General features: G+C 46.4%; 11 protein-coding genes and 3 pseudogenes across 23 annotated transcripts in view; 7 read left to right on the top strand and 7 right to left on the bottom strand.

Moving 5' to 3' along the window:
- The window catches only part of Wdr73 (WD repeat domain 73), an 11,769-nt gene extending 2,860 nt beyond the window's left edge, over positions 1-8,909 (bottom strand). For both annotated transcript variants that reach the window (XM_041652270.1, XM_041652278.1), the window contains exons 1-6: positions 8,834-8,909; positions 8,292-8,359; positions 8,005-8,093; positions 6,504-6,592; positions 5,987-6,051; positions 64-228 (exon numbers count right to left, since the gene is read on the bottom strand). In XM_041652270.1, coding sequence (XP_041508204.1) covers positions 64-228; positions 5,987-6,051; positions 6,504-6,592; positions 8,005-8,093; positions 8,292-8,359; positions 8,834-8,874 — 517 coding nt within the window. In that variant the 5' untranslated portion in view covers positions 8,875-8,909. The remainder of the gene's footprint in view (positions 1-63; positions 229-5,986; positions 6,052-6,503; positions 6,593-8,004; positions 8,094-8,291; positions 8,360-8,833) is intronic.
- Positions 8,910-10,139: 1,230 nt separating this feature from the next.
- On the bottom strand, positions 10,140-13,606 carry Nmb (neuromedin B). Of its 2 annotated transcripts, none has more exons than XM_041649048.1 (3): positions 12,629-13,606; positions 11,938-12,110; positions 10,140-10,400 (listed from the first exon to the last, which is right to left on the bottom strand). In XM_041649048.1, the coding sequence occupies exons 1-3, from the start codon at positions 12,783-12,785 to the stop codon at positions 10,242-10,244; spliced, it is 489 nt and encodes a 162-aa protein (XP_041504982.1). In that variant the 5' UTR covers positions 12,786-13,606; the 3' UTR covers positions 10,140-10,241. The 2 variants fall into 2 exon arrangements, with proteins under 2 accessions (XP_041504982.1, XP_041504991.1); XM_041649057.1 differs by having other exon boundaries at positions 10,230-10,405.
- Positions 13,607-22,892: 9,286 nt separating this feature from the next.
- Sec11a (SEC11 homolog A, signal peptidase complex subunit) lies at positions 22,893-57,070 on the bottom strand. The gene is made up of 6 exons (XM_041649034.1): positions 56,602-57,070; positions 43,021-43,130; positions 35,068-35,217; positions 31,126-31,245; positions 23,682-23,739; positions 22,893-23,397 (listed from the first exon to the last, which is right to left on the bottom strand). The coding sequence occupies exons 1-6, from the start codon at positions 56,650-56,652 to the stop codon at positions 23,347-23,349; spliced, it is 540 nt and encodes a 179-aa protein (XP_041504968.1). The 5' UTR covers positions 56,653-57,070; the 3' UTR covers positions 22,893-23,346.
- Positions 57,071-83,533: 26,463 nt separating this feature from the next.
- On the top strand, positions 83,534-135,076 carry Znf592 (zinc finger protein 592). 3 transcript variants are annotated; one of them, XM_041644571.1, is made up of 11 exons: positions 85,607-85,805; positions 94,846-94,937; positions 101,829-101,934; positions 112,087-114,340; positions 118,686-118,864; positions 127,305-127,481; positions 127,733-127,892; positions 127,972-128,262; positions 128,554-128,666; positions 129,562-129,697; positions 131,416-135,076. In XM_041644571.1, exons 4-11 carry the CDS (start codon positions 112,106-112,108, stop codon positions 131,932-131,934), a joined length of 3,810 nt encoding a protein of 1,269 aa, XP_041500505.1. In that variant the 5' UTR covers positions 85,607-85,805; positions 94,846-94,937; positions 101,829-101,934; positions 112,087-112,105; the 3' UTR covers positions 131,935-135,076. The 3 variants fall into 3 exon arrangements, with proteins under 3 accessions (XP_041500449.1, XP_041500505.1, XP_041500585.1); XM_041644515.1 differs by lacking the exons at positions 85,607-85,805; positions 94,846-94,937 and adding an exon at positions 83,534-83,612; XM_041644651.1 differs by lacking the exon at positions 94,846-94,937.
- Positions 135,077-139,672: 4,596 nt separating this feature from the next.
- On the bottom strand, positions 139,673-140,683 carry LOC121448693 (small ubiquitin-related modifier 2-like). The gene has a single exon (XM_041652865.1). The coding sequence runs from the start codon at positions 140,679-140,681 to the stop codon at positions 140,289-140,291; it is 393 nt and encodes a 130-aa protein (XP_041508799.1). The 5' UTR covers positions 140,682-140,683; the 3' UTR covers positions 139,673-140,288.
- A 940-nt stretch (positions 140,684-141,623) lies between these two features.
- Alpk3 (alpha kinase 3) lies at positions 141,624-181,607 on the top strand. Its single transcript, XM_041660557.1, has 14 exons — positions 141,624-141,766; positions 147,473-147,511; positions 151,473-151,594; positions 161,555-161,672; positions 162,220-163,519; positions 168,752-170,810; positions 171,611-171,758; positions 172,062-172,189; positions 172,318-172,353; positions 174,954-175,234; positions 176,601-176,689; positions 177,414-177,637; positions 179,396-179,444; positions 179,969-181,607. The coding sequence occupies exons 1-14, from the start codon at positions 141,624-141,626 to the stop codon at positions 180,312-180,314; spliced, it is 5,082 nt and encodes a 1,693-aa protein (XP_041516491.1). The 3' UTR covers positions 180,315-181,607.
- Positions 181,608-191,320: 9,713 nt separating this feature from the next.
- Slc28a1 (solute carrier family 28 member 1) lies at positions 191,321-230,314 on the top strand. Of its 2 annotated transcripts, XM_041656073.1 has the most exons (17): positions 191,321-191,416; positions 192,167-192,252; positions 193,536-193,627; positions 198,686-198,869; positions 200,305-200,446; positions 201,567-201,680; positions 203,195-203,272; positions 213,304-213,384; positions 215,607-215,687; positions 217,213-217,338; positions 223,108-223,238; positions 225,984-226,152; positions 226,236-226,433; positions 228,369-228,450; positions 229,545-229,643; positions 229,747-229,858; positions 230,182-230,314. In XM_041656073.1, the coding sequence occupies exons 1-17, from the start codon at positions 191,321-191,323 to the stop codon at positions 230,252-230,254; spliced, it is 1,944 nt and encodes a 647-aa protein (XP_041512007.1). In that variant the 3' UTR covers positions 230,255-230,314. The 2 variants fall into 2 exon arrangements, with proteins under 2 accessions (XP_041512007.1, XP_041512015.1); XM_041656081.1 differs by lacking the exons at positions 223,108-223,238; positions 225,984-226,152; positions 226,236-226,433.
- Positions 230,315-266,535: 36,221 nt separating this feature from the next.
- On the top strand, positions 266,536-365,736 carry Pde8a (phosphodiesterase 8A). The gene is made up of 22 exons (XM_041650582.1): positions 266,536-267,215; positions 322,674-322,730; positions 324,529-324,719; positions 327,726-327,782; positions 328,565-328,619; positions 331,566-331,654; positions 336,199-336,277; positions 337,640-337,777; positions 342,395-342,483; positions 344,256-344,307; positions 344,391-344,433; positions 349,430-349,507; positions 352,076-352,146; positions 352,407-352,568; positions 354,538-354,586; positions 354,762-354,897; positions 355,937-356,135; positions 357,540-357,757; positions 359,256-359,385; positions 361,297-361,464; positions 364,122-364,251; positions 364,630-365,736. The coding sequence occupies exons 1-22, from the start codon at positions 267,066-267,068 to the stop codon at positions 364,734-364,736; spliced, it is 2,448 nt and encodes an 815-aa protein (XP_041506516.1). The 5' UTR covers positions 266,536-267,065; the 3' UTR covers positions 364,737-365,736.
- A 14,655-nt stretch (positions 365,737-380,391) lies between these two features.
- On the bottom strand, positions 380,392-383,295 carry Rps17 (ribosomal protein S17). The gene is made up of 5 exons (XM_041654622.1): positions 382,948-383,295; positions 382,621-382,772; positions 382,158-382,263; positions 381,443-381,508; positions 380,392-380,512 (listed from the first exon to the last, which is right to left on the bottom strand). The coding sequence occupies exons 1-5, from the start codon at positions 382,948-382,950 to the stop codon at positions 380,432-380,434; spliced, it is 408 nt and encodes a 135-aa protein (XP_041510556.1). The 5' UTR covers positions 382,951-383,295; the 3' UTR covers positions 380,392-380,431.
- Positions 383,296-384,923: 1,628 nt separating this feature from the next.
- On the bottom strand, positions 384,924-483,934 carry Cpeb1 (cytoplasmic polyadenylation element binding protein 1). 7 transcript variants are annotated; one of them, XM_041654013.1, is made up of 12 exons: positions 483,842-483,934; positions 463,503-463,671; positions 411,277-411,468; positions 400,517-400,740; positions 398,743-398,995; positions 396,209-396,322; positions 395,803-395,892; positions 394,743-394,879; positions 391,051-391,249; positions 389,472-389,566; positions 388,851-388,931; positions 384,924-386,320 (listed from the first exon to the last, which is right to left on the bottom strand). In XM_041654013.1, exons 1-12 carry the CDS (start codon positions 483,854-483,856, stop codon positions 386,222-386,224), a joined length of 1,668 nt encoding a protein of 555 aa, XP_041509947.1. In that variant the 5' UTR covers positions 483,857-483,934; the 3' UTR covers positions 384,924-386,221. The 7 variants fall into 7 exon arrangements, with proteins under 7 accessions (XP_041509947.1, XP_041509930.1, XP_041509938.1 ...); XM_041653996.1 differs by lacking the exon at positions 483,842-483,934 and adding an exon at positions 483,166-483,564; XM_041654004.1 differs by lacking the exon at positions 483,842-483,934 and adding an exon at positions 483,166-483,564 and having other exon boundaries at positions 411,277-411,465.
- LOC121452222 lies at positions 411,764-433,578 on the top strand (annotated as a pseudogene).
- Positions 477,792-478,407, top strand: LOC121449550 (annotated as a pseudogene).
- Positions 483,935-490,834: 6,900 nt separating the features above from the next.
- Ap3b2 (adaptor related protein complex 3 subunit beta 2) lies at positions 490,835-525,493 on the bottom strand. Of its 2 annotated transcripts, XM_041653819.1 has the most exons (26): positions 525,050-525,493; positions 515,947-516,022; positions 515,741-515,815; positions 515,340-515,435; positions 508,674-508,834; positions 508,385-508,451; positions 508,116-508,298; positions 507,750-508,033; positions 507,537-507,591; positions 507,074-507,145; positions 504,846-504,908; positions 504,385-504,517; positions 504,001-504,110; positions 503,008-503,184; positions 497,948-498,134; positions 496,667-496,785; positions 496,089-496,197; positions 495,578-495,695; positions 495,020-495,200; positions 494,822-494,882; positions 494,486-494,592; positions 494,108-494,336; positions 493,634-493,718; positions 493,299-493,396; positions 491,342-491,480; positions 490,835-491,248 (listed from the first exon to the last, which is right to left on the bottom strand). In XM_041653819.1, exons 1-26 carry the CDS (start codon positions 525,160-525,162, stop codon positions 491,098-491,100), a joined length of 3,249 nt encoding a protein of 1,082 aa, XP_041509753.1. In that variant the 5' UTR covers positions 525,163-525,493; the 3' UTR covers positions 490,835-491,097. The 2 variants fall into 2 exon arrangements, with proteins under 2 accessions (XP_041509753.1, XP_041509762.1); XM_041653828.1 differs by lacking the exons at positions 515,340-515,435; positions 515,741-515,815; positions 515,947-516,022 and having other exon boundaries at positions 525,050-525,492.
- Positions 525,494-532,328: 6,835 nt separating this feature from the next.
- On the top strand, positions 532,329-532,926 carry LOC121465663 (annotated as a pseudogene).
- Positions 532,927-573,242: the final 40,316 nt, after the last annotated feature.

Genomic DNA, 573,242 nt, shown 5'->3' with positions numbered 1-573,242 from the left:
CCTAGCCATGTCTCGGGGCTGAGCTGGCTGGAGGAGCCGGCAGGGGGCGCACTACGACAGTACCTGAGCTGTATGTGATCTTCTGGGATTCTATGTCCACAGTCCTCAGGCCACTGAGCCGAGTCCCGTGGAGGATTCCAGGTGCTGCAGAGGAGAAGACAGACACCCGAGGCCAGAGACTCTCCTCTCTGTCCTGCACATCAATGGTACGGACGGCTTCGATGACATCTGAAGGAAAGGGGAAGAGGCCAAAGCGCAGAGAATCAGTGGGGGCTGGCCAGAAACCCCTGACATTGAGAAGGGCAAGGCAGATGGGAGCTGAGACGGTGCTGAGATAAAAACACTCGGGGTTTTGTTCACATTCTTGAACCTGCCAGCAGCACTTTCACGTCTTCATGATCTGCCTTACGAACTATTTTTGCAAACGGGAGACAATGAGTCATTGTGGCCACCTTGAAAGCAAGCAGTTCTGACTTGTTTGGCAGAGAAAAGATGAAGGAAGGGAAGGAGCACTTGACTGTTGTCAGTCACATCTCCAGAGAAAAGCAACAAGTTGAGTTCACAAACCAGCCCCGCTTCTTCCCGAACACGCTCTGGGAGCTCACGGCTGCAGGTGTTGCTGATGAAAATGAAAAGACAGGAGGGCCTGCCTCTAATACAGATTTGAAAAAAATGTACTCAGGTTTTCATCGTTGCACACGAATTACTTTATTTTTTTTAAAGATTTATTTATTAATAATGTGTACAGTGTTCTATACTGCATATATATCTGCAGGCCAGAAAAGGGCACCAGATCTCATTATAGATGGTTGTGAGCCACCATGTGGTTGCTGGGAATTGAACTCGGGTCCTCTGGAAGAGCAACCAGTGCTCTTAACCTCTGAGCCATCTCTCCAGCTCCCCATGAATTACTTTAGTATTGTATCTGTGCACAGGTGTGGGGCAGAGAAGAACTTGCAGGCATCACCTCTCTCTCTCCACCGAGAGGGTCCTGGGATTGAACTTAGACTGCCAGATGGTCAGGCTGGGCAGCAAGTGCCTTTACCTGCTGAACCATCTTGCTGAACCTTTTTGTATTTTTTATTTTCCTTCTCTTTTTGAAACAGGGTCCTACTAGCCCAGGCTGGCCTTAACCTCTTGATTCTCTTGTCTCCATCTCCCACTGCTGGAATGGAATATAAACTTTAATTTTGTTTGGTTTCATCTCCGTAGTTTGCTTGGTCTCTAGCTGTTTCTAGTCTCCGCATCCCACATCACTTGGTCTCCAGCTGTCTCTAGTCTCCGCATCACTTGGTCTCCAGCTGTTTCTAGTCTCCACATCCTACATCACTTGGTCTCTAGCTGTTTCTAGTCTCCGCATCCCACATCACTTGGTCTCCAGCTGTCTCTAGTCTCCGCATCACTTGGTCTCCAGCTGTTTCTAGTCTCCACATCCTACATCACTTGGTCTCCAGCTGTTTCTAGTCTCCGCATCCTACATCACTTGGTCTCCAGCTGTTTCTAGTCTCCGCATTCTACATCACTTGGTCTCCAGCTGTTTCTAGTCTCCGCATCCCACATCACTTGGTCTCCAGCTGTTTCTAGTCTCTGCATTCTACATCACTTGGTCTCCAGCTATTTCTAGTCTCCGCATCCCACATCACTTGGTCTCCAGCTGTTTCTAGTCTCCCCATCCCACATCACTTGGTCTCCAGCTGTTTCTAGTCTCCCCATCCCACATCACTTGGTCTTCAGCTGTTTCTAGTCTCCACATCCTACATCACTTGGTCTCCAGCTGTTTCTAGTCTCCACATCCTACATCACTTGGTCTCCAGCTGTTTCTAGTCTCTGCATTCTACATCACTTGGTCTCCAGTTGTTTCTAGTCTCCGCATCCCACATCACTTGGTCTCCAGCTGTTTCTAGTCTCTGCATTCTACATCACTTGGTCTCCAGCTATTTCTAGTCTCCGCATCCCACATCACTTGGTCTCCAGCTGTTTCTAGTCTCCCCATCCCACATCACTTGGTCTCCAGCTGTTTCTAGTCTCCCCATCCCACATCACTTGGTCTCCAGCTGTTTCTAGTCTCCACATCCTACATCACTTGGTCTCCAGCTGTTTCTAGTCTCCACATCCTACATCACTTGGTCTCCAGCTGTTTCTAGTCTCTGCATTCTACATCACTTGGTCTCCAGTTGTTTCTAGTCTCCGCATCCCACATCACTTGGTCTCCAGCTGTTTCTAGTCTCCGCATCCCACATCACTTGGTCTCCAGCTGTTTCTAGTCTCCCCATCCCACATCACTTGGTCTCCAGCTGTTTCTAGTCTCCGCATCCCACATCACTTGGTCTCCAGCTGTTTCTAGTCTCCGCATCCTACATCACTTGGTCTCCAGCTGTTTCTAGTCTCCGCATTCTACATCACTTGGTCTCCAGCTGTTTCTAGTCTCCGCATCCCACATCACTTGAACCTGTTTTATTTTTTTTTTTCTTTAAGTTTTTGGAGATAGGTCTCATTATGTAGACCAGGCTGGTCTCAGACTCACAGAGATCTACCTGTCTCTGCCTCCTGAGTGCTGGGATTCATTTGGTGCTTCTCTTGATGGCACCTGTAACCATTTGGGACAAGACATTTGCTGCACAAGCTACTTAAAAGAGAAATTCTTGTTTTGTGTTTTCATTCTCCACAAAAGAACCCATTTTTTCGCGCCCACACTGTATGAAGATGAAGATCCCTGTGTGTCTCTAGTTTTAAGGACAGGCATTGGTCAGAACGGTGAGGGTGGGGTACGAGAAGGGTATGGCATGGCTGAACAGGAGTATGTGGCTGTGTGCTCCTTCAAACAGTCCCGGCACCGCGAGCACAGGGACGTCTGGGCTCCCGGGGCCATGGCTCCCCCTATCGCATAGCATCTCGACTTCTCAACACAGGAGCAGACACAACAGCTGGTCTCCAGGAAGCACCAAAAGGCTGCAGCTGAGGCCACTTCGGCAGAGCCTGCCTGGCTCTCCTGGGTCACACTTCCCTGACTCCCCTGCACTGGCTCCAAGGAGCCTGAAACCAATTCTCCCAGGACCTGCTGCTCTGAGCCAGGGGAGGGGTCTTAGCTGCAGAAGGAGAGACTATTTCTTAAACTTATTATTATTATTATTATTATTTTTGAGACAGTGTTTCTCCGTAGCTTTTGGTTCCTGTCCTGGAACTAGCTCTTCTAGACCAGGTTGGCCTCGAACTCACAGAGATCCACCTGCCTCTGCCTCCTGAGTGCTGGGATTAATTAAGGAGAGACTGGGGCTGGAGAGATGGCTCAGTGGTTTAGAGCACCGTCTGCTCTTCCAGAGGCCCTGAGTTCAATTCCCAGCAACCACATGGTGGCTCACAACCATCTGTAATGAGATCTGGCGCCCTCCTCTGGTGTGTAGGCATACATGGAGGCAGAATGTTGTATACATAATAAATAAATCTTAAAAAAAATGTTTAATTAAGGAGAGACTATTTCAAAGATTCAGGAGGGGCTGGAATATAATCCAATGTCCCAGAAACTGCCTGGCACATCTGAGGCCTTGCACTCCCTTGCCATCCAGTATCATAGTAATTACACGCATACAGAAAACAAGAATCCAGCCTCTGGCCAGGCAGTGGTGGTGCACACTTTTAATCCCAGCACTTGGGAGGCAGAGACAGGCGGATCTCTGTGAGTTTTAGGCATTTGTGAGATGAGACCACCCTGGTTTACACAGTGAGTTCCAGGACAGGCTGGAATATAATTCTACGATTATATAGTAAGACCCTGTTTCCTGCCCCTCCGCCAGAAAAAAACAAAAGCAAAACATCACCACCACACACACCGATGAGAAGAAAAATACCAAACCGGGATAAATGATTAGCAATGTATCTAATGAAGATTTTGTATCCGGCACATATAAAGAACTTTATACCTCAATAAAAGCCAGCAAGTCGGTTGTTGGCGAGAAGCCGCCATTTCACTAAATCTATGGTTGGCTTCACAGCTACACAAGGGATTTCCAGGGCTGTTTAGTGGAGAAATGCAAACGAGAGCTACAGTGACAGACAGCACCACACTCATTAGCACACTCATTAGCCTTATAAAAACGGTGGGGTTAGGGACAAGTGCATGCCTAGCAGGTGCCAGGTTTAATCCCTAGGCACAGAGACAGTGGCAAATGTTGGTCAGGCCATGGAAAATGGGAACTTTTGCACATCGCTAATGGGAACATCCATGAAACCATTTTGTAAAACTTATGTATGTGTCTATCTATACATACATGTTCCTGCATGAGTTATATGCACCGTGTGTGTGTGCAGGTGCCCATGGAGGTCAGAGGGTGTCTGACCCCTGTGAACTGGAGCTACCTGACAAACAAATGTGCTGGTACCCAAACCCGGGTCCCCTGCAGGAGCAGGGAGAGATCTTAACCCTGAGCCGTCTCTCCAGTCTCAACCTTCCCTCCCTCCCTCCCTCCCTCTCCTTCCCTTCCCTTCCCTCTCCTTCCCTTTCCTTTCCTTCCCTTCCCTTCCCTCTCCTTCCCTTTCCTTTCCTTCCCTTCCCTTCCCTCTCCTTCCCTTTCCTCTCCTCTCCGCCCCTCCCCTCCCCTTCCCTCCTCTCCCCTCCCCTTCCCTTCCCTTCCCTTCCCTTCCCTTCCCTTTCCTTTCCTTTCCTTGGTTTTTCGAGACAGGGTTTCTCTGTGTAGCTCTGGCTGTCCTGGAACTAGTTCTGTAGACTAGGTTGGCAACTTTTAATTTCTTAAAAAATAAAACAAAACCTCATAAATTTACCACATAATCCAGCAATATATGTCCATATCAATCAAGATTTGTACATTAGGGCTGGAACAGACAGACAAAATGTGTCATACCATCCAAGGGAACAGTATCAGCAATAAAAAAGGACTAAATTACTGACGAATGCTGTAACAAGGGTAATCTTAAAGAGCATGCGCTAAGGGGCAGAGGCCAGGCAAAGGCCAGGCACAAGAGAATCCATGAAAGGTTCCCCCGATAAGACTTTCTTTAGAATAGGCAAATCTACTACAGAGAAAATATAATGATTGTCTGGGACAGGGTGTAGGAGTGAGATTAATAGTTAATGGCATAACAGATCGTATTGGGAGTGATAAAAATGTCCTAAAACTAATTTATAGCAATGGCTGTAAAACTTGGCAAATTTTCTTTAAAAATTATTGACCTATACACTCAATATGGATGAGTCTCATGTAGGTAAAATACACCTCAATAAAATCATTAAACAGCAGCAACACCAAAGGCCGCCACACGCAAAGGGAAGCAACACAAGGAACTGGGAAGACCACGCAGACAAGCGACCAGGAGGTGCACAGGGGTGAGCCCAACAGCACCCCTCACGGGAGCAGCAGTGAGGCCTGAGAGAAGGGACATAGTGCTGCCTGTGGGAAGCTCTGCTACAGTGTGGGGAGGCCCACTTCCTGCTGTGAGTGCCTCTTACTGGGGGGGTGGAATGAATGGCTGGGTCAGTGAAAGGGGACGTGCTCTGGTGCCTGCCTGACAGAGACCTGCAGTCCCATGGCTATTCTCCACAAGGGGACTTCCTGCTCCTCTCCAAGTGCTGTGTCTTCCAGGTAGACTGCCAGTGAACCTTTGCTAACTTGCTATTTTCCTCCCCGAGAATGAGCAGACTTTAAAAAGAGGGACCTCATCAATGCCTCCTCCTCCTCCTCCTCGAGCTGAGTGCCCGTAGTGGCCCTGCCCAGCTGAGAGGCCCTGGCTCTCTAACGGCTCTGCCAGCAGCTGGGTTGTAAACTCCAGTCCTGGTGGAAGCTCAAGGAAGCTGGAGCGTTTGACCTGTCTGTCACACTGTGGACATTAACGCATCTGTGTGGTACAAAAGCCGACAGAAACTGTGCTGTCCCGTCCTCTCCCTCAAGTGCTTCTTACTGGCTCAGCTTAAGGACCAGGGCTGTGTGAGTCGTTTTCCTAAAACCCCAGTGTCTCCCAAGTGAACATCACTCACCATTGTCCTCTCCAGTCTGCCACACCTGCAAGTAATGCCCGGGAAGGCCACTGGTCACCAGCAACCTGTTCCAGAGACAGAACACCTCAGTCCAGACAGAGGGACGCTCACTTTCACCCTGGCAGCCTTTCCCCTCCAGCCCACTCAGGATCCCTCATTCAACAGCCCAGCAGGCTCACCCTGCCTTAGGGACAGGCTCACCCCTCAGAGAGAGCCACAGACCACGCCCAGGCTTTCACAGGTCATGACGGTCACCTGGGGAGGACACATGTGGGGAGCCTGAACACACAGCCTTGACAGCACTTTCCACTCTGTATCTGGTCCTGGAGCAACCCCTAGGGACCTGGTGCCTCCACTACTCAAAACGGCTGCTGAGCTCCTGGTTTCTTCATAAGTTAAACCTGTGTGCCCCGGCCCGATGTGCACCCGCCTATGCTGCAGACTGAGAAACGGGCACTGCTGAGCATTTCCCGTCATCCCCAAAGAATGGAAGGTCTGGAACACAGACTGGCCGTACCTGGTATCTGGCACGTGCTTTAGGTCAAAGACAGATCTGTCTGAAAATCCTCCATGGCACACTTTAAAATCTCTCTCCGGAAATAAACCCTAAAACACAAAGGGGTGGGGGCAATCAGACAGTACTTGAATTTTTCTTTTCTTTCTTTCTTCTTGTTTTTCGTTTTGTTCTGCTTTTTTGAGGCAGGGTTTCTCTGTGTAGCCCTGGCTGTCCTGTAACTAACTCTAACCAGGCTGGTCTCAAACTCACAGAGATCCACCTGCCTCTGCCTCTCGAGTGCTGGGACTAAAGGTGTGTGCCACCACCACCCGGTTAGCTCACAATTTTCTATAACTCTTGTCCCGGGGCATCCAGCATCCTCTTCTGACCTCCAAGGATACCAGGTGTGCACGTGGTATTCAGACAGGCGTGTTGGCAAAACACTCATACACATAAGATAAATATTTTTTTAAAATTAAGTATAGGGGCTTGAGAAGTTGCCCAGTGGTATAGCTTTCCCACAACACGAGCAAGGCCTCATAGCATCGTACACACCCAAAATAGATTAGGGGGCCATTAGAGTATATAAGTCGGTGGAAACCATATGGATGAAGGTGTGGGATCTGAGGATGAAGAGAAGACGGCAGGGACAGAACCTTAGGGAATGTATTTACATGATGCAGAGAAAGAGTCTTTGGAGCTGGAGGAAGAGGACGCGTGAGTGGCAGCTATATAAGTTCAAGGCCAGCCTGGTCTACAAGAGCTAGTTCCAAGACAGTCCAGGACAGGCTCCAAAGCTACAGAGAAACCGTCTTGAAAATCAAAAAAAGGGCCGGGCGGTGGTGGCGCACACCTTTAATCCCAGCACTCGGGAGGCAGAGGCAGGCGGATCTCTGTGAGTTCAAGACCAGCCTGGTCTACAAGAGCGAGTTCCAGGACAAGGCTCCAAAACCACAGAGAAACCCTGTCTCGAAAAACCAAAAAAAGGGGCTGGAGAGATGGCTCAGCGGTTAGGAGCATTGCCTGCTCTTCCAAAGGTCCTGAGTTCAATTCCCAGCTACCACATGGTGGCTCACAACCATCTGTAATGAGGTCTGGTACCCTCTTCTGGCCTGCAGGCATACACGCAGACAGAATATTGTATACATAATAAATAAATATTTAAAAAAACAAAAAAAAAAGAAAATAAAAAAAGAAAGAAAAAAGAAAATAAAATTGTGAGCTGTGCTGAATCAAACAGGTTGTCTGGAAGAGCAGCAGGTGCTCTCAGCCCGAGCCATCTCTCCAGCTCCGGAAACCACTTCTGATATAGTAAGATTACCCTTTATCTGTAGCCTGTTCTTTTGGGAAGCACGTAACTTTCATCAGCATCCACCCCTATATGCAGGAGCTTCCTCCTGCTGGATTTTATGGGCAGACTCAGTGCTTGCAGGGATGGACGGTACCTGGTGGGCAACAGGCACTCCCGGAATGCACGGGAAGTACTAGCTGATCGTAGTGTCAGCGTCTCTGTTTAAGTTACCTGGTTCTCCTTTACAGAGAGTCTGAGCGGCAGTATCAAATGAAGGATCTCATTTTTTTTCGAACTTCCAAAACCAGCAACAAAGACTCCTGAAACAAAGCAGTAACTATGAAAAACAGAAACACTGTGGATCGTGGCTGGATTTATAAATTCTCCCAAAGAATAAATTTCTTCCCTGTCCAAAAGTGGGCAGTCTTGTGTCAGGAGATGGAAGTTGAATGGGTCTCTAAAGGACTCAGCCAGGGGGCAGAGATTCATCCCCTTTAGTGGCAGGCTAGGTATATTACCTTTTTCACCGATCCACTCAAGGACTCGAGTGGCCCCTGAAAGGTCAAACGCGTGGAAATCTTGGTACCTGCAGGATAGGATTACAAAAATCATACGGCGCACGACACTGTTGAGCTGACCAAGAACTCTGCTATCGCTGCAGGATTAGCGGTCCAGGCTCTGGAGTCAGCTAGATATGGGACTGAGTCTTTTTTCCGCATTTTACTCCCTGTGTGTATCAGACCAGGCACCGACCCCATTCTTATCTGTTGGAACTACCAGGGTTCCGCAGAGCTGATTTTCCCAAGTTGAGGTGATCACTGGAAAACCTGTGTTCAAGTTAACCTAGAGGCCAGCGCAACATAACCAGTCTTCACGAATGAGCGAGCATCTGGCCTCATCACTTGTTTACAAAAAGACCGAGTGTCCCAGAGCGAGAGGCCGGGAATCAGGACCCTCCCCGCCCGGCCGTGTCTGGGCACCGCCCGCGAGCCCACCCCCGGGTCCCTGCTGCACGCGCCCTCTCCCACTGCCAACCAGACCCGCCCACGGCCCGATTTACAAGCGCAAGGACTCCACCAGCCAGTCCTCCGCGAGCTCCATAGCAACTGTCGCTTCCGCCACTCCACTTCCGCCAGTCTGACTTCCTGGGCAGGCGCGCGTTCTCGCGAGGAGAGGGCGTGGTTTTCCGCCTAGCGGTGTCGGGAGCGCTCAGCGCGGCGCGCAGCCCTGCTGATCCGGGGGAAAGAAACGGTGCAGAAACAGAGATTCTTCGATGTCAGCTCCAAACAGGACCGGAGACATCAAATATGTCCTTGTTTTAGGATCAAGTATGTGCAGCCGAAGAGCTGTCAGTGTCCCAAAGCCAGGTACAATACAGACTCTATTGGAACTTAAGGTGAACAGTTAATTTAAAAGTTTGCGTGAATATGCTCGTGAAGGATACTTTAGGATTTTTTTTTTTCTTAAAGGAATCTTGTTGGGCTAGAGATGTAGCTCAGCTGGTGGAGTGCTTGCTTGGCATGCACGAAGTTCGCTTTCCAGTACCGCGTAACTCCCACCCCACCACACACACACACACACCCGGCATGGTGGCGCACGCCTGTAATTTCAGTGCTCAGGAGATAGAGGCAGGAGAATGAGAAGTTTTAGGTCATCACCCGCTACATAGGGAGTTCGAGGCCAGTCTACGTTACACAACACTGTCAATAAAGTATCTGACACTCGTGTATATTCGATAACTGACACCCTGTACGGAGGTCCCTAGCACCAGAGAAGACTAAGAGCAGCAGAGCTGAATTCCGGCGTGATTCTCTCCTGTGCGTACCAGGTCCCGCACTAAAGCTTGGGATGAAAGATGGGGTGAGTGTAGCATAGCGCAGCATCGTGTAGGCAGCTCACCCTCACAGGCAGAGACACTTTAGGTCGTAGAAACGGCAGTGAGCCAGAGCAGCCAACCCAGTATTTAACTGCCGAGAGTTGGCAATCATTCATTGCCCAGTTGGCGCCATTGTGAGGGGTGATGGGGCTTTCCTGAGACCACCCCATTGACAAACACACCACCCTCCAAAGTCCTTTCCCCTTTCTTCAAACCGGGGGCGGGGGTGGAGGGGTGGAAGGAGAGGCCCAGACAGTCTGTGTAAAGAGCAGTGTTTTTTTTTTTTTTTTTTTTTTTTTTTTTTTTTTTTAAATATTTATTTATTTATTATGTATACAATATTCTGTCTGTGTGTATGCCTGAAGACCAGAAGAGGGCACCAGACCCCATTACAGATGGTTGTGAGCCACCATGTGGTTGCTGGGAACTGAACTCAGGACCTTTGGAAGAGCAGGCAATGCTCTTAACCTCTGAGCCATCTCTCCAGCCCAAGAGCAGTGTTTTTATTTGCAACTTCACCAGGGAAGCAAGAAATGCAGCAGGAGAACCTTGCTGTCTGCATCGTCAACATTCCTGGTGACCCAACCAGAAATCACAGTAAGGGAGTAACACATTTGAGCTTAGGATCTACATCCGATGGGGCCACTGCTGGGGTTCTGTTCAGCAGCTGCCCTGGATGGACACATTCTAAGCCATGTTGTGTTCCTCCCGTTATTGGCATCACTTCTTCAGTACTGGCTCCAGCGACCCCCTGTACTGAAGACAAAAAGAGAAGACTTGACCGTGGAGTCCACAGACCATAGGGATGTGCTGGGTGTGCACAGAAGTGGGCAGGAGCGGGCTCTCGCCTGGGTCTCTGAGTTGCCCATAATATAGCACCAATTTCACAGGGTCGTCATGACAACTAAAGGGCACCACGGACATCAAGTCCGAGGCACACGTGTCAGTGCCACTCCTCTGCCACCCCAAGCTCCGCCCCAGACCTCTCTGATGCTCCCTACCACGGGCCTTGGCAGTATTGCTTCCTCAGGGAGTCTCTGGTTGGTCTGGATATTTCAGGCCTTCAAAATAATGCCCCTAGAGGTGATGCTATCTCTCACTGGACCCTGCCAACCCAAGCTTCTTGCTCTCGCATCTGAGGTTCCTAGGATGTTTGCTGGGACTCTGCAGGTAGACTTTCTCGAAGGACTGTCTCTCCTTGCAGCACATGCGCACTGCTAGGCACAGGGTGGGGGAAACAAACGGGGTCAGCGGCAGGAACTGCCAGGGGCTCGCAGACAGGTGGTGGAGCTCCTGCTTACCAAGAGCTGGCTGTGTGCCCAGCACCATACTGTGCATGGGACATAAATGGGCCGTTGTCTCCATTTGATGAAGAACATGAGGCTTAGAGTGACATTTCTAAGGCCACCCAACTACTAAGCAGCTAAGTGTGACCCTGGCATACATTTCCACCCCATCACACTGCCTTCTGCACACAGCAGTAAGTACCAAGGAGAGTGATGTGCCCTGGGGCCAGCACCAGAAGCAAAGAGTGGAGGAGCTGCCACCCAGCCAGGCAGGACCCTAAGGCTTGAGCACCACAGGTTAATGCATTCCAGCCAGTGGTGATTTGATCGCACTTCTCCCCGGGGGACATCAGCTTGATGTCTAAGGACTCCTCGTAAACCATCCTCCTGCCTCAACCTCAGAAGTATCAGGGACTGCAGGCAAATGCCCCATTCTTGACCGGGAGGGGACTTTGATTCTCACAGCTGGATAAGGAGAGGGACTGTTACTGACATCTGGTAGGTGGAAACCAGGGATGTGTTAAGCATCCTAAAGACACAGGACAGCCCCAAGCCTACACTGTTGAGAGCACTGGCTTATGATAAAGCCTGCCGTTGGCAAGTGGACAGGAGATGGAAAGCAGGCTAGTCCTGAGTTCTGTCTCCACTCTAGGACTTAGAGGTCACAGCTTGGACCACAGCACAGCCTGGAACAGCAAGGTGGCCTTGGCTAGTGCAGTGGGTGACAACTGGGATGGACAAGGGTGTGTGGGACAGAGTAGGAAGGTCTGCTTAAGGGCTTGGACAATCCTAGTCTGTGACTTCAGGCTGGGGATGGGCAAAGAGGGACTTCTTCCCCATGCAATCTGCTGCGTCATTTTCTGGTCTTTGGGTATTTGCTCTTTGAGCCCTGGGACCCTGGCTTTCTGGAATCCCTACTCATTACACCCTGTCTCGGCAGTCCCACCCTGAACCTAAGCTGGGTGGCCCTTCTTCCATGTAGGTGCTAGGGTAGGGGCTCACCTGAATTGGGGAAGCTGGGCCACTGGGGTTCATGCCTAAAGCTTTCTTTAGCAGAAGGATTCTGAGCAGATCGTGACTCAGCTGCAGCCTCTGGTCCCTCTGGATGTTGGGAGGTGCTGTCCCCACCAGCGACAGGCTTGGGGGCTCCAGGCTTTTCTTGCCCATGAAGTGACCTAAAAAAGAGGTGCCAGGGTACATGGAAGCTAGGGAGTGAGGACCCTGTGACCACAAGCAAGTTCTGGTCTATTCCACCGTTCAGCTCTCACAGAGGGAAGACAAACGTTTCTGCTCAGCAAGAAGCCACAGACATCTGGGTGGAGGCAAAGCTGACAGCCTCAGTTTTTCCCGACCCGCTGGAAGAAGGGTAGAGAGCCCAGGACCAGGGAGAGATGCCAGGGAAGGAAGTGGAGAAGGTGCCTTGGAGACAGATGGGCAGAGAAGACATGAGTGAAAAAAACCTAGCAGTCTGCCTAAGGTAAGAGGTACCGACTGACTGACAACCAGAGCTAAGATGCTGGCCAAGCTCAGTCTTCAACTTGCCAAGTCCGTGGCTGCTGGATTTGACCTGTTAATTCCCACTTATTAAACTTGAGCCCCCAGGAGTTCTGTCACTACGAGCCTCCAGAGAGTTGAAAGGAAACTGGGGACCGAGGAGAAGGAGGCACGCTAGTTGACGTCCCCAAAGACTTACCGGTGGCCCAGAGGTTGCCCCGGGGGTGCACTCGGATCTTGCTGGCTCGGCTGCGGGGCTCCGGGAGATCCCAATTGAAGGGAGCGACGCCGGCAGTGAACAACACGAAGAGGAGGAGACTGCGAAGCAGCCGAGAGCCCCTTGTCCGCCCGGTCATGGCTGTGCCAAGCGGGTTCTTCTTTGGCACTCAGATATTAGTTAGCGAAGCCCGCCTTCCAGCCTTTAAAACTACTGTCTGAGCAGCGGAGCCCGCTGGAGGCGCTGAGCTCGCCCCGCCCCAGAGCTCCGCCCTTCTCAGGCTCCGCCCCCAAAGCCACCGGAGTTGGTCACTGCCTCACTGGAGTTTCCGCAGAAGCCCACCGCAGTTTTAGTGCAACCTGGCGTGTGGCACCGCCCCACAGCAAAAGTGGTTCCCAAGACCCTCCTTCGCCAGATTTCTGCTATCTTGTCGTTTTTACAGCAGCCCTCAAAGCTTCTCCTTGAGGCTAAAGTGAAGCGAAAAGTCCCCCTCCTGGTAGTGTGGGTGTTTAGCATCACCTAACAGAGGAACTCCATAAAGGAATTCTGTCACCTCCTCCGTCTCAAGACATCTGACCCTTGCTGGCACCTCTCTGCTTTCTCACAGTTAGCACACGCTGGGTAACCTGGAAAAGTTCTGTGCCCAGAATGGGGATAGGATGATAGGGAAGGGAGCAAGGAGCTGTCCCCAACAGTGGTACCACTTGGAGATCCTGGTCTATCATAACGGCAGGTGGCAGACCTGCCCCGCGCGTCAGAGCAGTGGAAAGAGCACTGGGCCAGGGACGCTACTGTAAAATGGAAATAACCATACTGCTTATACCTTTAAGAGTTTCACATCTTTCAGTACAACCATTAAGGAGCAGCCCTAGCCGGGCGATGGTGGCGCACACCTTTAATCCCAGCACTCGGGAGGCAGAGGTAGGCGGATATCTGTGAGTTCGAAACCAGCCTGGTCTAGAGAGCTAGTTCCAGGACAGGCTCCAAAGCCACAGAGAAACCCTGTCTCGAAAAACCAAAAAAAAAAAAAAAAAAAAAAAAAAAAGGAGCAGCACTGTCTTCTTGTGGAGTTGTCGTGACTGGTCTTGGAAAGGATCTCCAGTCATCATTGTCCTCACTTAGTGAGCGGGGCAGATATGTGCTCCAACCCCTGTATTGTTGAACTGTTCACTGCACACCAACATCTGGAGCACTGTGGGAGGGCCAGGAGGGGACACCATCTCCCGGCTACCAAGAGTGCATCTTCTCATTGGAAACTAGGTCAAGGTATGACTGATGGATGGGGTGTGAAGTCTCGGAGCCTTTCCTGGAACGCTCGTGGGGCATGACAGAACCTCCTAACCTGGCCCAATAATGGTACTTGCTAGCATGATCCTTTTGAGACAAGGTCTTGCTGTGTAGCTCTGGCTGGCCTGGAACTCACTATATAGACCAGGCTGAGTTGAATTTATAGCAGTCCCCCTGCCTCAGCTTCCCAAGTGCCGGGATTACAGGTGTGAGCCACCATACTTGGTTTGCTGTCCTAGCTCCTACACAGATAGCTGGTTGAGCAAGACGCGGCTGTCCATCACAGAAAGGGGTCTGTGATGTTCCAGTGGGTATCAGAGGTTAACACATTAGGCATTTTCCTCAGCTGTGCTCTGCCTTTGTGTGGTGTGCATGTGCGTGCACCCCCCCACACACACACACACACATGTGGAGGCCAGAGGATAACCTTCAGGGTTCAATTCCTACCTTCCATCTTGTTTGAGGCAGGACTGTCTTGTTTCTGCTGCTTTGCCAAGTCATCCAGTTCAGAAGACTGTGAGCTTCTGGATTATTCTCCCATCCCTCCACAGGAACATTGATTACATGTATGTGATAGTACATACAGTTTTTCATGTGGGTTCTAAGAATCTGGACTGAAGTCATGCTTGCTGCAACAAATGCTTTTCCTGCTGAGTCACCTCCCCAGCCCCCACCTTAGTTTCTGAGGTAGGGTCTCCTGCTGAAGCTGGTACTTACTAAGACCGGCTGGCCAGTAAGCCTCTTGTCCCCACCTCCCCAGCACTGGGATTTCAGGTTTTGGCCAACAACGCTAACTTTTTATACAAGTCCTGGAAATCTGAACTTGGGTCCTTGTGCTTGGAAGGCAAGCACTTTATTGAGCCACCACCTGGTCCCAGGGAGCCTTTCTGCGATGCTGAGGTTCTGGAGTGTGGCACAGGGGACAGCGACAGTCCCTTTCTGGCCCTGGCTTTTCCTTGCAGTCTTGTTGCTTCTCACCCCCAGCTTGACATTTACACCTCTCTGTTCCTTCACAGCTTAGCCACGGTGTTCAGATATAGCTCTCCTCACCTTCCTGCACACATCATTCCCTCTGCAACCCCTCCCTCTCTCCCGCATCCAGCATACTCCCAGCCTCTCTGCGGATGCAGAAACTAAGGGAAACTGTTGAGTGAGCGCTGCTTTCCTTAACCGCTTGAAGGAACTTACTCGACAAGCCTGTCCCTTATGTTATTGGCAAGGGTCACCCCAGAGGTTGTTACTCGTGCAGACATTTCACCAGAGCCAGGCTTCAGGTCTGTCGTGGCACTTTTGGGGCACTACCTAATGCTCCCAAAGCTGTGAGAACAGCCACAGTTCTCCCTAACACACACTCCTGTTTTCCCATGCATCGCTTCAGTGACAATTGAGTTTTGAGTTCTCAGGAAACAGCTAGTGGGCACTACCTCTCCAGTCTCATTGCTCTCCTATGGGCGACCCTAAGGCCGTGTTCTGATCTCACAAGTTCACTTATACAGAAGACCAGCTCCGGGTAACTAACACATACTCGGTTCACGGCTTAGAAGAGAAAGCCAGGAAGCTGCTACTGAGCTGAGCAGACGAGAGCCAGGGATGCTATAAAGCCCTGCAGTGAGAGCCCAGGCAGCATTCTTAACTACTGCATATAATGTTCATGCATTTAGGGGGACAGTTACATAACCAAAGTGATATACTCAACCCTAAAGAGGCCTCTAAAAAGGTTAGATTCACTGCGGAGCCAAAGGCTGGTCTTGAACTCAAAATGCTCTTGCTTCAACCTCGCTAGTACTGGGATGTGTGCCAACATCACTCATTATCTAAGGAGGTTTAGAGACTTAGGAATCTGGTAGAGAATCTTATATTTCTAAGAGACCTGATAATCTGAGCCACCTCGAGGAGGGGCTTTGAAAATGGAGGTTTGCTGCAAAAGCCCATTTGACTTCCAAAGGTAGGAAAGGACATGGCACCCAGGTCAATAACAGTGACACAGACCTCCGCTGTGCAGACCGACCTCTGCCTCTCTCCTCAGTAAACCAGGTTACTCTGAGGCTTGTTAAATAGGAAACAACAGCTCTTGCCTTTGCAGTCATTGCTGGAACGGCTGCCGCCAAAATAAAGCTCAGTCCCTTGGTGACTTCTGACTGAAGCAAGCAAGCAGCGTTTCAGTGTGTTCTCTCGGTTTAGGAAGATGAGGTTGGCCCCTCTTTCCGATGAGCTGGCACACAAGTGTAATGCCCCTTTGATCTCTGCACATTTGAAAAGATGATGACGCTCAGGCTGTGTGAGGACACTACAGAGACAGCGGAGTGGCGAGGTCGTCTGGTCACCTGCACTGAAAAGGTGCAGAGAGAAAAGGCTAATGGCACAGCTGTCCACATGGGTGTCCACCCCAGCAGGGTGGTCATCACCAGGCTAACGCTGGACAAGGCTGCAGAAAAGATCCTGGAAGGGCAAGCCCGGTCCTGTCCAGTGGGAAGGAAGGAGGGCAAACACAAGAGAGGAACGACTGAGAAGATGCAGGGGGAGAAGAACATGCACAACGTTCATTAAAGACGGCTTATGCGGAAGAAAACCGGGAAGGAAGGATCGCTATAAACTGTAAAGCACTTTTAGCCGAGCACCTGCTATGATCCTAGGAAATCAGGGTGTGCACACACCAGAGCATGGCCCTGCAACATGCCCGGGACACTACTTTGGTTTCCAAAGCAAAATGCCAGCGCACCTACATCAATTCTTTTCTTTCTTTTTTTTTTTTTTAAGAGGTCCACCTGCCTCTGCCTCCCAGGTGCTGGGATTAAAAGTGTGGCCACCACACTTGGCTCTACACCTCGATTCATGAGCAGTTCTTAGAAAAGAACTGGTGTGGGAGGTCCTTCTTTCTGTGTGTTATTGGTTAATGAATAAAAGAACTGCTTTGAGCCTATGGCAGGGAAGGACAGAACTAGGCAGAGAAAGCTAGGCTGGATGCTGGGAGAAAGAAGGGTGGAGTCAGAGAGAAGCCATGGAGCTGCTGGAGACAGATGCCGGTTGGAATTTTACCAGTAAGCCACAGCCACGTGACAATACACAGATTAATAGAAATGGGTTAAATTAATATGTAAGAGTTAGCCAATAAGAAGCTAGAGCTAATGGACCAAGCAGCGATTTAAATAATACAGTTTCTGTGTGATTATTTCAGGTCTAAGCTAGCCGGCCACAGGAATAACAAGCAGCCTTCCTTCTCCAACAAAGAACTCTCCAGCATTCTTTTTGGGGCTTAAGTAAGTTGTCTGTCTAAAAGCTCTGATCAAAACTGGGTGCCAGCTAATTTATTTGTCTGACATTGAGTTCCGAATATAAATTTGTCTAGCTAGACTCCTGTATTAACGCTGGGGCCTGGTTTACCAATCCAAATAGATGGGAAATTAAAGTGACGGTCCTAGGGAAGTGGCTCTAAATTGAGAGTGGGTAGAAGCATGCCAGACACGTCTCAGACAGGACAGACGGCTTGAAAGTCAGATTCAATAGCGAGCTTTACCTGTCAATGAAAAAAGGGCGCTGTTTTTTTATCATACAAGCTTAAGGAAAATCAAGGCAGCAAGCTAAAATATTGTTGACTGAGGAGAGTAAGAGACTGAGAGCCAGGGGCGTCAGAATAACCACGATACCAGATTTCTAGTTCTAAAGAGGCTGTGGGTTTTAGAAGCTTACAGAAGGTTATCATAGGAAGATGAGGTGATTTTTCTGGTTTGTGTTTTGAGACTGGGTCTCGAGTAGCTCAAGTTGGCCTTGAAGTCTCTGTTGTAGCTAAGGCTGGGCCTTTAATTCCTGACACAGCTGCCTCCACCTCCCCTGTGCCAGGACGATACTAGCTACACTGAGAAACCTCTGGAAGCAGCCTCAGGACAGCTGCTGGGCGACTCTGGACAGGGATGCTATGTGACACACAGGGCAGCCCGAGGGTCTCAGTCCTGGGAACTACTGTAACCTTTCTTTTCCTTCCCTTCATGTCCAATTTGTCCAGCACAGCAAGGGCGGCTTCCTGCTCTGTACTACAGACTATGAAACCAGGAGTTGAAAGATACGGAGTCCCTCCAGCAGACAACAGAATCTTTCGCTACCTTAGGTTTTATGTAAGGGAACCGATTTCACATCTGGTTTTATCTGTCTCCTCTCTATCAATTACTACAACTCTAACTTCTGTGGCTTCTATTTTATAACACAGTACTAGATTTACCTGTACACAACAAGGCAAGTACATAAATCAATTTAAAAAGAAGCACAGTACTGTAACAGGCACTGGGGATACCCAAGGAATCCCAAACCACACCGGCACGGCGACAGTGTAGAGCGGGACATGGACAGGGCACTCCCGGCGCCTTCCTGAGATGGCTGTAGGATCCTATGTGGGAAGTGGGTCAGTACATGTCCTACCCACTAAGGTCAGTTCCAAAAGGGCCTTGCTTGCTTTGTAGCCAGGACCTAGCTAAAAATCTGGCACCGCAGAGGTTAACAAGCATCTGCTGAATAGTGAGAGAATTCTCAGCTGTACCCCACATGGTAACCAGCAGAAGCGAAGGTGGCATGTCTCCCTGGAAAGTCCTACGTGGACACAGACTGGCGTCTGGGGAGGGCTTACAATGACTCCTAGAAGGAGTGTCTTCGCAATGTATGGTAAGCCTCAGTGCACACCGCCTGTCTGCGCTCTATGTGCTACCGTACAGTTCGCGAGCTTCGGGCAAGGGGCTGGAGGTTGAAACACACAGAGACAGACAGAAGCCCTTTATTCAATAGCACCATGGAGGCTTATATACCCAACACAGTCAAGTGGGCCAACAGGTGAAAACCTCATCCCCTGATCCTCAAGGCAAGGCAGCACGTGCTCGTGAAGCAGAGCTGGTAAACAACTTTGACACAGCTTTCAGTAACTCAAATCAGAAGGAAAGCAAAGATCTCTAGTGGGGAAGAGCAGCTGGAGGCCAGGACTCCAAATGGTCCCAACAGTAAACCCTGCTCTTTTCAGTCCCAATCTCATTCCTGGATTAAACAATGTTCTTTCTGTATCCAAATTTACTCTGGTGGAAAGGGGTCATATCTGTTATTTAGCTCCTCACAGCCACCGGTGTTGTTCTAGCGACAGAGAACAGTGATGAAGGCACGGGTGGAAGCCGAGACTCAGGGAGGGAGTCATGTCACCAGCTAGTGCGCTGGATCATCATCTCAAGCTCAACAGTGCCAGCACTGTCGTAAGGAGGGTGACTGCAGATTCTGGAATAGTGTCGGTCCCACCCCACCCCCGCCACATTATGAGCAGTTAGTTGGACTTAATAAAACACTGAAGCAAGTACCAAAGCACTGTGCTAGACAGCCTCTGTGTAACTCCCTAGGAAAGTACACAAGCCATCAAGAAAGCCAAGGCTCTCGGAAGCCTATGACTCCCCAGGTAAAATGACAAATGCCAACAGTCCCACCAATAAAGAGGACACAGGAAGAGTCGACAGGCATAAAGAAACAAGAAAGCAGAATTAACATTAAAAAAAAATCTGGAAAGGGTACGTGCTGCTTAAATGGAACCATGGCGAGAGGAAGTTTTCAGATTCAAATTTGGCAAGGCCAAGAGAGAACGTACTTAGTAAATAACAGGAAAGTACAAAGCACTTAATGATTCATGCGCTCTGCTCAACAACACTGATCTAAGATCCTATGCTCTGCTTCCAGAGCATCATTATACTCAACATTTAATACACGCTGCTTCATGCTACTGGGGAAGCAGAAGGCAGGGTCTATAAAATGAGGCCCCTGCACCAGACGAGCTCACAGCCCACCAGGCATCCTGAGGCTATACCCCAAATCCAAAGCCCTGTGAAGCTGCCCAGAGGGACAATTATGTCTAAAGATGGTAAGACTCAGACACGCACAGATGAGAGAAGGAGGCAGTGTAGTGAAAATGCCAGGGAGGACGGCATGGGGAGGCTCCCTCAGTCTCAGCTGCATTCAAAGCTCGAGCCTCGCATGCAGCAAGGACAGAGGTAGGCTGAAAACAAATAGGCACACCAAAGTCAGTAGCCACTGTGCACACAGACTGGGTCAGTGAGGCAGGGGAACACAAGGCAGAGGACGGGAACAGGCATGGACACCACGACTGGTGCTCAAGCAACAGGAAGCGGTAAATGCTAATGCAAGTGAATCACGACACGGAGATATGGGGCTTGGCAATGAGATGCACAGGAAAATACAACACCTAGCTCCTCCCTGAACATGCCAGAATTGGCTGAGCAGTTTGATGGACTCCCTAAGGAGCTTGGGTTCAGAGATGGACAGATCCTCAGGGTTGTAGGGCTGGAGCTGAGGAAATGACACAAGGTTCAAAAGATCATCCTAGTATCAAATTCCAACTTAAACTTTTACTGGTTCTCACCCCTTCTCCAATTCCCTCCAGGGGCTGAGTTCTCCACACTTCCCCTTAATCCTGCCAAATGCCACAGAACTGAGAAGTTCCATTCAATTAGCAGTTAATAGTGAAGTCTCTTGTATTGCTTTGGTGAGTTGGAGCTCACTATGATGCCCAGGTGGTTTCCAATCATGGGCTCAAATGGTCCTCCTGCCTCAGCCTCTGTGTGATTTGGTGTGTGCAGACATGCCTGGCTCATTTCTTAGTTTCCTTTTTTAAAGATTTTTTTTACTTGTGTATATGCACATGAGTGCAGGTAGCCAAGGAGGCCAGAAGGTGTGGGATCCTCTGGAGTTGAAGTTACAGGAAGTTGTAGGTGCCACGTGGGTGCTAAAAACCCAGGTCCTCTACAAAAGCAGCAAGTACTCATTACCCCAATGAGCAGACTGTATCCAACCCCCTTTTAAAGAATTTTTTAATTTCTTATATTTACAAAGAGCTCAAAATACATGTACATATTTTTAGTTTTAAAGAGTTATTTTTTGGAAGATGTATGTATGTATGTATGTATGTATGTATGTATGTATATGGATGCTTGTGGAATACAGAAGGCAGTACTGGAGCCCCTGAAACTGACTTACAGGTGGCTGTGAGCTGCCTCATGTGGGTGCTAGGAACCGAACTCATGTCCTCTACAGGAGCAGTGTGTGCTCTTAACCAACGAACCATTTTTCCAACCTTTGCTTTTTTTGTGTATTTTATCTGAATATATGGATGAATATCATATGCCTGCAGTGTTCACAGAGGCCAGAAGAGGGCATCAGATTTCCCTGGAGCCCGAGATATAGTGGTTGTGAGCAGCCATGAGAAAGCTGAGAACAGAACCAGGTCCTCTGTAAAAGCAGCCAGTGCTCCTAACTGCTGAGCCCTTTTTCTCTACCCCCACCCTAAAACTCTTAGTTTTAAGTCTTATGTTCTATCTTTCAACAATATAAAAATTGGCTAATAGGGGCTGGAGAGATGGCTCAGAGGTTAAGAGTACTGGCTGCTCTTCCAGAGGTCCTGAGTTCAATTCCCAGCAACCACATGGTGGCTCACAACCATCTGTACTGAGATCGGGCGCCCTGCTCTGGCGTGTGGGCATACATCGAGGCAGAATGTTGCATACATAATAAATAAATAAATAAATAAATACATAAATAAATAAATAATTTAAAAAATTGGCTAATAGAGTGATTCAAATGTTTTTTAAATGGTCTGGCCACTTTTTTAAATATTTTTTTTAATATTTATTTATTTATTATGTATACAACATTCCTTCCCTGTATGCTTGCATGCCAGAAGAGGGCACCATATCTCATTATAGATGGCTGTGAGCCACCATGTGGTTGCTAGGACTTGAACTCAGGACCTCTGGAAGAGCAGTCAGTGTTCTTAACCTCTGAGCCATCTCTCCAGCCCGGTCTGGCCACTTTTAAAGAGAAATTTAGTCTCTGTTAATAACAAGAACATCTGTAAAGGAGGCAAAGGAGGCAGGGCACTGAGCAGGAGGACCACAGACAACGAGCGAGGAAGAAATTAAGTGATATTCTGCCAGGCTGGAGAGGCAGCTGGAGCTCTGAGGATGAGCACCCTCAGGGATCATGAGGAAACGGCTTCCAGCAGGTTGAAAAAGCTATCTGTTAAGAGTTAAGCATTAAGCATCCATATGCAAAGTCTGAAGGGTAGGCCTAGTTAATGGGTTTCGGATGGCAGCGTTCTCTATGGGGAAGGCTCTGGAAGCCTGTCTACTCCATTAGCAATACAGCACAGGCTGTCACCTCAGCTGAGTAAACAGAGCCTAACCACGTGCCCAACCGAAAACTTGCTTGCTCTGAGATTCCACGTTAAACAAGACAGACAGAATTAGAAGATTTGGGACTAGTGCATATTGGCTTACCCTACATTCTGTTTCCCGAGTGGCTTCAAAATGAAAAGAAAACACAGTTGGGTTTTAGTCACAACTTCAAACTATCTCCTTAAGCCTGCAGAGAGAGAATGCAGAGCCAGTCACTTAAAAGAATGGGTTTAGGAAGTCAGGATTGCAGCGGCTACAATGCTGGCCTCCTGTGCCGCCAGGGCCTCCAGGTGTTTCCACAGTCAGGTGAGGCTCTCAATCACAGCACCTGGGACTGTACACCTCTGAGTCACACCCCAATGAAGAATCAATTGTATGACTAAGAGATTTCCTATGAACGTCAATGGCTACACTGGCTTCACAGAAACAAAAACAAACCTAAACAATAGCTCATTTGCTAGTATTTGGCCAACCTTAGCTGAAGGACAGTTCATACGAGAGCCTTGTCTCCTTTCTAGCTTCTTGAGACAGATCTCAATAGCCCGGGTTGCCTTGAACTCACAATGGAATTGAGGATAACCTAGAGTTGATCTTCCAGTTTCTGGTGCTGAGATAGTCCAGGTTCTGGGATAACAAGCATGTAATCTCCATGCTCAGCCACATCCAAGCCTGTGTAAACATAATGGGCACTAATAACCGGCCAAGGAAGGCACATTTCAGAAGCTTTCCCAACAAACACAATTCCGGGAAAGGGGTTCAATATGCAAAGTCTTTTATTTAAAATTTTGAAAAGTGAAGACTTCTGACCACCTCAGTATGTGCCCTCCTGCTCCAAGGAAGGACGACTGTGAGCTCGCGCAGAGCTGTGTTTTCATCCACAGAACTCTGTAGGCACTTTGAAGTGAAGCTTGGCTTCAGAATACAAACACTGGGGGCTTTGGCTCAACCTTTAATATAAAAATTCACTGGTGTACAAAAGTGTGAAGAGTGAAATCCTGTGATTGAAAGTCCCCTCGCGTGCACTCCACGGTGCACGTGCGCCCGCCCACACATCCTCGGGTGTGGAAACAGAAACTAATGCAAACCAGTGCTACCAAGAAGCGCCAACATGTGCGTCCTCCGAATACCCGCCAATCACAGATCAGGATCTACTCCAAACATCCAGTAACAAAAAGCACAGCATCTTCCAGGAACAGCGCGGCCGACTTCTTACTCACGATGGACCAGCACAAATAAACCCAGCAGAAACAGTACTGCATACTAGAAAATGAAACAGGAGCATGGTCAGGGGCACTTCAACAGCTCTTAAGTCTTCAGTGTTAATTAACTCTTCTGTGACCAGACGCAATGACTCAACTATCTAATCATGCCTGCATGCTTTAACTGTAATCCTTTTAACAGTTTCCAACATTAAATGAAAGCTACTGTGGGGGAGGGAACTGAATTTGGGGCCTCCTCACCCATGCTCAGGACGTGTGCTGCTGAGCTGTACCCGAGACCCAAGAGCACTGCATTTTAAATCACACATGGTAGGGCAATCTCACCTTAAATTTAGGATAGTCATTCATGAGGATTGTCACAATTCCAATATAAGGAACAAATCTAGAACAAACAAGCAAACAAACAACTTATCATCACATAAAAATGCCCTAACAAAGCAGCTGCTGACCTGTACTGGCTACTGATTACCAGCACCTCCACAGAGTGCTAATTTTCAGTACAAAGTCCACTTGCATATATTATATTTGCTCCTTCCATCAGCCTGTTACAGGAAGTTAGGATTATTACCGTTTTATAGATGAAGAAACATGATCACGCACCCAAGCTGTATGGTTTGTGTGTGGCACAGTTGGTACCTCTAATGACTAGGGGCTGGGTGTGGCCTCTGAGCCTTTGGGGAGCTGTCAGTCATGATGGAGAGATAAGGCAGAGCCCGACAGGGTATTTCAAGCAGAGCAGTCAGCGCACAGAGGAGCCTTTTTAGGAGTTCAGGGCTTCACCACCGGCCTGTGTAACTGCAGTCTGGTTTTGCCCTCTCAATCCTGATTGTATTTTTTTTTTTTTTTTTTTTTTGGTTTTTCGAGACAGGGTTTCTCTGTGGTTTTGGAACCTGTCCTGGAACTAGCTCTGTAGACCAGGCTGGTCTCGAACTCACAGAGATCCGCCTGCCTCTGCCTCCCGAGTGCTGGGATTAAAGGCGTGCGCCACCACCGCCCGGCCTCCTGATTGTATTTTTCAGACAGGATCTTGAAATGTAGCCCAGGCTGGACTTGAGCTTACTTCCACCTGCCTGAGTCTCCTAAAATGCTAGACGAGGCCATGTGCCACTCTGTCTAGCTCTGAAACATCTATAGAGCCATGTCTGTCGGCACACACAGCAGACTGCTCTTAGCCTCCGTCTTCCTGTGCACCTCTGTAGCATTTTATTTTGATGACCACAAACTTGCTCTTGAAACGCTTCCTCTCTGATCTCGATCACCCACAAGCCTGTTTCTACATCCACCTCTAGACTGCTGTACCTGTTCTTTCATTTCTTTCCCAAACGGAATCATAGACGGGTGACCAAGCTCTGGGGATCTGAGCCATCTCCCCAGCCCTGTGTCTTCACTAGCCTTCTTTTTCTTCATCCCCTCAAACTAGACAAAACCACCTGGTGAAGATAGTTTAGCACTTGATACACTGCCATTGAGGTTTTTCCTCACAATTTTAACTAATTTGTTGTATCCCAATTATATGGTACCCGCCTCCCCTTCAGACTCTATATGAGAGCAGCAATCTTGATCCCCTGCAACAGCAAGGCCAACATAGAGCCATACTGCTTTGTACATCCAACCCTTCCAGTAAACACGTACAAGTTCGCACAAGGACATGCACGCTCATATGCACACGTGCACAGTTTCACCATGCTGGAGATCAAGCCCAGGGCTTCAGCTAGGCCAGACACTCACTATTGCTGAACCAAGTCTTTGGGCCAATACTGCCTGATGAAATGTTTGAATATCTGAGGTTTTTCTTTTCATTTTCTTGAGAAATTTCATTTTCTCCAGAATTTTCTCTCTATGCAAGGCAATTTAACATTGTAAGAATACAAAGCAGGGGCTGGGCATAGTGTACATGTATTTAATCCCAGCTCTTGGGAGGCAGAGGCAGGTGGATCTCAAGTTCAAGAATAGCCTGGTCTACATATTAAGTTTCAAGTTAATCAGGGCTACCTAGCGACACTCTATCTTAAAAACAAAATAAAACAACTCAATAATAATAATGATGATGATGATGACGATGATGATAATAATTCAGGACAGAACAAGAAAATGACCCGGTATCACTGATATGAGAGAAAAGATGGTGTTTCTATTTAGAAACATTCAACTTCTTCCATTTTCTCCTCCCCTGACGGGTCCAGAGTAGACTGGACACACTGTGTGTGGCAAACCAGCATTTATCACAGAGAAGAGTGGACTCTGAGCGCTTCACCACAGTCCACTTTCACTTTGTAAAGTGAACCTTCCTGCCATGCCAAAGGCCACAGAAACAGAAATCACATCTCACTCAACACCTCCACCATCAAGGTCACAGGCAAACCTCAACACTGTCTTTATAGTGTCCTTCACTTCCTATTCAGAACTCTCCTCACTTCCTATCTTATCCTGTTCTCTTAATTAAAAACTAAACCGTTCTCCTCCCTGCCTGCCCCCCTTCCCAGACTCCCTTTCCATATACTGGTTTTTCACAGCTGAACCTTCCTTGTTAGAATCACTTTGGGCTGCAGCTGAGCAGGGCCTAGCACACAGGCATGAAACCCTGAAAGCAAGGGTGCTCGTGCTCACCTGTAATCCCAGTGTCAGAGAGGGAGAGAGCTCATACAGCAGAGAGCTTAAGGCCAGCCTGGGCTACATGAAACCCGGCGTCAAGCACACAGCATCACCACATATGCTCTTGCATGGTCCCAGACTTGCTGAGTCTTCAAATGATGCTCTAGCACACTCAAGTGCAAGGTGTTTAGACTGATATATGGTGCATGACACAGGGACATGGTGACAAGCATGAGGACCACAGAGGATCCATGTCAACATGTGGGTTCCCCAAGAGCTGAAAAGAGACACCTACAAAATACTGCTAAGCTCTGGGAAGGACTTCATTAGTTGTTTTAAATCGAAATCTGCAGTACTTCCCCCCACCCCACTCAGATGTTAAAACAGAGCTGCTAGTAAGCAGAATGGGATTGTAGACGAGTAAACAGATGCCACACCACCTCCAACCCCAGCTCATGCCAAGTTATTATCTGGACGGTAGAGCATGGTCTACGGTTCACATGACCAAGAGTGCTGTTCAGGCAGCTGTGACACCATGCCAGTAACCTCAGCTCTGCTGGAGGCTGAGGCTGCACTGGCTGTACCTGCATGTGGATTTTACTTTTTGTTTACATTTAAGACTTGAACACTTTTATGGGATACCTCTCAATGTACTTCAATATATGTATACAGTCGGAGCACAGAGCAGACACTGACTTCAAAAGGACTGCTAGAGAGACAGCATTACCAACCGGTATTTAAAGAGAAAGCAAAGGCTAGAAAGATGGCTCAGGACTTGAGAGCATAGGCTCATCCAGAGGACTAGGTCTGATTCCCAGCACTGTCATGGTTCCTGACAACCGTCTGTAACCATGGTTCCTCTTCTGACCGCCTCTGGCACCAAACACACATGTGGTATGGACATACCAACCACATTTAAAAATCTATTTAAAAAAAAATAAAAGGGAGCTGGAGATATGGCTCAGAGGCTAAGAGCACAGACAGGCTCTTCAAGAAGTCCTAAGTTCAATTCCTAGCAACCACATGGTGGCTCACAACCATCTGTAATGAGGTCTGGTGCCCTCTTCTGGCCTGCAGACATACACACAGACAGAATATTGTATACATAATAAATAAATATTTAAAAAAAATAAATAAATGAACAAACAAACAAATAAGGGGTCTGTACCTCAGAAGCCAAATTAATGAAATGCTATATGATGATCCCAGAGTAGCTGGTTTTTGAAACGACCTGCTTGAAATTAAATAAAAAGTAAGTTTTTCTGAGGCAAGATTTCATGTAGCTCAAGCTGGCCATGAACTTTTAATCCTGTTAAGACATGCATACAACTGTAAAGCCTAGCTGACAAAAAGTGCATTTAAAAATGTATATTCACAAAGAATATACAAATTGTAATTGTTGGTTTTAGTCAAGAGAAAGCTCACATCAAACTCATTTCTTTTTTTGTTTTTAAAGATTTATTTATTTATTATGTACACAGTGTTCAGCCCCATGTATGCCTGCAGGCTAGAAGAGGGTACCAGACCTCATTACAGATGGTTGTGAGCCACCATGTGGTTGCTGGGAATTGAACTCAGAACCTTTGGAAGGGTAGTCAGTGCTCTTAACCTCTGAGCCATCTCTCCAGCCCTCAAACTCATTTCTTATATTTTTAATTTTTTATTTAAATAACTTTTTAGACTTGTTTTTATTAGTTTATTATTTTATGTATGAGTGTTTTGCATGCATGTGCAAGTGTGCCTGGTGCCCAAGGAGGTGGTGAGCCTCCATGTAGGTGTTGGGAACTGAACCTGGGTCCTTTGAAACAATAACCAGTGTTCTTAACCACCGAGTCAACTATTCAGCCCTATATTTTTAATTTTCAGAACAGGGCTTCACTGTGCTGCTGCAAACACCTTCCACCTCTAGAGGACCCTGTCCCAGCTCCCAGGTAGCTAGGATTATACATGTGACATATGTGCCACTGTACCTAGACACAAGCTTTATTTTTTCTTTACATGTCATTTACAAGCATTTTATGGGATACCACTTAATATATTGTAATACATGTATACAGTGTGCACTACGCCAGTCAGGGTAATCAGCATCTCCGTTCTACCATCAAAGGCTGTGGCAAACTTCAAGAGCAGACATTTTGTCTGGGCACTTTACTTGCTCTTCTGTTGGGACGGCCTTGTCTGGATGCTGACCGTCACTAGGCTAGTTTCCCTTTCCTTGGTTTCATTCCTTCCTCACCATCACATCTCTATTCTGCCGTCTCTCTTCTTTTCCTCCCATTGCTCTCTTCCGGGGACTAACTGGTCCTCTTAGATTGTTTTTAACTTTCTGGTTCTCAGAGTCATCTCTATTAAATATTTAGTTGGTACAATAGTATTTTCATTTCTGAAGTTTTTATTCTAGAAGATGAACTAACCTTGAAAATTAGGAGAGGTGAAAGAAGCCAAACACAGAAGACTACAACTATGATTCTGTTTACAAGAGAGACCCCAAACAGGCCAACCCCTAGACAGTAAGTTAGCGACTGTCAGCAGCGGCAGGAGGAAGGGGATGAGGCACGAATGCTGGTGAGCGTGGAGGGTTACCTGAGGTGGAGAGAAATGTCCTGGGATGAGGTAGTAGTGATGGTGATGGCTGCACAAACTTGGTAGAAATCATATTCATAAAGTACGAAGCTGGAATTTGTGAATTATGCCCCTTAAAATAGAGAACCTTATCTCTCCAGATATGTGAATTCTGTTTCAGTAACATTGTTAAAAAACATTTTGGTTCAGAACCTTAGCTGTTTCTAAAGATATTTGTAGCACAGTCACAGGCTTGCCTGCAGAAATGCTCTGCCCCCAAGAATAAGGTCCAGCCACACTCTGAAATTCCAGCTTCATGCTTTATAAATACAATTTCTACCAAGGAGAGCTACTCACGTCAACACGTGTCAAGCTGGGGGGTGGGTAATCGATGGAAAGTGAGTTTGTACAGTGAAGCCTGTCTGCCAGCTGTTCATGTCCCAGGTGTTTCATAGTTCATAGAAACGTTACCTAATTCAGATTATTAATTTTTTATTAAACCACTGAAGGGCTTATATTGGTAAACTTAAGATTTTATTTTAAACTTTATATAGTTTGGAATTTAAAAAATTCTTCAGAAAGACACGTTACTTGAGAGAAGGAAAACCTAACTACTCTAACCTAGACAATGAGACATCCTTAGCCAATGAAGGGACAGAAGAGGCAGACACAGTTGTGACAGTAAGAACCAAACACACATAAAGGGACACTCTTTCTTTTTTCTTCTTTCCCTGAAACAGGGTTTTTCTGTATAGCTCTGGCTGTGCTGGAACTCACTGTGCAGACCAGGTTGGCCTTGAACCTGGAGATCAGCCTGCCCCCTCTCAGATGCTGGGATTATAGGCGTGCGCCACCACCTCCCAGCTAAAGAGACATTCTTAAATGGAAGAAGCATACATAAAACAGTTCAGCAAAATTTGTTAAAAAGCTTTAAAGTGTGCATATGCTTTATCCAGTAGCTCAGTTTTATTAGTGGGAAGACTGGGTAGAACCACTGGATATATCTAACAGCAAGATGCTCGCTCTGACAGTGTCCACGAAACAAATGAACATCAAGCCACGCCGGGTGGACAGAAGCCTCTCGGGAGGCAGAGGCAGGCAGAGCTAATTCCAGGACAGGAACCAAAAACTATGGAGAAAACCTGTCTCAAAAAATCCAAAAAAAAGCCGGGCGGTGGTGGCGCACGCCTTTAATCTCAGCACTCGGGAGGCAGAGGCAGGCGGATCTCTGTGAGTTCGAGGCCAGCCTGGTCTACAGAGGGAGTTCTAGGATAGTCTCCAAAGCTACAGAGAAACCCTGTCTCGAAAAATAAAAAAAAAAAAAAAAAGAGAGAGAGAGAGAGACATAAGCCAGGGGCCAATTCTAAGGAGGACACCCAGTAGCTGTATGAGCTACTCCGAGAATGAGGTGCTAACTGTGAAAATGATGGCAAATTTGTAAACACACTAATGAGCAGTTAGGAGCACTGGCTGGGCCGGGAGGAGGTGGTGGAGGCAGAGGCAGGCGGATCTCTGTAAATTCGAGGCCAGCCTGGACTAAGAAGCAAGTTACAGGACAGATAGTGCTGTTATACAAAGAAACCCAGTCTCATTAAAAAAAAAAAAAAGTTCTCCTGAGGTTGATATTCACGCATGCAAGCACGCACGCCCACATGCAGACAAAACACAACACAACAGTACTTGTCTGATCTGGATTCCTTCCTATCTCTCATCCACTCAGCACCACTCCTGCACAGCTGTGTCACAGAGGTGCTGCTGCACAGCTGACTTATTTTAGTGAGGACAACGCTCCGACAACAGTAGGAACGCTTTGAAGCACCTAGAAAGAACCAGCACCCATCCATTTGAGGGACACCGTACCAGCAATTCTGCTGTGAGGGCTCAGAGTGGGCTCTGGAGCCTCCACCACTTAATCCCACCACCAGCAGCGTGATCTTAGACACGTAACATGACTATGAGTTTCCTCTGCAGAATGGTGTGTTAGGGTCGTCTGGAGGTTAAAATGAAGCAATACTCATAAGGCACATACAATGAGTGTCTGCTATATAGCAAGCTCTAATGAAGGTGAGTTATCGTTAATACTATTAATATATTAAAGTAGTAATTCCATACTTCTTTATACCCATAACTTACAAGTCCTGTCCTCCACTGATCTGTTCTCCTGATAATATCTGAAATAAACAGGCTTAACATAATTAACCTGGTCAACTACTGACATCAATATTCCTGGGATGAACTGAATAGCTGATTCGCTTTTAGAGACATAGTCTCATGTAGCCCATGTTGGCCTCCAAGTTTTTTAGTGAGTCTAGTCTTGAACTCTTAATCCTCTTGTCTCTACTTCCCAGGAGCTGGGATTACAGGTGTGTACCATCACCCCTGGCTAACATCTGTAATTGTGATGTCCAGCTTACAATCTCATCCCTAGCATTCTACCCTCTTATCTGTACCCATTCCCCCGCTCAGGAATAAGTACAACGCAAGGCTTAGGTGCATTTTAAGATGTGTATTTTTTAAAGGACAAAAGGTGACTTGGTGGAAGCAGGGTCAACTGCTATGCGTTCAGTTGTGCACAGTAAGACCACATTTAAAGATGTTTCCCCTGGGTACTCACCCCCTCGCTCTTCCTACAACGTCTTTCTTCTCTAGCCAGTGTTGTCCTTGTTTATAGAGGCCTCGGTCGTCAACGGCATTATTATCTCCTTTGGTTAGAAACTTGATATGCCCGTTTTGCCTTCAGAGTAAGGGAAACACAAGTCACCAAAAACCATCACGGCCTTAATGCAGAGAATCTGTTCTTCCCAACAAGCACCGGGTAATCACCATGCCTAACAGCGAGTCGATAACTGGCTGAGGAGTGCTTACGGCTGGACTGCTTAGCTAGAGAAAGATTAAGTGAGAAGTCTAACATTAAGAGCTGAAATACTTAGGCGAGCATTATGAACACAGCTGTAGAAAAACATGAAATGACACTAGATCATACAAATTTTACTACTTGAACAGATAAACTAGCATATATAATAAACTTCATCTTATATTAAAACATGCTATGCACAACCAATTTTCTACAAACATAAAAATCAAGGCACATACTAAATTATCCCTCCGGCTATAACTGTCTAAGTAAAGACCATGGAAAACTAACAAACAGCAGAATTCCTTTAACTAACATGGACATTTTCACATGGAACAAAGGCTCTAGGTGAAGGAAGCTCTAGATGGAGCAGCGTCTATACGGTGCAGCCAGTTTGACGACTCAGCAGATACGGCATTTGCCACCAAGCTGACAACATAAGTCTGGTCCCCAGAAACCACAGTACAAGGAAAGAAACAACTTCCCCAAGCTGTCCTCTCACCTCCATATGTACCTGGTAGTGCCCTCCAAATAAATAAATGTAATTAAAAAACAATAAAAGTAATTAAAAAAAAAACATCCCAAGTTAAAGCCACATCAACCAACTGTGGCCGAGGACCTTAATTGATTCAATCAAATTGAAGTTCAATCAAATGGTTTTATAAAAGTCATAATGACAGCTGGGAGGTGGTGGTGCACACCTTTGATCCCAGCACTTCAGAGGCAGAGGCAGGCAGATCTGTGTGAGTTTGAGACCAGTCTGGGTCTATAGAGCTAGTTCCAGACTGACAGCCAGGGCTGCACAGAGAACCCAGTTCAAAACGTAAGACCAAAACCAAAAGAAAAAAAAGTGTAAAATCCCTCACTATCTTGCCTAATCAAAAAATGGTTACCTTGGGACTGGTGACGTAGCTTAGTGAGTGCTGGCCTAGCATATACTAGGCCTTGATTTCGATCCCCGCACCAAATAAATGGAGCATGGCAGCATATGCCTGTAATCCCAATGCTCGGGAGGTAAAGGCAGGGAAACAAAAGAAGACAGCCTGGGCTACATGAAGCCCTATCTCAAAAAACCAAAACAGGAAGAAAGGGGAGGGGGAGAGATGGGGGGAGATCTAGGAATTTAATACTACTAAAGAATGTTAAGACTTCCTGCAATTTTTTTTTAGATTTATTTATTTATTTATTTATTTATTTTTTTTTTTTTTTGATTTTTCGAGACAAGGTTTCTATGTGGTTATGGAGCCTGTCCTGGAACTAGCTCTTGTAGACCAGGCTGGTCTCGAACTCACAGAGATCCGCCTGCCTCTGCCTCCCAAGTGCTGGGATTAAAGATGTGCGCCACCACCGCCCGGCTCTAGATTTATTTATTTATTATGTATACAACATTCTGCCTCTATGTATGCCCGCATGCCAGAGGAGGGCGCCAGATCTCATTACAGATGGTTGTGAGCCACCATGTGGTTGCTGGGAATTGAACTCAGGACCTCTGGAAGAGCAGCCAGTGCTAACCACTGAGCCATCTCTCCAGCCCTCCTGTAATTTTTTTAAAAATTGCTTTTAGATTTATTTTCTATGTATTAGTGTTTGACTGCACACATGCACACCATGGATGCGCCTGGCGCCTGAAGAGGAAAGAAGACAGTATTGGATCCCCTTGGACCTAGGGTTACAGGCCTTGTGAGCTGCCTGCCGTGTGGGTGGTGGAATGCAACTGGGTCCTCTGCAGGAGCGACAAGTGCTGTTCATCGCTGAGCCATCTCTCTGGCCCAACTTCTAGTAATTTTTTTTTTTTTTTTTTGGTTTTTTGAGACAGGGTTTCTCTGTGGCTTTGGAGCCTGTCCTGGAACTAGCTCTGTAGACCAGGCTGGCCTCAAACTCACAGAGATCCGCCTGCCTCTGCCTCCCGAGTGCTGGGATTAAAGGCGTGCGCCACCATCGCCCAGCTTTGTAATTTTCATAATGTTTACAGTTACGAAAGACCTGACTAAAACTAATACAAGTGTCTTTAACAATCACAGTCTATAGAAAAGAGACTTAGCTTCAGGTTTCTGCTGACTAATATCCACTCAGGAACTGACTCCCAAGATGCTAAGACCACAGGTGAAAACCAGGAGGTGTTGCAAACACCCAGGACAGTCAAGTGCAAATGCCACACTCAAAATGAGGTTCCAGCCAGAAACAATGCAAACACATACAGAGAAAATTAACCATAGCTGACAATTTGGTAAGTGAAAGAATGTCGGAGATACCACAGGGGATTAAAGAGGACAGTCAAGAGCACGGGGAGGAAGAGTCAGTTAAGAGTCAGTTAAGACAGAAAAGCACCAGGAGGGCGGAACGCTGGGCTATTCCCAAGGACCTGCTTGTCAGGAAACAACACACAGGCTTTCTCCTGCCGGCCTGGGATCAGCTCACTACTGTTTCCTGAAAAAGCACATAACCCATCATCTACTTAGTGGCAGAACAAATGCCCTGGTAACTACCCCTCAACACACCTATTAAGATTTAATGTATGTTCCAACCAGGCGGTGGCACACGCCTTCAACCCCAGCACTAAGGGAGGCAGAGGCAGGTGGTTCTCTGTGAATTCAAGATCAGCCTGCTCTACACAGCAAGTTCTAGGGCAGCCAGGCTACACAGAGAAACCCTGTCTCAAAAAACTTAAAAAACAAAGAAACCGATATGCTCCAGCCAGATGTGGTGGAGCCTGCATGGAATTAAAAAAGAACGTGAAAAACCCCTGGAAAAATCTTCAGAGAAACAGATGAATTAATAACTATTCAGTTTTCCAAATGTAAGCCAAACTTTCAGATATTCATAAAATTGGATGGAAAGTAAAGGTTAAAGGGTTCCCTACTCTCTATAATGTTTTATTATTAGCCCAGGCTAGCCTTCACCTTGCTATGCAAGCCAACAATGACCCTGAACTTGTCTGTCCCTGCCTCCCAAGTGCTGGGATTACAGACATGCATGCCAAGGCCGGGGTTTTGTAGTGCAGCACTGGGGAGCTAATCTAGGGCTTTCGTCTAGCAACAGAGTTACATGTTACATCTCCAGCCCTGTTTATTAACTAAAAAAAGAAAAAGTTTTATTAGCTGGGTAGTGGTGATGCACGCTTTTAATCCCAGCACTCAGGAGGCAGAGGCAGACAGATCTCTGTGAGTTCAAAGCTAGCCTGGTCTACAAAGCAAGTTCCAGGACAGAGAAACCCTGTCTCAAAAACAAACAAAAAAAGTTTTTCATAGATGAGTGTATTGCCTACATAAATGTGCACAAAAAACATGCCTGGTGCTTCTAGAGGTCAGAAGAAGGCATCAGATTTCCTAAAACTGAAGTTACAGATGGCTATGAGCTACCATGTTGGTTGCTGAGAACCAACCCGGGTCCTCTGTGAGGACAAGTGCTCTTAAGTGCTGACCCATCTTTCTAGCCCCACTCTGCAATAATTTTTATGTTTCAAAATTAAACACTTCAAACTCTAAAACAAAACTTTTCAAAAATACAAATGAGCCGGGCGATGGTGGCGCACGCCTTTAATCCCAGCACTCGGGAGGCAGAGGCAGGAGGATCTCTGTGAGTTCGAGACCAGCCTGGTCTACAGAGCTAGTTCCAGGACAGGCTCCAAAGCCACAGAGAAACCCTGTCTCAAAAAACCAAACCAAAAAAAAAAAAAAATACAAATGAAAAGCGGCCATGTACTTTTCATGGATCTTCAAGACTCGATGCACTATAGGAATCTCTCTTCCTTCTATCCTGAAGACGACGATTTCTCCCACTCGTATGGGATCTTCGACACGGTTCGTTAGAAAAAGGAGGTCCCCTCTGTGAAACGCGGGCTCCATGCTGCCACTGGGAGGAGATACAGAAAGACAGATACATTTCAGAATTGGATATTCAACAGAGCAACGGATACCAGATGCCCCGTGATGGACTCAGCATTTGAACAACCACGGTACCAAAGATGACACTGTCCTCAAAATAGGTTGCCTTCAACCACGTGATTTCATTTCTTCATTTTGGGGGCATAGTTACAGTCTCACAGTGTAGATCAGGCTGCCCTCAAACTTGTGGCAATTTTTTGACCTCAGCCTCCTTAGTCCTGAGATTACATGTTACATCATCATACCCAGCTTGGTTCCCCTCAACTAGTAAAAGAATTTTTTAGTTATTAGTCTTTACTAACTAGTTCCATTTTAAGCAATACGACTCAAAGGTGCTTAAGTCTTGAAAAGGGCAGTGTTACTAATTCTTTAACCTTTTGGAATTTCAAGTGACAAACAATATAAGAGACTGAACTTTAAAAACACTGCCCTTCTTTTGGCTTCCTCTGAAAATACTAAACATATTCAAATATTCAAATGAGAACTGGATCATCTCTTGCCATTTATAAGGTACAGACCATGATGACCTTATGAGTTCAACTGATTAGGGAGGAAAACAGCTCATCAAGTCAGAAACAGAACAAAGACAGTACTGGCGCTCCAGTCATTTCTTTGTCTGTAAAAAGAGAGCTCAAAGACTACTTGGATTTCTGTCTAAGAAATTCGGAAACTAGGAAGAAGGGGGAGGAGCCCGGGAAGAGCATCTCCTTCTCCCCTGCCTGTCCTGTCTCACACCTGGCTCTGAGAAGGGCCTAGGAGATTTGCATTTACATCTTCAGGAACTCACACTCCAGTTTTCAATTAGAAAAACATTATAAAAAGTAAAAATATCAGCTGGATGGTGGTGCTGCACACACCTGTAACGCCAGCACTTGGGAGACAGAGGCAGGCAGATCTCAGTGAGTTTGAGGCCAGCCTGGACTATAAAGCCAGCTCCAAGGAGCCAGGACGGTTACACAGAGAAATCCTATCTTGAAAAACAACAACAACAACAACAAGTTAAAAGTATCAGCAGGAAATAAAACTCGAGACAGAACACCCAGGCCCAGACACTGTTGTTTGAAGACTACATATAGGAACAGCTGCGGTTCCTAAACTCTCTTGTAACTAGATAACCCGAGCAATTTAAATAAAATCTTCATGCTCAGGTCACAAATAAACCCATTAATATCAGAATGTCTGGGAATGGGGGGCAGACATCACCAAATCCTCAGAAACTTCACTGTAGGGCTGGAGAGATGGCTCAGTAGTTAAGAGCCCTGGCAGCTCTTCCAGAAGTTCCGAGTTCAACTCCCAGCAACCACATGGTGGCTCACAACCATCTGTAATGAGGTCTGGTGCCCTCTTCTGGCCTGCAGGCATGTATGGAGGCTGAACACCATGTACATAATAAAGCAAAATTGGGGAACTATGAGAAATGTGTTTATTTTTGTGATTATTGTATCGAAGGCTAGCCTGAACTAGGTAGCCCATGATACCTAATCTTCTTGCCTCCCAAGTGATGGGATTACAGGTATGTTTGTCTGTTTGCTTATTATATTGTTGAATTCGAACTTACAGTAATCTTCCTGCTGGGATTGCAGTCTTGCACCACCATGCTAGGCTAGTACATGTTTATTCTTTCCCCACCTTCCAGACCGGTTTCTCTGTGTACTCAGAGACCCGCCTGCCTCTGCCTCCTTAGTGCTAGGACTAAAGACATTTGCTACCACCACCTGGTATATGTATTTATTCTTAAAGCTTCTGTAATAGGTAGGTAGATCTCTGAGTGTGAGGCCATCCTCGTCTATACAGCAAGTTCTAGGACAGCCAAGGCTACATACATAGTGAGATCCTGGCTCAAAATTAAATAAATTAAATTAAATTATTATTTAAAATTTGCAGGCTGAGGCTGTAGCTCAGTGGTAGAGAACTTGTCAGGAATGAACAAGACCCTGCGTTAACTCTCTAGCTGGATCTACCAAAAATTTAAAAAAAAAGGAAAAAAGAACTTTACATACAAGGCTATACACACACACGAGTGCGCGCGTGAAAAGAAAAAAAGGATGCACATACAGAATTATCTCCATTACATGTAAAAACCATACATGAAAAGAGACAACGAAGAAAAAAAAGGGAAAAAAAAAAGAAAAGAGACAACGATGTTAGCAGTGATTTCTATCTCAGAATTGCAAAGACAGGTTCATTTAGAGTTTCCAACTTTTCACATTATGGGAATATATTAACTTTTTCTTATTAGAGAAAGCATTTCTCCTTAAAGGTCACTATGACAGTCAGGCAGGAAATGACAAGGGCCTGAAATAGAACAGCAAAGAGAACAGCTATCAAGGAGTGGAGGGGAAAACATCAGTGGCCGATTAGACACACGAGAAAAAAAGGATGAGCCATAGGTTTATGGCACTGGGAACTGAGCAGATGCAGTGACAGTCACAGAAACAGGAGGGGAAAGATCAAAATGAAAAAAAGATTTTATTTTATCATGCAGAGAATCAAGAGTCTGGTCAGTAGTCAGGTGAAGCTGTCCCGTGGAATGAAATAAGAAACAAAAGGTTTTGGAATTCACATGTAAGTAGCCAGAGTGGTGGAGATGCTTGTGATACCAGCACCTGGGAGGTGCTCAATGCCAGCCTGCACCACATGCCAAGACTGTGCCCCCAAACCAAAATAAATAACTAAATAAGACATATCAAGTATGTGTAGAGGGTAAAAAGGCACAGAGTGAATGTGCTTGTACACCTTATATAAAAATGTCCCTGTGCCAAAGAGGCCAGCACTTTGGAGCAGCTCCTCCAGAAGACCTGAGTTCAATTCCCAGCACCCACATGACAGCTCACCTCTCTAACTCTAGCTCCAGGGGATTTGATGCCCTCTTCTGACCTCCACAGGCACCAAGCATACAAGTGGTGCACATACATTCATGAAAGCAAAATACACATAAAACAATAAAATTTAAAATGATAACAAAGAAAACCAGGGCTACATAGAGAAACCCTGTCTTGGGAGTAGGGGGGAGTACATACTGAGATCATTTAAACATGCTGTTAATTTAAACAGTAAATTATTAAGTGAATTATGAGTAACTCTGATATCTGATTAAATTACACCTTTCTCGTTTGCTTGTTTGTTTTGCTTTGTTTAGTTTATCAAGACAGGGTTTCTCTGTGTAGCCCTGGCTGTCCTGGAACTCACTCTGCAGACCTGGATGGCTTCAAACTCACAGAGATCCACCTGCCTTTGCCTCCTGAATGCTAGGATCAAAAACATGCGTCACTACTGCCTGGTTAAATTACACTTTCAATATGTCAAACATGTTTCCCTCTCTCCTTTTAAAATGAAGCAGGATTTTATGTTTCCATGGTTGGCCTTGAACTGGATGTGTAGCACAGGATGACCTTGAACATCTGACCTTTCTGCCTCTGCCTTCTGAGTCCTAGATCAAAGGTATACACTGCCACACATTAAAAAAACAAATGAACAAAAAATGTATGGGTGTTTTATACACAAGCATGCACATATGAGTACCATGTGTATACCTGGAGCCTTCAGAGGCCAGAAGAGACATGGTAACAACTATATGGCTGGAATTACGTAGCCTGGGTTGGCATCAAATTCACAGTGATACTCTTGCTTCCACATCCCAGATGCTTGAATGTGAGGAATGAGCTACCACATTCAACTACATTTTTAGTTTTTTAACTGACACATTAAAAAATGAATATATTGGTACTTGAAAAATGGCTCGTGTTGCCAAGTCTGATGATCTGAGTGCAATCCCTGGTACTCACACGATGGAAAGAATCGATGCCCACAAGTTATCCTGACATCTACATGTTCATCTACACACATACACAAATAAGATGTAAGTTATCCTGACATCTACATGTGCATCTACACATACACAAATAAATAAGATGCAAGTTATCCTCTGACATCTACATGTGCATCTAAACACATACACAAATAAGATGTAAGTTATCCTCTGACATCTACATGTGCATCTACACACATACACAAATAAATAAGATGTAAGTTATCCTCTGACATCTACATGTGCATCTACACACATACATAAATAAATAAAATGTAATAAAATATTTATATATTGGGGTCTGGGACTCAGACTTATTGAAAAGGGTGCCTGCCTAGCAAGCAAAAGCCCCGAGTTCAATTCCCAGCTGCTGCGGGATGATGTTCTTGTACCCTGTAAAGATTTCACTTGTACTGATTTAATAAAACGCTGATTGGGCCTGGCAGTGGTGGCACATGCCTTTAATCCCAGCACATGGGAGGCAGAGGCAGGCAGATCTCTGTGAGTTTGAGGCCAACCTGGGCTACAAGAACTAGTTCCAAGACAGGCTCCAAAGCCACAGAGAAACCCTGTCTCAAAAAACAAAACAAAACAAAAAACTCAAAACAAACAAACAAAAAAACACTGACTGGTCAGTAGCCAGGTAGGAAGTATAGGCGGGGTGACCAAATTAGGAGAATTCTGGAAAGAGAAAAGGAGGAGACACCTCTCAGACTCAGTCTCATTCTGAGATTCCAGGAGGTAGGCTCTCCAATTTCAGACTGAGGTAGAGGGAAGAATCAATGGTAAGAGTTAAAACCCTGTCTTGAAAAAAGACAAAACTGCCCCCCACCCAAAAAGAAAGAAAGAAAATAGCAATGGGAGCAGGGAAGCTATGAGTTTGTGCCTACCCTGAGCTATGCAGCAAGACCTGGCCCAAAACAAACAAAAAAACAAAATAGGGGCTGGAGAAATGGCTCAGTGGTTAAGAGCATTGCCTGCTCTTCCAAAGGTCCTGAGTTCAATTCCCAGCAACCACATGGTGGCTCACAACCATCTGTAATGAGGTCTGGTGTCCTCTTCTGGCCTGCAGACATACACACAGACAGAATATTGTATACATAATAAATAAATAAATATTAAAAAAAATAAAAAAAACAAAACAGTCTGAAAGGAGGAGAGCTTCAGAAAAAAACAATCCAACACTGAGGGGATTCTTGTCACAGCTAGAAGAGAGCTGCTTCTGGGTCACTTCCGGTGTCATTCTCATCAGTGGAGGTACTGGACTTCAAGGACTTTAATGTCTACCTGTGATCAGATATGCCTAGGAGGACTCAGGTCAACTGACAGTTTACCTTTAGGGCTTTGGTGAAGTTGGTGGATTCTGGGAATAAAAATAAATACTCTTACATGATTTATTATATTAACTGAGATTTCAGGTTATAGGCAAACTTTTTTTCCCTGAGACAGGGCTTGGCACTAAATGTATAGAAAGACCTGACCAGCTTTAAACCTGCAAAGATCCTCTACCTCCTGAGTATGGATTACATGCATGCCCTGCACATCCAGCTCCAAGCTAATTTATTCTGCCTTTATAGAGCTGTTAAAAACAAACAACTTAGCCAGGGACGATGTCCACAGGCAGAAAGATCAAAGATCACTCCAAGTTTAAGGTCAGCCTGGTTTACATAGTGAGTTCCAGGCTAGACAGGGCTACAGAGCAAGACCCTGCCTCAAATAGTGTGAGACATTATCTCAAAAACCCAAACCAAAAAGTACTGCCTTAATTTTGCTGGAGACCACTCAGAGGTAGAACATCCGCCAAGTACACAGGGAGGTCCTTAGGCTTTTCCCTAACACTGAAAACATCTGTCCAGAGTACTACACACACACTGAAAACATCTGTCCAGAGTATTACACACACACACACACACACACACACACACACACACACACCCGTCTCACATTCCAACCTTGAAGTAGAGAGCTTCAGTTGGTGCTGCCGTCTAGCACTAAGGAAGGACACCACACTATTGACAGGAAGCACAGGGCTTGGGTCATGTAAATTCTTTTGGGAGACTCTTTCTGGGGCTAGTCCCAATTTAGTTCTCCTTAGCAGAGGTGTTAAGGGACAGTCATCAGAAGCTGGCTAAGGCCACTGGAATAAATGGAGATTTGGACTAGGGAACTTGGTTTAAAAAAAAAAAAATGAAACAAAAATGATGGTAGCTTCATGTTAGATTCCCCTCTGTATGCTGTGAATATGTTTTACTATCATTGGTTAATAAAAGAAGCTGCTTTGGCCTATAGCAGGGCAGAATATAGTCAGGATGGAAGAGATATAAAAAGATATAAAAAGAAAGTAGGCAGAGTTAAGGAGAAAGCCACCAGCTGCCAGCCAGAACTTTACCAGTAGGCCACAACCTCGTGGCAATACACAGATTAATAGAAATGGGTTAATTTAAGATGTAAGAGTTAGTTAATAAGAAGCCTGAGCTAACAGGCCAAACAGTGTTGTGATTAATATAGTTTCTGTGTGATTATTTAGTTCTGGATGGCCAGGAAATGAACGCGCAATCTCTGCCAACAGTAGCTGATATGGTTGAGATGCACCTATAATCTCAGCATTTGGGAAGTCTTAGGCAGGAGAATCATGAATTCAATGCCAGCATGGGCAAAACTGTTTAAAAAGAAAGAGAGCCGGGCGGTGGTGGCGCACGCCTTTAATCCCAGCACTCAGGAGGCAGAGGCAGGCGGATCTCTGTGAGTTCAAGACCAGCCTGGTCTACAAGAGCTAGTTCCAGGACAGGCTCCAAAACCACAGAGAAACCTTGTCTCGAAAAACCGAAAAAAAAAAAAATAAATAAATAAATAAAATAAATAAATAAATAAATAAAAAGAGAGAAAAAGAATAAAAGCAAAAATTCTAACATTCTAACCATAAAGAGAGAGGAGAGAGAAGAAAGAGAGAGAGAGAGAGAGAGAGAGAGAGAGAGACAATGGAGAGCCTTCTGAAAACGCCAGGCACACTTTTGGTAGTGATGGTGGTGGACTTGAAGACATATATACTTACCAATGTCATCAAGCTCTGTACCGTAAAATCTACTGCTTGCTGTGCACTGGTCAGACCTCATACTTACCAATGTCATCAAGCTCTGTACCGTAAAATCTACTGCTTGCTGTGCACTGGTCAGACCTCACTAAAGCACTAAGAACAACTCTGGATACTAGGCATGGCTCCATTCCCTTTGTACTCTATCAGCTCCAGAAAGGACTTAGGTAACAAACCAAGCACCCAAATGAGACAGAACTATAATGATTCAATTAAATAACCACATAGTAATTTCAAAAAAAAGAAAAAAAACAGTGGCTAAATTAGGTTTTAAAATCAGTAAGATTTATTTATGAGTGCAAAGACAAGAAAGGAAATAAGGTGAAAAACAATTCAGTACACTCGTCTGAAGAGATGGTATTATTACCTTCAAAATTCCTGGAGTCTAGCTTAGGAATGATACTTAAAGGTCAACAGAAAATATGGAAGTGATTAGTGCTGCTGCTAGCACTTGAATACATGATGCAGGAAAACTGTTTAGTGGAGACACTGTACACCTAACAAACTAAGTTCCAGGCCTGATACACCAAACTAAGGAATGCAAAAAGACAGAAGGATAAAGTACACTTTCTTAAGGGATGAACCAAAAATAAGGTTCACATAGCAACCTTGCTCAGAACCTCCAAGGGCAACCGGAGTCACATGCGAACTCCTCACCTATACATACATACAACTAAGGATATGGGTCCTTTGGGGTTCAGAATGGAAATACCTCCCGTGGTATTTCTCACTACTGAGTAGAAACTGACTTCCTTCTGGGCTCTCTCCTAGGTAACAGTTTCTAAGGAACTGGTATACAACTATTGACTTAATACCTTTATTTTTCTCCCAAGTAACCCCATGCACTTCATGTCTTGAAAAGGAGCAGTTACCTGAGCACCACTACAATTGGACTTTCACTTCCGGTTATCACCATTAGCCCCTTCCAGATCATTAGTGCCGAAGAGACAATCATTCCAAAATTTAGGACTTGGTAGTATAGCTGTAGGAACAAAGAGAAGAAATCAGATCCACTATTATTACTCAGGCAAGTAAATGATAGTAGCTATTAATTAAAAAGTTTCAAACAGTCCAAATGGGTGCGCAGTTGGTAGAATGCCTGTCTAACATGTGCAAAGCCAGGGTGCAATCCCAGCACTGCATGAAACGAGGCATGGCGACTCAGGCTTCTAATCCTAGCACGCAGGAGGTAGAGTGGGGGAGGGTAAACGTCCATCGTCAGCAGGCTATTTACTGAGTTGGAGGTCTACGTTGGTTGGGAGACCGCCCCATAAGCAAACAAACAAACAAATCTAAGGAAGAAAAAAAAAGTTCCATACCATTAAACTATCAAATAAATGTGAGGGAAAACTTTCTTAAAACTTTCAAGTAACCAGCACCGTGTCCCGGGCTACAATTCCAGCACTTGGGTAGTACGACATGAATGAGACCAGCCTGGGCTACATGGTAAGTTCTAGGACCACATGACTTATAGTGTGAGACCTTGTCCAAAAACAAAAACAAAAAATAAAACAAACAAAAACCCCAAAAGTTTCAAAGTAGCAGTACCACTGTGACTGCTGAAGTCCTGAGATATTTTTCTTAAAATGTAGCCCAAGGTGGCCTCAGACTAAGTAGCTGAAGTTAGCCTTGAACTTCACATCCCCCCCACACTCCCCCCCCCCCCCCCCCCCCCCGCTTCCACCTCCCAAGTGCTGCCACCGTAGGTATTTGCCACCAAATATGACCTTTTATTTAGTAAAGCTTAAATCAACACCCGAGAAGAGTCCTGAATCCCATTGCAGCATTCCAGAGGCTGGGGCAGGTAGAGCTCTGTGATGTTGAGGCAATCCTGGTCTACATTGTGAGTTCCAAGACAGCTAAGGCTGTATAGAGAGATCATGTCTCAAAAAACAAAACGAGTAAAAACAATTCCAGAGTCAAGAACTATTTAGGGGCTGGAGAGATGGCTCAGTGGTTAAGAGCATTGCCTGCTCTTCCAAAGGTCCTGAGTTCAATTCCCAGCAACCACATGGTGGCTCACAACCATCTGTAAAGAGGTCTGGCGCCCTCTTCTGGCCTTCAGGCATACACACAGACAGAATATTGCATACATAATTAATAAATAAATAAATATTTTTTAAAAAACTATTTAGGGGGCTGGAGAGATGGCTCAGAGGTTAAGAGCATTGCCTGCTCTTCCAAAGGTCCTGAGTTCAATTCCCAGCAACCACATGGTGGCTCACAACCATCTGTAATGGGGTCTGGTACCCTCTTCTGGCCTTCGGGCATACACACAGACAGAATATTGTATACATAATAAATAAATATTAAAAAAAAACTATTTAGGTCACACTTCTTTACTAAACTTGCCCTACTCCACAAATTCTAACATTTCCTGTCTTGACCTGATGCACTAGATCTAAACTCATTTTTCTGAATGAGAAAAATAGGGGCTAAAAAGATGGCTCAGAGCCTTGGTCTGCTGATAGGGTAGAACTTAGGTAGGCAGAGAAAACTAAACTGAATGCTGGGAGAAAAGAGGTAGAGGCAGAGAGAAGCCATAGAGCTGCTACCAGAGACAGACATGCTGAATGAGACTTTAGCTGGTAAACCACAGCCATGTGGCGATACACAGATTAATGGAGATGGGTTAAATTAAGATGTAAGAGTTAGCCAATAAGAAGATAGAGCTAATGGGCCAAGCAGTGAGTTAATAAAGTTTCTGTGTGATTATTTCAGGGCTGAGCAGCCAGGAACCAACAAGCGGCCACTCTTTACAACATAGTAAAGCTGAACTTTTACTGTTTATAGTTTTAAAACCTTCATTGTAGAAGGTTTATCATAAATATGTGGAGGACCACACTGTTAGTCTTATAGCTAAGGGTCTCTGTAATCTGAATAGTATTATTTTTCAGACTTCTGGCACTTTCCAGCCCAACCTTCCATCTGACCTGTTATCTACCCAGCCTCCACCTTTACCTACTTTTTCATATTACATTTTAAAAGGTTTAAAGATTTATTTATTTATCATGTATACAATATTCTGCCTCCATGCATGCCTACATGGCAGAAGCAGGCATCAAATCTCATCATGGATGGTTGTGAGCCACCATGTGGTTGCTGGGAATTGAACTCAGGACCTCTGGGAGAGCAGCCAGTGCTCTTAACCTCTGAGCCATCTCCAGACCATATTTACAACTTCTTATTGTATGTGGGGCAGGAGTCTAGCTATGTTGCCCAGGCTGACCTTGAACTCCTGGTCCTCCAGCCTTGGCCTCAAGAGCAGCTAAGAACTACTGGGGTGCATCACTCCACCTGGCTTAATAAGTGTTTTTGAACATTTTTTGTATTAACTCACTTGCAGAGCTAGTGATCAAACCCAGGGCCTTATGTGTGCCTAGCAAGCACTACTGAACTACATGAATCAAACCTATAACTGCTGTTTAAAGAAATGATGAGTAACAAAAAAGTTGAAGGTTTGAGGCTGGAGAGATGGCTCAGTGGTTGAGAGCACTGGCTGTTCTTCCAGAGGAGCAGGGTTGAGTTCCCAGCATCCATATGGTGGTTCACAACTGTCTATAACTCCAGTTCCTGGATATCAGATGCTTTCTTCTGACCTCTGTGGGCACCACACACAACATTGTACATGTACATTCACACACACAAAATAAAGCTCTGAAAGGAGAAAAAAAATTTAAACAATAAAGATGTTGGGCTAGAGAGATGGCTCAGCAGTTAAGAGCACTGCCTGCTCTTCCAAAGGTCCTGAGTTCAATTCCCAGCATCTACATGGTGGCTCACAACCATCTGTAATGAGGTCTGGTGCCGTTTTCTGGCCTGCAGGCATACACACAGACAGAATATTGTATACATAATGAATAAATAAATAAATAAATATTAAAAAAAGAATAAAGATGTTTCTATAAGAAGTGACTTGATGTGGGATTCCTGTCTGAATGCTGTAAATATGTTTTATTGCCACTGGTTAATAAAGAAGCTGCTTTAGCCTATAGCAGGGCAGAATATACATAGGTGGGAAAACTAAACTGAATCAAGGAGAAAGAAGACGGAGTAAGGCAGACACCATGTAGCTGCCAAAGGAGAAAAACACCAGAACCATACCGGTATAAATCACGGCCTCGTGATAATACACAGATTAATAAAAAAAAAATGGGTTAATTTAAGATATAAGAGCTGGCTAGGAATATGCCTGAGCTATTGGTCAAACAGTGTTGTAGTTAATATAGTTTTCGTGCGATTATTTGGGTCTGGGTGGCCGGAAAATAAAAAAGGAGTCTTTGTTTACAGTTACTTTCCCACTTACGTTAGTCTCCCCCTTTCCTTAGACACAGGGCACCACACTAGCGAATGAGATTCAGCTAATCAAGATCATCACTGGTGTAGGAGGTTCTTCTGTTCATGTATTGCTTTCATTGGTTAATGAATAAAGAAACTGCTTTGGGCCTGATAGGGCAGAACTTAGGTAGGTGGAGAAGACAGAACTGAGTGCTGGAAAGAAGGGCAGAGAGGCAGACGCCATGGATCTGCCTGAGATGAACGCTGGTTAGAATCTTGCCAGTAAGCCACAGTCACATGGCGATACACAGATTAATAGAAATGTGTTAAATTAAGATCTAAGAATTAGCCAATAAGAAACTAGAGCTAACGGGCCAAGCAGTGTTTTAATGAATACAGTTTCTGTGTGGTTATTTCGGGTGTAAGCTAGCCGGGCAGCTGGAACAAACAAGGGACCCACTCCATGTAACACATCACCTTTATTTTTAGTAGAATATTTTAGTTCCTTTTTTGAATTCTGTGATAAAATAATGACAAAAGCACAAAAGTAGAAAAGGTTTATTAGTGCTCACAATCCAAAGGGACAGTCCATAACTGAGGGGAGTCAAGACCAGGAGCTTGAAGGAGCCTGATCATATTCCAGCCACAGCCAGGAAGCAGCCAGAGAGAAAAAAATGCTTGCTAATATTCAGCTGGCTTTCTCCTTTTTATGTAGACTATGATCCTCTGGCTAGGGCTGGTCCCACCCATAATTAAAACGGGTTTTTCCACATCAATGAATGCAATCAAGGTAACCCCACAGGCATACCCTCAGGTAATTCTAGACTCTATCAAGCTGACAGATAAGACTAGTCAGCACACAAAGAGGTCAGTCCCCCCCCCTCTTTCTCTCTCTCTCTCTCTCTCTCTTTCTCTCTCTCTCTCTCTCTCTCTCTCTCTCTCTGTGTGTGTGTGTGTGTGTGTGTGTGTGTGTGTGTGTGTGCAGTTCCTTAAAAAAAGATTAGTAAGTCAGTCCTGGGAGAACTAGAAAGAAACACACCATGCTAAAGCAATGTCCTATCTGAGCAAAGTGCTCTTATTTCTTGTCTTTCTTCTCTTCCTGCCAAGAGACTTTACTTAAAGTCACATGTACAGCTTCTACTTACAGCTTCTTTACACCTACATGTTAATACTTATGGGCATAAATTATTAACTAAAAAGTGTTTTTATCTGTCTGATACTGGCAGTATAAGTTACCCAACCTCATTCCATTTGGCCACATCAAGCTATTGGTAAGAAACTGTGACATGTGCACAATGACAACCACAGAACTGAATCACCCTTTCTAAGAAGTGACCAGAACAGTACGTTCCTCATTGTTCAAGGTCAAACTAGAAATGAACATTATTAACCCAATGAAAACACATCTGTCACCCTTGTAGTGAGCAGCCAAGGGGGGTGGCGACTGCCAGTTGCAGGGCTGCCTGAAACCATCTCAAACTTAAAAAAAAGAAAAGAAAAGAAAAATTTTTAACCTTTTTTTAGTCTAGGCAAGGTGGAGCATGTCTGTAACCTTAGCATTTGGGAGGCTAAAGCAGAAAGAATGCTGACTCCAGGCCAGCATGGATATATAGTGAGACCCTATCTCAAAAATTACCTAAGGCTGGGCTCAGTTGGTAGAGTACTTACTTGCCTAGCCTGCCCCTAGGTTAGATCCACAGCTACACATAAAGTAGGTATGATAATGCCCACCTAGCATTGGGGAGGTGGAAGCAGGAGGATCACAAGTTCAAACTTATCCCCAACTACAAGAATCTTTCTCAACTGCTCTTCCACCTTATTCTTTGAGGCAGTATCTCCCAATCAAACACAGAGCTCACTGACTTGGCTACTCTAGCTAGCCAGTTGCTCAGGCAATGTCCTTGGATCTCCACCTTCCAAGACTGGAACTACAAACCCACTGCTCCATTTACCCAGCATTCAGCATTGCTGGGTACGAGGAATCCTCCTGTTTGCCTAGCATGCATGTTAGCTATTCAGTCATTTCACCAGCACGCCCTCCCCCCACAAGAGAAAGCATTTAAAACTGAATGAAAATAAAAATACAACAACAAAATGTATAGGATGTACCTACAAAAAGCAATATAAGAGGCAATTTTTGTAGCTGTAAAGGTTTATGTTGTCAAGAAGTCATCATTGTCTTCAGTACTTGGGAAGTGAGACACCAGCTATATGGCACTCAGTATGGTGGAGTCGGAGTAATGTTCAATATCCTCCAGGGAGTTACATGTACTGAAACAGCAACCAACACATTCTGTAGCTAGAATTCACTAGTCCAGTGGCCAATAAGATGTCTCAACATGGAAAGGCGTTTGCTTCCAATCCTGATGACCTGAGTTCAACCCCAGGAACCCAAATGGTAGGCGAGTACTGACCTCCAAGTGTGTACCATGATGCAACACAGAGAGAACGGGGCGGAGGGCGGGGAGAGCATAAATAAATGTAATTAAAATTTTTAAAAAGATACTTATGATATAACTTGACAGTGATTCCTATGCTCAAAACTCTCTAACATCTGCTAACTTAAAGGCTTTAATCCCCAAAAAAGACAGGTAGAATTGATGTAGGTGGGTCTTCTTTCTATCTGAGAAAGTACAACTCGAACTTAAACTAGAAGCTAAGAAAGCTGTGTACTATGGGCTCCTCATGTCACTGAATCAATATACAAGGAACTGAGTTGCTACTGATTGGTGACTGATCCTGAGAACTCTCAGGTTCCCATCAGCAGGACTATATGACACTAACCTAGTCCTTCAGTAGCAAAGGTCTGAGGCACCCCATCAGGAAAGGGACTATGGCCAGTTTAGATTCTTGCCCAGAGCAGAAGAAAACAGCTACGAGCATGTGATCAATACAGAAACAAAGGTTACACCTATTAGAACCGTAACAGCTTTCACCTTTCTGTGAGAGCTATGACCAGATGCCAAGGTGACAAAGGGCAGGCTACAGCAGCTTTGTACTCTGTTAGTGTGGGTAAATCAACACAGTCCCCCTACGTCCCCTTTGCTGCATGGTTCTGAGTTAATCTGCCCAATGAGGGCAGTAGGCCAACATTATGGAAGGTGAAGGGAAGCTGTGATCATGTCTGAAGGTCACAGCGGTCACAGCGAGTGAGGACACTGCCAGAATCCAGTCTGCCCTTGCTTTCTGCAGCTCTAGGTCTACTTCTGGCTAGCAGGTTACAAAAGCAATAGCCTTCCATGGGTCTCACCTGCTCTCCTCTGGGGCCCTACTCCAGCAGCCACATGCAGACTCAGGTCCATGGGAAGTGTGGACTTTCCCATCAACACGTACCAGAGAGGTTCAGAGGAACTGGGTGGTGACAACTCTCTCCTGAGAGAGTCTCATTATGAAGCCCAGGTAGGCCTTGAACATGGTAATCCTCCTGCTGCAGAGTAATGAGATTACAGGTGTGGCCACCGAGCCCAGTAATGACAATTCTATTCTCTAACTTCTGTTAGACTCTCATGTATGTAGCTTCTCCCACAATATAAAAGGTATCTTTATAATAAATCTTTCATGTAATGTTTGTTATTAATAACTTTTCACCAGGGCTGGAGAGATGGCTCAGAGGTTAAGAGCATTGCCTGCTCTTCCAAAGGTCCTGAGTTCAATTCCCAGCAACCACATGGTGGCTCACAACCATCTGTAATGAGGTCTGGTGCCCTCTTCTGGCCTGCAGACATACACACAGACAGAATATTATATACATAATAAATAAATAAATAAATATTTAAAAAAAAAATAAAAAAAAATAACTTTTCACCAACCACACTGTGCTGGCTAACATATGTGTGATGGTTAGCTTTACTTGTCAACTTTCCACACCTGAAGTCACCCAAAAAGGGAGTCTCAACTGAAGGGCTATCTAGACCAAACTGCCATGTGGGAGTGTCTGTGGGGACTGTCTTGATTGTTAGCTGGTGGAAACCACCAGGGGCAGCACCATTCCCTGGGCAGGGAGGCTGGCTCAGAGTGAGCAAGCAGGCAGCATGGGTACATTTGATTCTCTCTGCTCTTGACTGTGGGTGTGGTGTGATTAGCTGCTTCAGGTCTTGTCTTGACTTCCCCTCTATGAGGAGCAGTAACCTGGAACTATAAGGCAAATAAAGGCTTTCCTCTCATGCAAGGCCTTTCAGTCAGGGCATTTGATCACAGCCACAGGAATGAAACCTGTTGAAGACTGTTTCCAGGAGGCTTCTATCTCTGTAAATCCCTGTGTTTGGACTCTGTTCTCCCTGAAGTAAGAACACAACCCTACTGAGGAAGACCCACACTGCTCTTCCTCCATAGTCATGTCTGCTTATGGGAATGAATGATTTCCAGTCCACAGAGAGAATGGTAGAAAGTTGTAAAATATTGAAGAACAGTAGCAAAAGAAGCCTGTAAGCTTCGTAAGTGCTATACTCTAGATTTCCCAGTTTCAAATGACAGACAGTGATTTCTGGATGCTTAAGAATCCCAGCTGTGGCCAGGCGGTGATGGCGCACACCTTTAATCCCTGCACTCGGAAGGCAGAGGCAAGGGGATCTCTGAGTTTGAGGCCAGCTTGGTCTACAGAATGAGTTCCTGGAGAGCCAGGGCTACACAGACAAAACAAAACAAAACCCAGAAACAAACAAAAAAAAAACAAACCAAAAACCAGAAGAATAACAACAAAAAGAGTTGGATAATCCTACACTGCACACAATAAGATTCTGATGAAGTCTTAAGGCCCTGTCAGTCATGGTGGCACTCTCCTTCAATAGCAGTGTTCACGAGGCAGATCTCTGTGAGTTCAAGGCCAGTCAAGGACAAGGAGAGACATCCTGTCTTAGGTAGAAACAGACAGATAGTTACAACCCAAAGAAGAGTAGCCTCAGAGAAAATGGAGTGAGCAGCACTTGGGAGATGGAGGCAGGAGGATCAGGAACCTAAGGCCAGCCAAAGCTACACAGAGTTTGTAACCAGTCTGGGCCCCAAGAGAGCCTATCTTTAAAACAAAACAAAACAAACAAAATATAATTTCAAGGGATCCAAAAGATAACCACGCAATGCTCATATACTCATTCAGGCAAAACACTCACACACATAACTCAAAATCAATTTTTAAGAAGTCCCAAGAGAGGATTGCCTTACGGGGAGTTAAGCAACTCTGATGAGTCAGACTGATGCTATCAGGGCTCAGACATGGATCAAGTCACATCCTGGCCAACGTCCCTGAGTCACTAAGAAATCTCAAACAAGGCCAAGCATGGGGTTCATGTCTATAAGCCTAGCCTTTGGGAAATGGAGGCAGGAGAGTCACTAAGAATCACCAAGGCTGTTCTACATAGGGAATTCCAAGCCAGTCTGAGCTACAAGGTGAGACCCTGTCTCAGAGAGACACATGGAGAACTCTCAAATTTATGAACATTCTATAAAAACCCCATCAAGTTTGTTGAATAATCAAAGTTCTCAAACAGCCCAAGTGATGGTGCCGCACGCCTTTAATCCCAGCACTTGGAAGGCAGAGACAGGCGGATCGCCTAATACACACTCTTACTTGTATGTATAACAAGCCAAGAAAAGGGGGCCATGAATTTGAAAGACGCAAAGAGAGGTGCATGAGAGGGTTTAACGAAGTTTAATACTTTGTCTTAACTTTGTTCTATGCTGCAGAAGTGCGATTCTGTGTGGTGTATGCAGGTGTGCAGTCACCCACGTGGGCATGTGAGGAGGACAGAGGTCAACATCGGGAATCTTCTCCAATTGTTCTCGGTCTTAATTTTTGAGCATCTCTCACCAAACTTAGAGTTTGTCATTTCAGTTAGACTATCTGGCCAGCATGTCTATGGGGTCCACCTGTGTCCGCCCCCATCACTGCGGTCACAGGCAGCATGTCTGTGGGGTCCACCTGTGTCCACCCCCATCACTGCGGTCACAGGCACATGTTGGCACCCTGCTGTTTACATAGGTGTTAGGGATCCAAACTTAGGTGCTTATGCTTGCACAGCAAGCAATTTACTACTGAGCATCTCCCTAGGCTCCAGCTTAATTTATATTATTTATTATAAATTATATGTTTATATAATTTATATCTCTCTGTGTAGCCTTGGCTGTCCTAGAATCCCTTTGTAGACCAGGCTGTCCTTGAACTCATATATTCACCTGCCTCTGTCTCCTGAATTCAGGGACTAAAGGTACATGCCACCACCGTCCCCAGCTTTTAAGTTTAATAATTATAAAATGTTTAAATTTGGGTTCGGTCCTTGGTTGGGGGCAGGAATGACAAAAAAAAATAACAAAAATGTTTAAATCTTCTGGGTGTGATGGCTCATGCTTACAATGGTACATGAGACACTAAAATGGGACACTGTGAGGCAGAGCCTGCACTACATAAGGAGCCTGCATTGTAAAGAATGAAAAGTGCAAGCCACGTGTTATGGCCTCACTTGGTGCTCCCAGTCTTTGTGAGTTTCTGACAGAGAAATAACTTGAATGTGAGGCCAGCCTGGGCTACATAGTGAGTTGTAGACTAACCCAGGCTACAGAGTGAGCCTATGTCTCAAAATAAATAAAAAACAAAAACCCAACAACAATAACAACAGAACTCAGAGGGACTAAGGAGATGACTCAGTGGGTAAAGTAAGATCTGAGTGCTATGCTGAGACTCCCAACAACCACAAGAAAGGTAGACACAGCAGTGCTTGCCTGTGACCCCAGGACCGGGGAAGCAGAGACAAATGGATCCTGGGGACTCACCGACCTGCCTTTCTAGATAAAAGGGCAAATCCCACATTCAGTGAAAAGACCTGTTTCAAAGAGTAAGGTGGTTCTGTGCACAAGCCAAAAGCATAGCTACCACCTTTCTTCAAAGAAGCACAGAAAACCGCAACTGGGCACAGCGTAGAGATCAGCAGATATTGGGAAGCCCAGCCCCAACGGATGCATCTGCATCACAGCTCCTGTATCAGTGGCTCAGAGAACGTCACAGAAAAGGGGACGGAATGACTGTAGGAGCCAGAATATTGGGAAGTCTGCTGTGAAACACTCTCCTAGAAATAGCTCCACGACCAAGACCAGAATGATGGCTATGCTTAGGTGGGAAGAAGAAAGTTCAGAGGTTCCACCCTTAGACAAAGAGCTGCTGGGTGTACGAGAACTGCCCTCTCCCAGGGATCAGCCCTCTTACTTCAGCCACACTGAACCTTACAGAAGAGAAAGTGGGAAGTACACTCGAACACATTGGCACAGGGAACCACTTCCTAAATAGAACCCCAGCAGCACAGACACTGAGAGAAACAATTAATAAATGGGACCTCCTGAAACTGAAAAGCTTCTGTAAAGCAAAAGACACGGTCAACAAGACAAAATGGCAGCCTACAGAATGGGAAAAGAGGGCCGGGTAAAAAAAAAAAAAAAAAAAAAAAAAAAAAAGAATGGGAAAAGATCTTCACTAACCCCACATCAGACAGAGGTCTGATCTCCAAAATATATAAAGAACTCAAGAAATTGGACACCAAAAGACCACATAATCCAAATAAATAAATAAAAATGGAGTACAGACCTAAACAGAACTCTCAACAGAGGAATCTAAAATGGCTGAAAGAAACTTAAGGAAATGTTCAACATCCTTAGTCATCAGAGAAATGCAAATCACAACAACTCTGAGATTCCATCTTACACCTGTAAGAATGGCCAAGATCAAAAACACTGATGACAACTTATGCTGGAGAGGTTGTAGGGTAAAGGGAACACTCCTGTATTGCTGGTGGGAGTGCAAGCTGGTACAACCCCTTTAGATGTCAGTGTGGCAATTTCTCAGAAAATTAGGTAACAACTTTCCTCAAGACCCAATAATACCACGTTTAGGTATAAATCCAAAGGATGCTCATTGTGCCACAAGGACATGTGCTCAACTATGTTCATAGTAGCTTTATTTGTCATAGCCAGAACCTGGAAACAACCCAAATGCCCCTCGATTGAAGAGTGGATTAAAAAAAAAAAAAGTGGTACATTTACACAATGGAGTACTACACAGCAGAAAAAAATAACAACAGCTTGAATTTTTCAGGAAAATGGATGGAACTAGAAAACATTATTTTGAATGAGGTAACCCAGACACAGAAAGATAATTATCACATGTACTCACTCACAGGTGGTTTTTAAACATAAAGCAAAGAAAGCCAGCCTACAAACCACAATCCCAGAGAACTTAGACAACAATGCGGACACTAAGAGAGACTTACATAGATCTAATCTACATGGGAAGTAGAAAGTATAAAAAGACAAGATCTCCTGAGTAAATTGGGAGCATAGGGACCTTGGGGGAAGGTTGAAGAGGGGAGGGGAGAGCCAGGGAGGGGAGCAGAGAAAAATGTAGAGCTCAATAAATATCATGGAAAAAAAATAAATAAAAAGTTAAAAAAAATGAGAAGGATGAATGGAAAGGAAAAAGAACCTGAAAGGTCCTGGGTATGACACCCAGCAACACACAGACACTAAATTATTCTTCTGGAAATGGAATAAGGTGGGTGGGAGCTCGGATCACCCAGTCAGGCATGGTGGCATATGCCTTCAATCCCAGCACTTGGGAGGCAGAGGCAGATGGATCTCTGGATTGCAAGACAGCTTGGTCTGCACAGTGAGACCCTATCTCGCTGAAAAAAAAAAAATTCCAGATGGAGCTATAGCTCAATGATAGATTGATTTCCTAGACATCATTTGCATGACACTCAGGACTATATTTGAAGGGGGGAAAAGCCTGACATCGTAGTGCAGCACTCAAGATGCAAAGGCAGGATTCCAAATTCAAGGCCAGCCGAGGCTACAGAGAGAGTTCCAGGCAACAAGAGCTACATATAGAGAGAGACTTTGTTACAATAGACAGATAGGTAGACAGTCACTCTAGTCAGTAAGGCCATGTGGTGACATACAACTAGCCTGAGCTCCATATCAAGACTGTGTCTCAAAATAAAGTAATACAAATAAAGTCTTTCAAGACTGTGGGAGGGGCTGGAGAGATGGCTCAGTGGTTAAGAGCAGTGTCTGCTCTTCCAGAGGTCCTGAGTTCAATTCCCGGCAACCACATGGTGGCTCCCAACCATCTGTAATGAGGTCTGGTGCCCTCTTCTGGCCTGCAGATGTACACACAGACAGAATATTGTATGCATAATAAATAAATATTTAAAAAAAAAAAAAGACTGTGGGAGCCCGTGATGGACATGCGCCAGGCCCGGGGGTCGACCCCCAGCACTATATAGGAGCTCCTGCAAAATGCAGCTAAGTGACAGCTGTTCCCTGAAGCGGTTCCAGTGACCTGATCTCACAGCTGTGTAGGTATGTCTAAGGAGAGATGCACCTACCTTCCTATGTGGTAATTATAGGAAACAAATGCCCCAGTCCAAAAAGCAAATCTTTAATAGTCACGCCAAGACAATTCCTAACACCAAGAGCTAAATAAAGAGAGGAGGGGGAAATGGCCAATGGCTAACTAAAGCAATCCCCTGACACACCTGGGTCAGAAGACAAAAGGACGAAAACTTTTGAAACGATCGTGTTCTCAGTGCCTTTTAGCACATGCGCTAGAAGATCAAGATAGAGTAAGGTTTAATGATAAAACCAGGAGACCTTAGTTTCAAGATTTCTGTGCCACTGTCGTTGTCATAAAAGATTCAGAGGGCTGTCACCTTCCTGCTAAGGGAACGGCCACACGAGTGGTAGAATTGCTTCAACTCCGAGCTCAGAGAGACCCAAGTTAAAGTGGATGGAGTCCACCGAGGTCCAGCTGGACTGGAAGGGTGACTATGAACTTAGAGCAACAGACGGCTTTTGTGGGACCTGCAATGGCCCTCCCCAGAGCTCCACCAAGAACGGTTAAGTCTGTCGCCTTACAGTGTCCCAAACCATAAGCAACCCCAAATCCCATGGACATTTTCCACTTACTCCCCTGCCTTCTGGGGAGGAATGGCGAAGGCGCACTTTCCCTCTCAGTCGTCTGAATCTGGTGCTATAAATGGGGTCAAAGAGGTCTTAGCTACAGACTGCACAGAAAGGAATGATCCATACACGCGACCGACCCACGCAGGCCCTCAAACCCGGCCCAGAGGTCCGCAGAGCCCCCGTTAACGGCAAAAGACCAGAGGAACCCGAGCAAAGACAGCGGCCAGTCTCACCTGTCTCTTGTTCATCCGCCGCACATCATCTAGGAAATCTAGAGACAGCATGGTGAGATGGAGAACGCACAACCGGCAGCCAAGAGGAAGCGGCAGAATCAGCGGGAGGAACCGCTCCAACACGGGCCGGACTCACAGTGGACAGGACTCCCCCCCCCCCCCAGACGCCTGCACTTCCGCTTCCGGGGCGGGAGCAAACGAGGCCCCGCCCCCTGGCCGCAAAGACCGGACAAAGAAAGACTCGCGAACCCTGAGAACGGCCCGGGGGCCTGGCCTTGCCACAGGAGGATCTCCCGAGCTGACCTTCTGCAGCCGAGGACCCGCCGGAGCCCGCTTTCCGTGCTCAGCCCGAAGCTGCTCGTGAAGGCGATGACCCTGGGTTAGCTAGGCCCGCAGCCTGCGGAAGAAGGGCCGTTGCGTACGCCTGGCCAATCGGAAGCCGCGGCTGCTCCACCGCCAGGCCAGCCGTCTTTCTGCGTACTGCCGGGTCCTGGGTGTGGCTCGGGACGTGTTGCCTGGCTGTTTGTTCTCGGGGTGAGCGTGCTGGGGTACGCTGCCGGAAGCTGTGCGATCTTTAAAGCCTCGGATGCACACACACAGACACACACACTCGAGGGACACGAGAGAGAGAATGAATCTTCCGTAATGTCAGGAGGGCACAACCGGTGCAGGTGGCCAGGAAGAACCTCCTCAATCTTGACCCCTCCATACAGTAATTTGCTTTGTCTCCTGACACCTGGATGGGAACTGTTTATTTGACCCGCAAGTTTTCACGGGGGTGGACGTAAGAAGTGACATCATTGCCGTGGTGTTTCTTTTGATGTGTGACAGTTGTAGGACTCTGTGGATACGATCTAAAACCATCGAATTGCACGCATTTGGTGAACTGCACAGTATTTGAATTACATCACAACATATCAGGCGTGAGAATGAAAAAGAACTCATTGGTGCCTTGTTCATGCTAAATTCCCAGGGGTGGCTGTGCACCTATCAGTACTTGAATTTAAAGAGAGAGAAAATATCTCCAACTACTGTTTGAAACCTCATATTTACTGAGATGAAAAGTCAATGTTTTGGTATCTCCAAGTTAGGAAGGTCTATGAAAGAAAATACAGGCCAGGTGGTGGTGGTGCATACCTTTAATCCCAGCACTTGGGAGGCAGAGGCAGGAGGATCTCTGAGTTCGAGGCCAGCCTGGTCTCCAAAGCTACCCTGAGAACAAAAACCCAGTCTCGAAAAAACAAAAAAGAAAATACATAGAAACCCCACTAGAGCAGGTACTCCAACTTCTATAACAGTGTGTGTACTAGAATGACTTACCCATTAATAAATGTTAGTTATGGTCTCAATCTAAATTCTGGCTCATAGAATCCTTCACATAAGCTTATCAATGTTCAATTCAACCTAAAATCAAATTAAGTGGGTATGAGCTTTTGTCCATTTCTTTAAAAAAAAAATGTATAGTGTTCTGTCTGAGTGTATGCCTTCTGGCCAGAAGAGGGCGCCAGAATATCATCATGGATGGTTGTGAGCCACAATGTGGTTGCTGGGAATTGAACCCAAGACCTCTGGAAGAGCAGCCAGTGCTCTTAACTGCTGAGCCATCTCTCTAGTCTTCATTGTTCATTTCTTATGTACCTCGAAGACCCTCAAAATGAGCTCAAAATCCTTTGGGTCCAAAAAAGGTAAGTAAGCTATTTAGTTGGGAAGCTTTAAAAACGAATGGGGGTGGGGGTGGTGGCGCTGGAGAGATGGCTCAGCGGTTAAGAGCACTGATTACTCTTCCAGAGGACCCAGGTTCAATTCCCAGCACCCACATGGCAGCTCACAACTGTCTGAAAATGCAGTTCCACAAGATCTGACACCTTCACACCAATGCACATAAAATAAAGTTAAATAAATCATTAAAAATTAAAAAAAAGAAGAATGTGGGGCAGGGGCAGGTGCATCTCTGTGAGTTTGAGGTCATCCTGGTCTACAGAGTGAGTTCCAGGACAGCTAGGGCTTCATAATAGAAAGATTGCTATCGCAAAAAAAAAAAAAAAAAGAAAGAAAGAAAGAAAGAAAAAAAGACCTGGTCAGTAGGAGTGACCTTAATCTCAAGAAGGGGAGGGGGACTGGAAAGATAGCTCAGTGCTTAGGAACACTGACTGCTCTTCCACAGGACCTGCATTCAGTTCTTAGCACCCACGTCAAGTAGCTCACTATCAGCTGTCAGCTGTAACTCCAGCTCCCAAGGCTCTGACATCCTCTTCTGGACTCTGTGGGTGTCTGCACTCACACGCACAGACACATACACAGATGCACATAACATACGGAGATAAACAGGAGTTTAAAATAGTTAGACCTCTTGTTCTTTAAATAAGCACCTGAGGCTGTCCTCTGGCCTCCACAGGCATGCAAACACACACACACACACACACACACACACACATGCCTGCACACACAAGAACACACATGTACACATGAACCACTTAGGTTGTTGCCAGGCCTGATACTGCATGCCTATTTTGTTTTGTTTTGTTTTGTTTTGTTTTTGCAGCCCTGGCTGTCTAGGAATGTATTCTGTAGGCCAGTCTGGCCTCAAATTCACAGGAAGCCTCTGACTTCAGCTTCCTGAGTGCTGGGATCTCAGGCCACCGCAACCGGCCAAAATATTTCTCCTTTCTTCAGATTATATTCGTGCTCTATCATATCAGTAAATATCCAATGAAGAGAATGTAGTTGATGTTTGGGGCTGTTGCCAAGGCTCACAACCTGAATTCAATACCCAGAATCCACACGGTGGAGGAAGAGAACTGACTGCTCAGAGCTGCCCTTTGACCTCCACACATGTGCCAAGCCTCACATGCACTTACACAGAGTCAATGCAGTAAATTTTAAATAATGTGGTTAAACTATATGATATATAGTTTCATATATATTAGATGGTAAACTTGCAATTTCATTGTTACATTGTATTATCAACTGACAAAAATGGGTAAGGAGCTTAAACAAGTTACAGGATATTGAGTCCCATATTTTTAATTTTTCTGATTGTTTTGTGTTAGTCTTTTGAGACTGGTCTCATTGTTTCTCTGGCTAACCTGGAACTCTCTATATATAGATCAGACTGACCTTGAACTCATAGATTATCTACCTCTCTCCAGACGGGGTTTCACTGTAGTTTTAGAGCCTGTCCTAGAACTAGCTCACTAGGCTGGCCTTGAACTCTTAGAGATCTGCTCAACTGCCTCTGCCTCCCAAGTGCTGGGATTAAAGGCGCGCACCACCACCCTGCCTGAAAGACCCGACAGACCCCCTCTCAGAACCTGCAGCTAGCATACTCTCATGAGAACATCCTGTTTGCTTGAGCCTGCTCTCATGAGAACATCCCGTTTGCTTAGGAAAACAGGATACCTGTAGTCAGCACATGTGCCAAACTTAGAATATTAGCAGTTTACAAAAGGAACAGTTGCCCCTATGAAAGACCCCAGCTTAGCTGCTGTAACGCCATTCTGCAAAGCAGGATATCTGTAAAATAGGATATCTGTGAAGCAGGATATCTGTAAAATAGGACATCTACAAAACAGGATATCTGTGAAATAGGATATCTACAAAGCAGGATATCTGTAAAGTAGGATGTCTGCAAAACAGGATATCTGTAAAATAGAAACAGGATATCTGTTGCCATACATCTGTGCTGGGAGAGGAAAAACCATTCATGTCCCCTCGCCTCATTCCAACCGACCAATGAGATCCCTGTAACCACGCTTCTGCTTCTGTAAACCTCTTTTGCCGCCCTTTTTCCTATAAAAAGACCTCCTCCCAGTCTGCGGGCGTGCAAGTCCTCCAAAGAGACTTTGCTGCCCGCAGGTACCTGTGTATACTCAATAAACCTCTTGCTGATTGCAGCCAGTGGTCTCGGACTGTTCCTGGGGGTCCTGGGGTCTTCTCCTGAGGGAAGGTCCTCTCCGAGGGTCTTTCACTACCTACCAAATTTTTTTAAAGTAAGGTTTGCTTTGGTTCATGATTGGGAGAGATACAGTGTTAGGGTGTAGCATGGAACAGCTGAAGAAAGAAGCTCTCCAAGATGACATTTTAAGGCTTAGGTGGTGGCAAGAAGGTCCAGCCTTTGTGATGGACTAAACCCCGAACAGCCATATTGAAAGTTACACAGGCTAGAGTGATAGCTCAGAGGTTAAGAGCACTGGCTGCTCTTCCAGAGGTCCTGAGTTCAACCCAGCAACTACATGGTGGCTCACAACCATCTGTAATGAGATCTGGGGCCCTCTTTTGTGTGTGTGTGTGTGTGTGTGTATAATAAAATAATGAAATTTTTAAAAAAAGCCGTGCAGTGGTGGCACACACCTTTAATCCCAGCACTCAGGAGGCAGAGGCAGGCGGATCTGTGTGAGTTCGAAGCCAGCCTGATCTACAAGAGCTAGTTCCAGGACAGGCTCCAAAACCACAGAGAAACCCTGTCTCGAAAAACCAGGAAAAAAAAAAAAGAAAGAAAAAGAAAGTTACACAAAGTATTTCCTCATGCCCAAGGTCCCTAATCTAATTTACATGTCCTATTAAAAAAGAGCATCACATGCCCCATGACTCTAGTCCTTTATTATGTAACGTTTGCAATACACAATAATGCAAGAGCCTCAGGTGTTTCTGAAGTGTCTTGTGACCAGTCATGGGATGGCTACAAGTCCCTTCAGCAAAACAATTCTACAGATCACAGGAAACAGTCACTGTTTCCCATGGGATTCTTCAAGGTCAAAGTACTTGTAACAAATAGCTATTCATTCTAGTACACACACATACACACACACACACACACACACACACACCCCATATATGGTGACTCTGCTAAATTCACACAGCAATACAGTCTGTCACAACAGATGCTTCAGATGGTCAGGATTCATTCACAGCTAGAAAGCAGAGAGAAAGAGAGGAATCCTGGGGCTCAGCTGGGTTCCCTCCTTTGTTCTGTGCAGGACCCTAACCCACAGGCTGGTTCTGCCCACATTCACAGTGGGGAGTTAGCCTCTCTAGAAGCCTCTTGTCTATATGTCTATGTTCATGGTGGGGGTGTGGGGTTGGGTGCTAGTAGAGCCTGGAGACCAATATCAGATGTCTTCCTCTATAACTTCTTCAACTTATTTTTTAGGTATCTTTCTCTTGCTGAAGATGGAGCTCACTGATTGGCTAGACCCATGAACCTCAGGGACCCTCCTCCCATCTGTGTCTCCCCAGCTCCGGGATAGCAGGTGTGCCTCACCACATCCAACTCTTTGTATGGGCACTGGGTCTGAACTCTGCTCCTCAAGCTTGTGTGGCAAGGATCTGTCTTCCAAGATGACATCCTTAGTTTTTCACACGGGTTCTGGGGAACTGAACCCTGATCTTCATACTTAAGCAGCAGGTCCTGGGCATCTTTCTAGCCCCTTGTAGACTTAATCTTTTTTTTTTAAATATTTATTTATTTATTATGGATACAATATTCTGTTTGCATATATGCCTGCTAGAAGAGGACACTAGACCTCATTACAGATGGTTTTTTGAGCCACCACGTGGTTGCTGGGAATCGAACTCGGGTCCTTTGGAAGAGCACATAATGCTCTTAACCGCTGAGCCATCTCTCCAGCCCCTGTAGACTTAATCTTAAATCCTAATGGCTGCTTAGGAAAAGACCAGCACATACCCAGCTGTGGGCATGGGCTTCTCATGAGAGGGTAACACTGAGGTGTCCCAACAGTAAGCACACATATAATTTTGGTGGCTTCTGAAGTTACATTGTTCAAAGGGTTTCTAACACACACACACACACACACACACACACACACACACACACGCACTTTTTTCTTCTCTCTCTTCCCTGAGGTGTATTAGACAGGATTACATCTATAAGGTAAAGCCATAGTTCACAAAGGTGTTAAGAGACATTTTTATTATGTACAGAGTTTACAGGCTTATTATGGTTAGTAAAGGAATAAGGCCCACATGTGAAGGTCACATGTGCTCAAGCAGTTAGCATGGTTCATTGCTATTTTAACATTCTTATTTGAACTATTTCTATCTAAAAGGAATAACGTCTCTCTATAGGCAATCTTCACAGCAAATTCTTTTAATTTTTTTTCAGGTCTTTAAGCATTGTGTGTGTGTGTCTTCGTATGAAGTGTGGAGAGGCACATGCCAGGCTGAGCATGCGGAATCAGAAGACAGCTTTGCTGAGTCACTTCTCCACCTTCAGTGGGTTTCGGGTTCAAACTCAGCTTGCCAGGCTTGCAGGCCAGTCACCTTCACCTGCTGGGCTGGACTTGTTCACTCTCAGCAGGAGAAAGACTTTAGTCAGGGCTGCCTTTGTCCCTCGGTCTGTCCTGCCTCAGAAAGATGAGGGAAGCTGATGGAGGCCTTTTACATTCTGTGACAGATACGGTGTCTCCTATAAAAATCATGTAGATGTTAGGGTGACCCAAGGACAAAAATGTGCAAGGCCCAAAGAAATACATTTCCCTAATGTGGGCTTCAACGTGCTTTTTCCTCACTGACGAGATGCCAGCCTTCCTGGAAACATGGCTTTTGAACCCTGTCAGTCATATTGGCAAGTTGGTATTTTCTTTTGTAGGTAGCCTACTCCTTGCCTAAAGGTCGAGTCTAACTCTCACTTAGCTTTTAATCACAGATTACCTTGAGCCTTTGGCTATCTCGCCTTTTTTTTTTTTTTTTTTTTTTTTTTTTTGGTTTTTCGAGACAGGGTTTGTCTGTAGCTTTGGAGCCTGTCCTGGAACTCCCTTTGTAGACCAGGCTGGCCTCACAGAGATCCTCCTGCCTCTGCCTCCCAAGTGCTGGAATTAAAGGCGTGCGCCACCATCGCCCGGCCCTATATCCACCTCTTTTAAAAGTATATTTTTATTTTTTTTTAAATTTTCATACATATGTACAATGTATTTTGATCATATCCACCTGCACTGCCTCCATCCAATTCCTCCTGAATTCCACCCCAGCCCTAGCCCATTTATCTCTTTTTTTATTACCCATTTTCTAGTGTGCAAAGTGAGGATAAAAAGCAAAAACAAAGAAAAAAAAAAACCTCATGGAGCCAGGTGGTGGTAGTACACACCTTTAATCCCAACACAGAGGGAGGCAGAGGCAGGAGAATTTCTGAGTTCACAAGGCCAAGCTGGTCTGCAGAGTCACGGGGGAGGGAGAACTCATGGTGGGGGCTTGGTGGCTCAACTCCGTCATTCCAACACTTGGGAAGGCCTAATATCAAGGTCAGCACACAGAGAGTACCAAGCCAGCCAAGGTTATAAACAGAGACCTGGTCTCTGAGAAAACAAAACAATAAAAATTCCTACCTGTACTAAAATTGCTATATGCCCGAGTGCATGAGCAGTTCAGTGCCAGAGCACTGCTGGACACGCTTGGGGCCCGGATCCCATCCAAGGAACAAACACGCAATAGACAGACAAGTCAGCGATGCAGAAATGTGGGGCTGGAAGGTTGGCTCAGCAGTGAGTACATTGCTGCTCTCTCCCGAGGAATGGAGTTCAGATCCCGGCACCAACATCAGACAACTCAAAAAGCCCTGTGACTCCAGCTCCAATGAACTCAGCCCTCTCCTCCGGCTTCCTTGGGTATCTACATGTGCACGACAGTGTGCACACACACGCCTGCTCTCTCCCTCTCTCTCTCTCTCACACACTCACACCTACATAGAAACAAAATAACTCTTGAAAAAAAAAAAATAAGGCCAGCCTGGTCCACAGAGTGAGTTTCAGGATAGCCAGGGCTACACAGAGAAACCCTGACTCAGCAAAAAATAAAAATAAAAAACAACAAATGAACAAACAAAAACCTTTAAAAAGTAAAACAGAAAGATGAACCAATGGTTAGGGATGTGGCTCAGTGGTAGAACACTTACCTAGCATTCCCGAGAACAGAAGTTGTGGCGTATCTGTAAAACATCATCCTCAGCAATCAAAGAACTATCGACATGTACAACATTGGTGAATTTTAAAGTAACCATGCTGAATGAAAGAAGCCACATGCCAAATATGTTCTTATTCTACAATTCCAATACATAATATTCTAAATTAAAAAAAAGATTTCTAAAAAAAATACAAACATACATATGCACACAACTGTAATCTCGAAGTACCTCCTTGACCGTCTCAGTGAAGGAAGAAAGGCTAGGTTCCTCTACAGTTCAGGAAAGGAAGAAGCCGTGGCATTTCACAACACAATGACAAAGACCAGGTCAGAAATGCCTGTGCTCCAGGACTGTCTCCTAAAGGGATCTCCGGGATTTTCTGAAGACAGTCAACCTCCTCAGGGCTAAGCCAGGGGTCTCCAGAAACAGAGCTTTTTGCTTACTGACTCAGGGGCCGTGAAACCAGAGACAAGAAAGGCAAGCTCTTAGAGCGTGGGGTGTCAGCAAGATAGTTCCTTCCCACAAATCAAAGGCACTTTCTATGCAGAGGGATTACTGGAGTCGCTCAAATCTCTGGAAGACTTTTCTCTAAAAAATCCTGGACAGCTGCATAGGCAGCTGGGAGAAGGAAGCAAGGCTTTCTAGACTGGCATGTGTGTATACGTGGTGATGGACGGACAGGTCAGGAATATAAAAGCTTCCTGCTTGGCCATGCTGCCTGCCTGTTGAAGAAAGGAATGTAAGTTCTCAGAGGGAGAGCCTCATTGTGAAGGAGGAAGCCCCGTGGGTAGAGTAGGGGCCAAGAATAAGGAACACTTCAGCCTTTCTGCTCCATTTAGCTGGGGCTTGGGCCTCCTCTGATAAGCTCCCCCCCCCCCCCCCGTTTCTTTTCTACAATCCCAACTCTCCTTTTGAGCCCTGGATCGGGCAGAAGAGGGCTGGCTCCTGATGTTTCTCTACATAGCTTTAGAGATCTTATGGGAATTAGTTGGGTTTTTTTTGGTTTGTTTGTTTGTTTGTTTGTTTGTTTTTGAGTCACCACTGAAAATATGCTTGGTAAGTCTGACTGTGAATCTCTTAATGCAACCACATTCAAGGATATGGACATTAGCAATCAGACACAGACACACGAACACACACACACACACCCAAAAAGACTACCATGCACCTGTCTTCAAAGCGCTGAAGCTAAAACTATCTTTGGCCCCTGCCTTGTTGATGATTTGACCTCTGACATTACTTGGAGATATTTACCCTATAATCCAGGCATATCCAACGACCTGCAGTCCCAGGATATGGCAAAGGGGTTAATGAATCTAGTTCCGGGGCCAAGCTGCTCTACCCTTAGAGATGTGGAACCCTGGACAAGTTATCTTATATCCATGTACCCCTGTGCCATGCTCCATTTCCTTATCTATAAGCAGAGGTGATGGTTTCGAGGGTTCTCTCCTACTTTGTGAAGGCAGGTGTACTAGAACTTGAATTCAGGGCCTGTGTCTACTAAACAAGTCCTCTACCATTGTGCTACACTCCCACCCCGGTAGTTTCATTTTCTGTAAGTGAAGATTAAGTGTGCTCATGAGCGAGGTCCACTAGAATATGCTTGGCATTCCATAAATGACAGTAGCACAAGGGTATCCCACTTCGGATGACCAACTCCTGCTTCTTCAGTGGCTCCTATTCAAGAGTCACATCCGTTTAAAGCTTGCCAGGTCCTCCCCTGAGCAGATCACCCTTTCAACTGGCTCCATGTTAATAATTTAGTGGGGTTTTATTTTATATTTTTGCTTTTTGGTTTTTCGAGACAGGGTTTCTCTGTGTAGCTTTGGAGCCTGTCCTGGAACTCACTCTTTAGACCAGGCAGGACTCTGCCTCCCAAGTGCTGGGATTAAAGGGCTGCTCCACCACAACCCAATTTCAGATGAGATCAGGCGCTTTCAGAGTGGTATGGCCGTAGATCACCACCCAATTTTTTTTTTTGTTTTTTGTTTTTCGAGACAGGGTTTCTCTGTGGCTTTGAAGCCTGTCCTGGAACTAGCTGTGGACCAGGCTGGTCTCGAACTCACAGAGATCGCCTGCCTCTGCCTCCCGAGTGCTGGGATTAAAGGCGTGCGCCACCATCGCCCGGCCACCACCCAATTTCAAAGTCATTTTTACTACACATGGCCTGGGTTACATGGGGCCCTATCTGAAGGGAACAGAAAAAAAAAACAATAAGAAAAAAAAAAAGATAGGGATTCAGTTGATAGATAAAATGTTGCATTCGAAGCATGAAGACCAAAGTTCAACCCCCAGAACCCATGTCAAAAAGCCAAATATTGTTGTACAGAATTGTAATCCCAGCATTGGGGAGGCAGAGAAAGATGGGTCCAGGCCAGAGTCTCTCTCTCTCTCTCTCTCTCTCTCTCTCTCTCTCAACAGGGTTTCTCTATAGCTTTGGAGCCTATCCTGGAATTAACTCTTATAGACCAGGTTTGCCTCAAACTCACAAAGATCTGCCTGCCTCTGCCTCTTGAGTGCTGGGATTAAAGGTGTGCACCACCACCACCTGGCTGAGAGTCCCTGTCTAAAAATTACCTGGAACAGAGTTACAGGTGGTTGTGAGCTCTCTGCTGTGGTGCTGGGAATTGAACTCGGGTCCTTTGTAAGTACTCTTAACTTTTGAGCCATCTTTCCAGGCCCTGTCTGTAATTTTAAATGGGGCCACTTGTTGTATTTTTTCTTTCTTTCTTTTTTGACTAGTTGTATTCTTGTTTTGTTTTTTAAGAAAGGGTTTCTCTGTATAGCCCTGGCCATCCTGGAACTCACTCTATAGACTAGGATGACCTCAAACACAGAGATCTGCCTGCTTCTGACTCCCAAGTGCTGGGATCAAAGGCATGCACCACCACACCTGAACCTAATTGTACTTTTAAATGGAGCTACTAACGGATTGTTTTTATTAACATTTTATTGCATTTATTTGTTTATAGTACACACACGTACACACTATGGGTCCTTTGAGTGGAGGTCAAAGGACAGCTTGTGGTGGTTACTTCTCCCTTTCCACTGTGTGTGTCTCAGGAATGGAACTCAGGCTTGGTGGCAAGTGCCTTAACCTGCTCAGCCATCTCTCTCTCACTGGCAAACTACTAGAAAATTATAAATTGCAGCCTAAGTCAGGTGTGGTAGCTCACAGCTGTAATCCCAGAAGGCAAGGCAGGTTTGGGATTTAGCAAGGGCTGCATCATTGACCCCGCTCCATCTACCTTTCTACCCCCAACCTTCCAAAGAGGGAGGGATTTCAAATCATTTAGGTGGCTCATTTCATAAGCCTACACAGCAAACAGCATGTATTGTGACAAATGGGATTTTCCTGAGGAGTGGATAGGCTGGGTGTGTAGGGATTAACCTCAAACTGGGTCAGGTGGTCATTTCTTTTTGGTTTAGCTATGCTTTTTCAGGCCTTTTGTGGTCTACTGGATACCTTTGTGTCCGGACACTGTCTCAACTATCTGTTCTGACCTTGGGGGTTTGAATGTAGGCATGGCAACCACCCCACACCTGGTCCTGTGTTCTGGACCTTGAGTCCTATTTGCCCAATTCATTCACCATAGTTCCAAGTTTTCCTGTCTCTCTGGCCCCAGCCTATGACCTGACCATGACGTTGCGGTTTTCTTTGTCCTATGTTATTTGGTTTGGGTTTTCTCTGAGAGTGTGGTAAAATAGATGAGGTCTGTTCTGTAGGTGGCTGTTTTGGAGGCAACAGAAAATAGTAGGTGAGGAATATATCTCAAAGCCTTGTGTGATAACACACCCCCTTAACTCCAGTACTAGGAAGTATTCTGGTGGAAGCTCCACCCCAAGCCCCCTCCCCCATCTTTCTCCAAACCCTCCAGCATCTCAGAAAGCCAGCCAAAGGATGACCTCTCCCCCACAGAAGCTCAAGACCACGCCCTCAGGGCGTTTAAAGGGCCTCCAAGGAAACAGACCTGTGGTTTTATCCCCCCTCCAGTCTCTCTTTCCTGTCTCCTTTCTTGGGGGCTGGAAAATCACCCAGGAGCGCTTTATCCATTAAACCTGGGCTTTTTCTATTTCGGTTTGATTTGGTCTGATTTGGATCGCTGTGTCGATGGAGAGGCTTATGGGGTGCAGAAACTTTTCAGGGAGGTGGAGGTAGTAGGATCAGAAGTTCAAGGTTATCCTCGGCTACAGGAAAAGTAGAAGACAACCTGGGCTTGAAGAAACCCTGAGAAAGAAAATAAGAAAATAATTATCATAAGCTTGCCAGCGCACAATAACTTCTCCCTTCCACTCTCCTGGGTTGAAGGGGGAGTAATTGTTCACGATGTAAACACTTGGGAATCTGGGCCCACAAAGTTGTTCAGAATCTGTTCCTGGAACTTCCTTGGCCAGGTCCAGTTCATTGTCTGACTTTTGAAGGGTCAGCCCGGATCTGCCACCTGAGGACTCTTCTGGGTAAAGTGAGGCCTTTTCAGCTACACAGCCTTTGCCAGTCTGTGTGTGAAAGGGAGGGAGACTAAACAATACAGCCAGATCGTCAGAACAGGAGTATCTTCCAACCCCCCAGTGCCGCGAGAAGTTCCTTTTGCCCACCCCGTGTTGCTGGAGCAAGGGGAGTAAGCAAGCAACCCTGGGCCTCTGTAGTCACATAACCAACCTGGTTCAGCCCTGGGCTTGCCATTGATTGACAGTGCGCTCCTGAGCAATTGATTTAATTCCTCTGTGCCCCAGTTTCTTCCTCTGAGGATAACATACCCTTACGGAATTCTGGCCCAAAGGAGCTATCCACGACTCTATCATGCCCTTCCTAACTTTTCTAGAGCCTTTTCTACTGGCCAGCATCTACAAATCCTGCTGTAAAGACGTACACACACACACACACACACACACACACACACACACACACACACACACGCCTCACTTGACTTTGGAATTCTCCCTGGTTAATGTCTTACTTCCCCTTTTCATTTGGCAGGCAGGCAGCGTTGTTACATAGCCTTGGGTCTACTGATCGCCTTTCTTTCTCTTTCTTCTCTGTCATACTTCGCCCACTCTGACACTGTAGTGACCCCTCGGGCTACTACCTTAGTCTCATAAGTCTTCAGAGTCAGTCAGCTGGCAAATTAAGGGATCCCCCAAGCACCTTCCTTCCTCCTGCCTTTGTGCTGTGATGGTCTAGAAATCTGCCCCCTTTGGGGTGTGCTTTTCTCTTCTGTGGCTCCTAGAACCACCAGAAAAATGTGCCCAGTCTGTCACATTGCAGTCCCACTCAGCCCCCTGGTCCTGAATAATGTCCCACACTCTTATCCTCTCCTCAAATGTTGTCACAGATCTTCCTTCTTCCTTCCCCCTTGGTGACATTCCTTCTCACTGGTCTGCGGCTACTTTAGACTCCATCTCTCATCTACTCCTCCAGTGGTTCACAAGGGACGACATTTTATTTTACTTTATTTTATTTCGTCAGGGTTTCTCTGTGTAACAGTTCTGGCTGTCCTGGGACTCACTATGTACACCATGCTGGCCTCAAACTCAGAGAGTTTGTTTTTTTAAAACATGCTTTCCATGCGGTGGTGGCATGTGCTTTAATCCCAGCACTTGGGAGGCAGAGGCAAGCAGCTCTCTGTGAGTTTGAGGCCAGCCTTGTCTACAGAGCTAATGCCAGGACCAAAGCTACACAAAGCTACACAAAGAAACCCTGTCTCAAAAAAACCCAAACAAACAAACAAAACAAGACAAGAAAACAAAAACAAAACCAGGCCTAGTGTCTCATACATCCCAGTCTTTGGAAGTAGAGGCAGGAGGATCAGGAACTGAAGGCCAGCCTGAGCTACATGAGACTCTGCCTTAAAACACACCAACCCGGGCAGCACTCTGTAGGTGTGTTCTTTCCAGTTGATATGCCTACTTTGGAAGCTCCCAGAGAGGCTGAGAAGACTTAAGTACCAAGGCAAAGGTGTGTCTGCGAGATGACAGTTGAAGATTGCTACCAGCCCGGAACTCTGAAAGACCAAGAAAGACGAACAGGCCTTAAAGAGAAGAAATATGAGTCGGTTTCTCAAGCCAGCCACACTCTGGAAGACATAATCAAAGACGTGAATAGCTCAGATCCAATTCTGTGGCCATCGGGCTGCTGGGAAAATGGTATCTCAGGAAAGGAATCCTTCTCTAAAATTGATTATTGTGCAGGGTTCATCCCCAAGCTTTTGCCAACATTGCCTTGGGAGTTTCAGAGCAGACCTGAGCTGTTGTGAAGGTGCCCTCCAGCCCTCAGCTGAACTCCTGTCTTCACATCTCCATGAGCCCTTGGTAATAGAGCTGGTGATAGCCCAGAATTCAGAGAGAGTCATTTACAACAACTGTTGTGGGACATTTGTACCCTGTGTGAAAATGTATTCTGTGATTAGTGTAATAAAAAGCTGAGTGGCCAATAGCTAGGCGGGAGGTATAGGCGGGACTTCTGGGCACAGAGAGAGGAAGTAGGAGGAGATAATCAAGGTGCAGAGAGACACCAACAAGACATGGAGAGAGTCAGACAGACATACAGTGAAAGAAAGGTAAAATGCCACTAGGCAAAATGCAGATTAATATAAATGGGTTAACTTAAGTTATAAGAGCTAGTGGGACAAGCCTAAGCTAAGGCCAAGCTTTCATAAATAATAAGTCTCTGTGTGGTTATTTGGGAGCTGGCGGAACAGAGAAAGACTTGCTACAAACAATGCCCTCCTGTGCCTGCTCAACCTTATTTCGACAAACATACCAATCACATTTCTCAGGAACATCACATGGGCTTCGTCCAATCTAAGCTGAAACAGAATCTGTACCCTTGGGAGGAAGTACTCTCAGCTCCTGTGACATCTTGATAATGAGACCCTCTCAGATACCTGCTGGGCCACATCCTACCTCACAGAGGTCTTCCATGAGTGCATCTATCATGTGGTGGCCGCTGGGGTCCTGCTCAGGGTGGTAGACCTGTGACCAGATTGGAACTCAATGTCTTGGCCCCTTTTTTTCGCATGTGGGCAATGTTGTCACAGAGACAGAGCAACAGACCCAGAAGACCATCGATGCTGGCATGTTTAAGGTACTGGGCCAGCTCCCAAAGCACCAAAGTCAAGAAGGAGGCTGCCTGGGCCATGAGTAACGTGGCCATTGGGTCCAAACATTACATCTACAGCTGACTGTGTGTAACCTGCGGCCTCCATAGGTAGCCCTACTAAAGAATGCAGAATTCAGAAAGAAGCTGTGTGGACCATAGCTAACTTTGCAACAGAGGCCTCTCAGGGCCAGTTGACCACGCTTGTCTACTCAGAGTCTTGGGGCTGCTGCTGAATCTGCTCACGGCCCCAGAAAAGAAGGTAATCAGCATCATCCTTGACACTGTTTCTTACTCCTTCAGGAGCCAGAGGAGCTGCAGCAGAAGGAAAGACTGTTCTACTGGTAGAGAAAGTTGGTGGTCTTGGAACGAATCCAGTCCTTAGAGTTCTACCAGAACTGTTCTATTAGCCAGAGAGACCTGAATAGCATTGAGAAACACTTGGGTGAGGAAGAAGATGATGGCAGTTTCCCCAGTCCCAGGCTGAGAGTGTGAAGACGTGAAGCTGGGTGTGGTGAGCTGGATGATGTGGATCACGCCTTTCATCCCAGCACTCGGGAAGCAGAGGCAGGCGGATTCTCTATGACCAGGCCAACCTGGTCTACAAAGAGAGTTCTAGGACAGTCAGGGCCATTACACAGAGAAACCCTGTCTCAAAAACCCCAAAAACCAAACAAAACACACACAGAGACACGTTTATATATAGAAATCTCACATCTTCACAATACCTAAGCAACAAAGGGTTAAAACAACAACAACAACAACAAACAGATAAACCAAAACACTTTCCCAAAATCAAGACTAAAACAAGAATTCTTCGTTGCTCTCCCTTCCCTTCTGCTTCTCTTTCTCTTCTCGCACTTTAGCCCACGTTGTAGAAATTCAGCTCCAGCTTTCTTTGCTCTTCTTGTATTTTTACTCAGATTTTCTGTCTCAAGACACTGCCGGGGTTCCCTAGCAGGCCCTGAGCTTTCCGTGCCTTTTGGGGGGATGGACGACTCACTGAATCCTCTCAGCAACACAAGAGGGCGGAGTTAGTACACAACCATAGAACACCAGTAGGGTACAGATGGCATGAGTAAGTTAGCCTGGCAGGAGCTGGAAGCCAGAGGGGTCGGTTGAATCTGCCTTTGACCAAAGTAGCACTCTGCACCTTAGCCTCACGGTGAATGGTATCTGTTCCCAGCATTCAGCCTGGGCCTTGCTTGGAGGAGGCCCCTAAGCATCTTGAATGAATGAATGAATGAATGAATGAATGAATGAATACAGACTGCAAGCTCATTAGTACACCCCTAAGTAGCTCGCTAACCAGCTCTTCTTGAAAAGCACATGTCTTATTGATTCAGTCTCCAGTTTCATTGTCCTGCTTCTCCTCCCTTAGCATCCTGCACAAAGCCATTAGGTGACCAGGCTGTCAATGCCTCTGTCTCTGTCTCTGGAAAAAAAGAATGTAAAAACAAGTAACTTCTTCCACTTAGAAGTCTTGAGTGCCTTCCCCTCACCTCCAAGATAGGAGTCAAATGCTTCGGGTTTCTGGATATAGCTCAGTGGTCGAGAACTTGACCCACTCACAAAATCCTGGGTTCTAACGCTAGTGTGGCAAAAACAAAGACAAAACAAAACGAAAACCCTTCAGAGCAACGGCCAAGGCTTCGGTGTGCCTTCCCACCCTTCCCCAGCTTGAACCATTGGCTCTGTGCCCACTGCAGTCTTCTGACGAGCCCTGGGGCTCTCGTGCACCTTCCAGCTGACACATCAACAGCCACAGTCCTGCGCAGCACGCGTGGTTGCCATGACTAAGGCTGAAATATGGAGGTAAGTACAATATAGTTCTTACTCTGAAAAATATGACCTTCAAAAATGAGAGAGAGAGAGAGGGAGAGAGAGAGATCACACTACGGTCACTGAGATCTCTCAGGGAGCAAGGGAGCCCGAGAGGACTGAGTCTGATCCCTGGGACCCACCTGGTAAGGACAGAACTGGCTTCGGAGAGTTGTCTTCGAATCCCACACAGTTGTCATGGCATGCTCCCCACTTTAAAATATGTGGAAGGAGATAGGCATGGTGGTGTATGCCTGTAGTCATAGTGTTTGGAAAGCTGAGGCAAAGAATTAAGAATTTGTGGCTAGCTTGGGTTACTAATGACTTTGAGATTTGAGGCCTGCTTTGGAGGCTACATAGAATGATTTCTCTCTCTCTCTCTCTCTTCCGAGACAGGGCTTTTCTTTCTTTCTTTTTTTTTTAAACATTTATTTACTTTATTATGTATACAATATTCTGTCTGTGTGTATACCTGCAGGCCAGAAGAGGGCACCAGACCTCATTACAGATGGTTGTGAGCCACCATGTGGTTGCTGGGAATTGAACTCAGGACCTTTGGAAGAGCAGTAAGTGCTCTTAACCGCTGAGCCATCTCTCCAGCCCCGAGACAGGGCTTTTCTATGTAACATCCTTAAATGTCCTGGAACTAGCTCTTATAGACCAGGCTGGCCTTGAACTCACAGAGATCCGCCTGCCTCTGCCTCCGGAGTGCTGGGATTAAAGGTATGTGCCATCACCACCTGGCTAAAAAAAAAAATTTTTTTAAGGTTTATTTAACTTTTTATTTTATGTGCATTGGTGTGAAGTTGTCAGATCCCCTGCAACTGGACCTTCAGACAGTTATGAGCTGTCATGTGGGTGCTGGGAATTGAACCCTGGTCCTCTGAAAGAGCAGTCAGTGCTCTTAACCACTGAGCCATCTCTCCAGCCCTCAAAAAAATTTTTTTAAGAACAAGAAAAAATGGCTGGGTGGTGGTAATGAGTGCTATTAGTCCCAGCACTCAGGAGGCAGAGACAGGTGGATGTCTGTAATCAAGGCCACCCAGGCCTACACACAGAAACCATGTCTCCAAAAGACAAAACAAAACAACAACAAAAATAACAAGAAAAATGTTAAAATAAGCCCATACCTCCATTGTTGGGGATTGAACCTGGGGCCTTACACACAGTGAGAAAACTTTTTACCACAGAGCTCCAATCCCAGCAATAAAGAGTGCTAGGTAAAAGGATATGTGTAAGCTGTCAATTCTAGTTTTTAGGTTGGGCTATGAGGGACAAAGGAAGTCTGCCCAGGGAAGTAGCTTGGTACTAAAGGATGTGTGTAGTATGAATGAGACCTGGATTCTGTTCCCAAGCATACTGATCCCAAAGAAAAGAGATCAGTAAATTACTGTCTTGATCTATGTATTATATTTAACAAAATCTTGCCTGACGTTTAAGAAATAAGATTATATAGTATGATAAACGCCTTCACTGGTACCTATAAAATATACAGGAAGGAGCTGGAAGCTTATCTCTGGAAGCTCAGTGGCCACACTGACAGTTGTAGACTTATGAACAGAGATTGTTCAGCTTACTGAGAACAGAGGGTGTGGGGAGACATTAGTGGAAAGAGAACCAGGCCTTGTGGCACAGGCCTGTAATCATTGCTATTTGGGTGTCTGAGGCAGGAGGATTATGAGTTCAAGTACTACAAATGCGTTCAAGGCCAGACTGGGAAACTAAGGGAATCCCAAATAAAAGGTCAAGGGTGGTGGTAGATGGCCAGTTGGTAAAGGTGTCTGCCATTAAGCCTGGCAATCTGGGACTCACAGGGCAGAATGCGAGACCTAGATTCCACTAGGTTGTTTTCTGACCTCCATACGTGGCGCCACGGCACAGGTGCACAACCAACCCCCACCACCCCTATGCACACAAAATAAAATGTAAAAAATTCTTTCAATAAAAAAATTGGTCTGGGGATCTAACTATCAATAAAGTGCCTGAGTTTGATGCCCAGTGCCCATGTAAATATGCAAGGAATGGTGGCTCATGTTTGTAATCCCAGAATTGGAGAGGCAGAGATAGGAGGATCCCTGGGGTTCACCAGCCAGCCAGCTTCTTACCTTCAGGTCAGTGAGGGACCTCATTCCAAAACACAGGTGAACAGAAACTAAGGAACTACATCCAAGCTTGTCCTCCACCTCCATATGTACACACTCACATGTGTGGATGCTTCCTGAACACATGAAAAACACATATCCACATTAAAAACAAGATGAAAACGGGGCTGAAGAAATGGCTCAGCAGTTAGGAGTACTGGGTGCTCCCTTAGTGGACCGGGGTTCAATTCCCAGCACCTACATTGCAACTCACAATTGTCTGTAACTCCAGTTCCAGGGGATCTATGGCACCAGGCATACATGTATATATGCATGCCGGCAAAAATATCCATACACATAAGTAAATAAATTTTTTTTAAAAAGACAAAAACAAAAGGGGTAGTGGAAGAGCCCTTGTCTAGCATGTGCAAAACCCCAGGTTTAAGCCCAAATAATACAAAAAGAAAAAGAGAGAAATACAGCTCGTGGAATGGGGCAGAAATTAGAGGCGACATGGCATATGTTCAGTAAACTACAGGGGGTAGTGGGATGAAAAGGAGAACGAGGAAGCAGAAACAGAGGATGGAATCAAGAGTTGAGAAAGAGGGTGGTGAGCCAGGCATGATGGTGTGCACCTTTAATCTCAGCATTCGGGAGGGAGAGGCAGACAGATCTCTGTGAGCTCGAGGCCAGCCTGGTCTACAGGGCTGCTAGTTCCAGGCCAGCCAAGGCTACACAGAGAAACCCTGTCTTGAAAACAAAGCAAAACAAATATAGATAAATAAATAGGTGGTGATAAGCAGGTTAGCTGTTACCCAACAAGGTCGATGAGGGAGCATCAGAGAGTTTCAAGCAGGCTACAGAAACGATTTTGTTTCAGGCATCCCCACAGCATAGCTGGAGGGTGCGGGACGCAGGAAGATCAATTAAGAACATTATGATCTTGGTCTAAGTGAGAGCCACCAAGGGTTCAGTGTGCCCAGAGGGTTTGGCGCATAATGAGCTGTGTGGCTCAGATCAAGAGGTTTATCATAGGTAGGAGAGTAGACAGGATTCTATTCTGCCTTCCTCTAGTTCCTTTATCTCCACTTAAGCATGGTCGGCCCACCCCCACCAGGATGTAAATGCCACAGAGCAAGGAGGCTAATTTTGTTTCCGCTTCAATCCCCAGTTCCTGGCACAGGGTAGGTACCACATCATTATCTGTGGACTGCATGAAGTTTTGCTAGGAAAGAGAAACCTATGCTGACAGTCCATTTAAACACATATACACCTTAAAATGTTTTCAAAATCTATTTTTGTGTATGTATGTGTGGGTGGGGGTGAACATGCATGTGGAGAATGAAAGTCACCTGTTAGTGTGCTTCCTCGGATGCCGTCCACCATGTCATTGGAACCTAGTGCTCACTGATTAGGTCAAGCTGCTGGCCAGCGGGCCCCAGGAATCTGCCAATCTAGAACTCCTCAGCACTTTCAATACAAGTGTGGAGCACCATACCCAGCATTTTTGTTTTTCGAGACAGGGTCTCTCTATGTAGCCCTGGCTATCCTGGAACTCACTCTGTAGACTGGGCTGACTTTGAACTCATGGAGATCCACCTGCCTTCTGAGTGATAGGATTAAAAGCCTCCATTATCACACTTGGCCTATACGGAGCCTCTGAGTGCCAGGGGACAAATTCAGGTCCTCCTGCTTTTGTAGCAAGTGCTTGGCCCAAAGTGAGTTATCTCTCCAACCCTTTCATTCACATCTCTAATTGCTATCATTCCTGGCTTAGACTCTGTGCGAATTTATAACAAAACAATGGACCGGCCTCATTTGGGGCCATCACCCTGGCCTCAGCATGAATCAGTCTTTCCTGCTCCTTTTATCTGTCCTGTCTGCTTCCTGGCTACCTGTACTTTCAAACTATAGATAACTTGCTTCCCCAAGTTCCCTTGAGGTCCTTGGCTGCATGCTTAGGTTTGTTTGGCTTTTTCTGAATCTTTTTTTCTTTCCTCTATGTGGTTGAACCCAGGACCTTGTACATGCTAGACGAGGGCTCGAGCACTGAGCTCCTCTTGCAATCCCAGTTTGCACATGATTAGATAGTCTGCCTTCTCCCCTTGACCCAGCCCTCACTTTCCTCACTCTGTTCTTCGTGCCTAGAGGCTGACCTTGAAAAACAGTTCACCTGGGCCAATTCAGCTTAGGTGTCCTTTTGGGTTCAACCAGTGTGGAGTACTGTAGTAGAGTTGAAAGCAAACAAGGAGGGCTGTGTGCTTCTAAGGTCTCGCTGCTCCTGCTTCTTCCTCTCAGAGCTAACAGTCCTAGTAACCGGCTTCATCTCTGGCCCTTCAGGCTGATGATTGATGGTCGCTACCCTACAGACCTAGGGTGGGTCACAACTCCTTGTCAGTTTCCCTATCTTTGTACATTGTTTCTCTTCAGTTACGCATTTTGAGTGGTCCATCTGTTTCCTGCTGCTCTGGGCTGATACAAAAGCAGAAAATACACATTTTATCTTTTTAAGAGAAACAACCTTTATAGTATGTAGTTTAGTAGTTTTTAAGTAGACTCTAGAGAATTTTATCTTTTTATCATTTAATATGTAATCAAATGTTTCCAAGTAACACTCTTGTCTGTGTAGTGTTATACAATGTTTCATACATCAGTTATTTAACCATTTACTGTGTTTACAATTTATCACAATTAAGATTACAGTGTTAGTAAACATTGTTTATAGTTTTTTTTTTTTTTTTTTTTTTGGTTTTTCGAGACAAGGGTTCTCGGTAGCTTTTTGGTTCCTGTCCTGGAACTAGCTCTTGTAGACCACCAGGCTGGCCTCGAACTCACAGAGATCCGCCTGCCTCTGCCTCCCAAGTGCTGGGATTAAAGGCATGTGCCACCACCGCCCGGCCTATAGTTGTCTTTTGAGAGAGGACTGTTTCTCAAGAAGTTTCTAGGAGCCCTACTGGTGAGGCAAAAATGATTCAAATGTCTATTAAGGCTCTTTGGATTGCCTTTAAAAGATTATGCTAATTTACCTTGCAATTTCTTTATCTGAATGTACCAACTGCATCATGAACGAGTCCTGGAAAGTACATCTTTAGAGTATATTTTGCTAATGTACTAGGTAATCATTTGAAATCAGTACATATCAGAATGTTTTGTTGTTGTTTTGGTTTTTGTAGACAGGGTTTCTCTGTGTAGCCCTGGCTGTGCTGGAACTTGCTCTGTAGACCGGCTGACCTCAAACTCATCTGCCTGTGTCAGCTGCCAGTGTGCTGACTAGGATCTGTTTTTGTGAGAGGATCTCACAGTGTAGTTCTGGCTGGCCTGAAACTTTCTCAGAGAGATTCTCCTGCTTCCACTTCCCGAGTACTGGGATTACAGGGCTATACAATACCTGGCTTCTTTGATGTCTATGATGGTCATACAAATCCTAAACTATTTAAAGTAAGTTTAGGGTCTTGGGGATCTTGTGAGTATCACCACACTCAGCTTTTTTTTTTTTTTTTCCCCTCTCTCCTATCTGGGGTTTCTCTGGCTGTCCTGGAACTCTGTAGACCCAGCTTGCTTTGAACTCACAATGACCCACCTGCTCTTAGATGTGCCTACTATGCTTGAAGCCTTGGAGACTCTAGGTTCAATCAATCACCAGTACTATGGAAAGAAGGAAGGTAGATAAAGGGAAAAGGACCAGGAGACTGAGGCAGGAAAATGGAAGTTTAAGGGCAGTTTGAACTGTATCGAGAGAACTGTATCTAGACCTTGTCTCAAAAACAAAAGTCAAGGGGCTGGGAATATAGCTCAGCTAGCACAGAGCTTACCTAACATCCAAGAGGTCTTGAGTTTGATCCCTAACACTGCATAAGTGGGGTGTGGTGGTATATGCCTATAATCCTAGCTTTGGGTGGGAAAGGAAAGAGGATCAGGCTAGGTTACAAAGTTAGGTTCTAAACCAGCCAGGCAGAGAGACCATGTCTCAGAAGTCAGAAGGAGCAGAAAGATGACTCAGTGGAGGGATGGCTCAGTAGTTAAGAGCACTTGCTGCTCTTCCAGAAGAACCAAGTTCATTTTCCACTTTGGGTCCCAGGATCTATACCAGGCACCTTACAATCACCTCTAACTCTCAGCTTTAGGATGATTTAGTAGGCCACGTGTATACACACATGTTCTTCTGAGGACACCCACCCATGCATGGCACATATTCACATAACAGAAAATAAAATTAACTTAACAAAAACATTGAACAGTCAACAACCCTAGTTTAAAATGCAAGTTTCTTTTTCCTTTTTTCCCTGATAATTTTCTCTCTACACAAACTCTATTGTCTAACAAAAAATTGTAATTAATAAACAGAGAAACAATGTCCAATTTTTATTGTATAAACAGCTGAAATACACGGATTGTTCTCCCTGCCTCATTGTTCTGAGTCAACCAAACGTCCAGTTATTAGGACCGAAGGGTTAAAGTCTACAACCTCACTGAGTGAGAAATAATGGGGAAATCCACTTCAGATTGTATTGCCAGCACAGTTCAAGCTCCAGTGGTTGGCCCAGGTCTAAGAAGTCTAGAGTTCAGCCTGACTCACTGTGTTTTAATACTTTCCTGACCTCCCAGACAGGCTCCCCTACTCTGCTACAGGAGTCCCAGGCTCCAACCAAACCGTCCTTTTGCTGGGTATTCTTGATCTCTCTACTTTCTCTTGACTTTCTCCTCACCTAGTCCATTTTTTTTTTTCGAGACAGGGTTTCTCTGTGGCTCTGTAGACCAGGCTGGTCTCGAACTCACAGAGATCTGCCTGTCTCTGCCTCCCAAGTGCTGGGATTAAAGGCATGTGCCACCATCTCCCGGCACCTAGTCCATTTTTGATTGTTAGATTGCTATACACACCTAAAAGATCTCATTCCGATGGCCGTTTCTAAACCCTAATTCTTTGAAGGCTCACAAATACATGCGCACACAGCTGGTGTGCATGTACAATGTCTGCATGTAGATAACGACAAATTCATCTGTCTACGTTGGGACAGTGTGGTCACGTTTGTACCGTGGCATGCGTGTGGCAGTCAGATGATAACCTCAGCTACTGGTCCTCATCTTCCTTCCTCACTTGAGATGGGATCTCTTGTAGCTTTTCTGTGTTGACCAGGCTAGTTGGCCCCTGAGCTTTCAAGAGTTGTTTTCTCTGGCTCTCACGTACCCACAGGAGTGCTAGGATGACAAACATCCATACTATGTACTGGATCATGTGACTCCGCGGAAGTAGACTCAGGTCCTCGTGCTTGAGCAATAACTACGTCTAGCCACTGAGCCGTCCATTGGCCCCTCAACATGACTCTCACTCTTTCCTTTTTAAGATTTCTAGAGCCAGGTGGTGGTGGTGAACGCCTGTAATCCCAGCACTCAGGAGGCAGAGGCAGGCGGATCTATGTGAGCTGGAGGTCTATAAGAGCTAGTTTCAGGACAGGCTCCAAAACTACAGAGAAACCGTGTCTTGAAACCCTCCCCCCGCAAAAAAAGATTTATTTCTATTTGTGTGTGTACATGAACACCAGTGTTCGGAGAGGTCAGAGGGAACTAAACAGGGGCTCCGCAAGATCAGTCTATGCTCTTAACCACTGAGCCATCCTTCAGCCCCTCAACATGGTTTGAAGGCTACAAACAAACTCAACTTTATTAAACATCTTCTTGCCCTGGCCATTTTGTTCACAGGTGCAGTGTATCATTGGGGCGGAGGAAATGAAGTGACAACCAGGGAATGGAAACACATTTCCTCAACGGGAAAGGGTTTTTTGTTGCCCTTGTGGCTGTTTTCAAACAAGAAGTTTAGGGATGGGGCTGCTTAATTGGCCCCGTGGACAAGCACTCTTGTTGCCCAGTCTTGCGACCCAATCCAATCTCCGGGACTCACATGGTAGAAGCAGAGAACTGACTCTCCCAAGTTGTCCTCTGACCTCCACACATTGAAGACAGACACAGGAACACACACAAAAAAAGAAGTTAGGAGCAGATACTGGGGGTGGGGTGGAAATCAAGTGCCCCACAAACTTCTAGAGATGTCAGCCATGCTGGTTATGCTAAAGGTTTTATTCTTTTGGGGGGGGGGCAAGGTCTTAGGTAGCTCAAGTTGGCCTCAAAATGGATTTATAGCTGAGATAAACTGTAAATTCCTGATTATCCTGCCATCTCGGGAGTGGAGTGCTAGAACCACAGGCCTTCATTCCACTATGGGAGTTTGAGCCAACTGCAGCCAAAGTTTAAGACAGAGACTCTACCTGTCTATGGATGCCTTGTAGGGCTATCCTCGTAGCTGATGTGTGGAAACAGGCAAGATTCCTCGATTTAAAAAAAAAAAGTCCTGACGGGCAGGGTGGCAGACACCTTTAATCCCAGCACTCAGAGGCAGGCGGATCTTAGTGAGTTCAAGGCCAGCCTGGTCTACAGAAAGAGTCTAGGACAGCCAGGGATACAGAGAGAAACCCTGTCTAAAAAAATCCTTCCTTTCTCTCTTGTTTTCCCTCTTTCTTTCGAGACAAGGTTTTTCTATGTATCTTTGGATGCCCTGGAACTGGCTCTGTAGACCCGCCTGCATCTGCCTCCCGAGTGCTGGGATTAAAGGCTGTGCCACCACCATCAGGCTTTTTTTTTGGGGGGGGGGGACTTTTAAGTCAGTCTTTCAATTTATAATGCTAGCTGGCCTTGAACTCAAGGTCTTCTTGCCTCTTCCTCCCAAGAGCTGGGATTACTCACAAGCTCTACCACACGGGAGAAATATTTGTCTTTATTCATTCTTTAAATCTTGTTGGATAAACACCCTTTTCTTGGCCTTGCTCTCCCTCACTTCCCGTCTTTTCTGGGTGCGCATTTTAACTACTATCTCCCGTTGGCTTCCTTACTTGAGTGCTCTCTTTCAAATTGGAAAAACCAAACACAAACCTTTCGTTTACTCTTCCTTAAGCTAGAGGCCTCGTCCCCCCCCCCCCCCCCCCCCCCCGCCAAGCTTCTGGAATCATTCCTCTTAACTGCCTTCATGGCTTTATCAGTAAACACACGCCACACTCCTCATCCAAGCGCTCGGCTCCATCAGGGCCTGGCACACAGCAGATTCAGGCCCCAGCTGTATGTCACTCTTTCCCGGTTTCTTCAGAAGGGATTTCTCCACGCCTGACCATCCTGCAGGGCGCTCCGACCTCCCTGCTGCCTCAACGCTGCAGACCCAGGTCTGGGTTCTTGCAAAGTCCTGCGGTTCCCCTCATCATCTTCTGTCCGCCCCCCAAGTTCTCGCCCTGCGGTCACAGCCTCCCCGGTAAGCCCACGAAGAGCCACCCTGAGAGGGTACCAGCCCCCCGACTCCGCTCCCCGCGCGTCCCTTGGCTCCTCCAGAGGCGACATGTCTGAGCGCCCCACGCCTCCAAGCCTGCGAGATGTCCTTATGCCCTGCGCTGACCAGCCATTTAGGGCGCACCTGAGGGCCCCGGCCCACGCCACTCCTGCTTCCTTTCACTTCACAGCCGGGACTAGGCCCGGCTCGGCCTGGTCTAGGTGAAGACGCCATCGTCCGGCTTCCCGAGGCGCTCGCCGTCCGTTCGGGCCGCAGCCGCGAAGGCACAGCTCGGCCCTCAGGCAGGCGAGCCCGGGCCGCAGCGAGGCCTCAGAGGCGCGTCAGGGCTCCGAAGGCCCAGGCGGCCCGGAGAGGCAGCGCGCGGGCCGCTCCAGCCCCGGGTGTGAGGCCGCGCGGAGGGCGAAGGGCGCTAGCCCAGGTCGCGGTCCGGGGCCAGTCCGGGTGTAGCGCCGTCCCCGCCCCGCCCCTCCTCGCCCGCGGCGTCGCCAGGGTCGCGTTCGCCTGAGGCGGAAGGCGCGAGGCCGGGCCGGGCCCGGGCAGCAGATCCTCAGCCGCACCGCCCTGGCCGGTGCCCAGGCCCGAGTCGCCTTCCGCCCGCCCTCCCCACCCGCGGCCTCAGCCAGGTCCCGCCGCCAGCCCGGCTCCCGCCCCCGCTCCGCCCCCGGAGCCGCAGCCCCGCCCGCCACCGCCGTCGCCATGTTGTGGCTCCCGCAGCCGGCGCTGGGGACGCGCGCGGCCGAGCCCGGGGCCTGCTGCTGCCGCCGCCGCCAGGTAAGCGCCCCCCGCCGCCCGGACAGGGTGAGGCCACCGCCCCGGCCGCTCCAGCTCGGGCAGGGGAGTCTGAGGAGAGCGGGCTCGGAGCCCGCGCCGCGGCCCGGCCCTGCAGCCAGACCCTGCCCGCCGCCCGAGGCGGCAGCCACTTCCCCCCGACCGCCGCCAGGCGGGCCCGGGCCGCCACCCTACCCCGCCCCCGGCCCGGGTCGCCGGCCTCTTCCGCCGCCGCCGCCGCCGCTGCTCACGGGCGGCCCGGGCACGCCGCTGTCGTCCCGCGAGCGACAGGCGGCCGCCCGCCGAGCCCCCGGCCCGGGCCGGGATAACGGTGCACTTCGCTCGGCTGGGACGCCCTGTCAGCTCCACGGTCCCCGCCGCGCGGGGACCAGGCGCCGTCACGGGGCAGACACTTGGAGCGTCGGCCCTCCTCGGCGCCCCTCAGCCACCCCTCTGCTACGCCCAAGTTCTGACCCTGGGGAGGTTTCTCCCGGGGCAGACAGGTCTTCCTCCTCCACCGGAGTTGGGGTCCTCGGGGTGGGGGTGACCAGGCCTGTTGATCAGGCTTGGATTTATCTCTGCGGAGACTCTTCCTGCCAACCTAGGGGCTAGGGTGGAAAGGCTCCGAGTGACCCGGGGGGAGGACAGGGGAGCGTCTGCTGGACAGATGGCCTCCTGGCCTTGGCTCAGCTCTCGAGAGGGGGAGGGGTCCGCCTGACCTTAGGTATGCTTGCTCTTGCGGACCGCGAGGTTGTTGGAGGTGGTGAGGGATTTTTCACTATTTTTACGAGCAGGCCAGAGGTGACATTAAAAGTCCAGGGATGGAATAAGCGCACAGGCCCACCTAGAGAGCGTGTTTTGTATCCGGGACTAGCCTGGCTAGTTCTTTGGTTAGGAGGAGCGTGGGGCTTGGGTGGGTAAGATGGTGTTTGGACCCGGGTTTGCCCGCTCCCCCCCCCCCCCCCCCCCCCGGGGCTGTGTTCGCGTAGGGGTTAGAGGGAGCTTGTGTCAGGTGCACACTGGCTGAGCACACAGTGTGCTTGGCCTGATGGATTTCAGACGTCTGTTTGCTAAACTGACTGACAGGTACATTGCACCCTAAAGAGACAGGGAAGCCTGGTGCTGATGGTTTTTGTTTGTTGTTGTTTTTTTTTGGGGGGGGGAACTATTTCTTTTGCTGTTCCACTGATGGTGGCTTTGGTTCATTTAGCAATCGCCCCTACCCCATCTCCCCTTTTAGCTAGGTTGGCCACCAAGCTCAGGTCTTAACCTCCCAGTACAGTAGTAGCTGGGACTTCAGGCAACCTTGCCTGACAGTAAAAATTCCCTGAGCACTTGTATGGGCCGTGACTGAGCTAGGTTTTGGAGATACGGTGTCAGTCAGAACGACACCACTGTTTTAGTGTTGGAGATCTTACCCTCGAGACAAAGTCCAGTAATAAAGAAAATATTTGTCAATAAACACATGCTTTCGATGTGGTGAACAAAGCCCTGGAAAATGACTGCCCTTGCAGGGCTTCCTTCTGGTGTGTGGGGAAACCTGCAGTGTGCTACATGTAGAGCACTGAACACCAGGGGAAAGAGAATCTGAGGCACAGGGGTGGGTGCTTTTTGTTTATTCTTTGTATATACAGCTTAACTGTGTCTTCCTGACTGCCTAGATCTTCCTGCCTCAGCCTCTTGAATGCTGGGACACCTAAACGCCAGGCTCCCTGAGAATTTAATTAGGGTTACAATGACAGGGGCCCTAAGAAGGTAGGTAAGGGATAGTTCTCTCTCTCTCTCTCTCTCTCTCTCTCTCTCCCTCCCTCTCTCTCTCTCTCTCTCTCTCTCTCTCTCTCTCTCTGTGTGTGTGTGCGCGCGTGTGCGTGTGCATGTGTGTGTGTGTGTGTGTGTGTGTGTTTTGGGTTGGTTTGTTTTTGCACTGGGGTAATCAACCCTAGGGCCTCCCTCACTTACTAAGCATGGACTCTACCTGGCCCCAGATGAGTCTTTGGAACAAATCTCTGCAGGAGGTGGTGATCTGAAAGTTCTACTCTCTGGTGAGGTAGGAGAGAGAATGATTTGAGTTGGAGGCTGAGGGAAGGCTTTTCCCGGAGGAAGCCCTGCTGCATTAGGTCACGACCCAGAGAAGGCTTCAGAGTTAACCGTGTGTGGAGCGGCACTCTGCTTGGCAGCCAGGAGGAAGTGAAAGAGGTTCGTGGGAAGAAAGGGGAGAGGGGAGATAAAGTCTGTGGGGAGCTGGGCTTGCCTGCCCGCCCAGGCCTGGGGTGAAGGGCCTCTCGCCCTCTCTAGTTGGGGTTGTAGCTTAGGCTAATTAGGAGTATTTGCATTTTGTGAGGCCTCTGGCCAGGGTTTGTTCTGACTGAGATAAGGCAAGGATTTCTCTGTTTAGAAGATCTCAAGTATGTGGGACCTCCTTTCCTCTGGAAGTTTTTCCTACAGCTTTTAGGAAGGGAAACCAACTGTGTCTGCTAAGAGGGAGAACCCATTTGAATGATTGTTGTCCACCTTACTCTGTATACCCTCAAAGACAAGGTTCTCATGTCCATTTTACAAGGAAAAAGCCCAGAGGTGAGGTGATGGTGTCCACAGAGATGATTGTAACACATCCCAGCCCAGAGGTGAGGTGATGGTGTCCATAGAGATTATTATAACGAGCCCCACCTGCCCCCTTTCAGCACTCACTGGCTTTGGAGTCAGACTTTAAATTTACTCCAGACCCTTGTTAACCATAGACCTTAAATTTTTTTTTTTTTTTTTTTGGTTTTTCGAGACAGACTTTCTCTGTGGCTTTGGAGCCTGTCCTGGAACTAGCTCTGTAGACCAGGCTGGTCTCGAACTCACAGAGATCCGCCTGCCTCTGCCTCCCGAGTGCTGGGATTAAAGGCATGTGCCACCATCGCCCGGCGACCTTAAATTATTTAACCTTGCTTATACCTCATTTTCCTCATCTTCAATGCAAGTGTCTACTTCATAAAGTTAAGCAGATAAAATTGAGCTATATAAAGTTTAGCACTTTGTCCAATAATATTTGTTTCCATAACTAAAAAAGAATTCCTGTTGCTTCTTAGCTATATTGTGAGTATTTTGGGTAAGATTAATTAGATAATTCAGGGGTTTTGTTTATTTGTTTGAAGACAGGGTTTCTCTGTAGCCCTGGCTGTCCTGGAACTCTCTCTGAGACCAGACTGACTTCTAGCTCAGAGATCCTCCTGCCTCTGCCTCCCAAGCACTGGGCTTAAAGGCCTGTGCTGCCTCTGCCACCACCGCCCCGTGATAGTTCAGTTCTTGAATTTTGTATAACTGTCTTCTTTCTCTCTTCTTCCTCTTTATAACTTAATGCCAAAGCTGTTTCCATATGATCAATCATTCAGCATCGATATCTCATTTCATGGTTGGTACGATGCTGGAACTCAGCAGAGAGCTGGTAGATAGTGTCGTCTTCACTAGAGTGTCTAGGAAAAGTCAGGGATTTTAACAAATGGACTAGAGTCGCTATTTAAATTCTCTAATATAGTGGTGGTTAATGAGCTACTGGGGGCAAGTTCTGGGACCCAGCCCTGTAATCCTGGAGGAAGGAAGGAGGAAGAGCGGGAGCTCAGCTCTGCAGTGTTTGAAGCCAGCCTGGGATGGATCTGTGAGGTCCTAGAAATAGATGTCTGTGGGGAAGAGGGAGGCTTCAGGGAGGAGATGACTTCTGCTGAGCTTTGGAGGACGAATAGGAGTTTTGGATGTGAAGGACAATCTACATAGAACCCCGAACATGAAAGCATACAACTCTTGTCTGGAGATGAGGCTGGAAAACAGATCAAGAAGCTTATGTTTTATTCTGTAAGCATGGTGAGATGCTGGAGAGTTTAGATACAACACGTGCATTCCATGTGGTTGTTGCCGCAGGAGAGCAACGGTCACTGTCAGCGTGGGGCAGCTTTGTCTCTGTAGGGACCTAGGGCTTCAATGTCAATTCCTAGATTTGAAGACTAATACTTGAGTTTAGTAAGGTCTTCAGCGGATCAGGGAGACTGACTCTGAGTGAACTTGGAGGAGACTGATGAGTGAATCTAAACTACTAACTGACTTAAACATGGAACTGTCAAGTGGCAGATGTTTCTGTCCTCTGGCCATTGTCCCTACCTCTCTATCCCTTGCTGGCTAGGGCTAGGGCAACTTACAAACTCCCTCAATTCCCATTTGTTTTTCTCAGGCTTCATGGACATGAACATCCCCTCTCCATTAGTCTTTCTTCAAGCACTCGCCTATGTAGTTGATGGAGTGAATAGTGATGGAGTATTTGGGTGGGATCCTGTGCTTGTGAAACGCAAGAAAGAGGAAGAAGAACTTTAAAAAAAATGACAAGTTCAGGGTTATACCAAGTTTGAGGCTAGCCTGGTCGACAAGAGACCTTTTCTTACCCCCCCCCCAAAAAAAAAAATTAAATACATTTTAGAAAGAAAGGAAGGGGCTAAGCAGTAGTATAGGTATATGTTTAAAATTGTCCAGGGGGTAACCCAGACTGTAGGTGAGTTTTTTCTATTGAGACTCTAAAACTTGGGGTTGCAGAGATGGCTCAGTAGTTAGAAGCATTTACTGTTTTTTTTTTTTTAAATATTTATTATGTATACAGTATTCTGTATGTATGCCTGAAGGCCAGAAGAGGGCGCCAGACCTCTTTACAGATGGTTGGGAGCCACCATGTGGTTGCTGGGAATTGAACTCAGGACCTTTGGAAGAGCAGGCAATGCTCTTAACCACTGAGCCATCTCTCCAGCCCCAGCATTTACTGTTTTTATAGAGGATCTGAGTTCGGCCTTCTTATCCATACCAGGAGGCTTACCACGCCTGTAACTCCAGCTTCAGCAGATCTGACTCTCTCTTCTGGCCTTTGTGGGCACCTGAACTCATGTGCACATACCCACATGTAGACATGAATATACACATGTAATTAAAATCCTCTTAAGATTATTCTTTTTTTTTTAAAGATTTATTTATTTATTATGTATACAACATTCTGCCTTGATGTATGCCCGCACGCCAGAGGAGGGCGCCAGATCTCAGTATAGATGGTTGTGAGCCACCATGTGGTTGCTGGGAATGAACTCAGGACCTTTGGAAGAGCAGCCTGTGCTCTTAACCTCTGAGCCATCTCTCCAGCCCTAAAATTATTCTTAATAATTTTATACATGTATAAATTTATACATGAATAAAAATTTGGAGATGCAGATAGAAATACAAATGAACTAAAACTTGCTGATAAATCCTATATTGAGAACTAGTGCTAACATTTAATTAAAATTGTTGTTCCTTTGTTTTGTTTTGCTTTTTCGAGACAGGGTTTCACTGCCTAGCCCTGGCTGTCCTGGAACTCACTCTGTAGAGCGGGCTGGCCTTGAACTCAGAGAGCTACCTGCCTCTGCCTTGTTGGAAGTAAAGGCCTGTGCCACTACTGCTCAGTCATTTTTCTTGTTCCTAAAAACCAAGAACACCCTCCCCCAGCTGGCTCTTGTTTCTTAAAACAGGGTTTCGCGTAGCCAAGGCTAGCTTTGAACTGATCTTCCTTCTCCCAAGTACTTGAGTGCTAGGATTACAGGCTTGGCCAGCTTAATATTTGATATTGATTTGTTGTTTGCTGTACTGGGGATTGAACCCAGGTCCTTCGTGCAAGTGTTCTCCCACTGAGTTTCATCTCTCAGCCCTTTTGATATTTGGATTAAATCTTTATTTCCACCCCTATTTTTGTTTGTTTAACTTTCTCTTTTCTTATAAAATGAGAAACTTTTTTTTTCCTTGAGACAGGTTTCTCTAACAGCACTTACTATCCTAGAACTCGCTTTGAAGACCATTCTGGCCTTGAACTCACAGAGATCCACCTGCCTCTACCTCCCTAGTGCTGGGATTAAAGGCGTGTGCCACCTCCTGGCAGGAACATTTTTAATGGTAAAGAATTCTGAGAATGGGTGTCTAGGAGGTAGAGTTTCATATACCTAGAACTTCAGTCTTTCTATTTGTGGGCCTCTGGTCTATTGCTTCCTCTAGGAGTGTAGGCTGTGAAATCCATTAGATATATATATTTAATGGAGGTTTTTTTTCAAATTTGCTTTTATTTTGACAGCAGGGAAGCATATTTTGATATAATTTATCTAACGCATAATTTTGTGCCTTCCAGAAAAGTAAATGACCTCATTTCAAGTTTGGTGTTGCCAATCTATGTTTGGATTATTCAGTTTACTGTGTGACTTAAGTCCTTACTGTCTGCATTTCAGAATCTGAAGGTGTTACATCAAGAGGTAATGGTGGCCCTTCATTCTTGTTAACATACTCCAGTAGACAAGACAGGATGTGATGTCTGTTCGTGGTTGTGAAAAGACTCACGAGGCTGAGTGAAGAGGAGTGGGTGTGTGCGCTCCTGGCCAGGAGCCAACTGACTCCTGGCCTCGAGTCAGTGTGCGTGTGAAGTCTACATGGCTTTAGCTTATATCTAAAGTTCCAGAGTTATTGGGTCCCCTGAAAGAGTCTTGAACTTTAAAATGTTTATTGAATTTTATTTTAATTTTTTGAGACAGGAGGGTCTCTCTGCATAGCCCTGGCTGTCCAGAACTTACTATGTAGTCCAGGCTGGATTTAAACTCAGAGATCTGCCTGTCTCTACCTTCCATGTGCTGGTACTAAAGTGGTGTCCTACCACACCTGGCTTTTATTTATTTTTTAACTGAAATGTTCTGAGTAGTCCAGAGGTAGCTCTAAGGATCTTTCCACAAAGAATATAGACTCATTCAAAGAAGGCAAGTGCTGCACCAGGGCTCACAGCCTGGCAGTCCGCTCTGGAGGCCAGTTTCCCGGGAGATCTTGCCTCTAAGTGGAGTGTATGTTGTTCAAAACACTTTTTTAAAGTGAATCTCTTTTTAAAAATTTATTTACTTATGTATATGAGTACTCTGTCTGCATGGTTCTCTGCCCACCGTTGAATCCATTACAGAAGGTTGTGAGCCACCCTGTGTGTTCTGGGAACTGAACTCAGGACCTCTTGGAAAACAGAGGTGCTCTTAACCGCTGAGCCATCTCTCCAGCCCTAGTTTTTAAACTTTTTTCTTTGTGTTTTCTTCCTTTTATAAGATTTGAATCTTTTGGTTTTTCGAGACAGGGTTTCTCTGTGGCTTTGGAGCCTGTCCTGGAACTAGCTCTTGTAGACTAGGCAGGCCTCGAACTCACAGAGATCCACCTGCCTTCTGAGTCTGGGATTAAAGGCATGCGCCACCAACCACCTGGCAAGATTTAAATCTTTTTTTTTTTTTTTTTTTTTTTTTTTGGTTTTTTTTTTGAGACAGGGTTTCTCTGTGGCTTTGGACAAGATTTAAATCTTATAAAGGTTTTACTATCTCGTCTTCACAAAAATAGATACTCAGTAAGGTCTATTTTCATTTTGGAGACAAACACTGAGGGCCATGTAGCAAAACTGAAAGTGACTACGGCTGTGCCCTTATGAAAGTATGATGTTGGGACTGACTGCATCTCCTGGGCTGTGCTGGAGGGAAGATGCTTTTAGATGTTTTGAAATGGCTTGTCTTGTCAGGGCCGTTAGGCTAGCACCTCTGATTGGGACAGTCCTTGGAACCAGTGAGCCTGACTGGGGTCTCTTTGGGGTGTGGGGTAGGAGGGAGGATCTCATAGTTTAGTGTAGTTTCAACTCAAAATCATTCTGCTTCAGCTGTCTGAGTCCTGGGATTACAGGTCAACCTGGAACTCTCAAATCCCAAATCCCCTTCTCCTAAGTGCTAGAATTGCAGGCAGGCACCACCTAACCCAGTTACCCAATTTGATTGGCTGATTGATTGATTTCTCTCTCCCTCCCTTGTGTATGTGTTTTTGTGTGTGTGTCTGTGTATCTGTATATTTTGTTTTGATTTTGGAGGCAGGATTTCTCTCTAACGTTGTGGCTGGCCTGGAACTCTCTCTGTAAACCAGGCTGGTCTTGAAGAGACCTACCAAATGTTAGAATTAAAGCATGTGCCACCACTACCCAGCTTTAAAGAAATGTCAGTTTGTTTCTGGTGTGGCTTGGTTTCAGTATGGTCTAGGCAGTCTCCCACACATCCATAAGGAAGATGCTAGAAGTCTTTAGGGTAGAGTTGGAGCCCAGGAGACTGCAAAGGGAAGGAGTTAGGTCTGTGTGCGAGTTTAAGGTGCGTTCCTAGAATCTCCTCTTTCTGGAGGCTTAGCAGTTTTGGGGGTGAGGGGAGGAGTGTTCCCTCCTCTTTACAGTCTTTGGACGCAATGATATTTTATCCATACTACCTGATTGGGAGCCTATGGAATTGGTGCTGCTTCCTGTTTGTGCCCTCATTTGCTGCAGTTTACAACATTCTCAGTTTATCAAGTCAGAGGTGTTCACTTGTACAAGGCAAAGGGCAAAGTGAGACTGTAGCAGTGAATGTTGAAGATATGGGTCGGTTGTAACTACAGCCCATGCTGTCCCAAGGTCTGAAAACAAAGCTAAGCCCCAGCTTTTATTCCAGAGGAGAGAAGCCCAGGAGTGGGTAGCAAGCTGCTGTTTCTGGAAGGGCTCTCTGTCTTAACCTGTTTTGATGTGTGTTTCTGTATTTTGTTTTTTGAGATAGAGTCAATCTATGTAGCCCTGGAACTCGCTCTATAGACCAGGCCTCGAACGCTGGCCTGGAACTTACATGATCCAGATCAGCCTGCTTTTGACTCCAAGTGCTGGGATTAAAGGTATGCCCCGCCATGCCCAGTTAGTTTTTTGAGACAGAGTCTCATAGCCTGTGCTGGCCTCAAATCTCTATGTAGTGTTTGCCAGTTTTAAAATCTGATTCTCTTGCTTCTACCTCCCATGTGCCTGCATTATATGCATGCATCACATGCCAGCTCCTTCTTTATTTGTTTTGAGACAAAGTCTTACTGTGTAGCCCCAGATGGCTTGAAATTTGCTGTGCAACCTTGGCAGTCCTTGAATTTGCAGTCCTCATGCTTCAGCATCCCTGATCCTAGGATCAGGGTAAGCTATCACACCTAGAACAAAAAATGTTTTACTTGAATTTCAAATCCTGCATAGCTTTTTTTTGCACCTGCACATCATTGCTAGGCAATGTATAGTCAAGTATGAAAGGCTTTCCATTGGCCCAGCCCAGAGCACTGTGCTTTGTAGAACATAAAGGAATCATGTGAGATGAACTTTGCCTTTAGGAGCTCTCCTGCTGCAAGCAATTACAGAACAATTTACTTCTAGACCAGAAGTGTCTTTTTTTTTTTTTTTTTTTTTGAGACAGGGTTTCACTTTGTAGTCCTGGCTATCCTGGAACTTTCTCTGTAGACCAGGCTGGCCCTGAACTCAGAGACCTGAATGCTTCTGCCTCTTGGGTGCTGGGACTAAAGGCTCACAGCACCATGCTTGGCTAACCAGAAGTAACTTAAGGGGACTTTTCTTTCTGAGGGTGGTGGTTATGTGCTATTTATTTGAAGTGGCTGGAGTTACCTCTCAGGAATATCTGACAACCAAAACAGAGTGATACCATTTGGAAGAAGATAGTGACAGTTGTATCATTTCATTTCTTGTTCCCCTACTCCACCCCATTTTAATTGTTTTTGGTGCTGGGGATTTAATCCAGGGCCTTTCAGACATTAGGACATCACCCTGTCACTGAATCACACACTGTCACCACTGCCCCTGTACTCGAGATGGAAACCTAGTCACAAAAGAAGAGCCTAATTCACTATAGTCCATGCCTATAGGCCATTGCCTTTTTCTTCCTAACCTACAGAGGATTTTAAGAGTTATTTACACCTCCTGGGAGAGGTTATACTCTTCATAGTTTGTCAGCAAATAACAAGGTAATTATCAGGAATTAATCTGGCTGAGGAAAAGCCTAGGACTCAGGCAGGTACCTGGGGCAAGGACAAGAAGACAAGAAGTGACATACCTGGGCTGGAGAGATGGGTCAGAGGTTAAGAGCATTGCCTGCTCTTCCAAAGGTCCTGAGTTCAATTCCCAGCAACCACATGGTGGCTCACAACCATCTGTAATGGGGTCTGTTGCCCTCTTCTGGCCTGCAGACATACAGACAGAATATTGTATACATAATAAATAAATGTTTAAAAAAAAAAAAGAAGTGACATACCTGCATGGTAGGAGAGAACTGAGGGTAGCAAAAGACACCTTTGAAAGAAATACCCCTCCCCCTTAATTACATTATTTCTGGGTGTTTTGCCTGCATGTGTCTGAGAAGCACCTGTGGAGGCCAGGAAAGGATGGTAGATGCACCCCCATCGCCCTGGGACTGGAGTTACAGAGGAGAACTGAGCTGCCAGTGTTTCATCTCCTCAGCCATCTTCTGCCCCTAAAAGAAACTTTGAGTTTGGTGTTTGAGGTAGGGTCTCCTGTAGTGCAGGTTAGCCTTGACTGTGCTGTGCTGCTGAGATGGCCTTGAGTTTTAGATTCTTCTGCTTCTACCTCTCAAGTGCTAGGATTATAGGTTCCTTCACATGGACAGGATCTTTCTGTTTTGGAAGCAAGATCTGGCACATAGTATGTACCTAAGGCTACCATATTTCGCTAGAAACTTGGATGGCTATCAGAAACTTGTAGTCCCTAGCTTTTTTTTTTTTTTTTAAAGATTTATTTGTTTTGTTTACAGTGTTCTGTCTGCATGTGTCCCTGCAGGCCAGAAGAGGGCACCAGATTTCATTACAGGTGGTTGTGAGCCACCATGTGGTTGCTGGTAATTGACCTCAGGACCTCTAGAAGAACAGTCAGTGCTCTCAACCTCTGAGCCATCTCTCCAGCCCAGTCCCTAGCTTTTGAACTACCTTTTTTCCCCCAACACCAGGCCCATCTGGCCCTCTGTTGGTTGGGTCATAGGGTAAAGTGTGTCTGACACTGGATATGAGGGCTTTCAAATAGAGGGAGAATCAGATTCTTTTTCTTATTTCTTTCTTTCGTTCTTTCTTTCTTTCTATAAATTTTCAGTTAAAAATGTTTGAGAATAATTTAAGGAGAAAACAGATTTCTCTCTTTCTCTCTCTCTCTGTTTTTTTTTTTTTTTTCAAGACAGATTTTCTCAATGTAGCCCTGGCTGTCCTGGAACTCCCTCTGTAGAAATCAGGCTGGCCTCAAACTCAGAGATCTGCCCACCTCTGCCTTCTAAGTGCTGGGATTAAAGGCGTGCACTACCACTGCCTGACCAGATCTTCTCAAAATATAAAATGAGTCACCCCTTGTCCCAAGTTCTTTTGTAGATTAAGAATCCAAATCCTGGGGGCTGGAGGGATGGCTCAGTGGTTAAGAGTGCATATTGCTGCTGCAGAGAACCAGCTATGGTGAGTGGCTCACAAACTCCAGCTTTAGAGGATATGACACCTGTTTTGGCTTTTCCAGGTACCTGCACACATGTGTACATACCCACACACAGACATATTCACATATACATAATTAAAAATAAAATAAATATTTAAAGTCTACGTCTTTGCAGTGGCCTTTCACCATCTACCTTCTGTTCATCTATCCACTGTTCCTGCTTCAGACTTTCCTGTTTTTCTCATTTACCTAAACCTTTTCTTTATTCATGTGGACTGCCCTTTCATTTGTTTCAGAACTGAGACTATCTTCCCTCCAATTTCTGATTTGGGAGTAGAAACCCAGTTGAGAAAGGCTCTCTGATTCTGTCATGAATCAGTGTCTCTGTCCTCAGATTCATGGCAGCCCTCCTGCCTGTCTCCTGGTGCTGGGGTTACAGTTATGAACTACTACACCGGACGGCTCATGCTGAGCGAATGAATGTGTGTGCACAGGTGTGTAGTGTGCGCACTGTGCAGATAGGAGTGCCGTAGAGGCAGAAGCTGGAAGACGAAGGAAGAAGAGATCCTTTGGAGGAGATTGATAACTCTTGGTAGGAGTGGAGGCTGGGCCTGAGTGAGTCTAGGATAGCCTGCAGTCTTGTCTTTTACTAGTGTGTAGAGGCGAAGGCAGTCACGGGGTGTTCTGAGGTGGTGAAGGAGCAGCTGTTGCAATGTCAGATCAGAAGACTTAGGCTAGGTCTATTTGTGTGTGTGTGTTTGTTTTTCAAGACAGTGTAACAGCACTGGCCTTTTTGGAACTCTCTTTGTAGACCAGGCTGGTCCCCAACTCAGAGATCCATCTGCCTTTGCTGGGATGAAAGGTGTGAACCACCACCGCCCAGCCTAGGCCTATAGTTTTAATCTTCTGAAGAGCTTGGCCTTGGTTAAGCCTGAGGTGGTAGGCAGTAAGGAACTGTTTTAGGTTTGTTTGGTTTGAATGTAGTAAGTCATGTGATGAAACTGTGTTTGAGGGGAGTCACAAAGACTGCGAAGTTCAGCAGACATGGTGTCAGTGAGACTTGATGGTGGCAGGATGACACCTGCTGCGTGGCCACGACAAAGCCTTTCAGCGCCCCCACCGTCAACTTGGTGGTGGTTTTCAAATACGTTTCCGAAGCAGATGAAGTGTGAAGAGAAGAAGGAACCAGACTGTCTCAGTGGATGAGTGGTGGCCAGGGGTCATGTCTTGTCCCAGCTCTTGAGACAGATGTCTGCTCTTTCTGGTCTGCTGAGAGGAGTTTGCTTCAGGTTGCAGCAATCCTTTATCAGTACCCTAGGGTGCTTCCTGAACTCTGTTTGTTCTATCTCCTCCCTTCAGCTTCTTTTTTTGTCTCTCTGATTTTGTTTCTCAGGACAGATTATCTGACTCACAAGTGATTAAACTGGCTAGAAATACTTATTTCTGTATGCTTTCTTTTTCATTAGTCTTCTAGTCAGTTTTTTGGTCTCTCTCTCTCTCTCTCTCAGGGTTTCTGTATTGCAGGTTGCCCTCAAACTTGGAATTCCCCTGCCTCAGGCTCATGGGTGCTGGCCAATGTGTATGGGAAATTATGTACAGGTAAGCTGTACAAGCATTGGGAACATATCAGAGAATGTGATTAAAACCTTCCTTTCATAAAGCTCGTTACTTAGAAATTTGGGGACAGGAAAGTACTAAATATGAGAGATGGTGAGAAGTATGTAAAACAAAGTAGGTGTGGCGGGTAGGTCGCCTAGGGAGACAGCATTCTTTTTCTCTCTGATACTGGGTATTAGCCTGGGGTCTCCAACATACTAGGTGAAGTCCATATAACTGAGCTTCATCTCCAGCTCAGGGTTTCTTTTATTTCTAAGATTTTTTATTATGTATACAATGTTGTCTGTATGCCTGCAGGCCAGAAGAGGGCACCAGACCTCTTTACAGATGGTTGTGAGCCACCATGTTGTTGCCAGGAATTGAACTCAGGACCTCTGGAAGAGCAGGCAATGCTCTTAACCACTGAGCCATCTCTCCCCAGCCCTATTTCTAAGATTTTTATTATTTTATGTGAAGGATGTTTTGCCTGTGTATATGTTTATGCACTATATACACGTCTGGTACCTGTAGAGGCCGGAGGAAGGGATTTGATCTTCTGGAACTGGAATTTACAGACAGGTGAGAGCTGCCCTGTGGGTGCTGGAACTGAACTCAGGTCCTCTGGAAGAGCAGTCAGTGCTCTTAATCACTGAGCCATCTCTCCAGTCCCTGGGCTTCTTATTTTAAATGGAGAAGTTGGGGTTGATGAGATGGCTCAGTGGGTAGAGGAGCTTGCGGAGAAGCCTAATGACCTGAATTCCATCCCTGAAAAATACACACGGTAGAGGGAGAGAGCTGACTCCTGGGAGGAGTTCTCAGACCTCCACTTATAGACTGCGTTACCTCCACTGTCTGCCTGCCTCTCTCCCTCTCCCTCTCCCTCTCCCTCTCCCTCCCTCCCTCCCTCCCTCCGTCCCTCTCTCTCTCTATCTCTCTCTCTCTCTCTCACACACACACACACACATACACACACACACACACATACATAATAAAATTGGATAGATGGATGGATGGGTGAATGAATGAATAAATGAACAAGCCTAGCACTTCGGAGACAAGCTTGGGCTATTAAAAAACAAAAACTCTCAAAGTAAAGTATAAGGAACACAGAGAAATCTCACTGATAAAAAGATCTTTGTAGAGATCTGCTGGTGAGAACTGGCTGTGCAAGTGTCTGAAGGAAGAGTGGTCAGCATGGAGAAAGAAGCCAATGGAACCCTGCAGGCCAACGTGCGGAAGGAGACAGGAGGGATGAGTGCAGAGGCCACCCAGAGACTGACACAGTGGGCTGAGCTGGGGTCAGGTGTGGTGTCAGGTCGGCTTTCTCCCCAGGTGTTCCCAGTGTTCATCCAGGGTGAGACTTACTGACTCAGGGTTAAATAAGTTTCTCCAGCACTGGATGGAGATCCAGTGGTTACCCCCTGTGATGGGAAGGCCTTAGGGTGGGGTCTTGTGAGCTTACCAGGGATGCTGGAAATCTTGCAGGTAACAAAAGTTCTTTTCAATTTGTATACCTTTCTGATCTGATTGCCTCACCTCTTTGGCCTCGTGCCTTTATTTGTATAGTGGCTTAAATTTAATGGGCTCCTGGACTCTCTTTGGCTCTAACTGACTTTTGTGTTTCTGATGTTGAAAAAAACCTCTAATCTAGAAAGATATTCTAGAACAATGTTTTCTGATCCTGGTCTTACAACACACTAAGGTGTGTTGTAATTATGACAAGAATTACAGAGAATGTCTCAGACCAAATTGAAGGAAAATTTGTGCCATGTTCAGTAGGATCCCAGAAGATGAGCATGCTGGGAAGTGGGAAAACTGACTAGAAGCTTCAGTGCTTTTAGTACAAAGGTATCTTGGTCTTTGCTTTTTTTTTTTTTTTTTTCCAAGACAGGGTTTCTCTGTGGTTTTGGAGCCTGTCCTGGAACTAGCTCTTGTAGACCAGGCTGGTCTTGAACTCACAGAGATCCTCCTGCCTCTGCCTCCTAAGTGCTGGGATTAAAGGCGTGCGCCACCACCGCCTGGCCGGTGTCTTGGTCTTTGGAAGCAGGCAGAAGTCAGCATCCTTTGAGTGCTCGTCTTGGCTCATCTACTGCTGAGTTTGTTGTGAGGCGAGAGCAGTGTGTTATAAAAGTTCTTACAGCAAGCCCAGAATCTGTGATTTCAGTGGCTTGGGAGAAACAGCCAGCCTGGGTCAGTAATGTTGGGTCTGTTGGCCCTTCTCTGCAGCCAGACTATTTATTGCACACATAGACTCTGGTTAGTAGGCCAGAGCCCTGTAACTGGAGGCACCGAGATTATCTTGGGTGAATAACCAGGTACATTCAGAACTTCCTCACTGGACAGTAGGCCTGATACCTGTCCTTACCTCTTCAGCTCTCAGCCTCTGGCTTTTGTCCTAATTTTAATGTCACAGTTTCTGGTAATTTATGTTTTGTTTGTTTGAGAGAGCATCTCATGTAGCCAAAACTAACTTCGAACTCTTGATTCTCTTGCTTCCATTCCTGGAGTGCTGGGATGCCAGGCATGGACCACCAACACCTAGTCTAGTTTATGTTTTGAAATATTAGGATCTAAACATGAAAAGGGAAAAGTTGAGAAAATGCAATCCCTGTTTCTTTGTGCAGAATTGGGGTATCTTCAAAATTTTCATTAGTGCTATCTGTATCTCCATTTAGAATCTAAAATAAATGCTGACCTGTCAAAATTAAGATAAAGATGAAATCAGGCTTGAAAATGCATGATTGGAGTGAGAAAGGGCAGAAGAAACTTAATTAAAAGTTAAAGAGATAGCTATGCATAGTGGCTATTAAATGACTTTGATCCCAGCATTTGAGAGGCAAGGGCTGGAGGATCTCTGTGAGTTTGAGGCCAGCCTGGCTTTACAGCGAATTCCAGATCAGCCAGGAAGAAAACAGAAAAAATAAAAAATAAATTAAAGAAATGAAATAAATTAAAGAAATGAAACCTCTCCTCCCCTTTCTCCTCTAGACAGATGTGTTTTATTAAAAATGAAAGAAAAAAAACGAAGAAGAACAACAAAACCCTTAAGTAAGGGTCTCTGACTATCCTGGAACTCACTTTGTAGACCTGGCTGCCTCCGTCTCCCAGAGCTAACGTGCTAGCGCTAAAGGTGTCCACGGCCTGGCTGGCAGTCTGAAATCTAGAGAAGTTAAGGGCATCCCACAAGCTGGATGTGGAAACATGCAAATAACTTACAAAATAAGCCTTATGATCCTAGAAAGCTCACAGAAGGAGACCAGAGGAGGGCAACAGCAAGTACCCTAAGCCTTCCCCTGGTGACACAGCCTTATGGAGACAGCAGCATTTACTAACCCAGGCAATCTGCTCCTTGAGGCGACTCTGCTTGTGACTTGGTATGCATAAAAAGTCAAGGCGCACTATCCTCCTGCATTGCTCCTGTTTCTTCCTAATTCTTAATTTTCTCTAATAACAGTTTTCCTTTGATTTAAAAAGTTGGACCCCAAGGTTTGAAGTCATCAACTTTTATTGGAATAGCATTTGGGAAATGAGAGCCTACAAAAGACAGACTTTTAGACAAAGTTCAACATCCATCTCCCGTGTATCACCAGACCAATGATAGGGCCCCCTCCCCCCCAAAAAGAGATGTTTTGTTTTCTATTTTAAAAAGTTCTTTATTCTTTTCTTTAAGAGTTTCATATAACCCAGGTTCAGGTTGGCCTTGAACTTTTGATTCTTGATCCTCAAGTGCTTGGATGACAGGTGTGTCTCATCATATATGACTTTTTTCCTTTTTCTTTTCTTTCTTTCTGTTTTTTTTTTGGTTATTTTTTTGAAACAGGGTTTCTCCCTGTAGCTTCGGAGTATGTTCTGGAACTCGCTCTGTAGACCAGGCTGGCTTTGAACTCACAGAGATCCGCCTGCTTCTGCCTCCTAAGTGCATGCGCCACCAACACCCAGTGAGTTTTTTACTTTTTATTATTTATTTATTCATTTATCTGTTTTTTTCGAGACAAATTTTCTCTGTGTATAACCTTAGCTGTCCTGGAGCTCGCTCTGTAGACCAGACTGGCCACAGAGATCCACCGGCTTTTGCCTCCCAAGTGCTGGCTGGCATAAAGGTGTGTGTCACCACCGCTAGGCTATTATTATTTATTTATTTAGGCTTTTACATTTTATTTTATGTGTATAAGTGTTTTATCTACACATATGTGTGTATACCATGTGTATGTCTGGTCCCTGCAGAGGTTAGAAGAGCTTGTCCAATCTGAAACTGGAGTTACAGGCAGTCGTGAACCAAACCTGGGTTCTCTGGAAGAGCAGCCAGTGCTCCATCTCCTTCCTGTTAAATAGAGTCTAGCTGGCTGTGTAGCCCAGGATGGCCTTCTGTGTGTGCATGCTGTGAGTCTAGGTGCACTATCACACCCTGTTCATACCCTGCCATCCGTGAACACTGATAGACCGTTGACTAGGATTTCAGAACACTGGCCAAATAAATCTAAATCTTGGGGTAGTTGGCCAAGCATGAACAGTTTCCAAGGTAATCCAGGTTCAGCTATAGTTAAAAAACCACCTAATTAAGTCCCGAGGTGGTGGCGCATGCCTTTAATCCAGCATTTGGGAGGCAGAGGCAGGCGGATCTCTGTCAGTTCGAAGCCAGCCTGGTCTACAAAGCAAGTTCCAGGATATCCAGGGCTACACAGAGAAACCCTGTCTCAAAAAAACCATAAAACAAAACAAAACTACTAAATTAAGGCAGAATGCTCTGGCAGCTGTGCCCGTTTCTTCTTCCACTCTCACCAGGTCTCAGTCCTCTTCCTACCTCTGCTTTCCCCAGCTTCCAGTTCCACTCATTGTCTGGTGAGCTTCCTCAGCCTCAGTGAGTGCTGTTCTGAGCACTGGAGGGGGAGCTGTGGGCAAAGCTGCCTGCCTGTTATCTTCTGTCCTCTCTGCATGCACTTCCTGTTGGTGATCTGGAAGGTGTGAGGGGCAACCTGCCTGCCACCCAGGTGGATGCAGCATCACAAATACTGCTTGTGCTAGGTGATAGCTACATTTTATGTATGGAAAACAGACACACAGGTGTAGATGTTCTCTCAAGGTTACATGACTAGTTAGTTGTCAGTGGGATTTTATCTAGGCAAAGTCTATGCTCTAAACCACCATGCTGGGCTAGGAAGAGGGCAGAAATTTTGCCTTTGTGGGGCAGGCTCTAAATGTAGAGGTCCTGGGACATACCTATACTGGGATGGTTGTGTCTAGTTTTCTTAAATTCTTTTCCTACTTTAACATTTATTTTTAACCCATTTAAAACCATTTTGTTTTTCTTCTTTCCATAGGTGGTGATTGGACTCTAGACCATGTGCCTAGGTAGTTTTTCCTTTCTCCGCAGCTCCACTCCCCCAGCAGCGCTCACCACACCCTTGTTCTGAGAACCTCACTAAGGTATGATGTCTGGGTTGACCTGAGCTGGCCTTGAAGAGCTGAGTCTGACTACAGCAGAGCTTTTGTTGTTTGTTGGGTTTCACTTTGGTGGTAAAATGCAGCACGTCTCTGTTTTCAATGTACAGTGGCGTTAAGTCCATCTGCAATTATGTCGCCATCAACACCATTCATCACCTAATTCTGTCTGTGAATTTGCCAGCTTTAGGGATGTCATGTAAATGGGACCATTCAGTGTTTGTCTTAGTGTATTTTGGCTTATATCTCTAATGTCTCCAAGATTTGTTCATATTGTAGAATATCCAGATGTCCTTTTCTCCCCACGCCTTCCCTCCTTTCCTCTCTTCAGTTATATGAAGAGAATACAAGACTTTATCCTACCACTGAGCTATATCCCTGACCCCTATCCTTTTCAGGCTGAGTAACATTTCATATTTATATTTTGTTAATCTTTTCATTCATTGATAAATACTTGGGTTGCCCTACCTTTGGGTGCTGTAATGTGGCTGCTATGAATGATTATGTAGATATTTTGAGGCCTTGCAGTATGTGTGTTTTGTATGTGTTTATTTGGAGGCAGGGTCTTGTTCTGTAGCTCAAGCTAGCCTTGAATTTGACTCCTGCTTCAGCCTCCTGAATACTGAGAGGGAAGAAGGAGAAAGCTACATCGTTGATAGCACATGGAATAGGGAATGGGGAGAGATGGGAAAGGGAAGAGTACACGTAGTTCCAGTTTTCTGGTTTGATTGAACGGTGGTGTGAAGTGATAGGCATTCAGTAGAGACACACTTCTAATCTGGATTCCCATCATTCTCTGGCTGTTGCTGGGCAGTGGCAGTGAGCCTCAGTTCCTGGTCAGCTAGCCATGAGATCGCATAGATGAACCACCCATATGGTACAGTGTATTGTGTGACCAACCTATGATGCTTAGTAAGCCTCTTTGTCTGCTTTCTGTTGCTGTTGCTGTAAGACTGAGTAATGTATAATCAGTGGTTTATTTGGCTCATGGTTCTAGAGGTTCTAGAGGCTGGGCAGTCGGGTTAGAGGGCCGTATCTCTAGTGAAGATTGGTGTGCTGTATAAGATGAACTAGTAGACATGTATGTGAGGCAATCCCACCACTTTTACTAAGAACCACTCCTGCCTTTATTTATCCACTCATGAGAGCAGAATCCTTATGGGCTAGTCTCACCCCAGACTGTGTGGATTCCCTAGCCCTTAGGAGGAAGAAGCAGTAGGATCAGGAATAAGGTCACCTTTGGCTGAATGAGACATTGTGTCACCTTCTGAACACCAAAGAAAGAAAAATCAAGTCCTAGCCCTTTAATGCTGTCGCTTTGGTCATTAAATTTCAGTGTGAATTGTGAAGGAAACATTCTAACTGATAAGTAGGCTAGGTATCTTACTTCTGTTTGTCTTTGAGATAGTGTCTCATGTAGCCCAAGTTGGCCTTAAACTCCTAGTATTTACTGCTTCCACCTCCAAGTGTTGGTGTTATAGACATGCACTTCCATATCAGGGTTATATTAAAAACAAAACATTTATTGTTTAGTATTTAGTATGCATGCACTTTATGGTGTGTGTGTGTGTGTGTGAAGAAGAAGACAGACAGTTTTGGGGAGTGGGTTCTTTTCACTGTGTGGTCAATCTCAGGTCAGGTTTAGCAGTCTTCACCCACAAGATTGTCCTACCAACCCCTAGACTTACATTTTTTATTTACATTTTCAATTTAAAATAAATGATTTTTCTGCAGCATAATCCCATTGTAAGCTGAGGAACCTCTGTGCATGTGTTGGAGTGGCTGAGAAAAGCCCCTTCTTTTTTTTTTTTGGTTTTTCGAGACAGGGTTTCTCTGTGGTTTTGGAGCCTGTCCTGGAACTAGCTCTTGTAGACCAGGCTGGTCTCGAACTCACAGAGATCCGCCTACCTCTGCCTCCCAAGTGCTGGGATTAAAGGCGTGCGCTACCACCGCCCGGCGAAAAGCCCCTTCTTTCATTAGTGTCTACTCTTGTGGCAACGACAGAAATCCCCAAGACTAGCAGTATGTCCTTATGTTCCTGCAGCATTTCAGCTTGGGAATCTTTGTGACTCGCTTGCTTTGGGAGATGAGATGAATAAGGGACAGCTCCAGAACCACCAAACAGTGATGGCCGAGATGGGCCAGTGGTCCTGTGGGATAGCCACTTTCTCCTCTCAAGAATGGAGATTTGGTTTCCAGCAAGTCTGAGATGATTGGTTTCTTGCTTACTTTTGAGAGATCCTTGCTACCAAGACACGATGCTTTTACAAGGTTCGGTGGAAGGGACTCTTTAAAATGATGTGTGAGCAGAGATTACCGTCTCCTTTTCTCTCAAGTGTCTGCCTTCTGTTCTCTCAAGTGCTGAGATCTGTTTGCAAGTAAGGCAAGGCAAAGTAAGTGCAGATTACAGTCTCAGGTTTTATCCACACCCAGCTCTTTGACTTTGTTGCCTAGTCCTAGTTTCTACTTCTCACGTCGGCTTTATAATCTGTATAAATTCTGTTTTCTTTTTAATTTTCATTATTTTTATTTTATGTGTATGGGTATTTTTGTCTACATGTACATCTGTATACCATGTGTGTGCCTGGTGTCCTCAGATGCCGGAAAAAAAATGTTATATCTCCTGGAACTAGAATTACAGACAGTTGTTAACCTGGGTCAAATGGGAGTCAAACTTGGGTCCTTTAGAAGAGTAGCCAGTGCTCTTAACCATGAGCCATGAGCCATCTATACAAACTTTTTCATTTTCTTGCAACACAGCAGTTTTATTGTGGGAAAACCATACAGCACTTTTACAATACATAATTTAGTGGGATTTAGTGTGTTCATAGATTTATGAATTTATGATTAAGGATCAACCTGTGCCTTCCTTCTGGGTCCTAGCTCCTAGTTTTTAGAGCTAGCCTCCCATCTTCACTAGCTTCTCACTGATCTCATGCTCAAACAGATGTCCTTATTCTTGGGACCTTGACCACTAGGTGTTTTTTCACGATGGCATATTTAGATTTAATCAGTTTCTGTAGAGATTCAGGAACCATAGACAAGGGATACCCTTTCAGTTAGACCCTATCCTACTCACAAGCCTATCACCTCAAAAACCTTTCTTTATGAAAGTTCCAGGGTCCAGGTGTGGGCAAGTGGTAAAGGGTATGTTCAGTACGCGTAGGGACCTGTGTTTAGTCTTAGAAACCACACACAGACGTGCTGCATATTTACCAAATACTTGGCTGGTAATAAACTTACTGGGGAATCTGTGCCTATCCTTGAATAATCTCAGCTCTGAAGAGATGATCTTGTGAGATTCTAGTGGTGGATCACCTTCAGTAAACACAGTGGGGCTTGTGAACCAATAAGGGAATGGATGGTAATGTATGTTAGTGGTCATGAGTGCTGTGAAAACACAAGGCAGAATAAAGGGCTGGAGATTAGGGATAGGGTGATAATGGAGAATACGCACATAGATGAAAGATTTGTAGGACATGAAGAAGTGAGCCCACAGGGACCTAGAACAAGAACCTTTCTTCTTGTCTTCATTTTCTTTTCATCTTGTCTCTCTGTGTAGCCAAGGCTAGCCTCCAACTCAGCCTCCTAGGTTATGGGATTATAGGTGTGCACCAAGTGGCAGGATTTGCAGATCAGAGAGAGCAGGAAATGTACATGTTCTGAGGCAGGAGCATTGCCAGAATGCTTGAGGAATGGTAAGGAGATTTATGGGTACCATGACAGAATCTTATGGGAAAGATACACCAGTGAGATCCAGCAGGCTGTAAAAGCTGCAGGAAAGACTGGAGCTTATTCACGATGAGACAAGATGGTGTTGGAGTAGGATAAGAGGAAGGCGATTGCCTGACTTACATTTTTTTTCTTTTAAAGATTTATTTATTTATTGTGTATACAGTATTCTGCCTACATGCATGCCTGCAGGCCAGAAGAAGTCACCAGATTTCATTACAGATGGTAGTGAGCCACCATGTGGTTATTGGAAATTGAACTCAAGACCTTTAGAGGAGCAGGCGGTGCTCTTAACCTCTGAGCCATCTCTCCAGCCCCTGACTTACATTTTCAAAGCAGCATCTAGCTGTTATATTACAGGACAGGGCAGAGTCCAGGTAGGAATCCAGAAGTGATGCTGTTGCTGGTAATGAGAAATGGCTGAATTTGGTTGTATCTTCAATAGCACATGGTGTTTCCTTGTGGGTTATGTGGAAGCTATGAAAAGGGGGAAAAGTGGCTCAGCACCCGGAAGGATGGCAATGCCATTGACTGAGGACAGATGCATGTGCGAGGAAGTCAGAGTTGCTAGTAGGTCTACTAGGTGTGAGGAGTCTGTTAGACATCCAATAGAGTGCCGATTAATAATAAATAATAAAGTCTCTTACCGAAGACTTGTTAAGGCAGGAAAACTAACATTTTACTGAAACAACTGTAACAACGGCGCTAGGGTGCCTTCCGTAGGAATCCCACGTCTCAGTGTGCCTTCAGCGTTGTCTCCATGAGCACCAAGTTTGTAACCTGTGGATAAACTCCCCTCGCTGAGCCCTAGTTTTCCGTGTGTAAAATCAAGAGGTTGGACTAGAATAGTGTTCTAGAAACAACCAGGAGGCTTCGACCCAGCCCTATTGAGTTGGAATTGCTGTACCTGGAGCCTTAGCCTCTGTTTCAGTCATTTGCATGCTGTTGTTACTATTGCTACTATTTTTATTTTACACGTATTGCATTTTTTTTTCTTTGTGTGTGCATGTGCAGAGATACCATGGCACATGTGTGGAAGGCAGAGAACAACCTGTAGGAGTTGCTTCTTACCTTCCGCTAAAGGCCCATTTTTCTTTGGGCCACCAGCTCACAAAAAGCAGCACAGACTTCTTATTAATTATGGAAGCTCAGCTTATAGTTTAGCTTGTCCCTAACTAGTTCTTAGAACTTAAATTAACTCACATGTTTAAGTCTATATTCTTTTGCGTGGCTCAGTTTCCTTTACTCTGTACCCTCATTCTGCTTCTTCCAAATCTTGGCTGGCGACTCAACCTTTCTTCCTCTCCAAGTCCTCTCTGCCCCGAGAAATTCCACTTAACCTCTTCCTGGTTAGCGAATGGCCATTCTGCTCTTTATTAAACCAATCATAGTGGCACATCTTCACACAGTGTAAAGTGGTTGGTGCTTTACCTGCTCAGCCATCTGCTGGCCTCTGTTGATTGTGCTTTACAGGCAGACCCGCAGCAGTCTACAGTGGCACTCGGAAGCCACCAGACATGCTCATTTTGGCGTTCCTTTTCTATTCTTACATCCTGTGTGATGCCCATGCTTGCCATGGAACAACTATTTTTTTTATATATATCTACTTATCTAAGTCTGAGACTTCTTATGCTTTTTTTTTTCCAATTGTTTGAGCATCAGGTGTATCATGGAGTGAAACATTAGCCACTCACTCACTCAGAACATGTGGTTTTTTGGTTCACTTGACCTATAAGCAAGTCTAGTTTATGTTCAGGAGAGTAGTGATGTGTGGGGTCTGTTATCCACCTTCAGAGTCAGTACTTATGCAGGGGTTTATTAGATGTGCATAAATTTGCCCAGCTGTTGTAGCCTTGCCTGTTCAAGGACTCAGAAGTCCTTAAGGCCAGTTTAATTTTGCATTTTAATCAGAGTCTGGCAGCACAGTGGGGAGAAAGACAGTTCTTATGGTTCATAATTTGTTATTTCAGCTCCACCTTTACTAGTCTGGGACTTGGTTCTGGGTCTGGAAATATGCACTCCTCCCCATGTTACCTTTGATCTAGGTAGTGATTTTGCTCACTTACTTTGAATACCATCCATGGAAGCAATGTCTCTCTCACCAATGTCCTTGCCAGAGTCCAGGCTGAAGCTCCTCCAGGTCTTGGGAGCAGTGATGTGTTCTTGAGCGTGCTTGGTCACTCAGCCTTTCTTTTGTCTTCCAGGTACAGAAGTTCTCTGTCCTTCCCCTACCTCAACAGTCTCCTCCTCCTCCTCCTCCTCCTCCTCCTCCTCTTCTTTTTCTTCTTCTTCGCAGGGTTTCTCTGTGTATCCTTGGCTATCCTAGAATCTCTCTGTAGACCAGGTTGGCCTCAAATTCTGCCTCTCCTGAGTACTGGGATTAAAGCCACCACTGCTTGACTAATTCTTAACCATTATAAGGAATCACTGAGCATAGATTTGTGTCAGTATGTAAACTGGCCATTATATGGGGGACAGAATCAAGAGTTCACCAACAGATGGTAAGAAGCATTTCTTTTCTTCCTTCTTCCTCCTCTCCCGCCCTCCCTGCCTGCCTGGTCCAAAAAAAAATCATGACATAATTTGAAGATAACTCAGTTTTGTGGTCATAGAGTGCAGTGGTCCCAACTCATGCGAGCAGCTCCCTGTGTCAGTCTACATCCGTGCATGCTTCCCTGACTGTCCAACAGAGCATGCTAAGTAAACATAGACCAAGCTAGATCTAATGTACATATGGCTTTTGTGTGTTACTTGGGCTCAAACCCAAGTCCTTATACATGCTAGGCATGTCTTCCTCTGCTAAGGACTCAGCTCCTGTATGTGTTTTACCTATATAATAACTTCAGTGTATTTTCTGTTAAGTCACCTCTTATTTGTCTGTATGTATCATTTTAGTAAGAATCAAAGTACCTTCTTTTCTGTTATTTTGATTAGCGAACTTCTACTTTAGTTACATTTTTTCCTTTCCCCCAAATGTTCATTTCTGAGGATGAAATGGTTATGATCCTTGGCTTTCACTCTCCTGTCATTTGTGTGTGTGCATGTGCATGCTTGAGTCCTTTCGCTGGTCCCTCCCATCTGTTCCATAACTCCACTCTTTCTTCAGGGCCTCTTCTGTGCTGATATGTCCTTCCTTCCTCTCTCTTTCTTTTTCTTTTTTTTCCCCCTCTTTTTCCTTCCATATCTTTTATTGTACTGGAGATTGAACTTTTTTTTTTTTTAAAGTTGCCTGGGCAGGCCTTGAACTTGTAATGAAATAATGTTGTTTTTCTAAGGAAACATTATAAACTGATAACCAGGTATCTTAGGGTTTCTATTTCTGCGATAAGCTCCATGACCAAAGCAACTTTTTTGGGGGAAAAGGGTTTATTTAACCTTATAGCTTTTAAGTTTATCATTGAGGGAAGCCAGGGCAGGAATTCCCTTTGCAGACCAGACTGGCCTTGAACTCACAGAAATCTTCCTGCCTCTACTTCCTAGTGCTAAGATTAAAGACACGCGCCACCACCTCCGAGCTCAGAAAAAAAAATTTAGAGCAAGAATATAGATTTTAGGCTGACCTCAGACATAACTCCTGGTCAACCTCCTCCACCTCGTAGAGTGCTGGGATTGCAGGTGTGCACCATCGCACCTGTGTTTGTTTTCTTATTTTTGAGATAAAGTCTTGATATATAACCCCTATCTAGCCTTCTTTTCTCAATCCTCCTGCCTCAGTCTTCCCAAGAGGTGAGATTGTAGGTGACAGCACTCCTGTCACTAGCTCCGACTTTTTGACCATTCTCAGCAAACTCCTGGGAGTTTTCTGAGTGGAGAGCAGGACGTATTCAGATTTAATAACTCTTCATCAAGCCCCTGTCATTTTCTGGTGGAGGACACTGAGCTCGAGTAAATCATTCCCTGTCAGCCACTGCTCCTCTTCTCACACACTCTTCCCATCTGTTCCACCTCTCTTCCACTTCCTTTCCCCTAGGCATTGGAAGGTGGGAAGAAAGGGAGGGGGAACCTCTGGAGCAGGAGTCCTGAAGGCATTTCCTCACAGCTGTGCTGCCCTTCAGTTCTCTTGGCATTGTGTTGTGTACCTGTATCTGCCTGTTGTTTATGGACTCCAGCACCTAGTCAGGAGACAAACAACTGTTGTTTAAAACCTTCATCTTATTCCAGTGGGGCAGTCTGCTGACCTGTGTGTAAATAACTGATTTTACTTTGTCATTGTTCACCATAACTGGATGTGAGAAGTCCTAGGCAGGGAGCTATGCTTTGTTGAGGGTCTGGGCTGTGGGTACTTGTGATGTGAGAAACCAAACCCACAAACTTGTCGCTATCAAGGGTGGAAAGGGAACACTTTCATCATGTCATCTGCCTCCCTTGTGGTTCTAATTGCCCTTTCTATTTTCTCCTTTTAAAACTTAAGAGCAATTTCTTAGTGTGACAGATGTTTTCAGAAATAACTTGTTAGTAATTCCATACCCTAAACAATTAGTTTTCTTTTCAATCATAGATACTTAATGTTATAACATAATTATGATATGATAATACTTTTGTATTAGTCTTTTTATTTTTCCCTCAAGACAGGGTTTCACTGTAGCTTTGGAGCCTGTTCTGGAACTAGCTGGCCTCGAACTCACAGAGATCCACCTGCTTTTGCCTCCCTAGTGCTGGGATTAAAGGCGTGCGCCACCACCACCTGGCTCTGTATTAGTCTTTTTTAAAGTTAGCAAGTAGTTTTCTTTGTTGTTGTGTAGATTATTGACCATGTTTTTGTTGACTACACAATAGTCAGATACTTAGTCCCCCCCCCCCCTTTTTTTTGTTTTGTTTTGTTTTTCAAGACAGGTTTCTCTTTAGCTTTGGAACCTGTCCTGGAACTTGCTCTGTAGACCAGGCTGACCTCAAACTCACAGAGATCCGCTTGCCTCTGCCTCCCATGTGCTGGGGTTGAAGGCAGATGCCACCACCACCCACAACTGCCCGGCTAATCATTCCCCTTTCTTAAGTGTTTAGTCTAGGCCTTGAGGCTTTTATATAAGAAAGGATAACCTTGAATTTATGATCCTCCTGCTTCCACCTCTGAAGTGCTAGAATTATAAGTATTCTTCACCCACGTGGTTCAAATCCTCTCACACTTTATTTGGTGCTGGAATTAGACTGACAAAGTCCTTCTGTGGACGCTAGCACCCAGATGGAGGGATCCATCTCCTAGGCATTGATAGCTCTACTTGCATGATATTTTCTATTTTTATTTCATTGTTTTTCTTTATTAAGAAGGCTGGATGGAGCCAGCTGGGTGTTGGTGGCTGCGCACGCCTTTAATTCCAGCACTCAGGAGGCAGAGGCAGACAGATGTCTATGAATTCGAGGGCAGCCTGGTCTGCAGAGTGAGTTCCAGTACAAGCTCCAAAGCTACAGAGAAACCCTGTCTCGAACCCCCCCCCCCAAAAAAAACCCAAAACAAACAAACAAGAAACAAGAAGGCTGGAGAGTTGGCTCAGCAGTTAAGAACACTTGTTCTTGCAGAGGATCCCAACTGATTCCTAGCACCTTCTAGTGGCTCACAACCTTCTATAATGGGATTCTATGTCCCCTGCTTACCTACATAGGTACTAGGCTCACACATGGTACACAGATGAACATGTGACCAAAACACACATATACATTTTTAAAAATGTTAAAAAAGAGATTTTAGAAGTAGAAGCAACAGCAACATTTGGGCGCATGGTGGGGCACACCTTTGATTCCAGCATTTAAGAGGCAAAGGCAGGCGGGTCTCTGTGAGTTAGAAGAAAGCTGGCTCTACATATTGAGTTCCAGAACAACCCTGTCTCAAAAATCAGAAGAATGAGGAGGAAAAGAGAGCCTGGAGAGAGGAAGGAGGATAGGAGAAGAAAGAGAATATATATGGATATGAGCATATATGCATGCTACAAAGATTCTCAGAGACTCTGGGCAGTGTTAGGGAGGACTCTATGCAGCATTAGCTCCTGATATTTGTGTGTGTTAAATATGCGAGTCACCCAGAGGTGAACACATGCCAGTGAGATAGAGGTAGAGAGGGCAGAGGTGATGGGGAGGCCTCAGGGGTGTGGCCCAGTTGGATAAGAGGACATCTTCCTTCTCTTTTGGTCTCTTTGGGACCAGCCAGAAATGTCCAAATATTGAAGGTTAAGACCTTCCAGGCAAGCTTATCACTCTTTAGCCTTCTCTTTTTAGCCTCCCCTATCTTTCAGCAGGTCAGATACCTCTTAGGGTGACATTCAGGTATGTGACTTCCTACTATAGATGGTGGGGTTCTACAGGGGCGGGCCAGCTGCATGTATGCGTTGGGCGATGACTATTCAGTACAGATGATATAGGACAGTTCAGTATGGCCCTGCTGGTCATTGATTATGTGCTTTGTTTCTCCTGTAGCTCTTGTCAGCATCCAGCCATGGGGGATATGAAAACCCCAGATTTTGATGACCTTCTGGCTGCCTTTGACATCCCAGATCCCACAAGTCTTGATGCCAAGGAGGCCATCCAGACACCCAGTGAGGAGAATGAAAGTCCCCTGAAGTCTTCAGGCATGTGTATGGATGAGAATGTGTCCTTGTCTCACTCAGGATCAGCCCCAGATGTGCCGGCTGTGAGTGTCATTGTCAAGAACACCAGCCGCCAAGAGTCATTTGAAGCAGAGAAAGACCACATTGCTCCAAGTCTCCTTCACAATGGATTTCGGGGTTCAGATCTGCCTCCAGACTCCCACCACTGTGGAAAGTTTGATTCTACTTTCATAAATGGAGACAGTGCTAGGAGTTTCACAAGCAAGCTGGAGCCTTCCAAGTCAGAGCCATTACCCACCTTTAACCAGTTTAGCCCAATCTCTAGCCCAGAACCCGAGGATCCTGTCAAAGATAGTGGGTTTGGGATAAAGTCCAAGCACTCTGATAGTTATTTCCCACCTCCTGCTGGGTGTGGAGCTGTGGGGGGCCCAGTGTTGGAAGCTCTGGGTAAGTTCCCAGTCCCAGAGCTACACATGTTTGATCACTTTTGTAAGAAAGAACCCAAACCAGAACCCTTGCCTTTGGAGAGCCAGCAGGAGCAGGAGCAGGAGCGGGGTGGGCCGAAGGTGGTGGAGCCCCACAAAGATCTGGATTCCAGTCAGTTCTTTGGGGAAGCATTAGAATTCAATAGTCACTCTAACAACAGTATTGGAGAGCCTAAGAAACTTGCTTCAGAATTTAGTGCTTGCTCCTCTGTTCCACCTAGGCAGCGTCTGAAGCCAGCCCATTCCAAACTATCTTCTTGTGTTGCAGCCTTGGTGGCCCTACAGGCCAAAAGAGTGGCCAATGTCACCAAGGAGGATCAGCCTGGTCACACAAAGGATTTCTCAGGGCCCACTAAAGAGGGTTCTAAAGGCAGCCCCAAAATGCCCAAGTCACCAAAGAGTCCCCGGAGCCCTCTGGAGGCCACTAGAAAAAGTATCAAGCCATCAGACAGCCCTCGGAGCATCTGCAGTGATAGTAGCAGCAAAGGGTCTCCTTCTGTGGCTGCCAGCTCCCCACCAGCAATTCCCAAAGTCAGAATCAAAACAATTAAGACGTCATCAGGGGAAATCAAACGGACTGTTACAAGGATCCTGCCAGACCCTGATGATCCAAGTAAGTCCCCTGTTGAGTCACCTGTAGGGAGCACCATTGCTGAGACCCCCAGTGAGGTGCCAGGGGATGAGGGCACAGCCTTGCCTGTGGAAGAGCACTTTCCTGAGGCGGGCATAAATTCAGGGAGCCCCCAGAGTGACAGAAAAGGGGATGAGAGCGTGACAAAGGCCAGTGACTCGACATCTCCCTGCCGTGGCTCTGGGCCCCGGGCCCCGAAAGGTGCTGCCTTGAATTCCCAGGCGAGCAAGAAGCAGCAGAGCACAGCTCTTCCGGCATCAGCCCTGGCCTCTGCCAGTCTGCTGCCCAAAGCTGTGCACCTGGCCAACTTGAACCTGGTCCCTCACAGTGTTGCTGCGTCTGTGACTGCCAAGTCCTCAGCACAGAGACGGAGCCAGCCTCAGGTCACGCAAATGACAGTGCCCCTGGTCCACCAGGTGAAGAAGGCCGCCCCTCTAATCGTGGAGGTCTTCAACAAGGTCCTCCATAGCTCTAACCCTGTGCCCCTCTATGCGCCAAATCTCAGCCCACCTGCAGACAGCAGAATCCACGTGCCGGCCAGTGGGTACTGCTGCCTGGAGTGTGGAGACGCATTTGCCTTAGAGAAGAGCCTGAGCCAGCACTACAGCCGGCGGAGCGTCCACATTGAGGTGCTGTGTACACTTTGCTCTAAGACGCTGCTCTTCTTCAACAAGTGCAGTCTGCTTCGGCATGCCCGTGACCACAAGAGCAAGGGACTTGTCATGCAGTGCTCGCAGCTGCTTGTGAAGCCCATCTCTGCGGACCAGATGTTTGTGACAGCTCCTGTGAACTCCACAGCACCAGCAACCCCAGCCGCTTCTTCCTCCCCCAAACCCAGCCCCACTTCAGGCAATGCCAACTCTGCAATTCCAGCCTTGCCACTTTACCCAGACCCAGTGAGGCTCATCCGGTATGGAACCAAATGTCCTGAATGTCACAAGCAGATGCGAGACTATATGGTCCTGGCTGCACATTTCCAGAGGACAACAGAGGAAACTGAGGGGCTGGTAAGTAGACTATCCCTATGCTAGGTTCCAGAATGGGGACTAGAGAAAGTCCTGTTAATGTTTGAGTGGTAGCAGAATCTTAGAGGACATCTGACTTAATGGTAGTGTATCACCAGAATATATAGTGCTTGGTTTTTATTTGGAAAGATATCCTACCCATACCTGTGGAATGCCTGAAGATCTAGCAAGTTTAGCTAGGGGTGGTGTTATATGCTTATAATTCCAGTACTTAAAAGGCTAAGGCAGGAGGATCATGAGTTTGAGGCCAGTCTGGGTTATAGCAAGACTCTGTCTTTATGGACATGTCCCATGTTCTGCTCCCACTCAGATTGGCAGCTGTTTGGTCCAAATTCAGGCCTGTGAGGGCTTGGCTTGGGTGATCTCTTTCTGGCCTCTAGCAGATGGCAGCATGGTTTTGGCCAAAGAACCTAGGGATAGGGATAAGTGAATTGCTGCCTTGTCCCTCAGTATGTTTTCTAAGAACTGCGTCTCTAAGTCATAGCTGTTGAGCAGAGCCTGTTTGGAGACAGGGCCAGAGGCAAGGCTGAGGTGAAAGGGAAAGTGGGCAGGCACTCAGCCCCATGCAGAGGCTTTGCATGTCTCCATCCTTCATCTCTAGAAGAGGAGTTGAGCTTTTCTGCTGGTTCTGATTGCTAGTTGTAACTGGTGAGATACGTGGTTTATTTTGTAAGGTACTTGGTGCTGTGCCTTTAGTGCCCTTTATTGCTGGCAGATTCTATCAGGGAGACAGCTTTGAGTTATGGTTGTACAGAGATATAATCCCAACATGTTGGAGCTGGAGGCAGGAGGGCCAGGTAATAACTTTTATCTTTAAAAAACAGAAATACCTCCAAATTGGGCTCTGTGTGTGTGTGTGTGTGTGTGTGTGTGTGTGTGTGTCTGTCTGTCTGTGAATGTGTGTGTGTCTGCATGCTTGCACATTCATGCAGATTACAAAGTACATAAAGTTTCTTCTTATTTCCTTGAGATAGGGTCTTTCTGAATTGGAAGCTCACTATTTTGCTTAGGTTGGATGCACAGCGAGCTTCCAGGATCTGCTCATTTCTACCTCTAAAACTGGGGTTATACTCACGCACAGTCACACAGCATTTTTACCTGGGTACTGTCTAATTCAGGTCCTCGTGCTTGTGCAGCAAGTGCTCTTACCCATTGAGACATCTTTTCCATCTTTAGGGTTACTTTCATGATAAGCCTCTTTACTATGCTTCCCTTAAGGTATATTAGTTTGTTTTCTATTGCATGATAAAGACTATAATCACTGACTAGAGAGCTGGCTCAGTGACTAAGAGCATTTGTTGCTCTTGAAGAGGACCCAGATTTGATACCTGGCACCTACATATTGGCTCACAAACACTCATAACTTCAATTTCAGGGGATTTGACACACTCCTGACCTCCAGGCACCAGGCATGCACATTATACATATATGTACATGCAGGCAGAAGCTCATACATGTAAAAATAAAACATAAAAGGTTAGGCGTGGTGGCACACACACATGGACTCAGCACTGGAGAGGCAGGCAGGTGGATCTCTGGAGCTCGAGGCCAGCCTGGTCTACCTGGGGTGGGCCCTTCCATGTTAGTCATTAAGAAAATACCCTATAGACTTGCCTACGGGCATCTGATGGAGGCATTTACTTGTGTCAGGTTAGCAGAAGAACAGCCAGGGTACAGGACTGCAGAGACCTAGGAGAACAGAGAGCTCCTTTCACTTCAGTCCAGCCCAGTTCACTGCCAGGCTCTGTAGCTCAGGGGATGCTAACAGGAGGGAGTCACGACTTCCTCTAGGAGTTCATGGTGATAGCAAAAGCAGCAGTGCACCCAAACTTGTGCTATGTGTGACAGACTATTGAGATTAAACAAGGTTAAAAATCTAGTTCTGTTGCTGACGTCGGAGGGACTAATTCATAGTGACAGCAGGAATAGGGACAAAGTCTTGTGCTGTGTCAGTCAGATTGGGCCTGTAAGGTGGGAAGAGGGTGTTCTGGCTATGGGGGACACAGGTCAGAGTTACGCAGGTAAGGAGCAGGATATTGTTAGGTGTGGCTGGCCATGTGCTTGGTAGAGGCAGAAGTTGAGCTTCTGCAGAGAACTTGTCTGAAGTGGCCAGGGAGTGCTGTAGGGTCACTATCTTAGTCAGTCAGTGCTCTATTGATGTAAGGAGATACAATGACTATGGCAACTCTTATAAAAGAAAGCATTTGCCTGGCGGTGGTAGTGCACACCTTTAATCCCAACACTCGGAGGCAGAGGCAGGCGGCTTGGTCTACAAAGTGAGTTCCAGGACAGCCAGGATTGTTACACAGAAAAACTCTGTCTCAAAAAACTAAGAAGGGGGGAGGCATTTAATTGGGACTTGCTTACAGTTTGAGAGGTTTCGTCCATTATCCTCACAGTAGGTTAAGGGGGTGAGTGGAGCATGGCAGGAGGCAGGCAGACATGGTTGAGGAGAGATAGCTGAGGGCTACATCTAGATCTGCAGGCAGCAGGAAGAGAGCACTGGGACTGATTTGAGTTTTTGGAGACCCCAAAGCCCACCTCCAGTGACACCTCCTCCAACAAGGCCACACCTCCTAATCCCTTTCAAGTAGTGCCACCCCTTGATGACCAAGCATTCAAATGTGTGAGCCCATTGGGGCCGTTCTTGCTCAAACCACCACAGTCACTGTGCAGCCTCTCATCTTCATCTTTTCTGTCCCATTTTCTTGGTGATGAGTCATGGAGTGTGGTCAGCACCCTCTCTAGGGCTTCCATGCTCTTGTTTGTCCCAGTTGAGCTAGGACTCTGAGTTTGATCCTTGAAGGTCTTTAGTCATGGAGGTCTGGTGTCTGGGCCTGTGATGTTTTCCACATTGCTTTTTACCCAAATTCTAAAGTCTTGTGTAGGTAGAAATCAGAGCATAGAATCAGGGCTGGCACCAATTTCACACCACCTCTTCCCTGTGCCACTCTGTCCTGTGAGAGCTACATAAAAGCACAGTCCAGACATGTTTGCAGAGACTGTGCTTGGAAGGCTGCTGGGTTTCTCTCACCTCCTTCACAGTATCTTCTGTTGCTAAATGTGGCTTTTAGGGAGGAAGACTTGAGATCAGGAGTTAGCCTTGATGATCGCTGGGTTTGGGTTCCATTGACAGTACCAGTATCAGGCCACATAGCCAGGGCAAAGGGTACTGAGACGAGGTGGGGTGCAGCTCCCTACCAAGTGAGGAACAGTGTGCTTGGATTTATGTCTTCCTCCTGGAAGTCTGCGCCTGAAGAAGCAAAGCTGTCTTCCTCTGCATTGACTAGGGGTTGGGGAGTGGGTGGGCATTTTTCATACCTTCCCTTACATTCTAAGCCATTCAATTAGTACAGAATGTCAGCACAGCGGGGCGGTATCATCATCATTATTTTCTTCTCATCCGTCTTGGTTTTTTGTTTTGTTTTGTTTTGTTTGAGACAGAGCCTCTCTACATAGCTCTGACTGTCCTAGAACTTACTATGTAGACCAGGCTGTCCTTAAATTCAGAGTTCCACCTGCCTCTTTCTCCCAGGTGCTAGGATTAAAGGCGTTTGCCACTATGCCTGGTAGAGTGTGTATCTTCCTGTTCTTAAGCTTTTGTTTAACTATATTGTCATCACACCTAGTAAAATTAATAACATTCTTTAATATTACCCAATACAGATCTACACTTAAGCTTTCCTAATTATATTAAAAAGTCTTACAATGGGCTTTTTATTTTTATTATTTATCTATTTATTTTGAAGCAGTGTCTCATGTATCTCTCTCCGGCTAGCCCCTATTTACTCTGTAGCCAAAGCTGGCCTTGAATTCCTGATCTTCCTCACAAGTGCTAGGAATACAGGTATGCCCCCACCATATCTAGCTTTTTAGCAGATGAACACCTGGGTTTCCCTAAGTAATCCAGACTGGCCTCAAACTCACGACCCTCCTGCCAAGTGCTAAGGTCACAGGTGTGTGCCACCATGTTTGCCTTATTTGTTTGCTAGCTTGCTTTTTTGATTTTGTTTGTGTTTATAGTACAGGGCTTCTAGTGTAGAACCTCAAACATGCAAGGCCAGCTTTCCGCCTCTGACGTATATCCCTGGCCTGAGTCTGTATTCTGTCCTGGACCTCTCACAAATCACGTATTGGTCTATTTTCTTTCTTTTTTCTTGTTATTGCTTTGGTTTTGGTTTTAATGAAACAGGGTATCACTCAGTATGTAACCACAGCTGTTCTGGGATTCTAGGTATGAACTGCCTGACTGTAGTCAGCTGGTGACAGCACATGTCCCCATTCCACCCCACCTGTGTCATTTGCTTTCTTGGTGTTTTTTCTCTAGACCTGCCAGGTATGCCAGATGCTGCTGCCAAACCAATGTAGTTTCTGTGCACACCAGCGGATTCATGCCCACAAGTCCCCCTACTGCTGCCCGGAGTGTGGTGTCCTTTGTCGCTCTGCCTACTTCCAGACTCACGTAAAGGAGAATTGCCTACACTATGCTCGAAAAGTGGGCTACAGGTGGGTGCTCCCTGGCTCACTGTTCTGGAATTGCCCAATGGCAAGTCCTTTTTCCAGACAGGAACTTGTTTTAAGAACCCAGACTGTGTATGTGTGTGTTGGGGGTGGGGTGCTGATGAGATGGAGCTCAGCTTTACCCACTGATGTGGTAATGACCTGAGTTTATACACTTTGCCGACATGTAGGAGAGAAACAACTTCTGTGGATTGCCCTCTGATCTATACACCCATACCATGAGACATGCATGTGTGCCTGTGTGCACACGCCAGCACACACACAAAGTAAATAAATGCAGGGTTTTTTGTTTTGTTTTGTTTTTGTTAGTTTTCTAAAGAGCCACAATAGGACAATAGGAAGATGGTTCACTGGATAAAGCAGTTGCCACACAAGTGTGAGGACCTAAATTCAGATTCCCAGACCCTCTGTAAAACTGGGTATAGTAGCATGTATTTACAGTTCCAGTGCTTTCATGGTGAAATGGCTGCAGGTAGGAGAAAGCCTGGAAACTTGCAGCAAGAGCAGTGAACAATGGAGAGACCCTATCTCAAGGTAGGAGGCAAGGACTGACCCTGAGGTTGTTCTCCAACCTCCACACTCGTGCTTTTCCATGCCCACACAGTGATACATGACCACCTTCATACTGACACACAAACGCACACACATACAGCCAAATAGGACAAGAATGTTGGCTAGTGGGCATGAGATGTAGCTGAGTTGGTAGAATGCTTAACTAGCATGTTTGGAAGGCCTGGATTTGATCCCTAGCGCCGTATAAAATAACTGGCCATGATAGCACATGCCTGTTAACCCTAGTACTTATGAGACAGGAAGATCAGGAGTTCAAGGCTGGCGTGGGCTACCTGAGACCCTGCCTCAAGGAAAGAAACAAAAGCAATGCTGGCTGGTGGGTGAATAGACATTTTGTTTTATAGAGGAAAGGAAGGACAAGAGAGAGAAAGTGAGTTTTTAAAAAGTATTAAACCAGGTACAGAGGTACACTCTTGTAATTCTGGAATTTGGGAAGTAGACGCAGGGGGATCAAGCACTCATGGTAATCCTCAGATACTTAGTGAATTCAAGGCTAGCCAATACCACTGAAGACCATTTCTTAAAAAACACAAGAACATGGCTAGGGAGATGGCTCAGTAGACAGAGTATATGCCATGCAAGCATGGATCCCCATGAACGCACACAAATACAGGCAGGAGTCCCAGCACCCAGGAAAGCAGAGACAGTGGATCCTCAGCGCAAGCATCCTCGCTAGAGTAGTGGAATTGGCACACTCTGGGTTCAGTGGAAGACCCTGCCTCAATAACAGAGTCAAGAGTGTTACAGGAGGATACCATGGTCAACCACAGGTTGCTGTACACTGTATATGTGCGTGTGCCCACACAGGTAAATGTGCTTACACTTGCCACCTACACATATAAGTGATAGAGGAGGATACCACTATCAACCTCAGGTCGCTGCACACACTACATGTATCTGTGTGCGCCTACACATGTAGGAGGAGGGCCTGCTTGTTTGTCCTGGCTGCCCAGAACTGAAATAATCACACAGAAACTGTATTAATTAAAACACTACTTGGCCCATTAGCTCTGGCTTCTTATTGGCTAACTTCTATCTTAATTTAACCCATTTTTATTAATCTGTGTGTCACCACCTGGCAATGGCTTACTGGCAAAGATTTGACATGTCTGACCCTGGTAGCTTCATGATGTCTCTCTGACTCCACCCTTCTTTCTCCCAGCATTCAGTCCAGTCCTCCCCACCTAGCTCTGCTCCGCCCTGTCTTGTTCTGCTGTAGGCTCAAAGCAGTTCTTTATTCATTAACGATAATCACAGCACACAGAGGGGACTCCTACATCACACACAGGTAAATGTGCTTTTACATGCCACCTACATATATAAAAAAGTTTAAAAAAACCTCAAAACACAAAAATCCAATTAAATATTAGAATAAATAGCCTTAAAGGGGAAGAGTATATTTAGTTCTCTGTCAATTTGTCTAACTCCCTCCTTCTTGGTTTTGTTTTTTCTTTATTCCTTTTTGCCCGGTCTTATTCTGTAGGTCTGGTTGACCTAAAATTGTATCTCTCTTTTCTTGTTTTTGGTTTTTCGAGACAGGGTTTCTCTGTGGTTTTGGAGCCTGTCCTGGAACTAGCTCTTGTAGACCAGGCTGGCCTCGAACTCACAGAGATCCACCTGCCTCTGCCTCTGCCTCCCGAGTGCTGGGATTAAAGGCGTGCGCCACCACCGCCCGGCTTCTCTTTTCTTTGTTTTCTGAGTTGTGCACATATATTATACACTCACATCCATAGACAGACATACATACACACACACACACACACACACACACACTGTGTACATGTGCAACAACCACACAACCACACCTGGCATTTTCCTTGATTTTTTAAAATTATTATTATTATTATTATTATTATTATTATTATTATTATTATTATTATTTTGAGACAGGCGTTGGCCTAGAGCTCTATATTACACAGGCCAGTTTCAAATTCACAGCCGTGGGGCTGGAGAGATGGCTCAGTGGTTAAGAGCATTGCCTGCTCTTCCAAAGCTCCTGAGTTCAATTCCCAGCAACCACATGGTGGCTCACAACCATCTGTAATGAGGTCTGGTGCCCTCTTCTGGCCTGCAGACATACACACGGACAGAATATTGTATACATAATAAATAAATAAATATTTAAAAAAAAATTCACAGCCACCTTCCTTGTCTTAGCCTTCCAAATGCTGGGGTACAAGTGGCACTACCATGCCCAGCTTGTTAGTTTGGTTTTTAAAAGTATAAACGTTTGATGGAACATTGGAGACACGTGCTTGTAATTCAGATTTCAGGAAGTAAAGGCATGAAGGTTAAGAGGAACTAAAATCCAGAAGCTAGAGAGGAATGAAATAGCAGTTAAGAGCTCCGACAGGTCTTCCAGAGAGCCTGCATTCAGTTCTCATACTCGTGTGGCAGCTAACAGCTAGCTATCTGTAACTCTATTTCCAGGGGGTCTGATGCTGTCTTTTGGCTTCCAAAATACTAGATACACATGGTATATAGTCATATACACAAACAAAACCCCCATACATATAAAATAAAAATAAACCTGACCAAAAATGGAGTTTAAAGCTGGGCAATGATGGCAGAGCCAGGGGTGTGAGTTCTAGGATAGCCAGAGATACACAGGGAAAAACAAATCTCAGAAAAAAAGAAGTTCAAGGCTGCGGGCTAGAGAGATGGCTCCGTGGCTAAGAGCACTTACTGCTCTTGCAGAGGAACTGAATTTTGTTTCCTGTATTCATATCACAACTACCTGTAACTTCAGCTACAGGGATTCAGTGCCATCCATTGGCTTCTGTGGGCATGCATACATGAGGCATATACATAGATGCACACACATACACATTAGCAAAAATAAAAACTGAAAAGATTTTCAAAGGGGATTCAAGGTTACCCTGAGGTTTATTGAGACTGTTTCAAAATCCACCCCCCCACCCAACACACTCATGCACGCGTGCACGAGCGCATGGTAATTATAACTCAGAATGGTCAGGAAAGTTTCTGAAAGGAGATTGTCCTAGTTACTGTTCTATTGCTGTGATGAAACACCATGATCAAGGTAACTTATAGAAGAAGCATTTAACTGGGGGCTTGCTTACAGTTAAGAGACAGCTCAGCAGTTAAGAACACATAATGCTCTTGCAGAGGATCTGAGTTTGGTTCCCAACACCCATACTGAAGGGCTCACAACCACCTGTAACTTTGACTCCCTCTTCTGGCCTCTGTAGACATTGAACTCACATGCATAAACCCATACACAGACACATACCCATAATTAAAAATAAAATCCTTTTTCTAAAGCAAAACAAAATAAAAGCTCCCAGTACCTTTTAAACTTTGACTTAAGTTTATGCAGCTAATTCTAAGGTCAGATCTAATCTAATAGCAATTCATACACCAAAATATTTAGGGGGATGTGTCTTTTTCTTTCATCTTGTTTTGTTGTTATTTTGAGACAAAGTCTCATTATATGGCCCTGGCTGGAACTTGCCATGTAGGTCTGTCTCTGACTCCCAAGTGCTGGAACTAAAGGTGTGTGCAGTCATACCCAGCACCAAGTTACTTCTATTCTAATCTCTTCTCCTAAATTCTAGGGCTTGAACCCAGAGCTTCAAGTGTTAGGCAAGTGCTCGCTCACAGAGATGCGACTCTGCCTCTCTCTCTCTGAACCTTTCATTCTAGACAGTCCCAATTGCACAGTTGCTGCACAGCTCCACACTTTTATTTTACTTTCTTTTTTTTTTTTTTTTTTGATTTTTCGAGACAGGGTTTCTCCGTAACTTTTAGTTCCTGTCCTGGAACTAGCTCTTGTAGACCAGGCTGGCCTCGAACTCACAGAGATCCGCCTGCCTCTGCCTCCCGAGTGCTGGGATTAAAGGCGTGCGCCACCACCGCCCGGCTTATTTTACTTTCTTTAAGAATAAAAAAAGATAGGCCAGGCAGTGGTGGCATACTCCTTTAATAACCCCAGCACTTGGATGGAAGAGGCAGGAGGATCTCTGTGAGTTCCAGGCCAGCTTAGTCTGCCAAGTGAGTTCCAGTATAGCTAAGGCTGTTACACAGAGAAACCCTGTCTTGAAACCTGCCCTCCCCCGAAAAAAAAAAAAAAGAAAAGAAAAAGAATAAAAACATAGAATGTATTAAAAGCAATTAAGTTATCAAGCCTTTTTATAAGGAATGCCATGTAAAACATTGTTCTGAGAAGAGTGATGTTAAAATGTCCAAGAAACTAGGGTTAACCGCAGAAGATACATGCTAATAAAGGGCAGTGGTGGTGCACATCTTTAATCCCAGCACTCGGGAGGCAGAGGCAGGAGGATCTCTGTGAGGTCCAGGCCAACCTGGTCTACAGAGCCGGTTGCAGGACAGCAGGGACTACACAGAGAAACTCTGTCTTGGAGGAAAACAAGTGGGGGAGGTATGTAAGTTCCTCAGCTATTATCTTTTTACAAAAGAGGTTTTTTATGAATATGTGTCTGTGTATACCAGGTGTGTACAGATGCAAGAAGAGAGTGTCACATACCTTGGGGCTGGAGTTAGAGGTGGTTGGAGCTGCCTCGGGGGCTGCTGCGAGTGCTAAGAACTGACTGAACTTGAGACCTTGACCACTGAGCCATCTCTTGAACCCCTTTATTATTTATTGATTTATTTATTGTAGTGTTTGCTTGATTTTTTTTTTGTTTGTTTTGTTTTGTTTTTGAGATAGGGTCTCTCTGTACAGCTCTGGCTGTCCTGGAACTCACTCTGTAGACCAGGCTGGCCTTAAACTCAGAGAGACCCACCTGCCTCTGCCTCCTGAGTGCTGGGATTAAAGGCGAGCGCCACTAAAACAGGGTTTCCGTACGTAACACAAATTGGACAAAAACTCACAGTGTAACCCAAGCCAGTTTCAGATTCATGGCAATCTGCCTGCCTTGGCCTTCTGTGTGCTGGGTTGGCTGGAGGGAGCCACACACTACCTGCTTCCTTTCTTTGGAGTGAACACATAGGAGTAACTGAAATTGAAATGAAATTTATGCCCTGGCAGCCCATATATGGTGGTTCTGTTGAACTTGTCCATGTTAGGTTTCATGGTCCAAGTTGATGAGGACGACTCTTTCTCAGGAGGGCACCAGATCTCATTACTGATGGTTGTGAGCCACCATGTGGTTGCTGGGAACTGAACTCAGCTCCTAACTGCTGAGCCATTCTCCAGCCCCATAGGGGTAACTAGGAATACCAAATTCAAATTCTGCGGTTAGCTTTTTGAGGCTCTGGCAGACCGTTTTCCAAAGCTGTGGTCCCATTTTAAATTCCTACCACAGGGTATGAAGTTTTTATCTTTTTGTCTTTGCCAACATTTGTTACTGAGTTCCTTGTTAGATGTATGAATTGCAGATATTTCTTCTCATTCTCCCGGTGCTAATGCTGTTTACTAATTTCTAAAAAGATAACTGCTCCATTTTACTGAATGCTACTACAGACTTTTATAATATTAGTTTGTATTTTGTATTCTTTCTGGTTTTTTTTTTGTTTGTTTGTTTTTGTTTTTTTGTTTTTTGAGACAGGGTTTCTCTGTAGTTTTGGAGCCTGTCCTGGAACTAGCTCTTGTAGACCAGAGACCAGGCTGGTCTCGAACTCACAGAGATCCTCCTGCCTCTGCCTCCCGAGTGCTGGGATTAAAGGCGTGCACCACCACCGCCCGGCTTCTGTTTTTTTTTTTTTAAGGACAATGCTAAAAAGCTTGAACATCAAGTATATGTGTCTGTGTTATATAATTTGTATGCATTTTCTGTAAAGTATATGTACGCATTTATATGTTTTAGGAAATTAAAGTTTTGATTAATTTTATCCTTTTGATAATTTCATATGTGTATACAATGTATTTTGATTCATCTCCTCTTTTCTCCCATTTCTGTCAGCCTTTCTCCTCAATCCCTACCAGTCTCTTTTCCAGATTCACATGACTTAGTTCATTCTATGAGCTTTTTGGTTTAACCAGCGTCATCTGTGTGAGCATTGAATTGGAACTATCCATTGATCCCGATGGGATCACCAAGACCCAAACTGAAGGCAATGACTTCCCCTCTCCCTGAATTTCTCCATAGCAAATAGTTGAGCAGTGAGTGATATGTTCCTCCTCCCCAACCTCTCCTCCCTCCTTACCTATAGAGGAGTCCATTTTTCCTTTTTTTTTTCTCTTCTCTTTCTTTTGGGTCTTGAGACAGGGTTTCTCTGTGTAGGCGTAGCTGTCCCGGAGCTCACTCTGTAGACCAGGCTAGCCTCAAACTCACAGAGATCCGCCTGCCTCTGCCTCCCGAATGCTGGGATTAACGGTGTGCACCACCCCTGCTGGCCTGAGGAGCACATTCTTATGCAGACCCAGCTACCAATACCTGGTGCTATGAGTTCCTGATGGTAGTGGCTGTGTCTTATTCAGAAGATGACATCAAACAGCCCTTTTTCCTTCTTTTAACCCTTAGATTCTCTTTTTAAATTTAATTTTATATTTTTAAAATTAATTTTGCTTATTATGGGATTTTGTCTGCTTATAAATTTATGAACAATATGCACGCTTGGTATCCACAGAGACCAGAAGAAGGTGTCAGATCCCCTGGAACTAGAGTTACAGATGGTTGTGAGCCCCCATATGGTACTAGGAATCAAACCCAGTCCTAAGAGCAGCCAGAGCTTTTAACCGCAGAACCATCTCTCCAGCTGTCTCATTCCTCCTGCTCTCTTTCCCACAAATGGCTTGGAATTTTAAAACTTAATCTATCCTTTTTAAATAATTTGGAATTTATTCAATGATGTCATAAGAAAGCACAATTACACTATTTAAGGAGGTTTTTTAAAAATATTTATTTATTTATTATGTATACAATATTCTGTCTGTGTGTATGCTCGAAGGCCAGAAGAGGGCACCAGACCCCATTACAGATGGTTGTGAGCCACCATGTGGTTGCTGGGAATTGAACTCAGGACCTTTGGAAGAGCAGGCAATGCTCTTAACCTCTGAGCCATCTCTCCAGCCGTTTAAGTAGTTTTATATTGTTTTCTTATTGCTGATAATGGACAGCATTAAATATTATACACTTATTTCTTTCAAAACTTTACATGTTTCGTAGCATATAATTATAAAATTGTCTTCTTTCTCTTTTAAAATTTGTTTATGGGATAGAAGAACTTCTGTTGATTTGGGTATGTGCACATGTGTGTCATGGTGTGTGTGTGTATGTGTAGGCCTGTGAACAACTTATGGTAGTCGGTAGTTTCCTGCCATTTGGATTCTGAGAATTGAACTCAGGTTATCAAGTTTGACAGTAAGAACCTATGCATGCCTAACCATCTTGCTGGCCTGGAACTGAACTTGTAATGTTATTTCATTAATTTAAAATGTAACAGCTGCATTATATTGCAGCTACAGAACTGTTCCTTGCTCACAGTAATCCAGCATGGTGTTGCCCTAGAGGACTTCCTGTTCTCTAGGGCTGATTGTTTGAACAGTGGTCCCGGCAATGGGCATCACATTTCTGTCTGCAAGGAGCCATCCCTAACTTCCTGGTGGCAGCGCTGGAGTCAGTACTGAACCGTTCTCCCTTCTCTCCATTCCTCTCAGCTTTTCTCAGGAGGGCTGCAGATGTTTGGTTTGCAGGATGGCTGGTTTGAAGGGGACTTAGGATTGTCCTTCGTTCTCCACCAGACGTGACCTTGGCCTCCAGGAGTCCTGTACATTCCCTCTGCAGCAATTACAGTATTAGGATGTATGTTCAGATTGTAGCCCGTGCACTGGAGTGAGGGAGAAGGGCCCTGCGGTACTCTACGGCTGCCTTCCGTCCCTCTGCCAGCATCACCCCTGGTCTAACACTTCCCCACCTTTCTTGTCCAGGTGCATCCACTGTGGTGTCATCCACCTGACTTTGGCCTTGCTGAAAAGCCACATCCAGGAGCGACACTGCCAGGTTTTTCACAAGTGTGCATTCTGCCCCATGGCCTTCAAGACTGCCAGTAGTACAATGGACCACAGTACCGCCCAGCACCCCACCCAGCCCCACAGACCCTCCCAGTGAGTGCAGCTGCAGGACCTGCAGGTCCTGTGGGGCAGAGAGGGTGGCCTGATGCTGTAAGGGTAACAGAAGGATGGAAGGATGGGCTGGGGAGCTAAGGCTATGGAGAGATTGTGTGGGGTCTCCTGAGGACCTCCCAGGCAGGAAGAGATGTATACTGGCTCAGAGAGAGCAGAGACAGGGGAGAGGGGCTGTTGATCCTGCCAGCAGAGCCCTGGTTACCTCACCCCTCCTGGGCTTGTTTTGTCAGGCTAATTTATAAGTGCTCCTGTGAAATGGTCTTCAATAAGAAGAGGCACTTTCAACAGCATTTTTACCAGAATGTCAGCAAGTCACAGGCGGGTGTCTTCAAGTGCCCTGAGTGCCCACTCCTATTTCTGCAGAAGCCGGAATTAATGCAGCACGTGAAGGTGAGGTGCCCTGGGAGAAGCTTTGGAGGAAGTGCCGAGCCTCCAGTCAGGGGTTTGACTCTGCTCTCTTCATCCCCAGAGTACCCACGGTGTTCCCAGGAACGTGGATGAGCTATCCAGCCTCCAGGCTTCAGCGGACACATCCTCTAGTCGCCCTGCTTCTCGAGCTCCCACTGAGCCCCCAGCCACAAGCGTAGCCGCTAGAGGCAGCTCCCTGACTGCTGGTCGCTGGGGCCGGCCAGAAACCCACCGCAGCAGGGCTGAAGCCAGGCCCCGGATGAGGAGCACTGGTTGGACCTGCCAGGAGTGCCAGGAATGGGTTCCTGATCGAGAGAGCTATGTGTCCCATATGAAAAAGAGCCATGGCCGGGTAAGTGCAGCCACATGCCACCGTGCAGCACTAGAACTCTTGGTCATCTTTCCTGTGAGGCAAGGATCCTCTTATGTGGCAGGCCTCTGCAGGTTCCTGGTACTGTAGCCTAGGTATGTGCTATAGATCTTAAAGTCTTGGGCTATCCTTCTTCCTGGTACTGTAGCCTGGGTATGTGCTATAGATCTTAAGGTCTTGGGCTATTCTCCTTCCTGGTCATATCACTAAAAAGAAAGATGGGCCCAGAGCTTAGGATTCTGATGCCTTGGGACTTGTTTCCTCTTCCCTCAGACACTGAAGCGGTACCCATGCCGGCAGTGTGAACAATCCTTCCACACCCCCAGCAGCCTGCGCAAACACATACGTAACAATCACGACACAGTAAAGAAGGTCTACACTTGTGGGTGAGTTGGAAGGGGGAGGGGAAAGTCCTGCCTGTGGCACTACTGGGGCTCTCTTCTGTGCTGTGAGACCTGGGGCCTGAAGCAAGAGACAAACGAGTTTCCAGCAGGGAATCACCAGCTGAGTCAGAAATCAGGCACGTCAGGCAGAGCACTTGTCTAAATTGTTCTATTATTAATAAAAACTTGCCGGGTGCTGGTGGTGGTGCGCCACTTTAATCCCAGCAGCACCAGGGAGGTAGAAGCAGATAGATCTCTATGAGTTTGAGGCTAGCCTGGTCTACAGAGCTAGTTCCAGGGTAATCAGGGTCCACACAAAGAAACCCTGTCTTAAAAAGCCAATAATAATAATAAAAATAATAAAACTCTCAGGAATCAGATATTGGGGTAAAACCCTGATAAATCAAGAAAGTGACCAAGGAATGACCAGTTGATCATCTCCACAATTCCTGGAATGAAAAGGCCCACAAATATTTTTAAGCCCCTCCCTGTCCCTTCCTATGCCTCTGTCATCAGCTAGTGACTGGCTCCGCCCCCTGATTCAAGGTTAACTTTATTAACAGTCTCAGAGTGTCACAGTGCAGTCAAAATACCCTGTGACAGTCTGGAACCAGCTTCCAGGGTCCGGATTTTCTCAATGGTGCCTAATTCTTGAGAGTAGAGATGGTGTTGTGATGGATGCGTTCTGGCCTTTTTTACCATCGCCAGCCCAGCACTAGCCCCTGAATGGTATTGGGATGAGGGCTTAGTGTCAAGTATGCAAGCCTTCTGAACTGCTGTTGTCTGCGTCCTTAGCTTGTTAAGAAGTCTACCTGCTCACATAGCTTTCCCTCACAGATTTGTGAGGAACACAGGGGAACCTGGGGTTTTACTCACCTCCTCAACTGCACTCTTGCAGGTACTGCACCGAGGATAGCCCCAGCTTTCCTCGGCCCTCCCTCCTGGAGAGCCACATCAGCCTTATGCATGGTATCAGAAACCCTGATTTGAGCCAGACATCCAAAGTCAGACATCCAGGTGGACATTCCCCTCAGGTGAGTGTGGGATCACTGCCTTGAATAGGCTGCTCAGTGAGGCCTGGAACTGGGAAGGCATTAGAGGGGCTTCAAGGGCCCCATTAGTAGCTGTCGTCATGTAACAAGCAGAGTGACACCTAAATGTGGTCCCAGTAGGGCACTGGACATGAGTAAGAGATAGGAACAAAGACTCATGGGAAAGCCTACCCATCAGACAATTGTTGCTGTAACCTTATTTCTGCTTCCTTCGAATCCTATGAGGCAAGCAGGCAGAGCTACCTCATCAGGGCAGGATTCTTCCTTCCCTGTTGTTGTAGCTGTAGGAAGAGTTAGGTCTAGAACTCGCTCTGCAGCCCCTTGCTTTCGTCCCTCACCCCTGTCACATGTCCCTTTTCCATCTCTGGTGCGCTTCTAGAGCAGCCCGATTTTCCCTCTGCTGCAGATTCTTCCCACATCAGGGGCTCTGAAGAGGACTCAGTAAGTCTGAGAGCCACCTGGAGGTCATGGGCTGTCTTGAAACTTTTTTGTCTATTTAGGGACTGGTGCTAGCACACAAGTAGGTGGAATGTCAGTTCCTTTCTTTCTGTGAGTACCAATGTGTGAGACAGTCTGCAGCCTCCCTCCCTTCTCTTAAATGTACGCACGCTTGCACCATTTGACACAGCAGTTCTGCTTCTAGGACCTGGTTAGAGAGTGCTGGGCCCTAGGCATAGAGAGGGTGCCCAGTGATGTCTGCTGGAGTGAATTGTCAGCCCACAGTGGCTTAGTGTGCTGCCACTAGAAACACAAAGCTTCCGTGTTTGCTCTGGTGTGTGTTATTAGGTGCACAGCTGCAGGGAGAGGGGAGTGGGCAGCAGAAATCGTTTTACAGCTTTTTGTTTTTTTAAAAAAAAAAACAAACATTTATGAGATATTTTTTAGAGGCACTATAAAACCCAGGATTCTTAGTTTGCTCTCTGTTTCTATGATAAAGACCAAAAAACAATTTGGAGAGCAAAGACTTTATTGTAACCTATAGTTTATAGTCTTTCATAGAGGAAAGTCAGGGCCAAAACTGAAGGCAGGAACCTAAAGGTAGGAACAGAAGCAGAGACCTTGGAGGAACGCTGCTTACTGGCTTGCTAAGCCTGCTTTCTTATACAATCCAGAACCACCTGCACAGGGGTGACACCACCCACAGTGGGCTGGGACCTTCCACGTCAATCATTAATCAAGAAAATGTCCTATAGAAGGCCAATCTGAAGGAGGCCTTTTCTAATTGAGGCTCCCTCTTCCTAGATGATCCTGGCTTGTGTCAAGCTGATCAACACTAAGCATAGCTGGTAATGTGTTCTTTGAAGAAGAGACCTGAGAAGTGGGGTAGGCAGGACTCCACCTTCTTGTTAGGTCACATCTATACATAACATTGAAAATAAAGCAGTTGGGCCGGACTCTGGCAGAGGCCCCAAGTGCAGTTCCAGGGAACCCAGTGTGCTTTTCTGACCTGTTCAGGCACACAGTGCACATACACTCACACATGAAAGAAAATGAATAAATCTAATAAAAATTAAAATAAAAAAACAAAACAGAAAACTTGAGCTATCCCTAGAACCCACAGTGGAGGGAAAAAAAACTACTGCCACAAATTGTCTTTTGACCTCCACAGAGTTCCACGGCTCGTGTGCTCTCTCCCTGATGAGCAGAAAGTACGTCTGAGGGCTCGGCCTCGTCTCTGTTCACACTGTCTTTTCTTTCAGGTGAACCATCTGAAAAGACCAGTCAGCAAAATGGCAGATGCTCCAGGCGCTAGCAATGGCGCGACTGTTTCCTCTACCAAAAGGCACAAATCCTTATTTCAGTGTGCGAAATGCAGCTTCGCCACAGCCTCAGAGCTCGAGTTCCAGAGCCACATACCTCAGCACCAGGTGGACAGCTCCACAGCCCAGTGTCTCCTCTGCGGCTTATGCTACACGTCTGCCACTTCCCTCAACCGCCACCTGTTCATAGTCCATAAAGTGAGAGACCAGGAGGACGAGGAGGAGATCGTGGAAGTGAAGGTGGAAGCCACAGACACAGAGGCATGCTCTGGAGAGGAGGTGGCCGTGGAGACTAGAGAGAATGGACTGGAAGGATGTGCCAGTGAGCCTTTGGTGGCTGACCTAGAGCCAAGGAGATCACTAGGCCTGTCCCTGGAGGAAGACAGTGCCCAAGGCCCTCAGAATCAACCACAGGCCTCTCAGGACCAGAACAGCCATGCACTATCTCCTCAGGTGTGACCAGAGGCTTTGTAGCCATCAACCAGGTCTTGGCACCTTCACCTGCTGTGCAGACTGTGAAATAAAAAGCTCTGCCCCAGTATGTGCGTGGCCACTGTGCTCTGGAGCAGTGTCTGTCCTGAGCTGTAGATTCTGGATGTCCCCAGCCCCAGAAAATATGGGGTCATCCAGAATCTCTCACAACTCTGGATTTGCTTGTGTTATTTATGGCTTTATGCTGCTTCCTGGTACCCCAGTTCTCATACGTGTCCTTCCAGCCCTAGGCTACTTAGGTAGTACAACCCCAATGCTGTCATCTCAGCTTCAGCCCCTCAGTGGCTGTACTCTGGGCTCCCTACCTGCTGTATTCAGCAGGAATTCCTCAGAGCTCCGTTTCCCTGTAGACACCAGCTCTCCTTCCTGCCTTCAGAGCCCAAGAAGGAGGGAATGAAGGGTGCTGGCCGTTCCCCTGGAATTGTGCCCGGCCTGGCTTGGTGAGGTCTCTTGCTCACCCTTTCCTTCCTGTCTTCTCTGATTCTTCTCCCCAGAAACATCCTGAGGACTTCACTGTCACACTGGCTGAGCGTGTCTCTGTGGGTGGGGGAAATGTCAGTACACTCCTGTTCGGAACTGAGGAGAGCATGAAGTATGGCCAAGGCAGGCAGGTGCCGAGAGCCAGGCCCTCCTCCTGCTGCTATCCTGCAATCCCTGACAGGTGGGGCGTGGGGTACACAGACATGGGGATATTTGTATTCTTGCTCCTGTGCCTCAGGCAGGCCAGTCCCTCCTCCTCTCGGCTACATTCTTGTTGCTCAGACTATATTTCAATAAAAAAATCTTCTTACCATGCAGGTAGGCTCTTGTATTCATCTTCAGGTGAGCTAGCCCTTCTTCCCAGAGTGCCCTGACTGCCTATCTGAAGGAAACAGTGTTTCTGCTGCCCATGGAGCTCTAGGTTCCAGACTTCTAAAGGAGCAGAGGGAGGGCATCAGTACTGGTCCAAAGCTACCTCCAAGGACTCTGGCCTAAGGCCTATTGATATTCTCTGGGAGTCTTTCCATTAAAGGGCTTTCAATCCAAGAGGTTCTTGGTGAGGGGTAGAAAGAAGGAATTCTGTGACTTTTGTACAGCATTTGGAGACCATTGCCACAGCAAACCCAGACATGGTAGAATTAGGATTAGATGAGAGGTGGGTTCTGCCTGAGCACGCAGGACAGGTTGTGGGACGACGTTCTCTGACCCAAATGGCCTGGGGCTAGGCCTAGCAGGTTCCCGTGCATCACAGGGAAGGGGTGCTGACTGAGGTCTTAAGCTGTGGTCTCTCCAGGGACGCATGAATATGTATTAGGAATCAAGCTGGAGAAATATGCATGACCTTTTCACAATTGAAGACTTTTTTTTTCTTGCTCTATCAAATGCCAAATTTGTAGTGAAAGACTAATTAATGGCAGTAGGGAGAGTTAGTTCTTGCCTCAAGTCAGAGAGGCTCTGCTGTCTGTACCATTTAAATGAGCGTTCTTTCTGGGGGGCTCTATCTCCCTTCTTCCCCAGCTGGCAATGAGGGAAAGCCAGCCACTGTCCCTTACCAGTTCCATCACATAACCCTGGTTTCTCTTGAGATCCCACCAATCTTTCTCCTTAGGCTAATCCCCATTGCAGGGAGTGTTCCCCAGCTCATTTATGAGAACAGGTTCTTGAGGTGAATAGAGGGCTTTGAACTGTGTAGCTGCATTTCTTCCCACTCTGAAACCATGGGAGCTGGAACCCAGAAGGTGGAGAAACTGCGGGTGGAGCAACTGTCCCCATGCCAGGTCCAACCTCTTGGAGTAGGAGAATAGAAACTGCTCTGGGAAGCCTGAGCCGTGGCCTGAGTTCTTCCTGCCCTCAGCCAGCTCCTAACAGCCCTCCTCACAGGCTCCTCCTCAGAGCAATCCCCATCCAGCTCCTTCCAGGCTCTCCTGAGGTCATAAATGTGCAAGCACTAGTTTCTAGAACACTATGTGGGCCTGGAGACTGGAGCATCTCATCGGCTGCTCACATTTGGATGTGGGGTATCAGTTAAGAATTGGCCTGCATGCTTATCCATTATTCAATGATGATGAAGATAGCATTTCCAGTCCTGCTCATGGCCAGAGATGTTCATTTAATCCTCACAAGGATCTCAGTTATCCTTCTGTTTTACAAAGAAAACAGCCGTACAGAGGTTGGATAACATAGGTTGGGCCACCTGTGATGATGGTGCTGAGTCAAGCCTGTCAGTCACTGTGCTACCTTAGTGACAGAGCTGTTCTGGCTGCTGCCAGCCTATCGGCAGCATGGAGCCATCCAAAACGCCCCCTTTCCAAAAAGGCAGGGTGCCCCATCATGTCAGATCCTCCATAGAGTCCACCAGTGCCTTGTCACCCCAAGGAGGGCCCTGCATTTGTGTGCACGGTGTCCCTGTAATGCCCATTCTCACTGGGGTTCACTTTGCTATCTAAAGACCCATCGTTTCTGGAGCACTGCAGAAGACATTACCTAACTCTTGGGTAACACCCGGTTCCCTTGGAGACAGTCTCCCGATTGCTCATACCGATTTTCAATGCACTGTTGTTTGTCATCTGAGGATGCTTGCCGTATTTCACTGCTGCCGTGGATGCTCTCCTCAAGTGAGGGCAGATTCTCTACTCTCCAGAAACTACCAACACTGAGGCCTGACAAAGGACTAGTATTTATACTTTAACTGCTTTGTCTTTGTAAAATGATACGCCAAATTACCATGGACTAATTGTTGTAAAGAATTTGCCTCTTATGTAAACAGTCTGGGTTTTAAAAACTTAATGGTTGCGTTGTCCCCGCCCCCCCCCCCCCCCCCGAATTCCACCTTTTGCCTTGCCCCAGACTGAGGAACTTCTGTCCTGTTCGCCATTGTACATTCAGCACCAGGTAAATTTTGAAAAAAATAGATACATATACATTTGACAACAAAACATCCAACAGCGCAAATGAATATACAATAAAAAGTAAACTTCCTGACGGAGGTGAGCCTCCAGTGCCCTCACCAGAGTTCCTCATTGTTATCTCTATCTGTGTATCCTTTCAGAGCAATTCTATGCATTTATGAGTTTATAAATATGTATATTTATATATCTATTTTTAATACAAACAGTAGCATTCTATACGCTATGTTCTGAAACTTGCTTTTTTTTTTCACCTACATAATGTTATAGAGGTTCAAAACTTAGACACGGGGTCAGTATAATTCTTCAAAAGCTTCAAACAGGTTTTTGCATGCAGCGGTTCTTTGAAAGGCGTGTGGGTGAGTGAATGCATGTGTGTCTGAATGAATACAGCTGGCTTAGCTAGTAACCTAGCCATGAGTTCTCAAGCTGACCTAAACAAGGAAGACCTAGATTCTAGAACATGTCCCTTGTCTTTTCCAAGAGGTCCAGACAGCCACCCATCTTCATCAATATATACAGTGCACACAGGATGCCTTGGGCCAGGACTCCCAAATACATGATTTTCCCCCAGGTCCCTATTTAAAATGCCTTTTTATTGGAAAATGATGGACCACTAATAGAGAAAATATAAAAGACATATTTATCTGTATTTATTTTATGTATGAGTGCTCTATCTGCATGCACACCTTCATGCCAGAAGAGGGCATCAGATACAATTACAGATGGTTGTGAGCCACCACGTGGTTGCTGGGTATTTAACTCAGGACCTCTGGAAGAGCAGTCAGTGCTCTTCTGAGCCATCTCTCCAGCCCCCAGACACATCTTTATAATCCCATCCTCTTAGTAAGTGCAGTTATCAGTCTTGTCCTTTGGTATATTCCTAATTGAATTTATGGTGTAATTGTAATTATGATCATAGGATTAATGTCCTAGAGTGTTGGCCATACTAGACAAGGGCTCTACCACTGAGCCCCTCCCAGTCCTTTGTTTTATTGAGACGAGAGTCTTGCTTTGTAGCCAGGCTGGCTGCCTATCTTCCTGAATAAGATGTCAGGCATGCCCCACCACAAAGACTTTCTCATTTTTCTTGGGTGATCTCAAGAGCTGTGTGAGAGATCGGAGAGAGCCAGTTGCTACAAGTCAGAAACGCTAGTTCCTGATCCCGGTTTACAGTCATTTGGTCTCAGCCATTGACTCTTGTTGGGAGCTGTGAACCCCCAGATCCCGAATTTCTTATAAACAACTTGTTTTCCTCTGCTCTGAGACAGCCTGCAGCTGCTCTGAGCATGAGACCCTCAGGAGTTCCTGATGGCAGGAGAGTGGTTTCTGGTGGGTTTGGCTGGGGCATGGCTATCAGTTAAGGATCTCCATATAAGCAGCTCTGGTTCACAATAAAGGGGCATTCTTGGAGCATTCCTGTTTCAAGGATGGCCCGTGTCTCTGTCTGTGTGTCTTTGTGTGTTTCAATCTCCAGCCCCTTGCCCGGCTTGCGAATGGTCCTGTAGTGCAGGCGCCGCAATATAGGAGTAGTATTCTCCTCTGCTGGATGTGAAGATGATTTTATCTCTTTGGGTATCTTGACCTTGGCTTGATTCTATCTTCTCATTCCACATATGTTTATACCCAAATAGAGACGACTGTTTCAAAGGCAAGAATTTTTACGGTGTTTTCTCTTTTGTTTATTCATTTACTTTTTGGCTAAGATCTCTACAAAATGGAAAAGATCCTATGCAGGGGCTGGGCCCCTCTAGGAGGAACATCCTCGCTAGTGCTGAGGCACAGTGATGCAGGGCGGGGACCAAGGTAAAGGAATACTTAGTGATGCCAAGTTTCCTTTTTGCCAACCCTGACTGGAACCTGCTCCGTTTCCTCCCTTACAGCTGTGGCCAAATATTCTTCCCTCCACTTTCCCCTGTCCCTGTCTGTAGTGCAATGCCTGTTCTATGCACTATGTGCGAGGTTCGCTAGTCAGGCAAGGGGCTGGAGAGCGAAACACGCATGCGCATGTGTGTGTGTGTGTGTGTGTGTGTGTGTGTGTGTGTGTACGTGTACACACACGTAATGCCAAGAATTCTTTTATTGTGTTCCAGGGCAGCTTATATAGACTCTCCTTGACTAATGGCCATGCCCTAACTCCCAGCTCAAGCCCACCAGAAACCACTCCCCTGCCATCAGGAACTCCTGAGGGTCTCCTGCTCAGGTGCTCAGAGCAGCTGCAAAACAAGTTGTTTACTCCAGCAGGCAGGGAGTTACAGGAAATTCAGGGTTTGGGGGTCCACAGTCCTCAACACTGTCTGGGGAACTAACTCTGGTCTCTAGGAGATCACGTTAGCCCCCAGGCACTGGCTTCTGCCATTCTTGATGAACACAGCCAGGGGATGGCTTTGGCCTTGTTCAGGAGGCTGTTGGTACTTTGTAACCCAGGTCAGCTAAGCCATCACAGCTTGAGAAGGAAACTAGACTCTTCTGAGAAGTTCAGCAGTGAAAGGAAGAGTAAAAATCTCAGGGAGAAGCAAACACTTGTTAACCTTTACAGCTGCGGGGAGGGAGCCCAGCAGGGGAGAAGGCCCCGGATGGATCCTGAGAGCCTGGGAAGGGAACAACAGCAGTACCCCATGGAACAGAGGTGGTTGTGACACCGGACGTTAAAGCTTGTCTGTTCTTCAAAGCTGGTATTCTTGCCCAGTAACCTCGCTTTGCCCTGTGGTGTTTTTGTTTAGTCTCCCTGTGTAGCCCAGGCTGGTCTTGAACTCGTAGCCATTCTCCTCCTTAGCCTTCTTCCTTGTTTTCTGGGACAGGGGCTCACTATGGATATAGCCCAGGCTAGTGCCTAGCTCAGAACCGTCTTCCCATTGCCTCTGGGTGCTGGAATTGCAGGCGTGAGCCACCATACCCAGCATCTCACTCCCCCACATGTGACCTCGTGCTTTGAAGGAACAGGGAACCGTTGGCCAATGGGAGTGAGGAAGGCAAAGGGGAAGGTTCAAACCTTTCTTTATTTCTGTTTATAATTATTGTTATTCACAAATGTTTGTTATACCGGATGGCAGTTCTAAGACAACACTTTGTTCCAGTTGGCAAAAGGTGCTATGACAGAGTCCAGATTTTAAAGAGGAATGGGAAAGAGTTGCCATTATCTCAACCACAGCTTGCTTTTGGCCAGATTTCTTCTTCTTTTTAAAAATGTGGAGAGGTGGCTCAGCAATTAAGAGCATTGGCTGCTCTTCTAGAGGTCCTGAGTTCGATTTCCCAACAACCACATGATGGCTCACAACCATCTATAGTGGGATCGGATGCCCACTTTTGGCCTAAAGTCGATAGAGCACTCATACATAAAATAAATCAATCTTAATAAAAAATAAAAATGTATTTATCTTTATTTCATGTGCATTGGAGTTTTGCCTGCTTGTATGTCTGTATGAGGGTGTTGGGTTCCCTTGAACTGGAGTTACAGACAGTTGTGAGCTGCCATGTGTGTGCTGGGAATTGAACCTGGGTCCTCTGGAAGAGCAGTCAGTGCTCTTAGCTGCTGAGCCATCTCTCCAGCCCCAGAGATAATTTTTTCAATTAATTACATTTCTAATTTTATGTTTACTGGTGTTTTGTCTGCGTGTGTGTATGTGCATGAAGCTCATGCCTGGTACGCATGGAGTCCAGAAGAGAGGGCATCAGAGACCCTGGAACTAGAGTTATGGATGGCCGTGAGCCACTGTGTGGGTGCTGGGATGTGAACCCGGGTCCTCTGGAAGAACAGTCAAAGCCCGTAACTGCTGGATCATTTCTCCGGCCCTCTTGCCAGGTTTCTGAAACCCTCCTGTAGCAGGAGGTGCATCCCCACAGCTTTTGCCTTTGGCTCCTCCAGTTTCTTGCTCCTTGTTTCCACTTAAAAGCCTTGTCTCTGATCCATCCCCCGGCCCATTCTCTCTCTTCACCCTGACAGACACCTGCTGCTGCCTCATCCCAGGCCCTTCTGAAGCCTAGGCTTTTCCACCTTTTTAGTTTAGGCTAACCTGGGACTCACTGTATAGCCCAGAGTGATTCCTGGCAGTCCTCCAAGTGCCGGGATGACAGACAGGGGCCACCACACCCAACTTCATGGGGTCATGTTTGGAAGAGTTAGAGTAGCAAAACGTGAGTGGATGGCCAAGCTCCAAAAACAGGATTCAGGTTGATTTGTCACTGGAACCTGGGAGGGATAGGCCTTTTCTTCATCCTCCTCGCCCTCCTCATGTGTGTGTGTGTGTGTGTCTGTGTGTGTGTGTGTGTGTGTGTGTGTGTGTGTGAACATGGGTGCCCGAGGAGGCAAGATGCATCCAGGCAGCTCTGAGCGGCCTGATGTCGGTCCTGGGAATTGAACTTGGGTCCTCTGCAAGAGCAAAGCGTCCTCTTAAGCACCGAGTCGTCTCTCCACTTCTGGTCTCTCTGTCTTCCTCTCCCAGGGAAGTATCCGTGTGTCCTCTGTACACCTTGGTGCACAAGTGTGTGCACATGCAGCTCACACACTAAATAAACTGCAATACTTTTTTTAAAAGGATGTTTTGGGGCTGGAGAGATGGCTCAGTGGTTAAGAACACTGGCTGCTCTTCCAGAGGAGCTGGGGTCAATTCCCAGCACCCATATACAGACAGCATCTCACGGCTGTCTGTAACTCCAGTTCCAGGGGATCTGACACCCTCACACCAATGCATATAAAATAAAATTAAATAAACTAAAAAAATAATCTTGGTAAATCAGGAATGATGGCACATACCTATAGTCCCAGCGCTAGCCTTGAAGCCAGGGCTGAGAGAGACAATAAAAGAGCATTTTTTTTTTCATTTTAAACAAGAAGTTTATTTAAACAACAAGACACTTTACTTGAAGGGAAAACTATCTAGGATCATTTTGTTCAAGAGTAATTTATCCCTACTTAAAGACAGATTGCCCTACATGTAACAGCTACGTACAAAAAAGTTATAAAATTGTCCTTGGTTTTACAATGATAAATGAAAAACATTAAAATTCTCCAATCGAACAAGGTATGCAAGGATTTTGTGGTTGGGTTCTTTTGTTAAAACATTGAGAGCAAAATAACTTACTGGAATATAAAGATAAGAGCTGATGAGCGAGCATGCCACTAATGGAGCAGGGGGATATTTTCACGGAACCAGTACTTTCCCCCAAACCACCTCCATCTGCTGTCAATCAAAACAGAACATTGGCCATTTAGTTTAAAAAAGAAGAAAAAAAAAAGAAAGAAAAAAAGCGCAATATGCTTGTGCACATACACCAGTTACTTTATATACAATAAAGAAATGGGGACAGGGAAATGAAAGAATAGAGAAAACTATACTATAGTAGTCAGGATGTGGTGGAACCAAATTGCGGCTTTCTAATTGCGAATGTATTCTTGGTCTATAACAAAATTCTGGAGTAAAGTAGCAGGTTCCCTTTTTAGTAGACACCTCCTGTCTGCTGCTGGAACACATCAATCGTATCTTCATCCTCCATTTCCAACTGTGCAGGTGTGTCTGTTTCATTGATTGGCTGTCCATCAAACCGGAATCTGATCTGCCTCATTGACAAACCCTGTCGTTCACAATAGGCTTTCATTAGTTTACTAAGTGGTGTATGCCTCTTAATTTTAAACTGCACCACAGAGCCATCCTGCCCCGCCACCTTCAGATTAATATGGTCGTTGTTCTCGGTCTTGACTCCTTCCTTGGGTTTCTCGTCGGCCATTGCGAACGCCGGAGTCTCCTCAGCTGCCGCTTCACAAAAGAGGCACCAGGTCCGCACTGAAGGAGCACACAGGCAGCACCAGGAGCGGCAGCAATAAAAGAGCATTTTGAAGACCTTTAATTGGCACAGGTTGGGTCTGTGGTCAGGAGATCACCGTGAATGGTCTGGCTGAGTCAGACTCCAGTGGGCTGAGGCCAGAAGAGGAGAAAGATAGTTACAAAGCAGTGGGGGAAAGGCCGTTTCCACAGAGTGGGGTAGGAATCCAACCAGAGAGCAAAGGATTGCACCGGTCACTCCCACTTTCTGTCACTTGGAGCAGGCTGTTTCTAGGTGCAGGGATGTGGAAGGAACAGATAAATCCACTGAAGGAACCGATAAATCGCTCCCAAAAAGTAAGCACCCGTTTTAGGCAGCGCTTAGCAGCTTGTTCTGGAAATGTTGAAGAACATGATCATTTTTCTAGGCTTTAGGACTTGGCCCGTTTCCCCCTTCCGACCTTAGGAAATGAAGCCTGCAGGGATGGAAGAGGCTGGGTTATTCTCGAAGCCTTTGTTGAGACGTAGTTAGTTGAGGCTAACATATGGTAGATACTGGTGGGGGTTCTGGGAAGACACAGAATGTGTACCCAGGAATCTTGGGCTCTTTGGACAGAGGGGGGTCGCCGATAGAGGTGACAGAGTTTGTCTAAGTGTTGGCCTAAAGACTGCAGGCCAGGTGGAGGTAGTGGGGCCCTTTCAGGATCTCTCTCAAACTCCCCTTTCCTTGAGCCTCTTTGCCACCCTCTTTCTTTCTACAGGCTTCTCTGAAAACCGGAAGGGGGCCAGAAGACGGTTGTGGGGAGTCCGGGGTTCTAGGCACCCTTTCTTTCTGCTTCAGGGCTGGCATTCGGCAGCGCTTCTCTGCAGGCCTCCCTGGCCCTAGGGTCAGGCTGAGGAGCCGCTCGTCCGGGGGAGGGACAGCAGCAGGTGACAGCAGTCTTGGGCTATAAATAGGGGCGCGCGTCAGCGTCGGGCAGGAGCTGGGGCTGGAGGCAGGGGTGGCGGTGCCATGGGGTCGCGGAGGGCTGTGGGCCGGGGCTGGGGCCTGGGTGTACGGGCAGGGGCGGGTGGTGATGGCGAGGACGACGGGCCGGTGTGGACGCCCGGCCCGACTAGTCGCAGCTATCTGCTCAGCGTGCGGCCGGAGACTAGGTGAGTCGCCTGGGCCCTGGGTCGCCGGCCCCATCTGCCCCTTGGGTGGTGGCCGGGTGTGGCCAGGCTCTCAGAAGTGCCCCAAGCTCTGGAGGCCTGGGGCGAGGCCCGTGCCCTCGAGTTTTCTCAACTCAAAGGCACAGACAGAACCTGGGGACAGAACCAGGCCAGAAGGGACCCTCATGGTACTCTTTTTGACCCCTTGAGACCCCGTGTACCTCAAATGTGTTGCCCAAAAGAGGAGAATTTGAGGAGATTTTTACGGGGGTCTAAAGGCTTTTTCGCTTCCCTCACCCCACACCGGGCTACTCCCAGGGCTGAATTCCACAGTTAGTGATAAGGAGACCCAGAGTGGCTGAAATTCCTCTGCTTCACAGCAGGGGAAGCTGCTGGTGGGTGGGTGTGGGGGAACCAGTGAAGGCTGTTTAGCTTAGAGTGAGAGCCAGACAGGGGTGGGATAACTCAAGTCCCTCGGCTGGGCCCAGGAGGGGCCTTCTAGCACTGTGCTGTGTCTAGCTGAGAGGAAGGGGTGCCAGGAGGTGGCTCTGTCTGAGAAACCAGGGAGGGATCTATGGCTTGAAACTTTGAAGAAGTCAATTGCTCTGCCCAGTCTCAAGACCCGTGGGGGGTTGAGATGCCTCTGGAGGGGTGGAGCTGATTGAGCTCTTCTTTGGTCTTCTTGGAGTTAAAGACGTTTGAAGACTTTGTTTTAGGAACTATGTTACTCCTAGATACAAGGACACACAGACAATAGGCAAATTTCTGCAAAGACTCTCAAAGATGCAGACACTCAAAAAAAAAAAAAAAGGGCATTGCCCCCACAGACAAACTTCCTGCCCTCGGTGGACAGCCCGGCTTCCCGCCACTCTTGAGCCCGTTTTCCAAAGGGAAATGGGGCAGTGGTGGTGCGTGGAATAGGCGTTACTCCTTACCACAGAGTTTGGTCTGTGTGTTCTGCAGAAGTTGCTTCTCTGAGCCACTGCTGTGGGCGTCTGCTCTCAAAAGCACACAAAAAAGAGGGGCGCCAATGACATTCAGGAAAAGCCCTGGGTGCTTCCTCTTGGATGGGCTGAGTCCTATTGACCTTGGAGTTGGAAAAGTTCAACTGTAACCGGAACCTGTTTCTGCCTAAAACTCTGCAAACGGCGTCACATGTTTGGGGCAGGGCTGAGGGCTGGTGTGAGTGACCCAGTCAGACTCAGACAGGCTTCTGGGCTGCTGGGGGGTTGTGGTGGGACACCCTTTCCCCAGTTATCGGCTCTGTGGAACATTGCAATGAAATATGGACATTTATTGTAGTCCTTAGTGAAGCCACCTCCCTAGTGAGTGCCCCACGTTTATCTCCCATGTGACTTAGCTGGGCATTGCTGATTTCTGTATCTGGCTTTTGTCAATACCAGTGGAAGAAGGAGGAGAGGAAGCAGGCTTTTTCTTGGAGATGTAGCAGGCGAGGAAGGGAAGAAAGGATGGTTTGAAAGCCGGGCAGAGCCGAGTGGGTTCATGATCTGGGCTCCTAGGAACAAGGCTGGAGGCTTGGGCACGGGGCTGTTTTCTGGCTGAGCTAGTGTTAGACAGTTTTATAGTGTGCCAGGCGGAGGGCTGGAAGTAAGAAAGGCTTGTCTGGCTTGAGTCCTCGGACCTTAGTGGCGATGCTGTTAGCAGGGCTGTTCTTGTTGGGTATTTGAAGGCTCTGGACAGGAGCAGCGGGAGTTAGGGTTTTTCTAGCCTTGGACTTGGGACACTTTAGCCTGTACTTTTTCACCTCCTGCCAACTGGCTGCAGACGACCCTCCCGCCCCCACCCCCCACGGGACCTGACTAGAGCAGCCAGGTTTTTTAGCTTCTGGAAGAGCTCATTGGAAAAAGAAAAAAAAAAAAAAAAAAAAGATTGTGAAGGGGGCTGCACTGGGGTGGGCAGAGGGACAGTTCCCAGGGCTGTGGGAAGGTCTGACTTCTATTGGAGGAATCTGTGCACTCTGCTGCCCCTCAGCCTGTGGGGGTGGAGGGAGCCCAAGAAACAAAGAGAAGAGAGAGAAGAGGGGTCGCTTGAGGACTGCTAGCTGCATTCATCTCCAGCCCAGCTGAGCCCTGACCATGCCTGGTCCTGGCTGAGAGGCAAGTTCTGCCCTCGCTCAGTTTGGATCCAGAATATTCCGGGTCCGCCTTTCTGTAGATCTGCAGCAGGGCTTTTGTTTGTTTGCTTGCTTTTGTTTTTGTTTTGTTTCTTTGTTTTTTGAATATTTTTGAGACAAGAGTTTTTCTGTGTAGCACTGGCTATATTGGAACTCACTCTGTGGACCAGGCTGGCCTTGAATTTACAGAGATCTGCCTGCCTCTGCTTCCAGAGTGCTGGGGTTAGTCTCAGGTCAGTTCAAGGTTATTTTGCCCCTCACTGAGGTCAGAAGAAGATAGTCCCAGTTGGCTGTCCTATCTGATAGCCAATCTCTGCTCATCCTCTAGGAAGGTAGGATGCAGTTAGGCTGGAGAACTTTAAAGAATTGGAGTGGTGCACGCCTTTAATCCCAGCACTCAGGATACAGAGGCAGGCGGATCTCTGTGAGTTCGAGACCAGCCTGGTCTACAGAGCTAGTTCCAGGACAGGCTCCAAAGCTACAGAGAAACCCTGTCTTGAAAAAAACCACAAAAAAAAAAAAAAAAGAATTGGAGTGGAGTGGAGAGTAAACAGTTAGGACTGACTTTTGTGTGGTACCCAAAAGTTCTCAAGCCCCTGGCCTCTTGTTTCGTGAAGGCCCTGACCCTGGTGGGCTCATAGGAGCAGAGGGCTCTGATATCGCTACAGATCATTTCGAAACAACCGCTGTCGCCCTCCTGGGTAAGGCAGGTTGTCTAGGGTGTTAGGGAAACTAAGGCAATGGTCTAGAATTTTCAAGAGGCCTTTTATGTCCCGTTATAGATGACAAGCAGAGCCAGGGGAGGCCCCCAGCATCCATGCGAGCCCTGGTTCTTCCAGGTCTGTTTGCCCCTTTATGAGGAGGACTGGCTTTCTGGGCCCGAATTTGTATTTTGCAATGGGAGAATGACAAGAACTCTAAGGTTCTTCAGTTCCAACATTAGATGTTTCGCACCCTTCCTGCCCCCCACCCCAGAAGCTCCTCTGCTAGGATTAGCCAATCAGCTAGGCCCCAACAGATCTGCATTTTGAGGACCAGGTTCTTTTGGTCTGATTAACATGTAAGGTAAGGGGCTGGAGAGATGGCTCATCAGTTAAAAGAACTTACCGTTTTTTCAAAAAACAAAAACCACAGGATTTGGTTCCCACGATCCAAGCTGGGCCACCCACAACGGTCACCACAGCTCAAGGGATCTGATGCCATCTTCTGGCCTCCAATGGTATCCATACACATCTACACATCCTTCTCACCCCATACACATAATTAAAAATAATATAAATCAGGCTGGCGCGAATACTCAGCAGTTAAGAGTGTGCATCGCTCTTTCAGAGGATCTGGTCGGAACCCACCCTGGGCGGCTCACCCCCACCTGTAACTCCAGCTCCAGGGAATTGATGCCGCTGTCCTCATAGGGCACCTGGCCTCTCACATACATACACATGTGCAGATCGTTTTAAAATAATAAAAATAAAACCTTAAAAAAAAACGTTCACAAGCAAACATGTAAGGTGAGGCGGAGAGACAATGGGGCCAGGAAACAAAACCTCACAAACAGCCCGAGAGGCCTGGGAAGGACACACTGTCTCGGCCCAGTCTCTTGCCCACGTGGAGGTGGAACCTGTCATTTTCCGTTGTAAATTAGAAAAGCTGGCCCAATGCCTCCTTCTAGGGAGGAGGTCCAGACTCAAGGGGAAACCTCTCAACCCCAAGGAGACAGACAAAGGCAGTTCGCGGTCGGGAAAGGATAGGGTTGCCAGTGCCTACGCAGCCTCCAGAGGAGTTATAAGACTCCCAGCAAAGGCACCTGTGGTGTGTACCCTTTGCCAGACTCTTCAAAGCAGCTGCTTGGGGGGAGTGGGCAGGACCCTTCCTCCTGGAAATGCTTCCCTTTCCTCCTCCCCCACCTCCTTCTCCTCTCGTAAGAACAGCCGTGATGATCCATTGTACGCCTAGCACCACTACCTGAAGAGCCACAGAAGCTACAAAAAGACCTGCTAAACGGCTGCGTGGGCGGGGCTGGCTGTGTGGGCGGGGCTTAGCCGACCAGAAGGAAGGAGAGAAGTGGTGGCCTTGGCTGTGGCCTCGCTTGGACGGCCTTGGCTGCAGTAGAACCTGAGTGTTGGAAGGGACTGTGAAGAAGTCCGAGAGAAACTGGGCGGTGGTGGCACACACCTTTAATCCCAGCTCTCGGGAGGCAGAGGCAGGCTGATCTCTGTGAGTTCCAGGACAGTCTGGTCTACAAGAGCGAGTTCGAGGAAAGGCTCCAAAGCTACAAGAAAAACCCTGCCTCGAAAAACCAGAAAAAGAAAAAGTCCAGAGAGAACCTTAACTGTTGACACAATTGAGTCTGGACACATAGGCGGTAGGTGTCCCGCGACATTTTCTACACAGCAGTGTGTGAAGTCAAGTATGATGGCGTATGCCTGTAATCCTAGCACTTGGGAGGCTGAGGCGGGAGGATCACTATGAATTCAAAACCACTTTTGGCTACACAGGAAGTTTGAAGTTACATCAGACCTCATCCCCCTCCCCCAAATCAATCAAACAAGCAAACAGGGTAACAAAACCAAACCCAAACTCAAACAACAGTCTGTGAGAGGATCATGGGATGAAGGGGGCGGGGAGCTGTTGAGTGTGGAATTGCCAGGATGTAGATCAAGGCACAGCCAGGAGAGAGTGTTATAGAAAAGGACAATGAAGAGTTCGAGATGGCAGGTTTCGAGCTTTGGAGTTTGGAAGGATGCTGGTGGCATCCAAATAACCCAGGCGCCATGAAAGAGAAGGGCGGGTTATCAAGAGATGGAAATGAGCTTCCCTGAGTGCCATTGGGCAGCCTTGGGGAGCCATAAAGAAGGGTGAAGTGAAGGGGTGTGTACAGGGGCGGGGACGGCCCTTGCCGCCTCCCAAAGACTTGAGGTCAACACCAAAGGGCTGGTGCTTCACTGCAATGTGGGCCTCGCTCCCCAACGGAGAATGAGGCCCTCTTCTGTGCCTCTAAAGAGGACGTGATGCTGGACCGAGGGAGCTGGGTGTCTCTAGCTCCTGCTGAATTAACTGCTTTGTCTTCCTCCTCTCTGCTCTCCCAGCTGGTTTGCCTTGCTCTTTAACAGTACTTTAACATATTAATGGTGGGCGTTCTCCAAGCCACCTGTCTCCTCCAAGCCTGCGTGGGGATTTCCAGGAATGAGGCTGCTCTCAAGACCTGAAGCAGCAGCTACCCACAGGCTGGTAGGCTGTGGGCGGGGGGAACAGGCGTAGGCATCCCTCTGGGGAAAGAGATTTATGCCCGAAGTACACCTTTCTACCAAAGCACAATCCCCAGGGATCTCCATCCTGCCTAACCGATTTCCTGGACTCAGCTGCACTTAAAGAGCTCTTGGTTTCAGATACATTGGTGTCCAGTGGTGAGGCCGCTTGCTGCTAACGGGAGTGGCCAACTAAGACAGCTGGTTCCTTTTAATAGCAAAGCCTCTGGGCTTCAGATGGTGGCTGATTAATACTTCGGGACTGTTGTTGATTGTTGCCTCCTCTCCTTGCTTTTGGGCCTAATGATTCCGTTTACTGTTTTTGCTTAGCTTATCAAGCAACCGGTTGTCTCACCCCAGCTCTGGAAGGTAAACCCACATTGCATTACATTCTCCGACTGCTTTTGAGAGGCCTTGAGAGGCCGCAGGGTGACTGCTTGTCCACTAACCAGGCTGCATGGGATGATGGGGAGGGTGTAAGAGGGTACTAACCCGGGCATGGGTCTCACAGGGACCAGAAGTGATGCTTGCATGGACCTGGACTCAGGAGCAAAGATGTGGGGAAAAGCTGCTGAGATGCTTGCATCGATAGCCTTTGGAACAGACACCGCCGGGGACACGCGAGCAGCCACCAGCCACAGGAGTCACACAATGCCTTATCCATCTTTCTGTAATAGTGGCCCTGTCTTTTACGATTTTTTTCCCCCTGTCATCCTGTAACGTCACCTGCTACCTTTTCTTCCTTTGAATTTTCCTTCCCATTGACTCGGCCCCACCCTCCGAGACTCAGAACTCTGGGAGATCAAAGAAGACCACCTTATTCTCCTGTGTATCCTCTGACTGGAGCCAGCTCAGCACCTGAGCAAGTCTGTGGTCAAGGCTTGAGGGTTGCCCTTTCATCTGCTAGGTTGGGGACAACTCCCTAGCGCTGGCTGAACAGACTGTTTCCATCAGAGTGGGACTGTTCCCTGGCCACTTCTTACCTCCTGGGCCCCATCCCAGACTGGAGGTCTGGGCAGAGTTAGCCACAGGGTTTTTTTTTTGTTGTTGTTGTTGTTATTATTTGTTTTTTGTTTTTGTTTTTTCACACAGAGGAAGATTTTTGACTAGCCAACTGGTTTCTGTTCATCATGTCTTCAGGCCTGATTAGTTAATTCTTAGGGTATGCTTGGTTCTTGATGGGGATGAACACCAAGGAAACTTTGGTCTGGGAGGAAGTGAGGGGAGCCCAGGTGATACAGAGTGATGTATGGAAGTGCCAAGAGAGAGGACCCGGGGGTGTTCAGAGGGAGGGCAATAGCATACCCAAGACAGGGTTAGGTTCCTTTGAACATCATGGAAACCTTGATTCTGGGATTCTCCAAGATTCTTAGGAGCCCATGATACCATTAAAAAATCAAGGAAATCAGGCAGTGATTGTGCATGGCTTTAATCAGGAGGCAGAAACAGGCAGGTCTCTGAGTTCAAGACCAGCCTGGTCTACAAGAGCTAGTTCCAGGACAGGCTACAAAGCTACAGAAAAACCCTGTCTCAAAAAACAAAATCAAAAACAAACAAAAAAATAAATTAAAAGTCATGGAATTGGATGGACTTGGAAGTGGTTGGAAAGACCATTACCAGATGTGTGTGTGTTTCCTGGTTTCTTGGGTGCCTGGATAGGATCACCAGGAGTCTAGCCCACCAGAGTGGAGGACAGGGACAGAAAGCTATGGCAACCAGAAGCTGTATGATGGTCACCAGAACACAAAAGTGTTGAGTGACTTTCCCTGTCCCAGCCTGGTCTATATAAAAAGTTCCAGGTCAGTCAGAGCTATACACTGAGACACTGTCTCAACAAACAAACCAAAATTCCCAGAGAATAGAACAGAGTAGAAAGATGCCTCAGCAGGCCAGGGCACTTCCTTGTTGCTCAAGGCTGGTGACCTGTGTTCAATCTCTAGAACCCACGCAAAAGTGGAAGGGAAAAGAAGTGCAGCCTGTGCTCTGAACACTATGTGTCTGCAGTGGCGCATTTGGGCCCGGATCGCATGTGCACACATGTACACGCAAGTGCACACACAAATGCACACATATGCGTGCACACACACACAAACATGCAAATGCACGTGTATGTGCACACACATGCACACACAAACACACACATATGCACACACACACACAGAGTTTCTCTCTCATTCCCCCATTCTTTCACATACTCTGTCTGTCTGTCTCTCTCTCACAAAGGAAATACATAAATTTAATAAGATAGAACCTCAAGTCTGCTTCAAACAACAAGCAAAAGCCAAAAACAAGTTATGTAATGCAACGAGGATTAACAGCAGTTGGGGCTATATTTGGCATAGAACTTTCTAGAAAGTCCAAGTCAGAAGTTGCTATTATATGATAGGAACAAGAAACATTTTCAGATAGGGTGCAGTGGTGCATGTCTCTAATCCCAGCACTCGGGAGACAGAGGCAGGGGAATCTCTGTGAGTTTGAGGCCAGCCTGGTTTACATATTGAGTTCCAGGACAGCCAGGACCACATTAAAAAAAATCCTGTCTTAAAAAGGAAGAAGAAGGAGAAGAAGAGAAAGAGGAGGAGGAAAAAGAAAAGGAAAGAAAAAGAAATATTTGAGACATTTTCAGGGTCGTCAATCACAGCTACTTGGAAGGCTGAAACAGGTCGATCACAACTTCTAGACTACATAGCAACACGCTGTCTGGAAAAAGAAATCTTTCTAGACATTATATTCTAAGTGTTCAGGGAGTTGAAGCCTAGGCCCCAGAAGGGTCTCTATCTCTGAATGACTTAAAGGAGAAGGAATAGTGCTAATTCTATTCGACAATCGATTACTCAGTGAGAGGATGCTACCAGATGCTGCTGGATGCTACCAAATGCACCTTGCAGGCCTGGTTCAGTGTTCAGGTGGATGAGAGGGAGATCCCCATCCTGGGTGGACATTAGAGGGAAGGCTCCTGCTAGCTCTCCAATGCCTGGGTGTTTGCATTCCTAGACACCTTCAATCTAGAAGTCTTAACGTGATTAAAAACACTTCTGAGGATTCAAACTTTCTCGTAGAACTTAAGTGCAGAGTAATGTTTATAGAAAAGATACGTTGACCATGGAGCCTTCTCCCAGCAGAGTATGTAGGGTTACCCCCTCTGCATCCCACACATTCCCCTTTATACCTATTAAACACTCACGGGCAGGTGAATATGGCTTTTGGGGTCCACACCTTCCTCTGAGGTCCAGAGAAAGGCAACTTGGAATGATCTGCCTTTCCCTATGGTTCCTTCTGCTTCGGTTGAATTTCTCCTTCAAGGTCCCCCCACTGCTGCTCACGAAGGGTGTGTGCCCAGAGAGGGGAGGAGGGCTGGGCACAGCTTGTGTACCACACAACCTGGCTATGTGGTTGAGCTGCACGCCTGGGAATGCACTGTCTTTGCTGGCCCACGAAAGGGTTTGGCACCGAGGTTTACTTCCTGCGCCCAGGAGGGAGTGGACTGTGAGCCCTGAGGATTGTTGGTGAGTTTGGGATAGACGTTATAAGACCGCAGATGCAGCTAAGTTCTGCAAGAGGGATTCTGTCACAGGGGAACCAAGAGTTCTGGCTTGTCCAGGAGTCAGTCTGTGGCTTGGCAGTCCTGTACAGTTGCCAGCCTTGCTTCAGCACGTGGTGTCCATAGGAGGAGCAGAGGAGCCATGGCTAGCTTGCTAGTGCCACCCCATAGCTCTGTGTGGCACCAAAATTCATCTGATAACCCATAAAGTCGAGTCCCCTTAAGGGCCAAGGCCGCTGGCATTGCCAGCTCATTCTTCATCTACCATGGCCTGTGTTCACAAATGCTGGTGCTTTTCTTCTGAACCCGAGCTCTGGGATATACATAGTTCCAGGCCTTCAGGATCTCTGAATCCTTGAGGGCTGGCTGGCTTTTCCCTCTTTGGCATGTCTGTGCTATGCTAGGCTTGATGTATCTTCATGTGTATCTCTCCCACATACCAATCCCTGAAGAGGAAGATGGAGGGTGAAGCCAGCTCCCTCCAATCCCCCAGTAAGGATTTGATGGGGATATGGAGGATGGCAGTCTGCTGTGCTCAGGAGCCTGGTCTATTGTCAGCCTCTTGCCTACTGTAATGGCCCTGGGTCGAAATCGCATTCAATCTCTTAGTACCCGCCCCCAACCTGGCCAGGAAGCCCAGGTGCTCTTGAATAAAGACTTGCTCAGGTACGCCCAGGATCTTTGGCCTCAGGATGTCTGCCAAACGTGGTAAGGCTTACACTTGGGCAAGGCAAGGCCGGAAGATATTCTCTAGGGAGGGCTACTCTAATTGGTTTTTGCTTTTTCTAGGAGCACTTTCTGCTCCATCATTGCCCAGCTCACAGAAGAGACCCAGCCGCTATTTGAGACCACACTCAAGTCCCGGGCTGTGTCCGAAGACAGTGACGTCAGGTTCACCTGCATTGTCACAGGTAATGAAGCTATTGATAAGGCCCCTGCCAGGGTTTCTGCATAGAGCAGGGTCCCGGGAGGATGAAATGGGTATGGAGGGGGGTGGTAGGTTGTACATACCAAACTGAGGGCACTGACTTTAGTTACCCCCTCCCCTGGTTAAACTCTGTGTGTGGGCTGGTCCCTGTCTTCTGGAATGGTGTGTGTGTGTGTGTGTGTGTGTGTATGTGTGTGTAGAATGTGGCTCAGTTGGTCAGGTGGTAGAGTGCTCACTAGCGTAAACAAAGCCCTGGGTTTTACCCTTGGCACCACTTGGGAGGACAAGAAGGTCAGAAGTTTAAGGTCATTCTCAACTACATAATTAATCTGAGGCCAGGGTAGGCTACATGGGACCCTGTCACCAAAGACAGTAAACAAAGGCAACAAACCCCCAACCGTGCTCAGCCAAGTTTCTTCTTCAAGTATATTCACAGCTGATGATTGATCAAGCCATTCATCGAACAGCCCACTTAATAGTTGAGCCGTTTGTGACTTGGGGTATCTAGCCTGAGAGACAGTAAATCATGGTTACTGCAGCCATAGACTCTGGAGGCAAACTGCCTGGCTTGGAATCCTAACTGAGCCTTCCCAGGATATGGTGATGGGCAGGCTGCTATTAAGGGCACAGCATTGTGAGCCTGAGGGAGTTAATATCTGCTTAGCCACTGGACTAGCACCGCGAGTACATACAAGTGATGGGAATCAAGACTTCACTTTCCGCTGAGTCCCCTTTTGGGTTTTAAGTAAGATGCCCAGTAGTGAGCTTTGGAAGCCGGGGTTAGGAGTTCTGGGACCCTGGCTCCAGGCATTGTTCCTTTCCCATGCCTCCGGGTACAGCTTCCCTCTGCACCAACCTGACCTGCCTCAAGGCCTACAGGGTATTTACCGGCAGCTGTGCTCACCATTTCTAAGGGCCCAGACTCATACATCTCCAAGACAGCTCCCCCATCTCCTTTCTCTTGTTTTTCTTCAGTTAGTCAAGGGTTTGGGTGGTTTCTAGCTGTCACATTTCCTGATCTTGGGGGTGGATTTGTTTAGCCCAGCCAGCTAAACAGCTTCTTTGGGATTGATTTTTCCATGGATAGCTGTCCCATTGACCAGGGCTGTCCAACACGTCTGCTGGAGACACCCACTGTCCCTCCCCTGTAGCCTTTATCTTTGTATGACGTGGTGTGTTCCAACTGAATTCTTCCAAACCCTGTGAAGTAAGCGCTATTGTTAGCCCAGTTTTGCCAAGGACGAAGTTAGAAGAAGCTGGGTGAGCCACCCAAGTCATGAGGAGCTAGCTGCTTTGCCTTGTGCACTGCCCTTGACCAAGTCTCTGTGGCACTGCCCGCGCCCGCGTCTCCGCGGCTCTGCCCGCGCCCGCGTCTCTGCGGCACTCTGTGATACTGCAACTGCAGTGGTTCCCTAGAAACTAACCTCCCACTGGGCTGTGGTGGCACACGCCTTTAACCCCAGGATCTAGGAGGCAGAGGCAGGTGGATCTCTGTGAGTTCAAAGCCAGCCTGGTCTATAAAGTGAGTTCTAGGAGATAGCCAGAGCTGTTACACAGAGAAATCCTGTCTCAAAAAACAAACAAACAAAAAACAAAACAAAAAAAAAAAAAAAGAAGAGAAGAAAAAAGAAAAATAACCTCATTCCGCACGTTCTTATATGCCGCTTTCTGTAGAATGTCTTTAATTCTATTTGGAGAAAATCGGGAACTGGGATGTAGTTCAGTTGGTAGAGCACATGCCTGGCATGCGGAACCTGTGCAGTTGTCCTGCAGCTCTGTGTAAATCAATGGTGGGCTTTCCTGTGATCCCAGCATTCTGCAGGGGAGGCAGGAGGATCGTGGGTTCAAGGTCATCTTCTGTTACACAGACAGTTATAAGCCATCTTGGCATGAATGACACCTGTCTCAAAGAAAATTAAATTTTATTGTATCAAATCAATACATGTACATATTTTAAGGTTTCAAATTATACTAAAAGATATTTATCAAAATATAGTCATTTATCCCTTCCACCAATCTGTCTTTCCAGAACCTGGGATTGTAGTTATGAGCTACCGTGTTTGTTTGTTGCTGCTGATGCTTTTTAAGACAGGGTCTCACTAAGCATCTCTAGCTGGCCCAGAATCTCTATATAGACCAGATGGTCTTGAGCTCACAGAGATGCGCCCGTCTCTGCCTCCCGAGCACTGGGATTAAAGGCGGGCGCCGCCACACTCAGCAGGTTCTTGTTTATTTGGCTTTGTTTTAGGACAGGGTCTTAACTGTGGTCTAGGCTGGCCTCAAACTGGATTCTTTTTGCCCCAGCCTCCTGAGTGCTGGGACTACAGGTGTGCGTGTACAAGGCCCAAAATTCTGGTTTTAAAGCCCCTTTAACCTTCCTTTCCTTTAGTTCTCCATTTCTACTGCTTCTAAACTCAGGGTTTGGCTCTCTTGAGTGTGCTTGCCTATCTGCTTCCTGTTTACAAAATTTTCTCTTCTTGCCTGTTCTCCCCATGTATGTGTTCGTATGTGTGTGCGTGCATGTATGCGCACATGTGTGTGTATGTGTGTGCATGAGTGCATGTCCGTGTGGGTCCCTATTCCTTCGAATGTTTATTCTGCTACCTAGAAGACCCTGCTGCTTTGCCTGGCCAATTCCTCAGCAAGAGCAGGCACCCAGGGTGTCATGGCTTCTCAGAATCAATGTGCGCTTCCCAGACACCAGTTTGGTGTGCAGAATCATGGGACATTTTCCTCATGAGAGTATGTCTTTTCCTCAAGCCCAATCCAAAGGAGCAATTAAAAAGCATTATTAGTGTGTGCGTGTGTGTGTGTGTGTGTGTGTGTGAGAGAGAGAGAGAGAGAGAGAGAGAGAGAGAGAGAGAGAGAGAGAGAGGGAAACGTGTTTGAGCACACATACCAAAACACACACGTGGAGGTCGGCCTTCAAGAGTTAGTTCTCTCCTTCCATTCTGGAATCCAGGTGCTGAGCTCAGGTCGTCAGGCTCACATAGCAAGTGTTTTAAAAAACACTGAGCCCAAAGGAATAATTTTTAAAAAACATACATGTTATTTTAATGTGTGTTTGTCAGACGTGGTAGGAAGAACCTTTATCAATTGTCTCATTGAGCTCACAGAGATCCGCCTGTCTCTGTCTCCCGAGAGCTGAGATTAGACACCATACTCAGCAGGTTTCTGTTTGGTTTAGGCTTTGTTTTAGGACAAGGTCTTAATATGTAGCCTAGGTTGACCTTAAACTGGAGTTCTTGCCCCATCTTCCTGAGTGCTGGGATTACAGTTGAGCACGCACCTATAACCTGTGTCCTCAGAGACATTGTTTTTTTAATCCCTGCATCTCATGCTGACCAGCCCAGGTCAGGATCTTTTACTGAGGAGGACCTACCAAGTGAGCTGGTACAGATTTCGGGGCTCTGGGAAACTATAATATCCATATTTTCATTGCTGTTGTGCCTCCCCCTTTTTATTCCCACAGACTTTCCAAATCTCAGTGCATTCAATTCTCTGTAGCAGATTAGAAAGTGGTCACCATGGTATCACCGTGTACCAGAAACGAACAAGGAGAAGATGTGGTTGTAGGAACTGGGGAGGGGAGAAAAGGAGAGAGCACCAGAACTCGGGAGACAGCATCAGACACTAGGTCTCCTCAGTTAGGAGGTGTTCCTGGCTGATCAGTGGCTGAGACTGGCCTCTGTGTGAGGTTGCTGCTGTCCCTGGCTTCTCTTAATGGATGCAGGGGGACCGCATCAGTTTCTCTTCCTGCCAGAAGCATCCCTGATGGGTCAGGACCTGGCTCCAGGGCCTCACCAGGCACTGGTGATGCTTTCCTCTGTTTGGACCTGTGTCCTGTTGAGGAAGACTCACGTGTACCAGGGGAGCAGGGAGCAGGTACCAGGCTGTTCCAGGAGGCAGACCTGGAGAAGGAACTTGGGACCTCCGGGGTTTGTTTTGTTCACAGTGGGAGAATAGGAGACAGTGGACCTAAGGCTGGGCAGTCTGATTCCTGGGTCCTGCAGGCCCCTTGAGGCTGGAATGCTACAATCTCAGACAGCTCATTTCAACCCAGTGTGCTGGCATCCCTCTACTCTCTTCAGTTCTGGGGTGCACTCTATATTGGGTGTGTATGTACTCATATGTGTATGGCCACATGTTGAAATGGAAGAAGGAAGCTTCAGAGGTAGGTTAGGCAGGTGAATCAAGGGAACTAACCTGTAGTAAGAACCACATTTTTTTCTTTTTAAAACATAGTTTATTTGTATTTTATGTGCATTGGTGTTTTGCCTGCATATGCATCTGTGTGAGGTTGTCAGAAGTCCTGGAACTGGAGAGACAGATAGGAGTGAGCTGCCATGTGGGCTCTGGGAATTGAACTGGGATCTTCTGGAAGAGTAGACAATGCTTCCAACTGCTGAACCATTTCTCCAGCCTCCAAGAACCACATTTCTTAAAGAAGAAAAAAGTCAAGTGGTGATGGCCCAGTGGGACACTGAGGCAGGTAGATCTCTGAGTTCAAGGCCAGCCTGGTCTACAAAAATGAGTTCCAGGACAGCCAGGACTACCTAGAGAAACCCTGTCTCAAAAAACAAAAAATGGCCGGGCAGTGGTGGTGCACGCCTTTAATCCCAGAACTCGGGAGGCAGAGGCAGGTGGATCTCTGTGAGTTCGAGGCCAGCCTGGTCTACAAGAGCTAGTTCCAGGACAGGAACCAAAAGCTACGGAGAAACCCTGTCTCAAAAAACAAAAAATGTTTTTTTGGAGGGGAAGTAAGTCTAATATGACAACTTTTTAGGAGCAAAATTTTATACATTAACCCCAGAACCCTTTGGAAAGAAGGCTAGACCCTGGGCAGAGCTCCCTTAGGCCCCGTGGAGCTTGGTTTCCTCTTGTATGATGCAGGGTTACAGCTATCTCTTTTATAGCGGAGAGGGATGTGAATTCAGACCTCTGCTTACTCACTAGGTGACTTTTGCAGAAGTCTTAATTTCATGAACCTTGGTTTCCTTTTCCTTTTTTTCTTTTTAATTTTTTTTTTTCAAGACAGGGTTTCTCTGTGTAGGCTTAGCTGTCCTGGAACTCGCTCTGTAGACCAGACTGGCCTCGAACTCACAGAGATCTCCCTGCTTCTGCCTCCAAGTGCTGAGATTAAAGGTATGTGCCACCAGCACCAGGCTCATTTTCCAAAAAAAAAAAAAAACAAAACAACAACAACAACAACAAAAAAACCTACTTAAAAATGTGTATGTGTGTGTGTGTGCCAGAGTTTATGTGTATATCATGTGTGCACCAGTGCCCAAGTGGCCTGAAAAGGGCATCAGATCTGGAACTGGAGTTGCAGATAGTTGTGAGGTTCTGGTCACTGACCCTCAGTCCTCTGCAAGAGTGGCAAGTCAACTCGCAGACCCTCATTGCCTTTTTCTTCCAGTGAGGATTAGTGATTGCATTCTCCTTAGGACCAGCATAAGGGTTAGATGAGACAGACATGGGGAGTATTTCGTTCAGCTCAGCTTCTGGCACACAGGAAATCTTCAATAAGTGTGAGCAGTTTTGCTCAGGGGAACCAAGTGAATTCTATGTCTGAGTTCTCTTAAATCTCTCAACTCCCACTTCTTCAGATCTGAGTTTCTCCAAACTGGGAGTGGTTGGGATGAGGCTGTGGGTGTCCAAGTTGGGTTCTTAGGCAGCCGGCTAGCTGTGAAATGGATCACAGGTTAAGGGCCGATGTGAGGACACTGGCTCAGGTTTTGTTTTGAACTCTCCCGGCCAGAGCTCTGTCTCTCTGTATGTGGACATGCACACCTGCTGAGGGAGTGTGTGCACACGCACACCTGCTGAGGGGGTGTGTGCACACTCACACCTGTTGAGGGGGTGTGTGCACACACACACCTGCTCAGGGGGTGTGTGCTCAGCTGAGGCAAAAACCTAGCCTGTCCGGCTTTTGTGTGTTTATATAATAGAGCTCACATCATCCAGGGGATAACCAGCATGTTCCCCAAATAAATTCGTTTTCAAAGCCATTCCTGCTAGGAAGCCTTGATTGTCGGCTTGATCCCCACTGTGGGCAGACTCACAAGAAGCTCCCTATGGGGGTGAGGCTGTAGCTGAGTATGTGTGTATGTGTGTGTTGTGTGTGTGTGTGTGTGTTTGTGGGTGTGTGTTCAACAGGCTCCTCTTCGCCCCACACCGTTGCTCCACTCCAGCCTCTCTGGACTGGAGGCTGAGGATGTCCCGGGCAGGTCATGAAGCCAAAGACTCTTAGGCCCTGGTGGGTGAGATCATCTCACAAGGATGGTGAGAGCACCTGCGCTGGCCCGGACCACGTGTGCAGTGATGTAACCAGGGGCTTTAGCACACAGTGGAAACACAGGGCTCGATTTACAGCCAGCACAGCCTGGTGTGTCCCCGGGCCAAGCCAGCTGTAGCCTCGCCTCCCTTGCTCCCTGCTGCTGGGTGCTGTTCCCTGGCTTGCCCTCTGCTCTTCCTCACAGGCCATGGGGCAGTTCCTGTGTCAGGCATATCCCCCCCCCCCCATCCTTTGTTTGCTGTTCGCTTATTCCTTGACTCGCTCATCTATGAAATAACTACTACTCAGGCAGCGGCTCAGGTGGAGGAGGTACAGAAGCAAACAAAGGCTCCTTCCTGCCCACTTGGGTCTGGAGTCTAGCAGGACTGATGGCTCAGGTGCTGGGCTCTCAGGGCACCATGATTAGGGGAAGGAAGGGGTGGTGTGTTTCCGAGTCTTCTGAAATTCTGCTTAGTCTTTGGGTCTAGATCAAGTGTCACTTCAAACCCCAGCCAAGGAGCTTGCTTCCTTCTCTGGACCCTTGGCTCTTCATACCCTGTTGATGTATTCATCCGTAAATATTTACTCGCGGTGGACGGCGTGCCAGGCACTATTCTAGGAACTGGGGATACAGCAGCAAAGAACACTGATAAGTCCTCGCTGTCGTGACGCGGACATTCCATGACGGGCAGGATGCACACCGACTAACAAACTCAGCTTGTTGTGGCAGTGTGCTCTAGGAAGAAACGATGATGAAGAGGAAGTGCTGAGGGGAGAGAGCTGTAGGCTTGCAGGGGTGTTAGGAGGGCGTCTCTGAGGAGATATCTGGGAGGCGGAGCTCCACAGGAGCTGAGGTGTGGCCTCCTGGGCTGTGTTAGAGTGAGCCGGCAGGACTAGGTTGGGGCGCAGCTCGCAAAGGGGAGAGGAGAGGAGATGAGGGCAGTAGTAGGGCGTAGACTGTGTGGGCCTGTGTGAGATGGGAGCCCATGGGGCCTTGAGAGTGTGGGCATGAGTAGACCATGAGGGAAGTTTCACTCCTCTTGTGTTTCCATGGGCTGAAGAGAGGCCAGAACGGAAGCAGTTCAGCGAGGTCAGCGAGGAAGGTCTTCCTGGAATCCAAGTTAGAGACAAAGGTGATGGGGACCAGGTTGTGATAGGAAGTGGTCAGATTCTGGATCTGTTCCAAGGGGAGAGCCTTAGGACTGTCTGGCAGAGTGGGTGTGAGGGAAAGGAAGGGAAAAGAACGGCCCCCTGCTTTGGCCCGAGCCACACTGGGCAGATGGATTGTCCACTTACTGAGCTGGTGTGAATTTTCTTAAGATAAGAATGAGGACTCTGATGTGGTCACACCTGTCAGCTGCTCGGCCTTTGCGTGCAGACACAAATACAAAGTCAGTGATACAGGTCAGCTGTTGAGGGGAACGGGCCAGACTGGAGATGGCCACTTTAGGGGTCTTTGCTGCTCTTTGACCAGCTTGAACCAGTGTGGGAAGCGATCAGTGATTTAGCAATGTGCACTTCCCAGGTGACCTTGATGGACAGCTCTGGTGTAGCAAAGGCAACAGGAGCAGGGGAGAAAGAGCTCGATAAAAGATTTCTACAGGCTTCTGTGTGGTGGCGCACACCTTCATCCCAGCACTCAGAGGCAGGCAGATCTCTATGAGTTCAAGGCCAGCCTGGTGGTCTACATGGTTCAAGGACAGCTTGGGCTACAGAGAAAGTCTCAAAAACAAAACAAATTCCCAAAAGCCAACAACAAAATAAAAATAAATAAGTAAGTGAATAAATAAAAGATCTCCCTTCTTTTTCTTTTTTTTTTATATTTATTTATTATGTATACAATATTCTGCTTCCATGTGTGCCTGCAGGCCAGAAGAGGGCGCCAGATCTCATTACAGATGGTTGTGAGCCACCATGTGGTTGCTGGGAATTGAACTCAGGACCTTTGGAAGAGCAGGCAATGCTCTTAACCGCTGAGCCATCTCTCCAGCCCCCCTTCTTTTTCTTTTGAGACAGTTGCCTCTCATTTTGTAGCCAAGGCTAGCCTGAACCTGTAGGCATGAACCACCATGCCAGGTTTAGAAGCAGAATTTGTTTTTTTTTGTTTGTTTGTTTGTTTGTTTTTTTTTGGAAGCAGGATTTGGACAAATGTTGGCGTCCCTGTGACTCCCGTTAGTGTAGTTCCCTGTCTCTCACTGTAATCAGCATCAGCCCCTCAACAACAGAGCTGTCTCACAGAGCCTCAGAATTACATGTCCAGGTGCTAGGGAACAGCCCAGTCAGGAAAGCGCTTGCCCTCCAAACATGAAGACCCAGTGTGATCCCAGGCGCCGGCTGGCCGGCATGAAAGCCTGGATGTAGATGCATACACCTAGAACTCCAGCCGAAGGGAGGCAGAGACAGCAGGACCTCAGTGGAGCTCCAGACCCAAGAGAGAATCAACCTCAAAAGAAAACCACCTGTGTAGGCTTGGGTGTTGGTGTGTATGTGGAAAACGACATGTAGAAGACACAGTGTTGACCTCTGGCCTCCACATGCATGCACACCTATTCCCACACACATGTATGCACACATGCAAGCACACAAATGTGTACATGCATATACTACAAACACAATTAGAAATAAAAGTGACATTTCTAGAATTTAGATTAGCTGCCTTGATGTACATTAATGGGCCAATCAGCTGTGTCCAGGGAAGCAAGGGGCATGAGACTATGTAGTTATGAGCTCTGCCACACGGGCAGTCTGGGAGTCCCAAAGGAAGGGACTGGTAGTTTCTCTGTATAAAAGCTCTGGTTGTCCTGGAACTCTCTTTATAGACTGGGCTGGCCTCGACTTCACAGAGATCCATCTGTCTCTGCCTCCCGAGTGCTGGAAATAAAGGCGTGTGACACCACCACCACCTGGCAACTGGTAGGTTCTTTAGTTACCCTCATTACAGTGACTGTGTGTTTGTGTGTGACTATGTGTGTGTGTATGACTGTGTGTGTGTGTATTGGTGGGTAGGTGGATCAAGAGTATGTATGTGTGAGTGTGTGTGTGAATTGGTGGATAGGTGGATCAGGAGTGAGTGGATGGATGGGTGAGTATTTTAATTGTATTGTCAAAGGATGCAGCTTAGGAACTTGGAATCACAGCAGTGATGGGGTTTGTAGAGGCGGCCTAAGAGACAGAGTCCTTGCTGTACCCGAGGATATTGAATGGGCCATCATAGAAAGGAAGTTTGTTATCCCCAGTTATCAGTTGCTGGAAACCCCTCACCCCTTCCTACTAGAAACCTAAGAAGTCGCTTCCCCTGTTTTTTTTTTTTTTTTTTTTTGGTTTTTCGAGACAGGGTTTCTCTGTAGCTTTGGTGCTTTGGTGCCTGTCCTGGAACTAGCTCTTATAGACCAGGCTGGCCTCGAATTCCCAGAGATTCGCCTGCCTCTGCCTCCCGAGTGGTGGGATTAAAGGCATGCGCCACCACCGCCGGGCTCCCCTGGTTTTCTTTGTTCCCTTTGGAGGGAAAAAGTGAGCTGAACAGTAGGGGCGGGTGGGGCTTCCAGAGGGTCCAGGGCATGGGTACTGTCCAACCTCTTCAGGCAGTGCGGGAAGCCCTCACGGCTCTGACCCCTCCTATTTTGGATCTTGCATTAATATTATTCAATCACTTGCTTCCTTGTTCAGGGTACCCAGAGCCAGAGGTGACCTGGTACAAAGATGATATAGAACTGGACCGCTACTGCGGCTTGCCAAAATACGAGATCACTCACCAAGGCAACCGTCACACCCTGCAGCTGTACAGGTGAGGGAGAGGGGCCTACACCGGTTCCTGCCACAGGTCACGGAGTCAGCCGGGTGGAATGCCAGGCGCTCTCTGCAGTTAGAGGGCAGGGTTCTGCGGCTGAGTTGATCTACCTGGAACTGTGCTGTCTGCCAGTGTCTGGGATCTCCCAAGGCCAGGGTAGGAGTGCTTCTCACAGCCCCGAGTCTGTGCAACCAGAGGAGGTCCTGACCCGCAGAAACCTTTTCCATGAGGTCAGCAGACAGAAAAAGCAACGGTGTCACCATCCCTGCTCCCAGGGCTGTGTTGGTCACCTGCTTCTGAAGGGAGCTCTTCTGGGCCCCAAGTCTAATCCCCTCCTGGGACAGCGTGACCTTGGTCAGCTGTCAGTTGCTACCCTCTGTGGCCTCAGTTTCCTCCGCTGTAACTTAGGAAATTCCTGACGCCACAGGTAGGGCAGGATTCTGCTTGGGAGGGAGCATGTGGCCCATGCCAGAGGCTCTGGTTGTGGGGAGGAGGGCTCTCGTCTCCCAGGCGAAGAGATGGCGCCTCATGCTCCTGCCTCTAGGTGCCGGGAAGAAGACGCTGCCATCTACCAGGCCTCTGCCCGGAACACCAAGGGCATCGTGTCCTGCTCAGGGGTCCTAGAGGTGGGCACTATGACGGAGTACAAGATTCACCAGCGCTGGTTCGCCAAGTTAAAGCGCAAGGCTGCAGCCAAGATGCGGGAGATTGAGCAAAGCTGGAAGCATGGGAAGGAGGGCTCAGGGGAGGCCGACACTCTTCGCAAGATCAGTCCCGACCGCTTCCAAAGAAAGCGCCGACTGAGTGGAGCGGAAGTGGCGGTCCTCTCAACCCCCGCCAGGGAAATGGAAGAAGGGTCCTCGGCAACTTGGCAGGAAGGAGAGACTGAGTCTGCTCAGCACCCAGGTTTGGGTTTGATCAACAGCTTTGCTCCTGGAGAGGTACCCACCAATGGGGAGCCTGCCCCAGAGAACGGCGAAGATGGCGAGCATGGCTTGCTGACGTACATCTGTGAGGTCATGGAGCTGGGGCCCCAGAACGCCCCTCCGAAGGAGTCTGGGGCTAAGAAGAAAAGGAAAGACGAGGAGTGTAAGCCGGGAGTACAGAAGCCAGAGTTAGAAAAGGCAGATGGAAGCCAGTGCGCTTCAGAAAATGGTATCCCCAGTACAGACAAACCCAATTCCAGTAGAAGAGAGAAACCCGCCGATACACAGCCAGCTCAGACCCAGCCCAGAGTCAGGGGAGCACGTGGGCCTGGGCCTTCCGGAACAGAAAGCGCCAGGAAGTCAGCCTCTGCTGTGGGCATTCAAGACAAGATCCAGATTGTCGCTGCACCAGCCCTGGCCTCTGTCCCAGCCCCTGCACCAGTCCCTGCACCAGCCCCTGCACCAGCCTCTGTCCCAACCCCTAGCCCAAACCTCAGCTCAGAGCAGGTGTATTTCTCCCTGAAGGACATGTACATGGAGAGCACCCAGGGAGGCAGGCCCCAAGAAGAGGAGATGCCTCCACCTGCAAGAACCAGGTTACCCAGAGAAGGTCCCTCAGGGAAAGAGCCTGTCAGGGCTCGAGGTGAGAAGGTACCTGTGGCCTCTAGCCAGCCCACACCTTCCATGGTTCCCCCGCCTATCAAGCCTTTGAATAGGAAGAGATTTGCTCCTCCTAAACCCAAGATGGAGCCCACTACCACTTCTTCCTCAAGTCAGGCTCCAGAATCTATGGCCCAGAGCTTAGGGAAGGCTCCACCTCCAGCCTTGGCCCAGGTCCCCACACCTCCTGCCCGACGGAGACATGGCACCCGAGATAGCCCCTTGCAAGGACGGACAAGCTTCAAGACTCCAGGAGAGGTAAGTGTGGAGGCTGCTCTGGGAAACTGACCTCATGGAAACTCTCGTTGGAAGGGCTGGGCAGCCCGTGGGTGGTGGGCTATTTATAGAAGGGGGTGGGGAAGGACTGGAGGGGCAGCCAGGAGCAAGGGGGCACAGGCATGGCCCTTGCTCCACCATCCTCCAGACAGGAGCACACAGGCAGCATAGCCTGACTGTGTCTCTTGGTGTGAAAGAGTAGGCAGCTCCTGGTTGAGGGAAGAGGAGGAAGATACTGCTCTCTAGGGGTGGGGGTGGGGAGGAAGAGGGGTCAGTGGAGAGGTTTTTGTAGCCACGCTGAAGCTCCAGTGTTTCATGGGGGAGATGGGAGTGTTTCGTAGCATGCAATAGTCCCTGTGATGCTTTAAAAAAGGCTTAGGCAGGAAGACTGTTAGCCAAAGCTAACCTTGGATGGGTAGCAAGACCTTGTTTCAACCCCCCCCCCCACACACACACTCCCAAAACTGAATGTCTAAGAAGTACTGGTTTGTTCTGGTCTTTCTTAAGTTTTGGGATATGGTCTACCTATATATCTGGCTGACAACCCTCAGCAAGGTGTGATCTCGGGTGAGGAATAGTGGAAAATAATAATTCATAGCTATGGCAACTGGGTGCTTAGGAGGCAAACTAGGCGTGATGGCATAGCATATACCAGGGCAGGAGATAGGAAGCTGGGAGCAGGAGTCAGCCATTTCTAGAGAGCCTGCTGACCATAGAGTTCTAGCTTTTGGGACTACTAGACATGATTTAAATCTTTGAATTGTACTATTTCTTTAGGGTGAATGTGTGCATGTGCACAGAGGTCAGGGGACAACATGCAGGAGTTGGTTCTCTCCATTACTGTGTGGGTTCCACACAGCAAACTCAGGTCTTCAGGCCTGGCAGCAAGTGTTTCTCCCACGGAGGCCACCTTGGCAGCCCCAGACTGATTTGTGAAACTCAAATTCTACTTTCTGTGTTGACCGTGTTTTCTGTCCCACCAGGTCCCACAGTTGTTCAGTCCCAAAGAACCACACAGAGGTCTACATTAATTAATAAACTGATTGGCCTATTAGCTCAGGCTTCTTATTAACTAATTATAACTTATATTAGCCCATAATTCTTGTCTGGGTTAGCCACGTGGCTTGGTACCTTTTTCGGTGAGGCAATCACATCTGGCTTCCTCTGTGTCTGGGTGATGACTGCAGACTGACTCTTTCCTTCTCCCAGAATTCTCTTGTTCTCATTACCCCGCCTCTACTTCCTGCCTGGCTACTGGCCAATCAGCATTTTATTAAACAAATCTTTAGGGGTAAAACCATTGTCCCACAGCATTTCTGAGTTGAAGAAGGTGAAAAGGTGAGGTGAGAATGCGTGAAGGGGTTGGGATTTGACACAGCTGACAGAGTCCTTGCCTAGCCTAGCACGCAGGAAGGCCTGGGTTGTGTCCTCAGCACCACATGAACTGGGCGTGACTGTTAATGTCTACAGTCCTGGCATTCTGGAGGTAGAGACAGGGGATCAGAAGTTCAAGGCCACCTTGGACTTTGTAGGTAATTGTAGGCCGGCTTGCGAGGCATAAGACACTATCTCAAAAAAGAGAGGTAAAAAGTCCAAATACCCCAAGAAAGGCCTTGAAAATGGGCGGATACTGGAAACGACAGCCTCAGAGGCCCGAATGAAAATTAACAGCGTGAACACAAAAGGTGCGGCTGCTGGGGCTTTTCTCCGCTGTGAGATCGGGGCCAAGACAAAAGACCAAGAGTTTCTAGCAGGAAAACACCAAGTTAGACATCAGGCAGGTCTGAAACCAGTTTTCTCATGAGTTCTGCCTCCCTCTCCAGCCTGGAGTCCACTCAGTGGGGCCTGATGTTGAGAGGAGTTAGTGATGAGACCGTATCTCCCTGTGTTAACTCTGTCCAGGTTCCAGGACGTGCCCTGGCCCTTCACACTGACCCTCAGCCTAGTGCTGGGACCCGTGGGTCACACTGCTGGGGAGTGAGCTCATAGCTGAGCGCTTGCATCAAGTGTGCAAGCAAGCCTCTGATTCCCTGTCATCTGCCCCTTGGTGGGCAGCTGAGGACACGGTCATTAGCGTGTACAGTTTTAGGAAGTCCTCTAGGTCAGACTTGAGGTTAAGTCTCCTTGTGACCATGGTGACATGGTGGCAGAAGCCAGTTGTCTAGAATGTTGAGGGAGGAGGATGTTCTCTGTGTTCACAGGGCTGTGGTTCTAAGACCATGAGATGTAGCCCTGATGAAGATTTTAGTTTGTTTTCCCTCTGAATTCTCTTCTTTGTTTGAGGCAAGGCTCACAGGCGAAATTATGTGGCAGAGATGGGAAATTCTAGGGACAGTGTACTGGGGACATCGTGAAGAGGGAGCAGCGTGGGAAAGTGACCACTGAGACTCGTGAATAATTGACTTTATAAACCCTACACATAGCCAGGTGGTGGCACATGCCTTTATTCTCAACTCTTGAGAGGCAGAGGCAGGTGGATCTCTGTGAGTTCGAGGCCAGCCTGCTCTACAGAGCTAGTCCCAGGACAGCCAGAGATACACAGAGAAACCTTGTCTCAAAAAACCAAATAAAATAAATGTTACACCTTTCTAAACATTCCCGAGTTTGAGAACAAATGTAGCTGGGGCCATCATTCAAGTATCAAGCTGGCCACTGGGTGGCACACATAGAGGACAGATCCAAATACCACAGGAGAGGACTTGAAAATGGGCCAACATGAAAATCACAACCTCAGAGGCTTGAGCGGAACTTATTGCTTGAACACGATCAAGGAGATTACCTCCTAAGTAAACGTTTTGGGGCCAGGGGGATGGCTCAGCAGTTAAGGATGCTGGCTGTTCTTCCAGGGGACCCAAGGTTAGTTTCCAATACCCAGCTCTCTACTGCCTCAACTCCAGCTCCAGAGGATCCAGGGTCATATCGATCCCATCTCCATCTTCCAGAAACTGCCCCCTCTTGTAGCCATTGTGTGTGAGCACTCTCTTGTCATGGTTAGCTGCTTCTAAGTCAGAGATGAGTCCAAGACCCAGCTCTTTTTATTTTATTTTATTTTTTTTGGAGACAAAGTCTCATTATGTAGCCCTGGGTGTCCTGGAACTCATTTTGTAGACCAGGCTAGCCTGCTCGAACTCACAGAGATCTGCCTACCTCTGCCTCTGTCTCCAGAGTGCTGTTAGGAAAGGTTCTCACCAGCACACCTGACAACCTAACTTTGTAACAAAGCACCTGCTGGTCTTGAAGAGGACCAGCTTTTGTTTCCCATCTCCACTCTGAATGGCTTATAAACCCCCTGCACCAATCCTGTGCTCTCTTCTGGGCTCCTCGGGCGCCTGAACTCACGTGCACAGACACATACACACACGAGTTAGTGTAATAAGCCCAAGAGCAAAGGGCTGGCGAGAGGTTCGGGAAGTGGAGGCATTTGACGCTGAGCCTGACCACCTGATTAGATACGCACATGGTGGAGGGGACAGCGGAGTCTTGCAGGTTGTCCTGTATGTGACCTCCATGTCCTTTGACCTCTACATCCCCGACCTACTCACGCGCCATGGTATATGTACACATACAGACATTAAGTGTAATAAAAATATAACATGAAACAACAGCATCAAAAAACAAACAAACAAAAAACCCCACAAGTTCAACAAACCACAAATAAGGGAGAGATGGCCCAGTGGTTAAGAGTCCTGGTTGCCCTTCCAGAGGACCTGAGTTCAATTCCCAGCACCCACAGTGTAGCTTACAACCTGTAATTCCAGCTCCAGGGGACAGGACCCTCTTCTGGCCTTCAAGGGCACTATGCATAAACCACAAATAGGATAAATGCACATTTAAAAAATAAACTGTTGAAAAGTAAAGAAAATGTAACAATTTTTAAAATAGATAGAGGAAAATAATGCATTTCTTATAGGGGAACATTTGTTTGAGTGACCACAGATTTCTCATCCCAGAAAAGGAGGCTGAAAGAAAGTGGAATTTAACTGATAAAAGAAAAAACTTCAAAATCAAATTATATATTTAGTAAAAATATTTTTGAGTGTTAAAGGCAAACTATGAATGTTTGGCCAGCGTGTCTGTTCTAGAAGAATTGCTCAATAAATTCTTCAGAGGAGACCGATACAGTGCAGTTTTCAGTATCAAGGATGAGCTGTGGATCTGGGGATGGAGCTCAGTTGGTCAAGGCCGCACTAACCCTGGGTTCGTCCCCAGCACTTGGTAAACTGTGGTGATGTGCGCCTCCCCTGCGACACCCTGGAGAAGGAGCCAGTAGGACCAGGAGTTTGGGGTTCCTCTGCTGTAATTCCTCCTCTGTGGGCTGCAGAGTGAGACCTTGTTTCAAACACAAAATAAACCAGAAGAGGAAAGATTAATGTATTATTTAGCAGCGGTTGGATTTGTTCTTTTTCATTTAACTGACTTAATAATCATTTCAAAAAGTTAAAAAAAAAGGTTAAAAATTCTTTTTATTTATTTATTTTTTTCTGAGACAGGATTTCTCTGTGTAGCTTTGGAGCCTGTCCTGGAACTCACTTTGTAGACCAGGCTGGCCTTGAGCTCACAGAGATCTGCCTGCCTCTGCCTTCCGAGTGCTGGGATTAAAGGTGTGTGCCACCACAGCCTGACTCAGTTTACCTATAATTCTATACAAGCCAATTATTACATAGGAGAAGGACTGGCCAGAATGGTGGCTTGTGCCTGTAATCCCAGCACTTAGGAGGTTGAAGCAGGAGGATCAGTAGTTCAAAGCTTGCCTCAATTACAGAATGAGTTTGAGGCTAGACTGTGCTGCCAATGACCGTTTGAAACTCCTGCTCTCTACCTTTCAAAAGATAGAAAGACAGACAAAGGGGGGGGCACACAAATGGAAGTTCTGAAAGCCCTGGGGCAAAGACAAAATCCTCCTAACGGCAGAGGTGAAGGCAGGGTCAGCTATGAGGAGAATCTTTCAAGATGGGCAGGATTTATTCAGGGAGAGGCCAGAAGGACAGAGAGGCTCGGGTTCTAGATATTCCTTAATCTAGTTTCTGGGATCAGGACATGAGGCTTTGGGATTCTACATATGTGCCTGCCTGATCTTTAGCATGCCCGAGGAACCCAGTGGCAAGATTCCCTTCAGAGCAGTTCTGAATGAGGCCAGAGAAAGCTGGGGTGCCATATTGCAGAGAGCCCAGCACAGGTGTAGTTAAGACTTTGCTTTTGGCCATGTGTTCTCAGGTTCTGGAGTCCCAGGCAACCATGACTTCTGCCACGTCTGCCAGCAGCAGTCCCGATACCATCTCTGTTGACCATGGCACCCCTGGAACTCAAGGCGTCGTGGAGCCCATGGATACGGACACTCAGGAGGCTGGGAGGACGCGTGTTGATGGGAGAGTTGGAGGCAGGAAGAAAACACAGACAGATGGAAAGCCGCAGGTGGATGGAAGGACCCCGGGAGATGGAACACGAGCCTCCCGGAGGACACAGTCTGATGGGAAGGCACAGGTGGATATTGCGACACAAGAAAGTGAGAGGCCGCAGTCAGACAGGAGTTCACAGAAGGATTCAGCGACACAGAGAAGGGAGGATATGCAGGTAGGACAGACACAGGCAGATGAGAAGTCACAGCAAGATCCGAGAGACACAAGGATATGTGAAAAAAAGGAGACACAGTTGGTGGACAGCATCCCTACAGCTTTCAAAACCCAGCCAGAGCAACCATCTGTGGTCAACCTCAGCTCAACACCCCGAGCCTTTAAACCCTCACCATCAGAATGCCCTAGAACTGATCAGGTTATGGAATGTGTTGAGACGAGCCCGGAAGCATCTCGTGTCCAAGAAAAATCTGGTTTCATGCTTAGGTCTGAAGAGCCCCCAGTGACAGCCTTCAGAAGTGATGAGGACACTGGACTAGATCCCGTGTCAGGGAACTATGTGTGCCCAGCACAGCTGCCTCCTGAGGGGAACTCAGCACAGTTGGGAGGAGAAACACATCAAAAGTCAGAGTGGTTAGGTCCGGTCAAGGCCAAGCAAGAGGGCAGTCTGTTTCAGTGTCCCAAGGAGGAGCAGCCGGTGGAAACGCTGTCTGTGGATCTCCCTGGTGGGCATCCAGCTGGCTTGAGTCAGGAGGTGCCCGCCACACCCTCTTTTTCTGGAACTGGCCTGACCAATAGACCGCAGGAGGGGCTACCCAGCACCACAGCTTCTCAGCACATGCGCATGGGCGACTTCCGCCCCACCAGGGACAAGGACCTACTGAGTTCTGCTTCCACTCTACAAATGGGGCCAGGGTCCCCCACCCAGAGTCACCCACCAGAAGTCACGGCTCCCAGTAGTGAGGGAGTCTGTGCCAAGGAGCCGAATGCGGAGGGGAGCTCCTCAGGTCCCCGGAGCTGTGACCCTGGGCTTATAGATTCCCTGAAGAACTACTTGCTTCTGCTGCTGAAGCTTTCCAGCCCGGAGACAAGCGAAGCCAGGGCAGACTCCCAGGAAGAGGCTGCTGCTGGAGGCCCAGCTTCCTCCTCTACTCTGGTCCCCACCATGGAAGTGGCAGGCCTGAGTCCCAGGACATCCAGGCGCATCCTGGACCGCGTAGAGAACAATCACTTGGTGCAGAGTGCGCAGACCCTGTTGCTGAGTCCCTGCACCTCCCGCCGCCTCACCGGCCTCCTGGACCGTGAGGTACAGGCTGGCCAGCAGGCCCTGGCTGCTGCCCAGTGCTCCCGGGGCCCGTGCCCCAGCCCCCTTACCATTCCTGCCATTGTGGTGGGCGAGGAAGGCTCTGGTACTTGTGAGGAAGGGGATTCCAGGGAGGAGACCTCCCAGGAAAGTGACAAGAACGGACTGCTAAGAGAGGTGGGTGGGCAAACGGTGGAGGGTAGAACCCAGGAGCCCTGCCAGGAAGAAGCGACCCCAGGGGAGGCTTTGACAGGTCTCCCTGCAGCGACACCCGAGGAACTGGCTCTAGGGGCCCGGAGGAAGCGGTTCCTCCCTAAGGTCAGAGCAACATCAGATGGAGATGCGAACAAGGCTGAAGAAAGGGAGAGCCCCACAGTTTCCCCTCGGGGACCCAGGAAGGGCCTGACACCTGAGTCCCTAGGGACTCCAGGGCGGGAGAGACGGTCCCCTACCCAGGCCCGAAAGAGCAGCATGCTAGAGGTGCCCGGGACAGATGAGCCTACAACTGGAGACCTGGGCTCCAGACCCAAAGCCGGTGCCTTGGACTCAGAGCCTGCCCCAGATGAAGGCAAGCAGGAAGCTCTAGCCAAGCCAAAGAACGCCAAAGACCTGCTAAAAGGTGAGTGCTGGGGACAGAGAGGCCAGGAAGCTGCAGCCTAGCTGAGCATAGTATTCCCGTGCCTGCACCACACCACGGCAAAGGGTAGGGAGGTGGGAGGGGAGGCAGGAGGGGACAACAACACGGGGCGCCTCCCTGTTTGGGATCAACAGGGTCCCTTGGGAGCAGCACTTCGTGAGCTATCAGAAAGGCCTGGAGCTTGTCATGCTCTCTTTCCTCAGAAGCGAGGTGACATTGGCAGCAGTTTTGGCGCAGTCAGGGTAAAGGCACAGGAGAAATCAAGTACTAGGTGAGGTGCTGTGGTGAGCGGCTTTGAACCCAGCACTCGAGACTAAGGCAGAAGAACTGAGAAAGTTCAAGGTCAGATCCTGTCCGAAAACCAAACCCAAACAACAAAACAAAGCAAGCAAGCAAAAAGGCGCCACTCAGCGCAGGACCTGGCTTCGGTGGCTCCACGGTCACCATTGCCCCTTACTAGACTTGTTCCACGGTTACCCTAGGGTCAAGATAAGACTCAAAGGCAGGTCTGTGGAGACGGGAACCTTTATTGACTGCTGGTTACTGTTGGTATGCTTAGCTATGAGTCCCTCCCGGGCCTGGGCTTGGGGTGATTTTTATTTTCCTGGTTAAGATGTGTGTGCTGGGGGCGGGGTCAGGGTAGGAGCCTGAGATATGGGTGGGAGGCAGCCAGGGCTACAAAATGCTGGGTTTATGTTCACTGTTTCTCTCAACCCAGGGATGCAAGGGCGTGGCCAGAGAGGGCACCGGGTGCTGGGGATGTAACGGGATCCTGTTCGCAGCCCCACAGGTGATTCGGAAAATTCGGGTGGAGCAGTTTCCGGATTCTTCTGGCAGTCTGAAGCTCTGGTGCCAGTTTTTCAATATCGTTAGCGACTCAGTCCTGACATGGGCGAAGGATCAGCACCCAGTGGGCGAGGTGAGCAGGAGGTAAGCCGCCTGGGTACCACAGTCACGGTGGACACTGGCCTGATGCTTTCAGTCCATCCCCTCGTCTCATCCTCACGGCCGCCCCAGGGAGATCAGGAAATTGAAGCTCAGAGACCTTATCACGGGTCCTAAATCACACAGCAAGTGCCATCTGTGTGACCAAGGACCCGTCTGTGACCACGGACCCTTTTACCACCTTCCCAGGGCTCCCAGAGCCTGGGTTCCCAGCAGCCTGTGAGAGTTGGGTCGAAGGCCCTGTGTCATGGCGCTGACCCTCACGAGAAAGGTCTCTGTTCTCTCTAGTGCAGGGGACGAGGGCCCGGCGGCCTTGGCCATCGTGCAGGCATCTCCCGTGGACTGTGGTTTATATCGCTGTACCATCCATAATGAGCATGGCTCTGCCTCAACTGACTTCTGCCTTAGCCCTGAGGGTGAGTGTGGTCCTGCTAGGATCTCGGCGGGCCTGGCCTTGTGGGTGGCAGCCCTGTATTGTGCAGGGATGGCACTCTGCCCAGACAGACAGCCTGAAGGCAGTGGCATCCTCTTTTTCTCCACACAGTGCTGTCTGGCTTCATCTCCAGGGAGGAAGGTGAAGGTATGTTGCCCGTCTGGGTATGGGGTGGGCCTTCATCCCCAGCTCCACCCTTTGCAGGGTTCCCTTCCTTAGCTTTTTACAATCCTCCCTAAATCCACACGCTGCTCCCCGTTGCCCATCTGTGTCCATGTGTTGGTTGAAGTCAGGAGCCGCTAATCTATTTGGCTGGTGCGTCTCTTGTTTTGTCTAATGTCGCTGTCCCCACCCCTATTTGTTTTCCTTCCTGCATTCATTTGCTGAAGTCACTTGATACACAGAACTTCTCTTTGGTCTGTTTGTATGTGAGCAGGGACACGTGCGTGTGTAGAGATGCTAGTCATCAACTTTGAGTGTTGCTCCTCAGGAGAGCTGCTCTTTTTGAGACAAGCTCTCTCAGCCAGACCTGGGTCTCTTCAGTTTGGCTGGTCAGCAAACCCCAGGGATCTTCCTGTCTCTGTCTCTCCATGGCTAGGATTCACGACAGCCTTTCCTGAATGGGGATAACTCAGGTGCTCATGCCTTAGTGGCAAGCATTCATCAAACTGAGCCCTCTTCCCAACCCCTGTACAATTCTCACGGTCTAGATTTCATTCACTCTGTCTTCATGTACTAAATTTTTCCATCTATATGCTTCTTCAAAACTAATAATCAAGGGTCTGGCTGACTATGGCTGCTGGGTGTTAGGGGATGAAGATGGGGATGGAGACAAGCTCTTTGGGCAATTGGTGAGCAAGGAACTCCCCCAAAGGGTGAACATGGATGTGACCTTCAGAAGGCTTCCCAGGCCAAGGGCATCTATGGACTAGAACCCATTCTTGGAATTAGGAAGTTGGGTCAGATTCAGATTCAGGTGTAACGGATTATTTGTTTGTTTGTTTGTTTTCTTGGCAAGAATAATCCACAGACTGGATGTAGTGTTACAGGCTTAGAACCCCAACTCTTGGGTGGCTGAGGCAGGAGGATTCAAGGTTTGCCTGGGCTGTATAGTGAGCCATTGTCTCTGAAATCAAAAAGACAAAAGCAGCGACTCACAGGAGTACTGTTTATCCCTTTCCTCCTAGCTGGAGGCAGGTGCCGCTACATCCTTCCACTTGTAGATTACTACATTGCCCATTGCTCATTGGTTCGGCAACCCCTCTGCAAAGTTCAACAATACCGTTCCCCACCCTGCTTTGTTGTGTGGGCTGACTTAGTGGTCACTGATGATTGCCTAAGTCCATCGTCTCTTTGGGAGTCACAGCATGGACCACTTTGTCGTCCTTCACCAGTCGAGAAGAGTTGACATGGTCACCTCAACATGAGCTTTCTGAGAGAAGGGGAAGCTAAGCACTTGCTTCCCTTGTACCTATGGCTTCAGAATAATGAGTTTATCTCTGGGAAGCCTCCAGTGTGACCAGTGAGGCTTGTTATTATTTCCATGGGGGGCTGGGAGGTTTTTTAGTTACCGTTATGAACTAGTGGGCTTTGGCATATTTGATATGCACAAATGCCTCACGCTAATTATTTTCTTTGTTGCTAAAATTGCTCCATTTTGGGCCAGATGGGGCCCCTTTGGTCGGCTCTTACACTCTTATGACAACTCTTATGTAGGTTTCATTGTTGTTTTGTTTTTACAGTGGTGGGGATTGAACCCAGGGCCTGGCAGATGCTCACCTATTGAACTTACCTCCAACCCCCTTTCTTTCCTTTTATTTTGAGACAGAGCCTCAGTAAGTTGCCTACACTGGCCTGAAGTTCACCCCACAGTAGCCCAGGCAGGCTCTGACCCTGTGGTCCTGCGACCTCAGCCTCCCAAGTTCCTAGGATGAAAGGCCTGTACCCTGAGGCCTGGCTTCCCAGTAGTTCATGGTCACGTCCTTCTTTCCTGATGGTATACAATGTTCTAGACCCATACCATAAGCTTCCTGTTGAGCCTTGGAACCAGTTGTTTCTTCAGGGAGTTCTGCTTTCTTTTAGTGGGAAATATGCTTTGTAGCCACGCTAAGGTCTAGTGCTGGTCACTGCTATTGAATTGATCCGGTAAATTTTTCTTTATCAAACATGTTGGCTGAAATAGTCATTGATTTATTTGCTCAAAACACTTAACTCTGTGAGGTCACTCTGATGATCTACAAATGCCATGGAAGATGCTGGCTGCCGGGTGGTGGTGGTGCACACCTTTAATCCCAGCACTCGGAAGGCAGAGGCAGGCGGATCTCTATGAGTTTGAGGACAGCCTGGCCTACAAGAGCTAGTTTCAGGACAGCTAGGGCTGTTGCACAGAGAAACCCTGTCTCAACAAATCAACCAACCATCCAACCAACCAACCAACAAACAAACAAAAAGTAAATAAATAAAAAGGAGACGCTGGCCTTCTGCAGGCTCCTGCTGAGTCCTCACCCATGGGTGTGATAGGAGCAGCGTTAAGTGGTAGGAGTCCCATCAGGTAGCTTCTGCCCCAAACACCCTCCTGTGTGACAGTTTTTTATCCCAAGCCCCGTTCTTCCTATGCACCCTGCACTGGTCAGGCAGGAGATGCAGGATGGACAACATGGGGACTGTTTGAGCCCTTTCGGACCTGTGGACCCTGGATCAGTCAGGCCGGAGATGCGAGTCCCTATGTCTCTCCTGTTCCCCTTCAGTTGGAGAAGAGATTGAGATGACCCCCATGGTGTTTGCCAAGGGTCTGGCTGACTCTGGCTGCTGGGGGGACAAGCTCTTTGGGCGATTGGTGAGCGAGGAACTTCGAGGGGGTAGACATGGATGTGGCCTTCAGAAGGCTTCCCAGGCCAAGGTCATCTACGGGCTAGAACCCATCTTCGAATCCGGCTGCACGTGCGTCATCAAGGTGTCCAGCCTGCTTGTGTTTGGACCCAGCAGTGAGACTTCTCTTCTGGGCAGAAATTATGACGTCACTATCCAGGTACTGTTCCCCCCTTTCCCCTCCCCCTTTTCCCCCCTCATGCGCCCTCCCTGTACTCTCTTACCGTTTCCCCTTCCCCAGCCTGGGTTCTTTTGGAAGACCCACACAGTGATAGACGCCACTTCTGTTCCAAGTTCACGAGGCTTCTAGGCACTGGCTGAGATGGAACCGTGAATCCAGACTCTTGACCTCAGAGAGCGTTAGTTAGTCTCAGGACTATTTGCAACCTACTTTGTGTGTGTATGTGTGCATGTGCTGTGTGCACACACGTGTACCCATGCAGAAGACAGAGAAGGATGTTGGGTATCCTGCCCTGCCACTCTCTGCTTTATCCAATTAACACAGGGTCTCTTACTGAACCTGCAGCTAGGCTGGCAGCCAGTAAGACCTAGCAGCCCAGATACAGGATTGCATATAGCCAAGGCTGACTTTTTACATGGGTCCTTGGGATTAGAACTCAGATCTTCATGTGTGTGCAACAAATGCTCTTATATTGTCTTTTGAGTCAGGATTTTTCTATGTAGCTCTGGCTGACCTGGAACTTGCTCTGTAGACCAGGCTGGTTTTAAACTCTCAGAGAGCCACCTGGCCCTGCCTCCTGAGTGCTGAGATTAAAGGGATGTGCTATTATACCCAATTAAAATTCTTTTTTAACTAGGTAGTGGTGGCGCACACCTTTAATACCAGCACTTGGGAGGCAGACACAGGTGGATTCCTATGAGTTTGAGGTCAGCCTGGTCTACAGAGCAAGGTTCAGGACAGGCTCCAAAGCTACAGGGAAACCCTGTCTCCAAAAACAACAACAATAATAATTTTTTTTGCATGTGTATGGCTGTTTTGCCTATATGTGTGTGTGGCACTGAGAAAGGGGTGTCAGATCCCCTGAGCTGGTGGCAAGGGACCACGTGAGCCTGGGAACCAAACCTAGGTCCTCTGAACCATCAGTCCACCATGGATCTACCTCTCCAGCCCCCAAATTATCCTTTTTGTAGCAGAAGCCTTTCTCCTGCTTCAGATCCAATCTCACTGAAGCCTTGCTGTGTGAAATAAAAGGGAGTAGTGTGGGCGGGGAGGAGAGAGTACCCCACATTCTGCGGAGGGGTCCCTGGGGCTCCATTCCCTAGTATTAAGGCTCCAGCACACCCAGTTCAGAAGCCACTTTGAAAACCTAAATTTGACAAAAAGCCCACAGCGCGTTGTTATTCATAAGAGAAAATTAGGTGCAGAGAAGAAAACCTGAAGCCGTGAGCCTTGCTTTCCACGGGGCTGGAATTCTCCCTGCAGGCCCCTGGCAGGCAGCCATGCATTCACTCAGACAGCTGTGGAACTTCCTGGCTGATGAGATTTGCTTTCTTCTAATCCACAGGGGTGCAAAATCCAGAACATGAGTCGGGAGTACTGCAAAATCTTTGCAGCTGAAGCCCGGGCAGCGCCTGGTTTTGGGGAGGTACCTGAGTAAGTATCCCAAGGGGGGGTTGTGTAGTACATCCCGTGGGCTTGTGGAAGTGATTTCGCAACCACCCAGGGCCCTCCTGAGTTCCAACCAGGTGCAGATTGCCTCACAGCCGCCCCACGCTCAGCTCCCTTATTTGGAAGCAACGACATCAAGATTCACCATCCACTTTAGGAAAGACACACACACACACACACACACACACACACACACACACACCAACGAGATTCCTTCCCCTCACCTTTAGCCCAAAATTTGCCAGTTGTGCAGATCCTGGGGCTCTGGATAGGGGACAGGGTGGGTAAGCTAGGCATCTGGGGAAGACGCTAATGTGGCAGGTGGGCAGGGCGGGGCAGCATGGTCTCTAGGCGTGAACTGTGAATGCCTCCTCACGGCTGGTCTCCCGCTGGCATCAAGCCCTCAAGCCTTGCTGAAGTCCCTTAAATCCTTCCTGCAGGTGTCCTTTCTATTTGCACACACTTTCCCCAGCCCTCACCCAAACACAGCTGCCTGGGGCCACAGCAGGGTTGAATTTTAGTCCTACTGACCACAGAGAACGGGCCCAACTCTGAAGTCAGCGGCCATTTTCCATGCTCCCTCTGTCCCCAGGGCTGAGAACTCTCTCCAGGAAGGTCCGGTCTTTTAGATAGAGAATGAACAGGGCAGGAGGAAGGGGGCCCTCTGTGGCCACTCTTCCGACTTACTGCAGGGCACAACTGTCTTTAGGATCATCCCACTCTACTTGATCTACCGGCCTGCAAACAATATACCTTATGCTACACTGGAGGAAGATCTGGGCAAGCCCCTGCAGTCTTACTGTTCCCGGCAATGGGGCTGGGCTGGGGCCCCAGCAGCATCTAGCAGCTCAGAGGCCATGCAGAAATGCCAGACCTTTCAGCACTGGCTGTATCAGTGGACAAATGGCAGCTTCCTTGTGACTGATTTGGCAGGTATGAGGGTGGAGGGTGCACGGGTGCATGGTGTGGAAGCATGCGGAGAAGGCATTGCTCAGCGCATGGTTGCCCGCTCACAATCACGGAGCCTCCTCTGTGCTGGTGATTTTATTATAACTGAGATCGGGCAGAGACTGCATGCATGCAACCCTTAGCTATACCATGGCCTGGTGGACCCAGTTTGTAATGTCGTTATGTTTAAAGGGGTGAAATCCAGACCCACCTAAAATGGAAAAGATTGGTTTCAGATCTCAGTTTTTTTATTATGCAAAGTTATGTAAAATAGTTGGGTTTTTGTTTTAGTTTTTGTGTTTGAGACAGTTCTTGCTATCTAGCCCTGGCTGGCCTGGAACCCGATATGTAGACTAGACTGGCTTCCTGTCTCCCCAAGCACGGGGACTGCAGGTGGACCCAACGGCACCCAGTGCCAGTTGCATTTAAAGGAGCTCAGGCCGCTTGCTTATTTTCTGGAGCACTACACGGGATTTAACTCAAAACCCCCAGTCGGCTCTCCGACACCTCCTTTCCCTGCCGCCTTGCTCTCGACTTTCTCACTTCCCAAACCTCCCAAACTCTCTGCTACCATAGCGCAAAAAGCTTTATTGCCACACATGGTACTGTGTACCTGGAACTGTGAAGCCAAAGCAGAAGAATTGCGAGTTTGCAGCCAGTCTGAGCAACAAGGGAGACGCCGTCTCAAACACAGATGAACCGCCATCCCAGCAAGTAGAGACAGGAAGATCAGGAGTTTGTGGTCGTCCTGGGCTATGTAGTGAACTTGAAGATAACCTGGGCCACCTGAGAAGTGATTGTGTGTGTGTTGAGGCAGAGCTTGGTTGCCCAGCTTTCTCAGAAAGTGTGTGTGTGTGTGTGTGTGTGTGTGTGTTTGTGTGTGTAGCTAGGTGACATACCAAGCCACCACCGTTCACTATATGAACTCACAGCACACACCTATTATCTCAGCACTAGAGAAACTGAGTCTGGAGATCAGCAAGCTGTCTTGTAAGCAACAAAAACAACACACAGCAAAGCAACCGACCAGAAGGGAAGCAAAGCTCAGGCAGGTGAAGCCACTAATCCCTCTGGGACATAATTGCCTTTTATTCTCTGGAATGGTGTGGTCAGCATGGAGACCCTGCCTTTGGGAAGGTCGTTTGCGAGCTAAAATTCCACATGAGTGTGAGGGGCCATGAGGATAACACGAAATGGACGGTGAAAAATTAGGTGACTTATTAAGTTCATACAGCTCAGAAGTGATAGAGTTGAAATTTAAATCTAGCTCTGCCTGATCCCAGAGAGATGCTGGGCAGCTTAGAAATGGGGACAGAGGATCAGAGGCCCGAACCTCAATGCCGAGACGCTTACGGACTACCCTGTGTGAGAGATTGTCCCCCTGTCCCCGTTGCGCCAGGCTGTGTGTGCTCTCCAAGGCTGCCTTTACCTAGCCAACTCCCTGGTTCCTTAGAGCTCTTGCCTTCCTGAGAGTGAGTGCGAACCCTGGCTTAGCCAGTGTTGTTCTCTGCTGGTCTCATTCCTACCTTCTCTTCCCTGCTCCGACGGCTGCCCTGTTAAGAGGAAGGAGAATATTTCAGTCCAGAGCCCAAGAACAATCCACTCTGTGGACTGGCCTGGCCTATAAAAGCCGGCTTGCAGAGTTGGCTCCAGTCAACTTAGAAGTTCCTTTCTAAGGTGGCACGGTGACAGGATCCCGGCAGCTGGCCAGGCTGCCATCAACCCTCTGCTCTCTTCCCCCAGGGGTTGACTGGAAGATGACCGATGTCCAGATTGCTACCAAACTTCGAGGGTGAGTGGTTCTTGGCGGCAGAATGTCTTATAGGGTCTTCTCGGTGTGTCAGATGCCCTAACTCCTCATGACTCTCCATCCCAGAGGTGCTGGGCCTGGGGCTGTACAATCCCAGTCATGTGAACCTGTGGCCATGTAGTGACTGCTAACACCCTGGGGATACTGATCCTCCCCACCCCATACCCCTGACCCACAGTGCTCAGCCAGAAAGCTTCCTGCACTTCTGGGCTCTCTTCCACTTCCTTCATCTTTGAGACAGCTACAGGTCACAGATGAGCAAGAGTCGGGCAACTAGACCAACTAGACAGTCGGGCCCCAGACTATAACAGTCTACATTTAGAAGAAAGGCCCATTTGATGACTATGTGTCAGGATACGAGGAACCCATTTTAAATTTGGGTTTGGGGGGAAGCCTCCTGAGGTAGCACTCTGGTACAATACAACACTCTGACGTTAGCTGTCCCAGGGCAGCTACCATGGGCTTGTGACACGGCAGGGCCACTCAGTTCTTGTGTTGGGCTGCAGGTACCAAGGCCTCAAGGAGAGCTGTTTCCCTGCCCTGCTAGACCAGTTTGCCTCGTCCCACCAATGCAACACCTACTGTGAGATGCTGCAGCTGAAGCCCCTCAAGGGCCCTGAGGCTGTCCACCCCCAAGCCAAGGCCAAAGGCTCCAAGAGTCCATCGGCTGGCAGGAAAGGCTCCCAGCTGAGTCCCCAGCCACAGAAGAAAGGCGTTCCCAGTCCTCAGGGTTCCCGGAAGAGTGCTCCAAGCTTCAAGGCCACACCTCCGGCCTCTGAGGCAGTCACTGTTCAGTTAGTAGGACAGGCCCCTGCCCAAGAGGGGAGCTCTAAGGGCCAGGGCTTGCGGTAGCCCCCCTTGAGAGGCAGGGGGGCCTCTACCTGAGAGTAGACCAACAGGAAGCAGCTTGAACCAGATGGAGACGATTTCACTTCAGGACTAAACAGAGAAGGTACCCAAAGCAGCTACCCCTTGGGGACCTCTCTCAGTAACTTCACCTCATTGAAAGGCTTTGGGCATGGTACATGACCTCTTGGCCTCGTCCAGTGCCATGATTGCCCAGTCTCCCAGGCCTCACATGGGCGGTGACCTCAGCCCTCATTGAAGTTTACACTTACCACTGCTGGAGGCTCCCTGAGTCCTCTGCATGAGCTCTGCACTCTTGGCCCAAGCCCCACACAAGCAAACGTTGCTCTCTGGGGCCTGCGGGCCAGCATTTACCTTTTCACCCCTGCTTGCCCTGGCTCTCTCCCTGTCCTCAGGGCACTAGACTGCCTGTGGGGTCTAGCCTTGTGACTCTCAGGGTTTCTCCTGCCAGCTTTGCCTCACTCAGCACAGCTCATCCTGCGACTAACCTGTCCCGAGTCCAGATGGGGCCCAGGGCCCTTCTGGAGCCGCCCACCGTGTCTTTGCAGTGTTTCTGTTTGCTCTTGTTTTGTTTTCTTTGATGGTATACGTTCTTGTCACTCTGGCACTTGCTTCTTTCCCATGCTCCCTTGCTCATCTCCTCTCCCCAGGCTTTGAACCCATTGCAGTCTGCTGCCTGCCCTTCGCTAGCTTTTGCTTGTTCCTTTGTCCAAGGGCTCCTTCCATCCTGACCTCGCACCCTCCCCACCAATGGCTAGGGGAGGAACAGCCTCTCTGGCTTCACTCCACCGCAATGCACTCTGCCCTGGTTCTCCTGGGTTCTCTGCTCAGGAGGAGGGAGGTAGCATGAGGGCATGTGAACAGCTGGAGGCAGACAGATGGCTTTGACTTGGAGGCACCTTGTGCTCTGTTCTGAATGCCGTGAGGTTGCAGTCAATGTCACATCTCTGTCCTAAAGCAGTGGAAGACGGGGCTCTTCCTCCTAAGGGAGGGGACACGGTGTTCCAGGAGGGTCGCGATCTTCTGTGTGCTCCGGTAGAGAAAGATGTCTCTGAACCTACCTCCAACCATTTGCTCTTGATCCTGGGGCTCAACTCCAGATTCTCAGGTGTGGGTTCCCAGGAAATTTCTGCTGGGTCCAGCCCCCTGGGTCTTTCTAGACATCCCTCCTTGAGACCCAGGATGGGATAGGTCTGGATCTAGCCTGCCCTCCCCCCTCTTGTTAAGCAATAAAAGGCAGCAACTGTGTGTCCTGTTTGTTGCCCTCATCTGGTGTGAGCATCGATTATGAAGGGTCAAGCAGTCTCTCTGGTGTCCCTGGGCCTGTAGCAAAATGGATCTGATTTGGCTCCTAGCCTGATTTGGGTTCGGTCATCTGTGGCCACAGTTGGACAGTGAGTGCTACAAATGGAGCTCATGGCTCCTGCCCCGCGGCGGGTGTCCGGGACTCAATCCCTTCAGGACTGAGCCTTCATTTGGAAGAGGAACCGGAAGGAAGGGATCCGAGAAGAAGAGCAGAGCTAGGGGCTCAGCAGAAACTTCACCTCTGCCGCTTCCAGCAGCACAAGGAGCCCAGTAGCACAGCTTCTTGCCTTTCTCCTAGTCGCAGGTCCTTTTCTCCTCAGCAAAAGCTCATGACCTGCAACCATCCGGCCCCGCCCAGGCCTGTCCGGCCCCGCCCAGCCCTGTCCCGCCCCCACCCCAGGCCTTTCCTTGACTGACGCTTCCCTTTCCGTGGGGACGCTTGTAAAGTCTCTACCTCCTCCCTGCTCAGGTGACTCCTCACTTTTTCTTCTTACCCAGTGTGCCCCAGTTCTAGCAGCACATCCAGTAGGAGCTGGGTCATCACATATGCATTTATGCATTCAGTAGACACATACTAAGTGCCTGCTGTATTTCAAACTTAGACTGGCGGCTTTTGAAAGCCAACATGCATCCCTTTGGGAGAGATGTATATCTTTCAGGATGTGGATTTTAAGCAACAGAAATTATAATTTGGATCAACTTAATTGAGAAAACGGCTGTGGGAAGGATATTGGAGTAGATCACTCAAGAACCAAACAGTAGATCGATTAGCTTTGGGAAAGGAAGGAGCCTGGGCAGCTCCCAGTAGCTGCTCCCTTTATCCCCAATAGTTTCCTCCACCAAAATTCAAATTCTAGCCTGGGACTCAGGGACTCACAGGGTGGGAGAGAGGTAGCATTCCAAAAGTTGGGGATTATTTTCGAAACAGCATCTCAGGTAGCCCAGGCTGGCTTCAAACTCACTATCTGTAGTAGTTGAGAGGCAGGCCCCCGCATTCTGTTCCTGCACCCACATTCAGTGAAAACCCAGTTTCCTGCTTGGAGAGGGACAGGCTCAGTACCCAGCTACCAACCCTGAGTCTATTGATGTCAAAGCCGGGAGTCGCTAGCTATGGCTTTTCTTTTTAATCATAATCCCACCTTGAAATTCTGCATTCTGCGAACTGGCAAGATAAACCAAATTCAACCGTAATTATAGAACCTCCTGGATTTTGGCCTCTTGGGTTCAGCTGGAGTATGTATGTATGGCCCCTTAGGAGTCTTGTCTGTGTGACAGGACCTTCTGCCGGACATGGCAATGCCAGAAACTCTCCGTCCTGTCATGTAGCAACAAGTTTTCTTTGTCCTAGAGAGTTCCGGCCAGCTGTATCCATAACCTCTTTTCACGGGTTGCTCAGGGGTCTAAGGACCCTAAATGGTGACTGCCTTGGCTTTCAGTTGAGTTACTGCATCTTTGAGGGTGGATATCTATCTCTCTTGGGGACCTAGTGGGGAGCCGGAGAGCTGCTTCTCAAAAGGGTAATTCTTGTTGACTAGAACATCGTTTGGTTCCATAGTCTGGACTCTACCATATTTTTCTTGCTAGGGCTTAACTGTGAGCACTCTAGCACTGCCCATCACAAGCCCCACGTAATTCCCCAGTGTGCCACAGACAAACACCTCAGCACTGTTGGATCTGGCAGCCTGGTGGCAGAACTAGTTAGATCAGCTTTCCCGGCTGGAGAGCTTTCAGCTTGATTTAGGCCCAGCCGGGAGCTGTCAACCTTCTAGACTGATCAATCAGTCAAGAAATGGACCTTAATAGCAAGGAGTTTGACTCATAGCACAAAGGGAGTTAAAAAAAAGACCTCAACAGACCCACTTTCCACCAGAACTTCCTCAAGGAGTGTGTGCTGTTTGCATTTTCAAGTCCTATATTATTTCTCTCAATCTCTCTCTCTGTCACACACACACACACACACACACAGAGTGTATTATTATATACCGTATTAAGGCACCCAGGGAAACTGCTGCTCCCCCTGACATACAGACCACAGATGTAACACATCTCTTGAAGGTACTCCAGGGGAAGCCCGCAGAGCCTCACCCACTCCTCACAGAGGGCGGGGGGGGGGTCCATCTTCTTTGTCCTGCCTGAAGACAGGCAGGTGGGGATGGATGCAAGCTAGGGACCCAATAAAACATTTTTGTCTTCTGTAATCTTAGGACTTCTGTTTTTCTTGTGTTGGTCTTTGTGTTTTGTGTTTCCCAGCTTGGCCCCAACCCCTATACTCGAATGGCTCTTCCGTCCCAGCCTCCCAAGTCCCTGGGACTATAGGCACACATAAGTACAGCAGCTCTTTTGGTCTTTGATGTGACCTAGCATAGGCCAATATTTGTCCCAGATTCACACTACTCAAAAATGGGGGAAACTGCCAGGGTCTGTGAGGTTCTATACCGGATGAAGCAGCTACTGTGAGTGTGTGCACCAGCAAATACAACCTGCGCCGGAATTGCGCGGCCCATCTTCCTGAGCAACATCACACCAGTGTCTGCTCACCGAACAGTGTGTTTCCTCTATTCTGTGTGGTTTCCTCTGGGCACAGTTTCTTCTTTTCCTCATGAGACGCTGCTTCTGATCCTGCAGCTGCAGAGGGTGGACTTGGCTCATTGGCAGAACCGCAGCGTAGCGTCAGCAAAGGGGGGCTGTCTCCTGCCAGGGCACCAAGGAAATATTCCTGTCAGTTTGTGTTTGGAGTGCTCTGATTGCTGCCGGGTGAGGCAGCGTTTCAACTAGGGGCGGATTTCCAATTTTGCCGAATAGACATCTGGGCTTATTTTTAAGCCCAATCAATGGGTGCAAGCTGCACAATTTCCACAGAACCACAGCAAAGTTCCTTCTTTCACTCCTGTGGAGGGGTAGAGAAGCTACCCCCATAAAGTCTCGCTAACACGACTGCCCAAATGTGAGCTGAACAAATGGGACACCAAAAGATGTTTCAAACTGGATGGGGAAAACGTGTGAGACCTCAGCTCTTCACAAAGAACCATAGGCAACCGGGGAAAGCTGAGATGCAGAGAGGTGGCCCTCTCTAGGGAAGAGTACACCAATCGGTTGTCTAGTGCCTAATGGTCAGCCCTAAAAACAAACCTACAAGGAACACTATGTGGACACACAGGTTATATTTAGGGATATACATGCATATACACATACATATATGCATGCAATAACAATGAGAAAAGAAGGCATGATTTGGAGAAGAATGGGGAGGGGTGCATACATGGGAGGGCTTGGATGGGGGAAAGGGGAGGGAGGGATGTTGTGATCACATTATAATCTCAAAAACAAGTTGGGTGTGGCCAAAGCATCCCCCGGAACCCCAGTGCTGGGTGGCAGGAGACAGAGACAGGAATCACTGGGGCTCACTGGTTTCTAGCCTAGTTCCTGGTGCCATGAGAGCCCTGTAACAAAGGGGGTGATGGAGCAGGGCGCCCAGCAGCAACTTCTGGCCTCTGCACGCATGTGCACACGTGCACACATGTGTGTGCAATTCTGCCTCCCCAGAAACCCAACCCCCACCCCCATAGATACAAAATTAAGAGCGTTCTCTTGTGGAGACTGCTGAGTCACCTTCTGTGACTTTGTGGTTGCCACCGTCTGTGGGCAGGAGGTGCTTCTTACTGGTACTAAAGGTCCTGGGGCCAATAGAGTTTAGGGATAGTCTTTCTTTTCTTTCTTTCTTCCTTTCTTTCTTTCTTTCTTTCTTTCTTTCTTTCTTTCTGTTTTTTCAAGAGAGGGATTCTCTGTGTAACAGCCCTAGCTGTCCTGGAACTAGCTCTTATAGATCAGGTTGGCCTCAAACTCACAGAGATCCGCCTACCTCTGCCTCCCAGCACTCAGGAGGCAGAGGCAAGCAGATCTCTGAATTCTAGGTCATCCTGGTCTACAAAGTGAATTCCAGGACAGTCAGGACTTCAGAGGAACCCTTTGTTAAAAGACCCCAGTAAATAACAAGAACAACAATAATAATGTAACACACCCAGGCCCATAATGGAATATGCCCCCATTAATTCAAGAAGCTGACAGTTCTGGCCAAATTAAATGCCCTGGTTGCATGCTAAACCTCTTCAGTTTCTCATTTCTGATAAAGATTCTGACTGGAACAGACCAACTCAGGTCCTCCCTGGGATTCCTGAGGCAGGCAGGATATCGGTGGGGAACAGATCTCTCCCAGCTTCCTGCTCCTGGGGAGCCAGAACGGTCAAACAATTGGTTGCCACTTATCTAGGCTGCTGCTGCACAACCCAAGACCCCTTTTGTGGAACCTACCCTCCATGGGCTGTGGTGGGGTAGGTGGCAGCTCACAGCTGCTCTCCTCTGAACCAACAGGAAGCAAAGTTACCTGGGAGGCAACATCAGGGCCTCCTCTCCTGCTGGCCCACGGCCCACAGAGGATTTGGCAGGCTGCAGGACATGCTCCTCATTTCCCCTGTGCAGCTGAGCAGCAGCAGGCTCCAGCCGTACAGGCCTTAGACCTGGCAGCCACTGCGCTGCACTGTTCTCTCGGGGACCCGAGGGTCATGGGGGTCATCCAGGCAGACCGTGTTCTTGGAGTAGTTGGGCTCTTACTCAGGGTGTTGGGCTGGCTGCCAGGTACAGTCATCCCTCACAGAATTCACACTGGGGCTCACTTGGAAAGTCATCCAGGGACACAATGTCCTTCGCGGTACAGATCATGAGCAGAAACTGTATGTATTTCACAATGGAGGAGTCCAAGTTTGGGCCAGAATCCATCCTGGCCACCGAGCAGCGGACAAAATGGAAACAAGGGTTAGATACCGTTTTAGGGTTTCTATTGCTGTGAAGAGACACCGTGACCATGGCAACTCTTATAAAGGAAAACATTCAATTGGGATGGCTCACTTACAGGTCAGAGGTTCAGTCCATTATCATCATGGTGCAACATGACGGCGTGAAGGCAGAGATGGTGCTGGAAAAGTAGCTGAGGGGCTGGAGAGATGGCTCAGAGGTTAAGAGCTCTGCCTGCTCTTCCAGAGGTCCTGAGTTCAATTCCCAGCAACCACATGGTGGCTCACAACCATCTGTAATGAGATCTGGTCCCTCTTGTGGTGTGTGGGCATACATGCCAGCAGCACATTTTATGCATAATAAATAAATAAATCTTTAAAAAAGAAAAAGAAGGCCAGGCGGTGGTGGCACACGCCTTTAATCCCAGCACTCGGGAGGCAGAGGCAGGCGGATCTCTGTGAGTCCGAGACCAGCCTGGTCTACAAGAGCTAGTTCCAGGACAGGCTCCAAAACCACAGAGAAACCCTGTCTCGAAAAACCAAAAAAAAAAAAATAATAATAATAAAAAAATAAATAAATAAATAAAAAAGAAAAAGAAAAGTAGCTGAGGGTCCTAATCTTGCAGGCAACTGGCAGTGGACTGCCTCACTGGGCGTGGCTTGAGCATATGTGAGACAGCAAAGCCTGCCCCCATAGTGACACACTTCCTCCAACAAGGCCACACCCACTCCAACAAAGCTGCACCTCCTAATAGTGCCATTTCCTTTTGTAGTTTTTTTTTTCACTTTTTGGCTCTTTACTCTTTTGGGGGACCTGCCACCCAGCTCCCAAATAAATACATGAAGATTTATTCTTTCTTTTGAATGCCTGGTCTTAGTTTGGCTTGTTTCTAGCCAGCTTTTTTTAACTTACATTAACCCATCTACTTTGGCCTCTGGGTTTTTTCCTTTTCTTACTTCTGTATCTCTTACTTCCACTCTTACTCTGTGGCTGGCTGGGCAGCTGGTCCCTTCTTTTCTCGCTCCTTGATCTCTCTTGCTTTCTTATCCCTCTTTTCCTCCTATTTACTCTCTCTCCCTGCCAGCCCCACCTATCCCTCTCCTGCCCAGCTATTGGCCATTCAGCTCTTTATTAGACCAATCAGATGTTTTAGGCAGGCAAAGTGACACAGCTTCACAGAGTCAAACAAATGCAAGGTAAAAGAATACAGCACATCTTTGCATCTCATTAAAACAAATGTTCCACAGCATAAACAAATGTAACACATCTTTACTATTCCACAACACTCTTTGGGGGCCATTTTCTTTCAAATCACCACAGATTTCTCAAGAGCAAACTCAGATTCCCTAAATCCCAACATGGGGTACAGCTGCACGGTCAGTTCACCTCAGGTTGTTTCTCCCCCTTATGGTATTGGCTCCCTGCCACACCTCTGTGGAGGACAGCTGGAAAGAAGACAGGCAATCTTTGTGTCTGGATTCTCTGAGACAGTACAGACAGAACTCTGCAACCTCCCTGGTTGTCAATTGCTTTCATTCTTTGCTCTTTTGGCTCTTTGCTTTTTACTCTTTTGGGGGGCCTGCCACCCAGTTCCCAAATCATGACATAAGGAGGCTTATTCTTTTTTTTTTTTGGAGGGCTGTTATTTGGCTTACACTTCCATATCACACTGTTCATCATCCAAGGAAGTCAGGACAGGAACTCAAACAGGGTAAGAACTTAGAGGCAGGAGCTGATGCAGAGGCCATGACGGTTGCTTCTTACTGGCTTGTTCTTCATGTCTTGCTCAGCCTGCATTATTACAGGATGCAGGACCACAGGCCCAGGGATGGCACCACCTTCAGTGGGCGGGTCCTCCCCCATCAGTCACTAGTTAAGAACATGTTCTAAAGGCTTACCTACACCTCAACTAGGTGTATCAGTCTTACTGATTTTCTCAAAGAACCAACCCTCTGTTTCACTTTTGTGTTACTGTTTTTTTGTTTCTGCCTTATTGATTACAGATGCTTATTCTTCATTATAAATGCCTGGCCTTAGCTTGGCTTGTTTCTTGCCAACTTTTTCTTTCTTTCTTTCTTTCTTTCTTTCTTTCTTTCTTTTCTGAACTTAAATGATCCCACCTACCTTTTGCCTCTGGGCTTTTTTTCCTTTTCTTCCTTCTGTCTATCTTACTTTCTACTCTTACTCCATGGCTGGCTGAGTGGTTGGCCCCTAGTTTCCTCCTATCCTTATTCTCTTGTTCTTTCTCCCCCCTTCCTCATTTCTTCTCTTATTTATTCTCTCGGCCTGCCAGCCCCACCCATCCTTTCCCCTGTTTGCTATTGGCCGTTCAGTTCTCTATTAGACCAACCAGGTGTTTTAGGCAAAGAATCACAACCTCACAGATTTAAACGAATGAAACATAAAAAAAAGCAATACATTTTTGAATCATCAAAACAAACATTCTACAGCATAAACAAATGTAACATGCCTTAAAATAATATTCCACAATATTTCCGACTGCCCCGACTCTGTGCCTCAAAGACATTTGACTTCCTGGGTGTGATCCCTGCTGGCCACTCTAACGCTGAGGGGATCAGCCTGGAAATGACTTGAGGCATCCTGGGATGTAGGAAGGGAGTAGGGTGGCAAGACATCCAGGATGGGCCAGGGACAGCAAAGACAGCTGCCAGCTTGCCAGGGCCTGGCTCCCTGCCAAGCACTTGGTTTAATCCTCAAAGTTAGTTCCCACCCTCAGCAGTTCACAGATGAGGGAATATGTTAATTTCAGAGTTCAGGATGAATCTAGATCTCTGGGCTCCAAGCTCAAGGTTCATCTTGTGATGGGCAGCACATTAAACTCTTGTTGGAGGCCAGAGCCCTGAGGCTCCAACGTAGGGCAGAAACGGCCAACGCACTGCTGGAGGTAGGCACCTCTGGCCTGCTTCTGGACACTGAGAGGAAGAAAAGGCAGAGGAAATGGGTTGGGGGCATGAAAGGAGCCACTGAAAAGGACAGCGGCATCAAAATGGATAAAATCCTTTCCCTTCATCGAGGCTGAGTATCAGCTCTGGTCCCATCCCGGTCTTGTTCAAGGTAAACATTTATTTTATGACCAAGGGGGTCCAGGGCCCAGAATGTTGGCATTGGATCTCTGTCAGATAAGCAAGCTTTGAAGACCCTGGGGTAGTAAGATTTCCTATTGGAAAATGAATAATATAAAATAGTATACAGTTAGGGGAAATAAGGGAAATTTCTGCTCTCTGCATTCTTAACCTCCCCGTTTTATTCTGCATATGTAGTGGTTGCTGGTTAAAGGTCAGGTGTAGAGTGCACACCTGTAATTCCAGTACTGATGTGGAGGCGGGAGGATCGGACATTTAAGGCCATCCTCAGCTACACAGCAGGTTCAAAGTCAGCCTGGACTAGATGAGACCCATTTCTCCAACCCCAATAGAAAAGGAAGTTTCCCAAGAGCAGTGGGTACCCCGACTTCAATCTCTCCTTTTCCAGATGTCCGAAACAGCCAGTGGGTGCCTCTGTGTGAGAAGTATCTTTTGTGTATGTGATAAAGGGCATTAATTATTAAACAGACGTTATTAATCCCGTCGCATAGGTTTAATGTTTGGTTTCGGGACTAAATATGAAAGTGTTGTTTCTCAACTTGGCTTGTGTTGCTTGGATGGGAAGGAAGGAAAGAAGGAAGGAAGGAGGGAGGGAGGGAAGGAAGGAAATGGTGGAAGTTTGGTTTGTTTTCATGACTGTACGATGCTTAGACCTGAATCACCCCATTTGTGACAGACACTGCTCCCTATATTTCTTAGTTTCGGAAGATGAGTTGTTGATCCTTGAGAAGAGGAAGCTGAGAGAGAGACAGCGTGTAAACAAATCACCAGAATGGCTGGCAGAGGAGCAGGGAAAAACGGGGACAACCAAGGTGGCTTCCTGGAGGAGGCAGTCAGAAGCAAGGCCGAGGAGAGGTCAGTGTGGGAAAGGACAGCAGACAGAGGGCCTGGCCTTGAGTGGGCCTGGTTCTCCATCTCCTTCCCCACACCCCGAAACGGGGCTGGAGTCCCCGCCTCAGCTGTGGCCTGAGCTCTGGGGAGGTCCAACCTACTGCAGCTTTGAACTCTGCCCAGGAACAGGTCAAAGCCCAGGCAGGTTGGCCTCAGCCCTCCCCACAGCAGCCTGTCCTTCAGCCAGCTTTCCCGACACTACCTGCTCACAACAAACCCGTGAGTAGCCCAGGCTCCTCTCCCCTCTTCTCCGCAGCTGTGCGTCTGCCTGGGCGTGCCCAGGTAGCAGGCATCCCCCAGCTCTCCAGACAGGCTCCACAAGCTGCCCCCACCCCCACCTTGCAGGACAGTGTGTCTGGGGAGATCCACTTAACCATCAGGTGTTTGGACAGAGTAGGAGACCCCTAAGGCTCGGAGAAGAGAGGGAACTGCAATGGGGAAAAGCGGATTCGGGAGGCTTTTATTTTCAGATGAGCTAAAATCGAAAAGCGTCATCACCGAAAAGGTGGATGTTGGGCTTGGAATGGGGAAGCCCAGGGGTAGGACTGAATTCAGCTATGTTTGTAGCCAGGGGCTGGAACCAGGTGTTCAGGATGGATGAAATGAACACTTCATTCGCTGGCAATGGTTTTCACCTGTTGCAGGAAGCGATGGCCATTAGGGCCTCTTTTTGGGACAGTGTCTGTACCAGGTCCAGAAACCATTCCTTCTTTTCCTTCCTGGGACAGTTTACCATTTCTCCAGGAATACCCGGAACTTGCAAGGAGTTGCCTGTCAGAGGATCAGGCGTGAGGGCAGGAAGGGGGTCTCTCCCTCTCTCTGGTTCTTCTTGTCTCATTGGGCCCTCCCTTCAGCTTTGGAAGCTTCCCGACGTCTTTGTGTTTCAGCTGAAGAGGCTGTCTCATGGCAGACGACATACCGAGGCAGAGAGAGTCCTTCTCTCTCGCACCTGTGATGCACGGCCTGGAGAACATGGGGGCTGAGTTCTTGGAAAGGATGGTCTGTCCCTTCTCCCGATAACACCTCCTCGGCTTGACCACTACTGATGGGTGGGGGGGCCTTGGTCTGCCTGCTTCCTTCCTTCTGCCCTGCTCACCTCATCCCCTCCTGGCACAAAGCGCATCCTTGATTTCGCCTCTCCACTGTATCCTGAGTACCCACTGTGTGCTGCCCTGTCTGTCCTCACCCAAAAGGTTAGCAAAGGTCCCAGGAGGGGAGAACATCTGATCTACAAGAAGAGAGGGGCCAATGATAGAGTGGGGTGTCTGAGGGAGCCCCAGCTTACAAACAAGGCAGTCTTGCCTTGGTTCTCCAAAGGCCAAGCTGAGGACCACAGCTCCAACTGTGAAGCCTATTACAGTACCCTCCATTGCCCCCCCACCCTTCCTAACCAGGCTCCCTCTCCTTTACTAAATGGCTTCCCACTCCCACAAATGTCAACCTAGACAAGAGGCACCTTGGAGTGACGTGGTGGGTGAGTTGCCTGGGACTTTCCTTAGGTATTTCCTTCTGGCCTCCAGGAAGTCACAGTGTGTCTGTACATAGTAGATGCTCAATTCATGCTTACAGAGTTTAATTAAGTAACCCCCATTGCGTATGGAGAAGTCCAGTCTCTACCTCCGTCCGCTCGTGAGGGTGCCTGTGCATGCACAGGGCAGGAGACAGGCAGTCTTTCCTATCTCCATGCCCTTCAAGTGTAGCTGTCTCCTGGTGGGAAGACTGGCCCTGACTGTACCTTGTTGGTTTTAGGAGGAAGGCCAGCTCCCCAGTAACTCAAGCCCTGTGGAGGATGGGGGCAGCAAGAACCAAGTAGCGTCAGAGCCCGGCTCCAGATGGTAGGTGATCTTAGCAAGAGAATCACCAGGAAAAGAGAATCAAGTCCATCCAAGGGAGGAGAAGGGGAAGCGAGGTTTGCAGGCCTCTGCCTCAGGGGCCAGGCGGGGTGGGGCGCCAGCCACCCCCCTGTCTGGAAGCAGCCAGGACGTCATTGCCAGGAGGAAGCCCAATGCGTGCGTGGGGCTTCTTAGGCCTCTCTGCCACCTCCTTCTTCTGCTTACTCCATTCAGTTGCGGAGCCATTTCGGGGACTCCAAGACTTAATCTGTAATACTCCTGGCCTGGGCTAGACTTCCTGCTTTACCCAGAGCGGAAGGGACCAACCCACAGGGTCTGGTACGAGCCTAGAGGGTCCTGGGTGGCCAAATTCAGCTCTGAACAGAGCAGGAAGGACAGCCCAAGGACAGGGTGTGGCAGTGAAGGGGGGCGGTCCTCTTGTTTCTTTTTATTTATTTATTTTTTTTTCGAGACAGGGTTTCTCTGTGGTTTTGGAGCCTGTCCTGGAACTAGCTCTTGTAGACCAGGCTGGTCTCGAACTCACAGAGATCCGCCTGCCTCTGCCTCCCAAGTGCTGGGATTAAAGGCGTGCGCCACCACCGCCCGGCGGTCCTCTTGTTTCTTGAGGAAACTGGAGAAGATACCTTGTCCCCCCCCCCCCCCCCCGGGTGGGGAACTCTTGCAACAGCAGCAGAGGGTTGAATTTTATGAGCAACGAGGTGCTTGGCTAACCTAGAGGGCCCTAGAGGAGATTTGGGTAGCAGCTATTCCTCCAGGGACAGACAAGTGACCAATTGACCAGAGGACTAGTGCCCATTCTGGATGCCCAAGGCAGTGAGGGCGGCTGACTGTATGTTTTCCCATGTCCTGTATCTGGAATAGACACTGAGGACCCAGACAATAAATGTCCCTGTCCCAGGGGAACCGGTACAGAGCTGAGAACCTCTCCGTCTCTCTCACTGAGCAGGGGGAAGCAGGAGGAGGTTGGGCAGTCATGGCTGTGCTTTTCTGAGTGCCCCAAAACCTCTGCCTATGGGTTGGTTCCCTCCATCACCCAAGAGCAGGGGTGACCTTGAGTGGCCCCAAGTCTCCACATGTACAGAACCATGGCTTGTGTCTTTAGACTGTGGTGGCTTTTCAGCCTGGTTGGGTAGCAAGGCCGGCCTGGGCTTATCCCATGATTGCACTGGGCATATACCGGGGTAGCTTCTTCCTGTGGGTTTGGGGACTCTCTGGTGGGGCGGAAGTTGGGGACCACTTATGAACACTAGCGGTCCTCTCCTCAGGAGGAGTCTGCAGCTGACCGTGCGAGCGAGAAGCTTCTACAGGGAGCACAAGCAGCTGTTTGGATGGATCCTCACAGGCCTGCTCTGTACCGGTGGGTGGGGACCCACTCTGCCCCATTGAGGGGACAGTCACTGCCCCTCTAGTCTCGATGTCACAAAGTGGGCTCATTCACTCACCCCATCAACCAATAAGGCTTGTGGAGCATCAGCTTGGCCAGCTCAAGATAGGAGCTCAGGTCTCCATCAAGCCCAACTAGATCCTAGTCCCAAGTCCTTCCCCAGGAGCAATGGGGAGGCCCATTGCTCATACAGGGCAACAAGCCACCTGGGAGGACGGTAGCCTTCAGGGCTATAGTCTTGGAACAGCTAGGTAGAGGGGAGAGTAACAAGGGCTGAGACCCTCCCATACCCCACCCCTCAAAGAGCAAAGGTCAGGGAGCAAAGGCGAATAGCAGCAGGGTGTGGGCTTTGATAGTCTAAAGCGTGGCCAGAGGGTAAAGTTTCTGCAGGGTGTCCAGCCTGGGTCTCCCGAGGCTGGAGGACTCTGAAGGGTGCTGCGATTAGTAGCGAGGAAGGGAGTTGATCATTCAGGAACTTGAATTTGATTCTGAGGTCCAGAGACAGGCACGGAAGGATTTAAACTGATAAGTGTGCAGATGGATCTCACGCGGGGAGACCAGAAATGGCTACAGGAGAGACAGAGGACAGTGAGGCTTAAGTGTGGGTGAGGAGGAAGGAAAGGCAGATGGGGATGATTTGAGAATCCAGACGGTGATTGGTGCTTGCTGAACCTGGGACGTAACCGTGTGTGCAGGGTGGAGGTGGTATCAGGTTAAGGCTGCCTTAGTTTCCTGCTTGGATGATGGACACACACACATACAAACACACACAAATATACAAACACACACATATATAAACACACAGATACACACAATGGACACAGGGGTTCCTTCCACAGAGCACAGGGGGATGGGGTGATCTGTATGGGGAGGGAGAGATAGGAACCGTTTACTAGAGTAGCACGCCTTTAATCCCAGCACTCGGGAGGCAGAGGCAGGCGGATCTCTGTGAGTTCGAGACCAGCCTGGTCTACAAGAGCTAGTTCCAGGACGGGCTCCAAAACCACAGAGAAACCCTGTCTCGAAAAACAAAAAAAAACAAACAAAAAAAAAATAAAAAAATAGAGTAGCACTCCTAAGCCATGGGCAGATGAAGTCATTTCCAGAGGATTTTTTTTTTTTTTTTTTTTGGTTTTTTGAGACAGGGTTTCTCTGAAGCTTTGGTGCCCGTCCTGGAACTAGCTCTTGTAGACCAGGCTGGTCTCGAACTCACAGAGATCCGCCTGCCTCTGCCTCCCGAGTGCTGGGATTAAAGGCGTGCGCCACCACCACCCGGCCTCCAGAGGATCTTTGCAGAACGATTTGAGAAACGAGTTAGGGACAGAAAGTCTGGGACCAGCTACATAGAAAGTGCTTGCAGAAGCCAGGGGCTTCAAAGAGAGGAAAAACCAATGGTAATGTCTACAGAGGGTCAGCCATAAGGGCTGAGCAGTGTCCACTGATTTAGGGACAGCAATGGAAAGGTGGCTTTAGGGTTGTGGCGTGTACCTCTAATTCTAACCCTCAGAAAGCAGAGGCAGGCAGCTCTCTGTGAGTTCAAGGCCAGTCTGGCCTATAGAGTGAGTTCTAAGTCAGTCAGAGCTACACAGTGAGACCCTGCAGTGAAGAATAGGAATGGGCGAGAGATCAGGCGAGGAAGACAGGAAGTACAGATGACTGGCTCTTCGGAGAAATATTTTTGTCTGTTTGTTTTTTTAAGATAGAGTCTCACTTCGTAGCTTAGGCTAGCCTCAAGTTCACCACGTAGCACAAGCTAACCTTGAACTCACAGCAATCCTCCTGCCTTAGACTCCTGATAGCTGAAATTCTAGGCTTGAGACAGCATTCCCTGCTGAGAGAAAGAAGGAAGTACTAGAGGTCAGGGTGTGACCAAAGATTGAAGACAGCCGGACAAGTCATCGTCCTCCTCCTCCTCCTCCTCCTCCTCCTCCTCCTCCTCCTCCTCTTCCTCTTCTTCTCCTCCTCCTCCTCATTCTCCTTCTTCTCCTCCTCCCCCTCCTCCTCCTTCTCTATCTTTATTTTTTTTTTCAAGACAGTGTTTCTCTGTGTAACCCTGGTTGTCTTGGAACTAGCTCTGTAGACCAGGCTGGCATTGAACTCACAGAGATTGGGATTAAAGGTGTGCGCCACCCCCGCCTGGCTCCAACCATGTGTTCTTGACGGAAGACACTTTGAACCTATTTCTGAGCTAAGGAGACTTTTTAGAAAGAAGTTGGAAAAAAAGCCGTGCTGGTGCCTAGAGTACTGGGAGGAAAGACCAACTTCATCTACATAGTGAATTGGAGGCCATTCTGGGCTACATTAGCCCCTTTGTCTCCAAAAATAGCTTGGTCAGGGAGATGGTGGCTCAGTGTCCAAACACACATGTCACACATGTCTGGGGACTTGAGTTATCTGTCTAACACCCAGGTAGGTGTCCAGGGAAAGCGCAGGCTCTCAAAAGTTGTCCTGACCTCCACACCTGTGCCGTGACACCTGCCTAGTACCACACGATAAATTCCAGTTTTCTTTTGAAGTGGTCTGGGGTTGCAGCTCACTTGGTAGGGAATCTTACCAGTGTGAGCAGAAGCCTGTGTTCAGTCCCAGCACTGCGCAAAGCTGGGAATTGGTGTGTCCTGGACTCTCAGCCCTCCAGAGGTGGAGGAGGCCAGGTCAGAATTCAAGGTCATCTTTGGCTAAGTGTTGAATTGTTTGCCCCCAAGGGCTACGAGGTCCTCGGCTTTTTGTTTGGGTTGTAATTCAAGGTTGTCTTGATTCTAGGAGGGAGAGAGGGAGGCAGGCCTTGCAGCTGGAAGGAGTGAGGAGAACCCTGCACTGTATGAGCTCCCTGGGGGAGAGGAAGGAAGCTTCATTTGTACATTTTCTTGACATATACTTCAATTCTGTTAACCCTTGAGTGACCGAAGCTTGATTTGGTGACTCTGGACTGTTCCCTCAGAACCCATTCACCAGCAGGTCCTCATCACTACCGTTCACCCATCTCCTTCTGTGGCTGTCCTGGCTTCTCTCAGGGCAGGTGACTCTGGTGTCCCCTCCCCCCAGTGTGCACCTGCCCTGGCTCCCAACTCCCCCCATTTCTGCTGGGGTCTTTTCCAGAGCCCCTCTGCTGCAGTGTGCAGTACTCACGGGTTCTGCCTACCTAGACGCCACACCCAGCGTTCCTTGCGGAAGGCCTGTGCCCCGTGGGACTCTTCTCAGGAAGCGAGGCCTGGGGTTCCTCCCCTTGCCATTGCCACAAAACCCTGGGCTTGGGCCAATTTGTGAGGTCCACACCTCCATCTTCCCTCAGCCCAGAACACTTGCTGTGTGGTAGATGAGGTGAGACTCATATTTGAACTGATTCACCTCACATTTATATCAGTGGCTAAGTCTTTTCCACTCTTCAAGAGCCCTGGATCTTGAAACTCAAAAACCAGGGAGAAGCATTCCCTTTCTGCTGTCGCCAGGTTCCTTTTCTGAGGTAAACACTCAGACTGGCTCAGTGGCCCACAGGAGAGCCAGGCTGAGGAAGAGGGGACTCCAGGAGCACAGTGTCTTGGGTGAGGCTGGGAGATGTCTCCATCAGTAAAGTTCTTGACACATAAGCACAGGTCCCCAGCATCCATGTGAAGAACTCCATCATAGGAGATGTATTAGTAGCAAGTGATATGGGGTATGGTGTTCACCAGAGAAGAGAACCTGTGTGCTCGGACATGGGTTCAAGCCAATAGAAAGTCTTTATTAGCCGGACAGCAACTACTCTGGATGTTCGGGATCCCAGTGTAGCACTGAGCCTTTCTCAGAGTGAGCACAAAAACCGTGCCCTGGTTGACATACTCAGTTAGCAAGAACAGTTAGCCAGAAGTAGAACCAGAGAAGCCAAAAAGCAAGGCTAGTGCATTTTGAGACTTTCCCAGAACTTTGAGGGATTGGGTCTTTGTTTCCATTTTGGCAGTGGTACTGTCTACTCGCTGAGTTTTATGGCCTGACATCATAGTGTCATTTCTTCATGAAGTCTGCTGTGCTAAGGTCTGGGGCTCTGTTTCAGTGGAGTTCTCAATACCGCAAGCAGGCGGCATGGCAGGGACTGGATGAGTTCAGGCCCAGGAGACAGAGCAGTGGTTCTCAGCCTTCCTAATGCTGCTTCCTATCCGGTTCCTCATGTTGTGGCGACCCCCAACCAGAACATCGTTTTGTTGCTACTTCATAACTGTCATCTTGCTGCCGTTCTGAATCTCGTAATGTAAACATCTGATACGCGGGGTGTTGATGACCCACAGCTTGAGAACCGCTGTCATAAGGGTTTCAGAGAGAGGAGGACAGTCACGAGCAGTAGTTAATGAGTAGTCAATGAAACGTGTCTGTAGTCAGGTTGCCTGGGCAGCTGGGGAAGCTATCCTCCTTAGCCGCTGCAGGGTCACAGCAGGGGGCTTATCAGGTTCCCAGAGCCCAGTAACCCGAGCTTGCTGAACTAAAAAGGAAGGTTACAGTCCCACAGACCTAGTAGGGTGCCTGCCATCTCTTTCACAGCCCCAGTGAGGGCAGAGAGGAGGCTGTTACAGATGAGTGTGGCCTAAACCACACACACACACACACACACACACACACACACACGCACGCACCCTTGGAGGGAGGAAGGCAGGGAGGGAGATCATTGATCAACAGTATTGGGTGGAGGGATAATCTGCAGTCAAGGAGACACTGAGTCATCTTGCCTGGTCCTCTGCAGACCTAACATGGCTCAAGCCAGGAGCTCTGTTGACGCCATTGTGCTGTTTCTGCCGCCACTTTCTAACAACGTGCAAGGGCCTTTTTCACACATTTGCCAGGGCCCTGGGCACGCTGGGCAAGCCTCCACCACTGAGCTGGGCCCCCAGTCCCCTAATAACCTTTTGAACACAGTAGGGGCAGGCGTTTTCGCTTCTAGATATGGAACGCAAGGCTGAACTGAGTTTTACTTTCCTGCCCCTAATGCTCTGGGCGAGCAAGGCAGAGCCAGGGTTTAGAGCAGTGGTCTCGCCCTGCTGATCCTGCCAATGACTCCTCCTGCAGCGTACAGTGCCTTCTTGATCATCGCCTGCCTCCGGAACTTCCAGAGGGCCCTGGCGCTGTTGGTCATCACCTGTGTGGTCCTTGTCTTCCTGGCCTATGATCTGCTGAAGAGGCTTCTGGGGCCCAAGCTGAGGAGGTGTGTGAAGTTTCAAGGCCATTCTCGTCTGAACCTCTGGCTGAAAAGGTGAGTGACCCCTCAGCCTCCGGCCTCCTGGAGGAATGTGTCCCACTCTGCTTGTCTCCTGGAGCCCTGGGCAGAGGTGCTGGGTGGCCTCAAAAGCATTGGCCAGCTCTGGTATTTTGCCAGTTTTTGTGATACAACAGGTAGCTGAGGGCTAAAGCCAGGCTGGTGAGAGAGGTTTCCATATTCAAGAGCCCGGCCACTAAGCGTGGAGGCCTTTCCATGATGTTTCGTTAGATGGATCACCTGGGGCTAGTTTATCATCCAGCTGCAGAGACCACAGATGCCTGGGAACACGCCCGGAGCCCAGTTCAAAGGCTAGTAGCTTGGGCCAGGTGCCAACAGTTTAAATTAGCCCTCAGGGCATTCTGATATAATTAGCCATGTCCCTGAATTATAGTTTGGTGTTTGGTCCCTGGAGCCTGTGGTGGAAGGAGAGAACTCCCAAAAGTTGTTGACGTCCGCATGTACACACACACACACCAGTAATAAATCTTGTTGTATTTAGTATTTGTGTGGGTGCATGTGCGTGTGTATGCACATGAATAGTCATGCGTGGATGTGCTTGTGTGGAGGTCAGAAGATAACTTTTGGGAGTTGTTTCTCTCTTTCCACCTGGGGGGTTGAATTCAGGTCGTCAAGCTGGTGTGGCAAGCAATTTTATCTGATGCACCACCATCTTGCCAGCTCAAGATCTTAAATCTTCAGATTCCAGAATCACTTTTCACTCCTCTGTGTGCTGTCTCCTGGGCACTCTGGGGTGGCTGGACAGCTCAGCCCTGTGGCTCTGCTAGGCTCAGTCGACGGGGCTGTTCCCATGGGTCGGAACTGTAAATGAATGTCTATGTCTTTCCCAGGCTAAGGTTCTATGTTGCTCCTAGAGCCACTGTTCTGGGGCCTCCAGAGTGGTCTTATTTCTGCCATAGTCCTCTATACCTGCACCCCCTAGACTGCTCCCAGCATCCTTTGCAGTCTACTGGAAGAAGCAGGCCTTACAGTTCTTGCATCCTGCATATCTGCAGAAGCAGTGCCATGTGGACAGCTTGGATTGGGTCAAGGGTTATTATCTGTGCCTTCTACAGTGGTGGCACATTAAATGGAAATGCGGCAGTTACCCAGAAAGCTACAAGATTTCTCTAGCATATCCAGATGAGTTCGGATTAGTGAATGCCTCTGACGAAACTATCCCAATGAACCACCCCAAAGCTCGGAGCAATTGGGTCTGGAATTGCCAAGAACCAGGAAGAGGGCCTGTTCCCAACTGTCAGAATAAAAAACCGGTAACACACAGGACATTGTGAGGAGTACTAAGGAGGCTCTCTCTTTCCCTAGGTCCCTAAGGGTGTGTTTGTATATACGTGTGCAAATGTGTGTGCGTGTGTGTGCATGTGTGTGTGATGCTAAAGCTGATGGCTTTTTATCTCTCTCTCTCCTGCAGAGGTCTTGCCCTTGCTGCAGGCCTGGGCCTGATCTTGTGGCTATCTCTGGACACCGCCCAGCGGCCGGAACAGCTGGTGTCCTTTGCGGGGATCTGCGTATTCCTTGTCCTTCTCTTTGCTGGTTCTAAGCATCACCGGGCTGTAAGTGTTCAGCGGGCTACTCAGGCTGGAAGCCAGTGGATGGTCCCTGTGGTCTGGGGCTGGAACTGGGGCGAGATGGATGCTCCCATTGGGAGAACACCTGAGGCTCAGCTGGGGAGGAACAATGTGTGCTGGGACACGTTCCCCATGCAGTTGTTGACTGGAGACCCAAAATGAAAAGTTATCTAAGAAGTCCTTGAATCCCCCAGGGGACAGAAAACTCTCTGGGAGAGACGGCTGACCTCTCTCCAAACTCACAGACCACTGGGGGTATTTATTTCCTTAGTGACATGTTCCTCAGGTCTGTGGGCTCAGGAATCACCCTGCTCCAGAAATAGGGGACCCAAGCTTCCAGTTCTGTGGGAGAATCCAAGGGTATTCTGAAATCATTAGCTTATTGGGAAGGTCTCCTTCCCAGTCCAGGGGCCATAGTATCATCTCCTTGGAATGCATTAGAAAGACTAAATCTTAGGCTTGATGCCTGACTATTGAGCTAAAAACTCCGCAGCAAGGCTGGCCTTCCAGGTGACTGGTACACAAAGGTCCCCGCTATCCTGATGGGTGGGCTCTTCTCTCATCGTCTCCACAGTGAAGCAGCCACGCCCCAGAATCTGGACCCTTGTGCCCTTCAGAGCATGGCTGCGCAAGTGTCTGAGGGAGGTGTCAAGGAGTCTTTCTGTGCTGAGTAGGAAAGCAGCCCTAGGGCCTGGCTCTCTTCTGTCGCGTGGGCCATCAAGAGACCTGAGGTCAGGGTGCTGAGATCCCACAGAGGGCAGATGATGGGGGTCCAAGCAGACAGAAATCATACGCTAAGCTGGAGAGAAGCTGAGTCTGGACAGGCTCCTGCCTATATCCTAAGGCCAAAGTCTGAGAACTGAACTATGTCACGCTCGAGACCAGGCAAACTGCACATCAGTTTATAGACTACTGTACTTGCCCTGTCTCCCCGCTGCCAAGAGCCTGGCCTAGTCTGAATCCCGTGTGACCGTTGACAGCAACTGCAGGCAGGACAAAGCTCATGGTGTCCTCCCCGCGGCCCTGCCACCACCCTGCACCCTGCCCTGGACCTGCGGATTCCCCAAGCTTCTGAGCTCACTGGGACCTTTCTGTTGGCTGACAGGTGTCATGGCGGACTGTGGCCTGGGGCCTGGGGCTACAGTTTGTGCTTGGCCTCTTTGTCATCAGAACAGAGCCGGGGTTTGTAGCGTTCCAGTGGCTAGGGGATCAGATCCAGGTGTGTATGTCGGGCCCTGCTTCCAGGGAGGTGGGGAGAGGCCATGTGATTTGGGGGAAGACAGATGTGGAAGTCCCAGAGATGGTTTGGGATCAGAAAGACGAGGGCCCCGTAGCTGGGGTAGGGATGGGGGTGCTGGCTAGGTGCTCGCAGGAGTCACCAGCCCAAGGAGTTCTCATCCTTTCAGAGGCTGGGTCTGGTGTTCAATGAATTTCCAAATGGTGAGGTTCTCAGGGTGTGCAGATGCCGGGCCATGCGACCTGCAGGGGTTTTCAGTGGCTTAGGATGTGTATGAGTTCAAATTGCTAACAACAGAAATTACCCACTTGGCACTTGGGCTTAGAAATAATGTTTATTATGCCGGGTAGTGGTGGTGCACTCCTTTAATGCCAGCACTCAGGAGGCAGAGGCAGGCGGATCTCTGTGAGTTCGAGGCCAGCCTGGTCTACAAGAGCTAGTTCCAGGACAGGCTCCAAAGCTACAGAGAAACACTGTCTCAAAAAAAAAAAAAAAAAGTTTATTGAAGTCAAACTTGGTTTCGTTTTTATTTTCTTTTCCGTTGCCTCTTTTTTTTTTTTTTTCTATTTAGACAGGCTCTCATTATGTAGCCTTTGATGGTTTGAATCTCGCTCTATAGACGAGGCTGGCTTCAAATTCACAAAGATCTGCCTACCTCTGCCTCCCAAGTGCCGGAATTCAAAGCGTGTGCCGTCATGCCTGGCTTATATCATCTGGCTTTTTACTGTTTTGAGCTGTCCCATGTAAAAATTCTTGGTGCTGGCCTGGTTTAGCTTGTGTACGTGTGTATGCATGTCCTCGTGGTGTGTAGTTACAAGTGTACACAATGTAAAGATCAGAGGACAGTCTTGGGTGTCCTCAGGCAGCATCTCTTGTGAGATAGCGTCTCTCACTGGCCTGCAGGTTGCCAAGTAAGACGGTGATCTGGAGATACTGAGGGCCCCGTGTCCACTTCCCCAGCACCGGGTTATAAGCACTTGCCCCAACACCTGGCTTTTTTAAAACTGTAGATTCTGGGGATCAAAGCCTAGGCCCTCATTCCTACGAGCAAGCACTGTACCAAGTGAGTTCTCCCCTTCAACTTTAGGTTTGTTATTTGCTTGTTTTAGTTTTTGAGACAATCTCACTATGTAGCCCAGGCTGGCCTTGAACACCTGGCAATCCCCCTGCCTCAGTTTCCCAGCTGAGATTACAGGCATGAAATAATCCATCTGTATTGCTTTGACAGTGTCTCATGCTGTTCAGGTTAGCCCCGAATCCACTGTGATAAAGTATATATAACATAAAACTTACCATTTTCGCTCTTCTATGTTTCAGTAAGTTAAATTAAACACTGTTGTGGGAGGCCGCACGATAGGACTGTGCCCCAGGCTGGCACATCTCGAGGCAGGAAGGCCTGTGGCACCTGGGCTGGACCTACTCACTCCAGCCTGGTTTCCGGTCATGTTTCCCCGCATCTGTTCCTAGCCCCATCCCTGTGCTTGTGTTCCCTCTAGGTCTTCCTGAGCTACACAGAAGCCGGCTCCAGCTTTGTCTTCGGGGAGGCCCTGGTCAAGGATGTCTTTGCCTTTCAGGTCAGTGGACTCTTGGTCCAGCATGAGTGGGCAGTTGCTGCTCAGGTCCTGGCTGCGGGAGCCAGCTGGGCGGAGAGGCCTTGAACTCAGGTGATGAGGGCTCCAGTGTGCACAGGCTGGTCCCTAGGATGCAAATGAAGCCGAAACTCAGGGTGGGAAAGAACCCAGCAACCTGTTTGATGATATTTGGGCTACATTTTGTAAAATGTGGGGAAGTTTGCTATTTCTGCATTGTCTCTCTGTCTTTTCTTCCTTCTTTCCTTCCTTCCTTCCTTCTTTCCTTCCCTCCTTCCTATCTTTGTTTTTTTTTTTTTTTTTTTTTTTTTTTGAGACAGGGTTTATCTGTGTATCTCTGGCTATCCTGGAACTCACTCTGTAGACCAGGCTGGTCTCGAACTCACAGAGATCCGCCTGCCTCTGCCTCCCGAGTGCTATGAGTTGTGCACCACCACTGCCCGGCTGCATCATTTTTCTTAAGCACTAATCACAGAACTGCTAGAAGGCCGAGGGCAGGAAGTAGGGACTGAAAGATAGAGAGATAGCTCCCAGCTTGCTGTGGGGACACTGGCTCCATAGATGCAGTTTCCTGTCAGGCCCTCCTCCCCATCCCTCATGGCCAGCCTCCTCCACAGAAGCCTCCCACTCCTATTCCAGCCATAGACTGCAGCTCCCTCCTCTCCTTCCTCTTTCTTCCCCCCCTTCTCTCTCTCCCCTTCTTCTCCTTCCCTCTCAACATTTTATTGTACATATACAGTCATGAAAAATATCATAGTAAAAATTAAGATTAAAGTTACTCTTCTGTTTTTAAGACTCCATTGTCTCATGGCAGAGGCCATGACTAGAAAAACAGAGCAGTTCCTGCTGGGGCCATTGCTAATGCAGTCCCCCTTGCTGTTCTGGAAGGAGTTGTGAATGTGTTTCTTTTCCCTCTGAGATAACCTGGCCAAGCCTCTGAAATGCCTTGGTTAGCGAGGACTTTGGTATGATTCCCCCTTTGGTATAGCCTGGTTTACAGCCAAACTGTCCGGAAGTCATGAAGCTCACTCCAGACTTACACTGCATTGCCAAAAGCCAGGCAGAGAGAGTGACAGTCTGGCCCCAGAGTTCTGCCTCTGGTGCCATAGCAACAAGGAGATGAATCATTGTTGCCTGTCTAGACCGCTAAGCCCCATGGAGGGGCTGCAAAGATGATGTCGGTAGCTTCTGGAGTTGATGCCTTTGATAGCTGTTCCCGGAGCCTTTCTACACAGCTGGGGATGTTGAACCCAGGGGCTTCTAGCCTTACCTAGAGATTTCTGGGCTTGTGGTGAGCTAAAGTCCAGCCCTTTCTTCTGGGCCTGAACCCTGACCTTTTACCATTTTTCCTTGGGGCTCAGGGTCTGTTGTGCCAGTGACCCTGTGAGGAAGACCCAGCCTGTCCAAATAGTTTGAACGATGCAGGGTTACAATGAAAGGGAGGGTCCCAGGTTCCTAGAGTCTGCCCGACCCTGGGCAGATTTGCCCCTTGAGATCCATTTTGTATAAAGACATTGGGAAGGCCTTGGCCATTCAACAAGCTCACCTGAATACCATTCCTGTAGGGTGTGGAGACTGTTCTCTTCATATCTGCACAACCAAGTAGGGGGCACCCAAAGTTCCAGGGGAAGAGGTGAAGATCTGGTGCAGGTCACTTCTAGAAGGCACCTCGTGGTACAGCCCTGACAGCTTCTCAGCTCCGAACAACATATGATGGCCCTACCTACCTCCAGTGTGTGTGGTTCAAGTGACTGAGACAGTTGCAGGAGGGAGAATTTGTCATTAGGGATGCTGAGTGAGACTCTCTGAGGATATGGCGGAGTCCCAGGACACAGAAGATTGGGAGTTGGAAGCAGGGAGATTAAAGTAGTGTGGGTAGAGACTGGAATGGAAGCTGAGAGGGAGCTGGGGGCATCTGAGGTACAGGGCGAGGCATGGAAACATCTGAAAGGAAGCTTGAGACGGTTTTCAGTGAGTTCAGTGGGACTCTGGCTTGAAGGGTCTGAATGCCAGGCGGAGGCATCTGGGGATCTTTTGTTGAGATGTTACCCAAACTGGCCTTAAGCTTGCGATCCTTCTGAGTTCTGGGTTTGCAAGCCCATGCCACCATGCATGCCTTGCGTCTGGGTTTTCTCCACTAACTGAGGAACCGTTAAAGAGTTCTGAGCAGTCCTGACTACGTCATTGGTTGGTTAACAAGTATGTCAACAGCAGATAAGACAGTAGGCAGGATGCTGGTGTGTGCTCCAGGAAGGGGCCCAGCAAAGACGATGCATTATTGCCTAGGGATGCCAGGTTGGGGACATGCATTGTTTCTCCCTCAGCTCCACATGCTGCTGTCGCAATAGCATTGGTCATTTGAGGACACGGCTTGCTCTTACTTTGCATCCTTCATTCAGCCTTAAGCCTCACAAAGCCATGACCAGGGGCTCTGCTGTTTGCTAAATGAGGTCCTGGGAAGTCCCTCTGGGCCTGCTAAGAAGGTTGTGCAAGGGCACCGAGTCCCAGTGGCCATGTGGCCCTGGAGTCATTTCCCTGTGGTCTAAGACAAATGGCTGAACTTCCTTTGTTTTTCGAGATAGGACTTCTCTGTGTATCCCTGGTTGTCCTGGAACTCTCTATAGAGCAAAGTGGCCTCGAACTCACAGAGATCTGTCTGCCTCTGCCTCCCGAGTGCTGGGATAGGGTCTCATGTAGCCCAGACTAGCCTTGACCTCATCACAGAGCTGAGTGTGAATTTAAATTCATGATCCTTCTACCAATACTGTGAAGCAACACTATGCCAGAGTCGAGGACCCTCCTCTCTAACTCCAGCAGCGCAGCCCAGGGCTTATCCCTCAAGGGCCAAACCCAGACTCTGAAGCAGTCCAGGGTTATTACAAACCACTCTGTCCCACTCAAGGCCGGATAATTCTAGTGGAAGAAAAAAAAGAAAAGCTGAGGGGCGGGGGGTGGGGGGTGGGACAGGGGTGGGGTGGGAGAAAGTCCTAATAGCTGCTCCGACTTACAGAGAGATGATGTGGCTGAATGACTTCTTTTCTGTCTCACACCAACCCTTCAGAGAAAATACAATCGTCCCCTTTATAGATGAGGGACCTGATGCTCCATGTGGCTGTCGCTTGTGCAACGTCAGAGGCCAGTGAGTTAAGATTGGAGCTCCAGCCCAGCGTTCTTGCTTTATAGTTTCTGTGCCCTGACATTGAAGCCCCTTTCTTACGTGGCAAGAGCTCCCGGTCCTCCCGGCTTGTAAGAAATAGCATTCTTTGGGATTGTTGGTTGAGTGGGACAGAAATCACCACCACCCCCGCCCTCCCCGCCCCTAGCTTGCACCTCACTTCCCAGGGAGGAGGGGGCCGGGCTGCTTCTTGGCTCACTGACTAGAAGGGCAGGTGGAGCAGGCAAAGGTAAGTGGCTCACCATTGATCAGCCTCAGCAGTTTGCAGTCCAGTTCTAGAAACTTCCTGGACTCTGGGAGGTCAGTCCTACACATAAATTCCTGGTCAGTGTGTTAGCCAATGGCAACCTTAGCAAGGTCAGGCCACAAACACACACACATAGACACACACACACACATACACCTTTCAACGTTGAGAGGACACACACACACTTTTCAACATTGAGAGGACACACACACACCTTTCAACATTGAGAGGACACACACACACGCATACATTTCAACACTGAGACTTGCCCTCAAGGTACGGTGGTTCTGTTGGATACTTACCTGAATTTGAGGCTCTTCCCATGAGCCTCCCAAATCTAGCCTAAGTCTCTGGCCAGTGTCCACTCCAGAGAAGCCTTCCCTGAGTGCCTGCAGATTTTTAGAACCCAGGCTGTCTCCTGCTGGAACCTTGTCCAAACGGTCTTGTGTCCAGGAAGTAGAATCACCCTGGGACCTCTTCAGCCTCCAGCTTCTCTGGGGCCCAGAGTTCTGCACGGTCCACGTGGTGTCCTGCTCCTGGCTGCATGTGCTTGCTTAGTCACCCTCTCACCCCGGTCCCCACCCTTGCTTTGGCTCCATCTCCCTTCTAGTAACTTTCCACCCAATCCCCCTGTTCCCCCCTCCTCACGCCCCCCCCCCCCCCCGTTCCTGCTTTCTTGCTGGGTCTGGCTGACCCAAGATCATACGCCCTCTCTCTCTCACAGTGGATGGCTCCAGCCTCTGGCACAGGCCCCACCTCCTCTGCTAAGCAGTGTCTGTCCTTCAACGGCTCCCCCTGAGGAGCCCCTAAGGTGAAAGAGACTTTTTATCTCCCCAGAGTTTGAGGGTATCTGCCTAATGCAAACGCTAATCCCCTCAGGTTTTTAGAGAGGGGTTGGGATGAGAGCCAGGGACTGATGGTCAGAAGGCTGAAAGGAAGGACGTGGGATGGCTGAGAAAAAACAGCCAGTTTGAACAGGTTTGACTTCCCAGCAGGGTGAAGTTGGTTCCAAGGGTGTGGGCCTCTGGAGCAATGGTTCTCAGGGTATGGGATGCTGTGATTAAAAACTATAGGCGGGCTGGCTCACAGACAACAGGAATTCACTCTGTAATCCAGAGGCCAGGGAGGTGAGCAGAGTGCTCCCGTGGTCACGTCCTGATGAGGACTCTCTCTTCCTGGTCATAGTCACATGGTGGAAGACGGGGAACACTCCAGAGCCCTCTTGTATGGGGGGGGGGAGAGGGGCTGACTGCATCCACGAGAGCTACACCCGTGACCCAGTCACCTCCTTGGCCCTTCTAATCCTGTTGTCACCCAGGCTTTGGTCTTATGATGTGAGTCTGGGAGACTCAGCCTATTGCGGGGACATGGGCTACCCCTGAACACAGAGAGGCAAGCTTTCCCAGGGCAGATCCCTCAGCCATGCAGGACTTTGGCAGCCTTCCTGGCAGAAGGCGGCCTCTGCCCGTTCTCAATTGTGTGACCTCAGGCAGAGCCTCAGTGTACCCACTGGTTAGGCAGAGATGGCTACAAACATCTCAGTTGCTTTGAGGATCCACGAGCCACCATGTATCAGTGGCTATCTGGCTCGTAGTAGGACTTCCCATCAGGCACATAGTAGGAGTTAATAGTTCTTCCTTCATCCTTCCTGATTGTCTGCCATCCCAGGCACTGTAGGTCCAAAGGTGGTTTTTGGGCTGTGAGGTCATGCTGGACATAGGGACATTATTACATACCCTACTTTAGAAAATCGGAGCCTGTCTGCCTTTCCCTTCCCCATTGTCTCCCCTTCTCTCTCCTCTCCTCTCCTCTCCTCCCCCTCCCTTCCCCTTCTCTCCCCTTTATGCTTTTCTTCTATTATTTCTAGTGCTGGGGCTCCTTGGGTTCCAACCCAGGACCTCAAATGCTAGGCAAATGCTTTATCACTAAGCTACCCAAAGGCCACCCCTCTTCTCTTCCATTTCCATTTCCCTTTCCCCCTTCCCTCTTTCTCCATTCACCACGTCACCCCAAAGGTGGCTTCTCTGTCACCAACAGCCCCCATCTGTAGTGAGAACAGGCCTTCTGATGCCCACTCTGCCAATCCTGGACTCATTTTCCTGCCTTGAGCCTGGGGTTGTAGCCAGCCTGTTAGCTGCCCTGGAGTCCCTCACATGACCAATCACACCGGCTGACTAGACAGTATGAAGATCTGGCTCCTGGGAGAGCAGAATGACGTCACCACCCTGGGCTATGGCTAGTTCAGCTCCATGCATTGGTAAGGTGGAGTTATAGGGCAGGAATGGGGTTTCTGAAATCAGTACCTACATTCCCTGCTGGGTTACAGCCCCAGCAGCAGGCATGCCAAAGTGTCGGGGGTGGAGAGGAAGAAGTCCAGAGAAGGCCAGTGAGGCTGGTTGGGATGGGGGAAGGGAGCCCTCAGTCAGACTCCTCTTTCATCCCTAGCTGGGCTGCAGGAGCAGATCTTTGCTGCCACCTATGACCATCTGCTTGCTTTGGGAGATTGTGCAAGACTCTCGCTTTTCAAAACATAAATAACCAGCTCCTGCCCTTCAGCCTTCCCTGCCAGCTTAGCCTCCTGGAAATGCTGCCTGTCCTGGCCATCTCTGGGTGTCTTGTTCCTTCTCAGTGTTACTTGGCATCTGGTCTGTGTGTACATCCTTTCTCCGACACTGCTCGCCCCTAGCTAGGCTTCTTGCTAGTTTGACAGTCTGTCTTATCTTGCCAGAGCGCTGGGGCTCCCTCCCAGTTGATTGGCCGGGCCTGGTTTTGGCCACCCTGCCTCTGGACGACCTCAGGTTCCTAGGCTCTTTATTCTCCTCTCACTTAGCAATGCAGACTCCAGGATCGGGCTCTGCCTCCTTCAGTCGGTGAGTGGCGTTTGCTCTGTCACGTCAGCTGGACCTCATCATCCTTTTTCCTTTTAAAATAACTTTTAATTAATTAATTGGGTATGTGTGTGTGTGTGTGTGCCACGTGTATGTGGAAGTCAGAGAACATCTCTCCTTCTGCATGTGGTTATTAGACTCGATGACAAGCCTTTACCTGCTGAGCCATCCTGAAGGCCTCAACTGCATTTCTTATGGGCCAAGTCCCAAGTCTAGTCCTAGAGCAGGCTTTTTCTCTTGGGCCAACAACCAGCTCTCAAATCACGACATAGACTTCTTATTAGTTATGAGCGCTTGTATGTGGAGACTGTTCTTTAGTTTTCTGGCCACCCTGACCCAAACAATCACACAGAAACTGTATTAATTACAGCACTGTTTGGTCAATGGCTTAGGCGTATTCCTAGCTAGCTCTTACATCTTAAATTAACCCATTTCTATTATTTTATATTTTACCACAAGACTTGTGGTTTGTTATCTCTCGCTTCTTGGGCAGCTACACAGATGGCTACATGGCATCTGCCTGACTCCACCTTCTTTCTCCCTGCCTTCAGTTTAGTTTTCCTACCAAGCTCTATTCTGCCCTGCCATAGGCCAAAGCAGCTTCTTTATTAACCAATGGTAATAAAACATATTCATAATATACAGAGGGGAATCCCACATCAAATGCTCGACCTAGGTTAGACTCATTTCTAGCTAGTTCTTTTAACTCAACCTGTTTCTTATTACCTATGTTTTGTCCTGGGGGCTTTCTACCTTTTCTTCCTGCATATCTTACTCTCCTGTTTTCTCTATGCCTGGCTGGTGGCTGCCTGACTTCTGGCCCTGGGCATCTCCTATGTCCTCTGCTCTCTTCTTTCTGGCCTCCTCCTCCTATTTATTCTCTCAGCCTGCCAGGTCCACCTATACTTCTCCTGCCTAGCTACTGGCCATTCAGCTTTTTATTAAACCAATCAGGTGCCTTAGGCAGGCAAGGTAAAAAATATGCAACATATCTTTACATAATTAAACACACATTGTTACATCATTAAATAAATGCAGCATAACCAAATACAAGACATTTTTGTGCAGTTAAAGTAATATTCCACGGCATAAACAAATGTAATACATCTTTGCCAAGTTAAAACAATATTCCACAATAGTCCCCATCCAGTGTTCCTTCTCAGTCCTGGACCCTTTAACTAGTGGGCCATTCCACTCAGAGATTCTGGGGACTTCTCAAACCCACCAAGTTCAAAAGTTTTTGTCTTTGGAGACAGGGTTCTCTGTGTAACAGTCCTGGTTGTCCTGTCCATGTGGATTGCAGTGACAAGACTCAGTGATAAGTACCCTTCCTGGCTGAGCCATCTTGCTGGCTCCCTTCCCATGTCCATGTTTTAATATTCCAACTTTCCCACCTTTTGTTTTGTTTTTCAAGACGGGGTTTCTCTGTGTAGCCCTGGCTGTCCTGGAACTTGCCCTGTAGACCAGGCTAGCTGCAAACTCAGAGACCTGCCTGCCTCTGCCTCCTGAGCGCTGGGATTAAAGGTGTGCGCCACCACTGTCCAGCTGACTTTCCCATTTTTTAATGGTGTTAGTGTTATGATTCATTAGTGTTATGATTTTTGCTGCGAGTCCTGACGCAGCTTGCTGCAGGGTCCCACAAACCAAGGTGGCTGGCCCCAGCCATGTGGCAGTGGGCAGATCCTGAAGACAGTGAGTCCCCTGGAAAGTGCAAGTTTCCAGCAGTGAGTGGTGCCGTGTGTGGGAGGCACACAGACAGACACATCGTACAGAATAGAATTGGATATTTATTAGTTGAATTATGGAATGGGAAGGAAAGAGGGGAGAGAGAGAAAGGGAAGAGAAAGAAGAGGACAGAGCAAGGGGGGTGAGCAGGGAAAGGAACAGAGAGAAGCAAGATGGCGATGGAGGGAGGGGCTGCAGGGAGTGGGTGTGGCTTGTCTCTTAAAGTGACAATCATAACACTTAACATCTCTGCAGGACTTTTGAACTCTTTGAAAAAGAAATTCATGGGTAGGACAAACACTTCAATGGGAACAAGAACCTAAGAGGCGCATGTCCCCTCGGCCACTTCCTTTCAGATGTCCACTGCCACTGGTCACTTGCAAGCCCTTTGAATGGTCCACATACACTTCTTGCCTTTCCATTCTGTAATAATACATTATAGGCCCATAGTAAGCCTCTCTTTTTCTCATTTAACAGCCTGGTTTTTGTTTGTTTTTCTTTTTTTTTTTTTTTTTTTTTTGGTTTTTCGAGACAGGGTTTCTCTGTGGCTTTGGAGCCTGTCCTGGAACTAGCTCTGTAGACCAGGCTGGTCTTGAACTCACAGAGATGTTTGTTTTTCCAAGATAAGGTTTCTTCGCTGTCCTGAAACTTGCTTTGTAGACCAGGCTGGCCTTGAATAATCAGGATCCGCCCTGTCTCTGCCTCCCTACGCTGGGACAAAGGGTGTGCGCCACAAAGCTCAGCTTGATAACCTGCCTTGAGAAGCCTCTCCCAAGCTCCCAGAGGGACTTCCTCCTACTCTCCTATTCCCCAGTTTTATTCTTAGCAGGAGCATTGAGGGAGCAAGAAGGGCTTAGGAAAAGACCATATACTCAAGATGTGGGTGCTAGCTTCTCAAGGGACTCCCAGAGCGTCCCCGTTCTCATTTCCTGACATTTAGTTCACTCTATGTGGCCATGCTGTGGACTATGAAGTCAGCCCTCTGTCCAAAGACATGCAAGTTCTGTTACTATAAATGGGTGGAAGTGGGGCTGGAGAGACGGCTTAGCAGCGAAGAACTCATGCATTGCTCTTGCAAAAGACCCGAGTTTGGTTCCTAGTACCTGCGTCAGGCATTTCACAGCCATCTGTGATTCCCGCCCCAGGGCATCTGATGCCCGCTCTTGGCTTCTGCAGGCGCCCACACTCATGCACATGTACCACGTCCCCCCATCTACTATCATTAAAACAATAAAATAAATCTTTAAAAATAAATAAAAGAGCTGTAGCATGAAAGCCCCGGGGTGGGGCTGTGGACCTGGAAGGGAAGGAATGGATGTGAGGACCCTGGCATGACCAAAGAGGAAGCAGGGTGGCAGGATGAGGTGCTAATTGCAGGGCCAGGATAAGTCTGCTCCAAGTTTGACGACCCTGAACAGAAGCAGAAAGCCACAATAAGGAGGGTTCCGCCATTCAGGCCCACAGTGCAGGTGGCCAATCGGGCCATGGACCAGAACTGAGCTCACAAAGAAGTAGGAGCGTCCATCAGAGTGCTAGAGCTGAGCCAGCACCTTTACCCCTCATGGCAATCCCAAGGATTCATCCTCGTGATGGAGATAAAGAAACGGGTGGTAAAAGCAATCCCTACCCCCACAGCCCAGCACAGGCTCGCCTTGGGGAGAAGTGGGGGTCTTCGGTGGCCTTACTCAGAACGGGAGACAGGGACCTGAAATAAGCCCCTCCGGGGGTCATCTGGGACACCCACATTGACTTTAAGGCTTCTCCCTGCACCCGGAGGACCCCTGAGGGGCAAGGCTTTGGGGGAGTGGACCAGGGCCCCGCCATGCACCTAACCGGGACCCCTGAGAGACAAGGCTTTGGGGGAGTGGACCAGGGCCCCCACCGTGCACCTAACAGGGACCCCTGAGAGACAAGGCTTTGGGGGAGTGGACCAGGGCCCCGCCGTGCACCTCTAAGCAGGGGCTTCTCCGTTTTCCGGTAGGTTCTGCCCATCATCGTCTTCTTCAGCTGCGTCATGTCGGTTCTCTACTACGTGGGCCTCATGCAGTGGGTGATTCTGAAGGTGAGTCCTCAGGCCTGTGCTTGGTTCTTCCGAGAGACCGGCTCTCAGGTTTACACCCTTCTAGAAACCTGTCATCCCAGGATGCCCCTGCCCTCAGCATAACGTACTCTCCCAGAATCCCATGGCTCAAGGTCTACCTCCCTACCCTAGAATTCCTTGCTTTCTGGATCTATATCTTCCCAGATCCTTTGCTCCCAGGATCCATACCCTCCCAGAGTCTCTTGCTCTTGAAGGCCATGCCTTCCCAGAATCCTCTGCTCCCAGGGTCCATACCCTCCCAGAATCTCTTGCTTTTGGAGGCCATGCCTTCCCAGAATCCTCTGTGCCCACATTTCACATTCTCTCCGAATCTATTGCTAATCAAACATCCCTTCAGTAGGTCTTTTGCCCTAACACTGGGGAAAAAAATGGCATAAAAATTCAATGCAGTCTCTATGGGAGGGAGGGTGGGGGGGTCTGTGAGGCAATACAGGCTTTAGAAGAAAAATTTATTTATACCAAAATGATGTTGAGCGATGATAACATTAGGCCACATTGGCCTTAGCTGGTATAAATGTGCTTACTTAGAAAAGCCTATTTCATTTGTTTACTTGTTTGTTTACTGCGTGTGCGCATATGCACATGCATGCATGCATACATACCAGGCTATACACGTGGAGGTCAGAAGACGCTTTGCAGAAGTTGATTTTCTCCTTCTGCCATACGGGACCTGGAGTTCAAACTCAGGCTGTCAGGCTTAGCAGCAAGCACCTTTACCTGCTGAGCCATCTTGGCAGCCCAAATGTGCTTTGGTTTGTGAGATCTGTATCATACCAGGATGCTGGAAATGCCTTGCACAGTGTCAGGCCTGACAGAAAGTGCTGAGGGTTTAGCCGACAGAGCTCAGAATAAGTCAGCGCCTTTGGAGGGCAGCAAGAATAAGAAGTGACCTGTGGTTATGTCAAGAGCACACCCGGCAGAATCCAGGGAGGGGACAATCCCTGAACCTGGAGAATGTGTTCAAGCGTGGACTTGGACACACAGTGCTGCTATGAGCCTCAAAGTGCAAGGCTTGAATCCATAGCAGCAGGGTCGGAGGGACCGAGAATGATGGGCCTGGACAAGAGGAAGAGAGGAGGGGATTTATTTCCAAACGCTTATGACAAGAGTCTGAACAAGGACAGGCTGCGAGGTGGCAGCAGAGCAGAAACGTTCTAAGGAAGCATTTTCTATACAGTGTGTCCCGAACCCCTTTCCACAGAGCTCTAGACCATGGCATGCTACCAAACGCTACTTGGAAAAGGAAGTCTCTAATGAAGTAACTGAGGAAAGCTAGGCTAGACATTATGGTGAAGAAATTTAAATGTTATTTTGGAGACAGGGTCTTACTATGTGGCTCTGGCAGTCCTAGAACTCGCTGTGTGGACGAGGCTGGCCTTGAACTCAGAGATCTGCCTGCCTCTGCCTCTTGAGTGCTAAAATTAAAAATGTGTGCCACCAAGCCCAAGTAACAGTTTTTTTTTTAATTATTTATCTGGGGGCTGTAGAGATGGCTCAGCAACTAAGAATATGTCCTGTTGGTGCAGAGGGCCTAGTTGGGTTCCCAGTGTTCACCTTGGCAGATCACAGCTTCCCTGTAACTCCAGCCCCAGCAGATCTGATGCCTTTTCTCTAAGCCTCAGGCACATGCAGGCACATAAAACAAATACAAAAATAAAATCTCTGTTTTGTGTGTGTGTATGTGCCATAGACTTGTATAGTAGTCAGAGGAGGAGTTGGTTCTCTCTTTCCACTGTGTGGGACCTGGGGATCAACCTTGGTCATCAGGGTTGGTGACCAATGCCCTTACCTGATGTGCTAGTTGGCTGAGCCTTCCCCTTATTTTCTGAGGCAGGATCTCTCGCTGAACCTGGAGCTCACCAATGTGGCTAGGCTGGTTGGTCGGCGAGTCCCAGGGATCCCCCAGTCTCCATCTTCCCAGCACTGGGATTCCAGGCGCATGCGTTTTACACGGAAGCAGAAGTCTGTACCTGACTGACTGAGCCATCATCTCCCCAGCTCCCTGCTGACCTCTTAAGACTGCCCCAGTGCTAATTAAATTTCAACATGAGTTTTGGAGAGGCCATTCAAACCACAGCAGGGCCCTGAGCTGGAAGGAAGACTTCTAAGTTACCTTTGTCCCCCAGTTCTTTGTGAGTCTGCGCTTGCCAATGTCCACTCACGAGCACTCTGTTTTCTTCCAGATTGCCTGGCTGATGCAGGTCACCATGGGCACCTCAGCCACTGAGACCCTGAGTGTGGCAGGAAACATCTTTGTGAGCCAGGTGGGTGCTTCAGCTACCCAAACCAATCTGGAGGTGGGGCAGGGAGCCAATTTAATTCAAGGGAGAACCATTTGAATCTGTCTCCAGGTCATCAGAGGCTGCTGCCCAGGGATGCTCAGTTTGGTGGCTGCATGCCCTGCCTGTGTCATGCCAAACCCAAACATGGCCTTTTTGGCACCTCTGCCACTCCATCCTAGGCTGTTGCCATCAGCTTAGAGACTCTCAGGCTTTAGATGGGGAAACTAAGGCCAGCAAGGTATGAATGGTTCAGCCGAGCTACCCCAGGGATAAGTGACGACAACATTTAGCTTTTTTGTTGTTGTTGTTGTTTCCTGAGCAGGCTTCTTTCCACCATATCCTTTCTCTCTGCTTTCCTCTGTCTAAAATGTATTTTCAGAATAACTATGGCTCTGTAGGCACCAGGACTCCCAACTCTCTTCAGGCCCAACCTTCATGAGAAAGAAAACTGCAAGTCAGGGAGTCCCTGAGAGACAGCCATATCAAGCGATTTCTTAGTTCACTGGGCAGTTTAGGAAAATGCTGGCCTTTTTTTTTTGTTATGGTGCAAGCATGCTAATTTCAAAGGATTTCATAGTTTGCATGTTTGGTGTTCCAGACAGATGTGGTTGCAGACAAGTTGTTCCCAAAACAACCCCCCCCCACACACTCCCCCCCCCCCCCCCCCCCCCCCCCCCCCCCCCCCCCCCCCCCGTCTCTGTCTCTCTTTTTAGGCTTTTGTTTGTTTTGTTTTGTATTTTGAGACAGGGTTTCCCAGTGCAGCCCTGGCTGTCCTGGAACTCCCTCTGTAGACCAAACTGGCCTTGAACTCAGAGATCCACCTGCCTCTTCCTTCTGAGTGCTGGGCTAAAGGCCTTCAGGGGCTGATCCTCTTGCTTTTATCTCTAGTTTGTATTCATCCTGGGCCCCAGCCTGTGGGACAATGCCATCCACATTCAGGGTTGGTGGGTCATCCCTCCTCAGTTAGAACTCTCTGAAAGCATCCTTACAGATGCCCCAAGAGGTGTGTTTCCATGGTGATTCTGAAGATTAGCCATCATACTCTTTATCTCCCTACCCTGCAGAGCAGTACTGAGACACCAGTGGCTCCATAGCTGTACTGCACAGAGTGGCTCCAGACTTCCCCACAGGTCCCAGAGCAAATGCCCATTGCCTACCCAGATCCTCTCTTAGTGGTACTCCTCTTGGCATCCACAGACGTTCAGGCTTCTGTTTGCTCCCCTGGAAAAGGAGGGTCTTTTCTGTCTCAGATAGGAAGCCATGAGGAGGTGCCTGGGTTTGAGGCACATGGTATGTGTCAACACAGGGAGCATTGTGGTGTGGCGGTCCTTCCACAGAGCTGGGAGGACAGTGAGGTCCAGAGAGACCCAGCTGAATAGGACCCCATCCTTCTGTCTCATCCTCTGAGATTCCTCGTTGTGCACCGTGATCACCCCTTCAGGGGCAGGGGCGGTGAGAACGGGGCCCAGCCACCCCTGCTCATTGTCTATGTCTGTCTTGTTTATAGACTGAAGCTCCCCTGCTCATCCGGCCCTACCTGGCAGACATGACACTCTCCGAAGTTCACGTTGTCATGACTGGAGGATACGCCACTATTGCCGGCAGCCTCCTGGGCGCCTATATCTCTTTTGGGGTAGGTAGAACCTTCTGCTTCTGCTTGGTTATGCCAAAGCCCTAAAATTGCCTTTCTAACACTCCCACACAGTCACAGCAGCTCGGGTTGTCCCCCCTCTGTCTCAAAGCCCAGCTTTGCCTGAGCAAGGAAGGCTTGTTGGGCTGAACCACTTGCTCAGGCTTTTCACATGGCTTTTGGGGCAGATTCCCAGAATTCCCTTCACTAAGCTCTTATGTATTGGGCACTATGCTGGTCTCTCTAATATCCCCATTTTCTAGATAAGCAAATTGAGGCTTTTGTGTGTTGTGGGGAGGGGGTCATGTCTTTCCTTTGCTCCTAAATGATGATATATATCATAACGCTTTCATGGGTCAACCCAGTGGTGTGAATTGGGCCCTAGTTCACAGTGCAATAGCACGGGCAGAGAGGAGCTTCTGTCCCTGAGAGAGCACCCGACACTGATGCTCCGTGAAATGCAGTGAGCCTGCTTGTGATTTCACACTCAGCGCTCCAGTCTGATATCTTTTTCTCTTTGTAACTATCACAGATATCTTAGCCTGTTATGGGAGTAAACGAAGCATTTGTTGTGGGTTTGGTGAATTTTGTTGTCGTTTGAGATAGCTCCTTGGCTGGCCTGGAGCTCACTCTTTAGACCAGGCTGGTCTCGAACTCACAGAGATCTGCCTGCCTCAGTTCTCTCAGTGTTGGGACTAAAGGTGTGCACCACCATACCCAGCTTGGTTTGATGTTTTGTTTGCTTATTTTGAGACAGGATCTTTCTATTGTAGTCCTGGCTGTCCTGGAACTCGCTTTGTAGACCAGGCTAGCCTAGAACTCACAGAGATCTGCCTGCCTCTGCCTCCCAAGTGTTGAGATTGAAAGCATGTATCATCCCCTCCCACCCTATCCCCATAAGTTTTTTAAAGAGCTGTAATCTTAGCACTTGGGAGGTACAGACAGGAGGATCAGAAGTTCCAGGTCATTAGCTACATATAGACCTGGAGGTTATCCTGCCTTAAAAATCAAACACAGAAAAAACAAAACACAAAAACTGAAACCCCAAACTTTGTTCGTGGAACTGTTTCTCATAGCGACATATTGGACATACTATTTTCACAGGTGAAGGTCTTGAAATGTCTTACCTTGGCTCTGGGCGTCATGGTCAGTGTTAGGAATCAGTCCCATGTTCTTTCCAACCACGTGAGCTTTGCAGAGTCGTTAGCTAGGACTTAAGAGACAAGAGATCTATCTCACAAGTAGCGTTTGCCAACATCTGAAAAGCCATGAGTTCCACACTAAAAAAATAAAATACACCTATAATCACGACACTCCAGAAGCTGAGACAGGAGGATTAAAAGTTCAACTCCAGCCATGGTCACATAGTGAAAGCCCACTTCAATAAAATAAAACAAAAAGAAAACTTAAGGACAGTTGGCTGTATTTGGTGTTCAGTGGGCTATGCCCAGTAAACACATCTACAAATGTATTGTAAGATGAAAATACATGGAATATGTCTACTCTGCTCCATCAGAGACATTATACTGTCAGCACCAAGCCTTCCCCCTGCCTGAATGTGGGGGCAGACCTGGATCTGGGGCTTGGCTGGCTGCTGCCACCAGCATTACCAGAAAGCATCCCACCACATTTGCTTAGCCTAGAAAAGATGACGATTCAAAATGCCAGGTGCAATTTCTACAAAAACGCTTATCACTCTAAGACGACCTCCATGTAAAAATGATCTGTTTGAGCCATTAAGGCAAAGACCATCCACACGGGAAGACCTTTATCCCTTTCCACCATCTGGCTTAAAACTCAGTTCCTGCCTCTCTTTTTCAGTCTCGAGTCCAGGTCTGTCTGGCCCCGGGGGACATTTTTCCTCCCAACTGACAGCCTGGCTACCCCCTCCTCTGTAGCCCTACAGATGTGTGGGGGTTACCACAGGGCTCCCCAGGGAAAGCCCCAGGCTGCAACCATAACAGGGGGAGGGAAAGGATGTAGCTGACCTTCTCCCTTCCCTTCCTTCCCCTCCTTTCCTCTTCCCCTCTTCCCTGCTCCCCTCCTCCCCTCCAGGGCAGCAGAGAAGCTCTCTTCTGCCCCCACCTGCCCTTAGCAGGTCATTGCCTGGCCTCCTGCCCTATCCATGGAGACTCCCCCTTTTTGTCCAGCTGGGTTTCAAACGTGCCAGGCAAGTTGTTGAGCTACACTCCCAGTTCACAAATTCATTTTTTTTTTTTGCCGCTGTTATTGTTTGTGTATGAGCACAGGGACGCACATGTCAAAGGCATGTGCGTGGAGGAGGAAGACAACTTTGGGAGCTGGTTCTCTCCTTCCACCATGGGCTCTGGGCATTGAACTAAGGCTTTTTTTTTTGTTTTTTAATTATTTATTTATTATGTATACAGTGTTCTGTCTGCATGCATGCCTGCAGGCCAGAAGAGGACACCAGATTCTCATAGATGGTTGTGAGCTACCATGTGGTTGCTGGGAATTGAACTCATGACCTCTGGAAGAGCAGTCGGTGCTCTTAACCGCTGAGCCATCTCTCCAGCCCCCACTTTTTTTCTAAGGCTTGTGAAGACAAGTGCTCTCACCTGCTGAGCCGTCTCCCCACAGTTCACAGGTTGCTCTTTGTGGCTCAGCTTCTGACCCTTCGCCCACATCCTTCCCATTGCAGGTATCTGGCTAGTTCTAGGACCTGACCAACACGGTAGCTGGGAGCTGCTGAGCACTTGAAAACATGGCTGGTTTCAAAAGAGGTGTGCAAGAGGCTTTGCACAGAAAAAAATTAAGATGTTTTATTAAATAAGTTTATATTATTATGTGGGTGGAAAGAAAGACTTTGGAGATACACTGGGTTAATTAAAACACATTACAAATGAACTAGACCTCTCTCTCTCCTCCTCTTTCATTCTTTCTTCTGTGCTGTAGAGCAAACCCAGGGCCTCTATCCCAAATGCTAGGCAATGCTGTACCACTGAACTAAGGTTTCTTTCTTCCTTCCTTCCTTCCTTCCTTCCTCCCTTCCTCCCTCCCTCCCTCCCTCCCTTCCTTCCTTCCTTCCTTTCTTTTTTTTAAATAGTGTCTCACTAAGTTACTTAGACTGGCCTGGCCTGATGACCTCCTGCCTCAGCTTCCCAACTAATGTTACCAACTTGCTCCTCCCAGGCCTGGTTTCCTTAGCACTTTAAAAGATGTGGCTGCTGGTCACAGTAAATGTGTTGGTGACGTCACATGTCTTAGAGGCCCAGCACCGGGGAGGTAGAGGAGAAAGATCACAGGTTCGAGGTTATCATCAACCGCATAGCAACTTTCGAGACGAGCCTGAGATACACGAGACCCTATGGAAAAGACACGGGACAGGTGTAAGAGTGTATGTGTGTTTTCTGTCATGTTTGTATTGGACAGCGGTGGCCTAGGTCTTCTCTTTGTCACACAGCACCGAGTGCCACTTGGATCATCCTGCTGCAACCGCCACATCCATTTCTAACTGTGCCCTTGTTCCAAAGGCTCTAGAGCAGACGCCAGCTTTTACTGCAGATCCAAGCAGGCGGGTCTCTTGGCGCAGGGGCCTCTGAACCCAAGCTGGTCAGGGGAACATTCAGGAGGTGGCCACTCATGTTTCATACTGAATTGTCCCCAAGTGGAACAGGGTCTTCAAGATCCTGAGTGGGCAACGTGACTCTGACGTTTCATCTCCACTCCTATAAAATGGGCAGCTGGACTTGCCGCCTGACCGCCGTAGGTGGACTGAAGATGGGCAGAAAACACGTAGCGTGGCGCTGAAAAGGTGGTCAGCGTAAGATGGGAAACCTGCCCGGTAACTGGCTCCTTTGTTTCCTTTCTGAAAGGGGGTGTTGCCCTTGTCCCCTCTTTCCATGGGGGGACACCGGGTAGAAGGCATTCTTGATTGAGCTCCTAGAGACAGGGCTGGGGGAAAGAGGCTCAGTAGGCTGGTGTGGGATGAAGCAGGGCCAACTTCCTGACCTGCATGCAGGTCTCCGCCTCTGTGAAGAGCGGGAATGGTCACTGTGGGATTTGAGGCTGGGACTTCAATGCCTCTGGAATATGTGATCCCCACTAAGATCGAAGCTTGCCAACCGGGTGTGCTCTTCAAGCTGAAGAATAGGTCAGGATCCATGCTGGCGGACAGAGAAGCCCCAGACTGCAGGTGTAATATTGTCTACACTGGAGCTGGGCAGTCAGGGAGGAGACCAGTGAATCCTTGAAAGTTCAAATCGCCCTTTCTTAGGGAAGGATCGGGGTCCTGGGCCTGCCATCCAGTGCTGGTGGCAGAGGAGTTGGGGCCCTCGCAGGTTCGTTTCATGGTGTGTGAGTGGGTTTTCTTTTTCTATGAAAAAGCACCCCAGAGAAACCCTGAAAATGAAGATTTAGCTTTTCAATTATCACGCCTGCAGAGGTTTCCACTCATACTCACTGCGGGCTTGTGTTGAGATGGAAGGACATGACAGAGGTGCGGTAGAACAATACCCAGCCTACCTCCTGGCAGCCAGGGAAGCAGAGAGACAGAGAGGAGGAGTCTGGGCGCAAGATGTACTCTTAAAGGTGTGTCCCAGTGACCCACTCTTCCAACCAGGCTTTCCCTCGGATTCAGTGTGTTGATGGATTAGCCTGCTGGTGAAGCCAGCCCCTCCCTGCTATAAGTCAGTGGCTCCTCTGTTGCAACGGCTGAGGACCAAGCCTCAACACTTGAGCCTTTGTGAGCGACACTTCGTTTTCACACTCCGTGTGGTTTCTGCTTCTGGCTAAGGAGAAGCAAGCAGTTTGGAAAAAGAAGGAGGCTTTCGGAGCCTGCAGAGACCCTGAAGATCTCCAGGCCTGCTTCTTCCGCCCCAGCACTTCCTGGCTGTTCCCTCAGAACTTCTGCCGTCTGCTTTAATTGGCCCATGCAAACTCACCCCTCTCCTTCTCTCATCTCCTCTCCCTACTCCATCTTTTGAGACAGGGGCTCACCGTGTAGCTCTGACTGGTCTGGAATTTACTACATAGACCAGGCTGGTCTTGAACTCACCGAGGTCTACCTGCCTCTGCTGGGACTAAAGGCCAAGAAAAGGCCATCTGTTTTGAGCTGTCTGATGAGGGACTGGGGAACTGAACTCAAGTCCTCTGTAAGAGCAGCAAGCATTCTTAACAGTGGAAAGCATCCTTCCAACCCATCATCCCCAGAGTACTAACATTACAGGACCACACCACCGTTTCCAGCTGGCCTGGTGCCAGGAAAGGAACCCAGTGTATCATTTGTGTGCACATATGTGCGTGCGGGTGGAAGGCAGAGGACAACATGCAGCAGCCGGTTCTCTTCCGCCATGTCCTTTCCAGGGATTGGACTCAGGTTTTCAGGCTTGACAGCAAGCGCCTTTACCTGCTCAGCCATCCCGTGGGCCCTTGCGGAAGTACTGGGAAAGCCTCAGAGCATAAAAGGGGTTATTAATGACCGTGCCATCAGTGAGATCATACTAATGGGGTGGCTTTAGAACCTGTCCCTCTGCCACGTTTCTTCTGCCTGTCCCGCATAACCTCACATCATTTATTTATTTGTTTATATTTTGAGACAGGTTCTCGGGGGAAACCTTGAACTCACTCTGCAGCTGAGGATGACCTTGGCTTTCTGACCTTCCTCTTCCTACTTCCTGAGTGCTGGGATTACAGGCCTGCAACTCCACGTCTTGTTCTGTCATTCTAGAGATCAAATCCAGGGCTCTGTGCATGCTAGCCAGAGACTCTACTATTACCAGCCCTGGCGGCTCACATTCTTGGTTGTTTCTGCAGATCGATGCCGCCTCCTTAATTGCTGCCTCCGTGATGGCGGCCCCTTGCGCTTTGGCCCTCTCCAAGCTGGTCTACCCGGAGGTAGAGGAGTCCAAGTTCCGGAGTGAGGAAGGGGTGAAGCTGACTTATGGGTGAGTGCAGCAGGGGGGCTATCGCAGAGGGCACGGGTGCTGGGTCGCAGATCAGGGGTAGTGAGGAACATGCCGTCCTTGCCTCATTTCCGTCTCCCACGGAGCTCTCTCTCCCATCACTACCTTGGCTTCACATGCAAAAACAGACTCTTTTTTAAAAGAACTAATTGATTTATTTACTATGTATGAGTATTTGCCTGCGTGCCTGTATCTGTACCGTGAGCTTGAGGAGGCCAGAAGAGGGTATGGAATCCCCTGGAACCAGAACCTCCATGTGGCTTAGGTTATGAGCCTCCATATGGGTTGGTTATGAGCCTCCATTCGGGTCCTCTGGAAGTACAGCCAGTTACTTCTAACCTGTGACCCATCTCTCCAACCCGAACACAGACTTGTTGAATGAGGTAGGAAAACGGCCAGCCTAACTACATAGCAAAGTCTGAACCAACTTGGGCTCCATAGTGAGACTCATATCAACAGGACAAAACTGAATGCATTTTTCAAGTCATAATCTGCTTCTGACCAGGAAGAAAAGAAGGACTGGTCAAGGTTCACGGAGTTCAAGCTCAGTTCAGAGTGGGGCTCAGCTCTTGAGGGCCAGTGTTGCTCCTGGCTACCGTCTCTGCACGCCTGAGCTCTGACCACCAGGTGGCAGCCTTACATTGACAAGTGGCGTGTCAGGTCCTAACAGGCCGTTGTCAGGGTCTTAGCCATCACCATTAGCCAATCCTTTAAAACTGGTGAAAAGACTCTGGGTGTAGTATCTTATGTCCATGATCCCAGCACCTGGGAGATGGAAGCAGAAAGGCTAGGAATTGGAGGCCATCCTTACTACATGGTAAATTCCCGGCTAGCCTAGGCTCTGTGAGGCCCTGTTTCAACCCTCAGAAGTGTAAAAGACCCACTTGTGAATTACCTAAACTTTTTGCGTGTTATTCACACATTGTGAGGCTTTGGGGCTGCTCTCTCCTGTGGAAATAGATTGTAACTCACTTCTATCATTCCTCCTCTTCCTCTTTCTCTTTTTCCTCTTCTCTTCTTCCTCCCGTCCCTATGCCCCCCCCTTTTGGGTCGAGGTCTCAAGTACCCCATCTAGTCTCAAACTGGCTAGGTATCTAAGGATAACCTTGAACTTCTGACCTTTTGCCTCTACTGCCTGCGTGTTGGGATTATAGGTGTACTATCACATCCAATTTATGGGGTGCTGGGGAATCGAACCCAGAGTCTTGGTAGGCAAGCACTCTACCAGCTGAATTACATGCCTAACTTTTATTATATATTTTCTAGTAAACATCTTTATACACATGCATATTTACTGGCTTTTTTCTTTCTTTCTTTTTTTTTTTTTTTTTTTTGGATTTTCGAGACAGGGTTTCTCTGTGGTTTTGGAGCCTGTCCTGTAGACCAGGCTGGTCTCGAACTCACAGAGATCCGCCTGCCTCTGCCTCCCGAGTGCTGAGATTAAAGGCGTGCGCCACCACCGCCCGGCTCTTTTTATTTTATGTATATTATTGGTTTTGCCTGCATGTAAGTGTACTGCATGCATTCCTGGTGTCCTTGGAGAGCAGAAGGAAACAGATCCCCCAGTTAGCTAGAGTTAAGGACAGTTGTAAGCTGTCAGGGTCTGGGAACTAAACTTGAGTTCTCTGTGAGCAGCAAGATCTCTTCACCATTGAGCCGTCTCTCCAGCCCCTTAACATCTTTTAATTGCATTTCCGTTATTGATTGTGTGTGTGCATGAGTGTGTTCATGTGTGTCACAGCACTTGTGTGGAGGCTCCGCGACATTCAGAGGACCCTCAGAGAAAGAAAAAAACCTCAAGAGGGAAAGGGGGCTGCTGGTCACAGAACCGAGACAAGATCAGGTTTCTGAAAAGGCTATAAGGCAGAAGTTGATAGCTCAGTGTATCTCTGGCCTCTTGAAAGCAGTCTGGTCCCTGCCAACTCCCGTGGGAGTTAACGCTCTGCTTCTACCATGTGGGTCCCAAGCATCAGACCCAGGTCATCAGCCTTGGCAGCAAGCATCTTTTTTAGATGTAGCTGGCTTGGAACTCACTATGTAGACCAAGCTGGCCTCAAACTTACAGAGATCTGCTGGGATTAAAGGTGTGTGCCCTCAAGCCTGGCTTCTGGTCGCTTTTTAAAAATAAAGAGAAACAGATGTTCTTAATAAGATATTTTGCTCTAACCAATATATCAAAAACATTTTCATTCCATCAGGTGACCCATAAAAATAATAAGAGACCAGGCATGGTGGTGCAGGTCTTTAATCTCAGCACTTGAGAGGCAAGTGGATCTCTATGAGTTCTAGGCCAGCTTGGTCTACATCATGAGTTCCAGGATAACCAGGGCTACATAGAGAGACCTTGTCTCAACAAAATAAAACAAAAGCTAAAATATTTTTTGCCTCCCTTGTCTCAGATTCTCAAAATGTGAGTGGAATATTGAATTTACAGCACAGTGTGGTTGGGGCCAGCCTGCTTGCAAGTGACCCAAGGCACTGAATTATCAACTGTCCTGCACTGCAGCCCAGAACCTGGGCATTTTCCTCATTTTTTGACAGAAGTTTCCCCTTTCCTTCTCTTATCTCTGTGTTGAAGTTCTTTTCTCTCCCTGTCTCAAAAAGAAAACAGGCCTCCTCGGTTCTGAAGCCCTCTGTCCAAGGTCCCTCTTTGGACCTATAATGTGGGTGGGGGAGCTTTCCTTTCTGGGGAATACTAGTAATGACACCTATTGATCCCAACGGTAGAGACGCTCGGAACCTCGTGGAAGCAGCCAGCTCTGGGGCTGCCATCTCAGTGAAGGTCGTCGCCAACATTGCTGCCAACCTGATTGCCATCCTGGCTGTCCTGGCCTTCATCAACGCTGCCCTTTCCTGGCTGGGGGACATGGTGGATATCCAGGGACTCAGCTTCCAGGTATGCCTGTGGTGGAGGGGAGGGTCTCGGGATAGGGAACGACAGATGGAGACCCTGTCTGACCCAGATCTCTTTATCCGCAGCTCATCTGCTCCTACATCCTGCGGCCTGTGGCCTTCTTGATGGGCGTGGCCTGGGAGGACTGTCCGGTGGTGGCTGAGCTGCTGGGCGTCAAACTGTTTCTGAATGAGTTTGTGGCCTATCAGGAGCTTTCCCAGTACAAACAGCGCCGCCTGGCAGGGGCTGAGGAGTGGATCGGTGACCAGAAACAGTGGATCTCTGTGAGTGCCCCATTCCTTCCTGGCAGCACGGGGATGGCCCAGCATTCCCTGGGGCCCCCGGCAACTGTTTTTGTGTTTCTCTGGGCCTGCCTGAGACACACTGGGGTGACGCTTAAGCACCCATATCCTGCTCTCCTGGCAGACCAGACAGACATCCGGGCTGCACTGTAAGCTCCCGAAAGAGATTTGTCTGAGACCAAGTTCCAGATAGGCCACTGCTAGCTTTGGCCTTGGGTGAGCTGCTGTGTTGTGCCTCTCTTTTGGAAAACAGGGATGTAACACCTGCCACCTCTCCTCCAAAGGGGCATGTGGGATTCCCCAGTGAGCTAAAGAACGAGTGAGCTGGGAGACCCTCCACCTCAGTCCCTGGTGATACACACGGTGTAGGGCTTGGCTTATTTCGTTGGCATTTATTCTAAAAACACCACCATGAACAAAATGACACAAGACCTATGACATTAGCCTTTCTGCAAGAATACAAAGTCAGAACATAATGTTGGGAATTACAGGTACGAGCCTCCACGAGAACATCTTTTTTTTTCCCCCTAAGACAGAATTCACAGTTACTATAGGCCTACAGCGTAGCCAGCTTTCTCCCTCATCTTTAAGACGTATGTAGATTTTTATTTTCAGTGTTGGAGATGGAACCAGGCCCTTGTTGTGCATACTAAACACTGAGCTACACATTTGAAATTTATGTCCCCTCCCCCATTTTTTTTTTTTTTTTTTTTTTTTAAGAGACAGGGCTTTTCTGTGTAGCCTTGGCTGTTCTGAAACTCCCCCTGTAGACCAGGCTGGTCTTATAGTCTTTGCCTCCTGAGTGCTGAGATTAAAGGTATTTGCCACCATGCCCTGCTCCAAAATTCCATGTATCTTTAAATTATTTGATACTAGTTATTTCAGTGTGTGTGTGTGTGTGTGTGTGTGTGTGTGTGTGTGTGTTGCACACATGGAAGCCAGGGAACAACTTGGAGGAGTTGATTGACAGTTGACTGTCAGCCTTAACAGCAAGCATTTCCACCTAGCATTTCCCATCTCACAGGCTCAAATGTGAGCGTCTCACCATCTTTACCGGTCTTGTGCTGTTGGGTCATTCATTTGAACTCCTTATTTGGCTGTGTGTATGGCAATGTTGAAATGACTCTCAGTGTGTAGAACTGTCCCTGCCCCCTGGGTCATTTCTTCAGGAGCTTCCTCAGATGTGAGGGAGCAGGATTCCACACAGAGCAACTTTCCTAACTAGCTAGTTTAACTAGTGGTTAAACGCCACCTCATCGGGCTCGCTGCTGTCACCACTGGAAAGAAAGCAGCAGCGTTGGAAGTCTGTACTTCAGAGCAAGCTTGGGGGCTGAGGGTGTAGCTCAGTTGGTAGAGTGCTTGCCTGGCCATACACAAAGCCCAGGGTTCCATCCCCAGCACCATACAAACTGGGCGTGGTAGTGTATATTGGTTAGGAGTTCAAGGTCATCCTCAGTTATAATTATCTTGAGACCAGTTTAAGACTATTTGAAGCCCTGTCTCCCAAACCAAAGGTGGGCACTTAGGACACAGGCCGAAGGGCAGCTGAGAGAGGGGTTGGGTCTTTGAGGCAGTAAAGTCTGAGCTCCCTTAAAGTGGGAGAATGAGACTAGCAAAGGAGCCTCCTGAAGGGCCCCAAGGCCATAAAGGAATTGAGTGAATTAAAATTAGGGACGGAGAGATGGTTCAGTGGCTAAGAGCACTGGCTGCACTTCCAGAGGTCCTGAGTTCAATTCCCAGCACCCACCTGGTGGCTCACAACCATCTGTAATGGGATCTGGCACCCTCTCCTGGCACAAAGGTGTACATGCAAAAAGAGCATGCATATACATAAAATAAATAAATCTTTTTTTAAAAAAAAGGACTAGGGAGGCTTCATCACCTGGAGTGAGGCCTCTTTGTATTCTGTATTTCCAGGTTAGAGCAGAAGTCCTGACGACGTACGCCCTCTGCGGATTCTCCAACTTGAGCTCCATCGGCATCATGCTCGGAGGCTTGGGTGAGTCCCTGACCTTGAAGCAGCCAGGAGCCAGGAGGACTCATAAGGGGTGGCTGGGAAGGGTTGATGGGGACAGTGGGCAGTGTAAAGGGAGGAAGGGTATAGGTCGATGAAGGACACCCTCATCCTGGCTCCTTCCTGCTCCCCCACTTTCTTCCCTCTCAGTGTGAGTCTTCTGGCTCATCTCTGCTTCACACCGTGCCCTCACAGCCGGGAGAGGAAGGCCTCTCATGCGTGTGGCTCAGCTCAGATGGGCACAGCTGCCTTCAGGGTGCAGTTGGCCTGGCTTAGAGACAGTAAAACTTTGCGTTGGAGAAGTGAAGTGATCATCAGGGAATGGCTGGGCCTGTGTTTAGTGAATACGCTGCCACACCCCAAACCCATCTTCCTAGCTGGGCATGGTAGCATACATCTATAATCCCAGCATTCAGGAGGCTGAAACTGGAGAAATCATGACTTCAAACCCAGCCTCAGCTGTATGAAACCTTGTCACAAAACATAACAAACGACAACACACATACCCAAAGGCTGGCGATGTCGCTCAGTTGCTAGAGTGCTTACTTTGCATGCTGGAGACTGTGTTTAACCTCCAGTACCAGATCAGCGGGGTACAGTGGCTCATGCCTGAAATCTCTACATTGGGGAGGCAGGAAGATCAGGAGTTCAAGGCCAGTCTGGGCTGTGTGAGACCCTGTCTCATAAAAAGAGAAAGAGAAACCAACTTCTTTCCCTCCTCTTGCTACAGTGCATGGGGTGAAGGGGACATTATTATTTTTGTTTTTGTTTTTCGAGACAGGGTTTCTCTGTGGCTTTGGAGCCTGTCCTGGAACTAGCTCTGTAGACCAGGCTGGTCTCGAACTCACAGAGATCAGCCTGCCTCTGCCTCCCGAGTGCTGGGATTAAAGGCGTGCGCCACCATCGCCCGGCTTGAAGGGGACATTATTGAAAGCTTCTTGATAGGTCAGGGGACAATGAAGGGCCACATCTGCCCTCCTGCTACTCAGCAGAGGAGGATGGCGCCAGAGCTTCAGGAGGTGGGCAGAGGGGTGGGGTGGGTGGCTTCCTTGGCCCTGAGCTCTCTTGCCCCTCTGCAGGCTCTCTGGTGCCCCAGCGGAGGAGTGACTTCTCCCAGATTGTTGTCCGGGCACTGATCACCGGGGGCTTTGTGTCCCTGGTGAACGCCTGTGTAGCAGGTGAGTGCTGCGGGTCCACCTGGCTCAGAACCCTGCTTCCGGTTTCTACTAGGAGGACAGGGTGGGCTCCAGGGCCAAGCCTTCAAGCTGTTTCCCTACACAGGGATCCTCTACGTGCCCAGAGGGCTCGAGGTGGACTGCGTATCTCTTCTGAACGAGACCCTCAGCAGCAGCAGCTTCGAGGTGTACCAGTGTTGTGGCCAGGTCTTCCAGGGGTGAGCGCCTGGGCTGTGGGTGATGGCTAATCTGGGCTTTCCAGTCACAGAGCCCAAGACTGAAATAGCCTCCGTGCTTTCGTGCTTTCGGCACTAGGGGGCGGGGTAGGAGGACCGTTCGGGCTGCAGCAGTTGTGACCGGCGGGAGTGGCGGGGTGGAGTGCGTGGGGCGTGGGCGGGAGCAGGGAATGAAGGCTTAAAGACCAAGGCTGTGGCGGAAAGGTGGACCAGAGATGTGGAGCGACTTTTTCAGGGCTGCACAGTCTATGAACTGCCGCAGAAGTGGCCTGGATGTCCTACTGTGGCTTTCGTTTTCTTCTCAGCACCAGCTTGGCGTTCGGCCCAGAGGCTCTGGACAACTGCTGTCGGTTTTACAATCGCACGATCTGCACATAGCTGGAACTGAACATCTTCCTACCCTCAGGGGTCATTCAGCTCGGGAAGTGTCTGTCCTCCAGGAGGCCGTGGGACTCATCAGTACTTCCAGTCTACAACCGGGCAAGGGTGCCAGCAAATGAACCCTCCCTCACCCCCCTCACCCCCAGCCCCACCCCCACTCCCGGTCACATCACTGCTCCTCCATGCCCTGCCTCTTCAAGTGTGAGTTCCCGATGTTTCTTCTGCTCCCGTGTGCTCTGTGGGCTAACATTCAGGTACTCTCTACCCCTCTTTCCTTAGTGTCCTCATGTGCACCTGCCCCAGGCCTCCTCCCTGCTCCCTCCCAAGCCTCAGACTTCAGTTCCCAGAGCGCTTTCTAAACCCGCGTCCTGTGGGACAACACTGCAGCAGGTGCGATGGTCCCAGGGTCCTGAGACCCACTAAGTTTGGAGCGCTGAGCTAAATAAAGTTAGACAGGGTTAGTTTGTTTTGGTTTTTAGGTGGTGTTTTATGCAGCTCATTCTGTAGCTGGGAATCCCGATCCTCCTGCTCTCCAGTACAGGTGTGCCCATCATACCCGACCCTTAAGAACTTGTTATTTGAGCTGTCAAGAGGCCTCAGCTGGTAAAGGCATCTGCTGCTAAACTCGATGGACCTGATTCCCGTAGTAAAAGAGAATGACTTAGGCGCGTTGTCTTCTGACCGCGACGTGTGTGCTATGGCAATGTCCCCACACCCTCCCGACTAAAAATAACAAAATGCAGTCGGGCAGTGGTGGTGCACACCTTTAATCCCAGCACTCAGGAGGCAGAGGCAGGTGGAGCTCTGAGTCTGAGGCCAGGCTGGTCCCACAGAGAGTTTCAGGAGAGTCAAGGGTACACAGAGAAACCTATCTTGGAAAACCAATAATAATATATAATTTTAAAACTTTATTATTTGTGTGTGTGTGCGCATGCCACCGCACACGGGAGACCAGAGAGCAACCTTTGAGAGTTGGTCTTTTCCTTCCACCTTTGTATGTTATGGATTTTGAGGATTAAACTCGAGTCTTGTCTTCAGACTTGCACGGCAGGCTCTTTACCTGAGGAGCCATCTGTCAACCCAAGAAGTTTCTTTGTTTTGTTCTTTTTTGCTTGTCTGTTTGTGACAGGTTTTTACTGTGCAGCCCTGGTTGTCCTGGAACTCACTGTATAGATCAAGCTGGCCTCGAACTTGTTTAATTCCCCCCACCTGTCTCCTGAATGCTGGGATTAAGGGCGGGTACCACCACTCTTAGCTCCGGGAACTTTTCTTGAAGGAAGTATCTTTTTGAAGGTGTCACAGAATACAGTTGGGCAAATACCTCAGAGTCACATTGCTTTATTTTCCCTCGTTGTGGTACTGGCAAATGCTCGCACAGACTGGGATCAGGCAGGACCCTCAGTGCTTTATAGGGTTTTCTTTAAGTCCTTGAGCCAATCCTGTGAGGTTGGCACTATTGTTATTCCTAGTTGGCAAGTCAGAGCCCCAGAGAGGTTGAGTAACTTGCCCAATGAAACATAGCTGGAAAGAAGGAGAGGCAGGTTTTAAACCCAGGGCATTAGAAAGTTCTGTCATCAGTGATGTGTTTACTTCTCTGCTAGGCTGCCAGTGTTGGCGGAACTCTGCTGGGTAGCTAAATAGCTCCTCCTTCCTGCTTCTTTTCCTCATGCCCTGCCCTGAGCCCATTAGGTCAGGTTTTGATATTTGTTTCCAAATATCCAAAGACCCCTGAGCTGGTTAGTCTATGCCTCCGCTGGCCTGTGGGCAAGTCTGTGGATCATTCTCCTGATTGTGTGTTGATATGGGAGGGCCCAGCCCACTGTGGGCGGTGCTACCCCTAGGCAGGTGGTCCTGGGTTGTATTTGAAACCAAACTGAACAAGACGTGAACAAGTCAGTAAGCCTCGTTCCTCTGTGGTCCCTACTTCAGCTCCTGCCTCAGCTTCCCTAGGTAATGGCCTATGCTTGAGATATGTAAATCAAATAAATTCTTTCCTCCTGAGCTGGTTTTGGTCAGTTTTATCACAGTGACGAAAGGAAACTCAAGAGATTGGTACCGGAGAGAAGAGTTTTATGGGTTTTGGAGAGGATTGTGGATGCCCTTGGGACTTTGGAAACATTTTTTGAGTGCTTAAAACTTAATGGGCTGTTCTGTGGGAACTTGGAAGACAAGAATCCTGAGAGAAATGCAGATGATGGAGACCTGGCTTACGAAGCTTCAGAGCCCCTCAAAGACTAGCAAGGCTACTTGTATGAAATTTTGAGTCCATGGAAGTGAAACCTTTAGTTTATTGGGACAATCAATGCTGGTGAGCTGGCATGAAAAATCAGCTGTGATTAACATGAACCCAGAATTATTGAGGCGAAAATCTTCTGGGAAGCATTGCCTCAAGATCAGCATACAGAAAGGGTGGCCTGCTGGCGTGTCAAGGCCATGCATCAAGCTGGCAGCAGAATATGGCAACCTGAAAGAGACTGGCACGTCGTACTGGTATTGAAGGCCTGAAGGGGTCATGGAGAACAGCAAGGAGTCCCTGAGGCTTGGGACGGTGTAGAACTAGGAGGGACCATGGTGAAGGTGCTCTCAGTTACAGTGCCAACTCTAGGACTGCAGGGGTCATGGAGGCACAGCACCATGTGCCAGGGTCAGTGCTCCTGAAGATTCCAGGAGAGGACACTGGCATAGGTGTGGCCTCAGTTGCGGTGAAGACCCCAGCATATGGGAGATGCCAGGACTGTGGGATGATCACCCAGGACAGCAGTAGGGATGCGGTGGAGCTGGCCTGAGTCTATGAGACTAGCTGTGCGTGTTAGAAATGGTGGAGCTGGGAAAATGGGACCCTCAAACCCTTTGGAGCCCAGAAGATCATGAGTGAGTCCCAGAGCTTTGCAAACTGTTGAGTTTGATATGGTTGTGATTGTGCCCTGGTTCTTCCTTTTGGAACAAGAAAGTATATAATTTATTTTGGATTTTATAGGAATCTGCAGTTAAGAGACTTAGAATATTTAAATTTATTTATTTTTATTGCATTTGTGTGTAAGGTGTATGTTTGTGGGCACACATATTTACTACAGTGTGTGTGTGTGTGTGTGTCTGTGTGTCTGTGTGTCTGTGCGTGCACATATGTATGCCTACCAACAGACAACCTGTGCAGTCTGTTTTCTCCTTTCACCTTTATGTGTGTTCCAGGGATTGACCTCAGGTCATCAGACCTACATGCCAAGCTCTTTACCCATGGAGCCATTTTACTGGCTTTGACTTTGGTTGTATTTAAAATAATTTATTTTTATCTTAAGTGTACCAGTGTTTATGTGCATGTATTATCTGTACTATGAATGTGTCTGGTACCCTCAGAGGTCAGAAGAGGGAGTCAGATCCTCTGTAACTGGAGTTAGAGACAGCTGTGATGCTGGGAACCTGGGTCCTCTATAAGAACAGCGAGTGCTTTTAACCTCTGAGCCATCTCTCCAGCCCCAAGTTTATTTTAAAGAGATATTGAACTTTTTTTTTTTTTTTTTTTTGGTTTTTCGAGACAGGGTTTCTCTGTGGCTTTGGAGCCTGTCCTGGAACTAGCTCTGTAGACCAGGCTGGTCTCGAACTCACAAAGATCCGCCTGCCTCTGCCTCCCGAGTGCTGGGATTAAAGGCGTGCGCCACCACCGCCCGGCAGGAGATATTGAACTTTTAAGTGATAGAATTTTTTAAAGATTTTGGAACTTAGGGGAGAGAGGGGGACTGTGGTTTGTATGTAAAATGAATAAAAAATCAGAAAAAGAATGTGGGACTTTTTAAAGTTGGACCACACTTTTTTTTTTTTTTTTTTTTTTGGTTTTTCGAGACAGGGTTTCTCTATGGCTTTGAAGCCTGTCCTGGAACTAGCTCTTGTAGACCAGGTTGGTCTCGAACTCACAGAGATCCGCCTGCCCCTGCCTCCTGAGTGCTGGGATTAAAGGCGTGCGCCACCACCGCCCGGCTCACACTTTCTTTTTTTTGATCTTAATATTTGCATGAGATCTTGGAAACAAAAAAACCTTAAAGGTTCTGGTTTAATAGTGATGTATTTATGTGTCAGGTTGACCAGGGGTCATTTGTGTTGACTGGTCTTTGTCGACTTGACACAATTTAGAGTAACCAGGGACGAGAACCTCAGCCGAGGAATTATTATCAGATTAGTCTGTGGGAATGTCTTTAGGGCATTTTCTTGATTGCTAACTGATATGGAAGGGCTAAGCCCACGGTGGGCAGCACCAGCCCTAGGCAGGCGGTCTTGGGCTGTGTAAAAATACAAGATGAACAAGCAAATAAGCAGTATGCCTCCATGGCCTTTGCTACAGCTCCTGCCTTGGGTTCTGGCTGGACCCATCAACCATGGACTGTGTTTGGGACATGTAAACCAAGCAAACCCTTTCTTCCCCACGCTGATCTTGGCAGTGTCTTCTCACAGCAGGAAGAGCAGCCTGGAACACCTGCCCTTGCTTCTGCAGTTCGTCTCTGGTGCACCCTCCCCTGTCCCTCCTTTCTAGGCTCCTATCTCAATATTCATTGGCTTCAGGGACCTTCATGCACCTGTTTCTTCACCTCTACCTGCCACCTCCAACCTCCTTCCCAGTACAGACTGTACTTGCCTGAGGCAGAGGGAACTTGGAGCCCTGTGTGGCAGCTACTGGCTCTACCACAATGATCTGGGTCCTGTTGTCTTGGCCATGTATTTTTGTTCCAAGGGCACCTTCCTTACCCTGTAGGCCCCATAGCAGACCTGAGTCCCAGTCCTCTGCACCCTTAGCTATGCAGTGTGGAAGCTTGGCTTGACTCTTGTACCCCATGGCTATGGCCCTGGCCTTTTCTAACCCCTAAACCCTCCTCCCACAGCCCTTGAACTATTAGCGGGACTCGGCTGAAGTTGTGTGCACAGCTGCCTTCCAAGGTCAAACCTCCACCCCTTCCTCACCTCTCTGAGGGGTCTAACTGTCCTTGTCCTGGTGTTCTGGGCTCACTATATGGCCAGTGATGTTCCTGAGGAAATGGCAATTCCTTGGACATGGGCTTCACAGTGTTTCTGGTTTTCTCCCAAAGTAATGAGCATGGTGCTGGACGTAGGTTTGTGGGAATGAGTAACAATTCACTGAGAGTCCTTTGTGGAGACAGCACTGCTGAGCTGATCTGGGCTTGAGCACAGGATTCAGGGCTTCATGGTCACGGAGCAGTGGACTTTTGTCATCTTTTAGCTCCGACCATTCTTGTCACTGGCACTCACAGAAGCTAGGTGTCCCTTAAGGATGGGGCTACACGTATGTATTGCTTAGAGGAGTCATGATTGTTGGCACCCACTGTCCGTGTTTCACGGCATTCTAGGCAAAAGCTTCTCTGCAGAGTATGACGGTCTGTGCCTATGATACCAGCTTCTGGGAGCAGGAAGCAGAAAGGTCAGGAATTCGGGTATATAATGAGTTAAATGCCAGCCTAGGCTACACAAGTTCCTGTCTCAAAAGTCCAGAACAACAACAACAAAACCAAATGAAAGATAGATAACATCTTTTAAGCCAGGGTGGCACAGGTGCCTCCACCTGCCCCTCCAACAGACAGGACAGGCATTGCTAATCGATCTCAGCTCTTCTCTCACCCTTCTAGAAGGCTCACTGCTACAAGAGCCCACCACCAAGTAGTTCAAAGTTCCATTTCAGAAGAAAAAATATGTTTTACCTCGGTGCAAAAATAAAAATAAAACAACAACTAAAACTTGCCACCAAGGATGTGGAATTTTAGCAAAGAATCTAGAAATTACAGGCAACATAAAAAGGGGGCTTCCTACAAAAGAAGGGGTCCACGTAGGTGATCTGTCTATGCCACATCAATGAATTGTGTGTCCTATAGATGTGTTGACATTGTAACCTCTGAGGTGACATTAGGAGATGGGGCCTTAGGAGGTGATAAAGTCATGAGGGTGGAACCCTCATAAAATAGACTCCCCGGAGTTGTGAGATTAGGGTCAGAAGTTAGCATTCTGTGAGCCAGAGTGGGGTCCTTATGAGAATTCAGCAGTGCTGGCACCTTCCAGTCTCAAAACCTGTGTGAAATGAATTCCTGTTGTATATAAACCACCCTGGTCATAGTGTTTGTAATGGAGACTGATGTAAGACAGAGGAGCCCCACCCTCATGATCTCATCTGAACCTAATGACCATCGACAAGCCCAAAATCCATCACACTGAGAGCCAGGGCTTCATCACAAGAGCTGACGGGATAGAACCCTGTGCACAGCGCCTGTTATGCACCCGACTCTGAGCAGAGCTTATGGGAACAGCAGGGCTCAGACCCTACAGGAAACCAAAGGACTGGATTCTTCCTTAGAGAGGAGGGAGTTGCCTCCACCTCCCTCCCAAGTGCTGGGTTTACAGATGTGTGCCACTAGGCCTTGGGATCCTGAAGACCCGCCTGCCTCTGCCTCCAAAGTGTTGGGATTAAAGGCATGCGTGCACCACCACCACTACCACCCAGCTCATACTCTAATTTTGTTTTTAATTAATTTTATGTGTATGGTGTCTGAATGTATGTCTGTGCTCCACTTGAGTGCCTGTTGTCTGCAGGGTCCAGAAGACGGCATTGGATCCCCTGGAACTGGAGTTACAGATGACTGTGAGCCACCAGGTGGGTGCTAGGATTCAAACCCTGTTCTTCTGGAAGACCAGCCAGTGCTCTTAACTGCTAAGATATCGCTCCAGCCCTGGCACACTTATTTTTTTTTTTGAGACTGTTTCTCTATTACAAAGAAGAAAAAATATCAGATGGGTTGTTTGAATTCATTTATATCAAGGGCTATCTATTTTATTGTTGTTATTGTTGTTTTCAAGACAAGATTTCTCTGTGTAACAGCTCTGGTTGAGCTGGAATTTGTTCTGTAGACCAGGCGGCCTTGAACTCACAGAGATCTGCCTGCCTTTGCCTCCTGAGTGCTGGGATTAGAGGCATATGCCACCACTGCCCAGTTTAGGCTACAACTATTGTATGTCTGTGGTTCTGGGGATCCCTGGCTCTGTGGCTGTGAGGCAAGCACTCATGCTAACTGAGCTACAGCCCCTTTCTTTTTTTTTTTTTTTTTGGTTTTTTCGAGACAGGGTTTCTCTGTGGCTTTGGAGCCTGTCCTGGAACTAGCTCTGTAGACCAGGCTGGTCTCGAACTCACAGAGATCCGCCTGCCTCTGCCTCCCGAGTGCTGGGATTAAAGGCGTGCGCCACCACCGCCCGGCAAGCTACAGCCCCTTTCACGTGAGAAAACCGAGCAGAATTTCAAAGACAATGGGAGACATCTGAATCATTTATACAAACACATCTCCTGGGGACAGTAGCTTGATTGCCGTCTCTTTAAGCGTGGGCGACACTTAGAGATGTGGTTCCACAGAGCACAGAGTGGAGACAGAGGAAGTAAGAAAGGAAGTTTGCAGGAGAGAGGCCTCCTAGGTATGGTTAACACCAGCAGAGAGGGGCTTGGTGGCACCCACTCTGGGAGCGGGGCTGAGAATGACCCTTCTCCTCTGTGGTCTCGCTCCCTCAACCTAGAACCTCAGTCTAAACACAGGGAAAACATTGAACAAACTCAAACCATGACATACTCTACAAAGTATTTAACCACGATGCCACAGAATTGTCAGAGCCTTCGCCCACAAGGAAAACCTGCCCAGTGGAACCTAAGGAGACGGTGGTGACTAAGTGTGATATTGTAGTGGTTAAATTGTGTTCTTCCCCCACCCCACCGCCAGAGCTCAAGCCCTAATCCCCAGCAGCTGTGAGCACACCCTTATTTGGAAGCAGAGTGCTGTAGTTCCGATCTAGAGTATCCCCCAAAGGTGATGTGTTAGAGGCTTGGTCCCCAGGCTGGGAGATGCTGAGGATGGGCCTAGTGGAAAGAAGGTAGTTCCTTGGGGAGATATTTCCCTGGAGAAGAGATCAGAACCCTACTTCCTTTCTGTTTCTCTTTCTTTGCTTCCTGATCACCTTGCATTGACCTAAACAACAGAGCCAAATGACCACAGACCAAAACCTCTACAGCCATGGTCCAAAGGAGGCCTTGTTCCTAACAAGTGGGTTATCCCAGACGGTGCTGTCATCATGACAGGAAACTGACTAACGCATTGGTCCTGCAGGTGTAAATCAGGGATCCAGGATGAGATCGTCCTGGATTTTGGTATGACAGGGGATGGCAGGTAGAAGAAGGACAGGAACATCTGAGACTCTCAGACCCAGAGATGCACTCAGAAGAAAGCCATGTGAAAATTGAAGGAGATGAGAGTCCTGCTCCTACAAACTGGGAAGGACGGAGGCAGCAGGAGCTGCGGGCAGAGAAGGAGCCTCCCTTCCCTCTGGAGCTTAGCTGGGCCTGACAGACACAGCTGCCAACATCTGCGCTCCAGACCCCTGAGGATAAATCTCTGTTGTAGGCCAACAACTTTATGGCACTCAGTTAAGCCAGCCTCAGGAGATGGATACGAACATCTTGGGGAAAAAAAGGACCTCAGTGTAGGGGGGTCCCTGCGACCAGCATAGCAGTGATCAATGGGAGGTTCGACCAAGTAGCCAGTGTTGGTTCAAATTTCGGGAGGCTGACTCTGAGAAGTTCATTTTAGGCATGTTTAAGCACAGCGCAATTTGGTGAAAGATTTCCTGGTGATAATTAACTCAATCCCATGTGCACAATAAAGTTTAAGATGTAGCCAGGTAGTGGTGGCACACACCTTTAATTCCAGAGCTCGGGAGGCAGAGGCAGGTGGATCTCTGTGAGCTTGAGGCCAGACTGGTCTACAGAGTGAGTTCCAGGACAGCCAGGGCTGTGCAGAGAAACCCTGTCTCAAAAAACCAAAACCCAAACCAAAACAAAAACGAACAATAAAAGCTTAAGATGTGACTACATGGAAACTCTTTGTAAAATCCACGTGATTCCTTCCATAAGATGGGTTCTATAGACTGACAAGCTCACAACAAGAGTCTGCAAAGGATAGTGCAAAGGTCACCACACTATTGGTCGCCTTGGTTTTGGGGCAGATAACAGGTTATGCATCCCTCCCTTTGAAAGGACAAGCCTGTCTGTTTAACACTTCTGCTTCCTCTAGTGCTTATCTATGACCACAAGGACCTGAACATCCGGGCAATAATGAAGTCCAAATCAAATATGGAGTTCGTCTCCCAGAGCATCGTTGTTGCTATGAACCACACGGTCTCGTTCTCCTTGGGACACCATAACAAAACAAACACAAACCACATGGCTCACAAACAACAGAAAGTTTTCTCTCACTGTTCTGGAGACTGAAATCCAAGATCAGATCCAGCATCCTGCTGTGTCCTTGCATGGTAGAAAAATCCAGAGTCTAACTCAGGCCTCTTATAAGGACGTCAACCCATTTATGGAGCATCTGCCTTGACTACGTGACCACCTCCCAAAGGCCCCGCTCTGACATGATCACCTTGGAGGCATAAAATGCAGTCCAGGACATAGTGGAGCCTGACACTAACAATGGGGGAGACTGGGTGTGGGGCGCATGGGAACTCTGGATTATTTCCAAAACCTTTCTGTCAATCTAAACATCTAAAATGTAAAAGCTTGCTTTACTGAATCTTTTTTGACATTTTGTTTTGCGTGTGCACGTGTATGGGTGCACACACACGCCGTGTCAGGTACCTGAAGGTCAGAGGGCATCTTGCTGAAGTCAATTGGCTCTTTCCTTCTACAGTGTGGGTTCCCTGTATCAAACTCAGGTCCTCGGGCATGGTGGCCGGTTTTTAGACCTGCTGAGCCATCTTGCTGACCTCTTTTTATATTCTTGAGAGACTCTCACTGTCCAGTCCAGACTTCAAACTCGATCCTTTTATCTTGCCTTCCTGAGTGCTGGGTTTGCAGCTGTGTATCACCATTCCCAGCTCCTAAAAGTCCATTAAAAAAAAAAAAAGAGTCGTGGAGGGGAACCCCAGTGTGGACAACTTGTAATTTAGCCTGGAGTATCTCTGCCCCTGACGGTGATACTCCGGGTCAGCATCGGGATCTTTCTGTCCTTCTTCCTAGAGCCCCGTTCTCACCTCTGCTTCCCCTCACTGACTCTGCCTTCAGCCAAATATGAGTGAGATCTGACCTCTTTCCAACCATGTGGCAAACATCATCGGCATGACATTACCCATGAGTCACAACTAGTGAGCCCCAAGTTTTTAGACAGGACCTTAAACATCATTTTGAGGGTGACCACACCCCCTCCCTTGCCTCCAAGTATTTCTGAGAAATTTTACACCCGTGACATGGAGGGTATCTGTCACCACACTTTGTTTTTGGTTTTGTTTTGTATGTTAATGCTAAGACTCCACTCCTAGGAGTGATTCACTGATTGAGCAGGACTGAACGCCTGACCCAGGAAGAGCCAAATCCATATTTTTGCCAATGGCCTTTCAGATTTGTGAAAAAGAATATGAATTATAAAACCCAGAGGCAGAGCTGGGAGCTGAGTCACCACCACGAGGCTGTCTGTGAGCTGAGCTCACCCCTATCCTGCTGCAGGGGCTGTCTGTGAGCTGAGCTCACCCCTCTCCTGCTGCATGGGGCTGTCTGTGAGGCTGAGCTCACCCCATCCTGCTGCATGGGGCTGCCTGTGAGCTGAGCTCACCCCATCTTCTGCATGGGGCTGTCTGTGAGGCTGAGCTCACCCCGTCTTCTGCATGGGGCTGTCTGTGAGCTGAGCTCACTCCATCCTTCCTGCAGTTCACTTGTTCAGCTTTGCTTTGAGGGTGATGAGAGCCAAATTGTTGCTTAGGTTTTGTTTTTGAGACAAATTCTCCCTTTCTATCTAACCTGGAAGGCTGAAGTCTCTACAGAAATTCCCTTTAAGCTGGGTAAATGGGAGAAGACTTTGTAATGGGAAGGACATTGCTTAGAGCATTTGCTTGATTAGTCGTCCCTTGTGCTGCTGGGAACCACGGGGCTACCTAGTCTTTCCTTAAATCCCATCAGAGACAAGCCCCTCTAGGCGCAGCCCGTCCCACACTGGAGAACTCTGCGTCTTAGACATTCTGGGGTTTTGATTTTGCATCAAGAAATGTTCTGTTTTGATCTGTCTTGCTGTTCTGGTTTTCTCAAGAGGGAGTTTCATCTCCTGGCTGTAACTATGTTCTTTTTATCTAGTTCCCAAAGTAAAAGTTTGTTCATTAATCTGTTTTGTATAATTTTTTCCATTTAAATTTTTAAAATTTCCTGTTACTTGCCTGTGTGTGAGGGTGTGTGTAAGGCACACGTGGAGGCCAGAAGACAACTTGTTGGAGACGGTCGTCTCCTTCACCATGTGGATCCCAGGGACAACTCAAGTCATCAGGCATGGCAGCAGGCAGAGCTTAGCCATCTCGTTGCTGAGTCCCCTCCAACCATTTAAAGAGGGTGACCATCCAGGTTTCCCTTCTCTGAGGCAGGGATCTTTAGTTCTTTCAATTCTTCCTCAAGCAACGCATGGACAATGTGATTTTAGCTGTCCTGCGTCCCGATGCAGGCAGCCTGTGAGTCACGAGCACATGAGGATGAAGCCAGGGCATAGCGTGGTAAAGATGGCCTCATGGGTGTAACCAAGATGATGTAATGGGGCTAACGACTGGATACAGCCTTAGCAGGGTTCTCAAAAGAGTCGGCTTCTTAGGAAGGGCGCAGGTTGAGAGGCTGGGATAGCTTCTGAAATTCTCAACCCTGCGGGCTTGCATGTTGAAGGGGAAACTCAGGAAGGACTATCACTGTAGGATAAAGTTCCGGCTTAGCTTATACAGGGGGCTGGAGATACGACGGTGCAGGAATGGAGTGGATGGAACCTTATATATCAGGATGTTCTGCTGGCTTGGCTACCATTCCAGACCATAACCAATACCTAATTTACCCGGTCGTCACTTTAAGCTCCCAGAGGTGACTGTCACTTTGGACAAGTTCTGATGACGATGTGGAACAGTTTTATTCTTGATTCCGATTATGCATGTATGTGTGTCTGTGTACGGATATGGGAACATGAAGGCATGTGCCTGCAAATGCCAGAAGAGGGCTTTGAGTCCACTGGCGCTGGTGCTTTGAGTCACCTGATCTGGTTTCTGGGCACTGAAAACTCAAGTCCCCTGCAAGAGCGGTGAATGAATTGCTGAGCCACCCTTCCCCCAGCCTCCAAGGGAGACTGGAGGCCTGGAGAAAGAGAAGAGACCAGCATAGGGAGGTCCTTACTCCATGCTTGAGAATACAGCTTTCGCGGAGGACATTGGAAGGGAAGCCCCTCAGCAGCGTTCCTCTGTAGTCTCTTTCCCGGTTCCTGGCCTGACTTCCCTCAAAGACAGACTGTGAATTGAAAGTCTAAGATGAAATAAACTCTTTCCTCCCCAAGTTGCTTTTGGTTAGAAGAGTTAATCAGAGCAACAGAGAAGCTCACCAGGCAACCAATCAAATATCTGTCATCTCCTGGCGGAGATCAGCAAGATGTCACCAGGAGGAGAGGCTCAGTTCCCTCAAGAATCCCTCCCACCTGCCAGCCCGTGCAGATTACATTCAGAGCCACGAAAACAACAAAGAGAAAGACAGCTCCCCGAGAACTGTTTGGAACAGGGTTCAAATCCCCACACAGTCACTCTGTTGTCCGACTCCACACAAAAATCTTTCCTGTCTTTGCAAGGTAGGACTCCTCATTTCTCCTTCGCACGTAAGACAGGTGCTGTCCACAGATCAGGGCTGCTCCTTGCCGCACCCGAAGCTGCAGACTCCAGGAAATACCTGGCGTACAATGACTCTGCCTGGGCAAACAAATGAGTGTGGTCCCCAGGTGAGAGAGCTTCCCTCAGACTGTTCGGGCCGCTCAGCTCCAGCTGACGCCAAGATGGTTTCCCCTGCACAGTTTCTTTCTCTTTCCTGGAAAGACAGAAGTGCTTTAGGAGCGGAAATCAGAGCCTGACTTGGAAGTTCATGCCCGCAACCCTGGCACTCAGGAAGCTGAGTCCGCAGGCCAGTTTGGACTCTCTATTGTGCAGGTTATGGTGTGTGAAACCATCTAAAAACAAGGAGAGGGTTCCCACCTCTGGGCCTGAAGCTGAGTTTGATGTGAGGACTGCCTTGGTGGAGGAAGGAATCCGTTCGTGGGGGGGAGAGGGGGGACTGTCCTTAACTTCCTCATTTGCGCAGTGAGTTTGTTTTTTATTTCTTGAGACGCTTGTCTTACTAAGATCCTGTTGTACTTTTAGAAGAAGCACTTGTTTTTATTCTCACCCAGCTTTGTTTTGTTTTGTTTGTTTTTCAAGACAGGGTTTCTCTGTAACTGGTCTGGTTGTCCTGGATGGGTTGACCAGGCTAGCCTTGAACTCAGAGACCCACCTGCCTCTGCTTCCCAAGTGCTGGGATTAACAGCATTTGCGCCACCACAGCCTGGCTCTCATCCAATTTTTTTTTTACTTTTTTTTTTTTTTTGGTCCGTGGGCTCAATTAGAGAAGAAACACACTGTATCAAAGCGTGCTACTTCCAAGGGAGCTGCTCTTGGGCAGTGCCTGGAGGGCAGAGAGCTCTAATCTGCTGTGTTTGTGCCTTCATTTTCACAGCAACTGCCCTGAGCCAGAGTGTGGCCCTAGGGTATGAACAGAAGCCAGAGGTTAGGATCTGTGACTGCCGGGTATGGAAGAAGCTAGCGAACAGTTTGCCATTCCGCTAAAACAGGAATGAATTTGTTCGGTAGCTTTGACCATGCTAGAGGGTGTCACTAGTTAGAATGGGGTCACAGGTCATTGTCTTCCTTATGAGAAGAGCAGGCTGTGCCCTGCCCTGTCACTCCAGGTCATAGAGATCAGCAGCCATTAAGCCATGCCTTGCCCTGTGAGATACTAGTTTACAAAGCAAGTTTGCTCCATCCTGAGGGCAAGAGCTAAGGTGCAAGGACTTTGCATGTGGATTTTGTAATTAAACATTTGTAATTAAATGTTTAATCTTGTAATTAAACATTTCTTCAGCACAGCCACAAGGCCCAGATCATAACTTAGTTATGCAAATAAAAATTACCAAGTTAAATAAGATATGTGCACCATATCAAATGCATGAGAGCTGAGACTCCATCCTAGCACTGCAAGGCAAACAAAAATGCTTGCTTATAGCTAGGGGGTGGCGGCTATAAGCCTGTACTTGGGAGGCAGAGGCAGGCAGATCTCTGTGAGTTCGAGGCCAGTCTCGGCTACAGAGCGAGTTCCAAGGCAGTCAAGGCTACACAAAGAGACCCTGTCTCAAAAAACAAAAACAAAACAAACAAAAAAAATGTTTGCTTGCAGAAAGCAATCCTCCAGCCTCAGTCTTTGTGGCCTCCCCTCCACCACTCTTTTGTTTAATTGGTTTGATTTCATCTGCTCTTCATGCTGGGTACCTTCTTCAAATGTGCAGTGACATTTTGGTTTTGTATATATCCAATAATGTGTCCCTGGGGGTTGTTGGGGTGCTGGGGGGTGCAGCATGGAGAGGGGTAAGGTTCAGCAACTAGTTACTAGTGAATCTCCCTGTCAGGGTAATTGGGCTGGGACCATTCCTTTCACCAGAGAGGAGGGCTCCCCCTGATGCCAACACCTATAGGTGTCTTTTGTAGGGTTCTTTTGTTTCTTCAGCGGAAGAGTCTTCCACTTGAGATGGATACTTAGGGAGGAGAGATTTTGGACTCTTTAAAATGTATTACATTTATTTGTGAGTGTGTGCACGTGTGTGTGTGTGTGTGCACGTGCGTATGAGCATATACACTCACACACTAGTGCAGTACAGGCACACGCACAGATGGCAGTGGACAACATTAGGGGTTGGTTTCTTCCTTCTACCATGTGGACTCTAGGGACTTAACGTGGCAGCAAGCACCTTTACCTGTTGAGGCATCTTGCCAGCCTCAAGCATTGATTATTATATTAATCCCTTGCATAGGAAACGACCTTCCTCCATCCGAAACGGAAACAGTCCTCCAAGGGCCCTCTGTCCCCTACTATAGCTGATTCCCTTGAGGTCTGATGCCTAGCTGTCTCCCCGGCTCTTGAAATGCATTGCAAGGAGGATGTAGTGGCCTGCAGAGTCCATCACCTCTGCCTGGAGCCCTCTCAAGAAGGCACAGTCCTCTCTGCCACCGCCAGGCATCTCTGCTTCCACCCCTACAGGAAAGACACTGCAGTTTCCTGCTGGAGACAGGAAGACAGAGCCAGGCAGTTACCTGGCACGGGGGAGTGGGGGGGAGGGGTGCTCTCAGCTGAGCTGTTTCTAGCATTCCTTGGGCAGTAAGCAGCAACAGTTACCTCCATTTCGGAGCTGCGGCGTTCGGCTTTCTCAGCTCTGCCTCCTCCCGGCTCTTTCCATCTCTCAGAGTGTTACCGCATCTAACCTGCACCATCAGCTCTTCTTCTCTTTGCCTTTACTGGTTTATGAATTTTTGTCTTTAATCTTTTTTTAAAGTGGGGTATTGAGAGACAATAATTAGGCTAAATGTTTGTTTGATTTGCTGTTAAACTGGCAGGCCCAGAATCTCCCTTGCAGGAATAGAAGAGAGGGGGAGGGGATGAGGTTCAGAGCCAGACGGAGCCAGGTTGTATGAACTGATGGCCTGGCCGCTTCGTGGTATGGTTAAGGGAAGGTTTTTATTGTAGATATGACAGAGAGAACATCCAGAGGCATCTGGAGGAGTCCAGAGCAGAGAAAGAAAGAAGTAGACTGGGTGTGGCCAACAAACTGGACCTGGCCATGAGGAGCAGAGCAGAGAGAGACACAGAGAGAAAATAGCCAATATAGTAGGGTTATAGGGAGAATGAGTTGTGGGATACTTGGATCTCACTCTGACACTCCAAGACTGCCAATAAAGTTAAACCTTGAATCAGAGGGCAGAGTCAACATTCCGCGGGCCATAGAGCTTTTGGTTGGCCTACCCAGATTAGACTAGAGAGACCCAGGAAGGAATAGGGAGGGGCTTAGAAAGACTCGACGGCCTTTTCCATCTGAGAAGATGGAGAGGTAGGGTCTCTGTTGCTCTGTGGATCTATCAGGTTTATACCCCAATAGCTGACTTCTGAGGTTTATTTAATAATAGAACAATAAAAGTAATCCCTTCATTGAGTCGCTGGGGATGGGAAGCCCATGAGCAGGAGGGATATTAGGGTAGGGGAGGAGGTGGGAAGAACCAGGCCAGCACTTGCTTTAGTATGCTAATAGGCACCACCACAGCCATTCATCCCTCCACCTTTGGAATTTGGGGGAATGGAGTTTCTTTGGGACCTGACAGAGGTGAGCTCCAGTCTTACTTGCTTCTGTATATCATTGGGTAAGAACATGAACTCTGAGCCTCCCCTCTAAATTGGGGGGACTACTACCTTCAAAGGTGCTGCCACGTGGGCTCTGGTAAAGCAGGAGGATTTTCTCAGCTTAATCAGTGCAAGGCCATGTTCTGCATCATCAACCGAATCTGCTTCAAAGACCAGCGTGACTCGGAAAGATGCTGCGCGACCCTCCTTCTGAATCCAAGGACAAAGGTAAGGTGTCCAACACAGTCGCAGCCACCCTGGCTGACTCAGGTTGTTCGTGAGGTTGCACGGCTTTGACAGTGAAAGTTGACCACAGTCTGCTAGTCTGGGAAGACGCCTGGGGTGAGAAAGTCCCAAGGCCACCAGGTGACTTTGACAGGTGAGAGCGCCAGGAAGTGCATGAGTTGACTACAGAACCTGTGACATTACGAGACACTTCCTTCGTCTCATGGCAGAGGCAAGATGACTTATGGAGACACTAGCTGGTTCTCAAATGCTTCCTAATTCTTCTTCCCCCGGCTCTTGCCAGCGGAGTCAATCCCTAGGTATTTCCTTTCCTTGCTTATTTTCTGTGGCCAGAAACCACAATTGGTGAATCTTTCTGACTTTAGTAATAACCCCGACTCTGTGTTCTATGAGGTGTCCCCGAGGGAGAAAGACCAAAGTGTGGTCTTTGAGAGCAGAAAGAGGGAGTGAGATTTTGCCACCACCGGAGAAGGAAGGATAGAGAGCGACTCTAGCTGGAAACGAAAGGAGAAGCTTCCGGCCTCTGCTTCTAGGCAGTGTTGGAAAGAAAGGTCTGTATGGTCCACCTTCAGAAGTTGGACTTCAGCCGGGCGGTGGTGGCGCACGCCTTTAATCCCAGCACTCGGGAGGCAGAGGCAGGCGGATCTCTGTGAGTTCGAGACCAGCCTGGTCTACAAGAGCTAGTTCCAGGACAGGCTCCAAAACCACAGAGAAACCCTGTCTCGAAAAAACCAAAAAAAAAAAAAAAAAAAAAAAAAAAAAAAAAAAAAAAAAAAAGAAGTTGGACTTCAGCAAAGAGTTTGTGTCCTCCTCTGGAATTCCCACCTCTCTAGGAGGACTCCAGGTCGGCGGAACCACGTCCTTCTTGAGGGTGACCAACTTGTTCCACTTTGCCTGGGGCTTTGTTGGTTTTAGCACCAACAGGCCTGAAGACTGGGAAGTTGTTCATTCCTGGGCAAATCAGCTGACTTGGTCACATTCATCTCTTCTGGCTAAACTGGGCATGTGCTAGACACTATCTGGGCTCCATGAAGTGGAAGCCACGTGTCACGGTCTCTGTGGGTGTGGTACATGAGTATACGTGAGTATCGTTCATTCCGATTGTTTCTATGCAGATCTCCAATTACGTTGCTTATCTATATAAAACTAAGCCTGTGGAAGCTTCTGTCATTCAGAGTGTCTACCACAAGTTGCTGTCATGGTTCCTGGTTCACACAGAAGTGTCATTAAATCCTGCCCAGGTTGGGTGCTGGGGTGCTTGGGTATTGGGGTGCTGGGGTGCTGGTATGCTTGGATGATGGGGTGCTGGGGTGCTAGGATGCTGGGTGCTGGGATGCTTGGGTATTGGGGTACTGGGGTGTTTGAATGCTGGGGTGTTCAGGTACTGGGATGTTGGGGTGCTGTATACTTGGGTACTGGGTTACTTGAGTGCTGGGATTTGCCTTGTTATGCTTCGAGTTGGATATGTTTGGGGAGAAGGTGTTAGTCAGTCTTGAAATTATAACTTTTTTACAGTGTTACCTCAAGGGACTGTACTCCAGGGCATCTTGGGGCTGACATTATGGTTTGGTTTCTGCCTTCACCTGGCCAAAGGCTTAGCTGCTGTGTTGAACACTGGGCAGAATGTTTGCTGTAATGTAATTTCAAAGTTCCGGGCTCTTGGGCTGGAGAGATGGTTCAGAGGTTAGAGCACTGACTGTTCTTACAGAGGTCCTGAGTTCAATTCCCAGTAATTACATGGTGGCTCACAACCATCTATTATGAGATCTGATGCCAGCACTATAAACATAATAAATAAATAAAAATAAAAATAAAAAAATCTAAAAAAAAAAGTTCCTGGCTCTTAAAGGAATGGCAAGGGCTCTGACATTTCCTTCCCAGCAACTCAGCTACTTCCTGATTGTTTATGTCTGAACTATACACAAAGCACCAGACAAATGGCAAAATGATGGACACAAAGTCCAGAGAGAAAGAGGAAGTTAAATCCTAGAAACAGTTGCATAAGCCTAACTTCCTAAGAGACCTGGTACCAGACAGCGTAGCTGGCAGCAATAGGGTATAAGTCTTGCTGCTATGGGAACTTCTCTCCGAGCCACTCCAGTGGGGAACCTACAAGACCCAGGGGTGTTACATCATGCCCCAAGGGGCTGTTCTTTCTAACAAAGCGTCCCTGTTCCTGGAAATACTGGGCCCAGGTGCACCTGGGAAACTCAAGAGCTCTTGGGTTTATGGATGCATGTGCATGGGGGTGGGAAGGGGAGGGCTGCCAGATCTGGGTATGAGTCTGGGGTCAGAGGTCTGTGCTGAAGGGAGGCGGAGTTCAGTGAGCCTGGGAAGCAGCACTTCCTATTGGCCCTGGTGTCATGTGGCAGGAGGTCCAAATAGCACATACTTGAGGACCAAATGAGGGTGAGGACCCAGAGCAACTAGCAGCTAGCATAGAACAAGAGGAAGCACTCTCTCTCTCTCCCTCTCCCCTCTCTCTTCCTCTCCCTCTTTCTCTCTCCCCTCCCTCCATCTCTGAACAGAGTCTCATGTAGCCCAGGCTAGCCTCAAGCTCATTATGTAGCTGAGGATGTCTTTGAACTCACGATTCTCCTGATTCCCCTTCTAAGTGCAGGGATTACATGCCGCTGTCTAGTGCAGGGGATCTGAGTTATAGTCCTAGCTTAATAAGGGGATTTCTGAAGTACACAGCCTCAGGGGATTCCGTTACTGCAAATCTTGGTTCTCTGCAAATCTTGGTAGGCAGCTTCAGTTTCTATACCTGTGTCTCTGCATGTAGTGGCTGCTTCCACCAGAGCGTGGGAGAGGGAAAGGACGGGGTGAAAGCCACAGGCCTTCTGTGCCCTACCCATCTTGTGGACTACCACATTCACGACCGTGATAGCTGCTGAACATCTGGTGCAGATGTTAAGAATTCTCAGAAGTCCTCTGTACAGCAACACATGTAGCCCTTGGTATCATGATACTTCCTTCTGGAAAGTTCCTTCTCTTACTAAAGTAGATAGATATGGGTTCTGTTCGACATAGACACAAAGCCCCTAACAGATCAGTGGGGGAATCCCAGGCTGTCTGCCTTCTTAAGAGACAAGGGAAAGGAGCCTCCTAGCCTGAACCTCACAAACAGGACCCTGTCTTTTAGGGTTCAAGAGCAAGCACTGTGAGGAAAAGGAGTATTTTATATGTAGTGATATTATTTCATTTGTATTTTAGTAAATAAAGCTTATTTACCTGAAGATCAGAATGCAGAACAGCCACACTAGTCAGCCATTCAGGCCGGGCAGTGGTGGCACACATGTTTAATCCCAGCAGCCACACTAGTTAGCCTTATAGGCCAGGTGATGGTGGTGCACGCCTTTAATTCCAGCACTAGAGAGGAATATAAGTTGGGATAAGACAGGGACTCGCTTTTTTTTTTTCCAGTCTGAAGATTTCATAGAGGTAAGAACTCTCTAGTGATTTAGCTGCTTTGTTTTTCTGATCTTCAGGTTGAACCCTGATATCTGTCTCTGGGTTTTTATTATTCATGCTACAATTGGTGCCCAACGTTTGGGGTACGAATTCATGAAAAAGCCATTTATCTGTGACTTTTTAGCCACTAGCACAGGCCAGATCTGTATGTAGGGCTCCAACCTCTCCTGGCTAGGCTTTCTTTTCTTTTTTTCCCAAGCTTCTGAGTGAGTTTGGGATTTTCCTGTTGTAGCCTCTCTGAAACAGTTTCCAGCTGCCACCCAAACTCCAGGAGCACCTGGGCTCCAAAAGCTACAGGATTCACCCACCCTAGACTGGCTGGTTCTGCATTCAGGCAGCAACCCCCACCCCACCCCCCACCCCTGCCCACACCACCACCTGTGTTTTTTCTGAACACTCCCCTGTGCATTTTTAAGACAGTTCTCTCTCTGTCTGTCTCTCTCCCCACCATGGGTTGCCGGTTCTCACTGAACCCCCTTCTCAGGCTGCTGCTGAACTAGGTGCTGCCTTGAAATCCAGTCAGGCTTTTACTCTTCTATGCAGCAGCAATAAGTCTCATGTCTTCATCACCATTGTAGGTAGATTTGGTAAGACAACTGGGGATTTTTTAAAGGGAGGAATTAGTTAAAAGAGAGTTTTTTTTCCCCCACATTAAAAAATGGGAGAAACCATCACAATGGAGGAATTTGGGTCTCTATATGATAATATGCTAGGCAGTTTGACAATGGAATGATGAAATGAGAGGATATCTAATTTAGATGGGATTTATGTAATGTCAATTGTAAACATTATCAGCTTTATCATTTTTTTCTTATCACTGAAAAAGTTGGTTAATCTGAGTGCTAAGATACAGGCCTTAGAAAAAAACCTAATAAAACAGATCACAGAGATATTCAAATCTAGACAGAGGAATTTAATGGAGAGCCAATTTCAGTGTTGCATTGTAAGAATAGAGAGAAACAGTCTAAGATTTTCAGACAACCAACCTTAATATATCCAGTAACCTTGCAGGAATTGCCAAATGGCAGAGGCTCTGTTACAGCTAACTGGACTCCTGTGCCAATGTTAGATTTAAGGAGATTAAGGAAGCAATGGTCCCCTATGACATGCATTCGCCTTTTGTGAAGCAAATGTTAAACTCATGGTCAGTTTGTAACAGAATTATCCCTAAAGATTGGATAGAGTTGGTTAAAGGTGTTTTAGGGCCTCGTCCACAATTACAATGGAGTACCCAGTTCAGAGAAGAAAACTAGAGGTATAAAATCTCTCAAGATCAAGTTCTTGGAGAAGGAAATTATGCTATGTAGAAAGACAATCTGTATATGATAGTTACATTCTGGCTTTATGCCGTGCAGCAGCTTTGAATGCTTGGGACAGAACTGGAGAAATAAGAAAGAAAATTGAGTCACTTACTACAGTTATACAGGGCCTTTAGAAAGGAAGCCTTTACGGATTTTACAAAGATCGACTTCAGCAGTAAACAGATTGATACCAAATTCAGAATCTAGACAAATAATAATTGAAATTCTGACTTTTGAAAATGTCAGTTCTTTATGCAAAAGGATAATTAGGCCACTAAAGGCAAGGCTAGCATCTTTGGAGGAATGGATTAGAGATATAATTAATATTGAATCTCAGGACCATGGTGATGCATGGATAGGAGAGGTGATTTCCAGAGGTTTGAGAAAAAAATTAAAATGTCAAATGTTATAATTGTGTCAAACAAAGTCACCTTAAAAAGGGGTTGTAGACAGGGCGTTCCTAGAAACAATGTTTTTTTTTTTTCTAAGACTAATCTATTGAGAAAGGCGATCATGGTACACACCTTTAATCCCAGCACTAGAGAGGAATATAAGGTGGGATAAGACAGGGCCCTGATTTTGTTTTCAGTCTGAAGATTTCATGGAGGAAAGAGCTCTCTAGTGGCTTGGCTGCTTTGCTTTTTCTGATCTTCAGGTTGAAGATCCGTCTCTGGGTTTTTGTTGCTCTTGCTACATTTATACACGCTTTCACATATGTAAACAGTCATAATTAGAAAGCGCTTAACTCATGGTATGATCGACACCTCTGCCTGCCACTGGGGCTGGCTGTGGCTGGGCCTCAGCACAGGCTCACGGTCCTTCTCAGGCCTCTCCCTTGTGAGACTCCCTGCTTAACTCCGAGGTTGGGCAAATTCCTCCCTGACCCTGCTGATGCTTGAATGGCTAAGCCACAAAGAAACTCTGCAAGGCTGGGAGTGTGAGCCAGAAGAATGTTGAAGGTACACAAAGTCTGGTCTCCTACCAAAAGTTCGGGCAGAAAAATCAGGATTCCCGGGGCCTCCGTTGCCTGCGTGTGGGCACTGGCAACTGTCCACCTTTCCAAAGGCAGAGACGCCTTTTGAACTCATCCCCTTCTGATCTTCCACATCAGCTGCAGCTGGGGCACAGTTGCTGGGTGGCCGCGAGCTCCTGGCAGCACGGTGGTTGGTCAGCGGGGTAATTATGAGCTGGGAAGGCTGTGCCCTACCCCCTTCAGAGCTGGGTCCCAAGGGCACACACAGACAGGGCCAGGACGGAACATGATGGAGGATCACGTTCGGTTCATCGCTAGCTTGCCTGCAGCTCAGAGAAGCAGTAGGTGGAGGAGAAAGCGAACTGTTGTGTAGAAATCAGGCTATAATAATCTAGAAATAAGCGTTGTTTAGCATGCTCTCCAGCATTGTGTATGAGGGGCTCGGGCAAAGACTGGGTGAGTGCTGCGAGGGGAGGCTCTGGCTGTGCCATCCTCTCCTCTGGCTGAGCCTCATTTTCCGTCTTGGAAAAGAGAACGCATCGATTCACAAGGTGGCACACGTGAAGAGGATCCGGGAATCTGTCTGGTGGCTTTAGATGTCAAGTAGAACATTTCTGGGGACAGGTAAACAGCCCCAACTAATTAGTTTGAGCCACAAGCGCATGTTTTACCACACAGCAAGGCGTTCAGAGGCTGGGTGGCTTGACGGTTGGTCGATTTCACAGCTCTGTGGTTACCTATGGGGCGGGATGGCCCAGGTTCATCCAAGATTTCCACTTGGTCTTCCTCAGGTGTGGGCAGACCCCTATCACGGGGGCCAGGTTTCTGAAATAGCTCCAGGTTGCTGAGAAAATGGCACCTTCCCTTCCTTCCTCCCTTTTTCAGCAACCCCTCTTCACACCACTCCCAGGCAAACTCACATCTCCGTGACTGGAACTGTGGCACACGCACATGGCTGAGCCAATCCCTGACACGGGGACAGGAGTGGGGGTGTTCAGCTGAGAGCAATCAACCCTCGCGCCTCAGGTGTAGGACGGGTCCATAAGCGAAGGGGGAACATAACATGGGAAGTTAGTGAGGGGTGGACGTCACTGACCACTGACACAGCTTCCTCTTATACACCGGACTGAGGTTGAGAGTTCTTTCTCGGAGCCTTGTCCCACAGGTTTGGCGGCAGCTGCGAATTCACGCTTCTGCCTTTCAGACAAGCAGTTTCGCCACAGCTTGTTGCTTTCGGTCTCGGTGATCCCCAGCCTGGAACTAAACATTTGATTTTCTGTGAAGATTTTTCTTTCACGACCACCCTAAGTCCATAGCTAGCTAGCCTGTGCAAGGGGAGGCAGTTGCTCGGTGGCAGGGGAGGTCTCTTCAAGAGCAGAGTGGTTTCCTACATGCCTCATTCACTGCCGGCAGGTCCATCAGAACTCACTCTGACAGATGATGGTAGCGATGCCCTTGGTTGATAAGGAACCTATATCACCAGTGGCCAGCGAGAAAAGGAATCCCACAGGAGAGATTTCAAGCAGAGTAATCTAAAGAAAGGAATTGGTCCCGAAAGTGTTGGAAAGCCAGGAGGAAAGAGCATGGAAAGATGTCACCCAGTGATCAGGAAGCTGTCTATCCCAGGAGCCTACACACCTCATGGCTGAGCTGTTGACAGTGTGCCCGTCACCAGAATTCTCACCTCACACTACCCCTGCTCTCCTACTGAGCTGGAGCATCTTAGTCGACCTGTGTAAGAGGGATGATGGGTGAGGTGCGGATCTCAGGGCAGGGCTATGAAGGCTCAAGAAGACTGTCACTACAAAGAACTTTAGCAAATGTCTAGCAGCTTCGGAGGGGTTCAAAAACAGAATTAGGGTTAGATTTACTATCACCAGCACATCGTCACCATTACCACCCTCATCATCACCAACCCGCCACCATCACCACCAACTTCATATCGTCACCTTTGTCATCGCCATCACAACCACTGTCACCCTACACCCCAGCAACAGGAGCAGTACAGCATCATCGTCACCATGGTCACCACTGAAATCACCATCACTCCCATCAGCAGCAGTCACCCCAATGCCACGGCTTCTGCAGCAAGTCCCCAGCCCCTTTGCAGCAGGACAGACAGGGCTCCCACAGCTCTTTTACCGGGACCCCCCTCTGACTTTCTCCAAAGCTCTCCCTGAGGACAGCCATGCTTCCTGTCTTATGACTGAGAAACAAGACAGCAGCCCCCATGAACTCCAGCGGACCTTTGAATGACCTCACTCACTGTGTTACTTACAGGCTACAGATTCCTCAAAGGGCTGTCCCCCAGCCTGGGGCCACTTCCTCCAGCTGGGGATAATTTCCTTACTTGGGACTAGATCCTCAGAGTTCTGAGGCCAGAGACTCTGCCAGGCTGACAAGGACCCGCAGAGTCTGACTGTGTCACTGCCCATCTCTGCCACCTCCATGTGGTCACTTAAAGCCATGCTCCCTCCCCTCTCTTCCCTTCCTCTCTTCCCCCCCTCTCTTCCTCCCTCCCTTCTGGAGAGGGTTCACTGTGTTTCCCAGGCAGGCCTGCAATCCTTAGACAGACCCTCCCAGCTCGGCCTCTGATGCAGCTGTGACTACAGGCATGCGCCATCACGCACAGCACCATGTTTTCCTTTGGCAGACACACATCCAGCTGCTCCTTCAGCTCCTCCCTCCCACCGCTCCGTCTTTGTAACCTTGCTTACCCCTTCCTGGAGTGGGCTGGAGTGTTCTTCCGCTCATATACACTCATCTATATCATTACGTGACTCACCCTTCTGGGACAGATAGTTTGGGTTGTAGTGGATCAAAACTCAGACCCAAAATGATGCTAGCAAACCAGAAGCGACGGGTCATCACAGCTGAAAGATCCAAGCTCAGCGCTGACTTCAGGTATGGCTTGATCAGGAACTCAGTCCCTGACATCCATACTTGCTGCCTGGATTGGCTCATGGGCCCATCTTAACCAACTGCTGTGGTCAGGGAAGTGGCGACACTAAACCATCTACCAAAATAATTTGAGCTGATACTCAAGGTAACTGTGGCTTCCCAGAGGAAAACCAGGTGCAATTTTAAGAAAGGTAAGGGGGTATGAAGGAAAAAATGCTGTATCTTGTGTCTCACCTCAGGACAGGGCTTCTGGATGCTCAGTCTCACCCTGTCCAAGATGAAGTCCTCTCCTCTTGGGGCACACACTTAGAGCTTACCTCATGCCACGGCACCCATAGCCCTCATGACGTTAGGCGATACCTGCCTCCCCCACCACATTCTGCACTCCCAGGAGGCTGAGTTTCTCTGGTTGTCCCTTGTTCCCCATGTGGGGGCTGGTGCCGGCAGGCAACAGTCACTCCACGAGGCATCCCTGTGTGCAGGGATAAATCTAGAACCCTCCTAACTAGGCCCTTCTGCGGTCCGAATTTCCAGTTGTGCTGATTTGATGATTTACTTTCCACGTCTTACAAAGCAGGCTTGGGGATCATACACACAGGGCAAGCGTTCCCAGAGATGTGACAGACTTCTCAGGAGACCTGGCAGTCCCCAGTCCCAGGACCCGGAGAAGGGAGAGTTGATAAATCAGGAAAGGAGCCAGGAGGGAAAGGAGGTTGCTTTGGATTAAGAGCTTTGAAAATAGTGATTCATGATCGTTGCGGCTGGCATTTCAAAAGCCCCACATACTTCTGGTAACCGGCTTTGCATTCGCCCGGGGAACAGAGCAGCCCACAGTCTCTCTGGGGTGTATCGTATTGCACTGCTTGCCTCCCAAGCCTCAGTGATGTTTGACTCCTCAGCTGCCCATATTTAGCTTATTATTCTAGGGTTTACTTTTACAGAAGCTCTCCTACTGTACAGGGGACACATTCGGCTCCAGCGTCAGATACGTTAGAGTGGGCAGCTTGCTTTTGCCCTGTGCTGTGTGACTGAGGATGGGTTCCTTAACTTTCTCTGAGGCCCTGTTCCCTGTACAGTGATGTGAGGACACTATGGTTTTATGGAGCACTAGAAGGGACTTACATGGGGCTGTGTCCGTGTAGTATGACCGCAAGGTTTCTGCCTTAGCTCTGATGCCATGGGGGAAGGAAGGAGTCGGAAGAAGGGAGCGTCGGTGTGAGGCCAGAGTGTAGATTCCCCCTCTCCTACCATGGCGTGGGCTTGGACCTGGGTCCCCAGGAGAAGGTGTGGGAACAAAGCTGGGAGGGTTGCTTGCCAAGATGCAAACTTTGTAAAACATAGAATTTCCTGTCCAAGGGAACAATGTGGATGTGTGTTGCGTGTGCTCTGTGTGTTGTATGTGTGTGTTGTATGTGTGTGTATGTTGTGTGTGTTTCATGTGTGTTGTATGTGTGTTGTGTGTGTTGCGTGTGTGTTGCATGTGTGTTGTGTGTGTGTGTGTGTGTGTGTGTGTGCATATTGTGTTGGGGGAAAGGGTTGTGAAGGGGGTGAAAGGTGGCCAATCAGCTTGGGTTACCCAGGTCTACAGGGTTTTCCATACACATGTGAGACTGTCAGTGAGTTTTGGTTCATTTGTCACCAGCCACCCTGTGAGTGTGCTTTCCCCTGCTTGTGCCTGGACCCCTAAGCTGCAGCCCCCTCAGCTGCAGCCCCCTCAAGCCTCAGGACTGTGGCTTTCCCAGTACCCAGAGTCAGTGCTTAGGGCCTGGCTACCAGCCTGGTGCAGGCCACCAGGGGTAGAGGGGATCATGTCCCAAAACAACAGGCTGGAGCTTTGTAGAGGAGGAGGCCTAGTCAGTGAGTAGGGGAAGAGCCAGGCTAAGAAGGTTCCAGACAAGCAAGCAAGCAAGCACCCAGTACCTGGCACTCACTGCTTTTTATTCCTCTCTCTCTCTCTTTCTTTCTTTCTTTCTTTCTCTCTCTTTTCTTTTTTCCCTGAGGCAGAATCTTGCTCTAGCCCAGGCTGGCCTCATCCTTGAGATCTTCCTGCCTTAGCTTCAAGTGTTGAGATCACAGGCACAGATTGCCAGGACCAGCTCTCACTCTGATTTTTTTTTTTTACCATTGCATTTTCCAATTTTTTTCTAATATCTAACAATATAAATTTTACCTTGAATATGGACACACTAGAGAAATATTTCTTCTTAGTAACAACTGAATTGCTTTTTTAGAATCTTGGCTATAAAGCTGGGTCCTCTGCTGTGATGATCAGTATGGTCTCAGACATCCCCAAATACACCCTAGTGGGTGAAGGCGCTTGTGGTCGAGGCTGACAACCTGACCACCTGCATTTGACCCCCAGGTCCCCATTGTAGAAGGAGAAAACTGACCCCTATAAGTTGCCCTCAGATCTTCACGTATGTTATGGTATGCCCATGCGCTCTCTCTCTCTTGTGCCCTCTCTCTCTCTGTTCCCCCCCACCCCTGCCACAAACACACAGACAGGGGAGGGAGGGGCAGATGGAGGGAGGGAGGCAGGGAAGGAAAGTTATAATTAAAAAGAGAAAGATGTCAAATGCCACTGCTGTCCTGGTTCATCCTGGGTTCATTTTGGCACACGGCTTCCCTTCTCTAAGGTGGGAGACCCACTGTCTTGGGGACTGTGGACCCCCAGACCCTGAATTTCCTATGACCCCTTGCCTGTTGGAGTAAACAACTTGTTTTCCTGTGTTTGCAGCTGCTCTGAGCACGAGACCCTCAGGAGTTCCTGATGTCAGGGGAGTGGTTTCTGGTGGGCTTGCAGCTGAGAGCTAGGGCGTGGCCATTGGTCAAGGAGAGCCTATATAAGCTGCCCTGGACCACCCTAAAGGGGACATTCTTGGTGTGTGTGTGTGTTTGTTTCAATCTCCAGCCCCTTGCCCGACTTGCGAGCCATATCATAACACCGAGAGCAGGCGTGGCGCTACTCCACCGCGTCTCTCCTCACAGACATCTCTGGCCAGCAGAGCTCCCACCCAGAGGCCAAACCTGTTTCAGGTAGAGTGGGGCACAGCCTGGGCAGTTGCAAAGCGGGAAGATTGGGATGGAGACAGTGGGAAAGAGTGGGTCCTGCCTTCATCTCTTTTATGGACTGTCCTGTGTCACGCTTTACTTCTGGTGCGAGCCGGGCAGTGGTGGCGCACGCCTTTAATCCCAGCACTCGGGAGGCAGAAGGCAGGCGGATCTCTGTGAGTTTGAGGCCAACCTGGTCTACAGGAGCTAGTTCCAGGACAGGCTCCAAAACCACAGAGAAACCCTGTCTCGAAAAAAAAAAAGTCCTACTTATAGTGCCAGCCTCCTGGGGTGGGGTTCTGAGGTCCCTCCCACTAAGGGAGGCACAGGACTGAACTAAGGTCAGGACAGGCTCCAGCAGAATGAGGGGAGGATTCTCATTATTGATTACAATATGACCTGCCTGAGAAGACCTTGGAATGACACCTGGGTGACCAGAGCATTTGCCTCATTATCCATGCTTCTTCTCTGTGCATACCTGAGCGGAACACTGAGAGGGCATGGATAGGACTAGCCACATAATATATGGGGACCAGGGGAAGCCACAGTTACCTTGAGTATCAGCTCAAATTATTTTGGTAGACGGTTTAGTGTCGCCCCTTCCCTGACCACAGCAGTTGGTTAAGATGGGCCCATGAGCCAATCCAGGCAGCAAGTATGGATGTCAGGGACTGAGTTCCTGATCAAGCCATACCTGAAGTCAGCGCTGAGCTTGGATCTTTCAGCTATGATGACCCGTCGCTTCTGGTTTGCTAGCATCATTTTGGGTCTGAGTTTTGATCCACTACAACCCAAACTATCTGTCCCAGAAGGGTGAGTCACGTAATGATATAGATGAGTGTATATGAGCGGAAGAACACTCCAGCCCACTCCAGGAAGGGGTAAGCAAGGTTACAAAGACGGAGCGGTGGGAGGGAGGAGCTGAAGGAGCAGCTGGATGTGTGTCTGCCAAAGGAAAACATGGTGCTGTGCGTGATGGCGCATGCCTGTAGTCACAGCTGCATCAGAGGCCGAGCTGGGAGGGTCTGTCTAAGGATTGCAGGCCTGCCTGGGAAACACAGTGAACCCTCTCCAGAAGGGAGGGAGGAAGAGAGGGGGGGAAGAGAGGAAGGGAAGAGAGGGGAGGGAGCATGGCTTTAAGTGACCACATGGAGGTGGCAGAGATGGGCAGTGACACAGTCAGACTCTGCGGGTCCTTGTCAGCCTGGCAGAGTCTCTGGCCTCAGAACTCTGAGGATCTAGTCCCAAGTAAGGAAATTATCCCCAGCTGGAGGAAGTGGCCCCAGGCTGGGGGACAGCCCTTTGAGGAATCTGTAGCCTGTAAGTAACACAGTGAGTGAGGTCATTCAAAGGTCCGCTGGAGTTCATGGGGGCTGCTGTCTTGTTTCTCAGTCATAAGACAGGAAGCATGGCTGTCCTCAGGGAGAGCTTTGGAGAAAGTCAGAGGGGGTCCCGGTAAAAGAGCTGTGGGAGCCCTGTCTGTCCTGCTGCAAAGGGGCTGGGGACTTGCTGCAGAAGCCGTGGCATTGGGGTGACTGCTGCTGATGGGAGTGATGGTGATTTCAGTGGTGACCATGGTGACGATGATGCTGTACTGCTCCTGTTGCTGGGGTGTAGGGTGACAGTGGTTGCGATGGCAGTGATGATATGGTGAAGTTGGTGGTGATGGTGGCAATGATAATCATGGCAGGGGTGGTTGCCCCAGAGATAACTCTGCTCGATAACTCTAAAGAATTTTAGTGGGGTAAGGAAATGTATGCCAATACACTCCACACTCAAGAGATTGAGGCAGGAAGGTTCACAGTCCCAGCCTGGCTTGGGCTGCACTGACAGAAGGCAGGAAAGCAGATGGCTCAGTCTGTAAAGTGCTTTCCTTGTAATTATGAGGACCTGAGCTCCCTTCTCTAGAACTCACCATAACCCTGGTGCTGGAGAGGTGGAGACAGGAAGATCCTGGGGCTTGCTGGCTTGCCTAGCCAATCGGTGAGCTCCAGATGCGGTGAGAGAGGCCCACCCCAAAAACATATGGTGGTGAGTGATTGAGGAAGACACCCAACCTTGACCTCTGATCTCCACGTGCATACTTATCTGCACATGTAGCTGAACACACACACACATATATGTTTTGTTTTGTTCTAGAAGAAGAAAAGAGAAAAAGTCTAAGGCAGAGATGGCGATGGTTGATTTTGTCAACTGGAAGAAGTTAGAATCAACAGAGGGGACAACCTCAGGGCCCGTCTGTGAGTGTCTCCAGAGGGTTAGCTGAAGAGGAAAGACCTATGCTGAATTGGGGGGGTGGGGGGGGGTCTTCATCCCGCGGGACTGGAATCCCCGATTAGATAAAGAGGTGAGAACAAGCTCAGTATTGGCGCGGAGCTGTGTTTCCCCACAGCAGCTAACTGAGTGGGCTACCTCACACTCTGGCTTCCAGTATCCCTGCATCTGTCAGACTGTGAGCTAAAAGAAACTCTCCTTCCTTTCCAATGCCCTTGTCCCGTTGTCCTAACTTGCTTTTCTCTGAGTGCGATAAATGCCGTGACCGGAAGCAAGTTGGGCGAAGGAAGGGTTTGTTTTCTGTCACAACTCTTAGCACTCAGGGCACTGGAGACAGGGACTGAGGCAGGCACCCTGGAGGAGCGCTGCTCATGGACTGGCTCCCAGGTTCACACCCAGCTACTTTTCTTTCTCTTCATTCTTAAAAAAAAGCCTGATTTATTTTACGTGTTTGAGGGTGTTGCCTGCATGTTCATATGTATGTGTACCATAGGCAAGCCTGATGCTGTGGAGGGGAGAAGAGGGCATCAAACCCCTTGAGAATGGAGTTATAGATGGTCGCGGGACACCATGTGTGTGCTGGGAATTAAACCCAGGTCCTCTGTATGAATGAGCGCTCTTAACCGCTGAGCCGGCTCTCCAGCCCTCAGACCCCAGATCCACTGCTTAAGGATAGTACTGTTCACAGTGGGTTGGGCCCTCCTAGATCAACAAACAATCAAAGAAATCCCCCAGAGATGTGCCACAGGCCAATTTGATGACAGTTCCTTAACTGAGATTACCTCTTCCCAGGGGTGTCAAGTTGACAGCCAAGATCAGCTGTCACACGGGTATTTAGCCACAGCGATGACAAAGGTAACTAATACAGAGATATAGGACTATATTGACCCAGACAGAAACCTGCGAAGTACCTGTGACCACACAGGTCTAGGCATAGGGACAGATACCCCCTGGAACACCACACATTAAGACCTTCGGGCAAAGAAGTCAGGCATGGCAGTGAAGGTCTGGAATCTCCTTACTTGGGAGGTAGAAGCAGGGGCATCAGGAATGCAAGGTCATTTTTGACCACATATCAAGTTTGAGGCCAGCCTGGATTACCAGAGGCCCTGTCTCAAACAACAGCAATGTAAGAAACCAAAATAAAAAGAACCTGAGTCAAGGGCTCCCAAACTGGGGTGAAAATCATAGGTTCTGGGACTGAGCAGATGGAGGCTGCGGATTCCTGAGGCTACACAGGAAATGTTTTCTAGGTAATCAAGGTGTCAGAAGGGTGAACAAGTTTTGGTGGCTTCTGGTCTTCAGTGGTACACCCCCTTGCTCTCCCTGGGTTGGGTGTGAGCCCTTGGCCCCTCAGCACTTCCCTCACAGGACAATGTTCAGAACAGTTGCTTCTCATCCAGTAGATGAAAGAGGGGTGGAATCTCTGCAGGAAGGGGTGGATGGAATCACAGGGTCACGCATGGGGGTGAGCGCTGGGAGCCGGAGACTTCCTAAACCGTGACATCGATAGGCCCATTTTGAGAAAAGGAGTCCACACTGAGTTGTCACACCAGGGCCCCCGGTCGATGACAAGAACCAAGCCAAACTGAAGGGGGGACCACAGCAGCACAATGGAGTCCTGCAGGTAGAGGACCAGAACCTCGGAGATTTTATGCCTCCACCATTCTGGCCTCCAGAGGGCGCTCCACCCTTCTTGTGGCTTCTCTCTGAAGGTGGTCATCCTTTTAGTCTTTTATCTAAGAAAGGCTGGGATAGTCAGGGAATAAAATACCAGGCAGGGGCTAGCAAAGAAACAAATATGAATCTGGTGAGATGGCTCAGAAAGGTCTGATTCAGGGGCTGGCGGGGAAGGTGGCCAGCGTGTTTCCTGTCTCAGTGGCAGCCAGGGCTGAATGTCTTTGATCTCATTTCCCTTCACCCCTTCTGGAGCAAGGGAGCAGGCGATAGACTTTTAGATAAATCATTACCACAAAGCCTTTTAAGTGATGTCCACCGCATCCTTCTTTGTAGTATTGTATTGGGTGTGCTACATACACACATGTAATGTTCAGTGTTGAGATGGGTCTAGCAAACTGTTAAAGTTATGTTTGGAGAAGGGAAGTGCCTTTCTTTTTTCTTTCTGTGAGGCAGACATTCTCATTTTATAGCTCTGAGGGGCCTGCAACTTACTATGTAGCCCAGGCTGGCTTCAAGTTCAGAGAGATCTGCCTGTCTCTGCCTATATATGGAGTGCTAGAATTAAGGGCACTGTGCCTGGCTTTTCTTCCCCCTACTTTTTTTCTTCTGTATGTTATATACCTCTGCTTGGTTCAAATGCTTTACTATTTTTTCAGGATGTATTTGCATATAAATTTATAGAATGTACAATTGAAAACAATGATAATTTGAGAGAAACTTTCTTAACAACCAAGGAAAACCAGTGTAATTTATGCAAGGTTTTGAAAGGTGGGGATGGGGGAGTTGATAAAGTAGAAGCCGTAGATTTGTTTGGGAAATTCCATTTCTTCCTATAGGTGTGTGTGTGCGGGCGTGCGTGCGTGCGTGCGTGCGTGTGTGTGTGTGTGTGTAGTACTAGGACTGAAGGCAGTGCTGGGTGAACGTCAGAACTGAAACGGATGTTCAATTCCCAGAGGAAAGTGGACGCTAAGGGACACAGCAGTTATTATAGGCATTTGACATCAGCGGTCCCATCTAATCTCTGAGAGGAAGATATCTTTAATCCTAGATTTACAGCAGAGAAAATCAGCTCACAGGAGTAAAGTTGGTCGTCCAAGGTCCAGGAAAGGGCAAGTCACGTCTCAAGTTGTCAGAAAGCTCCTTCCTCCATCTGTCAAGTTCAGTGGGGAAAGGCCCGAGCAGAGCCCTGGGGACCGCTCTGCCAGCGGTAGTCTTTGAAGACAGCCAGCCCCTGGGTGGAGAAGGAAGTAAAGCCCTGAGGGAGGAGAACTGGCTGGCTAAGCGGGAGCAGCTTTTGGAGAAGCAGGGAAACAATAGGCAGCTCTTGCACCACAGGGACTGAAGCTCCTCTCCCCCAGCCCCCAGGAGTGCAGTCTCCTTGAGAATGGCTGACTGCAGAAACTGCAGCCCCAGGAAGGAGATTGAGCTGAGATCCGGAGGTCATCCTCCGCTCAGCCCACTGAACCTCACGCTGAGTCCTGGGAGTCAGAAATGGATGTTCGACTACAAGTCTGAGTCACCCTTGTCAGGGTTCCTATGTCAGGGCTGTGGGTAGATTTTACTCCTGCTAGTGAGGTTCCTGCTGGCCAGCACTGTTGGGGGCAGGGCGTCCTCTCTGTGTAGGACTCAGATAAATTCTCTGAGACTCTTGTTTTTTTTTTTTTTAAGTTTTTTTAGATTTTTAAAAAATTGTGTGTGTCCTGCCTGAATGTATGTATGTGCACATGAATGCCTGGTGTCTCTGGAGTTCAGAAGGGGGCATCCAATCCCCTGTACCTGGAGTTACAGAAGGTTGTGAGCCACTATGGGGGGGGGTGTCAGGAACCCAAGAGCAGCAAGTGCATTTAGCTACCGAGCCAACTCTGTAGCCTCCCCCCCCCCTTTTTTTCTTCAGTTTTATACAGGGACTTGTCATATAGATCTGGCTGGCCTCAAACACATGGTAAGCCTTCTGCCTCAGTCTCGTGGAGACTGGGCATGGGCCACTACTCCCAGAACTGGTGTTTTTTTTTTTTTTAAACTTTATTTTGCACACGCTGCATGTGTGTCTGCGTGCATGAGTGCAGGACAGAAGAGGGAGTGTAGTCACATCCCCTGGAGCTGGAGTAAAGCGGCTGGCTGTTGGCACCTAGCATGGGAGCTGGGACTTCTCTGCATAAGCAGTGCCCGCTCATAACCACCGAGCCATCTCTCCAGCCCTGAGTGAGTTTCTTCACCAGCCCTGAACACCCTGGGTGATGGACTGGGTGCCACACATCAGGAAGGTTTACTCTTTGAGGCCGGCAGAACCTCTGGTTTCACAGGTTGTTTTCAAAGATCTGCAGGTGCAGATTCTAGCCTGAGAAGGGATGGGATGGCTTACTCTCCACAGTTCCAACAGTGACCCAGAAGTGAACAGATGACTCCAGTCTGCCTGAGTGTCCTTCACTCAGGTTTCCAGATCTGTGGAACCCTAAATTGCAGGGCGGGAGGTCAGTTTTGAGATTAGAGACAGTAAGCAACCAAGTCAGGATGGTGGAGGGGGAGGAGGGTAAGGAACCAGCCGTCTTTGGTCTCCAGATGAGCCCCTTTTCCTCAGCCCCACCCTGTTATTGACTTGAAGCTCAAGGATCCTCAAGACAAAGCAGGAACGCTGAGAGCCAGCCTGTGTGGGGAGGGCCAGGAGGGCTGGGGCTTCCTGGAGCTTCGCAAGCAAGGTCAGTGTGAAGTTCTCAAGGCCAGACTTCTGGTGGGCGGGGAGAAGAGCCTTAGATTTGCGAGAGCCTCTGTGGCTAAAGGCATTTTTTCAAGGGATCCAGATGCCAGCTGAAAAAACTACCCTCTAAGGTTGCTAGTCAAAAACACTACAATTTGGGTGGAATAACGGTGATACTACATTCCCTCCTGTTTTTTCAAGACACATCCACGGAGCCAGTGAGACTTAAGACAGAGCGCTTTAACTTGGCAAAGGAGCCACGTGTCAATGGCCAGAGCTGCTCCAGCCGTATCCGCTCCCGAAGCCTCCATGCACCCTCCGTACATCTGGAAGATCGATGCTCAAGGACGTCGGAGCTGCGACAGAAATGAAGCACCTGTGTCCGTCTCAGCGGGGCAGCAGGGACCTGAGCCCGGAGCACGTCTCCGGGTCTTAACAGTAGCCAGCCTGCGGGCTGGGAGCCTGGGCTTCTCAGAGTCGCTCCCGGGTGCGGGTAGGAAAGGTGTGGACAGGGGAAAGGAAGCTACAGCCCCGCTGGGGTCCCGGCGGACCTGGAGAGCAAGGAAGGGCGGGAGGGCCCCCGAAATGACTGCCTCTGGGTACCAAATGCACACCCGGGGCGTCGCCCTGCAGCTTCAGCCACAGAGAGGCTAAGAGACTCATCGGGAGTCACGCAGCTAGGCTGGCAGCCTGTGAGGGTTACAGTTCTGACATCTTATCCGGGGGTCCTCACAGGCCTGATCCCTGATGGACGGGCGCGCACCCCTTCCCTTGGTTCTGATTCCTGGGGCTGTTGAACCTGGAACTGTCATTTGGTTAAGAGGACCGGCCTTCCACGTACTGTAGCTTCGAAGCCTCACAGTTGTACCGATCCCGGTGCACCCAAAGGCGTGCCGTGCCAGGTCTCGGGGCAAGGGCTGCTGCCCCCGGTAATAACGTCTGGGACCTGGAGTGTGGTGCCCCCGTGGCCTTCTGGTCACCTCGCAATGAAATCCTTGCAACCGGCCTCGTAACGGATGCTCGAGCTCCAAGTCTGAAACACAGCGATGTGTGACAGTGAACGAGGCGGGTGGCCCCCGAAGCAGCATTGCTGTGTCTTCGAGCAAGTCCCTTCCCCTCTCTCTGGGCAGGCTGGCTGGGCGCCCCTGCGGTCGCGGCCGCGCATGCTCTTGGACGGGCGGTCCCGGGAGCTGGCGGCGGGCGCCCCAGCTGCTTTGCATTGACGCCAGCAGCCGCTGGAGGTCACCGCTGGGGGCTGGGCGCGGCGCGTTGCCCGCAAGACGCGGTCCGGAGCGCGGAGCGGAAGGCTCGGCCGCGCAAGTCCCGGCTGGCTCCTGCCGCCGCCTCGGCGCGCTTCTCGACGGCGCGGCCCGAGCGGAACCGAGCCGCTCGCTCCCTCGGCGCGCCGGTTCCCCCGTGCAGCTCTCAGCGCGGGGTCAGAGGGCGAGGCTTCCCACACGGTCGCCCCTACTAGGGGGCGCTTTTTTGCCGGGCGCCGCCAGGCGAGCGCCGGTTCCTCGAGAGTCGGACGAGGCGAGGGCGGCGGGGCTAACGCCGGCGCGGGCTCGCGGCTCCCGGTAGCGAGAGCGCTAATCTCCTCCCCCGACTTTCCCCGGAAGCGCGGTGGCCGAGGCGCGCGCGGCGATGTGAGGGAGACGGCGGCGGCTCCCGCCTCAGGAAGGGCATGTTCGGAGGGGCGTCCGCGGCGCGCCTCCCGCCCCAGCGACCCCTCCCCACGGCCGCCGTCGCCGCGCCCGCAGCGCGCTAGAAGAGGTGGCTGCGCTTCCTGCCGCGAGCCCCGCGCTCGCCACGACCCGCCCGTCCGCCCGCTCAGGCCGCGATGACACGGCGCCCGCGGCGGCCCCGAGGCGCCGGGCTGGCCGTTTGCTGACCGGATCGCTGCTGCCCGCCAGCGTGTCCTCGGTGTCGCCGCCAGCATGGGCTGCGCCCCGAGCATCCGCATTTTCGACCACCGAGCGGAGGACCGGGACGTGCACGCGTCGGGCCCCGTGCCGCGGTCTAGACAGCGGTCTAGACACCAGCTGAGGCTGGTGGAGCCTCAGCCTCCCGACGGCGGCACCTCGAAGGTGAGCAGCACCGGGAGCGGGGCAGACATGGTGCCGTCGGCGGGGTCCTCTAGGCGGCCGCCGTGGCGTTGACCGACGCCGCTCGTCGCCGGCTCTGCGGGCTTGTCGCTGACCGAGGCTTTCAACGTCCGTTGGTTCCCTGGCCGGGTGGGACGCCTCGAGGCAGGTTCCCTGCCGAGGGTGGGTGGGGGTGGGTGGGGGTGGGCCCGAGATAGTCTGGCAAGGCCCTGAGACAGTAAAACCAAGGTGCACTTTGCACTTGCGGTTCTCAGAGCAGAAAGGGGTGGGCCATCAGCTCTGGGAAGGGTCTTGGGCGTGACAACCCCTCCACACCCCGTGCCTCGTTTATCCCAACCTCTGTCCCCTCTTTGCACAAGCAGTTTCACTTTTCCACTTCGTTGGGGTTGTTGAAATGTGACCTGGAACATCGGTTTGGCTTCACTGCACATGCTATCTGAAGTTCAGGTTTAATAGCGTACGTGTGGTAGTTAAAGCCTATGTAATTAGAAAATAACTCCTGGAGACGTGATCTTTGAAGGATTCAGCAGGGCAGAGTTAATCTTTGATGGAGGCCGTCGGATTGGGACTCCCAGGGTTTTCGCGTTGTTTTTTCATTGCGTGTCTTCCCCCAGCGCCTTTCGCCTCAGCTTTTATCGTGAGTTTCGAGGGCTAAGGTTTTCCGAAGGGAAGATAAAAAGTTCACCGAGGCGGCTTTCCGCTTACCTGTGGGATTTTAGAGCGACACCTCCTGCGTCGGGTTTTGTTTCCTTAAGTAAATCAATCCCTGGTGTGCTTGGCTGCAGGGTTTGACCGTAGACCCCTCGTTACTAGCAAGTTTTTTAATTATAAATTGCTTACTAAGTTCTGCGGAACCTCCCAAATTTGAAGGATGCAGTTGACCTGCTTAGTCGTCTTTAATATCCAGCTATCATCATGGTACTACTTCTATATGAAAGGGAAGACCATGTCCAGCTTTTCGTGCTGGAGTGAATGGTTGCCCCGCCCTACCAGAACTCTTGAGTGAAAATTCAGCCTTGTGCCGATCATCCAAAGTTAAGTTCTTTCTGCTGTGGTTTCTTTAAAGAAACCCGTGACAGTTAAGAGTTTAGGCTGTAGAACAAACTGCTTTTGATGAGAAACTTATCTATTAAGCCCAACAGACTTACAAATTAGACACTACAGATGAAGTAGAACGTGGGAAGCCTTAACTGTCGTAGTTTGGACCCAAATCTAACATTGTTTTTTTTTTTTCATTAGCCAATATTAAATTTCAAAGTCATCCTTTCAGTGAGACACCTTACTTCATACAGGCCTTTCTTGTGGTGGCCTGGTGGTCTTAAAACTTCTATTACGCATCTTGTGAACCTCTCTGGGGTAGCAACTTACTCTCCTGCCTTTCTCTGGTTTCTGGGTTTTAGAGTTCCTGTGCCTACTACTCTGTGCCCACAGACCTTTGCCTGTGTTACGGCCTAGACAGTGCGTTCATCCTTACAGTGGCTAGCCCCGCGGAATGCATATAATAGGTGCCAAATAACTGTTGTGTTTATTTTTTATTGTTTACTCAACAATACTTCTGTCACTGCAGTTTTGTCTATAAAACACTTAAGATAGGCTTAAAAATTAACACACACAGAGGAGGAGACGAATTACAAATTACAGTAACATTACCAATAGAAAGGAAAGCTCCTCCTATGGTTTATTCCTGAGTGGTCCCTTCTGCTACCACATCTCAGTGACAGATAGCTAGTTTAGGCATATCAGGTAATAGAGCAGAAGTAATCACAGCTTGTCTTCAGCTCAGCATTTTTCTCTTAAAATTCAGATTTAATTGTACTCTGGAAATTGAAAAAATACATGTTAGAGAGGAAAAGCTTTAGCAAGATCAAATTACACCTAATTTGTTAATATCATAAGAGCCCATTCTAGTTTATTAAAAAAGAATTCTTGGAGCAGGGAGCTTGGATGTAGCTTAGATGGCTGAGGGCCTGTCAGGTAAGAATGAAAACCTGGGTTCAGATCCCCAGCACCCACACAGAAGCTGGGCATTCACCTTAACCTGGTGCTGCGGCTGGAGTGGGGTGGAGACAGGGATTCCCCTGAGCTTGCTGTCAGGGTGGCCCAGCCACTCAGTGGGCTGGCTTCAGCAAGAGTCCTTGTCTCAGAAACAAAGCAGACAACCATAGAGGTGGCCCTCTGGCCTCCGCATGCAGGCTTACGGGCACATGAGCACAAACTTGCACACTTGCATGCGCTCATGCCTGTATTCATTCTTTAAACTGAGGATTCAGGGTATATTTCAGTTTAAACAAGGAATTCAATGGAGAAAGTTTTATATTCCTACAGCATACAGTAAATAGTTCCCCAGGGTTACCCCAAGACTGATTAAATACATTTCAGATTGAACAGTGTGGTTTACACTGTGCTGTATTTCATATGTAATTCCGTGCGGCAGTCTGTGGACAGTTAGCAAGTATCACACAAAGAAAGGGTTCTGTGATCGTCAGTTTGAGGAACACTGACTCAGAAAGTTCAGCAGAGTTCCCCCCTCCCCTCCCCCCACTTCTATCCCTGCTTTCTCTTTTCTCTTTCTGACAGTGTTTTGGTGTGGTACCCACAGTGCCCTGGAACTTTGGGGTCCTGCTGCTTCAGCTTCCCACCTTCCTGGTACACTATATGTGCATGCCCCTAAAACTTGCTTGAGCCAGGTTTGTTTTTTTTTTTTTGTTTTGTTTTTGTATGCAGGACTTGTCAGAGTCAACTACTTAAGATATCTGTGATCTTCCAAAGGGTGTTTAGAGTTGCATTTCCTAAACCTCTTTGATATCCAGCCCCTTTCTTAAGTTTCTGTCTTAGGCAAGCCACAGGAGGCTCTGATTCCTGCCATGAGATTATAGTAGTCAAAGAACAAGAAACATGCCTAACAGAAGGACTCAGCCAATGTGGGTTAGTTCTTAATGGTTGCAGAGGCACTTTAAGATCTGCAATGCATTGGAGGGGAGTGTGTGAACCTCCTTGAGTATCACTGAAAATACTCAGGGTGTTTGTTTATCCGGGAGTTCTAGAGCCGGTATGGTCACAGATCATGAATGCCGCGTTCAACTTGAACACTCAACACTTTTATTCTTAACCAGTGTGCGCGTCAGCTGTAACATTTCAATATTGTCTTGTCAGTTTTCAGATTGAATCTGTTTCCCTTTCCCTCAGTGGGGACTTGAGGTACCCTTGGGACATTTGTGCGTTTCAAACACCCAACGGAATCACTGGCGGCTGGTGCCCTCGGCTCTCAGCCCTCCTCATCAGTTCTGTGAGGTGGGCAGTCATATCTACTTCTACGGTCTCCCTTAGGCCTGGCACACAGTAGGCCCTCCATAAACAGTAGCTGAATTGTGTGAAACAGACTGTGGAAGTGCAAAATCTCTCGTTCCTATAAAGGAGAAACAGACAGGGGTTTTAGCTAGAGTGGAGGCTGTGAAGCTCAGACTGCTTTTGTGGGAGCCCCTGGGTGTTGCTTCCCAGAGAACTGTACCCAGGGGATAAGATATATTCATCCTAGTGAGCTTTGTTGTTTGTGGGTTTTTTGTTTGTTTTGTGAGACCAGATCGCACTACATAGCTCTGGCTGTCCTAGACTGGCCTCGAACTCAGAGATCTTCCTGCCTCTGCCTACTGAATGCTGGGATAAAGGCGTGCGCCCCAGCTTCTGCTTCGTGTTGGCTCTTTTGTAAAGTTGTACGGCTTCGTGGGCAGTCTACAGCAGGACTTGTAACCAAGTGCTGGTGTCCCCATCAGACTCCCTCAGGGCCCACAGAGGCTCCCGGTGCTGTTCCCCCCTTGCTCCTCTAATTCTCTCCTCCTCCTCTTGCTTTGCTCCGACCTTTCACTGTCTTCCTCCCCCTCTTCCCAGTCTTCCTCCTTGCTTCTTCCGACCAACTTCCTTTCTCCAAAGAACTGGACAAACCAACCATTTTTGTCAACCACAATAAACTGACCCTTGAGCTCTAGAATAATTATTACTATCTATATTAGAATAAGATTGGTTGCCTGGTGTTAATTTATAAAAAAAAATCAATTGCATCTTTGCTTGTTAAATTAAGCAATTTTCTCTTGGTGTGCGTCAGCTGGTTTTGTCTTTCCACTGAGATTTACCGACAGTTTCCCTCTGCAGGTGTAGGTGAGCAAACACGCTCTAACTCCGCTCCTACTGTGATGTGGTAGTGTATGTGTGCTCCTACTGTGATGTGGTAGTGTGTGTGTGCTCCTACTGTGATGTGGTAGTGTTAGTGTATGTGTGCTCCTACTGTGTATCTGTGCTCCTACTGTGTATGTGTGCTCCTACTGTGTATATCTGTGCTCCTACTGTGATGTGGTAGTGTGTGTGTGCTCCTACTGTGATGTGGTAGTGTTAGTGTATGTGTGCTCCTACTGTGTATCTGTGCTCCTACTGTGTATCTGTGCTCCTACTGTGTATATCTGTGCTCCTACTGTGATGTGGTAGTGTGTGTGTGCTCCTACTATGTATCTGTGCTCCTACTGTGTATCTGTGCTCCTACTGTGATGTGGTAGTGTGTGTGTGTTCCTACTGTGATGTGGTAGTGTATCTCAGGAGGGCAGGACAGTGAGCTGCACACTATTGTGTTCATGGCTTTTCATGTATAGAGTCTTTTGCCAGGCTTCGCTACGAAGAATTTAAAAAATTTTCTGGAGCTCTTGCTAGATACGTGAAATTCTTTGCATTGATAACCACCTATATCATAATATTTCAAAAATATTTCCCGCTCTCAGAGACAGTAACTTGGCAGAGTAACATCAGATAACACATGAAGACAGATTGCTTTAATTTAGGCAAACATAAACACATGAAAATTAAGATCAGGGAACAACCCTTACTCTAAAATATATATTTTCCTCACCAAGCAACCATAATGCGTGTATATATAAACCCAATACTCAGTGTCATTACTGCCATAAATTCAACTGTGAATCTTAAGAATGATATCTCAGAATTCCATCGCCTGCTCTGGGTCAACCTTGATCTTTTCCATTCTGAAGTGAAGTTTCTGAAGGGGCCCATGGTCCCTTCAGGCATTTATGCTCCGTCTGAAGTGGTTTGAGGACACTGGTTCTCCTCATATGGCTTGCCCATTTAGATTGAGTTCTTAAACAGGGCGAGTTTCATGATGGGGGGCTGAGGTCTCAGAATAACCTAAAATGCTTTAGGACAGATTATTTCAGAAAGTTAAAACAGAAAGTAGAATTAAAAAGCAGAGGGAGAAGTGAGGCTCGGAGCAGGGCCTGAGCCTGGCCCAGGCCAAGGCTGGCGTTTCTCCGCTGGCGGATAATACGGGACAGTGGGCATGTTCACGGAGTGCAGACTGTCTGTATCAGCAGCTCTTGCCGTTTCTTGAATGTGCTCTACTCTGTAAGCCTTGTGCTTGTACTAGATGTGTTGCAGATGGTATCTCCTGAGTCTTCACAACCTTGTAGGGTGGTGATGTCATTTTCTCTTGCAGATAAGGCACCGGTGGTTTGAGTCTCACCCAGGGTCACATCATCCAGCTAGGGTCAGAACACATCATTCCTGACTCTTACCCTCTAGACTGTTGCTCTCATAACTGCCTGTTTCATCCCCCTCCCACGGATTGGCCTTCCATTAGGCCAGTGGTTCTCAGCCTTTGGGTCTGGGGGCTGGGCTTTCACAGGGCTCACCTAAGATCATTGGAAAACATGGATATTTACACTACGACTCATAACAGCAGCAAAATTATAGTTATGAAGTAGCAACAAAATAGCTTATGGTTGAGGGTCAAGACAACACGAGGAGCTGTATTAAAGGGTCACATCATTGGGGAGGTTGAGGATCTCTGCACTAGGCTACAAATGAATTAAGTCATCAGGGCTTTTGTCTGTTTGTTTGCATTGGTGTGAAGGTGTCAGATCCCCTGGAACTAGAGTTCCAGAACAGTTGTGAGCTGCTACGTGAGTGCTGGGAATTGAACACAGGTCCTCTGGAAGAGCAGCCAATGCTCTTAACCACTGAGCCATCTCTCCAGCCCCCTCATTTATTTATTTAATGTGCCTGAGTGTTTGTCTGTGCACCATACTCATGCAGTGCCCAGGGAGGCCAGAAAAACAGATCCCCTGGAACTAGAGTTGCTTGGAGTTGTGAACCACAGATACGGGTGCTAGGAACTGAACTGGATCCTTTGAAAGAGCAGCCAGTGCTCATAAGCGCCGAGCCATGTCTCCAGCCCTAGTCACCTGAGTTTTAATGGGGTGTCCTGAATTCGTATTTCTTTTTAATTAATTAATTAAATTGTTGCTGGGATAGGGTTTCTCTGTAGAACTAGCCCATGTAGACCAGGGTGGCCTCGAACTCACAGAGATCCACCTGCCTCTGCCTCCCAAGTTCAGGGATTTAAGGCGTGTGCCACCACCTCCCAGCTCTGAATTTGTATTTCTTTGATGTTGTTAGGTCTTCACTCATTGAGGAAATTGGTTATGGCCCTGCTTTAAGTTCCTGTGTTGGTGGAAGTTATAGCTAGTTCAGTCCTGTCCCAGTTATCCACAAAATTAACTATCCTTTCTCTAGTCTGTCCTCTTGCTGTCTGAAACCAGCTGGTGAATCCTAGGAACCTTACCCTTCCTCAGGCTCCAGACTGGCTTCCTTAGCTTGGCTCTCCAGGAGCTGCGTGTTCCCTTTGACTCTTGCCTGGTATACTCCTCCCCGAGTGCTTGCATGTAGGCATCCTCCCAGAGTTACTCAAGGTCCAACCAAAAGCTTTCTTGAGCCCTGGCAAGGCTTGCACTTTAGAGGCCTGGAGTTGCTTCTTGAGGCCTCTGCCTTCTGGAGTGTAGGCTGCTTGAGGACAAGGACCGTGTCTTAGTTTCAGGGCAGCTCCCGTGTGCTGGGCACACTCTAAAGCATTTGATAAACAAGCCCGGCTTTAGTTAGGGAGGGCTTTGTACTCACATTCGCCAGGTCTATCTCCTCTCCTTTAAAGTTAGTGAAAATGGTTAGGGTGTGTTGCACGTGTCTTAACAAAAAGCCAAAATACCCTTGAGCCAGTGATTAATCTGTCGGTTATTAGTAAACTTTTGTCTACAGTTTTGGCCATGTTTAAGCTGAGCAATGTTTCTGGGTCCCCTCCTTCTGCTCTCCTTTTGTTCTGCTCTGTGTGCTAGGAAGCGGTGGAATATCATGTTAGAGCGCTGTTTTGACAAGTTTTATGCTGCTGCTCCTCAGCCACAAGCATGAAATGTAGTCTGCCCATCCACACGGACAGGAAGGATGTTGCGAATTTCCCTGAACTTTGGTATGACTTCAGAGGGGTGAGAGACGCAGGACTCGCCAGGACTTTTCCTCCGTCTGGCTTGGGAGCAGACTTTCTTGTGTCTTGAGCTCGCCTGCATTCCCTCTATCCATCCTGCATGACTGCTTCAGCTCCCTTCTCACCGCTAGGGACAGCCCAGAGCTGCCCCCGTGCTGTCCTCAGGTGTTTGGAGCTGACGGCAGCTCCCCAGTGAGGTGCCATGGACAGAGTAGGAAACTAGAATACCTGCCTTATGGCGAGACACTTAAGTGTCTTTAAAAGTGTTTCAGTATAGTATGTAAGGATTGACCATGTTCATTTCCCCCTCTGTCAGTCTGGGATGTAGGTTTTTTTTTTTTTTTTTTTTTTTGATTTTCGAGATAGGGTTTCTCTGTAGCTTTTTGGTTCCTGCTGGAACTAGCTCTTGTAGACCAGGCTGGCCTTGAACTCACAGAGATCCACCCGCCTCTGCCTCCCGAGTGCTGGGATCAAAGGCATGCGCCACCACTGCCTGGCTTCCCCTCCGTCAGTCTGGTGAGCAAACCCAGGACTTTGTGAATGCTAGGACAGACCCCTTTCTTTTTACACATTTTAAAACTTACTTTGTGTTTGTGCTTGTTCACACTGTAGTGTGCATGTCAAGGTCAGAGGACAGTTTATGGGCATTGATGTCCCTCCACTACATGAATCTCGGGGACTAAACTCAGGTAGTCAGACTTGGCAGCAAGAACTTTTACCCACTGAGCTACAGAGGCAGATGAATCCCCCCCAACATATCTCTTCCTTTTCTCTTCTCCCTTCCTCCCTTCCTCCCTCCATCCCTTCCCCCCTCCCCTCCCTCCCCCTCCCCTCCCTCCCTCCCTCCCTCCCTCCTTCCCTTCTTCCCTCTCCATCTTTCCTTTCAAGATTTATTTAGGCTGAAATAAAGGTGATGCACACCTTTAATTCCAGCACTTAGGAAACAGAGGCAGGCAGATCTCTGTGAGTTCAAGGCTAGACCAGTCTATATAGTGAGTTCCAGGACAGCCAGTGCTATATACTAAGACCCTGTGTCAGAAATTTAAAACAAAAATCGTGAGTGTGTTTGTGTGTGTGCACCTGAGTGCAGGTATCAGAACAGCCAGAGGCATTGGATCCTCTGCAGTGGTGATAACCGGCAACTGTGAGCTACCGGACATAAATGCTGGAACCAAACTTGGGCCCTTACAAGAGCAATCCTCACTCTTAGTTTCTGAGCCATTTCACCAGCTCCAAAGGATACCTTTCTTTAAGACATATATTCTTTAAAAAATAATTTTTATTTTCATTTTTGTGTGTAGGTGTTTTGCCAGCATATATGTATATGCACCATGTACATGCAGTGACTGCAGATGCTAGAAGAAGGTGTTAGATCTCCTGGAACTAGAGTTAACTGGCAGTTCTTAGCCACTGTGTGGGTGCTGGGAATTGAACCTGTGTCATATATATAGTGTGTGTTTTCAGGTAGGGAAGGTCTCAGAAAGCAAGTTCCATAAGGCATTTATGATAAAGGAAAAGTTGCAAACTAAGTTAAAAATGCAGATCTTATCAAAAGAGAATGAGAAGCAATGCCACTGACTCAAAGATATTTGCAATGTGTATCAATAAAGGATCAGTACTCAAAATACATATGGTTCTTCCAATTCAATAAGAAAAAGACAGCCCTTTGAAAAATGGACAGATCAATTAGAATTGGGTTTAAAAAAAAAGAAAAAAAAATGAAAAATGGACAGATTGGAGGGATATGTCACTAAAAATGGAAATTAAGCCAGCAGTGGTGGTTCACATCTTCTAATCCCAGCACTCGGGAGGCAGAAGCAGGTGGATCTCTGTGAGTTCAAGGCCAGCCTGGTCTATAAGACAGTTACAGGACAGCCAAGGCTGCGTTAAAAAAAAAACAAAAACAAAACAACCCTATCAAAAAAGAAAAAAAGGCTTCTTTCCTTTCTGTTTCCTTGGCGTGTGCACGTGTCTCCCTGTCTCTCACTCTTTTTATCTCTTTTCTCTCTCCCTCAATAAATATTTTATGGCAAAAAAAAAGAAAAAAGAAAAACAGGAGGAGACTAAATTGCTAACAAATCTACAAAGGGGTTTCAGTGTTATTTGGGAAATGTAAATATAAGCACAGTGAAGTAAGAGTTTTAGGCATTTTTAGACCCATTGTGTTGTCAACCATTTAAAAATCTGAGAGTGTTTGAGGAACTCCTGGATACTGTATAGATGATACAAGGGGGCTGGCCTGAAAATCAGGATAAGGAGTGAAAATCAGGATAAGGAGTTTGAAGTCTATTTAACAGAACTCATAGAGCTCCGAAGGCTTTTTCATTTCCAGAAGAGTGGTTCAGTGATAAACAACACAAAGATTGTTTCAGGCAGAAGTTACAGTGGTGGGCACTGTCCAGGTTCTGTTGTGTTCCAGGCCTAAGATAGAATCAGGTGTAACTAACATTTGTACAGTGGTTTGGGAGAGAATGAGCAAAGGAAAATCTGATAGGCTCAGGACAGACTGGATTTGGGGAATGAAGGGAAAGGAAGTGGGGGTGACTCAGAGGTTGGGGTTTACCAGCCTGGAGGGACTGTGATAACATGCCAACAATCTGTACAGTATTCTATGGTTTGCCGGTGCCTTTTTGCACCCTATTTAATGTTCTTCAAGCCCCCGTGAAGTAGAATGGAGGATTTTATTTCCCTTGTTTATGCAGAAAGAAGCAGACATTAAAACAGACAGAATGGCTTGTCCAGCTTGGTGACGACCGGTTACAGAAGCAGGTTCTCTGTATCAGCATAGGGTAGATGCCAGGGCAGAGAGAGCTCAGGCAAGCTCTTGTGTTCCATAAAAGCCATTCTTGGCTCTTGTTTCTTTGTTCATTCTATAAAAGTGCACTTCTGCTTTTTTCTCATTTAAGTTCTGTTTATTGCAGGGAACTTGAAAAATATACAAAATAACAGGGATCATTTAAATCTCAAAATCGCTTAACCTGCACCCAAGCACTAGATAATAGGTTCTGTGTTCTCTTTTATTATGGAAGCAATGCTTCTGCATTATAGAAAAGAAGCAAATGCTACAGTGTAGTTTTCACTGTCTTAAAATTATTTGCTGCAACGTATTAGTATGTATATTCATTTTTCATTGAAATTGGATCATATAGCACATAACTGTAGTTCATTTATGCTAGAGTGGGGACCTAGGGCCTTGTGTGTTCCGGGAAAGTACTTTGCCACTGAGCTACACTCTGCTTATATTTAAAAGCTAATTACGGGCTGGAGAGATGTCTTGGTGATTAAGAGCACATACCGCTTGTGTAGAGCACCCAGGTCTGTTCCTAGAACCCAGCCCAGGGAGGCTCACAACCATCTGTAACTCCAGTTCTAGAGGATCTGATTCCTAGGGGACTCTGGCCTTCTTGTACATCTGCACCCCTGCTCCCAAAGATACACACATAATTAAAAATGATGATGAACAAATTTATGATTTTAACAGCTTTAGATGTACAGTTTTCCCTAGTGTCAGGTCCATTCACAGAGCTGTGCAGCCATTGACACAGCCACCTCTGAGACGTCTCCATCCTGTAAAACCAAAATGCCAGGCATCCCAAACAGTACTTGCTACATCTGCTCTCTGCCCTGGAAAACTCCATTTTACTTTCTGTCTCTATTAATTTGACTACTCCAGATTCAGATTTTTGTCTTCTCGGGGCTTGTTTCACATAGCATAATGTACTCAAAGCTCATTTCTCTTTAGTATAATCAGAAATGAATTCCTTTTTAAGGTTGAATAATATTCTATTGTATATCAAATTGTTTTTTTACCCGTTGATGAACACTTTGATTGCCTCTATCTTTTGGCAATTTGAATAATGTTGATATAAATATCTATTTGAGCCCTTACTTTCAGTTCTTGGGTGTACACCCATAAATGGGATTGCTGGATTGTATGGTAACTCACCTTAATTTTTAAAGGTACTGCCTTTAAATAAATACATATAATTTTGCAGCGTAGATTTTTCATCTAATCTGCACATTTTCATTTCATTAATTTATAAAAATAATATTTACTGCCTGCATTATAGCTTACTAGTGTCCTTTATAATGTTGTGAATGTCCTGCGTTGTATTGTCTTGCGGTCCTTTACTTCTTTAATCTGAAGCATACAGGTTCTCATGCCCAGACTTGCTTCCCTGAGCTATCATTTAGTTCTCATTCTATCTTCTGTAATGCTTCTTTTAGAATGTGTAGTATATGTATGCGTGTGTGTGTGTATGTGAGTGTGTGTGTGTGAGTGTGTGTGTGTGTGTGAGTGTGTGTGTGTGTGTGTGTGTGAGCCGAAGCCAGAGGAGGGTGTCAGGTCTTCTCTGACCACCTTCTGAGTTATTCCATCGAGGAAAGGTCTCTCCCTGAACCTGGGCTTGCGTTTTTTTAGCTAGACTGGCAACCATTAAGTCCCAGTAATCCTCCTATCCCTGGCCCTACAGTGCTGGGGTTACAGGCACATGTGAGATCATCTCTAGCTTAGCGTGGGTGCTGAATTCAGATCCCCATAGCTGCACAGTAAGTTCTGTCAACCACTGAGTCGTCTTTTTAGTCCCATACTTCCGCATTTTTTTTTATTTTACAAATCAGAAGTTGTATCTAAAATAAACTCAAGTTAAATATTGTGTCTAGACTATATTGTTGGTGATTGATGAATTGTATCAGAAGACAAAGTTTGATTGGGCCGCTATTACAGATGCTCGGGTTGAATGGGTCAGGATGACTGCTATCTCCCCTGCTTGAGCCTTGCTCCTGTTACAGTCTGGATGACTGTCCCTAAAGACAGATGTGTTCAGACTTGGTCATTGGTGTCTGGTGCTGTTGGAAAGTGATGGGACCATCAGGAGACAAGGGCTTAGGAGGAGAAAGGTAAGGCATGAAGGACATGCCCTTGAAAGAGATATTGGACCCTCAACCCTTTTTCTATTCTTTTCTTTTTGCCTTTTGGCTTCCAAGAGGTGAACAGTTTGCTCTTCCTCTGCCGCCATGATGTACTTACTGCCTTCTCCCTAACCCAAAGGCAGTAGTGCCAACTGGCTATGAATGGAAACCTTTCAAACCATAGCCAAAATAAATCTTTCCACCTCATGAGTTGTTTATTTCAAGCATTTTGTCATAGTGGCACTTGGCACCATATGAATGTTCTTCATCAGCTGTTCATCTATGCCTTTTTCCTTTTTTTAAAGAAGGAACTGATAGTTATTATCTAAAATAATGCTGATTAGAATTCATGAATGATGTTTCCTTACCTCAGCTCCTTTTCTATGTGGAGCTCTTCTTTTTGCATTTATTTATTTTTACATTTATTTCTGTGTGTATATTACAGATAATATTCATCTTAGTAATACCATTTTTCCTATGTGTGCATAGACATTTTTGATGACGATAATGCTGTATTGATGCCAGGAAGGTTTTAAGCACACCACCTCTGAGCTGTATCACCAGACCTAAATGTAAAATTGTAGTAAATGCTTATGCATGGCTTTATGTCTTGGCTTTCACACTTAAGGATAAGTTGCAGCTGTTTCCCGTACTGATGCTATCGTGTGTGTCCTCCTTATCATGAGTCTTCTCACGTCTGTAGTCCTTCTCTTGGATTTAGTCTTAGAAGTTTGAATCTATCTTAATTTAAAAATCAATTCTGTTATGTCAAATTTTAAAGCATTTTGGTACAGTCTAATGAAAAACATATATTAACATAATCTTCATTGTGTTCTAACTTCACCTCTGGTTTTGCAAACTTTCACATAGTAAATAAATTCCTTATTATCTTTTACTCATTCAACATACATTTTCCCCTAATGTACTGAGTACTGTCCTAGGTCTTTTTCCTAGGACAGTAACAAACTCAGAGGTGGACAGGTTTGCCTCTCCCCAGCCCCTGATTCTGCACTGCGTATTCAAAAATCGGAACATACCGTTGTTACTGCATGGTCGAAGAAGGCAGATGAAGTGGCGTTGGAGACTTAGGCTTGAGTTCTGGCTTTGGCTTATTTAGCTGTAGGTTGGACAAAAATCCTGTAATAAATCTTTGTGAGCTATAGTTCCTCCCCTTACAGTTATCTAGGGGCTTTTCATAATCAGCTCGCTGACATAAATTCAGGTGAAAGGGGCTTGTTATGAATAACACAGAGCATTTCCTATACCTTCATTTTTATTTTTAATGGTACCAAATTGGGACACACACTCTTCTCCCAGGCTGGTCTTTAATTTAGATCTCCCACCTCATCTTCCTAGGGCTGGGATTATAGGTCTTTGTTGCCATATCTAACTTTCTGCCTTTGCCTTTATTTTCCTGGAGCTTCTCCAGGGCTGCTAGAGGACAGAAGACCAAATATTATAACAAACGGTATGCTGTGGGCCAGGGGCTGCGCTTAGCTCTCATTATGTCACGGCTGCACTTTGCTATGTCTGTATTTTTCATTTGTTTATTTTAGAGCTTTGTGAGATATCACGGACATTTTTTTTTTTTGCCTCATTTTGAGCCTGTTTCTGGATCACAGTCACCTCTCATTATGATAGCAGCTCTTGTGGGTGTATCCCCTCATACCCGTGAAGTCATTCTTAGGTGACTTCCGTCTAACACAGCGTAAGTGCTGTGCAAACGGTTGTTACTTGGCTAGGGAGTAATGACGAGAGAGGTCTGCATGTGTTTAGTGCAGGCTCATTTCCCACATGTCCAATGTCCGTGGTCGTTTCAGTCTGCAATCCAGGTGGGATTAATGGCACCCTTTAATACGATTTTTTCTCTTCCTTTTAAAAGTTTACACAGTAATTTCTCTCTGAATTGAATGGTATGGAGTTCTCTTTTCCTTTTACTGGGTCTTTATCTAGCCTAGGCTGCCCTCAAACTCAGTGTGTCACTGAGGATGACCTTGAACTTCTGATCCTCTTGTGTCTATCTCCCCAGTGCTAGCATGACAGGCACGTGCCACCGTCCACGGCACCTGGCTTGTAAGGTGCTAGAGGTTCAACCCAAGGCTTCATGCATGCTAGGTAAACGATTTACCAACTGAGCTACATCCTCTGCCCAAATGAGTGGAATGTAGTCATATATTCATTTGTTTTAGCAACTCCTCTGAAGCTTGTCTTTTTTTCTTCTTCTTTAAAACATGCTCTTACTTTTGTAGCCCAGGTTGCCCTCTGCAGTTGGTCCTCTAGCCTCTGCCTCCCAAATGACATTCCTTGCTTATCTTTTCATCCAGCAGGTATATAAAATACACATTGCAGAATGTATTTGGTTTATAGTTGTTTATTGTATAGGTGTATAGGTTTAAAAGTTTTGGGTTGCCTGTTCTAAGCTCTTTTGAATAGATTTTGGTATTTGTTGGTTTTATAGCACATCTAACTTGAGAACGCCACCTGATATTCTGAAAGAACAGGGGCAGAGTTCTGTGGCGTTCATTACGGCCATTGGAAATAAACTGGTAAGTATTTAGGGGCTGTTGCTCAAGAAGCTTGTTTGCACAGTGCACAGACACCTCATCCACCTGTGGTGACAAGTGTAAATGCTGGACGTCTAGCCTGACTCACTGCTGTCAGAATGTGGAGGGCAGCAGAGGGGCGAGGTTCTCAGTGTGGAACTGCCCTGCCTTCCTTGGTTTCAAAAAGAATTTGAAGCAACTTCAAGACGATGTAGAGAGACAGAGAAGGGGATCAGGGCCAAGAGAGCACAGAGGTGGACGATGAGTTAGGTCAGGAGCCAGGGCAGTATGTGGAAATGCAGCCACAGGGACATGCATGGTTGCCTGGGGCTGGGTCACACGTTTGGCTCTGAGCTTCCCACAGCTTCACCAAATAGGAAAAGTAGGAGTAACTCAGAAATACAGTTTCTGGGCCGAGGACCGAAGAAATTGCTTTCCAGAGCTCGTTTGGAGGGACAGGGATCTTGGGAATGTTTCCTGATCAGTGTGCTGGTGTGTGCATGAGGATCTGAGGAGAGGGAGCTGAAGCCCTGTTGTGGGAGGCTGTGCACTGAGCTGCCGTTCCACAAGCTTGTGCGATGTCTTTCTTCAGCAGGGCTTGGCCACCCTTGTGTTCTCTTTGCCTAGTTGGATTTAGAGCTAGAGGTTTGCATTTAATGGAATGTCTGTTAGCTAACTGTGGAGATGGCAGATGGGCGAGTCTGATAGAAGTGACAGACGTAACAGGAGTCTGGGGAGCAGGTGAGGTAAGGACCAGTAAGCATCATGTAAAGGGCACAGATGGCTGCCTGCTTGAGATGTACAGTGCCCTAAAAGGTGCGGCCACACAGCGCTGGTAATGGCATGTGCGGCAGTGCAGGCTGTCACTGAAGTTCAGCAACAGGCAAACCAGCCTGTGCCATAGATGCTGCATATGCACAGTGTGCTGGGGGTGAGGTGGGGTGCGCAGGTCTTAAGTTGCTTCTCCACCTGGGTGCTGGCTTCACGGTGGAGTGGAGTGGAGTGAAATAGTGTACCTTTTGGTTACATACCACTTGTTCTTAAATCCCAGTTTTACCACTTTGTACTTGTGGGACCTTGGGCAAATTACGTAGCCCATCTATGCCCTAGGTTTTAGTTCAGACAGAAAACAAACAAACAGACAAACGTCATCTACGTCAGAGGAGTGCTATGAGGATTGAATAAACTGATATTTGTGATGCCTAGTACCTACTGAATACTCCTTAGGTTATTACCTGATGCTAGCTACATTTATCCAAACTGGTTATTATTAATGAGAATATATATGTATATATGTTGTATACATATACACAAATACATACACACACATGGTCTGAAATTGTTTGGAGACATTTTGCTTGGTGACATCCTGAGTGTGGCTGTGCAGTGGGACCTGTGTGGGTGGAATTGGGCTACAGGCCACATAATTAAAGGGAAGGAACTGTGAGGGAGTGGTGTTGCCATATGAACCCTGACGTTGTCTGGGTAGAACTTGGGCTGGGGAAGACTAAGCATGAGGTGCTGAGATCTTTTCTTTTTTTAATTTTTTTTTTTTTTTGGTACTGAGATTGTTAATGACACCGAGGTCCTCGAGGTCAAAAGAAGGTGGCAAGGCTGACCCTGCCTGGTGATTTAGCCTTAGAAGGCTGGGATAGAGGGTTGTCTGAGACCCGCAGTGGGGTAACAACAGCTCTGTGGAGTAGGGGGGTCTGGAAGAGGTAGCTCTGTAGAGTCCTTTTCCAGAACTCTCCTGTAGCTTACGTTTGCAGTAGCCTGGTCACTGCGTTGTGACATTGTGGACAGCTTGGTTCTTTGACCCCTCCTTTCTCCTTGAACCTTGGCTGGACCTGCTTTCCTCTTCCAGACACTTGTCCAGTTATCTTCCTCTCCCTCCACTCCCAGTCCATCTGGAGGGAGTTAGGGTCCTCCCAGCTCCACACTCTGGGCCTTGGCCCATTCCTAATAACTACCTTGTGGCCGTGCACACATTCCCATCTGAACCTCTGCAGCCTTACCCTTCTGAATGCCCGTCATCTCTGCACACACCTGAGGTTGTCTTTGTGTGTTTTGCTAACAAATTTTCTGACCTTAGACCCAAAGGATGAGATCCTGTCACCAGATGTGGACTTCTTCCCTTTTCCTGACTCTCGTGCTTGAATCCTAAACTTCTGCCTTCCTCCCACCCCACCCTGTTGCCTGCTAAGACACTGGCATTTGCTGACTCTCCCTGAGGCCTGTTAGTCCCATTGTCTCCTGAGATCTTGCCTCCCTTTTCTTGCTCAAGTAATTAAGTACCTTCCCACTTCTGTGAGCCTGTGAGACTTCTTGGCATGTCCCCCTGTCCAGCGTGCCCTCCCTCTTCAGAATCTGTTCCCTAACAGTGAAGACATGGGAGAAAGAGAGTCAGAAAGATGGCTCAGCAGGTAAGGGTGCTCACCACCATATTTGATGACCTGAGCTTGATCCCTAGAGCCCACATGGCAGGAGAGAGCCAACTCCAAGTTATCCTGTGAACTCCACACAAGTGCTGTGGCACGCATGCACATGTGCACTCCCTCCCAAGTATACATTAAAGTGTTTTTTTAAGAGGAGAAGAAGGAAATGTTCTCCACATAACTTCGTTCTTTCTCCTCCTTCTTCCTGATGTGTTAGCGTGTGTGTGTGTGTGTGTGTGTGTGTGTGTGTGATATTTAGTTAGCATTGCTGAGCATATTCAAAGTAAAAAAGGGTAAGTGAGGTGAAGCTAATTTTTATTTTATTTCTAAGGCAAAGGAAATCTGCTCTAGTTCTCTTACCTTCTCATATAAAATAAGTGACATAAGAGCAAGCTCTCTTTTCTTCTTTTTTTTGTTTGTTTTTTTTGAGACAGGGTTTCTCTGGGTAGCCCTGGTTGTCCTGGAACTCGCTCTGTATAGGCTGGTCTCAAACTCACACAGAGATCCGCCTGCCTCTGCCTCCTGAGTGCTGGGATTAAAGGTGTGCGCCACCACCGCCTGGCCTGCAAGCTCTCTTTTCTTGTGAGAATGACTGTTGGAAAGTTCTTGGGCTGTAGGTGACATAAAAGATAGACTGCTTCTGTGAGTGCTCCCTGTGGTCTAGAAGCAATGCAATGGCAGATGTCGCTTTAATAGCTCACACACTGTGTGGCTTAGGGACTTTGGGAGGCAACTATGGGATTCAGGTAAGGACTCAAGGCTAGACAAGGACCGCTGGCCAGTTTTCATCAGCACTCTGGTTGTTCTCCAGACTGAGTGGTCATCTTGTCTGCAGAGAAGATGCTGTCTGTAGATGGTAGGAATACATGTAGGTGAAATTTCTTAGGAAAACCGTTGGCATTACTTAATGAACTTCAGCACAATCGTTTTCTCTCACCCACCCATTCTCTTTCTAGGCATGTAGCTAAGAGACGTGTGAATATGCTCACTACGGAAATCACATACTAGAATGTTATTGCAGATCATTCACACTAGCTAGTGACTAGAAATAAGCACACGATGAAATTCCTTGCAACAGTGGAAATGAAAGAACCCTAGTTACACGCAAAGGCATGAATGGATTTCATAAGCAATGTTGACAGACGGAGGCTAGCCAGCACCTTATGTAGTACATGATTTGGTTTATATGTACTTCAAAACCTGGCAGGTGGGTTTTGCAGCCATGAGGGTACTGACTCTGGGAAGGAGAAGAGGGAGTGATTTGGGAAACTTGCAAAGGCTTCTGGGTTCTGATAATGTTCTATTTCTTGACATGGTGGTGGTTATAAGCATGAGGTCACCTAAACTATAATTTAGGACATACTTCTTGCTGTTCTGTTGAAACCTTGCAGTGGATACAGCCGAGCAGTTTTCACCCATACATCCCCCCCCCCCACTCCCCGTTCTCAGACTCAGCTGGTCTCAGTCTTAATTGTTTTGGGCGGTTCCCACTCTCCCCTGGGGAAACATTCTCTGGTGAGCTGCCCTTCCCATTCCCACTGGGTTGAGTTTCCCTGCTATCTGTTCTGTTGACACTGGCACCCCTCTGGCACCTGCCTGTGTGAAAGCAGTTGATTACTGGCTTCCTGATCTGTGTGCTCCAGGAGAGCAGAGGCTGGATGGGCTTATGCCAGCCATTGTGTCTCCTGGTGATGCCAAGGTACTCGTGCTCGTTGACACTCATCAGTGGAGGGACAGCGAGCAGTGTTTCCTCCACCTTCAGCTTTTAGTACAGGGAGCACAGGTTTGAAGGGGCATAAGCTGGAAGCCCGATGGAGTTGCCTCTGTGGATGTGAGAATATAGTAATTTTAATAGCCTTAAAATGTGACCTATAGGAAGATTCAGTTGGAAGCGGGAAACAGGTCTGCATTATCAGTGTTCCTTAACATAGGCTGTGTCTACCAGGCCTGCTCCTGTGAAAGAATAGTTTACATATGATGACTTCATTTCTTCTGCCTTTTCATATGACAGTTCTAAGGTCAAGGCTATTTTAAGCCTGAGAAATATGTCATGGAAGTCAGCTCCAGAGTAGTTATTTCCTTTTTATTTAATACTGAAATCTTGGCTGTCCTTCCCAAATCCTGAAAAACATTGTAAGTATCATAAATTTCCACTATTTGAAGTTTTTTTTGAACTTAGGTTTTCTTTTTCAAATTAGATCTAGGAAAATGGCACATTTTCATTTACTGCTCTCACTTAAGAGAATTAGGCCGAAAGAATGTCCCAGCTAGTGCAGTAGGGAGAAGACGGCAGACATTTACATTTAGTTTGCTTTCTTGGGTGGTTTGTGATGAGCTGTCAGGCCTGGGACCAGGCAGTATTAGGCCATCTCAGTCCTACCACTCCCTGCTTTTTGACTTTTGGCACGTCACATAACTCCAGCTTTCTTATTTGTAAAATCAGATAGTTATTCAGATCCCCTGAATCTACTGTAAACGGTTTGTTCAGTGTGTAAAAACTGTAACAATTTAATAGCAGTAACCTAAGAGGAAAGTTGAGACTGTATTGTTATTTAAACAAATGATCCAGCTTGTAGTATAGGGCTGCAGAGACGGCTCAGTGGTTAGCAGCGTTACTGCTCCGGCAGAGCCCCTGGGTGTGGTTCCCAGAACCCACTCAGTTGCTTACGATTTGTCCATAACTCCAGTTCCAGGGGCTCCGGTGCCCTCTCATAGTTCACTACTGAGAGTGAAGAACCCAATTCACTTTAATAAACACTTCCCGAAGAGCAGACCCGTCCAGAGTTGCAGCCAGATAGGAGGGTATTCAATGGAGCCTTGAGTTCTTATCAGTTTCTCATTTTTTCAACAATTTCTGGCTGGGCAGTGGTGGCGCACGCCTTTAATCCCAGCACTCGGAGGCAGAGGCAGGCGGATCTCTGTGAGTTCGAGGCCAGCCTGGTCTACAGAGCTAGTTCCAGGACAGGAACCAAAAGCTACAGAGAAACCCTGTCTCGAAAAAAAAAAAACAAAACCCAACAATTTCTTACAGTTTTGCCTTGATATTAAAGACTACACTAAATAGCCTTGCATTTTTCAGTGAGAAAAGGGTAAATAACGTTGTTTTTCTAAGGATGGAAAATAAATGATAGTTACATAAAACTCTGGTCTTAAAGGACATGAAGGATAAATAAGGCCAGAAGGGTTTTATTTTTATTTTTTATTTTTTTTGGATTTTCGAGACAGGGTTTCTCTGTAGCGTTTGGTTCCTGTCCTGGAACTAGCTCTGGTAGACCAGGCTGGCCTCGAACTCACCAGAAGGGTTTTAAAGTGTATCTTTAATTTATTAGTGGCAGTGGGTGACAAATGGCGGTATTCTGTGTCTTTCTGTTTGAATACTGACTGTGCTGTACGAAGAACTTCGTCTTTTAACTGTGGTAGGCTTGAATAACCTAGGCAGAGTAAATGTCTTTTCTTTTTTTCTTTTTTCTTTTTTTTTTTTTTTTTTTTTTTGGTTTTTCGAGACAGAGTTTCTCTGTGGTTTTGGAGCCTGTCCTGGAACTAGCTCTTGTAGACCAGGCTGGTCTCAAACTCACAGAGATCCGCCTGCCTCTGCCTCCCGAGTGCTGGGATTAAAGGCATGTGCCACCACCGCCTGGCGTAAATGTCTTTTCTTGACACGATTTACCAGTTCTTAGGAGAACGATTTGGTTCTTTAGCATCATCCTAAGGCGATCAGTTAAAAATAAAAGTGAATACTCTTGTTTTTTAAATTATTATTCTGGTAGCTGTGGATGTAGCTGAGTTGACTGAGTACTTGCCTAGAGCGTGGGCTAGTTTTATGTCGACTTGATACAAGCTGGGGCATTGGGGAAGAAAGAGTTTTAATAGAGAAAGTGCCTCCATAGGATTGGCCTATGTGTAAGTCTGTTGGACGTTTTCTTTATTGCTGATGGATGTGGTAGGTGCTCCTGGAAAGTGTAACAAAACAGACTGAGCAAGCCACGAGGAAAAAGCCAGTAAGCAGTGTTTCTCCATGGCCTCTGCCTCCAGGTTTCCTGCCTTGAGTTCCTGTCCTCACTTCCCTGGACCATGGACTCCACACTGTAAGGAGAAATAAACCTTTTTCTCCCCAAGTTGCTTTTTGGTCATGTGTTTATCACAGCAATAGAAACCCTACTAAGAACATGTAACACACATAAAGGCCAGGGTTCACTTCCTAGCACAACATAACCAGGTATGGTGTCTCAGCAGCTGGGAGGTGGAGGCCTGAGGATTAGAAAGTCAATGCTCTCTTGGGTAACAAGAGAGTTGGATTTCAGCTCAGGCTATGTGGGACTCACCTCATTTTATAAAAAGGAGAGTTATGTCAGGTGGTGGTTGTGCATGCCTTTAATCCCAGCACTAAGGAGGCAGAGGTAGGCGGATCTCTGTGAGTTTGAGGCCAGCCTGGTCTACAAAGCGAGTTTCAGGACAGCCAGAGCTATATTAAACAGAGAAACCCTGTCTTGAAGAAAAAAAAAAAACTTAAAAGTGCGAGTTATTTGGTTATTATGGCCTCAAGGATTTTATCATATACTTGAATTTATCAAACTTACTATTCATACTGATGCTCATATATTTATATCTCATTTTTATCCTCATACTTACAACCTTCCTGCCTCAGCCTCTCCAGTGCTGGAACGGCTCTTCCATCTTGTTTGGCTTATATTCATTTAGAGAAATGGTAGCATTTGTAATATTCTTGTTTTGCTTTTCTCACTCAGCTGTTTATCCTTGAGATCCATATGTGCAGGAATTCATTATTTAGAAAAAAACCTCAGGATATAATTCAAATAATCCTCTTTTATTGATTTATGTGCTGGCGATACAGCTCAAGGCTTTGCACTGCCAGGCGAGCACTGTACCGACTTTGTCCCAGCCCTGGCCACTCTGCTAATTATAGTCTGGTTGTGTTTAGCATATTCATGGAGCTGTGCAACCGCAGCCCTGGTCCTAGTATGTTTTTGTCAAAGACTCTCCCGCCTCCCTGCTTGCTCTCAGGCCTCGGCACCGCTAATCTGCTTTTTGTCTCCAGATTAGATAATGGATATTTAATTTAAATAGATTTGTCTGATTTTTTTGGCTTTTATGTCTGTCTCCTTTCACTTAGCACAAGTTTTCAAGGCTCATCCTTACTGTCCTTAGAATTACTTCCTCATTCTTTGTCTGGGTAACTAGTCTAATGTACTGGGTAACTAGTACCTTACTGGGTTAATCTATCTACATCCTAGTCAACCAGCCCAAATCGGTGAATATTTGAGTTAAAGATCACTTGTATTCTTGTTTTCTGTGAATCTCCTGTTTCTGTCTTAGACTGTTTCTCCAAAGGGAATGTTTTCTTACAATTTTGGTTTCTTTTTCTGTATTGGAAATTGGAGACAGGGTCTCTCAAGTACCCCAGACTGGCCCTGAGTTTCTGTAGCCAAGGATGACCTTGTACTTCTGGTCTTCCTGCCTCTACTCCGAGAGTGTCTGGATCACTCCACCTTTTATGTGGTGCTGGGTGTGGGTCTTCAAGTGAGCCTTCTACCAGCTCCCCCTTTGACGTTTAAAGTGACTTGTTATGCAAATTTATGTATGTATCTATTTTAAGATGTGTCATTCTGTAGCTCAGGGTTGCCTGGAATTCATCACCACACCAGCTAAGGAATTTTTAATTATTTTTTTTAAAAAAATTATGTTTGAATGTGGGTTCCCATAGAGGCTAGAAGAGCGTTCGATCCCCTGGAGTTCTAGGTGGTTGTTGCCCCCACCATGGTTGCTAGAACCTGAACTCAAGGTATGTGTCTCCTAGATTATCCTAAATCCAGTCAAGTGAAGACGATGATCAGCTGTCCTAGCACTATGAACAGATTTGTATGCGAAAGAGAGTCACAGCAGAGAAAGAAGTTGATGAATGGTGGGCATAGATATAGGATTAGCTCTGAACAAGAGGAAGGATCTTTGCTTTTTTTTTTTTCAAGACCTTATAAGGAAGAAAGTGAGCACCATTATTTTATGGGTTATGTGTGTTTGGTTTAATCTTAAGAAAAGCTGCTCTGCTCACACAAAGAACTCCAATCAAACCAGATTAGACCAAATTAAAATGCCCATGTTTAATAAATGCGGCACTCTCAGGTGGTCTGAGACAGCATGGCGGGGAGAGGAGCCCTGGCAAACCGAAACCCACGTGTTCTGTGTTCCTTTTTCTGGCAGGAGCCTAAATACCCTATGGGAGGGGTCAGCACTTGGCAGGCTGGGAGGTGGAGTCCAGACCAATGCAACTCCCAGGCCAGGGGCTGAAGTGATACTTCCAATCATTCATCCGAGACTCCTTGGCTATAGGGGTTTTAGAAGGCTGGGGTCTCACTTTCAATCAGACAGTGTGTAAGTGCAAATTTAAAGAGTTGCCTCACCTTAATTTTCTTTGTCATGTAGGAGTGAGATCACACCTTAAGAGTTGAGGAAGTTGAGACCCTGAGGCCACTATTGGCTAAGGAAGGAGTTGTGAGAAATAACTTGTTTGGGGCACATTGAAGGATTTTCAGACGGCTGATGGAAGAGACCATGGATTTTTGGTGGCCCCTTTAAAGGCTGTGTGAGTTTCTCCAGCAGCTCGGTGTGGAAGCAGAGGAAATGCAGGTAACTGGATGAGGGGTGGATGGCTTTGGCACACACAGTGTGTGCTTGTTAGTTGTTTTCTCAGCTTGATGTAAGCTGGAGTCATCTGTTGAGACGGAATCTTCACTGAGAAAACGCCTCCATCAGATTGGTCTGTAGGTGAGTTTGTTTCCTGATTAATGGTATATGGGAGGTTCCAGCCCACTGTGTGTGGTGCTGTCCCTGGGCTGGTGGTCCTAGGTTGTATAAGAAAGCAGACTGAGCAAGCCATTGGAAAGCAAGCCCAGTAAGCAGTACCTCTCCATGGCTTCTGCCTCAGTTTCTGTCTCCAGGCTCCTGCCTGTCTGAGTTACTGTTGTGGCTTCCCACAGTAATGGACTGAAGCCTATAGGTCAGATAAACACTTTCCTCTGTTGATTTTGGTCATACTGTTTTATCACAGCAGTGGGAAGCAACCTAAGACGTGTAAAGTCAGAGAAATGGAGAGAAGGCAGAACAAGGGAGTTTTGAATAATGACTCATGGTTCAAGATCCCATGGTTTATAGGGGATGGGAAAATGGAACAGGAGAGAGAACAGACGCGGGAAAGACTGGAAGTCAGATCATTAATAGAGGAGGGATAGGGTTCAGGATCAATGGCAGATAGGTATTGTAGTAGGAGGCCGCTTGTTCATTTTCTGGCTGCCCAGACTCCCGAAATAATCACACAGAAACTATATTATTTGCAATACTGTTTGGCCAATAGCTTAAGAGTATTTCTAGCCAACTCCTTTTTTAAAATTTATTTATTTTAATATTTATTTATTTATTATGTATACAGTGTTCTGTCTGCATATATACCTGCAGGCCAGAAGAGGGCACCAGATCTAATTACAGATGGTTTTGAGCCACCATATGGTTGCTGGGAATTGAACTCAGGACCTCTGAAAGAGCAGGCAGTGCTCATAACCACTGAGCCATCTCTCCATCCCCTCTAGCCAACTCTTACATATTAAATTAACCCATTTCTATTATTTTATATTTTACCGCAAGGCTTGTGGCCTACTGGCAAGGTTCCAGCTGGCAGCTTGCGTCTTTCCCCTCTGGCAGCTACATATTGACTCCTCCTTCTTTCTCCCAGCATTCCAGTTTAGTTTTCCCTGCCTACCTCTATTCTGCCCTGCACAGGCCCAAGACAGTTTCTTTATTAACCAATGGTAATCACAGCGTACAGAGGGGAATCCCACATCAAGGTGTGTTGATCAGAGAGTAGAGCATCGAAGTTTAGTATTTTCAGCCTGAAACCCTTTTGGATTAGGTTTGAGGCAGTTGTGTGAAGTTGCTGGGTGAGTTGTTCACATGAACACAGACAATACTAACTTGGTGTCAGAGCATTGGTAGAATAGCTGCCTGTATCTCAAAAGTATTCAGAGGGAGTTAAGTAAGAGTGGAATGCAGATAAATGGTAAGAACCACCTTCAGAAGAAGTGGTATTTTGGGCTTCCAGGGGATCAAGGGTTGAAGTTTGCTTAAACCACTGTCTATAGCCTTTAGCTAAGGGAGGGTGGAACAAAAGATATGATTTCTTCTTCTTGTGGTCTTTCCCTTCCCTCCCCTTCCCTTCCCCTGCCTCCCCTCCCATCCCCTTCATTCCCCTTCCCTTCCTTTCCTTTCCCTACTCCCTTCCCTTACCTCCCTCCTCCTCCCTCCCCCCACCCTCACATTCCCTCCCCTCCCATTCCCTCTTGCCTCCCCCTCCCCTCGCTTTCTTTCCTTTCTTTTCCCTACTCCCCTCCTCTCCCTTCCCTCCCTTTCCTCCCTCCCTTTCCCCATCCTCACATTCCCTCCCCTCCCCTCCCCTTCCTTTCCCTCCTCTTCTCTCCTCTGCTTGTCTCACTTTCTCTGCTTGGCTTACCCTTGCTAGCCCTGCAGGAATGAGCTACAAGATTACCTCTTTTAGAATTCTTTCCTTTAAACCTTGTGATTTGTTTTTCTATTCCCAATTACTCCCTGGGTTTCCTGCTGATTTAGAAGGATGCATACTCTATTGTCACCATCTACTGTCCTTCCCGAGAGACTTGATAATTGTATTTCTGTATTATGTTGTATGAAGTTTTCATGTAGAAAGTAAATTTGGTCTCATTAATCTCCCCTAATAGTTGACCTTCCTTTGTCAATTCTGAAGTTAAAGCCTCTTTTTAGTTTGGCCTTAGTCCTAAATTCCATGTAGATGAATGGAGCTGTTTCTTAGTTACCAGCATATGTCCTGTGGACCACAGCCATCTATTCATTCTGGTTAGGTTTTGCTGGGCTGATGGCCCATCTGTTTTTCTCTATACTTGGTAGAAGAGTTCAAAGGAAACTACCTTGTAATTAGTCTTCTCTAGCTGCCAAAAGTTGTTCAGTCATCTTTTAGTTAAAAATGTTTGGAGAATGAATTTCATACGGAGTCCTGTATTTACATCATTGCCATCCCTCTCCCATGTTAACACACATATAAATGCTGCTGAGTTCATTAATATTGCTCCTGTGTGTGTATGTGTGTTTAGTGATAACCACTTGGGCCTGGATAACCTCCTGGGACTTGTTCCCAGAGAGACTGAGTCTTCCTTTCTTAGCATTGATTGCCTGTAACTCTTTATCTGTGAGTGGGACCTTGCACATTTCTCCTGTGTTGTCAGTATGCAGATCTATATTGTTGATTTCATGGCTACAGCTTTCATGTCATATATAAAAGACATTGTCTCACAGCAGACTTCCTTGTCCTCTTCTGCCCCTCTTCTTCCATGATGTTCTCTGAGCCTTAGGCATAGGGGTTATGTTGTAAATGTATCAATTAGAGCTGGGTATACCATGGTCTGTTGTTGCCTGTGTTTTGGCCAGTTGTGTATTTCTGTAGGAGTCTCCATCTAATGCAAAAAGAAGTTTCTTTCATGAGAGGTGAGAAGTATTTAGAATGCAGTTTGAGAGTATGCTGGTTTAGGAAATTGGCAGTGTAATGGTTTAAGTAAAATGCTGCAGGTCCCCGAGTGGCGGCAGTGGGCAGCAGGCCATGAGACCACGCCACAGGTCCCCGAAGTGGCGGCAGGCAGCGGGCAGTGGGTCCCGAGAGCAGCCAGTCCCATGCAGGGAGCTGCATGGTGGGTGAGAGGACTTCTACGGGACAGCCAGTCCTATGAGGAGAGACAGACAGATGGGCATGCCACGAGACCATGCCGCAGGCCTCCAAAGGTGGCTGGTCTCTGACAGGGAGCCACGTGGTGGGCGAGAGACCTATGGGGATAGGCAAGCCATGCAGAGTGAGGTTGGATATTTATTTAGTGGGTTATGGAGGGGAAGGGGAGAAGGGGAGAAGGGCATAGAGAGAGAGAGAGAGAGAGAAACGGAGTGGGGGGAGGAGAGGAGCCACAGCAGAAGCTACCTCTCTGGGAGAGAGACAGAAAAGGGGAGGATTCAGACTGGAAGCTGAAGATCAGCTTGCCTTGGGGGGGGGAGTAGGCGTGGCTTGTCTCTTAAAGGGACAGGACAGATCATTATATTCATCACTGGGGTTCTTGTTAGTCTGTGGGCTTTTGAGGGAGCATTATTACCCTACGTGTTATAATGTCATTTAAATTACATATATATGCCTATACAAATATATCTTTAAGTAAGCATAAAGAATATATTTTCTATGAATTTTTCCTTGGTATTTATCTCTCCTTCATCTCTCCCTTTGTATTACTTCCCCTGTTGTTCCCAATTCCTCCTTCATACCACTTGTGTCTGTGTCTGATCTCCCCATCGCTAAAGCATCTGCTCCATGGTCCCTTACTTTCCTGGTATCTAGGCACTCCAGGTTCTAGACTCATATCTAAAGATTCAGAGATAGCATCCACATATAAGCGAGAATGTTGGGGGCTTGAGAGATGGCTCAGAGTTGCTGCTCTTCTAGAGGTTTTGAGTTCAATTCCTAGTAATAACATGGCTAAGGACCATCTGTAATGAGATCTGGTGCCCTCTTCTGGCATGCAGGTATACATGCAGGCAGGACATTGTATACATTAATAATTAGATCTTGAGAGAGGAGGGAGAAATATGTGACATTTGTTTTTAAGGGTGGGTTATCTCATTTAATATATTATTTTCTTGTTCTACTTTTCTACCTGCAAATTCCATGCTTTTGTTTTTCTTTACAAATAAATAGAATTCTGATTTGTATGAGTGTCACATTTTTATTTTGCGTTCATCAGTTCAAGGACGTTTATTTCCCACCTCCTAGTTATTATAAATAGAGCAGTAGTGGACAAGTGTTGTGAAGTTGAATGTTGAGTCCTTTGGGCATATGCCAAGGTTTGGGTGGTATACCTGGGTCATGCAGGAGATAGGTTCTTTGTACTGATTTTCGTTGTGTCTCCACTAGTTTGCTTCATCAGTAGTGAACTGAGGATTCCCCTTTCCCCAAATCTTCACCAGCTTTTGCGTTCAGTTGTTTGTCTATGAAGTTCACCCCTCTTTTGATTCCCTTTTCTGACTTCAGTGTTTTTTGTTTTCTTTTGTTTTTCTTGTTTCCAGAACTGGGTCTCACTATGTAGCCTAGGCTGGCCTGGAATGTACCCCCTTTCTTCCCCCTCCTTGCTGTCTCCAGGGTCTCGTGTAGCCTAGGCTGGCCTTGAACTCACTGTGGAGCTGAGGGTAACCTTGAACTTCTGATCCTCCCCCCTTCAGCTCTCAGTATTTGGGGTTTCTGTGATGCTGGAAGTCAAGCCCAGGGTTTCAGGCATACTTCTCAAGCATTGTGTCAGCTGACCTTCACCCTCTGGCCCCAGTGTCTCTAGGGTGTCTCTTGGTGGACTCTGTTGGCTTAAACGTGGCAGTGCAGATACTTCTGCTATTGTTGTCAGTCACTCTTTGGGCATTGATTGTAGCTTATTAATTGCACCAGGTGGCTTCTACAGACCTAATGCTCCACATGTGTCAGTCACTGGAGAGGACCTTGAGCAACAAACAGTACATCCAGATAAAAATCAAAGACATGAGACTTAGTCGATGTCATAGCCGACATTTTTTCCATGGTGACGGTTGGGATTAACATGCCTTGGTAAAGTCAGGTTTGTTCTTGTCAGTGTAGGCTTTTGGAGTGGATTCCCACTCCCCCTTCCTCATTAGTGTCCCCCCAGCCCCCGATCTCAAACTCAGAACTGTTTGTTCTTTTGCATTTAGCAATGTAACATGAATGCATTCTTCACATCCCAGCTCTGCTGTACTGTACCTCCTGGATGAGACCTCTTTCCTTTGAAGTGACCTGAACTCTGACTTAGGCTTCTTTTTTAGCCCCGATAGCCACAGCCTTTCTGAATCAAGCCTTCCATTTTAGGGAGACTTTGCCTTTTAGGTCAGATCCCCTAGATGCCCTGCTTTCAGGAGGAGCTTGCTTGAAGAGTTTCCTCTTCCTTGGAGGGCTTTTCTTGGTGCCCCCACTTCCAGGATGCCCTTCTGGGAGTCCAGCCATGAATTTACTCTTTGTCCTCAGTGCTGGTTCCTTATTTATTAGCTCGACTAGTGACATTTAAAGACAGAAACTCCAGTGAATCAGTTGCACTTAAGTTCTCTGCATCTCCCAGAAATGCTTGTGTACACTTTCCACTTTCTTTAGATTCTGCTAATCCTTAACAGGTCAATCTGAGTTTATATTTAGATGAAAGTTATCAATTAACAGAAAAACCTGATGCTGTAGACAGGGCTGACTGCCTCTAAGTGGTTAGAGGTCAGCTTTCAGACCAGAAAGTCTTTGGCAGGAAACTATACAGGGATGTGGGCCATCCTTAGGAGGCCAGAGGTTCCTTGAAACGCAGGTTATCTGTGCTGCAGAGCTGGATCCCAGTGTGCCCCAGCCATTTCAATGCCGATAATGCACGTGACAAAACACCTCCTGGCCTGCTTTACCCCGCACCACCTGTTCTGTTTATTCCCGTGAAAATCTTTGACCATCTGAATATGGAGGCTGTGGGAACTATGGATGCTGAATACTAGGCTCCAAATACTGAATTAATGTCTTTTAAACCAATGTTTGTTAAACTGCCCTTTTGAGGGTCAAAACATCAATTTATCAGGTTACATCTAGCACTGTTGTTTTGGTTACTATCCCAGTGAAATGAACTACATTAAACTTAGCGATATTAAGCAATTGCCATTAGCCAGTCAGTGGTGGTGCACACCTTTAATCCCAGCACTCGGGGCAGAGACAGGTAGATCTCTTTGAGTTTGAGACCAACCTGGTCTACAAAGCAAGTTCCAGGACAATCAGGGCTATTATGCAGAAAAACCCCGTTTCAAACAAAAATAAAGTAAAATAAAAACAAAACAAACAAAAAACCAATAAAAACCAAAACAAACAAAAACCCACCACCAACAAAAAACCAATTGCCATTTATTAATCTCACAGATGCAGTGGGTCAGAAATATGGGCAGATCCCGGGAGGGGATGGCTTATCTCTGCTCTGTGGTTGCCTTTGGTTGGAAATGTTGGAAGTCTTTCTCTCATATTTTGCTGGTGCCTGGACTACTCGTAGACTGGTTTTATCAGCTAGTACTGATGACTACCGTGGGGGTAGTCTTTCCATGTGGTTGGAACTTCTCACAGCATGGTTGAGTTCCAAGAGAGTTTCGTAGAAGAAACCTTCAGAGAGCCAGTGTTCTAAGAACAGAAGGTGGATACTGGCATAACACTCAATAGCTTTGGCATCATTTCTGCTGTTCTTGACAGATACGGTTGTAGAGAAAGGTGCATGGGTCTTCTGCTTTCATGGTAGGAATCAAAACACTCACAGCTCTTTGAAAACCTGCTCCTGCTTTGTTTTAGAAGTAGCGGTGAGTGTGGGAGGACTCAGGGTTTATAACTCAGTGTATGTAACTGAAGTGTGCTTCAGGTATAATGTGTATTCCATGTTGTTCTTGCTGTAGGCTACAAGAACTTTGTAAACATTGCTTAGTTATAGCTAATTTGGTAAATTAATACCAAATTTTATCTATTAATACTTAGTACATTTCTACTATGTGGTCCCCAGGTATAAAGATGAAAACTGAAGGAACTGATTATCATTACTTAGAAAAAGATAGAAGGAAGGCCTTTACTCTGTAAACTCATTTTCTCACCCACCAGGAGCTCGAAGGCCATATTTAGCTGACAGGTGGACTAGGATAGTCCTTGCATTGCGGGGCTGTGGTCCAGACACACAGTCAGAACTAAAAACGAGGTTTCGTCTTGGCCAGTTTCCTAAAAGAGTACCAAGATGTGAAATGAAGAGGCTGTGCTACGTTTTGTTTTGTTTGTCTTTTTGAGGTGGGCTGTCAGTACACAGGCCTGGATCTCCACCTCAGAGGTCCACCTCCCTCTGCTGGCCATAACTTCATTCTTTACGGCTGAAAAAATATTCCATTGTATAAACATGCCACAGTTTTCTTTATCCATCCTGTGTTGAAGGACACAGGTTGATTTTTATCCTTAGCTATTATGAGCAGTGCTGGGATCAATACTGATGTGCAAGTTGTCTCTGTGATGTGCTGGCTGAGGAAGGGTTAATCTGAGTCACGTGACAGGTCTATTTCTGGTTTTCTGAGGAACTTCCATACTGCTACTGTAGTGGCTGGATCAATTTACATCCCTGATAGCTGTACACAAGGATTCTTTTTTTTTTTTTGGTCTACAATCTGGCCAACATTTATTGTTTCATTTTGTTTGTTTTGTTTTTTTTTGGGGGGGGGCTTTTTTGAGACAGGGTTTCTCTGTAGCTTTGGAGCCTGTCCTGGAACTAGCTCTTGTAGACCAGGCTGACCTTGAACTCACAGAGATCCACCTGCCTCTGCCTCCCAAGTGCTGGGATTAAAGGTGTGAGCCACTGCTGCCCAGCCATTTATTTTTGTAATGACTGCCATTCTGGCTGGGATAAAATGGAATCTCAATGTAGTTTAAATTTCTCTGCTTGCTGGTGAGTTTGGACATTTTTCATGTGTTTATTAGCCACTTGGGAGAAACCTGCTTTTAAACTTAGCTGGACACTTTCCATACCAATAGTATACTTGCATTATTGTGAACCCTTTGTGTTTTTATCTTCTATAGAATAGTTATTTAGACACAGCATTACTGACAACGTTTAGCTATAAATAGTGCTGTGGTAAACATCCATATAACTCTTTAGTCCATACTACAATTATTCTTAAATATTTTGTTTTTAAATATGTAATATGTACATGGGACAAAATTTGATCTTTTTTGGGAGTTGTGTAACTAGCACCAGAGTGAATATTTAAAAAGGCTTGTGCAAAATTGTCCTTTACAAAAGTCCCAGTTCATACTGCTGCCTAGGTGTTATTTGTTCCTAGTATTTCCCAATCGAATAGAGAAATCAAAACTCATTCTTTGCTTGCTAACTTGTGTCATTTATTGTACTGTAACCTTCTCTTTGACACTTTTCCCTCTCAAAATCCTGCTTGCCCTTCAGGCCCTATCTGAGCTGGGCGGTGGTGGCGCACACCTTTAATCCCAGCACTTGGGAGGCAGAGACAGGTGGATCTCTGTGAGTTCCAGGACAGCCAGGACTGTTTCACAGAGAAACCCTGTCTCAGAAAACCAGAAAAGACCTTTGGCCGCTCTCTGAGACATCACCACTCACACTTTCCCGCACGCAGTGAAGACTTCCCTTCTGTTCTGCCTTGCATTTTGTTTTGTTTTTCTCATCTACAAGTTAACTGTAGTTTACTCAACAGAGCTAAGCAAATCTCAGCCAGGAATGGTGGCTCAAATCTGTGGTCGAAGCAGTGGGAGGCTGAGACTTGAGGATCCTCTTAAATTCAAGCCTACCTGGGTACTACCCAGCAAACCCTGGGTAGTGGCTAACAAAGAAAAAAACCATTGCATCTTACAGATTTTCTTTCTCTCTTTCTCTCTCTCTCTCTCTCTCTCTCTCTCTCTCTCTCTCTCTCTGTCTTCTTTGGTATGTAGGAACTTTGACATGTTTAAACTTAGTAAATACTGAGGTAAATTGGAGTGTGTCAAGTTCATAACAACATAAAGCAGCCTGGTCTACAGAGTGAGTTCCAGGGCAGCCATAGAGAAACTCTGTCTCGAAAAAACAGAAGCAATAAACAAAGAAGAATTCTGATTTGGAGGTTATTATTATTATTTTTTTGCCTTTCTATTTCCTTTCCCTCACACACTATTCTCTTCAAACTTCCAGATCTCGTCTGCCGTCATGAGCCTTGCCTCTTCCCTCCTTTCCCTTCACTTCTTCCTTCTGCCCTTTCTGTTTCTCTCCAGCTGTCTGCATTTTCCACCCCTCTACTATGTAGCCCGGGTTGGCCGTGAACCGTGGCTCTCTCAAGTGTTGGGATAATGAGTGTGTGCCGCTGTGCTGTTCATAACTTTAATTTTAATGTTATTCACATACTTACAGAAATGATACTTTTACTTTATCTTTTTAACCAAAGGCTCTTCTTTATAATACAGCTTGTGTTCGTTCACCTCTTTTACAAATATATGGCATTTTAATTCCATTTATTCATTTTCCCCATTGAATGTGTGTGTGTGTGTGTGTGTGTGTGTGTGTGTGTATTGCTTAGTGAAAATGTGAGGTTCCTTACTAGCACAAGCCCATGAAACGTCAGACTTTTTCTGGTGCCTAATATAGTCCACTTACCTAGCTTTTGCCAGGGGCTTTGAAGCTGTGCATTTTGTCATTGCTGAGCCCTGAGAGCTAGGCAGTCAGGGCTCCAGCTGTAAGAACATTCACTATACTAGGGCTGCTGAATCTCCCTGGCCCTAGAATAACTTCTCTTTCTGTGGCTGTGAGGCAGTAGTTCATGTATTCCCATGACAGTGCCTGGCAGGCCGGAAAGGACACACTCTTCGTCTAGCAGGAAGGAAGAAACTCTCCCCCGATAACTATGCCATGTTCCAGAGGAGGAATGAGCAGGTGAATCTGCTAGTGTCCTTCCTGCCTTCAAAGGAGGGCACAGGGCTAGCGTGCCTGCTGGTAACGGGACCTATGGACGGCGTCATCAGAGAAGTCTCTCTCAGCTCTTTTTGTGAAGTCTTAGAGCTCTTTGAGAATAGCTCTGCCTCTCCCTGAGTTTGCCTCCTGCTGGCAATGTCTTCAGCTCCTTGATCCTGTGGTGTGGCTTTATCTTGTCCCCGCTGATTCAACCTTACTGCCTCTGTCATCTGCCCCCTCTGTAGCCTCACCAACCCCTCTTCCCTATTTGCTGTTCCTGAACCCGCCAGTTGGGTTTATCCTCTCATGCCCTTGTACATGTTTCCTCTTTCTAGAATGCTCTGAAAGCTAGTGTGCCCCCATCCATCCCCGCAACTTGGGTAGAGTTAATCAGTCACTTTTCAGTCACACTCTGTACAAGTTCTTGTGGTTAAACATTTACAAAATGTTGTAATTGTCTGTTTGTATTTGTCTAGCCTTCTGTGTTTAGCTTCTGGAAGATAGGATCCATGTTCTTAATTCCCTATTAGTAAATTGGGCCGTGGTGGCGCATGCACGCCTTTAATCCCAGCACTTGGGAGGCAGAGGCAGGTGGATCTCTGTGAGTTCGAGGCCAGCCTGGTCTACAAGAGCGAGTTCCAGGACAGGCTCCAAAGCTACAGAGAAACCCTGTCTCAAAAAACCAAACCAAAACCAAGACCAAAACAAAACGTAACAAAATTCCTATTAGTGCCTGAAGATTTAGCACATAAAAGGTTCTCTGTAAATGTTAGAAGTGAATGAATGAGTGGTGATTTCACAGTTGACCCAGCTGACACTTTTGCCCTTATGATAGCAAGTCCATGTATTAAAAGATTAGAATTTGTAAACTGAACCCTACAGTCTGTACATTCCTTCCGGGGCCGGGGGGGGGGGGGCTGCTAGTACAACCCAGTCTTCTAGATTTTTGTCTCCAGACTTGTCTACCGTTTTCTCTGAAGATTTGCAGTTAGCGGCTCCTGTGTGGTGGGCAGAGCCTTGCCTTTGCTCTCCTTCCTCTGCTGCATGCTTGTGCACATGTGAACCTTTCTCTGCCTCTCTACTTGGCCAGAGTCTTGCCTGCCATTCCAGCCCAAATTGCATCCTCCTCTGAGTTTCTTTATCTGTTGTAGCATATGAGGCAATACAATATAGTAACTGAGTTTCTGTCTTGCGAGACATATAGGCTTAGGTCCAGTTTTCACACCTACTTAGGAGCAGTGTGATTGATGATCAGATGAATGTCTTAGACTCGGTTTCCTAATCTGTAAGAAGGAGTAGTAACGACAGCTCTTTTTAGGGTTGATTAAGGTTTTCGGATTAAGGTGTACTGAGATGTACCAACTACTTAGGGGTTGCAGGCTGGTAGTATTGTTGGTGGCAGCTGGTAGGTCATGGTGGCTGTTTCCTGACCTCACTGGAGCTGTTCTGTGGCTGACTTCCTTGCAGAAAGAAGCTATGCAGTTTTTTTTTTAAATTTATTTATTTATTAAGGATTTCTGCCTCGTCCCCACAACCGCTTCCCATTTCCCTCCCCCTCCCCCGATCAAGTCCCCCTCCCTCATCTGCTCGAAGAGCAATCAGGATTCCCTGACCTGTGGGAAGCCCAAGGACTGCCCACCTCTATCCAGGTCTCGTAAGGTGAGCATCCAAACTGCCTAGGCTCCCACAAAGCCAGTACGTGCAGTAGGATCAAAAACCCACTGCAATTGTTCTTGAATTCTCAGTATTCCTCATTGTCCGCTATGTTCAGCTAGTCCGGATTTATCCCATGCTTTTTCAGACCTAGGCCAAACACATAGGCATCCTCAGGAATATTAACCTTCATCAGGCGATGAAAGGAGACAGAGACAGAGACCCACACGGGAGCACCGGACAGAAATCTCAAGGTCCAAATCAGGAGCAGAAGGAGACGGAGCACGAGCAAGGAACTCAGGACCACGAGGGGTGCACCCACACACTAAGACAATGGGGATGTTCTATTGGGAGCTATGCAGTTTTGTAAGGAGCACATTCTGAGCCTACAGGCTGCCCTCAAGTGCTTGTTGGAATATTTTTGCAAATAGTATTAATTTACAATTTTATTCCTTGACATACGTCAGTGCTTTGCCATCTGGAGGTTTGTTCTTTTGTGTAGAGGATGTCTCTTTGAAAAAGTGTTCCTGAGGTCTGCTTTGAGCAGGGACAGGATGTTTCCTCTCTGTTTCATAGATAGAACCAGCTTTGAGCTTCAGTGTTGGTACAGCTCCAAGTCTCTACTAATTAAAGAAATGGATTAGATAAGACAGTTTAATGAAAACTCAGGGGCTGTAAGCAGTTTGCACATATTCTCTTGCTTGACATCATAGTATCAGTACATCTGTTATGTAAAAGAGCAGCCTGATTCTTTTCACTCTTTCTGATCGATAACTCATGGAGAACACTTGGATCATTTTGCTGCTTGAATTTTATCTATTTTATAAATGAGAAAATGTGAAAATACACTTTATTACACATGTGGCAAAGGTCAGAGAAACTAACTTTAAAAAAGAACCCATCATTACCTAGCTTTTAAAGACCTATGCATGTTTTATTTCTAAATGCTTCTGGAAGAAACACCTCTTTTTGTCTGATTTTTCAAGGAAACTAAAATGTGGAAAATTTGATCTTTAAGGGGCATAGTTTATGATATTTTTATCTTTAAGTTTAAGTATTTTAGTGTCTCACAATATACTTGGTTCATGTAGCTATTAAAATGTATAATTTAGATCTATATTTGCAAAGAAGGATTTGCTTTACTTGAAAGATTTTGTTTTATTTTATTTTTAATCATGTGTCCATGTGTATGCCTGTGATGGGTATGTGTGCATGAGTGCAGGTGCCCATTGGGGCCAGAAGGTGTGGGATCCCCTGGAGGAGGAGTTATAGGAGACTTCAAGCTGCCTGATGGGGATGCTAAGAACCAAATTTGGGTCCTCTGCAAGAACAGCCAGTGCTCATAACTTCTGAGCGACCTCTCCAGTCCAAGAGTCACTTTTAAAGTGTTGAGGTGGGGGAGGCATGGGCTTTCACATAACGGGATGCTTTTGACCACAATGAAATCTCAGGTAGTAGCTTCTAAAATGTTCTCTCGTGCCTCACTGTCTAGGTTTTCTAATGAGTATTATTGACTAGAGTCAAAATATTTTAAGGCATTTGGTTTTGGAGTTGAAAACATTAGAAAAATATTTGAAAATGGTAAAGCTGTCCTTTCTTCTCCTTGCCAGGGAAATTTCCCTGAGTAATAAGAAGAGAACAGAAACAAGTGAAAATTCTCTCTTTGAAGAAACAAGGAATGTCTGAAAATCCAGGCCAGAAAATGGGCCGTTTTTGAAAGGTTGGGGTTGGGAGTAGGAAAGGAAGTAGACAAGACGCTTAAGGCTACAGAATTCAGGAAAAGAGAAACAGTAAAACAAAGCAAGATTCCATCTGACTCAAAAGTGTTTTCCATAGTGAGAGGTGTGCCCGTGGGCTGAAAACCAAAGCTCTCCACTTGTAACAGTGAAAAGGAGCTCATGAGCCAGTGGCTTCTCAGGACCCATCTTGATTGCCAATGCAGACAGAGTCTGACGTGCAGCAGTAAGAAGGGACAGTGCACAGCCACCGGCCCGCCTGGCTGGGGGCTTCAGCTTGGGAGGGAGGAGAACAGCTCAGGAATAGTCCCTCCTGTGCGCATACACACACAACCATGCTGCCCGAACCATCACGGAGCTCACCCAGTAGAGGCACCTGCCACCAAACCTGATGACTTCATTTTGACCCCCGGGATCAGATGGTAAAAGGAGAGAATTTACTTCCAGAAGTTGCCATCTGACTTCATGCATATGCTGAGCCAATTTTTAGTAATTGGTAGAACAAAGCCCAGGACCTTTCATAACCACAAATATAAGTGAGTGGGGGTCACATGACGGCACCCACCCGTGTATTGGTTTTCATGACTATGGTCAGAGTAACTTAAAGTGGGGAAAGACTGGTTCGAACCCATGACGTCAGGGTTCAGTTCATCGTTTCTTGGTCCCATGTGTTTGGGCAGGACATGACAACAAGACTGTATAGTAGAGGGCAGAGTTCATTTCTTGGCGGAGATGGGAAGCAGCCAGGGATACACCAGCTTTCACCACCTCCTCTCCCTAGTCACCTCCTTTCTCTAGCTCAGCCCCATCCCGTTTCTACAGTCTCCCAAAATAGTGCTGCTTCCTGGGGGAGCAGGCATTTAAATCATGAGTCTATGGAGGACAGTGCATATCAAACCCTAGGAACCACTGTCACCATGTCATAGCATATATTCCACTACAGTTCCCTGTGAAGGAGCAGCTCAGAGCGTGCAGGACGCCACCTCACCTCTGCATTCTCCTTAAACATCCCCACTCGGCCAGCTACAGCGCATATGCTTAGTGTCTGGCTTAAGGTAAGCAGCTTTGCTTCAAAGAAGTTAAAAACTCTAGGCCAGGCGGTGGTGGCGCACGCCTTTAATCCCAGCACTCAGAGGCAGAGGCAGGTGGATCAAAAAAAAAAAAAAAAAAAACCAAAAAACTTCAAAACTAATAAGCGAATGAAACAGTCACAAAAGGCTGAATTATAATCTATCTTGAAGAGTTATGTTGCGAGTTTGGTGGAATTCTTTTCTCTGAGATACCACTAGAAGACTGGAGAACAGGAGTGTTTTAATTTTGGAAGCTCTTGGACAATATTTATTTATTTGTGGTGGTGGTGGTGGGGATGGTGGGGGTGTGAGCTCACCACCCACACATGTGGTGGTTGGAGCACAATGGCAGGAGTAAATTCTCTCCTCCTACCATGCGGGTCCTGGGGATCAAACTTAAGGTTTGTCAGGCTGGGTAGCAAGTAACTTAACCCTGAGCCATCTTGTTGGCCCATAGATCTTGGAATGTAAACAGGCCATCTTCTTGAAGTGTCAAGAAATATTTGGTCTGGAATTGTGTATGTTTAACAACATTCTTTGTTTTACCCTCAGAACCTTATTTGGTCTTTGGTTTTGTGGAAGTGACGCCTGCACATGTGTCCCAAGGATTCAAGCAGGATGCACTTGTGCCCTAAGGACTCTGGGTTAAAGGACATATGCCAATTGCTAAAGCCACCTTGGCAAATTAGGGACTTTATTGAAGTTGAAAACTCAAAAAAATAAAACATAGACCTACGGGAGCACTCCTTAGCTGCTGTTAGAACTGGACTAAAAACATTTTAAGCCAGGCGGTGGCGGCACATGCTTTAATACCAGAAGCAGAGGCAGGAGGGTCTTTATGAGCTTCAGGCCAGCCTGGTCTACAGAGCGAGTTTCAGGACAGAAAGGACTACACAAAAACCCTGTTTTGAAAACTAGAAAAAAGAATTAGAAAAACATTTTGCAGCAGGACCATCATCACCTTGACCACACAAAAGATAGTAAGGAGATTGTTGTCTTCTTGCTTCTTGTGTTTCACACCTTCGTAAGCCCTGGTAGCCATTCGGGTTCCTTTGCTCATGTTGAGTGGTACTTTCAACGGCAGCCAGATACTGCGTTTTTCTTCCCTCTTCTCATAGCCTATTGCTTCTTCATATCTGTTCAAAGACTCTAGCTCTCAGCAGACACCAAAGCAGTGAGTGCAGCTGCCTTCTTAGCTGACCTCCTGAAGGTGGGGAGTGGACAGGAAGCAACCCAGTGGCTGGCTGTGTCAGAGACACTTAAGAACAAAGAACTCGGGGGCTGGAGAGATGGCTCAGTGGTTAAGAGCACAAAGGTCCTGAGTTCAATTCCCAGCACCCACATGGTGGTTCACAGTCATCTGTAATGAGATTTGGTGCCCTCTTCTGGCCTACAAGCAGATATGCAGGCAAAAGACTGTATACATAATAAATAAATAAATCTTTAAAAAAAAAAAAAAGAACAAAGAACTCAAGCCAGGCAGGCACAGACATTACCCTAAAACCCATAGACTTGAACCTGTGTGCATCAACACCACACGTGCTCACGCACACCCCCTATGTAGCAGTTGTTTGTGAGCACACACACTTGGCTCTGGTGTGTGCTGGATCCACACAGACAGTTAATCTGGGGCTCTTATGAAGAAGTTCTGCCTAGGATGTTAGCCTAGTGCTGTTAACGGTGAGCCGTCTCTCGAATCCCCTGGAGAGGTTTAAAGTAGTAAATCACTTAAATATTTCAAACCCTTCAAAGTCTTTGTTTATCCAGCCCACCAATCATTGAGGCAGACTGTTGGCTTGGCTAACTTGAATACTGGACCCTGAGCGCTCACTCTCCAGAAGGGCAGTGGGTCTAAAGCCAGATTTGTTTTGTCTGTTGCTACTTACTGCTTAGCTCCTTTTTCCCTCAGTGAGTCAAAGTACATTCTCCTCTGCAGTGGGGGAAGTTCTCTGCCCTTGCACCCACTGAGGGCCAAATGCTGCCAAGCGATTGCTCTGCCTTGGAGCAGTGGGACAAGTCAAAGTTAAAAGGTTATAAAAAACAAAACAAAAACAAAACAACGCACATCCAGACCTCTTCTCTTCGGTTCAGTCTTTTTTCAGATCCCCTCTGATAAAGGGAGTCCGCCTAGTGTGCCTGCCTTACCCGAGTGTCCTTTCGTGGAGAAATGTAGGAATCCGTGTGCATCCCCATTTCCTCTGGCCACCGTTCAAAGAAAGCTACTTAGCAAAAATTAATATGTAGTAAGTAAAAGCAGCCCCTACACAGGCGGTCCGCCCTAATCCCACTTTCTGAGGACAATTATAATCTCACATTTTAGGTTTATTACTCATGTCTACCATGTATGTTCAATCCTCTATTCTTTTTTTTTTTCGAGACAGGGTTTCTCTGTAGCTTTGGAGTCTGTCCTGGAGCTAGCTCTTGTAGACCAGGCTGGCCTCGCCCAGCCTCAATCCTCTATCCTAATAATTCCTAAGTGGGGACATTTCTTTTTTCCTTTTTTTCTTGTGTTTTTTATTATTTATTTACTTAATTTTTTGAGACAGTTTCTCTGTGTAGCAGCCCTGGCTGGCTATCCTGGAGCTAACTCTTATAGTCCAGGCTGGCCTTGAACTCACAGAGATCTGCCTGTCTCTGCCTCCCGAGTGCTGGGATTAAAGGTGCGCACCACCACCGCTCAGCTTAAGTGGGGACATTTCTGATGGCTATTAAATCAGCATCATGAAATAAAAAGTATACTTTAGCTTTATGTATTTTAAAGATAACTTTAAAGAGTGTGTGTGTGCTCGCATGTGTGCCTGAATGTGAGAATGTTAATGTGGGTACACTTGTGCCATGTGTGCATTTGACAGTCAGAGGCAACTTTTGGGAGTTTGTACTTGCCTTCTACTTTGTTGAAGCAGGGTATCTCTTGTTGATTCTCCTTCTGCACTGTGTATTTCAAACTAGCTGGTCAGGGAGTTTCTGGGTAGCTACCCTGCCTCTACCTTCTGTGTCTGCTGCAGGAGTGCTGGAGGGACAGATGTGCACTCTATGTCTGCTTCAGGAGATCTGGAGGGACAGACGTGCACGGTTGCCTGGCTTTCTGCAGAGGTCCCAGGGATTGGACTCTGGTGTCAGGCCAGTGTAGTTAGTGCTTTTCCCCACAGACACCTTCCTAGCCGCAGGGCCTGTCTCTTAATGATATCTGAAGTATGTTTTAGATACACATTCATATTTTATTACTAATTCCCAAAATATTTTTGCTTTACTTTGTTATTGATCTTAAACTTTCTCCTACAAAATTGCGACATTATCTTAACACATAGATGTAAAACTCTCACCTTTTATTGAACTGGAGGGCTAACATTTTTGTATCGTTTTGTTTTTCCAGTCATGTATTTCCAACCAGCACTGTCTTTCACTTATGGGTTATAATTTAAATGGAAAACAGCCTTTCAAAGGGAATTTTAGCACTTTCTGATCTCTGCATAAAACTCGGCAGAAAATAACAATTGATACAGGAAGCCAAAATGCCCAAAAAATTGAAATAAGATAAAAATCTAATCAAGCAAAGTGCCACCTTCCTGGCACTGCAGGATGTTTACTTTAAAGGGCAGGCAGAATGGCTCAGCAGTCAAAGGCGCTTGCTGCCAAGCCTGATGATCTGATAATTTGATCCCCAGGACCCACATATGGAAGAAGAGAGTTGACTCCAAGTTGTCCTCTGACCTACACACCTGTGTGCGCGTGCACATACACATGCTCTCTCTCTAAATAAATAAATGAATGTAATTAAAAATAAATTTACTTTAGAAACATCTTCAAAGCCTGGGGAAAATGTTAGGGACTTCATTTTTTCAAGCATTGATTCATTCTGTCAGTAGCGTGAGTCAGGGACACAACTCCAAGCTGTGGCTGTGGTACTTGGAAGTGTTCTTTCCGGAGAGGTCTTACAGAGGGGCCAGGAAGGAATTTCAGGGCATGAACCAGAGTTGGAATTTATTAAGAAGAGATTTTAACATAGGTTTATCTGTGGAGTTAACAGGAAAAGGACAAGGAGAGCGGAAGTGCCTTCAAGGTAGCCAGGTGTGATTTTATTGGCTATTGATGTTATGTCTCACAGGGCTGCTAAGGAACTTTCTCAGTAAATGCAATCATAGGGTGTTTCCTGATGTACACGGGATAGGATTACAGCTGAGAAGTTAAAACCATAGGTTAAATGGTTGTGGGAATTTAAGATTTTTTTTTTCCTGTAAAGGAAAGTTTGCTTTGAAGATGTTCTTTACCATGCAGTATCAAGTATTCAACCAAGATTTAATTCATCTAAAAATAAACAGGCACATGCATCTCAGAAAAACAAACAAAAAAAACACGTTTATCATCTTGTCTGTAGGATTCCCAGACAATTTCGGGTTTGCATCTAGGAAAGGAGCAAGGCCAGGAATGCTGAGACTCTGGGATGGTTCACTGCTGTTTAAACATTCTTTTCTGAAATACCTCCATATCACTTCTAGAACTGTTGACTCTCAGCTGGCAAGGGACTTAAATGAGACTCCCACGAGAGTCTCCTTTTCCTTCCCACGTCACCTTCGTTTCCCCTGGCTTTCTGTCCTGCCCCAGTTCAGCACAGTTAGTGAGCATGGTCCTGGGAGTTCTGGTTTTGTGCAAGAGAATAAAACTCAAGAAAAAGGGCAATTTGTGATCAGAATTCCACTACAGTGATGGCCGCCCTGGGAACACAGAGGAATAGCCGCTCACACTGGAGCGGGGACATGGATGGCGTAGGTATAGGAGATCTCTCCTACATGTGAGACCTGAAGGTTGAGAAGGAATTAGGGGAGAAGAGAAGAAAACGGGAGTTTGCCAGGCCTGTGGTAAGACCACAGGGCCTTCAAGGAGCTGTAAGTGGTTTGTTTGGAGAAGGTGAAATCCAAGCTTCCAGGAATCCTGAGCTTTAAATGCCACGTCCTGTCATCTGGGCTCTACCAGGGCCGTGTGGAGTCCATGCTGCATAGCATTCTGATGGGCTGTGCCTTGTGTTAGTCCTGCCAGGGGTTCTCCGTCGTCCTTTGTTGAATTCAGGTGACACTGATGATGGGATCGACCTGTCTTGCTTTCAGATGCAAGGGAATGCTTAACTGGCCTAGAGGAACTGCAAAGATTCCCCTGGCTTGTCTTGGTCTTCCCCGTCAGTGTTTTGTATGTCCTATAGCAATAGGTCACTCCCTGTATTTTCAGGCACTTGTGGGACTAGGGTATAAATTTCCTTTTAGAACTTGCATTGGATGCATTATTACTAATTATTGCTGCAGTAAAGAGGAAATGAAATCAGCAGATGTACGGAGCTTCTATTCACACTGAACACACTCACTATTCACTTAAACAAAAAGATCATTTCTCAATTGAAATCGGAATATTCTAATTTAAGGCCTAAATCAGTTGTGTCATAATCTTTATGGAAACAAAGCTTTCTACTGTGTAGTAGTTGCATAAGTAACTCATTTCCCCTTGTAGATACACAAGTTGTCAACGCTAATTCTTTCTCCATTTTTCTCTTAAGAACTCTCTCTAAAATAGACTTTTTCACCAGTGACATTTGCTTATATGTTTTATGAAATCTAATATTCCCATTCAGATTTCCTGCTTACAGGCATTCTTTATTGTAACTTTCTTTTTTTATTTATTATTTGTGTCTTTCACATCATGGCTTTTCTAGCTCCTGCTCCCTGGCATCCGCCCTCTGCCCCTGCAACCTCCCCCACCCCAAATAAAATGAAAAATATTTTAAGACAAAAAGGGAAGGGGGGAGAAAGGGAAAATCTCGTCATGGAAGCTGCAGTCTGACACACACACAGTGAACCCTTTATCCATGCATCTGTACATGCAGGCGTTCGTTGCAAATAATCATTGGTTTAGTTCAAGGATCCTGGTCTCTGCTACACTGTTGATACTGGGCCCTCACTGGGACTCTTCCTGGACATCCTGTTGCTTCCCTACCCTGTGTCATGCAGATCCTACAGCCCTGGGTTCACAGTCATCGTCCTCCCCCGTCCCCCGCTCCAGCAGACCACAGATAGAGCGGATGTTGGGGTGGGCCTACACTTTACCCCTGTTCTAGGCGTGGGTAGTTGCAGTATTGTTCAGCCTGCCAGCTCTCCCCTTTCCTAACAACCAGGGCGAGCTCTCCAGCCCTGCCCTGGCTAGTTCACCCCTTGCAGCCATGAACAAGGGATGGGGCCAGTTCTCCCGCTTTCACATCCTCGGGGCTGGTCCTCCCACACCTGCACATCTTCAGGGCCAGCTCTGCTGTGTTGCCCAGTCAGGAGTAGGGGCTGCTCTCCTGGGTGCTGCAGTTGATGAGGGGCAGGGACAGCTCTCCATCTGCCTCAGGTGTTGATGGGGGGGATCTCCTTCCTGCCCGCATCCCCACATGACAGACAAGTGGTGGAGACAGCTCTCCCACACTCACAACTTCGGGGTTGGCTCACCTCCACCTCCACCACAGAGCTGGCTCCGTTGTGCTGCCCAGGCAAGATGCAAGGCTTGTTCTCCCAAGTGCTGCAGTGATGGGGTGCAGGGGCGGCTCTCCTGCTCTCAGGATCACAGTTCTCCCACCTGCCTTAGACACTTCTTGGGGGTAGGGGTGGTGCCCATGCCTCCATATGGCTGATGAGGGATGGAGCTAGGTCTACCCGTGCTCCCGTTCTCAGGGTGTGCTCACCTGTGCCTTCATCAACAGAGTCAGCTCTGCTGTGCTGCCCACACAGGGATTAGGGCCTGCTTTCTCGACTGTTGTAGTTGCTAAGGGGTAGGGTGGGCCTATGTTTTCTCCCCAAGTCTTGGGCAGGCCCGCCTGTGGGTCTCTTGGCCCCGCTCAGTCCATCATGGCCTACAGACAAAATTCTTACACATTTGGTAAAACTTGAAAAGTTATTGAGAAACCAACTGTTTTGCATCAAATGAAGTATTCTGTGTAGCAAAGAAACGAGTGAAGAGATGGAAGCTGAAGAATGGAAGAAATATTTACAAATCATAGATTGGATGAGGGACTAATATCCAAAATATACCAGAAACTCAAGCTGCTCAATAGCAAGAAAAGAAACAATCCAGTTAGAAGATTGGCTAAGGACCTGAGCGGACGTTTCTCAAAAAGAGATACTGGCTACAGATATGCTACAAACAAACAAAACCAATGCTAGCTGTAAGGTGTATGTACACCTTTAGTCCCAGCACTGGGAGGCAGAGGCAGGCAGATCTATGTGAGTTTGAGGCCAATACGATCTGTATAGAAAGTTCTAGGATCTCCAAGACTACACAGAGGGAACCTGTTTCAAAAATAAATAACCTAAAATAAATAAAAAGCAAACAAAAAAAGCTGAACACATTGAATTGTCAGGGAAATGCAGCCATCGTGAGCTATTATTAGACTGGCTGTTACCCAAAGGATGAGTGATAACAATTGTTAGTGAAATTTGGAGGAAAGGTTATCAAGTGGTATTATGTTACTAATCTCATTTTTTCCTTTTTTTTACACGGCAGTTGTTTTTGAGGTCCACCATCTCATGCTACCCCCAACTAACTAGACTTCAAATGCCACAACTTGTTACCGACACCCATAACCTTGGATAGACATTTTTTCATGTTCCCTTTTGTGAATTAGCATAAGCTTACTACTTCTGGGTCATAGTTTGGCAATACAAGTATAAGCATTTTTGGTTCATCTTTAGTAATTGGTTCTTAAATGTTTTCTTATTGAAAATTTTAACCAGGAGGGAACCATTTAATATCTTTTTAAGGGAAAACCAATTCATTGTAAGTTACCTCAAAATCTTTACCTTAGTTTCTACAGCAGGATAGCCGTGTGTGTAAATAGTAAATGGGATGTAGAGTGCTTAAAACATCATTTCCTATTCGCAATATGGCTCTTAACCACTGGTTTCTCTGACTGCACTGAAGGAAGTCTGTCTGCTCTCTCAGGCCTGCCCGGAGGGGGGCAGCGCCCCATGGAGGATGGCTCTAGGTGCAGCACCGTATGAGATACACACGTCTTTTGGTAACACATGCTTTTCAGACTCTTCATGCAGTTATGACTCTCGTGATCTTCTAGTGAGTATACTCGAAACGTCCTGTCTGTCGTTCTGTTTAATATAATATATATCGACTTCTAGAGAATATAAATATTCATTTTTCCCACTAGATAACATTTGACCAAGGGAAGAAGTGGCCTTGGGAAGAGACACCTCCCTCGGGAGAGTTTTAGGTTTCTTCCTCACAGAACCCAGGCTGTGCTGCTCTTTGCAGCGACAGAGCCCCAGGTGGCGATAATGCAAGGCCAGAGCCTCACATCCACACCTGTTCCCACCCCTGCCTGTGACCATAAGGTCCTCCTTGTTCCAGCTCTGCTGATGCTGATTTGTTTTTGTATATGCTCCCTCTCTTTGCTATAGTTTTTTTTCCTCTGAAACCCAAAGTTCCAGCCTAATGTAAGAAAATGGTTTCTTCTTTGATATTTCCATAACAAATTGAAATTTAGAACTAGACAAAATAGTAGTAGAAATAGTATAAATATGCTTTAAAGAAACCAATGTTGTTCTGTAGAAGTGGCATACGCCAATCACTGAGAATGTTTGTGTAGCTCTCCTAAAAGAAGACTAAGGAAGAGATACAGCAGAGCCTCAACCAGGGGTCTGCAGTCAGCGTGGTCAGTTTAACAGGAAGTAATGGGACTGAGCATCCGGGATAGTCTGAAAACCGACTTAACATTTTTTATTACACGTCTTTAGTTGTGTGTGTGTGGGGGGGGGGGGGTGAGTGAGTGTACACATGCTGCGTTGTGTGTGTGGAGCTCAGAGGACAGCATCTAGGGTCTGCTCTGTCCTCCCATCATATAGGCGCTGGGCTGAGCTCAGGCAGACAGACCTGGAGCATTTCATAGGCCCTGAACTTTTGACCAGAACCTGTAATGATGTAAAGGTTTCTCTTTTTATAGTGCTTAACTTCAGCTGTCGGCTTGGGATCTAGAACCGTCTGGTAGGCCTGGTTGTGTTAACTGGGGCGGGGGCACCAAGCCCTGGCTCAGACCCTGGACTGCGTGAATGCAGAAAGTCAGTCCAGCAGCAGCATGTTCTCATCTGCTTCCAGATGTGGATTGTTGCACCCTGCCTTGTCAGCTCGACACAGGCTGGGGCTTCCAGATGTGGACTGTTGCACCCTGCCTCGTCAGCTCAACACAGGCTGGGACTTCCAGATGTGGATATGTGGTACCTTACTTTGTTAGCTCGACACAGGCTGGGGCTTCCAGATGTGGATGTTTTGCATTCTGCTTTGTCAGTTTGACACAGGTCAGGGTCATCTGAGAAAGAGGAACCTCAACTGAGAAAACGCCTTCATAAGGCATTTTCTTGACTGATGGTTGATGTGGCAGGCCCAGCCCTCTATGGGAGGTACTGTCTCTGGATGGGTGGTTCTGAGGTTTATAAGAGAGCAAACCATGAGGATCAAACCAGGAAGCCACTTTTCTTGGTGGCTTTTGCTTCACTTCTTGAAGGCGTAAGTCACAAATAATGCCACACCAGTTTGGAATTATGATTAATAGGGTGGTATTTATTTAAAGGGGAAAAAACTTACTGATGCTCCGTCCCAGACAACAGCCCTCTATGCAACCAGGAAGGGAGTCTAGTCGCCAGCAGAGCAGGAAGTGAAGAGAGAGGGGAGAGGGAAGTGGCCGCTTTTTTAAAGGGAGAGAGACCACGCCCCAATGGGCTGGTATCTCAGCGGCTATAGGCTGGAGGAGTGGGAGGACCTCCCGCAACAAGTTCTTGCCCCCGGGTCCCTGCATTGAGCTCCCGTCCTGACTTTCCTCCATGATGGAGGGGACCTGAGAGTGTACAATAAAATAAACCCTTTTCTCCTCAAGTTGCTTTAGCCATGGTTTTTACCACAGCACTAGGGACCCTAAGATGCGGCATAACTGGCTCCTTCAAGCTCCTGCCACAGTGGCCACCCACTGTGCTGGACTGTTACCTGGAACTTGGGAGCCAGAATAAGCTTTTCCCCACCTTACACTGCTTTCGTCATGGCATTTTACTACAGCAACAACTGAAACTTAGACACCTCCGCTGCTCAAGGGTTTCTTTTCTCTCTAGAGCCAAAGTGGGGCTGTTTGTATTCCCTTCCACACTGTGGCTGCACACGAAAGGGCACTGAACTGTGTGCCCTGATCAGAGAGTGAGCTGTGTATCTGCTAGCTCATGCGTTTTCAGAGCCGCTGAGCAGCTGGGTAAAGAAATGATTGCCTAAAGGCAATGTGGTTTACCCTGCAGGAGTCAGAACTGAACACCGTCTGCTGAGCCTTCGCAGACTGATGAGGAAAGCTGTTGGGGTGAGTGTAGATGATCCTCTGTGGGCTCTCATTGAGGCTTACGAGCTGTCCTAGAAAGACCCGGATTTCCCTTTACAGTCAGGATGCTAGAAGCGATCAGGTAGGCAGACATTCACTGTAGACCTTTGTGAGCAAGGCTCCCTGATGTCTGTGCAGTGTGTTTCTTAAATACTGACCGGCAGGTGTAAATATGCCTGAAACATATTCATTCCAGAGACAGAAAATCTGCTTATTGGTTTTTGGTTTGCTTGTTTGCATTGTTACCCTTCTTTCTACTGTTCTGAGACAAGGTCCTTAAAACAGTGTGTGTCTCAGATTGGCCTTGAATTCACAGTTATTCTCCTGCCTCACCATCACACATGCTGGGATTGCAAGCTTGAACCATCACACCCGGTGCTGATTTGTTAACTGATGGTTGGGAATATGCTCCTTCAGTATCCAGACCGTCATCTCTGCTGTGTTCTGTTTCCCTCTGGGAGAAATCTGTGAATAGCAGGGTTCTCACCTATGTCTCCTCTCTCTGGGGTGGCCCAGATTCTCCTTGTTGATCTAACAGGTCAATAGCCAATGGCCACTTTGTTCTTTTGAGGGGGTCATGGGTAGATTCTAAGGTGCACTTCAGGATATCGCATCTCCGGTTTCCACCATTGGATTTGAGGGTTCTCAGGTCTTAAACTGTTGTAGATCTGGTTATCCCCCAACAGACTGTTCCCATTTTTGCTGTGTTGGCTTGTTTTTAAATATTTGTTCATCTTATTTGTATAGGTGTTTTGCCTGTGCATATGTTTGTGCTCTGTGTATAGGCCTGGTGTTCGCAAGGTTGGGGTATGGCTTTGGTGCCCCTAGAACTGGAGTTATGATTGTTTGTGAGTCACTATTTGGGGTCTAGGATCTGAATGTGAGTCTTCTGCAAATCAGTAATTGATCCTAACTGCTGTGCCATTTCTCCAGCCCTGTTCCCATTTTTTATAGGTTAATTCTTATTAGAGAAATTTATTCTCAAAACTAATTTTATTTCTGGAAAGCTTTCAGTTGTCCCTTATAACAAATGCATTAACATATATCTAAGAGTGAGATTCCACTTTGTCTAGTATTTCACATTATGGACGTCATGGCTTTTATTAGAAGTTATGGCCTTAATGCTCTAAAGCAATTATCTCTCCAGGAAAGTACTGTTTTTAAAATGCCTTATAATGTGTGTGTATAAAGAATTAATTATAGTGCATAGCCAAAATTCCTTAGAAATTCCTTGCTGTAGATATTGAGTTACTCATTATCAGCACTGTTAAGTCCAGCAGTAACTTATTTAATACAGACGCCAGTGTTTGCTCAGCACTGTGAGGTTTGGGGGAAAGAATCTAAATGGCTTCACTCTAGCGTGAAGTTCTTTAGGTAGCAAATGGGGTGGCATAAAAGGCTTGCAGTTTGCTGTTTAAATTTATTGAAAGGGAAAGTAACCACCAGTAAATGGAGGAAAAGCAAGGAATTAGGATAACGAATGGTTAGGCTGTCAAGTGTGGGGGAAGGTCCTGGGACAGCCTCCTCAGCTTTGCCTCAGGGTCATTCTTGTGCCATCTTGTGGGTGGATCTGGCAAGGACCAAGGAAACTCATCTACTGAGCAGAACCTCCACTCTCCACACTTCATTGATATCAAACAGCAAGGTAGGTGTCAGAACTTTGGTCTAGGAACCAGATCATGTATGTTCATTGGCAGGTCTCCAAACACACCTCAGATCCATGTGCTCATCTCCAGGGCAGCTGTTAGGACAGGCCTCTACCCCCTCTACTGAGAATAACGCACAGCCTTCCTTTCTGCTCTCCTCTCTGTTCTTACTTCCCATGGCCTGTTCTCCTCAGACAATCAAAAGGGATTTTATTTTATTTTATTCAGACTATACCAGGGAAGGGCAAAGATTATGGTCAAAATATACTGTAAGAAAAATATTTTTTAATATAAACAGATCTGACTATATCACTACTTCATATAACACCCTGTTGCTTTACATGAAATTTCTTGGCTTACAAAGCTCTTTATGATCTGACCTCATCATATGACCTCTTCCCTATTTTTCCTCCAGTGCCCCACCTGGTTCTCATGAGTCCTTTCTTGGTACTCCTTGTTGGTTGGCTCTTTGCCATTCAGTTCTCACTCCTGTATTTGTTCTCCCAAGAGAGGCCTTCCTCAACCTCTCATTCATCCTAGCAGCCAAGTTCCTCCCAATCCAGTTCTCCCTGTTGTTAAGTAGACGTATCATTGGCCATGTCTTTGTTGACCTCCAAAGTCTAGGAAAACCACTTAGCACAACGAAGATGCTCAGTTAAGATTTGTCAAATGGGTAAGGACTGTTTGCCAGTTTTTTGACCTTAATTCATCTGGATATAGATTAGAGCAGGTGATTTATTTAGATCTTGCCCACTAGAACATAAAAGAGCTACAGAAATTACAGACAGGATTGAGTTTTGTTCCTGCAATTGCTGCTTCTCAGTTACTTGATTATTCTGTTCTGAGCTTCATTTTCCTCATTGCTAATTTAAGTTAATAAGTTAATGGACTTAACTTACAGAGTAAGAATCTGGGGGAGATGCGCTGTACTTGCCTAACAGTTCTGTCTTCAACATTGAGAACCCAAGCACTTTTGAGGTGTTGAAGCAGGAGAATCAGAAGCCCAGGGTTATCTTTGGCTACATACTATGTTCCAAACATAGTAAATACACATTTCCTAATGGTGATTGGGAGCTAAAAAGGGAAATAATAGTAGGAAAGGGAGAGAGGGAAAGCTGGAGGAGTATGACTTCAAATAGGTTGATTGTTTATGTCCTCTCTCCTCCCTCTCCCTTCCGTCTTCAGGATCTTGCTGTGTAGCCCAGCCTGGCTGCAGACTTCGGGCAATCCTCCCGAAGCCTCCCAAGTGCTGGGATTACAGACGAGTGCCCCCATCCCTAGCTAATAACTTCCTTTCCTACCCCAGGCCTTCAACTCGTAACAGCTGATTTTTCCTTCTAGTGTCACGTGTAACCAGTATTCAGTCAGTCAGATAATCAAAAAAACATCTGATACGGTTCTTCAGAACTAAAATTTTTGTCATTTCTAATCATATTTGTCAAAATATTTTAAGCTGCTATGATGCAAATATACAACTTTATTTTCTGATATTCTAATGTTACAATCTTCATCCATTCATTCATTTGGAAACGGTCTGTTATTATGTAGCCTTGGCTGTCCTGGAACACGCAGAGAGCTGCCTGCTGCTTCCTAAGTGCCGGGGTTAAAGGCATGTGCTACCACATAGTCTTAAAATTTAACTACGTGTGTTTGTATCTGGGGTTAAAGGCATGTGCCCACTACATAGTCATAAAATTTAATTATGTGTATTTATATGGCATGCCATCCATGTGGAGGTCAAAGGACAAATTAGTAGATTCGGTGTTCTCTTTCAGTCTCTTGGGTGGTTCTACCCCTGAGGCCCTGGTCCTGGGTGGTGGAAGAAACGAGCTAGCCATGGAGGAAGTCTGTAAACGGCATTCCCTCCTACAGCCTCTCTCTCTCTGCTTGAGTTCCTGTCCTGACTATCCTTCATGATGAACTGAACTCTTTCCCCACAAAGTGTTCTGGTCATAGTTTTTGTCTGAGGATTAAAACACAAATTAGGCTGGGCAGTGGTGGCACACTCCTTTAATCCCAGCACTCTGGAGGCAGAGGCAGGCGGATCTCTGTGAGTTCGAGGCCAGCCTGGTCTACAAGAGCTAGTTCCAGGACGGGCCCCAAAGCTACAGAGAAACCCTGTCTCACACAACCAAACAAACAAATTAGAGTTGTGACTCTTTTTTGTTGTTTTTTTTTTTTCTGTTGTTTTTTGATTAGTTTGGTTGGTTGATTTTTGTTTTGAAACCAGGTTTCTTTGTGTAGTCCTGGCTGTCCTGGAGCTTGCTTTGTAGACCAGGCTGGCCTCAAACTCACAGATAATTGCCTGCCTCTGCCTCCTGAGTGCTGGGATTAAAGGCATGGGCCACGACCTCCAGGTCTGTGGGTTTTTTTTTTTTTTGGAGAGACAGGATTTCTCTGTATGGCTCTGGCTGTCCTGGAACTTGCGCTGTGTAGACCAGGCTGGCCTCAAACTCACAGATAATCCACCTGCCTGTCTTGCAAATGCTGGGATTAAAGGCATGTGCCACCACCACCCTGCTGGATACAATTCTTGAACATACTATTGTTTCTATATTACCTAAAAACGATCTGAAAATGTTGGCTACATTTGAAGCTGAAAGATAAATGAAAGCTATGTTATTAAAATTGATTTGAAAATGAATATTTTATTATAAATAATAATGTAAAAACTAAAGGGGCTATGAACTGAAGTTTGATTTTGATGGTGAAGCATGAGCAAAAGGGGGTGGCTGCAGAAGCCCCAGTGGTCCCCTGCCCATTCCTAGATCAGACAGAACGCTGTTTACTCTGAGGACCTGTTGCTCATGCCCGTTCACTGAGTGATGTCATCAGATTTCCTGGCGGTGGCTATTTTTTGCGGGGATGGTAGGGGTGGGGTGGGCATAGTGCTAGGTGGTTGACTGTCCAACTGGACTAATACTCTGATCACAGAGGCCCTAAGGTCCGGATATTCCCTGTGACAGGATGTTCGGCTAAATGCTGTCTAGCTAAGTAAACAGAGTGTCCAGTGGTCTATTACACCACTTGCTGAAGCATGAACCTTTTAAAATGATATTGCTGAAACTTTACAGAGTGTCTGAAATTTGGTGTTAAATCTTTTTTTAGGAAGAACATACATTTTCTTTTATTTTTCAAAATTAATCTAGTAGTTGGGTCATTTATATTAATTGAGATTTTAAAGTTAAGCTGTCTTTCCTAAAAATTATCTCACCAACTTTTTCAGATATTAAAAAAACGTTGTGTGTGTGTCTGTCTGTCTGTGTCTATGTGTGTTTATGCGTACCACATTTATGCAGGAGCCCACAGAGGCTGGAAGACAGTGTCAGATCCTCTGCAATTGGAATTAGAGGCCATTGTGAGCTGCTATGTGCTAGGAACTAAATCTAGGTCCTCAGCAAGAGCAGTAAGCACTGGTAGCCACTGAGTCATGTTCTCTCCAGCTCTCTATCTCACCAGCTTTTTGTTTGTTTGCCTACTTGGATTTGTTTTGTCCTGGAACTTGCTCTATAGACCAGGTTAGCTTTGAACTCAGAGACCTGCTGCCTCTGCCTCCTGAGCGCTAGTCACTAACATTTGAGGTGGACCATGTACTCGGTGTTATTTACTTTCATGCTGGAATCTTACCCACAATTTGAGTGAACACTGTAAATTTTATTTTATCTTATTCTGTGTATTTCTGAGATAGGATCCAACTATGTAGGCTAGGCTGACTTAAACTCAGAACCCTACCTCAGCCTCCTAGGTGTTAGGGTTATGGATATGTCATCAGACCCAGCTATGTGTTTTATTGATGCAATTTTCTCTAGTCATTAGCACTTAAACATTTTGTTACTTTGGTTTTCTTCTTAGAATTTTCTTAACCAGTCTTACCAGTTTTTGGTTACTGGATGCACATTGGGTCATTTTCTTAGCGTTATAACAGTCTAGCGAAAGACAGTACCAGAGGTCAGATACATTTTCTTTCTTTCCTATTTTTTCAGAATCTACAGCTTAAAAAGTATCCTCAGCTGGGTAGCGGCGGCGCACACACCTTTAATCCTAGCACTTGGGAGGCAGAGACAGGCAGCTCTGTGAATTTGAGACCAGCTTGGTCTTCAGAGTGAGTTCCAGGACAGTTAGTCTACACAGAGAAACACACACACACACACACACACACACACACACACACACACACACACACGCGTATGTATGTATGTGAATATATGAGTATATACACATACATATGTATATACGCATATATAGCTCCTCTGTGTGTATGTTGGGGGGAGGGATGGAGAGAGGGGGGAGGGAAAGTGCTGTCACATGTAGAAGTGGGATGAGTACCTTGCAAAGTTAGTTCTTCTCTTCTACCTTTATGTGGGTTCAGGGATCAAATTTACGTTGTTAGACTTGTGTAGCAAGTGCCATCACCCACCGACCTATCTCACCAGTCCTCCACCTTATTTTTGTGAGCAATAGTTCTCACTGTATCTAGAGCACATGATTCAGCTAAACTGGCTGGCCAGTGAGCACCAGCATTTGCCTATCTCCATCTCCCAGTGCTGGCATTGTAGATGCACTCAGGCACGTCCAGCTTTTATGTAGGTTCTGAAGATCTCAAGTTTACATTTTTTTTTTCAGCAAGCACTTTGCTAACTGAACTATCTTCCCAGCCCTGATGCTATGTGTATTAGTGTCAAGTGTTTAATGTCAGCTTCTCTTATGGTTAAGCATGTATTAACCAAGGCTGTTATGTTCCTTGGTAAAAGGCAAGGTCTCTCTTACTGACATCCATTGTTCTGAGTGCTAGATTGCATTATTCATGTGTCATTTTGGATGTAAGATTTTGTTACCCATCAGGAAAAGGTGGGAACAGTCTATAGGGACTGCCAATATTTAGTGTCTATTCTTTAGACGATCTTTGTATTATAATCTTAATTGATCTGTGTAACGAATGAGAAACTGCGGCTGAGGAAGGATGAGTAAATCTCTTAAAGTTATAGAGAACCAGAAACAGACAGCCACCCTGTGATCAACACATTTTCATTCTTCTTTCCTATTCTCATTTCTCCTGGGGTTTAAAGTGGGTGGTTGCAATTCCTCTTGCTTGTCTAATATTTATGTAATTTTTACTGTGGATATTTTATTGTTGTCTGTGACTCTGCGTATAGAGAGATAAAAATATAAGCAAATCTCTTTCTTACAGGTATCAGTAACCGACGTGCAATTTGGCCCGATGAGATTTCATCAAGACCAACTTCAGGTACTAGGCTGTGATGATCATATTTCAATTTTCTTTAGTGAGGAGGGGTTAAAACTATACATTTAAGATATGTGTTCTTCTGTTTAGCTACTAGCTCTTGGTCATAGTTAAGTTTCTTGGACTTGGTAACAATGTTATAACTGTTTTTTTAGAAATACGTGCTGAGGTTAAAATTTAGGGTTGCAGTAAAGAAAGGGGGAGTGTATAATTGTGCATACACTCACATATGTGTATACATTGAGAGGAAGCAAGACCAAAGTGGCAAAAGGGCTGATTAATCTAGAGAAAGAATTTTTAAGGCATTATCATTTACAACGTCTCTGTAAGTTTGAATTTTTCCAAAATGAAAAGTTAAAAACATAGCCTTTTACATCGCATCCGGTTTGTTTTTATTTTGGGGACAAGGTCTCATGTAGCCCGTGCTGGCATCAGGGGGCTAGAGAAATGGCTTAGTGGTTAAGAGCCCCTGTCGCTCTTGCAGAGGACTTAGGTTCATTTCCAAGTGCTCACATGACAACTGTCTGGAACTCCGTGGGTGCTTTCACATGTGGTGCACACGCATACATACATACATACATACATACACACACATACATACACACATACATACATACACACACACACACACATACATACATGCAGCTGAAACACCTGTCCCCACACAATAAAAATGAACGGGTCTTTGAAAAGTGATAAAATGTAGCCAAGCTATTGGAAGCTTCCTGCACACGAACAATGTTTGCTATTGTATTTTAGTCTTGTGAACGAGGCAGACACAGGTGTGTATTCTTGATGTTTTTGCATTTGTGGTATTTGAACAGTTGGGCAGATGTTTAAGGAGGTAAAGGACTTCTTTCAGTTTTGAAGTCAACCTCTGTCTACCAGGCTGCTCATTGCCGTACAGCCTCTGTAGTCTCTCGAATCTCACTCTGACAGGTGCAGCAGAGGTGTTTTGAACTTGATTTGACTGGGAGGCCTGGTTGAATTTGGGAGGAGGCAGCAGATACAGGATTATGTGGTACGGCCGGGCACCAAGACAACAATTATTGGCCGACCATTGACACAGATGCTACCTACATTGCCTAGGCTCTGCGCCTATGCTGCTTGCTGAGCAGGCTTTAAAATACAAAGTGTAGTCTTCACATCTTCTTCCTCATATTCAGAATGAATGACTTTTTAACTTGGAGGCATTACATAAAATTTGAGTCAAGTCAGGCAGTGGTGGTATACACCTTTAATCCCAGCACTTGGGAGGCAGAGACAAACTCTGTGAGTTTGAGGCCAGCCTGGTCTACAGAGTGAGTTCCAGGAAGGCTCCAAAGCTACAGAGAAACTCTGTCTTGAAAAAAAAAAATTTTTTTTTTTGAGTCAAAGCATGTCAAGTACATGATTTAAGAAGTATGTGTCTCAAGAGTTTCACTAAATGCCAGCATTTGCCAACTGAGGTATTTCTCTAAAACACCAGCATTGCCATACTCAGTTAAATTCCTGTGTGTTTTGTTTCTATTTTAAAATAAGATGTTCTGTCAGGTCTGTATTGAGTCCTTACAGTGGGTTGTCAGCAAAAGAAGGAAGCATATGTCCCAAGCACTTGGACTTCCAGATTAGAGAGTGCGTTGGCTTGTGGACAGTGAACGCTGGTACCCCTGAGCTGCCCGAAAGAAAAGAATACGTGTTTACAGATGCTGCGCTCACACCTTGTGTCTTCACCTAGACATTTGATAACTTTCTGGGCCTTATTTTAAAATGACAATTAAAGCAAATTTTTTTTAAATGTATTTGTCGTCTTTTGGTCCAGGTACTGTTAGTGTTTACCAGAGAAGATTACCAGTGTAATGGATTCTACAGGGCATGTGAGAAGGCCGGGTTTAAGTGCACGGTCACCAAGGAGGTGCAGGCTGTCCTTCCCTGTTTCCTGGACAAACTCCATGACATCATCATCATAGACCATCGAAACCCCCGACAGCTGGATGCAGAGGCACTGTGCAGGTAAGCCGGAGGCCCGCTTCAGAGTCCATGAGCCTTTGTGGCCTTTCTAATGCCCTTATGTGTTTTGATTGTGCCAAGTCATCTCTTTCCTAGTTCCATGAATTCTAAAGCAAGGGTATTAGTTTTTAAGGCGATTGTTCCTCATGTAAGGTCTGTCCCTGACATTCTTGTTTCTAGGCAGTTTTTCTTTTCACCTGAGAAAGTCAAGTGCATACTTCTATCTTTATGCAGGGTTTAGCACTGCTTTGATGGGCTTGTCACTAGGTGGACATGGTCCTCTCCTCTGTTTCTTCTGTGACACAGTGCCCCTTGCTTGTTTCTCCAGCAATGGGCAGATTGGTCAGAGCTCCTCCTGATAATCATTTGCACACTGCCCACTTCCCACCAGATTACCACTAAAGCACTATAAACTTATTTGAAGTGGCTGGCTGGCGACTTAAGCCCCCCTTTCTTCATTCTCCATCCCTTTGAGGATGACGGGTGTGGTGGAAACATGTAAGAACAGATGCGGTGTCCCCAAAGTCGCAGGAGCAGCATGCACGAGTCCATGTTCCTCCTTCAGCCCTGGAGATGAGAAATAGCATGAGTATTAGTTACCAGGAGCACGCTGGCTTTGTGCAGATGAGGGTGTGCTGTACCAGTGGCCCTTCTAGGCCTGACTGACCCTCCCTGGCCTTTGTCTCCAGCCTGAGTCTGGTCTTCTCTGGGCAGGAAGACCAGAGTTGGACCCCTAGCCCGCAAGCCCTACAGTGACCTGTTTGGGAAAACCTTTTCAGTAGAGCTTCACAGTGCCTTTAGGTCGGCTTCTATGGGGAAGAAGGGCAGGTGAGAGCTAGAGGAGTCCAGTGGACACTGGGAAAAGAGGGGAGATGAGCGGTGGCCCGTGAGTGAGATTAGCTGGGCTCTGGAGCTGTGTTTCATCCCTGAGCAGCTCTCCTTGAGGACCACTAGAGAGTGGTCCTTAGACCCTAAACCTTCCTCAGCATCAGACCCACAGGAACCTGCTGTCTGCATGCCCTAAGGTAAACATTAGCAAAGGGTAAAGGTTTGCTTTCTGTGATCACACTCACGCTCCAAGGGTAGTGATGGTGTTGTAGGTTCATTTCTGTTGGTGTGATAAAATAGCCTGACTTAGCTATTTTAGTAGCTTAGAGGGGAAAGGTTTATTTTGCTTCACACTTCCATGTTAGGGTCTATCGCTGTGGGGCACTCGAGGTGATAGGAACTTGAGACAGCTAGACTACACCCACAGTGGGAAGCAGAGAGAAATGTGTGCAGACATGCATGCTCAGTTGCTTGTATTGCGCTCAGCACAGTTTCTCCACGTTTAGCACAGTTCAGGACCTCCTGCCTAGGGAATGGTGCTACTCACAGTGGACTGGATCTTCCATACCAGCTAACTTAACTAAGACCACCCTTACAGACATGTCTGGAGGCCAACACAGTGCAGACAGTCCCTCCTTGAGACTCTTTCCAGGACATTATGGTTATGTCATGCTGCTAATTAAAGTGAATCGTCACCAATAGGTAACTGGGACAGAATCCACAGGGATACTTAAGGCCTGCAAATCTTAAAATAGTTACTCTCTGGCTCTTTATAGAAAAGTGTGCCAGGACCAAGGCATCCCCTGTATGTTGTAATTCTCTTGTAGACAGCTAGAGTAGCTGTGTTATGTACCATCTCTGCGGGAATTCGGAAGTAGCCACTGTTGAAATAAGAGCCGTGGCGGGGCTGCGTCCCCAGCATCTCGGCTGCTTGCTCGGCTAGCTTATGCCCCGAAATAATTACACGGACACTGTATTCTTTTAAACACTGCTTGGCCCATTCTCTTCTAGGCTAATTTTCACATATTAATTTAGCCCATTTCTAATCATCTGTATGTAGCACCCCAAGGTGCGCTTACCGGGGAGATTCTAGCCTATGTCCATCCTGGGTCGGAGCTTCATGGCGTGTGTCTGCCCAGGAGCGGGGCATGGCATCTCTCTGAGGTGTCTGCTTCCGAGAGGAGAGCTGTTGAGTCTCTGAGCTCACTTCCTCTTCCTCCCAGCGTTCTGTTCTGTTTACTCCTCCCACCTATCCTCTAACCAATAAAATGGGCCAGGGCAGTTCCTTTATTAGCCAATGACCTTCCTCCATCAAGCCACTCAAATCATTTTTGTGTTCTGTGATTCAGAAGTGGCTCTTTTTTTAAACTAATATATCTGAAGTCATGTGGTCAGCTTTGGCTGGTCTGTGTCTCTTCCTGAACACATCCTCCAAGAGACCAGCATAGTTCTCCTTTGACTAGGACAGTCTGTATGGTCCTGCCCACGGCTTCCATCTAAAGCCCTCTCCTTCCTGGATGCAGTGGCTGCTTTCTCCTTAGCTCTACCTTCCCCTCATGGAAGCTGAGCGCAGAGCTGTCACTCCTCCACAGAGCGATCCTTGTTTTTGTCCACTCTTCTGCATCTTGTGTACGTCTTCCCTCTGATCTCTTGGCTATGTTGTCACCACTCATGGTCCCCATCGCTGCCTCCCCTGAGGGTTGTGTTCCTGGTTGGGTGGAGAGCCTCACATTCCTTGGGTGATGTCCTGATCCCCACAGTCTGCATGGGAAACACAGGAAGGAGCCCGCTCCTGCTGGCCCTGATCCCCACAGTCTGCATGGGCGGAGCCTTGGGAGATGCAAGGACAGCTGCATTTCCTTCACAGAAAGAGACATGAGCCCAGTGTAGGGGAGATTGTCCCCCCGAACTAACCGAGGTAAATGCATAGAGTGCAGCACCTTAGCTATTTCATTTGAGCATGTAATTGTCACAGTTATTACAGGCACTAGTTAGGAGTTTACCACCTGAGGGAAGATGAAGAAGGTGAATCTGGAGTGCCAAGGGAGTTCGTCCCTCTCGTCTCCCTCCCCAACTGTAACTACACAACTAAAACTAAGAAAATATATCTAATTTTAAGAATTTTTTATATTTAAATATTATTTTATACTTACCATTTACATTTTTGGTTTTTTTTTAAAGGTCTATCAGATCATCGAAACTCTCAGAAAATACAGTTATTGTTGGTGTAGTACGCAGGTAAACTTTTTTTTTTTTAATGTTGAAATTCAGGTGTCAGTGTAATGTTATTAACTTTGGTAAACAAGGGCTGACCTGTGGCAGGAGAACCTGTTTGAAGTCTGGCCTTCTTTACTCCTTAGCATTTTACTTCTCTCCTTTGCTTGACTTCAGGGAGGGAGCTCTGCTTTCGGGGTTAGTTTTCTGATTTTGAACAACCCTTTACAGGCAAACTGTAAGAGAATTCCATTCTCTAAGGGTGAAGGTTTTCAGATGTGTCTTTCTAGGGCCTTGAACATTTGGGTGACGTATCAATGTAGGACATCTTCTCAAGTTGGAGCAAGGAGGATAGCAAATACTTAAACAGTGCTATTCATATATCAGTATAGACAGAATGCTTCTGTGTCCTGTAATCTTCCACAAGTGGAAGACAGGAGAATTTAATAGTTCTAATATGTGTACTTTTATATAGTAAATAGATACCCGGACACTACTCAGTTGTGAATATAACCATTGTATCTACAGCAGTGCCAGGCACCTGTAGCCCAGGGTGTTCAGGAGGTCCAGGGAAAAGGATTTATGGTTGAGCCTAGGAGTTTGAGGCCAGCCTGAGTAAGACAGCAAGCCCCATTCCCCCAAACAAATTATAATACCCTTTTAGAAGACAAAAGATGAAATTGAAACTGGAAAGGCTTTTCAAATTCATATGCACACATCTAATTCATTGAAGGTACTTGTTATGTGACCATTGAAGATATATAAATTAGTGAACACTGCCTAACTCTTAACGTCTTCCTTTGAAGGGGGGACAGAGAGGAGATGTCGCTCATGCCCTTCATTGCTGCTGGCTTCACAAGGGTATGTGCCTACTTCTTAGTTTTACAAGTATAATTCAGTGTGAAAAATTTTTTATCTCAATTTCGTGTCCAGCAAATTTTAAAATTATTTTGAAGAAAAAAATTGTTTCTGTTTTGTGTTGGTTTGTTTTGACTTTGTAATCTGCTGATCTATAATAATTCACTCAAAATTATACCGGCCCAAAGTCCAAATAGAATAAAATGTGCTCTACTAAAACACTCATTTACAAATCTGTTAGAGAATGTGCTTCTACAGTGCTTCCGTGTGTAGCTGAAATCCCTGGAGTCAGTTCGGTGACTCTGGAAATGGGGAAACCTCTCTCTCTGCTTCTCTCTGCTTCTCTCTGCTTCTCTCTGCTTCTCTCTGCTTCTCTCTCTGCTTCTCTCTGCTTCTCTCTGCTTCTCTCTGCTTCTCTCTCTGCTTCTCTCTGCTTCTCTCTCTGCTTCTCTCTCTGCTTCTCTCTGCTTCTCTCTGCTTCTCTCTGCTTCTCTCTCTGCTTCTCTCTCTGCTTCTCTCTCTGCTTCTCTCTGCTTCTCTCTGCTTCTCTCTGCTTCTCTCTCTGCTTCCACATCTGTTGTTTCTCTTAAACCTAAAGGCTTCTCGGGATATTAGTCAGCTGATTGTAGGCGAGGCCACAGGAGTCAGGGGCTTAAGTGAGTGGAAGAATACTTTCTTAGGATGTAGAAGGCCCTGGGTTTGATCCCCTACCAAAAACACAAACAAAATCCAAAGGCGCTTGGGAGATGGGTGTAGAGGTGCATACCTATGGTCCCAGCACATCGAGGGAAAAATAATTTGGTAGATATGTAAAATCTTTATCCGGTGTTTTTGAAGTGGATAAACAGACATGACTCTTTATTATTATTACCTCACTGCAGAGCAGTCAGTGATCCCAGTCTGTCTCAAGGCCTCCATCCCATCGGATGGAGTGGCAGAAGCACTGTAGCCAGAACTCTCTCCTTGCTGTCCCTGGCTAGTCAGCAGGAGGCACCTGCATGTCTCTGCAGCCATCTAGAGGATTCCCTGGAGTCCTGGCTGCTATGGGCAGATGGTTCAGTGCTCTGCATCCCTGTCAGGAATGAGCGCTAGAGAAAGTCATCTCTGACTTTCGAGTGCGAAGGGCTTGGCCTATAAGCGTGCAGACCCATCATGCCCCTGGCCTAAGTCCTTCCCTGCTGGGATTGCACTAGCTTTGCTTTACTTTTTAAACTATTTTTAAAATTTTAATTTAATTTATTTATTTATTTGGTTTTTCGAGACAAGGTTTCTCTGTCCTGGAACTAGCTCTTGTAGACCAGGCTGGCCTCAAACTCACAGAGATCCGCCTGCCTCTGCCTCCCGAGTGCTGGGATTAAAGACATGCGCCACCATCGCCCGGCTAACTTTTTTTTTTTTTAAATCTCTGTGTTATGGGTATTTTTGCCTGCATGTGTGTCTGTGCATGTATGCGTACTAGGTGCCAGCAGAGCAGAAAGTGGGTGTCACACTCCCCTAGAAATAGACTTAGAGATGTTAGACTCCATATACCTGTTGGGAATCAAAGCTGGGTCCTCTGGAAGCTCCAGCAGTCCTTGTAACCATGGGGCCAGCGCTCTAGCCTCACCACCTGATCTTTTCATTCCTGTAACTGTAGACTGAACGCTTCCTCCTGCCGTCTGTCTTCATGGAGGTCTGCAGCGGGTAGGAACAGCATTGCTTCTCTTGTTTGTAAGCGAGGAGGCAAGCTCAGAAAGTGTCTCTTTAGGATCACACAGATTTGAAAGCTTGGACCTGGCATGTCCACATGCACCAAGATTGCTCGTCACTCACAGAAGACACTGATGATGGACATCTGCCACCACTTTGACAGTAGAGGGGCCTCCTCAAATGGCCCATAGCCCATACTGATCCGGCTGGGTCCCATGATGGTCTGCCGAGGCTCTGCCCTCGGGCCTCAGTTTCCTCCTCAGTCAGAGTTACTGCACATTTATCGTGCAGGTAAGAGCGAAGAGCTCTTTTCAGAAACAGGAATGAGCCAGCGTTCCTAAGTGTTTGCTGTCAGAATGAAGCTACAGATGAACCTCTAGCCACGAGTCTCCGTTAGCCAGTTCTGTATCAGTAGACGTTTTCTATTGTAGACCCATAGTATCCAGGAGAGAACATTCCACATGGGAACATGTATGGACGTTTTCTATATTGTTCCCAACATAATATAGTATAACAACTGTTTCTATACATTTCCCTGTGTTTCTAGAGGTCACTAAAGTATGCAGGAAGATAGCATCATTTATGTGTAAGCACGATGTCGTTTTATATAAGGGAGTTGTACAATCTCTGCAGATACCCTGAGACTGCTGTGTGTGACAGCATAGTGACTTCTAAGATACCAGCGTAAAATTTGTTATTCGGTGGTAGCATCGGTCCATTTTCTGTAACTATGCTATTTGCTTTGTGTGGGACATCCATGATGTAAAGGTTGTCGTACACAACGCTTAGTGTTCACAGCCGTAAGAGACGCTGGGCAAACCCATGCCTTCTCCTGGTTCCTTGCTTGCAGAGTGATCTCCAGCCAGCCTCTTTTGCAGTTAGTGGGAAATATTTCCCAGTAGGAGTTCCCCCCAGAGCCACAGGTGTGGGTAGAGGTGCAAGCATGCTTTGTGTACGGGGAGCTCTTCTGACTGTGAGGACAAAATATTACTTCAGAAAGTGCTTGAAAGCCCAATATCAACTTTCTGCAGTCTCGCCTCCACTTTGTAGGTAATAGGTGGATAAGCAGAGAACCTTAGTATTTATATTTTTAATTTAAAGTTACTTTGGTACATTTAAATCTCATCTGTTGTCTGTTGTACATGAATGATTACGAAGCAGTTTTTAATTTCAGTAGCCAAATTGAAAGGTTTGTGCAGACTTTGTTTTGCAGCATCCATCAGAGGATCTTCATCTACAAAGCTCCCTTTCTGTTTGTAGAGGTATATAGAAAACCCCAGCCTCATGGCCTGTTACAATGAGCTGCTCCAGCTGGCATTTGGAGAGGTGCGATCACAGCTGAAACTCAGGTAACCGTGTCCCTGCTGAAAAGCCCTCCAGACCCCAGGGAAAGTTGCAAACAAAGGTCTTTTGGCCATAACCAATACCAGTTAAAGCAGGATAGGTATGAGTTGGCTGTCAGGAAAGTGCTTACTATGTCCAGGGCCCCAGCATCCACATGAAAGGCTGGGTGTACCTGTAATCCCACACTGAAGACACAGAAGACTCCCTGAGGCATGCTGACCAGAAGCCCCTGACTCAGAACACAACGGGGTGGGGGGGGGGGACAACTGGGGAAGGCACCAATGTTGACTCTGGCCTCTACGCTGGACAGGAAGCTGCCAGTGATCCTCAGGCAGACTGCAGCTGGTCTTTCCTTGTCCTACCAGCAAGCTCTCCAATAAACTACACGAGACTTCTTACTAATTATGAAAGCTCGGCTGAGCCCTTAGGTTTGTTCCTAACTAGCTCTTATAACTTAAATTAACCTTTTTAAAAAAATTAATCTATGTTCTACCACGTGGCTTTTACTTCTCTTTTTGTGTGTCTGACTCGTTCCCTGTCTGTCTGGCTTCTTTGCCCTTCTTCTCCCCAGCATTCTCCCTACCCTGAAAATCCTGCCTAGGTATTGGCTGTTTAGCTGTTTATTAAACCAACCACAGTGACACGCCTTCACACAGTGTAAAGAAAAACCAAACAGAAGACTTTTGGGAGTCATGTTACTGACTAGAGTTTAAATGACTACCATTTAAACTCAAAGCAGTAGTAAATGAGAAAAAAATAAGATACAAAAATCTCATACACTGGGCTTTCTATTTTGTGTTATAAAGGAGATGAGGAATCTTTTTTTTAAAGACAGAAATCCCGCTTCCTGTCTCCTGAGTGCTGGAATCAAAGGTGTGCGCCCCCCACACCTGGCCTGAGGTTTACATCTCATAAATACTACAGTTGACTTCTTTCCTCATCTCCTGAACTAACTTCAAACTTTCTTCTTCAGTGCCTTAGCGCAGTGAACATAGTGGCGTCAGCCGTTAGTCTTGCTTTGAAACTCCTGGGTCTTCCTTACCCACTCCTAACTCTTGTTCCTTACTGCATCCTGTCCTCCTACCTCGTAGGCTTCTCTGGCCTCCATTCACTTAATTTTGCTTTTATTTACTCTGAGTAAGGTCACTGTCTTTTGTCTGGATTATTGGATCCACGAGTCAGTCTCCCTACAGTTAGCCCTGGCTTCCTCTCGTCTGGTTTTCACAGTGAAATAACATGTGCTCCCATTCGTATTTCTGTCTTGCAATATTCCACTAAGTTCAAGGTGACGTCCAGACTCCCAGATGTGGCTCCCGAGACTGTCCTGATGCACATGAGACAAAGGAAAAGAGAAACCACAAAGGGAAAGGGAAATGTGGGAAACCTGTTCTGCTAGGAAGCTGTGCAAAGTCCCGGGCTAGAATGTAGAGTCTGGAAACAGGCCTGAGTGTACTTAGAGCCTGGGGCCTTAGCAGCGTGGCTGCTCAGATCAGCACCGAAAGTGAGCTTTTCAGTGTCTGGGAGCATGGCAGCTGCTTACTTAGTGGAAAAGAAATTAATACACGCCAGTTTCCCTGCCCCTCACCCCAAGTAGCCACCACTAAACTAAGGCTTAAATGTAGAGCCGCGTATTTTGCTCAAAAATAAGCAAAATATTTGATTGGATGATGAAGTCTCTTTAAAATCAGCATGGCCTAAAGGCTGAATTCCACAAAGGGAGAGAAACCAGTCACCCAAGAGGAAAACATTATGTTTCTGTATACTCGAAAAGAAACCCAAACTCTGAGGTAATGTTAAAATTACAGAAAACGGAATGGAAACATTGGTTTGCTGCGTATCCAACGGGCATTAGGTTAGTCCCTAAATAAGGAGCTTTGGTGAATCAGATAATGAAATACTCTGAAAGATATGCACAGGCGACTCACGAGTCAGAAGACGTGAAAAGAAGTTCGGCCAAACTAGGAATCCAAGAAGTGACCATGAGAAAGTATAGCGTTTCCCAGTTTGCAGTTCTGCTCTGGCTGAAGGAGAATGAGGGACCCAATGGGCCTTCTGCAGGCCTGGGTCCTCTAATTGCTTCTATCATGTGTGGAGCTTCTCTTTGGGTTTGTTGTTGATTGTGGGATTTTGAGGCCTTGGCTGACCTAGAACTCACTAGGTAGACCAGGCTGGCCTGGGACTCACTGGGTAGATCAGGTTGGCCTGATCTGCCTGTTTCTGTCTCCGAAAAGTCCGTTTTGCCAATTGAGCTGTCTCACCAGCCAATCTTTTATTTTTTAGGATTATGTTTTATTTTTAATTATGTGTACATGGGGGTATGTGTACAGCGGCATCAGAATCCCCTAGCTGGAGTTGCAGGCAGTTATGAGCTGTCTGACATGGGTGTTGGGAACTGAACTAATTTTACTGACATGATTATGAGTGCTAAGCCATCTCTCTAGCCCTGTACATTTTTTAAAAGATTAATTTTTAAATTAGGCGTATGTGTGTATGTCAGGGGGCATTATGCATGCATGCAGGTGTCCCCTGCATTCAGAGGAGACTGTTAGATCCCACCGAGCTGCAGTGACAGGCCATTGTGAGCTGCTGACGTGGCACTGGGAACCAAACCCAGGTCCTCTGGAAGAGCAGTAAGTGCTCTTAACCACCAAGCATCTCTCCAGCTTCCTGTTTCTAAGTTTTATTTTATTTATTTATTTATTTATTTTTATTTATTTATTTATTATGTATACAATATTCTGTCTGTGTATATGCCTGCAGGCCAGAAGAGGGCACCAGACCCCATTACAGATGGTTGTGAGCCACCATGTGGTTGCTGGGAATTGAACTCAGGACCTTTGGAAGAGCAGGCAATGCTCTTAACCTCTGAGCCATCTCTCCAGCCCTAAGTTTTATTTTTTAAGGGAATACTTATTTACTTTGTGGGTTTGTGTCCGTGGGTGGGGGCACACACACCTCAGGAAGTCGGTTCTCTCTCCCTAACTACGTGAGTCCTGGCGGCCGTATGCAGGTTGTCTAGCAGAGCCTTGTTGTTAAATCACAGCTTCATTGAGCAGGAGGCACGGGAAAACAGAGTAGCTTTACAGTCACCGTCTCTCCACCCTGTGCATAAGCAGACACTTACTGTCTTAGTCTCGTGAGGACACAGGGCCTTCTGGTCACACTGGGGTTGGGGGTGTCCTTTATCTAAGACAAAAGCCTGGAAGCAGCGCATGTGCATCATCACCGGGGTTTGTCAAACATATCTTGGTATAACCTTATAATAAAATACAATATGGTGATTAGATGTGGTGACAGAACTGTAATTATTGATATGTGTTCAGTGAGAAAAGGAAATGATAAACCCTAAGAATGAGTATGTTTTTATAAATACATGTTGGCTTGTGTGTTCATGAAAGAAACTTCTAGAGTACCTAGTGTTGATATATCTAAGCTTTGGGGCTTCAGATGGTCTGACCTCATTTGTTTCTGAACAACTTTATTGGAATATACTTCATGTACCGTATCATTTCTCTATTTAAGGTACATACTTAGTGATGTTTATCATATCCCAGGGTTGTGCACTTATCACCACACTCCTAGGACATTTTCATTAACCCTGGGCCACACCCTTACTTTACTTTCTGTGTCTGGATTTGCCTATTTTTATACATTTCATATAAATTGGAATCATACAGTATATGATCCTCTGTAACTGACTTCTTGCATTTAAATATAATGTTTTCAAGATAGATAGGATATACATAGACTATATAGCAGAACTTCATTGGTGTTTATGTCTATATAATATTCCAGCTTATATATATATAGTACATTTTACTTATTCATTCTTCACTGGTGGACATTTGGTCTGTCTATTCTTGCCAACTGTTATGTATGAGTTTTTGTGTCAACAGATTTTTTGTTTTCATTAAGTACATAATTGATAGTAGATACAGCTGGATCATATAATGATTCTATGTTTAACCATTTGAAGAGTTTCTAGACTGTTTTTCAAAATGGGAGCAGCACCAATTTTACATTCATACCAATAATGTATGAGGTTATCACTAATATTTACTACCCATCTTATTCTCATAGTGGAGCCATAGCTAGCTCGTTTATATTTTCTAAGTTTTGTCAATAAACATTTGTTCCCTGTGTAATCAGGTAAGCATTGCAAACATGACAGGTGTGGGAATACGCTCACAGTGAGACTAAGTGAGGAAGGGGGACAGCACAGACGCCCCAATACTGTGATGCTCCTTGCCGCAGTCTAGACTCTCTTCCCCTCACTTAGTCTTTGTGAAGGTTCTCTAGTGCTGAGAAAGGCCACCATAGGGGCTCAGGGTTCCCCCACTGCACTGGTGTGTGACCATCCTGGTGTGCGAACAGGACCCTGAGGATACGGGCCGCAGAAAGTCTTCTCTGTTTTTAAAGATTTCCCCTTCCTCTTTCTGAGCACACATTAACCTCGATAAGCTGCTATAATACCCTGAGGTTGCGTTAGATCTAGTAATCATGATTAGCATAAATATGTTCACCAGTCCTCTTGTTTCTGTCCGTAAAGGGCTTGCAACGCAGTATTCACTGCCTTGGAGAAAAGCCAAGAAGCGATTGAAATTACGAGTGAAACCCACATCATACAGGTTTGTTCTTCTGGAGATTTATGCTTACAGCTCCATTTTGTTTGTTCTCAGCTTTAGGATGGTAGCCCTACAGTTTGGTTTTTCTTTTTGAATACAAGAGGCCTTTTTTTTCCCCTTGAGATGATTGTAAGAGCAAAATCAATAAAATACATAATTTAAAATAAACTCTGTAGATAAGAAAAGAGAATGATTACTTACAGTGCTTAGACATGTAGAAACGCCAGACCTTCCCTTGTTACCTCTCCGGGGTTTGTGGCTGGGGCCCAACCGGGAGAGACTCAGGAGTGCTGCCAGCTGCCACACCGCTTTCTTCACTGTGCTTACTCCCTTTCCTCGGGGCTTTTGGAGGCAGGTGAAATTTACAGAAATTGACTAAAAACAGTTAAAATGAAGACAAAAAAATCAGACTAGACTACCATTATTAGCAAAGCTGGCTTCTATAAGATAGATGTCTATAAAGATAACATGGCTGTTACTAAAAGATGCAGCTGTCCAGGGGAAGTGTTGCTTTAGTCTGGGAATGAACTCCACTCTGATTTCGGGTCACGGGGTCTGACTTATTATTTTGCTATTGTTATTGGTGGTGGCATTTGGGAGTTGGTGCTAAGAGGCCACACAGGCCAGGAGTCGAGGGCACAGGCTTCTGTTTGCCTCAGCCATGCATCTTTAGGCAAGTTACTTTCTGTAACTGAATCTGCTTTCTCTGACAAATGGGCGTGACAGTAACTGCAGCCACCAGCCTTTCCTAAGTGTTGAGGGCTACCCGGGCTCATGTGTGTGAAGACCACTGCCAGTCTCTGTTCTGCCATTTCTGTCTCATCGTCGTCACCAGCACATGCTCAGCGCTCTCCTCCATTTCCCCTGTCTTACGTGTTTGAGACTTACGGTCAAACGTCTCATTTACAAACACTTCCTAGTCAGTAGCCTGCTCTCCACACCTTACTCCTTTGAGTCACACCAGAGCGGCATGTGGTCATTCTCCCCATCCAGGTGAGCCCGGGTGGATGAAGTGACTTGCAGGGGTCCAGAGGGCAGAGCCTGGTACTTTATTTCACTATAGCACCATCCAGGCAGCTCTGGCGTGGCAACCTGGGTCTGTCCTGAGACTAGGCCTTCCTTTGTCTTCATTGAGGGTGGAGTGGGCCTGCTGCCTTCCTGGAGCCCCGGACACAGCAGGAAGCCCAGCCACGTGCCTTCTAAGCAGAAGCTTCCCTGGATACAAAGTTCTTGTGGCTTTAGAACATTCAGGATGAAGCCCAAGTGGCTGAGTTTTGGGGGGTAGGGTAGTGCTTAGGTGGAAGGCCTTTGTTTTTTCAAAACATCCTTTAAATTCACTTCTTTTTTTCTTTTGTCTCTTTACAGTATGCAAACCCTGCGTTTGAAACAACAATGGGTTATCAGTCAGGTGAACTGATAGGGAAGGAGTTAGCACAAGTGCCCATAAATGAAAAGAAAGGGGACTTGCTTGACGCCATAAACTCGTGTATCACGATAGGCAAGGTAAGTGGAATGTTAGTACTGTTATCACCTCCAGGTAAGAGGGAGGACACTGCGTGGAACAGGTGACCTCAGCCCTACCCTCTCCCCAGATGCAGAAACTAAAGCCAAGAATGCCGTATGATTAACCAATACTCGGAGTCCCTGGCATTGACCTTCAGATCATTGTTGTTATCTGGGTGGTGGCTGAATAAGTGGTGTTTCTAATAACTGGACTTTTAGGTGGTAGACACTAGCACGTGGTTCTGGGTGAGGGTCACCAGGAGGGAGCACTCCCTCAGAGCGCGTGAGCCTCAGTCATTCACGAGCAATTTTCAGATGCCTGCTGTGTGTCAAGCGCTGTGCTAAATTCTCCCTAGGACGATCACAACAAGCACGTTTCCCTCAGAGAACCCGTTTTCTAGAACTGGGAACAGATGGAATTGTGGTTGCATGGATGAGAGGTCATGAGCACAGTGCTAAAGGAACAGGCAGGAGGCTCCACTGTGGCCAGTCCGCGCCGGGGCTGTGATGAGGAACCCTGTCTCAAATTAAATAACCAAAGCCCAGAAGAACACAGAAAGAACAGGCTGCATGCAAGGGCCCAGTACCAGGACTCAGGGTTAGCTAGGCGCTGCTTGAACTCTCCTGTCTTCTGCCTTCACATTTTAAGATCAGGGTGCTGTTTGTCTTTCTGGGAGTGGGCAGTCTTCTGGGGAGAGAGGAACAAGAATGCTCTGATGCGCTGTTAGATGATGTGCTCTCCCATGGCCATCCTGGTCTGTCATTTTGGTCCTTGGGTGATACTTGGAGTCAGAGGGTTTGTTGTTGTTTGAGACAGGGTCTCTCTGTGTAGATCAGGCTGCCCTCAACTCAAGAGATCTGCCAGCTTCTTCTCCTTCCCCAGTACTGGAATTTAAGGTGTGTACCAGCATGCCTGGCCTTTTTTTTTTTTTAAGCCAGTGGTTTTATTGTTGGATATCAACTAGTCTGAACCCTTGCCAGGCATGCTGGATCCTCTTACCGTGCAGAGGAGAGCGAAGGACCCCAGGGCATGCGGGCAGTGCATCAGGTGTGTGTACACAGCACCTCATTTCTGCTGGACTGACACTGCTGGGGACTGGTGCAGAAAGCCTCACACCTCAACAGCAGACACGGTCATGAGCAAAGTTCGGAAAGGCTGAGTGTCACTGGCCCTGAAAGGAGTCTGGCCATTTGTCTAGGGTGTTTCAGAGCTTTTGGGGAGTGTGGAACAGTGTTGCTATCCATTGTCAGTAAGTGCTGGTTCACTGTGGTGAGAGGGTAGACAGCGTGTCGGTTACCAGTCTCTACAGGGGAAGGGCTATTGGGTCAGAGGCTTTGTGGAGCCATCATGCTCTGGTCAGCAAGGAGAGCTCAAGTATCCACTGGGGCCCAGTCTGGCAGAAGAGAGAAGACTCAGAAAATGATCAGATGGCCAGAGCCGTAGGCATCATGATGTCACATGACAGGTGTGGAATAATCAATTTGGAAACCCTGGGCCAGAGGAGAAATCCCCATGCTGTTGGCGCAGAGGGTTGCAGACACCATCAAGCCACAGACCCTTCTATCGTTGCTCTCTTTGGGGTAGATAGAGATGCTGACTTGATTTTTTTCAGGTTCACTTGTGTGCCTCCATGTATCCTTTTTCCTTATTTCCCATAACTGCCTTGGTTGGGGGGGCGTGGCTTATAGTTTCCCATTTTCCAGGTAGCTAAGCTTTGCATGGCCTTACCCTGTCTAGACATCTTGACTTTTCCCTTTTGTGGCCCCACTCCTCCCCAGGACACGATCTCTCTCTCTCTCTCTCTCTCTCTCTCTCTCTCTCTCTCTCCCTCTCCCTCTCCCTCTCCCTCTCTCCCTCCCTCCCTCCCTCCTTCCCTCCCTCCCTCCCCCCCCCTCATATATATATGCAGGATGCCTGTTAGTGCTGATGTGTGGCCTCAGGACCGACCCTCTGACCTTCCTTATTTTATGTGATCTTCCTTCCTCACTGACAAACTCCACTTCCCTTTTCCACTTTCCTTCTGTTTCCTCTGAATATTACCTGGGCTCTGACCTTTGCCTTCTTGCTTTTGCCCCTCAGTATCCTGTTGTCACTTCAACTGTCAAACAGTGGTCTTCCTCTCACTCTCCATGAATGAAATCCCCAGAGTGTCTTCTAGTCTGTGCCTGTTCATAGGCTGTCCTCACAGTTACTTGTTCTAGATCCCTGGAATAAACTGATCCCCGCTGTCTTGCCTCCTTCAAGTCTGTCACCAATCCCGCTGGCTGCAACTCCTTTGCTCTGAGTGTGCACTGTTCACCCCTGACCTGCTCCAGGGCTTCCTCACACCCCTGCAATCACAGAAGCCAAAGCCCTTCACCCCATACTGTGAAGATACCCTTTTATCATGTTGCCCCCTTAGTATGGTGTTCAGATTGCTTAGCCTAGTGACCAAGATTCTGTGGTTGACCTCAGTCACTGTGAACAAAAGCCTCATGTGTTCTTTGGTTGTTTACCATGGGTAAGCATTGTGCCAGCCCTGGGACAGGACGGCTAGATGACAATGACTTAATTTTATGACAATGCTTGCCCAAGGGGATTACATCAATAGTCATAGAAGCCCAGCCTGGTATGTAGCTTGTGCCAGACAGCAGCAGGGAAGCTTGGGTGTGCAACGGGAGCTCATGTGGGGACAGGACTGTGCAAAATCACCTAAGGCCCAAACAGACTGAACTCACCAGGTGTCGGCCTTACCAACTGTAAATCTCTGACCACGTGCTAAGGTAGTATGCTTCCTCCCAGGAATTCAGATTCATAATGATACATAATAAATGTCTTTGCATTTGTAATTAGTAAATATGATTAATGCTAAATACATTTTTTTGTTTACATTGGTGACTGGAAAACTTAGATTTGACATTGTTCCCCCAGCCAAGTCACTAGCTTGATCATCAGCTTTGGGGGCTGTAATACTGGCATGGCCTGTGAGACCGTGTCTTGGGGGGGGGGGGTGTCTGTCAATTGTCTTAGTTTATTCAGAAAGAGCTAAAGAATATACTGGATATATTTTTCAATGTGCCAATGTCTTGGCCCTATTGACCTGCTGTTTCTTTCTCTTTCCTTCCTTTCTCTTTTTTCCATATAATGTGACAGTTCTATTGAGATGTAATTCTCACACGATACAATTCACTCACTGAAAATGTACAACTCATAGCACTTGGGAGGCCAAGGCAAGGGGTCACTACAAGTCTGAGACCAGTCTAGTCTGTATAGTCAGTCCCAGGCCAGTCAATGCCGCACAGTGCGAACCCACCTCAAACAAGCAGACAAAACTACACATTCAGTGATGTATGTCCATTGTAGTTGTGCAAACATCAAGACAGCGTCCCACTTACCTTTGGGAGTACTCTTAGGGCTATTTCCAAGGTGACCCCATGGGTTGTGGAGATGAGGACCGCCTTCCTGCTTGGGGATCCCTGCTTAGTCTTTGCTGGTTTGGGGCCCAGCCTGTCTCTGGGCTGGCTGCACTCAGAACTGAGCTGTCTGTGGCCTGTTCTTCTGTTGAGTGCTAGGCTAGCTACAGACAGGACTAGCTGGTTTTGACACTGTCTTAAAAAAGTGATTGTTTTCAGAGTTATGCCATCCAATAATCAATGTCTACCCGAGTACGTTAGAGCTCCACAACCGTGCCCTTTCCTGTTGAAAAGGTCCCCTGGCTGTTGTTATGTGAACTATTAAAAATCACAGCCCCATGGTTTCAGCTTCACCTTCTTGTTCTCCTGCTGCCTGAGCTCAAGCCTAGCTGTTGGGTCATCTCACCCTGCAGAGGGACTGAAACCCCCAAATTCCAGAAGGGCTAAAGCCGTGCAGAATAAGAAACCAGTAGCAGCCATAGTACCACATTACCACAGTCATGGCCACAAACTTCTCTTCTGTGCCCCAGTCCTGAGGTTTCTACTGCACTATGTACTAAGGCAAAGTGCTAACTCCTTTCTGTTGTATATGGCCAGCCACTTGTTTGTTCCCAGCTGCTCAGCCCTGAAATAATCACACATATTATTTGCAATACTTTTTGACCGATAGCTTAAGAGTATTTCTGGTTAACTCATATTTTAAATTAACCCATCTCCGTTAATCTGTGTATCACCATGAGGCTTACCAGGTAAAGTTCCAGTGTCTGTCTCCAGTGGGGCCACATGGCTTCTCTCTGACTCCACCTTCTTCCTCCCAGCATTCAGTTTAGTTTCCCCTGCCTGGCTAAGTCCTGCCTTGCTATAGGTCCAAGACAATTTCTTTATTAATCAATGGTAATCACATCGTACAGAGGGAAATCCCACATCACCCTCTTCACTGCAGCCAGTGGGAGTTGAAAGAGGTAGCATCAGTGCATTGAAGTGGGGGGTTTCTCTCTTGCCAACAGATGACCAGGGGACATGTGATCACTTACACTGAGGTGACTTGACTTTTGTCAAGTGGACTTGAGAGGGTGAGGGAAGATCATCAGGTTACTTGGAATTGGGATCATTTTCTATCATAAGTTCTTCCATGGTGATTAATGAATTAGATCTAAAATGGAAGATGTTCCTGGGTTTATGTCTTAAACCCGAAGTGCAATGATGCTTACTTTCTACTTATAGGAGTGGCAAGGAGTTTACCATACAGAAAAGAAAAATGGAGATAATATACAACAAAATGTGAAGATAATACCTGTCATTGGGCAGGGAGGGTAAGTGGAAAAAGCATTCTGCAATCAGCAGTCCATGTTTTGAATTTTCTTTGAATACTTAAATAAATTCAGACCTGTCCAGAGAAGTGTCAGAAGCCTAGAGCAGGTCCAGGTGTCTCACAGGATGGCTTCTAGGGTACTGGTTCCTTGAAGGCCTTCCACTTGCCTTGGGACAGTCTTCACGATGGTAGATCTGCAGAAGACCTCAGTGTTTACATTCAAACCACAGTTTACCTCTGTGTTTATAAGCTTTTTATCTCACGGGGAGTAGTTATTTTTGCAAAGGCCTTTCACATTAGAGAAAAATGTTTTGAGTGCTAGCAGACGTGTTAGGACTGGAGCGCTCTCCCTGGGAAATGCGCTTGCCGTGCAGGCCTGAGAATCTGAGTTCTGATCTGTAGCACCCCCTAAAAAGCCGGTGTGGACTCACGCCTGAAACCCCATCATTGGGGGGGGGGGGTGGAGATCCTGGGGCCTCGCTGGCTAGCCAGTCCAGCTGTGAGATGGTGAGATCCAAGTCCAGAATAATTAATAATGACAAAGTGTAGAGGCACTTGAGGAAGACATCATAGTGGCAGCTTCTGTCTCCACACATGGCCCCACAGGCCAGCATGCATGTGCTCACATATGCACATTGTGAGCCGCAAATATATACGTCAAGAGCCTAAACTTTTCAGATGCCTGTCTCAGAACCTATTCAAAATAACAGAGAAAGTTTCTAGAAAATTCTGAGTATGAATTATAGAATACCCAACAGTAAAATAGACACTTGTGTAAATGGAAAATTAAGTTGTAAGGAAACCCTTACTGTACTAGTAAATGGAGAATATAAAGTCAGCCCCAGTGTGTGGTGCATTCCCAGAAGGGAAGGAGGTGAGAGGAGGAAGTGAGGCCCAGCTCCCTGCAGGTCCCTCTCCAGCCAGGCTGCTGGCTAGTGGGAGAGGCCGTCCCTTTTCTCTCTAAGTGAGCTCTGCTAGCACAGCACACAGCGGTGGCTCCACTTTACACGTGAGGAAACCGAGTCGTAGAGAGGTTGGCTTCCTGGCCCAGCCCTGGCTGCCCTGTGTGAGGTGCCTGGTGCAGCCCTCAGTGCTGACGGCACCGCTCACGTGCTGTGTCAGCAGACTCCGCTGCCAGTCGGCGGTTGCCTCGGGCAGATCTGCGGGCTCTCTGTTCTACGCTGTTCTTTTATGTCCCTTCCAAATCTTCCCGTGATAAGTATATAGGGATCTGATTCTGGGGTGGGGTGAGGAAAACTGAGGGGACAATAAATAAATGGGACACGTCAGCGGCTTCCGTGCTCAGCCCTCGGCGTTGGCTAACCCAGGCTGCAGGAACTCAGCCTGTGTGGCCTGCTGCTGCCTCCACGAGTGACTGTAAGCAGACGCTGGAATTCGGAGCATCTGCATCGACACTTGTCAGAACGGTGTCGGGCACCGAAGGCTAGCATGCGGCACACTGCTAGCAGCATATGTATTACTGTATTGTCTGTGTCATAACTGGGGAAGGAAAAGACTGCTGGAGTCGCTTCCTTTCTCCCAAAGTCATAAGGGGGTGTTTGTAAAGTGCTGTTCATTTATTGGCAGCCTTGGCCACACACACACACACACACACACACACACACACACACACTCACACACTTGAAAGAAGAAATGCTTTCAAAGTATTTTATATATTGCTAAAGGGAAATATTCTTTTCATGATAAAACATTAACTATGTTTACTCCAAATTAGAGTCAGGAGGAAAATAACGCATTGTTTTCTACTTACAGAAAAATTAGACACTATGTGTCCATTATCCGAATGTGCAATGGCAACAGTAAGGTAGGCAAGGCGCCCCAGGACCTGAGCATTCCGAGCAGGGATTCTAGATGATGAAAACTAATGGCTTGTAAATTTATTTCTAGGTTGAGACAGTGACTGAGTCTGTCCAGACTGACAGTCAAACAGGTATGAGGCCCCGTATTCATTCTTAAGGCTGAGGGTTTGGGGGAGCTCACTGCCTTGTGCAGTGGTGGGACCGTGTTCTAGCGCCAACACTGCCCCCGTGTGTGGATTGAGCTGGAGGACCTGAATGCTGCGGGTGTCTCAACAAGTGTCTGGGCTGGGTGCTGGCCTGGGTGGGAGAAGGGACAGATCCAATCAATGATGACTCTTGTGTGTATGATGAATGAAGTATGAGTTTATAATCTGAGCTGAGCTTTAAGAGGCTACAGGGTTGAGTGGCATGCCGAAGTATGCTGGCCAGAACATCGTCTGTGCTGATAGTGGTCACCGCCATCCCATAGTTGGACATGGGGCCGCCAGGCTTGCTTCATGTCCTGTCTTCTAATTATGCCTCAGACACCATTTGTCCACTGCAAAGGCCTTTTTCTATGGCATAGAGTCCTTGTTTCCTGCAAACATAAGTCATGGCTTTTGCCCTCACAGACTTAAGGGGATAGGCGCTGGAGCAGAAGGAAAGTGTTGCCTGTCCCCAGAAGGAGGACAGTAAATGAGGACTGGCAGAGTAAGTCAGCATAAGGGGTTTGAACTAATGCTGGTCCTTAAAGGCCAGGTAGGAGTCAGGCCTTTGACTGAGAGGGATTGGGGTCTATTGTGTCGCAGCCGTTCACGGGGAAGGATGCGGTGTGAGGAGAGCAGAAACTTGCCAGGGAAGTGAGGTGACCGGAAGAAGGGTAGTGAGGACAAATATGATGGTGTCGGACTAGGAAGTCAAAAAGATCCCACCTGATTCGGGGCGTGGTCAGTACTGGAGGCATGGACCTCCTGTGTGGTCCTGTTCACTGCTGTACAGATCTTGATTTAACAGCTGCCGGTTCCTGGTTCCTGCGCTCTTTAAAGGGGTAGGAACCCAAGAAGCAGATGTTTCTGACCAGAAAAGTGTCTGCAAGTGATAGAGTCATGGAACTGCTGAGACAGGGTGTGTGGGGAAGTAGGAGCGTCAAGGTTACTGTGTAGTGACAGTGGAGGTGTGAGGTAAATCCCTGTGAGTTCCTGAGAGAAGGGAGTCAAAGGTGGGGCTGGGGGAGGACAAGAGAGTCACCACAGCAGCTGAGGGCAGGGAAGGTGCTGCGTGGGCAGGGCTGGATGGCGCAGAGGTGCAGGACATAGGGGTCACCCGGGCAGGTATGCAGGGACTTTGACTTACACCCAAGAGCTACTGAGAGCTCTCAGTGTTCGGGCTCAGAGAAGAGTGAGGCAGAAGCCATGCTGCTGGAAACTGGGGTCAAAATAGAAGTGGCAGACAGAGCCTGCCACGGCAGGCTCATGGGGCACATTGCTTGGTTTTTTTGCTAGTGGTATTTTGTTGGTTTTAGTTCTTCAGAATAGCCCTGCAAAGTGGACATGACTGTTATTAACCCTCCTTTATTACAGAAGAACAAACAAGAGTGAAGAAAGTTAAATGACAGCCTAGAGCTAGGCAGCTAGGAAATGACAGAGCAGGGTTGGGTGGTCATCCGTGATGGTCAGAGCACAGGCAAGGTAGGAATCTGCCCAGCCTCATGGTGCGGCTCCATTTGTACTGACAACTGCTCCCATAGGGGTTGCTGCTGTCACCCACATGAGCCACCCACCTAATCCATGCATCTCTGGGCAGCAGAAATGTTCTGTACCTGACGGTCTGGGGGCTGTTTGTCTCAGTGGGGCAGGTGGGACTGTCAGGTCGTGGACGGCAGAAGTGGGGCTTCTTGGAAGGAAATAGAGCTCCTCACAGATTGGGCCAGAGTTAGGAGCCCAGGGAGGCTGGGCAGCTGTCCCCTCTAATCAGGACATGCCGCAGGAACACCAAAGCTGGCACCACTGGCTCTGGCGAGATCCAGGTTCAAGGTCTTGCTTCTTGTCTCACTCGCTGCTCCAAAGCAGACTCTGGAAAGGCCACCTGCTACTTAGGTGTGGGGTGAGGGAACCCCTGGTCTCCTCCCTTCTGTAAAGGGAGGTCCTGGAACTCTCCCCAGTCAAGAGAAAGACATTGAGAATCCGGAGCTTAGAAAAGTATTAAAAGTCCACACATGTTACAGTTCTGCTAGCCTGTGTGTGATTTTCAGGTGCTGCTATACCTCACTGGAGACACAAAATGGTTGTAGTGATGGGGTATAAAGTGATTGTTCTGACTTGACAAAACACGGCAAGCTTTGGTTTAGGCAGAAGAGGGTAGGCCAAGGCCTTAGGTACTTCACAGGTCTTCTCATGGCCTGCCAGGGCTGGGACCATTGCTTATAGAGGTCATGTGACAGTTCTCTGAAGAGATACAGAGAGCCTTCTCAGGAAGAGTGGCAAGTACCATTGTGTAAGACTGGCGGTAGCCAGGGAGCTTGGGGCTGGCAGGTAAGCATGGCTCCCAGGCCTGTATTGCCCAGTGCCTGAGAAGCATTCCTGACAGGGTTTTTGGGAGCACAGGATCTAGGATTTACATACATCTTCTTGGCCAGAGATAGCCCAGATGATCTCTTCCTCACCTCCATCCTCACCCTCACTTTGACCCCGTGCCCTGCTGCCTAGCTCTCAGAGCCAACCCTCAAGAACCATGTAGGGAGCACGTGAGGAGGTGTGACACCCACAGAACAAAGCAGCGTCCTGAATGGGAGCGGAAATCTCTAACACGGGCCTTCGAGGGATCGCCAGGATCTAAACCACAGCCCAGCTTAGGTGTTGCCATGGGGCAAGTGCTCGGTAAATACTGCTTGAGTGGCTGAGAGGGAGCAGACAGGTCACAGCCCACTCACTAGACAGCCCTGAGAAAGGAAACACCACTGCGTGTGGGTGAGAGGCAGTGCCCCTTGAAGGAGTGAGCAGGCCGTGTGTAGTAATAAGAGCGGCGGGGTTGCGTTCCCAGCACCCAGGCCGCCTGGCTAGCTTATGCCCCGAAATAATTACACGGACACTGTATTCTTTTAAACACTGCTTGGCCCATTTCTATCTAGCCTCTTCTAGGCTAACTCTCGCACCTGGACTAGCCCATTTCTAATATTCTATGTAGCACAGCTAGGTGCGCTTACCAGGAAGATTCTAGCCTACGTCCATCCTGGGTCGGAGCTTCATCGCATGTGTCTGCCCAGGAGCCGGGAGCATGGCGTCTCTCTGAGGTGTCTGCCCCCGAGAGGAGAGCTGTTGAGTCTGAGCTCACTTCCTCTTCCTCCCAGCATTCTGTTCTGTTTACTCCACCCACCTATGTTCTAAGCTATGAGCCCAAGCAGTTTGTTTATTACTTAACCAATGAAATCAACAGATTGATATGACACTCCCACATCAGCCGTGGAGGTATCTCCTGGAGGATTTTGGGTTCCACACAACAGACCTTTCGTTTGCACACGGCCTTCTGCAGGTGGCAAGCAGAGCAGACGTGTAGTTACCGGGCATCTGCTTTGTTGCCGGCCTCCCAGGAAACACTGCTCTGCTCCCAGATTGTTGGCAGTTGTCTTGACGGGCAATAGTAAAGCCAGTTGTCTGCACGGATGGGTTGGGATGGGGAGACATGCGGGAAGGTTTCCTGACGTTTATGGTACCCACGCCGCATCTTCCCAGAGAAGCAGAGTTAACTAGGGAAAGGAGGCGACATGAGAAATGTGCGTTCTTATGTAAGTAGTTTGTTGCAGAGTGTAGGGGTTTGAGGGATGAACTGATACAATATAGACTTCATGGGAGAAGGGCTTCATATAGAGAGTAGGGCTGGCTGTAGGAAATTGACTGTGTCTAATGCCTGGGGGTGAAAAGCAGAGTTAGAAAGGACGAGTTAATGACCTAATTTGCAATAACTGGAAAGTATCCAAACGGAGATGACCAATGGCCCTTCAAGATGTGAGTCTGGGATTCAGGAGAGGATGAGGTAAAATGGCCACGTGGGAATTAGAGCTGCAGGAAGCAATGAGGGTTTTTGTTTTTTGGTTTTTGTAAAGAAGGTTGTGTTTGCTTAAAAGAGAAGGGAGTAGGGCTAGAACCTAAGAAGCCAGTCTTAGGAAGTGCTAGGTGGACAGAGAGCCAGGGGAGTATGGTTTCTATAAACAGAAGTGGCCAGAAAGAGGGCTCACTTGTGCCTAGCAAGATGTTAGCCACAAACAGGTCCCCAGTGGCCTTTGCGAATTTACATGCGAGCACAGAGACGAGACTCCTGCAGAGCTGCGCATGAGGCTCAGGGGTAGAATGCTTGCTCACCTAGCTCACTCAAGGCCCCAAGTTCCATTTCCCGCACTGCAAACCAAACCAGGGAAAGAGCCTTCTTTGTGGTGCAGAGGAGCACTTGGGGCCTGCACTGGAACTGTGCCTTGGCAGAGGAAGAAGAATCAGGCAAGAGGACCAAGAGAGGCAGGGATGCTCCTACCTCTGGGGAGGACTGGACTCAGGGCCTGCCCTGCTGCTTCATGCATCCGCCCACTGATCGCTCCCTGTTTCCTCTTGTGTAAGATGGGGACATAAGTTGTTCACTCAGCCATCGGCACCACTCTAGGCCCCCACAGGGACACAGAGAGCGGGCAGGAAGGTCAGGCTCGCTTTGTCAGTGGACAGATGGGGAAGGGCTGGCCAGGAGCCCAGAAGAGCAGTGGCATCTTATACAGAAAAGCAGAATTGGGGAGAAAGGCACATTATCCTTATACTGTACCCCAAACTGTGCTGCACATTGTGTGACCCTAGGAAAGAAGAACATTCTCCTAGGATGTTGCAGAGAAAATTAGTTTTTTGTTTGTTGTTTTTTCCCCTTTGAGACAGGGTATATGAGAATAAAATCCCTCTTTCATTTAACAATAGGAGAACCTCTCCTGAGGTTGTTTCTTCATGGTTTTGAGAAAATGAAGTCCCTCAAAGCCGAGGTGTGTATGTGTGGTCTGTTTCTGTGGTGTCTCAGGTGATGTTCAAGTTGTTTCACTCCTCAGACTTAGCTTGGTGTCTGTTCTAATATGTCACGAACATCTCTGTAAAGGAATGGTTTATACTTTTCTTGTTTTCACAGATAATCAGGCAGGCAAACACAAAGACAGGAGGAAAAATTCAGTAGACGCCAAAGCGGTCTCCTCTAGAACGAGTGAAGGTGAGTGGCAGATGGATTGTGTGGGCCTCGAGCACAGGATCCTGCCCCCACATCTTGGTTTCCTGGTGGTCATGCACTGTGCGTTCACAAGAGGAGCAGGCCTCCACACAGGTCGGCTCCATTCTGAGCTTTTGAAATGAGCCAATAACAAGGAACAAAGAAACGGGTGCTAGGTGTTCTGTGTGATTTTCCTGACTCTTTACCAATAGACTCACCTGTCAGTCTGCCGTCGCGATGTGAGTCATACACACATCTGGTAGTTCTGAAGAACTGACTGTGGAAACTTACCCTTCAGAAGTGGTAGGCTTAATTTGGAGATTGTAATACTCTCACTAAGAAAATATTATTTAAGTTCAGATGGAAATATAATTTGTTTTTTGCTTGTTTGTTTTTGTTTTTGAGACAGCCCTAGTCGTCCTGGACCTCACTCTGTAGACCAGGCTAGCCTTGAACTCACAGAGGTCCTCCTTCCTCTGCCTCAGTGCTGGGACTAAAGGCATGCACCACCATGATTATTTTTAAAGCAGGGTCTCCTATAGCCCAGGCTGACATCAAACAACCTTCTGCCTCCACCTCTCAAGTGCTAGGGTTACAGGTGTATGCCACCTTGCTCAGCTGAAATAAAATATTAAGACCATGGAGATGCATGCTAACCAGCATTTTTTTTTGTTTTTATTTTTTTCATGCAGTCACCATGTCTCTCTCCCAACTTCTACATCCTCCTTGCTTCCCCCCTCCTCCTTTTAATTACCCTCCTGTGTTCTCTTAGTGCTGCCTGTGTTTATATGGATCAGTCTCTGAGGCATAGGCCACCTTCCAGAGGCCACATTCCCCCAGAAGTTACTGACAATAGCTCCTCACTAGGGGTAGGCCTGTGGGCCCCTCCTGTATTGGCTGGGGTTTCTAACCCACCAGTCCTGAAGCCATTCAGTCCCAAAGAAACACACAGAGGTCTACATTAATTATAAACCAGTTGGCCTATTAGCTTAAGCTTCTTATTAATTAATTATAATTCTTATATCATAAATTAGCTCATTATTCTTGTCTATGTTAGCCACGTGGCTTGGTACCTTTTACCAGCGAGACATTCTCATCTTGCTTCCTCTGTGACTAGGTGACGATAACAGACTCAGCCTTTCCTCTTCCCAGAATTCTCTTGTTCTTGTTGCCCCACCTCTACTTCCTGCCTGGCTACTGACCAATCAGCACTTTATTAAAGCAATAGAGCTGACAAATCTTTACAGGGTACAAGATCATTGTCCCACATTCTCCTGCACAGAACTCTAGATGGTATTTTAACAGGTTTCACTTCCACTTCTAACCACGGGGCATTAGTACAGAGACATGCATTGGGTTTAGGATACTGACCTCTTCCCCAGTGACTTGGGTAGGCATACTGACTGCCTGTAAGACTAGAATAGTGAGTGTATTTGCAGATTCTTCAGGGCATCTCTGTAACACACAGAAAATTTTGCATTTCTTAACTCATTGCACTTATGCTATTTGGTTTTTTCACATTATTTTTAAAATAAAAATTTCAGAATTGTGTCTGTTTATCATAGACAACATGCTGTTTTAGAATGTGTTTACATTGTGAAATGACTAAATTGAGCTAATTAACAAATATTTTAGTTTGCATCCTTAGAAACCTACCTTAGAAATTCTCAAGAGTGCAGTGCGTCCTGTCAACAGCTCTGTTACATCCCTGAATAAGAGCAAATCCTTTTCTGATCGTGATAAGACAGTGGGGACTTTGTTTAGTGCCTTTATTGTGTAAGATGTAAAGTCGGCAGCCATATGCTGAACACTAACATTAGATTTGAGTTTTGTTGGCCCCCCAAACTGAGGGCATTTGAGGCTTGCTGGCCTGGTTAACCTTAGACAGTACCTCTCTTTAAGGCTTAGTTTCTCTGAAGGCAAGTTGAGCCTGAGGCATTGTCTTGATGGACACTCTCTCCTCCTCTCTGGCTGTTGGTACTCCTAGCAGTGTGGTGTTCACAGAGACACAGCACTCTGAGACATTCTTTTCCTGCCTGTGCACTGTCTGGGCTTCTCTCGGCTCAGCAGCGCTGTGCTCGGACATAAACAACAGATTCTTACTTGTAATGTAACGTAGTTGCCTGGTTAGCCTAAAATAAACACACCAGAGGACAGCACTAGGCAGAACCTGGAAATCTGGACCAGAAATTGATTGATTTTAGTAAGTGGTAAAGCTTAATCGATTGCTCCCACCTTCCACGGACCAAAGGGCGTAAGGAGCTGTCTTCCAGAGCATCTTGACCCTGGAGAGCAGCAAGAGGGGTAACTAAAGCCTTATTGTTGTACACACCAAAAAAAGGTGGTTTGGCCTTGACTTGCTAAATTGTTCCATCCCGCTTCTCTCTGACTCATGACATCAGGTCATGGGGTCATGTGTGCATCCAGCACTTAGAACGGAGCTGGCAGTACAGACAGGGAAGGAGGGAAGGCTCAGTCTGGGTGCAGTTACTCCAGTGCCTTTTGTGTGGGAAGGGAGAGTATGACGCCCAAGACTGGACATACCCTGATTTCTCACCCCTTTCTCCACAGTTTCCAACCAGAGAAGACATTCCTCTCTGGCCCGGATACACTCGATGATGATTGAGGCGCCCATCACTAAGGTTGGTCTTCACTGGGTATGCAAGTCCCTGGCAGTCCTAGTGAATTGCTTCCCTGACAAAAAGAAAAAAAATGGGCACCTGCAGGAAATAAGAGTGCTCTTTCAGTTGTATAAGGTCACCTCTGAGGAGAGGATGGGTGATAGAGACACTGTATCTAACAGAACGTAGTGGCGTAATTACAGACTATTACCAGCTCCACTCTTGATTGCTCTAGGATGGTTTTTAAGGTGACAAAGCTGTCTTTTGTTTTCATGGTGTAGGTAATCAATATTATCAACGCTGCCCAGGAAAGCAGCCCCACCCCCGTGACGGAAGCCTTGGACCGAGTGCTGGAGATTCTGAGGACCACCGAGTTATATTCACCACAGTTTAATGCTGAGGATGACCCTCACGCCACCGACCTCGTTGGGGGCTTAATGTCTGTAAGTCTGTTTGCCCAGGCTACTGGCCGTGGGCTCCTGTGTGCTTTCTCAGAGGTCATCTGAACAGGGCTCTAGAAGGCAAGCAGGGGGAGGCTGTGTAGGGTTCGGTAAAGGCTGCTCCCCCTCCATGGTTTGTATCCAGTTATGCTGGGCCTGGTTGCCTGCTGCTCCCCTCCCAGGGAGCCTCAGCTAGGAGCAGGAGAGAGATGCCGATCCTGCTCACCAGTGTCGCTTAGGGGTTACAGGCATTTATTTAAATAAGACATTTTCAGCTGTAGTGAAGTATTTTTTTTATTTATTTTGTTTTGTTGTTATTTCATTTTGAGGCAGGGTCTCACTATATAGCCCTTGCTGAACTTGAATTTGCTAGGAAGACTAGACTGGCCTTGAACTCACTGCAAGCTGCCTGTTTCTGACTCTTGAGTGTTAAGATTAAGGGTTTACACCTCCACACCCTATTGTTGGACTTCCTTTTGGGTCCGCCAGTCCCCAGTAATGACACAGAGACCCATGAATTATGAAAGTTTGTCCTTAGCTTGTTCTCAACCAGCTCTTGTAACTCAACCCATTTATATTAATCTACTTTCTGCCACATAGCTGTTACCTCTCCTCCATTCTGTACCTCCAGCTCCCTCCATGTTTCACAGACTTCTCTGGCATACCTAGATTCATCTCAAGTTCCCTCTCTCCCCAGGAGTCCTGCCTATTCTCTCCTGCCTAGCTATTGGTTATTCAGCTCTGTATTAAACCAATCAGAAGATGTCTTGGCATAGACATATCTTCACAGTGTACAAAAAGACTATCCCACTTCAACACCCAGCTTATCTTTTTTTTTTTTTTTTTTGGTTTTTCGAGACAGGGTTTCTCTGTGGTTTTGGAGCCTGTTCTGGAACTAGCTCTTGTAGACCAGGCTGGTCTCGAATTCATAGAGATCCGCCTGTCTCTGCCTCCCGAGTGCTGGGATTAAAGGCGTGCACCACTACCGCCCGGCTACCCAGCTTATTTTTAAAGATTTTAAAAGTTGAGAAAAAGAAAAACTATCAAATGTTTCGTGTTAGTGGAAGGAGCGTCACTCAGTGGTAGAGTGCCTGTCTATCATTTACAGAGCCTTGCCTTCCATCCCCAGCACCAAAAAGAAACAGCAAAACAGACAGAGCATCACACCTTAAACTCAAAGCTACATGACAAGTTACAAAACGGAGCTGTCTCCTGCATATATGCTTTAAAAAGTGCCAGCGTGTGGGGCATGGTTTCACCTCCAAAGCTTCCCCCACAGCCTTTGGGTATCGTCGCAGCAACGAAGACATTAAGGCCTTTCAGACTCTTGAGGAGCCCTGGACCCCAACCACCTCAGCCTGTTCAGCGCAGAGCTCCCACAAGGAAGACAGACTATGCCTGCGTTCTGCCAGCTGTCTTAGTTAGAAGTAAAATTTATTCCCTCCCAATTCCTGCTATCTGAAGTCACTAGATTTAAAAAAAAAAGTAAGGTTTGGACAGTAAATTCTAGAAGGTAGGGTGATTGCCAGCGGTAGCCTGTAGGTCAGGGGTGAGTGTGGGGAGGGTGGGGGGTGGATGAGAGAGGGTGGGACTGGAGCATAAGAGGGTGGGGTGCTGAGTGATTGGTGTGGTACTCAAGGAACAAGACAAGGTGCAAAAAGAACCTGGGCATGGTGGCACACACCTTTAATCCCAGCAGAGGCAGGCGGATCTCTGTGAGTTTGAGGCTTGCTTAGTCTACAGAGCGAGTTTCAGGATAGCTAGAGCTATACAGAGAGATCTTGTCTCAAAATGCTCCCTACCCCCTCGTCCCCCCCAAAAAAGGTGAGAAAGAAATGTGGGCAGCCTGCTGGACTAGGCAGCCTTGGAGTGGTTGCCTGGATTACCCTCTGGGGCTGACTACCCAGGCTACCTAGGGGGAAAGAAGAAGAGCTATAACCAGGCCTTTTCTTGTTTCCTTGATTTCCACCAGGATGGCTTACGAAGGTTTTCAGGAAATGAGTATGTTCTTGCAGCAAAACGTAAGTTCTGTTTTTACCCCGTTAGAGCACTGTAACAATGCAATCCAGGCTACAGGATTGTTCTCACCAGTAAGTTCTGGGTGTGCCGTAGCGCCCCAGAAACAAAGACGCCATTTCCAGTACACCAGATACACAAACCTGCTAATGTTGTTCTCCAAATCACGTCACATTGCAGACCTGCAGCCGATTCTAAGCGATGTCTCCACCCCTGTTGCCCTTCATGATGTCCCACCGCGGATTGCCCTGGCCGTAGAAAATGAAGAAAACTGGGACTTCGACATTTTTGAGCTGGAAGCAGCTACTCAGAAAAGGTGTGTTGAGCTGGTTTCCCAGGGCCTGGACAGGGAGCCGCCCGAGCAGCACTGGTGTGGGTGGAGACAGAGGCTGAGGAAGGAGTAGTGGGGTTTGCCTAGCTGTGATGGCTTCCTCAGATAATGGTTTTCCTGTGACATGGGTTTCTAATTCCTCTAGTGTGTGGTACTATATGAGGTAGCAACAAAGAATCCCCTGCCCCAAAGCCTAGAACAAATATTCTTAGTTACACATCTGATAAGCTAGTCTCGGATCTTGTTTGCCATGTTGGTGGCCCACCCAGGGACACTCCACTGTAGTTACGCTCATCAGCTTACGGTTGCAGGGTGGGAGTTTGGGTTTTGCCAAGTAAAAGCTGTTAACCACAGGGGTCTTGGCACATAGGACTGGACATCCACAGCCAGTGTCAGTTAGGAGTGTGGTCTGGTTTTGGGAGAGATGGCTCACCAGGTCTCATCCCACTGGGCGAGCTGTCGGTACTGAGACCCCACTTCGCACAACCAAGCAGAGTGGACAGGTGTGACCCCATGACAAGTGAGCCTCAGAGCCCCTAGTTCACATACCAGAACTATTACATCTGTGAAAATTGTGTTACGGCTGAGCAAGTTGAGTCCTGTAATGACCTCTGAGATGGCTTCCACGGGACAGATTTCTTAACCTTCCAAGCCAAGCCAGTAAATCAATGTGCCATCTAAGGAAGGGCCTTACCTGCTGGTAGCTGGTCATCTTCTCAGGGTAGACTCCTTTAGACTCTAACACCTACTTCGGATGGTTGGGATGGTCAGGCATCTGACATGTGGCTGTGTCCAGTCTGTAGTCACGGGTCACGGTGGTTATTTTCCTCTGGACGGGGCATCAGTAGTAACATGTGGGGACAGGAGTCTGGGAAAGGGATGGTTCTGGAGACTCCACTGATGCAAGCAGGGTATTCTGGGTATTCTGCAGTTGGCTTGGATTTGCTTGTTGGTCCCGAATCTCTTCAAGCTCAGGACCCTGGTTCTTCGCTTTGTTTTATATCGCGGATATTTTTCGTTGTAGGCCTTTGATTTATCTAGGTCTCAAAACGTTTGCTCGTTTTGGAATCTGCGAGTTCTTACGATGCTCCGAGGTGATGCTGAGGTCGTGGTTTCAGATCATTGAAGCCAACTACCATGCGTCTAACCCCTACCACAACTCCACACACGCGGCTGATGTGCTCCATGCCACTGCGTATTTCCTGTCCAGAGACAAGATAAAGGTGAGCCAGTGTTTGCGCTCCGCCTTAGCAGCCACTGTAGGGAGAGTCTAGTGCTTCTGCTTCCGTTGCCTCACTTGTGTGTGTGCAGTCCTCGCGTGTGTGCAGCTTGGCATGCGAAGGAAGCCAACCGGGAGATTCATCTGCAGGCTCAGCCGGTCCATGAGAGTGTAAGAAGCAACGTGCAGCCTCTGGGGACAAAGTCAACAGACAGGGCAGGCCAGCCAGAACCACCACCTCAGCCCCTCCCTGTCTGACCATCTGACCTCAGACAGAGCTCCTTCTCATTTTCCTACCCTGTGAGGTCCATCACACTTCTCTCTTGGCCCCTCTGGAGCATCCCCACAGTGCTGCCATTGCGTTCTTTCCAAGTCAGCACACCTGACTGTGACCATCGTGCTGAGCTGTCTTACCTGCTCCTGAATATCTTTTTAAAAATTACTTTATGAGTGCTCTATCTAAATGTATAACTTTATGCCAGGAGAGGGCATCAGATCCCACTGTAGATGGCTGTGAGCCACCATGTGGGTGTTGAGCATGGAACTCGGGTCCTCTGGAAGAGCAGCCATCTCCCCAGTCCCACCCCTGAATCTCTCATACTGGGCACAATGTTTTGAAGCTCAGTTTATAGCGGTAGATGCTGAATCCAACAGAACTAGAACTTAACAGTTAGTGTCTGTCAATCACTACACATGCAAAATGGCTGAGAAAACTCAGATCCATAGAGAAGTAAAACCACAAGGACAGATGTTTTGAAATTTTCTTTTTTTAATAATATATTTTATGTGCTTGGTGTTTTGCCTGCATGTATGTCTTTCTGCATGAGTGTCAGACCTTGGAGTTACAGACAGTTGTGGGCTGCTATGTGTGTGCTGGGAATTGACTCCTCTGGAAAAGGAGTCAGTGCTCCTAACCACTGAGCCATCTCTCCAGCCCTGTTAAATAGCTCTTGACAATTTTTTTTTAACTATATATATAAACCTTTTTAGAGCCCTGGAAGAGGTGAAGAAATTCCAGATCATTTTACCAAATCCATAAGACCTTATGTTAGCTAAAAATATAGTTCAGAAAAGGATTAGAAAGGTAGGGCAGCTCCCAACTAAGATAAGCCATGTTTATTTTTGAAGTTATTATTTATCTTGACTTGCATACTATGGCTAAGTCAGGAACCCCAGGCTCTGGACTGGTTTGCAGTGGGTCTGGAGAAGGCTGGCCGCGTCTCACCTGTGCTTGGCATGATCTGGGCGAGCCGGGATCCAGTAGCCGTGAGCAGAGACGAGCTGCTTCAGAGCAGAGAAGGGAACAAGATCTGCTCAGACAATGTGGTTCCCTTGGGAATCAGAGAAGCCTCATTGAAGGCTTGTTCCGGCGTCACGCACACTGGTTTTCAAGAGTTCTTGTTTGCAGGAAACTTTAGATCCAATTGACGAGGTTGCCGCCCTCATCGCTGCCACCATTCACGACGTGGATCACCCTGGGCGAACCAACTCATTCCTCTGCAACGCAGGCAATGAGCTGGCCGTGCTGTACAACGACACCGCAGTGCTGGAGAGCCACCACGCAGCTCTGGCCTTCCAGCTGACCCTTGAAAACGACAAGTGCAATATCTTTAAAAACATGGACAGGTGAGAGCGGGCTGCTGCCGAGACGCCAATGCTGTGCCTGCAGTGTGACCTGGGGCACTCCCGCTGTCCTCAGCACCATCCTAAAACAGGCGCAGCACCCTCTCCACCCTCAGACCCGGGACCAGGCTCTCCTCAGTCAGCCCCCACTGCTGCTCCTCCACGCAGCCCATGCTGGGCTGAACCTGGCACACGCCTCTTTGCCTCCTGCACACAGCACACTTTTTGTCATTGTGCACACGTCACTCCCCCGAGGAAGCATTCTCTGACCCTCATGCTAACCGGAACTCAAAATTTCTCAGTCTCAAGTCCATTTTATATCCGTGTCACATTACCAGATGCCTCAGAGTCTCAGTGTCACGCATCTTTTTCATGAGTAACTCTGCATCTAGCCCAGTGCCTGATACATAGTAGAGCTCAAATAGGAAAAAACAGTGTCATGGGAAATACTTTAATTTGGATTTTTAAGGAAAATTTTATATAGAATTTTTAAAAATATTTATATTTATTTATTTATTTATTTATTTATTATGTATACAATGTTCTGTCTGTGTGTATGTCTGCAGGCCAGAAGAGGGCACCAGACCTCATTACAGATGGTTGTGAGCCACCATGTGGTTGCTGGGAATTGAACTCAGGATCTTTGGAAGAGCAGGCAATGCTCTTAACCACTGAGTCATCTCTCCAGCCCCCCCCCTTTTTTTTAAATATTTATTTTATATAGAATTTTTAAAAAGAGTGTCCCGACTTCACAAAACTCTGTTGTACCATGTCTAATATTAGGCCCACCTCTGAGATTCTAAGTTTTACTCACATCTGTTAGTGAGCACATAGTCTTCAGAGACTCCATAAGATCTAGGGTTTCCAGTGCTGTGGTAAAACCTGCGACCAAAGCACCTTGGGGAGAACAGGGTTTGTTTGATCCTGCACGTCCAGATAGCTGTCAAATCACGCAGGGGAATCCTCTGAGGGAAATCTCAGGAACCTGGGACAGGAACTGCCCAGAGGCCGTGGAGGAGCAGTGTTGATGACTTGTAAACTAGGGCTAATGGAAGGGCCATCCGAAGTTCTCTGAGTCTCCGGGTTCCTCCATGCAGGGCACACTGTCAATGAATATGGAGATGGTGGCTCTTGCCTGGTGTAGTGGCACACGTCTGTAATCCTAGCCTTAAAAGGTCGTGGTTTGAGGCCATCCTGGACTACACAATGAGACTGTCTTCAGAGAGAAGGGAGAAAGACTGGGAAAGGGCTTTGCTCGTCCCAGCTAGAACCTATCTTGTCCTGAGAACTGTGTGCCCTGTGCCCCAGTTAGCCCCTGTGATAGGAAGCTATAGCATTCTGCCCGTTAGATGATCTCTAACCCCTTTTTGGTGATGCAGGCAAGTCTAACTTGAGAGGTACTGGACTGATAGCTGCGGTGGGCGTACGTCCTGGGGGAACAGATTGTAGCCCGCTAGCCTGAATCAGTAGTAACCTATAACATCCTCTCTGTCTGAAACAGGAACGACTACCGGACACTACGCCAGGGTATTATCGACATGGTCCTGGCCACGGAAATGACAAAGCACTTCGAACATGTCAACAAATTTATCAACAGCATTACCAAGCCCTTGTCAGCACAAGGAGATGAGGTGAGAGAAACTCATCCTGAGGCTGCACGTGGGCTTCACACTCACCAGCACACAGAGAACTCAGACCCAGCAGGGCCTTTGCTGGGCACGATGAATTTGGCTTTCCATTTTTCTTACTTTTTAAATTTGTTTTATTTATTTGCCTGCCTGCCTGCCTGCCTGCCTGCCTGCCTGTCTGTCTAGAGACTCTGTAGCCCAGACTGGCCTAGAACTCAGTGACCCTTCTACCTCAGCCTCAGGTGCTGGGATTAGAGGAGTGAGCCAAGGCACCTGTTTGAATTTTGTTTTTCATTGGTTAAAAAAAAATCATTTAACATGCAGATATCTGGTAGGAGAACATGGTAGATCATGAAAATAGACGTGAAAACAAGTGCAGTCTCAAAATGTTTCCTCCTTTCTGAACATTCTAGGCCAGTTGGAGCCCTAGAGGGCTCTTTTGTTTGTTTGTTTTAAAAACACAAAACAAAGCAAACAAAATAAAAGGTTCTAATTATGTAACCCTTGCTAGCCTGGAATTTAATAAGTAGATCAGGCTGGGCTCAATCTCACAGAAATCTGCCCGTCTCTGACTCCCGAACGCTGGGATTGAAGGTGCTTTATCCCCAGCTCCTAGAGGGCTTTTAGTGGCCGCTCTCCGTGTGTGTATTTTACGGTGGCAGCAGCTGTCCTTGTAGGAGAAGGGCTATAAGGGTCCTCTGCTGGGATCACCAAAGTGACGGTATTGTCACCCTCATTTCTGGATTCGGGATATGGAGGCCACTGCTGCCTAGCAAGGGTGACGCTGACATCTGGTCAGAGCTGCCCAGTGTGGAGCAGGTGTCAGCTCCTGTCAATACCATCTCCTTGTCCAGAGAAAGGGGACGGTAGACCTCAAGTCAGAGGACAGTGTGGACGTAGGGACGCTCTGGATGAGTCCCCTCATCCCGACCCCTCCCCGCTTAGCAATTATAATGTAATGACACTTCCCACAGTTCCTACACTCGTTGTGAATCCAGATCAAAAGAAATGGTCTTTGTGTCCTTTGAATGTCACAGATACTAAAGCAGTATGAGGGACTGCCACTTAACGTGATCTGGGTTCACTGAAGGCGGGTTCTCAAAACCCCTGTCGTGGAGCCGAAGACTGCCGCAGGGAGCAGGGGGTGGTTGGCCTCAGAGCTCTTTCGTCCTGAGAAGTAAATATCCTAAAAAGATAAAATCCAACCTTTGAGTTCTCACCAATGGGGTGGGGGGACACCCAGAAAGACTGAGGAAAAAAAAAAGAGAAGGGCAGATTTGCCAGTCACCAAGCTGCCTGGGTGTAGCACAGATTCTGATCGGTTTTTATAATAAAAACCCAGAGTCAGACATTAGTGAAAGCTGAAAGACCAGAGGCGCAGAGTAGCCAGCCACTAGAGAACTCTTACCTCTATGGAATCCTCAAACCGAATGTGGGGTATCCTGTCTCTACAAGTTCTCAGACTGAAGCTCTGTCTTGAGCTCCTGTTTCCTCCTGCCTCACATTCCTCTCCCCCCCAGCCATATCCCTTCCTGTTTTCTCCTCCCTAGTGGTGGGGTTAAAGGCATGTGACTCCCACCAAAGAGATTAAAGGTGTGAGCCACCACTGCCTGGCTCTGATTCTCTTTTTAGACTAGATCAATCTTGTGTAGCCCAGGGTGGCTTTGAAGTCATAGAGATCCCTCTGCCTCTGTCTCCCGAGTGCTGGGATTAAAGCTGTGTGCCACCATCGCCTGGCCTCTGCTACTGAGTGACTAGCTCCACTCTCTGATCGTCAGGCAATCACCACATTGATCCTGCTGAACTCTCACTGGGCCGTGCTTCCTCTGTAGAACTTTATAGATCACAGACCCTAGGTAAGGTGGCTGGGCATGAAGGGCCTGTTTTGATTGCTTTGATTTCACTATGGTTCAGGAAACTGACAAAAACGAGGACTCCATAAACACTATGCTCAGGACTCCAGAGAACCGGGCCCTCATCAAACGGATGATGATCAAGTGTGCTGACGTGTCCAACCCCTGCCGGCCCCTGGAGTACTGCATCGAGTGGGCCGCACGCATTTCAGAGGAGTATTTTTCTCAGGTGAGAGGCTACACCTTGATTCCTTCCGCACAAACACACGCACACACTCAAGCTGAGAATGGAAGAACACCGTGAGGCTGTGGACTTAAACTTAGAAGAGAGCTCTAAAGAAGTTCCATCTTTGACTTATAGAAAAGAGAAGTTCTATCTTTGAAAAGTTCTATCTTTGCAGAACTTACTTTGTACATTTGTTGATAACAAATTGTTTTCTTTGTCTGAAAATGTGATACTTTGTCTTCATTATTTGGACATCTTTAGATTTCTCCTGAAAGCAGTGTCCCTCACATCTCCCAGGGAGAGAAGTGCTAAAGTGCTTGCAGATTTGGGAGCAGACATATGCACATAGATCAGAGGGGCCCAACAAGGGCCTGAATTGTGCACGCCTGTAATCCATGCTCTTAGGAGGCAGAGGCAGGCAGATCTCTGTGAATTCGAGGCCAGCCTGGTCTGCAGTAGAGAGTTCTAGGCTAGCCAGGGTTACATCTGAGGCCAGAAGACACTGAAACATGTTTAAGCTGCTATTAGAAGAAAACTGTCAACCCAGAATTCTGTATCTAGTGAAATAGCCTTCAAGGGTCAGGGCAAGATAAACTCGTTCTTAGATAAGGGGAAACTAGGAGAATTCATCACTGGTAAACCTACACTGTAAGAAATGCTGCATGGAGTTCTCGGGAGTGGAAAGGAAGTGATCTAGATGCAAACCCAGGCATCTGTAGAGACACGGCCATACCTGGGCGTCTATAGAAGACATGGCTATTCCCGGATGTCTATAGAGGGCATGGTTATTTTAAGCAAAGGTTCTCGTGTTGATTGTTGGGTCTGTACTGTAAATAATGAGATAGAAAAATGTTATAGGACTGAATGGCCTTACACGGTCTAAGATGTCTGCTGAGCTCAACACCGAGACCAAATGCAGGGCGTCATCCGCAGTCGACATAGCTCAGTAGGAAGAGGTAGGGAATGCGAAGTAAATAACAGCATTATTACATTCAATTCCATTAAATAAAAGACCATTCGTCAGAACAGATGAGGTGGGGCATGGTGATACATACCTGTAATCTCAGCACGTGGAAGACTAAGGCGAGAGAGGACCAAGAGCTCAGGACAGTGCACCTTAGGGACACTGCACCTCCAAAACCAAGCAAAACAAAAACAAAAGTTCAACTACGGGCAGGCCAGAAAAGATACTGTGCCCAGGCAGGTATAATGTGCAGATTATACACATAAGACAGCAAGACAGGGCACTGCATTTCCTAATGAGAAAAGGGCCCATAGCCATAGCGCATGTGCACTTAATATTGGCAGAATCACAAGTCACCTATAGTCAGCAGCTTAAGATATTGTTGAAGATAGGATCCGAACACGTGTGGCAGAAATAATGGCAGCCGTAGAGATTATGTGAGAAGGGAAAGAGCCAGGAACACCTCCCGCTCATCTTGAGGCTGTTCTTACCCATTGTCAACGCCAGACAAAGGCAGCACCATGCGACATCACAGTCTCTCAAGACTATGAATGTAGAGAAACTGAGTCTATCAGCATAAAGGGGATGTGTCATCACCCAGCAGGCCGTTCCCAGAAGTGAAGGCTGGCCGCTCACTCTAGTGATCCACCACAGGCCTGGAGGAGCAGAGATGTCAGCATAGCTGCGGGAGTGGTAACCAGATGAACCAACTCTGCTGTACCAACCACAGCAACAGCACACGATTTGCCTGTCACTATTAACATTGTAGGTGGGCACTAAACTCAGTCTTGCTGCTGAGTGTCAGCCCAGCCAGTGCTGGCTTCCCTGGTATCTGAGGCCGACCCTCCTGTCCTCTTGAGTACTGGGCTTATAGGCACCATGTTGTTGGAGGCTGCTTGTTCATTTCCTGGCTGCCCAGACTCCTGAAATAATCACACAGAAACTATATTATTTACAATACTACTTGGCCAATAGCTTAAGTGTATTGCTAGCTAGCTCTTATGTCTAGAATTAACCATTTCCATTATTTTAGATTTTAACATGAGTGTCGCTGCCTATCCACAAGATTTCAGCTGGCATCTCACGTCTTTCCTCTCTGATGGCTACATGGCATCTCTAAATTCCACCTTCTCCCAGTATTCAGCTTAGTTTTCCCTATCATAGGCCAAGACAATTTCTTTATTAACTAATGGTATTCACAGCATACAGAGGGGAATCCCACATTATCTCCTCTTTTCTTTTTAAATAAAAAGGTTTTATTTATTTGTTTTTCGAGACAAGGTTTCTCTGTGGCTTTGGAGCCTGTCCTGGAACTAGCTCTTGTAGACCAGGCTGGCCTCAAACTCACAGAGATCCGCCTGCCTTTGCCTCCCAAGTGCTGGGATTAAAGGTGTGCGCCACCACCACCCAGCTAAAAAGGTTTTAATTTTATTTATTTATTTATTTTTGGTTTTTTCGAGACAGGGTTTCTCTGTGGTTTTGGAGCCTGTCCTGGAGCTAGCTCTTGTAGACCAGGCTGGTCTCGAACTCACAGAGATCCGCCTGCCTCTGCCTCCCGAGTGCTGGGATTAAAGGCGTGCGCCACCACCGCCCGGCAAAAGGTTTTAATTTTAACATAGTAAAATTACACATAACAAAACAGGTAGCAGCCTGTGGCAGGGTGGGATTCTGAGCTCACGGGTGTTCCGTTTTGCAGACTGATGAAGAGAAACAGCTGGACTTGCCTGTGGTGATGCCGGTTTTTGACAGAAACACCTGCAGCATTCCCAAGTCTCAGATCTCTTTCATTGACTACTTCATCACAGACATGTTTGACGCCTGGGACGGTAAGGAATCCAGCACCCTCAAGGAGGGACTTGCTAGTTAGTTGGTTAAGTAGCGTAGACTTCCCAGGTGGAACTGAGAGAAAGAAGCCACCCTGGAGGGCAAAGAGCCTGTCAGGTAAGAGGTACCCAGAGAGGTTCCTGAGGGTGTCCCCAGCTCTCTGAGCCCCGAGGGCTTCTCTGGGGGAGGGGTGCAGAGCTGATGCCCTCAGGTCAGGGGCGGGTCTACTCTCCCCGGAGTTTGCTATCACATTACTGCTGACTCCCTTGCCCTTCTTAAAATGCTGGGACAGGGCATAGCTCTGTAGTAGAAGGCCCAAGTTCTGCTCCCAGAAAGAAAATGAGGAAGCCCGAACCCACTGCCCCCCGCTCTCTCCCCAGCTTTTGTTGACCTCCCTGACCTCATGCAGCACCTGGATGACAACTTCAAGTACTGGAAAGAACTGGATGAGAAGAAGCTGCGCAGCCTCCGTCCCCCTCCAGAATAGAGTGGGCTCTGTCCCTCCTGCCTTCTGCAGTGTGTTAGGCAGAAGCATTGCCTCATCTGCAGGGCCTGCGAAAGGACACGGGGACATCAGCCCTCTGTGGCCGCCATCCGATGTCATGTCGCTGCAAGGCTCCTTAGTAAGGCACCCGAGAACTCTGGCTTGTATCAGTTCTATGTTACCACAGGCCCGAGGGCCCTGCAGAGGTGACCCATGGCAGGGCAGTGACCACCGTCTCTCCTAGTTCCTTCAGCGGACAGGACAGCAGTGGGGACGTGTCTCGAATCTCAGGAGGGCCAGCTGCTCGTTTTGGAACACTACTGGAAGTGACTTCTCCCTTAAATCGACTAGCAAATGAGACAAAGAAACTTAAGGTTGATTATCCCAATTATTAAATGTTTTATTTATTTTATTAGAAGTTTGACATTTTCTACGAATTTAAAAATACTTCAAAGCCAAAGCCACCTTCGGATGCCACAACCAAATTCACGATTCATTCTCATTGTTTATGAGTTGGTGCACAGACTTATTTTCATAATGCAGATTAGAATATAAATGATACACTTTATCACACTATAGAAATGTTAAACCCCTTGTTGCTGATGTTAGTGGGGAGGGATTTTTGCTGGTCTCACTCTAGCATGCCACACCCGCAGACCCGGTTCTGAGCTGCAGCTGTGATCTCAGGAGTTGGCAGGTGTGCCTTGTCAGAGAGAAAGTTGGATTTTTGTCCTAAAATTTTATAATTGCATTTCCAAGAGCCTGCCTTATTTTATACCATTTCTATAAAATATGTCCCAGAAAAACAAAGCCAACCGGGACACTTAGTGGTTGATATTTTATAACTAACATGGGGTATTTGATTCTAGAAATGTATAAAGGTGATATCTCTTCATGGTTTTAATGAGCATAATACTATAAAGATGACACTTAATGAGATGTCAGGGTGTTAGTTTCATCTTAAACCTGTATTTTTTCTGGATGAAATTAAACTATTTGTTTTTAAGAAGTCGTTTGTTGCCATTTCTCTGGTACTGTCTAATTGATAATATTTCTATTGTCTAATAATAATCTTTCTAAATTAGGAATAGACGTTTCCTTCATAGAACAAACGAGCAACTGAACAACTGTCTAGGGTCCTGTGGACAGTTCTTCAGTGTGACCAGGGAGTCCTCCATGGAGGAGAACTGGCCCTTTATCCTACACGAAGATAACGGACCTAAGACAACTAGGAAGAAGCATCGTTATCTTCCTTCCTAGTGCCAAGGAAGGAGAGGAAATGAACGCCACAAGCAGCCTCTGCCACCATGGGCTGAGAGACAGCAGAACGGGATTTTCCCCACAAAAGCTGCTAATAGGAGAGGAGAATGAGGGCCCAGCACTTCTGAAGATCTAATTACAAAGTGAATACAATGTTGTTTAAAGCAACAGATCTGAAAAGACCCACATGAGACATTCTAGCCCAGTGGTTCTTAACCTTCCCAATCCTGCAACCCTTTAAATACAGTTCCTCACGCTGTGGTGACCCCCAACCACATGAGATCCAGGATGAAGAGCAAGGGGGAGGCTCCAAGCAAGGCCTGAACTTGGACGATTTGACAGCTGCAGTCCTCGGAATTAAAGGGTACCCTGAATCCTGAGTAGAACACGCGCTGTTGGGCTTTCCATGACCTTAACAAACGTCTGAAACAAGGGAATCTGTTAAAAGGTTGTCTGGGCTCACTGTTTTGGGAGTTTCAGTCCACACCTACTGGGCACTCAGTGGGGACTGAATGTGGAAGGAGGTAGAGTCCTATGGTGCTCTTTTGGAACACGTCCCCCTCCAAGCCAAAGTTGCTACCACCTCCCAACAGTGCCAGACTGGGAACCTTTAAGATGTGGCTTTTTACTTGTGATTTTTTTCCCCCCAAAACAGGGTTTCTTTGTAGCTTTGGAGTCTGTCCTAGAACTAGCTCTTGTAGACCAGACTGCCCTTAAACTCACACAGACCCCCCTGCCCTCTGTCTCCTAAGTGCCTGGATTAAAAGCATGCACCACCACCGCCCAACTAAGACATGGCTTTTTAGGAGACCCCAAACTACAGCAACACATAAGACAAATCCATGCGCGGCCAGCTCTAGACCATGGCACTCAAGAGGAAAAAAAAAAGACCTGGAGATTGCCACTGGGGGGGTCTCAGCTGCCAAAACATCAAAATCAAAGGAAGCTCCCAACCTAGACTCGCTTAGCTACACCAGTATTCAAAAGTGACCACAGGTAACTAAAGACGTGGAGACACAACACAATTCATTAGAGCCTCCCTGAAAAGGCCAGAGATGCCCTCCAGGAAGGGGACAAACATCCCAGCAAAGATAGCCAATGAGTGTGAGTGTGTGTCTGTGTGTATGAGAGAGACAGACACACAGAGAAAATGGGGGTGTGTGGGCGGTAGCAGTGACAACCAGGGATGGAGAAAACGGGTACACAAAAGATAAGCTAATTGTTAAAGAGGTCAAGATAGAATTGTCCTTGACTATCGCCAGGAAAGCCTGCAGAAGTTGTCAGAGGATTCAGGACAGAACTCAAAATGACCAAGAGGAGAGCAAGGATAAGCCATGAACGACACAGCCATTAGAAGACAGGGTGGGGGGTGGGACATAGACTAGAAAAGGTAATAGGCGCATGCATACAAATAACGGGCACAGAACTCTGGAGAAATGTGTAAAGACACTTTCTGACATGAAAACGTAGAAAGTCAGGGGCTGGAGAGGTGGCTCAGAGGTTGAGAGCACTGGCTGCTCTTCCAGAGGTCCCCAGTTCAATTCCCAGCAACCACATGGCTGCTCATGACCACCTGCAATGAGATTTGGTGCCCTCTTCTGGCCAGCAGGCAGATATGCAGGCAGAACTATACATATATAATTAATAAACCTTTTTTTAAAAATGTAGAAAGTCTTAAAATTATACCAGAAGCTTGAGAAATCACAAAGGAAATATCCATAAAAGTTATAAATTCTAAGAAAGATGTAAGATTTGGACGTGACCCACAGAAGTCAGAAGGTTATGGAATATTATGGTACGTAGCTACACATCACAAAGGCCCTTTGGATTAGCACGCTCTAGAACCGACCACAGCCACCAGATATGAGAAAACAAACTTCTCACACATCAGCAGTGGAAACTGGGTTGTCACCACCACTTTGGAGAGCAGTCTGGAAAAAAATATAAATCCTAACTCAGCAACTTTGGATCTTAGACTTTCCGATGCTTGCTAGGAGATATGTTCAAAGGATATTCTTCTGCCTGCGGTCCTGTTGTGCTGAAAAGCTAGTAGTGGTCTGGATGTCCTCGGGAGAATAAGGAAATGATGGTGTTGTATACGAATTATATTTTGGCTTCTAAAGCTCCCCAATGACAGTCCTGCTGCCCGATGTTCACAGCTCTGGCCAGGATCTGATGACTTCCTTCTAACCATGAGAATATGGCAGAAGAGATGGGCGCCGCTGCTTCCGGGATCTGGCTGCGACTTGTTTCCAAGGGCTGCTGCAGGCTCTTCAGGAGGTGACTGCCAGCAATCCTGATTTGTCCCTTGTTGGTCAATTTATCGTTTCAGTCTTTGTGTCCACTATATTCCCTGTGTGTCTGTGTCCCCCTCATCTCACAAGGACACCAGTCACTGTACTCAAGAACCACCCCAAACTGAAGGCGCATCTCACAATTCTTACATGAGGTTGCATTCTGAGGGCACCGCCCCGGGTTCCTTGCTTAGTCTAACAAAGCAGCTATAACATCTCCGGCTAGGCCCCTGGGGATAGGAACATCAGAGCATAGCTGACAGCCAGCAAGAACCGAATCCCGGAGTCAGCTCTCCCAGAAACACCTCAGTACAGATCAGAGACTATCAAAGCTCCGTTCCTCACCCAAGTAAACCAAGGCAGCTAAGCGCTGTTGTTTTGGTCTTTTTGTTTGATTTGGTTTCGATTTTCAAGACAGGGCTTTCTCTGTGTAGTCTGGCTGTCCTAGAACTCACTGTAGACCAGGCTGGCCTCATACTCATAGAGATCCACCTGACTCTGCCTCCAGAGGTTGGGATTAAAGGCATGCGCCGCCACTCAGCTGGCGGTTAAGGGTTTTAAGTCAGTAAGTTTTGAATTTGTTTTTTTTTCTTTTGTCTTCCCCAAAGCAATACAGTCTCCATACCAACTATATTAAGCATTCAGAAAAATGAGTTAGGGCTCTGGTGTCGTTTGGGGGAAATTTCAAGAACAATAGAGTGAAGAGTAAAAGAAGCGCTGTGATACCCTTTGCAGAAATGTCTTCTGATTTCAAAATCAAAACACGGTTGGTGCTGTAAAAACTAGTTAAGTGTTTGAACTATAAAGGAAGTTTACAGATCCTGTGAATTGAAAGGTGTACCAGTGGCCTCCAGACATACTAACTAGCCCAGCAGAATGTTCAACATACAAAAATCTGTCAATGTAATCCACCACATAAACAAACAAGGAAAAAAAATGTGATCATCTCATTAGATGCTGAAAAGGCCTTTACAAAGTCCAACACCCCTTCATGATAAAAGTCTTGGAGAGATCATGGATACAAGGAACATACCTAAACATAATAAAGGCAATATACAGCAAGCCAACAGCCAACCTCAAACTAAATGGAGAGAAACTCACAGTGATCTCACTGAAACCAGGAACAAGACAAGGCTATCCACTCTCCATTTCTATTCAATACAGTAGTTGAAATTTTAGCTAGAACAATAAGACAACTAAGGTCAAGGGGCTACTTGACTATTTGCAGATGATATGATAGCATACATAAGTGACCCCAAAATTCCATCAGAGAACCCCATACAGCTGATAAACACCTTTAGTGAAGTGGCTGGATACAAGATCAACTGAAAAAAAAAAAATCAGTAGCCCTCCTATATACAAATGACAAATGGTCTGAGAAAGAAATCAGGGAAACAACACCCTTCACAGTAGCCACAAGTAATATATCTTGGGGTATTCACCAAGCAAGTGAAATACCTCTATGACAAGATCTTCAAGTCTTTACAGAAACTGGAGAAGATATCAGAGGATGGAAAGATCTCCCATGCTCATGGGTCAGTAAGATTAACATAGTAAAAATGGCCATTTACCAAAAGTAACATACAGATTCAATGAAATCCCCATGAAAATCCCAACACAGTTCCTTACAGACCATGAAAGAACAATACTCAACTTCATATGGAAAAACAAAAACCCAGGACAGCTAAAAACAATCCTGTTTAATAAAAGAACTTCCAGAGGTATCACCATCCCTGATTTCAAGCTTTGCTACAGAACTGTAGTAACAAAAACTACATATTGGCGAAGACCCAGACGTAAATCCGCACCCCTATATCCCAGCACTCGGGAGGCAGAGGCAGGTGGATCTCTGTGAGTTTGAGGCCAGCCTGGTTGACAAAGCGAGTTCCAGGACAGCCAGCGCAACCCATGATAATAAATGTTGAACTGGACTTTCTACTCTGAGATACATCAGGAGCGAAAAGACCCAGAGGAAAACAGCATTGCAAAAGACATCTGCGAAAGGGCTGTAGGGTCATTTCAAAACGTGACAAAGACGTCCAGTTGACAGGCATACAACGGTACCACACGTGTTCGGAAAATGCTGCCTGACACGATGCCAGATTGGGACGTGATCTAGCACAGTCTGCACTGAACACCACCAGATGCTGACAGGAATACAGCGAGTCGTACAATTGGAGAAGCCCAAAATGGTACAGCCATGTCTAAAGATAACTTGGTAGTTTAAAAACAAACTTATTTTTAAAGGTGTGTGTGTGTGTGTAGGAGCCCAAGGAGACGAGGACACTGGGTCCCCTGGAACCAAAGTCACAAGTGGTTGTGAGCCACCACGTGGGTGCTGGGATCTGAACTCAGGTCCTCTCCAAGACCAGTGGGCTCTTAACTGCTGAGCCATCTCTCTAACCCCAGAAAACACTTTTTACCACAAGATCTGGCAAGCACAACCCTTGATATTTGCCCTAAGGGCTGAAACTACATCCACATAAAATCCCCTGGACGTTTAGGTGGGGGCTTGACCACTGAGCTAAGTCCCCAAGCCCAATATTCTTTTTTTTGTTGTTTGAGGTAGGTTCTTACTGGTAAACCAGGCTGGTCTGAATTTACAGAGATCCTCCTGCCTCTACATCCCCCAATTCTAGGATTAGTAGACCAGGTTGGCCTGGATCTTGGAGATCCATCCATTTGTCTCTGCTTCCCAAGGGCGCGTGCCATCGCCTCCCGGCTCGAATAAAATCTTAATATGTTAATTCTTTATAAGTGGAAAACAGACATATAAGGCATGGCATAAGCCCTAGAAAACTAAAGAAAAACTGGAGATGTCACCTGTTTAAAAGGAAAGGAAGGAGAGAGCGAGAGGAGAGAGAGAGAGAGAGAGAGAGAGGAGAGAAAAGGAGCAGAAAGCTTGCTTCCTACTTTCTTCAAAGAGGCAGCTGCTGGAAGAAGCGGCACTGAGTCACAAGGTTGCCTTTTCCCTGGTGGGCCCCGAAACAATGGGCCGGGAGTGGAGCCCCAGCAGCTCACACAAGCCAGGAAGAGGCTGAATCAACAATTGTCTCATCCTGCTGTGCCCAGAGGAAACCTCAGGCCTCACAACTGTCCCGCATGTGGCCACGCAGCCTGTGAGCCGGTTCTGAAGGAAAGACTCCATGAAAACAAAGTCCTCCAGCCACAAAGGTCTGAGCCTGTGGCTGTGGCACCCCAGGGAAGGCGCCGTCCCTCCCCGCAGAAGGAACAGCGCCCAGCGCCAGGTGTTTCCACTCGCCACCCTTCCCGTTTCCTCCAGCCCCGCTGCGCCACAGCCTCCAACCCCACCTGCAAGGCCGGGCTGGTGGAGCAGAGCCCTGTTCAATCTAGAAGGATGTACACTCAGCTCCCAGGAAGCAATAGCATTAGCCCAGGGGCCAAGAACAGCACTGTGGGAGAACAACGTGGGAGGGTCCAGGGCAGATCAAGGCTCTCTTATTGTCCGGGAGAGAAAGGGGAGCCGAGTGGAAATTATATAGATGGAGGGAGGGGAAGAAGCTTTCTAAACATAGGGGTAGAGGTTGGAAAATAGCTTGGTGGTCAAGGGCACACTGCTCTTCCAGGGATCAGAATTGAGTGGCAGAGCCCACAACCACCTCTAACTCCACCTCCAGGGGCTCTGGCGCCCTCTTCTGGACTCCAAACTCATGTGCACCCACCCTTCCACATGTACACAAATAAAAATAAGGGTAACTGTTTAACATGTCCAAGGACAGAAAGACAATTTTTGTTGTTGTTGTTGCTTTTGCTTTTTGAGACAGGGTTTCTCCGTAGCTTTGGAGTCTGTCCTGGAACTAGCTCTTGTAGACCAGACTGCCCTCAAACTCAGAGAGATCCGCCTGCCTCTGCCTCCCAAGTGCTGGGATTAAAGATGTGCACACCATTGCCTGACCAAAAATAAATTTTTGGGAGAGGGAGAGTCCTTACTCTTGTAAGGACTCTTGTCAACGAACACTCCTGAAAGGAAGCTGTGTCTACAGAGAATGACTGACTGATTCGTTTCGGTCCTGTGGGGAGACTGGAATCTTGCAGGTCCAGAGGCTAGTCATCTATTTCAGGCTAGTTCAAGTCTCAGAATAGCCGTCCCTTGTCCATCTGTGTCAGAACTAATATCTGACTAACAGACAGAAACATTTCAGAAAGCTGTGTGGCGGTGATGCATGCCCGTAATCCCAGCACTTAGGCAGGAGGATTTCTGAATTTGAGGCCAGCCTGATCTACAGAGTGAGTTCCAGGACAGCCAGGGCTGCACAGAGAGACCCTGTCTCAAACCAAAGCAAAACAAACACAGCTACCTTTTAGAATCTACTCACTTAGCACACCGCTAGCTCCCACCATCCCAAGCTCGGCACTGGGAGCATCTTGGGCCCCCCGTCTCACTGTACCTCTCTGATGTGATGTACCCCCATGTATTTTAAACTTGCCTTGATTTATGACTCTGTTCTGTAAAACTATTAAAAACCTTCATGAACCTGCCTCCACGTTGGAATGTGGGATCTAAGGTAAGCTACACCTGTGTTCCCAGGCCGTGGTCACTCAAAGGGGCTCCAGAACAAACGACCTCTTGCTCCCTTTAAGATGAGAGCCCAGTCAGCTTTTTGTCTGTGCTCTGCAGGTGAGAACATTTGCAGGAGCGTGAGCATGGACTCCGCGGAAACGTGGGCGGGCAGGTGAGCGGCCTGCCTGCAATCCTCACGCGGGGAAACAGTGAGCTGCGGGTCAGGTTAGCCTAAATGGTTCTAGGAGAAACCCTGTCTCCATACACAAGGTTGAGAGCAATGGAGGAAGACAGCTAACGAACCTCGAGCCTCGCACTCACTTGTACACCAGTGCCCTCCCCCACCCCGTGTGTGCATCCACACAGTTATAAAGGTTGATCTATTTTATGTGTTTGTAGGTTCTGTCTTCACGGTCACCAGAAGGGGGCATCTGATCCCACCATAGAGGATTATGAGCCCCCATGCGGGTGCCGGGAACTGGGCTCAGCCAGTGTTCTAACCAGCCCTCCATTTCTTTTTTTCTCTTTTCTAGAGATGGGATCTCACTATATAGTCCTGGCTGGCCTGGCCTTGACTCACAGGGATACAGGATAAAGATGTGCATTCTCAAGCCCAACTCCAGGGCTGGGATTGTGACTCTGCTCTCCCTACATTCCAGGGAAGCACGGTATCAGCTAAGCCACAGCCCCATGGCCTTTTGGTTCTTCGGTTTTTGTTTTTGTTTTTTTGGTTTTTTTTTTTTGTTTTTAAACAGAGTCTGCTGCAGCTGAGGCTGCCCTTGGACTCCTGACTTCCAGCTCGCAAAGGCTGGGGTCCCAGGTTTGTGCCACCACACCCAGCTTTGAACTTGGTTGTGGTCACTGTTTATAGATGGGGTGGAACTTTCAACAGAAAAAGACTTTAGGAAAGGACCATTCTCCTTTCTGGTGACTCTATGAGGGGGCAGACTTGGGAGTTCCTTAAAGAATATTAATATCAGAAACATCTCTTTTAACATAAATTATTCTGCTGGGTGGTGGTGCACGCCTTTAATCCCAGCACTCAGGAGGCAGAGGCAGGTAGGTCTCTGTGGGTTCTGGCCAGCCTGGTCTACAGAGTGAGTTCGAAGCTAGCCTGGACTATACAGAGAAACCCAGTCTCAAAAATCGACCAAACCAAGAGCCATACATATCCCCCAGAACCACTGTAAGAGGCCTTTCTTGTCGGACTTTCTTTGGGCCGTCAGCCCTCAAATAATGACATGGAGACTAAAAATGCTAAGCTTCAGCTCTTATTACTTAAATTAACCAGAATCTATTAATCTACGTGTCCCATGAGGCCCTTTCCGTCTCCTCCATTCTGCATGGCTGACTCCCTCCACGCCTCCCGGGTGAAATTCACACACCTTGACTCATCCCGAGCTCCCCTTTCCATCCAGAAGCTCTGCCTAACCTCTCCTGCCTAGCTATTGGCCACTTAGCTTTTATTAAACCAATCACAACAATGCATCTTTATACAGTGTACAATTGTCCCACAATATAACATAGTCCACAGAATTACATACGAAGTTAGAGTAAACACGATTATTCAAGGATAAAGCCTGCTAGCATGTACCATGAGTACAGGAAGAGGACAGCCACTTTAGCTCGGGGTTCCCTAGCTGCCAAAGCGGAAGCAACGTTGAACCAGTTGGCAGTGACAAGATAAGCCAGCTGTCCCTTACTTTGGTCTTGGTGGAGATTTGAGAAAATTTCTCCTATGGGAGACTGTAACAAATTATATCGTAACCGTCATACGCTGTTGGGCTTGTTGAGAACAAGATGGGCCACCTTGTCACAGACTCAAGTGTGTTTAATTCGAGTGTCTTCCAAGACTCCCTGGCCTGGGCAGGCTGCCTCGGCTCTGTGATAGGGAGAAAAGAGAAGAGCAGGCTATCCTGGCCCTGTGATAGGGAGAAAGGAGAGCAGGCTATCCCGGCCCTGTGATAGGGAGAAAAGAGAAGAGCAGGCTATCCCGGCTCTGAGATAAGGAGAGAGGAGAAGAGCAGGCTATCCCGGCTCTGAGATAAGGAGAGAGGAGAAGAGCAGGCTATCCCGACCCTGTGATAGGGAGAAAGGAGAGCAGGCTATCCCAGCCCTGTGATAGGGAGAAAAGAGAAGAGCAGGCTATCCCGGCTCTGAGATAAGGAGAGAGGAGAAGAGCAGGCTATCCCGGCCCTGTGATAGGGAGAAAGGAGAGCAGGCTGCCTCGGCCCTGTGATAGAGCAAACAACTAATGATACGGATCACACTGAACCCTTGACAACAGCCTGCAGGTGAACCACTTACAACAGAGGCCACGCCAGTCTACACCAGGGTATCAAAGCACTATGGTGGGACAGCCAGAAGCTCATCCAGCGGGCACTCAGTACCACTGTGTCAGCGGTTTCCCAGCCTTTGGTAGCCATCGCTGCTAGATGAGTTAATGCTTTATCGATCTGTTGCTTGCTACTGTTCTGCATGGAAGCCCCTCCTGAGGGAAACACTTGCCCTGCCTGCCACGGACTCTCTCAGTTGGAATCTCAGGCTGGCTGCCTTCACGGAGCTTTTCGGTGCCTGGATCGAGGAAGCCACGTATCTGCTGCTTGCTATTTCTTTATTTTCGCTTGCTTAATAAACTCAGTCATTCAAAACGGAAAGCACAGCTAACCCAGATCGTTCTCTGGGTAAAACCAAGACTCCAAGGCGGCCCTGAGACACAACCAAACTCTGCTTGTACAGAGATATCAGGTTTCTTAGGCAGGAAGCACTTACAGCACTTGGGAGGCAGGTCTCTGTGAGTCTGGGGCCAGGCTGGTCTACAGAGTGAGTTCTAGGACAGTCAGGAATACACTGTATCCAAAACACCAAAAACATAAAACACCAAAAAGAGGCTTGTGTTAATTTGTTATAAGACATTAATTATAATGTCTAGAACAATCTTTAAGAACACAACTCAGGGGCTAGACAGCTCAGCAGTTAAGAGCATTGGCAACCCCCATAAATCACCTGTAATTCCAGTTCCAGAGGATCTGGTGCCCTCTTCTGGCTTCCGCAGACACTGCACCTACACTCATGTAGCCTAAGCACATTTAAATTCTCTCTCTCTCTCTCTCTCTCTCTCTCTCTCTCTCTTTCACACACACACACACACACACACACACACACACACACACACTCTTTAAAGGAGAACCCCAAAGGGATATAGCAATGGAAATGACCAGGTAAACGCTAGGATGCTGTGCACTAGCTGGAGTAATAGCACAGACGGCAGTACGGACACAAATATCAAGTGTGAGGCCCAGCCTAGACTACAGAACAATAGAAAACCCTGAGAAATGAGCAGCTCAACAGCTTCACGGTATCAGGAATTTTCTTAAGTATAAACGAATTAGAAATGGTTTAAGCATCCAATTGCAGATAGGGATCATCAGAATGCCACTTACAACTTAGAGCAATGCTCTCTACAAAAGATATTTTTGATTCAAACATACAAAAGTTAAAACTAAAAGGATTAAAAAACAAAACAAAACCACCATCCAGGCAGTGACAGAGGGAATAAGAGGGAATAGATGTGACTACCTGAACCAGGTGAAACTTGACATTTTAAAGAAAAATTGATAGGCTTGGTGGTACATACCTGTAATCCCAGAACTCAGGAGACTCAGGCAGAAGGATGAAGAAATCAAGGTTATCTATCCTTGGCTCCGGAGCTGGTTCTAGGCCAGTGCAGGCTACACAAGGCCCTGTCTCAAGAAACTGATAGAAACTGAACTCCTCAAGTCAGCTCCACTTGAGACTTAGCAAACACGGATCTAATAGCGCTGAGTGTCAGGCACACTCCAGGACAGACCACATCTTACACTCGCAATTCTCAAAAGATGAACTCGGTTCATACTGAGTGTGTTCTCTGACCAACGCAGGAATGGAATTAGACAACAGGAAAATCTGGACATACGCAAACATATGAAATGGCACACAGCTCACAGCTACACACTGCACGGGAGCGCACAGCTCACAGCTACACACAGGAGTCTACACAGCTAGCACACTTGACAGTGAAAAGCTGGGTGTGGTAGCACACACCTGAGATCACGGCACTTAGGAGTGACCAGGAATTCAGGACCATCCTTGGATACACAGTGGGCTACCAGAGGCCCCGTCTCAAATAAAAACAAGTAAACTCATTCCCTTAAATCAGGACCAAGGCAAGGATGCCAGCTCTACCACCTGTCAGCACGGAGGATCTCTGAGTTTGAGGCCAGCCTAGTCTCCTAGTCTACAGAGTACAGAGTGACCCTCAGGACAAGCCAGGGCTACGAAAGAAACCCTGTCTCAAAAAATAACCAAGCCCGGCAAAACAAAACAAAACAAATGGGGGGGGGGGGAATTAAGAATGAAAACAGAGGGGGCTGGAGAGATGGCTCAGGTTAAGAGCATTGCCTGCTCTTCCAAAGGTCCTGAGTTCAATTCCCAGCAACCACATGGTGGCTCACAACCATCTGTAATGAGGTCTGGTGCCCTCTTCTGGCCTGCAGGTATATATGCAGACAGAACACTGTATGCATAATAAAAAATATTAAAATAAATAAATTAAAAAAAAAGTTGGCTAGAAATACTCTTAAGCTATTGGCCAAACAGTATTGCAAATAATATAGTTTCTGTGTGATTATTTCGGGAGTCTGGGCAGCCAGAAAATGAACAAGAGGCTGGAGAGACGGCTCAGAGGTTAAGAGCACTGGCTGCTTTTCCAGAGGACCCAGGCTCAATTCCCAGAACCCACGTGAAAGCTCACAGCTGTTATCTCCAGTTCCAAGGGATCTGACACCCTCACAGACATACATGCAGAAAAAAATCTGAAGTCTCTTTAAAATTCATTGTCAACTGTGGGCTCCTATAAAATCAAAAATACTTCAAGAGGGGAGAACCAGGACACAGCCACAATCAAATCAATCAAATCAAAACCAACCTCCAACTGTGTAAGTAGCTCAGTATCCAATGTCTGTGATGCACTCAGCCATCTTCCGGGCTCCTCCAGAGGGGTGAGGTCACTTCTCTGGCTCCACCCCACTGCTGCTGCTCTTCTTGGTGGTGATCCCATGGTCCCCTGCAGCAAGTGGGCTGCACTTTCACCAACAGCCTCCTGGGTTCTCTTCAGGGACTGAGAATCCAGCCCTCTCAACAGTTCCAAGACTCAGCTGCTCTCCATGACCCCTTCATGCCTTCAAACCACTACCACCTGGTGAATATCAAGCTTGGCTGCTTCTGGAATAGTTTCTGTGTGCTGACATCACAGATCCTTCCCACAAAAGGCCCGGTAGTCTTTGCTTCCCTTTGAGACTTCACAAGCCAGGCCTCCATCATCTCCGAACATTAACAGCCTCTGAGCTCAACACTCCAAGGCTTTTCTAGCCCAAAGTTCCACAGTCCTTCCACAACCCTCCCCAAACAGTCGGGTCTGTGACAGCAAGGCCCCAGGATCCTGGTACCGACTTGTCTTAGTTAGGGTACCTATTGCTGTGATGAAACACCATGGCCAAAGCAACTTGGGGAGGAAAGGGTTATTTGGCTCACACATTCACATCACAGCTCACCATCAAAGGAGTCAGGGCAGGAACCTGAAGACAGGAGCTGACAGGCCAGGGAAGGGTGCTGCTTACTGACTTGCTCAGTCTTTCTTAGAGAACCAAGTAAGAACACCAGGACCTCCCACCCAGGGATGGCACCACCCACCACGGGCTGGGCCCTCCCCCACCCATCACTAAGGAAAATGCCTACAGGCTTGCCCCGTATGAAGGGATTCTCAATTGAGGCCCTCAGCAGCTCTCAAGCCCTTGGGGGTAGGGGTGACATAGCAGATATTTATAACTCATAACAGTATCAAAATTATTTAGTAGCAACAAAAATAACTTTATGTTCGCTGGGGGGGGGTTTCACAACCTAAGGCTAAAGGGTCGCAGCATTAGGAAGGTTGAGAACCATGGCTAGCTTGTGTCAAGTTGGCATAAAACTAGTCAGGACAGTCCAGAATACCTTTAATGCCAGCTAGAGACTGCACACGTGTACCAAGTAGAAATGGGCCAGGTGTGATGGCACGCACCTTTAACTCTAGCACCTGGGAAGCAGATAGGGTTCTGTGAGTAGCGAAGCAGCCAGGGCTGCAACCGAAGACAGACCCTGTCAAAACAACCACCCACCTACCCCAGCATTAAGTATAGCAGAGTATCTGAGGAATTGATTCATAGTTCACCACATGAAGCTACTTTAAAGGCAAAATACGGCAGTGATAAGGGGTAGATTCAACGTTTTTTTGTTTTTGAAAGATCATTATATGGGTGTTTTGCCTTCATGTATCTATGCACCACCTGTGGAAGCCTCAGATCCCCTGAAGTGTAGTTACAGATGGCTGTGAGCTGCAATATGGGTGTTAGATTTGTAATGAACTATAAAACTTTTTTTTAAAAAAAAAAAATCAAGATCAGGCCATTTTATTAGTGATGTGGGTGAAGGGCAGTTTATTATGGTGTAAGTAGGCTGAGCAAGACAAGGGAGGGAGGCAAAGCAGGAAGCAACAGCTCTCCATCAGCTCCTGCCTCCAGGTTTCATCCTGCAAAGTACAAGCCAAATGAACATGAACCCTTTCCTTCCCTACTTGCTTTGCAACGTTGATTACATATTCATTCCTACAAGCAGCCCCTTCACCACCTCTTCACAAGCCTGTAGTCAACTCCACAGCTTTAAGGATACATGTAGTACACTCATCCCGACAACACTGTCCCCCTCCAATCTATGTTTTTTGAGGTGTATGGCACCTTCCTTGCTTCCCAACGTTTTAAAGACTGTCTCTGGGTCCTGATTACCAGTGGAGCCCAGCCTGTGGCCCCACTCCAGTCTTCTTGCTTCCACACCCAGCATTTTACTAGTCAGCTGCCTGCCCAATTCATTTTTTAGGAGATGGGGGGTGGTAAGTTATTTTGAGGCAGTCTCACTTTATAGCCCTGGCTAGCCTGAAACTCCCTATATAGACCAGGCTGGCCTCATCCAACTGTCTCTCCCAAGTACTGGATCTCAATTATGGCTGACGAACTTGAGGTCGAAAGCCCTCCCCTTGTGGAAGGTTCTAGTAAAAGGAATTATCAACAGATGCCAAATGTTAAGGAGGGACAGGTTAGCTTCAAACACTCAAAGCTACTATTACCAAGGGCAACAATTTTCACACTGAATTCTAGGGCTCAAAGTAAAAATTAAAAACCTAAATTCTGTGCTAACAGCATCCCCTGTGGTATTCATGCAGGAAGTGTCCTGCCCTACCAAACAGCATCCACAAAACAACAGGCATACCTATCCTACCCTGGGCGACACCACTACCCTCCAAATGGGCACGCTGGTCCCAACTCTGGTACGCAAGACTGAGGGGAGCCGACAGCAAAGCAGTCATCTGCCACATTCCGGGCACACTAGGATCTCCCCAAATCCTAGGCTATGTTTGCTCGTGCAGGCACGTTAGTGTTCAGTGCCTGGCTGCGTTAGTCCTGAGAACTCCTGACTCAGCCTCCTACCCGAAAAGCAGCAAGGACAACAAAGGCAAAGTTATTTTCAGATTTATTGAAAATGACAGAACAGACTCAAACGGCTCCACGCGGTGTTTTGAAATTCATCCCCACTGTAGGCTGAGTGACCTGCAGGTTGGAGAGACTGCCGAAGTCCTGCAACAAAACAAGACTCGTAGTGAGTGGTGCAGGGGTAATCTGTGGTTAGTACCAGCCCCCCTCCAGATTGGGGTGTGGATCAAAGTCAGCCAAGGGGCTTGCCACCCCTAGGAGGGGCTGTTGAACATGTAACATACTCGACTAAACACAGCTGTCTAGACTTTCATCCATCCACCAAGCTTCAGCACACACTCCCTAGCCACTAGCAAAACACCAGTAAACCCAGGCCTGCCTTCCACACCCAAGGATTCAACATTCTCTAGCTAAAGCTTAACCGCCTGTAAGCATTTTCTGTCAGACTCTAAGGCAGCAAGCACACTACTGCTCAGCCCACACCATGGTCGGAGGGGTTTGGAGCGGTCCCTGTCAAGAGGTATCACAATTCACCCAAAGTCCGAGAGGGAACCAGATGTACAAGGTACCAAGAGTGGAGAAGTTCTGATCAGGCCTATCCCTAAGCACATTCAGCACCCAGGAGCCCAGCAGATCCACAGCAAGCTTCAGCTGCCACACGGTTTCACGAAAGCCAGGTGTGGGTATATGGGAAGATTATTTTGTTAGCGACCTATACTGCGCAGAATCACTAACAGCAGTTGGGATCTGAAGCCCACATTAGCATCCACAGTTATGAAAAAGGGCTAAGAGAAGCCACACCAAAGACACCTGTCAACTGTCTTGAGTGGTGCCTGACTATAAGTTAGACTCTGGAGTCTCCAAGGAAAGCAGGTAACAGAGCCAGAGCTGAATCGAAGGGGTAGGAGGACAATTTAGGAGCCAGCCCCAGAACAAAGAAAATGCACAGGACTCAGACAGTGATGTCCCGCAATCCTGAAATCAACACACACAGAACAAGCAGCCACAAGCATTTTTAAAGCGGGGCAAGACAAAGCCACGTTGTGGCCCTCAACTAGAAATCACAACACTCACCAGAAGCTTCAGCATCTCCTTGGTGTCAGGATCTACCTCAATGATCTCCTGATCCAGGGCTGAGACCTAGAAGGGAAAGAATCAAGTCCAAGTTATGAATGAGTTATTTTCCACTTCCTCTGCTCTCAAGATCAGGCCTCGCTATCCGACCTTGGTGAACCTCAGGGATGTCTGCCAATGGCTCCCCAGTGCTGGGGGTTAAAAAGCACGAACCACCACAGTTTTTGTTCGGATGCCACAAGATGAACAAGATCACTTCTGCCTTTTTTGGAAAGAGGCTGTTCTGGAACCCAGAGATCCATCCGCCTCTGCCTTCCGTGAACTGGGATTTAAGGGGTGCACCTGGACTGCTTTATTCTTCTGCCAGTATTAGCTAGTGAGTGTCCAGAAAGCCTTAAGATCGAGTTCACAGTGAAAACGTATGTTCAGGGTGTCCGGGTAAGGAGACACGGTCACCAGGCTCCCATGTGGAAAAGGAGTCGACTTAACTTGGATGGGGCAGAAAGGCTAACAGACACCCGCAGCCAGCAAACAAGTCAGGAGGATCTCTATTAATTTGGGGAGATCCTGTTCTACACAATGAGATCCCGTATCAAAACACCTTAGGCTAGGACCTCTCACTGCGTTTTCATTACAAAGGAGCACCCCCCCCCCCGAACTCCCATGACCACTTGGACAGGAGCTAGAGGTTCAGAGAAAGACCCACGAAGTTTACCTCAGGGACGTAATTATCCCTCCTTTCTCGCTCTTCCTCCTGCAGTTTGATAGAGATACCCCTGACAGGGCCTCTCTGAATCCTCTTCATCAGATGCGTGACATAGCTACAAGCACAAAAGCCAGGAGTTACAGTGACCACACCAGCTTCCCGCTGGCGCCCAGAGCACCTGGGTACAGAACCCACTCGGTGTGCACATTAACAACAGCCTCCCAAACACACGCGACACCGTAACGCACACAGCCACCCCTACACATTCCTGTCCCCTCTTCGTTCCTCACACCCCTTAAAGATTATCAGCGCCCCCGCCAGCACTGCCTCTTCCTGGTGCAGCACGGCCACAGTGGTGACTATTAGCAGCAGATGCCGACCCATCGGGTTTCCAGGCCGGGGCTGAGCCGTCACCGCGAACGCACAGCTCCGGCCTCCGCCCCGGGCAGCCCGCGAGGAGGCGCCCACTCACCCGGCTATCTTGTTGCGGAGCTTCTTGCTGGGGATGATAGCGATCTCCTCGCACACGCGCTTGTTGGTGTGGAAGTCATTGCCCAGGCGCGTGTAGTACTTCTCGATGATGACCCGGGCCGCCTTCTTCACGGTCTTGGTGCGGACGCGGCCCTGCGGGTGGAGGGCAAAAGTCACCAGCGAGCCCGCGGCCTTCCGCGGAAGCGCGCCAGGCCGAAGGGCACCGCGCGGGCCCGGCCGACCGCTTCCCGCTGCGGGCTGGGAGTCGCGACCGGCGGAGGATGGACGTGGATTGGAAAGGACAGAGGCCGAGGAGCCAAACACCTACCATGTTGACGGGTCCCGGGAAAAGAGGAAACAGGAAGCACAAGCGAGACCTATAAAGCGCAGGCCAGAGAGCCGCTTCCGCCCGGCTGGGGCGGCGCGCAGCGCGCGGACGTACCGTAGCGCCCCCGGGAGGGCTGGAGTGGCGGTGCCTGGCGGCGGGCGGAGCGAGTGTCTGCGCGTGCGCACGCAGGTAGCCGGGCCGCCTAAGTCTCCGCTCCGTGTAGTTCCGGGCTTGATAAGCTTCTCTTCCACTGTAGCTTAGTCTAGGGGAGGCTCCGAGGCTTGGAGACCCGGCAGACAGGAAGCGCGCGCCCTGGAAAGTGTAGTAGTAGAGGCAGCCCTTCCTGACTTCCACCTGTGTGATTCAGGTCAGAGCTTTCTCGGCTCTAGCCTGATTGGAGACTCCTCTCACTTACTGCAAACTCGCTTCACCAGGGGGCTTTTCTTCACACCCCAGCACAGTATTGCATTGGAGTTGCTCATAAACGTATTGCATTGCCATGTCATGTGACTTTTCTGTATTTTTTTTTTCTTTTTCTTTTTTTAGGGAATAAGCCAAACAGGAAGGCTAACTTCCAATGCTTAAAACAGTGGCGGGTTCACAGAAAGCTCTCAAACGTTTTGGTTTTGTTTTTTTCTGAGACAAGGTTTCTCTGTGAAAGTCTTGGCTGGCCTTGAACTCAGATTCGCCTGCCTCTGCCAAGTGGTGGGATTAAAGGCGTGTGCCGCCACCGCAGGACACTCTCAAACATTTTTGTGAACAAATTCAGATCTCAGTTCGCTCTACTGCTCCCAACCAGTTAAGACACTATCTCCAAGCACAATTCATGTTTGCCGAGTTCCTTTTACTCCTCTTATTTCTAGAACAATAGGAATTGAACCTATACCTAAGAATCCAAAATTCAACTTCTTCTGGCTGTTCTGCCATACCCAAAGCAGGCTTTTAAGTGTCCTCATCAGCCTAGGAAGGGCCTTTCCTTTGTTTCCTGGGAGGATGGGGTCCTAGACTCAAACATGAGACTGTGCCAGCCACGTAGGATGTATCCAGGGGACCACCGCTGTGCCTCAACCTTCAACTCAGATGGTGAAGCGCAAGAAACCCTTACCTGAAAGTAGCTCACGGAGGGAGGAAAAAGAGATGCCATTATCTAAGGAACAGGAAGAGACTAAAGAGATGAAGGGGTTAATGTGCACTCCGTGTTGCACAAGCTTACTTTTACCGGTGAAATGCTAATGAAGTGGCTGCCAGGCTTCAAATGGATTCGAGACCCTACAGTACAGAAATCCTGATCAGTAGGGAGTTTCTGTACCGTACAGGAGGGATGCTTTAGTACATAGGAATCCCTCAACCTCAGGCTAGAGTTTTCCAAAGCAGTTCAGCAGGCTGGTTCACAACTTCTCTGCCTGAAAACCATCATCACCCTGTCGTAACAAAAACTCTAGTGTAAGGGCTGGCAAGAAAATCCAAAGTGCTGCTGGGGATAGTGGTGCACACCTTTAATCCCATCCCTTAGGATGCCTGCTTCACTGGCAGACTTTTGTTGAGTTTGAAGCTAGGCTGGATTATAGAAGGAGTTCCCACACAAGGACACAAAGACCCTGAACCAAAAAAGCAAAGTAGCATCCACCCAGAAAGGACAGCAGCATATGTGAGTCTCAGAGAAGAAACATGCCAGAACTCACAGGAGAGCAGGGCACAAGTGGCTCTGACACCTTGGTTGTTGTGCCTGTGGGCATTCTTCTTGATGGCCAAGGAACTGAAACAAGGTCTGTTGTTTCAGACTGTAACCACCCAGCTACTGGACAGATCTCTCCAAAGTTGGCTGACCAGGATGTAACAAGTGCCACATATGGGCAGTTTTCACACACTCATACTATTACCCTGCAATCTTATTGCAGAAAATCCAAGAAAAGTCTGGAATCTTACCTGCTTGCTGTACACACCCCAGATACTGAGACAAAAGCACAACTCTGCTGCAACGTGTTTATTATGTGCCAAAAAAAGTACACCACAGCTTACTCCACACATCTGTAGAGAGTGCAGTCTTGCCTGCATATACAACAATGAGGTAGAGACTTCACACACAGCTTCACAAAACCCACAGAGTAGCTGGGATATGAACAATGCAACATCAGCTCAGCAGGAGGGAGGGGATGACACTGGTTCTTTGGCACACAGCTTCCCTAAGAGGGGCAAGTAGTAGTTAAAAAGAAAAAGTCAAGTTTTCAAAATCCAGTAGCATTTTTGTGTCAACTCTGTTGATCCATACATTCTTCAGATAAAAGATGTAAGGAAGGGTACTTGCCCCTCTAAGAGAAAGGGCTCCTGTGAGCCTTCAACTGCCCCCACCAAAAAGCAGCCCTTTTTTTTTTAATTTTTTAAGCTCAGTTACAAAAGAAAAAACCCTGTGACTGTGATTAAAAACTTCTACCAACCCTCCCCCCACGTAAGTGCAACATAGGAAGGTGCGACAAACCATTTAAAACTATATACAGCAGCTGCTCAGACCTAATTTTCTTTCCCTCCGGTCCAGTTTTAAATAAAATAATTTTTCCCTTGGTTACAAATGCTTTGATTTGCAACTGTGACCAGCAGTCCCCCAGACACAAATTTGCTATAATGTTAAAAGCTGCCAGAAAAGAAAAAAAAATTTATTGTTCCAAATGACTTAAAAACTGTTTTAAGGAGTGTAAAAAGGAACCAGTAAAAACCCTCGAGCGTAAACTATGAAATATGATTTGGTTTAAATGAAGAGCAAAGTCTCCTTGTTTGTTTACAGTAAAAAACACCAGCTGAACACTCAATTTATGCCGTTCAGGTGGGGGTTAAATAAATGGAAAGGCACTGTATGGCAACTGCAAGAATGAACCAATGAGACCTGCGCATCACCACCGTCAGTATTGCAAGGAATGTAAAAAGCGCTTTAATAAATAAACTTAGGTGTAGGCTTCTGTGTCAATACCTTCTGGACACACAGTTTGTTGTTGTTTTTCTTTTCATTTGCAAAACGAGGAACTAGAATCTGGGAAAACTACATTTGCTTGAGGGTGAGCCAGAGGGTCCTTGCACACCCCTGAAAACAAAACCTGACAAAACTCATTGTGCATTAATTAGTGCAGAAACAAAGACAGATTTAGCAAGTACAAAGGTGACTACAATTTTCCCTTGTCTGCAGAAAGCTAGCTCCTTGGGCGCCAGTGCAGGGTACAGGCCTGATTTGCCAGCCTTGGGCAACACAGGCCACTGGGCAAGGTCAGCTTCTCTAGATGGAATCTCAGTTCTTCTGGTTCCTCATCAGGGGGCTGTGGTGGCGCAGGCCTTCCATGCTGTGTCGCCAGTGCCAGCAGCTTCGGCAAAAATACTTGAAGCACACCTAGGTTGGGAAAACAGAGGTTAGCACTAAATATAAAGGTTCTACTTCAAGAGGAGATGGAAGCCTCCTGGTTTCTGTGGGGCTAGAAGAGATACTTCCTGTTAGCCCTCTCATGGTAACAGCTGCAACTGACTAAAGTAAATGCTATCCTTTTTCATGTGTACCCTTATGCAAACATTTTAGGCTCCTGGTGTGTAGACAGACCATGCAGCTTCCCAATTCCCCACCCTTCTCACCTACAGAGCAGTTGAATATCATGGCTGCCAACATGAGAGAATGTTTGAAGAACTGGTTACAGATTTAAGTATAAGGAGACATGCCTTTCTCTTCTCAGTGAGAAGTGACTGGTTTTGCTAGCTGAATAACCTAAGCAAGTCATAACTTCCTACCAAGAATGTGAAACAGGATCCACTGTGAACGTGATTTAGAAAGATACTTGTTTTCAGGCTTACTTACTCTGAGCTCCCTTGAGAGCCTGTGTATCTACAGCCTTCATGCAAACAACAGCATTACTGTAAGCCAACTAAACATGGATGAATTGCTAGAGTCTGAAAGGTTCCCAACATCCCAAAAAAGGTTTCAAAATGTGGTTTGATGGTTGTGCCTACACAAGATCAACCCAAAGAACGTTCCAGCACTAACAGGAAGAAGGCTCACAAGCCACTACTCCTAGCTGAGAGCTGCTGACAACTTATAGCTTCTGGAAGAAAGAAAGTCAGTTTTCTTTAAGGGTTTATCCCTTAGTAGATGGACTACCAAGAGTATATGAGTAGCACAGTGGGACTAGGCTTGTTACTTATTTTTTTTTTTTTTAAAAAAAGAGGCTGGGCATGCAGTACAGGCCTTTGATTCTTCTACAACTGGGAAAGCAAAGGCAGGTCGATCTTTGAGTTTGAGGCCAGCCTGGTTTACATAGTTTACAGGTTGACCAGAGGTACAAGGTGAAACCCTGTCTCAAAAAACAAACAAAACCAACCAGACCAAACAGCATCAAAGAAAAACAAAAAGATAAGGTTGAGAGGGAATAGATGGAAAGGAATTAGGAGAAGTAGGGTTAAATGTGATCAAAATATACTGTATGCACAAAAACATATTTTAATGTGTTTTTTTTAAAAAGGTCATTCAAAAACAGCAACACAAACACCTCTCAGCAGATTCTCATTTCAACAAAGTTGATGTGTATATACATTTAAGTCAGAAAGCACTGACTGCCAAACACGCCCAGGTCCATCCATGTTCCACCACCCAGAGACTCCCAATACAAAGTTTCCATGTAGCTTTCCCCTCTGACAACTATGGTTAGAACCCAGATACAAACACCAAAGTAGTCTAGAAGTTCAGAAATAAAGTAGGGAAAAACTCAGTCCCAGCAAGGTGTGCCTATCCTTCTGGCATTGCAACACAATGTTGATTTGAAAGACCCTACAGACCCCCTCCTCAAAACCCGCAGCTAGCATGCTCCTGGGGAACGTCCTGTTTGCTTTTAAAAAATTCTCCGGATCAGCAGCCAGCCTGCTCTCCTAAGAACATCCCACATGCTTGAGAGAGCAGGATGTCTATGAGATAGGAAGACTGCAGGGCAGGATGTCAATAAGATAGGACATCAACAAAGCAGGTTGACTGCAAAACAGGATATCTATGAGATAGGAACAGTCATCCCCCCCCCCCCCCCCCCGCCTCATTCCGATAACCACGCTTTTGCTTCTGTAAACTTGCTTTTTGCTCTTCCCTATAAAAAGCCCGCTCTCCAGTTGGCAGGCGCGCATGTTGCCCGCAGGTACCTGTGTTTACTCAATAAACCTCTTGCTAATTGCATCCTGTGGTCTGGACTCGGAGTGTCCTGGTTCTGGGGACTTCATTGGAGGAAAAGGTCCTCTCTGAGGGTCTTTCAGATTCACGCTGGAGAACCACACAACCCAGATATAAAACCAAACCAATACTTCACAAGGTGGGGGGTAAAAATGTCCTAAAATTACATTTTTAGGTTGGGCAGCATTCATAACTATCCTGAGGCAAATAGTATCAAAGACTGTAGCTGGATAAGCTTGTCAGACTTAAAAAATGTATCAGTAGCGCTTGATACTATTCAATGCTTGTAGACTATTCAATGTCTACAGAACCACTATCTGGGTATGGTAACACATGCCAATGATACCAAGGTTCTGGTAGGGCAGTGGGAAAGAAGGAGGTTTGTTGCAAGCTCAAGGCTAGCTTAATTACATGAGTCCCAAGCCAGTCAGGACTACATAGTAAGACAATTAAAAACAAAAAACATAACACCAAAAAGCACCTACCATCATCACCAATGGCCATTTTGTACAGCAGTAGCCTACGAAGGGAAAGGGAAAATCCAACAAGCACCCTGACACTCCCAGACTGTGAATCTGTAGTGTACCTTCTTGACTACTGTCTCTATGCTTTCAGGCATTACAAGTCACATGAGAACTCTAATACTCAACATCATAAATATGCCTTAACACATTTTTTAACTGTGGTAAAATTAGACATTTCTAGTGCCCAGGGAACTTACCTGATCACGGCAGAAGAAAGGGCCAGGCTGTGAACCGCAGATAAGACACAGAGAATCTTCTAGATAGGGGTCAATTTGAACCTGAGGAATAGCAACATAGGGAGATAAAATGGCTCTATGGGTCAGGTGAACTTTAGGAGCATGTTACTGGGTACACAGGTTGCAGTATATCTGTCTGTTCTAATGGAACCTAGACAGAATTGTGGGCCAGGGCCAAATATGGATCTTAGTGCATAGACTCATATTGTACAGAGACAGAACTGGTTGCTTCTAACATTTAACAACCACAAGGTTTTATTGCTTGCTCTTCTCAGCAAAATGAACCCTGGTTCTCCATCAAGGAGCAGCAAGGAAGTACTCAGAGGATTCAGGTAAAAGTTGATAAAGACAGTCAATCTACTCAATTTCAGACAAATACCAAAACGAGGGAACTTCTCCCCACCCACACCCACTCAGGCAGCTGACAATCTAGGTCCCTTTCTCCTGAGTCCCCAGAGACAAAGGCCCCCTCAACCCCTGCAGGTTAGCTCTGTAGTGGAGCACATCGCCTTACCCTTGGAACTATGCTGTTTTTGAAACTGACCCAAGTCTCTCTCAGTAAGGGCATAACCAGACACTCACCTTCTTGGTAAACTTGGTGGTTTTGATCTCCACAAAAGCAGCGCTGACTGCTTTCAGGTAACTACGTTGGTTATTGAAAGTCACGCGACCAGACCCTAAGAAAACCCGGCAGAAGCTTACACATTCTGTTCAAATTCTCTTAAATGCTCAAGAAACCCTATTTCTATACCAGTGCTGTCTGACATAAATATAAGTATTCATGCAATTCCTAATTTAGTGGTTGTCAAAGCAAAATCGAAAGTAGTGGAATTTTAATAATATATTTTATATGTTTATGATTTTTTTCCCCCCAGAAACAGGGTTCCTCTGTGTTGTCCTGGCTGTCCTGGAACTCACTCTGTAGACCAGGCTGGCCTTGAACTCACAGAGATCCACCTGCCTCTGCCTCCTGAATGCTGGGACTAAAGGCATGTGCCACCACCACCACACTGTGTTCCAGATATTTTAACACATGTACTCACCACCTTCTGGTGGTGGCTCTCACATTAATGACATAAGACAAGTTAGTAAGAGGAAAGGGAAGGGGCTCCTCCTGTGCAGGTACATTCACAGAGAAGGAGAAAGGGCTCAGGTGGAAACTATGCTGCAGACTAAATTCTCTAAAGGGTAGAAATAGCAATCAAACCTAGCCTGACCCAGAGGTACCTTAGAGAACTAGGAACGAGCAGACGAATTCCCCCTCCTGCCAAGTGCGGCCCCTCCCCTACAGCCTCTGAAGTCCTAGTTCTCCATCTGCATCACAGAACTGACACAGTGCTTGTTCCTGATCAGGTTCAGTGTGGGTGGATAGACCAGGCATCTGAGAAGGTGGGTTAAGTATATAAACCTTGATCAGAGAGTTCAGGTCGGTTCCACTTTCAAACGCAATCACTGAGATTACTGTACCAAGTCTGTAACTAACCTCCTTTCTCAGAAAGGATTAAAACTCAGTGGTCAGGACACAGACTACCTTAAGGTAGAACAGCTCAATAGTTGTAATAGTTGTCCCAGTTTTTGAGTTATCCAGAAAGCACCTTTGATCTGATCTTGTCTCTTACTCTAGACAACATCAAAGATGTAAAAACAAAACAAATTTTCCTTCCTTCCCTTTCTCCCCTCTTCTGTCCTGACAAGGTCTCACTGTATGTGTAGGACTGACTGTCCTGGAACTCATTCTGTAGACCAGGCTGGCTTTGAACTGAGATCTTCCCACCTCTGTCTCCCAAGGGCTGGGACAACAGGTATCTGCCACCATGTCTGGCAAGAATTTTTTAATAAAGGAGCCTGGCAAGTTCTCGGTACAGTCTTTTAATGCAACACTTTTATATTTTGTCCTAAGCTGTTTGGCTGTGTACTTTGAGAATCTCAACAAACTCCTTTCTTCATTTTCACCAATATTATCATAGATCCTACTACACTCACTCTTTCCCCATGTAGGAACCAGGAGTAGAAGCAAGATGGGCCAGTACTGGTAACTTCTGGAGGAAAAGATGATCTGCAAACCTGGGTCAGTTCTCTCTCCATTCTCAAGGGCAGGTATTATAGTCTTAATTTACTCCCAGGGGCACCAAGCCTTCCCACACAGAAGTAGGACACTCACCAATGGGGTACTTGTGTTTATCTGTGTCAATCCCAGCATACACCACTCCACCAAATAGGTCATTCAAGATGGCAGCCAGAGCCTCAGCATTGAGCATTCCGTGCAAGGCACCAACAAACACCGTCCTGCTGGGATCCAGTCTCTGAGATGGGCTCCAGACAAAGTTGCTGTCAGCCAAGACCCAAGGAATTACCTGCACCTGAAAATCCCCCCAAAGGTTTATCAGCTGGCAGCTTCAGAGAGCGTCCTGTATGGTAGGACACGTGATCTCTATCATAACTGCAGTTGCTGAGGCCATGTGGGGTGAAAGGGCACTGTCATCCATCTGAGGCACACAGGGTTTCAGCAAGGCAACCTTATCCAATACAACTTGAGTTGAATTTCCTGTGTTCACAATGGTAAGAGAAAATACAACAGAAATTGCTCGTTCTGCAGAGTAAGCAAAAGTAGCAAACTGACAGGCCCACACTTCTTTACTTCCAACTAAGGGCCACAGGAATGAACAGAGCATGAGTTCTCAAGAAAGTGAACAAGAGCCCTATGAAAGGTGGAACTAATAGAGCATTTAAAAGCTAGAAGCATTAAGAATAAAAAGGTGGAAATACTTATATCATTGAGATGGTTACTGGTCTAAACCTAGGTATTTAGAGGGCTTTGTGCCAGCAACAGTGGGAACACACTCTCTCCCACCTCACTGCCCCCTGCCCCGTGTGTATGTAAAGTTATGCACAAAGATCTGAGGTATTAAAAAAAAGCTCAGTATCAGGGAAAGTGTGATATCCTCTGTCCTCTGATTTCTTGACTCCCAGAATCAAACCCAGTCTAGCAGGCAGAGGGCATTACAATGAAGCAGACTTACAAATGCCAGTAACTATTTTTGGAAAATTAGTCTGTGAAGATCTTTTAAAATGTTTTGAAGTAGAAAGAGAACTGAAGCTGACCTAAGGAGGTAAAAACAATTCAACGAAGACCTAAAGAAGGCTGTTGGTAATGGTTACAGGGACAAATAAAGATATTGTTCAATGGAAGTCTGTAGAGGTCAGACTTCTCAAGGGGGTGAGCAAGACCTAGACTTAACAAGGCTTGAGGTTTGGAGAGCCTGGTAGAAGGTACCAGGAAAGTCAACAGCTCTACAAATTCATGAAAAAGGCTACTTTTGCACACAGTGCAATATAGAGTTACAGGATATATCAAAGAATACAGGGTCTACATAGGACAGGAGGTTAGACAGACGAATCTGTGTCTAAAAAGAGCAGAAATGTATAAATTATCTGAGATAGAAGAGATAGTAAGAGAGTCAAATACTGTACTGATAAGAGTGGACAACAGTCGGGACATACAGAGAAAACAGTCACGGAAGTGAGAGAGCTGGGACAGCCTGGAGCTGGTGCAGCAAAGGGAGACTCAATCTCTGCTAGGCGGTAAGAAATGGGTATCATCAGGGGCATGAGGCAGACTGTCCTGTAGCTGTGACAGTCTGTGTGTGAAAACAAGGGATAAAGGAGGAAAGCGTACATGAATTAATCTTAGATACGATGAGCTCCAGCTTGCTGTCTGAGGGCCAATCAAATGAGGAGAGAAGGGAACCTGGGTCACTGTGGGAAACAGAGAATGACCAATTGTCAGACTGAACAACAAAAACACAGAAGAACTTCTATAAAGCAAAGAACCAGATTAGTCAATGGATTATTTAAAAGTGCTGTGACCATCCTAAGGGGCTGTTTACCCTTTAAGATACAGATTAAAAAATAGACTTTCCTTTCTAACAGTTGATTTAGGTTCATAGCAAACCCCACTAATGAACATTTTCCACACACACTGTCCCACACAGGCCTCAACTAGCAGCATTCTGCACTAGAAAGTACATCTTTTCTAGCTGATGACCCTGCACTGATAATCACCACTGGGTTTTCCTCATGTTCACTGTGAATTACTGGTCTAGAGGAAATGTGTGACGACTTTTACACACTGCAATGGTAGCTGCGTGTCATCTCATAGCCCCCAAAATCCTCTGTGCTCTGCCCAGTCATGTCTGCTCCCCTGGAAAGCACTGATCTTTTTAACTAGAGGTATTTTCAACTTCCTGGGGAGCAATAAACTTCACAGTAGTTTAATGTCACAAAAGTGAAGTTCTTTGGAATCAGCCTAATAAAAACAGCACCACCCCAATTCCCGAACTCAAAACAAGTGGTTCTCACAACTCTATCCGCTAGTACCAACTGGGGAGTCTGATTACTCCCCAAATGAGTTAGAGATTCCTAAACTCCACCCGAACAAGTCAGTAAGCCTGAGGTAAGAAACTGCAATGAGTTCCCCAATGTGAAATCAGTATGATGTTCAGGACACAGACTTATGCCAAGAATTATAAAAAAAAAAAAACCAACATATTGATAATGCTATGTAATAAACTCCCAAGAGGGAAGGGAAGTAGCCATTGCTGGACTTGTGCTAAAGAAGAATTTACTCACCCACTACATATTACAGGGTCAGAGGCACAGTATGAGAACCAGGAGAATGTATCTGTAGATTTTATCAGTTTCGTCCAAGTAGAGAAAGTTGCTGCTTCCGGTTTTATCTCTATGTTGAGGTTTAGAATTTAAATGTAGAGTAGAGAGGCTGGAAAAGCTTGATCCACTGGTTCTAGGATTGTTTGTGCACACTGTACACACCTCCCCTTTACCTCCCTTTTAACAAGGCCCAACAGTTGGCTTTTTTAAAAAATGAAATTTATGCATTTACCATGGACAAGAAAAGCAGACTTCCTGTCACAGCAAGAATAACGGTCACCCTGGTTCCAAAAAACTAATGCCATATCATGCCAATTATCCTGACACAGGAAGGCTATGTGGTGGTTTGAATGAGATATGTCTCCCAAAGTCTTGGGCATTTGAACTTGGTCCCCAGTAGGTGGTGCTGTTTGAAAAGTTTTTGATGGTATAGCCTTGCTATAGGATTTGGGTCAGTGGGCTCTGAGATTAAAATCTTCTTGCCACTTCTAACTTGTTCTGTTTTGTGCTTATGATGCGGGATATGAACTCTTAGCATTTTGTTCCTGCCATAATGAAGTGTTTTTTGTTTTTTGTTTTTTTTCCCGAGGCAGGGTTTCTCTGTGTATCCCTGGCTGTCCTAGAACTCATTTTGTAGACTGGGTTAGCCTTGAACTCAGAGATCAGCTTGCCTCTGCCTCCCACGCGCTGGGATTAAAGGTGTGTGCCACTGTGTTGAACTCTAATCCTTCAGGACTCAGAAACCCAAATTATTCTTTTGTAAATTGTCTGGCTGTAGTATTTTAATCACAATGACTGTTGTTAGTTTACATGAGAATAGCCTTCATAGGCAACACATTTGAATGCTTGGCCCTTGGTGGGCCTATTTGGGAAGGATTAGGAGCTGTGGTTTTGTTGGAGGTGGTGTGTCACTAGGGGCAGACTTTGAGGTTTAAAAATACTCGTGCTATTTATTCCAAATGCGCTCTCAGCCTCACGCCTGAGGTTTAGAGGTGTGATCTCTCCACAGGGTTCCTGCTGCTAGGCCTTCACTCTACCATCATAAACTCTAACCCTCTGAAACTGTAAACCCAACTAAGACTGTTTTCTTTTTATAAGCTACCTTGGTCAGAGTGCTTTATCACAGCAATAGAAACAGAACTACTACAGCAAAAGTAACTAACATAGGACACTAAGCTAACTCACCTCTTTGCAGCGCATCCTTCGGCTGGACATCTTGAAATAATATTCACTCAGGCCATCTGGGCTCATCGGGTCATGAGAACAAGCCTGAAGCAAGGCCCGGACAGACTTCTCTAGTTCAAACACCAAATACACATACCCTACCCAACAAAAGGAAAAGACACTTTACTACTCCTTGGGTGGTATTTAATGTCCTCTATGGTGGTCGAAGAGCTATGGCTTTGGAGCAGGGAGTTTCTTCTAAGGGAGAAAGTCTCAAGTATAGGACATTTTTTGGAGGGAGGTAGATGCTGGGGATTGAACCTATAGCCTGTGCATGCTAAGCAAGTACTCTACTGCTGAACCAATCCTTCATCCCAAAGTACCTTTTTGTTTTACTCCTGAAAAGGTTTGTCAAATGAAGTACTTACTATGTCTTATGCCCAGGCTAAGGGAAAGAGATGCATATCCTATTTCACTAAGGAAGGAACTGTCAGGCCAGTTCCAGTAGACCCCATCCATTACTACACAGCTTTCTACCCCAGAACACAGAAAATGCTCAGTTCAGCAAAGCCAAGAAGAGTAGCAGTTTGTCAGAGGATGAAGGTATTGCTTTAAAAGTCTAATTAAACCATTGGTTCAATTTCAATGAAGATGGAGCAGAGAGAAAATAGCACCTGCTCCTTTCTACAGGGCAGGATCTCATTTTAGACCAGTGAGGAATCAGATAGTTGGTCCTCATTCCTGACAACTCCAAAGGGAATCTCAGAACTGGGTCAGATGATAAGCCTCTGAGGCAGCAAAGGTACACCCTTGAAATGCCTTATTCAAGAGGAAAGGTGGGGTTCAGCTTTGGAGGGAAGTGCATAGGAAGGGGTCTGGGGACAACTCCCTACAGCACTGCAAGTTTGGACAGATGGACAAAAGAAACGTGCAAAACTGAAGAGGATGTGCTGACTGCACCCTGGAGTGCCTGCGTTACCAGCATGCTTCTGTGACATCCCAACACCACGTGGTACAGTGTGTGTGAGAGAGGGCAAAAAAAAAATTCCTACCATGTCTGTATTACCTTTAGGCATATTACCTTTGGGAGGACACCGGGGGTGCTTGCCATCCTTTCCAGGCCACTCCACACTCAGAGAACCAAAAACACGGAAGGTGTTAACCAATCCAGCTGCACAGTGGGCAAGAGCAGAAACCAAGAAACAGTCTACTCAGGAAAGATACACACACACAGGACCCCCCCTCCCCCAGCACTCCTCCCAAGGTTCACTGCTCCTGACAAGCAGCTCAGAATCGACTTTTGGTCTCATGGGTAAGCAGACAAACAGAATCATTTTGAAAGCTTATGAAGTATACCCTCCCCTCAGCTGCTCCTGTAACACTATGCTAAGGCAGAGGTTCAGGCCCTAAACAGGAGCCTAGGGCTCACACTCCTTAAAGATATGCCCCACCTCCAACTCTTGTAAGAGATCTCAGAAGCAGCTCACCTTCCGTAATATCCCAAGGAACACCTCCTAGGAACACCTTGCAGGAGTAGATGGGGTTCTTATAGTTTCGGGGAGGAAGCTGGCCACTCCAGGTACAGGTAGCTTCATTCACAGCTTTGGAAAGGAGCAAAGAGAAAAGAGTTCACTACCCTTCTCTGATATGGACTTATTGACAAGAAATACAGCAGTCACCATTCCAACCTGGCTGCCCGGAAGAAGACTATCCATGGTTATTCTGAAAGACAGAAACTCTCTCAGCTATTTAAAGTAAGTTTGATAATCCTACCTCAGCAGCTTTGCTTGCAAAGTAACTGAAAGGAATAGCAGAAGTGCAGGGTAAAAATGATCACAACGTAAACAATTTCAACTATATAACTGATAAACTAGCAACAAAGAATTTTATCTTGCTATTGTTTATAGTACTAAGTAGATTTATAAATAGTTTACAAAAAAAAAGAGTAGACAGAACAATTTTATATGCAATTCTCTTTAAGTTTCTGTCTTCTCCGAGGTAAAAACTCTACATTTCCCCATCTTGTCTCTGGACCACAGAAGTCAGGACACTTTCAGTAGAAAACACAACAGAGTAAGAACATTACCATGCCCCATAAACCCACGCACAAGCACCTGAGTGGGCACTGAGCTTCCCTGCTGCCTACACTGTACGATGATGGATTTCTGTCCAAACCCTCAGCTTCCTACTTATGCCAAGAGGCCCTTTCTGCTGTGTATGTTTGGAACTCTCTTAAGACTGGCCTGTCCTCTAACTTCCAGAAGTCTGCTCTTGGCAATTAGTTCAGGCCTTTCACATAGGAAGGTGATCTAGGTGAGGACTGGTTACTCTTCAACATATTACCCTTCTCCTTCAGTACTGAGGAACACATTCAAGGAGATGAGCCATTATTCCCTCCTGGATACCAGGCCATTACCCAACATGTACAAGACTAATGTGTTACTGTGACAAGAAATGGGGCACTGTGGCCAGGTGGTGTCAATGAACACCTTTAGTCACAGCACTTCGGGAGGCAGAGGCAGGTACATCTCTGTGAGTTCGAAGCCAGCCTGGTCTACAAGAGTTAGTTCCAGGACAGGCTCCAAAGCAACAAAGAGAAACCCTGTCTCGAAAAGAAAAAAACAAAACAAGACAAAAAATAAAGCAAAGCAAAACAAACAAACAAACAAAAGGAATGGGGCAATGCTAGCAATACTCCATGCAAAACCGAGAAGCCTCCAGAAAGCACACCATACAATGGCTACATAGTAAGCACGAACATGAGCTATCAGAACCACCAAACAGACAAACACCATTAGGGGAGAATGAGATAGGGATGTTCATTCAGTCAGGTACCTCAGAACCATGATATAAGTGGAAAACCCTGAAACACTAGCAGTTAATGATGTAAGTACCTCATTTATTTCCAAGCTCAGAGGTAATGTGAAAAACAGATTTAATGCACACTTAACATTATGCACCTCGCCAGGCAGTGGTGGCGCATGTCTTTATTCCTAGCACTCATGAGGCAGAGACTGTCTGAGTTTGATGCCAGTGTGGTCTACAAAGCAAGTCCAGGACAGCCAGAGCTACACAGAGAAAACCTGTCTTTGAAAACCCAAACCAAACCAATAAAATAAAAATTTAATTTTCCAGTTGTGGTGGCGCCTGCTGGTAGGATTTGCTGAAGGTGGCAGAGGCAGGAGGATCATGAGTTCAAGGGCAGCCTGGTCTACAGAGTGAGTTTCAGGACAGCCAGGGCTACACAGAGAAACCCCGTCTCAAAAAACAAAACAAAAAAACAACAAAAACTCAAATTTAATTTATTTTTGTATTATGTACATAGGTGTCTTGCTTGCATGCATGTCTGTGTGCTGTGAGCACACCTGAGACCTGCAGAGGTCAGAAGAGGGTTTTGGACCCCTGGAACTAGAACTACAAACAGTTGTTAGGTGCCCTGTAGGTGGTGGGAACTGAACCCAGGTTCTCTGAAGAGAAGCCAGGACTCTTTATGCACTGAGCCTTCTCTCCAACCTTCACTTATCACTTAAATGATAAAAACTAAAGAATTTCAAAGAGATTAGATCAGATATCAGAGCATCTGGTAACATCTCATACCTTAGAGGCTAATAGCCTGAATGTAATCAGAAAATATCAGGGCAGAAAGCCAGCAAATGAATTGTGACTGCCATGACTCTGAATTAGAAACAGAAAAGGCAGACAAAGCTGTAGGCATCATTTTTAAGACTTTATCTTTCTCATGCAACAATCAAAAGCAAGGGTAGGGCACAGCCAATTTTCACAGAAGCTCACAGTAGGAGGTGGAGCCAGCCATTTTCTGTGTGCCAGGCTATCTGCCTCTTTGAACTCAGTCTCAAGGTTGTCCTTTATTCTACAAAGTACGTGGTTTTATACAGACCTGAAAACCTTACCACACTAACAAACCCTCCTCCAGAAGAGTTCACTATTGTGTAAGCAAAGGTCAATTGTCTCTAAAATGAGGCCTCGGGCCTCAGTCTACCCAGAATCAAGCTGCACTCACCTGCAGCCTGCCGGTGTAATCTAGCTTCTCTCTCTATGCTGAAAGGGTCTTTAGGAGCTTCGAGAAGGTCCCAGGATGGCCACACAGAAGCTCCTGGCCATCTTTTTGAAGCACTGGTTGGAGAGGGAGTAACTGCAGCAAGAGCAGCTTGTTCTTGGTCCATTCGGGACCCAACTCCCATCTTTAGAGGGTCTCTGGGACCATTCCCCGTCATAGAAAGGAAGGGCAGAGGAGGGGAAATGCGAAGGCTTGACTAGAGGAGGAAAAAGGAAGACACGAGTTTTAAAAGACAGTTTTGTTATAAAGTAATAATCATATAACAAAATCTTAGAAGTATTTAACATTTATAACTTAATATATGTTCTATTATGTCTTCCTATCCATTTTTAAGATTAGTTATAGACTATAATATAACTAAAATAAATTCCATCTCTCCACATAGACCTTTTTTCTTGCCAGAGAGTTCTCATAACAATTTTAATGAATTTATCACATTTTATTCAGGAGACAAACAACAGCCTACTGATCCAGTTCCCTATGGTTAAACGACTTTTTCTCTGATGGCTCTATGCTCTATTAGAAATGTATTTATTTGAACATGTTATACTATATATTTATACTAAATCGTGAAATTCTAAGTGTCAAAGAATATATTAAAATTTGTTGACAGAATATTTTCTGTAAATACAAAAACTGTTTTATTTCCTCTTTTGTGTTAGCTTTGTCTCTTTCCAAATTAATTCTTAGGTGAGTATCTGAAAAAAAAATTATATTTGTCAGTCATGAGGTAAATTCTCAAGATGAGTACTATTCGAAGTAACGAAACAGAACAAGCACCTCGTGTGAACCGATCTTACAGGGAAGTAAAGGAGCTGACTGAAGCTATCTTTCTAGAAACTAGTCTGGACAGATTACATGAGTAGGCAATGGGAATACCAATGCCTGTGTTCGTAGTCCAGGACAGTGCAAAAAGAAGATAGGGTGGGTTCTAAAAGCCGTGAATGGGAAACCACAGAGATAAGAAGATAAGAAATTTTGCTTAGAGCATTTGGTGACAGAAAAGCAAGGTTGGGATGGCACCTTAAAAGTTGGATCTTATTTCAGAAAATTGTCTCATTGCCTCTTCCCCCTTGAAGACTCTCATGTGATTACTTCTACCGTCTAACTATACTGTCTATGCTCGTCTATATATGCCATTATACCATCCTCCCCACCCACTCTAATCCATGTTCTGACTAATTAGCATGGAGACTATACATATCACACATGGCTGTAGGTAAGGAACACGGGAGATATAAATTTGATGATAGTTTCAGACTGAGTTGGCATGGATCAGTGTACAAATATAGGAGCTCAAGTCAAATTCTGTTTAAAATTCCAGTGTTCACTATTAATTGTGAATTAAGATCATTTATTAAAATACCACTTATAAAATTTGGGATATTATACACAGAGGTATATAAGGAATATCGTTTAAAAGCTAAAAAGGAAACATTCATGTATTTCAAGAAATAAAACACTGCCAAGATGTTCTTGTTTACAACTGTTCTCTAATAGCTCTTGGAGTAACAAGTCCTAAAATGTACTGTTCACGGACATTCAAAGTGCCCTTGAATTTGCTGAGGATGAATGTCTATAAAGAGGGTGCCTTATGATCTTCTCACTCGCATGCATCCTGGTGGACGGGTAGACACTGCAGCATCTTTCCCCCTAGGACACACAAACAACTCCACCTCCACGCCCCCCCCCCCCCATTCCTGAGCATGTTACATACAATCAAATCTGAGAGATGATCTGATCCAGAGCTGAAGCCACTCGTGTCTGAGTCAGAGGGGCTGCTAGAACGGGAGTCCAGGATGGGCCGGGTGTCCAGGCGAGATCCTCTAACTGAGGGTGCTGGGAACTTGTCCAAGTCAGACCCAAGGGGATTCAGAGACAGGAAGCTCAAGGGGGTTTTTCCTAGGACATTTCCCAGTGGATTTTGGAGCATGCTTAATACTAGGATGACAAAAAATAAATAAATAAAAATAAAAAACCAAAAAAGACAGAGAAAAGAAAAAAAGAAAAGGAATGCTCATGACCTCTTAATTTTATTTCCAGACAAGAGCCCTTTCCTTTTCTCCCATAGTCACCCAAGGCAGGATCAACTGCTGAGACCATTTCAGAAACACAGACCATAATGTACAAATAACTGATGGTTTGGGAGGCCTGGCCACCCAGTTCTAAATAGAAATCACAGGATGACGGAACTCCAGAGCTCCTGCTGCTAAAGTAGCAGCAAAACTGTTCTCTCTCTGACACCAGGCTTAAGGAGCAGTACTATCACCTGAGATTTTTGTCACTGGGGACCCTGGGTACAGCTGCTGTTAATGACTGGATACACCTGTAGTACAACTTAAGAAGTCAAAATCATATTCCTTTACTGGCTAGAGTGTGTTTTTTAGAGTCCCACCTTTTCTAGTGGCATTGTGCTAAAATAAAGAATTACATGTAATCCACCATAGACTAATATAGCAAACATTAGCATGTCCCATCTGAGAAGTTCTCTTCTGAGAACTTCTAACATGTACAAATTTTCTATGCAGCCCCAAATTTCAAGTATTTAGGATGGAAGCAAAATGATTTCAAAGTCCACTATCTGAGGAAACAAACCTGGTATGAAAACCCTGGTCTGAAACTTCCTTCAGATGGTTGTTAACCATGAGAAGCTCACCTGGAGGGTTCTTTCTTCTCACTGGCATCTTGGGTGAAATACCAACTATTTCACAACAGTGCTCCCCGGGTTCAATAGTCAGACAGCAGATGAAAAGTGCTCAGCAAAAATTCCCAACACAATAAACAAATCCTAACATCAAAAAATAAAATAAAATAAAAAGCCTGATGTGGCACAGCACACCTGAGAGCTCCAGGACAGCCTGGGATATGGCCTCAAAAAAAAAAAAAAGAAGGAAGGAAGGGAGGGAGGGAGGGAGGGAGGGAGGGAGGGAGGGAGGAGAGGGGAGGAAGAGAGGAAGGGAGGGGAGGAAGGAAGGGGGCGAGGAAGGAAGGAAGGGAGGAGGGAGGGAGGGAAGGAGAAAGAGAGGAGAAAAAGAGAAAGGAAGGAAAAGGAATGAGGGACCAGAAAGAAATACATCCTTTATCCACAAGGACAAAAAATAAAAGGGCTTCACTATGAAGTTTGGACTCATCAATAGGAAGAGAGAAGTTTTAATTCGACTTTTTACTTATCTGAAGAATAAAGACAACATGTTTTAGATGACAGAGTAGAGACAACAAGCAGCAGACAACTAGAGCAGCAGCTGACTCTCAAGCCACAAGCAATAGAGAGAGCTAAATGGAGTGAAGTCTTCTGAAACCTCAAAGCCCAGCCCCCAAGTGGCATACTTCTTCCAGCAAGGTTGCACATCCTAATCCTCCTCAAGCAGCCAAATTAGGGTATTCAAACCAATTCAAGTACCAGAGACTTCTGGGGCTATCTCACTCAAACCACCACACCATCCATCTCTCAAGATGAACCCAAATAACAGAAGTGCTCAATAAACAGTGAGTATAACTGCCCCATTTCAGCTCTGACTGGGAATGAATGAAAACAGGCCATCCAAAGCTGGTTTCTTCCCAGACCTTCAAGAGGCAGGAACAAACCCCTGCAAGTCTGGAATCAAAGTCAAGACATCACTTGGGGGTACTAGACAACTGTCATTTGTGACAGAACATGCACACAAGATTCAAAACAGTATTATCCTGAGATCGGGCTGGCCCACTATCCTCACGCATACATATGACTTTTGTTTTCACCCTAGAAAAAGACATAGTGAGTGTGTGTATTCTAAGTCTCTTGTTTCCTAAATGCAAGCAATATTGTGGATGTATTTATCCAATAGTTATTCTATAATGGTAAAAATGCTTATATTTAAAAATGTCATTCCCCTCAGCAGTGACAGGTCCCTTCACATCTTAACCAATACCAGTCTTTTTTTCTTTTTGTTTTTGTTTTTCAAAACAGGATTTCTCTGTGTAGCAGTCCTGGCTGTCCTGGAACTTTCTCTATATACAATCGTCTTTTAATACTACTATTATTACTGTTATTGCTAGTGTATATGTATTATGTGATATATGAGGGGGGACACATGCTGTGTGTGACAAATGGTAGTGTATGTGTGTGTATGATGTACATGTGGGTACACATGCCATGACATCTAAGAACAACTTTGTGGTTCTCTCCTTCCAAACTTTATGTGGATTCTAAGGATCGATTTCAGGACACCAGGCTTGGGTGACAAGTGCCTTTACCCTTAGACACCTCACCAGTCTCTGGTCAGTCGTTCTTATTTTAGTATGTGTACCATCTATGGTTCTCAGGGAGCCAAACATAATTTCACAAAGGAGCTAGTTTATTATTTTGCTTTTCAGGGGAACATTCTCTCACCTTAGGCCTTTCAAAGTGGTTTTCAAGTACTATATCACTTTAACTGTATACTGGAACTAAATGTCTCAAAATGCTTAGATTCTGACACCATCACAAAAAAATCCTTGATAAACTTCACGTAATCTTTGTCTTATCAACTCCTGTTTGAAATAACTGAAAGTCATTCAAGTTCCTGAGTCTATGCTTCAAATTAGCAAGAGACAAGCAAATTTTAGCTTTTTCCCTGGCCTTGCAAAGCCTGGCAAAATAATATTGTTAAATTTACAGATCATTATGCTTCTCAGTTACTGAAATGGTATTAATGCCCCCACAGCAATGGTTCTCAGTCTCCCTAATGCTGCATCCCTTATAATACAGGTCTTCATGTTGGGGTAATTCCAGTCATAAGATTAGTTTTGTTGCTACTTCATAATTGCAATTTTGCTACTGTTATGAATTGTAAGGTAAATATCTGTGTCTTCTGATGGTACTAGGTGACCTCAGTGCAATGGTTGTTTAATTTCCAAAGCGGTTGTAACACAGAGGTTGAGAACTGTTGCCCTAGAGGGCCACTTCCTTCTTCACATTTTACAAAAACAAGCTTAGGGTGTCAACAATGAGTGGACAATCATATAAAAAAAAAAAGGGGTTGGGCAGATGACTTGAAGTTAAGCACTGGCTGTTCTTGTAGAAGATCTAGGTTCAGTTCCCAGGACCCACCTGTAACTCCAGTTCCAGGGGATCTGATAGCTTTTTCTGACCTCTGTGGACACCAGACATGGATGTAATACACATATATGCATGCAGGAAAAATACACATATAAAATAAAAAAAATCATAAAAGAGCCAACTATGATAATAAAAACAACTTGGTTCTTCCTGGTGTTGAAAGAATCTGAGTCGGGGAAGTACGTCCAAGTAGACAAGGAGGAAGGAAAGAATGATGCTGAGTAAGCGAGGGGAGAAAATAACTAGGTGCTGCCTGGCAAAAAAAGTACATTAAAAGTTTCAGATCAACCCCTCCCTAAGGATTTATGTACAATTGATAGAGGAGTAACATTTTCTTCAGCAATGGAACCACTGGTAAACTAAGGTGGCCATATCCTGTAAACTATCCTAATAGAATGTATTAGGTGTCTGTCTGTCTGTCTGTCTCTCTCACACACACACACAAATCTTTTTTAAATTTTTTTATTTTTTTATAAATAAATCATAAAATATTTTGGGGTTGTGCAAAAAGCCTCTGGCTTCCACTATCCCCAAAGGCTAAGAATGTCATCAGGTAACATCTAAAGTCTGTAGCAGACAACTTTTGGCTCTGCTATAATTTGTCTACCTAGCATTTCAACCAGTTCATTTATTTATTTATTTGAGACAAGGTCTCAACTATGTAGCACTGGCTGGCTTGGAACTGTCCAAGTATATATGGCTGGCCTCAAACTAGTGATCTTCCTGTCTCTGATGGACAAGTGTTCAGATTAAAGCATGTATCACTACAACTGGCTATCACTGGTGTGTCTTTAAGGTGCCTTAACTTATGACTTTCTTTTGTTTTGATGATATAAAAATTTCATCAGAATGTTACCAGAGAATGTATTTGGGGTGACCTGAATCTGCATTCCCAAACCATAGTCATTCATTCATACTGGGCTCTAAAATAAAATACCTCTATTTCCTTTGAGGTCAGACCTGTTATTGCATCATCATATAGCACAAAGCAATATGCACAGGAAGGAAGGAAGGAAGGAAGGAAGGAAGGAAGGAAGGAAGGAAGGCAGGCAGGCAAGACTGGAGAGATGTCTCAGCAGTTAAGAACATGGACTGCTCTCACAGATGACCTGGATTCAATTCCCAGCATCCACATGGCAGCTCACAACTGTCTGTAACCCAGTTGCAGGGGATGTGACATCTCAACACAGACAAACATGTAGGCAAAACATCAATGACATAAAATAAATTTAAAAATGTCCACGAGAATGACTGGACTAATGGGGTCATATCTAGAGACACTAAGGACAAGAATTGGCTATGGGAACTATGCATTTACCTAAAGTGATTTTGTTTTGTTTTTTAAATGGGTGGGAAAGAATCAAAAACCAACATGGTAGCCATTAAAAGTGACTACTCATTCACTCCAGTTTATATTCACTTGTATTGACACATGTTTCACCAGCGACAAATTCTATCTATCTCAGCTAACAAACGGTCTGTTAGTATCTTGGTGCTCTTGCAAATTAACATATCAACAACAGGAATTGTACCTATGGAAATCTTCTATAGAGATCTACTACGAGGACTGGCATGGTGGCATATTCCTTTAATCCCAGTCCTTGGAGCCCAGGCAGGTAGATTTCTCTGAGTTCAAGGACAGTTTGATCTACAAGCAAGCTCTAAGCCAGTCAAAGCTATACAGTGAGACCCAGTCTAAAACAACAACAACACAGAAATCCTCCACTATGTAACAAGCCTATCTGAATAGAAAACGGCCTACCACACTAGTGAACTCCACTTTCTCCGGAGATGGTCAGTCATCTATTTTATGATCTGGACCAAGTTCAGTCAAGTTCTTACTAATAGCAACTTTTCCATGTACTGAAAAATTAACCACATGTCAGAAGTACTCTGGGTAGCTATGAATCTTTGCCTAAATTCTAAAATGTATTAGCCCATCTTAACAAAGAAAACTAGTTTTGAGGTTAGCAATGCACATGTATACAATGGCAGAATAAAGTCTGATATTTCTGACTCCAAGTTCCATCTTCTGAAGTGCATCACTCACTAACTACGTTATAAAGCATTGCCAGGACCTCATGTCTCCTTATTTTCATGTCCTTGGCACACCTCCTTTTTGTTCAAATCATTTAAGATCATTAACCACAGATGGGCAATCTCACTTACCAGAAGTGCAGGGGACCTAAAAGAGAGGTCTCAAGACTTAGTTATGGTCATTGTAAGAACTCACTAAAATGCACCTTAGATACTACTTGAGGTCTGAATCAGAAACTGCAGTTTAACAAGATGCCTGTAAGATCTGCATATATACATTAAAGCTTTGAAAACTGCAAAACAAAAAAACAGGTTTCTTACTTTAAGTTTCTAATTCCTCCCCTTACTACACCCAAACATGCTTCATAAGAAATAATTTTACATTAAAGATTGGAGCTTATAAATAAAACTCTTACAGCATAACTGAAGACTAACACTGAAGGACGTAGGAAGCCAAAGTGACTATACGGGACATTTCACAAAGAGTCTAATTTCTAAAAGCACTGTGTGGGAGTGGAGGAAGAATCAGAGAGGCAGAGAAACACAGTACCATGAACAATAAAGAATATTTTAAAAAATGACAAGGAATAAAATACTTTTAGGAAAGTAATGGCCAGAACTATCTGCATGATGTAAAAAGCTCACACTGAACAGAAACAAAGAGAGCTAAGGCCTACTGCTTCAGGTAGATAAGTTTAAAAAAGGCAAGACAGGTGCTGCAAAAGACAGCTCAGACATTACAGAATAAGGTTGCACATACACAAAAAGGCATTATTGTATCACTGGGCAAAGGACAAATCTATAATATAAAAACAGTTTAGTTAAGTGAATAAATCTGCTTTAAATTGCCCAAAGTTCATTACTATATTGTTATAGATAAATCTAGGTAAACACACTTATATATATATTTTTTTTTATTTTTTCGAGACAGGGTTTCTCTGTGGCTTTGGAGCCTGTCCTGGAGCTAGCTCGGCAGACCAGGCTGGTCTCGAACTCACAGAGATCCGCCTGCCTCTGCCTCCCGAGTGCTGGGATTAAAGGCGTGCGCCACCATCGCCCGGCCACACTTATATTTTTAATGGAGCAAATGCACAGCTGATGAAGCAATGGGGATAGAACGAATGTAAATAATAGGCAAGAATCTGAATTGAGCTGGTTTGAGGTCTCTTTTAGGCCACAGAATGAGCCATGTTTCTGGAAACTGTGACCCAAAGTCAGATGCCCTTAAGTAACCTGACTGTCCCTTTACAACCCATTCTGGCAGAAGGTTCCAACTCATTAATGCCATTTCAGAGAAGAGACTAAATCAGCAGTAATATTTTTAGACTGATTTTTAACTTTCCCCACTTTCAACCTTCTCTCTATGCCAGGTCCCTGGATTTTCAGCTGAGTCATTGTTGGAATTTTCTGAAGCCTCACTCTCTAAGAGTCTAAAGGTGCCCAGATCTGATGGCAGCACTGGCAACAGCAGCAGGGACTGGCACTGGATGCCTGTATAGCAAGACACACCTTTCAGCTCAAGCTCACAGCTGAAGTGGGACTGGGTTCAGGACGTCATCATCAAATGCTTTTTATCTGGTTAAGAGTAGTCACAGATAATCTAGACCAGGAGCCATTTTTTCCAACCTAAAACAAAGCTGTGTACTGGAAGTCTTTCCTAATGTACCCTTAGTTCTAAAGACTGCTTGTAGAGAACTCAAGCAGATTTGAACCCAGGAAGTCCATCTTCCACATAGAAGCCTAACCCATTTTTGAACGCTGCCTCATAAACACTGTTAAAAAAAGGTTGGGAGAGCAGAGAAAAATGCCAAAGACATTTGCGCCATCTCAGGCTGATCTAACTAGTGGATCATTGGGGAGGTCTGTAAATGACACAACACAGGGAACATTCCATTCAGCTCCTTAACAGTACAGAAACTAAAGATGGTGACCAGGTTTAATCCCATGAGACTTCTAAAAGAGAATCAGAATAGACAGGACATGTCCTCTGGCATCCTTAGGCTGAGCATCTCACTTGCCCACTGGGCTTCTGTACAAAGTGGTCATTAAGAGTTCTTTTCTCAGGCCCTCAGGTAGATTCAAAGTCACTCACTCTCCTGCTGAATACTGCTGCACAGAGGAGTCATAGGGGACGACAGAAAGACAAATCCAGTGGGTGGCTAAGCAGGTGGGAACTGTCTGTCGGACAACCTCACCTTAAGAGATTTCATCAAGAGAGCACGTCACCTTTGGCTACATAGCCCCTGCACTACATGAGGTTAAAGTCTGATGTCTAACATGGTAAGGTTCTTGTTACAATAAAGGGGTTTCACAAGAAGAACATGAGTTTCAGAACAAAAGACACCAGGTTTGGGATGCTGAGCCTACTAATAGGTAGGTCACTTTGGGCATTTTGCAACTTCTGTGAGCCTTTTTCATCATCTGTGCAAGCATTAAAATCATGTGATGTGCTAGCATTTAAAAAAAAATCAATATAAGGTAGCTATTTGTCACTCCATTCCCTATCCCAGGATACCAAGGAAGCATCTGCAACTGTGACATTCTATTAAAGGACTTATCCTTTGATAGTCATGGTAATTTTCTTTTAAAAAATTTTCAAATTCCATTTATTTCTTCTACATGTGTGTGTAGGTCAGAAAACAACTTTTGGGAGTTGGCTCTCTTCTTCTACGATGTGGGTCCCGGGGATTAAGCTCAGTTGTCAGGCTTGGTGGCAAGCACCCTTTCCTGCTGAGCCAACTTATCAGCCTTAGAGATTCTTAATGACAGTGATTTTATCCTATCCATTGATGCAGCTTCAGTGCCCTAAACAGGTCCTGGCATACAGGTGGTGCTTAATGTCTACTGAGTGAATTTATACTCAAGATTTTCTGTCATGAGCCCTACTCTCCAACCTTGCTCAATGCACTGTCAAATACTTCAAAGTGGTAAAGTCTGTGAGTTTTGAGGCTAAAACTTAGTGGAGAAAGTAAAACTGACCAGAATCTAAGCAATAAGCTTACACCCAGGTTCCACACAGATACAGTAGGATACCAAGCTGCTTTCAAGTATAACTACGATTTCCTAAAGCTACTGAACTATCTCCTCCCTGCCTCAAGAAACTGAGTAGTCGGCTTTCAGAAGGGAAGGCAGTGTGGGCACTGGAATGTGGGCTGAGTGTTCCTGCATTACTGGCAAGGGTGCACAATCTGGAACTGCAGCTGGTTGGTGGGAGGGCTCCATCCTACTCTAGGAGATGGCACCCTCATATGGGCTTTCCACGAAGGCACAAAGCTTAGGGAAAGGAGGCTACCATCACAGCTCCTAAAGGAAAACACAGCATGGAGATGAGAGATGGGTGTGTCTTTGAGCCCCAGAAAGCAAGAGATTACTCATGGTAACCTTGCCCTCACAGGCAGATCATTATACTGGGGCCAGTCTCAGATCTTCAAACATTCAGAAGTTCAGACTGCATTCCTTCCCCGATTCACAAAATGATGTAATATTTATCACTAAAGTGCTGAGATGGAAAGTGAAGAAAACACCACCACCCCCCCTTGAGACCAACAGCTGTAAGACTAGGTTCTTTAGAGAGTAGGAAAGCTGAGAGAATTATGCCTAGACCCAACTTTTCTTCTTTTCTTGCTTTCATGAGACAAGGTCCTGCAGTTACACTGCACAGCTCATTCCTGAGCAATCACCTCACTGTTTAGTTGTTAGAGCAGGCTCTAAAAGTCTCAAGATGGACACATCTAAATTTCTATGGGCCTGAAGTTTTATTTCAGAAGCTAACTTTGTAGCTAAGAGAAACAAGAGCCAAAGAAGGGCCACACCCCAATCTGATGCCAGCACAAATCAGACACTGATGACCACACACAGGTGCTCATCTCTCCTGTGAGTTCTTCTTTTGCTCAGATCCTGTGGGAGTAAAGAAAGGACAAGGCTTGTTTCAAAGAACAGATAAACATAATGTGGCCTCTAAAGCAAAGGACACTGAATGGTGATACATTTCCTGGTCTAGGAGACAGGATAGTGATCAACCTTTCCAAAAAAGCTGGCGTTAGATAAAAAACAGGTGGCATTCAAGATAACTCTACCTTCAAGAGATCCTACCCACAAGCCAATTAAAAGAAAAAAAAAATCAACCTTCCTCTTCTCCAAAGCATTTTACCAAAGTAAATGGGCATTAAAATGTCTAACAGATATTAAGAGTCCCAGTCTGCAAAGCATTGTAAAAACAAAACAAAACCAAAGGGGGAAAAAAAACCCCAAACAAACAAAAAAACACCTGCATCAAATAGGGTGGAGGGCAGAGAAATCAACATAGCAGCACCTTGCTGTCAGGACTGCTGGTCCTAGACTGGGGAGGTTATCCGAAAGGACAGCAGCTTAGTGTTCGCCACTGCCAGCAGCAACGGCAGTGCCTACAGGTACCCCAGTCCCCCATTTCCCCTTTTCCTACAGAAGCTGCTAATACTTTTGTATTATTACACAATTTAAAGTAAAATATATTAATCTTGAGTAATACTGTAGCATTTAAGTTCGCGATTCTTCCTGGACAATCTTAAGGTTTTCATCAGGCCAATATTCCCCTATGTATCACAAGAAGGGAATAAACATGCAATGGGAAGGTCTCACCAAAAGTAGTTCAAAGGTATGTCAAGAACTCCCTGTAATCCGTTCTCAATAATTTGAAACCCAGAAGACAAGGGATCCTAAAGGGAAGTGGCCCCTCATCTATTAGTAACCTTCAACAAACAGACAAGGCAGGGCTGGAGGAAAGGAGAAGACCACCTACCTCCTCCTCTTCTCTATAAATGGGAGTTACCCTACCCTCTTCCTGGTCAGCCCCTTTCCAGGATTGATGCTCTTAACCTAATGTTAATGCAATCCTAATATTAATTCAAATAAAATTGCTCAGATAATCATCTTTGCTATGACTCAGGGCTACCCAACTGTCACATATAGCTCTCCAGTTTTAAAACCACTGAACAGAATCTGGTCATCCAGCCATCAGTCTCTTAAATCCCCTCCCCCACCTAAAAGTGTTTTGCTTCATCATCTCTAAGAGGCCTGGGCACCAGGGGCTTAGATGGATCATATCTGCAAAAGGCTGTAACCTTGGAGACCCTTGTCAGGGCCACCTCAGGTGTAGACTAATAACTCCAGGGAATTTGCCAGGGCAAGTTAGAAAAGCTGCATCTGCCTTTGCCAGCAGCGATCTATCTGTCTTGCAACACTCACAGCTACCATCGCTTGCAAAATAGCGTGTATATAGGGGAGTGATGCAAAGGGGGAACAGAACAACTGTTGCTTTGGTATCTTAGCTCACTACCCTACTTGCCCCCCTCCTCCAGCCAGTCGTCCCATTCCCTTGCACTCACCCGACTGTGTGCTGCTCTGGACTGAAGAGTCAGAGTCCTGAGTGCTCCAGGGTCGGTCCCAGCCAGTCAGACTGAGTGACTGCAGGCCAAGGCACAAGCCATTTGCATCTGGAAGGCCACGGGGAGATTCTTGCGCAGAGGTGGGAAAAAGCATCCTGCTTGTAACTGCTTCTTCAGAGTCCTGGAAGTCTGCTTTGGAGAGAACAGCAAAACAAACCCCTAGAGTTAAGGGTTGTTTCCTCTCAACACTATCAACAATAAATATCACCAATAATAGTTTCCCCCAGGTTCAGAGGCAAGACATCCAAGCTGGCTGGATGCTGCAGCTGCTGCCTCTGTACTTCTGCAGGCGTTCAAACAAGAATAGTTGCCATATAGCCCCTTCCCCCCCCCCACCCTTATCCCATCTGCATTACAGACTAGGTAGCATGTGATCAGGCTGCTGATGCTTCCCGCTGCCAGTGACATCAGTCGGCAGAGCCTAGCGATGGAGAACCGCATCATCTCTCACAGAACGGGGGAGGAGCAGGAGGGGACTGGGAGGAGACTTGCCTCCAAGGGAAAGAGAGAACGGGAGCTACTTGGAATAGTCCGGTGCAATATGGTTAATTCAGGGTTGTAAGGCAGCGCCCTCCCTCCAGTCTCGGCAATGGTGGCCAGGTGGTCCTCTAGCACAACTGAAGTCTACTCTGCTGATAGCAAAGCTAAAGGCAAAGCAATGTGGATTGCTTGCTTGTACTGTTCTGCCCTCCTGCCACTCCCTCTCTCCCTCTGCTCTCCACCCCAAATCCCCAAACACTCCAGTCCTGGACTCTCTCCAGCTGCTGGCTCAAACCCTGGCTTTGCAGCCCAATGTGAAACTTCCGAATTCTGCTAACAAAAATAAATAAGTAAATAAATAGGATCTATGTGCTCCAAGTGGCCTCTGAGCAGCACCCTGACATAGCAGTGTTTACAACTGAGGAATGAGATAAACATTAGAAAAACAATGTATATTTGGACCCTGGGGAACAACACCTGGTGCTCTGGGATTGTCTGGAGCAGCTTATCACAGATAAAAGGGGACAGCTTGGGGAGGGAGGGGGTCGTGGTTTATCAGGCAGTTCCAGGTACAGCTCACAGGGTCTGGCCCATAGCTCACTTATCAGAGGGCGATCTGGATAATCTATTTTACCAACAGGATAATCTATTATACACCATCAGGATAGATATTAGCCACAGTGGACATTAGGGCCCAGCTCTTCCTTTCTCCCTTGCAACTAAAGGAACAAACAGAGGAAACACTCCCAAAGTAGTATCCGACAAATCACAGTAAGAAAAACAATCTCAGAACCATTTTTTTTTTAATTTTTAATTTTCGAGACAGGGTTTCTCCGTAGCTTTTGGTTCCTGTCCTGGACCTAGCTCTTGTAGACCAGGCTGGCCTCGAACTCACATAGATCCGCCTGCCTTTGCCTCCAGAGTGCTGGGATTAAAGGCAAGTGCTACCACTGACTGGCTACTGTTATAGAACTATTGTTCTGCTCAATCAGTAGTCAACACTCAAGAGTTCACATCACCTGGTCTTTTCAGGATCCCTCATGGTGATGGCAAGCTATGCGTATCACTGACATCCTTAACTGCTGTGCTTTCTTCAGAGGTGCTGCCCAGGATGAAGAACCCATCTCAATGACCCCCTGAGCTCTACCAGCTATCCCAACAAAATTCAGTTATTGGAGCTTCTGTCATTTCCTCTTTCCCAATGTATCCATCCTCCCATATCAGTATTTTCCCAATGTCTTCTTTCTCAGAAGGGTCAAAGCTGATTCCCCCTCTGTAAGGCTGGCTGGCAGCACTCCATTTGCTTATTCTTTCCCGTGTTGCACAGAAAAGTAAGCAGGTAGTAGGAAACATCCCAACTTGGCACTGGTCCTGGCAGATTCTGAGGCAGTTAGGACAGTGGGGTTAGTTAACACAGGGGATGTCTGGTGACAGCCTTCTGCAGCACACTCTGAGTGTACTTAGGCTAAGGCCTGTGGGAGGGACTCCTTCCTTTGGATGATTCTTTATACAGCTGTGCTGCTGTGTCACCCATCCACATTATTCCTGTCTGGCTATAGATATTCTGCTTGTTTCCTGTGTCTATGTGTCAAAGCTGTATTCTCATCACTGTACATACTGACACACACTAGAGCTGTCCCTACTCCAAACACTAGCCTCTGGTTCCCCATGTCTACCCTCCCTCGAGCTAAGGCTGTACTTTTAAATTAACTCATGTTTTAATTACAAAAATAAAATTTTTTCCTTTTAAGCCAGCTACACCTGGGTCAATGAGATGGCTCAATGGATAAAAGCAACTGCCACCAAACCTGATGACCCAGGTTCAATTTCCAAGGCCTACAAAGTAGAAAGAGAGAACTGACTCACACAGTTGTCCTCTGATCTCCACATGTGTGCCATTATTATATGTGATATACACATACATAAATGAACACACACATATATGATAAAGGTACAAACTGACTTCAAGAAAATATCAGATTGGGTTTATTCTGAAGATACTCTAATATGGTTAAATCAGTGAATACTATAAATTACATAATAATCACCTAGTCACCCCAATGGATGAAGAAAAGGAATTTGACAATATTCAACATCCCTTCATGTTAACAGTCCCAAAGAAACTCAGAGCACTAGGAAAGGCAGAGGCAGGCAGACCTGAGTTTGAGACCAGCATGATCTACAGAGTGAGGTCCAGGACAGTCAGGGCTACACAAAGCAACCCTGCCTCAAAAAACAGAGACAGACAGACAGATACAGAGAGAGACCAAGCGAGCTAAAAGTAGAAAGAACATAGCTCAGCATAATACGACAAACCTATAGCCAACATTATGTGAAATGGGGGAAAACCCACGCATGTCCACTGAAATCAGGAACGAGAGAAGGATGTTTAACTGCTTTGTTCTCATCCAGTGCAGTGCTAGCAGTCTTAGCTAGAGCAGAAGACAAGGAAATAAAGGGGACAAAATAGGAAGAAGTCAAAGCAGCACCACTTGTAGATGTTAAGCTTCCATATGAGATCCTAAAGACTCCACCAGAAAACTCTTAGAACTGACAAATACTTGCAGCAGAGTGGTAATATACAAAATTAACACACAAAATCATCAGTCTTCCTAGATACCAATGAAAATAGAAAGGCAAAGGGGAATAATCTAATTCATGATAATCTTTAAAAAATAACTTGCTAGCCAAGCATGGTGGCACACACCTTTAATCCTAGCACTCAGAAGCAGAAGCAGGTGGATCTTTGTGAGTTTGAGGCCAGCCTGGTCTACAAAGGGAGTTCCAGGAAAGCCAGGACTACACAGATTAAACCCTGCCTTGAAAAACAAAGAAATAACAATAACAGTAACAACAACAAAAACTTGTTAGAAACCTATCAAGAATATAAAAGTCATCTCTCTTCTCCCTACCTCACATAAATAAAAACTGTAAAACTCTGAAGGAAATTGAGGAAGAATCAGAAGATGGAAACATATCCCATGCTCATGAACTAGAAAAAAAAATCAATATTGTGAAAATGGCTTACTTACTAAAAGAAACCTATAGATGGACAGCAATTCCAATAAAAAAATCTAGTGCCATTCTTCACAAAAATAGAGCAATCTTTAAGTTCATGTGGAATCACAAGAGATCCTAGAGAGGAAAAACAAGCCTGAGCAAAAAATAATGCTGCTAAAGGATTATCATCATCCTGATCTCATCATACTACAGAGCCACAGTAATCAAAGGACATATTGATCAACAAAAAATAATACAGGACACAGATACAAGGCCGCCTGATTTTTGATAAAGATGCCAAAAATACACACTAGAGAAAAGATACCATCTTCAAAAATGGCACTTGGAAAAATGAATCTATACATGTAAAAGAACAACAGCAACTACAAATGGATCAAGAACCTCAACTTAAGATCAAAAGCTGCAAGAGGAAAAAGCATAGAATACACTTTTAAGGGTTTTCAGGATAGAACGGTGATTGCTCAAGAAATACAGTCATGTAATCAACAATTAATTCAAACTTCATGAAACTCACCAGTTTTTGTTTATCAAAGGAAACTCTCATTTAAGTGAAGAGTCAGCCCAGAGAATGCCAGCTATGTATCTGATAGAAGAAGATTAAGTATTTAGAACATATAAAGAACTCAAGAAATGAAACACCAAGAAAACAACTCAATCAAAAAAATGGGTCATAGAACTGAACAGAGATCCCAAAGAAGAAATACAAATGGTTAATACACATTTCTGTGTTTTATAATACTTTGGATTATCTTTGTTTGATTTTTGGGACAGGGTCTCACTGTACAGCCCTGGCTGGCTTGGAACTCAAACTCACAAAGGTTAACCTGTCTCTACCCCCAAGTGATAGAATTAAAGTCGTATGACACTGCACCCATCATCTAATAAGTATTTTTTAAAAATGTTCAACATACTTTCTTCATCCATTCTTCCATTGAAGGGCATCTAGGTTGTTTCCAGGTTCTGGCTATTACAAACAATGCTGCTATGAACATAGTTGAGCATATACTTTTGTTGTATGATAGGGCATCTCTTGGGTATATTTCCAAGAGTGGTATTGCTGGGTCCAGGGGTAGGTTGATCCCGAATTTCCTGAGAAACCGCCACACTGCTTTCCAAAGTGGTTGCACAAGTTTGCATTCCCACCAGCAATGGATGAGTGTACCCCTTTCTCCACAACCTCTTCAGCAAAGGCTATCTTTGGTGTTTTTGATTTTAGCCATTCTGACAGGTATAAGATGGTATCTTAAAGTTGTCTTGATTTGCATTTCCCTGATCGCTAAGGGAGGTGAGCATGACCTTAAGTGTCTTTTGGCCATTTGAACTTCTGTTGAGACTTCTGTTCAGCTCAGTGCCCCATTTTATAATTGGGTTGATTAGCCTTTTATGGTCTAGTTTCTTGAGTTCTTTAGATATTTTGGAGATATGGAATATATACATATTAGAGTACTACTCAGCAGTAAAAAACAATGACTTCTTAAATTTTGCATGCAAATGGATGGAAATAGAAAACACTATCCTGAGTGAGGTAAGCCAGACCCAAAAAGAGGAACATGGGATGTACTCACTCATATTTGGTTTCTAGCCATAAATAAAGGACATTGAGCCTATAATTTGCCATCCTAGAGAAGCTAAATAAGAAGGTGAACCCAAAGAAAAACATATAGGCATCCTCCTGAATATTAACCTTCATCAGGCGATGAAAGGAGACAGAGACAGAGACCCACATTGGAGCACTGGACTGAAATCTCAAGGTCCAAATCAGGAGCAGAAGGAGAGAGAGCACGAGCAAGGAACTCAGGACCTCGAGGGGTGCACCCACACACTGAGACAATGAGGATGTTCTACCGGGAACTCACCAAGGCCAGCTGGCCTGGGTCTGAAAAAGCATGGGATAAAACCGGACTCGCTGAACATAGCGGACAATGAGGACTACTGAGAACTCAAGAACAATGGCAATGGGTTTTTGATCCTACTGCATGTACTGGCTTTGTGGGAGCCTAGGCAGTTTGGATGCTCACCTTACTAGACCTGGATGGAGGTGGGTGGTCCTTGGACTTCCCACAGGGCAGGGAACCCTGATTGCTCTTTGGGCTGTGAGGGAGGGGGACTTGATTGGGGGAGGGGGAGGGAAATGGGAGGCGGTGGCGGGGAGGAGACAGAAATCTTTAATAAATAAATAAAAAAAGATTAAAAAAAAGAAAAAATAAAATAAAATAAAAATGTTCAACATCATTAGTCACCAGGGAAACACAAATTAAAACTACTTTGAAATTCTGTCTAACTCCAGCCAGAATGACTATCACCAAGAAATCAAGTAAGTGCTGACGAAGATGTGGGAAAAGGGAACACTTATGTGTTTAGGTGGAAGCTCTACTGCTGTCCATATATACCCACAAAGGTTAGGATGTTGGAATTTCCCATTCCAAATTCTACCCTTGAAAAAGCTCGCCAGTGTTTGATGGACTAAGACACCCCCCCCCCCACTGAAAGGTTGCTGTAAACACCCCCAAAAATCACTTTGCCCAACAAACAGCAGGAAGCAGTTTGGAGAGAACTATGCCCATATTCCCAAATATTGTTTATAAATATTTGTTTATATTTAAAGAGGGATATGCTATAGAGATTTTCACTGGTATGGATCTTGCTCTATTGATACAAATTTAGGGTCAATTTTGTTACATGTATTTCTGATCTTGATTAAGGTATTGTGTTTGTCCAGCTCATTTAGAAATGTAATATATAATTAAGACATATAGGTTAATAGATACTTATTTACAATAGTCAGGCTTGTAGTCATGTTAGGTTTTCTAGATATATATATAGAGATTTCAGGTAGATAATCTTCAAACCTTTCAAAGACTACATAATATGGTATTTAAAATGTTTAAGAACATAGGACTTTTCATGACAGCGAGACACATCTGCTCCTGGCAGCACCAACTACTTCAATAAGATAATGGGCATTGAAGAGGCTCCTTATGCCTGGACTGCTTGATGAACTGGACATGCAGGACCCACAGAAAAATGACTGCTAAAGTTGCCTAAAGAAGGTGAGACATCCTTCAGGGTTCCTGCTTCATGAAAGAGACTGCCAGACATTCTACAGGACACAGAACAAAAGTGAATGACAAACTGCCAATATGGGCTGAAATGTCTTTGAAATTTTCTGCTTTACAAAAAAGTCTGCTGGATACTATGGGCCTGTAGACAGAAGATAGATGCCCCAATGGTACAGAAGAATTTTGGGTGACTGTCTAGGCAGCAAGAAGTAAGTCTCTGTCAATTCTAGAGTTTTGGAAGTTGTTTACAGTGCACTTCCTGTTTACTTAGGTAACATTATACCCTTCTGGAGTCTTTGATAGAGTTGAAGAATAGTTATAGTTTTCCTCAATTATGACAAAAAAGTAGATGTAAATGTTGTAACTATAATTCTTACTTGATACCTGTTTTGTTATGTGTAATTTTATTATGTTAAAGTTAAAGCCTTCCTTTTTGTTTAAAAAGAAAAGAGGTCCTTCTGTGTGTTGCTTTTATTGGTTTATGAATAAAGAAACTGGCTTAGCCTACAGCAAGGTGGAACTTAGGCGGGGAAAACTAGGCTGAATGCTGAGAGAAAGGAGGTGGAGTCAAAGAGAAGCCACGTAGCCATCCCCCACCTCCAGACAGATGCCAGACAGAACTTTACCCGGTAAGCCCCAGCCATGTGGCAATACACAGATTAATAGAGATGGATTAGTTTAGGATGTGAGTTAGCCAGAAATACACTTAAGCTATTGACCAAAAAGTATTGCAAATAATATGGTTTCTGTGTGAGCAGTCGGGAAATAAACAAGCGACCTCCTTACAACACATCATGACCAAGGCAACTCTTATAAAAGAAAGCATTTAATTGAGGGCTTGCTTACAGGTTTAGTTAGTCCATTATTATCATGGCAGAAAGCACGGCATCAGGCAGGAGTATGCTGTAGAAATAGCTAAGGATAGCATCTAATAATCCTGATCCACAGGAATAAAAAGAGACACTGGGCCTGGCTTGGGCTTTGAAGCAAACAAGGCCACACCTCTTTATCTTTTTTTTTTAAATTTTAATTTATACTGATTTATGAGTGTTCTGTATGTATACTTATATGCCAAAAGAAGGCACCAGATCATATTATAGATGGTTGTGAGCCACCATGTAGTTGCTGGGAATTAACTCAGGACCTCTGGAAGAGCAGACAGTGCTCTTAACCACTGTGTCATCTCTCCAGCTCCTCCTAATCTTTCTAATCCTTTCAAACTGTTCTACTCTCTGGTGACAAAATATTCAAATTTATGGGCCTATGAAGGTCATTCTTATTAAAATCATCACATTTCTTTAAGATTTTATTTTATGTGTATGGGTAATTTGTATGCCCATTTGGATGCTTGGTACCACAAGAGGCCAGAAGAGAGCATGAGAGCCTCTGGAACTGGAGTTATGGTTTGTTTTTCCATATGTGGGTGCTGGGACTCAAACACAAATCATTTGGAAGAGTAGACAGTGTGCTATGAGCCATCTCTCCACTCTTGGGAACACACTGCTTTGTAAACTAAATTTAAAATGTAATATAAAAATAAGGAGTTGGAACACATGGGTAGACTATGCATCTACTAGAAGACATGAGTTATTAAATGAAAATTTTAGTGCTAGTTTCAACACTTTCTTACCAGTTATTGGTTAAATAGGCTCCCAAAACAAACAACACAGGTTTTTGTTTGTTTGTTTGTTTAACCACTGCTCTTGGTTAGCCACCTTATCTAGCTAATAGTACTCTTTCTTGCTGGAGATACAACACACTTTGGTTGTAGCAGTACAGAAGTCAAGCTGGAACTGACCTAAAAACTTCTCACTGGCTAGTCCTCAAAGTACTTAATGTTGCTATCCAAGCCACTAGGGGAGAAAATTCATCCATGGTCTTACCCAGTGGTGAACCCTGAATGTTGTAATACTAACCTGCCAAGCAAGACATACCCATTGGTAAAATAGGAGCACAGAGGTTACATAGATATTGGAAGGGGTAACCAAAACTAAGAATGTATGATAAACTCTTACAGAAACCTAGTATTTTGTAAGATAATACACTTGTCTTAGCCACTGTTCTACTGTTGTAAAGAGACACCATGACTGTGGCAGCTCTCATAAAGCATTTAATTGGGAACTTGCTTATGTTACAGAGATTTAGTCCATTATTATCATGGGGGAGAGCATAGTGGCATGCAGTCAGACATGGTAGCTGAGAGCTCTATATCTGCATCTGAAGGCAGCAGAAGAGACATTGGGCTTGGCTTGAGCTTTTGAAACTCCAAAGCTGACCCCCAATGACACACTTCCTCCATCAAAGTTACACCTCCTAATCCCTCTCAAGTAGCACCACTTCTTAATGATCATAAATTTAAAGCCTATGGGGGCCATTACTATTCAAATCACCACATGGGGTAACCAATCACTTTCTGATTGGATCTAATGTCTGTGCCATAGGCGGGAATTCATGCCTGGTACTCTAAACCTGTTCTGAAGCTCATGGTTCGAGAAGTCATGGGCTCTAGGAGGAAATCCACTAACGTTGCTCAATGGACATGCTGTCAAACTGCTTTCTAAATGTTATGTTCATAGAGCTACTCTCAACCTTAACCAGAGAAACTTTAGTAGTGTGCAGCAGTTAATGCAAGGGTCCAAATGCTAGGCCCTCAATGGAATATCTACATCAATATCTCCTCCTCAAGGCTCAGGAACACCAAAGAAAGAATATAAGTCAGAAAATGGAGAGGAGTACTGTGAAATGTTTTGCTGGACATGACAACTGACTAATGAACTCACTATAATTAAGGCTAATCATACAAGATCAAGCCAACAAGACCAGTTACTATTTCAACAGGCAGCACTAATTAGATTCTGGTTTACAGGAAGGGAAAAAAGCAAAAAAAAAGAAAGTATGAAGGGGATGTGTTGGGGCATGTCTTGGAGGTGTAGGAAGGAGTTTGTCTTGAATATGTACATACATATATAAAGAAAACTTCAAAACACAAAATAAGCCAGGCATGATGATGCAATCCTTTAATCCCACACTCAGGAGGCAGAGGTGAGTGGATGTGTTTGAGACTGGCCTGGTCTACCTAGTGAGTTCCAGGACAGACAGGGCTACCCTTTCTCAAAAACAAACAAAAACCCTAAATAAAATATAATCAACCTTTAAGAACAATTCACATTAAAATACCTATTCTTGTCTCTATCCCTCTCTACCCTAACTGAAAGGCATCTACTGTCCAGAAGCAGCCATTTTCTTTCCATGTCTAAAATTAGAGAATCTATGTATAGATAGATACTTTGCATCTCAGGCAAGGATATGTATTCAGCAGCTATGCTCTTGCTACTCAGTACGGTGGGTCAGTAATTTCAGCAAATCTGTACTATCAGAAATATTAGGAACCTGTTTAAATACTAAATTTCAGGACCCACCTGAAATCTATGGAATGAAAATCTGGGCAATACTGATCAATAGAACTACTTATTCCCCACCCAAAAAGACCTCAGCCATGAGCAACAGGTCCTGCAAAACCACCAAAGGTCCTAAGGGTTATATGAACCCAGAGTATGGAGAGCTACACGTGGCAAACTTTTAACCCCATCCCTAGAAGTCTCACTTTTATTAAAACACTCATTAACTCATGGTTTCTTCCACATAAGTTTTACTGCCTGTGGTAGTTTGCATGTAAATTGGCCCCCATAAGTTCACAGTGAGAGGCCCTATTAGAGGAATGGCTTTGTTGGAGTAGATGTGGACTTGTTAGAAGAAGTGTGTCACTGTAGGGGTGGGTTTGGAGGTCTCCTTTGCTCAAGTTACACTCAGTGTGAGGTTAAGTTCACTTCCTGTTTCCTGCAGATTAAGATATAGGACTCTCAACTCCTCCAGCACCATGTCTGCCTACATGCTGCCATATCCTGCCATGATGATAATGGACTAAATAAACCTCTGAACTGTAAAACACTCCAATTAAATATTTCCCATAAGAGTTGCTGTGGTCATGATATCTCTTCACAGCAATAGGAACCCTAACTATGATACTACCACTACAGAAATTTTTTACTAGATTAAAAAAAATGAAGGCTAAACCATGGGTGGTAATGCATAAGCCTAATCCCAGCACTAGAGAAGCAGAGGCAGGTGGATCCCTGAGTTTAAGGCCAACCTGGTCTACAGACCAAGTTCTAGGACAGTTAGGATTACACAGAAAAATTCCATTTTGAAAAGAAAAAATGGAGGTCATAACCAGAAATCAAGCAACTCTGGCAGACTGACAGATCTTGCCTGGTCATTAGGTCTACCACCATGTGACCTTATCAAAACTCTTTCAGAATACTGTTCTGTAAAGTGGTAAGAGCAGCTATCCTTTCAGATGTTTTGTGCAAACCAAAGAAATTATCTAGTACAGTGTCTAGCACAAAGCATTTGATCCCTACAAGGATCATATAGCTGATTACCCACATCAGGGCACTTAAAAGGGAAATGGAGATATTAATACTACTATGACTATGACTTTCAAAATGATTTGTGTGAGATAAACTGAGAGACATGGTCACTCTACTAACATTTTACTTAGAAAGCTCTTTCCTAGCTGCTCCCTAATCTTGTCTCTGGAAATGTACCTATTCCACTACAACTCTTCATCTCATACTAATAAGAAAGCTAAGAACCTGGGACCATGTTGATGCCCTGGAGGCCATGCTGCTGCGGGCCTTGGGGTTCTGATCTGAGGGGCCTGTGCTGCCACCAGGGTCATGATGGCATCTGGATCCAAGCTACTGCCAAGGGCCATGTCTGGTCTGATGTGATGTCCATGGCCAGTATTAGCACAGGGAACACTGGAACCAGGCTGTGCTGAGTCAGCCCTTCCCTTCACTGGTCCTGCCCCTTGCTGGATATTGTAAAAAGTCAGCTGGCCCTACCTATATCAGAAGAGAGCTCACGCCCCCTATTCCTGACTATAGGTGTCTACCTCATCTGGGAAGCACACTAGAGTTGACACAGGTGAGCCATCCCTGAGGGTATGAGAGCAGGGGAGTTGAACCCCATTCCCCTTGTCTGCCATGTGGTGGCACGGGTGAGGGAAAGACGCCATCCTCTGTCACTTGGGATCACAAGAGCAGGTGAGTTAGTCCTGACTCTCATTGACTGTAGTGCATGAGAAAGGAGCCTCTGTTTCCTGTCTAGGTAGCACACTAGAGCTGACCTGTTCAGGGACGCAGGTGAACCAGCCCTGAGGACATGAGAGCAGAAGAACTGACTCCACCACCTCCCTCCCTGTATGCCACCTACAACAATCAGGAGGGAGGGCCCTGCACCGTGCCTGGGCAAAACAATAGAGCTGGTCCTGGAGATAAGAGTGAGTGGGACAGGATCTGAGGGACCAAGGACAGGAGAACTCGCCCAGTTCTTTGCTGTAGGCTGCACTGGGTGAGCTAGCAAAGGCAGTGCTGCAGAGTTTATCTGGGCAGTGACCATGAGGGAAAGCTGGCAACCTGCCCAACCCAGCTACCACCCAGGCCCAGAACCAGGGCTATGAGTTAGCCCACCCCAACATCCACCTCATCTACAAACTGCTGGAGCATGTGTAGGGGATGAACTTACAAATCCAAAACAGCGGATTTCCATGACACAGGACAACAAAAGGATAACTAAGAGGAGCCCTAGTGAGAGCCTAATAACCAGAGGCCTGGAACCAGACCAATGACTCATAACAGTGAACATTTACAAGTAAAGATGTATGGATTAAAGGGTAAACTGTGTGACTCATGAGGCCACACTAAAGCTTCCATGAAAAGATTCTTCTCTATTGTCTTTATTGTGTTTTTGTTTTGGTAGGCTTTTGGTTTTTCTTTTGAATTTGGTTTTGTTTTTTTTGGGGGGGGGTGGGTTACAAGGGCAGAGGGCACATTTGAGAAACAGGGAGATAAAAGTGGGATCAAAATGAATGATGTGAAATCCACAAGGAATCAATAAAAGTTAAAAAAGAGGAAAACTGAGAAGTAAACACATAGCAGAAGCTACCACATAAAGTATCAAAAGAACTGATGAGCAAAGATTAATTTTAATGAACAAAAGATCAATTAAGCCTCTCAAATTTATATCTGAAGCCACACAGGCACCTGGACCTTTTTATTAGAGGATAGTCTTCATAATCTGTTAAGAGCCACTTAAGTATTGAAAAGACATTGAACAGTGGTGCCCAGCAGACCGAAGTTATTCCTACTCTAGCAATGTTCTGAACTATCTCAAATGGTTTCTCCTAGAAGTTTCTTCATATACAAAACTTCTCCCAGTAGATGTGTTTTATTATCTATACAAAGCTTCCAATAAAGCTTAAGTCAATTCAAATTTAAAATATTGTTTCCCTTTAAAAATCTTTTCCAGGGGCTGGTAAAGTGATTAAAAGCATTGACTTTTCATGGAGAGGTCCTGGATTCAGTTCCCAGTTCCCACAAAGAAGCTCACAACCATTTGTAATTCCAGTTCCAAGGGATCAGATGCCTCTTCTGACCTCTCAGCCACTTCATTCATAGTTTCTCTCTCTCTCTCTCTCTCTCTCTCTCTCTCTCTCTCTCATTTATTTATTTATTTATTTATTAGTTTGGTTTTTTGAGACAGGGTTTCTCTATAGCTTTAGAGTATGTCCTGGAACTAGCTCTTGTAGACCAGGCTGGCTTTGAACTCACACAGACACACAGATCCACCTCTCTCTGCCTCCCAAGTGCTGGGACGAAAGGAGTGCGCCACCACTGCCCGGCTTACACACTTTAAAAAGACTGATAACTTTCTGTAGTTTTCCTCCCAATTTCCCGAACAACTGAGTACATTCGGGAAATAAACTAATTCAAAGTTGGCTATAGTCTGGCTATGGTTTCAATGTGTCCCCAGAAATTCATGTATTAGAAATCTAATTCCAGCCAGGCTTGGTATTACACGCCTTTAATCCAGCACTGGGGAGGCAGAGGCAGGTAGATCTCTGAGTTTAAGGCCCACCTGGTTTCTACAGAGTGAAGTTCCAGGACAGCCAGGACTGAACAGAGAAAACATGTCTCAAAAAAACCAAATAAACAAATGAAATGTAACCCCTAAATTCCTATCTTGAGCTAGAGGATGCCAACAGGCTCCCTAGGTGAATATGTAAGAGGAAAAGACTCTGTAGCTAGTGCATCCTTGGCACCCTGTTATACTACGGACATCAGGTATCGACACCAGATGTTGGCACCAACCTCAGATTTCTCCTCTTGAGAACTGTAAGCCAAGTAAACATTTTATAAATTACATGTACTTTTTGATGAGGATGCATGCATACATGCATGCGGTCAGAGGACAAGATCTGGGGGTTGATTCTCTTGCTTCACCATGTGGGTCCTAGGGATCAAACTCAGGAAAGCATTTGGAAGCGAGTATTTTTACCCACTAAGCTATCTCAACAGCCTAACTTCTATTCATTTACAAGGGTTTTCACCTTTATTTTTTATGTGTATGGATATTTTGCCTACACGCATGCCTGTGCATCACATGTTTGCCTATGTCTGCAGAAGCCAGATGAGTATGTCTGATCCCCTGGTACTGGAGTTATAGGATTATGAGCTGCTATGTGGGCGCTGAGAATTAAACTTGCATTCTCTGGAAGAGTAGCCAGTTTTAAACAGCTGAGCTATCTCTCCAACTCCAATTTCTGTTCTTTTTTTTTAAAATATTTATTTATTTATTATGTATATAATATTCTGTCTGTGTGTATGCTTGCAGGCCAGAAGAGGGCACCAGACCTCATTACAGATGGTTGTGAGCCACCATGTGGTTGCTGGGAATTGAACTCAGGACCTTTGGAAGAGCAGGCAGTGCTCTTAACCTCTGAGCCATCTCTCCAGCCCCCTCTGTTCTTTTTTTTTTCCCCTCTGTTCTTTATAATAAAAATTAATCAGCCTCAGATGCTCAAATCACAGCAACAAAAAAATGTAGAGACGTTCCTAAAGTAGAACATCCCTTCACAGATGTAAGCACAGACACACTGGGTCCCAAGGCTCCTGGCACCACAGTTACAGCTCTGCTCTTTTCCAGCCTTAGCATGAGAACAGAACCTGTCTCCCATAATTCCTCTACTAAAAGAAACTCAGCATCAAATTGCTTAGAGTCTACCACAAGTAAAATTCTTAGGTCTCTGTCAAGCAGAAGAAAAGAACAGTGCTTTAATGCCTTAGAGGTTCTCCTTTTTGACATCATTAAGGCTGAATGTTATAAAGATTCTCTGCTTTCACAGCTAAGAGAAACAGAGAGAAGGCTATGGATACTAAAACAAATGGAAGAGGAACCAGGTTGAAAACAAACAATGTACCCGGAGTGCTGGTATTAAAGACGTGCGCCACTACCGCCCAGCGGCTGAGATTACTTTTTAACCGTCTCTCTCACATTGTTAACCAATCATCAAAGACTAAAGTGAGTTAACTGCAACTCCCTAGAAATTCATGGCATCTACACAATTATAGTAATAATAACAATAACAAAAATCTGTGCTCTTTGTCTTTTCAGTACTTAAACTCTGACTTGTCAAATGTACTCGTAGATTATTGCATCTCTCAACCTTCATCTGAGAAGCCATTTTGTGCAGTATATGGCGATCAACACAGATCTGCAAACGACTGATGCATAGAGGAAAAAGACTGAAGAATTCTCAATCCTAAACAAGACATCTATAACACATCTCTTCATCCCAAGGCTCAAGGATCCTTGTGGAAGAGAGTATGTAAGAGCCAGAGGTAGCTGATAACTGTAACTGCTTTATGAATACAGAAGGGCAATTGGCTCCAAGAAATGACAAAAGTTAAGATAGCATGAACAAGACTCCACAGGCTCAGGACAGACAAAATTCCAGTGTGGACAGATGAGATGGATATGAAGTCCCACCTCTAGCAGAGGAGCTACTAGCAACTGATAGCTGCCTAGGAGATGGCTAGTTAGTTTTAAGAGTGAACTCCCTGGCAGGGTAAACTCCCTTTAGCAAAGTCCACACATAGAAGAGCTTATGGGCAGTAAAATAGTACTTGTTGGCTACTTTAAAGGTGGGCAGCTGGGTGGACTGAAGAAAGAGATTGGATCTGAGAGATGTCAAGAGGTGACCAAAATACACTGCACAAAAAATTCTCAAAAAAATAAAAATTATTTTAAAAATTTCTATAAGCTAATACAGTTGTATTTTTAAGAACTTATTTGGCTCTTTGAGTTGGGTCTAGTTGTGTCAACCTAGGCTGGTCCCAGGGCTCACAAAGAGCCTCCCAATTTAATTCAACTTCTGGGGCTATATGTTTATGTCACAAGGCTGGACCTAAGGTCTGCATCTATAACTAACACTGAAGGGTTATCAGTGCTTTTGGTCTGCTAACCACAATTTGAGTAGGTTTTCTAGTAACGCCACTCTAAATTTGATTCGCAGGGCAGGTGAGATGGCTCAGTGGGATAAATTGGATTTGCTTTTAATGTCAATCCAAGATTCTTGCTCCTCAGTAATTCACCCTATCCTTACTTTACTATCTCTTTTTGTTTCATGGTAGTCAAGGTCCCAAATAATATTCTCAATGACTAAGATCAAAATCAATCATCAGGTTCTGATTACCCTTTTATTTATTTATTTATTTGGTTTTTCGAGACAAGGTTTCTCTGTAGCTTTGGAGCCTGTCCTGGAACTAGCTCTTGTAGACCAGGTTAGCCTCAAACTTACAGAGATCCACCAGCCTCTGCCTCCTGAATGCTGGGATTAAAAGCTCAGCAGCTCAGATTACTTTTTAACCTTCTCTCTCACACTGTTAACCAATCATAAAAGGCTAAAGTGAGTTAACTGCAACTCCCTAGAAATTCATACTCTAGAGAAGAATTTGTTGTTAATTTGAGTGCTAACAGGTAGAAGAGTTCAAAATACAGACAATGCAGGACAGCTAGGACATTTGAAGTACTGCCTTCTACATTAAGCTATACACTAATCTATGCCATTAGGGATCAGGTGCAACAAGCATATTAAGCTCCTTTTGCATTTCCCATAATTAAAAATACTATCATTGAATTACTTTAATCAACTACTCTTAATAATCTTCAATAAATTTTGTAAATTATTTCAAACTAGTTTCTATTAACAGTCTTTAAAATAAACATTAATATGTTTAGATTTTACATTTTTGTCCCATTTTAGTAAATCTCAAACAAAAGTGAACTATATATTATACTGTCTAGGGTAAAATATACATGTGTTTATACCACAGCACATGTATGAAGTATGAGGACAACGTCAAGTTTTGGCTCTCACCTTCTACTTTGGGAAAGGTCTCTCTGCTCACTGAAGCATATGATAGACTAGCTGACCTGCACGCTCTACCGATACAAAGACCTTTGCCTCCCATCTTCCAATAGCAGCATCTGAGATTGGTTTTTATGTGAGTTCTGTGGATTTGAATGAACTAAGGTTTTCAGGCTTGCATAGCAAGCATTTCCTCCCCCAAGCCATCTCTCTAGCCCATGATCTTTTCATTCTTGATCCACAATTCACCAGTCTGTGCCCTAATGTCAGTGAATTCCACCTTTCTTGATGATATAAACCAAAATTTTCTATAGTTGCCACATACCTCAGATGCCCAATATATGGATCTGCAAAATTTAATTCTATTATGTCAGGGCGTCATCATTCATGTAGACATATTTATAAAATTTTAAGACTTCCTTATAAAACCTAGGGTCAAAGTCTGGTCCACATTGAATTTCCTTTTTAAAATATTCCTTAAAAGGTTTGACTTGTGCAAACAAGGGCTGCCTTCACTGCCTGAGTGGGTATTCTCCACAATGTCTCCAAGTGTGATATGTGATGTGAAGAAGCACTTTGGGTTCCTAACTAGCTTTGTCCTAATTATCATTGTCCTTCTTGTGGGTAGCAAGTTCATAGATCTTTGTGGTTTTCATCTTATTGTGTTTTTCTTTGCCTGTTCTATGCCAATACCAGGCTGTTTTCAGTACTGTAGCTCTGGAGTAGAGTTTGAAGTCAAGTATTGTGATGCCTCCAAAAGTTCTTTTATTGTACAGGATTGTTTTGGCCATCCTGGGTCTTTTGCTTTTCCATATGAAGTTGAGTACCGTTTTTTGAGGTCTGTAAAGAATTTTGCTGGGATTTTGATGGGCATTGCATTGAATCTGTAGATTGCTTGGTAAGATTGCCATTTTTACTAATGTTGATTCTACCTACCCAAGAGCATGGGAGATCTTTAAATTTTCTTGTGTCTTCTTCAATTTCTTTCTTCAAAGATTTAAAGTTCTTGTCTTACAAGTCCTTCCACTTGTTTGGCTAGAGTTACTCTGAGATACTTTATGCTATTTGTGGCTATTGTGAAGGGTGATGTTTGATTTCTCTCTCAGCCCATTTATCATCTGTGTAAAGGAGAGCTACTGATTTTTTTGAGTTAATCTTGTATCCTGCTACATTACTGAAAATGTTTATGAGTTCTAGAAGATCCTTGGTAGAATTTTTGGGGTAGCTTATATAAACTATCATATCATCCAAATTGTGAGAGTTTGACTTCTTCTTTTTCAATTTGTATCCCCTTGATCTCTTTTTGTTGTTGTATTGCTCTAGCTAGGACCTCAAGAACTATACTGAATACGTATAGAGCGAGTGGACAACCTTGTCTTGTTCCTGTGTGGGATCACTGTGAGTTTCTCTCCATTTAGTTTGATGTTGTTCTTTGCCAGTTCTAATCTTACAAAAGCGAAAACCATCTTGTCTCCCCATGATTTTGAATCTTTCTCATGTCAGGAACCTTACTGGGTATGTTATATATCCTATGCATACCTCATCTGATTATTTATAACAATTTCAGGTCCCACTTCTGAGTTCAAGGTACCAATAGGGTTTCACTAGTCATTAAACATTCACTTGAACCATATTTAGTTTAAAATCTCTATACCAACATGCCTTAGGACTAGTTGCAGAGGGAGGAGGGAGTCCAATTAGTGCCAAAATATGCTACTGTAGAGGAGAGATACATCAACAACAGCAATGTTTTAGTACCACAAAAGAACTTTGAAGCACATGTGGATGCCAGGCACTAAGAAAAAGTATGTAGGAAAATCAGTGAGGAGAGGTTTTTATTCATACTTTAGGGTAGTGAAGTGAGTCTGGAGTTGATTATTATTCAAGTCATCATTCTCTGAAGCATCTAAGTCATATCTGCAGAATTAAAAAAACCTCTCTAGGTAGAACATCCAAGATTTATATAAAATAAAGTACTTTTCTATTGCTTCTAGTGGTTGACACCTTAATCCTTTAGGGATACAGTGGATAGTAACTGCTGTCAATATGATTCAGACCACATGGATAGTACCTCTGAGACTGCCTAAAGCAGACTTACGAGGGAGCAAAATGTAGTGTTGCTTTAGTCTATTGCTCCTTTAGGACATGAACTTTAAACCAGGAGATACTGAGATTATGAATATTTAATCAAACAGTGTCACTTCACTTATTGTCAAAGCCAGCATGTTTACACAGCATAAACATAAACCACTTAAAACTGGATAATGAAATAAATTCAGAAACAAAGTTAAAATATTTGCAGAGCAAGTTCATGGAGTGTGCTGACAGATGCTAGAGGATTTGATTGTGTGCTTGAAGTGAAGCCTGGATCAGCTGGACCCCAAAGATGAAGTGGAGGCCAAGGATGAAATAGCAACATATCCTTATGACTACAATCATCACATACATAAATCATTGCTAGCAAAGCACATGGAATCTTGCAGATTGAGGAAACTGGGCTATATCAAAGAAGACGAATATATAATCCTGTTTCATTTTCCTTTTTCTATGAGAAGAATAAAGTTACTTTGGATAAAGATTCAGTTCCAGACCATTAAAAAAAATTACAACTGAAGTTGGAAAAGTCAGTGATTATTATAGTTAAATAATCAGACTACATCAGAATAAAAATATATTCTTCAGTGCCCGTTGAAGTTCCTCTGAACCACAAATGGTCTGTTTGTGACTTGCTTCTTGCCCTTCATGATTTTGTCATTGAAGAGACAAAAAAATAGCACTCTGGTTCTCTAGTTGTTGAAAGTGACAGTGATTTGTCTGTAGACTTTGCTGCTAAAGTCAATCAAGATAATAGCCAAAAAGTTGAATAATCTTACCTGAAATCCCTGCAGAAGTGAAAGATAAAAGAAGACACTGGTCCTAGAGAGCTAAGAATGGAACCAAAAAGATTACATGCTGAGGTAAGCTGGAATGTGGTAAAGCACACAAGGGAAGAAGTCAGTAACTGTTTGCAAAAAGAACGGTAAAAAGCAGAGGATGATGCTAAAAAAAAAAATAAAGAAAGGCCATCAGTAGTAGATTTACAACCGTCTGGTAGGATTCATTTGGCTAGTTAGATGTTGACAGTTTATGACATAGTAGAGTTCTCAGTAGAAGCCCACACAAATGAAAATGAAATAAAGATAAAAATTCCGAGTCAAGAAGACAGTGATGAGAAAGACAAAACATAGTCATAAAATAAAGCAAAAATATTAACAAAATATTTGTGAATGCATTAATTATGCTTATAGTATAACCAGTATGCGAATGGTTTAATTATCTTTACATAAGAGAATGGCTATTATCTTGATAATAATGCTCATTATTATAACAAATATGTTTCAAAAATTTTTCTAGTAACATATGTAAGTTAAAAAGCATTTTTGGAACCTATGATGAGAAGATGTTAAAAAGATAACAAGACTCTTTGGCTCTTACAGTAGTTGAGAAGTAATCCTATCATTGAAGTCAATGGTAAAAGGATCCCAGAAAACAGTATCCTTGGGTGGTCTCTGCGCTGAAAATGGTGAACATGGATTTTATCGTAACAAGAAATATACTGTTAAGATGACGCACATAGACAGAATAATGTCACAAATGATACACATCATGAGAATGACTGAAGTGGGAAATTGGCAGTTCTTACTTATTTTGCAATTAGTAACAAGAAAAGACCACTTCCTAAGGTGTCTGGCACAAATGGAAACGAGAGCATGTAGTTAAGATGAAGACTGTTGTTTATTAGACAAAGAGGAAAGTTGAAAGATTCTGAAGCTGAGCTCCAACCGTGCAATGATCAAATGAAAGCTAAGTACAGCAAAAAAGAATTAGATGAAAAAAATGTCAGTTTCAGGAAGAGAAAGCAACCCTGAGGCCTGACAACATTATTCAGAACAAGAAAAAGATTAAGAATGCCTTTTAAAGTCCATGGGCTGGCGCTGTGTGGCAGTTGCAGGGTTTGTTGACTCTGACTAATCTGTACTGTCTTTATTCTAAGCAGTGAATTTAAGGTCATGCTCAACCTCCTTAGCGATCAGAGAAATGCAAATCAAAACAACTTTGAGATATCATCTTACACCTGTCAGAATGGCTAAAATCAAAAACACCAATGATAGCCTTTGCTGGAGAGGTTGTGGAGGAAGGGGAACACTCATCCATTGCTGGTAGGAATGCAAACTTGTGCAACCACTTTGGAAATCAGTGTGGTGGTTTCTCAGGAAATTCGGGATCAACCTACCCCTGGACCCAGCAATGCCACTCTTGGGAATATACCCAAGAGATGCCCGATCATATGACAAGGGCATTTGTTCAACTATGTTCATAGCAGCATTATTTGTAATAGCCACAACCTGGAAACAACCTAGATGTCCTTCAATGGAAGAATGGATGAAGAAAGTGTGGAATATATACACATTAGAGTACTACTCAGCGGTAAAAAACAACGACTTCTCGAATTTTGCATGCGAATGGATGGAAATAGAAAACACTATCCTGAGTGAGGTAAGCCAGACCCAAAAAGATGAACATGAGATGTACTCACTCATAATTGGGTTCTAGCCACAAATAAAGGTCAGTGAGTCTATAATATGATATCCTAAAGAAGCTAAATAAGAAGGTGAACCCAAAGAAAAACATATAGCTATCCTCCTGGTTATGGGAAGTAGACAAGATTGCCGGGCAAAAAATTGGGATCTTGGGGGTGGAGTGGGAGGGGGGTAAAGGGAGATGGGGAGAGAAAGTGAGAAGGGGAGGATGGGGGGAACTTGGGGAAACGGGATGATTGGGATTAAGGAAAAGTTGGATAGGAGAGCAGGGAAGCACATATCTTAATTAAGGGAGCCATCTTAGGGTTGGCAAGAGACTTGGACCTAGAGGGGCTCCCAGGTGACCAGGGCGATGTCCCCAGTTAGTTCCTGGGGAACCTAAAATGACCCTTGCATATCACCATAGAACCTTCATCTGGTGATGGATGGAGATAGAGACAGAGACCCACACTGGAGCACCGGACTGAGCTCCCAATGTCCCAATGAGGAGCAGAAGGAGGGAGAACATGAGCAAGGAAATCAGGACCACGAGGGGTGCACCCACCCACTGAGACAGTGGGGCTGATCTATTGGGAGCTCACCAAGGCCAGCTGGACTGTGACTGAAAAAGCATAGGATAAAACCGGACTCTCTTAATATGGCGGACAATGAGGGCTACTGAGAAGCCAAGGACAATGGCATTGGGTTTTGATCCTACTTCATGTTCTGGCTGTTTGGGAGCCTAGCCAGTTTGGATGTTCACCTTCCTAGTCCAGGATGGAGGGGGAGCACTTTGGACTTTCCACAGGGCAGGGAACCCTGACTGCTCTTCAGACTTGAGAGGGAGGGGGAGAGGAGTGGGGGGAGGGGGAGAGGAGTGAGGAGAGGGGGAGAGGAATGGGGGAGGGGGGAGGAGTGGGAGACTGGGAGGAGGTGGAAATTTTTTTTTCTCAATAAAAAAAAAAAAGAAAAGAAAAATAAGGTTTAATCAAGGAAGACCCCCTGAGAAATCTTCGCTAGGAGCGGATGGTCCAGATGTCTGAGTTCTACATCTACAACAGTTTCAAGACTGCTGGCTGAAATGATCAAGCCTCACAGAATATTCCATTCAGGACTTGATCATAATTAAAAAATTTTTTCTAGGTCTCCATAAGATTATCAACACCTTCAATCAGCAGGAAATATCCTGGAAAACTTTGTCCACATTCCCAAAAATTGAATTATGGGTGTTTGCCTTTGTTTAGAATTTTGGTTACAAGTTGTTATGGATAATGGTCAGGAAGAAAGCTAAACAAGAGAGATTAGATTCAGAGTTCTTGTTTTGAAAAAGGGGGGGGGGTGCTGTGGGACAACGGTTTTACCCTGTAAAGATTTGTTTCTTGTACTTGTTTAATAAAATCCGATAGGAGCAATGGCCCAGATGACCCAACGTTTCAGGAGACCTCTGCTGGAGTTTCCTCTGGGTTCTATATTCAGAACAGGTTCAAGACTGCTAACTGAGATAAACAAGCCTCACAAAACTTTCCAGTCAGGACTTGACTGTAATTCCAAATTTTCTTTAGGTCCCTGTAAGATTACCAGTGCCTCCAATCAGCAGGAAGTATCTTAGAAAACTATGTCCACATTCCCCCAAAAATGGATTATGGATGTTTGCCTTTGTTTAGAATGTTGGTTACAAGTTGTTAATGGATAATGCTCAGGAGAAAAGCTAAACAAAGGAGATTCAATTCAGAGTTCCTGGATTTTTGCTTTTAGTTTTTTTAAAAGGGGGGGGGTGCTATGGGACATGGTCTGTAATCTGTTACTTGTATTTTAAATAAACTCTGATTGGCCAGTAGCCAGGCAGGAAGTATAGGCGGGGCAACCAGGCAGGTAGTATAGGTGGGGCCATGAGAACAGAATTCTGGGAAGAGGAAAGAGTCAGTCTGCAGTCATTATCCAGACACAGAGGAAGCAAGATGTGAATGCCTCGCCAAAAAAGGTACCAAGCCACATGGCTAACACAGACAAAAATTATGGACTAATGTAAGTTGTAAGAGTTAATAAGAAGTCTGAGATTATACGCCAATCAGCTTATAATTAACGTAGACCTCTGTGCGTTTATTTGGGACTGAACTGCTGTGTTGCTGGGTGGGACAGAAACCTCGGCCAACTATGTGTTTTCTATTATATATGGATAAAAGCTTTTGAGCTTTGATATGTGTGCTATAATTCAAATAATCACAGCTAAGTTATCTCCAGTAAGGGAGTTGGGGAGAAGAGAGGATCTTCCAAGGAAGAGGAAATAGACTGTACTGTTGTGGAGAAAGAACAGGGGGAACTAGATTGGGAGAATTAAATATGCAAGGGAATAAAGAATAGTAGAGGAGGGGATATGGGGAGGAACAACTAACAACAAAAAACATTTGAAAAATCATATGGAAACCCACTATTGTAAGAAGCTTCCTAAAATATATACATATATAAGAGATGTCTAAATGAAGTCACCAAATAATAGAATAGACAATGTCCCAACCAGACATCTTATGCCACAAAATAAAACCTCCAGTTACATCTTCTTGAGTTTGTTGGCCAAAGGGGCCCTATGAAAAATCCCAAGCACAAAAGGTTCATGCCAAGGATATTGGCTATTCTCTAAGCCTGATGGTAAGGCCCAATTGCTGAAAGAATATGTTCACTTATGTTATGGAATATGGAGAAGTCCAGTTGGTACCTAAATGGAAGTTTATATGTTCGTGTGCATGTGGGGTAAACATGTGGAAGGCAGAGGTTGACAATGGCATCTTCAATCACTCCACACCCTTATTTTTTAGAACTTCTTATTGAACTTGGCTGGTACTCACCAACTGGGCTAGCATGGCTGGCTAGTAAAGTCTAGGGGTTTTTCCTCTCTGCCTGCTTAGTACAGTCACACCTCTACTGCATCTTACTTTTTGAGGGTGGTGGGGATTAAACATAGGTACTCATGTCTTCAAGCACTTAACATATGGAGCTATCCCCCAAGTACCAATCTTTTTTATGGTGTGCATGTGTGTGTATATGCATAGGCTGACTGTAAGTCCAGAAGAGAACATCAGATCCCTTGGAGCTGGAATTAGAGACTGCTGTGAGCCATCTGACATCTACAAGAGCAGATGTGCTTTAACATTAAACAATCTCCAGGCCTCTTCCTCAGGCCTCATATGTGCTAAGAATACCACATTCTAAGTTACTAAGCTACATACTAAGCAACATATATACATACTACAAAGCTACACCTCCAACCATTTTTTAAACAGATAGGTTTCCAATATATTATCTCAAATCCAATGGATGAATTTTCACCAAGTTAAATGTATAAGGGTATTCTGTATTAGAAATTTTTATTGTGGTAAAATATACCCAGTATAAAACTTAAATACTTCAACCATTTTAAATGTATGAGCTATCTTTTTAGTTTGCAGAATTTTTTCATTCTATGTAAAAATCTGTATCTTTTAACAATAATTTACTACTAACCTCTCCTAGGGTTTTGAGAGCTGCTATTTTACTATCTTCACTCTATGAATGTCATGTCCATGAGTGGAATCATAAAAGCTATTCCTTGAATCTAAAAATTAAGGTCCTTTCATAAAAACTGATCAACCAAGCAAACAGTACATACAGAGCAAAAATCTCTGGGAATCAAAGCCCTTAAAGTTCTAGGACCAGGCAACAGAGACAAAGGGGTAAGTACTACAAGAACTGAAACACCTCCTGGACAAATGTCCTCTTCACTGGAGAGAACAAACAAGGCCCAGAGTAAACAGAAATGACAGTGCTACCAAAGGTAGAGGTAGAATCCAGATCTAGAGCTGTTGGCACCAGTCAATCCAATCTCCAGCACATACTCCTGTCTCCTAGTCTGTGGCACTTTCTAAGGCTCAGGGCCATTCTCCTAACATATCCTGGTCATATCTATTTTATTAGGGTATTAGCAGCAGTTTTCTCTTCTTCACTCAGGTCCCCATGGAGCTTTGCATTGAATCTATCCTGTCCTACCAAGAATTCAATTAGTTTTAAGGTTTATTTTATTCACGTATATAATGCTCCTATAATGCATCTATTTACATAGCTGAATGTCATACAAACTTCAAAATTAATTACAGAAAAAGGAAGAGAAATAGGGAATTTAATGCACAGTACAGTCTGAAAGATTCCATGTAGATAAAATCTGTATGTTAGAGAAATACTGGGAGACAGTAGTAGTTACTTAGATGTCTTTCGATTTTTGGTCTATTTTAAACAAAAACTTTAACAATCAACATTACTAAAGAATTTCTTACTAAACAGGGTAAGGTGCTCAGATTTAACACCCTCTAAGTAAAACTGAATTTTCCTTTCAGCATTTGCAAAAAAGTCCATATTAAAATGAGATTTTAAATTTTACATGAGATGTAAATGACAAAATGAAATTAGGATCACAATAAAAATTTGATTACACTAAATTTCAAACAAAAAAATAAAACTTTTTAACTCTTTAATTTTTCCCTGATAACATGCCTCAAAAAGCATTTTCTCCTTTCCTGCCTTGGTCTTATCTCTGAGATGTAGCTTTCCTAAGTACCTGGTGATTCTGATTGTCTGTTCATAATTAACATCAAAGTGATTGACTTGTGGGATAAATGGGCTTTTTACAGCATAATCTGTCAACTAGAGGTTTTTACTTTAGGCCTGTCACTCTTTTATGAGGTTTATCTGACTAAATAAATCTCAATGACTAGAGCAATGAATTAACTAGTTTTCTCTTAAACATAATACTTCAGAATAGCTGAGCTGTCCTTTGGACTCACAAAATAGGATAGATATGGAGTATTTTCTATGAATTAGTCAAGTGCAAATGAACAAGAAACTGTCGATGTGTTTACTGCCTTTATATATTGTATATAATTATTATATTTATTGTATAGTTTTTATTAGTCCTTTTTATTTTAGACAAAAGGGGTAATATAGTGATGTTTTAATTAATAAAGCTTGCTGAATTCCATGAATGAACTATCTTAGATGGTTTACAAGTTTGATATTAAAACCTCACTCCACAGGAAAGCAGAACAAAGCCTAGAAGAATAAGCAGCTCTGCTGGGAAGAAATCTAGAAGCTGCAGCCATCTCTCCAGTTAACACATGGTTACTCTAAGCTGTAACAGAGTTTGGGAAATGTAGGCTCTCTATTAGTGTATGTAGACTCAGTCCTGTTATTCTGTTATCCTTCTTATTGCATCTTGGGAAGACAGAAAAAAATACACTATTCTCAAAACAGAAAGTAGATCACTCAAGGCAGAATGCAAAGATTTCCCAGTTTTCTAATGTTTTAGCTCTTGATAACAAGAAATCAAGTTCATGCTTTTATCCCAATTAACACAATTTTTGTGAAATGGGTTAAAAAGGAGAGGCATATCCTTATTTTGTAAATGAGGGAATAAAAATCCACTGAGAAGAAAATGAGTAAGAAGAAATTGAGTGGTATCCCCCAGGGATCCAAGTACTAAAGTCCTATTTCACGATGCTCCAAGTATAGTAAGTACTCCAAGAACTGGGGGTTCAGTGGCCCTGGGAAATGTGTCCTGAACATGATTAGAATCACCATCATTGTACTGAAAGTCTAAGACATACTGAACTTGACAGTTGTCCTCATTAGCTTTTTGTTGTTTTTTGTTTGTTTTTTGGTCAACTTGACACAAACTAAACACAAATGATAAAATGTTTCCATCTGATTGCCTGTAGTGCATTTTCTTAAGTCATTGATGTGGGAAACCCAACCCATTGTTGGTGATACCACTCCTGGGCAGGTGGTCTTGGATGTCAGAAGAAAGCAAGTTGAGTATGTCAATGAGCTGTACTCTTCCATGGCCTTTGCTTCATTTCCTAAGCCCAAGGTTCCCACCTTGAGTTCCTTCCCTGAGACTCCCTCAGTGATGGTGTGTGACCTAGGGTTGTGTAAGCTGACAGAAAACAAACCTTTTCCTTCCCACGGTTTGCTTTTGGTTACAGTGTTTTTTCACAGTTCTAACTAAGATGGCAGGCATTTGACCGAAAGAGGAATGCTTCCAGGTTCTTGCTTACAGAGGTCACTCTCCCAAGTCGGGGCACCCTTTTCTAGGTGTTCTCAGATGTTGTTTACTCCATTTGGGCCAACAGGTTTCCTTTTGAGATCTCAGATACTCAATCCTTTCCCCCTACCTAAGAATGCCTCTTGGCAACATCCTAAACAACTCACAGGCTCACAGATGACCACTTAACAAGTCAAGGAAAAAGTCCCTTAATATGTTTTGTGGAGATCCTAACTGAACATCTGACCTGAGACTAAAGGGTGGAGAAAAGAGTACCAAGCCAGGTTTTTGGTTAAACAAACTAACTGGTTTGACTCTGTGCCCTTAATCATTTTAGGATCCAAGTCTCCAACAGTAATCCTTCCTGTCCCAGAAGCAAAAGATATTCCACTCATTTAAACACTAATTTTTATCCTTCAGAATCATTTCTTCATAGATAACACATTCATGTGTCTGTTTCTAAGGTCTTGCCCTGGAGCACAGAATAATTTTTCATTTAAATTTCTATCATTACGATGAAGAAAACTATCCTTGTTTTACACTTATTTTGTGCCTCAAACTCAGAGATACACCAGTGTCTGCCTCCTGAGTGCTGGGATTAACAGATGTCACCACCGTCTGACATACTAATTTTTTTTTGAGACAGGGTCTATATAGACCAGGCTGGCCTCTACACCTACAGAGACCCACCTGCCTCTGCCACTCAAGTGCTGAGATTAAAGGTGTGCTCCACCATATCCACTCTTGTAATAATTTCCTATAGATTTTCTGAATCCTCTAGAAATTAAGTATCCTCTTAAAAATGTACTAAATTGCCCAACAAATAGGAAAAACCTTAAATACCATGCTTAGTACTGACTTGAAGCCTTCACTCTTACCCCTCTGCATGGCCTCCTCATCTATAACTGCATTCATTCATTCTTCAAATGAAGTAAAAGATCTATTGTTCAAAACTGGTACACAAGTAATTCAAAAGTGATTAAGGCATGATCAAGTTTTTGTAGTGCACAACTTTGATAGTCCAGCAGATGGTGATGGTGCCACACCGACCAAGGTTTTAGAAATGAAATAAAAAAACATCAGTCTTCAGTTTCATAAATAAGGGGAAAAAAGAACAAAAAACCTGCTGGGCGATGGTGGCGCACGCCTTTAATCCCAGCACTTGGGAGGCAGAGGCAGGCTGATCTCTGTGAGTTCAAGACCAGCCTGGTCTACAGAGCTAGTTCCAGGACAGGCTCCAAAGCCATAGAGAAACCCTGTCTCGAAAAACAAAAACAAAAACAAAACCCACAAAAAACCTAACTTTGTAGGTTTAAGAGGAATAAAGAACTTACAAACCCATGGAGAAGATATCTTATTTTTTTTTCTTTTTCGGTTTTGTGTATTAGGCATTAGGAAAGCGAATGGACTGAGGAAAAACAGCTTCAAGTGTTGATTTCACTGATTTACAAGTTCTATGGTAGAGACAAACCAAACCGTCACACAAATGGAGTGAAGTGTTAGAAGAGACGAGAAACTAGAGAAGGAACACAGAAAGTTCTTGGACTAGAATAAAGGGGGTTCAAATTCTCTAGGTAAGCATGTTTTTCAGATATCCTGTTAGTGTAATTTATCCTGCTCTTGATTATGAAATGGTCAAAATAATGTTTTTTCCCAAATAGAATACAACAACAGCCAGGAGCCATACTCTTTGCCCTATTTTCTTTAATCATGAATTTTAATCTTATACCCTTTCATTTACAGCAAAGTCAGCATTTACTGTCCTCTGTAAAGAATGAGCACTACACTCAAAACTTACACCTCAAAACAACTTAATTATATTTCCTCAGTACTAGCAATATTTAAAACTGTAGAACTATTATTTGTGTAAGTTCTTAGTATACTGACTGGCTTTATTATACAGTTATTAATAATTTCTCTGGGTGTTTAGTTGGAACAAAGTTACTTCAGTAACATTTTGTTCAGAGTACCAAAATGCTGCGAGACAAAAAAAAACCTCAATCTACATAAAACTGAATTCTACAATTTACAGCTTTGAATTTTTCTGTTCATTAGGAAAGAAACTAAAGATACTGGTTCAAACTGGTTTCATAGCTATTCTAAATGAGAGGTATGCTTGTGAGCACATCTTTATACTTAGGAACAGAATAATACAAGTATTAATACACAATTATCATTCCTAGCCAGAATTTGTGCGTTAAAAAAGTTCAATTTATCAGTAAAAGACATATGGTTATGTAAGCTGGCTTTGCAGCAGTTTTCTAGAGTATCTTACTTATTGGGAACTAGGTAACAAATTAAAATCTGTCTATCTCTTAATTTCTTAAACAAAAGAAGCGATCACAAGAATTTTTAAGGCTTTTTTTTTTTTCAGATGGCCTGGTGGCTTTCCTGTGCCAAGGGAAGAGACTGAAAAGACCAAAAGCTTAAAGAAAGTTGCTCCACTTATTAAGGAAATGGAAATCAAAATGAGAACTTTACTTTATCAAGATGTAAAAATTATAGTTCCAACATTCAGTGGTGAAGAGTCATTTGATAATTTTCTTCACTACATATGTTTTGAGGCGGCACCATCAAACTGTGGAAGGGACAGAAAAGGTAACATTTCAGTAAATGTTTAGAATTTGAAAAAAATTCAAAGCTGCTTGAAGTGATGATGCACATCTTCAATCCTAGTATTTAGTAAAGGCAGATGCATCTCTGTGGGTTCAAGGCCAGGCTGATCTACAGAGCAAGTTCCAGAACAGCTAGGGCTACACAGAGAAACCCTGTCTTTTGAAGGCGGAGGAGAGAAACAGCGTAACCTTAACATAGTAGTTGCAATACTATAATCTCTTGCAGGGTTCAGGGTATGGTTCAGTAATAGAGTCAGTTCTAACTCCCTATCTCCAGCAGTACACCACCCAAATAAAAAACAAACATTCATTCCTAAATAAACTCAAATGCTAACAATAATTCACCTAAAACGACGTTTGTCACAATATGATCAAAGGTGAAAAACTGAAGTAATTATTTCCCTTAAAATGGTTTTCATCACCAAATACATGCTAACTGGAAGCTTGCTGTTTTGCCCTCATCCTTGTCTAAGAACAGTCTCTAGCTGGACATAATGTCATATGCCTATGATCCCAGAACACTGAAGGTTACGGCAGGAGCATCATGAGTTTCAGACCAGCTTGGGCTAACAGTGAATTACAGGCCAATCTAGCTATACAGTGAGATTCTTTCTCAATCTCAACAAAATGTGTCTTTACAAGACTGAACTTGTCACCCTGGCAATCACCTCAAATGTCACTTTCTCAGAGAGGGGCGAGGGGGTTCTTCCCTGAATTCATCCATCCCAACCTGTGCAGATGATATAATTACTGAACCTCTGTCCCAGTCAGTCCCTATCTGGCCCCACTGTTAAATTTTCAAACTATTTGGAATAATCTGAAAGGTCTTGTTTGTAGCACCCTCTCTACCAGCCTTCTGAACCCACACACATCCTATTCATAGCTTTTCTCCAAGAACGCAGATGCTGTGCTATCTGTTCACATCTGTAGTCACAGCATCCAGAACAACTTGATTATTATGTGTCAACTAAAGAATTGTCTCTTCGTGTGTTTTTAAACATGGTTGTTAGTCTTATTCTCAAGAACACTTCTGTAATTTAAAGAAAGTTGGTGGCCCTCTGAAGTACACTGTAATTATTTTTTTTCCTTTTTAGTCACATCGATCCATTTCTGTTACACAATTAATCCGGGCATGGTAACCTACTCCTGATGTACTCCTACTTGGAAGGATCACCTGACCCCACAATTTCAAATCAGTCTGGGAAACACGGAGAACCATTTCAAAAAAATTTACATATATACACTAAAATAAACAAGCTTGTTATACAAGTCAATGTATATGTGTATGCATATACATTCAAGGGCCTATAAAGGCATTGATTTGGATCCCCTGATTCTGTAAGCCATTCAGTGTGGGTGCTGGAACTGAACGTGGGTCCTCTGAAAGAACTCTTGACTACTGAGAAACCTCTTCAGTCCCTATTTTTATTTAAGATATAGACTGAAGTCAATTTTTAGGTCTTTTGATAACTTACATTTGACCTTTTGACTACTTCTATATAGTTTTCCAAATCACATGAAACATTCTACATTAGGAATAAATGAGAATTCCACTTATTCTACATCTTAATGGATTTTCAAAAATTAGTCACTCTACTAAATATGAAGAAAATCAGCTATTCAAGGATAGGACCATGTGGACAAAAATGGGTAATTGCAATGGATCAAGACACATCCAAACACATTGAATTCATTAGGCCATGATGAAACTAGAAAACACATTGGTCAACTTTGGAGAAATTAGCTCAGTATTATGAAATAAAGTAAACAAGAATAATCAACCATTTAACTGTCTTTCCTAAGTGATTATTTTTAGGTTAACCAATCAGTTAGTGAAAGCTTATTTCTACAACATACATCAGTAAACGAAGGAGAAGGATAGGAAACTGATGTTAATCCATAATATATTGATACATCCAGGTATGGTCAACACTGGTTGCTGACACAAGTGTTAAAATATCAACTATGTTTTGGTTGTGAGTCTAGCCTTTAACAGCTGAGCCATCTCTCCAGTGCTGGCTGTTCTCCCACAGTTCAATTCTCAGCAACCACATGGTGGCTCACAACCATGTATAATGCGATCTGGTGCCCTCCTCTAGTGTGCAGGGATATATGCAGGTAGAACACTTGTGCATGTAAAATAAATAAATCTTTAAAAAAATTAAAAAACAGCAACTATAAAATACTTTTGCTTTAAGAAAGTCAAACTTACAGAGTGAGTTACAGGATAGTGATGTGGGAGTGTCTTCAATCTATCTGTTGCTTTCATTGGTTAATTAATAAAGAAAACTGCTTGGCCTGATAGGGCAGAATTTAGATAGGCAGAGTAGACCGAACAGAATGCTGGGAGGAAGAAGGCAGTAAGACAGACGCTATAGCTCTCCTCTCCAAGATTGGCGCAGGTTAAGATCTTCCTGGTAAACTACCACCTCGTGGTGCTATATAGATTATTAGAAATGGATTAATCAAGATGTGAGAATTAGCCAATAAGAGGCTAGAACTAATGGGACAAGCAGTGTTTAAAAGAATACAATTTGTGTGGTGTTATTTTGGGTGTAAAGCTAGCTGGGTGGCAGGACACAGCCCGCCGCTCTTACTACAGGATAGGACTGTTTAACAGAGAAACCCTATCTCAAAAAAACAAAACAAAACAAAGAAAATTTTGAGAGGAGACCCAAGTGATCGACCTGCCAAGAAGCAGTGAGCAACCAGAACAGTGACCCTACCTCCACCTCAAGGAGTGACCATCTGAGCCTTGGGCCTGCTTGCACCTGAAGGACTGATCACTAGAGGTCTGCTCTGCCTGTATCTGAAGGAACTTCAACAGAGCCACTCAGCTACACCAAGTGGAGGAAGAAGGACCCCCTGAAGCACAGGCTCCATCTATACTGACTGGAAGAAGGGGTGGGAAGACAACAAGGCAAAGAGCAATACAGTACCACCAGAAACTAGTGGTTCTAAACAGCAGGTTCTAAACATCCCAACCCAGAAGAAGCAGAAGAAAATGACTAAGGTCCTTAAAGAGGAAATGAAAAATTTACTTAAAGTGGAGGAAAAGACAAACAAAAGCTGGAAGAAATCATCAAAACCCTTAAAGAAAACCAAGAAAAAACAAACAGATGAAAGAAATGACTTGAGATTTGAAAACCGAAATAGAGACATTACAAAATCACAAACCAAGGGAATTTTGACAATGAAAAATTTGGTTAAATGATCAGGAACCACAAATTCAAGCATAAACAACAAAATACAAGAGATGGAAGAGAGAATTTCGGGCATTGAAGATAAAATGAAGGAAACAGATTCATCAAAGAAAATGCTAAATCCAACAAAAGCTTAATACTAGTATCCAGGATATATGGAACACCATGAAAAGACCAAACCTAAAAATAATAGGGATAGAAGAAGTCCAACTCAAAGGCACAGAAAATATATTCAACAAAATCATAGAAGAAAACTTTCCCAAACTAAAGAAGGATATGCCTATGAAAATACAAGCAGCTTACAGAACACCAAATAGACTGGATGTCCCCCTAAAAGTCCCCTTGCCACATAATAAAACACAAAATATACAGAGTAAACAAAGAATATTTAGAGTTGCAATGGAAAAGTGGTACTCAGATCACATGCAGGCTTAGTTGGGGTGTCTATTGCTGTGAAGAAACATGACCAGAGCAACTCTTACAAAGGAGAACATATAATTGGGACTGGCTTATAGATTCAGAGGTTTAGTCCATTATTTTCACGGTGGGAAGTATTGCAGCACACAGGAAGACATGGTGCTGAAGAAGGAGCTGAGAGTTCTACATCCGGATAGGCATGCAGCAGGAAAGAGAGACACTAGGTCTCACTTGAGCATTTGAAACCCAGCAGCCCATTCCCAGTGACACTTACTCTAACAAGGACACACCTCCTAAGAGTGTCATTTCCTAATTCAAATATATGAGCCTATGGAGGCCATTCCTATTCAAACCACCAACCCAGGCAAAATATTTCTATTCCTAAGATAAAAATACTTTATATAAAATACGTTCACCAGTTTCTGGTATCTGTAGGCTGGGGCTAGTGGTTTAAATTCTGAAACTTCAATGTGGCACTGTCGGAAGGAGGTATAACAGTTGGCTCTCTTTATCCATGGATTTCATATTTGTACACTCAAACCAATTACTGTGAAAGGGTGAAAGAGTACAGGGGCTCTTCCATCTTGAAGCCATTTCAAATTTAACTAGAGTTTGAGCTTTTTAATGGAGAATCTTGTAGAAAATTACCTAACTCTTAATCTAGAAGTTGAGGTCAAGATGCCCCAGCTACCTTATCGTTTCTATTAAACTGCTTGGTTGTTAAAACCTTCCTCTGCAGCTGCAAAGCAAGAAACCAGGATGTGACTTTTGCCTTTAAAAGCCTCTTGTTCTAACACTGGGTTCCCAAACACCTGAGGGTCATCACACTTGGCTGGAATAAGGACTTTTGATTGACTATAAACTGTGAGTGGTCATCACCAGTGAGATTCCCAGAGACTGGACCCTGACCCTTCTGGGTCTTAGTACCCCCAAGAGCAGGGAAGTGTGCACCAGCTGGAGAGGACTCTTAGGGGGTGTGCATCTTGAGATCTTCTAGGACCCCAGAAAAATCCTCTCTTATCACTAGTAAGTGCTCTGGGGCACCCTAACACCTCTACCCAAAAGAAAACAAAGGTAATTCAAAAGTTGTCTGGTGTGAAAACCTCCAGAAGTGAGTTTGGTTTCTAAGAGGTGCCATCTGGTTAGGACACAAGAGGGAAGGGCAGACATGACCACAGATCCTATGTCTGGGATCTGTATGAGACATCACTGCAATCCCCTGTTCTGTTTGGGTATATGAATCTGTGGTGGCCATCCCTGGTTATCTTTACTATGTGTCTGTATGACTGTGTCTTCCTGTGTTTCTGCTGGTTAGAGAAACAGATCCAAAATGGAAGGAGGAATAAGGGGGGTGTGTGCGTGCTGGGTGGTTGGAAGAAGTTTAATTTCTTCCCCATTCATGGTTTATGTCTTTCTACCAGTGACTTGTATAATTTGAAGGCCCCCAAACCCTCCATTTTCTTAGAAGTTTCAGGCCCTCATCAGCCTGTTGGAAGTTATTTTATGGTAAGAGGACACTAGATGCCTTTTTTGGCCAATCATTATTGGAGGAATTAAAAGTGGCTAAAAGTAGCAGTCATAAAACCTGCCAATGTATCCCAGGTAGGCATGCCAGGTTACTTAAGGACTTCATGCATCATCCACTAGGTTTCTGGAAAAGCTCTGTGGGACAGGTTGGCTATTAACTCCCATAGGCCCAAATGCCCCTCCCCCAAATCAACAAGCCATTACTGTTGCCTTTGTTGTATGTATAGTCAGCCCCAGACACAAAGAAAAATTCAGAAGTCACAAGGATTTGAAGGGATGAGTTTATCTCAGCTTTCGGAAACTGCTCAGAAAGCTAACAACAGCTGGGATTCAGCCAAAGAAAGACAGGGGACTCTAAGAGGTGGCTGTTCCTCTGGGGAAACAGACAAGAGAGAAGGGAGGAGAAATAAACTAGGAGAGGAGCTCAGGGACTCACCAGGGGTACACAGCCTTTGGAATGAACTGAAACTTGAGTAGAGGGCCTTCAAGGTCTTGAAAAAAGCCCTGCTGTCCACACCAGTCCTGGCTGTCCCAGACATTACAACAAACTCATTCCACTCGTACAAAGATGAGGCCAGAGGCATTGCCTAGGGGTCCTCACGAAAGCCCTGAGACCCTGGAAAAGACCAGTGGCATATCTGCTTAAGAGACTTAATCTGGTCACAGCTGCATGATCAGTATATATAGGAGCCACAGCTGCCACTGCCCTGCTGGTACAAAGAGCTGTCAAATTTAACTTTTGGTCATGAACTGTTCCTGACGGCCCCTTACTCTGTTGAGGCCTTCTTGAGGGGAGCACCTGAGAGATGGATAGCTAACTCCTGGGTGATCTAATACTAAGCCCTGCTCCTGGATCTACCCTGCATTTGGTTCCAAAAGACATCAGCCCTCTTGACCCTGCCAGTCTCCTGCCAGATGATGACTCCGAGGGTCCCTTACATGACTGTCTGTCTTGAGGTGACTGACCTGACCTAGTTTACTAGGCACGATCTGAATGACATCCCATTGGTGACATTAAATGAGGTATTATCAAATGAGCACAGTTTCATCCAAGATGGGATCAGGTATGCAGGGGCAGCAGCGGTGATTCACAAAAAGAGCATAATCTTTTAGCGGGGTAACTTCAACTTTAGGAGCTGAGTTTTAACTTTGATTAAAGTACTCAGCTGGGGGAAAGACAAGGTTACGACACTGACTGCCAATATGCTTTCACCATGGCCCATGTCCATGGGGCTCTATACAGGGAAAGCGGATTACTAACCTTAGCAGGAAAAGAAATAAAACATAGAGAAGACATCATTCCTTTTGGAAGCTATCTGATTACTCAAGAGGGTGGCCATTATCCATTGCAAATCACACCAAAAAGGAGATTCCCAGAAGCCAGACCAAAAGAGATGCTGACCTGGCAACCCAGGAAGTGGTCTTAGAACCAGTGGGCTCTGTCCAAGTCTTGGTAACCTTACCAGAGCACAGTTTACTGGACTGCCTGGAATGTACCCCATGACAGAGAAACAAGACTGGCCACAAAGGATGGTGGATGCTGCCAGATGCAGATCCTTCTTTCCTGCAAGTCTGGAAAGGTTACTAGTTACCCATCTGCACAAAGCCACCACCTAGGGGCCAAAGACACTGCAGATCCAGATATTATGTTACAAATTTGGAAACAATTCCTCTTTTAGATGCGCCACCTGGTCAGGTAAACCCCAAAGAGGAAAGAAAGAATCTACAATAGGAAATGGGCTTGAGGAGCACTGGGAGGTGGACTTTACTGAAATCTGGCCTAGTGCTTTGGGCTACAAACATTTGCCAGTGTTTGCAGATTCCATCTCGGGATGAGTGGAGGCCTACCCTACCTGAAGAGACTGCGCCAATAGTTACTAAGGAACTTCTTCAGAAAATAATTCCTACATTTGGACTGGCCCTAGTTTTCGAGTTTGGCAATGGCCCAGCGTCCATGGCCAAAATGTCTCAAAATCTGACAAAGGTTTTACGTATTAATTGTAAATTACACTGTGCATATAGGCCACAGAGCTCAGGTCAGATAGAAAGGATGTATAGAACTCTTAAGGAGACTGAGCAAACTGGTCCTGGAAACTAGTGGAAAATTGTGTTGCTCCTCTCTTTGTCCTTCTCAGAACCCATAGTACTTGTTACTGGAAGGGGCTTACTCCTTTTGAAATTATGTTTGGGAGACCACCTCCTATCCTCCCCACTTTGAGCTATTTCAACTGTCTTCTACCTTCTCAAGTCAAGCTTGTCAGGCCACTGACTGGACTATGAAAGAAATCCTGCCCATCTCCCACCTCTGAACCATTCTGCTTGGACCCTGGAACATGTCTGGAAGCAACCCTATGATGGAGGAAGGTCATTGGTTAAATAAAAAGAAACTGCTTGGCCCTCATTGGTTAGAAGATAGGTGGGAGGAGTAAACAGAACAGAACGCTGGGAGGAAGAGGAAGTGAGCTCAGACTCCACAGCTCTCCTCTCGGGAGCAGACGCCTCAGGAGACGCCATGCCCCGCTCCGGGGCAGACACACGCGATGTAGCTCTGACCTAGAATCTTCCCGGTAAGACCGGTGGCTCACAGATTATTAGAGATGGGTTGATCCGTATATCAGAATTAGCCAGTAAGGGCTAAAGCTAAAGGGCCAAGCAGTGTTTAAATGAATACAGTTTGTGTGTTGTTATTTCGGGCATAAGCTAGCCGGGCAGCCGGGGTGCTGGGGACACAGCCCCGCCGCCCCTATTACAACAACCCTACCCACTCATCTTCACTCTCCCAACTAGTGTCAAAGTAGATGGTATCATCCTTTTTAAAAAGGCCACTGAGGATGATGACAGATGGACAATCACTTGGATCTTGGACCCCTTAAAGATATAGAGTTTGCTAGCCTGTGATACACATGCCCCATCAACCCGAAACTTGAACATGAGAATTCAGAAAAAACGACTATGGGAAGCTATCTTTCAGGTGAACCTGTTCTCTTTTGCCCCCATCCAGGGCAGAACAATATGGCTCTCAGTAAATGAGGTTGTGAAGAAGACTGGCTAGAAATGCATCTTCAGGAATTACAATTTTATGAATGCCCTGCCAGTGGTAAGTCATTCTGCCAAAGACAAGGTACCTGCAACATGTCCTCAAATTACTGCTTGTCTGGATTAACAGTTTAACTAAAACTGTGTCACCTCTGACGCTCCCAGACATACTTAGTTCTAGGCAGTTTGGAGAATTCTATTTCCAGGCTGAAGAGCCAGGCTGGCTCCCTCGTAGACAGTTTAATAGAACTGGAAGAAGTTAGACCTTTTTACAAAATAGGAAAGATTTTGCATGACCTTAGGAGAAACTTGCTTTTTCTATGCCAACCAAGTCAGTGGTAATCAGGGAAACTTTGCCATGGTCAGAGAAAACCTCAAAGAAAAGGAGACAACTTACAGTCTCATTCTGAGATTCCTGGAGACAGGATCTCCATTTTGTATAAGCTTTTGTTAGATTTAATATTTTCTTTGACCAATGAATCTATTTCCTCTATCATATCTTCAATGCCTGAGATTTTTTCATCTAACCAAGGTAGAGGGTTAATGTAGTTCAGGTCAGTCTTTAACTCTTGATTTTCCTGTCTCAACCTCCCAAGTGTTGGGATTATAGAAGTACAACACCACCATGCCCAGCTCACATGAAAATTTATATTAAATGGCTGGGCGGCAGTGGCACACGCCTTTAATCCCAGCACTAGAGGGAGGCCAGCCTGGTCTACAAGAGATAGTTCCAGGCTCAAAGCTACAGAAAAACTTTCTTGAATAAAGAAAAACAAAACTTATATTAAACAACCTCTGCCAGAGCCAGCAAGCAAGAAAGGTCTGATCACTTGCGCCCAACCTCTGCTCCTGCCTAGTGACATCCCTCATGACCAGAACTGTGGACCCAACTCCATGAGAAGCAACCATGTGAACCTAGGATCCACTGGTGCCTGGAGGACTGATCACCGGAGACACAACCCCAATTACACCAATTGGAGGAAAAAATGGGTAGACAACAAGGCAAGAATACACTGAACAACACAAAGAGTAACACGGCACCACCAGAAACAAGTGGCTCTACAGCAGCAAGACGTGAACATCCAAAACAGATGAAGCAAAAGACAACATAAAAAATGACTTCAGGAAAATGTTTGAGGCCCTTAAAGAGAAAATGAAAAACTTCCTCAAGTAAGTGGAGGAAAAGACAAACAAAAATTGGAATTAACAAAACCCTTAAAGAAAACCAAGAAAAAGCAATCCAACAGGTGATCCAAGACTTGAAAACTGAAATAGAGACAATAAAGAAAACAAACTGAGCGAATTCTGGAAATGGAAATTATTGGTAAAAAAAAATCAGGAACCACAAACACAATCATAAACAGAAAAATACAAGAGATGGAAGAAAGAACCTCAGGCATTGAAGATATGATAGAGAAACTGAATATTCATCGGTCAAAAAAAATGTTAAATCTAACAAAAGCTTAATACAAAATATCCAGGAAATCTGGGACACCATGAAAAGAAGTCCAACTCAAAGGCACAAAAAATATATTCAACAAAATCATTGAAGAAAAAGTTCCCAAACTAAAGAATATGCCTATGAAGATACAAGCTTACAAAACACCAAACTGGACCAAAACAAAAAAAAAGTCCCCTTGCCACATACTAATCAAAACACTAAACATACAGAATAAAGAAAGAATATTAAAAGCTGCAAAGGAAAAGGCAACATATATAAAGGCAGACCTATCAGAATTACACCAGACTTCTTTTTTTTTTTTTTTTTTTTTTTTTTTTTTTTGGTTTTTCGAGACAGGGTTTCTCTGTGGTTTTTGAGCCTGTCCTGGAACTAGCTCTTGTATACCAGGCTGGTCTCGAACTCACAGAGATCCGCCTGCCTCTGCCTCCCGAGTGCTGGGATTAAAGGCGTGCGCCACCACCGCCCGGCCCTACACCAGACTTCTTAATGGAAACAATGAAAGCCAGAAGGTCCTGGTCAAGCGTTATGTAGACATTAAGAGATCATGGATGTAAGGCCAGACTACCATACCCAGAAAAACTTTCAATCACTACAGATGGAGAAAAAAAGCTATTCCATGACAGAGCCAGATTTACACAATATCTAGCCTCAAATTCAGCCCTACACAAAGTACTAAAAGGAAAACTGCAACCCAAGAAAGTCAGCTACACCCACAAAAACACAGACAATAGATGATCGCTCAGCAGTAAACTCCAAAGAAGGGAAGAACACACACAATAACATCACCTGTAACAAAAACTAAAATGACAGAAACTAGCAATTACTGGTCATTATTATTCCTTAATGTAAATGGACTCATCTATAAAAAGACACAGGCTAAGAGACTGGATACAAAAACAGAACCCTTTCTTCTGTTGCATACAAAAAACACACCCTGACCTCAAAGACAGACATCACCTCAGAGTCAAGGGTTGGGAAAAAGTTTTGCAATCAAATGGACCTAAGAAACAAGTTGGGGCAGCTATCCTATTATCTAACAAAATAGACTTCAAACTACAAAAAAAAAAAGGAATAAAGGACATTTCATATTCATCACAGGAAAGAAATCCATCAAGAGAAAAACTCAACACTGAACATCTATGCCCCAAATACAATGGCACCCTCATATATAAAAGAAACATTACTAAAGTTTAAATCACACATTAAGTCCCACACACTAATAGTGGAAAGGTCTGCCAGACAGAAACTTAACAGACAAATAAGGAAACTAACAGATGTTATGACTCTAATGGACTTAACAGACATCTACAGAACATTCCACCCAAACACAAAAAAAATGTACCTTCTTCTCAGCACCTCATGAAACCTTCTCGAAAATTGACCACAAACTCGGTAACAAAGCAAACCTTGACATATAACAAAAAATTGGAATGACTACATGTATCACATCAGATCACCCATGGCTTAAAGTTAGAATTCAACACCAACACTAATTTCAGAAAGCCCACAAACACATGGAAATTGAACAGTGCTAATTGAATTACCAATAGGTCAAGGAAGAAATAAAGAAAGAAATTAAAGACTGTCTAAAATTCAATGAAAATGACCACACAACATACCCAAACTTAAGGGACAAGATCAAAGCAGTGTTAAGAGGAAAGTTCATAGCACTAAATGAACATAATGAAGCTGGAAAAATCCCACACTAGCGAGTTAACAGAACACCCGAAAGATCTAAAACAAAAAGAAGCATGCTCACCCAGAAGGAGTAGACAGCAGGAAATAATCAATTTGAGGGCAGAAATAAATAAAACAGAAACAAAAAAAATAGTTCAAAGAATCAATGACACAAAGAGTTGGTTCTTAAAAAAAAAAAATCAAGATTGACAAACCTCTATCTAAACTAACCAAAAGGCAAAGAATATCCAAATTAATAAAATCATTAATGAAAAGGGGGACATAAGAGACACTGAGAAAATTCAGAGAATCATCAGGTCATACTTCAAAAAGCTATACTCCATAAAAATCAAAAAATTTAAAGGAAATGGCCAATTCTCTGGATAAGTACCACATATCAAAATTAAATCAAGACCAGATAAATAAATTAAATAGATCTATAACCCATAAATAGAAAACAGTCATCAAAAGCCACCAAAAAAAAAAGCCCAAGGCCAGATGGTTTCAATGCAGAACTCTACAAGATTTTCAAAGAACTAATACCAATACTCCTCAAATTGTTCCACACAATAAAAAGAGAAGAAAAATTGCCAAACTCTTTTTATAGGAGGCTACAGTTACACTGGTACCCAAACCACACAAAGACACTAATGACTAAGAAAGAGAATTACAGACCAATCTCACTTATAAACAATGATGCAAAAATACTCAATAAAATACTAACTTATGAAACTACAATTACCCTGATACACAAACTACACAAAGACATTACTAAGAAAGAATTATAGACCAATCTGTCATTAAATTCATGCAAAAATATTGGCAAACTGAATCCAAGAACACATCAGAAAAATCATCCACCATGATCAAGTCAGCTTCAACCCAGAAATGCAAGGTTGGTTCAACATATAAAAATCTGTCAACGTAATCCAACATATAAACAAACTGAAAAAAAAAATAACCACATGATCATCTCATTAGATGCTGAACCTTTGACAAAATGCAACATCCCTTCAGGGTAAAGGTCTTGGAGAAAGCAGGAATACAAGGAACACACCTAAACATAATAAAGGTAATATACAGCAAGCCACCAGCCAACATCAAACTAAATGGAGAGAAACTAAAAGTGATCCCACTTAAATTAGGGACAAGACAAGGCTGTCCACTCTCTCTATATCTATTCGATATAGTACCTGAGGTTCTAGCTAGAGCAATAAGACAACAAATGGAGATCAAGGGGATACAAGATGGAAAAGAAGTCAACTCTCACTATTTGCTGATGTGATAGTTCATGTAAGTGACCCCAAAAATTCTACCAAAGAACTTGTACAACTCAAACACTTTCAGTAATGTAGCAGGATACAAGATTAACTCAAAAAAATCAGTAGCCCTCCTTTATACAGATGATAAATGGGCTAAGAAATCAGAGAAACATCACCCTTCACAATAGCCACAAATAGCATAAAATATCTCAGAGTAACTCCAAGCAAGTGGAAGACTTGTAAGACAAGAACTTTAAATCTTTGAAGAAAGAAAATGAAGAAGACACAAGAAAATTTAAAAATCTCCCATGCTTTTGGGTAGGCAGAATTAACATAGTAAAAGATTTGGCAATCTTACCAAAAGCAAGCTACAGATTCAATGCAATGCCCATCAAAATCCCAGCAAAATTCTTCACAGACCTCGAAAGAATAATACTCAACTTCATGTAGAAAAGTAAAAAGCCCAAGATAGCCAAAACAATCCTATACAATAAAAGAACTTCTGGAGGCATCACAATCCCTGACTTCAAACTCTACTACTGAGCTACAGTAATGAAAACAGCCTGGTATTGGCATAAAAAGTGACAAGAGTACCAATGGAATCAAATCAAAGACCCAGATAGCAATCCACATATCTACAAACACCTAATCTTTGACAAAGAAGCTAAAAATGTAAGATGAAAAAAGTAAGCATATTCAACAAATGGTGCTGGCATAACTGTGTATCAACATGTTAGAAGAAAGAAAATAGAGTCATAATTATTGCCATGCACAAAACTCAAGTCCATTTGGATCACAGACCTCAACATAAAGCCACCCCCACTGAACCTCACAGAAGAGAGTGGAAAGCACACTTGAACTCATTGGCACAGGAGACCACTTCCTAAATATAACCCCAGTAGCATACATACTCAGAGTAACAATAAATGGGACCTCCTGAAACTAGGATGCTTCTGTAAAGCAAAGGACACAGTCAACAAGAGAAAATGGCAGCCTACAGATTGGGAAATGACCTTTACCAACCCCACACTGGACAGAGCACTGATCTCCAGTATACAAATAACTCAAGAAATCTGACATCAAAAGAACAAATAATCCAATAAAAAAATGGGTACAGACCTAAACAGAGAACTCTCAACAGAGGAATCTAAATAACTGAAAGACACAGAAATGATCAACATCCTTAGCCATCAAAGAAATGCAAATCAAAACAACTTTGAGATTCCACCTTACACCTGTCAGAATGGCTAAGATCAAAAACACTAATGGCATCCTATGCTGGAGAGGATGTGGAGTAAGGGGAATGCTCTTCCATTGCTGGTGGGAGTGCAGCCACTTTGGGAATCAGTATGGCGATTTTTCAGAAAATTGGAAAAAAATCTACCTCAAGATCCAGCAATACCCCAAAGTCACTCAACCATACCACAAAGACATGTGCTCAACTATGCTCATAGCAGCATTATTTGTCATAGATAGAACCTGGAAACAACCTAGATGCCCCTCAACCAATGAATGGATAGAAGAAAATGTGGTCCGTTTACATAATGGAATACTACACAGCAGTAAAAAAAATAATGACATCTTGAAATTTGTAGGCAAATGGATGTGTCTAGAAAAAAAAAGACATATTAAGTGAGACCCAGAAAGACAAATATATATGTGCTCACTCATAAGTGGCTTTTATACATAGAGCAAAGAAAAACACACCTATAAGTCTCAACCCCAGAGAAACTAGACAACGAAGAGAAACATAAGACAGACATACATGACTCTACATAAGGTGAAAAAGACAAATCTCCTGAGCAAATTGGGAGTGTGGGAGTCACAGGAGAGAAGGGGAGGAAGGAAAAAGAGAGGGAGTGAAAAAATGTATAGCTCAATAAAAACAATAAAAAATGTATATGAAAAAAGAAAAGAAAGGAGACATAGATCAGATACTTGGCATCAGTCTCTATTTACCTGATTCCCATGGCTGACCACCTTGTTGTCAGTGCTAGTCAAACTGTTGATTCTTTTTCTGATCAGGCTAATGGTGAAACCTGCATCCTCAACTGCATGGCAAACTACATCAGATAGAGGATAAACCCAGTTAAGCTAATGGCCCTTAGGACCAACTGTGCTCCCTCCAGAACAGGAAAAGTCAATTATTTGACTTACGCCCATAGAACCAGTGATGAATTTGACAGGGAAAGAGAGTGCAGAGATTCCTCCATCTTGTATTCTTGCTGAGGCCATTCCAGGTTTAATTAGAATTTGATCTCCTTGATAGAGAATCCTGTGTAAAATTACCCAACTCTATTCTAGGACCTTAAGTCAAGATGTCCCAGCAAACTTGTTTTAAACTTCCTGCTTGTTCAAACCTTCCCTTCCAGCTAACCACTTACCTTAGCTTCTGTTAAACTGAAACTTACAGCTGCAAAGTGAGATATCAGGATGTGTTTTGCCTTTAAAAGTCTCTTGCTCTAAATGCTTGGGTCCACATTTGGGTCCCCATAGAATACCTGAATGTACTTCTAGCCAGGTGGAATAAAGACTTCCAGTTAGCTATAAATTGGATGTCTGAGTGGTCATCTTCGGTAGGCTCCCCATAACACCACAAATGGAAAACACTCCAAAACTAAAAACTGTATCTAAATATCTTTCCAGCATTGAAAATATCTTGAGTTGTAGCAAGCCTGGGCTGCCAAGAGCAATCTTAGAGAGAGAGAGAGACAGAGCAAGGGAGGGAAGGAGGCAGGCACCAGACACACACACACACACACACACACACACACACACACACACACAAAACCACAAAGGAAGAATAAAAAACAAAACACTTTCAATGTGATCCAGCTATAGCACTCCAAATCCCACCCCACCTCAAATCAAAGTTAGCTTATTATAGAGAGATCTGCACTCACGTCTGTTGCTGCACTGTTCATGATAACCAGATTATTAAGTGCCCATGAATATATAAATGGATAAAGAAAATGTAACTATACACAATAGGGTCTTATTTCATCATTAAAAAAATAAAATGCTATTTGAAGAAAAATAAGATAGAACTGGGTTCATCACATTAACTGAAATCAAAGACATGCTTTGTCTGTGAAATCCAGGGAAGAAAATGAGGCATGAAAATAAAAGGGACATGTCTTGGTCACTGTTCTATTGTTGTGAAGAGACACCATGACCATGGCAACTGTTATAAAAGAAAGCATTTAATTGGGGTGGCTTACAGTTTCAGAGGTTTATCCCATCATCATCGTGGTGGGTAGGTAGCATGGCAGAATGCAGGCAGACATGGTGCTATAGAAGTCCTACATCTGGATGCACAGGCAGTCAGCCACTAGGCCTAGCCTAGATTGGACTTTTAAAACCCTCAAAGCCCATCTCCTAATACTTTCAAATACTTCCACTCCCTGGTGTTCAAGCATTCAAATCTATGAGCTTATGGGGGGTTTTCTCATTCAAACCACAGGAGACTATTGGAATTGTGAAGAGAAAAAAGAGCGACAGGGGATGAATAAGAGCTAAGTATACCATATGTATATATAGAAATGTCAAAATGAAACCCCTTACTCTCTAAAAACTTTTTAAGGGGTGGATCTGGAAGTAGTTAGTAAAAGGAGTAAGGAATGAATAGATACAAATACACTGTATTCATGCATGCAATTCTCAAATATATTGTATTTAAAATTTTTAAATTATTTTGATAGAAATATGAGGACTCCTAGTAATGGCGATATGGAAACTGAACCTTACATCTTTTGTAATCAGGCAAGGCTTCCAGTGGTGGGACTGGGACACCATCCTAGCCACAAAACCTTTGACCTATCCTGCCTGCAAGATGTGCTGGGCAATGGTGGCACAGAATTTGTGGGAGTGGTCAACCAATGACTGATATAACTAGAGCCCCATTCCATGAGGGGAAGCCCATGTCCAACACTGCCTAGATCAACAGGAACTGGAGGATAGATAGTCCAGAGTCATAGAATAGAACCAAACACAATACTCTGTTATACTCATAGATGGGTACATAGCCCAATCTTTTATCAGAGAGGCTTCATCCAGCAACTGATGGAAACAGATACAGAGACCCACAGCCAAACATTAGACAGAGCTCAGGGAAATTCTTCAGAAGAGCGGGAGGAAAGATGGTAGCAATCAGAGGGTTCAAGAACACCAGGAGAACACAGCCCACAGAACCAACTAAGCAGGGCTCATAGGGGCTTTCCAGAGACTAAAGCTGCAATCATGGGGTCTGTTTGAGTCTGCATAAGGTCCTCTACATATATACTGTGGTTGTACATGATGTTCTTATGAAACACCTAACAGTAGGAGTGTGTGGAGGGTGTCTCTGACTCGCTTGCTCTTGGGATACTTTTTCTTCTACTGGATTGTCTTGTCCAGCCTCAATATGAGGGTTTGTACTTAGTTACTGTATCTTGTTATGTTCAGTTGACATCCCTGGGGGGCCTGCTCTTTTCTCAATGCAAACGTAAGAGGAGTGGCTCTGGGGGAGAGGGGAAGTAGAGGGAGGGAGTGAAGGGCAGGAGGGGGCAGAAACTGCATGATGTATTGCATGAGAGAGGAATAAATTTTTAAAACTTTTTTAAATATTAAAAAATGTACTAAGCTGGGTGGTAGTAGTGCAAGCCTTTAATCCCAGCACTCAGAAGGCAGAGGCAGGCAGACTCTGTAAATTCGAGGCCATCCTAGTCTACAGAGCTAGTTTCAGGACAGGCTCCAAAGCTGCAGAGAGAGAAACCCTGTCTCAAAAAACCAAAAATAAATAAAAAGTACTAGGTCCAAAGAAAGCATTAAAAACATTAGGCATAAAAAAATGAGAAACTCAATGATGTTCAAAGCAATGATCTCCCTCCTATAGCCCATGGGAGTGAAGCCAGAGCTGTGCACACTTTACCACTAATCTGTACCCCAGCATCCCTTGCAACACACACAATAACTGCATAATAGAAAGGGGAAACCAAAGCTGAGATCTTATTTTAAAATTCTGACAAAAAGTCAGGGAAACATTTAATAATATCAAGAATATTAATAATTCAAAAGATTAAAAGAAGCTATTACATAAAAATTTATATCAATAAATTGACTATGTAAAGGAAATGGAGACATTCCTAAAAAAATACAGGTTACCAAAACTTAGAATACAGAGTATAATATTTCTGTATCTATTTTTAAAATGCAATTATAACTTTAAAAATTTACCTTAGAAAACAAAAAGCATTTCATATCCAGAAGGCTTCACCAGTGAATTTCATCAAAACTTAAGCAGTAACATCACAGTTTTTATACAAACTTAGAACAGGAAATAAAAGGAAGTTTCTAATATGCTTCAAGGGGCAAGCATGACTGACATCCAGTATACATTAAAGGTAACTGCAAGACAGTTTCTAAAGTGGACACAAAAATCCTAAGGAAAACATGTCTCTGATAGAAGAGAAAGTGGGAAGTACTCTACAGCACATGGGCACAGGAGACCACTTCCTATGTATAACCCCAGCAGCACAGACACTAAGGGCATCATTGAATAAATGGGACTTCCTGAGGCTGAGAAGCTTCTGTAAAGCAAAGGACACTGTCACTAAGACAAAAAGACAACCCACTGACTGGGAGAAGATCTTCACCAACCCTGCAACTGACAAAGGTTTGATCTCCAAAATATATAAAGAACTCAAGAAACTAGACCGTAAAAGGCTAATCAACCCAATTATAAAATGGGGCACTGAGCCGAACAGAGAATTCTCAACAGAAGAAGTTCAAATGGCCAAAAGATACTTAAGGTCATGCTCAACTTCCTTAGCGATCAGGGAAATGCAAATCAAGACAACTTTAAGATACCACCTTACACCTGTCAGAATGGCTAAAACAAAAAACACCAATGATAGCCTTTGCTGGAGAGGTTGTGGAGAAAGGGGTACACTCACCCATTGCTGGTGGGAATGCAAACTTGTGCAACCACTCTGGAAAGCAGTGTTTCGGTTTCTCAGGAAATTCGGGATCAACCTACCCCTGGATCCAGCAATACCACTCTTGGGAATATACCCAAGAGAGGCCCTATCATACAACAAAAGTATATGCTCAACTATGTTCATGGCAGCATTGTTTGTAATAGCCAGAACCTGGAAACAACCTAGATGCCCTTCAACGGAAGAATGGATGAAGAAAGTATGGAATATATACATATTAGAGTATTACTCAGCAGTAAAAAACAAGGACTTCTTGAATTTTGCATACAAATGGATGGAAATAGAAAACACTATCCTGAGTGAGGTAAGCCAGACCCAAAAAGAGGAACATGGGATGTACTCACTCATATTTGGTTTCTAGCCATAAATAAAGGACATTGAGCTTATAATTCATGTTCCTAGAGAAACTAAATAAGGTGAATCCAAAGACAAACACATAGGAATCCTCAGGAATATTAACCTTCATCAGGCGATGAAAGGAGACAGAGACAGAGACCCACATGGGAGCACCGGACAGAAATCTCAAGGTCCAAATCAGGAGCAGAAGGAGACGGAGCACGAGCAAGGAACTCAGGACCACAAGGGGTGCACCCACACACTAAGACAATGGGGATGTTCTATTGGGATCTCACCAAGGCCAGCTGGCCTAGGTCTGAAAAAGCATGGGATAAATCCGGACTAGCTGAACATAGCGGACAATGAGGAATACTGAGAATTCAAGAACAATTGCAGTGGGTTTTTGATCCTACTGCACGTACTGGCTTTGTGGGAGCCTAGGCAGTTTGAATGCTCACCTTACGAGACCTGGATAGAGGTGGGCAGTCCTTGGGCTTCCCACAGGTCAGGGAACCCTGATTGCTCTTCGAGCAGATGAGGGAGGGGGACTTGATCGGGGGAGGGGGAGGGAAATGGGAAGCGGTTGTGGGGACGAGGCAGAAATCCTTAATAAATAAATAAATTTAAAAAAATAAAAAAAAAAGAAAACATGTCTCCAACTCCAAGAGACAAAAGAAAGAAAGAAAAAGACAGAAGAAGGATAGGAGGGAAGGAGGGAAGGAGAAACAGGGAAGGGGAAGCAGAAGGAAGGGAAGGAAAGAAAACAGGGCTTTAAGATGGCTCTTAGGTCAAAAGTTCTTACTGTTCTTACTAAGAACCAGAGTTTGTTTCCCAGCACCCACATCTGGCAGCTCACAACTACCTTGTAACTTCAGCTATAGGGAATCCAACACCTCTGGCTTCTATGAATACTTGTACCCGATGGTGTACACACACACACACATTTTAAAATAAAATAAAAACCAACAACAAATGCTAACTAGGACGTAGACAAAAGGTAACTCCTTCTACAGTGCTGATGAGAATATAATCAAGCCACTACGGAAATCAGTACGGAGGTTCCTCAAAAACAAACCAACAATTTGATTGGGGGAGGGGGAGGAAAATGGGAGGCGGTGGCGGGGAAGAGACAGAAATCTTTAATAAATAAATAAATTAAAAAAAAGAAAGAAAAGGAAGCTAAGATGATTATATATATATAAAAAAAACAAAAACAAACCAACAAAAAATTTACCACATGACCCAGATATATCAGTCATGAGAGGTCTGAAAGCTGGCTCTCCCTCCCAGTGTTATCTGCAAACTCAGAAAGACCAGAGTAACAAAGAAAAAATTTCTTTTATTCTCCTAGGCAGTTTTGCTTCTACTTTCATGTCATATATGCACACATTATTTTATGTACATATACAAAATTCTAGGGTCTATGTATGAAATAAAAGATATGTCTTGCTGAGACTGGATTAATTCACTTAGTATGTTCATCTTCATTTGTACAAGTTTTCCTACTTAAACAACATAACTTAAAGCACCTTCTGATTGGCTTAATAAAGAGCCAGGCAGGAGAGGCTAGGATGGACTTCTGGGAAGAGATAGGAACTCTGGAAAAGAATCTGAGGCAACGGAGGTTCACCAGCCAGACATGGAGTACGTATAGTACTGAGAAGTTAGTTAGCCACTTGTTAGTCACGTGGCAGAACAGAGATTAATATACATGGGCTAATTTAAGTTTTAAGAGCTTTTTGGGAACAAGCCTAAGCTAAGCCCAAGCTTTCATAATTAATAAAAACTCTGTGTTATTATTCAGGATCTGGAGGTCCAAAGACAGGCCTGTTACAAAAATGTCTTCTTTCTTCTAAAATGACTTAAACATTCCATCAACATTCTTAAGACATGTTCCAACTCCTTCAAAAGACTATGAAATGCTGTTAAGGCATCCATACTTCCTTGACAAGAGTTATCTTAAGAAGCTGCCCCTCCCGTACTGATCAGCAGTCTCCTACATGGGAAAATTTCATGTCTGTTGGCCTGCACCATGCAACACAATTGGTACCAGTTACATGTGGTTACTCTGTGTAACTAATCAACTATGATGAATTCACTTCACTCTCAAGTCAGTACTAATAAGAGAGAGCTGAGCTGGGGAGATGGTTTTGTGGGTAAGAAAAATTGCTGCACAGGCTTAAGAACCTGAGTTCAGATCCTTATCATCCATACAAGAAGCTATAAGGTGGCCATATGTGGCTATAATGTTAGTACTAGGGAAGGGTAGAAACAGGATTGTTGGGTACTGTTAGCTACCAGTCTACCAGGAAGCTGGGGGTGAGGACACCAAAATACAGTGAGTTCTATGCTTGGTGAAAGAAAAGACCCTATGCTCAGAGGAATAGAACAGAGAGTGATGGAGTAGAAACACAGCTTAGTAGGCCATTTTTATACTGGTTATATGTTGATAAAGAGTACTTTATGTATGTTGAACTAAATAATAAATTTATTTCAACTCTAACTTTTTTAAGGGTTTATTTTTATGTATATTATGTGAGTGCTTAGATATAAGTATATGCACCATGTGTGCCTGGTGCCCTGAGGGACCAGATAGGATGTCAAATTCCCTGGAATTGCAGTTACAGGTGTTGCGAGCATCCTGATGTTGGTGCCAGGAACCAAACCCAGATCCTCTGAAAGAGCAGCAAGTACTCTTAACAACTGAGACATGTCTCCAGATCCACAATTTAAATAGCTACTCCAAGTCTTTAACAATATGGCTCACATTATACTCCTTTGTGGTCCTGGGGCTCAAACCCAGACTAACACTTGGGTCTTGCTAGTTACCTCATGCTGACCTTGAAATTACTATGTAGTCCAGGTGGTCCTCAAACTTTTATTTCTCCTTGTCTCCACATCCTAAGAAGCTGGAATTATGTGTCTGCACCACCCCCACTCCACACATAAATATGGCTTTCAGTCTTTCTAAATCAACTCTTCCTGTACATTACATAAAACAGATTATCTTTATTCTAATCACAGGCAGTCTCCACATACAAAGGGGTCCAATCCATAATGCAAATCATGAAATGGGGCAAGTACCGCCAGACACTCAGTATATTCTTAATAGGCTTCTCAATGAAGACCTTTAGAACACACTACTTAGCAGTAGTTTCAGACTAGCCTAGTGCATCCCATTTTCAAATCTCAATTACCTCGATCATGAATTCCTCGATTTATGGGTGTTGTGCAGACTTTACTGAAGTCCAGTGAATCATCCAAAATGGCATTTATCCTTCGAAAAATATTGGCATTGCTACATGTAGACAATGCAGGAACTTCCTGGTTGTCCCAGCAATCTTTTATCCTTCCTGTTTCTTCTTCCTAGACATGAGAAAACATGCTTAGGTTTTCTGTACTTATACAGAATGATAAACAGACTTGACTCTATTATTTTAAACAATACCATGAATTTAAAAATGTAACAAGGACTTCAGTTTATTGCCTACATATCAAAGCACTGAATAAATACTTATTATGAACAGAGAACTCAGAACACTGTACCAGCTAAAGCATAAAGGTGTTTCCTCAAGAACCTCTTAATTCAGCAGTACACACATAGGAATTAACATGACATGTAAGCAATAACATGAACTTCAGAACTAGACAGACTTGGTTGAAATCTTCAGTATATCCACACAATGGAATATTGTTTGACATAAATAAATGCACTGAGACATGGTAAACTTTGAAAATGTGAAAGAAGCTAGTCACAAAAAGATGACATATTAAGGGAGAGAGACATTTTTATCAGTGGTGTCTCCACTGGTTAAGTTTTTCATGCTCTCATAAATAACCTTTCACCTGCGTAAAAACCCTAAACATACCAGGTCACCTGTGTCTCAGCTCCCCGCTGTATGAAACAGGCAAAGATGACCTACCAACTTTTGGATGACTTGTATAAAGCATGGTGCCTGGTGCATATGTGGCAAGCATCAAAAATGAGAGTAGCAGCACCCAAAGGTAAGTCAGTCATTAGAAGCACACATAAACCTGCTTAAGAGCAGGAAAAGCCACATAAGGCATCGCTGGAGAAAACAATACTCTTAGACCTAGACTCATGAATGAGCCCTACATAAGACTACTCTGGTGTTCTCTAGAAAATGTTCAGTATCACTATCTATTAGTACCAAGGGCAGCTACCTACCTGGTTCATTCTTCACCTTTCAGTTCCCTCATTTTCTGCACTCAAGGCCACATGTTTTAAGTAATGACACACTGGTTGACAGACTGAATTTTCTTTTTTTCTTTTTTCAAGAAAGGTTTTCACATAGGATGACTCAGAACTCCTTGAAAGTAGACCCTTACCCTGATCTCTAACTGTTGTTTGAGAAATATCGGCCCAGAATTTAATATATCCTCAGCCTGCAGCTGGGGAGTGGTGGACATCCAAAGCTATCCTCTGCTTTAGCTTCCCAGATAGGATTGCAACTATGTGACTCCACAGCCAGTGAACAGAATTAACTTTCTAAGGAAGATCAGTTTAAGGACTGCAATTATTCCCAAATAACTTGGGAAGAAAAAAAACAAATCAGAACAAGTAAGGAAAACCAGCACACAGTTATAGCTTCTCTCATCAAAACAGAACAGAACAGCATGGTGTTACTTTGTCTAGCCTATTAAAAATCCAGGTGATCACGAGAAAGACCAAATGTATTTATAGTTTACAAACTGTAGAATGGTATTGAATGGATAGTTTCATATCCTACTTCAGATTTAAGCTTTTGAAAACATCCTCTGAAGCTTTCAAAGGCCACCAGAAAACTCAATTCTGCAAGGCTGTTTACCAAACCCTACCAAGCCACACCACTCTTTTCAGAATTGTACATTTCTAAGTAAGTTGATACTATACCTCACTTTATAACTTCATAAAGGCATGCATTTACAATTTGCATATTGTAAGGCTATATGCTTTATTCATTCACTGCCTAATAAACATTAATTAGTTGTCTTCTATCTATTGGCAACACCTCAAGGGTCAACAAGTGAGACAAAGATTCACTTTGAAAGTCTGGACAATGAACTAAGATCTGGTCGTGTTATAAACAAACAACACAAGCTACAGCATGTTGGGAACATATTCTGCCCTCTAATCCACAATGTATTGGGAAGCTGGATAAAGGAAGAGGTCTAAAGAACAACACAGAAAACAGGAAGACATTATAAAAAGTGTTCCAGTACAGCAGAGTGTTAGGTACCAAAGAGAGGAACTGAAAAAGCTTCATAAACCAGGTTAAGGAGTTAGGAGTGTGTCTTCTACACCAGAAGTTACTAAAAAAAAAAATAAAATAAAATAAAAATTAAGCACCCTCTAATAATGAAGAAATCCCTAATTTTCGTTTACTATAATGCAAGGGCTATAAATAAAATCTCAGGATCTTGGCCACTTCTGAGGGCAAGAAAATCATTAGCTGTAAGTCTAACAGACTGACATCAGTTGCAGGAGAGATGAGGACCAATGAGACAGACATGACAATAGTCTAGGGAACACATGCAGACTTGGGAATCCTTCTGAGAGAAAGTCATTCCTCAGGAAGAAGGTCTAAAATGCTTATTATTTCAGGTAGCTAGAAAAAAAAACTAATTTAAAGAATCTGTCCAGTCACTTTGCCTCACTCCTAATACCATTAGGAAGATGCATCATATTCCTGAACTGGCCCAATGTCATCAGGCATGCCCCCTTCCTTATGTACACAAATTACAGGTCTTTTTTTAAGGTGACTGTGAAATTAGAATAAAAGTAATCAAGGTGTTCAATCTATACCCCTAATAGTCTATTACTTTCCTTATGCGCACACTACACATGAAAGTATAATACTGTGGCATGTGGAGTCTGAATTCATACACAAGTAGTACTTACCACAGTTCCTGGCACCTAATCACGTGCTGAGCAAATTAATGCTATCAGTACTAATATAATTACACCATGAGTCAGAGGCAACTACAGGGATCTCTGAAGAAAGGATCCATGTGCTCATTAAGTGAGAAAAAAAAATGTATTTAAAACCTAAGGCAACTGCTAGGCGGTGGTTGTGCACACCTTTAATCTCAGCACTTGGGAGGCAGAAGCAGGAGGATCTCTGTGAGTTAGAGGCTAGCCTGGTCTACAGAGCAAGTTCCAGGACAGTCGAGGCTACACAGAGAAATCAATCTTGAAAAATCAAAAAGAAAACGCTAAGGCAACTATTTGTTTGATGACCCCAGGACCTTCTCTGCCTGGGTATCCATTCCTAATCATTTGATTTCTGAAGCTTAGTTAAAATAATAAAGATATCATACAAACACAACTATCTAAAACTTCAATCCAACATAAAATAGACTGATGCTTTTAAAGTACCAATTAAAAAAATGTATATTTCTCATTTTCAAAACTGAAACTATATACTCCCATAGTTAAGTAGTATTGACTTTATAGAGTCTGACTCAGTGGTTCTCAACCTGTGGGTCACGACCCCTTTGTGATTGTGAATCAGGTATTACACTACAATTCATAAGAGTAACAAAACAGTTATGAAATAACAATTAACTGTATGGTTGGGGATCACCACAACATAAGGAACTATATATTGAAGGGTCACAGCATTAGAAAGGTTGAGAACCACTGGTTTATCTTAACTTTTAGCAACATGTAGTTCTGAATTCAGAACAATGTTTTACTGTAACAAGAATTTTTCTTAATCTACTGCCTGGTAACTTCTGTTTTGGCATATTTTGCCATGAAATGAGATTATTGGCGAGCCTTTTGTCTTTTAAGTCTTTTATTAGGGACAAAAAAATTAAGCTTTTACATGAATCAAAAATTTACGATAAACTACTTTTAAACTCAAGGGTCAACAGGTTTACACGCAATACTTGAAAGAGAAAAATGCTAATTCTTTTAAAATTTAAAACTGATGATATACAAAAAACTGGCCTCAGGATAAAACTTGTGCTGCCTACCTACATGTCATGAGAATGCCTCATGAAGAATCTACTAACACAAACTATTTTTAGATCAGGCCTCAATTCTCAAGTGGTATCAACTGATATTCTAAGGGTAAAACAATGTTTTCCTACAGCTCTGAGCCTTGACTGTACCTCCAAAAGTTCAGGCTACAAAAAAATTCATTTTTCTTTTTGCACAATGAAATATTCCTTCCCTAAAATGTCAATCCTTACGTTAAAAAAGACAAAGTCATAGGCTCTGTGATATAAACACCAAGGCTACCACCTTCTATTACTGTGAGCCTGAGTTACCCCCAAGGTATAAAAAAAGTGAGTGGTAGAGTTTATTACAGAATTACAAATTAAATGGCTAGAATTCTCAGTAAATAATTTACTTTTGCAAATGTCCAACTCCATGTAGGTAATGACATCACTATTACATGTATGCTTCCAATGTATTATTCAAGCTACCTTCATCAAGAAACATTTATTTTAGCATAAACGAGGTGGGTTTTCCCTTTTGTTTGATTTTACACCTATGGTTTCAAACTACCAATTATGACTTGTCTAAAGTGTGTTTGAGACAGGATCTTATAATTCAGGATGGCCTAGAACTCATGATCCTTTTGCCTTTGTATCCTAAACTCTGAGATTATAGACATTTACCATTCTACCTGGGTAAAAACGTAAATCCACCCCATGAAGATTACATTTGTTCAAAAATAAAATCACTACATTGTGTATATGGTAGAAAAAAAAAATCTAGAACTGCTTTATTGGAAAACCCTGGCCTTGCCTTCAGAGAGTATATGTTCTAGGCCAAGCAAGTGGCGACCATCCCTCAGGTCAAAGCCCTGCTGGCTGACACTCAATCACCATCTCTAGTTTTTGTTTTTTTTTTTTAATTTATTTATTTATTAAGGATTTCTGCCTCCTCCCCGCCACCGCCTCCCATTTCCCTCCCCCTCCCCCGATCAAGTCCCCCTCCCTCATCAGCTCAAAGAGCAATCAGGGTTCCCTGACCTGTGGGAAGCCCAAGGACCGCCCACCTCCATCCAGGTCTAGTAAGGTGAGCATCCAAACTGCCTAGGCTCCCCCAAAGCCAGTACGTGCAGTAGGATCAAAAACCCAACTACCATTGTTCTTGTGTTCTCAGTAGATTCAGCCTGCTTTTACTCAACAACACAACTACACTAGCGATACCTTCAAGAGAATTACTGTTAGTCCTCTACAAAGGCTTTTCTGTGTAACAGTCCTGGCTGTCCTGGAACTACTGGAACTCTCTCCTGTAGACCAGTTTGGCCTAGAACTCACCGAGATCTGTCTGTCTCTGCTTCCTGAGTACTGGGATTAAAACTGTGCATCACCACCACCCGCCCCCTATGGACTTTAAAAAGCTAAAATTAAATTTAAGTTTGGGCCAGCAGCAGTGGTGCACGCTTTTAATCTTGGCCCTTGGAAAGCAGAAGCAGGCAGTTTGAGGTCAGCCTGGTCTACCTAATTGAGAAGCCCTGTCAAAAATAAAAACAAAACAATACAAATTCAAGTTTGTTGATTAAGGATACAGTTTATTCCTTCAGATGTGAGTTTTTAATGTCTAATTATCATTTGTCTTTAGTTTTCAGGAAAACATTACCCCTTGTTCATTTGTTTTCTAAGAGTAAACATTCTGGACACTCAAAATAATTCTTTTTTTTTTTTTTTTTTGGCCAGGAAAATCCGACTTTTATTTCTTAAATACTGTGAAGGAAGGGGGAAACGGTCCCCTGGTGAGAAAGCTAGGGGTCCTCAGCAAATGCCTGGTGGGCATTAGAGAAGCGCTGGGGGCTGTAGTTGGGATCTTCCTGCTGAGCCCCGCCCCCTGCTCCCGAGGGGGGGTTCCCCGAGATGAGCAGGACGGAGCTTCAGCTGATGCAGAGCCTTGGGCAGCTGCAGTTCCCCCAGAATGGGTCCCTATTATCCAGCAGGACATTCAGAGCCAGCGGAAGGTGAAACCTCAGCCGCCCCTGAGTGATGCCTACCTCAGTGGTATGCCTGCCAAGAGACACAAGACAATGCAGAGTGAGGGCCCCCAGCTGCTACTCTCAGAGGCAATAATTCCATTTTTAAATTTGAATTTTTACTCATGATAATATTTCCAACTATTCTGGTATTATCAGAATAAAATATATTCTAGAATTTTGTCAAATAATCTAGTTTTGTAATGGTATTTATGCTACATTTGAACGAAAATCCCTAACTACTGAAATAAAAAATGATTTCCAGGAAATTTTATGTTGTTTGAAGGACATCTCCAGTGACATATTGTACCACAAGCAACATGACTTTATGTGTGATTAAACTATGCTCTTAATGAGACTCTTAAAATTCAATAAAATTCATGTCTGCTTAAAATCTTCAATTATTTTAAATATTTTACAAAAGTGCATTGTAGTTAAGAATTGCGTTCATGTCTTATCACTATGAAAACTATAATAATTAGTATGTCTTGGGGCTGGAGAGATGGCTCAGTGGTTAAGAGCATTGCCTGTTCTTCCAAAGGTTCTGAGTTCAATTCCTGGCAACCACATGGTGGCTCACAACCATCTGTAATGAGATCTGGTGCCCTCTTCTGGCCTATAGACATACACACAGACAGAATATTGTATACATAAATAATAATAATAATAATTAGTATGTCTACCTAGCATAAATCATTACAAACATGTATTCATATACATACAAGGACAACAATCAAACCACAGCAGCACTGAATACTGTGGTAATGTTTTGCTTATATTCACTATATTTTACTTATATTACTTATATTTACTATCCCACAAATAAATATACATGGACTTATAACAAAATTACCAAATAGAGTATTTACATGTATTAACATTTTTATATTTAATAGCATTGGGAATATCCAAGAATCATGATGCTTTTATTTTTTCACCTGTTCAAATATATTTTAATGCTTTAAAACATAATGAAAGCTAAAATGTACAGATATAGGACTAAAGTTAAACACGGATATAAAAAACACCTTAGTAATGATTTATACTTGAGTATTTTTCTTTTTTTTATAAAACACTGATTCCTTCCTTGTCACAATATACCCTGTTTACAGCTTCCCTCCCTTTCCCTTCACCTCCAGACCAGTTCTTTCTTTGAAAGAGACCAGATGAGAGCTTTAAAGCTGGAGTCCGTGATTAAAATTTAGAGAAACTTCTAAAAATTGTGTTTATACTAAAATTTTTCCCTGAGAATAAGACATTTTCCATTTAATTGGATCACCTTAGTTAAGGTCTGGAACATTCAGGCCTTTTAAAAAATATTAAGACAAGCTGGGCAGTAGAGGTACACACATTTAATTCCAGCATTCAGGAGGCAGAGGCAGGTGGATCTCTGAGTTAGAGGCCAGCCTGGTCTACAGAACAATTTCTAAGGCAGCAAAGGCTACACAGAGAAACTTTGTCTCCAAAAACTAAAAATAAAACTCCACTAAAATGTTCAGCTGTATATTTAGTGTAAGTCTAAGGCAAATTGCCAAAATACATTTTGGTATAATAATCTTGGGAAGTATCTATGTAGATTATTTTCTGTTACTTTGACTTTTGCTTAGGTTTACTGTACTCAAACAAATTCAATGGGCAATTCTTGAACCTTTCGGGATATTTTCTTTCTGCCTGTATGTTCCTATGAAAAACACAAATAGGAAAACCTCTCATATAGGACTACAGTTCTTAAATATTTCAGTCTCAGAACTCTTTACACCGCTAACATTTCTAAGGATGGATCTCAAGAGCTTAGACACAGACAGACCTGTTAGCATTTTCTCATCAAAACCTTTTGATGCCATTGCTGCAGTGAAACTGTGTCAATTTGGGGGAAACAACTTTTTAAAATTAACATTGTAAAGTACTCCTGGAATTGGAGTTACAGACAGTAGTTAGCAACCCTGTAGGTTCTGAGAACTAAACCCTAGTCTTCTGCAAGAGCAGCAAGTGCCCTTAACTGCTGAGCCATAGCTCCAGATCTGCCTCCAGCTTTTACACTAATTTAATAGAAGTTGGCTACATTTTATTTAACCTGCTGACATGTATTGTTTTGAACCATATCAAGAAAATTCAGTTTCAGATTAGTTCCTGGAAATAAGATACGTTCAGATAATTTTGATTATTCTTTTTGATACATCAAGCCTTATAAGCTTTACCTCCTTAAAGATTAATGGCAGCTTGACAACTGAAAGCATATGGATGTGTCCCTCTGATGCTGTTAAAATCTGTAAGTCCAATTCATATTTTGGATGGACTTGTTTTCTAACCCACATCTGACTTTATAATACCTTATGCCAATTATGTGATAAATATGGGTTCACTGAGTTCTGCATACAGTCTAAGGGTTAACAATTTTTCTTTTGACAGTATCACAACACTCATCAGGAGTCTTTTAAGTATATTATATACTGTATCAAATAAATATTTTTCAAAATTCTATTTTTTTCTGAGCTCAAAATTTTACCATTGGCAACAAACACACACTGTCTAGTTTTCTAATGAAGAGACTGGCACATTTTCTTCACTTTAAAAAAAAATCTAAGAAATACTGTAAGTTGAACAACCATAGTTTGTCAATGTTCTTTCAAGTAGAAGATGTATTTTTCTTGAAATAAAAATCACAGAAATACGGTGGTAACCACTCTACCGGTGTCGGAAGCAGCAGTGTTCTCCACTAGCTTTCCACCTGTCACAGTACATACTCAAGATTTAGCAAGCTTGATTTTTTTTATTGCTTCCTCAAGGACATTTTTATGTAAAACTGGCTTGTTGGTGTTGTGTGAAAAATTCAATGATACATGCCACAATTTTACTGATTCCTACTTAGGTGCCAGTGGCGATATTTACCCCTGCCACTTACGCATCATCAGTGCAAACACCAATGCAGTTTAAAAGCAACTGATGGGACCAAGAGTGGTGGCACATTCCTATAAGCCCAGCACTTGAGAGGCTGAGGCGGGGGGTGGGGGTCACAAGTTTGAAGCCAACCTGGACTACACAGTAAGTTCAGAGCAACTTGGGCTATAAGATTCTGTCTCAAAAGAAAGAAAAGGTAAAAGTCCATGGTATTTTAAAATTATGAAACACATTTGACTTCGGAGACCCGCAGGGGTTCACATATCTAGCACTGAGAATTTCTGTCAAAAAGACCAAGTTCCTTAAACACAGCATGAAAATCCCTTCATTTTAGAAACCAACTTAGATTTCTTTTTTTAAAAGTATTTTAATTGAAAGCTAGCACACATCCCGCAAAGGGAATGAGAATTAAGCATGTAACTTAATAAATGTCCATGTATTTGAATAAATCTGAGTACAACATATGAAAATAAAAACACTTCTACTGGAGCTGGAGAGATGGTTCAGCAGTTAAGAGCACCAACCATTCTTCCAGAGGACTCAGGTTAAATTCCCAGCACCCACATGGTAGGTAAAAATTGTAACTTCAGTTTCAGGAGACCTGACACCCTCAAACATAACAAGCAGGCAAAACACCAATGCACATAAAATAAAAAATTATTTTAAAAAATACTTTACTTCTACTTGGTAGATTTTTTTTTAAATAAGGACTTCTGTATTTTAAATTGTTCTGTTCTCTTTCCCATTCTCTATACTCCATTTTTATGTTTCAGCCCATCCCCCAAGGACTTACTCTTCTGAGTGTGCTTGCAGTGTGGAAGCCAGTGGTCAATCTTCCTGTTTATTGAGACAAGGTTTTTCGATGGCCTAGAGCTCATTTCTGTTGTCACCAATCTGGCTTGGTCACATATTTGTGATTTTTGAGTCAGGATCTCAAGTATCCCACGCTGGCCTTAAACTGGCTATGTAGTAGAGGACAAACCTGAAATTCTAGTTTTTCTGCCTATACCACCCAAGTGCTGGGATTATAGGCATTAAGCACTACGGTCTGTGTTATGTGGTGCTAGGAATCAAATCCAGGACACCTTATGCATGACAGGCAAGCACCCTACCAACTAAGCTATATCCTAGTACAGTTTTGTCTACTTTGGACTTCTTACAAATGGAGTCATGTAACAGGTTAATGTTACTCTCTGGGGTCTGACTTTTTAAATTTTATTATTGCTGTTTTGTTTTGAGACAGGTTATATAGCCTCCTCTGGCCTGCTACGTAGACCAGGATGGCCTAGAACTCAAAGATCACCTGCTTTCGCCTTTGGAGTGATGGGATTTAAGGCGGATACCCCCACATGCAGGTGATCTGGCTTATTCATTATTAGTCCAGTACTGGGACTAAACCTGAAGCCTTGTGACTTGAGTTTCTACTGAGCTACATAAGTATCCTTTTATCAAATTCTTGAGAGGGAGTCTAAAGTATCCAGGCTGACCTGCCTCGACCTCCCAAGTAGCTATAAGTACAGGTATATACCAGCCAGTATGACATTTCTTCATTTTAACAGATGTGGTTAATCACAACTTATTTGTAATACTACTTAGGGACATGTGGCAAAGATTTCAAGCAGTAGGTATTACTGCTGTCTTCTGCTTCCAAGGTTCTTCCCTGTATCTTCTGACTGTAATAAACCTTAGGTGTCGACACTAGGGAATAGTCTCACCTAAGCAAGCATGGTAATCCCACCAATGGATGTTGGTTGTTAACCATTTTCTTCTTGTCCTTCAGATTTTAATATTCTCTAAAATTCTGTGACTATTCTTTTAAAAATATCACACTTGCCAGGTGGTGGTTTATGCCTTTAATCTCAGCACTCGGGAGGAGGAGGCAGGCGGATCTCTGTGAGCTCAAAGCCAGCCTGGTCTACAAAGTGAGTTCCAGGACAGGCTCCAAAGCTACACAGAGAAACTCTTGAAAAATGGTGGAAAAAAATAATTTATCATCCCTTCCCATGTATGTGTGTGTGTGTGTGCATGTGTGCACACACTTGTATAAGGGCCAGAGGACAACTCTTGAGAACTGATTCTCTCCCTCTACCATGTGGGTCTCAGGGATCAAACTTAAGTCATCTTGGTCAATATCAAGTGCTTCTACCTGCTGAGCTGCTGCCATGCCTTGCTGTTAACTATTTCCATGCATACCTTTTTATAGTCAGATGCTCTTGTTTCTCCTGTATATTCCTTTATAGTACACCTTTGAATTAAAAGTTTAGTGATATTGTGCTAGTTCCCTAAAAGTCAGCTTCTATTCCATGCTGTTCAGATGGCCACATCATTTCTTTTAAACATAATATCATTCCTCTCTAAGCCTGTTTTGGCAAAGCCTTTTTTACATACCTACTTACCCACGTTATATTTTGTATATTGTATATATTTACTTTTACCTACAATATAGCAGATTACTTGTTTATATATTCATGTTCCCATTAGATTACTGACTCCCTGCAAGCAGAAACTTTATTTATTCTCAGAGTAGTCATACGATGAGAAAGGAGCTTTTTATTGGTAACTTTTTGATTCCCAAGTGTTGTATTACATTGTTCATGGGTTATATTTTGTCTATGTGAAATTGTTTTTTGTTTAGTTTTGGTTTTCTGTTCTTTATTTCGAGACAGGGTTTCTTTGTGAAACAGTCCTGACTGTCGTGTAACTTAACTCTGTAGACCAGGCTAGCCTTGAACTCGCCTGCCTCTACCTCCTAAGTACTGGGATTAAAGGCCTATGCCACTACTACCCGGCTGCAATTGTTTCTAATCCAAATTTTAAAAAACTTCTAATTCTGAAATGACTGAGTTTCTAAGCGTTTTGACAGTGAGAAGAGGAAGGGATATGACTAAACTCTTTGTCTCGAGAAGGTGAAGACAGAAAGGATTCGTGGAAACACTCTCATCCAGTACATCCTACTAAGGACCAGGGAGCTATGTCTAGGATGCTAGAGTAACACTAGTAGGACAGAGCATCAAAACTGAGAGGTAGGGCGCAGACAACAGCTGAGAAGGATGGTGGAAAAGCAGACTGAAACACTCATGAGAGGTAATGGAGACAGAAAGGAAGCATATAAGGTTCACACGAAACACAAAGGATACAATTATATCAAGGCTTTACAGTTCTAGAAACTAAAAGTTCCAAAGGCGAGTTTCCATCTTTTCATAAACTTTACTTCCCTAGCATCCTTCTGTGACAAGCCTCATGTGATAAGAAACAAAAATAGCCAAACAGTTCTTGGCTGTTTCACAGGGGTCACCTAGGACCATCAGAAATATCTGATATTTACATTATGATTCATAACAGTAGCAAAATTAGAGTTATAGGATAGCAACAAAAATAACGTTATGGTTCGGGTCACCACACCATGAGAAACTGTATTAAAGGGTTGCAGCATTTAGGAACATTGAGAACCTTATGTTGCTATAGTCTCAAATTTAGTTGAAAAAATGTAGACTAATTGGGTAAAGGAATAGAATTAGCTCTACTAGAAGAGCGAAGGGAATAAGCTAATTCTGTTTTAGACTCGGAAACCTGGAGTTGGAGAGAAGACTCAGTTGGTAATCTGCTTGCTATACAAGCATGAGGACCTGGGTTCAAATCCTCAACACCCACATTAAAAACTGGGCATGAAAGCCTATTTCTGTAATCACAGAAGAGGTCCAGATAGTTGGATCCCTGCAGCTCTTAAGTCAACTAGCCTAGCTGAACTGGTGAGTCCAGGTTCAGTGAAACCTGCAGTAAAATAGTATGGAAAGTGGCTGAAGACACCAAAGGTGGACCTCTACTACACATACAGACCAACACACACAGCCTGTTAACATTTAACATGTATCAGACCAAGGCCTAAATCTTGAGAATAAACAGCAGTAAAAACAGCCTAAAACTGGGTCACACAGACAAATGAGTACACCTATGGAAATTGACTGGCCCCTAAACAGAGGGACAGTAACGAGCCAACAAGCTGAACCACAGGGAATACAGCACCAAAATGGAAAGAAAAAAAAGCATGTAAATCCTGAAACCAAATGGATCAGGGAAAAAAAAGGAAGCTTCAACCTTAGGAATTAAACAGATTTTTTTTTTTTTTTTTTTTGGTTTTTCGAGACAGGGTTTCTCTGTGGTTTTTGGAGCCTGTCCTGGAACTAGCTCTTGTAGACCAGGCTGGTCTTGAACTCACAGAGATCTGCCTGCCTCTGCCTCCCGAGTGCTGGGATTAAAGGCGTGTGCCACCGCCCGGCTAAACAGAATTTTTAAGTAAAAAAAGCTGGCCTGGGTCTGAAAAAGCATGGGATAAAACCGGACTTGCTGAACATGGCGGACAATGAGGACTACTGAGAACTCAAGAACAATGGCAATGGGTTTTTGATCCTACCGCACGTACTGGCTTTGGGGGAGCCTAGGCAGTTTGGATGCTCACCTTACTAGACCTGGATGGAGGTGGGCGGTCCTTGGACTTCCCACAGGTCAGGGAACCCTGATTGCTCTTTGAGCTGATGAGGGAGGGGAACTTGATCGGGGGAGGGGAAGGGAAATGGGAGGCGGTGGCGGGGAGGAGGCAGAAATCCTTAATAAATAAATAAATTAAAAAAAAACCAACATAGCAGAAGGTCAAGGTGTAACAATTCTAGAATAAACATTAGGCCTAAATAAATGAGCTTTGGTTCTAGCTGTATGACCAATTGCTAAATTAAGTGAAAAACAATCATTTTCATTCTAAGTTTTTTCCCCTTTGTTCATTAAAAGAGTAAGAAATTATAAGCTGAACTTGGTGTCAACTCCAAATTATACCTGAAAGACAGGCTACAGGTTTTCCAACATGTTTTGAGCTTTGAGACACTTTCATGATTACAGCATTAATTAATAATAAACAATCATAATAAAGACTCAGGTGAAAGGGCCAACCCAGAAGATAGATGGTATCAGAGCCCAAACTCAAGAGTACAAACTAAAAGTGCTGTGTCAAGAGACACAACCTCTCCATGCACACATACACATATCTGCTCACCAAGGTAGAGGATGGTTATTTTCACAACCTTATCACAGCAGACTGTAGGCAGCTGTGTATCCATTTAGATGGTACCACACCAGCACATCATGCTGGGAAAGAATAGCGAGACCAGTAACACTATTATTAAAGTTACTCCCAAAATAACAGTGAACCCATTTTTAGCACTCAAATCAATCTTTAAACCTAACCTTCTGGGGAGTCTCCAGTTACCTCAAGGTAATGCTTTAAAAATAAAAACAGAATGTTGACTTACTATATTCTAACAGAGCTACTCAGGGTTAGACACAACTCAGGAGCATTTGCTGTTCTTGCAGAGGACCTGCATTCAGCTCCTGATACCCACCTCCGGGACTCACAACCATCCGTGGATACACACATGGTGAACACATGTACACTCAGGCAAAAACATAAAAAAATAAGCACATCTTTTCAAAAAGAGCCACTCAACCCATTAGGAAATACTCAAAGAAGTAAAGTTAACTCAGAGGTAGCCTATACCCGAGTGCTCACCTAAACTATCCAGTCAGGAACAGGAACACTCTCACCCTCACTTAAAAACATAAGAGGACCGAGCGATGGGCATCTCTTGGGACAACTGGCACAAGCGCTGCAGGACCAGGGTAAGAGAAAGCTCTACCACAAGAAGCACAAGTATGAGCTGGGACGGCCTGCTGCCAACACTAAGATTGGCCCTCGTCATATACAGTCTGAGTGGCAGGAGGCAATAAGAAGTGCTGTGCCCTAAAATTGGATGTGGGGAACTATTCCTGGGGTTTTGAGTGTTGTACTCACAAAACAAAGGATGTTGTCTACAGTGCTTCCAATAATGAGCTGGCCCACACCAACACCCTGGTGAAGAACTGCACTGTGCTTATTGACCGCACACCGTGAAGGCAGTGGTCCAAGTCCCAGTATGCACTTTCCCTGGGCTGCAAGAAGGGGGCCAAGCTTACTCCTGAGGAGGAAAAAATATTAAATAAAATACAATCAAAGAAAATTCAAAAGAAATATGATGAAAGGAAAAAGAACACCAAAATCAACAGTCTTCTGGGGGAGCAGCTCCAGGAGGACAAGCTTCTCACCTGTATTGTCTCAAAAACAGGCCAATGTGGCAGAGCAAATGGCTATGTGCTAGAAGGCAAGGAGCTGGAGTTCTACCTGGGGAAGATCAAAGCCCAGAAAGGCAAATAAAACATTCCTAGCTCATGTAATAAAGGTATTTATTGTTCTGTATTAAAAAAATATTGATCATTAAGGCAGTAACATAATCCCCAACAAGAGTCTGTTGAAATCCCTGAAACACCGAAAATTGGAAATTACATCTATACTGTCATTTCTAAAATTGAGATGTGAATACCAACTTCTCATGAAAAGTCAAATACAGTCCTATAAAAATGTGAAAGGACTCAATGGATAAAGACGCTTGTCACCAAGTCTGAGACCTATGTTCAAAACCTGGAACCTACGTGGTATAAAGAGAGAACTGATTCCTCCAAGTTGTCCTCCAACTACCACACACACACACACAACACACAGTAAATATAAAAAAATATGAAATAACACACTTATTTAAGGTCAATCTTTTCAGTCTGTGTACTGCGATCAAGAAATGCCCAATACTTGGTGGTCCTGTCTTCAACATAAAAACTTGCAGCACTTTGAGATCTGTGCTTCAGAAGATGAGACTCTTCCATAAGCAGCTTTTAGCTGAAACAGATTGCAAACAACAGCTGGGGAAGTAAAGGGCATTTCCAATGCTGCAATGTGGGGAGCAAAGGCGGTGGAGTTAGTAGCAACCAAGTACTTAATGAACATTGAAAGGGTACAATCAGTACTTCTTGGTTTTAAATCAAGAATAGATAAAAGCCCACTTATATAACTGCATCACCCAAAGTCTATGTCAAACTCCACTTCTCATTTAGCCCAGGAGCTTCAGGGCAAATTCTACAAAGAAAGTTCAGTTTAGATTAGGAAAAGCAGATTTAGAGACAAGATTAGCACAGTTCTTCCAAAGGAGAAAAATAATTTGTTACTTGATCCTGAGTCTTTTATTGCCTTCACCACTAGCTACTGAAGACAGGAATCTAAACATTAATACCAGCGTTCGTTATGTATTCCCACCCAACTTTAACAAGAATTACAAATTCACTAATTTGCTCTTTAAATGGGTATAATTTTAGGTCAATTACCTAAGGGACCTCATACCAGTGAATAAAGCTTACACACACAACACTTAAGCACTGAAATAGACACTAGCAAAGAAAGAACTTTGTGTGGGTGCCCCAGACTCACCTACTGCTCTCTAGTTCCCAATCTGCCAATACTGAACTCAGACTTGATTTCTTGGCTGATAAAGGATGCTAGAAAGGCTAAAGCCAGGCAATATCTTGAGGTTCCTATCTTTACTAAAACCTTCCAGGCATAGGTAAGGAAGCTGTATTAGAGTGTGTGTTCTCACGTACAAATGCCAATTGCCAAAGGCTTTGAATATACTCACTCCTGCTTTAAAGCCTTAAGGTCAAGATACAGAAATAAATGTTCCTTCTAGACCCTTCCAACCCTTACTGGCATGACTAGATAGAATGCTAATATTAAGAGTCTAAGCCTTAAATGGATGGATCTAGAAAAAAACTATATTGAGTGAAGTAGGCTAGATCTAAAAAGACAAATATAGTATGCACTCACTCATAAGGGGATTTTAGACAAAGCACAGAAAACCAGCGTACAAGCCATAACCCCAGAGAACCTAGACAACAAAGAGGACTCTAAGAGAGACATACCTGGATCTAAATAGGAAAGAGAAAAAGACAAGATCTCCTGAGTAAATTGGGAGCATGGGGGTCATGGGAGAAGGTAGGAGAGAGGGGAGGGAGGGGAGCAGAGAAAAATGTATAGCGTAATAAAAACAATTTAAAAAAAAAAGATTCTAAGCCTTAGCCCCGTGGTGGTGGTGCATGCTTTTAATCCCAGCACTAGGGAGGCAGAGCCTTGCCCAGAATTAAAGACCCAGCCCCTCATTCCTAGGTCAGGGTTCTTTTATGCCCTGGGAGACTATCATTTACAATTTTACAATTAGCTGTGTGTGTACGTGTGTACACACACACACACACACACACACAAATAAAAATCAAACACCAAACCCACCACCACCAACAGAATAAAACCCAGTCCACAAAAACTCAGCTTTATTACTCAGGAGGAAGCTGCCTTAGGTGGACTGGGACTTCAAAGTCAGCCAAAGCCACAAAAGGAGACACTGCAGAGAGGGAACAGAAAGGAGAAAAAGAGCAGAGTCAAGGGAGGGGAGATGTAAGGGATGGAGAGAGGGGAGAGAGAAAGGCACAAAATTTTGTCTTACTAACTTCTTGGAAATCTAAGAGGCCCCACTAGAGAAGTTTTAGTTAAGACAGGAAAGGTGAAACTAATAATCACTCTACTTTTATCAGTCAATTATATAAAATTTCAGGGCTGGCAAGATGTCACTTGCATCTGTACTAGGACCCTGCACTGAAAGTACAGAACTAACCCCTGAAAGCCGTTTCCTGATTTCCCTACACATGCACACAACTACATACACACTTACTAAAAATACAATAAAAATTAAAAACCAATTATGTAATTTCAAATCTGCCTTGTCTGATGCAAAATTATTGAAATTTTATCTGTTGAAAATGAAAGTCTTTTTTATAGAAGGTTGGGAGGTTCACTCCCCCAGTGAGAGAAGCCTTTCTCTAGACCTCTGGCTGAGGACTAACTGCTCTGACACACATCATGGAATGGTAGACACAGCACATTCCTTCCAGGCAACAATGCTCAGAAGACCTACACTGACGTCTACAGCAACAGCAGACTCCTACCACTACAGTTAGGGTTCACGATGGAAAAACAGGACAAGCACACAGACTATATCATCCATCACCAATAACATTTTGATTCTTGACATGCCAGGGCACACATGTAACATGGGATAAAACAAAAATATCCAGGATCTCAATTCATCACTTAGTAACTTTGTGAGCAGATATTTGAGCCTCAACTGCAAAACATGGAACTCTATATAGAACTTACTCCAAACCAGTCCTCAGGTGAATCCAACATTAAAGATGTTGTATTTGGTTCAAACTATTATTTTTTATTGCTGCAAATAAAAGCCAGGGAATCATAATCATGGGGGGGGGTCAAAGGTCCACCAACCGTGAGTGTGCAGTTCTATTTCTCAGTGCTGGCTATCTCCTTCAGAGAGGCACATGCACATACACTACAGGTCAGTGGGTACTAACTACTCTTCCCTCCTCTTCAACTCATTTTACCTTGGTAAATAATTGGGGTTTATAACCCATTTAAGGATTTTTAAAAACGAGTCGACTGCCTAATGCAAATACTGAGGGCAGCCACTACCAAGAGCTCCTCATTAACACGTCTGGTCTCACACAATCCTACAACTTCATCCTCATCCTCTGCGTCTTGAACGCTTATACGGGACAACAGTGCAGTTGCCGGTACTGAAGGGACTCCGGGGCCATTCCTACCTCCAAATGTCCCCATGATTGTTAACTGCCTGCGTCAGCTCTCTCACTCTTGTCTGCTACATAGGCTGACACAGCCTCCCTTCCATGCTGGGGAGCCTCTGCCAGGAAGCTGTCTGCAGAACCATCTCTGGAGGGGGGTGGCAAGTGTTTTTATACCAGGCAGACTTACCTCTACAGTTGTCAACTTTCTATACACAGCATGCAGTGCCAAATGATTCAAATTTAGATAACTGCTAACTGCGGGGTGGGTGGGCCATGGTAAAAGACACAGAAAGTGCCCTGTGAATCCCAGGCAAGTTATTAAGAGGAAGGGTAACTGGGGATTCTGAACACTACAGTCCTTAACAGCACCAATGCGCAGCAGAAGTCAGCGGTCCACCCCTTTCTGCATACAGGGTAAACGATCACCAGCTTGTATTTCTGAGGTTTTGTTTTGCCTTCTTTCTTCTAACAAACATAGTATATCCCTACACGCACACAGACCCGAAGCGTGAGAGTGAAAACTCTTCCTCAGCAGAGTCTGCGCTGGCACGCGACGGCCAAGCCCCTGGAGGAAGCCGGTCCACGCATGCCTCTCCAGAGCACTAAACCCGACCCACTTGCCGTGGCCCCAACAAATGACGCAGACCAGCAGTTTCCCCAGGTGCCAGAAGAGAGTGGGGCGGCAGCGCGGTAGCCAGGGAGACCAAAGGAAGCAGTTGTCAGAGAAAGGCGTTGGAGCAGAGTCGAGCCTGGAGGCCGCGGTGGGGGGTGGGGAGGCTGGAGACAGGCAGCCCGGGGGCTATGCCGACTTTTTGCAATGCGCTCACCGCTGTCTGAGGGCCGAGTCCAGCAGGGTACAGCCTGCCAGGCGCCAAGGCCACGAGCGGCCAGGGCGCGGACCCACGAGGCTGCACGGTCCCCGGGAGCCCAGGTGCTGCAGGCTCCCTCCTGTTGAGGGCCACTTGCAGAGCCGTGGCCTTGCTGGGGAGCGAGTGGAACCGCAGAGCCACCCACGGAGCGCCCACCAAAGTCACTTTCCAGGCTGGGTCCCCTCGCCTCAGGGGTCCTCGGCCAGGTGTGCCCCCCCCCCGTGGCCGTCTAGACCCCGGCGAAGCGGCCTGTCCCCCCCCCCCCACACACACACACAACCCGAGGCCAGGGCTGGGGGCCACCAGAACCCATTTCCACCTCCACACCCCCGAGTGCGGGCACCTGGCCTTGCTGCCCGGGAAAAGCCGCGACACCACATGAGGGCAAGTGAGGAAAGCGGGCCGCCGAGAAGCAGGACGAGGCACAGACTCCACACTTGCGCCCCCTCGCGGGCTGCTCGGCTTCTCCCCGACCCCAACACCAACTCCGGTCCCGGACCCCCGACACACCCTGCGGGTTCCCGGGGCGAGCCCTCGAAGCCGGCTCGCGCACGCGCGCGCGACCTCACCTGGCCCGCGCCACTCTCGGGGCCTCGGCTCCAGAAGCAGGCGAACGTGTGAAGCCACGTGACGTCCCCGGGCTGGGAAAGCGCGCGGCCCGCACGAGGGGCCCGAGTCCTCGGCTTCAGAGGAGCCATGGCGGCGGTGCCGTCGTGGCGCGGGGCCCTCAGCGCCGTCCCAGCCGGAAGGGGTCTCCGCCGCCCCCCACGTTGGCGGCCACCGCCGCCCGCCCTTGCCTCCCGTGGGACGCCGAGGCGACTCGAGAGAGAGACGCGCGCCGCCGGCCCTCACGTGCGACGGCAGCGGCGGGAGGCAGTGTGGCGGACGCCGGGGCTCCCCTCCGCGCGGCCCGCTCCCGTCCGGACAGGCGTTCGAGCCTCCCCCCTCCCCGGTCTGCAAACGCAACTCCGGAGGCCCCGGCGGCCGCCCCCGGAGGGCCGCGGCGCCTTTAAGCCCAAAGGCCTGAGTCACGAGGAAAGCTCCCTGCCCCCCCCCGTCGCCCCACACCGCTCCACGAGGCCCACGACCGTGGGCATGTGACCGGCGCCCCGCCCGTGGGACGCTCGCCCGGGGCGGCGGTGGAGGGGGGAGGCCGTGGGGCGGCAAGACAGCGCGCGGACCGTTAGCCGAGGCGGCAGGGGACAGCGGCCCCGCCCGGCCCCGCCCCGCCCGGGCGGCTCTTACCAGAGAGAACGCCATGGGGTCCGGCGTGGCCCTCAGGGACTGACTGGCGGGCGGGCGGGTCTGGGCGGCGCGGGACGCGCACACACGTGGGCACTATTTTTGCAGCGAGCGGCGCGCGACTCCGCGCCCCGGCGGGCGGCTTTATAAAGCTCCGCCGCCGCGCTGGCCTGACGAGGAGCACCTGTGCCGGCCCCGCCCGGCCTCGCCCCCGCCCCCGCCCCCGCCCCCTGCGCTCCCTCCAGCCGTCCGGACCCGCGCTCCGCCGCCCACCCTGGGCCCGAGGGGGGGGGCGGGGATGGAGAAGGGGGAGGACAGAGACGGAGAGAGACGACCCAGACCGGGGTGAGTTAGGAGGCTCGAGCCGCCGGGGGCCACCTCTACCTGTGGGGAGTCCGGAGATCCGGGGCCCTGAGCGCGCCGCTCCCGCCGGGCCTCAGTTTCCCCTTCCCGGTTCTCAAGCCTCCGCAGCTGCGGAGGTGACGCGCGGCCTCCTGAACACCGGAGAGCCACGCCCCTCCTTTTCTAGTGACCTCTCGGGTGGGAGCCCCGGTGCACGAACCCGGTTCCCCCACTCACACACGCACACGCACTTCCACCCCCCACCTGCAGCAGACACGCCCTCACTTCAGACCGGCTGCTGCTGCACCGCTAGCGAGCTGGACCGGGGAGCGCAGGCGTCAGGGGATTCCGGAAAGTTCCAAAGACAGCCGTGCTCCTCTTCGGATTGCAATCCCCCGGGGAAAACCGCTTCCGACGCTCCCGCCGGATAGGCCGGGACGCTTGACTGGGAAAAATTTGGGCCAGGAGCTGAGGGTGAGCTGGGCTGTTGTTTAGAAAGGCGTCACGGGCCAGCTGGGGCTGGAGCGGACCGGAAGCCCAAGCGAGCGCAGAGGCGGAGATGGCATTCCGGGCTGGAGACCAGGGAAGGCGGAGAGGGAGGATCGAGCTGCCCAAGCTGACTAGGACCCGGCTAATGCGTGTTGATACCACAGGAGGGAAGCCCGAGCCCAGTTTACGAAGGGCTTTTATTCTGCAGCCAGCTGGAAACTCGGGAAGAACAGTGAACGGAGCTTGGAAGTTGCCACGTCTCTTTTCAGAGGTTGCTGGAGGCTTAGAGGTTGGAAATTAGGCACTGGGGTGGGTAAGAAAGGGACCAGAGTTTACTGAATATTTCTAATTGTCTCGAATGGTATACTGTTAGGTTCCTCCTGACAGGTGGGGAAGAAGCCGCTGCCTGCTGCTGGCAGGTTCATGAGGCAGCTACTGTAGGCTTCTGCCCAGCGTGCTGGGAAAGGAAGCCGGTGGCCCTAGTCTAGTTTGGTGTTCTGAGAAGAAGGTGAGGAAGAGGACAGATGCTGGAGTTGAAATCTGGAGAGAGCTCAGTGACAGTCAGGGCTGGCTAGTCTCCATCTTGGGACTCTCCCAAGGGTTGCGGATGTCCTAAGCAGAAAGGGTGACGACTGTAGGGGAACCCAAACCCCTAAGAACAGTTCACCCCCAAGTCCCATCATGGCCAGCAAGCAGCATAGGCCTGCTACTCCAAACCTTCTGTCTCTTGTCTGCCTTCTCTCCCTCTCCTGAGACAGCGCACACTCAGATGTCTGTGGCATAGGGTGTACATGAGGGTGTATGAGGTGCTCTGAAGGGCTGATCAGATTGCAGGTGGCATAGGCCTGCAATCTCAATACTATCAATGATGAAACAGGAGGGCTGCCTTGCATTGGAGGGCAGCTAAGAACTACAGTCTGAAGAAAGTCTGCCTCAAAAATAAATAAGTCAGAAGAAGGAATGTGGATATCTGATAGGTACCAAATATGTCAAAAATATCTCAGGAATTTTTAAATCCAAGGTCACCATGTACTTTAGGGACTGCCAACTTGTGATCCTTTACCTCCAGTCCTCCCTGGCCCCAAGTCAAGCAAGACAAGACTCTGAGACTTGAAATGGCACCTAAGGGCCTATGGGAATGAGTATATGGGAAAAAAATCTAATAAACTTTCAAGCTTCCAGCATATAAGAAAATAACTTTGAACGTGAATTTCTACTATCAATAATTCTCCTTAAACTTTGTCGAAGTGGTCTTTTCTGGGCACTCAACCCTGTGCTTAGCACACATCTGAGAGCTTCACTTCTGCTAACTCATTTTGTAGGTGACGAGATGTGTGCAGAGAAGTAACCTGTGCTTGGCTTCAGCTTTTTGGGAGACTAAGGCAGGAGGATTGCAAATTTAAAGCCTGCCTGGACAACTTAATGAGCCTGTGCGCCCACCCCACCCCACCACCTACACCCCGGACTGTAGAGTAGATTTGGGAGTATAACCAAAAGGGGTGCTTGTGTAGCACCCACCAGACTGCAGCATCAATCCCCAGCAAACCACAAAAGCAGGTAACTCGGTTACTCGCTCAAGGACCCCTTGCCAACAGGAGAAAAGCAAGAACTCAAGCAGTAGTTTTCCATTTTCATAGCCTGATGATATTTTTCCTGATGATGGTGATGTTTTATTTAAACTTGTAGCCTCTCCAGCCTGGTCCCCTTTTTACATTTGTTATTTATTTGTATATATGGACATACATGGAAGTCAGAAGACAACTTGGAGTCAGTTCTCTCCTTACACTCTGTGGGTCATGGGGCTTGAGCTCAGGTCAAGATTGGTGGCAAATGCCTTTACTTTACCTGGTGAGCCATTTTGCCCCCTCCCACCCTGTTTCTCGAACAGGCTTTCAATATGCATGCAGCACACACTGGCCTTGAACCAAGTCTGATCCTTCTGAGTGCTGTGATGATCAGCATGCATCACCATGCCCAGGCTACTCCCAGCATCTTTATGTGTGCACTTCCATATGACGTATAAGAGCCCACTGATGACGTAAGGGAAGAAGTAGAGGGTTCAAATTTAGTTAAGGCCTCAGGAGAGTTATTGTTCCCAGGATGAGGTTGGGGAGTAGGGTGCATCCTTGGCTAGGCCTACAGGTTCTACAGGAAGCACAGTCCTGACTAGAAGGGATGCATTATATACCACGCAGAGTGTGGAAGATGACAAGGGCAGAGACGTTAAATGACTTGGTCAAGTCAGCACAGCTGGTCACTGGCAAATGTGTGAGGCAGGAGCAGACAAGGAGAGAATTATCCACTGTCCCAGTCAACAAACATCCTTTGAGGCCAGCTATGCCTGGCACTGTCTTTGCAGTTAGCTTTAAAGTGTCTGATTGGCTGTTTCCAGTTCTCAATTGCATGTGGTAGGGGGCAGGAGAGACTATAGTTTTTTATGTGCTCCATATAAAAAAAAGCAGAGGGCACAGCAGGCAGAAAGGAGGTTACTGGGAGAAAAGGATGTCCTAGTTGCAAGAGATCAGAAGAGAAAAATCATTTAGGAAATCAAGACCACAAGGAAAGATGGACATGAAGTCTCATTCAAGTTCAAGTTTCATCGATCTCTTTCTTTATTGAAGAAACACTAGGGTTTTGTTGTTGTTGTTGGTAAGTAAAAACAGATTAGTGTGTCAATTACTCATCAAAAGCCTATTGACCTGAGGTCAATTCCCACATTCCTTGTAAAAGTGGAAGGAGAGCAAGCTACACGAAGTTGTCCTCTGACCTTCACCTGTACCTTGTGTGTGTGTGTGTGTGTGTGTGTGTATGTATGTGTGTGTGCATGCACACACATACACAGTAATATTTTTAAGAAGATAGTGGATCAGCCCCACTTTTTTATTATACATAAATGTAAATTTTAAATAGGCTAAATATATAAATGTGAAAAACTGTTTTGGAATTTTAAAGAAGAATATAGATGGATATCTTTATTTTAATTTGTTGCTTTGATTTGTTGAGACTTATAGCCAAGGACAGTCCTGAACTGAAATTCTCTTCCTCCCAAGTGCTAGGATTATGTCTATGCTATCAGCCTGAGAGAGGGCATTGTTATTGCCTCAGCCTGTGGAAAAATTCTGTAAGTTAAAAATAAAAATAAAATATAAAGATGAAAAATTTGACCACACTGGAGCTTAAACTCATGAAAAATATTTAAAACTAGAAAAGGTGATGGGCAGCTGAGGATAGGGAACCTGAAATGACCCTATCCTATAGCAATACTGACGAATATCTTGCATATCATCATAGAACCTTCATCTGGTGATGGATGGAGATAGAGACAGAGACCCACACTGGAGCACTGGACTGAGCTCCCAAGGTCCCAATGAGGAGCAGAAGGAGGGAGAACATGAGCAAAGAAGTCGGGACCACGAGGGGTGCACCCACCCAATGAGACAGTGCAGCTGATCTATTGGGAGCTCACCAAGGCCAGCTGGACTGTGACTGAAAAAGCATGGGATAAAACTGGACTCTCTGAGCATGGCGAACAATGAGGGCTGATGAGAAGCCAAGGACAATGGCACGGGGTTTTGAACCTACGTAATGTGCTGGCTTTGTGGGAGCCTAGCCAGTTTGGATATTCACCTTCCTAGGAATGGACGGAGAGGGGAGGACCTAGGACTTACCACAGGGCAGGGAACCCTGACTGCTCTTTGGACTGGAGAGGGAGGGGGAGAGGAGTGGGGGGAGGGGGAGAAGGGTGGGAGGAGGGGGAGAAGGGTGGGAGGAGGGGGAGGGAAATGGGAGGCTGGGAGGAGGTGGAAACTTGTTTTTTTTTCTCCTTTTCTCAATAAAAAAATGAAAAAAAAGGTGAGCTATAGAATCATATTTTCAATGCATACCAAGGTCTTCAAATATCTAAGATAGCTTGGATAGCTAAAAACGTCTATCCTCCACAACCCAGTCAACTAAAATGGTCTGTGAGAAAAATGTCCCAAGATCAATAAATATGTGTGCATGCTTGTGTGCTTATGGACCCTGTAAGTTGACATCTGAAGGCGGTCACTGTTTTGTTTAGACTGGCTAACCAAGGAGTCCCTGGGATCCTGGGATTGGACTTCTATGTGGGTGCTGGGAACTCAAACCCAGGTCCTTTCTCAAGCTTGTGTATCAGGCCTTACCTAGAGCAATTTCCCAATCCATCTGTGTTGATATTTCTTAGAGATTCTCCTGTAACCTCTATCAAAGCTGATTCGGAAGTAAAAATTAGCCCAAGTCCAGCACTCAAGTCCCACCTCAGACAAAGCGGTGATAAAAACAGAAATCCTGCGGGGTAGAATTCAGAGTCTCCAGGCTCTCCTGAAATCAGCAGCTCCAGCTGCTGTCTGGTGCCACGGTGCCTGGCAAATCCCCAGAGCCAGATGTAGGCCATCCCCTGGTACTGCTTTTGTTCTCTTTCCCTAACGGGGCCACACCTATTTCCCCTGGCATACTTCTGAACAGATGGGTACTTAAGTGGCATGGCCCCGGCATACACAACAAGGATCTAGAGCTTCGGTCACAGAGCACCAGAAGCTTTGCCTCAGCATCTCAAGCTATCCATGTCCGAAGGCTATTCTCCACAACCCGGTCAACCACAGCGTTCTGTGAGGAAAGTATCCCAAGAGAGTAAACACCAAACATGAGAACAGTGCACACTCTAGTTCCACGGGGGAGAGAGGGGTGGTCATAAGCCCCATTCGAATAATAAAGTTCTGAGAAGGTCTATAAGATTTCATTTAAGTCCGCAATCCCTCATAAACTTATTCTACCCTATTTCTTCCTGGTTGAATACACAGTGATTGAATTCCTGCTGCTCACTCAGCCTGCTTCCTCACCAGGAAAGGTATCCGGGAAGCCAACGGGCTTATCACAGGTGTGGAGGCTCTCATCCTCACTATTCTATGCCACGGTGCATACTTAGGACCGCGTGCTCAGAATCTGGACTTTTTTTTTTAATGTTAAAGACTGCTTCATGCATTGCATTTACATTTTTCTACATTTATTTTACGTATGTGCCACAGCACAGGTGTGGAAATCAGAAGATGACGTGAAGGAACTGGTTCTCCCCTTCCACCAGGTGTCTCAGGGGTCGTTAGGCTTGGAAGCAAGCACCTTTGTCTGCTCAGCTAATAAGATGGGGCCTTGGAATCTATTTGTGAACAGAGTTCCCAAGAGACTGAAGAAAGGTTTCTTGAGAAGCATGGTCGTATATCTTCTGTTTCTCCTCCACTAAGATGGCCAATCGGGTCATCTCACAAGCTGGGAGGGGATCAAAGCTCCAGACCTTCTATCCGGATATAACTGATGTATTTTGAACTGCTACATATTTGGGGAATTCCCCATATGATGAGTCCCTTCTTCCCAAAGGGCTTATGAGGGAAACCAAGGCAAACTGCCAGCCACTAATGGGAACCTGCTTCTGCTCAGATGTAGAAAAGGGCTGCGGGGAGAGGGCTGGGAAGCTGGCTCCACAGTGAAAGTGTTTTCCAGGCAAGTGGAAAGACCCCAAACCCCACGTGAATACTGTATGTGTGTAGCAGCCTACCTGTAATTCTAGCCTGGGAAGGTGGGGACAGGACTCCCAGAGCGAGCTGGCTGGGGACACTAAGCATATCAGCAAATTGGTGTGACTGAGAGACCCTGCTTCAATGAGTAAGTTGGAAGAATGAGCAAGAGTGATGGCTGACATCAACTTCAGACCCTGACATACACATGCATGTATACATACACACGTGTTCATATTATGTGTACACACACCACAGTGTGCCCACAAACATGTAATACAGTTACACACTCATGTAAAGAAAAAGAGGTCAAGAAAAAAAATTGAGACAGATTATGTAGTTAAGACTCGCTTTGTATTTGTTACGTAGCTAAAGAGAATCCTGAACATCTGGTCTTCCTGCCTCCACTTTGCACGTGCTGGGACTCTAGGCCAGTGATACCACACCCAGCTGAAACTGAGGACTCCTTCCAGCTCTGCCTGGCGTGCTCTCCTAGATGCCTCTCACTCAGAGCTTCCGACACACTCCTGCCTAGAGGTGGTCAGCTCAGTTACCAACCAGAGTCTACCGGAGAGCCATGAACAGCTTCCCCTAAACCCCCAACCCCTTAGAAGGAAAGGTGAGCCACAACCCAGGGAGAAGACATTTTATTGAGATTTTTGCTACGTAAATACCTACAGAAAGCCGAGGGAAGGGATTGCTGGAGGAGCAGCTACTATCTTCCTCTGCAGAGTCACTAAGGAACCCATGGGAAACAGGTGGGAGGCAGATAGTGCCCCCACACTAGGTGGGTAATAGGATGGAGGGAGGAGTGAGGGAGGAAGGAGTAGAGGGGAGAGGTGTGAGCAAACGTCACAGGGAGGGACAGGTGACGGTCACTGAGGTCACAGTGCTGCAGAGTCACTGAGTCAGAGCCTGAATCACATCTTTCACCAGCATGGTGCCGATCACCATCTTCTCACTGTTGACAGTCAGCTGGGCAGGTCCAGCTGGCCGGGCATGCAGAGTCAGCAGGACCAAGCTCCCACTAGTCAGTGTCCTCCCTGCAAACCTGAGGTGGGAGCAGAGGAGACGTGCCCTGGGGCTTGGGGTGCTCCTTCAAGCCAGGCGCCAGCAGAGCCCACCTCTGCCCCTCCACTCGTACCTGTACTCATCAGATGTCCCACAAGGAACACGGCCCAGGTTGGCCGTGGCGGTCACTTTCTGCACCACCACGTGGTCACTCCGACAGGTGTCTGGCAGTGTGAGCTTCTCCGTGATTTCATTCATGCCTGTCAGCTTTCCTGGGGTCAGAGGTCATGATGAGGGCAGAGGCTGTGGTGGATACAGGCTAGCACCTGCACTAGCTAGCGAAATATTCTCAGGTTCTCCCAGGCTCTGCAGGTCAGAATCACCCTCACCAGGCTTCTATTTGGCCTTTCTCCTCTGACACACTTGCCTTGTTTCTCTCACACCCTCCATTCTTGGCCAGCAACACCACCCTGTCACTGTCCATCGCGCTGGTCATGCCCACATCTACCCGTTTCTGAGAACTTTCTGGAAGGGGAAGCGTTCCTCATGGTGGTGCCCTGCTCTCTCCCTAGTCATGGCCAAGGTCCTCCACAGAGGATCCTAAAATCTCCCTCACGCCACTGCAACTGTGCTATCCCTCTTTAGTAGCCTGCTCTCCCTGAGCTCAGCATGGGTACTGGCATGCTGGATCCAGAAGTCTGTGGCCATTGCAGCCTACAGGCACCTCCTAGCACCTTCCTGCCTTGTCAGCTCTCTTTGCTCCCTCCCTAATTCCTAAGATTCTGTACAACCCCTCACCCCCCACCCCCCTTGCTACCACTGCCCCCTCTGTCAGGGTGATGTCACCCGCACTCACAGCTTCCATTCCCACCTCTGTGCTTGTGACTGCAATCTGCAGGTGTTTGCTAAGCACAGATTTATATATTGAATCACATCCTAACACCTCCCAAAATGCGCTTCAAGATGGCCTGGCCCCAAAACCAGCCAGGCTGTTCTCTTGCCTGCCTTGTTCGTTCTTTCTTCCAGAGTAGGGGTCTGACTAATCTTTAGGCTATAAGCCAAATGCAGTTCACTACCCAAATGGCTTGTGGTTCTGTAGCTGTATTGCTTTTTTTTTTAAGCATTGAGCATTTCTTGAAACTTGAAAATTAAAGTTTCCCAAATATCTAAATAAAATATTCTTAGGAACATAGCCACACCCATTCATTTAAGTGACTGTTTCATGTAACAGCAGTAGAGCTACCTTATTACAAGAGAGACCACATGACTCTCAAAACCGGAAACATTTACTCAGTAAACGCTCACCACCTGCTCGAGGTGGAAGGGCATTGCCCATCTCAATATCAAGTCAGGGATTCTAGAGTCAGGCTATGGTCCACCTCCTCTCCATCTCAAGGCTACTGTCTATAGCTTGCCTCTTCCCAATCTCTCCCATTCCAGCCCTCTCATGCCTTCTGCCATGGCTCTGACCCTGCCTCGGCATCTCTCAACGGGTCTATCACAATGACCTTATCACTACCCATAATATTTGTCCTTCACCCCAAGAAATTGAGGCCAGAGCTGTGTGAAGCCCTTATTTCCTCCCCTGATGTAGGGCTACCTTTTCCCACAGCTGGCTTCTCCGCTCTTAGCTGTGAGTGTTACCAGGCTGTTCTTTCTGAAGAGGATGGAGCCTTTCTCCTGCTTCCATGACTTGCCACTGCTAGAAAGCTCCCCCCTCCTTCCTGCAGTAACTTCTGGGATCCCTGCTCACTCTGGAATCCTAGACCAAGAGCCTTTAGCATAGCATTCAGGGCTCCTCGGAACTAGGACAAACAATACCAACTCCAGTTTTGTTCTTAGTTCTCCCCTCTAGTAGGATTCCCGTGTCCTAAACAGAATTATTCCCAACACTTTCCACCATACCTCTGCATGCACTGTATCCCCAACTGGAATGCAGGCCCGGGCTGTGTGCGAACTTTCCCAAGCCTCACACATGCCTCAGTCTTGGTGAAGACTTTTGAGAGAGGCAGAAGCTACAGGGCCCTCTCTGTCCAAAGGGCAGAGGCTCCTCCCACATGTCTGCACAATCCACCACAGGGAGCACTCACCCTGCTCCTTCTTGAACTCATTCTCACTCATGAACACAGGGGCCATCAGCTCCCCAACAGGTGGCTGAATGGAGACATAGAACTGTCGGGTTTGGGTGCTGGGAAAAGCAAAAGGAGACAGGAGCAGAAATGAAGCCAGCAACCACTTCCCTCATTCCCATTACCTTGAGGCAGAGCATAGCGGCAGAAGAGTGAGATGAGATCTCAGGCTGGGAATGGCAGCCAGACCCACAGAACTTAGTGTAGCCCACCAGCCACCCTCTCCAGCTCTGGTCCTCTCAGACCCTGCCCCTCTCCATCCCATTCTCTCACTACCACATGAGTTGGGGACATACCACAGCTGGAAGTTGGCTGCCTGGGTTGAGTCACAGAAGTTAATGCCCATCACAGCAGTGGTGGATTCTCCAGGTGCCAGGGACTCTGGGTGATGTTAGAAAAGCAATGAGGGGGACAGGAAAGGCCATGATTGTCCCGGAACCCGGTATGGCTTCAGTCTCTCTTCTCTATCAGAGCAGACTAGCCCTCTGGATTCCCAGATTTCTGTGTCTCTGGAGACTGTCCTTGGCTTCCCCTTGAAGCCTAAGTACCTTTCCCTCACCCACTCTCAAAACTGCTTAGTCACCTCGGGCCCTAATATGAACTTGCTTATTTCTTATTCATCTTGTCCACCATGGTGTAAGTCATATTTAATTCCACCTCTGGTTCCCCATAGCAGGGCACCTGGCTTGACCCTAAAATAGTATCAGCAACTACAGAAAGACCGAATCTGCTAGGGGCCTCTTCCTCTACCCTCCCAAGGCCCTCTGTACCAATTTCAGGGAATTCTTGGATGCTGATGCCAGCCGGCAGCTTGGGAGTGCCCACATGCAGCCCCTTGATGGGAGTCTCAGAGTTGTTGGAGAAGTAGATGTGTATGGACACCAGGTGGGGGTCCCCAGAGAAAGGCTGGCGACTGAAGGCATAGTCTACGGCCAGCCCCTCTCCGGCTACCCGGTGCAGCAGCTCCTGCCTCCCAATGCTGGACACTGGACTCAGCAGCTGCAGGGGGAGGAGAGGGGAAGGGAGTTCAGAAATAATGCAGAGGATAGCCAGTCCCAACCAGGGTATTCCAGCCATCATTCCCACCTCCTAGCATACAGGCCCAGACCACAGGATGCAGCTTTCAGCTAAGTTCTTCCCCAGCTCACCGAAGGTACCAGAGTAGAGTCTGTGAGTGTCAGGCCCTCCAGGTCAGCAGCCAGACTGGTAGATACAACCATGGGAGGAGACACAGGTTGGACACTAGGAGGGGTAACTGGGAGTGGAGGGGGAGAAAGAAAGCTGGTTAATGAGGAAGATGAAATTAGGGTGGTCTTGGGTTGAAAGGAGCCCAGGGCTCAAGGAGCAAAATTCAGCACCGTGGACAGCGAGAGACACAATAGCCTAGAAACCAGAATGACCCAGGACAGACACCCCAGACTCCAGGACGCCTCTTAAGTCACACGGGGCTTCCTTCACCCGTGCCTTCTACCATTCAAACTCACAGTCCTCTAGGTCAAGCAGGGAGATCTCCTTGGCTACAGGGGCACTCTTGCTGCTGGGAGGCTGAAAGAGAAAAAGAGGGGGTGGAGCTATGAGGAAGAGGAGCACCCTAGCCTTCTCTGGCATGGTGGGAGACATCACAGTCTGTTCTGAATGGTGGGAAGACGTCTGGGGGGGGGGGGTAGGAAGCACACTCTTACTGTTTTCTTCCTCCAGGAGGCAGGTTCAGCCTGCTCCTCCTCCGACTCTGACGTCACCTCGGACTCCGAGGAACTGCTGCTGGACTCGCTGCCCTCCTCGGATGATGAGCCCTCCCTGTGCCCCTCTGGCACCTTCTTCTTCTTTGTCTTCTTCTTCTCAGCTTCTTCATCACTCTGTTCACTAAAGGGGAGTAGAAATGGTGAGGCTAAGGTCCAGCCTGGACCCCCTCGTCTCCCCAAACAGGGGACTTTTCATGACTTCTCTTGAAAAGCAGAGATGAGAGTGGGAACCCTGGGCCAGCCAAGCCTGTATCTACTTGTACGTGGCCCCATAAAAGCTTTAACCTAGCTGGTGCCATCTTGGACTCCAAGCCCCCAGTTACATCTCTGCCACTCCCAGGAGGTCTTTAAGACCTCCCAGACCTTGGCAGTCGGGCAGAGCCACCAGCCACAGAGCAGTGAGTATGAAGGCCCCCAGCATCTTGCGGGAAGCTCAGGGCTGCCTCGAGACCCGGATGTTTCTTTTCCAGACTAGCTCCCCAAGGCTCCTCTGCTTACCTCTCGCTGCCTCCTCCTTTCTCTTCATCCTCCTCGTCATTATCTGAGTCACTACTGGACTCCCCAGAGCCGCTCTCGCTGCTGCTCTCACCCTCAGGCTCACTCTCAGATTCCGGCTCTAGGGAGGAAATGTGTCAGGTCTCTGCTGCAAACGAAACCCCCGCCACCAACAACGAAGGCCCTCCCCACTATATGTAGAGGCCTTTCTGGGTCCACGGGAGTTGTTTGGGTTCCCAGCTCCAGGCTCAGAACTGAAACTTCAACTCCATCTGATCCATCCCAACCCTAGATGCCAACTGAGGCTTCAAAAACATGGAAGGGCCCACACATGTCATTTGGACAGCACACACGTCTGAGAACGGACACTTGGGTTCGCAGAGGCTGTGGCTCATAAGCAAGTGCACGACCATGGTCTACACACAGGCAGAACATGCGCCACCGCAAGGGCGTGCACATGGGCAAGACATCACAGTCTGTCCTGAATGGCGGGAAGTTCTACCCCTCTGCTCACCGCTGTCTGCAGACTCAGTGGGGCCAGACTCCCCCTCGGAATCAGAGTAGAAAGGCTTTTCTTTCTCCTTCCTCTTCTCCCGATTTGAGCACTTGGTCCATTCGGGTACCTGAAGATGTCATGAGAAGGGGCCGTTTCCTCAGGGTTGGAGGAGGGGGAAGGAAATCTCATGCCCTTCACACCCCTCACAGCTCTTCTTGGTTCCCTAATCAGGCCTGACCCCAAGAGAGAAAATGGAGATGCACGGAGTCCATACAGAGAGGAGTAAATGGTTCACAGCCATGACTGCACCCAGCCAAGGAGAAAAGGGCCTAGGGCACAGCACACAGGGAGAGAGGAGGAGGAGGGTACACAGCACACAGAGGGGACCTCAGTGTATTCGCCCAACAGGCCCACGTGGATCTCAATAAGGGAAAGGTCTTCTTCCTGTATGTGGGGAGGGTATGGGGGGCTGGGATGGCACTGCCAGGGCTCCCTGCTGCTGTCCCTTACCCAACACACACGAATGCGCGCACGTTCACACACTCACACACATACATAAACACGCACGCATGCACACACGTGCCAAAGCTACTGACCTCTACGTTGCGCACGGACGGATCTGGGGCTTCCTCTGGCCAGTCTGGGAGCTCCTGGTATCCTGTAGCCTTTGCATTGAGCAGGTGGGACAGAGAGCCCAGCTGGAAATGGTCACGATCTGAAGACAGGTTTACAATGAGGCCAGTCGTGGTGGTGCACAGTGCTTGATATGGGGGTATGCGATTCCTAGGCGGGACTGGGTGCTGATTCTAGTGGGGGATTCCCAACCTGGGCAAGGAAACAGATGGCTCCACCCCCTGGTGACTCCTGTACCCGACTACACACAGGCCTACATGCTGGGAGAAAAAGCTTTCTAGTCAGTCCAGGACAGAGACTAAAGAGAATGTGGACACGGTGTTAAGGGAGAAGACTCCAGGGTCAGAGATGCTGCCGGCCTGGCTGCTCAGGTGTCAATGGGGAGGCCAAAGTGTGAATGTGGCTCCCCCTTCTGGGCACAGCCAGGCTTAGAAAAAAGTCTACCACGGGAGGTCAAGGAGGCCAGCTAGGCTAGCAGAGGGAGAGAGGACAGATCTGGTGGGACTCTGTGATCCTGGGGAGGGACAAGCAGTCAGAATGGAGTGTGAGGAGAGTTAGGGTCACAGCAGACAGATGGTGTAGGACAGTAACACAAAGACATGAATGAGGATGGTTTCAGGGCTGTCCAGCATCCTGGGAGATTTCCATCACTCTCCTACATCAACCTCTGAGCCCCAGGCGAGGAAAAAAAAAATGCAGAAGTACCAGGAAAACCAGGCTCTGCGCAGGAAGCATCTTTCCTGGCTAGGCCCTGGCTTGGGTTTCTAGGGCTAATGAGCAGCTGGCGCAACCCCTCCCCTCCCAGGTCACAGAGGCTGGGAGGCTGGAGACCAGGGCTTGGGTTAACCTCAAGTGATTGCACTCATGTTGGCAATGGTATCCTCGGGATTGTTATAATATGGCCCTCTCCTTTGCACGTTCTACCTGCCTTCCTGGGTTCCTTGGCATTTAACATCCTAGTATAGAATCCCAAGCCCAAAGCCTGCTCAGAAGGGAGGTGAAAGAGGAGCCTAAGAAAGGGAGAGAAAGCAAAAGTCCCATGTGACAGAGAGAACAAATATTTAGGTGAGGCAGAAATAGTTAAGGCTGCAGTGGAGCCTTTGGGGAGAAGAGCAGATCAGTTTTGCACACAGGAGCGTGGTGCCCAGCCTTAGGTGGCCTTGGGTGAAATCCTGGACCCTGGATCCTGGCCCAGCCACTTCCTGCCCTCTCTCCCAGGAGGTTACCCTGGCTCCTGCTCCCACCTTTGAAGGATGACTCCAAGACAGGGGCTGGCTTAGGGGCCAAGAAGAGTTTCTTGGCATGGCGGCTGAGGGCACCACCCTGCTCAGAAGGAACGATGAGCTGTCGGGTGAAACGGGCTCGATCTCGGATATCGTAGTTCTGGTCGTACTTGGCCAGACTCAGCACATACTGGGTCAGGAGCTTTGTCTGAGGAGAGAAGAGAGGGTGGCTCAGGAGTCAACAGAGGGTGGGGACCCAGGAGACTTGGAGACAGCTGTGTTCAGTCAACACATCCAGGGAGAGAGTCTCTTTCTCTTGTATGTACATCACTCAACTTTCCCCCCCAGCCTGCCCTGGTTCTCAGCTCTACATTTCAGCTTTCTGGTCTGACTTATGATCTTTGGACCAGCAAATGAGGTTGCTCTCTCCTCCCTCCTGGTCCCGGATTCTATTCTTCTCATTTCTAGTCCCTAGTGATCCAGGCCAGCCAGCCCCTTTCCTCTGGCACAACAGGGTTAGTGGAAGGCTAACTTTGCTACACATTGTGGTTTCCAGGCTCCACCCCCCACTTCAAAGAATCAAGACAATAAGGAGCGAGGTAAACAGGGGTTCTTCCACAGGAACTATCAACACACAGAGTAAATCCTGAACAGCCTAGGGGGTCTCAGAGATCCCAGTCTGTCCCCTAGATGATTCTAACAAGATCAAAATGGCTCTGCCTCTGAGGTTTGCGGAGGTCATGTGGAGTTCACGGCCTGCAGCTGTATCTGAGGACCAGAAGTCTCAGATACCGTCCCAATCTTGGCCTAGTCTAAGCTGCCTTTGCGTGATGGCAGTGGGGGCCGCCATCATTTATGAAGGACTTCTGGAGCTAAGTACTGTGCCAGCTGTTCCCCGTTCTCCGCCATCTCCACGATCCATCCAAGTGGTAGGTACGATCGCCTCACTTCAGAAAAGCAGAATCAGGAAATGGCTTCTTCAAGGTTGAGAAGCCCATAGCTACTATACCTGAGTCTGCATCAGAGGTCCCATCCCTGTCACTGCCTATGCCTTTGGCCCAGATCTCTATGTGTCTCTTCCCTATCACCAAGATCACAGCTAACACTAGCGTATGTGCAGGTAGCAGGCAAGAGCAATACAGAACCTAGGGACGACTCTGGGACTCGGAAGATTTGTGATGACGCAACACCACATCCAACCATAGACAGGACTAGTTTGCTAACCCTGCTGCCACCAAGTAGACATCCGAGATGAGCAGAGATTTCCAGGTGCTGGTCCAGAATCAGGGCTGCGGTTGTGGTATAACTGTCCCATATCACTTTAGGGACACCCGTGTCCCCACTCTTACCTACACTATGCTTTCCATGGACTCTGATGCCTCACATCCAGCTCAGCCCCTCTAGTACAGGAACGTCCACAATTCCACCCCAGATTCTCCTAATACAATGGACTCAGAAACATGCACACGGGACGCCGCCGACCATCTGACCAGCCCAAACTGATAGACACCCTTGACAACACGCTATTAGGATACAGTGGCACATCCATCCCCTCCCCTCTAGTTTAGGACAGCATCTTCTTCCATAGGCTTCACCGGTGGCCAGTAACAGACCATCTCCTTCCCTCGTCTCGTTCTAGAAAGAACACTGAAGGGCTGGGTCCATCTGTCCACAGGCCTAATCCCATGTCAACAATCCAAATAAAAGGCTGGTCTATGCACTGCTGCACTGCGAGGTTGTCCGTCTGTAATAACCCATGCACCACTGCACCGCGAGATTGTCTGTAATAACACATGCACTACCACACTGCAAGACTGTCTGTAATAACCCATGCACTGCCACACTGCGAGATTGTAACAACCCATCACCTTTGCTCACTTTAAAGAGCCATTCTTCACACCATGTTCAAGCTCTACCCCAGAGCCCCACTCACCTAGCTACAACGTACTAAAACTGTAGGCTGTTGTGGTTGGAGAAATGACTTGGAGGTTGCTTTTCCAGAGGACCTGGGTTCAATTCCCAGCACCTACATGTTAGCTCACAACCATTTCTAAGTCAAGTTCCAAAGGATGTGATGCCCTCTTCTGACGTCCATGGACTCCTGCATGTATATGGCGTGTGTACAAATATACACGCGCACACAGAGGCATAAACACACACATTTTATGTGCCTGTAAGATACATACATAAATGTGTATTTATTTTATGTGCCTTGTATATATATATGTATATATAAACATACATATGTATATATGTAAGCACATAAAGAAATATGTATTTATTTTATGTGCCTTGTGTATACATATATATGTGTGTGTGTATATATATATGTATATATATATATGTATACACAAGGCACATAAAATAAATACACATTTCTTTTCAGATGAGGCTGTTCAAGAGAACCTAGGAGCCAAATGTTATATAACGATAACTCCTACTGACCAAGGGGTCCAGCTGCCAGGGAAGAACACTATGGGACATTCTCAATAACCCGTGTCAACATTCATGCTAACCCACACACAAGTCGCTTCTGAATGTTTGCACTTTGTGTAACCTCCTTGCCTTGGTGTGAGCAAGGCCTGAGACTTTGGAATGTGGCAAGGGTGATGGGCGTAGAGGCCTGTCTTGCTAGTACAAAGGCTCTAGGGAATTTGTCCCTTGTGGTTTGGAAAAATGAAGTGGCCACATTGGGAGACTCGCATAGAAGAAACTGAAGACAGCTTCTAAAAACTAGGAGGAGTCTCTAGCTGGAAGTCAGCAAGAAGTCAGGGCCCTGGATCCATAGCCACAGCAGTGCTGGCATTGTGTGAGCCAGAACATGAACCTGACACTGTGTGAGCCGGGACGTGACCCTGACATTGTCTGAGCCGGGACGTGAACCTGACATTGTGTGAGCCAGGACGTGAACCTCACACTGTGTGAGCTGGAACATTGTGTGAGCTGGGACGTGACCCTGACATTGTGTGAGCCGGGACGTGACCCTGACATTGTGTGAGCCGGGACGTGACCCTGACATTGTGTAAGCCGGGACGTGAACCTAACATTGTGTGAGCTGGGACGTGAACCTGTATTCAGCATAGCCTCCAGGTGGAAACCCAGCCTTGGCCTACACTTCTAGGACAGTCTTGCATAAGACCCAACTGAGTCATAACAGGTTCTTGACCCATAAAAACTGAAAGAAAATATCGACATTATCTTAAGCCACTAAGTTGATAGTAATTTATCATGAAGCTACTAAAAGCTTACAGGATTAAAATATGGCATTACCATGCCCACACCTAAGGGAACCATCTAGAAAACAGGGTGCATGAATGAATGAATGCACGTGTAGTTAGCAGTGATGACTACTCAGAGTCCCAACACTTGGTGGCCTGCCTCCCTTGCTTGAGTCCCTGGGGTAACACTACCCACTGTGACTCAAAGAAACCAGTAAAGAAGTCAACTGTGGCTTATACCCGAGTGGCAGCTACACTGGGGAGGCCGAGGGAGGGGCATCGCTATGATTATGAGGCCAGACTAGTCTACAAAATGAGTTCCAGGGCAGCCAGGACTGTTACACAAAGACCCTGACAACAAAAAAGGAGAAAGAGGAGAAGGAGAAGAAGGAGGAGAAGTCATCAACTGTCACCACCCACCATGACAGTGACAACTGCCACGCAGACAGGCCCAAGGTTATAAAAACACAGTGACCTCAGGACCCTGGCTGAATTCTGAGCATGCCACACTCCCCACTGCGCGAGCGCTGATTATGCCCCTTTGCTTGGTTTGCTTCCTTCGGGTGTTGGGAGCTGAACCCAGAGGACCAGAGCTTTGTGCATGCTATGCATGTGCTCTACCACTGAGTGACACTCTCTAGGTCCCCCAGCCTGCTCCTTCCTCCCTTCCAAACAAGACAGCACCTACATAATTGCTTCCCCATGCTGCTCACTCTCTCAGGGTTGATTCCCCACAACACTGATACATAAGACCCAGTACTTGCTGTCTCTACATGTAGCTACTGCCCTTCTGTCTGACTCTTTACCAGAGCCTGGCACTTGGTGGCCCAGCCTATCCCAACTCGAGTCCCTGGATTCAGGCCAAGCACTATGAATCAAAGCCATCAGTAAAGATGCCACGTGCTGTGATCCCAAGACTGCCGTAGGACAGCAAAAGAGCCACTTTGAGGGCACACTGCGGTCTCGGGCTATCGCTTTACTGTAGAGCTGATCCATTCATCCGGATATTTTGTTTCAGGGATCTGCAAGCATTTTCTGGAAAGGGTCAGAGAGTTTTAGGTTTTATAGGCCATGCGTACTGCTTTAAAGCAGTCAGCTCTACCACGGTAGCATGAATGCATCCATATGTAGAATGTAAATGAACGTGCTCAAATTGAAATATTTGTAAAAATAAGCCTCAGGCCAGGGTAAGCCTGTGAGCAGCAGTTTAAGAATGACAACAACATTGCTGAACTTCCCTCTTGTTTGCAGTCTCTGGCTCCTTGAAAAGGTCTGTACATTCTGCCTTATCCTTGGAATAAGCCGTCTCAGGGAATACTGGATAACCAAAGGCTCTAATACTCCAGCTTACTTGAACCACATCCTGGGCCAGAGTACCTCTCATAATCTTTTACCTTTCAAAAGACACTGTTTACCAACACCACCCAGGCTGTAACACAATCTTGACCTTAACCCTGGCACAGACAGGCCAGATGTCACCAACCTTTGGGAAGAGGTCACAACCCATGTCCCCTGGAATACATGTTCTCCCATCAACGCCCATCACGGCCAGCCCCTCCCTTAGCTCAATCAGCATAAGCATTTCAGAGCCCATGTTCCAAAAGGTGACAGATAAAGTCTCTCTAACATCAAGACATGAATATACACAGCCTCACAAGAGACTGTCTTCAGTGGTGACTCCACTTGCCTCAGGAATAGCTCTGGACACTGGGGAGGCACTGGTTACCTGCAAGACTAGTTACCTGTCCTAATATGTCTTTTCAGAACAGAGTCCAGGCCTGCAGGAGAGAGTCAAAGGAATGCTTCCTGGGACAGCCCTTGGGGGTCCAGATAAAGCTCGTGGGGATGTCTCTCCCTCCTTACCTGCTTTGAGTTGGTCAGGTAAAGCTTGGCTGCCAGGTTGATGACCTGCAGCTTCACGATGTCCTCCTCCGCTGTGAACGACTTGGCCATTTTTCTCAGGACATCAGGCGCAATCTTGGGCACATGCTCACAGTACTCTCCGATGAGCCAGAGGATGCTGGCTCGTGCCATGGGCACCTGTGGGTACGGGCAGGCATTAGGACGAGAGGAAACAGGCTGGTGTGGGTGGGAGGAACTGCGAAGGAAATGGTTGCCATCTGTGCTGGCCTACTGTCTTCTAGGTGTCTGAGGATAGGGGTAGAGGGGGAATAAATGTAAGTGGGCCTTTCATAAACAAACCCCTATTCCATATGGTTTCAGTATCACAGGTAAAGCTGCCAAGCCCTAACGTGAACCATGGTTTTCTAGATTTATTCCTGTACTGCCATGTCTGTATTTCTGAATCTCCAGTAATTAGGGCTATTTAAACGCTTCAATGCAACAGAAAAAGAAGGGATTAATCAATCAGCCATCTTTGGTGAGAGCTTTGGTGGGAAATAAAGAGCGGTGGGAAAGGCTGAAGAGTTCTGTGATGGACCCCGTAGGGATACTCTTAGACAAGGTCACACGGTCCAATCGCTCTCCTTCTACCTGAAGAACTTCCAGCGTCCATTTGGAAGTTGATTTGGATGAAGCTAAAGCATTTGGTTACAGGGTCTTAAAGTCATCGGCAGGGCTAGAAAGATGGCTCCCAAGTGAAGAGCACTTGGCGATCTTGCCGACGACCCAAGTTCAGTTCCCAGCACCCATGCTGGGCAGTGCACAGTTGCCTGTAACTCTAGCTCCAGGAATCTGAAGCTTCTGGCCTGGCCTCTGCAGGCACTGGCACGCATGCACACATACACACACACACACACACACACACACACACACTTTAAAAGCACAATAACTCTTTAAAAAGAAACCACGGGGACCACGTTGGGGCAGGCTGAGAACGTGGAGTTGCTCCCTCACCTGGATGTTGTCTGTGAGCTTTGCCAAGTGTTTGATGATTTCCCCGTGCTGCGCCGGCTGCATCTGCAGCAGCTTCTTAATGACCACCACGGACTCTGCGACCACAAGCTCTAGGGAATAAGAATGAGAACGTGAGCCCCACAACAGACGAATGGCTGCACCAAGGCGGACAGGCACACCTGCAATGCCCTTGGCCATCCTCTTCCTCAGCTCCCTGCACGTCTCAAGCAGCCCTCCAGTTACAGCAATACCTGGACACTAACCAAAGCAGACGGACGTTGTACCGAGACACACAAGGGAATACCCGCTGGCCAGCGGGGTCAGACATTCAAGCACACACACATACACGGCCAAGGCCAAGCACTTCTCCAGGCAAACACTGACCATCGCGGTTGGACAGAAGCTGTACCAAGCCATTGAGGCAGGTGTCGCGGACTCGGCCTATGTTCGTTGCACATCGTCCAATGGCCTGGATGGTGGCTGCCACAAAGTCTTTGTCCATGCTGCGGATGTAGGTCTGTGGGATACCAGGACACAGTGACATCCAGTAAGTAGTGACCCCACAGCGAAGGGCTTAAGGATGACCTTCCAGTGATCCCTTATTTTATAATTCATCATGCCAGAGATTAAGTCTTGGAGGACTATGACATCACCAAACGACATCAGGGGAGTGCTCAGCCCTAAGCCAACAGAAAGTACTGGAAGGGGGACCTAAGGCCACAGTTTCTGCAGCTTGGGGCTCTTGCTGAAGGTGAGACCCATCAGGCCAACTCTCACTGGGTAATAAGGATCTGCTGGGCACCCTGCCCGGGGCTGCTGGCTATAGGTTAGCCCATGGCTTGTACCTGGAATTCCCGTAGAACGGTGGGGATGTTGGTCTCATTGGCCAGGTTGGTTAGCACTTCCAGCTGCAGGGAGAGGCAGAGAGGCAGAAAGTGGCCAGTGTGGTCATCAGGTTGTCTGGGCTTTTACTGTACAGACTTTATAGACTAGAAAGCAATACTCAAGGGAGTTTTGCACATGCTCAGTGCTGTGGAAATGCACAAGAGGATCAATGTGCCTCCTCAATGAAGTCCCCGACAAAGAAGAGATGAAGTAGGAACATAGGATAGAAAGCAGTCTCTGAAAGACCTGGCCACTCTTCCTGCTTCCTGTCTCGGAGTCTTGGCAAACCATGAGCATGGAGCAGGTCTTCCCATGTCTGACCCTGCATTGACTTAGGGAATTCACCTTCATATACCAGGTCTCGGTTCAGACTCCACCTTATCAAGGAAATCTTCCTTGATTCAAAGGATGGTGGCACTATTCTAATTCTGAATATTTTTTTAAAAATTTATTTTATTTTATTTTTTTTTTTTTTTGGTCTTTTCGAGACAGGGTTTCTCTGTGGTTTTGGAGCCTGTCCTGAAACTAGCTCTGTAGACCAGGCTGGTCTCGAATTTTCTGCGAATGCTGTTTCATCTATGTACCTTGTTCATGCAATACCTGCAGAGGCCAGAAGAGGGCACTGGATTCTGTGAAATTAGAGTTGTACAAGCGGACATGAGCCCTCGTTGTGGGTGCTTGGAATGGAACCCAGGTCCTCTGGAAGAGCAGCCAGTGCTCTTAACAGCTGAGACACCTCTCCAGCCCTAACGCCTCCTATCTATATCTCTCCGCACTCTTCTCTCTTGACACATTTCATTGATGTATTTTTGTGACTGTCTTGTGATTAGCTGCTTAATGCCTCCCCCCTCCACAAGACTATAATCTCAACAAAAGCAGGGTCTCTGACTCATTTGCTTCACCTTGAACCCCTGGATCTATACCTGTTTGTCGTTTTGTTTTGAGACAGCATCTCAAGTAGCCTAAGTTGGCCTCGACCTTGATATGTGGCCAAGAATGATCTTGAACTCTTGATGCTTCTGCTTCTACCACCTGAGTGCTAGGATTACAGATATGTGCTACTTCACCCTGGTTATGGAGTACTGGGGATCAATCCCAGAGTCTTGTGCATACTAGGCAAGTATCCTCCCCTTGAGGTCCCTTGAGTCCATACATCTAGGATCAGAGATAGGAAAGTTAGCCACTGTTTGATCGACGTAATAGGATGGGAGTGGAATGGTAATACAGCTGTCAACACTGTCCCTGTTGGCCGCGCGTGTGCTGGAAAGTCAGAAGGGGCTGGGATGTGAGAGACAGGAAACCGAGAGGGAAAGAAAGCACGGCAGCACACCCAGGTGACTGCACGGGAGCAACACCACTGCCTGGAGCCTACACACTTTGGGGGTGATTATGAAAACAGAGTCTTTCTGGGAAGTGTCTGGTGCACACTAGACAGTGCTCTAACTGTTTCCTCCAGGATTGAAACATTGCCTCCTGCAGGAAGCTCCTGAAGCAGGAAGGGAAACAACTCACAACATTTTCAAGAAGAATCTGAAACAGGATTCACTAGGCCCCTCCCTAGCAGAGTAAACATACACGCTGAGAATCCCTCTCCATCTAAGAGAAGCTGCCAGGATCGGAGTAGCTAAGCTGCAAAGTAGAGTCTCAGCCAAGCCAAGCGGCAAAGACTCTGAGACCAGCCCAGCTGCCTGGGAGAAGCAGAACCACCCAGCTGCCTGGAAGAGGTTTAGACCAGAGTCACTTGGAAAGGACATTCTCCCATCTGTTGAGCTGCCTGCAGGCTGTGCACTATGCTTCCTGTTCCCAGCTTCTGGGGGGGACCTTGGTGATGCAGCTGTCTTGAGCCATTTGTGCTCCTGAAAGTGATCCCTCACCCATACTCTTGTAGGTGACCCAGTAAAACGCACTGGTTCACCCAGGTGGACTTGGATGACATCTGTACCTTGATTTGTCGTGGTGTCCCTCTCTGGGATGAGCAGGCCTGTGTGCTGCGTCTCCCCAGTTTTGTCCTGTGACCCAAACCAGAGGCAGTCCCCCACCACCAGGGGCAGTTTCCCACCACCCAAGCCTGGAGCTGTGCTCAGCTCCAGAAAGAGGCCAGCACCAACGTGGCCAGCATTAGTTAGCCCAGCTGGCATTCAACCAGGCAAGCAGGAATCCGGGGCCATGCACACTGTCCAGCACTCACCTTCAGGATCTTGATCTGGGTGGGGTCTGTGGACCTAATGTAGAAGCTCTTCAGGTAGGGTTCAAACATACCCTGAGGAAAGAGAGCATTCCTGGAAATCTCCACCACAACCCTAGCTTTGCCTCAGACACACCTGCCCCTCCCAGCACAGGCCCTATGTCCCTTAAAACCTCAAAATGCTCATCCTTGCCCCCATGCCCTCCATCCACCTTAACTCTTGACTTATTTTTTTTCTCACTGGGCACCCACCTCCCCATCGCCCCTTCAGGGTCTAAATCCTGCTCCTGGTTTGCGTTTGGGGTCTTGAAAACCTATACCCTGCACACAGCGTTAACCCCCCTACCTTTATCTACAACCCTCTTCATCCCACCCCAATTCCCTGGTCCTCCATGCTCCCACCCTCTGTCCCAACAGCTCCCACAGAGCCCGCAGGGTCCAGAGCGGGCCTTGAATGCATGCTCACCCGGCGCTTGATGGACATGGTGGCCACATTCTGGAGCACTACGTACTGCACCTCGCTGTGGAGAGGATGGGTCAGAGGGTTCTGAACCCCTCAATTGGGGCGAGGGGCCGTGGGTCGGGGAAGCCAGGTTGCCAAAGAGTAGGGAGGAAGGAATGGGGGGGGGGGGCGGGATGAGCATGGGCTCGGGCAGCCGAGGGGCGGGGCTTCCCGCACCTGTGGCTGCGCAGCAGGCGTACCAGCGCCTTGGCGATGACGCCCACCTCCGCCTTGGGCGCCAGATGGAAGTAAAGCTGCGCCACGGCCATGACCACAGCGGCGCTGCGGCTCTGCAGCAGCGGCTTGGTGTTGCGCAGCAGCAGCCGATGATCCGGATCCATAACATATGGCTTGCGAGCCGGCAGCGCGGCAGTGGCTGCCTCCTCCGAACCGGGACCTTTAGCCTCGTCTTCCTCGGAGCCATAGAAAGCCTTCTCGGGATTCTCCTCTAGCAAGGACTCCTACAAGGGACATGACTGGGTCTGTGGGCGCCTTCCCGGGGTGACTTCCCTCCCCTCCGCCGGAATGGATTCTAGAACTCACGTTCTGCGTGGGGCTCAAGAACTGTGTGCGCGCATAGCGCGTGAGCATGCTGATGATCACGACTTGGCCCCACTCCTCCACGTCAATGAGTAGGTTGCAGAGCTTCCGGTAGTTTTTATGAATCAGGTCAATGCGCTCCGGACAGACCTCCTCAAACGCCATCACTACACTGCCCGCCACCAGCTGGGGAAGCAAGGTAAGAGGTTGTGAAAGGCAAAGGCAGAGGAACCAGAACCAGCTTCTGTCCGGTCTTCTCATAATGCACTCACCGTGGTCTTGTCTGCCAGAAGCTTCTCAATGACTTCTATCAGCTGGTCCTTCTGATCAGAGTCCAAACTGAGGGAGAACAATGGCGGGGAAGATGTCCCTTCCTGTTCCCAGGCTTCCCAACAGCGTCCCCAGCCACGCAATCCTCAGGCACAGAGACCCACTCGCCCTGTGTTTGTTGGATCCCCAAACTGTCTTACTCCAGCCTGCATGATCGCGGTAAGGTCATGGGTGAGCTTGGGGCTTAGGAACTGAGGACCCTGGAGGACGAAGGGCAAAGGCGGGGCAGACCTGTAAAGTTTGGGGATGGCATGAGCAGCTGTTTTCCGAACGTAGGGTGACATGTCCGAGGCAGCTTCCTTGATGGCTAGCATCATGATGGGCACTATGATGGGTACACGGATGCTAGAGAGGACACGGAGGGCACTGGCACGGATCAGCTGGTTGGGATCCTAAGGACAGAAGTGAGAGGGCATTAGATCCCCTAATGGGAAGACAAGACACTATTCCTGCCTACTACCAGATCTTGCATCCCGGGGGGGGGGGGGGGGGGGGGGGATATGCTAGCTTGTGTAGCTTGTGTTAGGAACCTTGGTGTCCCTAAACAGATTCTTCTGAGATTGAAACACTCCACCCTGCAGAGAAGCTCCATATATTCAAGAAGACCCTGAAACTGACCAGATTCTCTACCGGAGTAAATCGTACAAGCTGAGAGCCGGCTCAGTCTAAGAGAAGCTGCCAGGAGCAGAGGAGCTAAGCCGCAGAATAGACTCTCAGCCAAGACCAGCTGCCCGGGAGAAGCAGAAACCGCTCAGCCGCCTGGAAGAGGCTTAGGTCAGAGCCACTTGGAAAGGACACTCTCGCACCTGCTGAGCTGCCTGCAGGGCTCCAGGTTCTCCGCTTTGTGAGCTGTCACCCATGCTGGGGTCCTTGGTGATGCAGCTGACTTAGGTCGTTTGTGCTCCTGTAAGTGACCCTTCATCCATACTCTCGTAGGTGACCCAGTAAAACTCACTGGTTCACACAGTTGGACTTTGGTGTCCATACTTTGGTCATTTGTGGGTTCCCTATCTGGAGTGAGCAGATGTGTGTGTGTATGTGTGTGGGTATGTGTGTGTGTGTGTGTGTGTGTGTTGCCTCTCACCAGGCAAAACTTTGGCAAACAAAACTTTTTTTTTTGGGGGGGGGGACGACTACCTCTTGGCTCGGGGTGTTAAACCCTGACACGGAGCAGCTTGGTTTGGGAAAGGGTAGAACATTTCAGCACTCTTTCTCAGGAGCCAGCATCTGTCTACACCAGCAGCGCCTGCCAGGAAATGCAGACTGCTGGTCCACAGTTCACCTTGCCACACCTCTCCCCCAGGAGCCTATCAAAAGTCGCCCTTCTTCTCCAATGTGTAAAATCCAGCCCGGCAGTGGTGGCGCACGCCTTTAATCCCAGTACTCGGGAGGCAGAGGCAGGCGGATCTCTGTGAGTTCGAGGCCAGCCTGGTCTACAAGAGCTAGTGCCAGGACAGGCTGCAAAGCTACAGAGAAACCCTGTCTCGAAAAACTAAAAATAAATAAATAAAACCCATGTGTAGGCTTCTCCTGCTCAGATGATCCCATACAGGCCTGCTAACAGCATGCACTCTCCTGCTATAATCTCAGATCTAAGCACTATCTTCCCACAGTGGGAGTAACCAGGGGTTCTCAACCTGTGGGTCACAACCACTTTGGGGTGTTGAATGACCCACAGGGGTCACACATCAGATATCCTGCAGAGCAGATGTTTACATTATGATTCATAACAGTAGCAAAGTTACAGTTATGCATTAGCAATGGAGATAATTTTATGGTTGGGGTCAGCACAACATGAGGAACCCGGTGTTAAAGGGTCACAACAGTAGGAAGGTTGAGAGCCATGCTGCAAACAGACACTAACCCTGCAGAATAGTAGACAACAACAGTACAGGAAAGCAGATGTCACCCTGGTTGCCCAGCTGGAGAGGGAGAGCCACAAAACCAGGTGTGAAAATGACGGTAATGCCCGGCAAAATTTTGGAACTGAGTTTTAGTGGTGTGGTTTAAAAGCATTGATTTAAAAAGCAGGAGCCTGGGCTGGAAAGATGGCTCAGAGGTTAAGAGCATTGCCTGTTCTTCCAAAGGTCCTAAGTTCAATTCCCAGCAACCACATGGTGGTTCACAACCATCTATAATGAGGTCTGGTGCCCTCCTCTGGCCTGCAGGCATACACACAGACAGAGTATTGTATACATAATAAATAAATAAGTATAAAAAATTATATAAAAAAAAGCAGGAGCCTGTGTTTTCTTAGACACATCGCATCACGTCAGCCATTACAACCTGGCCTGCTGACCCTAGCTGAGACTCCTAACAACAGCAGATACAGAGCCTAAACTGACATCTCCTATGACCAGATGGTGCCTAGCCCGGTTGTCATCAGAGATGCTGCATCCAGCAACTGATGGGAACAGATGCAGACCCACAGCCCAACACTAGGTGAAGCTCTAGGAATCCTGGAGAAGAGGGGGAGGAAGGGTAGCAGGAGCTGAGGGTGTGGGATGGGGTGGGGTGGTGTCAAGGAAAACTCCAGTCAACTAACCTGGGTTCATAGGTGACATAACTCACAGACTCTGAACTGACAACCAGGGAACCTACATGGGACTGACCTAGGCACTCTGCATATATGTGACAGTTCTGTAGCTTGGTCCTCTTGTGGGACTCCCGACAGTGGGAGCAGGGGCTGTCTCTGACTCTTTTTTACTGGCTTTTGGGACCCTGTTCCTCATACTGGGTTGCCTAGCCCAGCCTTATAGTCTTACTGCAAGTTGATACACCATATTTTGTTAATATTCATGGGAGACCTGCCCTTTTCTGAATAGAAATGGAGGAGTGAATGGGGAGGGGGCAGAAGGAAGGTTGGAGGAGAGAACGGAGGGGGAAGCTGCAGCCAGGATGTAAAATAAGTGAAAAAATAAATTCATGTTTTTAAGAAACTGGCCTGCTTTATTTTACCATTTTTCTTTTGAAAACAATCATAGGGACAAAAAAAACCCCAACTGTTTTCAATTTGGAGGAGGAAATTAAACTGGTAGATATGAACACTGTGACTCTTGATTTCAGCAAGGCATTCTGGGAATCTCTCATAACAGTTCCTGCATTGCCACCCTCGATGCAGGCCTCTGGGTTCACATAATCATGTGAGCATTTTAGGAGCAGAATTTGGGCCTATTTTATCTCTGTCATCATAGCCACATGAAGGTGTGTTAAAGTTTTTTACACATGAGTTACATAAAGTTTTAACACCTGAAGGGTGCTACAGTTTTTTTTCTCCTTGCTTTCAGGATCTTCCAAAGTAAGACAGAAAAATACTGGGTGACTAGTCATGCAGTTCTATGCATCCATAATTTAATAAAACCTAGCTAGGAAAGATTTATTAACAAAACATTGATATCCTGGAAACAATACATGCCACACACTCCAAGCTGATACCCTGGCTCAGATAAACTCTTGGTTTTAATACAAAGGAAGCTACACGAAGGAAAACACAAAGTTAAGGGACAAAATTAAAATTCAGAGCTTTGCACTGGGTGTGGTGGTGTGTGCATGAAGTCCCAGTTACCAGAGAAACCGAGGCGGGACTGAATGTTTGAGGCCACCCTGCGAAACTTAGCAAAACTGTGTCCTAAAGTAAACAGAAATAAAAAGCCCATGAGCCCAATATGATTGTGCACATTTAGAGCCTGAACACTCAGGAGACTGAAGAAGAATTGGGAGTTCCAGGCTAGCCTGTACTGCAGAGTAAGTTCAAGCAAGGCCCTGTCTCAAAACACTGAAAGGAAAAGGGTGGGGTGTGTGTGTGTGTGTGTGTGTGTGTGTGTGTGTGTGTGCTGAGGATGTAGCACACTGGCAGAATGCTTGTCTAGCAAGTTGGAGGTTGGAGGGCCTAGGTTCAAGCCCAGTAGGGCACTGGATCCTGGATTAGAGACTCTGCGAAACGAAATAAAACATAGTATTTCACAGGCGACCCCAGGGGTCACCCACAGAGACAGAATGACAGAAGAAGTCTAGATTATCTGTTTGCCACCCACAGGGTTGACAGAGAAGTGCTGAGCAGATATAGAAAAGAAAAACAAAAAACATGGCTTCAGGCTAGCTGATAAAAAGAGAACCCAGGCATACACAATGGCCCAGACAGGCCCAAACCCAGTAATCAAAACAAGAAAACTCTGTTTATATTATGAGTCCATTTAAAAAACAGTATTTCATCATTTAGGAATGCATAACTAAGCAATAAAAGAATAGACGTGGTTTAGTGAGATGGCTCAGAGGATTAAAGCACTTGCCACCAAACACTTGAGTTCCATCCCTGGGATCCACATGGTGGAAAGAGATCTGACCTTGACACATACTTGCACACACAAAAAAAAGTAGATTAAAAGCATGATTTTAGAAAATAATACACATATACTTGTGAAAAGTATGGGAGATACACAGGAGACTTTGGCTGTGTGATAAACAGTATTTGTGCTGGTATAACATGACATTAATTAGATCTTCTATGAACATGGAATATTCTTTTGAATTCTGGTGACTGAACCCAGTGTCTTGATTATACTTAAACCCATTTTTTTAAAAATTACAAGCCAGGCAGTTGTGGTACATGCCTTTAATCCCAGCGCTCAGGAGGCAGAGGCTGACTGATCTCTGTGAGTTCGAGGCCTGCCTGGTCTACAAAGTTCCTGGACAGCCAGAACGGTTTCACAGACAAACCCCGTCTCAAAAATCAACAAACAACAACAACAACAACAGAATTATAGCTATAGAAGTTTCAATATAAGTTTCAATATAATATAATGGTTAAGAAACAAATACGAGAGCATTGTAATTGTCTAAAGTTAGGGTAAGAGGTGGGGCATATGGCTTTACGAAGGAGTGTGGTCCCGATTACTGGCAATGTGTCGGAGACGTTCAACAGCAAAGACTGCTAGGCACAGACCTCAGGACAGTTCTACTAGCTGCCTATTTTTTTAAAATAAATATTTGTTGAAATATATAACTAAGTCCATTTTTAACACAAAATCCAGTAAGTGCATGGTTGAGATACTAGAGCCTACAAGCCCTAAATACTATATGAACATTTTGCAGCCTGGTTTTAAGTACCTTCTTTTTATTTCTTCTTGTACAATGGATTTCAAAAAAAAAGCAAATTAGCTCATTTAAATACACACCATTAAATTAAACAGGTAATGCATGGTTAGGTAGGTAATACCAGTATTTTACTTGACACCATTCTGATTTCAACACATCATGATTTTGTAAAATTGTAATAGTGAGAAGAGACAATTATAAATCCACAATCTCATAGGAATTAAAGTTAGAAATAATTTAAAGATTAGTTAGTTCAGTTGAATATTTGCTGTGAGAGACTCCTGCCATCAGAATTCTCCCTGACAGATTGCCATGTGTCTGCTAAGTGTCTGACGTGAGTCACAATTCATATTCCTCTATGGGTAGAGGTAAGGACTGAGAGTCTCCACTGTCAGGGGCTCAAGTGATTCATACTGAAGGCAGCCTGCTGTTAAAAAATAAACCTACTAAGGGGGCTAGAGAGATGGTTCGGCGGTTAAGAGCACAGGCTGCTCTTCCAGAGGGCCTGAGTTCTATTCCCAGCAACCATCTGTAATGAGATCTTGTGCCCTCTTCTGACCTGTAGGCTTACATGCAGAGTACTGTATCTATAGTAAATAAATATATATTAAAAAAATATAAATAAGCCCCTGTACCTATAGTAAATAAATATATATTAAAAAAATAAAAAATAAACCCACTAAAACTTAAGTTGAGATGTAATCCCTACCCAGAGGTATTAAGACCAACTTTTGGAGATGGGACCTTTAAAAAGTGGCTGTGTCGGGGGGCTCTGGATGGGCAGATTAATGCCTTAAGAATGGCTCTGTCTCTTGTATGTGTCCCTCTCACCCTGTGTCACCTTGGGACTCTGAAGAGCCAAAAAGCCCTTGCCGATGTGCCCTCCTCCTGGCCTTGGACCTTCCAGCTTCCAGGGCTGGGAGATGGATAAACCTTTATTTTATTTTACATGCATTGGTGTTTTGGCTGCGTGTATGTCTATGCGAGGGTGCCGGATTCCCTGGAGGTGGACAGACTCTCAGGCAGTTGTGAGCTGCCATGTGGTTGCTAGGAAATAAACCCGGGTCCTATGGAAGGGCTGCTGAGCCATCTCTCCAGCCACCCTTTCTTTTTTACAAAAGATCCAGTCTGTTGTCCAGTTATAGCCACACATGATGGAGGAAGGTCATTGGCTAATAAAGGCACTGCCCTGGCCCATTTTATTGGTTAGAGGATAGGTGGGAGGAGTAAACAGAACAAAATGCTGGGAGGAAGAGGAAGTGAGCTCGGAGTCTCAACAGCTCTCCTCTCGGGAGCAGACGCCTGAGAGAGACGCCATGCTCCTGGCTCCTGGGCAGACGCACGCTATGAAGCTCCGACCCAGGATGGACATAGTCTAGAATCTTCCCGGTAAGCGCACCTTGGGGTGCTACACACAGATTATTAGAAATGGGCTAAATTAATATGTGAGAATTAGCCTAGGAGAGAATGGGCCAAGCAGTGATTAAAAGAATACAGTTTCCGTGTAATTATTTCGGGGCATAAGCTAGCTGGGCAGGCGGCCGGGGTGTTGGGGACGCAGCCCCGCCGCCGCCCTTATTACTTCACACACAGGCATCTCAGGGGGCAGTAACATGGGCTCTGGGCACCTAGCTCCCTATCCCAAGTTCTTTCTAAGTCTGGCTTCTACCTGCGTAGGCTTCATTGGTCCTTTGCTCTCCTCTGAACCTTCCTGCTATAGCAAGTAGAAAGAGCTCTCCAGAGCCTACACGACATTCATGGATATAGTTCCAATGACGCACAGGCCCCATGCAGACCTCTGACCTTTAGGCCACGCTGGAAGGTAGAGATGGACAGAAGGGCTAGGTCCTGCTGCTCCTCAGCGTATCGGACCAGGTACACGTAGACAAGCTTCTTCACCTAGGAGAGAGAGCAGGTGTCCTGGCTGGTGTCCCAGCAGGGGGTAGCACCTTCACCGCCCAGGATGCCATAACCACCCATGCATGCAGCTATGGTTCATGGGTCAAGTTCGTCCAGTAGGAGACAGCAGCCTTAAGTGTGTCCCCAGCCCTCTACCCTGATTGACATCCAGTTCAGGGACATGAGGACAGGGACAGCTTGAGCAGGCAGTCCCCCAAGTGTTAAATAGTTTCCTTCCTTGCCCTCAGCCCAGCTTGAGTTGAGTCCTGGGTTGGGATGGGAGCCCGTCTGTGGACGGTGCTCACCTCTATGTTCTTACAGGCTACATTCTTCACCACGGCAGGGAACAGGTCTGAGGCGTTCTTCCCTCGGGCAATCATCTGTGTGTTGGGATCAGAGAGGAAAATAAAAGGGGAGGGGGCGGAGCACTGGTTAGGGCAAAGCCTGATACATACCCAGGGTCACTGCTCTGGGACAGGCAGGCCCGTCACCCAGGGGAAACCCCTCTTACTGCCACAATCCTCTTCATGGCCTCCAGCTTGAGGGAATCTTTATTGGTGTCCAACATCTCTTTCAGGTCATCGTGCCTGGTGGGACACATAGACGGTCAGATAAGGAGCAGGATGGGCATGGATCACCACCAGTGTCCAGGTAGGACTCAGGCCAAGTCCAGTCCAAGGAGGGACCAGAGCCAGGGGATACAGGCAGGGAGTGGAAATGGGTAAGCTCCTGATTAGGCGTTCAGGAGAGACTTGTGGGCCAGCCACTTTTATGGGCTGGATCGTGTTCCCTGGCCAAAAGAAAGGATGTTGAAGTGCTAACCCAGTGCCTTAGAAATTTTGGAAACTGATTTGTCAAGGATGTGAGCTGGGAAGATAGCTCAATTACTGTAAAGACACAGGACTGAAGATTTACATCTGTAAGCCAACAAACGTCCATGATAGCCAGCAAGCCAGAAGGATTCCCCACTGGGTTTCTAGGAAGCATGACCTTGCTAACTAACTGGGGTGGTTTGAAGGAAAATGGCCCCCAAAGGGAGGGCACTACTGGGAGGCGTGGCCTTGTTGGAGGAAATGTGTCACTGTGGGGGCAGGCTTTGATGTCTCTTTTCTGAAACTTCATTCGGTGTGACAGTTGATTTCCTGTTTCTTACAAGATGTAGCTCTCTGGGCTTCAGCCACCTTCAATTAAATGTTTTCTTTATAAGAGTTGCCATGGTCATGGTGTCTCTTCACAGCAGTAGAAACCCTAGCTAAGGCACTAACACCTTCATTATAGACTCTAGGCCTTCTGAGCTGAAACAGAAAGTTTCTAATCTAGGATCTGAGATGAAGCTCAGCTGTTAGGGTGCTTGCTTAGCTGCACAGAGTTCTGGGTTTGACCCCCACCTGAACTGTGCACAGTGTCACATCCCAGGCTCAGGAATAGGAGACAGGAAGCCCAGGAGACCCTGTTCCCAGTCAGTAACCCAGCTTGTGGTTCTTTCTTACTTCAACCATAGAAAACTAAACCAGCCATGATGGGGCACACATTTAATCCTCACCCAGGAGTCAGAGGCAAGTGGATCTCTATGAGTTCCAGGCCAGCCATCACGGCACAGTGAGACCCTGTCTCAAAACCCAGACCAGTCAACAACAACAACAAAATTCAGAGAGCTAAGGGACAAAGGAAAGATTGGGGTAGAAAGATAAGGCCTAGCTCAATGGATGGGAAGAACCAAGGGAGAGGAACTGGGTATCAAACAAGGGTGGGAGACTAGGGAGATTTGTCATTATGTGCTTTTCATGCGAGCGTGAGGACTTGAGATTGCTTCCCAGCATCCATTAAAAGCAGGACACGGTGGTAACTGCTTGTAATTCCAGTACCCGGGAGGCAGAAACTGGAGGATCTCTGGGGCTTGATTGCTAGTCCACCTCATCAAAACAGTGAGAGCCAGCAACCAGTGGGTGAGGCCTTGCCTCAAATAAACAAGGTGGGTGGTTCTGAGGAACACAGGGTAGGTGTCTGGCACCCACACACATGTGCACCTGCAGAGTGCCCCCAGACACACACACACACAAAAAGAAGAGTATGATGCTCTCTCCCCACGTCAAACGTGTTTGCAGGTCTTGGCCTTACAGACCAAAATGAATCCAAGAACCAGACAACTCCCAAAGATTCCAAGGGTGGCCTCATGTCCAAAGTCAATCCTGTCAGTTAGCATTGGGTGGCCATTTATGAAGGTATAAAACACCCCTGGGTGAAATAAAACATCTAGAAACAACGTCCAGTCCTAGGAGAGAGGCCAATGTGTCTTCTGTTGAGACAGAGAAATCAGTGACCTATATCATGAGAAAGAGAATCTCATTACACATGTGCCAGTCATGTGTGTGAGCCTAACAGAAAAAATAAGGAGGGATAGGAGCACTAAGAAACCCATGTCCCAAGAACTTCAGGAGGCTTCATTCCTCACCAGCCTCCATATGCACGTGTGCATGGCACACACATGAGCATTGTCATACATCCAAGTCAACACATACGTATGTACATGGGAAATGTCTTTTCGGAAAAGATTTTTGACAGAAAAGCAAAATAGAAAAAGGATGCCTTTTAGAACACAGAGGCTCTTGCTAGCTGGCAGATGATGGGCAGAATGCATCCAGCCCTGCACGTGTTAGCTCAAAGTGCCCTTTCCTGGGTGGCCCCAACACCAAAAAATTTTTGGTGCTCTTAAAGCAAAGACCATAAGACAACCACTTTGTCCCTCTCACTACCATCAGGGGAGTTATTTCTTAAAGAAACTGTACTTCCTGATGGCAGGCTCCATAAGACTCAGGAAGTATATGAAACTTATAAGATCAGGAAATGGGATTCACCAGGCCCCACCCTATAATTGCGCAGAGGTAGCCATCTTGAAGAGAGGAGACTCTTCCACAAGCCCACTCAGAAATATGCAGGGATCTCCAGGGATACAGCTTTTGGGAGCTGTTGCCCATGCTGGACTGGATTTTTCGATGACCCAGCTACCTTTGTGGGTAGCTGTTCACCCATACTCCTGGAATTCCCTGGCTCACTGAGCTGGACTTAGGTAGGATTGTTTCTTTGGTCTGTCTCTGGTGCCACATTTGGAGTGAATCTGTATCTGTTCTTGTCACACAACACTCCCAGACACAGACCTGGTTACCAGTCACTCAGGGGTGTTGAGCTGAGGTGTGGGCAGAAGCACAAACAATTCCACTGAGTCACTGGCATAACTTAGAGTCTTGGGAGCTGACAGAGGTGGGTACCAGCTTTCCCCACGTCTCAGTGCTCACTGTTGTACCCCTCAAATAGACACTCCATGTTTAACTCACATATGAGTACCGCCCACATGTACCACACACGTGTCCACTCCTGTGGGTCTACCCGTACCCCAGAGATAGAGCCATATCCCACACACATCCCTCAAAGACACAAATAATCATATACGTGAAACTGCAGACACATACCCACAAGCCCCAGGGAAACACACACGCTCACACAAATACAAAACAATACAGCATCCTTCCACAGAAACACTCTCAAGGCACAAACCCCAGATGCATTTCACCTACACACCTATAGACATATGCCGTAAGAGACCACTCCATCCTCCCCATGCTACCCTATATACACAGGCCCCTTACAGTCACCACAGCCATATACAATACTTATACAACCTTGACAAATTTGGTTACTCCAAGCTCATTCACCAGAATGGCCAGGGGACTTCAAGTCAGATGAGGAGATCCTCTGACCACCTGAGGCCCAGCCTGGTGTGATGTGGGGTAGGGCAATGGCCTGCAGTGGACAGAGCAGGCCAATCTCTTAACTGTCAGTGTTCCCTAGAAGCTGGCTGCTTCACACATGGGTGTCCTTGCCATGCTCCAAATGTCTCAGGCCCCTGTCAAAAGCACACACCCTAGGCCATCCCACCCACAAAACTGGTAATGCATTTTAGGCTCTTGGCCGAAGGGAGGGACACTGGGTATAAAACAGAGCTGGCAGAATTGATCTTCAAATGCCCACAACCCACACGATGCCTCTTGGAGTGAGGTGGCCTTTCTCCTCCTGGAGCATGATGGACCCCATCCCTCTTTTGCTCCCACTGCTCCCACTGGCTTCACGTTCCCAGAAGGCAGAGGAAGGGAGAGGAACACAGCAGTGCCCTGAGATCATGAAATATTCACTTCCCAGTCGGATCCCTTTACCTTGCACTCATTCTGACCTGACCCCTGACCTACTCTGGGTTAGCAGACTCTCCTGACTGTGGCTAGAGCCCTCCAGTGTATCAAACATGACCCTGGGATCAGACACATCCACCCACACCCCTCAGTGGCCCATGGGGCTCCCTCCCCAAGTTACAGTCAACACACCCAGAGAGGCTGCTCAAACTTGGACCGTGTTTGTTTCTGTCCCCAAACCTTATCCTGAGCCTACTCCAGCCAGAGCTTGGGGTAGGACAGTCAAGATGGGCCTTGAAGCCTTGAATGTTTCACCCTCTCCCTCTGCTCAGAGTTTATCTCACTTAGTCATACTCTCAACCCTCAGGTATCCTGTGAGCTCTACCTGAAGCCCCTCAAGCCTGGAGCCTGAATACGTGCCTGGTGCTACTCTACCAAGAAGGCTAAACAGGGAGCTGGGCTGAAAGTAGCAGCCACCCATTCCCTGACCTCGGTTCTCTGGGGGCAGAGGCGGGATGTTCTGTACCTTAATGGCTGGCTCTGGGTCTGGCCTTGGCCAACCTCAGGGCAAGGTCCTTCTATCGATGTTTCTGGGGTTGTGTCTTCCTCAGGAGCCTGCAGCCACCGAAGTTCCTCAGGCTTCAGGGCCTGGTACCAGGGTGGGGGCCCACCTTCAGGACCAAGCACAGGACTGGAAGCCTCCTCCTGCTCAGCCCCACTGGCCCCTGGCCTCACTACCGTCCCGGGGAGCTGCAGGAATCGCTGCATCTGGCATCAGGTCCAGCTCCAAGAGAGTACTAAGCTGGCAGCCAGCTGGGACTGCTGGTCATGCCCACTGCCACCAGAAGGCCCGCCCTGAAACTCGGTAACTAAACACTGGCCAGGTGGGAGGATCTGGTTTCCCTCTCAAGGCTCAGAAGCAAAGCCACAGGAGGTACAGACTGCTGGCGACAGGGTCTGAGCCCATCCCAGTCTCCGGGCACATGAGAGGGTCAGGGGAAGAGTTTCTTTTTTCACTCCAAATCTCATAGCCATGACTGAACGGTAAATTTCCTCAGAATGGTGCTTCTGTCCTCCTAGGAATCTAATACATCCCTGCTCACTCCGGCCCAGGCTCTCATTCCTCATCAATCCTTCCAAAGCAGTTTGTGCTGTTAATCTTGAATGTGAGTTTGTAGGATATAGAATAATCTAAAAAAAAAAAAAAAAAAAAAAAAAAAAAAAAAAAAAAAAAAAAAACCAAACCTGCAGGCTTGTCTGTGAGGGAATATTTAGATTGCTCCAATAGACACGGGAAGATCCATCCTAAGTGTAAGGAGCAACTTCCCATGATGGGGGCACCTGACTGAATAAAAAGGAGAAGGTGGGAGCTGTAAAAATCTCAGTGGTTAGGAGTTTTGACTGCTCTTCCAGACGACCCAGGTTCTATTCCCAGCACCCCCATGGCAGCTCACAGGTGTCTGTAACTCCAGTTTCAGGGGTTTCCACAGACACCAGGCACATGTGTGGTTCACAGACAAGCATGCATGTAAAACACCCATATACATAAAATAAAAATAGCAAATTTAAAAGAATTACAGCAGGAGAGAGAGAAAAGAGAGAGAGAGAGAGAGAGAGAGAGAGAAGGAGAGAGAGAGAGAGAGAGAGAGAGAGAGAGAATATGAAGCCCACCATTCATTCATCTACTTGGCTTCATGACTGAGGTTGTCCAATGTCCAGCCTCAAACCCTTGCCATCACATCTCCCCAACATATATCCTCAGCCTATGAGCTAAAATAACCCCCTGCTTAAATTGCTTTTGTCAGATGTTTGATCAAAGCAATAGGAAAGAAAGCCCTTATGTCCCCCTGTCTCCCTAGTGTGGGTCAGGACATCTTAGCATTTCTACTGAGCACAGCTTTGCACCTGAGAAACTTTTACATGACTCCGTCTGCAGGGATCTAAAGCAGGCACACACGTCAAGCATTGACTGGCAATCAATCCAAAAGAAATTAAAATAGTTTTTTGGGGCTGGAGAGATGAGTCAGCAATTAATAGTGCTGGCACAGAAGACCAGAGTTCAGATCCCAGCACGCATGTAAAAGCCAGACATGGTCCTGTTCACTTCTCTAACCCAGCACAGAGAGGACATGGAGAGAGCAGAATCTCTGGGCATGGCGGCTGCCAACCTAGAAGAAATCTGTGAGCTCAGTTCAGTGAGAGACCCTGCATCAAAGAACAAGGCGGAGGATATCTTCCTGTAGTTTTGCAACATGCCCACCCACACATACATGTGCATGTACACCACATACACTTCACACGCATATATACACACATACACATAAAAATAATAACAAGATAACAAAACCGAATATTTATCACAAATAAGGTTACCATTCGGGACTAAAGTAAATTTGCATACGAATGACACGGATGTGCTTGCTTGGGTAACACTACATCCAAAGATACACTGACTTGATCCATGCTGAAGAATAAGGGTAGGACCATGTCAGGAGTCCCCAGTTCTGTAATTAAACCATTATGTTTCTGTAAAAGCAGAGATTTTTGTATGAAAGTGCTGTGGCTCATGGCATGTCAGTCTCCAGGGAGGGTCTCCCGTGTGCACCAAGGTATGTCAGGCGGTGTCGGTGTCTGGTGTGATCAGGTCAGAGTTATAGCGTGCGATGTTCTGTTTAGAGTCACAGCTGCAGTAAAGTCACAGTAGGCAGCACAGGCCAGGACTCCCCACTTCCATTATGTGTTTGATTTTGAATTCATTTCAGGTTTTCTGGGTTCAGAATCCTTTACTGCTGCCAAACTTTTTGTGAATGCTGTATTCAGTTAGCCGACACAGTTGAGAGCTTAGGTTTAAACAGCCTTGCTTTTAGTCCGGCCTCACGCCAGCCACTCACCTCTAATTGACATTTTCCCTTGTCTTTTGCTCAACTCAGATCACTTTCTTTCTTTCTTTAAAGGTTTATTTATTTCTTTATTTCATAGTTGTGAGTGTTTTGGCTGTATGTAAGCATGGGTATCATGTGCATGTTTGTGTGGTGTCCAAGGAAGTCAAAAGTGGGCATCAGACCTTCTGGACCCTCTGAGCCAACATGTGGGTACTGGAAATCGAACCCCGGTCCTCTGAAAGAGCCACAGGTGCTTTTAACCACTGAGCCATCACCTCTCCAGCCTGCCCCCCCCCCCCTTTCACTTTCCTCAATCCAGCCTGAGATTCTTCCAATACACAAATCTGGTGAGAGCCCCTGCTTAGAACCCTCATTCATTCTAGTGTCTTCTGGTGATTCCAGCCACACTGTGCTGACACCAGAAGAACCTACATATTGCTTTCCTTAGTCCTCCGGGCTGTAAGAAGTATAAGTAAAATATGGTTATTTATTTATTATTTATTTGTAGCTCTGGCTGTCCTGGAACTGGCTATGTAGACCAGGCTGGTCTTGAACTCAAAGAGCTCTTCTTGTCTCTACCTCCTGATTGCTGGGGTTAAGGTGAGCACCACTGCACCCAGCTGTACTGTCTTTTCTACCAATGGGAGTCTTTACTAAACTGTTACATAGAGAGAGAGAGCACAGGCTCCATCTCCTTTGTCTCAGGTTTCCTCTTCTCAACAGAATCCTGCAGTCCTGGGAGCCACGAATTCTGGGCAGACTCGTAGCCTAACATTTGTCTAAGATTAAAGTGTATGCCCAAGGCTGCATCCTGTGCCAGGTGGTCTTGGCACAGAGCTTTAATCCCAGCACTTGGGAGGCAGAGACAGGTGGATCTGTGAGTTCAAGACCAGCCTGATCTGCAGAGTGAGTTCCAGGACTGTAGTGGTATATAATTTTTCTTTTGATAAATAAATCTTTTGTGAAGACCAGAGGCAAAGCTAAAGCCACTAGAGGTCAGACAATGGTGACACGTGCCTTTAATCTCAGGATTTGGGAGACAGAGTCGTTTGGATCTCTGTGAGTTCAAGGCCACCCTGGGCTACACAAGATCAATGCAGAAACAAAGCCAGGTAGTGGTGGTCTACACCTTTAATCCCAGCACTAGGGAGTCATACTCCCTTAATCCCAGCACTAGAAGGAATAGAAAATGAGAGGAGAGAGGCTGTCTGCTTAGTTTGCAGTTACCTGGCCTTGGTAGAGGTAAGATGTCTCTAGTGGCTTGGCTATTTTGCTTTTCTAGTTGCCAGGTTGAACCCCAATTTTTGCCTTGGGTTTTTTATTATTCATGCTACTTTTGTTACCCAGCGTGGGGCTCGAAGCCAGACCCTGACATTAAGAGTCTCATGCTCTACTGACTGAACTAGCCCACTGAGCCAAGACAGGCTTAGTCTGTTTATGGTTGCCCAGCCTTGGTGGCGGTAAGACATCTCTAGTGGCCAGGTTGCTTTGCTTTTATGGTTTTCAGGTTGAATCCTAATTTTTATCTCTGGGTTTTTATTATTCCTGCTACAAAGGTCAGCCAGGGACTCACAGAAAGTCGATCTCAAAATAAAACAAAACATACCAACAAACAAAAAAAGCTGCACCCTGTTCTCAAAAATTACACTTTGATTATCACTTGCACAGGGTTCGATGTTATTAGCACCCACCTAAGCTGTGAGGCCTAGTATTGCCCACCCAGAGTGAAGGACAGAGTAACCGTTTCATTGGTAGTAAAAATCCAGGGGGATTCCCACTAGGTGCACCTGCCAGCCCGAATCCCCCTCTGCAGAAGACAATTTGCTTGCCCCTAGTGCTTTGGACTGTGTGGTCATTTCCCTGAGACCCCAGACCCATTTCTTATGTGTCCCTAAAAACGGAACCAGCCTCACACTCCTCTGCTGACCCTAGAAGCTGAACGGCCACTGCTTCATTCTTGCTCCTTCAGAGCAATCTGTGCTCGCCTGTTCACTGCTGTATTGCATGAGGAGCAGGTCTATGCGGTAGGCCTCTAATAAATGATTGCTACTGAATTCATGAACGAATAAATGAGTGAGTCAGAGGGCAGGGGCTGAACCGTACTTTAGACAAGCAGGGCTGAATCACAGCGCAGTGAGGGGTGGGGTGGGAAGAGGAAGAATGAGGTGGTAGATGGGGGGTGGGGTGGGATGAATTTGTAGGAGGAGCCAGTTTCTCAGTCTACAGCCTGAGCTGGCTTCCTGAAGCAGCCCAGACTAAAACTCCAGTTCACGAATTTAGGTCCCTCCCCTACGGTGCTGGGTTTGGGGTTTTGTTTTGATTTTCTCCTTGAACCAACTCAACCAGTGAATAAAGGCTGCAAAGCAGGGATATAGGGGCAGCTGTTCCTTGAGAACCCCGCCTTGCTAGCACCCCCCTCACCAACCTCGGGTCCCCTGGGTCGCTTAAGGCGACCCTGCACAGAGCCTACAGGGCGAGTCCTGGGCCTCCCAGGCGCTGTCCATGGTGCCCGCACGTAGACCGCGTCCGGGCCTGCACTTCCCTAGCTCACCGCTTGTAGTCGGAGGAGAAGATCCCGCCGCTCGCCGGGTCATGGCCATATTCCGGTTCCCCGGGGCCGGCCGAGCCGCCCTTGTCTTCGTTGTAGGCTGGGGCGGCCGACATGGGGTCTGCGCTGCGGGGCGAGTGAGCGGCTGGACTGGGCTATGGCCGAGGCAGGGGACGCAGGCCTAGCTCTGCAGCGCTGCAAATCTGCGCGGCGGAGGCTGCGCGCGGATTCAGCAATCAGGGCTGCACTCTGAGATTCTTAAAGGCACCAGTACCACCGCAGAGTGCAGGGGTTGGGGTGAGCTCACCGGGAGGAGGAACAGCGCCTGCCTCGCCCCAATCTCTCAGAACCCCCTGTCACCCATGTCTCCGCACTTAAAGCAACTACAAGCACCTGCAGGTCTGACAGTGAACCAGCACAGCCTTGGGAGGGATGTGGACCTCCTGTCGCCAACCCTGATCACCTGACCTCCAAGGGTCCGCCCACCCACGCAGTGAAGGAAGGGGGGGGGGGTACTCTGAAAGAAGGCACTGATTGAAACATCGGCCTTGGAGAATTAGGGATGGTACCTTTCCAACCTCATTTTTCACACAGCCTAAATACCTCTTCTGGCGGCCACCTGCCTACTATGTGAGAAGCTTAGCCGCTTCCTGGAATTTAAGGGCAGGCTGACCCAGGAAGCAAGCACAGGGGCATTCTGGGAGCAGAGCAGATCCACAAGAAGTAGAGAGAACAGCTAACGTCTTATTTAGGTTTTAGAAAATACTTTAATGATTCTTTCTGAAGCCTCTTCTGGCCCGCTCAGTAGGGCCCAAGGTCAAGTTAATCCATGGTTAAGTCCACGTCCGTTGGCATCTAGGAGGGAAGGGAGAAGTAACAGACTGTGTTAGGGTTTAGTCTAACCTCCGGGTCTCAGGGGCTTCGTGATTCCTGGAGCTCAGCTCCCAGGATCCAAAGGAGGGAAGGAGAGAGGGAGAGGGAGAGAAAAGGAAGCAAGGAGGGAACAGGGCTGGATGGAGAGAAAGCCCTAAGCTAGGCTGATGTATGGGTTGCATATCTTTGGGCTGGAGTTTGGGCATGAGGCTGAGTGGCTGGAACCCCTGGTAAGGCCTGGAGACTGGAAGACTTCCCAAGGGCTGTCTTGATTTGTAGAACTAGGAATCTCAAAACTCCAAGATCAGAATTTGTGGGCTGGATGGAAATGGGTGGAGCTCAGAAAGCTGAACTTTGGGTCAATAGGAGGTGAAGGGCTCTCTCTAGTGGGCCCAGTATGGCAAACAAGGCTCTGACTGGTCTTGTCCTCCCCATTCCCTCACCCTGCTGACTGTTAAATTATGTTCCTAAGCTGCCACCAAGAACTATTTCACTTCATCTTCCTGAGGCTGACCACCAAGGTCCAGTTTCAAAATATTTAAACTCAGCAATCAAAAGGCCCTTTTGTCGACCCTAATTAGCATACCCAATCAAAGCAAGCCAACTCATCCCAACAAGGGGTTACCCTTTTCCCTTCATAGGCTGCCATTTGCCTATGGGCCACATCTGCCTCCCTTTATCCAAAGGCAGTCCTTTGTTCCTCTGGGGAAATATCTCTTCCCCTCTCCCTTGCCCCTTTCTCCCCTCTCCCTTGTCTCCTATTCCCTGCCTTTGTCCCTCTGGGGCAAATAGGTCTCCTTTGTGCTGAGAACTTGGTCTTGGTGTGTCCTTCCAGAAAGTTCTACTGAAGGAAGAAGAATGAGAGGTTGGGCCAGCACTAGGGCAGGAGATTGGTAGTATTCAGTAAAAATGCCTGGTCAGGATCCAAGAACTGGGGCTTGAGGCTGGCCTGGCAAGGGGCTCAAAGGGACTTCATAGTGTGTAACTTCAACAAGTAGGCACACTGATTTGTTTCTGGGGTGTTTGGGATGCCAGAGTGAAAGACCTGCAGTTTAGAGGAACCTGGTCTGAATGTAGTAAGGGTGAGGAACCGCTGAATTTTGCTGGAGCAGGTTGGCATTTGTTAGCAAACTTGGGGCTGGCATGGGGATGTACAGCAAGAGGAGAGGCACTTACTGAATCCATGCCCAGCAGGTTCAGGGCAAAGTGCACGCAGTTGCTGCTGGTTGGATGGTAGGGAGGAGGATCACTGTCCATAGCTTCTCGCACCCGGCGCTGCAGCTCCTCAGGGTCAATGCGGCGGCGTCTGCGAAGCACTCGCCAGAGCCTTCGAGAACGCTGCAGTGCCCGGTGACCCTGTTTGCACACCACACCTTCACAGTAACCCAGAAGCGTCTGGAGTCCAGCGCTGCTGCTGGAGGTCCTGCCTGTGGGGATAGCAGAGCCCAGTGCAAACAGGAGCTGGCATTTCCTCAAACTGAAGTGCCACCCCTGGGCTGCCCCCCCCCCCCCCCTTTTAGAGACCTACACTTTCATCCCAGGGCAGTCCCCACCTCATAACTCACCAAATTTGTTTTCGCTCACCCTCAAAGTGTATGATCTCTCCGTGGCCACAGTAAACACCCACGTGGGCTCCAAGCCACTGTGCCTTAGGAGACTGTAATCTGAACAGGAAGAGGTCTCCAGGCTGAGGGTCCCCTTTGTCTAACTCCACCTCCTGGAAGTGCTGACCCATGAATGCCTCAGAGAAGAAGAACTTCAAGGTCCTGGATGCCCCAGCCAGGGTCTAAGAGGAGAAATGGCACAGACTACAGGGTGGATGCAGAGGCACAGCTGAGTCATTCTGCTCATCACAGAGGTAGACCTGGCTTGAGGTAGGGCCCTAGGCAGAAGGTTTTCACCGCTTCCTGCCTCCGTACCCATAAGGGACTCCAGAGATCTGAAAACCACAGATGTACCCTGCTCTGAGTGACCCTTAAGGATCCCATACTGTGCAGCAATTGGGACTTCCTCACCACACAGTTATCCCCATATCCCCAAATCCTGCCACTCTTTTCTCCTCCCTCTCCTGGTTTCCGGATCTCCTTCCTCATCGGTCTTCCATCTTGGTATTCCTACAAGCAACACTGGACTCTGGGTGTCAGCAGGTACCTGGGTTGAGAAGTAGGCCTGAAGAAACAGGAAAACTTCAGTGAGATCTGGACCATGATAGACACCTCCCAAGTCTAATAACCTCAGTAGCCAATATGCACTCTTTCACACTTTGCTACCATTCTCAAGATAGATGTAGTATTCTCATTTTCAGGAGGAAATTGAGGACTGACAAATCTTGCTACAGTACACACAGCTGACCTGTGCCCATGTGACCATCCTGCATCCCATGTACTAAATAAATACTGTGGTTTTTTTTTTTAATATATAAGACACTGAAAATTTCAGTTTAGTCTCTCATCTTTACTGGGAACAGAGGGCGCTGGAAACTTGGAAGGATGATTTCAGTGCCCTGGTTCTACCTGAGCTTTGGTTTCAGAGGAGAGAGAGAGTGGGGAGCACTATATTAGGGATTGCTAAAGGACATGAGACCAACAAGTGACCCCTCACCCCAGGACTCTGGGCATCTCTGTGTCCTTGTGCCCTTGGTTAGGGGTCATTCTCTCTAACATCCACCAGATAGGGAGACACCGTCCTCCCAGTTCCCCTCCCATCCCCTACCCACGGGGTCAAGTAGAAGTCACAGCTATGGAAGGCAGGGGACTGTCCTGGCCCCTGTTGAGACCGCTGGTACCCTGCCTGGGGAGGAGACAAGATGAGGCAAGGACTTCTGCTCCATTTACCTGGCATGTGATGCTCATCTAGGGAGAGAAAAAACAGTCATCACTACCGGGTTTGTTCCCTGTCCTCCCTGCTCTGTCTGCTCAGTATCTGGGTGTTGTGCATAAACTTGCTCTAGATGGCTGATAACAGATTGAGAGACCTGTTCCCTCTCCATATGGGACATCAAAAAGTCCCTTCTCTCTCTACCTCAACTTCCTCATATGTAACCTAGGGACAATAATGTTGGTGAGCTGGGCACCACCTGATTATTGTGAAGCACTGAGAGCTCTTTGTGATCTTTACAAGGCCAGAGGGTTTATCTACGGTTTATCTAAGGTCTAGTTGGCTCCTGAACTTGCACTTTTGCCTGAAGTGGAGGGCACAGAGAATATCTTTCTCAGTTGAGAGGAGAAGAACAATAAGTCCCAAAGGCTGGTGACTCCCCTGTGACCCTTGCCTCACAGATTAAAAGGAATCACTCAACCAGAAAGCCCAGACTCTCCCTCAAATTTCCCACTGTGGGGGCTGAAGGCAGAGAGCCTCTCTGGCTGCCATTAACTGGGCCTTTGCCCCTTCAAACAGGGCTCCAGGCCCATGGCTGCTGTTCCACCCATAATGAAAAATAATGCCTGTTACCAAAGCTGTATGAAGGCCCCATTTAGCCCAACAACAATGTCATGTAGATCCTACTGTCATTCTCATTGGGAAGAAGGGAAAAATGGGTCTGGGGTGGTTGTTAAGGTTACATCTAAAAAGTGGTAGAAGTAGTGTTCAGACTGAGCTGATCTGACTTAACTGGGGTATGGGACTGTCTCTGGAATGCCAGGAATGCCAGGATCTCTTGAATGATACATTGAATCCCACCTCCAGCCCCCACCATCTGTTTACTTCCTGACTAGAGGAGCAGTTACCCTTGCCTTTAGCATTCATTCATTTAGTTGTTAAAAGGAGAAAGAGCAACACCCTGGAATCATCAGAGCCTGGGACACAAGTTTTCCAATTCCACCGCCCAGGGCCTGAAAATACTGTCCACCCTGTTGGGGATCCAGGCTTGGAGGCCTGAGTCCTTCTTTCTGTCACCCTGGCTATCAGAAACAGAGCAGTGACAGGGTGTCACACTGACTGGCTTTAGGGTCACTGCTCCCAGCCAGGTACCTACAGCTAAAGCAAGGTCAGAGGGGAAGCCCAACTCTTCTGACCATTTTCCCCTTTCTGGGGACTCTGGCTACTGTCACCCCCCACCCCAATCTGAACTCATAGCTAAGCTGCTTACCTTTTAGTGACCACTTCACTCCTTATGAGATGTTCGTCTTCTGTGACCAGAGGAAAGAGGACAAGTTTCCATGGATCAGGCAGATAAATGGGCTAAGCAGGAAGTTCTGGGGCCAGATTCTGGGCACTGGTGTCCTAGCCAATCTGAGTGAGGCAGTGGCACTTCCCCTATGACCGTGGAATGGGCAAGATGCCAGAGCCTGAGGGCCGGGGTCCAGGTAGGTAAATGGCTCCTCCTTCCCCTCCTCCCACCTTTCAACATCTGGTCTCTGACATCCATGACCGCCCATTCTCCTCAGCTCCATTCCCTCACTTCTCACTGGCCTTGGAGAACTCAAGGCTTCATCTCCACGCTGCCTTGGACAAGGACGGGAGCTAGCTTTCAATCCCATGAATTACTGAGGTTTGCTATATGCTCTGTTTTAGGGGACACACTTTGTACCCTTACAAGTGTATTTTGCATGTTTGAGTGTAGTGTTCTGTGAGCACACGCTGGGTCAAGGTGGTGGTGATATTGCTCAAATCACCTCTGATTATATTAACTTTATTTTTTTCTACAGTTTTCTGTCTGTTAAGGGGAATGGTAAGAGTTCCTGCTAAGTACAGGGGCAGAATTGTCTCCCTTTCATCCTATAGGTTTTGCTCTGTGGAGTTGGAATCTCTTATTACACGTAGAAACCTTTTACGACTGCGGCATCTTTGGATAAACTGACATTTATCAATATATGAATGTTTGTAATGCTTTTCTCTGTCCCTTTAAGAGACAAGCCACACCCACTCCCTCCCCTGTAGCCCAGGCAAGCTGATCAGCTTCCAGCCTGAGTCCCTTCCTTTCCATCTCCCTCTCAAAGAGGCAACTTTGGTCTCTTCCTTCTCCCAACTTCTCCCCTTCCCCCCCCCGCCTCTCCCTCTCCCTGCTCTTCTCCCTTTTCCCTTCCCTTCCATAACCCACTAAATAAATATCCAACCTCATTCCTCAGTCTGCACGGCATGCCTGTCCTTCTGCCTCTAGTTTTGAGAAACTAGAATAGAAGAAGATAGAAAAAGAAGCTAAGAGGATTTAGACGTAGGACAACATTATTAGAGTAGAAACAGAACAATAAAGAGCATATGAAAAGAAAAGCATGATCCTCAGATTGCGTGTGAAGTTACTGTAGAAATCTTTTACCCTTCCTTTGCCTCTGAGAAGCCTTTCACCTTTGGATCTCTGGGTAGGGACTGGAGCTGGTCTCTTGGCCCTTATACCTGCCTGGCCTGTTTGAAGATCTTTATGTTGTGTAAGCACTAGATTGGGCTTACAAATCAAAACTATGGGTTTTATCTCAGATTGGCAAGTAGTCTTTTGTTTGAATCAAGGCTACGTTATTTTATAAAAGATATTCTGACATTGTAGCTCAAAATTTGCATTTTCTTATCCTATGCACAATCTGTGTCCTTAAGCCGACTCCACCCCCAACACTCTGCTTAAAATAACCTGGATTCAATTAGCCCAAATCAATGCAAAAATCAAGCAAAGAAGAACAGAGAACAAAAGCTCATATATGATTGGATGTGTGCTAAATATATGATGATTTCTGTTCTTGATTATAACTTGTAACTGAATAAATAATAAAGTCAGTTCTGTATGATCATGACAGTATCATAAGGGATTTGAGCAATTTCACTTAAATTTCCTAACTGATAACCTGCCTTTCCTGATTTATTTGCATCAATATATAGAATGTAAGGATTCCAGATAGTGGTATTCCCTATACAATGTAAGGAAGATCCAGTTAGTTCTCTTTATAAAGTGAATTCTCTTGCTTTTGGAATACTTGTTAATTTCTTCCAAAAATTAACTGCGAGCTCTTCACCAATGTTCAAATTCTGCCCATAATGAGTCAATATCATCATTAGTAAAAGGTATTGCAATTCCTGCTAATTAATGAAGTCTTAATTTTTCTTTTAGAAGCAAACATACGTTTCTCATTTTTTACTCTGTCTATGTGGTAAAAAGATCCATTCTAAAATAATATCTTTTCTCTGCATTAATATTCCTGAAGGAGAATGCATGGAGGGTAAAATAACCAAAAATGCATTCAAGCTCTGGATCCAAATGATCCACATGTGCCTCCTGTAATTTCTTTTCCAGCAAAGCCTGTTCACTCTCAGCCAGTTCTCTTGGACTGCTTAAGTCCTTGTCAGCTTTTAAGGTTTGGAACAAATTATTCAGTTCTGGTTTTGTTATGCCAATAGTGGGCCATGGATGAGCAATGTCTCCCAGCAATCATTGAAAGTCATTAAGAGTCTGCAATTAGATACTCTGCCATAACCAGCCCCTGCAATGGCCTCGTCTTTGGTGGGCAAGAAGATCGTGTTTGTGACGAAAACGCAAACAAGCTGGGGGAGTTTGTTCAGATTCTAGGAGATAAGTTTCTGTGCACTTTGGTGGCACAGAAAACTGACCTGCCTGAGTATCAGGGAGAGCGGGGTGAAATTTCCATACAGAAGTGTTGGGAGGCAGCTCGCCAGGTTCAGGGTCCTGTACTGGTGGAGGATACCTGTCTGTCCTTTCATGCCCTCGGTGGGTGGGTGGGGGGGCGCGCTTCCTGGCCCCTATGTAAAATGGTTTCTAGAGAAGCTAAAGCCTGAAGGTTTCCTCCAGCTCCTGGCCGGCTTTGAGAACAAATCAGCCTATGCTCTTTGTACATTTACCCTCAGCACTGGGGACCCAAGCCAGCCAGTCCTCCTGTTCAGGGGCCAGACCGCGGACCGGAGGCTCCAGGGACTTTGGTTGGGATCCCTGCTTTCAGCCTGATGTAAAGGAGTAAACATATGCAGAGATGCCAAAAGCTGAGAAAAACACCATTTCTCATTGGTTCAGGACCCTGCTCAAGCTACAAAAGCACTTTAGCGTGACTGCTAGGTCTGGTAACCAGTAAAGACATGGGGATGGGGAGGATTACTGTTGAGCTCCCCAGGAGGCAGGCACTCCTGGCAGGTATTTCTCTGGGTTTCCCTTTGCCAGGGGATCCAAGCAGCTTCAGCAGCCAGGTCTGGAGGAGCAGTTCGCTCTGCATAGGAGAACTCTGGGCCAGTTGTTATTAAACTCTTGCCCTTTAGGATTCATGAGTTTCCTTTGACCAGACATAGTGGCGCACACCTTTAGTCCCAGAATGTGGGAGGCAGAGGCAGACAATCTTTGTGAGTTCAAGGCCAGCCTGGTTTAGATAGTGAGTTCCAGGACAGCCAGAGCTACATAGTAAGATACTGTCTCAAAAACAAAACAAAAAGCCAGAGTTGCTCTTGCAGCCTCTGGGATCCTGAGAGAACTTTGGGTGTTCACACTTCTTAGTTGGGTTGAAGATTGGCAAAGAAATATACAACCTTTGATTTGAGAATGCAGCAAATGTAAATTCTGGAAGGCATGTTTCCAAAATAAATGGTATATCTGTTTGAGGGAAAAAAAGAGTCTGCAATTGATCTCTCCTACTTTGCACATTTTGAGGTCAAATTTTCGGTAGACCGATTTTTTTTGGTAGACCTATTTTATATTCTAAGTTATTAATAGAATTTCTAATTTGTATTTTTTTTTCAGGAGCAATTTGTAATCCCAAACAAGGCAAAATTTCCTTTACTTCTTCAAACATTTTCTCTAAGGCATCTTCATTTGAATCAGCTATTAAATATCATCCATATAATGGTGAGGAAACTGCTTAGGTATCATTTCCAACAGCTGTCATACAAAATATTGGCAAAAGGTGGGGCTGTTTAACTTTCTTTGTGGGAGAATCTTCCATTGAAATCTTTTAGCGGCTGATAATTTGCTACAAGGTGCAACATTAAATAGTAATTGTTCAACCATCTTTTTACAAGGAACATATCAGAACCAGGGGGCCTCGTAAACATTAAGCCATAATTCACAGAAATTTTGGTGTTATTGCTTTGTGAATAAAGTGTCTTTTGCTGTGAATTTTCGCTGTGGCCAACTCCCTTTCTTTTACATATTGGGAATTAATTCCCATAGTTCAGAACTGTTTTCTCTGCCATTGTAGCTTACTAATCATATTCTGCTAGCCGTGTGCGAAAATATTTTCCCACTGCCAGGGCTTCCTTCCTCTCTCCTAGGTAAACGCAGAGATCTGCCCTACTGCAATTATCTTCATCAGCAGGCATTTGGTCAGCGTTTAGGGTCCAGGCTAAAGCATCCCAGTTAAGATATTCACAGATATCCAAGGACATACAATTACTGCTTGCCCAAGCTGCTGGTTCATAGTTGCTCAGATAGAAAAAAGAAGAAGGCAGTTCACTGATGATTTTAGTACAGGAAATTTACTGTCTCAAGGACACCAGAAGAGATAATTAACCACAAGTCAGAGAATGTTCCAATACCCATGATCAGAACATGATCAGAATGGGTGTTAACAGCATACCCCTGAACTGATAATTTAGTGTAAACTCCAGACCTAGGTCCTTAGAAACTGCAGCTACTGGTGAATATGCTAATCAGATCAGGAGCCATTAGCTTCCCCCTGACTGTTTAAGTAGGTTGCCTGGTTACCTGGTATCCTCTATGCATACTGGGAGAAAAGAAGCAGAGTGCTGATTTAAAATACAATCTGTGCCCTATTCATAATTTTACTGAAAAGAAACCTTTCATCTGACCACCTAAAACTATAGTGCAGCACACTAACCTTCCCCTCTAGAATGTCCTGATGATCTAATTCCTTCCTAACTTTCTCCACTAAGTAGTTCACTGGACCTGCACCAGCCACTCCCACCTTTAAACTGAAAGTCACAGGTCTGTGTGTGAGTGTGTGAAAACTCTTTTCTGATTTTTATGGGGCAAAAGAATCCCAGCTCTGGAACCAGCAAGGGATGGGGAATTGCTGGTTATGAGGATATGTATGACTGGGAAACTTTGTAATGGGTAGAGCAAGGGAGAAAATGAAAAAGAGAGAAAACAGGAATAAAGAAACATAGATAGATGGTGCCTATTGTGAGTAGATTTCTTAGCCCCCAGACTTTAGCCCCCTTTGCTTATTATGGTGTCCTTGATTAAAGCCTGAGAGGGGCTTTTTAAGAGCTGGACTCTTAGGGGCCACCCTATTAATTATTCTATGTAGGCTCTGTGAAGACAAATTTCTCTGTCTTTTTCTTCTAAAAGTATAATGAAGAAACAATCATTTAAATCAATAACAATGAGCCCATCCTTAAAGGAATGCCAGACTGTGCAGGGCCCATTGGCTGAATCACATTAACAGCTCCTGGATCTGTTACCGTTCTCCATTTTCCAGATTTCTTTTTAATAACAAATACAGGAAATCCCCACAGGGAATTCTTCAGGTTGCTGAGTGTTTAACTGCTGTGGGAGAATGCTCTGTACACTGTAAAGATTTGTCACTCATATTGGTTTAATTAAATGCTGATTGGTCAATAGCCAGGCAGGAAGAGGTATAGGTGGGGTGACCAGACTAGAAGAATTCTGGGAAGAGAAAAGGCAGAGAGTCAGTTGCCACCCAGACACAGAGGAAACAAGATGAGAATGCTTTCTCAGACTAGGTACCAAGCCACATGGCTAAACATAGACAAGAATTATGGTTTAATTAATGTTCTAAGAACTAGTTAGTAATAAAGTTGAGCAATTTGCCAACCAGTTTATAATTAATATAAACCTCTATTTATTTATTTATTTGGGACTGAATGACTGTGGGACTAGGTGGGACAAGAACTTCCCATTTTCATTTAACTGCTCCTGTACCAGCTGTCCTAAGGCCGGCCTGCAGTTTCTCTATTGTTAAGGCCATTGCTCAAACCATACAGGGTTCAGTATTCGTTCATCTTCTTGGCTTCATGACTGAAGTTGTCCTATGTCCAGCCTCAAACCCTTGCCATCACATCTCCCCAACATATATCCTCAGCCTATGAGCTAAAATAACCCCCTGCTTAAATTGCTTTTGTCAGATGTTTGATCAAAGCAATGGGAAAGAAAGCCCTTATGTCCCCCTGTCTCCCTAGTGTGGGTCAGGACATCTTAGCATTTCTACTGAGCACAGCTTTGCACCTGAGAAACTTTTTACATGACTCCGCCTGCAGGATTCTAAAGCAGGCACACACATCAAGCATCGACTGGCAATCAATCCAAAAGAAATTCCTTGGGGCTGGAGAGAAGACTCAGCAATTAGGAGTGCTGGCACAGAAGACCAGAGTTCAGATCTCAGCACCCATATAAATGTCAGACATGGTCCTGTTCACTCCTCTAACCCAGCACTGAGAGGACATGGAGAGAGCAGAATCTCTGGGCATGGCAGCTGCCAGCCTAGAGGAAATCTGTGAGCTCAGTTCAGTGAGAGACCCTGCATCAAAGAACAAGGCGGAGCATGACAAAGGAGGACATCTCTCTGTAGTTTTGTGGCATGCCCACCCGCACATACATGTGCACATACAGCACACACATACACTTCACACGCATACACACATACACTTCACATACATACACACATACACTCACATATACGTGTAAAGTTAAGAAGCAGATAACAAAACCAGTTATTTGTCACACATAATTTTACCAGTCCGGACTAAAGTAAATTTACACACTAATGAGAGAGATGTGCTTGTTTGTGTAACACTGCAACCAGAAGACACGCTAATTTGACACATGCTAAAGAATAGTGATAAGACCATGTAAAAATCCCTGTGTCTGTAACTGGATCATTATATTTCTGTAAGAGGAGATCGTGGCCCGAATTTCAATTGGTCTTCATAAGAAAAACCCAGAGTCAAAATGGGGTAAACGCCGAAAGATCAAAGAAGTAGAGGATCCAGCCACTAGAGAGACTTTAGACAAGCAGGACTGAATCACAGCACAGTGAGGGGTGGGGTGGGGAAGAGGGGAGAATGAGGTGGAAGATGGGGGGGATGAATTTGCTCTGGCTATAGCCCCAGCAGGCTTCCTGCAGTTGCCAGGACTCAAACTCCACTTCAGGACCTCAGACCATTCCTCTAAGGTGTGTTGGGTTTGGGTTTTGTTTTGTATTGTTTATTTGTTGTTCCTTGAGAACTCCACCTGGTGGGCCCCTCACCCACCAGCCTGGAGTCCCCTATTTGCTTAAGGAGAGGTTCCCAGGTTGCAGGAATCCAGGTAAGCACCTCAGGAGGCCCCCTCTCCCCATCCTCAGGGGTCATGGTGAACAAACTTGGGGAGGGGGAACAGCGCCTGCCCCACCCTAATCCCTCAAGAACCCCTGACACTCACATCTCCACACTTAAAGCAACTGTAGTCTCTTACAGGTCTGACAGTGAGCTAGGCTGCTGGACTGATGACAGTACAGCTTGGGAGGGATGAGGACCTCCTGCCACCAACCCTGATCACCTGACCTCCAAGGGTCTGCCCACCCATGCCTTGGAGAATTAGGGATGGTACCTTTTCAATCTCCATTTTCACACAGTCCAAGTCCCTCTGGGGGCCACCTGCCTACTATGTGAGAAACTTAGCAGTTTCCTGGAAGAAGAGGAATTTAAGGGCAGACCCAGGAAGCAAGCACAGAGGCATTCTGGGAGCAGAGCAGATCCACAAGAAGTAGAGAGAACAGCTAAAGTCCTAATTAGGTTTTAGAAAATACTTTAATGATTCTTTCTGAAGCATCTTCTGGCCCGCTCAGTAGGGCCCACGATCAGGGTAATCCATGGTTGAGTCCTTGTCCATTTATTTCTAGGAGGGAAGGGAGAAGTTACAGACTGAGTTAGGGTCTGGTGTAATTGCCAGGTCTCAGGGACTTTGTGATTCCTGGAGCGTAGTTCCCAAGATCCAAAGGAGGGAGAGAAGGAAGCAAGGAAAGAACAGGTCTGGATGGAGAGAAAGCCCTAAGCTAGGCTGATGTATAGGTTACATCTCTTTGGGCTAGAATTTTGGGCCTGGAGCTGAGTGGTTGGAACCCCTGGTAAGGCTTGGAGACTGGAAGACTTCCCAAGGGCTGTCTTGATTTATGTAACTGGAACCCTCAAAACTCCAAGATCAGAATTGGTGGGCTGGATAGAAATGGGTGGAGCTCAGAAAGGTGGATTTGGTCAATAGAAAGAGAAGGGCTCCAGTAGGCCTGAGCAGGCAAACACAGCTCTGGCCAATCTTGTCCTCTTCCATTTCCTCTGTCTAGCTAAACTGTTACATTAAATCGGCCACCAAGGTCTATTCTCTTATTTGGCCACTTCCTCCTCCTGAGGCTGACCACCAAGGTCCAGTTTCAAAATTTTCTTCAATAAAAGGCCCCTTTTGTGTGCCCTAATTAGCATACCCAATCAAAGTAAGCCAACTCATCCTAACAAGGGGTTACCCTTTTCCCTTCATAGGCTGCCATTTGCCTATGGGCCACATCTGCCTTCTCTTTATCCAAAGGCAGTCCTTTGTTCCTCTGGGGAAATATCTCTTCCCCTCTCTTTTGCCCCTTTCTCCCCTCTCCCTTGTCTCCTATTCCCTGTATTTGTCCCTCTGTTGCCAATAATTCTCCTTTCTACTGAGAACTTGGTTTTGGTGTGTCCTTCCAGAAAGTTCTACTGAAGGAAGAAGAATGAGAGGTTGGGCCAGCACTAGGGCAGGAGATTGGTAGTATTCAGTAAAAAGGTCTGATCAGGATCGAAGAACTGGGGCTTGAGGCCAGCCTGGCAAAGGGTTAAAGGGGTTTCATAGTGTGTAACTTCAACAAGTAGGCACAGTGATTTGCTTCTGGGGTGTTTGGGATGTCAGAGTGAAGACCTTTAGTTTAGAGTGTGTGTGTGGGGGGGGAGGAGTATTTTGCAGGAGCAGGTTGTCTAGGTGCATTTGTTAGCAAACTTGGGGCTGGGATTGGATTTGTGCAGCTAGAGGGGAGGAGCTTACTAAGTCCATGCCCAGCAGCTTCAGGGCAAAGTGCACGCAGTTGTTCTCAACAAGATGATAGGGAGGAGGGATGCTGTTCATCGCTTCTCGTACACGTCTCTCCAGCACCTTAGGGTCAACGCCACCGCGTTTGCGAAGTACACGCAAGAGCTTTCGGGAGTGTTTCATCGCAAGGAGGCCCTGTTTGTACACCACACCTTCCAAGTAACCCTGAAGCTTTTGTCGTATACTATCTAAGCCTTCGATGGATATTGTGCCTGTGGAGATAGCAGGCCCAGTGCAAATCAGAGTCAGCGTTTCCTCGAACTGAAGTCCCACACCAGGGCTGCCCCTCCCCCTTCCAGAGACCCACACTTCCATCCCAGTTTTCACCCCCACTGCAGCACCCCTGTGACTGGTCACATTTGTTCCCACTCACACTCAAAGTGTATGATCTCTCCCTGGCCGCAGTAGACACCCACGTGGGCCACAAAGGGCACCAGCACAGGAAACTGGAACTCAAACAGGAAGAGGTCTCCAGGCTGAGGATCGCCTTCCTCTGACCCCACCTCCTGGAAGTGCTGACCAATGAACTCCTCAGAGAAGAACTTCAAGATGCTGGGTGCCCCTGCCAGGGTCTAAGAGGAGAAATGTCACAGATGCAGGGTGGATGCACAGGTATAGACGGGTCATTCTGCTCATCACAGAGGCAGACCTGGCTCGGGGTGCGACTCTAGGCACAACGTCTTCACTGCTCCACACCAGCCTCCCTGTCCTTAAGGGACTCTGGAGGCCTGAAAACCACAAATGTAAGCTGCCCTGAGCCACCCTTGTGGATCCCACACTGTCTAGCAGTTGGGTCTTCCTTGCTGTCCAGGTTTATCCACTATTCCCCAATCCCGCCACTCTGTTCTCCTCCCTCTCCCAGTTCCTGCATGGCCTTCATCATCTTCCAACTTGGTATTCCTACAAGAGACAATGGGTTCTTGTTATCAGCAGGTTCCTGGGTTGAGACGTTGTCCCCCTGAAGAAACAGGAAAACTTCAGTGAGATCTGGACCATGATAGACACCTCCCAAGTCCAATAACTTCAGAAGTAAACGTGTATTCTCATTCACTGTTTGTTACCATTCTCGAGATAGGTGTAGTATGCTTATCTTCAGGGGGAAATTGAGGAATATCAAATCTTGCTACTGTACACACAGCTAATCTGTGCCCATATGACCATCCTGCATCACATGTACTAAATAAATACTGTGGTTTTTTTTTTCTATAAAACAGAGGAATGCAGTGTAGTTTCTCATCTTCACTGGGAACAGAGGGCGCTGTGGACGTGGAAGGAAGTTTTCACGGCCCTGGTTAAACCTGAGCTTTGGTTTCAGGGTGGGGGGCCATTGAGACACTGCTAAAGGTCCTGAAAACAACAGGTGACAACTGACCCAGGCATCTCTGTGTCCTTGTGCCCTTGGTCAGGGGTCACACTCTCTAACATCCACCAGATAGGGAGACACCTTCCTCCCAGCTCCCTTCCCATACCATACCCACAGGGTCAAGCAGAAGTTACAGCTGTTGATGGCAGAGGATTGTCCTGGCCCCTGTTTAAACATCTGGGACCCTGCCTGCGGAGGACACAAAATGAGCCAAGAACTTCTGCTCCATTTACCTTGGATAAGATGAAGCCCATCTAGGGAGAGAAAAACCAGTCATTACCACTGGGTTCGTCCCCTGTCCTCGCTGCTCTGGCTGCTCAGTATCTGGGTGTTGTGCATAAACCTGCTCTAGATGGCTGATTGCAGGTTGAGAGACCTGTTCCCTCTCCATATGGGACATCAAAAAGTCCCTTCTCTCCCGACCTCAACTTCCTCATCTGTAACCTGGGGATAATAATGTTGGTGAGCTGGGCATCATCTGACCACTGTGAAGCACTGAGAGCTCTTTGTGATCCTTACCAGGCCTGAGGGTTTATCTACGGTTTATCTGAGGTCTAGTTGGCTCCTGAACTTGCACATTTGCCTGCAGTGGAGAGCTGCAGAGAATACCTCTCTCTCAATTCAGAGGACAACAATGGATCCCAAAGGCTGGTGGCCTCTTTGTTATATTCACTCAGTTGGGGATCCTGGCTTGGAGGCCTGAGTCCTTCCTTCTGTACCCTGGCTACCAGAAACAGAGCTGTGGCAGGGTGTCCCTGAGACTGGCTTTGGGGTCAGTGCTCCCAGCCAGGTACCTACAGCTAAAACAAGGTCAGAGGGGAAGCCCACCTTTTCTGGTCATCCTTCCCTTTCTGGGGACTCCGGCTACTGTCACCGCCCCCCCCCCCCAAGTCTGAGCTCATAACTAAGCTGCTTACCTTTTAGCGACCACTTCACTCCTTATGAGACGTTCGTCTTCTGCGACCAGAGGAAAGAGAACAAGTTTCCATGAATCTGGCAGATAAAGGGGCTAAGCAGGAAGTTCTGGGGCCAGATTCTGGGCACTGGTGTCCTAGCCAATCTGAATGAGGCAGCAGCAATTCCTTTATGACCCTGGGGTGGACAAAAATCCAGAGCCTGTGGGCTGGGGTCCAGGTAGGTAAATGGCTCCTCCTTCCCCTCCTCCCACCTTTCAACATCTGATAAGTGACATCCATGACCGCCCATTCTCCTCAGCTCCCTTCCCTCACTCTTCACTGGCCTCGGGGAACTCAACGCTTCATCTCCACACTGCCTTGGACGAGGACGGGAGCTAGCTATCAATCCCCAAAATTATTGAGGTTTGCTTTATGCTCTGTTCTAGAGGACATGCTTGCACCCTTGCAAGTGTATCTTGCAGGTTCGGGTGTAGTGTTCTGTGAGCACACGCTGGGTCAAGGTGTTTGACAATATTGCTCATATTACCTCTGATTATAGTAACTTTATTTTTGCTACAGTTTTCTGTCTGTTAATAGGGATGGTAAGAGTTCCTGCTAAGTACAGGGGCAGAATTGTCTCCCTTTCATCCTATAGATTTTTCTGTGGAGTTGGAAACACTTATTACGTCTAAACCTTTTATGACTGTGGCATCTTTGGATGAGCTACATTTATCAATATGAATGTCCCCCATAGCTCTGTGAATGCTGGAGTTTAAGTCTTGATCTAACTCTAAGCTTGCCAATTGCATCCGCGTCTTTTATCACTAGTTTGCTTTCCTTTCTCCCTTTGACGTGCAATCTGTTTGTGTCTTTGCGTTTATGTTTCATTTTGAGATGGAAGTCTCACTTGTTATTCAGGCTGGTCTCAGCGCTAGGCTCAAGTACACACCATAGGCCTGGCTTTATATTACTGTGTTTAAAATACATACATAGAATATAATTGGGTCTTCCTTTTCAATCTAGAAATATTTAATGTGATGAATTGATATGGTTAATCTTTGGTCTATCATTATTTACAGGTTTTCCCCTTCTGGAGTGTGAGCGTGTGTGTGTGAGCATATGTGTGTGTCAGCGTGTATGTGTGTGAGCATGTGTGTATGTGTGTGTGTCAGCATGTGTGTGTGAGCATGTGTGTATGTGTGTGTGAGCATGTGTGTGTGTATGAGCATGTATGTGTATGTGTGTGTGAGAGAGAGCATGTCTGTGTGTGTGTGTATTCTTTTGTTCATGTGTGTGTGTGTGTGTATTCTTTTGTTCTCCGTCTCTTGTCTCCTTTTAGAATATTTGAATAATTTTACTAATTGACTTTAAGATGGGCATGGCAGCACACACCTGTAACCCCAGCACCCAGGAGGAACTTAGAGTTTGAGAGCGGCCTGGGCTACATAGTGAGTTCCAGACTCACCTGGGTTATATAACCCGTGTCATATAATAAGACTCTGACTCAAATAGACCCCACTCTAATCACCTGCTGGCATTTAGCTCCATTTCTTTGTTTTATGTATTATCAGTCGCTTTAGACATGATAATGTAACTAGTTTTCCAGCTGGACAGTTGGGGTAATTGGTTAGAGTGTGGTGCTAATAATAAAATAATACGTACTTTACACAAACTACTTCATTATGGAGCGTGTATCTGCACAGCCAGTGTAGAGACGATCAGTGCTGCATCTCTGGTCCCACCATCCCTTCCTGTCTTATGTCGTGTTTGTCATATGTACGTGGCACACTCCACGGGACAGTTTTATAAATTTTGCTTTAAAACGTTGTGTGCTTTAAGAGAGAGTAAGGATGCCCCTCACAGTTACATGCTTGGTGGTCTAAGTGTTTCTCTGATACTATTTCTCTACGCACAAATGAAATTCCTTCACCATTTTTCATGGGACAGCCGACTGATATGAACCCTCTGAGTTTTATTTGCAAACAACTTTGTCTTTATTAATCCTGTTGGACAGAATTGTGTTCTAATGTTTTCTTTTTAATTTTTTTCTTGATTCTTTGTCGATTTCTCATCAGGTATCCTGATCCCACTCCCATCCCTTCTCTTCTGCCCTCTGCCCTGCAACCTCCGCCCCCACACCCTGAAAACAAAGTTTAAAAGTAGAACCAAAAAAAGAAAAAAAGCCATCAAAACATCATTGAAGCACGGCCCAGTGAGGCACACAGTATCCCCTTTAGCGTATACCTCTTCACTTGTACGTGTTCATTGCAATGCGTTACCCATGCGGTTCCAGGCCTCTGGCTTGTGCTGCACCCTCAACACTGGCCCTCACTACACTGTCCTGGATGTGCTATTGTTGCCTTGTGCCCTGGAGATCCTGGAGCTGTGGATCTGCAGGTCCAGACCCTTCCCATGCCCCAGCAGTTCATAGATGAGGTGGATGCTGGGGCGGGTGACTGTGTAGTCCTGGCTCTGGGCCTGGGTAGTACCTGACTCAGCCTGCCAGCTTTCTCTCATTGTCAGCACCCAGGGGAGAGCTCACCAGCCCCGCCCTGGCCAGCTGACCTAATGAAGCAGACAGTGAGGAGTGGGGCCAGGTCCCCTGCCCTCACACCCCAGGTTCACCTCACCTGCATTCACACCAACAGGACCTGCTCTACTCTTTTGCCCAGGTGAGGGGCAGGGCCTGCCCTCCAGATTGCTGGACTTCACAAGGGGCAGGCCCAGCTCTTGTTCTCATGGCTCCAAAGTCAGTTCTCCTGCCTGTGGCCGCCAGCAATAGGGGGAGGTATTTTCTTTCCCTTTTAATCCAGGTCACACCAGGGATAGGGCAGGGTGGGGTGGGCAGCTCTTCTCTCACATTGGGTCCCAGCACATCTGGCCCCACCAACAGGCTCAGCTCTAGTGTGCTGCCCAGGTGAGGCGCTGTACCGGCTCTCCCATGTGCTGCAGCTGGTGAGGGCAGGGCCAGTTCTCCCACCCTTGCGTCCCTGTAGAGAATTTTCTCTATGGCATCTGGACTTCATCTTAGCAGGTGAGGAGTCAATGAAGATGCGCACTGTTGAGAATCACAGCCTGTGTTGTCCTTGGCTGCTCTCGGGCTCTCCTTATCTTTGCTCTCTCTATCTCTATCTTTGATTGTGTTGTGTTTGGGGTGCGATCTTCGTGTTTCCCTTGTCACCGTTCCAGCAAATTTAATGTGAGTTTTGTCTTTCACCTTTTGCTTTTATTCCCGTACATTTTCTGCTCTACTTTCTTCTGTTCTAAAACTCCAATTAATAATATCAGCCTAATCCGGGCGGTGGTGGCGCACGCCTTTAATCCCAGCACTTGGGAGGCAAGGTAGGCAGATCTCTGTGAGTTCGAGACCAGCGTGGTCTACAGAGCGAGTTCCAGGACAGGCTCCAAAACTACAGAGAAACCCTGTCTCGAAAAACCAGTAATAATAATCATAATAATATCAGCCTAGGGAGTGAAGAGATGGTTCAGCGGATAAGAACACTGGCTGTTTATCCAGAAGAACTGGGTTTTCCAAAGTTAAAGAGAAACTCTGTTTCAAAACACAAAAAACAAATTTATATTACTGTGATACTATTTGATGAATCATATACATGAGTCAGATATGCATTGGTATTTTTTTCAAATTTATTTCATTTACCTTTTCTTACAGCATTTCCACTTGCTACTAAAATATTCTTAAGAGTTTTTAAAATTATTTCTTTTTTTTTCTTTTTTTTTTCTTTTTTTTTTTTTTTAGTTTTTCCGAGACAGGGTTTCTCTGTAGCTTTGGAGCCTGTCCTGGCACTAGCTCTTGTAGACCAGGCTAGCCTCGAACTCACAGAGATCCACCTGCCTCTGCCTCCCGAGTGCTGGGATTAAAGGCGTGCGCCACCACCGCCCGGCTTTAAAATTATTTCTAATTATGGAATTTCTTGTTGCTGTTACTGGAGTTTTTGTTTATATTTCTTTTTTGCAAGAGATTCTTACTATGTACCCCTAACCACCATGGAACCCAACATATAGTTCAGTCTAGTCTTAAACTATTTATTGTTAATCCTCTTTATAAAAATATAGAACAAGGAATATTACAATTTGAGAAGCAGTGCCAAAATCCCCCAGCCCTGTGCCTATGCTGAGCAAGGCATCTCTCCACAGAAAATTGTTGTATGGAGCTGAGATTCCTAGCAACAGCAGATACAGAGGCTGAACTGGCATCTCCTGTAACCAGATGGGTGCCTAGCCAGGTTGTCATCAGAGATGCTGCATCCAGTAACTGATGGGGACAGATGCAGACCCACAGCCCAACACTAGGTGGAGTTCAGGGAATCCTGGAGAAGGGGTGTGAGGAAGGGTTGCAGGAGCTGGGGTTTGGGGGGGTGGAGGGTCAAGGACACCAAAAGAAAACTCCAGAATCAACTAACCTGGGCTCATAGGGGCTCAAGGAGACTGAACTGACAACCAGGGAGCCTGTCTGGCACTGACCTAGGCCCTCTGCATGAATAGAACAGTTGTGGAGCTTGGTGCTCTTGTGGGAGTCCTAACGGTGGGTGCAGGTATTTTTCTGACTCTTTCACTGACTTTTGAGACCCTATTCCTCATACTGGGTGACTTTGCCCAGCATCATATAAGGGTAGGTTCTCAGTCTTACTGAAACATGATATGCTACGTTTTGTTGATGTCCATGGGAGGCCTGCTCTTTTCTGAATAGAAACGGAGGAGGAGTGGGGTCTCTCATGATGCTTCCTGCATGGCCACCCTTGATGCAGGCCTTGGGGTTCACATAATCATGTGAGCATTTTAGGAGCAGAATTTGAGCCTGTTTTATCTCTGTCTTCATAGCCCTTTTCCCAAGAAGGGTGTTAAAGTTTTTTCTCCTTGCTTTGAGAAGTAAGACAGAAAAGTACTGTCTGACTTTATGTTCTACAGGTTTATACCTTAATAAAACCTAGCAAGGAAAGATTTATTAACAAAACCCTGATATCCTGGAAACACTATATGATGCACTCTCCAATCGGACGCCCTGGTTGAAATAGCCTCTCAATTTTAACAGAAAGGCAGATACATGGAGGAAGACACAAAACTAAGGAACAAAATTAAAAATCAGATTCTTGGAGTGGGTGTGGTGATGTGTGTATTGTTATCATTCATAATGCGGGTGACCCGAGACCAGTCCCACGAGGGCCTATGGTGGTGACCTGAGGTTTGCAGGTCTCTTGGTGTTGGGGAGACAAACAGCTACATCGTGCAGAGAGCGCTTGGGTATAGAGTTTACTCAGTGGGTATTGGGACCAGCATCAGAGTAACGGGTTATGGAGGAGGGGAGAGGGAGAAGGTAAGAGAGAAAGGAGGACAGAAGCGAGAGAAAAGGAAAAAGGGGAGAAGGAGGAGAGAGAGGCAGAAGCTGCCTCTCCAGAAGAAGAGAAGACAGGGAGAGCTGGTTGGAGAGAAGGCAGGAGAGGTCGAAGGGAGAGATTGGGAGTGGGCAGAGCTTGTCTCTTAAAGGGACACAGTATTCAGGTGACAGATCAGGCCAGCAGATTACAACATACATGAAGTCCCAATTATCAGAGAAGCCGAGGCAGGACTGAGTACTTGAGACCACCCTGGGAAACTTAGCCAAACTGTGGACTAAAATAAATATAAATAGAAAGGACTGAGGATGAGTCTGATGTGCTTGTGCAGATCTAGAGCCTGAAGACTCAGGAGACTGAAGAATTGTGAGTTCCAAGCTACCCTGTACAGCAGGAGACTGACGGAGAGAGATAATATGAAGCCCAGCATTCATTCATCTTTCTTTGCTTCATGACTGAGGTTGTCCTATGTCTTGCCTCAAACCCTTGCTATCACATTTTCCCAACATATATCCTCAGCCTATGAGCTAAAATAAAGCCCTGCTTAAATTGATTTTGTCAGATGCTTTATCAAAGCGTTAGGAAAGAAAGCCCTTATGTCCTTTTCTGTCTCCCTAGTGTAGGTCAGGACATCTTAACATTGCTACTGAGTTAAACTTTGTACCTGAGAAATTTTTACATGACTCTGTATGCAGGGATCTAAAGCAGGCACACACATCAATAAATTCAATAACTAAATCCAAAAGAAAAGTTTTTTAAAACAATTCTTTGTGGCTGGAGAGATGATTCAGCAATTAAGAGAGCTGGCATATGAGACTAGAGTTCATATCCCAGCATGCATGTAAACGTCTCACACCTCTTACCCAGCACTGAGAGGTCATGGAGAGAGCAGAATCTCTGAGCATGGCTGGATGCCAGCCTAGAGGAAATCTGTGAGCTCAGTTCAGTGAGAGACCCTGCATCAAAGAGCAAGGCGGAGCATGACAAAGGAGGACATCTCCCTGTAGTTTTGTGGCATGCCCACCCGCACATACATGTGCACATACAGCACACACATACACTTCACACGCATACACACATACACTTCACACGCATACACACATACACTTCACACGCATACACACATACACTTCACACGCATACACACATACACTTCACACGCATACACACATACACTTCACATACATACACACATACATTCACATATATATGTAAAATTAAGAAGCAGATAACAAAACCAGTCATTTGGCACACATAATTTTACCAGTCAGGACTAAAGTACATTTACACACTAATGAGAGAGATGTGCTTGTTTGTGTAACACTGCAACTAGAAGACACGCTAATTTGACACATGCTAAAGAATAGTGATAAGACCATGTAAAAATCCCTGTGTCTATAACTGGATCATTATATTTCTGTAAGAGGAGATCGTGGCCCGAATTTCAATTGGTCTTCATAAGAAAAACCCAGAGTCAAAATGGGGTAAATGCCGAAGTAGATCAAAGAAGTAGAGGAGCCAGCCACTAGAGAGACATTTTACCTCTACTGAATCCTCAGACCGAATGCCATGGGCCCCTGTCTCCTCCTGCCTTGTATTCTTCTCTTTGACCAGACATACCTGTGCCTGTCTCCTCCTCCCTAGTCCTGGTTTAAAGGTTTATGACTCCCAAGTACTGGGATTAAAGGTTGAGCCACCACCATCTGGCTCTGTTTCTCTTTAGACTGGATCAATCTTGTGTACACTAGGGTGGCCTTGAACTCATTCATGGAGAGCCCTCTGTCTTTGCCTCTTGGGTGTAAGGATTAAAGGTGTCTGCCACCACTGCCTGACCTCTACGGCTCTCTAGTGGCTTACTTTGCAATCTGATTTTCAGGCAAGCGTAATTGTTAAGGCATAAGCAAATATCGCCAGAGAAGACTTTGTATGTACCGTTGAAAGTGCTGTGGTTCATGGCATGTCAGTCTCCAGGGAGGGTCTCCCGTGTGCACCAAGGTGTGTCAGGCGGTGTCAATGTCTGGTGTGGTCAGGTCAGAGTTGTAGCGTGCAATGTTCTGTTTAGAGTCACAGCTGCAGTAAAGTCACAGTAGGCAGCACAGGTCAGGACTCCCCACTTCCATTATGTGTTTGATTTTGAATTCATTTCAGGTTTTCTGTGTTCAGAATCCTTTACTGTTGCCAACCCTTTTCTGAATGCTACGCTCAGCTACCAGACCCAGTTGGAACCCTCAGTTTAAACAGCTTTGTTTAGGCCATCCTCATGCCCAGCCAGTCTGCTCTAACATTCCTTTCCCTGTAGTGATATCTTGTTTGTGTTTTAACTATAAAGTTTACCTGAAGATCACAGTGCAGAACTAAGCCTCTAGAGGCCAGGGAGGGGTGGCACACACCTTTACTCCCAGGACTCGGGGTGCAGATGGATCTCTGTTAGTTCAAGACCACCCTGGGTTACACAAAATTGATCCAGTCTAGAATATAAATAGAGCTCACACAAAGGTGATCCCAGCACTTGGGAATCCCAGGCCTCTAATCCCAGCACTAGGAAGGCATGCAACAAGGTAGAGAGAGGAATATAATGCAGCAGGAGACAGGAGCGGCATTCAGTCTGAGGACAGGATCACCCTTTGGTCTGAGCATTGGTAGAGGTAAGAACTCTCTAGTGGCTGGCCACAGGCCTCTCTGAACCTCAGCTTTCACCTCCTTCTAGCTGACTCCCAGTTTTTATCATGAACATCAATAAAAATTTATGCTACGTCTCCTTGTCTCTTGCTCAACACAGATCAGTTTCTTTTTTATGGTTTGTTTATTTTTTATTTCACAATTGTGAGTGTTTTGCCTGCATGTATGCATGGGCATCGTGTGCATGTTTGTGAGGTGTTCAAGGAGGTCAGACCCCCTGGAGCTGGAGTTGGAGGTAGTCATGTGGTAACATGTGGGTGCTGGAAATCGAACCAAGGTCCTCTGAAAGAGCAACAGGTGCTTTTAACTACTGAGCCATCACCTCTCTAGGAAACCCCTCCCCACTTTCACTTTCCTCAGTCCAACTTGAGATCCTTCCAATCCACAAATCTGGGGACAATCCCCCCACCTGCTTAGAACCCTCATTCATTCTAGTGACTTCCAGTGATTCCAGCCACACTGTGCTGACAGCAGAAGAACCTACATATTGCTTTCCTTAGTCCTCTGGACTGTAAGAAATGTATATGAAATATGCTCCCTTTCTTTCTTTCTTTCTTTCTTTCTTTCTTTCTTTCTTTCTTTCTTTCTTTGTAGTTCTGGCTGTCCTAGAACTTGCTATGTAGACCATGTTGGTCTCAAGCTCAAAGATCTTTGCTCTCCTGAGCACTGCACCCAGCGGTTCCATCTTTTCTACCAGTGGGAGTTTTACTAAAATGTTTTATATAGATAGAGAGCACAGGCTCCATCTCCTTTGTCTCAGGTTTCCTCTTCTCAGCAGAATCCTGCAGCCCTGGATGCCATGAATTCTGGACAGGCTCATAGCCTAACTTTTTTTTTTAATATTTATTTATTTATTTATGTATACAAATGTTCTGTCTGTGTGTATGCCTGCAGGCCAGAAGAGGGCACCAGACTACATTACAGATGGTTGTGAGCCACCGTGTGGTTGCTGGGAATTGAACTCAGGACCTTTGGAAGAGCAGGCAATGCTCTTAACCACTGAGCCATCTCTCCAGCCCTCATAGGCTAACATTTGTCTAAGATCAAAGTGTGTGCCCAAGGCTGCATCCTGTGCCAGGTGGTCTTGGCACAGAGCTTTAATCCCAGCACTTGGGAGGCAGAGACACATGGATCTGTAAGTTCAAGACCAGCCTGGTCTACAGAGTGAGTTCCAGGACAGCCAGGGATTCACAGAAAGACTGAAAACAAAACTTGCCAACAAACAAAAAATCCGTAAACAACAACAACAACAACAACAAAAAGCTGCACCCTGGCTGGGCGGCGGTGGCGCACGCCTTTAATCCCAGCAGAGGCAGGCATTTCTCTGTGAATTCGAGGCCAGCCTGGTCTACAAGAGCTAGTGCCAGGACAGGCTCCAAAGCTACAGAGAAACCCTGTCTCGAAAAACTAAAAAAAAAAAAAAAAACAAACAAACAAAAAAAAAAATAACTGCACCCTGTTCTCCAAAACACTTGATTATCAGTTGAACAGGGTTTGTTGATGTTAGCAGGCACCTAAGCTGTGAGGCCTAGCACTGGCCATCAGGAGTGAGAAACAGGGTCACCGTTTCATTGGTAGTAAAACTCCAGGGGGATTCCCACTAGGTACGCCTGCCTGCCCGAATCCCTCTCTGCAGAAGACAATTTGCTTGCCCCGAGTACTTTGGATTGTGTGGTCATTTCTCTGAGATCCCAGACCCATTTCTTATGTAAGTCCCTAACAAACAAACAAACAAACAGCGCCTCGCGCTCCCTTGCTGACTGCCACGGCTTTATATTTGCTCATTGCTGTATTGCCTGACAAGCAGGTCTACGCGATAGACCTCAAATAAATGATTGCTATTGAATTCGTGAACGAATAAATGAGTGAGTCAGAGGTGAGGGGCTGAACCATAGTCCAGCCAGTTAGGGCTGAATCACAGCGCAGCGAGGGGGTGGGTTGGGAAGAGGGAAAGAATGAAGTGGGAGATGGGGGCAATGAATTTGTAGGAGGAGCCAATTCCTCAGTCTACATCCTGAGCTGGCTTCCTGGAACAGTCCAGACTCAAACTTCAGTTCACGAATTTAGAACCCCTCCCCTACGGTGTTGGGTTTGGGGCTTTGTTTTGGTTTCTCCTTGAGCCAACTCTTCCAGCTAATAAAAGGCTGCAAAGCAGAGACACTCCAAGAGCCCGCAGCTGTTCCTAGAGAACACTGGCTGGCTGGCCCTCCTCCCCCCGCCCCCCACTAGCATTGGGCTCTCGTGGATGCTCAAGGAGAGGTGTCCAGGTTGCAGGAACCCTGGTGAGCGAGTCCCCTGGGGCCAAGGGCTCCTGGGCACTGTCCATGGTGCCAGTGTCAGCCCCATCCTGGCCTGCGCTTCTCTAGTTCACCGCTTATACTTGGAGAAGATCCAGCTGCTTGCTGGTTCTGACCATATTCTGGTTCCCAGGGGCTGGCCGAGCCGCCTGTCGTCAACGTAGGCTGGGGCAACAGATGTCGGTCTGCGCTGTGGGGCGGCTGAGCAGCAGGGCTGGGCTATGTATGGCCTATGCAGGGGGCCAACTTTAGCTATGCAGGGATGCAATTCCTGTGAGTAGATTCTGCAATCTGGGCCACGCTCTGAGATTCTTATAGGCACAAGCACCACCACAAAGTGCAGAGGTTGGGATGAGTGGACACGGGGAGGTGGTACAGCGCCTGCCCCGCCCAATCCCTCAGAACCCCGACACCCATTATCCGCACCTAAAGCAACTGCAGGCACCAACAGGTCTGACTCTGAACCAGGCTGCCTGACTAATGCCTTTGGAGGGTGTGGGTCTCCCTTCACCACATCAGAACACCTGACCTCCAAGTTCAGCCAATCCACACAGTGAAGGGGGGAAACAATCAGAAAAAAGACCACACCTCAGGCACTAGTCGAAACACTGACCTTGGAGTTTTAGGGTTGATATCTTTCCAACCTCCCTTTTACACATTTTAAATCCTTCTGGGGGCCACCTGCCTACAAAGGGGGAAGCTTAGCAGTGTCCTGGAAGGAGTGGAATTTAAGGGCAGGCTGACCCAGGAGGCAAGCACAAGGGCATTCTGGGAGCAGAGCAGTTCCACATGGAACAGAGAGAACAGCTAATGTCCTGATTAGGTTTTAGAAAATGCTTTAATGATTCTTTCTGAAGCCTCTTCTGGCTTGCTCCGGAGGGCCCATGGTCACGTTAATCCATGGTGGTTAATTCCAAGTCCATTGACTTCTAGGAGGGAAAGAAGTAACAGACTGTGTTAGGGTCTGATGTAATTGCCAGGTCTCAGGGACTTTGTGATTCCTGGAGCTTAGTTCCCAGGACCCAAGAGAGGGAGGGAGGGAGGGAGAGAGAGAAGGAAGCAAGGAAGGACAAGGACTGGATGGAGAGAAAGACCTAAGCTAGGTTGATGGGTGGGTTACATCCCTTTGGCCTAGAGTTTTGGGTCTGGGGCTGAGTGGTTAGAACCCCCGGTAAGGCTTGGAGACTGGAAGAGTTGTCTTGATTTGAGGAATTAGGGTTCTCAAAATTCTGAAATCAGAATTAGTGGGCTGGGTGGAAATGGGGGGGGGGGGACTCAGAAAGGAGGACCCAGGGACTGAGCTGGGGATTTGTGCAGCTAGAGGAGAGGAGCTTACTGAGTCCATGTCCAGCAGCTTCAGGGCAAAGTGCATGCAGTTGTTATCCTTAAGATTATAGCGAGGAGGATCACTGTTCATAGCTTCATATACACGGGTCTCCAGCAACTTAATGTCAATGCCACCACGTTTGCGAAGTACACGCAAGAGCTTTTGGGTGTGGCTCATCTGATGGAGGCCCTCTTTGGGCACCAAACACTCAGAGTCCACAAGCATTTCTGTTATATTGTCATTCAAGCCTGTGAGGATAGCACGCCCAGTGCAAATCAGAGCTGGCTTTCCTAAAACCACTTCCTGGCTGCCCCCCCCCCCCCTTTCAGAGACCTACACTTTCATCCCAGTTTTCACCCCAGAACAGCACATTTGTGACTTGGACAAATTTGTTTTTGCTCACCCATAAAGTGTATGAGCTCTCCATGACCCCAGTAAACAGCCGCGTGTGACCCAATAAAATTTGCTTTTGGATTCTCCAACGCAAACAAGAAGAGGTCTCCAGGATGAGGATCCATTTTGTCTAAATCCAACTCATGGAAGTTTTTGCTTAGGAACTTCTCATCAGGGAAGAATGCAAACCTGCAGGATGCCCCTCTGGAGCTCTAAGAGGAGAAAAGTCTCAGGTTGCAGACTGTGTTCACAGGTATACCTAGGTCATTGTGCTTGTCACAGATGGTAGACCTAGCTCAGGGTGGGACTCTAGGCTGAAGGTCTTCACTATTAACACCTGATTTCTTGTCCTAAAACTACACAAGAGGCCTAAAAACCACAGATATTCCCTACCCTGAGCCACCCTTAAGGATTCCATATTGTGCAGCAATCGGGAAGAATGAATTCACTGCCCTGGTTCTATCTAAGCTTTGGTTTTGGAGAAGAGAGAGAGCAGGGCTATTGAAACACTGCTAAAGAACCTATGACCACCAAGATGTCCTCACCCCAGGACTCTGGGCATCTTTGTGATCTTATGCCTTTTGGTCAGGAGGCATTCTCTCTAACATTCACCAAATAGGGAGAACACCTTTCATCTAGCTCCCCTCTCATCTCATACCCACGGGGTCAAGCAGAAGTCACAGCTTGTGGAAGGCAGGGGACTGTCCTGGCCCTTGTTGAGACAGATGGTACCCAGCCTAGGGAGGAGACAAGATGATCCAAGGACTTCTGCTCCACTTACCCGGGATAAGGCACTGGATAGGGATCTGGATGAGTAGCTCATCTAGGGAGAAGAAGACCAGTCATTACCCCCGAGTTACAGTTTATGTGTTGTTATTTCCTGGGCTAAGCTAGGCATGTGGGAAGCCTGGTGGGAAGAAAAGCAGGCCTGCTCACCTCGCCGCTACAAAATGGCGCCCACATGGATTGGCTGCATCCACATAAAACCCAAGAGAGTTTGGGGAGACATTCTGGGCAGAAAAGAATAGAGTAAAGCATGGCTTCTTGGTAGCAGCAATTTCTCAGGTCTGCTCTGCTTGCTAGAGGCAAGCAAATGCTCTCATCTAAGAGAGGCTTCCTGACTCAGCTTTAGCTGCAAAACCCTGCAGCTCTTAAGAAGTCCTGCCATGAAACATTTAAATGGTGTTGATAAAAACTGACTGCATGCTTCTTTGTTTTCAGCCGTAGCAGGAAAAAGGTTGCGCTGTTTTAAATTGCTGGCCTTAGCCGGGCAATGGGGGCGCACGCCTTTAATCCCAGCACTCAGGAGGCAGAGGCAGGCGGATCTCTGTGAGTTCAAGACCAGTCTGGTCTACAGAGCTAGTTCCAGGACAGGCTCCAAAACCACAGAGAAACCCTGTCTTGAAAAACCAAAAATAAATAAATAAATAAATAAATAAATAAATAAATAAATAAAAATGCTGGCATTCTGGGCCACACTGTCAGGGCAAACGCTGACTCTTTCAGGCAGGCAGTCTGACTGAGTGTGGTCTGTGAGCAGAATGCTGCAGCTTGCTTGCTCACAGGGACCTTGAAACGCCATAGAGTTGTGGGGATAAACATGGCTACAGCCGGTACCGCTGACATGAGGCTGGAAAGCTAAGGAATGGGCTGGATCCAGCCATCAAAGCCATGGCTTTAATCCTACCTATATTGCTTGGTAAATTAAAGACTTGTGTGGTCAGAAAAAGAGAGATATACAGTAAAGAGAGATTCAAAGACAAAGAAAACCTCTAAATGGTTTACAGTGTGTTAAAAATATATGCAGGCTAAAGGTTAAAGTTCTTAAAAGTTAAAAAAAAAGAAAGAGAGTAGTTGGGTGTGGTGGTACACACCTTTAACCTCCCAATGCCTGGGAGGCAGAGGGAGGCATGTCTCTGTGAGTTCAAGGTGTGGTAGCACATGCCTTTATTCCCAATGCCTGGGAGTTAGGGATAGACAGATCTCTGTGAGTTCAAGGTGTTGTAGCACACACCTTTAATCCCAGCACTGGGGCGGGGGAGAGGCAGAGGCAAGTAGATCTCTGTGAGTTAAAGGACAGCCTGGTCTACAGAGTTATTCCTGGACAAAGATATACAGAGAACCTGTCTCAAAAAGTAAAAATAAAAAAATAGGGGTTAAGTAAAGCTGCATAAAGATGGAAAATACCCAGAGAATCTTGATACTGTTTGCTATTATGTTCTCTTTGAATTGTTTGAATGCTGAGGAAGGAACAACAGCTGCTATAAGATAATTGTTTATAAATGCTGCTGAACTAATCCAAGATAGATATTTTGAAAATACCTTGACTTCAAAATTTGGGTCTAAGGTTATGATGCTTTGGAAAAGTTCTTCTTTGTTTTCACAGAGGATGAGACCCTGTGGATTGCTTCTATCCCAATATGGTATGATAGCCCAAGCCCTCCTGAAAGGTTGCTGTGAACACACTCAAAAAATTACTTTGCTCAACTGCCAACCGAGATGAACCTAGCAAACAGGTTATACCATGAAAGACCTAAATAACAGCGCCCCCATTCAGCATGAAGCAGTTTGGAGAGAAAAAACTGTGCCCATATTCCCAAATATTGCTTATAAATGTTCTTTTATATTTAAAGGGGGATATGATATAGATATGAATAATTTGCATTGGTATGGATTTTAAGGTCAATTTTGTTATATGTATATGTATTTCTGATACTAATTAAGATATTGTGATTGTGCAGTTCATTTAAAAATGTAATGTATAATTAGGAACTATAGGTTGTTAATGGATAATCATTGAGAATAGTCAAGCTTGTAGTCACGTTAGTTAGATTTTCTAGATGTGCATAGCTATATTTCAGATAGGCATTCTTCATATCTTTCAAAGACTACAGAATATGGCATTTAATTTAATAACTTAGAGCTTTTCATGACAATGAGACACGTCTGATCCTGGCAGCACCAATCCACTTCAAGAGAAAGATGGGCATCGAACAAGCTCCTTATGGAGTTGGTTAGCCATTTGAGCAAGAAACTGCTCTTGCCTGGACTGATGCATAAACTGTACACAAAGAACCCACAGAGAGAGGACTGGTGAACTTGCCTAAAGGTGAGATGATCTTTCGGGCTTCCTGATTCATGAAAGAGTCTGTGAGACATTCTGCAGGATACAGAAGAAAGTGACTGAACTGTCTTTGAAATTTCCTGCTTCATGGAAATGTCTGCTGGATACTATGCACCTGTAGAGTTTGTCACCCTTCCTCCCTGCTCTGGCTGTTCAGTATCGGAGTTCTGTGCATAAACCTGCACTAGACGGCTGGTTACAGGTTGAGAGACCTGTCAGCTCTCCAAGTGGGATCAAAAAGTTTTTAATTCTCTTGACCTCAACTTCCTCATCTGTAACCTGGGGATAATAATGTTGGTGAGCTGGGTATCACCTGAGCACTGTGAAGCACTGAGGGCTGCTTGTGATCCTTACAAGGCTAGAGGGCTGGGCTTGTTTATCTAAGGTCTTAGTGTGCTCCTGAACTTTCTCATTTGCCTGCAGTGGAGGACAGCAGAGAATACCTCTCTCTCAGCCAGAGGACAGCAATGAGTTCCAAAGGCTGGTGTTGTCCCTGTGGCCCCTGCTTCACAAGACAAAGGGAATCACTCAACTGGAAATCCCAGATTCTCCCTCAAATTTCCCACTAGAGTGGGGGCTGAAGGCAGAGAGCCACTCTGGCTGCCATCAGCTGGGCCTTTGCCCCTTCAAACAAGGCTTCAGGTCCATGGCTGTTGTTTCATCCATAATGAAAAATAATACTTGCTGCCAAAAGCTATATGAAGGCCCCCGTTGGCCCTGACTACAATGTCATGCAGATCCTACTGTCATTCTCATTGGGAAGAAGGGAAAAATGGGACTTGGGGAGGTTGTCAAGGTTACATCTAAAAAGCGGTAAAAGCAGAGATCAGACTGAGCTGATCTGACATAACCGGGTATGGTACTGACTTTGGAACACTTGAATGATACATCGAATCCCACCTCCAGTCCCTACCATCTGTTTACTTCCTGACTAGAGGAGCAGTTATCCTTGCCTTTAGCATTCATTTATTTAGTCATTAAAAGTAGAAAGAGCAACACCCTGGAAACATCAGAGTCTGGGACACAAGTTTTCCAGTTCCACAGCCCAGGGCCTGACAACACTGCCCACCCTGTTGCTAATCCAGGCTTGGAGTCCTGAGTCCTTCCTTCTGTCACCTTGGCTATCAGAATCAGAGCAGTGGCAGGGTGTCCCTGAGACTGGCTTTAGGGTCACTGCTCCCAGCCAGGTACCTACAGCTAAAGTAAGGTCAGAGTGGAAGCCCACCTCTTCTGACCATTCTTCCTTTTCCGGGGGTCCCCATCACTGTGACCCCACTGGAATCTGAGCCCATAGTGTGAGCTGCTCACCTTGTAGGAAGATCCCAGGAACATAAAATGGTAAGCCTAGAGAGATGAGATCTGTCAGCCTGCAGGTCTACGAGCAGTGAAATGTTAACTTTGAATAAAGGCTTTTACCAGAAATTCTGTCATAGGTTAAAGATTAACTTTTAATGAAAAAGCCCTGCATTACAACTGCAATGGACCAAGATTAACCTTCAATATCTGCTTATATGTTACTCTCAGCTTTTCATTTCTTTAATCTGTATTCACTGCCTATATGAGACCTTCCACTTTACATTTTCTTGTATTCTTCTCAGCTAGGGGGCAAACATCTGTATCAGGACAGCTGCAGGATTCTACAAACACCTTAAGCCAATACCCTATAAGCAGAAATTGTTAATTTTACAATGTAAAAGTGACTCTAAGATTAACCTCAAGATTGTAAAAAAAAATGCATTTGTCCCAAGCCTGATGCTTAGTTTTCACTATAAAAAGAGGCTCAAATCTCGTTCTGCTTCAGTATCAGAAACCAAACTTTGACTGTTACCCCAAAGAGCTGATTAGCTTCTCTTTGCCATGTCGTATCTGGAATAAAGTTTGCTTCTGGTTCATAGACTTTGGGGTCTGTTCCCTCTTATTTGAGCAACCCCAGGACTCAACAGTAGTAACCACACTTCATTCCTTGTGAGGACAAATTTCTATGGATCTGGCAGATAAATTGGCTAACCAGGAAGTTCTGGGGCCAGATTCTGGGCACCAGTGTCCTAGGCAATCTGAATGAGGCAGCAGCATTTCCCCTATGACCCTGGGGTGGACAAGAAGTCAGAGCCTGAGGAATAGGGTCCAGATAGGTAAATTGTAGTGGCATTTCAATTGTATTTTAATAAATGTAGACTATCTGAAGATCCGAGAGTAAAACAGTCCCACCGGTCAGATGTATAGACCAGGTCATGGCAACACTCACTTTTAATCCCAGTAACCACAATAACATGCACCGTTCATCCCAGTAGCCAGACTAGTTGCCATAGAAATCAGGGGGGTGCATGCCTTTAATCCCAGCCCTAGAGAGGAATATAAAACAGGGGGAGATAGCTCTCAGACAGAGACTCATTCTGAACTTCCTGGGTGGGATCAGGATCATCATTTTTGAACTGAGGTCGAGGTAAGAGCCACTGGCTGGCTGTTTTGCTTTTCAGATTTTCAGGTTGTTCCCCAATTTCTGACCCTGAGTTTTTATTAATCGTCTTCCATTTGGCCTGCAACATGGTGCATGAACCAACGACCCTGGGATTAAGAATCTCATGCTCTACCAGCTGAGCTAACCAGTATGGATTCATTCTGGATTAAGTAAATTAAGATTTGATCAAAATGCCTTGACTTCAAAAGTTATGTTACTTTGGAGAAGAGATTTTGCTTTTGTTTCCACATGAAGTAAGAGTCTGTGGGTTCATTGTTGGTTATGAAAAGCCAGGTTGATTAAGGAAGACCCTCGAAAAGTCTCCATTGGTAACGGATGACAGAGATGATCCAACGTTTCAGAGTATTATTCACAATTTCCACTGAGATGCACATCCAGAACAGCTTCAAGACTGCTGGCTGAAATGATCCAGCCTCAGAGAATACTCCAGAATCTTAAATTTTCTTTAATTCCCCATAAGATGACCAGTGGCCTCCAATCAAAAGGAAGTATCCTACAAAACTATTCTCACATTCCCCAAAACTGGATTATGAATGTTTGTATTTGTTTAATGTGTTGGTTGCAGATTGTTATGGATAATGGTCGGGGGAAAAAAGCAAAACAAAGGAAATTAGATTCAAGGTTCTTGCTTTGAAACAACAACAACAACAAAAAGACCAGGCAGTGGTGGTGCATGCCTTTAATCCCAGCAATAAGGAGGAAGAAGCAGGCAGATCTCTATGAGTTCATAGTCAGTCTGGTCTACAGGGCAAGTTTCAGGATGTGACCTACACCTACTGTGAAATCCTATCTCAAAAAAACAAAAAATAAACAAATAAACAAAGAAAGAGAGAAAGAAAAGAAAAAAGAAAGAAAATTATAAATATGATAAGATAGAAGTGTAGGTTATTGAATCTACTCTGAAAAGAAAAAATGAGGATATAGATATGATAAGATAAAAAGGTGTATTATTGCATCTACTTTTAAAAAGCAACTATTAGTTTTAAATGTTTTACATTGGATGGAACTTTTGTATATTGTATACAAATTTTGTGTAATGATACAAATTTGAGATTAATTTTGTTAAAACATATTATAAGCACATTTCTAATCTTGCCCAAGGTATCGTACCTATATAGTTCATTTAACAATGTAATGGAAATTTCTAGTCCTTGAAATTTATTATTATCAACTGTTTAGGATAATAACAAAATATAAGTTAATAGTTAATCACCAAGTATAATCAAACTTGTAGTCACATAAGATGTCTTTTCAAGGTCAAACAAAAATATAATTTAGATTGATAGGTTATCTTCAAACACTTCAGAGATCTACTGAATTTGAAATTGAAGATGTTTTAATAACCTAGGTTCTTCTTCTTTATGACAATGTGGTGTGGGAGGTCCTTCTGTCTGTGTGTTGCTTTTCTTGGTTAATGAATAAAGAAACTGTCTTGGCCTATTGATAAGGCAGAATTTAGGTAGGCGAGGAAGATGGGACTGAATGTTGGGAGAAGGAAGGCAGAGAGAGGTATGACATGTAGCCGCCAGAGACAGACACTGGGAATCTTACCCAGCAAGCCACTGCCAAGTAGCAATACACAGATCAATGGAGCTGGGTTAAATTAAGAAGAGTTAGCCAATAAGAAGCTAGAGCTAATGGGCCAAGCAGTTATTTAATTAATGCAGTTTCTGTGTGATTTTATCAGTTCTGGGTAGCCGGGACAAACAAGCGAGATCCATCTGCCTCTGCCTCCTGAGTGCTGCCACTCTCTGGCTTCAGCTGAGTTTTAAAAATCTGACTCACTAAGCTTTTCCTTCCAACTTCTGGTGTTTGTTTGTCTGTTCGTTTTCAAAATCTCTCTTCACTAAATCTCTCATGCATATTTTAAATTTCTTTTCTTTTCTTTTTTTTATTTTAATTTATTTTTTATTGAGAAAAGGAAGATAAAAAAACAAGTTGCCACCTCCTCCCAGCCTCCCATTTCCCTCCCCCTCCTCCCACCCTTCTCCCCCTCCTCCCACCCTTCTCACCCTCCTCTCACTCCTCTCCCCCTCCCTCTCCAGTCCAAAGAGCAGTCAGGGTTCCCTGCCCTGTGGTAAGTCCTAGGTCCTCCCCCCTCCGTCCATATCTAGGAAGGTGAACATCCAAACTTGCTAGGCTCCCACAAAGCCAGCACCTTGCATAGGATCAAAACCCCGTGCCATTGTCCTTGGCTTCTCATCAGCCCTCATTGTTCGCCATGTTCAGAGAGTCCAGTTTTAAACCATGCTTTTTCAGTCACAGTCCTGCTGGCCTTGGAGAGCTCCCAGCAGATCAGCTCCACTGTCTCAGTGGGTGGGTGCACCCCTCGTGGTCCCGACTTCTTTGCTCATGTTCTCCCTCCTTCTGCTCATCATTGGGAACTTGGGAGCTCAGTCCAGTGCTCCAGTGTGGGTCTCTGTCTCTATCTCCATCCATCACCAGATGAAGGTTCTATGATCATATGCAAGATATTCGTCAGTATTGCTATAGGTTAGGGTCATTTCAGGTTCCCTATCCTCAGCTGCCCAAGGAACTAACTGGGGACCTCGGCTTGGGCTCCTGGGAGCCCCTCTAGGGTCAGGTCTCTTGCCAACCCTAAGGTGGCTCCCTTAACTAAGAATTGTGCTTCCGTGCTCCCCTATCCAACCTTCCTTTATCCCAATCCTCCTTTTTTCCCAAGTTCCCCCCATTCTCCCCTTCTCCCTTTTCTCTCCCCATCTCCCCTTACCCCCATCCCACCCCACCCCCAAGATCCCAATTTTCTCCCCGGCAATTTTGTCTACTTCCCATAGCCAAGAGGATAACTATATGTTTTTCCGTTGGTTCACCTTCTTACTAGGTTCTTTAGGATCACCAATTGTAGGATTGTTGATTCTTTTTTTTCCCATAGGTTTTATTGAGCTTTTTTTAAAAACTGCATTTGAAGTCTTAAATCTTTCACTTTGGCATCTCAGGAATCTGTTACTATAGAGTTAGGAACCTCATGAGGGGCCATATTACTTATTCTTTCATATTTGTAGTGTTTTTATGTTTAGATATACATTTGTTGAGAGGACTGTCTTTTCTAGGTCCATAAGAAGTCTTCCTAGTAAGTGGTCTCCCGATGATGTGTCTTGGGTCTGACTAATTTCTCTATGTCTTCTTCAGTTGTCATCAGTGGGTTGTAACACAATGTGTATCATATTACAACCCGCTTGCTCTGTGTGAATTGAAAGACTAATGACTTCCTGGCAATGCAAACAGGTATGGGTAGGCAACAGAGCCTTGTGCTGGTCCCTCGGTGCTCACAATAGAGTGGAGCTGGGATTTCCATGACACTTGATCCTCCTCTATGAAGCAGTGCTGGTACTGACTGATCAAAAGGAAGGAATGGCTCAGCACTTTGATCCTCTGATACTGGTGCAGTTTCCAGTGTGTCACTGAAATTGGGGCAGGCCAGGGTTGCAGATCTCAGCACTCATTCAGGTGCAGTCTTCTCATCAATGTGTGATCTGTCAAGACATCGGCAAACAGCTGCTGAGGACCCTTGAAGCCGAGGTGTCTGCTGCAGTTGGTCCCTTCAGGATCTGGAACCTGCTCCTGGTTTCTATTTGGGGACTTGAAAACCTATACCCTGCACACGGGGTGATTCCCCTATCTTTATCGGCAACCCTCTTCTTCCCACCCCAATTCCCTGAACACTCAGGAGACTGAAGGAGAATTGAGAGTTCCAGGCCAGCCTGTACTGCATAGTAACTTCAATAAGGCCCTGTCTCAAAACACCAAAGGAAAAAAAATGAAGGGGGTGCTGAAGATGTACCACAGTGGCAGAAAGCTTATCTAACAAGTTGGAAGACCAAGGTTCAATTCCCAGCACTGCACTGTATCCTGAGCAAGAGATTCTGTGAAACTAATTCAAAAAAACAATGTTTCATAGGCAACCCCAGTTGTCACCCACAGAGACAGAATGACAGAAGAAGTCTAGATTATCTGTTTGCCACCCACAGGGTTGACAGAGAAGTGCTGAGCAGATATAGAAAAGAAAAACAAACAGAAACATGGTTTCAGGTTAGTTGATAAAAAGAGAACCCATAAGGCCGGGCGGTGGTGGCACACGCATGTAATCCCAGCACTCAGAAGGCAGAGGCAGGCGAATCTCTGTGAGTTTGAGACCAGCCTGGTCTACAGAGCTAGTTCCAGGACAGGCTCCAATGCTACAGAGAAACCCTGTCTCGAGAAAGCAAAAAAAAAAAAAAAAGAGAGAGAGAGAGAGAGAGAACCCATACACAATAGCTCAGACAGGCCCAAAACCCAATAATCAAACAAGAAAACTGTGTTTATAATGTGAGATTTACTAAACAGTATTGCATCATTTAGGAATGCATACCTAAGCAGTAAAGTATAAACACATGGGCTAGTGAGATGACTCAGAGAATTAAAGCACTTGCCACCAAACCTGATTCTTGAGTTCAATCCCTGGGATCCACATGGTGGAAAGAGATCGTCTGCCCTCTACACGTACTTGCACACAAGAAAAGTATAGAAGGAAATATGATTTCTAAAAAGAATACACATGTCTTCATGAAAGGTAGGGGAGATACACAAGAGACTTTGCCTGTGTGATAAACAGTCCTTATGTTGGGTATGGCATGAGTTGTATTTAAAAGAGTCATGCTAGAGAAAGACATCATGTAACAGGGTTCACATGGAGGTTTTTATTTTAATTAGGAGAAAGAAAAAGGAAAAGGGGGGAAGGAGAGGGGAGACTGGCTTCTGTGGACAGGAATGGCAGAAAAGAAGAGAGAGGCAGAGAAAGAAGGACAGGCGGAGAGAGAGAGAAGGGGAGAGAGAGGGAGAAACAGAGAAAGGGAGGAGAGGGGGGGGGGGGGGAGAGGTAGACAAGGCCAACCGTAAAAAGGGAACTTGGTGAATGTGCACAGGAATTGAGGAGTTGCTCTTAGTGGCTACAGCTGAGGACAGAACCTGTCAGGACCCCAAGGTCAGGCCAGTACAGATGCCTGAATAATAATATTCCTACCTTTTGTTTATTATAAAAAAGGTGAGGAGATGGAAAGGGGTAACAGGTGTAGCTGGGATGAGGACAATGTGTTCTCAAACTACTTCCGGCTTGCCTGGAGGTTGTCGTTCATTTTTGGGGAACTGGGGAAAGCAAGGTCTGGCCACATCCTGGAGTAACTGGCAGTTTCGCTTTACTGTCCAGGCTCTGTAGAAATATCAGGTGTCGCTTGGACTTGCTGAAATGCTGTTTGAGGTGAATCCAAGTCAACTCCCTAGGGCTTAAAACATTGATCCTTCCTCATCACCACAGCATCACCCTGACACTCTCCTTCTATCTAATCTACCAGGAAACACAGGGGGTTGATTACTGAGCACAGTCATTGTAGAGTTAGTACCTCTGGGGTCCTGCTGGTTCTCACCACACAGACATATTTGGTCCTCTTGAACCACCAGCTCTGTGGCCATCAGCTGGCTGTCCTAGAACTTGCTATGTAGACCAGGTTGTTCTCAAGCTCAAAGATCTTTGCTCTCCTGAGCACTGCACCCAGCGGTTCCATCTTTTCTACCAATGGGAGTTTTACTAAAATGTTTTATATAGATAGAGAGCACAGGCTCCATCTCCTTTGTCTCAGGTTTTCTCTTCTCAGCAGAGTCCTGCAGCCCTAGATGCCATGAATTCTGGACAGTCTCATAGCCTAACATTTGTCTAAGATCAAAGTGCCCAAGGCTGCATCCTGTGCCAGGTGGTCTTGGCACAGAGCTTTAAACCCAGCACTCAGGAGGCAGAGACAGGAGGATCTGTGAGTTCAAGACCAGTCTGGTCTACAGAGTGAGTTCCAGGACAGCCAGGGATTCACAGAAACCCTATCTGAAAACAAAACATACATATCAACAACAACAAAAAAAAACATAAACAACAAAAAAGCTGGGCCCTGTTCTCCAAGATTACACTCGATTATCAGTTGCACAGCGTTTGTTGATGTTAGCAGCCACCTAAGCTGTGAGGCCTAGCTCTGGCCTAGCACTGGCCATCCAGAGTGAGGGACAGGGTCACCTTTTCGTTGATAGCAAAAACCCAGGTGCTCCTAGTGCTTTGGACTGTGTGGTCATTTTCCTGAGATCCCAGACCCATTTCTTATGTGTGTCCCTAAAAACGGAAGCAGCCTCACACTCTCCTGCTCACCCTAGAAGCTGAACGGCCACTGCTTCATTCTTGCTCCTTCAGAGCAATCTATGGTCTCCTGTTCACTGCTGTATTGTGTGAGGAGCAGGTCTGTGCTCTAGGCCTCTAATAAATGATTGCTATTGAATTCATGAACGAATAAATGAGTGAGTCAGAGGGCAGGGGCTGAACCATGCTTTAGACAAGCAGGGCTGAATCAGCGCAATAAGGGGGAGGGGTGGGAAGAGGGAGAATGAGGTGGGAGATGGGAGTGGGGGCAGTGAATTTGTAGAAGGAGCCAGTTTCTCAGTCTACAGCCTGGGCTTGCTTCCTGGAGTTGTCAGACTCAAACTCCATTTCAGGACCTCAGACAACTCCCCCAAATTGTGTTGGTTTTGGTGTTTTTGTTTTGTTTGTTGTTGTTGTTGTTTTGGTTTCTCTATGAGCAGACACACCCAGCTAATAAAAGGCTGCAAAGCAAGCAGAGACATACAGGAGCCTTCAGCTGCTCTTTGACCCCCTCCCCCACCAGCCTTGGGTCCCCTGCCTTGCTTAAGGAGAGGTTGCCAGGTTGCAGGAACCCTGTGAGCACATGGGGAGGGGCCTTCAGGCTCCTGGGCGCTGTCCATGGTGCCACTGTCAGTGGCGTCCAGGACGGGACTTTCCTAGCTCACCCCTTATAATCGGAGAAGATCCCTGCTTGCCGGGTCGTGGCCATATTCTGGCTCCCCGGTGACAGCCTCCCTCTTCTTGGCGGCCAAAATGGGTCTGCGCTGTAGGCCGAGGAAGCGACAGGGCTGGGCTATGGCCAAGGCAGGGGACGCAGGCCAAACTCCATGGAGACATAATCTGTACAGAAGAGGTTGCATGCAGATTCAGCAATGTGGGCCTCGCTCTGAGATTCTTAAAGGCACCTGCGCCAATTGCTGAGTGCAGGGGTTGGGGTGAGCGGACTTTGGGGGTGGAAAAGTGCCTGCCATGCTCCAATCCCTCAGAACCCCCTGACACTTATGTCTCTGCACTTAAAGCAACTGCAATCACCTACAGGTCTGACAGTGAGCTAGGCTGCTGGATGATGACAGCACAGTCTTTGAAGGGCTATGAACCTCCTGCCAGCAGACTTGGTTACCTGACCTCCAATAGTCCGCCCAAACACACAGTGAAGAAATGGTGAGTTAACCTGAAAAAAGGCCACACCGTAGGCACCAGATGAAACACTGACCTTGGAGAATTAGGGATGGTATCTTTCCAATCTCCATTTTCACACAGTCTAAATCCCTCTGGGGGCCACCTGCCTACAAAGGGGAAAGCTTAGCAGAGTCCTGGAAGAAGTGGAATTTAAGGGCAGGCTGACCCCGGAAGCAAGCACAAGGGCATTCTGGGAGCAGAGCAGTTCCACATGGAGCAGAAAGAACAGCTAACATCCTGATTAAGTTTTAGAAAATACTTTAATGATTCTTTCTGAAGCCTCTTCTGGCCCGCTAGGTAGGGCCCACAGTCACGTTAATCCATGGTTGAGTCCTTGGCCATTTATTTCTAGGAGGAAAAGGAGAATTAACAGACCGAGTTAGGGTCTAGTCTAACCTCCGGGTCTCAGGGGCTTCGTGATTCCTGGAGCTTAGTTCCCAAGACCCAAGGGAGAGAGAGAGGCAGAGAGAGAGAGAAGGAAGCAAGGAAGGAACAGGTCTGGATGGAGAGAAAGCCCTAAGCTAGGCTGATACGTGGGTTACATCTCTTTGGGCTAGAGTTTTGGGCCTGGGGCTGAATGGTTGGAACCCCCAGTAAGGCTTTGAGACTGGAAGACTTCCCAATGGCTTTCCTGATTTGTGGAACTAGGGTCCTCAAAACCCCAATATCAGAATTTGTGGGCTGGTTGGAAATGGGGGGAACTCGGAAAGGAGGACCCAGGGGCTGGCACGGGGATGTACAACTAGAGCAGAGGCACTTACTGAGTTCATGCCCAGCAGTTTCAGGGCAAAGTGCACGCAGTTGCTATTCTTAATATTATAGTGAGGAGGATCTCGGTTCATAGCTTCATATATATGGCGCTCCAGCAACTTAATGTCAACGCCACCACGTTTGCGAAGTACACGCAAGAGCTTTCGTGAGCGCTTTAGCTGATGGAGGCCCTCTTTGTACACCACACCCTCACAGTCTTCCACAAACGTTTCCATTACACTCTTAGCTGTGGAGATAGCAGGCCCAGTACAAATCAGAGCTGGCTTTCCTCAAACTGAAGTCCCACTCCCTGGCTGGCCCTCCCCTTTTCAGAGACCTACAATTTCTTCACAGTTTTCACCCCAGGACAGCACATCTGTGACTTGGACAAATACGGTTTTGCTCACCCATAAAGTGTATGATCTCGTCATAGCCGCAGTAAACACCCACGTGAGCCCCAAAGTACTGGGCCTTAGGAGTCAGCAACTCAAACAAGAAGAGGTCTCCAGGTTGAGGCTTCTCTTTGCCTAAATCCACCTCACGGAAGTTTTTGCGTAGGAACTTTTCATTAGGGAAGTAAGCAAAGCAGGTGGTTGCCTCTCCCTGGCTCTAAGAGGAAAAAAGTCTCAGGCTGCAGGCTGTGTACACAGGCATAGCTGGGTCGTTCTGCTCATCACAGATGGTAGACCTGGCTCAGGATGGGGACCTAGGTAGAAGGTCTTCACTGCTTAACATCTGCCTCCCTGACCATAAGGGACTCTGGAAGAAAGAAAACCACAGATGTACCCTGCTCTAAGCCACCCTTAAGGATCCCATACTGTGTAGCAATTGGGACTTTCTTTTCACCCAGGGTTATCCACATATTCCCAAATACTGCCACTCTATTCTCCTCCCTCTCCCAGTTCCTGGATGGCCTTTGTCATCTTCCATCTTGGTGTTCCTACAAGCAACACTGGGTTCTGGGTGTAGCAGATACCTGGGATGAGTAGAAGACCTGAAGAAACAGAAAAAGTTCAGTGAGATCTGGACCATGGTAGACACTTCCCAAGTTAAATGCAGTAGCCAACGTGCAAGCATTCACTCCTTGGTACCAATCACAAGATAGGTGTAGTATCCTTATTTTCAGGAGGAAATTGAGGAATGACAAATCTTGCTACAGTACACACAGCTAACCTGTGCCCATGTGACCATCCTGCATCACATGTACTAAATAAATACTGGCTTTTTTTTCCTATAAAACAGAGGAATCCAGCGTAGTTTCTCATCTTCACTGGGAACAGAGGGCACTGTGGACGTGGAAGGATGATTTCACGGCCCTGGTTAAACCTGAGCTTTGGTTTCAGGTGGGGGGCTATTGAGACATTGCTAAAGATCCTGAAAACAACAAGTGACAACTGACCCAGGCATCTCTGTGTCCTTGTGCCCTTGGTCAGGGGTCATTTTCTCTAACATCCACCAGATAGGGAGACACCTTCCTCCCAGCTCCCCTCCCATCCCATACCCATGGGGTCAAGCAGAAGTTACAGCTATGGAAGGCAGGGGACTGTCCTGGCCCCTGTTGAGACCATTGGTTCCCTGCCTGGGGAGGAGACAAGATGAGGCAAGGACTTCTGCTCCATTTACCTTGGATAAGATGAAGCCCATCTAGGGAGAGAAAAACCAGTCATTACCAGCGGGTTCTTCACCTGTCCTCCCTGCTCTGGCTGCTCAGTATCTGGGTGTTGTGCATAAACCTGCTCTAGATGGCTGATTGCAGGTTGAGAGACCTGTCACCTCTCCATATGGGACATCAAAAAGTCCCTTCTCTCTCTACCTCAACTTCCTCATCTCTAACCTGGGGACAATAATGGTGGCCTGCTGGGCATCACCTGAGCACTGTGAAGCACTGAGAGTTCCTTGTGATCCTTACAAGGCCTGAGGGTTTATCTACAGTTTATCTGAGGTCTAGTTGGCTCCTGAACTTGCACATTTGCCTGCAGTGGAGGGTTGCAGAGAATACCTCTCTCTCAGTTCAGAGGAGAATATTGGGTCCCAAGGCTGGTGTTGTCCCTGTGACTCTGTGACCCCTGCCTTACAAAGGAATCACTCAACCAGAAAGCCCAGATTCTCCCTCAAATTTCCCACTAGAGTGGGGGCTGAGGGCAGAGAGCCACTCTGGCTACCATTAGCTGGGCCTTTGCCCCTTCAAACAGGGCTCCAGGTCCATGGCTGCTGTTCCACCAATAATGAAAAATAATACTTGCTGCCAAAGCTGTATGGAGGCCCCAGTTATCCCCAACAACAATGTCATGTAGATCCTACTGTCATTCTCATTGGGAAGAAGGGAAAAATGGGGCTTGGGGAGGTTGTTAAGGTTACATCTAAAAAGTAGTAGAACCAGTGTTCAGACTGAGCTGATCTGACTTAACTGGGGTATGGGACTGTCTCTGGAATGCCAGGAATGCCAGGATCTCTTGAATGATACATTGAATCCCACCTCCAGCCCCCACCATCTGTTTACTTCCTGACTAGAGGAGCAGTTACCCTTGCCTTTAGAATTCATTCATTTAGTTACTTTTTAAAGAAATATTTATTTATTTATTATGTAGACAATATTTTGTCTGTGTGTATGCCTGAAGGCCAGAAGAGGGCACCAGACCCCATTACAGATGGTTGTGAGCCATCATGTGGTTGCTGGGAATTGAACTCAGGCCCTTTGGAAGAGCAGGCAATGCTCTTAACCTCTGAGCTATCTCTCCAGCTCCTCATTTAGTTACTTTTAAAGGAGAAAGAGCAACACCCTGGAACCATCAGAGCCTGGGACACAAGTTTTCCAATTCCACAGCTCAGGGCCTGACAACACTGCCTACCCTGTTGGGGATCCAGGCTTGGAAGCCTGAGTCCTTCCTTCTGTCACCTTGGCTGTCAGAAAAAGAGCAGTGGCAGGGTGTCACACTGACTAGCTTTGGGGTCACTGCTCCCAGCCAGGTACCTACAGCTAAAGCAAGGTCAGGGCAGAAGCCCACCTCTTCTGACCATCCTTCCCTTTCCGGGGGCTCCCATCACTGTCACCCCACGGGAATCTGAGCCCATAGTGTAAGCTGCTCACCATGTAGGAAGATCCCAGGAACATAAAATGGTAAGCCTAGAGAGAGGAGAGCTGACAGTCTGCAGGTCTGTCAGCAGGAAAATGTTAACTTTGAACAACAGGTTTTTGCCTTACAGCCACCAGCTTTGTCTGCAGCCAATCGTTAGCTTTAAAGATAACCCCCTTGCCTTACAACTGCTGTGGACCAAGGCTGGCCTTTAATGGTTGCTTCAATGGGACTCCCATCTTCTCATTTATTTAACCTTTAACTACTGCCTCATCTTTATCTTCTTCCTTACACTGTCTTATATACTCCACAGCTGTGGGGAGAACAGCTGTGTCAGGACAGCTACAGGTTAAACCTTAAGCCAACACGTCATAAGCAGAAATTGCTAATTTTAAAATGTAAACCTGATTCTATGCTAATCTCAAGCTTATAAAGAAATCATTTTGAGGGGCTGGAGAGATGGCTCAGTGGTTAAGAGCATTGCCTCGTCTTCCAAAGGTCCTGAGTTCAATTCCCAGCAACCACATGGTGGCTCACTACCATCTGTAATGAGGTCTGCTCTGCTGCCCTCTTCTGGTCTACAAACACACACAGACAGAATATTGCATACCAAATAAATAAGTAAATAAAGAAAAAAAAAGAAATTATTTTGTCCCATGTGCTATGGAAGAGTAAGGATGCCCCTCACAGTTACATGCTTGGCGGTCTAAGTGTTTCTCTGATGCTATTTCTCTATACACAGACGGAATTCCTTCAGCGTTTCTCATGGAGCAGCTGACTGATGTGAACTCTCTTAGTTTTTATTTTATTTTATTTTCGAGACAGGGTTTCTCTGTAGCTTTTTGGTTCCTGTCCTGGAACTAGCTCTTGTAGACCAGGCTGGCTTCAAACTCACAGAGATCCACCTGCCTCTGCCTCCCAAGTGCTGGGATTAAAGGCGTGCGCCACCACCGCCCAGCTTCTTAGTTTTATTTGCAAACATCTTTGTCTTTATTCATCTTGTTGGACACAGAGTTGAGTTTTAGCCTTCTTCTTTTTAAAACTTTTTTTCTTGCTCCTCTGTGGATTTCACATTTCTCCATCTCTTCTCTTCTGCCCTCTGCCCTTATAACCTCTCCTGAAAACAAAATTTAAAAGTAGAACCAAGAAAAAAAAAAGGACATCAAAAAACATCATGGAAGCTGTAGCACGGCCCAGTGAGGCACACAGTATCCCCTTTAGCATATACCTCTTCACTTGTACGTGTTCATTGCAATGCGTTACCCATGTGGTTCGAGGCCTCTGGCTTGTGCTGCACCCTCAGCACTGGCCCTCACTACACTGTCCTGGATGTGCTATTGTTGCCTTGTGCCCTGGAGATCCTGGAGCTGTGGATCTGCAGGTCCAGACCCTTCCCATGCCCCAGCAGTTCATAGATGAGGTGGATGCTGGGGCGGGCGACTGTGTAGTCCTGGCTCTGGGCCTGGGTGGTACCTGACTCAGCCTGCCAGCTTTCCCTCATTGTCAGCACCCAGGGGAGAGCTCACCAGCCCCGCCCTGGCCAGCTCACCTAATGAAGCAGACAGTGAGGAGTTGGGGCCAGGTCCCCTGCCCTCACATCCCAGGTTCAGCTCACCTGCGCACTGTTGAGCCTCATAGCCTGTGTTCTCCTTGGCTGCTCTCCTGTTCTCCTTATCTCTCCTTTCACTGGTTTGATTGTGTTTTGTTTGGCGTGAGATCTTCATGTTTCCCTTGTTACCATTCCAGGACATTTAATGTAAATTTTGTCTTTCACCTTTTCCCTTTATTCCCTCATATTTTCTTCTCTCCTAAAACTCCAATTAATATCACCCTAGGGGTTGGAGAGATGGTTCAGCGGTTAAGAGCACTGGCTGCTTTTCCAGAATAACTGGGTTCAAATTTTTAATTTGTCTTCCAAACTCCTGCACCTTACTCCAGAGACCTGAAAACCACGTGGTCAGATTGACCACAGCAGTGACCTCCCTTCTTTACACCAACTTACTGTATCAGCTACTTTTCCCTTGTTTTGGTGGTGAGATACCTGGCAGGAGCTACTGAAAGTGGGCAATGGTTTTAGCTCATGGTTAGTGGGAAAGCAATGGAGTGTGAAGGGTGGTGAGACCACACCAGAGTCAGGAAACAGAGAGGTGAACCTGTTTTTGTTTAGTTGGCTTTGTTTTATTTCTTTGTTTGTTTTCATACTGAGTTTCACTGTATAGACCAGGTTGGCTTGAAACTCATGGCCTACCTGCCTGGAAGTACATGCAAGGACTTGAACAGCCTTTCGGTTGCTTTTCAATTTTTTTTTTTTAAATTTTAGGTGCATTGATGTTTTGCATGCATGAATGTCTGTGTGAAGGTATCAGATCTTGGAATTATAGACAGTTGTAAACTGCCATGTGGGCTTTGGGAATTGAACTCAGGTCCTTTAGAAGACCAGTCAGTGCTCTTAACCAATGAGCCACCTCTCCAGTCCCCGCTTTTCAATTTTTTTCCTTTTTCTGGTCCTGAGAAATGTGAATCCGCTCTGACTTCACATACGGTATAATTTTCTTCACATTTCTTAGTGTCTATTAATTTTTCTTCCGTAGATTGACAGTATTTATCTTTCTGAGAAACTTTTAGGTCTTTGGTTTTTGCCTCACCCCCATGCTCCCTCCTCCTTTTTGAGACAGGGTGTTGCCCTGGAGCTCTGGCAGACCTAGAGCCTGCCACATAGGCATAGGTCAGGCCAGCCTTCAACTTGCAGCAATCCTCCTGCTTCTGTTTTCAAAGTGCTGGGATTACAGGAATATGCCACTATACCTCACTTCTAAGTTTTCAGATTTTTTTTTCTGTCCTGCCCTATAGCATATTCTTTAAGGCCCTGTGGAATTGCTCCACAGTTCACTGGCACTCTGTTTATTACTTTCAAATCATATTTCTCCTCTGTTTCATGTTAGATAGTTTCATTTATGGTGCCTAAAATTCACCAGTCTGTCATGCTATCTGCCCTGATGTGGAACCAATAAACTTATCTTCATCTCTGGCATTTTCACAAGAAATTCCATTGGGATATATACATTTTATTTAATTTTATTTTTGGTTTTTCGAGACAGGGTTTCTCTGTAGCTTTGGAGCCTGTCCTGGAACTTGCTCTGTAGACCAGCCTGGGCTCGAACTCACAGAGATTCACCTGCCTCTGCCTCCTGAGTTCTAGGATTAAAGGTGTGTGCCGCCACTGCCCGGCCCATTGGGATATTTTTAACATTTTT

The sequence above is a fragment of the Microtus oregoni genome, unplaced genomic scaffold (assembly GCF_018167655.1).
Source record: "Microtus oregoni isolate MIOR12 unplaced genomic scaffold, Mior012 000000F_ref0000247, whole genome shotgun sequence".
Classification (NCBI taxonomy): Eukaryota; Metazoa; Chordata; class Mammalia; order Rodentia; family Cricetidae; genus Microtus; species Microtus oregoni.
Note: the sequence above shows the minus strand (reverse complement) of the source record. Positions and strands in the feature narration are given on the sequence as shown.

Excerpts from the sequence above, each read along its gene's own strand:
- Nmb (XM_041649048.1), bottom strand. The coding sequence starts at position 12,785 with ATGACCGGGCGGACAAGGGGCTCTCGGCTGCTTCGCAGTCTCCTCCTC. Across the intron at positions 12,111-12,628 it reads GGGCAACCTCTGGGCCACCG|GTCACTTCATGGGCAAGAAA; the intron begins GTAAGTCTTTGG and ends CCTCTTTTTTAG. Across the intron at positions 10,401-11,937 it reads GCCCAGCTTCCCCAATTCAG|GGGGTCGCTGGAGCCAGTAC; the intron begins GTGAGCCCCTAC and ends TCTTCAGTACAG.
- Sec11a (XM_041649034.1), bottom strand. The coding sequence starts at position 56,652 with ATGCTGTCTCTAGATTTCCTAGATGATGTGCGGCGGATGAACAAGAGA. Across the intron at positions 43,131-56,601 it reads GGCGGATGAACAAGAGACAG|CTATACTACCAAGTCCTAAA; the intron begins GTGAGACTGGCC and ends TTGTTCCTACAG. Across the intron at positions 31,246-35,067 it reads GTCTTGAAGATCCATGAAAA|GCAAAACGGGCATATCAAGT; the intron begins GTACATGGCCGC and ends CTTACTCTGAAG.
- Znf592 (XM_041644515.1), top strand. The coding sequence starts at position 112,106 with ATGGGGGATATGAAAACCCCAGATTTTGATGACCTTCTGGCTGCCTTT. Across the intron at positions 127,482-127,732 it reads CAGCCCCACAGACCCTCCCA|GCTAATTTATAAGTGCTCCT; the intron begins GTGAGTGCAGCT and ends TTGTTTTGTCAG. Across the intron at positions 128,667-129,561 it reads AAGAAGGTCTACACTTGTGG|GTACTGCACCGAGGATAGCC; the intron begins GTGAGTTGGAAG and ends GCACTCTTGCAG.
- LOC121448693 (XM_041652865.1), bottom strand. The coding sequence starts at position 140,681 with ATGCTCTTTTATTGCTGCCGCTCCTGGTGCTGCCTGTGTGCTCCTTCA.
- Alpk3 (XM_041660557.1), top strand. The coding sequence starts at position 141,624 with ATGGGGTCGCGGAGGGCTGTGGGCCGGGGCTGGGGCCTGGGTGTACGG. Across the intron at positions 170,811-171,610 it reads CGCCAAAGACCTGCTAAAAG|CCCCACAGGTGATTCGGAAA; the intron begins GTGAGTGCTGGG and ends TCCTGTTCGCAG. Across the intron at positions 177,638-179,395 it reads CCTTGTGACTGATTTGGCAG|GGGTTGACTGGAAGATGACC; the intron begins GTATGAGGGTGG and ends CTCTTCCCCCAG.
- Slc28a1 (XM_041656073.1), top strand. The coding sequence starts at position 191,321 with ATGGCAGACGACATACCGAGGCAGAGAGAGTCCTTCTCTCTCGCACCT. Across the intron at positions 215,688-217,212 it reads GAAACATCTTTGTGAGCCAG|ACTGAAGCTCCCCTGCTCAT; the intron begins GTGGGTGCTTCA and ends TCTTGTTTATAG. Across the intron at positions 223,239-225,983 it reads GGGGTGAAGCTGACTTATGG|AGACGCTCGGAACCTCGTGG; the intron begins GTGAGTGCAGCA and ends TCCCAACGGTAG.
- Pde8a (XM_041650582.1), top strand. The coding sequence starts at position 267,066 with ATGGGCTGCGCCCCGAGCATCCGCATTTTCGACCACCGAGCGGAGGAC. Across the intron at positions 349,508-352,075 it reads CTCCTCTAGAACGAGTGAAG|TTTCCAACCAGAGAAGACAT; the intron begins GTGAGTGGCAGA and ends CTTTCTCCACAG. Across the intron at positions 354,587-354,761 it reads GTATGTTCTTGCAGCAAAAC|ACCTGCAGCCGATTCTAAGC; the intron begins GTAAGTTCTGTT and ends GTCACATTGCAG.
- Rps17 (XM_041654622.1), bottom strand. Across the intron at positions 382,264-382,620 it reads CTCCGCAACAAGATAGCCGG|CTATGTCACGCATCTGATGA; the intron begins GTGAGTGGGCGC and ends TTGTGCTTGTAG. Across the intron at positions 380,513-381,442 it reads AGGAGATGCTGAAGCTTCTG|GACTTCGGCAGTCTCTCCAA; the intron begins GTGAGTGTTGTG and ends GTTTTGTTGCAG.
- Cpeb1 (XM_041653996.1), bottom strand. The coding sequence starts at position 483,294 with ATGGCTCCTCTGAAGCCGAGGACTCGGGCCCCTCGTGCGGGCCGCGCG. Across the intron at positions 394,880-395,802 it reads CCCCCGGTGTCCTCCCAAAG|GGTATGTGTATTTGGTGTTT; the intron begins GTAATATGCCTA and ends TTTGTTGGGTAG. Across the intron at positions 386,321-388,850 it reads CTTTCTTCTGCCGTGATCAG|GTGTGCTTCAAGTATTTTTG; the intron begins GTAAGTTCCCTG and ends TTCCCAACCTAG.
- Ap3b2 (XM_041653819.1), bottom strand. The coding sequence starts at position 525,162 with ATGTCGGCCGCCCCAGCCTACAACGAAGACAAGGGCGGCTCGGCCGGC. Across the intron at positions 504,518-504,845 it reads CCGTTCTACGGGAATTCCAG|ACCTACATCCGCAGCATGGA; the intron begins GTACAAGCCATG and ends GGTATCCCACAG. Across the intron at positions 493,719-494,107 it reads CCAAGAATTCCCTGAAATTG|AGTCCCTGGCACCTGGAGAA; the intron begins GTACAGAGGGCC and ends AACATCACCCAG.